This window comes from Lissotriton helveticus, chromosome 5_1 (genome assembly GCF_964261635.1).
Source record: "Lissotriton helveticus chromosome 5_1, aLisHel1.1, whole genome shotgun sequence".
Taxonomy (NCBI): Eukaryota; Metazoa; Chordata; class Amphibia; order Caudata; family Salamandridae; genus Lissotriton; species Lissotriton helveticus.
Window position 1 is genome coordinate 1,830,565,822 of NC_136065.1, and position 494,414 is coordinate 1,831,060,235.

At 46.7% G+C, this 494,414-nt stretch overlaps 1 protein-coding gene across 2 annotated transcripts; it reads left to right on the top strand.

The window, feature by feature from the left end:
• Nucleotides 1-37,087: 37,087 nt before the first annotated feature.
• On the top strand, nt 37,088-474,046 carry MPP2 (MAGUK p55 scaffold protein 2). Of its 2 annotated transcripts, XM_078645234.1 has the most exons (13): nt 37,088-37,194; nt 92,019-92,127; nt 208,504-208,604; nt 217,232-217,384; nt 218,489-218,638; nt 219,294-219,521; nt 385,714-385,845; nt 387,241-387,346; nt 413,735-413,803; nt 416,453-416,614; nt 424,202-424,404; nt 430,046-430,174; nt 467,045-474,046. In XM_078645234.1, the coding sequence occupies exons 2-13, from the start codon at nt 92,097-92,099 to the stop codon at nt 467,219-467,221; spliced, it is 1,641 nt and encodes a 546-aa protein (XP_078501360.1). In that variant the 5' UTR covers nt 37,088-37,194; nt 92,019-92,096; the 3' UTR covers nt 467,222-474,046. The 2 variants fall into 2 exon arrangements, with proteins under 2 accessions (XP_078501360.1, XP_078501359.1); XM_078645233.1 differs by lacking the exons at nt 37,088-37,194; nt 92,019-92,127 and adding an exon at nt 180,185-180,439.
• The last annotated feature ends 20,368 nt before the right edge of the window (nt 474,047-494,414 follow it).

Here is a 494,414-nt window from a genome sequence, read left to right on the forward strand (position 1 = left end):
CAGGGGCACCACAGCATCCCTATGCGCTACCACAGCATCACTATGCGCTACCACAGCATCACTATGCGCTACCACAGCATCACTCGTCGCCACCACAGCATCACTCGTCGCCACCACATAATCAATCAGTGCAACCATTCAACAACAACTGGTTCAAATATGTTCTCTCAATGGTTCAAGCTTTATTACAAATGTCACAAAAAGATGTTAATATTTCACTTCTCCTCTTTGATTTTCGTCACAATAAAATACACTGAAGATAATCTTCACAAAAGTTATTTACAAAACTTTAAGCTATTGCCATTATAAATTACAATAACTTTTATTTAAGTGTTAATTATTACAAATTAAAAGCCATTGTTTGTAATATCAATACATCGAAGTCACATAAATACAACACATATTGCATTACAAATGCTATAGGTGTCACATTTGCGAAAGTTAAAACTATTGGCATTGTGAATGACAAAGCCAATAATTTGGCTATTTACAAAACCAACACACAAATAAAACAAATGTCATTTACAATACCAAGAGCTCAAACTTTCCTAATGCGAGACCTATTGCATTGCAAATGCGTGTTTCATTTGTTTTCACCATGGTTTTACAGAGTGAACATAGGAACAGATTGAAGTGTTCTTTGTAAGCACTGGATGTTTTCATGTAATTTTGAATGAGCAGTATTTATTTGTGTAAGTAAAGTATATCGTAGATGTTTGGCTTACAGGCCCCTGAGGAAGAGCCATCCAGGCTCGAAATGCATTGGGCACCGGAAGAGAAACATTGAAAGGAATATTGTTGACCTTTGTCATTATGAGCAATAATGTGAATGTTATGATTTGAGCTGAAAAGTGTAAATTATTTTTTTGACAAGAAGTAATTGTTCATATGTTCTTTTGAGAATTACAAGAAAATGTATGATAAAACTTGATTGTTTATGAAAATTCTTTTGAGTTAGAAAACGCTGCATCAAGCACGACAAACTTTTTCTAACATTGATTATTAACAATTGTTGTTAGCAACAGTGCACAGAGGCCGAGTACCATGTGTACTCGTGACATGAAGACTATCACAAGAGCCAGGGTTGACAATTTAAGACCCAGTTCCGAGCACCGGAAATCACTGGCTCAAATTAAGCACTTGCGCTTGGGTTTCACATCTGGCCTCCAACTAGCTCCAGCCCACTGGGGAAATGCACGGTAGAATAAGGAAGCTGCCCGGCCTTGCTAAGAAAGCATTTTTTTGGTATGGCTTATTTATCTATGTAGTTATTTAGAGTTGAAACTAAAGAACATGGCAGGTAATTGTCGATGTTATTACAGACCAACAAGAGTACCCAGATCAATTTTAATGGGGTTACATGGCATGTTCAGCATGTACAAGGACAAGCTAGGAATCATCGATGAAGTTACACAGAACATTTTACAAAACACAAGTGAGAGGAATTCCATATCATCTTCAGTCTGGCAGGAGAGAGTGAAAATGGGGAGAGCAGTTAGCTTGTTAGGAATTTCTTGGTGAGAAGGGACTTGACTTTTTTCTTGAAGGTGGCTGGAGAAGGGATTAAGGGGCAGATTTATGATAACTGGCGCATCCCCAGGGATGCGCCAGTTATTTTGCGCCGCAGCTCCGCCACCCATGGTGCGCCGCATTAACAATGCGGTGCACCATGGGGCAAAAACGGCACAGATGCGTGACGCATCTGTGCCGTAAAGGTGGCGCATTGCTGGAGTTGCGTCACAAGCGCGACGCAGCTCCAGCAAGGCTCGGGGGTGCCCTATCTGTCCAATGCTGCGTCAAGCCTTACGCCTGCTTCAAGCAGGCGCAGGGTTTTGACGCAGCATTGGCCTGAAAGTGATTTCACTCAGCCACTTTTGCGAGGCGCACCTGCCCCAGAACGCCCACCCTGCGCCGGAACGCCCACATGTGGCGCAGGGCTTTACAACGTGACGCATCTGCCTAGATGCGTCACGTTGTAAATGGGTCGTAGGGATGCACCACGTTTACGCCTCAGTTGCGTGACGCAAACGTGGCGCATGACCAACATAAATCTGCCCCCAAGTGTATCTCTGGTTGGAGTGAGTTCCATATTTTAGGAGCACTGCCCGAGAAAGAGCAAGAGGAGGTATTTTGTTTCTTCATTCTTTGAGGTTGCAGGAGAAGAAAATCAGTGCTGGTCAGGATGAGGTTGCCTCCAGTTAGGGTGCTTTTTTTGGCCTGGAATTTTGGTGTGGTGAAGTTTAAGGAATTATGAGTAATGCAGGCAACCTTTGGGAATCACCTAACCTCTATGGGGAGCCCCTTGAGAGTGAGAAGAACAGGAGTTTTGTGGTTGAATCACCTTGCTCCGGATACTAGCCTGGCTGCTGTTTTTAGGGTGGTCTTCATTGATGCTAGGTTTGATTTCTGAGTCCAGATTAGGGTGGTATAGCCGTAATTAAGCTTAGTTAATACTAGGGCCTGGATTTCCTTTTTGAAATTTCATGGAGGAATGAAAGGCTTGACCCTTTTCTGCAGTCTGAGTTGCTGCAGATGACTTTTTGATGTTTAGTTGTTGTGCGCTCGAAGGTTCAGTCAGATTCTTGTCCAGAGTGAACCCCTTTAACCTATTTAATATGCTGAAAAACCCTGATAACATCCATATATGTATCCATATGGGGAAATTATTCTCAGGAGATGGGGGTAGTGACCCTTTCTTCTCAAGCTCTGCGCACAGTTGTGGACATACAAGATAAATATGGCATCTCTCGGAGCCAATTTCTATTGTAGACTGACATGTTTAGAATTCTGTGGAATACAGGCAACATTGATCCACCAATAGTTGAAGGGCTGCAGACCATCCTGATGTTAACCACTGGGCATAAGATATTTCATTTATACAGTTAACTAGTAGACACCCTGGGAGGCCACTGACTGGGACACATGCACATTGGGAGATAGCCGAGGGCAGGGAAAATGGGGACGAGGATTGTGATACCAAGGGCTCTAGAAATAATCAATTCAAATTGATGCAATGTAACCACCTCCAACACACACACACCCCCACACACACAGATTACACAGAATTTTTGGAACCCATTCCAGGAACTGCCCTAGAGGCCATACCAAGGGTGCTCCCTTTTGACACATGGTATCAGCACACCCAGAACCGACTAGGTACTGGAGAGGGGAAACAGCACAGATGAACACGCATTAGAAGGACAACTTTCCGTCTCTCCTGAAGTGTCCAGTAGGGCTTTTGCCTCGATCAGGATCCAGCAAATTCAAAATGAATTTGACACTGGCGAAACTTAGGCGAAGCGAGCAATGAGTAGCGGTAGTCATGATGTAAGAGGGAATGGTTAAATACCTTTGTTATTATTGCACATCTGAAAACGTATGCCAAAAACCATGCAGAGTATAATATGCTATTTATTACTTGCGCATCTCATTAGTTGTGGTCCCTTACCATACTCAACAATGGTAATATAGGACATATTACACACTGAATACTTGCATGATTACAGTTTATTAGAACTGCTTGAGTCTCAATAAACGTATTACAGGGTCATTCTTTGCTCCAAACGTCAAGTTAGAAAAACTTTTAGAGATGAAGACACAGTCTCTGTGCTTCTTACCTTGGTTCTCATTCAATTCTGACTCTTGAATGTTTTATAATTGTTTCCCTTTCTGCTAGAGGGATAAACTACCTTGAGCAATGTTTAGCAGGGACAAGCTCTAAAAGTTAACATAGCTCAGGAGGGCAAGCACCTGTCAGTTCTGACCTCAGGTTGGATTAGTTCTTACCAGTGGTCGAAGTGGAGGGGTTGGAGGGGCACGGTGTGCCCATACTTTTTTTAATTTTATGAAAAACAGTTCCCCTACTTTGTGTGGAAAAAACAACTATTCCCAGATGGTTAATTCCAACGGCTGAAGTGTTTCAGTTGAATTGGACGAGAGGGAGTTTCTCTTATGCTGTAACACCGAGTGAGATGCAGACAGGTAATCAAGCATCATCAGGGTGCCTGCTTCCATGAAAGAAATGTAAATGTGCACATGTCATTGGGCCTGAAGGAAGTGACCAATTAGGGCCACCCGGGTCACTCGAGACCACCTCTCAGCCTTCCATACAAATAAAGAGTCGGTCAGACAGTAAAGAATATAAACCAAAGTTATTTATTAGTCATACACTCGAGCGAATTCCAATCTGACCAGCCTCCTTAGAAGGCTGTAGAGGGACTGACCGCCGATAACATGGTAACACAAGATATGCATTTCCAACACCCCTAAAGGCCCGCACAGACTGGAATTTTCCAGCCTGGGTGCTGATGAACAAAGGAGGTACAGAAAGACGAGCTACCATCCTGAGACTGGGTACATGCTATCTTAGTTTCAAGGTTACTCTGCTCATGCCAGTCTCTCTGAAAGTGGAAGCAGGGCTACCCACTGGGAAAGGCATGCAAAGACAAAACGATCTATTCATTAGTGCAGTGAAGCTCAACCTTGAATAATAAAGAGAAACAATCAAGGCTGCTTTCTGCTGAGGCAAACAGTATGGGACAGAAGGTTACTTTTGATCATAGAACAAAATGGAGGCTGAGTACAAAATAGGGCTGCAAAAGCTAACTTAACTCGCACAATGCTAGAAGGAGTCGGCTGGACGCATTCTCAGTCCAACAGTCCCTCCTTTTAGCATTTGCTAACAATTTTGTCTAGTGCTAGGAAGCCAATAACTACGTGCATATGAAGAAAATCTTTTTTATATGTTAATACACACACTATCAATATTCAAAAATACCTTTGTCAATAGACATTAAATCGTGGACAGACGTATTATCATGTATTAGGGCTTTTGGTGTGGGTGTCAACTTTCCAACACAGTAAGCACAACAAGGAGGAAGGCAAGTACGCATAGACAACATGTGAAGATGACACCTACTATTATTATCAGGAAGATAAGAATGTTCCACCCCCGAATGATAGTAAACCCCAGAACCAACCAGAGAGAGTCCAGGTAGCATTCTCTTAGTGGATGTCAGATGCGAGCCTGTGCAACCTCTGTATAGCAATGTATACATTAGGGGCGTGGTCCGGTATAAAACACAGCAACTGCTACCAATAATGTGACGGGCTCCTCCCCGATCAGCAAGGATGAGATCTAACACTATCCTGTTCTGAAGAGAAACAAGCCTCGTAGCCTGGAGCTCAGCTGGAATATTTGCCAAAATCCTTGCCGTGGTAATAATGACCCCTTCCACAACTCTGGTGAGCCGACGAATGTTAAGTCTATTGGACATAGGGCCCCAAAAGGGTAAAATACCCTTCATAGCATCTGTGAACTGCTGCAGGGTAGTGTCTGTCTGGTCTATGTCTTCTGTGTTAATAACCCTTTTTATTCTAAACAAATGGGCACTCCTACATTGCAGTTGATGGTCCCTATTATACTTGGATGGTGCTATATACACGGGGGGAAGGAGGAAAGAGAGATAGCATGTGGTAAATAAAATATTACCCTGGCAGAATTTCTAGGCATTAACCAAATATCATGCATCAAATGAGAGACAGGATCCGTGGTGTCCAAGTTAAAATGGGCTTTATTCCAATAACTCGAGTCAAAGGGAGAATATGTTCCATCACCACTGAGGTTCAGGAAGAGTAATCCAACATTCAATAACAATGAACAGCATATATACAAATTTCTCCTTGTACATAGGGAGGAGCGCTCCAGTCAGAGCAAGAAAGAAAGAGATAAGAGCATGTGGGCGTACACTTGATGAGTCATAGGTAGATGATAGGTAGATGTCATAGGTGGGTGGGTACTTAGGGGAGGAGTTTGCATGACCAGCTGGAACTCTGCCCTAATTGTGCAACTTTGAGCATGGCGTGCAACTGACGTGTAACTGGGAAGAGAGCTGACTTTCGGCCTAGCAGAGACATCTCTTGTGTCAGGGCGAAAAGCACATCTTGTACAATCTGATATGATAGGGGATGTATTGTCTGAAGCAAAAGGTTGTTCACCACTAAGAATCAGAAAAGCATATATTTCTCCGTTCATTGCATGGGGGCTGAGACAGAGAGCTAGGCCTTATCTGTCGCGAACGGGTTCTGTTTACATTTCCTCACCGGGCAGGGATGCCACTCTGTACAGCAAAACAGATAACTGTTATTCAGAAAGTGGTTCAACCACAATAAAATAAAGGGCTCAGTACGATATTTATTTAAAATGCACAATGCAGAATGCAAAATACATGGGCCTTTATTTTAGCTTAACGTTTGGGAGACTTTGATGACTTGACTTGCAGGACATGTTTGCAGAGGCCTAGTGATTCAGGCCACTACGAGAAATATGCATGGGTGACATGCACATGAATGTAGTGGACATTTTTTTTTGGTCAGGCAAAATATCATTTTCCTCATTTTCTCCTTGTCAACTACATAACCCTTCAGGATACATCTATATTCATGAGACCGTATAGCTGATCATACAGAATCATTTCGCCAGGCCACACTGCAGACAGTGATAGTATCATGGCAAACTGCTCCTGGATCAAGTCGCATGGGCAGATGCAGTCACATTCACTACTGCTTCAAGGGTTCTTGTTAATTTGCGTAGCAGTTTACTCTTTTGGACGGGGCCAACAAAGAAAAAGAAACCTTTGTTGAAATCTGTATATTGCTCCCACGCTGTTTCTGTCTGCTATATAACAAGTTCCACCCTAGTCTAAGGGCAGATGTACATAAGCTGTCTGACCGCAAATGAAATAGGTATGGCGTGACGTTTTGAAAGAAGAAAGTCCTTCTGAGACTGAAGTTCCCTGTAAATAGCTCCTTGAAAATATGGTTTATGAAGAGCACGTCATTATTATAACTTGCTGAGTTTCTTGTAAATATGGCTTGTGAATAGCGCCATGTGGTCATGGTTTGTGCAGAGTATGTTGTCATTACGTTAGGCAGGAGAGAGCTGGATCTCTTTCAAGTGCTTGGAGAAAACGTTTTGAAGATGTTTTGTTTTAACATGCTGCTTAACAAGGTGTTGAGGGATTTTGGCGTTGTTTGGCGTTTTCGGGGGGGCGTGTTTTTGAGCGGAAATTCGTACCCGTTCCAGTGGAGGGATTCGGCTGCTTTTTGGTGAGGATGTAGGGCATCGCTCGGACTACTCTGATGCCAATTTTGAAAAGGATCTGAGCAGTGGAAGTGGAGGAAAAAGCATGTCTTGTGCCGAGGTGCGATTTGCCATGTTATCCAATGGGCATGTTTTCCTAAAAATCTTTTTTCTTTTTTTTTTTAGAATCTATTTCGGCAGAACTCCCTTTGTTTTCTGATAAGGGGGTAGTTGGCCACATACCAAGCACTCAGTTGCATTGCTGGTCACGTATGCATACTGGATGAATGTATATGTGAGGAAATGAAAAAGAAAACATGTAGCAATAAACTAACACCGATTATAACAATGCACAGAATCAAATAATAATCAAGGTAACAATCCATCTGCTGCGTAATGTCTTGCAGTATCTGCAGTGTCTTGCAATCTCTCATCTTGCTATTCTCATATGTGATCTTATACATGTCAGAAACTGGTCTAACCGATTCACCACCGGGTGGGCTTAAACAATTAAACTACGTCTGACTTACTAGATCTAAGCTTGGACCTATACTCTTGCTGAGGGGTCTTTTCAAGCAAAGGCGGCACAAAGTCTGTTGTGTCATTAAAGTCAATGTTCTTTTCGAATGTTCCACATTGTCCAAAATAGCGCTTAACGTGATGGGCATGGATCCAGCCCTTGCGTCCCTCCACTTTCAGTGCGGTCCTCGTGGTAAGAAGCACCATCTTCGGGGTCTTCCAGCGCGGCTCGAGGGGGCTGGAACGATCAAAATTCCGGATGCACACAAAGTCCCCTGGGACTATGGCGTGTTCCTTGACCTGTGTGTTGTCAGGGAAGGCGGCAGCAACCTGTGAACGACAAGAGAGTAGTGCAGACATCAAGGAAGCCAGGTAATCTGTCAGCATGTTACTGTCAACATCAGTTATCTTTCTGGGCATAGGCGTACCCCACATATTTGGCGGTCTACCGAAAACCACTTCATACGGAGATAGGCCTGTTCTGGAATGTGCTACCATACGCATGTAAAAGAGGGCAACCGGCAGGGCTACCATCCAATCCACGCCTTTCTCTGCACAGACCTTTGCTAATTTTGTCTTGAGGGTTTGATTATGTCTCTCTACAAGGCCTGCTGCTTCTGGGTGTCTGACACAATGGAACTTCCATGTGTAACCTAACAGAAGGGACACTTGTTTCATTAATTCAGAGGAGAATGGCTGGCCGTTATCTGAATAGATCACCCGAGGTAATCCATACCTGGGGAAATACTCGCGCACTAACTGTCTGGCTGTTGTTACAGCAGTATAATCTGGAACTGGATAAGCTTCTGTCCATCTAGATAGTGCACACACTACCACCAAGACATACTTGTAACCTCTACATCTGTCCATTTGGATATAATCCATCTGGAGAACCTCAAAAGGGTGGTCAGGAGGATGGAATCCGCCTTGTTCCACCGGGATGCCTTTACCTGGATTGAACTGACAACAGATCATACATGTTCGTACTTTCTGCTTCGCTGCGGCACGCATGTGCTTGTTAAACCAGATGTTCTGTAAGCTGTCTAACATTGCTTTTTCTCCTAAGTGTGCTGGACTATGGGCTGTGTTAATGATTATTTGTACCATGGAATCTGGGAGAAACCATGTGCCTTTTCCCTTAGTCATCCAACCTTGGTCAGTCTGGACCCCTCCTTGTTCAGTCCATTTCTTTATCTCATCTGCAGTGGCATGTGTCTGTATGTCGAGCACGTCTTGAGTGGGATCCCTGACTGTCATACATGTTGTCAGTAATGGTACCTCTGTCCTTGTCGTGTCTGTTGGTGTCTGGGCTGTAAGTCTAGCTGTTCGATCTGCCAGGTCATTACCCTGGGAAATGGTGTCTGTAACTTTGGTGTGAGCTTTGCACTTCAGGATAGAAATGGCTGTAGGTAAATGTATGGCTTCTAACAGGGCTTGAATAAGCTGGCCATGCTGAATCTTGGTCCCATGGGAGGTCAGGAAACCTCTCTCCCTCCATAAGACCCCGAAATCATGAACAACGCCAAAGGCATATTGCGAATCAGTATAAATGTTTACTTTCAAGTGCTTAGCTCTTATGCAGGCTTGTGTCAGAGCGATGAGCTCTGCTGCTTGTGCTGACAATGTGTCTATTTTCTGTGTCTCTATGACTTCTTTATCAGTGGTCACAGCATAGGCCGCTACTAACTCTCCTGCACTCGTTCTCATGCATGATCCATCTACATAGAGCGTTAAGTCTGGGTCTGAAAGTGCAATATCTGTCAGGTCTTGTCTTGGCTTTGTCACTATATTCATTAGTTCCACACAGTCATGTGATGGTGCATTTACTGTACTTGAGGGCAAAAGTGTTGCAGGATTCAGAATATTACAACGTCTGATCTCTATGTGTGGTTGAAATAATGTCAGTTCATATCCTGTCAGTCTTGCTACAGCCAAGTGTTGTGTTTGTGTTCTGTTTAAGAGTACCTCCACTGCATGTGGGACCTGTACTGTCAGAGGGTGACCCAGCACTATGGAGTCACTTTGTCTTATGGCTAGGGCTGTTGCTGCAACTGATTTCAGGCATGCAGGCAGAGCCTGGGCCACTGGGTCTAGCGTGCTAGAAAAATAAGCACAAGGCTTGTGTTTTCCTGCTTGTTCTTGTGTGAGAACAGATAACGCTGTTCCTTCTCTTTCAGTTACAAAAAGCATGAAAGGTTTGCTGTAACATGGAGTCGCTAACACTGGCGCTTGACATAAAGCTCTTTTTAATTCCTCAAATGCCAAGGTGTGTTCTTGTGTCCAAGGGAGGACAGTCCCCCCTGCCTCCTGTGTAGTTAACTGTATGAGTGGTTTGGCTAGAAAGGCATACTGGGGAATCCATTGCCTACAGTATGAAGTGAGGCCAATAAAGGCACGTACTTCCTTTTGTGTCTTGGGCTGTGAAAGGTTAGCAATGAGCTGTATACGTGCTTGTGTTAGCTGTCTCCCCTCTTTGGAAAGCAAGTGTCCTAGGTACACTACTTGCTTTTCACAGAACTGCAACTTCGAAGGGGACACCTTGTGCCCCTTGTCAGCCAGAAAATGTAAGACTGTCAGTGATGCATTTTCACATTCTTTTTCTGAACGTGCTGTAATCAGGATATCGTCCACATACTGTAGTAACGCAGTGTTGGAAGGCATGTGAATGCTGTCTAGCTGTCTTTTTAGTGCCTGACTGTAAATACTAGGGCTTTCTGTAAAACCTTGAGGAGCTCGTGTAAAGACAAAGCTACGACCTCTTAATGAAAATCCAAACAGGTACTGGCTGTCTGGGTGAATGGGAACACTAAAGAAAGCGTTCTTCAAGTCGATAACAGTAAAGTAAGTAGCCTCTGAATCAATAGCAGTCAATAATGAAGAAATGTCTGGCACCACTGGATATTGTGGTACTACACATTTGTTCAATTCTCGCAGGTCAATAATCAATCGGTACACTGGCAATACACTAGGATCAGATCTTTTAAGGATAGGAATGACAGGCGAGTTACATACATTTGAGACTGTCTCTACCACTACCCCCCGTGCAATAAATTCGTCAACTATTTTCAGTAATGCTGTTTCGGCGTCAGGTGGTAACTTGTATTGTCTAATACGTGGAAGTACTACTCCTGCTTTGAGTGTGACATGGTGAGGCGTAATGTCCATGTAACCTACGTCAGTCAGTCCTTGTGCCCACAGGATCTGTGGCACGTTCTTGAGTCTGTGGTCAAAATCAGTCAGTACATAATGTCCCTTAAAATCACGTAAGAACAGGCGTACTCCCTCTGGAGAACAGCAGATAACTGCTCCTCGATCTTTTAATGTCTTCATACCAAGTAAGTTTTCTGGACATGACTTAGTAAGTAGCAAGTCAGTGGTACGTGACAGTGGACCAACCCCTAGGGAGACTGGTTTTGATACTTCATTAACAATAGGCTTTCATGAAAATCCCAGGGAAACATTCTGTGAGCCTGAGAGAGGTGCCCCTGGAACCTCGTCATGACTGATGGTAGTTCTGCTCGCCCCTGTGTCAATCAGAAACTTTCGATCCTGACCTAGAACACGACTATGTACATACGGACCCTCTTGATCTACAGGAACCTCAATAAGGGGCAAGCCTACTTCCCTCTCGAGGCTGTTTCATGAGAACTGTTGATATTCTGGATAGTCAGACTGTGTGTGCTGATACATTTGTGGTGTGGCATGAACAGGCGGTGGTGGAGGATAATTCGCTACTGTCTGTTGCGTGTTCTGTTGCGTGTTATTCTGTCTAGGAGTGTACTGTCGCTCTTTTGTCTTGCCTGTAGCTATATTGTGTTTCAGAACAGTGCAGTCCTTTACAAAGTGACCTGGTTGTTTGCAATAATTACAGTTCCCTTTGACAGGTGTCGTGTTATGTTTGTTTGAAGTCGCCGGTACCGTCTGGGCAACCAGCACCTTCATTTTTGTCTCTTTCATGCGTCTCTTTTCATGATCCTGCTCTTCTCTAATCCTATTCTGATGATACTGTAGCATTTGTAACATTTGTGAAGGGCTGTTTGCTTGCCAAGTACTCTCAACCTTCAGTACTCTATTCTTGATCTGGGGTAAGGAATTCTCTACTAATTTGCTCACAAAAAGATGTGGAAATGACTCGCTACCAGGCTTAAGGCCACTATTAATAGTAAAACATTTCTCAAATCTAGAATAGAAATCACTAGTGTCCTCGTCTTGCTTTTGTTTACATGCTGAAATAGCATCCCAATCTTCCTTTTTAGTAATCAATAATCTTGGCAAAACTTGTATCAGAAATTCAGGTAGTTCTCTAGCTCTTTCTCCAAGACCAACTCCTGGGGCCCTGCCCTTCTCTTCTGTTTCCAATGCATCCCAACTTAACTTTTTCTCACCCACTTCCCAGTCTTTTTCCTTAAGCTTTTCATAAATCCCTGCAGGTAACAGTACTTTTAATAGCTTCAGAATGTCAGCGTATGTATAATCTCCTATGCGGAGGATGTCTTTTAATTCACGGTGAAATCCCCCTGGGTCTTTATCATGACAAGGCAACATCTTTTTCATTTCAAGAATCTCTAATTTCGTTAAGGGGGTGTAAACATACACACGTTGTAACTCATTGGCCGCATTTTTAACGGGATGAACCTCTCGTAGGGGGTTCTGTCTGTCTATGTGTACGTTATGTCTGTCATGGTGTAAGACTGGAGGCATGTATGTAGTCAGAGAATCTATGTACTTATGTCGTTGATCCAGGATTACATTAATTAATTCAGTACCTAAACCTGTCCATCTATCTAGTAAAATGTCGTCAAGTATTTTATGCAAGTGACCAGGATCAGAATGCTGACTTTTATACAACGTTATCAAGTGTTGAACCATGTAAATACCAGCCAAACGCTGTTCGTTCGGTGGAAGGCTTAAGAAAGTCTGAGCCACTATATCACTGCTATATATATTGGCATTGGACACCCACTGGGTGGCTGACCGGGCCAACTCTATTTCGTGTTGTGTGGGAGGTCTCTCACTCCCTATCCATTGTTTCAGTGCTTTTTCAGTAGCCTGGAATAATGCTTCAAGGGAATACCTTTCTTTTATAGCTGGCCCCTGTTTACGGTAATCAAGGCACTTGGGTCTGTCAAACTGTCGCGCTTTTCCTACATAATTAATCTTGTCTTTTGGTTCATCTACTTCTTCTGTTGATAACTCACCATTTTCCTCAGACTCTTTTCTGTGCCTTTCTATTATTTCCTTTCGTATTTTCTTGTACATGGCATCTATCTGTCCCTGTTTCTCATGTCTACCGGCATCTATGTGATCACTCCATTCTATCAATCCTGCTTTCACATCTCCGTCCCCTTCGTCCTGTTCCCTGATCAGGCAGTTAATAATAAAACGTAAGACATGGTTCTTAACCCCTACCTTTCTCTGTGCCATGGCTTGTGCTATACTATCTGGTCCCTCCCCCGTTCTAATAAAACGATACATGCTATCTAGGTGATCTTTCATGTCTGGTAATGTCTCTAGATATGCAACAGCTTGTCTTAGTCTACGTGAAATCACGACCATTGAACCCTTTCCTGGTTCTGTATCATATACACAAAATGGAATGGCTGCATCTACAGTAGGCACCCCTCCCACTGCCCCTGGACCTACGTCATCTTTTGCTAGCTGCTGCTGAAGTTGCTGGAGCTGATCTGCTGCTGGGGGTGGAGGAAAACCTGCATTAACGTAGTCTGGAAGGGACTCGTCTAGATACGAGGAAATGAATGCTTCAGATGCTGTCGGCTTTATTCTATGTACTCTATATGGTACAGGTGGTGGCGTTCGAGACCTACTGGATCTTTCTGAGGTGGTCACTTTAGCTAGTTCTTCTGACAGAACGGGATAAATACCATTAACAATGGCGTTTCTTTCCCTATCAGTCTGTTCTCTTTTGACACGTTCCCCCTCCTCCCGCAGTTCCTTTTCTCTGGCTTTTTCCCCAGCTTGTCTAGTTCTATCTGCTTTATTCAATTCTTTCTCTGTTCTCCTATGTGACTCTTTGCGCCACAATTCGATGGCATCTTTCTGAGAGGGTCTTGACTTCTTTTTCCATAGCGCTTCCTCCACCCTCATAATACATTCAGGATCCCATGTACCCGAGATTGGCCATCTATACTTTTCCTCCAGGTCCTTGGTGTAGTCTACCCATAAATCTAAAAACAAAACGGCGTCTAGCCCATGCTTATTATACATATAATGACCAGGTGTGTCTCTAGGCGGGATGTTAACTGGTTCTTCTAGTATACCTTTTCTGGTCCCTATCTGACGTAACTTTGAAAACAGTGGCATGTTTGAAACCAATATTCACAAAAATAGACTGAAACAATCAACAATCATTCACACACAAACAAATATTAAACACTAAAACAGTTACAACCTAAACTGATACAGAGAGCTAAACATGTACTTGAAAAACTTTATGCACTGAAATACAGTACAACCATACTGGTCTCAAAAATGAGACACGTCTTGACCGCGCCCACGTTTACCATGGGCACGTCTTTACCGGTCTCACGTGAATGAGACACGTCTTTACCGCACCCACGTTTACCATGGGCACGTCTTTAATCTTGATGCATTCCCCATAGTGGTACTCACCGGGAAGCAGAATCTTGAAACTTGAAGGCCTCGGACTTCTACGCATGCGCCTTGGAACAGGTGGACCTCTGGAGACCTCGGACCTTGCTCTCTCATGGGCTGGGCTCTGGGTTGAGACGATCCGCTTTCCTCACCGCCTCACATGGATGCCTGGTCGCAGTCCGTCCTCCTCCTGGGCCTGAGGGAGTAGCGGGTAATCCCAATGGCGTGTACACTTTAAAGTCCGTCACGGCTGTGGAAGGGGGCAAAGACTAGACCTACAAACTCCGGCGAGTGGGGAAAGGGACATGTCCCTGTTCGGGCGCCAATTTATGTGGTAAATAAAATATTACCCTGGCAGAATTTCTAGGCATTAACCAAATATCATGCATCAAATGAGAGACAGGATCCGTGGTGTCCAAGTTAAAATGGGCTTTATTCCAATAACTCGAGTCAAAGGGAGAATATGTTCCATCACCACTGAGGTTCAGGAAGAGTAATCCAACATTCAATAACAATGAACAGCATATATACAAATTTCTCCTTGTACATAGGGAGGAGCGCTCCAGTCAGAGCAAGAAAGAAAGAGATAAGAGCATGTGGGCGTACACTTGATGAGTCATAGGTAGATGATAGGTAGATGTCATAGGTGGGTGGGTACTTAGGGGAGGAGTTTGCATGACCAGCTGGAACTCTGCCCTAATTGTGCAACTTTGAGCATGGCGTGCAACTGACGTGTAACTGGGAAGAGAGCTGACTTTCGGCCTAGCAGAGACATCTCTTGTGTCAGGGCGAAAAGCACATCTTGTACAATCTGATATGATAGGGGATGTATTGTCTGAAGCAAAAGGTTGTTCACCACTAAGAATCAGAAAAGCATATATTTCTCCGTTCATTGCATGGGGGCTGAGACAGAGAGCTAGGCCTTATCTGTCGCGAACGGGTTCTGTTTACATTTCCTCACCGGGCAGGGATGCCACTCTGTACAGCAAAACAGATAACTGTTATTCATAACACTGTCTTGGCAGAAGTTCAGAAAGTGGTTCAACCACAATAAAATAAAGGGCTCAGTACGATATTTATTTAAAATGCACAATGCAGAATGCAAAATACATGGGCCTTTATTTTAGCTTAACGTTTGGGAGACTTTGATGACTTGACTTGCAGGACATGTTTGCAGAGGCCTAGTGATTCAGGCCACTACGAGAAATATGCATGGGTGACATGCACATGAATGTAACATAGGGTGTATGTAGTGGACATTTTTTTTTTGTCAGGCAAAATATAATTTTCCTCAAGCAGACACCTGAACATCCCCTAGGAAGCCACACATAAGCTTGAGATCCACAAACAAAGGAAATATTATGCGGTGGGAGCAGAGGCAGGCTATTGATCGTGCTCAATGAGTAAGTATATTTGCAATTTCTCTCACCCACTTTTACCGTCTCAAACCCACAAACACAAAGCCCAGCTGTTGTGTTGACTACCAGCACTGGTATTGCCTCATCATGAGTAATATTGTGCATCTGGAATAAACAAAAGTATTCTGTGACATTAAATCCCTGAAAACCCAACATTTCATTTTGAAGCCATGTTACATTTTTCTCTCTTTCATACACATTCATGCAGGTTGTTGGGGATAATGTATCAGGGGTCCCTTGTTCTACCGGGGTAAATCCTTGGTGGACACGTATATATTCTAACACTGTGAAATAATCAGTAGACGTCATGTTTATAGTACAAGAATGATAATGGATGTATACCATAGAGAACAACTCAAACCAGCCCTCACAGCTGCCCAAATAAGACATAGGCAGCGACAAGAGGCTCTCACTCTTATGTGTAACAGAAGGGAGCAGGCCAGAGATCCAACAGTTTGTGACATTCGATGTGTCATGTGCTTGGTGGAGTGTTTGCAAAAATACATTCTGTACGTATGGTTTTTGGTGGGCACCTTTATGGGGGGGCCAAGGTAACAAACATATGTTCAGGGGAAATAGGCGTTGTACCAACCAAAGAGTACACAGAATACTTCTCTTCAAGAAACCATACTATTCCAAGGACTGTTATCAGGGATATCAGGGCAATTATCACAAACACTATTTTACTTTTTGTAGATCAACTAGACTCACTTTGTCCAACACGTGGGGCTGCAAATGGCTGTTCCTCCTCCATAACGGGGTGACCAAATGGATACATTGTGACAAGAGGAAAGGACATGCAAAGGAGCCAATGACAAGAAAACAGAGGAAGGGGCAAATGTTACCAGTGTCTGTCAGAGCCTCACTGGCAGGCTCCGATTGTTCATCAGTTGGCGCTGTTGAGCACCAGTGGTGGAGCTATCGGACCAGCTCTTTAAGAATCCCACGTCGCTCAGGATGAGGCACCCCCCCTTCCTGGGGGAGCACACCCGATTAATCCTGTCCAATATCCAAACAATGCACTAATCTCGTCTCTTCGTAGGCTACAGCAGCCTGACTTATCGAGTCCATCCCTGCTAATCTGACTTCCCCTTTGGTGCACTGTTCCTCCGTCGGGTCGCAAATTGTACCTAGCTACACAAAGGACAGAGGGGTCTGCAAACAGGGGCTCAGACACAGAGGGGTTAATGGACTGGGGCTCGGGCAAAGATGGGGAAGACAACCTGGGGCTCCTGACTGGCCCTGATCTCAGGAGGCACTGCCTCATTCAATACTGCATCATTTTCTTTTACCATTTGTGCCCACGTCTGCCGAGCATCCAAGAAAGGAACAAAATGAGGCACCTTCTCCTTTTCAGAGTCACCTACTGCATCAAGCACTCACTGATCGTAGGGTAAAGGAAGGGTCACCTTGCGGCAATGGTTAGAGTGAATCCAATTCTTCCAGCCGGCCACCTTCAAGGCTGTGCGAGTGGCGAGGAGTACCTGTGTAGGCCCCTTCCAATGTGGCTCCAAACTGCCTTTCCTCTGAAAATGCTTAGTCAGCATATAATCCCCAGGCTGGATATTATGGCCTGGCCACTCGGGAGCTGGTGGCAGGACTTTGTGGGTCTCTTGGTGAATACAACCCAAGTTTTTAGTCAACTCATATAGGTAATCCACAAGCAAAGGGTATTCCATTTCTCAGAACCGTTGAGGTCGCGGGACACCACAGACATTGGCCGGGCGTCCGAACACAACCTCATACGACGACAATCCTGTCCTAGAGTGAGCCTAAGCTCTTGTAGACAAAAGATCTAATGGTAAAGCATCTGGCCACTACAGGTCTGTGCTCTCTTTGATCTTTGCCAATTTCAGTTTGAGAGTACCGTTGTACTTCTCAACCAGACCTGCTGACTGGGGCTGGTTTACAGCATGGAATTTCTGCTTAATGTGCAGGCTGTCACACACTAGCTGGATAACCTTTGAATTAAAGTGACTTCCGTTGTCACTCTAAATAAAACGGGGCTAACAAAAACGCAGGAAGAACTCCTTCAGGAGTGTCTTCTCCATCGCCATTACTGTGTTCTCTTTAGTAGATTAAGCCTCAACCTATTTACTGAATGCACAAACAACTACCAACACATATTTCAGAATATTGACTCGTTCCATTTCGATGAAATCCATCTGGAGAACCTTGAAAGGGAAGGAAGGCACCATGACTGTGAGGTCAGTATCAAGTACGAGCCCAGCCGATTGCCTTATAGAGATGGCCACAGCCGCGACTGCTCTTAGACAGCTCGGGAGGGCTCTGGCAATAGGATCAAGCAAAGCAGAAAAATAAGCACAAGGTTTGTGACAGAGAGCGCACAACCAGCCACCTCGTGTACATACAGCACAAACGGCTTCCCATAATCAGGCATGCCAAGCACAGGAGCAGAGCAATGCCAACCTTTAATTGCTCAAAAGACTGCTAACATTCAGGCGTCCAAGGCAGAGGCTCGTTTACATCTTTAGTTGTTAATGCAAGGAAACTCTTTATTAAATGAATAATTAAGGATCCAAAGGTGACAGTAGGAAGTGATCCCACTAAAAGCACGCACATCCCTCTAAGTTTTAGGGATAGGCATTTTAACTATGGTGCTAATGCGCTCAGGGGTCAATCTCCAACTCTCCTACGACAGTAGGTGATCTAAATAGGTGACCTCCTGTTGACAATATTGAAATTTAGAAAGGGACACTTCATGTCCATGGTGAGCCAAATGTAGCAACAACTTAACCGTACTGTCTTTGCATCCCTGTTCAGTGTCAGAGGCTATTAGTATGTCATCTACATATTGGAACAATACATTACCTGAGAAAAGCATGAGGGGGTCCAATTGGGCTTTCAAGGCTTGGCTATATATACTAGGGCTCTCAGTCTAGCCCTGAGGAGCATGACAGAATCTAAAGCTTTTGCCAGCTAGGGTAAAACCGAACAAATGTCGGCTATAAGGATGAATCGGGATACTGAAGAACGCATTTTTCAAATCAATGACAGAGAAGAATTTGGCAGAGGAAGGAATCATTATTAGAAGTGTAGTAATGTCAGGGACCACCGGGATCTGAGGGACCACTATTTTATTATCTGCACACAAATCAATCACAAAACGATAAACATCTGGGTGGTCATTGGGGAAGTCTGGAGATGCTTTTTTCAGAATAGGAGGAATAGGACTGTTGCACACATTCGCTGCTGTCTCCTCAACTACCCCAACTCAATCAGATCTTGTATAATACGCAGCAAAACTCTCTCCCCTGCTTGAGGAATTTTGTACTGGGAACACGGGGTAAAATGGCATTGTCCTTAACTTTAATGGAAATTGGGGGAATTTGTAATAGTCCTACATCCATGCCACCTGTTGCCCACAAAGTGGGCGGGACAGCCTGAAACTCAGAAGGAAGGGGCGCATCTTTAGACAGGCATTGCTTAGAGCTTATTGCATTCGTTCCCATCGTCATGTAAACACCTTCCGGAGAGCAAAAAATTGTTGCATGCAACTTCTTTAATAAATCTAGGCCCATTACATTTTCTCCACAATTGGATGTCAATAGGAATTGTGAATCCATAGTAAAAGGACCGATAGTCAAGGCGAGAGGTTTGGAAATGGAGCTTACAACCGGTACGCCTGAAAATCCTACCAAAACATTGTTTTGGCCAGACAGAGCTGCCCCAGGGACCAGCGAATGAGAAACAGAGTTATTCATTGTACCTGTATCCACCAAGAAATTCTTAACTGAGCCTTTCAAATCCACGGTGACATAAGGACCGCGCTGATCTGCAGGTATTTGGACTGGTCCCTCACCCTGCCCCTGGCTGTCCTAGCTGTGGATTCATCTCTCTAGATGGGGGCGCAATATCGCCCCTGCCAAAGGCACAACTGGAATGGCCTAATACAGGCAGTAAACCAACGGCTCAAAATAAATCCGTCTATTTCATTGTAATCCAGTTTATACACACTGTTTATCCAATTTTTCAAACATCTTCTCCCCACACACGGAGTGGATTTGCCAATTTACAAAATTTCACATGTTGGGGCTGGGCCATCCGAACCTCTTGCACAGATCACGAGTAGAGCAATTTCGTCAGTGACAGTGTCGTTTATTTAAAATACCCAATGCATTTCGGGCATCTGGTGCCCTTCATCAGGGGTCACTGGAATAACAAATGAAATAACTGCTATTACCATTAAAAGCTTACAACATCATCAAACGAATACATTGATATTCAATTACATTTCAAGACACCATGTCATTGAACAGCTTATCATATTTGTAGTGTAGCCATAGTTATGCTTAATACTAATGGGGTTAACTATCTGTCCCCGTGTTTAGCTGTTCCCCCATCCTGCTATGTGACTTACCTTTCTCATTCTAAAATTACATTCCCAACCGACCATGTTACTCTGTGGCTTACCCCGGCCTCATGATGAATCACCAACTCCCAGACACACACGCTGATTACTGCTATTATTTCCTCCTTCTCAACCATATTTCCATGCAACACTGTTAACGTGCTTTATTCACCCATGCACATCTCTCCTTACTCACCCATATCTATTATATCACACCTGCACTCACATCGCGACTGTCAACATTCGCACATATTACCCAATTCCCCTCCTGTCTCCTGCACAATCTCGCGCCCATACACACGTTGTCTCACTTGCAAATCATTCTGCCCAACGCCTTAGCACAATTACACCACATCTCTACAAACACATATCTGCACACCTATTTAATCTCACTCATCACACCTTTCAACTGTCTCATGCAGCGAAAACACCAATCTTCCTGTTTTGTAGCCAACGGGTTTCATACCTGCCACTGCCGATACGGGACATCCAACTTAGTTGCTTCACTAACCGATATATTTACCCTCCCTTTTCCCTCCCCCTATTTAAACACCTCTGCATCTCCCCCATTGGTTTACATAATTTGCATTTCCCGCCAGTCACGCCGTAAACAGTATATTCCTAGCTGTGGGACACCCTTGTCACCTCATCCAGATCATAGTCGTTGTGGTAATACTGTCTCCCTCGAGGGTCATCAAAATAATTCTGGTATGTGTGACCCTGCGATGTCCTATCCTCCTGAACCCTATCTCGGTCACTTTCTTCATGACCCCGTCCATGAGAGCCTCATCCCCTGTGGGCCGCAACTTTCTGCAAAAGAAACGGACACTTGCTACGCCAGTGCCCATCTTCCTTGCAGTACGCACACCGATTCGGCCCTACTGGCGCAGCACTCCTGCTAGTACGAGGAAGCTGCCGGGTCAGACCAGCATCATATCCTCTTCCACTTCCCCTAGACGTCGGCTGCAACAACACCTTTGTCTTCAACTCCTTATGCTTCCTCTCTACCTTCTCCTTCTCCTCATTCTCCCTGTGTTCATAATACTATGCCATATTCAATATAACAGAAGGGGAGGATGTCATCCAAGTGCTCTCCGCAGCCTGCAAGCGAGCTCCTATCTCAGGAAGCAGGTTTGTCACAAATCTATTACCAAACAATCAAACAGTCCCTTCCTTCGACAAGTCCTGTCCACTAAAATCCAAAAAGACACCCTCAAACCAGGTGAAGAAGTCTGACACACTTTAATCTTTCTACTGACGACATACCGTTAACTTGTCCCAATCGACCCTCCTCTGTGGGATGAGAGAGTGCATATACGTAATAATTCGGCCAGGCAAAGCTAGTATCTCGGCTTTAGGCTTTTCCCCAGGTTTCCTGTCTTTATCCCATTCTTTAATCTGATCCCAGGTACCACCCAATTCCAGGATATGGTCCTGCGTGTGCACCTGCCTCCAAATGTCGACGAGCACCAACAGACCAAAGAACATTTCAATATCCACAAGCGTCATTACAGTCGAAGAAGCTGCCACAGTCAATTCCTTATAATAGGCAGTTGGATTTTTCCTAGGGTCAGGTAACTGAGTCTTAAGGGACAAAACCTCCCTCCTTTTCCACGGAGTGTAGACCCATTGTTCTTGGAAACGGGCCTCTACTCTCTGTCTAAAAACAGTATTCTGCTGATCCCTTATCTCCGATAGCAGAGGGTGATATATGGGGTGAACTTCTCTTATCACAAACTGGGACACTGTCTTCAGCCTCTTCTCAAACAGCCTACCTCGAAAAGGTACCAATGTTGCAGCATTACCGAAAACCTCCTCAGGCGCCATATCAGCAGCATGCACATTGTCCCTGATATCATAGATAATCTGAGGCGCTACAGCGTTGAAGCACTATAACTACAGTTCCTCCCTGAGCACACTTAAAGTAAGTACATTTCAAAAAACCATTGTACGGTAATTTAATCATTAAACACAAACAATATCAAATTAGACACAGCCTATGTTACAATTCCGAAATGATAAATTCTCCTACAGTTTTAACAATTCTTCAAATTTTATAGAATATTGTCTTTGCATTCCACCACAATTGTTATACAATTTCTCTTATCTGCTAGTCCAGTGTATATATTGACCAGTGTTCCAAATTTTCAAAACAAATCCTTCCAAATTTCAAAATAAATCCTTCTTCAAATGGTCATTCCTTGGTGTTATCCATAAGAAGTATAATCACATCCAACAAGCGTTGATGCACTGTTCCTACAATCCAATTAGTGTAGCTGACATGTGCTTAAGGGCATGCTGCTGCACAAACGGCTCATAATCTCTCACCACACTCCGCACATCTTCCGTACTATGGATGGGGTGATGAGCACACTGAGCGGCCTAAGAGGCTACTGCCTTTTTCTCTTCCTCTCCCACATCCAATCGTATTATTATCCGTCCCAGTCGCTACCTAGTAGTTGCCCAGTCCCCGTCCCCCAATCCCCGTACAGGCATTCCGCTACCCAGTACCATCGGGGAATGAAGGACAAAGGAAGGAGTAATTACAAAAGGACCAGGCAGCAAAGTTGTCAATGGCTGGGTAGTGGGTGTGAGGGCTGGGGAGAGGAGTGACACTGACACAATAGGCGTAGCAGGGAGACTAACAGTTATCACAGGCGCAGAAGGCGAAGCCACAGAATCGGCAGGAAGCGCGGCGGCCAAAGCAGCTGAGTCAGTAACAGAAGAAACAGAAGCAACAGGGGCAGTAGAGATAGACAACTTGGGTTGTGTTACAGCAGGGTATATTCTCTGCGGGGCGTATGGAGGCAGAGGTTGGGTGTCTAACAACTCCTCCACAAATGCATAATTTTCTTCTCGAATCAGATAAGACTTTTCACATTGCAATCGATACCTCCTATCGGCACACTCTATCCCTTCTCAGTCTTCTCTTTATCATACGCAACAGCTCAGTCACTGTCTGCATCCTTCCCTTTCGGGCCTCCTTTTCTGCCTTCATTCGTCTCTGTTTAGCTTCCTTTTGCCAAGCTCTAAGGGAATCAAACATCGACTGCCTACTTCTCTTCGCAAACAATTTATCGTGCAGGAAATTATGCTATTGTTCATGAAAAGTGCCTGTCAGCGGCCACTGCAACTCGGCATTGTCCAACATAAAAAGGCCAAGGCCATGTTTCACATACATCTCAAATTTGGCATGCCTTCCGGAGGTCGCAGGCTGACTCTCTTCCAATCGGGCATCAGAACAACGACAACTCACACAGCAGAATTTACTCAAGAACAGCATTTTTCCAAACAAAACGTTCACTATGTTTGGCAAGCAGATATTTGCAAATATCTTACCAAAGTTGGTCCTCAGACCTCACCAAATCCAAATCAAAGTGGTACCATGTTCATAAAAAACTCAAACAAATTCAAGCGCTGGTTCAAAAACGATCCTCAGACCGTACAAAACACAAACCAAAAGTGGCGCCATAGCCACAAAAGAGAACCAAAGCAAACTCACCTAGTGCACACAGGTCAAACAAAGCTATTCTCCACTGCCGACTCTTTGGACCAAACGGTCAGAGTCAAGGGTTTCGCCTTTCAGGACCCCAGTCGGGATAACCACTTGGCGAGGCACCGCCCGGTCAGACACATGGGGCAGCTGCGAGTACTAAACTCTTTCGTGCAGGGATCCCCGGTCCACCCACTCGACCCGACGTGGTCCTGTCCTCTCCACCCGTCCGCGGGCGAGGAGGGGTAACCTTATAGAGCCCCTGTTCAGACACCAACTAAAGGAAGTGACCCGATTAGGCTTCCATACAAATGAAGAGTTGGTCAGACAGTAGAGAATACAATCTAAAGTTATTTATTAGTCATACACTCGAGCGGAGTCCAATCTGACCTGCCTCCTTAGAATGCTGTAGAGGGACTGACCCCGCCAACATGGTAACACAAGATATGCATTTCCAACACCCCTATAGGCCCGCCCAGACTGGAATTTTCCAGTCTGGGTGCTGATGAAAAAGGAGGTACAGAAAGACGAGCTACCATCCTGAGACCGGGTATATGCTATCTTAGTTTCAAGGTTACTCCTCCTGTGCCCTTCTCTCTGAGAGTGGAAGCAGGGCTACGAACTGGGAAAGGCATGCAAAGACAGAACGATCTATTCATTAGTGCAGTGAAGCTCAACTTTGAATAATAAAGATAAACAATCAAGGCTGCTTTCTGCTGAGGCAGACAGTATGGGACAGAAGCTTACTTTCGATCATAGTACAAAATGGCAACTAAATACAAAATGGTGCCGCAAATGCTAACTTAACCCGCACAATGCTAGAAGGAGTTGGCTGGACGCATGCTAAGTCCAACAGGCCGCAGACCGCAGAACGGACCATAATCGACTCTCAAGCAGTGTTCTCTCTAACGTGCGTGCCTGGCCGCCCGCGCACCTTTAAGATACGGAGCGCGCAGTGCTGCTTGTGGAGCGCGCACACGTTCTTGCCGCCGCCCGCTTTTAAAACGCAAGCGGCGAAAAACAGCAATTTGTTGGTTGCTTGAGGCCACTGTGAAAGTATTCCTGTTAATCACAGAGCCCGTCATGCACTGCAATTCACAGGATTATTTTCACAATGGCCCACAATCAGCACCCAACCGACCTCTATTGAGAAAAGAAATGCAGCAAGTCTGAAAGCACGACGTGTAAAGCACAGGTTTTGCTTTTGGACTTGCTGCATTTGTAATGCATCCCGGCTGGGTGCTGATTGTGGGCCATTGTGAAAATATTCCTGTTAATTGCAACGCATGAGGGGCGCTGTGATTAACAGGAATACTTTCACAATGGCCCACAATCAGCCCCAGGCAGTCCAAAAGCACGACGTGTAAAGCACACGTCCTGCAGATTCCGGGTGCGAATGTGCTAGGGCAGATATTTGAGCAGTATGCTCTGTGCTCGATTTAGCCCTGTGCGTGCAAAAATGGAATGATTGTGCGAATGCTTTAAAGCCCATTTTGCTCCTCTTGTACATTTCTAATATTTGAGCGGACAACTTCCAAGAAGTGCCGGCGTTACAGTGGAGCAAACACAGTTTCCATTCAGCTCCTGACTGTCACTAGTGCAAACATGGACACAATCGCAGTACCAGTGACCTCAGAAGGGTTTTTCCCAGGATGCATTTCTCATGGCTATGGTGTTATTCTGATCCTGCTCTAAATAATAGCGGGTATTCCTCGGAAACTGAGGCATTACGGCTCTTTATATTTAGGACCTACTGACTTCTGAATGTCAGTGTTGCTAGACAGCGAGATGCCCTGCTTCCAGTGCAGAGGTGGGGGCTGAGGGGACGAGGCCCCTCCCTCTCGCATCCTGGCCAGGGAAGCACAGCTTTAATTGTTAATCAGAACTTCCCAAGAGCCGGTTGCATTTTATTGTTAAGCACTGTTGCCATTTGACAACAATTGTCTCTAGTTTTTATTGTGTTGACAGTCGCAGGAGTTCACAGGACGGTGTGGGCTTGAGCTGCACATGACAAGGTTGTTTCTAGCTCGATAACACCGTCTAGATCAGATTCCTGAGGCAATCAGTGCCTCGAGGAAGAGCCTTCTTGACCTGGAAGCAATCTCTGCACAGGCTGTCTTAAGTATCTACTGTCAGTCTTTTATTCTGTATAGCCTTATCGACGTCCAACTTCCTGCCTGAAACACCCACCCCTTTCCTAATCTATTTATGGAATTAATAATTTTATATATAGCGCCCTGTTGCCGCGAGGCATCAATGCACTGCACGGGTCACACAGACACCTGATAACAGTACTGCTATACAGAGAAGCAATAGATACGTTTATAACACTGCATCTCTGGAGATTGGCCTTTGAATCAGAGTGTACGTGGATGTATTAAAGAAAAGCCATGTTTTTCTGTTTTCCTGAGCACGTGCAGAGTGGGGGCAGTTGTAGTTCCTCGCAGCGGCCCCACCGAATGTGTGGTTCATCGTTTGACTGTATTTTAATTTAGGGGTTAAACGTTAAAAGACGCCTCGTTGGGTAGTGTGGTTCTGTCCTAAGTTACTTCTCTTTTTTGTCCATCATAATTTTCAATTTTTAATTTCCTCTTCCCTTCTAATTTAAAATATTGCACACCTTAAGCAATACTATTCTCCTGAGAGGATTCAATGTTATTGTCGACTTTGACCTTTGAACTCTGCAGCAGTATTGTTGTTCAGCTGCCCTGACATGGCTGCCTCTAACAGGAAAGGCATTGTAGGGAAGTCCTTCACAGGAACAATGTATTATTAACAATTGTCATCAGTACTGTAATACAAGATGATGAATGCGTTTTGTACGTCATTTTCCTATTTGCCTGTTTGTTTTTTTCAGACACAGCACGCGCACGCAGGACGCACTGCACAAAGTTTGCAAGGCTGTAAAGTAATAGGGTGTGAAGGTAGTAAGTAGCTAAGCCCTGTGTACAGAATCCACATGATCATATGTGCACTGCAAAGCCCCCAATGAGGTGCATGAGGAAACATCACATTTGGCTAAAGTTTCACAAACACTGCCTAAAGGCAACACGCCTGATCCCTACTTGTTCAGCACACCTGCGTGTAATTTCGCTCTGCAGAAAAGCCATTTTCCTTTTCATATTCCACATTCTGATTCTCAAAATGAGCTTAAGGGGAGTTTCGAACTTGTAAAGTGTGCTCAAGGGGGTGGACTTTGCACCATTAATGGAGATTTTCTACTGCGGTCGCCCTTAAAAATGTTTCTAACACCCACAATCTGGGACCGTTGCGGACATTCTCAAACATTTCCATTGGCCATGTACACCAAAGTCCTTACATCAACTTACTCACTAAGATGCAATAAATTTATCATTGGCTCCAGAGTTACTTTCTCCTACTGTAAATCCTATCTACCCCTTTCACGAACAAGGAAAAACTGGGTTTGGTAATTCCTCAAAGTGAAAACATTGAAAAATTAGAAAGGATACCTTAGGTCGCCTATGTAAATGAGTATTCACACTGCCACAGAGTAAATACAATTAACTGCTCATATGTTTTTATGAAGAGTTAGTGGCTTGGTGTGTTAAGGGGGTGGGGGGTTGACAACTGACTGTAATAACAGGGTTTCAGCCCTCTTAACTTCTGCCTCTCTGAGCAAATGGACGAGAATGCCTGGTTGTAGGGTCGAGTTTAATACTGTGAGAATGCTTCTCAGACACCCCCACTTTTTGAGCTTCTGTTCTGCCTATAAAAGAAAACAAACTAGTTTAAGGTCCAAATCACATTTCTGCCTGCCTTACTGGTGGTGATTTTCCACTTAGTTGAATCACACCTTGTGGAATTTCCCACCTAGAGAGTTAATATTGGTCAGCTCAAATCCTCCTATTATTATTTGCAACTTGATGCAAAAAACAACCATTAAAAAAGCCAATAGTCTTGGCTTCTTGTAGGTGTAATGTTACTTGTATTATATATCTGGATGCAATGAAAGAAGCAGCAAAATATCAGTAGGGTGGCACACTATGCGATGCACATATTTATAGCTTAATTGCTTTTAAGCCATACCCTTAATTGCATTGGTTACGCCCCTTTGAAAGATCCTGAGTATTTTCATCCCACTCAAAGCCCTGATCTACACGCGCGGTCAGGTTCTTGGTGCACATAGCCTTGTCTGTAGCGCACAGAGACCTTACTCTGCCGCACACAGAGGAACATAATTAGAGGGAACATTGCTCTCAAGATGTGTAAAAAGGCCACTTTACTGAAAACAGGTGAACCGTACAAAACATAACCTAGGCCTTTGCCTCACAAAACTATAACTAGCTATACAGACTTCATCTACGTTTCCTCTTCCCCCACCCCTAATGTTTCCCCAAACTTTCTCCTTCCTTTGCAACCTATTTACCAAACCCCAACTCAATCAATAACTGTTGACCCTTTAAACCCTGCAACCTCTTCTCTACCTGTCTAAAAATCAATCTACTTAGTGTTTCCTATCCTAATCTCATTAACTGTTCCCAGAATAACTTGTCCCCAACCATGAAATGAACCAGTAAAACTGTCCAGAACTAGCTACCAGACGCCACTCAGAAATAGTCCCTACGACTTTTCTGACCCCCTCCCCCTAGGCCACTTCTTGGATATCTTCCAGAGCTACATCCAAATCTTATTTTATCTGAATCAGATAAAGCTCCATCCTGTAGCGAGACAAATGCACCCCTTCACCCCTGAAAATATACACCGCTGCATACTTTAGCTCTGGATGCTCCACCCTACCCAGGCCTGCTTCTCTGCAAAAAACCCTCTTGTCCCTGATTACCTTCCTCCTGGCCTTATCAATGGCAGGGGCTCTCTCTGCCCCCCTCCAAACCGGTGCGTTCCGGTCAGCTGAGGTTACGATCACCAAGGGGGTGCCACAGGGCTCATGTTTGAGCCTGACTCTTTTTAACATCTATGTGGCCCCCCTGGCAAAAATTATGAGAGCCTTTGGATTCAGTCCAGTGTCATATGCTGATGACACCTGGCTGCTCTTCCCATTTAAATCTCTGACCTCGGAGGTTAAACTATCTTTCTCCGAGGGGATGAAGGCGGTTTCCCAGTGGATGTCTTCTACCTTTCTTCAGTGTAATGTTAGTAAGACAGAAGTTATGCTGTTCGGTGAGGCTAAGATTTTATGGGCACCTGATTGGTGGCCACTGGACTTGGGGCCAGTTCCTGAACCAAAGCAAGTGGTCAAGAACCTTGGGGTCTGCCTTGAACAGGAGCTATCCTTAAAACAACATGGAAATAACACAATGGGGTCCTGTTTTTACATGATAGGGCTCCTTCGAAAGGTATTTCCGCTTCTCCCTGACTTCACTAGAAGGACCCTGGTGCAGGCTCTAGTGCTCAGCCGGCTTGATTATTGTAATGGACTACTAGCATCCGCAAATGAATAGGTATTGGACAGACTTCAAGTGGTGCAGAATACCGCGGCCAGACTGGTCCTTAATGCTCCACCCAGATCCCCTTCTAAACCTTTGCTGGAAAAACTCCACTGGTTGTCTGTCCGCCAGAGAGTTAAGTTTAAGATATGCTGTATAGTACATAAAGGACTATATGGATTAGGACCCTCCTACCTGGCAGAGAAATGTGTTCCGTATGTCCCCACGTGCTCTCTTAGGTCAAGTAATCAGATGCTCTTGAGGGTGCCCAAGATCAGAAGGGCTAGGCAGGGAGGTAAAGCACTGTCAGTGGTCGGCCCGACACAATGGAACAAACCACCTCTTCTGCTGAAACAATGTCAGGATCATTTTAATTTTAGGAAAAAATTGAAAACTCTCATGTTTCAGGCCTAACCGGTTCTCCTAGATTTATTCTAACCTGAATCACTGTATAGGAATAACTACCCCCTTTGCCACTGGTGTTTTTGGAGCACGGAGATACTCCTCCGGGAGTCGATTCAAGCGCGTTATAAACCCGCAAATAAATAAATAAATAATGCCTTCTGGGAATTAATTTGGTCTAGACTACAAAGCACCCCGACCACTACTGCCTAATCTCCCTCAAATCCCTTTTCATCTGCTTCTGTAGAGACAAATCCTTGCAAACTACAAAATCATTTCCCCCCAAGTGAATTATTAGCACATCTGGACAAACAACGCGATGTATCAAAGAATTTAAAAGTGGAAAAAGCTCGTGCCATCGCATGTCAATTGATTTTAATCAAACCCGGGTCCAATCCTAGGTTAACACCTTTCCCTTTTTCCTGTTCATGTCTCTCCGCCCATTTGACAAATGAATGCCTGATGATCCAAACTGATAGTGTCTCTGACTCTGCTACTGCACCTGAAAAGGCACATGCGTAAGAGAAGGAATCACATATCCGTATCCCCCGAACCCCTGACTCCCCACCTTAACATAACGTTTATAGCAGTCTGACGTCCAACATCCCAAACACTTTATCCTCTCCGAGCCCCAACCCACCCTTGCTGTGTCTGAAGTTACCCCTATCCGGAAAGAATGAGTTCCAAAAGCCTCTGGAACCTTCCCCAATAGTTTTAATGAGCGCCGCATGACCACAGCAGCTGCGCTGCCGTCACCTCCCACCCCCTAGGTTCTGTGAAACACTGCCCCTGCCTCCCTCCATGCCCCCTCTGCAATACGCACCCCTAACGAACCAGGCACATCGAGGGCTCCTCATTGGCCCATAGTACCACTGACTTCCCGACCTCCATTTGATCCATCTTCAAGTGCGTGAGGAAGATGTACATCACCCAATGCTGTCCTGAAACTCCTTTTCTTCCCAAAAACTCTGATATTCTGAAAGCTCCGAAATATAACCAAGACATTAGTGCAGAAAATAAAAACACTTCCTGTCAACTGATGCATATTCTGGGGAGCACCTTTATCATCCTGCCCAACATATCCTTTGTCACCGGCAATCTGACCCTCTGAAATATTGAACTGTGTGACCTCCACTTTTCTGGCCCACGACCCAGTCCTTTTCCTCTCTCTTCCCTTCGGAAATTCTTGACATGCCTGTCTGTATGCTTGTCTCGTAGAAACGGCTAACAACCCTACCACCAATGGCATCATCCTTTTTCTCCTGCAGACCACATCCCCTCTGGCACCGGTGTCTTATGAAATTTCGCCTCTGTGGCCAGCCCATGGAACCTCTCCCACTGCGAACGAGACAAAGCATCCGCAATGTCATTGTCTACACCCGGGCCATTCTTATCTCTAAATTGTGTGTTGTACTTTAGACAACTTAGCATGAATACTATCATTAGCTTCAGGACCTGCTCGTCCCTTGCGGACTGCCTGTTGACCACCTGCACCACTACCATGTTGTGTACCCTGAAAATGACCCTTTTATGTGCTAGTCTCTGCCGCCACACCATGACCGCTACAACTAAGGGAAACAAATCTAAAAAGGCAATGCACCTGCCCATGCCCTTCCAATGATGTGAACCACTTGCCCTGCCAGTATAGCCCGAACCTGCATGCTCCTACAGCATCCAAAAATATATGCACATCCCATTCCCACTCCTCTGGTGCAGACATGGGGATTTCATTGAATACCTCTAGGAACCTGCACCACATGTGTAAATCCTCCTTTGTCCCTACGGATAAGTGAATGTGGTGGTGCAGCAGCATGCTAATGACCTGCTCAGTCTCCTGCAAAATGTCTTTCCTGACCTAACCACCCTGCATGTGAAGTTGAAGTGTCCTAGTAGCACTTGCACCATCCTCACTGTCACTTTCTCCTTGGCCAAAATGTAATTGATCAACAATCTCATGTTTTTTGTCGACGGGTAACCTGGCTTCCATAGCCACTGAATCCAACTCGATCCCCAGAAATGAAAACACCGTGCTTGGACCTTGTGTCTTCTCTGGTGCCAGGGGCACACCCAATGCCCCCATGAGCTCTTGAAAACTTGCCAGCTGCTGCTGGCAGTCCGTCGAACCAGGCCGTCCCACCAGGAGAAAGTCATCACTGTAGTGTGTCACTGTATTTTTTACCGGTTTCCAAGAGAAAACCCATTGCAGCAATGAACTGAACTTCTCGAAAAGAGCACATGAAATTGAACACCCCAGGGGTAAATCCTTATCCACAAAGATGTTCCCTTCGACTTCAATGCCCAGCAGCTGGAAATCCTCCGGGTTTACCGGCAGCAGCCGGAAGGCGGCCTTGATGTCACATTTTCCAATCTCGGCCCCTCTGCCAACCCATTCCACCAGGGCCCTAGCTACGTCCACTGAGGAGTACGAAACTGATGTATGGTCTTCAAATATGAAATCATTAACTGACTCCCCCTCCGGCCATGACAAATGCAGAATTAACCGATACTGGCCTCGCTCCTTTTTGGCACCACATCCACGAAGAAATAATCAGATCCTTTAATGAGCTAATTGCAAATGGTCCCTCCATGCGCCCTTCTTGCACCTCTTTTTGCAATTTTCCCTAAACAACTGATTTATGAGCTGCCACTGACTTCAGATTCTCCGCCCATCTTGTCAACCTCAGGCCCTCATACCCCAATTTAAAACCTTCCCTGAAACCCATACTCAGTAGTCGAGCATCCTGTTCTCGTGGGCAATGTGCTAGCCAGGCCTCTAAACATTCCAGCTTAATGGGTGTATGAGCCTTTGCCCATGTAACCCTGGGCCCCTCTTCCTCCACTGCCTCCCATCCCCTGCTGTCCGCTGTTCTCATTCTGGGGTTGGAAACCCGGTCCCACTGTCTGGTCTGCCCTGCATATCCTGCCTCAAGGCACTGCACCAATGGGTGCCATCTTGCGCATTTCGATCATTCATGCTGAAATCTGCAATATTCCCACATTCAGGTTCCTTTGTAGTAATCCAACTCCTGTATCCTGTACGTATCGTCCTTTGCGTAATTTGATTTAAACGTTCCTTTCTTACCCTTCAGCATCAGTCCCTGTACACACCTTCTGCTGTGGGCTATTTGCCCTACCATGCCCTCTCGCTTATCTGGCGTCAAGGTCGGCGTCCTCACTGGGTCCAACCACCTAACCAGTCGTGCAGAGTGTTGAGTCGCCTGAGGCTTGACCGGGAAAACCACCTCCTGTTCTGCATCCTGCAACATACTAGGCACAAAATTACTTGTCCCCCCTTATTCATCTACTATTTGCCAAACCTCCAAGCTATCTTCATCGTAATCCAATGGTATGTCCTCCCACACCACACTTCTCCCTCTTGCACCCTTTGCACCCCGCGTGCCTCATACTCCGAAAGAATTCCTCCAATGTGCGCCCTGAAAAACGGCAGGGGCTCTCACTGCCCTTCAGCCGCCACTTTCTGTGTTTGCATTGACTCTGCCACCGCCGCCCTAGAGGGCAACTCTGCCAAACCGGCTGTCGCCCGGATGTGACCCTCTCAGAACTCAACTCATCCTTGAAACCATAGTCCCTTGCCGTGGTCCAGCTGGCCGCCCTAGACCCTGCCTTCTCTTCCTCTCTGTGTCGTGGAGCCACATGCAACTCACCCGAGCTTGGCACCAACCATTCCTGTTGAATCTATAATGAAAATGCAAGGTCCGGCAGGCCGTGGTTAGTATCCCTCCCTGTCCCTGCCTGCCCTTGGTCCGGGCACCACTGCCAATACCCCCCTAGACTTGCCCCTCCTGGAGGTGCCTGACTAAAACCCCCAACCTACCACTCCCCCCCCGACTGACAGTAACCTCCTCTACCCAGTCCCGCAAAATGCCCCTCCCTTGTTGCCGACCCGCCCCCCTCCTGTCTCTCTTACACCCATATATCCTGACCAACCCCATCCCTCCTCCAGGCCCCTCTTCCTCCTCCTCCCCCTCACTCCACTCCGGCAGCGATGCTAACCTTCTACCTGCCAGGCTCAAACCCTTTTCCTCACCCTGTACCCCCCTCCCTTAATCTCACTTACCCCCCCTGAGGTCCCCAGTGCCCACCACCCCCCCCCCCAGGAAACATCCTTTACATCTCAGAGATTACACCACGATGCATTTAGGAACGCTGGCATTACAACACAAATGTTACATCGACTTGCACTGGAGGGCGCTATAACCTAAGGAATAGTAAGATTTACTATTCCAACACCTTCCATACTGTACGTAGACCGGTGTTGGAATAGTAAATCTTACGTCTCCTAAGTCCAGCGCCCTCCAGCGCAAGTCCTTGTAAAGGCTTGCTTTGTAAAAACTGCGGTGTTACATACCACGATCATTTTGATTGCGTTGTAACATCACATATTCCACCCCCCACCCCTCCATGGACCATTTTCTTACATCCCCCACGGGGCCCTGCCTAACCACCCTCCTATGTCTACGGCTGCTACTGCTTCATCCCTTGACTCCTGCCACCCCCCACCCCTACTCTTTCTCCTCCACCTCTATGACCTCCTGGGGCTCCAGAGCCTCCCTTCCCTGGGGGCCCCACTGCTTCCCAGCCTTCCTTTTTTTCCCATGACCCCTCGCCCCCCCCCTGCCTCTTGCTGTCTGCCTTCCTGCTTTGCCCGGGGTTCTCCACCAAGCCCCGCTTCTGCCCTTCTCGCTCAGCAGAACCCTCCGGTGCCCTAGGCTCCCCCTCTACTTGCGCACCCAGGATGCTGCTCCCCCTTTTTTTGTGACACACACGGCACTCACAGCCGCTGTGCCCTCATGGTGCGTAGTTTCCCACACTGCTCCTCCCATCCCACCCAAGAGCGGGCCGCCTCGATGCGCCCCATCCCCTCTTTACATGGCTGCACTCGCTCTGCGGCCCCTGCCACGTACCTTCTCTGTTTTTCCCTTGCGACCCAGTCTACGGCAGTGAGCATGCCCACACCGCCACAGCCACCCCCCGACCGCACGACGCGGCGGCCAAGCTGCCACTTCGACATGGCCTCTCACTAGGCCCATGCGGCCGGCCTCCGCCAGGAGCCCCATCGCCTCCTGCACCCTCGCGTACACGGCTGCCATATCGACGAAACTCCGCACACGCTGACGAACCTGCCTGCAACTTGACTTCCCTGCCAATGCGAGACAACCCCCAAAAAAGCCTGTCCCTACTAGTCAGCCGCTGTGTCACCTTACAAAATGGTGACACGACGACCGAAATGGCCGGTTAAGTACCCTAGCCCCGGAGCCCAAAGGCAGCCCAAAGGATCCCAATTGGGCCCGGGCTGCACCAACCGGCTCAAAAACCCTGGGGGTGCAAGCCTCTCTGACGGTCGGCCGCCACCCCAAAGCCCCAATCTGCAAATGTAAAGGGTGCATGGAAACCGATATGAGCTTTAATTGATGGAATGACTTGCAACTTCCTGATGACACCTTTATTCTTTTTGAGAGTTGTCAGGGAACTACCAGTTAAGCTGTGAACTGTGTTCTTTTAAAAGACCATTGCAAAAAAACAATTGCACTACATACAGTCTGGGTATTACTAAAATCTATATTTTGGAAGCACTTTATCTTAATCCGGCCTTTTTGCAAATTTTGTAGCAGCCTTTCTTATACTGTGTATAACACAGGTTTAAAATAATCAGGGCACAAGTCTTAAATAAAGAAGTGGAGGGACGCTTAAAGACTGGAAGTGACGTCACAACAGGAAGTGACGTCACGAAAGGTAAAACACAGAAGTGTGGGGACGCTCAAAGACATGGAGTGACGTTACGACCGGAGGTGACGTCACGAAAGGTAAAAAAACATAGACTTCTATGAGGGATCTGTGAATTTAACAGTTGTTGCTGTTTTATGGTGTAATCTGCACGTCAACTTCCAATCCAGAGAAGACAAAGTCAGCTTTCATCGTTCCAGGGTCGATAAAGAGAGCACCGCTCACTGGGTAGCGATTTTAGAAACAACAAAAATGGAGAGCATAGGCTCGAAATAAAATACCTTACCTATCTACTTTGCACAGAAATAGTATCCTGAACAATCAATCAATCAATCAATCCATTTGTAGAGCACACTACTTACCCGGAGGGTCTCAAGGCGCTTGGGGGGGGTGCTGCTACTGCTCGAACAGCCAGGTCTTGAGCTTCTTCCTGAAGGAGAGGTGGTCTTGGGTCAGGCGCAGGTCGGTCGAGAGGGAGTTCCAGGTCTTGGCGGCCAGGTAGGAGAAGGACCTTCCTCCTGTTGTCGTTCTTCGGATGCGGGGGACGGCGGCGAGGGCGTGACTGGCTGATCGGAGATGGCGCTTGGGAGCGTAGAAGTTGATGCGGTTGTTGAGGTAGCTCGGGCCTTGATCGTGTATGGCTTTGTTTGTGTGGGTGAGGAGACGGAAGGTGATTCTTTTGTTGACGGGGAGCCAATGCAGGTTTCTCAGATGTCCGGAGATGTGGCTGTGTCGTGGGATGTCGAGGATGAGTCTGGCTGAGGTGTTCTGGATCCGCTGGAGTCTCTTCTGGAGCTTGGCGGTGGTTCCGGCGTAGAGGGCGTTGCCATAGTCCAGTCGGCTGCTGACGAGGGCCTGGGTGACCGTCTTCCTGGTTTCGGTGGGGATCCAACGGAAGATCTTCCGTAGCATGCGCAGGATGTTGAAGCACGACGAGGAGACGGCGTTGACTTGTCTGGTCATGGAGAGGGAGGAGTCCAGGATGAAGCCCAGGTTGCGTGCGTGGTCTGTCGGTTTGGGTGCGGGGCCCAGGGCGGGGGGCCACCAGGAGTCGTCCCAGGCAGAGGGCGAGGAGCCCAGGATGAGGACCTCCGTCTTGTCTGAGTTCAGTTTCAGGCGGCTGGTCGTCGAACAGAAAACGACCTGCATATAGTAATCTAAATTCCTAATGAGCGCCGCGGCCTTCTCATAAGAAAGAACGTGGGCAAAATCATCACAATTGCAGCCGAAAAGTTTCACGCTGATGTCGAAATTGTGTGACAAACGGATTTAGCTAATTTTGTTTACACTTTATTCCTCAGCAAGGGCATCTTTGCAGGGGGGACGGCGTCTACCCGGTAAAATAAGTGGGGGGACGCCGTCCACCCGGGTGGTACCCGAACTTGAGCCCTGAAAATAATGACTTACATTTTCACAGTGCTTTCTGTCACAGACCAGGACCTTGTAGCACTAAACATAAATAAGTTACTGTTCTCCACTGCACCAACCTGGATTCAATTCTGTGGCTCTTTGGTGCTGTGCAATAACGTATAAAGGTTTCACAATGTACGAACGCATTTCACACTTATTATTATCACTTTCATTTAAGCTAAGCGTTATTTTATAGGAGGTTACCTGAAGGTGAAAGGCCGAAAAAAAGTTACAGAATATTTAGATTTTTTAGCCATACCTTTGACCATGCCCCCATGGCCCGCCTCTCCCGCATTGCACAGAGCATCAAAGTTCCCATACTTTTTTAATGCACTACAACCACCGGTTTTTACGAAAGAGCGACCAGTTTTCACATCTTTTTCTGAAAACGCAGTGCTTAACATTTGTTTTTAAGACTTTTCCGGCCAGAGATATTTGACGGGGCTAGAAGGAGAGCATGTGCAAATAACAGTCCCGTGTTTCGCCCACGTCAAATTACGAGATTTTCGGCGTGATTCAGGATCATCATCTGCTATTAAATCCCGCGCGCTACAGTGGGGCCCACCGGCGCGTCAGGCATCGCCCCTTTAAGAATGCACAGCTGCCTGCGCAGAGATTGGAGAGGGAGCTGCAGAGGGGAGCATCGGAGCCAGCACTAAGTGGCTGAATTGGCGGGGGGCTCCAAGCATAGGCGCGAGGATCGCGGCTACCGGCGAGGGGGGCGTACCCTAGAGAAGGTAAGGTTGAGAGGCGAACCCCATCTCAGTAATCCTGCGACCTCAAGTCTGGAGGGGGCGAGACGGGGACTTAAACACCTGTCCTCCGCTTCCATCATATGTGGCCTGCAAACACGGGCTCTGCGCCTGAGCACTGTGGCGCGTGTGATACCTTTTCACTGGCTGCAGTCATTCATCATAAAATAACATTGCGTGCATGCAGTCCGTCATGAGTGATGTCGTGGTGTTTAGTATGCAGGCAGCGTTCGTGCACTGGCGCTACTCTTAACAGGGAGCACGCTGTACAACCATGTCTAACATATTGGTTATGACAGCTAAATGCAGACGTAGTGATGATTAGAATAGCGGAGGCGGGGGGGTTAAGTGAAACATGGGTCAAAGACTCGGACAAGTTATGGAGTGATGGAGGGGAGTGGACTCAATGGTGGCTGATCAGACAGAGAGAGGGGGCGTGGCCACGTCTTCAGTGAGAGAAGACATTATTGAATAGGATTTATTTGACTTCTTTCTTGAAGACGGATGAGGATGGGTTACAACTGATCTCAGTGGGGGAAAGTTCCAGGTATTAGGGACCAATCAGTAGAAGGAACGGTAGCAGGTTTTCTTCTTCTTAAATTTTTGTGGTTTGAGCAGTAAGGAGTTCGTATGTCTTGAGAATCTGTTCCTACCTGACAGGGTCAGTTTCTGGGATAGGTAGGGAGGGGTGTTGTGGTGCAAAGCTTTCTGGGTCATGCAGGCAGTTTTGAGATGCATCCTGGCCTCAAGTGGCAGCCAATTCAGAGCACGTAGGTCAGGCGTGATATGAATTTTTTTTTGATCCATTGATGAGCCTGGCTACTGAATTAAGAATGGCCCTAAGAGGAGCAAGTGAGGTTTTCAGGAGGCCCACAAGGGTAGCACTACCATAGTCCAGTTTCAGAAGCACAAGTGCCTGTTTCCCAGTTATGAGGTCAGCCGCAGGGAGGAAAGGTTTTAGTTTTCTAAGGATATGCAATTGAAGGTTGGCTTCTCTGGTGATGGCTCTGGTGTGTTTATGCCTGGAAAGGTCTTTGTTTAGGATGGTACCCAGAGATTTGGCAGAGTCGACTATGTGTGGGATGCAATTTAAGGCTAATATGGTAGGAGATGCAGGAGTGTTTGAGGATGTCGGTTAGGAACTCCATGTGGAGGTTGACGAGTGTCGTGAGAGGATAGGGCCCTAGGGGACGCCCAGTGATAGTGAGGCCTGTTTGGGTAGGGTGTGATTAATTACAAAGTGCTGCAATCTGTTGTGTAGAAAGGAGAACCAATTTAGCACCGTGCTGGAGAGGCTCATCCTCTGTTCTTGAATGTTGAGCAAGGTGGCGTGGTTGATGGTGTCAAAGGCTGCTAAAGGTTCCAATGGGATCAAGAGGCAAGATTAATTTCAGTCAAGCGAGCGTATGGCATCATCGACAATATGGACCATGGTCGTTTCAGTGCTGTGGCCTGATGGGAAGCCAGATTGGCACTGGTGGAGGAGTTGGAATTGTTCAATATGATTGAGAAACTGTAAGTGCACACATTTTTCTAGGAGTTTGGTCAGAGTAGAGATGTTGGAGATGGGGCAGTAGTTGTTGGGTTCTGACTGGTCGGAATCTGTTTTTTTTAGGCTAGGGGTGACCTGACCAATTTTGAGGCAGTCCCCTAGGAAGCCTTGAGAGAAAGAGGCATTGAGTATCTTAGTGCACAGAGGGAATAGGAGGTGTATAGGCTCATTTAGGAGTTTAGAGGGGAGGGGATCAAGGAAGTGGTTAGAATATTTCAAGGAGGTCAAAAGATTCAGAGTGCCAATCTCATCAAGGGTTAAGAAGCTATACCAGGAGGCATCATTTTTGGGTGAGAAGAGGCAGAAGTACGGGTGAGCTTCATAGTCCATTGTGGGGGGAGTTGGAGAGGTTGGGGCTATAGAAGTCTGAGTGCGGTCTGGATGTCGTTGGTGATTAACAATGTTTTCTCTGTGAAAAAGGAGGCAAAGGTTTCACAATTAGGGGGTGTTTTGTTATTTGAGGAAGCAGGAACGCTTTTGCAGGTGGATTGATTTCTGATGATTTCCGTTGATTTAGAATGAACTTTGCTTTGGAGTTCTTAATGTGCCTATTTTAGACGTGGTATCTTTCTTGCGGGAATACGAGGTTGACCAAGGAGTGGGTATGTCTCTGTGCTCTTTCTTCAAGCCTAAGGAGACGCCGTTCTTCGTAAGGATCACTGTTGAACCAGGGGTTGGATCGTTTGGACCGTATTCTTTTTAGTTGTTTAGGGTATGTTGGAGCCATTACATCAAACTCTGCATTGCAGACTGGGGGCTGTATAGGAACAACAATTAAGACGAGAATGGGATTTTTTTTCTAATGGATCACCGGAGCCATAGACACACATTGGGTTGGAGAATGCCAAGGCTTCTCTCAAGTCTGGTCCCAGCGACCCCTGTGAACTTTTGGAACCTCAAAGCAGCAAGACAAAACAATGCAATGTCATTCAGTGCAATGCAAAGTACTTTAGTTGCTTGACCTGACAGACAAGTATTGCAAAATAAATATGTGAAGAGCATTAAAAATTGCAGTCTTTACAGCAGTAGTTGTTTGCAGTCCAGGCTGTTTCTAAATCTATGCAGTCTGCATTTCGTGTCTTCCAGCCACATTTGCTGCTCACAATGTAGCCTTAGTGCGGAGCACAGTTCTTTTTCTGTCCCTTTTGCAGTCAAACATGTATTTTTCTTACCAGAATGTGGGGCAGATAAGTGTCTTAAGCATTTTGTCAAGCAGTACATTAGACCAGAAAGTATCCGCCGGTCTCTTCTTTTCGGAGGTCACCACTGTTGGCAGGTTTCCTACTTTGTGTGTGTGCTTTCATCTGTCACCCAGACCCCACTTCCAGCTTGTGGTCACTTGCTCTTTACTTGGTGAGTGTCTGTACTTTAGTTTTGGATACCTGAGAGGAGTACCAGCGTTTCTTTGCTGTGATCGAGAACATCCCAGCTTGTTGTGTTACCCAAGAATAACAGAGTGTGTTGTGTTGTGTTGCGTCGTGCTTCCTTTCAGCCTGTTCGCCCCTCCTTGTTATTTTTCATCCTTGAATCTTGTAGGGGTAGGCTGGGCATCTCCATGGCGATTTTATGGTTGTGAGATAATATTATGGTATTATCTTGCTTCTTAGGAGGGTTTAGCTATGTATTCCTTCCGCACCTGTGAGTGCTTGTCAATCTGTGTCACTTTTCATGATGTTGCCCTTGAATTTAAAGGAGGGAACTCTCCCCAGTTCTGCTCTGCATCCATTGTTTGGGCAGTGGACACACGGAACTTGCTTGCAGATGAGGGGGTTTACAATTTCTCTACGGCATTTGTTCTATTCTTCTTACTATTCTTTTTTTTGGTATTAAAATCTAATCATGGTGGCAGGTACGGAACGGGGTGGTGGGGCGGGGGAACGGGAGCAAGGCGAAAAAAAAGAATAGAAAATGTCACTTACCTCTGCACCTCTCTCTGCCTCTCCTCCACTTCTATTCCCGGAGGTAGGGAGCACACAGGCTCCCCTAAGCCAATCATGACGCTGCTGTCACCAGCATGACAGCAGTGCCGTGCATGAATGGTCTGAGCGGCCTGGTTCGGCGCACAGATAGGGAGTGGGAGCCTGTACATGTTCTCCACCCAAGGTGTGCAATACAGCCAGGTGGGCAACATGCTAAGTGCTCATGACTGTTTGGCCTGCCCAAGCCACCCGGCCAAACTGTCAATCGCACTCAAGTGCACCAACCACTCCTCCCCTTGCTGGCTGTGATGACAGCCAAGCCCGCCCCAAAACACTTTCAGCACGGAAAATAAAATGATAATGACATTGTGTGTTTGTAATTTTATTTTCCCTCTTTTGCACTGCTGAAAAGCAGTGGGACGATGCTCCTCTGCCTTAGCGGATGAGTGGACGCTGAAATCTACACTTCATTCCTAAAGAGTAAAGTTAAGGGGTCAGGCTTTTAAACGTTGATTTTCACGCATCTCACTGGTGAATTGAAGAATGGTTACTAGTCAGCTTTGGATGGCCTAGAATACACGGAGTGATTTTTCGTGAAGTGCTGTTATTTACAATGGCTGAAACTTTTGCAAGCATTCTATCCATCACTTTTTGTTGCTTTAATTTTATGCACTTTGTGCGACTGGTATGCCGGGATGGGAGTCCATTGCTCTCTGTGCCACATGATGCAAGCTGCACCTCGCGGATAAGGCCCAAAAAAGCTGAGAGCACCCTGGGGTATCTTGTGATACCGTTCCGAGAGGACGTACCCTGTCAGTTCAAGCCATACTGTTCCTATTGGAGCAGACCCAAGACTGATATATTTATGGTTGATCTCCACCTGGAGTGGTGCAGTGGCAACAAAATTACCATGGACTTGAATGAAACCCGAGCAATTGCAAATAAGAATAATAATACTTGGATTTGTATAGCGCGGCTAATCACCTGTGAGGGTCTCTAGGCACTGTCCAGAGGCATGGGGAGATTAAGTGATTTTGCCCAGAATCCCAGGACGTTGAGCCCATTCCGAGACTCGAACCAGGCTCCCCAGCTCCGAAGTTGGCAGCCCTGGAGTTACCCCACACAGTAGCTGACAGTTTTGCAAGCTTTCCATCCATTAACATTTGTTGTATTAAAGTGAAAGTCGGGTTTGCTGAGATAGGCTTCGTGTGCTTGCAGTGCGATAGGATTCGAGGGTTCGAGCTGCACACCTCTGATGAGGCCCTATAAGCCTGAAACGGCTCTGTGGTTGGTTGTGTTCTCACTCTTAGGGCACGTGGCCTTGCAGTTTGTGCTGAGCTATTCCTTTTGGAATTAGCATGAGAAGAACATACGGTCTGCCTCTCCAACAGGGTGAGCAGTGTTGCTGACTTTATCCTTTTTTTTACCTTAAACAGAAAGGTTTCAAGGGATTTGGAGAAGACAGGCATTTTATGTTTTTGCTTTCCCATAGAACACTTTCTACTTCGAGATCCTGAGGACATGTTAATCCCCTTGTGGGAATTCTCTAAGGTCGATATCAAGGGTTTTGGGACATTGTTCCAAAAACGTGCTTCAACACCCTGCGTATGCTTCGCAAGATCTTCCGCTGGATCCCGACCGAGACCAGGAAGACTGTCACCAGCCGACTGGACTACGGAAACGCCCTCTACACCGGAACAACAGCGAAGCTACAGAAAAGACTCCAGCGCATCCAGAACGCCTCCGCCCGACTCATCCTGGATGTCCCCCGACACAGCCACATCTCCAGCCACCTGAGGAACCTGCACTGACTCCCCGTCGACAAGAGGATCACGTTCCGGCTCCTCACCCACGCACACAAGTCTCTCCACGACCTGGGCCACAAGTACCTCAACGACCGCCTGACCTTCTACATGCCCACCCGCCAGCTACGGTCCACCAGCCTCGCCCTCGCAGCCGTACCACGCATCCGAAGAGCCACCGCCGGAGGAAGATCCTTCTCTTACCTGGCTGGCAAGACATGGAACTCCCTCCCCATCCACCTTCGGCTGACCCAGGACCATCTCGCCTTCAGGAAACAACTCAAGACCTGGCTGTTCGAGCAGTAGCATACCCCTTCCCCCAAGCGCCTTGAGACCCTCCCGGGTGAGTAGTGCGCTATACAAATGGTATCGATTGATTGATTGTCCGCCCTTCTCTGATGGCATAGGCTTAAAATCCCTCTCCATGGAAAGAGCGCACGGCTATGAGATCATCTCAGGCAAGTGCCACATGAAAAGGCACTTGATCTTAGGCTTGTGTAACCTACTCGCGTCCTTGAGATCCTGTCCACTGTGAGACAGCCTGGTAGCTCAGATCTAGCTCAAGTCTGCATTTTTTGTACCCCGCGGCGTGCCCCGGGGCAGGAACCCCTAGCGGTCTCCAGACTACTTGGAACTGATCCCTCTTCACTAGCCTTGATCGAAAAGGGGTTTGCCTGTCTTGTTCTTCTCAAGTGTAAATTCCAAAAGTCCCAGTGAGGGTACCTCTGCCAGGTATGCTGCCGCATGGTCTGTGGTGGCGCTCGCACTGAAGGCCGTTCTTGTGACGATTAGCCTGAGAGAGACATAGTCTGCAAGAATCACAGTGGTCCCATTCTTTTATAACCTTGATCTGTGGCACGCGAGTGGGTTCCCACCAACAAAAAAAAAGGTGACGAGGTGAGGCGGTAGTAAAATCCACCCAGGAGAATGATAACATGAGATCAGTCGTGTCCAGTACCAGGCGCGCAACGCCCATTGGGCTACAAGGGCTTGTGTGTGTCTGCACGGGCTGAGACAGCTTCTCCACACACACACACAGACAGTTTTTGAGCTGCTGTAGGTTCACTGGTCTGGCATCCCTCTTATCGCACCCGAGTACTTCACCGATCTTTAAAAGACCATTTACTTTCTAACGAGGCTTTGTTCTTTTTTCACCCCTTAGAGCCCCTGCATCTCCACTCTGCCTATTGCTGGAAAAATTATCCCCAACTCCCGAAATTTTTAGAAGCCCCCCACCCTAACCCCCCCCCCCCCCATCCCCCCATAAAAAATGCTCTAGTTACGCCTCTGTCCAGTACGCTTGGCAAAGTGGAGAGCTGGGACCCAGGAAGCTAGCAGTTCTTTAGAGGACATATATAGGTGTGGGAGGGGCCAGCACTACCAAAGTGAAAGTACATTGGTATAGAGCACCACATAGTGGTTGTGTGGCATTCCTACAGAAGGGCCAAGAATGGCAATTAAAAAACAATGTATGGGGAGAGCTCCAGTTGGCAAAAAGAGGATGCTGTAGAGGCCACATTGATGTCACGCTCGGAGGAGCTCCGGTTTGAATCGCTGGCATCAGGTTATTCATTTATTTTGGACTTTTGTACAGTTCCCCGTGTCCCCTTTCAGTTACCTCAGAGCCCTACAGAGGTTCAGAAGTACCAACCGTTCCAGTGTGTACCCGAGAGATGGCAGAGCAGGGCACAGGCAGGGTGGCGAGGACAGAGAGGCAGGCAGCCTCCGCCATGCACCAGTGCCCATTAGTGATTCTCGCACCGTTCCCCACGTCAGCCACAGCTCTGGCTTCCGCTGCAAGAGGAGCCGGCCATGTTCATTAGGTGGCCCATGCAAGCCTCCATTGGACAGAGTAGAGGCCTCCCCTCCCATCCCAGGCAGTGACGTGCACTACTTCTGTGGCAGTGTAAGGCTTTGTGATGGCGTGTAAGGACATCTTCGATCAACCCACAAGCTTCTTTCTGCCAAGTACTCCGTTCCTTGAAATATCGACACCACGGTAGCTTCGCTCCATGTAACCAGTCCTCGCCTCCCATGCCCATGACCTGTGTTAGGGACCTTCAGAGAGATCCTACTGTGGTCTGGGCCATGCTGCTTATGCATGATCTGCCATGCATTCCGCCTCACGAGAGAGATGATGCATAGGTCCCCGAAGAGGGTCCTCCAGGCACTCACGGCCCAGGCAGTGTACGTAAGCAGATTAATGCTTGATTCCAGCAAATGGGTCTTTAATACCTAAACCATGGCTCGGACAGATGGGGCTGAAACAGCGCCATGAATTCAAAAGTGTGCGCTGGCGTGTGCAGGGCGCAGGCTCTGTCACTGTACAACATCCACAGATACTGACGTGTTTGCACTGCCAAGCACTGCCTCTGAGACTGCTGACATGTACAAATGTCTTCTGATACTGACATGTTTGCACTGCCTCAGAGACCGCTGGCATGTACAAATGTCCTCGGATACTGATACGTATCCACTGCCATGCACTGCCTCAGATACTGCTGAAATGTAAAAATGTCCTCGGATACTCACATGTATGAACTGCCACTCACTGCCTCTGAGACTGCTGACATGTACAAATGTCCTCGGATACTGACATGTATGCACTGCCTCAGAGACCACTGACATATACAAATGTCCTCTGATACTGATATGTATCCACTGCCATGCACTGCCTCAGATACTGCTGAAATGTAAAAATGTCCTCGAATACTGACATGTATGTACTGCCTCAGAGACCTCTGACATGTACAAATGTACTCGGATACTGACATGTATGCACTGCCTCAGAGACCACTGACATGTACAAATGTCTTCTGATACGGACATGTATGCACTGCCATGCACTGCCTCAGATACTGCTGAAATGTAAAAATGTCCTCGGATACTGACATGTATGTACTGCCTGAGAGACCACTGACATGTACAAATGACCTCGGATACTGATATGTATCCACTGCCATGCACTGCCTCAGATACAGCTGTAATGTAAAAATGTCCTCGGATACTCACATGTATGAACTGCCACTCACTGCCTCTGAGACTGCTGACATGTACAAATGTCCTCGGATACTGACATGTATGCACTGCCTCAGAGACCACTGACATATACAAATGTCCTCTGATACTGATATGTATCCACTGCCATGCACTGCCTCAGATACTGCTGAAATGTAAAAATGTCCTCGGATACTGACATGTATGTACTGCCTCAGAGACCTCTGACATGTACAAATGTCCTCGGATACTGACATGTATGCACTGCCTCAGAGACGACTGACATGTACAAATGTCTTCTGATACGGACATGTATGCACTGCCATGCACTGCCTCAGATACTGCTGAAATGTAAAAATGTCCTCGGATACTGACATGTATGTACTGCCTGAGAGACCACTGACATGTACAAATGTCCTCGGATACTGATATGTATCCACTGCCATGCACAGCCTCAGATACTGCTGAAATGTAAAAATGTCCTCGGATACTCACATGTATGAACTGCCACTCACTGCCTCAGAGACTGCTGACATGTACAAATGTCCTCGGATACTGACATGTATGCCCTGCCACGCACTGCCTCAGATACTGCTGAAATGTAAAAACGTCCACGGATACTGACATGTATGCACTGCCATGCACGACCTGCAGGCATTGATTGACTCAGCTACTGACATGTATGTACTGCTTGTGCTATTCACAGACAAAGCCTGTCTCAGATTTTGACTTGTACGCACAGAGTGTGCTACTCACCAGCAGTGCATGCCTCAGGGACTGACGTATGCACTACATATGTTAATCACAGTCACTGCCTGCCTCAGATACTGCCATGTATATCTATATGGGGCTTGTGCTGTTCAGTGGTAGTGCATGGCTCATATACAGACATGCATGCAATGCTTGCGCTACTCACATATACTGCCTGTCTCAGATACTGACACCTATGCACTGCATGTACTACTCGCCTACAGTGCCTGCCTCAGGTATTGGCATGTACACACTGCATTTGATACTTACCAGCAGTGCATGCCTCAGGAACTGACATGTATTCCCTGCATATGCTACTCACAGGCAGTGCCTGCCTCAGTTACTGACATGTCTATACTGGGTATGATGCTCTCTGATAGTGCATGCTTCAGATACTGACATAAGGGTAAAACAATATCCCCAAAAATATGAATGAAAAGGCAATTTATATTGCATGCACAATGCATTACATAGGTCGGAGAAAGGAGACACTTATTTACAAAGATTTGAAGTCAAAAAATTAATTTTTAGTATCTCAGTATTCAAATCATGAAAGGACAAATTCATATAACAAAAGTTATGTACAGCACACAATTCAGAAATTCAATTGACAACCAATAAGACTTGGTGCTCAATATATACAAGTGATGTGTGGCAACGCAAGTGAAAGAGTGCGCAGCGATAAACGGCGCAGGGTGAGCAGGGTGAAATATATACAGTGACTAGCTCAACATGTGACAAGGAATCAGTGACTTTATGTTGCACAATTCGCAATTTAAATGGAGTCACAACGGAATGCGCCTATAGTTTGCGCTGTGGAGTCGACGGCGTTTCGGTCCTTATCCAATGTGGACCATCTTCAGGACTAGGTTGTCTCGTTTGGGGTGCTGTGGGGCAAAAAGGAAAGGGTTATGGTCCCGGGAGGGAAGGGTGACTCATAGTTGGAGGTGGAAACTGGGAGAGATAGGGGGGCGGAAGGGTAGTCGGTGTAAGGGAGGGAAGAATACTTTAAAACAACACAGGAAGAAAGGAGAGGGAAGCCAGCGTCAGGTAGGAATAGTACGTGTGAGCGCAGTTAGTATGCGCGGTAAACGTACATGGGAGCAAGGTCAAATGAACTCCCTTAAACTAACAGGTAATAGTGCAAAGACTTGCGAGTAACTATCCAACCCATTAATCACAGATAGTTAGAGAGGGGGTATCATGCTGGTTTGTATAAAGAGGGGTCGGGTAACCCTTATATGTGGGCCCAGACTAGGGGGATAATTGACAAGGGGCAACGGCCAGGGGACGTGAAGGAAAGGGGCGCGGAAGACCGGGACTCGGTCTTACCTGTGGGCGGGTGAATTATCAGCCCTGATCCGAAGGATACGGCGGGAGTCGTCTGATCATCTAGGAACTGTGAGGGAAAGGAGAGGCCATTACATAAGCCGAACCCCACTGGGATCAAGATGAGCAAAACGGTGCCACATGTCAATTACCTGAGTCTTCTAGATAGATGGGCGAAGCGTCACTGAGCGATCGCGGCAATTTTTAATATTCTGAGGGCCAGGGACCTACAACAGAAAGAATCCGTGAGATCCAGTATTGTGCATTGGATCGCAAAACTACGTAGGGCAGGGCTAGATCCCGCTTACCTGGTACAATACAGGAGCTGGTCACGTAATAACTACGGGTCGGCGTTCCAGCCAGGGGTCAGGAAGCCTGCGGTTAGCGTGTGAATCACTTACGAAGTGAAACGCTGAATGCAAGGGGAAAACTACTGGGGGGCGTGACTGCGTGATGGAGGGGGGCGGGATCATGGGCGGGTGGTCGTGATCGGGCAGGGCAATGCCTCGATAACGCGGAAAAATAAAAAACGGACCAACAGTTAATACTGGTACCCACTGGGTAAATCATAAATAGCCGGAAGTATTTTATCAACAAACTCGCATATATACAGTACATTAGAACCAATTATTTGACCCGGGGAGTATTATTCACATATATATCTCTTAAACATGCATGTATCAGGTCTCACAGTATATGCATTATGTATAGGTTTATATATAGATTTGACCATGATAATTAAGGGGAAGACTATCAGTTATAAGTACTTGAATGGAACAGTGGGATATTCAGCGTTAACCATGGGAGGTAGAATCTGGCACTAGTGGTGCAGTCTGGAAAACTAGAATTACAATTATGGGGCATCATTGAGAACCCAGAGGAAAAAGAACTCTGTAGTGGGGAGCCACTAGATGGTAACAGTGTTGTTCCACTCATCAAGCGTGTTCAACCCGGATGAAACCGAGTTGCATATGGTCATCCACTTACATTCAGCTTTGTTCAAAAGGGTCTTGATGTCTCCTCCCCGGACAGGGAGGGAAGGTTTGTCGATTACTTGCCACATGATATCCGTGTCTAAGTGACCTAAGTCCAAAAAATGCGATACCAAGGGGGCAGTAAGTACTTTACAATTGATCCTGCTTTTATGCTGGATGATCCTTTGTTTTATCATTTGAATTGTCTGCACTATATAAATGAGATCACAAGGGCAAGTGAAGGCGTAAATAACATTCTGCGTCCTGCAATTAGTGTGACTTTTCAGTTTGTATGTGCGATCCTTGTAAATAAAGACCTTGGTGTTTTTTGTCAGTTCGCAGACACTGCAGTTTTGACATAAAGTGTCCAACCACTGGATCCAGTCCCCAAGCAGCTGTAATAGTATGTTTTTCCTTGGTTGATTGTGGCCATGTAATAGCATGTACCAGGTGGCTGGCGATGTTTCGGCCACAATGGTAAGAGAAAAGGGGTAATTCCGTGAATGGTTCATGTGCTCGGAGTATTGGCCAATTTTTCTTGATGATTTTATTGACTTCATTGCTGTGCGGGTTGAACTTAGACACAAAAGGGATCCTATTCATGGTCTTTTTGGGTTGTGGTGAAAGGAGCGTATCTCTGTGGCAGTACCATGCCCTTTTTCTAGCTTGAGGAACCAGGCGTCGTGGGTAGCCTCTGTGGATAAGCTTCCTAGTAAGGACCTCCGCCTCCTTAAAATAGTCCTTCCGCCATTTGCAATTACGCCGAATGCGTAAAAATTGTCCTTATGGTAATCCATCTCGTAGGCCTCTAGGGTGGTAACTTGAGTACTCCAACAGGGTGTTCTTCTCCGTGGGCTTTCAAAACAGGGTGGTGCCCAGTTTACCTGCACAGCAATGAAGTCAATAAAATCATCAAGAAAAATTGGCCAATATTCCGAGCACATGAACCATTCACGGAATTACCCCATTTCTCTTACCAACGTGGCCGAAACATCGCCAGCCACCTGGTACATGCCATTACATGGCCACAATCAACCAAGGAAAAACATACTATTACAGCTGCTTGGGGATTGGATCCAGTGGTTGGACACTTTAATTGTCATAACTGCAGTGTCTGCGAACTGACAAAAAACACCAAGGTCTTTATTTACAAGGATCGCACATACAAACTGAAAAGTCACACTAATTGCAGGACGCAGAATGTTATTTACACCATCACTTGCCCTTGTGATCTCATTTATATAGGGCAGACAACCCAAATGATAAAACAAAGGATCATCCAGCATAAAAGCAGGATCAATTGTAAAGTACTTACTGCCCCCTTGGTATCGTATTGTTTGGACTTAGGTCACTTAGACACGGATATCATGTGGCAAGTAATCGACAAACCTTCCCTCCCTGTCCGGGGAGGAGACATCAAGACCCTTTTGAACAAAGCTGAATGTAAGTGGATGACCATATGCAACTCGGTTTCATCCGGGTTGAACACGCTTGATGAGTGGAACAACACTGTTACCATTTAGTGGCTCCCCCCTACAGAGTTCTTTTTCCTCTGGGTTCTTAATGATGCCCCATAATTGTAATTCTAGTTTTCCAGACTGCACCACTAGTGCCAGATTCTACCTCCCATGGTTAACGCTGAATATCCCACTGTTCCATTCAAGTACTTATAACTGATGGTCTTCCCCTTAATTATCATGGTCAAATCTATATATAAACCTATACATAATGCATATACTGTGAGACCTGATACATGCATGTTTAAGAGATATATATGTGAATAATACTCCCCGGGTCAAATAATTGGTTCTAATGTACTGTATATATGCGAGTTTGTTGATAAAATACTTCCGGCTATTTATGATTTACCCAGTGGGTACCAGTATTAACTGTTGGTCCGTTATTGATTTTTCCGCGTTATCGAGGTATTGCCCTGCCGGATCAGCCCACCCGCCCATGATCCCGCCCCCCTCCATCACACAGTCTCGCCCCCCAGTAGTTTTCCCCTTGCATTCAGCGTTTCACTTCGTAAGTGATTCACACGCTAACCGCAGGCTTCCTGACCCCTAGCTGGAACGCCGACCCGTATTTATTACGTGACCAGCTCCTGTATTGTTCCAGGTAAGCGGGATCTAGCCCTGCCCTACGTAGTTTTGCGATCCAATGCACAATACTGGATCTCACGGATTCTTTCTGTTGTAGGTCCCTGGCCCTCAGAATATTAAAAATTGCCGCGATCGCTCAGTGACGCTTCGCCCATCTATCTAGAAGACTCAGGTAATTGACATGTGGCACCGTTTTGCTCATCTTGATCCCAGTGGGGTTCGGCTTATGTAATGGCCTCTCCTTTCCCTCACAGTTCCTAGATGATCAGACGACTCCCGCCGTATCCTTCGGATCAGGGCTGATAATTCACCCGCCCACAGGTAAGACCGAGTCCCGGTCTTCCGCGCCCCTTTCCTTCACGTCCCCTGGCCGTTGCCCCTTGTCAATTATCCCCCTAGTCTGGGCCCACATATAAGGGTTACCCGACCCCTCTTTATACAAACCAGCATGATACCCCCTCTCTAACTATCTGTGATTAATGGGTTGGATAGTTACTCGCAAGTCTTTGCACTATTACCTGTTAGTTTAAGGGAGTTCATTTGACCTTGCTCCCATGTACATTTACCGTGCATACTAACTGCGCTCACACGTACTATTCCTACCTGACGCTGGCTTCCCTCTCCTTTCTTCCTGTGTTGTTTTAAAGTATTTTTCCCTCCCTTACACCGACTACCCTTCCGCCCCCCTATCTCTCCCAGTTTCCACCGCCAACTATGAGTCACCCTTCCCTCCCGGGACCCTAACCCTTTCCTTTTTGCCCCACAGCACCCCAAACGAGACAACCTAGTCCTGAAGATGGTCCACATTGGATAAGGACCGAAACGCCGTCGACTCCACAGCGCAAACTATAGGCGCATTCCGTTGTGACTCCATTTAAATTGCGAATTGTGCAACATAAAGTCACTGATTCCTTGTCACATGTTGAGCTAGTCACTGTATATATTTCACCCTGCTCACACTGCGCCGTTTATCGCTGCTCACTCTTTCACTTGCGTTGCCACACATCACTTGTATATATTGAGCACCAAGTCTTATTGGTTGTCAATTGAATTTCTGAATTTTGTGCTGTACATAACTTTTGTTATATGAATTTGTCCTTTCATGATTTGAATACTGAGATACTAAAAATTAATTTTTTTACTTCAAATCTTTGTAAATAAGTGTCTCCTTTCTCCGACCTATGTAATGCATTGTGCATGCAATATAAATTGCCTTTTCATTCATACCTTTTGGGATATTGTTTTACCCTTATACCTTTGAACCCTAATCCCGATTGGTTTATGGGTCACACTCCTGTTTTTCTTTACAAAATCAGATACTGACAAGCATGCAGGGCATGTGTTACTCACATATTCTGCCTGCCTCAGTTACTGACACGTATGCACTGCTTGTTGTAACTTGTGTTACTCACATGTACTGCCTGCCTCAGTTACTGATATGTATGTATTGCATTGTCTCCTCACAGACATTGCCTGTCTCAGATATTGATACTTACACACTGAATGCGCTACAAACAGGCAGAGCACGCATCAGAGACTGACATGTGTGCACTACGTGTGCTTCTCTCATGCAGCGCCTGTCTCAGATACTGACATGTACACACTGTTTGTGCTACTCACATATACTGCCTGCCTCACATGTAGGCACTGGTTTATCTACTTACAGGCAGTGCAAGCCTCAGATATTGACATGTACACACTGCCGGTGCTACCCACTGCCAATGCTATCTACAGGTACTGGCAGTCTTGGATACTGGCATGTGTGCACTGGCCGTGCTTCTGGTATGCCCTGCCTGCTTGTAGTACTAACACATACATATTTACTGCTTACACTACTATCCTCTATGCACTGCCTTGTATAACCTGAGATATACACAATGGTTGTGCTACTGACATATATGCATTGCATGTGCTGCTGACGTATGCAGTGCTTGTGCTACAGCGCACAAACGAATCGCTTGTTCCAGACACATATACACTGATTGTCTTGCTGATCCACAAGCATCGCATTGCACACTCACATGTATGTTCAGCATGGGCTGCTCACACATACACACTATCAGTTATTAGATACACAATGCTACTGTGACTGTAGACGTCTATGTGCCAACTCTGAGTGCAAATGCATATGCACCGACTCTGGAAATGGAGCTGCATGTGCTGAACGTGATAATGAACACGTGTAGGGTCTACAGCAGCAGGTAGACCTGCACTGCTTGTGATATCAGATATGCATGCACTGCCTTTAATAACATATGTGCATAAATGCCATAACTGAAGGCTGGAATACACAGCCTGTTATTCAAGATAATAGGTACACATGTACGGCCTGTTAAAGTGGATACACGTGCACTGCTTGTGATAGCAGGTATGCGTCAACTGCCCTTAAGAGTAAGTGTCCATGCGCATTCTGTGTTTGTATGAGCTGCATGTAACTAACTGTATATGTCTGTCAGCTGCCTCAAATGCATGCATCCACTGTCTGTGATAAAACCATGACCTGCTTCTGACAGAAGTAATGACACCCCAGGATATCTGGCCTCATGCCAACAGCCAGGGCGCCCTTGCACAGTCCTGGTCTTTTTGAAAATGTAAATCTAGGAACAGCAAACACATCCAGGCACAGTGTATTTTCCCCGCTCTAAGAAAAATTGCCTTTTTGCCAACTGGAGCTCTCCCCATACGTTGTTTTTTTAATTGCCATTCTTGGAACCTCTAATCGTGATGCAATGACATATAGAGGATCACTTCTGAAACCGAGACCAGTGTGGCCTGTGCAGGATCACGTTTGAACCTGTGGCCATTGTGACTTATGCAGGATCAATTCTCAACCTGGGGTCATTGTGGCCTATGCAGGATCACTTCTGAAACTGAGGCCAGTGTGGCCTATGCAGGATCACTTCTCAACCTGAGGTCAGTGTGGCCTATGCAGGATCACTTCTCAACCTGAGGTCAGCGTGCCCTATGCCAGATCACTTCTCAACCTGAGGCCAGTGTGGCCTGTGCAGGATCACTTTTGAACCTGAGGCCTGTGTGGCCTATGAAGGATCACTTCGGAACCTGAGGCAAGTGTGGCCTATGAAGGATCACTTCGGAACCTGAGGCCAGTGTGGCCTATGCAGTATCACTTCTCAACCTGGGACCAATGTGGCCTATGCATGGTCACTTCTGAATCTGAGGCCTATCTGACCTATGCAGGATCACTTCTCAACCTGAGGCCAGTGTGGCCTATGCAGGATCACTTCTCAACCTGAGGCTAATGTGGCCTGCAGGACCACTCCTGAACACGAGGCTAATGTGGCCTATGCAGGATCACTTCTGAACCTGAGGCCAGTGTGGCCTTTGCAGGATCACTTCTGAACCTGCATACATTGTGGCCTATGCAGGATCACTCCTGAACCTGAGGTCAGTGTGGCCTATGCAGGATTACTTCTCACCCTGAGGCCAGTGTGACCTATGCAGGATCAATTCTGAACCTGCATACATTGTGGCCTATGCAGGATCACTTCTCAACCTTAGGCAGTGTGGCCTAATCAGGATCAATTCTGAACCTCAGGCGAGTGTGGCCTATGCAGGATCACTTCTGAACCTGAGGCCAGTGTGGCCTATGAAGGATCACTTTGGAACCTGAGGCCAGTGTGGCTTATGAAGGATCACTTCAGAACCTGAGGCCAGTGTGGCCTATGCAGTATCACTTCTCAACCTGAGGCCAATGTGGCCTATGCAGGGTCACTTCTGAATCTGAGGCCTATCTGACCTATGCAGGATATCTTCTGAATCTGAGGCCAGTGTGGCCTATAAAGGATCACTTCTCAACCTGGGACCAATGTGGCCTATGCATGGTCACTTCTGAATCTGAGGCCTATCTGACCTATGCAAGATCACTTCTGAAACAGAGGACAGTGTGGCCTATGCAGGATCACTTCTGAACCTGAGGCCAGTGTGTCCTATGCAGGATTACTTCTCAACCTGAGGCCAGTGTGACCTATGCAGGATCACTTCTCAACCTTAGGCAGTGTGGCCTATGCAGGATCACTTCTGAACCTCAGGCCAGTGTGGCCTATGCAGGATCACTCTGAACCCGAGCCTATGCAGGATCACTTCTGAACCTGACGCCGATGTGACCTATGCAAAATCACTTCTCAACCTGAGGCCAGTGTGGCCTATGCAAAATCACTTCTCAACATGAGGTCAGTGTGGCCTATGCAGGATCACTTCTCAACCTGAGGTCAGCGTGCCCTATGCCGGATCACTTCTCAACCTGAGGCCAGTTCGGCCTGTGCAGGATCACTTTTGAACCTGAGGCCAGTGTGGCCTATGAAGGATGACTTCGGAACCTGAGGCCAGTGTGGCCTATGAAGGATGACTTCGGAACCTGAGTCCAGTGTGGCCTATGCAGTATCACTTCTCAACCTAGGACCAATGTGGCCTATGCAGGGTCACTTCTGAATCTGAGGCCTATCTGACCTATGCAGGATCACTTCTCAACCTGAGGCCAGTGTGGTCTATGCAGGATCACTTCTGAACCTGAGGCCAATGTGGCCTGCAGGACCACTTCTGAACACGAGGCTAATGTGGCCTATGCAGGATCACTTCTGAACCTGAGGCCAGTGTGGCCTATGCAGGATCGCTTCTGAAACTGAGGCCAGTGTGGCCTATGCAGGATCACTTCTGAACCTGAGGCCAGTGTGGCCTATGCAGGATGACTTCTCACCCTGAGGCTAGTGTGACCTATGCAGGATCAATTCTGAACCTACGGACATTGTGGCCTATGCAGGATCACTTCTCAACCTTAGGCAGTGTGGCCTATACAGGATCAATTCTGAACCTCAGGCCAGTGTGGCCTATGCAGGATTACTTCTAAACCTGAGGCCAGTGTGGCCTATGAAGGATCACTTCGGAACCTGAGGCCAGTGTGGCTTATGAAGGATCACTTCGGAACCTGAGGCCAGTGTGGCCTATGCAGTATCACTTCTCAACCTGGGACCAATGTTGCCTATGCAGGGTCACTTCTGAATCTGAGGCCTATCTGACCTATGCAGGATATCTTCTGAACCTGAGGCCAATGTGGCCTGTAAAGGATCATTTCGGAACCTGAGGCCAGTGTGGCCTATGCAGTATCACTTCTCAACCTGGGACCAATGTGGCCTATGCAGGGTCGCTTCTGAATCTGAGGCCTATCTGACCTATGTTATGTGTTATGTTATAAATTTGATTAAGCGCGAACAGCTGCCCCAGCAACGAGGTGTCCCGGCGCTAAGAACCATAAAATACCTGCAGAGGGGAAAAGTGGGAGGGAGAGACAGAAGGCCTAAGATAGTGAAAACAGATGAGTTTTAATTGCTTTCCGGAAGGTGAACAGGTTGTTCAGGGAGCGAATGTTAGGTGGCAGGGAGTTCCACAGCTCCGCCCCCAGAACACTGAAGGAACGACCCCCAACACGGCAGAGTTTCGTTCGAGGAACAGTCGCAAGATGTTGACCACAGGAATGCAAGTTGCGTTGAGGGATGTAAGGTACTAGGAGTGGGCTTAGAAGATCGGAACATTGTGATTTGAGAATTTTAAAAGCAATAGTGAGGGTCTTGAATTGAATTCTGGATTCAATAGGGAGCCAGTGTAATCTTTGAATAATGGCTCTAACGGAGCACCTACGGGGGAGGCCTACCACGGCCCTTGCTGCTGAGTTCTGTACCCGTTGCAGCCGTGCTATCTCTGCTTTATTGGCACCTAAAAATAGGACACTGGCGTAATCCAGCCGGGAAAGAATGATGGATTGGACTATTACCTGGCGCGATTTGGAGTCAAAGAAACCAAGTATTGGGCTGAGGCTCCTCAGCAAGCCCAGGATATCTTGCAGGATATCTTCTGAACCTGAGGCCAATGTGGCCTGCAGGACCACTTCTGAACACAAGGCTAATGTGGCCTATGCAGGATCACTTCTGAACCTGAGTCAAATGTGGCCTATGTAAGATCACTTCTGAACCTGAGGCTAGTGTGGCCTATGCAGGATCACTTCTGAAACTGAGTCCAATGTGGCCTATGTAAGATCACTTCTGAACCTGAGGCTAGTGTGGCCTGTGCAGGATCACATCTCAGCTTGAGGCAAGTGAGGTCTATGCAGGATCACGTCTCAACCTGAGACCAGTGTGGCCTATGCAGGATCACTTCTGAAACGGACACCAGTGTGGCCTATGCAGGATCCCTTCTGAACCTAAGGCCAGTGTGACCTATGCTGGATTACTTCTGAACCTAAGCCTAGTGTGACCTATGCAGTATCACTTCTGAACCTGAGGCCTATCTGACCTATGCAGGATAACTTCTGAATCTGAGGCCAGTGTGGCATGTGCAGTATCACTTCTCAACCTGAAGCCTGTGTGACCTATGCAGGATCACTTCTCAACCTGAGGCCAGTGTGGCCTAGGCAGGATCACTTCTCAACCTGAGGCCAGTGTGGCCTATGCAGGATCACTTCTGAACCTGAGGCCAATGTGGCCTGCAGGCCAACTTCTGAACACGAGGCTAATGCGATCTATGCAGGATCACTTCTGAACCTGAGGCCAGTGTGGCCTATGCAAGATCACTTCTGAACCTGAGGCCAGTGAGGCCTATGCAGGAACACTTCTGAACCTGAGGCCAGTGTGACCTACGCAGGATCACTTCTGAACCTGAGGCCAGTGTGGCTTATGCAGGATCACTTCTCAACCTGAGGCCAGTGTGGTCTATGCAGGATCACTTCTGAACCTGAGGCCAGTGTGGCCTATGCAGGATACCTTCTGAAACTGAAGCCAGTGTGGCCTATGCAGGATCCCTTCTGAACCTGAAGCCGGTGTGACCTATGCAGGATTACTTCTGAACCAAAGGCCAGTGGGACGTGTGCAGGATCACTTCTCAACCTGAGGCAGTCTGGCCTATGCAGGATCACTTCTCAACCTGAAGCCAGTGTGGCCTATGCAGGATCACTTCTCAACCTGAGGTCAGTGTGGCCTATGCAGGATCACTTCTCAACCTGAGGTCAGCGTGCCCTATGCAGGCTCACTTCTCAACCGAGGCCAGTGTGGCCTATACAGGATCACTTCTCAACCTGAGGCCAGTGTGACCTATGAAGAATCACTTCTCAACCTTAGGACAATGTGGCCTATGCAGGATTACTTCTCAACCTGAGGACAATGTGGCCTCTGCAGGATCACTTATGAACCTGAGGCCAATTGACCTATGCAGGATCACTTCTGAATCTGAGGCCAGTGTGGCCTATGCAGGAACACTTCTCAACCTCAATCAATCAATCAATCAGGTCATTTATAGAGCGCACTACTCACCCGTAGGGTCTCAAGGCGCTGGGAGGGGGGGGTGCCGTTACTGCTCGAACAGCCAGGTCTTGAGCTTCTTCCTGAAGGAGAGGTGGTCTTGGGTCAGGCGCAGGTCGGTCGGGAGTGAGTTCCAGGTCTTGGCGGCCAGGTAGGAGAAGGACCTTCCTCCTGTTGTCGCTCTTCGGGTGCGGGGGACGGCGGCGAGGGCGTGGTTGGTTGATCTGAGGAGGCGCTTGGGAGTGTAGAAGTTGATCCGGTTGTTGAGGTAGCTCGGGCCTTGGTCGTGTAGGGCTTTGTGTGCGTGGGTGAGGAGACGGAAGGTGATTCTCGTGTTGACCGGGAGCCAGTGCAGATTTCTCAGGTGTCCGGAGATGTGGCTGCGTCGGGGGATGTCGAGGATGAGTCTGGCCGAGGCGTTCTGGATCCGCTGGAGTCTCTTCTGGAGCTTGGCGGTGGTTCCGGCGTAGAGGGCGTTGCCGTAGTCCAGTCGGCTGGTGACGAGGGCCTGGGTGACCGTCTGCCGCGTCTCGGTGGGGATCCACCGGAAGATCTTACGTAGCATGCGCAGGATGTTGAAGCAAGACGAGGAGACGGCGTTTACTTGTCTGGTCATGGAGAGGGAGGAGTCCAGGATGAAGCCCAGGTTGCGTGCGTGGTCCGTCGGTTTGGGTGCGGTGCCCAGGGCGGGGGGCCACCAGGAGTCGTCCCAGGCGGATGGCGAGGAGCCCAGGATGAGGACCTCCGTCTTGTCCGAGTTCAGTTTGAGGCGGCTGGTCGTCATCCATTCGGCTACATCTCTCATCCCTTCGTGCAGGTTGGCTCTGGCGGTGGCGGGGTCGTTGGTCAGGGAGAGGATCAGCTGGGTGTCGTCGGCGTAGGAGACAATGTGGTCTGCAGGACCACTTCTGAACACAAGGCTAATGTGGCCTATGCAGGATCACTTCTCAACCTGAGGTCAGTCTGGCCTATGCAGGATCACTTCTGAACCCGAGGTCAGTGTGAGATACTTTGATGCAAAACAAAAGACATGGTAAATTCGCTCCTGGTGGCTTTCCTGTGAAGGATTAGAGGCAGTAACATGCAGGATCACTTCTGAACCGGAGGCCAGTGTGCCCTATGCAGTATCACTTCTGACCCTGAGGTCAGTGTGCCCTATGCACGATAACTTCTAAACTTGAAGCTAGGGCTGTCTGTTCAGGGCACCTCTGAACTTGATGCCAATGACTTATACTGGAGCACTTCTGAATATGACTTCAATGGAGTCCACTTCTCTATACTGACCAGAGAGTTAACCCGACTAGAGTCATTGTCCTCCGCTGCTACAATAACTGGTGTCACCAACATTCTCATTATCAGTCTCCCAAGTCTTCAGGACCACACATTCAGAACATGCGTCTGTACACTGGATCACATTGGGCCCACCCTTTAAACGCTCCACTTTTGTCCAAGTTGATGCCAGATTCAAAGTCAAGCTCTTGTACACTGTTCATAAAGCATAGTGGGCCAAAGGCCCAGCCCACCAGTGGACACTGACTCCTGACCATGTCCCCGTGCGAATACTCGGTTCAACATACGCCCGTTTGAACAGCCAACGCTCCCATGTAAAGAATGAAACAAGGAGGTAAATCCTTAGCAGTGTGGGGACCTAAACTCTGGAAGGCTCTTTGTTGGAACTTGAGATGAACCCAACCACAAGGCGCTCAGGAACCTCTTGGATCTAAAGCTATTCAGACTTAGCTTCATCTAAATTCAACATAGAAGAGGGTCACAATCAAGCAATATAAAATACAATATAAAATACAGTCTTTTATTCTTTCTAATTGGATTCCTACCTCACCGGCTTCAGCCTGCATTTTCCTTCCACCAGTGCCACGAGGCACTGGTGTATCACATTACTATTACTATTTGGTGGTATGTGTACGTCAGTTTGAATGAGATGCAAGTTGCTAAAACTCTTTAATGAAGAATCAAAAAATATAACACTGTAATTATGAAAAACACAGATCATACTCTTGAACATAATAGAACATTGGTTCTGACCTTTTTGATTTCTGTGGACCCCTACATAATGGTTACTGGAAACCGGGGACCCACCACTGATTCATTATTGGAGTCCAGGGGCCCCAACTGAGTTTGTACGGGAAGTTGGGACCCCAGCTGAAATATTTTTGAGGATTTAACCAGAAAACAATATACAAAAAATATAGAAATAATAATTTATCAAATACACGAATGAAGAAATATTTATTTAATTAATACACAAATATAAGAACAATAAAAAATTATTTGAATGGGGGGGTTCCTCTCAACAGGCAATTGATGCAGTCATCATCTGTATTTTTGTTTGATGCAGTTACATTCCTTCACATTTAGAAACTGTTTTAAAATGTTCAGCTTTACATTTGGCTTCTTTCTTCAACTAAATTACGTCATTCCTGTAAACTGATGATTTTCCACCATTGAAAACGTGACCCTCTGCACCCGATAAAAACGACTTTTAATGTAAACGTAAAGGCGACTGAGAGCTAAACGTGCCCATTGGTCCTGTCACTGCCATCTGTGAGTTCCGGTGACGCGGTAATGCCACTCTAGCACACAAAATACACACAGGAGTTTATCTAGTCACCATTCTAGTGTCACTGTCAGTGCCCTTGAACATGTAATGCGTGGCGTTGTAGTTCAGCTCAGTGGGTTACATAGTCACTGCCCGCACATCACAGCTCGATGCACTGCTCTTGAGCCTTCTTGGGGGGCTGGGGGTTTGCATTTTCCCAGCCGCGACAATGGCTCCCAGTCGGGGCACTTGTTTCCTCTGAATTGTTCTCCGAGCATTTCTGCTTTAAGCGGCTCTGCTGCTGTGTGCGTATGAGGCAGGGCCCAGGGTGCTGATGAGTTCAGTCACATGGCGCGGAGGAGTCGGTGTTCTCTCGTGCGGGATGTTTTGTATGTTCCCATGGCCTGTATGTGCGCTCTGTATTTATGATTGTCTCTCTACGTATTTACAGCTTAGTAACAAATCGCACCTAGGCGCTTTTTGTTCACGTGTATGAATGTGCTTGTGTGTATTTCGTTTTGAAGTGGTTTCTGTCTTCCTGCGCGCGCGTTTGAGGTTGTGCGCGTGTGGGCACGCACTAGTGTATGTGCACGTGCTCGTTGATGTTGAATCCAGTTATAAATAGCATGCATGCTTGCCCCCCGCTGCACTCCTCCCCGCCCCAGATCCTTTGCTGTGGGGGAGGTAGAGGGTCGCAGCAGATGCGCATGCGCCCCCTCACAGATCCGTAGTAGTAGCAGCGTCAGAGCATTAGCTGAAGCCCATGATCGTAGGAATGGGGCTGTGCTGTGGGAGGGAGGGGGAGCAGGCGATGCGGTGGGGGCGCTGTGAATGGACGTGTGTGGTTGCTTGCTGCTAGGGCTTTGCAGATGTGCCCGGCAGTGTGTCATGTACAGAGGAGGCTGTGTCCGTGACCTCCATCCTGCCCATCACCCCCTCCTTCCCAGTCTCTGCCTGACCTTGTTCAGCAACCTCGTCATCGCAGTGACATTCTGAGCTGACGGTACCCCATGAGTCCCCTGACTAATACCGACCACGGGTCTGAGGCAGAGTGTCTCACAGTTTATTTATTTATGTGTTTTTATATAGCGTGTGCTTTACCCGAAGGTGTCAGGGCGCTTTATAACAAAAACCAGTTACGTTACATAAGTACTTCTGAGTACATGGATTACATATAGGATATTAACAGATACATGAGACTAAACACAAACGGAAAACGTTGCAATCGTGTTTACGAAAGATTTGCAATTTAAACTAAGAGTGTAAATATAATCATCCAGTATATAATATCATTATGTTTTGTCTATATTCTTTTTGCTCGTTTCCTGCCAAAACTGGATGATTATATTTACAGTAGTTGTCTTTAGGTAGACTTCAAAAAGAAGGACTAGAAGTAGAGAATGGGAGACACGTTTTCTTACACTGATTCGCCTTTAAAGAATCTCAAGAAAGCCTGTTTGGAAACACTCACCCTAATGAGCCCTCATCCAGGCTGTAACTATGAAGTGAACTTGGGCAGGGGTGTGACGCAGTCAAACAGTTTTATAATTAATTTCACTGGTGGCTTAAGAATGCTTGTAGTTGCTTTGTGGCACAGCACACACACATATGCTTTAAGTGTCTTTCTTGCCTATGCCCATTTAAAACTTCTAGGTGCATTTATCGTGAGCGCTGGGTACATGTAGTCTGTGATGTGCTCAACTTCTGCACTGTCAAAAATTGTTGCTGTTGTTTTTTCATTTTTTCTTGGATAACATCATTTTGGCCTTTCTTTGGCACTTAGGGGCGGATGACCAGATTTTGAAATCCAAAAACGGAGACATTTCGTAAAAATAGAAGGCCTACAATGTTACATCAACCGAGAAGCACACAATGACAATGTGCAGAAACATAGAAACACAGACCAGACACTAAAGAAATAAATACAATGTAAAATGTAAGCCCAGTATCATACTTGTTTATTAAATCACTTTCTGATAACAGCTACTAACTAGTCCTGCTTTGGAACACAGAAACATACAGGGGTGGATTCTCTTTGTGGGCAGAAGAGCGTTGCCCCACTATTTGCAAGTGCAACGGTAAAAACAGAATAATAAAATGGTCGCCGCCAGTCATAGTGAGTGAAGGGTTGGGGCGGGGCAGATTCTTGCAGATTGCAGGATGACGTTGTAGGTGCTCAGCACGCATGTCAGATTGGCCTGCTGGCTAAAGCTGGCCAAACTGACGTGCGCACTTCAAAGCCAAATCCCAGCGCTGTAAAACAGCAGAAGAATTGCAGGCACAGCCCCCACCTCAAAATGAGAGCGCCGGGTTAGCGTGCTCCAACCAATCTGGAGCTGCAGAGTGCAGCTCCAGGATTGTTTGGATGCGCGTTGCAAAAGGAGGAAAGACCTTTCCTTTCCTTGCTCCACGTCACCTACAGGATCGGCGCGAGGAGAGGAGTATCGGTTTGGGATACCACTGCTCCTGAGGCGGAAAGCCGGGAGTGCGCTAAATTGTAATTGTTTTTAAAAATTGTGTTGCTTTTAAACCTACCTGATCTTTGCCTCGCTACCATACTCAGGGGCCACACCACGCTTCATTCTTTGACCGTGCAGCGGATTTAGCGCTGACACGGGACCTTCAGAAAAGCCAAACACCCCGCCGCCATCACTGGCGAGGTCGCTGGCCACGCCCCTTTGCGAGACCACGCCCCCCGCCCACACTATTTAACGGGGCTGATTCGCGAGCACCGTTGGATACCACTGCTCCTGAGGCAGAAAGCCGGGAGTGCGCTAAATTGTAATTGTTTTTAAAAATTGTGTTGCTTTTAAACCTACCTGATCTTTGCCTCGCTACCATACTCAGGGGCCACACCACGCTTCATTCTTTGACTGTGCAGCGGATTTAGCGCTGACACGGGACCTTCAGAAAAGCCAAACACTCCGCTGCCATCACTGGCGAGGTCGCTAGCCAAGCCCTTTTGCGAGACCACGCCCCCCACCCACACTATTTAACGGCGCTGATTCGCGAGCACCGTTGGATACCACTGCTCCTGAGGCGGAAGCCGGGAGTGCGCTAAATTGTAATTGTTTTTAAAAATTGTGTTGCTTTTAAACCTTCCTGATCTTTGCCTCGCTACCATACTCAGGGGCCACACCACGCTTCATTCTTTGACCGTGCAGCGGATTTAACGCTGACACGGGACCTTCAGAAAAGCCAAACACCCCGCCGCCATCACTGGCGAGGTCGCTGGCCACGCCCCTTTGCGAGACCACGCCCCCCGCCCACACTATTTAACGGCGCTGATTCGCGAGCACCGTTGGATACCACTGCTCCTGAGGCGGAAAGCCGGGAGTGCGCTAAATTGTAAATTGTTTTTAAAAATTGTGTTGCTTTTAAACCTACCTGATCTTTGCCTCGCTACCATACTCAGGGGCCACACCACGCTTCATTCTTTGACCGTGCAGCGGATTTAGCGCTGACACGGAACCTTCAGAAAAGCCAAACACCCCGCCGCCATCACTGGTGAGGTCGCTGGCCTCGCCCCTTTGCGAGACCACGCCCCCCGACCACACTATTTAACGGGGCTGATTCGCGAGCACCATTGGATACCACTGCTCCTGAGGCGGAAAGCCGGGAGTGCGCTAAATTGTAATTGTTTTAAAAAATTGTGTTGCTTTTAAACCTACCTGATCTTTGCCTCGCTACCATACTCAGGGGCCACACCACGCTTCATTCTTTGACCGTGCAGCGGATTTAGCGCTGACACGGGACCTTCAGAAAAGCCAAACACTCCGCTGCCATCACTGGCGAGGTCGCTGGCCACGCCCCTTTGCGAGACCACGCCCCCCGCCCACACTATTTAACGGCGCTGATTCGCGAGCACCGTTGGATACCACTGCCCCTGAGGCGGAAAGCCGGGAGTGCGCTAAATTGTAATTGTTTTTAAAAATTGTGTTGCTTTTAAACCTACCTGATCTTTGCCTCGCTACCATACTCAGGGGCCACACCACGCTTCATTCTTTGACCGTGCAGCGGATTTAGCGCTGACACGGGACCTTCAGAAAAGCCAAACACCCCGCCGCCATCACTGGCGAGGTCGCTGGCCACGCCCCTTTGCGAGACCACGCCCCCCCTAGCCATCCCCCTACACATATAAAAATGTGTAACGTCAGGACGCGCAGGGGACGAGCGCAGCGGGCACGCCAGCTCCGGGCCCAGGGCCAGCCATGCTGTCAGTTCACATCCCGTTCATAGACTGTCCTGGACCAGATCGCAACTAATCGACCTAGGTAAGACACCTTGCACCTCCCCTACACCATGTAACCTTTCTATGTCCAGCCCCTCTAGATTTAAATGTCACAACTGTCCTTTTGCCTTCTCCCTCCACCCAGACTGCTCTCATAATACTACAAACTGCCTGCCTTCTTCCCTGAAAATTTACTCCATGGGATTGCTGAATTGCAGATCTCTACCATGCCACGCCAGTGACATTTGGCTGCTATTATCTACCATGTCTTGGGACTTGCTGTTTCTTACGGAGACATGGATCAAAGATTCCTCCAACCCAGACATATCCCTTGCATTACCTACCAACTACTACCTCACAGGAATAAACCGTGAGGGCTCTAAAACGGGTGGAGGAATTGCGATAATATCAAAGACTCACTTGACAATCACTTCCAGGAAAATTACTAATATAAAGCCCATTGAGGCATTATATTTCTCTATCTCGGACTCCACTACAGCCATTTTTTCAGGAATCCTGGCCTACAACCCCCCTAATACCCCCCAATCAGCCGTCTCAGAACTTCTGGCAGTAACCGCAGACCTGTCCCTCAAACATCCTCATTTTGCGGTACTGGGAGATTTCAACCCCCATGTTGATACAAGTTGCTGCAACCGCGCCACTTCCTTCCTAAACTCCATGCAAAATATAAATTTGACTCAAGGAGTTAGGGGTCCTACTCATGTAGCAGGTCATACCCATGACCTTATCTTTTCCAACTGGCCGAAGTTAAAAATCCTCCCCGCCAAACCCCTGACATGGTCGGATCATTATTTGATCCCATTTGAGGTACTTACAACTCAAACAGTCAAAAAAGAATCAGCCATTAGAACTCAAGGCAGAAAATGGCACAAAATTTCCTGTAATACCCTAGAGCAATCATATAACAACACTCTAAACCCCCCCCCTTCGATCTCAATGTAGCAGTCCTTACATTTAACAATGATCTTATGACTGCCATCGAGAAGGTTGCCCCGCTAGAGACCCTTACTTCCCGTAGACAAAAACCATCTGCCCCCTGGTTCACCTTGGAATTAAGGGAACACAGAAGCCTTGCAAAAAGTTAGAGCGACTTTGGCGACGGACCTATGACCCCTCTGCCAAGCTAATATATAGACAGGCCCTCAAGGAGCTTAACAAACTTAAACGCAACTCTATGAGTGCCTACTTTGCGAAAACTATTACCAATGCAAAAAACTCCACTAAAACCCTTTTTAACATAGTAAAAGAATTCACTAACCCCACTGCTTTATCTACATCAGTCTCCCCCTCCCTAGCATTTAGTGAAGATCTATCTGACTTCTTTGCGAACAAAATTGCAAACATCACGGCTACCAATCTTCAAAACTGTACTGATATTACTGAAGTCCCTAGCACGCCCTGCAAGACCACATTCACTAGTTTTGAACCACTTACAATGGAGTATGCATTGAACTTATTTCTGAAATGTAAATCAGGTTCACCACTTGACCCTGCCCCGGCCCTGGTCATGAATGCAATCGCCCCGTTAGCTATCAACCCCCTACTTGATATTTGGAACTACTCCTTATCTTCAGGCACTGTCCCGTCCGTGTGGAAACAAGCAATGCTAATCCCCATTCAAAAAAAATCAGGCATCGACCCCTCCTGCCTCACCAATTACCGACCTATCTCACTTCTACCCAAGCCAGCTAAAGTGCTTGAGTAGGCGGTACAAGAGCAGCAGTCTTACTATCTTGAGTCAAACTCGCTGCTCCACGACTCTCAGTCCAGATTTAGACCAAACTTTAGCACTGAGTCAGCTCTACTTGAGGTATCTGAGTCAATCAGAGAGTGCACGGATAGGGGAGAGGAGGCCATGTTGGTTCTCCTCGACCTATCCGCTGCATTCGATACCATCTCCCATGACGTATTACTCAATCGCCTACAAGAAGTAGGAGTTGGCGGAACTCCCCTCGCTTGGATCAAATCTTTCCTCACGGACAGATTTCAACAGGTGATGCTGGGACCCTTTATCTCCACCAAGAAACCTTTGATTTGGGGAGTTCCACAAGGATCGGCCCTCAGTCCACTTTTATTCAATGTATATCTAAAACCACTGGCAAAAGTGGTAGAATCCTGGGGCGTCAGAGTAAATTTTTACGCTGACGACACTCAGTTAGTATTTTCCTTTAAAGACCATTCCGAAAAGTCATTTAACAACTTCAGGCTCTGCATGGTGCACATCGTCGCTTGGATGTCGTCCAACAATTTAAAACTCAACACAGATAAGACTGAAGTTCTTTTCTTTAACCAGAAACTTCCCATCTCTCCCAGTCTTTGGTGGCCGACTGAGTTAAACCCTCCTCCGGTACCAGTCCAAGCTGCTCATAACCTGGGCTTCCAATTTGACACTGCTCTATCCTGTAAGACTCAAATCAATAAAGTCACCACATCCTGTTTTACAAAACTCCGTATGATTAAAAAAATCCTCCCGTTTCTCCCACTAGACTCACGCAAGACAGTAGTCCATGCCCTTATCACCGCTCATTTGGACTACGCAAATAGTCTTTATGTCGGAGCCCCATCATATCTGGTTAAACAACTTCAAACTGATCAGAACTCAGCGGCCAGGCTGATTTATAACATCCCTTACCGTCACTCGATCTCACCCCATTTGATCAAGCTTCATTGGCTCCCAGTAAGACTACGCATCCAATTTAAGTCTTTAATCCTAGCTTTCAGAGCTCTCAATGATCAGGGCCCAATTTATCTAAGACGAAGAATGAAGTTCTCATTGGCGTCAAGAAACCTCAGATCCAACCATCTTCGCCTTATGAATTGCCCCCGTTTTCGCCTGGCACGAACGGGAGGAAGGGCTTTCACAGTAGCCACTTCTAGACTATGGAACCTCCTGCCCATAGAACTGAGATTCCTGACCTCCGAACCTTTATTTAGAAAAAAACTCAAGACCTGGCTCTTCTCCCAAATCTGATTCTTCCTTCCCACTTGCACCCTCTGAACCATCTGGGATATGGTATCTAGCGCCGGGACATCTCCGTTGGAGGTAGCTGCGCGCTCTACAAGCTACTAAATAAATAAATAAATATCGGTTTGGAGTGCCCAGCGGCCAGGAGCATTTATTGTGAGTGTCTCACCATTAATTAATGTTGCCAGCCACCACTGGAAATGTGCCCCCACTGTTTCAGTCGACCGTGTCGGAAAACTGTGACATGAGCCAAATGTGCCAAAATCTGCTTGGACAGCTGGTGGAAAAACTGGGACTGTCCTGCCAAATCAGTTACACCTGGAAACCCTATCCATCGCCCCTCTACTCCTCTACTCTACCAAGAGATTAAGATTATGAGGACTCCTCTGTGGTGACCTGACCACCAAGCATCCATAACAAATGAAGAACTAGAGCGAGAAACAAAAGGAGACCCGACAATGAAAGCCATCGGAGTGGTGATACGGCAGCAGAGGTGGAGACACATCAACAGCAACACCATCACAGAAGAAGGAGTCAATAAAGAGGAACTACTGGCTTTCAAAAAGATAAGCGAAGAGCTGTCTGAAACGGAAAAGGGAATCTTGATGAGGGGCTCAAGAATTGTAATACCACGTCGGCTAAGAAAGAGAACAGTTGAGCTAGCACACGAGTCGCATCGAGGCATTGTAGCGACAAAGAAGATGTTGAGAGAAAAAGAGTGGTTCCCGGGATTGGACAACATGGTAGAGGAAGAGATATCGCACTGTCACACCTGTCAAGTAACAGGACCTCCTGCCAAACCGACACCCCTGAAAATGTCGGAACTGCCACCTGCAGTATGGACAGAGCTTGCAACAGACTTCTATGGGCCACTGGAGAATGGAAAATACCTGCTAGTGGTCATCGACGAATTTTCAAGGTTTCCAATAGTGAGAGAAGTATCGTCGACGTCGGCAAGTGCTACGCTACCAGTGCTAGACGACATATTTGCCGCCTGGGGCTCCCCACAGACTCTGAAAACAGACAACGGTCCTCCATTCTCGGGAGAGGAATTCCGTAGATTCCTGGAATATCTGGGGATAAAGCATCGGAAAATAACTCCTCTGTGGCCACAGGCCAACGGAATGGCAGAACGATTCATGGGGACTATCAAAAAAGCCATAATGCGGGCAAAATTGACGCAGATATCTATTGGACAAGCGCTTTGTCAAGTGCTCAGAGACTACAGGAATACCCCTCACAGCTCCACCGGCAAGTGCCCAGCAGAGCTGGTGCTGGGGAGATCGAGCAAAACAAGGTTACCTCAAATAGACGCAATGGAAAGTACAACAAGAAGTGACATTGCGGACAGAGATCACCAAGCGAAAAAGAGAATGAAAGAATATGCCGACAAAAGGAGAAATGCAACTGAACACCAGCTGACTGAAGGGGATCTGGTGGTAGTGCGACAGAAACAACAAAGAAAGTCGGATAGTCCATTCTCAAGAGACCCGCTGGTCGTGACTGACGTAAAAGGGTCAATGGTGACTGCAGCTTCTGACAACAGGAAAATAACAAGAAACAGTTCCCACTTCAAGGAATTCAAAGTGGAAGAGGAAGAACGTGCACCAACAACAGAAGACAGAGAGCAAGGGACAACAAGAGAGACGACAACAACAAAAGAGGAAAACGGAGGACAAGAACAGAGCAGAGAACAAAGACCAAAAAGGGAGTGCAAGAAGACAAGAAGACTACTAGAAGAAATGTAGAGACTCTCTCTCTCTCTCTCTCTCTCTCTCTCTCTCTCTCTCTCTCTCTCTCTCTCTCTCTTTCTTTCTCCATCACCATTCATCATCATGAGGTACTGTGCCAAGGACTTGCACATGTGACAAAGACATTCTGTTTGCAACAAAGGGGGAGATGTGGTGACCTGACCACCAACACAGGGCACTAGGACCCTGTGGGTCACAGGGCAGCGTCCAGGTCACTGGACACGACTTCCTGTGGGCAGACAGGAAGAGGACACTCGAGAGCAGGACGACGACGAGGACAGACGCGAGATGCACCCTGAGCATGTATAGTAATAAAGATCCCTAAACCGGTACCTGGTCTCATGCGTGTTCATTGCCGAGACAAGGCAACAGTACATGACATCCTCCTTGGTGGCTGTTTGTGTGCTTAGGACATCTGTCTGGAGCAGACATTTTTATTTGGGCTGGGTTGCGTCCTAGCCCTGCTGAAGAACATCATCTGCATCAGTACTGCAGGGTAGTAAACCAAAATATATTGACTGTGCACTGGCAATAAACAAAAACTGCAAAACATCACAATTTTTGGTTGATGATTCAAATGTCATACATGCTACTTAGCTATTGTACTTGCGGCTTAGAATAAACACTCTGGAAAGCTGTAAATTAACAATAAAAACTGGAGAAACATACCCCAGGCATGCTATTTCATAAACATTAGAAAGTACATTTGAATTCATCTATAAAATTAATGCAAAAACTTTTTGGACGCCATCGCCTTCCCAACCACACGCAATAGACTTAAAGCCATGGGTCACATGTTATTCAAGGATTACACAGAATCGGACAAAGTATTCTCAGAATCCCTGAACCCCAGTGCTCTGAAAATAGAAGATTCATGTGCAGGCAAACTGCCCAACTGTCAGGTTCACAGCAGAACTGGGTGCATCCCCTGTGTAACTCTGAGGACAGAGGTGTGCAACTGAAAATCAGAAATAGGAAATTAATTTCTCGATTGTCTAAATTCCAGAAAACAATTTCTAGCTTTTACTATGACAAGTAACAACCAAGAATTTCCTTTCTTGGATCTCTTAGTCAGGGAACACATTTTCCAACCTTCCTAAGAGTGGTGCAAAAAAAAAACAGAGACACTAAGGCTAAGGAACAGATGAAATGTATTTGCAGGTACCAAAGCTTATTGGCTGGCCAAGGCAGACGCACATCCCGATGGTACGCCTTAGAAATTGGCTTCTCCTGCCCTGAATCACTCTTATGTGGCCTTTATATACTTTCCAAAACCCATAACATGGGCAGGTATATAGAAAACAGAATTGCCACATAGGCGCATACAAAAAGAACAGAGTGCCAAATATACATAAAGGCAGTGTAGGCATAAAAGAGAACAAAAACCAGTTGTACATTTGTAGGCTTAAAGAAGCTATTACTTTGCTTTTGGATTATCCTGACGAGCTAAACAATGTGTAAGATGAGAGCTAAACTTTACGCGACTCTAAGGTTTGTATGCACAGCTGGTGCTGATGGAGGTATCTGAGAGGTCAGCAGGGGAGCATTGGTGCGAGGCTGAAATAGTTTGTAAAGGAGGGGAAAACCACTATCTGAAGGAGTGGGGGAGCATTCTGGAGAACCCGAGTTGCAGCTCCAAGCAGTTTGTTCAGGTACATTAACAGATAGCTCAGTAGGTTTGAGATAGTTTGGGGGAGAATTGGAACTATTATATCTATGTAGTACATACATATGGATATATATTTTTTCTCTACCAATCCCCACTTTAGGATGTTTGTATCTTACAGCAGTGTAAATATATATATTTGGTACGAAACATAGTAGTAACAATATAACAATAAAGTACAAATCTTCGGATGGCATTAGACAGTGCTTAAATAACATGCATATATTGGCACATAGACCCACCTAAGAGGTATTCATTATTCAAGCATGGACAACATTATATTCAATGTTTTTATTTGCTATATTTTAACAACCATTAATTCAAACATTTATTTCTGTCCTCTCCGTTGTCTTGTTGTATTCTATGATATCTACGGGCCAGTTCCTGCTCTGTAGGACGTAGAACTTTAACTGCAGAAATGAATAGGACAACACAAAAGTACCACTATTGCTATAAAAATACCTAAAAGTACTAGAACTAAGCTCTTCAGCCATCCTGTTGATAGCTAAAACCACAGCCAGGGCCAATCTCCAGAATGTGTAATTTTCTCTGCTCCACGGAATATTTGAACCACATGTTTAATTTGTGCTACTTCCCATGCCATGTTTCCACTGTTATTCAAGAAATAACAGGAAGAGGAATTTAGTAAAACACATAGGGGCAGATTTACAAGTCCCCTGCGCCACCAGTGTAAGAACGTGGGGTTCTGTTGCAGTAACCCTTGCTCCCACTTTTTTACAGACAACTGATGCATTTTGACTTGATCTGCCCTGGGTCCCTGCCAATCAGGTTCCCAGGGCCTGTGTTCTTTCCCCAAAACTAACCCAATTGGCATCTCTAGCCACAGGTCAGCCCCTGGTAAATGGTACATAGAGCACTGTGACCAGGGAAGACCTTCAAGGGCTGCAGCACTTATTGTGTCACCCTTAGAGGCCATGTACCTTTACACACACACACACACACACACACACACACTGCCTTTGCAGGCTGCGGGTTTTGGTGCAGAAGAAAGTGAAGAGTCGACATGGCACACATCTCTGTGTGCCATACTTACAACCCCCTGCCCAGGCATAGGTCAGTCACCCCTCTAGCTGGGTGCACTATACCAGTGGTGAGGGTACAGGTGCATGAGCCCTGTTCCGCTACAGTGTCTAAGTCCATTCTTAGACATTCTAAGTGCAGTGCTGCCATTATGAGTATATGGTACTGGGAGTTTGTCATTACAAACTCTACAGCACCATAATGGCTACACTGAAAACTGAGAAGTTTGGTATCAAACTTCTCAGCACATTAAACCAACACTGATGCCAGTGTGGGATTTAATGAAAAATGCACACAAAGGAGCATCTTATAAATGCCCCTGAAAACTAACCTACCACTGGTGTGCAGGCTGAGTGGCTGCTTTCAGCTGCCACCGCCAGACATTTTTCTGGACCCCTGGGTCAAGAGGCTGCTGCTCTCTGGGGCCTGAAACAATGCACATCCTGGGAAGAGGTGCCAAGCCTCCTTCCCCAGATAGGAAGGGTTCACAAAGGGGAAGCTTCAAAGGCTTGATGCCTTTGTGAGCTTCCCCAGGCCACTTGCTGCTCTCAGCAACTGGTCCCCCCTGGTTCTGATCCCCACTTTGGACGGAAGAACTGGCAGGAAAAACAAGCGAGGAAGAGAGGTGTGCCCACCTCTGCCAACTCCACCCCTCAGGTGGGGGAGGTGAGGTGAAGCACAAGTCTCAGTCCACGCCATCTTGAAGATGGGGGGACTCAGCCAACCAGGGACAAGCTCCTCTCAACCTCTACCACTGGAGGGTGGCATAATAGGGGGTGTACCCACCCCAGGGAAGGGGCCCATTGGTCCCTGCCTTTTACCTACCTGTAAAACCTCTAAATCTAGTATTTAGGGGCACCGTTGAACCTTGCTTCCTCAGACAAGAACCTGCAACAAGAAAAGAAGAAGAAGGAACAAACAACCGTGCAGCAGCTAACAAGAGGAAAACGCCCACTGACTTGGCCCCAGCCCTACCGGCCTGTCTCCCCCTCAAACCAGCTCCTGCGAAATCCCAGTCTGCCCTGCAACCAGCAACCTCGAAAACCCCCGGAGGACCTGCCTGCCTTCAACCTCAAAGAGGTTGTCTCCCATGAACACAGAATTTGTTCATCTGCAACCTCTGGCCTTGGCCGGAAACCGCGAATCCGCACCACCCTGCACCCGCCATCCACAGCCCGAGCTCGAGTCGGCAGACACCACGAGGAGGTTGCCTCAGCGATCCTGTCCCGAGATCCGGTGACCCCTGACCTGCCTCAAGCCTACAGCCGACGCCTGCAATCTAAATCCCGAAGGCCCCACTAACCGTGACCAGGAGCCGGTAAGAAGACCCGACCCTAAAAGGCACCCCGGCACCCAACGCCCCACAGCCTTGTGTGTCCAAACCAATAGTGCCTAACCAACCCCTAACTTCCCAGCTTACTTATTGAAGTGGTGGTTGCATAAGACCTTCGTGCCCAAGCCTGCAATGTCTTTACAAACTGGAGGTTCTCCATTGAAAACAACAGGGCGTCCGACATCGAAACAGCACCCCGCACCCGCCCGCCTTATTGCTGCTGAGGGTGCACCTTTGGTGCTACTTTGTTTCCCCATTTGCCCTGAACTAAAGTCAAGGAGCTGTGCTCCCACACCCAAGTGGCCTGCTTGCAAGCAGCCACCAACCCGAGTCTCCCTATCCCCCTTTGGATAACATTGGGCCTCAGCACTCTGCACCTGGCCACCCTAGTGCCGCTGAGGGTGTAACAAGAGTAATGTAATGTAGTAATGTAGTGGTATTTGTATAGCGCAGAATCACCCATGAGGCATCTCGGCGCTTGTACGAATACCGCTGAGGAACCCTTCCTGGCCTTTCCCTGTGAAGTGCCCACTCCTGGGCATCCCCAAGGTGAAGCCAGGCATCCTAGCGTTGTTGGGGCCGTTGTGGAGATTAAGCAAGCTATTGCCCGAAGTTGCAGAATGGGACCCACGATTAGAATAGGCACCGAGGCGAGAATTATCAGGTCCGAGGAAGTTGAGCCCAAGACCCGCCGAGGCGGGGAATTGAACCCTGGTCCCGGGCTAGACCTCTGCATCAGGGTCTGCCGCTCTAACCATTGAGGTACAAAAGGGGGTGGTGATGGACGGAGCATCTGAACCAATCAAACACTCACACCCAGTCAACAGATCTGGGTTTAATCCATCACCATTCTTTAGCCCACTCTGCCACCCCAGTTCAGACATGGCCATATGTACAGAGTTGGTGCTGCAACTTTGCCTGTTACACGTCCAGAGCTATGAAAGGCGCACACGCCTAAAGACTGCATTTACCATGATGCTCGAGGGTTACACCCGCTGGTGAGGTCAGAAGTGTGCGACCCATAGACTTTTCACTTTATATGGTTCCCTTGAACCTTGGAGCTGACGAGCTCGGACATCGCATCTTCGCGCCACGAGGGGTACCAAACCTGTTAATACTTTGGCGACCTATCCAGTAATCCCTGAAAATACCTTCACTCTGCTGATGAGGAACAACAATTCCGAAACACCGGTGTACGGAGTTGGTGCTGCAACTTTGCCTGTTACACGTCCAGAGCTACGAAAGGCGCACACGCATAAAGACTGCATTTACCATGATGCTTGAGGGTTACACCCGCTGATGAGGTCAGAAGTGTGCGACCCATAGACTTTTCACTTTATATGGTTCCCTTGAACCTTGGAGCTGACGAGCTCGGACACCGCATCTTCGCGCCACGAGGGGTACCAAACCTGTTAATACTTTGGCGACCTATCCAGTAATCCCTGAAAATACCTACACTCTGCTGATGAGGAACAACAATTCCGAAACACCGGTGTACAGAGTTGGTGCTGCAACTTTGCCTGTTACACGTCCAGAGCTACGAAAGGCGCACACGCCTAAAGACTGCATTTACCATGATGCTCGAGGGTTACACCCGCTGGTGAGGTCAGAAGTGTGCGACCCATAGACTTTTCACTTTATATGGTTCCCTTCAACCTTGGAGCTGACGAGCTCGGACACCGCATCTTCGCGCCACGAGGGGTACCAAACCTGTTAATACTTTGGCGACCTATCCAGTAATCCCTGAAAATACCTACACTCTGCTGATGAGGAACAACAATTCCGAAACACCGGTGTACAGAGTTGGTGCTGCAACTTTGCCTGTTACACGTCCAGAGCTATGAAAGGCGCACACGCCTAAAGACTGCATTTACCATGATGCTCGAGGGTTACACCCGCTGGTGAGGTCAGAAGTGTGCGACCCATAGACTTTTCACTTTATATGGTTCCCTTGAACCTTGGAGCTTACGAGCTCGGACACCGCATCTCCGCGCCACGAGGGGTACCAAACCTGTTAATACTTTGGCGGCCTATCCAGTAATCCCTGAAAATACCTACACTCTGCTGATGAGGAACAACAATACCGAAACACCGGTGTACAGAGTTGGTGCTGCAACTTTGCCTGTTACACGTCCAGAACTACGAAAGGCGCACACGCCTAAAGACTGCATTTACCATGATGCTCGAGGGTTACACCCGCTGATGAGGTCCGAAGTGTGCGACCCATAGACTTTTCACTTTATATGGTTCCCTTGAACCTTGGAGCTGACGAGCTCGGACACCGCATCTTCGCGCCACGAGGGGTACCAAACCTGTTAATACTTTGGTGACCTATCCAGTAATCCCTGAAAATACCTACACTCTGCTGATGAGGAACAACAATTCCGAAACACCGGTGTACAGAGTTGGTGCTGCAACTTTGCCTGTTACACGTCCAGAGCTACGAAAGGCGCACACGCCTAAAGACTTCATTTACCATGATGCTCGAGGGTTACACCCGCTGGTGAGGTCAGAAGTGTGCGACCCATAGACTTTTCACTTGATAGGAAAGGCATCTACCTCCCCATCTAGCCTTCTGGATTTTTGGGACCCGGACTAGTCCTTTATTGGCCGATCTAAGATTCCGCTGTGGGGAGTGCCATTGAAAAAGATTCTGAAGGTCCGACGGCCCTCGACCATATAATGCTTTATGCACCACGCAACTCGATGCGCTGCTTGACCGTAAGCCAATGAATCTCTCTAATACTGCTAGAAATATGGTGGTATTTGGGATTATTGAGCAGCAATGGTGCTCCTGCATTTTAAAGGGATTGGAAGTTTTACCTGTTGGCGTTTGTTTATGCCCAGGTAAAGTGCATTGCAGTAGTCAATTCATGAGAGAATGAGTGTGACTACAAAAGATTTCCTGAGAGCGAAGGGAATAAAAGGCAACATTTTGCACAAGGTCTTTAGTAGAAAAAAGCAAGAAGATATTATAAGATTAATTTGGCCTGTGAAGTTTAGTTGGCCATCAAACAAGAATATGAGGTTCCTTGCTTTTACCGAGGGGTTCGGGCAGATACCTGCTTCTGCTAGCCACCAAGATTGGTTACAGAGTGGTGGCCCATTTCCAAATTCCATGATCCTCCGTTTTGTCTGTATTCAGTTTAGGTAGCTCTGATGCATCCACTCCATTGTGTGCTCCCAGCCACGGTTTCCACACTCGAAGGGATCTAGATAACAATCTGAGTGTCGTCGGCATTTAATACCAACGAGAAACCGTAACCCTTAGTTAGCTTTGCCAGAGGAGTGACATTGATGTTAAACAGGGTTGACGACAATGCTGAACCGTGGGGAACGCCACAAGGGAGGGAAAACCTCTCTGATCTAAAATTGTCCCAACACACCCTTCGTTCCCTTGCAGTGAGGAACGAGGTGAGTAAGGTTAGGGCCAAATCTTTAATTCCTTTTGCCTTCAGCCGCTGCGTTAATACCAGATGATTAACAGTATCAAGCGCTGCTGTTAGGTCAAGCAGAATAAGGACATCTCTTCCACCCTCATCTAGCTGTCTGCGTATTTCCTCAGTTGCCATTATTAGGGCTGATTCAGTGGAGTGTTGTAGTCTGAAGCCTTGTTGGGTGGGATTTAGGAGGTCATTGTCGTCTAGGTAACCAGTTAGGTTTTGGTTGATTGATTTTTCTAGAATTTTGCTTGCAAGCGGGATATGGGCTGGTAATTATTCACCTCGGAAGGGTCAAGAGAAGCCTTCTTTAGAATGGGTCTAATGTAGGCTTTCTTCCAGGAAGCAGGGAAAGTCTCTGACCTAATAACATTATTCAAAAGTGGAGTTAGTTGAGTAGGCCGCCCCATCAGTACCTCATGAGAGGGCAAAATAATTTTTCTAGAGGTCGGCGCCTATATGACATACAGCACTAAAGGCAGAACTTCAGGCCATTTTCAGCCTGTGCATCAATTGACTTTTCTAAACCATTTTTTATTGTGGCGTTCATCCTCTCCAACGGGCCTGAACTTTGGAGGTGGTAAGGGGCATGCAGTTGTCACTGTTCCTAAACAGTCACACATCTTTTGCACTACTGTAGCCGCAAACTCACCCCCTCTGTCGCTATTTATGCCCTGGGGGACACCAAACCGGGTATGATATGTTTCATCAAGCATCGCACAACAGTTGCTGCATCATTCTTCCTTTTGGGAAATGCCTCCACCCATTTTGAAATTTGACCCCCAAACACAAGAAAATGTTTGAATCCATTTACTAGGGGCATATAAGCAAATTTGATCTGTACGTTGGAAAAGGGAAACTGTGGTACTGGCAAGTGATAATGTGTAGCAGGGGACCGACCTTTAGAATGTTGGACACTGACCAGACATTGGGAGCAGAATTGTGCAGTGAAAGCTGTTATTCCTGGTGCAAACCACTCCTGCCTAATTAGCGCATCCATCCCCACTTGTGCCATGTGGATGGGTCCATGCGCAAGCCTTGTAAAGGGATGGAACATACTGCGTGGGACCACATGCCTCCCATCTCGTGTGGACCCACAATCCCTCATCATTCTGCTCACATCCAGCATCAATCCAAACTCCCTCATCATCTTGTGTTGCAGACCATTGTGCTTCCTTCACCGCAGCCAGAAACAATTGTCTCTGAATGAGCTGACTTTTGGGTATGCTTTTGGCCATTGAAGACACCATCTGTAGTGGCTGTAACATGCTGTCTCTTGCTGCTGTATCAGCCATGGCGTTACCTCTGGCTTTCTTAGTATTAGCTTCTGTATGGGTTTCACATTTTATTGCAGGTATCCTGTGGGGTAGCAGTATTGCTTTCAACAAGTTCTTTAATAAAGGACTCTTATGAATGGGGCGTCCTGCTGCTGTTATAAAACCACGAAACTGCCACATTTGCTCAAAATCATGGGACAATTCTAAAGGTATAACGTGAGTCAATGTAAATGTTAACAGTTTTCCCCTCCCCTGGCATGCATGCTCTTGGTCCAGCATACAGCTGGACTTGCTGGGCAGACTTGCCATGTGACAGAGCTGCACTTTCAACTATGGTGTCTACAGTTGTTATTGCATAGCCTGCTCTGTAATCTATTTCTGTTAGTCCGCTGGAGGAACCATCAGTGTATCACTCATAGTATGCCGCTTCTAATGGTATCCGTTGCAAGTCTGGTCTTGGTGTGTTGCAAGTTTCTACAACCTCAAGACTGTCATAGTTAGGGGCAGAATCACCTAGGGTAGGTAGTAATGTTGCCAAATTAATAGTTGTGTATCTTTTAATGGTGATATTAGTGTTAGACAACAAGGTGACCTCATAACCTGTGCACCTGGCAGATGAAAAATGTGTGTTGCTGTAGATGACCACGACTACAACTGCACTGAATGTGGCACATAAACCATAGAAAGGTAGTTCAACACAACGGGTGATGTGACCTTGGAGAAGTACCGGACAACAGATACTTTCTCCAGCCTTCCTCGTACATAAACACATCTAGAGTACATATTTCCCCTGAAGAGGAAATAAAGGAAATGTGCTAAATTTTCAGTTAGATTCTCCTACAGTACTGTTATTTAAAATGTACTTTAATATGTTTTTTCTAATTTAATGACTATAATACTTATTTTGTAAAAATAAAAAGTATATACATTTGTTCTGTTACTGTACTAACTGGATATGCTGTGTTTCTTGATTTTGCTTTGAAAATCATATAACATTTTCGAACTAAATAAATGTCAGTTATTACCTGTAAGTTGCCCCTGTTCATTAAGTAATTCATTTTTTAATATATTTGCAGAAGCCTTTTACCCCCAAAAATATTCTTCACACAGCAAGAGGCTATAAAACGTACAACAAACTGCGGTTTGCAGGTTGGGTGAGGACACAGACAAATAGGAGTCATTATAAGAGATGATGAATAAATATGTACCCCGTTTACTTACTGTGGCAATAGTAACCTTGCCTGCCATGTCCCAAAAGTATTTTTAATTCTAGCTTTATCAAAGTTATTTTAATTTTACCAAAATTATATGTATAATGTACTTACAGGGGCTTTTGCTCTGCGCTCTCCATCTATTGGTTTCTTATTGTGTCATTCACATTTTTCTTCCACCCACTAAAGTATACAGCATGAGGCAATAAGTCAGCCCACTTCAGCCAATGGCTAATTTCACTGTGAGTGATGGCATTCTGCCAGTCAACAAGGTGAATATCCTCACACAAGGTAGTTCACTTCAGTGCCAAGAACTACATGTGTGCTTTTTGAGACCAAAAACATAAATTTGCCTTAAGTCAATGCTTTTTTTAGATTAATGAGGGTCTAGCAACTTCCCTAACAATACAGTTTTTGCAAGAAGTGAAGAAGATTACATGGTAGATTAGGAACATTATTAAATAAAACATTTCAATTGATGTAATTGAACAAACGGAATAAAAAGTTATAACGATACACAGTACACATGTGGAGAACAAAGAAAAACGAGCGGCTTATGACAAACACATACACAAACTGGCTACACAAACTGGCCACTGTCGCCTATTCAGCAAAGCAGGAGGCATAGAGAATAAAGAAAATAATTCTCCTATTGTGTCGTGGGCACCTCTGCCCTACCACCTCTCACAAACAAATTGTAGCATTACAAATAAAGGATTGCACAGACATATATTATTTACTCAAAATGTGTCCGGGCTGCTGTTACTGACCACCATTAAAAAATCAATGTAAGAAAGAAAATTAAATGAGCTGTAAAAATTCCCTAACAAAAAACAGCCCAAGGGAACATCAATTATCCCTCCAAAATACTTTAAAAAGTTAAAGGAAAAAAAGTAAAATACATATCAATGTCGCACATACACAAACTCACAAAAAAAGAGTGAGCAAGCACACGAGGAAGAAGGTAGCTGAGAATAAAGAAACCTGTTAGGCTACATAGGCCTGGATTCCACAAGTCAGACGACCCTAGCCGCCAACAGGTATATGCAGACAAAAATGTACCTACATTTTGCATTTAATACAAAGCCATCCATAAATCCCTAAAGTGATAAAAAAAATACACACACAGCAGCAGTGAAAATGTGGAAAATGCTTTAAAAAACACACCCACGGCCTACTGCTCCCATGACCTACTGCAGGGCAGATTAGGCTCCAAACCGTAAAACAACAACACAGTAAAATGATTAATAAATCTGTACAAATTCACAAAAAATGAAAGGAACTGTAGAAACTTTATTTATAACCACAAGCCTGAACCATCCCAAAAAAACGTGCAAACATTATCCCTTAAAAAACAGCCCCTGATTTATTAAGGTTTTGTGTTGACCTTCCACCACGCAAGGGTATGCGGGGCAACGCAAAACCTACAATGAGATTTACCAAGCCACAGAAGGCCACCATGCATGGCCCTGCATAGTTTGGTAAATCTCGAGTAGTGCAAGTTGCTACCTTGTGTTACTCTGTGTGGTGAGGGCGTTACATGGGTAGAGCGTGGGTGTTCTGACGCATCTACCCTTGTATCTTGAAGCATTTCTATATTTACCAACACTGGTAGACCTGTGAATGCATCAGAATTGTACGCATCCATACCAGAGGCACAATAGGGAGAAATATCTCTATTTAAAACAACAGCCAATTGCATTCGGAATTGTAGTTTCATACTCATACTTAAACAGCCCGCTTGGGTAAAAAATCAGCCGGAAATGTACATTGACCACCACGTTAAAGTATTGCAGCTTGCGATGGGAAGATGCAGCTCGGTTTCGTGTCAATCTCTTTTTTTCCCTGCATCTCGCATTGATTTTTCATAGAACTGGATTTTCATTACTTGACATGGCGTAATGGTGTAATCTCAGTAATTACGCATACAATTCATTTCTCAAAATCACCAAAATTATGCCAGTTACTCCTGCGTAATGAAAATTGCAGCCAGGCCTAGTTTTCTTTGACCTGAGTGGCAATTTATGCTACCGAAATTTAGGAGCGATATAGGTTCATAACGGGAATGTGTTCTCTGTCAAGAACTGAGCTGCCCAAAACAGAGCAGATTGGGTCACACCCCAACAGCTGCCTTGCTTGTTACCTGAAATTTATGTGAACTGTGCAGACATTTTTATACGTTATGAGATGCAACATGCGTAAGTGGTTTTATTTTCAGTGAAACCATTTCTCGTGAAAGTGACTTGTGTTTGTCTGTTGGATGTTGTTCAGCCTGCATTATTCCCTCCCACTGAGTTTGTGATGTCGTTTTATAACAAAGGTGCATGCCTCTGTGTGTGTGTGTGTGTGTATATCTAGAAGGTGCAGGACTCCCACTCAGAATAGAATGTGACTGTTTCTAGATGCACAAGTCCAGGTGAGCGTGTAGTGTGTTTATACCTAGAAGATGCCTGGCTTCATGTGTATGAGTAATATGTGTTCGAGGCATGTGGGCTGCTGAATTCATATCATAGCATAGATCACCACCTAGTGTTGGGTCCGGATGTTTGCACCTTGTTGTCTTGGAAGAGTTAGGTGACTCCTCCCCTGGACTACAGTGCACATGGGCATCTTCTCCATCTTCAGATTGTTTTTCTCTGTCATTGGGTTCGGATGCACTTCGACAATCCTCCAACTTCGGGACCAAAGTTTACCAAATTTCTAAGGCCAAAAACCTTATACTTGCGATGGTATTGTTTCCGCTCGGTATCCCTCGACTCGACAACCCTTTCCATCTATCTCTGGTAGTCGACGCGGGCCGTTGGGCCTTTTCGACGCCACGTGGGCCTCCTGCCAATGGAAAGGACCCCGTTTAAAAGATGCCCACAATGTCAATCCAAGTTTCCACATAGCGATAAGCATACAGTATGCAACAGGTGCCTATCTCCGGAGCACAACGAAGAAAACTGTCCAGCTTGTGCTCAGTTCCGGTCGAAGAAAACTATCCGGAACCGAAGGGCTGCTCGACAAGAGATGCAGTGACGGGCACCAGAACCGGATAACATTTTCGACGACGAACATGAACTCCCGGAGGCAGCGGACTCCGACCTAGAACTAGTCACAGTAGAAGACCAGTCGGACTCCGATGAAGAGATCCCACCGGGGCAAACCGTGAGTACCAAAGCCCCCACCCTGCCTCCACCTCCAAACAAGGCTCCGGTCAAAGCATCGCCTAAAAGCTTTAGCCGCGACCGAAACACCGCTTCAGAAGCTCGCCTTCCGGTTCGGCTCCGAAGACCATACCAAAGCCTTCCGGTACCCTGGTACCGAGCAAAACACTTCCCAAGAAGGCTGTTGGCTCAAAAACGGCCGCAGAGCCGACAACGGGCTCCGACACCAAAAAAGTCGTCGATCCGAAAAATCCCGTCCAGCCAAAGAAGGTCGTCGATGTGAAAAAGACCGTAGACCCAAAGAAGGTCGTCGATCCAAAGATCACTGTTGACCCAAAGAAGGGCGTCGATCCAAAGAAGACCGTCGACCCGAAAAAGGGAATCGACCCAGAAAGTCGTCGACCCGAAGACTGCAGCCGAGCCGAAGAAGGCCGCCGAACCGAAAAAGGCAGTCGAACCGAAAAAAGTCGTCGAGCCGAAAAAACACATCAAGCCGAAAAAGGCTGTCGACCCGAAAAAGACCATCGAACCAAAGAAGGTCGTCGAGTGAAACAAGGCCGTAGAGCCGAAAAGAGCCGTCGAGCCGACAAAGGACGTCGAGCCGAAAAAAGCTCCACAGAAAAATAAGAACAAGCAAGCAACCGATCCAAAAACATCGGCGCCAAAGCCACGGACAGTAGAAGAAGAACTTTTCCATCCTGATCCAGTAAGCCCAGACCAAAATAGACTGTATATAGAACCTGATACAGGACATATATCAGTTTACAATAAGAACAAGAGAAGATTGGACACTGAAGCACCTTCTCCTGTTCCTCCTAAGCAAAAGGACTTTGGGACATCCCCTTCTAGACCTTTTACACCTCCTCCTTTCACTCCTAACATGCCTTATGTTCCATATTCTCCTACACCTCCACACTATCATGACGTAGAAGACATGGGTGAAGGTCCTTAACAGGACTTTATAGACCCTGATGATCAAGGAAACCAGGATGACACATGGGACGATCAGAATGACCCTGATGACCCATATGATACAAACCCATACCCGATACCTCGCCATACCCCACAAAGCCGCCTCCTACTGACGACACTGTCGCTTTTAAACCAGCTAGTAGACAAAGCAGCTCAGTATCATGGCGTAAACATGCACACTGACCCTATAGAGGAGGATTTCCTATTTAACACCATCCCAACATCAGAGAAGAGTGTACGTATACTCCCTATGCTGAAGGGCGTATTGAAGCACGCACCAGACATCTTTAAAGACCCAGGCAGGGCGCGTGTCCTCAATCCAAGAATTGAAAAGAAATACAAACCAGCCCCTACAGACCCCACTTATATCAAGTCTCACCTACCACTAGACTCCCTAGTTGTATCTAATGCTAGGAAAAGGGCAAATTCGCAAACAACAGGTGATGCCCCCCCTCCTGACAAGGAGTCAAAAATTTTAGAAGCCTCAGGGAAAAGAGTGGCCTCTCAGGCAGCAAGTACCGGGAGAATTGCCAATACACAAGCTCTCCTAGCACGCTATGACAGAGCACACTATGATGAACTGGAGGGATTACTACAACACCTACCAGAACCTTATAAGGCAAAAGCAAATGACCTCATACAGGAAGGTAAATTCATCACTAATGCATCCATAAAATGCGCCCTTGATGCAGCTGATACAGCCGCTAGGTCTGTGAACACTAGTGTCTTGCTACGCAGGCATGCCTGGCTCCGCATCTCGGGTTTTAAGAATGAAGTCCAATCTACAATACTCAATCAACCCATTAACCAAGATTTCTTGTTTGGCCCTGCAGTTGATACCATCTTAGAAAAGATGAAAAAAGATACTGACACGGCTAAGTCCATGGGTGCACTTCAATAGCAACAATCTAAGAGCTCCTTTCGTTGCTCCTCTTTTCGAGGCTCAGGCAGAGGCAACACATCACACACCTCTTCATCCTTTAAAAGTAGTGCACAAGGCACCTTTAATAAAGGTTCCAATAGAGGAGGTTATAGAGGGAACAAGAACAAGGGCAGAGGATGTGGTGGTAATAACACCAGAGCCTCCACCGCCACCAAACCGTGACTCGTTCACACTCCCTCCAGACCACTTAACACCAGTCGGAGGCAGAATAACACAATTCCTACCAGTCTGGAACGCCATCACTACAGACAGGTGGGTGAGACAAATTATCCAGTATGGTTACTACCTGGAACTCACTTCTACTCCACCCAACATACCGCCCAAACACCGTCCAATGTCCAAAGAACACATCACGCTGTTACAACAAGAGGTATTATCCATGCTGGAAAAGGGTGCCATAGAGCCAATCCCTTTTCAACATCAAGGTACAGGTGTATACTCTCTATACTTCCTCATTCCCAAAAAAGATCGGTCCCTCAGACCAATATTAGACCTCAGACCTCTGAACCAATACATACTCTAATTTCCACTACTCCCACTACTCCAGCAAGGGGACTTCCTTGCTACATTAGACCTCAAAGATGCATACTTTCACATCCCTACACATCCCGCTCACAGGAGATACCTCAGGTTCACAATAGAAGGTCACCACTATCAATTCAAAGTTCTCCCCTTCGGGGTAACTACGGCACCAAGAGTTTTTACAAAATGCCTAGCAGTGTTAGCAGCACACCTCAGAAGGCAACACATCCATGTGTTCCCCTACCTCAATAATTGGCTCATAAAAGCCAACTCTTACGCACAGTGTGCCAGCCATACCTCCCAGACAATCCAGCTACTCCACGAGCTAGGATTTCCCATAAATTACCCAAAATCACATCTGCAACCCTCCCACATACAACAATATCTGGGAGCAACAATAAATACCGCAGTGGCGAAGGTATATCCAAATCCAGTCAGGATAGCCAATATACAGTCTCTCACTCAAATATTTTCTGCCACAACACTCACTGCCAGCCCGAGTGTTTATGCAGCTCATAGGCATGATGGCCTCCTGCATATTCATTGTCCCTCATGCTCGGCTTCAAATGGGTCCCTTACAAGAATGCCTAGCACGGCAGTGGAACCAAGCTCAAGGACAACTAAAAGACCTAGTGTTGGTATACAGTCGCACTTACAGCTCTCTGCAGTGGTGGAACCCACAAAACCTTTCCAAGGGGCGACTGTTCCAAGAGCCAGTTCCACAGGTAGTATTGACAACGGACACATCACTGACAGGTTGGGGAGCCTATCTCCTTCAATACACAGTCAAAGGTCTCTGGACAGGCAAGCAAAAGACACTACATATAAACCACTTAGAGTTACTAGCAGTATTTCTAGCAATGAAAGCCTTTCAGAAATACTTATGCAAGAAGGCTGTGTTAATCCGGACGGACAACATGACAGCCATGTACTACATCCAAAAACAAGACACACTCTCTGCAGCTATCTCACCTAGCACAGAGCATATGGAAGTGGGCAATTCCACAAAACATTTACCTCCTGGCAGAACACCTCCCAGGAATAGACAATCAGATAGCAGATCTACTAAGCCGACACAGTCAACAAATACACGAATGGGAGATTCATCCTCAAGTTCTCCAACCATTCTTCCAAAAGTGGGGACATCCAGATATAGATCTGTTTGCCACAAACGAAAACTCAAAATGCCCTTCCTTTGCCGCCATGTTCCCACACCCGTTGTCACAAGGCAATGCGATATGGATGAACTGGCCAGGCAGATTTGCGTACGCTTTTCACCAACCCCACTGATTCCATTGGTGGCACGCAAACTAAGGCAACAGTGATCCTGGTTGCTCCCACATGGGCAAGACAGCCATGGTACACAACACTCCTAGAACTCTCAGTAGTTCCTCACCAAAGACTGCGCCTTACGCCACAATTGCTAACACAGAACCTTGGAGAAATCAGGCACTCAGATCCCAATCAGATGAACCTAGCGATCTGGCTCCTGAGGTCCTAGAGTTCATATATCTTAACTTGGCTCCAGACTGCATGAACATTATCAAGGAAGCAAGGCATCCCACTACCAGAGCATGCTACGCAGCTAAATGGAAAAGATTTGTAATTTATTGAATAACCAAATCAATCCTTTAGATGCCTCCATCCAAAATCTAATCTGTTACCTGCTACCTCTTCAAAGATGTAACCTAGCATTCTCATCCATAAGGCTACACCTTGCTGCTATAGCAGCATATCTTCAAAACAGACAACATGTGTCCCTATTCAGAATACCACCTATCAAAGCTTTTATGGAAGGACTTAAAAGAATTATCCCTCCAAAGCATCCAACTTCTCCAGTCTGGAACTTAAACGTAGTGCTTACCAGACTCATCGGACCCCCCTTCGAACCACTTCATTCATGTGAACTACAGTTCTTAACATGGAAGGTGGCATTTCTAATTGCCATTACCTCCCTCAGGTGAGTGAGCTACAGGCGCTAACCATTTAGGAACCTTTCATGCAAATACACCACAATAAGGTAGTACTTTGTACAAACCCCAAATTTATGGCAAAAGTTATTTCCACTTTCCACATCAATCAGTCCATAGAATTGCCAGTTTTCTTCCAAAAACCGCAGTCCGTGGCTGAAAAGAGCTATACAAACACTTGACATAAAAAGAGCTATACTATATTACGTTGACAGAACAAAATCATTCAGAAAGACAAAACAACTATTTGTTGCTTTTTCACCACAACGTAAGGGTAATCCCATTTCCAAGACAGGAATAGCCAGATGGATAGTTAAATGCATTCAAATATGCTATCAAAAGGCAAAGCGCACTTTAACAGTAGCCCCAAAAGCCCACTCCACGCGCAAAATGGGGGCATCCATGGCTTTTTTAGGAAATATTCCCTTAGAAGACATATGTAGGGCAGCTACATGGTCTACCATACACACTTTCACTAAACACTACTGTGTTGACGTGCAAGCTAAGCAACAAGCTGCTGTAGGCCAGGCTGTTCTTAAAACTCTTTTTCAAACCACTGCAGCTGATACAGGCAACCACCGCTAGAGGAGAAACTGCTATACAGTTTATGCTAAGATATGAATTCAGCAGCCCACATGCCTCGAACGGAAAATGCTACTTACCAGTATGCATCTGTTCTTGGCATGTAGGGCTGCTGACATTCATATCGCCCACTCTCCTCCCCGGTGCCTGTCACAGCTGCAGGGTTATCTTTTTAACATACATTGACATGGTCATCTCTTACTTTTCTATACTCCATCTTTGCCACAATGGCGGAAAACAATTTGAAGATGGAGATGGCCATGCGCACTGTAGTCCAGGGGAGGAGTCACCTATCTCGTGATACTTCGAAGACTCTTCCAAGACAACAAGGTGCAAACATCCGGACCCAACACTAGGCGGCGATCTATGCTAAGATATGAATGTCAGTAGCCCTGCATGCCAAGAACAGATGCATACTGGTAAGTAGCATTTTCCTTATATCTCGAAGGTACAGTGCTTTAAATGGGCTGGTACTGAGTACCGGCACTTCTACATTTTCTGCGCTTGAGCACCGGAACTTCTTCTTGTTCAAAGAGAATACCGGTACTCATGGGCAGCAAGCCAATTCAGTGCAATTTGGCATTTTAAAAAACCAAAGCGTGACACACAGCCGACGAGTCAGTTCGTTTTTGTGACGCACTCGAGTGTTAATCTCCCCTTAACATCTGCTAATTGAGCAGTGCCCCTGCCCCTGTTGTGCTCTCTAACCTGGGCTGCTGCAGCCTCCTGGACACGGGATTCATTCAGCAGACCTGCTATTGTGCTCTGTTGGCCGTACAAACACCTTCGAAAAGTGGAGGAAGCTCTGTTTTTATTTTTACATTTCTTCTTGTGCCCCCCTGCAGTCGAGCTCCCATCAACCCATTGCAAGGCGTAAAAGACTTGGTGGGGGACAGATGAAGGGCCCAATTTGCATCTCGCCCCTCTCCCTACTGATAAACACACTACAGCCTTACATTTTCAGAGCTTAACTTATAAAAAGGAGAAATAATATACATACCATTCCTTTAAAATGTAATAGAACAAGAAAGTTGGTGATATTGTGTTATGTATGTCTGATTTCTATAGCAGTTTCCCTATGCTTGTGAGGCCCAAGGCGATATTACACTGGAAACAATTTAAGAAGGTGTTTATATTCAATTAAAAGTAAAATATTTATAACATTAGAAAATAAATGTTAGTGAACTTTTTTCTTAGTGCCTTTGAAACAATTTCTAACATATAGCGCCAATGAACCAAAATCTTAAATGAAGAAGTGCATTCGGTCATGAGGTTTTATCAATAATTTAATTAATGGCCAGCCCTCAATGTTCATCCGCTTGTTCCAGGTAATTACTGCTTTTAGCAGTTTATTGGGGTGCATGTGAACTAAATACCCTATCTGCATGCACGAGTGCTTCTATGTAACTGCATGTGTTCTTGTATGAGTGAGCACACCAATTAAAAAACCCTTTGCACTATATGTAGCCCCACCCCCATGGCTCCACCCCCATAGCTCTTCCCGCCTCTAACCCCGCCCCCTAGCCCACATCTCAATTAGGTGAGTACCTGCACTTATTTTTTTCCATTTAAAGCACTGCGAAGGTACATGGTTACCTGTGAGTGTGTAATGTCTTTTTATGTTAAGGTGTTTAGCTCCATAGGTATGTAATGTGCCTGTATTCAATTCACGACTCCATGTGAGTGTGTAATGTGTTTACCTCTAGAAGGTGCATGGCTCTTTGTGAATGTGTAATGTGTTTTTATCTAGAAGGTGTATGGCTCCCAGTGGATGCTTAATGTGTTCATCTGTAGAAGCTGCTTTGCTCATTGCGAATGTGTAAAGTGTTTACCTCTAGAAGGTAAACAGCTCTTTGTGAATGTGTAATGTGTTTACCTCTAGAAGGTGCACAGCTCTTTGTGAATGTGTAATATGTTTACCTCTAGACGGTGCATGGCTCCCTGGGAATGTGTAAAGTGTTTACCTCTATAAGGTAAACATCTCTTTGTGAATGTGTAATTTGTTTACCTCTAGAAGGTGCACAGCTCTTTGTGAATGTGTAATGTGTTTACCTCTAGAAGGTGCACAGCTCTTTGTGAATGTGTAAAGTGTTTACCTCTAGAAGAAGCACAGCTCTTTGTGAATGTGTAATGTGTTTACCTCTAGTAGGTGCACGGCTCCTTGAGGATGTGTAATGAGTATCTGTAGAATCTGCTTTGCTCATTGCGAATGTGTAAAGTAAAGTGTTTACCTCTAGAAGGTGTACAGCTCTTTGTGAATGTGCAATGTGTTTACCTCTAGAAGGTGCACAGCTCTTTAAGAATGTGTAAAGTGTTTACCTCTAGAAGATGCACAGCTCTTTGTGTAATATGTTTACCTCTAGACGGTGCATGGCTCCCAGTGAATGTGTAATGTGTTTACCTCTAGATGGAAACTGGGGAAACCGGCTCCTCCTGAACTACTTACTATATATTACGCAAAGTGTCACAGTGTGGCAACGTATGGTGCAGGGGTTTGGGGCTATGGACCAATAAACCCACTTCAAACTGTTGAGAATGGGTTTGTTAAATATTTGTTGGCCCTACCACAAAGTGCCCCAACCTATGCCTCGCTAGCCGAATTGGGTATGGACTATATTACGGACACCATTCGTTGCCAACCTATGCTTTTGTGGCACCGTATATGGACCAAAGAGGAGTGCCACCTAACGCGTTCATTAATTTTGGATTGCACAGCCCTTGATAACTGGGAAAAAATACCCTGGCTTGTATATATAAGGAATTTCTGTCGGACATGGACCGTAGCAGTTTTTTCCAGGATCCTCCCAGTATGGGTGACATCTCCAGGAAAGAACTAAAAAAGCTGTGTTTGTGCCATTTAAGAGCTCTTCGATGCTCGATGGAACTGGTGAAACCCGCAAATTCTCAAATCGTTGTTGTTCAGAACTATCTGGGTATTCAACCTTATCTGACCTTCCATTTGAACAATTATGAAAAGTACCTTCTGACAAGGTTTCGTTTTAATTCTTTTTTCCGGCTCGTAACCTTTCCAAACTCCCAAGACTGGTCTCCTACAACTATTCCCTGTCCCTGTGATGATCTTTCCCCCCAATCAACATTACATATTCTTTTTTTTTTGTGCAAATTTTATTCTTTTCCTAGGAAGGTTTGGATCCTGCCCTTACTGGGATTAATAGGCCTAAGATCCTGTCGCCCAGCATATTTATCCCTGCAATCTCTTGAGTCAAGTTTTATAGCGAAGTACATAGCCAACTTTTTAAAAGCCTGCATTAAATATCGATGCAACTATGAGTAACTCATATTTTAGCTAACGCTTTTCAAGTAAATGTTTTCTTTTTCATATAACATGATAGATTTGCTCCCAAAATGTTTTTTACAAATGTATAATTTTAATGCTATTGTACTTTTTATGGTTGCAATAATAAGTGGCAATCGAATAAAAGTTTATGAAATGAAATGAATGTAATGTGTTTGCCTCTAGAAGGTGCTGTGCTCCTTGGGAATGTGTAATGTGTTTACCTCCAGAAGGTGCATTGTTACTTGTGAATGCGTAATGTGTTTACCTCTAGAAGGCGCATGGCTCCTTGAGAATGAGTAATGTTTTTACCTCTAGAAGGTGCATGGCTCCTTGTGAATGTGATGTGTGTTTGTATCTAGAAGGTGCATGGCTCCTTGTGAATGTGATGTGTGTTTGTATCTAGAAGGTGCATGGCTCCCTGTGAATGTGTATTTTTTTAAGTGCATGGCTACTTTTGAGTATGTGAAATGATTATATCTAGAAGGTGCAGGACTCCCTCTGGGTCTGTAATGTCTTTTTAGAACGTGTGCAGCTTTTGTGCGTGTATAGTGTGTTTATCTCTAAACGGGCTAGGGTTCCCGGTAAGTGTGTAAAACTAGAGTGGGGTGTGTGTGTGTGTGTGTGTGTGTGTGTGTGTGTGTGTGTGAGCGTGTGTAGTGTCCAGGCGTAGAGGCTGTCTCAGCAGACTACTCCAGCCAACGCAGGGATTTGTTGCGATTAAAAATGCATAATATGCTATGTTAGAAGCGCATTAATGAACGTGAGTTGAGGCGTGAAAGCGCATAGATTACTGTGTCTAAGGAGGAGGTGAAATGGTATAATTTCCTGTAACATTCGCAAGTGGATATATACGTGTTGTTCCCCTGCCTCTCTCCCCAGTTTACCCCGTTCCCCATTCCATTCTGCCTTTTCTGTCCTCACCACTCGCCTCTCTTCGTGCCAGTCACAGCTGGGCCAGCTCTCCCCTTTGCCCCTCCCCACCCCATCTCTTCACAGCGTGACCTGTTTGTTCCCCTGTCTTCTCCTCCTCCTCCTGCCTGCTCCTCTGTGTTTCACTGTGCCACCCTCCCCCGTTCGCCCTCACCCCTCTCTCCCTGGCACCGCCTGCCCCCAGCTCACCCTGCCTCTTGCTCTCTCCCTCTCTGCAGCTCCCAGGTGCCCAGAGTTCTCCATCCAGCGGGTATCTCGAGACCTTGTGTACCCCCGTGCCCCCGCCGACCCCCACCATGCCGGTGGCTGCCACCCACTGCGATACAGGTAAGCTGCCCTCTTCCTTGCATGCGCCGATAAAGTGGGTGTCCAATCCGACTCCCAGGGTTTGTAATTAATGATGCGATGGCGCTGTGAAGGGTTCAGGTCCCAGACTCTGACTTGTAATAAGAAAGTTGCAGGCAAGGTAAAGGTTATGAAGTTGAACTTACCTACAGGGTGGAACGCTGAATACAACCTTAATGCCGTCCGGCGAACCGTCTTTTCAGCACTATTAGTGTCAGTAATTGTGTCACGTGTTTTAAAGTGCTTAGAAGCCAGAGGGATTATGAAGGGGAGGGTAAGGAGCATAACACTAAATGTAGCACCCCCCTACACCCCTGCAGAATGTGCCGAGGGGCTCCCCAGTCTCCCTTAACCCACAGATATTGATTCATACACCTTGGGGCAAATAGACCCCTGCCCTACCCTCAAGGACCTGCTTTACACCCCCGGTGAGAACTATTTTAAGAGTGATAATGCTTTGAACCCGTGCTTGATGACAGAACGCAACCATCTGCTCCTCCCAAAACTCATAGAAAGGATGTTATTCCTGCTAGCCCCGTGCTTTAAATGGGCAGGTACTGTCCAGTACAGAGTACAGGCGCTTCTTTAATTTGAAAGGCTGAGTAGCTGCACTTCTCATCACTGCTGCAATACATTTATTGGGACGGTACATGTACTTTTCAGGGGGGAACTCTACACTGGTGAGCATCTGCACGTATATATTTTCTTTTAAAGCACTGTGCTACCCTTTGACTTGGCAAGGAACTGATGGTAGGGAGTAGTGGATAGTTCTCAGGCTCCATAGGCACTGGACTCCTACTGCTACTCAACTTAGACTATTCACAAACTGCATTTTGTAGTATGTTTAGGACTAAAAAAGTACAATATGCTATTCACAAACCTACGAGTGTAAATTCCCCCCTCCAGCTTTCCTATCTTTTCTTTGAGGAGATCCTTACATGTGCGAGTTTACTATTTAATAGTAAGCGTGGGAGGGACCAGTGGTGTGGTTGAAAAATGGGGCATACATACTAAAAAATAGATGTGGTTTACTAAGAAGTCAGGAGGTTTTAAGAGAGGATTCAGGAGGGGTTTAGGAAGGGACTGAGCCCCCTTATAAAAGAGTAAGCCCATTGCTATTCCTGAACTGCATTTCTAAGTTTACTTCAACCAAAAATGGACCCAAAACAGTAGTAAATTACTTCAACTCAGAGTAATTCACCATAGTTGTCCAACCACTAGTACTGCAATACGCTCCCTTAGAAAAAAGTGGTAAAAGAAAGTGCCTAATATTAAAAAAATGAGTGCCGTGGCAAAAGCGGTGCCTTGAATAATGCGGCTGGCCCTATTAAACGTCAGTGCACTGAATACCAAGGCTGTGTAGTCCTCAATCCACCTCATGCCTCTTTAATCCAGTACCAGACGCTCCCTGCCCGTTTATATCACTCTTGCAGGCTCCTGCTTTCTACTTTATTGACTTTTGTCCATCTTTCTCTTACTCCTCCTTTCCCGTTTATGTGTTTTTCTCTCTTCTGCTCTTGGTAAATGTCTAATGAGGGAAAATAAGTGTCGGTCCCCATAAATGAGTACTGATGGGCCCCACAAATATAGCACTTTTCAACGCGGATTTTACACCGCGATACATTCACAACGCGGTCGTTACAACAACCGTGTTGTTACAACGCAGTTTCATTACAATGAAAGTCGTTACAACGACTTGCGCTAGATGGCACGCTGGACTTAGGAATCGTATGATTTACTATTCCAACTCCAGTGTGTGCAACAGTAGGGAAGGTGTTGGAATAGTAAATCACATTATTCCTTAGTCTATAGCGCCATCTAGCGCAATAAAACCTTTTGAGAAAGACATATGTTACAATGATAAAAAACAACCAGAATGCAAGCCAAAAGGTCATATCACAGTGTTGCAAGGGGTTATAGGTAGGTAGGAATAAGTACGGGCAACAAAGTAAACAACAAACGCAGAACATCCAAATAATAGTCACAACATAAGGATTCAATCATCATGAAGATGAATGCCTATTGATGTGCCTGGAATCCCTTTTCCTTAGTTGGAGTACCCTGTTTCCACCACTGATATTGGCAGCCACTTGTTCAATGGCATAGTAGCTTAGTTTGGAGCAATCCAAAAAATTATGCGTCTCAAAGTGCCTTGCTATTAGATAATGTTGGTCCTTATTCGTAATGGCCCTCATATTTTCTAGTACTCTCTTATTGGCCATAAGTGTAGTACTACTTACCTATCTAAGATTACAGGGGCACTCCAGGATGTACACTACGAACGTAGAGCTACATGTTAGAAACTGTTTAATAGAAATGCTAGCACCAGTGGTGAGATTAGGGTATTCTTTTTTCATGCGGCTACTGCGACAAGCTTTGCAGTGGCCACATGGGAAAAAGCCCTCTTTGGAATGACCATTGTAAGCAAGTACGACCCTGGTGGGAGTGCCCTTCTCCCTCATATACTTGTCAACTTTCCTGTTTTCAAAGGTCATGGTTCTGTTGATCCCTTTAACTTTGTCCATGGCCCTGCGGCGAACACAACTGGGGTAACCCCTATCGGTGAATGTGGCTATCATGATCCTTTGTTTAGCCAAAGGCTACATCAGAACTGCAGTTCCATTTAGCACTCAAGAGTTCCCGGTACAGGATTCTCCATTTTAGGTTATCCAGGTGACTGCTCATAGCATGTAGTAGGGTATTGCCTTCAATGGCCTTCCTAAACAGACTCATGTGAATCTCCTTGTTGACAATTTCAACCTTAGTATCAAGGAACTCTCTTGCCTTACTACTCATTTTGCTGCTGAGTTTGAGATTATAGTTATTAGAATTGAGTCTCAGAATGAAGTCGCTGGCTTAATTCTCGGTGCCCTTACAGATCACAAGCGGGTCATCAATATACCTGAGCCATAGGACCACCCTTTTGAAATCCTCCTCAAAGTTAGTGTCTGTCCTGATCTCTTTCTCCCCTGCCCCCAGAAACAGATTTACAAAACAGGGAGCGAAGCAAGTTCCCATTGTGCACCCTAAGATCTATTTTTAGATACTACAATTGAACTTGAAGAAATTGCAAGCAAGTTCCCATTATGGTCCCTCAGATCTGTTTTTAGATACTACCATTGAACTTGAAGAAATTGTTTTTAAGGCAATATCTGATTATTTCAATGAGCATGTTGGTATGTTCCATGTGCCATATTGGTCTTCTAGACAGATATTTGGCACAGGTAGCTATCCCTAACTCATGTTCGATGATGGTATACAGGGAGTTAACATCCATGGTGACCAAAAGGTATTCATTCTGCCACTGGACCCCATGGATTTTATTTAGAAAGTTTTGTGTCCCTAAGATAGGATGGCAAGGTGATGACCTGGTCCCTCAAAAAGTGATCGACATATCTAGAGATGTTCTCCAGAGAGTTGCCTCTGGAGGTCATGATGGGTCTGCCTGTGGGGTTGGAATGGTCTTTGTGTATCTTGGAGAGAAGAGACAGTTCTGGGAGTTTAGGATAGTAATTTTTGAGGAAACAATATTCTTTCATTCCAGAAGATCTTTGTCCCTCCAGTCCAACAATCTGCTCCAAATACACGTTATACTGTCATTGTATTCAGTTTTGCTGGTACTGACATAAGTCAAGGGATCATTGAGTTGGCACATAGCCTCGTCGATGTACATAACCCTTCTGAGAATTACAATGTTGCCTCCCTTTTTCGGCTGGGCGTATGACAATACTGCCTTCACTTGCCAGATCTTTGATGGCATTTTTTTGAGCAAAGGTGAGATTATGTGAATACCTTGTAGATTTATTAAACCATGTATTTTGCCTGAATCTAAGGAGTTGGTTGGCTAAATTAAGTGCCGGTCCCCAAAAATGAATGCTGGTGGGCCCCACCAGGAACCTCTGGCTCAAATTAAGCACTGGATCGGGGCTTAGAATAAAACCTTGTGAGAAATAATGTTAATTTGGAGCACATTATTTTAAATTGGTACAAATATAACTAAATATAATTTAATATTAAGAAAAATAATACAAAATTATACATATTTATTATTTTATCTAAAAAAATGTTTACCGTTTTTATTTTAATGATTATTGCTAGACTAAAATTTTATAAAATTCTATCAAATTAGTTTTAGGTAATTCTACATATCACTGTTAATAATTATGAATGCATCATAAAAAAGTTTTTTTTTACATCTTAGGTGGGAATTTGTTTTTTTAATTTAAACTTCGGCAGAATAATTTTTATTTTTTATTTATTTTAATTAAATAATGAATTTAAAATTAGGTTAGTATAGCTGTAGCATTTTTTTCTTTTGGCCTATATTAAAAATAAATATGTAAACTTAATTTACAAAAAAGATTTAGCAAAAACATTTTTACTAACTTTTTCAAAGGTTATTAAACTATTTTAACTTTTCCCTATACATTATCTTATAAGTTCCCGTATAGCTCTCAGTATGGCAGAATATAGGTTTCGGAACCCCTTTTAGGGCCATGGGGCACGAAGGGGCTAACCATGGTGGTTGAGGCCTTTTATTCCTGATGTCCTGGGGCCGACCTACTTTGGAACCTGAGCAAATGGGCCAAGTACCCCTTCTTCACTGGACGCTCAGTGAAGGCGTGTGGAAGGGGAAACGAAGTACAGATACAGGTTACTGCAAACTTCTCAACTCAATGCATGCAGTAAGAACAATAAACCAATGTCCAGTCCAATGCTTACTTATAGGAAAAAGCCTTTTTAGGTCTTGCTCTCGAGACCTATTGCAACCGAGTTGCCCGTCAAGGGAGACAGAGTGGTGCACGAGCCTACCAGGGTCTGTGGACGCGCTTCTGAAGACACGCACACACACACACACGCAGACACACACACACGCGCAGACATACACACACACACGCGCGCACACACACACACACACACACACACACACACACGTGCCAAGCCCCCAAGCCCCACTTACCGCATCGGTGGCCTCAGCCGCCACTCCTTCTGCTGCCACCGGTCCTCTGGGCCATCCACTCCGTGGACGCGGGCTTCTCCGAAAGACATAAGTCCCGCCCCACGACAACCGTGAGCGTGCACATCCCGAAACCGGAAGTTCGGGAGTGTTCCCAAAACCGGAAGTTCGGGAGCGTGCACGCTCACGGCTTGTTTATTTCAGGGATGGGTGGAGGCTTCAAAACGAAAGCGGGTAAAGGAAGCATTTTAGTTGTAATAATTTTATTCATGAAGTACATATTCCGAAAATTATTTTTATGGCTTTTGCTTCCACTCGGATCGTGTTGGAATGCACGTTCATGTGCGAGTTCCATGCACTGGCTGCGCGGTTTGGCCCTATGGAAGCTCTGCGAAGGCTGTAGTTGGCGGGCGCCCGTGCTTGCGTGTTGGTTTATTGGTGGCAATCCGCATCTTTTCTGTGTGGGTCTGTCAGGGAGACGGCGCATTTCCACGAGACACAGGGAAGACACAGGGCTTCCCACCATGCACCACACACTCTTTATTGCCCATGTATGATTTACAAACGCGGAGCTCCGGTGGAATGGAGGTTTATAAGGCGAACCGTTCTCCTTCCCTTGCTGACTGCGCCGCTCGGAGTATCATCTCTGCTTGAGCCAAACTGAACAAAAAGCTGCAGAAGCATTGGACGAGCCTACAAAACACCACCACACACTTGCAAAACCCTTCAAATGCGTTTTTTATATAACCCTTCTACTATCCTGTTTCTGTAACGTTACATTGAAATGCCTACCCCCCCCCTTATGTTGCACCCTTTGCGTGGTTCCGGGCGGAGTAGGAAGACGCCACCAGCAATCCAGAGGGATGCAGCAGCTGTCTAGTTTCGAAACTCTAAGAATAAACACCGGCAGCTTCACTGTGATGCAGGCGTTTGTTTACACGTGTGACTGAGGAGAGGAGCTGTGCCAACCCTCACTGCTCAACTCTCACAGTTTTAATTCGTGCTAATAAAACCCTCCCATGTGTCAGCCAAAGATCCTTTCGGCCAAGCAGAGAATGGTATAACCAAAGGTCTCTCATAAAGCTGTTTTATCATCATCTGTGCTTTTTGGTGACACAGTGGCTAATTTTTAATTTAATAATGTAAGAAATTAGATTTGCTCACCCTGTCGGCTGTCAACAAATCCCTATTGAAGCCACTTGTGTGCTACTGACGTACAGTTTTAACTCTTTTGTGTCTCAATATATCACTTGTCATATCTACCCTGTTGTAAATTCTGTCTAACATTGAACATGTTTCGAGAAATACCTGCCTTCTAAAATGGACACAAACCAAGTTTGCACCGGTTTTTGCTTCTGAACTGAGCACAGATTATGACTGCTCATGCTTTGCATAGGTTGTAGCCACCAGCGCTTAGTAAAATGTAAAAAAGGGCTTCTATTGTACAAAAATGGGTACATTCACCTTTTGCACAAAGTACTCCCAACTTTTGCTCCTCAAAAAGGTGTCAATTATCTTTAAAAACAGACCCTTATCGGGCACAAATGTTACTTGTGCTCAGGCTTTTTCCTCAATGTTTCGACTTCGTTCTAAGTGAGCCTCTTATGATCAACACACTTTGCTTTAATCTTTTTAAGTAAAATAAATGACTGTCTTATTATAAAATATAACTATTTTTAACTAGATTTAATTTAATGAAAAAGGCGAAGTAAATGTCATTATTATGATTGCGCTAGAATGGTTTACTTTCTAATTTTTTACAGCAAGGATCTTGTCAATAAGTTAATCTTTGCTTTTTGTTTGACACCTGCGTAACATCATTTACAAAATGCCTTATGGTGCATTGCGTTTACACAAATGCTGCAACACTGTTTTTTTTAATTTTCTTTCAGGGCAACATTGTTTCCATGTATAGCTCCATAGAATCCAGTGGGTGCTTCAAGTCCATCTGATTAGTTCTCAGTTGTTTCTGGAACAACCTTGGGCTTGCAGAAATGTCTAACTGAATTCAGCCTTCTCATTCAAGATCGTATTATGTGTTTAGTAAAGGTGCTTAAAGCTGGATCTCCTCCTAGTCTTGTCCTGCATGTATTTCATGACTGGTAGTATCCTCTTGTGGCACCTGTGATTTGCAACTTGGCTGATTCTTATTTTGCTTTGGGTCTGATCCTCCTTGACGAAAAAAAAAAACCTTGCTGGAGAAGCCTTCCTTTCCTATGGCCACTTTAAGCAACATAGACCTTTATATTTGCTACTTTCTAACACCAAGATAGTGGAGGGAGAAGTCAATGCCAAATCTCTTTATTTCACCACAAAGAATATATTGCTAGATTAGTTTCAAGCAGGATTCAGCCTTTTTAGGGCGGGCATTCAAGACCTCTTGTATATACTTTAGTATGTACTTTGTGGGCTCTGGAGATCAACCCTAGGACTAGTCTGCTTCCGCTTAGGGACTTTTATTCTGTTCAACTACCTCTATTTAACTTTCTTGATAGAAAACGAACATCAGAGGTCAGTAAAATACCAGAATCACTTTAGCATTCTCTAGATTCCAGTCCATAGAAATTGTCTTCCACAAGCACCCGTAGACAATAATATTTTTTTCAGTCTTGTATTTTCAGTGATATGACCACCGAAGGACCTGATTTTATATTAAGAACAGAGCTTTGGACTATACCATTTCCGGCTGAAAGTCAATATTTGTCTCCATGTGTTCCCATGCCTGGTGTGTCACGCAGTTGGGTGCTTACTTTCCCTCCACGTTAAAGAACAGTAGATGTTTCAGCGCTCAGGCTAATGTGCTGCATAGCTAAATACATATAAGGTCCCAAAGGCGAGACCGATTGCATTGCAAATGCTTGTTTCTAATACTACTTGTGAAATGGCGTTACGATACCCATATGCAAGTGTACACTCCCCTTGAGGTCTGGACTCTAGTAGTGGTCAGGCAAATCCCTGTCTGGCCCTCTACCTTACAATGTGTTTGGGGGTTTTCAATTCACTGATGGCTACATCCAGGGAAGGTTTACTAGTAGGCAACACACAAGAGGTCGTCTTTGACTCCTTAGTTCTTAGTCAAAAGCGTCTATGGTGCTGCAGCACTGTTAGCAGTGATTCCCTCGGGCCCCACAGCCTGAGTTCCCGTCTTATCTGCTCTAGCGGTATGGAAGTATTCAACAGTGCAGCAACTGCCCTCTCCATGGGTGTTCCTGAGTCCAGATATTATTCCGCAAAGACGTGCTGCTTCCAGTTCATGTGGCAGCAGCCGGCAGGCACAGGCTCTCTCATCTGAGCAGTGCTGTCGATTCGTCCAGCGATTAGAGCTGCTCTTGCTTGGCCAACACAGGATAAGTCAGTCTTCCCCTAACAAGGGGGGTAGTTGGGGCGGGGATGTGGGGGGGATTCTTGTGCTCCCAACTAGAGCTCCGGAGAGGGTGTGATATCTTCAGCAGTGTCTGGCGATCCTCGGGGAAGCAATCAGGTACAGTTGGCAGGTTCGACGCACTGGTTACAGCAGTAATCCTCTTGTCCGGGCCACGACCTGAACACATGGCCACAGTGGTAGCCGCAGCCCCTCCTAGCATACGGGCCTGCTGCGTTGCTCACAGATGGGCTCAGACTCTTCTGGTGCGATTGCCTTCACTGTAGGGGCCCCTCTGGCATACGAGTTCGCTGATCTTCAGCAGACGCAAGTCTCATGCTCCTGGCCCAAATAAGTTCAACTGTGGCCTCTTATTGCATACAGGGTCACAGTGGCATGGCAGTGCAGGCCTGGTGCTTCCAGCACAGTTCTCTTCACACGGCTGAGATCACGGCGGTCCCTTTTTGGCATATAGGGGCACCCCTCCATTCCTGCACAGGGCAACAACCCTATTGGTGCACAGCCATTGTCCTCACACCTTGCTCAGGGAGTCCTCTTTGTAGGACATACCATTGGACCTCGCTCATTCCAACCCTGTCCTCTTCTTCACAGGGCACACTGGTATTGGCAGATAGGCAGTAGCTGGTGCTCCAGGCTCCAGGGCAAGTGGTCTTGATTTTTCCTGGGTAATGTCCCCTCACCAGCAGAGAGACTATCAGACCTTGGCCCCCAGTCCTGGTATAGGCAGAATTCTTGCAGAGCTTCTTTCCCCTCCTCACACATCCCATCTGGGTGCTTGTCAGATGACAACGTTAGGGGTCTCAACCTCCCCTTTTTCTTTCTCAGACACCAAAATGTGATCTAGGATCTGAGTCGTTGAAGATTTATGTTGGGATTCTGCCTCTTTTGAAGTGTCAACTTCCCATTTTCGTATTTCCCCTTGAAAGGATGTCTGTCACAGCAGACATGACTCCGAAACAAATTGACCAACAGCATAATTCATGGGAGTGACCAGAGATAACACCTGGATGTCAAGCTACCAGTTCTACTCTTTATGATTTCCTTTTCAGCTCCATCTCCTTTCTTGAGATGGGTCCAGCCCCCCTCCTTGTGACCTATAACTAAATCAAAGAGCAACTATTTGAAGTGTAAAAGGAGCGTCCCTTCCTCCTTTCCTCCAGTGTGTCCCGTCCAGCTCACAGGAATGCAGAAATGCACAAATCTGTCTTGGGAGATTCCTCTACTTCTCATGCCGTCACCAGGCAGGCCTGGAGTTCCCAGGATGGAAACCAGGGTCCTCCATATAATTTACCAATGCAGCACACTTACTCAGTGTATATTCAAAGCAACTTTACTCTTCAGCATGGTTACCTCCATGCATTGTATCATTACAGGTACACACACGGATCTTGCATGTGCGCACACGCAAGATCCGTGTTTGCCTACGACAAAAAATAATCATTAGGGATCCCAACAACGGTACAGTTGGGCACTCACGGCAGGGGTACACGACTTTAACCATGCAGGCGACTTTTTTGTCCCAACAATAGGGGGTCTACAACCGTGAGTAATGCTGTTTTATTTTTTGTACATGCATGGCACTAGCATGCCACCTTACTGTCTCTTCAGAGCCCGAGATATGGTAAGCCAGAATAAGGTAGCATTGAGAGAGTAACAGCGAGCAAAGTGAGATAATGTTCTTCAAGGGGTACCAGCTTGTAGATAATCCTGTCTCCATCCTGGGCACTAGATTGGTGACAACTGTGGCCACTTGTGAGGACTGAGATAATGTTATGCCTGAGTAAGATTCTCAGAGGTTTAACCTACCCTGGACCACATCTATCTCTGTGGGGCACATTGCCACCTCTTCTGTTAAACAGAGTACATTAGCTTAGCCCGTGAAGTACATGAAAGATACATCAGCTTACAGTGTGACTAGGAGTTAGATTCAAAATGATGCTTCTTGCTTGGCAATGCACTTCCGAAAGCCTCAGCTGTAGTGGAGGAGTGTGGCTCAATGGTTAGAGCGGCAGACCCTGATGCAGAGTTCTGGCCAGGGACTAGGGTTCGATTCCCGCCTCGGCGGGTTCTCGGGCTCAATTTCCTCAGACCTGTTAATTCTCGCCTCGGTGCCTATTCTAATCACGGGCCCCACGCTGCAACTCTGGGCAATAGCTTGCTTAGCCTCCACACCGGCCCCAACAGCGCTAAGGATGCCTGGCTTCACCCTGGGGGTACCCAGGAGTGGACACTTCACAGGGAAAGCCAGGAGGGGTTCCACAGCGGTATGAGTTACAGCGCCAGGAAACCGCATAGGCGACACCGCAAGGTGACCGTCTGGTGACAGTGCGCTCTATAAGTACCATGACATTAACATTTACACAGCAAGGAACTAACTAATTAATCCTTTGCTGCGCAACGGCTCTGTGCACCGTGAAATGCACATGATTTGCCTCATCAATATTAATTGGGTGCAAATCAGCTGTGCAGCTCCACTCAGACGGAGGTCTGTGTGGGACAGCCTCCAAATTTACAATGGACCAGAATTACTTACATTGGTATCTGTGTTCCTAATAGGGTCAACATTACAATGCCACAAAAAGTGCTGTCCCATTATGACAAAAACCACATTGTGGGAGAGTCCTGGTGGTAATGCTGCCATTTCTCTTATGAAATGGTGCACCTCACTCCACCATCTGTGGATCCATGGAATGTATCTCTCAAGTGGATATACATTGCCAGACTTTTATGGACACCATACCCACCTCTTGTGAAAGTTTGCCAATCTTCAGGGGGTTAGGTCTACCAAAAGGGACGTTGCATCAGCCACTCAACGTAAGCTGGCTGATCCATCTCTGGTCAAGGCAGTGATGACTCTAAACCTTGGCAAACTCAATGGCAGATCTGGTGGTGGTACTGCTAGCGTGACGTCCACTGTGAACACCAGATAGGTGAAGTTGTCGGCAAAGCCACTGCTTTTTGGCAGAATCTGTATTAGCACCCTCCTCTAAATTAGGCTATGAGTCTCAATGTGGCCAATAATGTTCTCCCTTTAAGGTTTTCTCTAATCCATACTATCCTGCACGCCATCTATTTCCTGTCTACATTTTCTGCTCCTATGTGTAAGAGTCATGAAGCTGAACTCACATATCTGCTCAATGGTGTCGGTATAAAGTAAGTATTCTGCCCTATCACTTTCATGTATGGTCTCTTGTGTATGTGTGTGTATATATATATATATATACATACATACATACATACATACATATATATATATATATATATATATGTATGTATGTATGTATGTATGTATATATATATATATATATACATACATACATACATACATATATTATATATATACAAAAAAGAAGCAGAGAACACTGGGTAGTTCTCAAGTTTAGGTGGAAAGCAGCTTCTGTTAGAGCACTCTCAACACCAGTGACACTCTAGATCTGCTCACCTCAAAAGTCTATTTTTCTATCAAAGTGTTTAAGCATAGGATTAGCACAGTGCCATCCACGGTGAGATAGAAAAGGACAAAGTATTTTGCCATTTCTACAGCAAAGTCTTTAAGCATAGGACTAGCACAGTTCTATCCTTGCCGAGCTGTAAAATGACAAAAGCCATTTATCACTCCAGGCACAGTATTAAAGCTTTGAATTGGTAAAATACCAACTCAAGCCCACCTGAAATGAGTAAAAGCAACCCCTGACACTGTGTTTCGCTAAGAGATACAAATCAAGCCAAGATTGGCCGACCGTAGGTCTCGCAAAGGGGGTGTAGAGCCTGAACCTATTGTGACAGCCCTCTGAACCGCCCCCTTAACGTGCCTTGTGCACCAAGCAGAGTGCCTTGAACTCAATTCTCTGCTGGACGGGGAGCCAGTGTAGTGTCCATCTACCCTGAGTAGTGGGATGGCCCTTCGGAAGCTTTAAAATCACTTGAACGGCAGCATTCTGCAGTGATTGAAGTTTGCTAGTCTGATGCTTATCAATGCCCAAAAACATCACATTGCACTAGTCCAGTCTGATTAGAGAAGAAGAGAGTGGGTCCGGGAGCCAATCTTTAAGCAGGTCCTGCACTCATGGCTCCAAGGAGAACGTGTCAGACAAGGAGAGTGCAGTTCCTAAGGGGTGGAAGGAAGGGGAAAGACAAAACTTTTGTCATGTTGCCCTCACACACCCCGAGAGGTGTCATGCTTCATCACTGGGCCTTGCTCCTCATCAGGCCGGCGCTGCAATGCTCGACGGGCTCACTGTTTCCGGGGCTCTTTGCTGGAGATCTTTTTAGGAAAAGCCGTTAGGTGCGTGTGGGTAAGGGGGCAATGTGGGATGTAGTGCACGTGTGAAGTGGTCTACAATAGGTCAGGGTCAGTCCTAGGCTCAATATAGTTTTAATGGTAAGGTAGATCCTGCCTAATTAAATGGAATTTGGACGCCCTTTCGGATTGCAATGATCTACCAGGCTGTCACTAGTGTGGGGTCGACATGTTTTGTGCCTAAATGTTCCTAAGGAATCGGTTGGCACTTCTTCAGGACCTATGTGTGAAATTAAAGTGCACGACTTTTAGACAGGCTCCAAGACTTTTCTGGGGGTAGCCTATAGTGGGGCCTAGTAGTCCTGTACCGGGCTATGGGGTGATGAGGAGCATAAAGTTGCTCTGCTTGAGTGGCTGGTGGCAACTCGCCGGTATGCCTACCTTTGCTCCGGGTCCCCGGAGCCTGGTAGGATCATTGCAATCCAACAGGGCGTCTAAATTCCTTTTAATTAGGCAGGATCTACCTTACCATTAAAACTATATTGAGCCTAGGACTGACCCTGACCTATTTTAGACCACTTCACACGTGCACCACATCCCACATTACCCCATTACCCACAAGCACCCAACGGCTTCTCCTAAAAGGATCTCCAGCAAAGAGCCCTGGAAACGGTGAGCCCGTCAAGCATTGCAGCGCCGGCCCGACGAGGAGCAAGGCCCAATGATGAAGCATGACACCTCTCGGGTGTGTGAGGGCAACATGACAAAAGTTTGTCTTTCCCCTTTCCTCTTCCTTCCACCCCTTGTCTGACACAATAGTCCAGTCTGGACATAAAAAGGGCAGCATAACTGTTTTCTGAAGTGCCAGGGGAATGAAAGGGAAGATTTTACACTCGGTCTTGAGTAAGAAAAAGCTAGCTGATGTTAGGCTATTCACCTGAGCTGACATATTCAGTTTGTCATCAAAAATGACCCCAAGGTTCCTCACTTTCTTTAGATAGAAAGATATTCTATGGCCTTGGGCTGAACTGGGACCCCCTGAATTGGGTGCTCAGCACCCCCTGCCCCCACTCCCTCTGTGCCGCAGGATCTGCAGGGGACTAAGTTACGCCCCTGAATACCTGGTCTGTCTTAGGAGGCCAACACACAACCATTTTCTTCCGTGCAGTCTCAGGCCATGTGTTGCTGGGCTGGTCTACGTCCCACAGTCCTCGTGTGCAGAGCTTTAAGTGGGATGAAAAAACTGAGGGGTCTCTCAAAGGGGCGTGGCCAATGTAATTAAGGGCGTGGCTTAAAACACGTACACAAAAAATCTGTGCTTAGCAAAGTGTACCGCCTGACTTGTATTTTGCTGTTTCTGTCATTGCATCCAGATATATGACACAACAAGTAACATCATACCTACAACACGTCACGACTATTTGGCTTTGTCAATAGTTGTTAGTTGCATAAGATATATAAGCAGTAACTATGGCTTGAATATAATAATGAAAAAGCTCCGACTTAAACCCCTGGTGACACCACGAAATGTTGGTGGTCCTGAGTTTCAAAAAGAGAAGGGAAATCCAGAGAAAAAATGTCTCTCTTTCAAGGATTTCCCTTGCCCTACAAGGCTCACCTGGCATGACGTCATGCCGTAACTTCTCCACTAGTGAGAAGTGTGCACTGTGAGCATGCGCACATCCATGTGCCTGCGGTCACTGCAGTCCACGAAAAAACACACCGCCTGTGCCAGGACACAAAACAGAGCCTGATAGAGACCCGTTTCGAGGCCCCTTTTAAAAACATGCCGGTGCTCAGACCCGGTGAGACCCGGCCCACTTAAAGCCTTGCTCGTTTGTACACCATGATTGGTTTATTCTGCCTTATGGCTTCCTTGTACAGTCAACATTTCCTAGCAGCTGGCATGCACGCACATGCACACACTCGCACGCCCGGACTTCGCTGTCGCGCAGCGGGCCTGTCCCTGTTCGCCCTTTGGGTTCTGCAGCCAGTGTCCCCAAGGTCCCCCGATTTGTTACCTCCCTGCAGTCCTTTGCTCTTTTATAAGCTTCTTTGTGTGTAATTAAATCCATTCTCCTGATCCGGAGATTACGTGTACACCGAGCGCTGATCCCAGGGCTGCGCCGTAAGCCAGTTAATGGCACACCGAGGCGGTGCAGCCAGAGGTGGCCGAGCACTGGTCTCGAGCTAGAGGCCTGGGTGAAGGGGGAGGTTAGGGAATAACAGGGTAACTGGTCAAAGGTCACCTCGAGGACGCTAAGGCAGGTGTGCCAGTAGACACTTAGTCCTTCCGCTGTGTGTCGTGCCAAGGGTCACTGGTGTCAGCAGATACAGCCATATGACACACAGGTTTTTGTTTAAGCACCTCCATTCCATTCATAAGAAGGGCACACGGTATAGTGACTACATCATAGAAATTAGATTCTTTACGTTTTAAAGCTTTTACTGTTATCATGTTGTCTGGAAATGACGTCACTTGACATTTAAATCTGACATCATCAGAGGGTGACCTCTGACTCAATGAAATCACATGTGATGACATAATTAAGACTGTACTTTTGATCAGGGCACAAGTAAGCAAGTGGCATCACGGCGCGTGACATCATGCCGCGTGACATCACAGCGCGTGACATCATAGGAAGTGGCATCACAAGACGTGACATCAGATCTTAAGCCCTCCCATACTTATTTAGCAGGTATATCATGAGTACATTGGAGCACATTTCGAGTATACTTGTAAACTCTCCTGAATTAGGCAGAAGATTCACATTTTTGTACGCTACACATAAAACAATGTTGCCTGTTGTCAGCGTAAAGCTTCCTCTAGCCATAGTGCTTTAAAAGAAAACATAGGGATATTAAAATTATTACAACTTCTCCTCAGGGGTAGTTAGCACTATATAAATACTATTTATTTTGTGCACATACTGGGAAAGACCAACACATCTGCCATTCTTACAGTGCATGCATATCTCCTAAACAGGGCCTGAACAAAGTGAAAAGCTGCCTCTTTTGAGTATGTGTGAAGTGCTAACAAGGTGTGAGCCTTTGTTTCTCTTCTGCTGCATTTGCTTCTGGGTGTGAGGCTCCTGACTGCTGCCAGACAGGAGACTTAAACAAAAGGAGGCCTTATGACCCCTCAGACTCGGCCTTTGTTAAGAGCCAGCAGGAGTTAGAAATTAGAGAACCCCGTCCCTGCCTGCATGTTGTTGCTGATCAAAAGCAGATAACATGCAGGCACTGCTGAAAGTCTCCTGGTGTTTGGAAATTACACTGGGACGAATTCAGCATCTTTATCTGTGGGGCACAACTTCTTGGCAGGGTGGACGGTGTCCCCCTCTGTGAAATACGTGGGTGGACGCCGTCCACCAACGTGTACCCCCCGACTCGTGCCCTGCTTTTGACCATGTGACAGAAATCTACTTCTTAGTCAGTGATCACTGTCTGAATGTTAGCCAGAATCCTTCAGCTCTCGAGAACTCCGCTCTCGGTAATGCGCATGCTCCCTCAGCGCGTGGCAGCACTCATACACACTAAGTGTTATTGACAGGAAAACTCCCTAGCTCTAGTGTCTGCCCATATTCATTGATCTCTGCATAAAGCTTTGTTTACTCAGCTCACATCAATTCAGATCTTGTTCATGACAAGACTCATAAAGTCCAGATGAACTCGGCTCAGCACTGGCAGGATCACTCAATTCTTAGGATTATTAAGAGATATATAGTTATTGATAAAGCCCAGTCTCCCTCAGTGCCTGGGGGCCGTCACCTTTATTCATCTCTCAATGAAGTTCAGGGTCGCTCAAATCTTGGGGACATTCAGCTACATTCAGCTCTCAATAAAGCTCAGGCTCCCTCAATGCACGGTATACTCGGCTACATTCAGTTCTCAATAAAGCTCAGGCTCCCACAATGCACGGGATACTCTGCTACATTCAGTTCTCAATAAAGCTCAGGCTCCCACAATGCTTGGGGATACTCGGCTACATTCAGCTCTCGATAAAGTTCAGGCTCCCTCAGTGCATGGGGGCACTCGGCTCTCAAAGCCCAGACTCCCTCAATGTTTGGGGGCACTCGGTTACATTCAGCCCTCGATAAAGGTCAGGCTTCCTCAATGCATGGGGGCACTCGGTTACATTCAGCCCTCGATAAAGGTCAGGCTTCCTCAATGCATGGGGGCACTCGGTTACATTCAGCCCTCGATAAAGGTCAGGCTTCCTCAATGCATGGGGGCACTCGGTTACATTCAGCCCTCGATAAAGGTCAGGCTTCCTCAATGCTTGGGGGCACTCGGTTACATTCAGCCCTCGATAAAGCTCAGGCTCCCTCAATGCTTGGGGGCACTCAGCTACATTCAGCTCTTGATGAAGCTCAGGCTGCCTCCATGCTTTGGGGACACTCCGCTACATTCAGCTCTCAATAAAGCTCAGGCACCCTCAATTCTTGGGGAACACTAAGCTACATTGAGTTCTCGATAAAGTTTAGGGTCACTCAGTTCTTACTGCAGTAGGCTTCTTACTCAAGTCAACTCACATCGCAGTCAGCTAGACACTATGCGTAGTGGTTCTCTTATAGTGACGGTGGAATGAATCCTGCCCTCCTAAAGCAGAGGGGAGATACTGCTCTGGGCAGCTCCAAGTCTGTTGTTTCTGGACTCAAAAGTTCCTGGTGCAGAAATACTAGACTGGTCTCATCAGGTGTATAGGTGCAGGGGCGCCTGGGCATATTAACAGATTGACCTCCACCGACCCCCTCAGGTGCTATGGAGCGAGACGACAATGCTCCCTCCAAGAGGGGCCACAGCCTTTTCATCCCGAAGACGCCCTCCCCGATGCACACCCTACACGCCCGACCCACAGGGCCCCATACATTTACGTTTACCACCTAGTCAGGGTAAGACGACAAATATGTGTGTTACTGTTAAGCGCCCTTGAATCGTGAAAAACTGTACAAAAGAGCATGGGAAATCGGGGCCTGGCAGGTTATTCCCCATTCAAGGAGTTTTACTGTAATCTCTGTTAACTCACTGGGAAATACTGACCGGGAGCATTAATTCTGGTCCTTGTAAGTCCCTGCAGAGTTGATGAAGCACTTGAAATGGTAGCCTACAAGGGTATTGTGGCTATGCTCCAACCCCCTCAACCCCCTCAACCCCCCACCGGTCCCCACCCCCGAAAAAAAAGAATTCACCCAAGGCGAACTAAGTTTTACAGAATTAATGCTGTAAATGCTTACTTCTAATAAAGTATGTATATTATCTTTTCCTCCTATGTAAGGTTGAGAAAGGCATCATTGCTAAGAATAAGGCTGCAATAAACAATTGTCAGTACCAAATCCTTGGGTTAAACATGTTTTGTTTAGGAACATTTTAACTAGCTTCTGAACATTTGCGTCACAGAGTCTGCTGAGTCAAGCACACGCATTATTTACAACATTGATTGACTCCTCGTTTGTGCAAAGTGGAAATAAGTAGCACTTGCCACTAAATCGCTGTTTTTGTAAATGTCTGAGAACTCACTTTGAGTTTACATCTTTTAGCAATAGATTTGCATTTTATTCACCAGTCAGTGTCCAGATTATTGTCATTTTTAATGAATAATATTCCTTCCTTATAACTGTGCTAGGTTTTCAGCAGTCTGGGCATAACAGGTGGTCCATGTTGGATCCACTGTCCTGTTCTAAACACACTCATCCAACAACATACCCGAGAAGTCCTCAGATCTACTGCAGATAAACATGGAGATGCCTCTGTTACCTCAATGCTGCTCAAATGAAGGAATCCTTGCAGTTCACTTGAAATACTGTTTATCAAAGGGTCTCCCACGAAATTCCCATCGAGGAAGAGAGAGTGGTTCACGGAAACACATCTGAGACTCTTTTCACAACACCAACTTTTAAACCACTAGGTGTAGGTGCGGTCCTCTGCACAAAGGCTTCTGTGAGGGCTACAAGAAACCTCCTTGGCTCCTAGCCTTTGCCCCTATCTGCTTCTACTCTCTTGTTTCCCCAGGCTTCTACTCCAAATCCCTCAGATTTTCTTCACAGCAACAACATTCTAGTGATGCCCCAGACTTCTCTGCAAAGCAGCACTCACATATCATCTATCAAGCAGTCAAATAACACAGAAAATATTAGTAATACTCTGAGACATGGAATTCCTAATTATAAAATCAGTGCTGCAAAACAGACTGATACACTTACTAGTCTTCTAGCATTAGCTCTAAACTCTATATTCTGGCTCACTCAGGAGATTGTCAGAGCCTAGAACAACGTAGCTTTGTGTAATCCACACACACAGAAAGGGCCACATGTATCAAGCAAATTCGCATTCGCAAACGCCGAAATTCTGCGAATTTCGGCATTTGCAAATGCAAATTTGCAAAATGGTATGTATGAAGGAAAATTGGTGCAAAATAAGGAATCGCAAAATTTGCGATTCCTTATTTTGCAATTGCATTTAAGGAATCTCAAATTTTGCGATTCCTTAAATGCAATGTATGTAGCAAAAAAAAAATGCAAATTGTCCTTAAGGAATCGCAAATTACCACCAACTTCAAGTTGGGGGTAATTTGCGAATTCCTTGAAAAATGCAAATTTTTGCATTTTTCAAAGTGCCATGTGATGCACATACATGCCCTTAGGGAATGTATGTGCGCCACATGTGCATCCATGCTTGTTTCAGGGGTGCAACAGGGTGTCCTTTGGACACCCCTGCACCCTTGAAATTATTCTCAATTTGCGATTCTCAAATTGCGAATCGCAAATTGAGAATAACTTCCCATTCATTCCTATGGGCCTCCTGGCCCCTAGAAATGAATGGGAAAGTATTCCTTAATTGCGATTCGCAAGTTCCTAATCGCAATTAAGGAATTTTAAGAATTCGCCAAAAAAATGCGATTTTCTACATACATATCAATTTGCGAATCTCAAATAGCGATTTCTTAAAAATCGCTATTTGAGATTCGCAAATGGGTACCTTCATACATATGGCCCTCAGTTCTTTGCAATATTATTCAGCCCTGGCTAATGACCACACTCACTTGGATATTAGTAATGCCTAGCCTCGTTTGCCTCTTTGTATTATACAGAGTTCTACAGATCCTGGAACTGCTCAGAGGGGAGCACCTTATACACAGGGATGACCAACCAGCACACAAGAAGACTGCAGACCGTCCAAAATGCAGCAGCCAGACTAGTCCTCAACCTCCCAAAGCTGAGCCCACATCACATCACACCTTAGGAAACTTCACTGACCCCAGATACACAAGCGCGCACACTTCAAACTCCTCATCTACACCTACAAAGCTCTACACAACACAGGTTCTGACGACCGGAACAGCAGCATTCATTTCCATCAACCTTCCAGACACCTCCGCTCTGCCACTAGCACATACACAAAAGCAGAGCAGGCGGCTGCGCCTTCTATACCCGGCTGCTAAAGACTGGAACTACTCCCATGAGACATCAGAGCCTCCTCGTCTCTTCTTGACTTTCACAAGAAGCCGAAGACCTGGCTTTTCAAGTAAGCCCTCCAGGGCTGGCATCACACTTGCTATAGAGTGCCTGGATACCCTCACTTGTGAATAGCATGCTATAAAAACACCGATAACAAAACATACCAGAGTCACTTGTGCTTGCGAAGGCTCAGTATTATTCAGCTGTTGATTATAACTAAACTCACCCAGCTGTTAGTAACAAGTAGAGACATTTAGCTCATGTAAAATTTTAACAAATTTACCTCTTGAAAATCTGCACGCATTAATTGCGTTAGTACTGAGATTTGCTTTGCTTTTTTGAAATGTCACCACTCACTCAGCTCTTAGTGAAGCCCACATGTTCTCAGTGTTTCATGGCAGACATACTAATTAAACTCATGACAATGCAAATATGTTTATAATGATCAGACTGACTGAGCTCTTGATAGAGCTCAGTCTATCTCAGCTCTTGTTCGTATACGGACTCATGCAATTCAGATAAAACACTAATTTGCTCAGCTCTTGATGATCTTCAGACTTCCATATCTTTTCATAAATATATACAATAAATTATAATGATTTTTATTGATTTATTAGAAAATAAAATCCCCAAGTATAATGTTTATATTTACTTACTATGTAATACAAATTCTAAAAAGTTATGCATAGAAATTAAATTAATGTATTTAGAAAAAAACATAGTTACATTCCTTTTTTAATTCAAAAATATTATTACATTATTTCATCAGAGTCATATTTATTTTTTACGTATATATACTTTTTTAAACGTTATATAAAATGTATATATATTTTTAAAAATTCAAAATAAATTAATGTAACATTATTTTTAATGGGGTTATAATGTAATTCTCTGTCTCCATTATGTTCTATGAGAGGGTGTTGTAATACTAGAGATTTTCCATCTGTGGTGCTCTGAGCTGTAGTACATTTACTACTATTTTGAGTCTTTTTTGGCTGTAGTAACTTCAGAGGTGCAGTATGTGAATAGTAATTGGCTTACTCTTTTGTGGATGGATATCTACCTTTTCCCCATAAACCCTCCTAATTTTCCCCAAACCCTTCCCATTTAGTAGTAAGTAGTCCCCTTTTTCCAGCCACTCCCCTGGTCCTTCTCACATTTACCTTTAAGTAGTAAACTTACAGGTCTGAGTATTTCCACCAAGAACAATAGGAGAGGTTAAAATGGGGATTTGCACTTGTAGATTTTTCATTTGCATTTTTTACTAAGTAAGTAGTTGTACGGTAGTACTACTTAATGTATTACAAAGTGTGATTTATAAATTGGGCCATAAAGACAGGAAGAATTCATCTATCCATGTCATTTTGGCATCTATGGGGTCTTGAAAGAACTAGAGAAGCATCTCACACTGCACTGTTTTCTACCCCAGCATGGGTTGCAACAGGTGATCATGGGATACCTTTTGGGTTCATGATTTGGATGCCTGAGTCAACTGGGCTTCCAAGTAGGTAATTAAATGATGGTTTTTGTTTCCATTGGCTCGGCTACCCCAAAGTCTTATTCCTCTGAATGACTGGTAGAGGAGGTCACTTAAAGGGACAGCGGAAACCAGTGGCGGCTCCTCTGCTAAAGCGGAGGAGTGTCGCCCCACTGCTTAAAAGCAATACAATGCAAAAAATAAGTCCATTGAAGCAGACGCCATGCTGTTGTTCGGAAGGAGAAACATACTTCAAATGTTGACACTTGTCGAGTTGACACTTTTTGATAAACTTTTAATTCGTCGGATGCAGATGGATTAGTGACACTGGTACATATTGAAGCCCTGAAGTAGTCCTTGTCGGACGAAACACGTTGGCTACTATTCGCTTTGGGTTTTTAGAAGAGAAAAAAGACGAAGAAAGATTTATTGAAAGAAGAAACTCTCTTCATATGCATTTGTTGTAACTCGGTGCCAATTGTCATGAATATTTTTGTCTTGTCTGACATAGAAACTTATGCATGAAATAGTTGCATTTCAACACATATCATCACAAATTTGTGGGTGCTGAACTACCACTCTGTTAGCAACAAATAAAATGATGATAACTTCTGTTGTTATCATTTCATTTTTTGTATTCCAGTTGCGCCAGGTTAGGGCGGGGTTGGGGACCCATGATGTTGGGGAGGAGTGACTGGTGCTGCACTTAAAGTGCACATGACTGTTTGGCCGTCCGTCTCAGACCTTCCAAACAGTCATGCACACTTTGCATGTTCTCTATCCAGGCTGCATTACAGCCCAAGTGGAGACCATGCCCAGACTCCCTTTCCCTCTCTGACTAATCACAACACTGCTATTAGCAGCATTGTGATTGGTGAGGGAAGTCTGGAAGCCTGGGTACTTGTTGTTCCTGAGAGAAGAGGCGGCAGCTGGCGACGGTGAACTGCAGGTACGTTTTCATTTTTGTATGACTTGGAGTAATGAAGATTGCTGGTAATTGTTGGACATGGCCCTTCTTAGGGGGTTTATCCCTATAACGTTTTGCTTTTTTTCCTCTTAGTTTTTGCTGATTCTCTTATCACGGACTTACAGCTATTGGCACTTGCCCACCGTAATGCAGTGTGAAAGCACGCGTGCCCTTCCTACACATGCTAGGAAGTGGTGCTTGCTTGCTTGGTTTAGGTGTTGTACCTGGGAGTGCGCTGTAAAAAGGTACACCACTTACCCAGGGCAGGTACCGCACTGGCTAATAGTAAAACTCAGCACTGATTGTGCCACCCACAAAAATAGCCTGTCAAACATGTTTCCGAGCTGTCAGTGCAGGCCAGTGGGTACGCAGTTGTGCTTATTCTCAAGTTGGCATTTCTCACTCATTAGCCAACCCTAAGTGTGCCTACCACTACCACAAGAGCCCCCTCCCGAGGGTAAGCCCTGAGGGGCAGAACAAGTGGTAGACGGAAGGCAGGGCAGGTACTCATGGGTGTTCCATGCCCAGGTAGTGAAGAACCCCAATGTGGGTTTACACTACCAAGGAGGTCGGCTCTTCCCATGGGACACCACCGGGGTTTTGTTGAGTCTCTGGTTGTGACCTTAGGGCTCCGGGCACTTTCCCACTGTAAATGCAGTGTCAAAGTGCGAGTACCCTTCCTACACATGTTAGGAAGTGGTGCTTAAATGATGTTTTTAAAACATATCACAATCCTACCATTGCAGGCCTGTGTGTGCGTACTTGCAGCTATGATGTTTTTAAAATGTGTCAAGCCTGCCATTGCAGGCCAGTGGGTGCGCAATTGCACTTATGCTCAGGTTGGCCATTCTAACCATTAGAGCACCCCTGCGGTAAATCTTAAGGGGTGAAGCAAGTGGTAGGTGAAAGGCAGGGCAGGTACACGTGTTTCCCTGCCAAGGTAGTGAAGAATACCCCTGTGTGTTTTCACTACCCATGAGGTTTGCTCTTCCCATACATTAACATGTGGGAATGGTTGACATTACTTCAAGCTGCAATAGTGGCTTACAGTGGAGCAGCCTCATCATGTTTCCTATCACTGGATTCACAATGACAAACCCTCTCCTGTGATAAAGGTGGATTAGTCATTAATAGCTTAGAAATGCCACTTCTAGAAAGTGTACATTTCTCTTCTTTAAACCTCTGTGTGCCTTTTACCTTGCCTCCAGTCCACACTGGAGACTGGGGGAGCACACCTGTGCATTCCCCAGCGACAGCCATAAACAGTGGGCATGCAACCCGACTGACAGACCTCAGCCATTTGAGAGCATGGCTGGATAGATTGGAGAGCGAAGTTTTGACACTTAGCCTCTGGGAAGCCAGAACATGGCCCCACTAAAGGACCTAATTTAGATCTTGGCAGAGGGGAACACTCCGTCACAAATGTGACGGAGATCCCGTCCACTGTCTTATGATACAATTATATCCTGTGGTGATTGTAGTACAACGGACGGGATATCCGTCAAGTTTGTGACTGAATATTCCATCCGCCAAGATCTTAATAAAGCCCCAACATTTGCATTCAACGGCCTCATGGCAGAGAGGACTGAAACCTAGGGGAGACAGCTGTGGTTCAAAGGTAACCCCTATGAACCACTACCCAACTTCAAAGGCACACTACAGTATAACTGCTGGTGCCATACATTAGAGGGCAGAGATACACTTGTGGAGATGTGGGGCCGGATATCCTGGAACTGCATGGTGCACATTGCCAGAGGATTCTGTTGTGCACAAGTAGGATTACTGCCACTGGAAGGGACCTTACACCCCTCCTGAATAGTGGCTGGCCTGGGCTGACTACCTGCTGCTGTGTGGCATCCTGAAGGGTGCTGCAACAAACAAAAACTACCTAAGTAGTGTTCCCTCCAGACCTAAATTTTTTTAAATAACGGCTTCTCAAAGCTCAAACATAGGGCATAACAAACATCATTCTCCACACAGAATAGTTAGTATTGCATCGTTTATTCCGTTATGTAAAAAAAATTATATATTTTTTTGTGTTTCACATCTTAGAAAACAAAATTGGGTGTATATATATGTGTTTTTTTCCCAATACAACTCAGAGACTATCATCAGTTATCCAATGACGCTGTACATAAATACACATTATTTCAACACTTATAAGGACACATAGTAAAATGACAATTAAATTCAACATCCCCCACACACATTCACACCTCTCACAACTCTACAATCAAATCTCTTGCACTCAATGCATTCACGCTCTACACACCAGAGCAACACTACATCCACAGATGGAGAAACCGGGTGATAAAATCAATCCTCGATGGCTGTGCTGGTAGCTGGGGTGTCACACTCTCTTTCCGGTCGATGTACGTTTCAATGGTGTAAAACTTTCAAAACCATCTTCTTCAGGACCTATTATTTTTTGCTTTGTAAAGGGTGGAAGGAGGGGAAAGAAAATTCTGTCACTAACATCCGTATCAAAGTCTATGAAGATGCTTATGGGCTCAAAATAGCAGTACTGGGCCTCGCTTCTTAAGAGACGATCTTTCAAAGATCTTATTTTGTGATATCCTGCACTGTGTTTAGAAGTCCTAGCAGAAAGCAGCTCCACTGTGTGGTGCTTGAATTGTTCAACTGGATGAAAAGGGCCGTCCTCTCTCCGATGACCTTAGTATTTATGAGTCCTTGCCTGGCTTGGTTAACCCTATCACTGGCCACGCGGCGTCCTTATTATTCTTGGTACGAGCCGTATCTTGTGATGGAAGTTAAATTTCCGGTACACATAGCGTCTAGTATGCAATCCACGGCGCAGTATGGCGCTCATTCGTCAGCCTTGCATTCTTCTGTTGACCATCCTGAAGGGTGCTGTCCAGGGGCTTTTTGGCATGCCCCTTATTCTCTTGGGGCGGTCTCACGGACATCAAAGACCTCCCGCGAGAGACCCACACTGTCTACTTGTGACCTATGGAGAGCGGTGCCCTCTTAAATGCCCAAGTCGTCTGCTGGATTCCAACGGGTAGCACAGCGTGAGCGTGGAACCAAGTATTGTGCCTGGAGGCGGGATTGCCTTGTGTGGAGCCCCAAAAGTACTGCACGCATCTGAGGAGTGTGGCATCGTGGGGGCCTCAAGACACACAAGCGTCTTGTTGGTGGTGAGCGAATTCACAGTTCAGAGTGACCCGCTACATCAATCGTGCCGCATCTCTCTTGTGCAACATGCCGACTGCATGCCCATTGTGTGTGGTGTCCAATTCACAGGTTGCGACCCTCAGAGGGAGGGCATACCAGTATTTAGGGGCTCATTCTACCTTTTGCGGCTCTGCTAAACTGGCGCCTGTGTGTGTGACTGGAATTGTCTGGTGCGACCCGTACCAGTGAACACCAGGTGTTTTGCCTCCTTCCAAGGGGGTTACGGAATTTGAAACTCTTCATTGTGTGTTATCAGAATGTTCTGGTGAAATTCTTATCAATGCGCCCCAGGCATTGTATCTTCTTTCCAGGGAGGTACGGATTTGGCAACTCTTCGTTGTTTGTGACCAGAAATGTCTGGTGCGACTTGGATCAATGCGCACCAGACATTGTGTCTCATTTCCAGGGAGTTGGGGAGGAACAAATTCTTATTCCGTGTTCCCAGATTCGTTAGGTGCGACGTGTGTCTAACGGGGTGCCTCCTTCTTCCGAGAGGCCCCACTGCTTCATTCCCTTTTCATCGATTGTTCTGTTTGTGCTGTCAGTGCAGCGGATCAACTGCCCTCTCCTCACCACGTTCCAATGACTTTGTGTGGCCAGTTGGTATTGCCCGGATCGAGCCTGGGTGGTAAGAGTAATTGACTAGGCCTGAGGAACGCTACCGAGAGCTATCAAAAGCGGGTCAAGACACAGCATGACCCCCCTGTGCCTCACAGCATTGGGCTGGTGCCGGAAGGCACATTGTGGAATCCTTTGATTGAACGATCGCCCTCAGCCTGCTTTTTTAAAAAAAATTTTATTTCCAAAACCTTTATTAATATTTCACGTTAATTACACTGCTTATCGCCTACAACCAAGCAATGGCCGGCAGCTCCGTATGTGTCTTATCTGTCAATTAGTGATTACTCCCAGATTTAGCACAGGTTAACACAGCAAGCCGCCTACAACCACTTCGGGCTGGCCGCGTTTCAAGTACAGTAACATTTCGTAGTTGTAGCCTTTGGAACGGTAGGAATTATAGGAACTGACCAATACAATTAATCAGAATCGAATAACAAAGGGTATATACCAAATAAGAGTACCAGTTCTTTATAAGCTGGATGAATCTTGCGTGTTGTAGGTAGTACACATGTATTTAGATAAGAACAATCCTAACAACATGGAACTCAAACAAAAAACAGCATAGGTTGCTATAATAAGGTTTAACATCATCGGATTCATCATATTACAGCCCAACTAGGGGCCACCAACTAGTGTGCATATACCGTCTGAATAGTATCCTTTTTCACAGCAGAGTATGCATCTAATTGACGGTAGCGCGCGCCTGCGGAGGGGAGTGGACAGCTCGATTGCGGCAAGTTCACAGGTGCCACGAATCATCCCACATGAAATAACAGTGAAACCCTGGGTGTATGGGGGTGTGGGGGGGAGAGAGGGGGAGCAGAGGAAAGGAGAGGAAATGGTGGAGGGGGGCTACGTCTTCGTTACCGCAGTCCTTCAGCCTGCTTAATTCACATCCCGTGGGTGAACTTCCTGAGTTGTGACCAAACCCCCATTTGTTGACTGTCTCCTAATTATCCCTGCTACCTACCCCCACGTTCTTCCCTGGGACCTTGTCTAAGTGTGACTCTGGCCGCAATCTGCCTAGTATCTGGTGGAGGTTTTTTTTATCAAAGCAAAACCGAGGGGGATGATGGACGGAGTGTTGAACATTGGAAGCACTCACCCGCAGTCAACTGATCGGGGTTTAATCCATCATCCTTCTTGAGCTCACTCCGCCACCCCAGTTCAGACATGGCCATATGCAATTCAGTCTGACCCTGTGCCTCATGGGAACAGTACAGCCCGAACTGCCAAGCCATGTCTTCGCTGGACCAGAAACAAGCATCCTGGGACCGGTTTCTGGCTAATCAGCTGTCATCAGCCAGGCTAGCTTGAATCCAGTGGCAAAGTGTGCAAGGGACCCACGTCTGGGCATACCCTGCCAACGTAGGGCAAACAAAGCAAAACCAAAGGGGATGATGGACGGAGTGTTGAACATTGCAAGCACTCACCCCCAGTCAACTGATCTGGGTTTAATCCATCATCATTCTTTAGCTCACTCTGGGGTGAGGTTCAAAGGTGCTAAGTAGGTACTTCTCTGCACGAGTCCTCCCCCTTTCAAGGACCGCCCCCTCCACACACAGTGAGATTGTTCTGCAAATTGGTAGGTATTATACTGCACCATCTCCTCCATCTTGAGTGAGCATTGCAAGTGCCCTAAATGCAGGGTGTGAATTTTGCGTCTGGTAATTACCAGGGATTTTGAGCTAAACCATTAGAATCCCCTGAGAATTTGAGGAAATTAGTAAATCCCAGTGGCGGCTGCTCCAATTTTGGTGTGGTGAAGCGGTGGGGGGCGGGAGAAGGGGGTGAGTGGATCCTCAACAAGATGGCCCGCTCCCGCCCTAGCCTCGGCTGGGAGTAATGAAAAATAAAATGGTAATAAAATGCTTTTATTATCATTTTATTTTTCAGCGGGGCGACGCTCCTCCGCCATAACGGAGGACCTGCCCCTGTTAAATCAAGGTTTTATTTCCCCAGTAATTCCTCATTTTGCCCCGGACTTTCATCCCGAGATTTATTTAATTTCCTTAAAGGCTAAATCTCTGGGTTAAAATAAACAGATCCATGGTGTCCAAACAGATCTAATAATTCTGATGGGTCTGCAACAGTCCGGACCGATAATTTGGGCTTTGAGTCCCAAGTAGCCGCTTAATCCCACTTACCTGCACTTGAAAGCACAAATTAATGAATGCATTCTCCGTCCCTATTCAACCCCTGCTCCCTTACCCTTACCTGCACCTAGAAGTCCTGTCCTCATTGCCACAGCTGTGTACAAATTGTAATTCTCTGTAAAAAAAAAAAAGTGATCAGTGTATGTAATGTGCTGTGGAATCCGACATTACACCACCCAACCCTCGTACATCTAGGGTCATAATGCATGGGGGGAAGGCCTTTCAGGGAGACCTCAACCATCCAGGGGGCCCCCATTCCTCTCAAGACCAATGAGTGAGTATCTGTGAGAAATGGGAAAATCAGGGACCCCTCATTACATTCTACATGGGGAGCCCTGTCAGGTTAAGTTATGCCACTGCATACTTACTCAGGGCAACAGAGGAATGTGAGCAGAGAAAGAAAGCAAAGTAAAGTAGGTAGGAGAGGGGGAGGAGATCAGAAGGGAGCGAGCAGAGGAGGCTGAGAAAGAATAGCAGTGTAAGGAAACCAATGAAAGACAAGCATTGGAAATGCAATAGGTCTCGGATTTATTTGAGTTTGAGCTAATGGCATTGTAAATGGCAATGTCTTTTCCCCATGTGTTATGGAGTGTATTCTTGTGGTGTGTAGTGGAATTATGTGGGTTGGATTTGAATTGTAGCAATGGTGTCATGCTGCGCTTTACATGGAGGAGTGTGGCTCAATGGTTAGAGCGGCAGACCCTGATGCAGAGTTCTGGCCCGGGGCCAGGGTTCAATTCCCGCCTCGGCGGGTCTTGGGCTCAATTTCCTCTGACCTGACAATTCTCGCCTCGGTGCCTATTCTAATCACGGGCCCCACGCTGCAACTCTGGGCAATAGCTTGCTTAACCTCCACACCGGCCCCAACAGCGCTAGGATACCTGGATTCACACTGGGGGTGCCCAGGAGTGGACACTTCACAGGGAAAGCCAGGAAGGGTTCCACAGCGGTATGAGTAATAGCGCCAGGGACCCGCTTGGTGGCAGTGCGCTCTACAAATACCTTGACATTTACATTTACCCTGCACACTGGGCCCTGGACACCCACACACTGCTCACCCTGCATACTCACACACTGCTCACCCTACACACTCACACACTGCTGGCCCTGGACACCCACACACTGCTCACCCTGCATACACACACTCACACAGCCAACACACTGCTCACCCTACAAACACACACTGCTCACCCAGCACACTAACATACTGCTCACCCTACACACCCACACACTGCTCACCTTGCATACACACACCTCTCACCCAGCACACTCACACACTGCTCACCCTACACACTCACACACTTCTGGCCCTGGACACCCACACACGGCTCACCCTGCAAACACACACTGCTCACCTAGCACGCTAACATACTGCTCACCCTGCACACTCACACAATGTTCACCCTGCACACTCGCTCACCCTGCACACTCACACTCTGCTCACACTACACACGCACACACTGCTCACCCTGCACACTCACACACTGCTCACACTGCTCACCCTACACACTCACACACCCAGCACTCTGACATCCACCTTGACCACGGGTTCTTGCACACCACCGCCAAAGGATCTCAAACTATGATGACACCTCCGCCTCCACTCCCGTTTCTGAGTCAGTTATCAAACGTACCTAAATGAGCACACAGAGGGAGCGGTGCGCGCTGCCAACAGACACTCAGGAGCACCAGATTCAATCTGAAATGAACACACAACTGTGGGGCGTATTAAACTCAGACTCACCTCGACCAGAATCCCCGGTCCACATACTGACAAAAGTATGCCCCAAGCAAACGAGTGTGGGGGGGATGCCTTTCAAATGTGTACATCGCTCTTTCCCTGGCATGTTGGTCATTTAGAGGGGTGTCCGTCTGCTTAACATGAGACCGACCACACACGACTAGTATTCCCATTCTTTAGGATCAGAGCTGTACCGAGCATAAAAATGTCTCTTTCTCGGCTCTTTAAATGAGTGCCTGATAGAAGTATGTATCTTTCCCAGCCCCGGCGCCCTTTCAGATGTGTCGGCCTATGGCGACATTTCTAGATTATTTCTGGAGGTTGGAAAGGGAACAGTTCGCGTTGGAAGCCGAGTTTCGAACACCGGTCACTGTGCTATTTCTGGACACTGGGACAGTCTGGAAGTTTCCCTGCCCTCATCACTCAGCCAACATGGCGTTTACATTAGGAGGCTTCTGCGAGAGCACAACGCTCGGCTTGTCTTTTGTGAAGATGAATCAAAGGGGGTGTGATCTGTTCTCCATGCCTGCTACTCCTGGTTCCAGCTGACTCGAAAGCCAAAGTGGCTGTTGGCATGGGCCCTTCCTGGCGGAGTGCCCTGCGCCATACATCACTCAAAGGGAGGGACGGCTTCATTAAAGACGGGTTGTGCAACGCTGTAATTGTGGCTCTGCGCGCAGCAGCAGCGCTGTCGGGCTGCCCAGGGCCAGAGAGTAGGTGTTGCTGCTGCAGTGTGAGAAGTGCTCCTTTTGCACAGAGTTCCCCTGCTGTCCTTGTCGGTGCCCCCAGAGTTCCGCTGTTGTCCCTGCCTTTGCCCCTAGAGTCCCCCTGTTATCCCTGTCTGTGTCCACAGCGTTCCCCTGTTGTCTCTCTATGCCCCCAGATTTCCCCTGTTGTCACTGTCTGTTTCCCCATAGTTTCCCTGTTGTCCCTGCCTTTGCCCCTAGAGTCCCCCTGTTGTCCCTGTATGTGCCCCCAGAGTTCCCCTGTAGTCCCTGCCTTTGCCTCCAGAGGTACCCTGTTGTCCTTGCCTGTGCCCCCCAGAGTTACCCTGTTGTTCCTGTCTGTGCCCCCATAGTTCCCCTGTTGTCCCTGCCTGTGCCCCCAGAGTTTCCCTGTTCTCCCTGTCTCTGCCTCTAGAGTTCTCCTGTTGTCTGTGTCTTTGCCCCCTCGGTCCCTCTTTGTAGTGCAGAGCAGGCCGTGATCTGCCAAAACACTTTTCATTTGAGTGTAAAGTAGGCCGAGCCCCGCTCAGCAGGAGCTCTGTGCCACCCCCCGGAGGCGTCTGACCAGACAGAAAGAACGCCCTTACCCCCCGCCCCCACACACACACACACGCACCCCTCCTCTCAGGGAGGAACAGCGCCAGGCCAGCGACAGCCTTGGCAGTGTGCACCGGCCTGGAAGGAGGGAGGAAGATATTTACGTCTTCGCTGGTAATGGGTGGGTGGACTGATGGTTTGATCGCTACTTTACAGAGATGGGTGATGGGTCCGGAGTCGTCTCGGGACACGAATGTGTGAAGAGACGGGGTAACGCCGGAGACCGCGTGCCGTCTGGAGTTAAGCGGCAACCACGGCAAAGGGGCACGCAGATGGCATTTATGTAAACGGGGGGGGAAAGAACCCAAACGTGCTGCACTGAAAGCTATCGCTTTCGCGATCGCTATTACAAAAAAAAGCCCGCGAGTGGGGCGCGCGCCACTGCGAGCATATGTCTTCAATTATCACAGCCGTGACGGCCGCGATAATTGAAGATATATGGCCTTCTGGTGTGCGTAACAGACACCAATAGGCCATGGGCGGAACTATGCGACCGCACATGGCCTATTGCGTGTTCTGTTTTAAAAACACACACACGCTAAGGCCAATGAAAATGGACCTACGAAATAACACGCATGAGCTACGTGGAATTTCTAGGTATATTTTCTAAACCCCGGGAAAAGGACTCTCTCTGCGCGACACTGCATGCGCAGGGTACGCTAGGCCCGAGCCCTAAAAACAGCATTAGCAAAGAAGGGAGGGCAAATGAGGGGGGGGGGAGGGAGCAGAGAAAGGCAGCAGAGCATTACAAAGAGGGGCGAGCAGAGCGGGCATCAGAGTAAGAAGATTAGCAAGCACAGTAGTGGAAAACAAAGAAGGAAGGAGAGAGCACAGGGAGGGAAGAGCAGAGGTGTAAGGGCAGAACAAACCATGGAGAGAATGACTCTGATGCGGTTTGAAGTACGTCCTTTATTGTTGCAGTACAGCCTCCTCCATCGCACTTAAAGGCAAACATTGTGTTATATGCTAAAAAACATAACACACTGTCCGTGTGCGGGTCCCAACACCACATATCTTCCTTCCTTAAAACAGCAATTCATATTGTGCGGAACCATTCTACTCCGAAGATTAAGAACGGAATAAAAACAATGAGAAGAATAGCCTATGCTTGAAAACTAAGGGGAAACAATAACTAAGAAACAAATGAGAAACAGAAAGTAAAGTTACTCAGCATACGCAGTGACACGACCTTTAAGGCATTCTGGACGTATAATGGAATGTTCGCAATTCCTGCTACTCCTGCTACTCCTGCTAACTTCATGTGTATCACACCTCTTTGTATCTACACTTCTCTCCACATTCTCGGCATCCCTGGCGTCCTTATTTTCACCATCACTGGCGTCCACACCTTCCCCATTGTTGGCGTCCACACCTTCCCCATCGTTGGCGTCCACATCAGGACTCAAGTCCTAAAAAATGAAGTGGAAGGACTCACCAAGTTAGGTAGAATGGGCGTGACAGCACAGTGAGTGACATCACCGTGTGTGACCGCATGTGGCATCACAGGAAGTGGCTTCATAACCCATGACCTCACAGGAAGTGACATCAGATCTTAAGACCTCACATATGTTTAGCAGGTCTATCATAAGTACATTTGAGTATATTGCAATATTTAGCAAATTATATTTTGCATTGGGATTGTGCCAAAATATTGATGCAACCCGTCTTCCTCCCCTCCGCCCCCTCCCCCCCAACACATTTCTGGTCCTTAACTCATACATTTTGTTTAAACCCTTCCACAAAGAAATTGACAACAAGGAGAAAGAAACATGGTAGTAAATCTGTTCTGCTTAATTGGTTGCAATGTCTGTATTTTAAAATATTATATTGGTTTAAACCACCTGCTGCAGAGATCTTTGTGTACCATGGTAAGATAACTCTGGAGGATAACGTATTTGCTACAGTGATCCTTGTTTTACCTAGTCCTAGTTTTTAATGAAAGTAGCATAGAGTGTTACTGTGTCTCCTGCAAAGCACATTATGTAACATGCAGATGGCAGATTGGTATTTTATGTAAAAAGGTAAGTGGGTTACAGCTTTTAAAACAGATCCTTTTGTTACTTGCAGGTCATAAATTGTACTCCTTGTAATATAGCACAGTGAAGTATGAAGGACATGTGGCTCCTACAGCTTTTAACCCTCACTGTCTTAAGTTACACATCCTTTATATTGATTAACACACATGATTTATTGTCAATGTAAAATCTGTACGTGTGATGTAAAGTGCTCTGACACCGTGCATTGGGATGTGTAGTGCTAAAGCACCATAAAAGAAATAAAACAAAATAGTGTTATTTAAATTATGTGTCTAAATACGGGGGCTACCAACACATCTGACATTCGTATAGGGCAGGCATCTCTTATGTACAGGAACTGAACAAAGGCAAAAGCACTTCTCTCAAGTACCTGTGAAGTGATAAGCAGTGTGCCTTTGTTTCCCCACCATTGCTTTAGGTGTGAGGCTCCCTATGGTTCCCAGCCAGGATACTGCAACTCTAAGGGCCCCTTAACTCCAGCTTTTGTTAAGGGTGAAGCTGGAATCTGATAAACCCCTTCCCGGCCTGCACGTTGCTGCTCAGAACAAAGGCAGACATAGGGCAGGTGCTGCTGAAAGTATCCCTGTGTTTGCCGAGTTCAGCATATTTCTATGAATTCCGGGAAAGTAAGAAAGGACTGTGGCCCTCCACTGAAAGTGGCCAGCCTTTAAGCAGGGTAGACAGCGTCTAACCTCTGAAAATAGTGGGTAGGCGACATCTACCCTCAACTCGAGCCCTGGCCCACGCCTTCAGCATCATTGGCGTCCCCAGCTTCACTATCTTCACTAGCTTCACTGTCTACTAATAAATGCTCGATCCCTCTCTAAAAACAAGCATCACATCTACGACCTTCTCACCGATGCAAAACCAGACATACTATTCATAACCGAATCATGGTTGGGAGAGGATATGGCTCCAGTCCTGCATGAAGCCATTCCTCTAGGCTATCAAATAATCACCCAAAATCGTATAGCCAAAAAAGGAGGTGGTCTAGCTGTTGTATTCAGGCAAACAATACATATCACTAAAATTGACAACATCTCCATAAAGAATTGTGAGGCTCTTCTAACAAGATGCAATCCTACACCGTCTTCCACCTGTAACTTCCTGCTCCTTTACAGACCTCCACCTAGCAAGGCAACATTCCCAGATGCACTTCTAGACACAGTTTCAAATCTGATAACAATACACTCCAACCTGTGCATTCTGGATGACCTTAACATTTGGTTTGATAAAACCAATATGACCCATCCGAAAACAATAATCACTGGCCTAGACGCATTGAACCTGCATCAGATTGTCCCCAATCCGACACACACATCGCTGGACATATCCTAGATGTCATTTTTGCGAATACTGAACTAGTTACCTTTCAAACTATAACTCCAGTCACATGGTCAGACCACCACTTGCTTGCTTTCCAACATAAAACAACACTAAGCAACTCACCTAAAACTACCTTACATCCATCCACCTATCGGCCGCGGAACAAACTCAATTTGGAACACTTGGAAACACAACTAACATCCAGTATAAATCTGGAAACCATAAATTCTGTTCAGAATCCTGATACCACTCAAAACCACACAACAGAACAAAAGGAAAAAAGCGCCTTGGAGAAACATAGAAATAAAAAACATAAAACAACAAATTAGAAAGCTGCAATGTACCTGGCTCAAAACAAACGCCAAACAAGACAAACTTCACCTACAAAAAATTAGCAGATTATATAAGTCGGCTATCAAAAAAGCTAAAAAAAGGTACTATTCAGACAGAATTCAAAACGCTAAATGTGCAAATAAAGAATTCTATAAAATACTCAATGAATTTCGTAAACCAAATTGCCTAGAAGGAACTCATCCTGTTACTCAAGATTTCACAGACAAACTGGCAAATCATTACAAGGACAAAGCAGACACGTTGGACTCGTACTTACAACAGAAACAAAGCACCAGCACTAACCCTTGTACAAAACAACTATCCAAGAATGCTCTAATCAAGCCTCTCCGTTCCTTCCAACACATCTCACACGATAAATTTATGGACCTGGTCAAAGCGAGCAGGCCTGCCGGCAGCCCTTCTGACCCCTGTCCGCCACAAACTTTCAAGACAATTCTTTTATCAACCTCTGCTGCCATTCCAGTAAGAAGAATCATCAACGATTCCTTAACTACTGGAATATTTCCAGAAGAACTCAAAAAGTCATACATACGCTGAACCCTGAAAACTACAGACCCATTACAAATGGACCTTTCCTGGGCAAACTGATAGAAAGAGCAGCGTTCGCCTAGATGTCCCAATTCATTGAAGAGAATGACATACTTTCAGATTTCCAAATGGGAAGAGGCACTGAATCTTCCCTCCTTGCCATCTGGGATGACCTAAAGAATACAGTTGACCGCAACGGGGTTGCTGCGCTACTCCTCTTGGACCTCTCAGCAGCCTTTGACACAGTTGACCATGACACTCTGAAACAAAGACTTTATGAAGCCGGCATAGAGGGAACTGCTCTAGACTGGATCGCGTCCTACCTTCGAAACAGAACTAATGTCATCCACACCCCACCTTTCTCGTCCAAACCGTACTCCACAAAAGCAGGGGTCCCTCAAGGTTCTATCATCTGGCCCATGCTTTTCAACATCTACATGAAGTCTTTACCAGTACTGATCAATAAATTTCACCTCACGTGCTACAACTATGCAGATGACACGCAAATACTCCTTCAACTGGAATGCCCCAAAGACATTGGAAAATCACCAATTTTCAGCTGTCTCAGAGCCGTGGATCAGTGGATGACTTGGCGCCATCTCAAATTGAATGCTTCAAAAACTGAAATACTCACGTGTGGCGATTGGAAAAATTACAACCCGCTTGCCGCATGGCCTGATGAACTGGGATCACTGCCTAAAGTATCGAAGGAAGTAAGAAACCTCGGAATGACCATGGACTCCAAGCTGTCGATGAATGTCCAAGTAAATAAACTAGCAAGATCAAGCTTTGCTACTATAAAAACGCTGCGACTAATTTTCCCTCATTTGGGATTTCCACACAAGGTCCAAGCTACCATCTCCCTTGTTCTATCCAAACTCGATTACGCCAATAGCCTCTACCACGGATCACCTTTAACAACCATGAAAAGACTACAACGGATTCAGAACTCGGCTGCCAGACTACTCTTGCATATCAAACCACGAGACCACATCTCCCCTGCCTTGAAAGCCCTGCATTGGTTACCGGTTGCCAGAAGATCCACGTTCAAGCTGCTTTGTATTACCCACAAAGCAATACATGGAATAGGACCACTCTTCATCAGGAATAAAATCACCAAACACATTCAACAAAGGAACCTATGCTCAGTCAGTCAGTCAAAATGTCTTTATTCGACTCATTTACAAGTCATACAAAGAATTTGAAACATTTCATACATGAGTTTAAAAATATTTCATACCTATTAACATACGGCACTAAAAACCATCTACGTTACAATAAATCTAGGCATACAAAATTTTAAAGGAAAATAACGATAAAACTAATGGGAATGCTTTTTCAACCTTGCTGCTGCTACCAAGAAATTAGCTGTACAAAAAGTGGTATGTTATGTTGGTCAAAGATTGTAAAAAGAGCAGAGACGGCCTCACTTGTGTGATACCACTCTCCTTCAGAAGTGGTACCAAATATTTTTTCCTTGGCTCTGCATAAAACCGACAAAACATAACAAAATGCATAGTATCTTGGACTGAAAAATAATCACAGCTGCATGGTAAAGCTAATTCCGGTTTTTCCCATTTTTTAAAAGTGCCTAAATAAAAATGTAACAAATTAAACCTAAATTTAATTAAAAGAAACCTATGGAATGGGATTGTGACAAAACCAAGGTAAGGTGCCAAGGAAAATGAGTTAACGAGTAAATAATGGCCCCTCACTGACGGTTTCGTTAATTCCCTCTCTTCACGAAACGCTCTTGCCCTCGCCATAAAGTTCTTTTTTACAAGATCAACGTCTTGGGCCTTAATGTCCTGAGGAGAGGTGAAGAGCTCAGGTCGTCCCAGTTCTGTAAATGCCTTCAGCAGGTAAGCCAACCAAGGGATCTTTTTAAAATGGTCAAGGGACAAAACGTCGGACATGATCCTATGGTTAAGTGGCAGGTCTTCGTTAAGCCACGTCTTTAACCAAAAGATCAAGGGGGCCATATTCAGCCCGTCAGTAAGGAAATCTAGGCCCACCTCCATATGTATGGAGTAAATTGGTGTGGACTGCGGCACAGAGAGGAGTGACCTTATAAATCTGTTCTCAGCTCTCTGGATGGGTTCCAGATTTACATAGCCCCAGAGTGGTGAACCATATGACGCAAGAGAAACAGATTTACTCCTATATATTTTTAACAATGCTTTCATAGGTCTAGCACCTAACCTACCCGCAAAGCCCATAAGGGCGGACGACGATCTCGAGACCGCCAGCTTCTTCGCCCTCACCTGAGGACCCCAAGTTCCTCTTTGATCGAATAGGACCCCAAGGTAGGGAAAAGTGGAGACCCTAGATACCATGTCCCCTCTGCACCTAAAGGATTTTGTTCTCCTTTTGCTGCTTTCTTGGCCCACTACCATAGTATGTGACTTGCTGGCATTTATTTTCAAGTCAAGCTGTTCCATAAATGTGCCAAAGGCATTTAGGAGGCGTTGAAGGCCAGTGCCCGTGCGCGCAATTAGCACGGCATCATCCGCGTACAGGAGCGCTGGGATTTTAACTGCTCCTGCACGCGGGATGTCGACTTCCTTCTCCTCCAGATATCTACCCAAGTCGTTAATATAGATGGTGAAGAGCAGTGGGGCCAATATACAGCCCTGCTTTACCCCCTTCAGGGATTTGAAGAGAGACGTGCACCTACCCTCATTTGTGACTCGTACGGCCGCAAAGAGCTCCTGGTGTAGGGAGGCCATAAATCTCACCAGAGCCTCATCGATCCCCATCTCCAACAAAATCGACCATAACTTGGACCTATTGACCAAATCGAAGGCCGAGGAGAGGTCCATAAATGCTAAGTACAGGGACCCCCCCTTGGCCACCGTGTATTTTGATATGAGCAAGTGTAGGTTAGAACATTGTTCAATGGTGCCCTTCCTTTCTCTGAACCCGTACTGTATCTCAGACAACCCTCCACAGCTCTCGACATTATCCCTCAACCTGGACAGGAGCACTCTGCCTAAGATTTTCACCGATGAGTCCAGAAGGGATATGGGCCTGTAACACCCGGGGTCATCCCGTTGACCCTTTTTAAAAATAGGTACGATGGTAGAGATGTCCCAGGAAGATGGCGCAGGGTTGCTATTTACAGCAGTAAATACATTGGCCAATACCTTTGCCCACAGCTTTGGAGAGTGTATAAAAAAATCAGCTGGCACCCCATCGGGGCCCGGGGCCTTATGCTTAGTTGTGGCCACAATAGCTTTCTCTACTTCAGGACTATTAAACTGTATTGGGGTAGCATCTAAAATGGCTAGCAACGTACCTTTAGTTGTCCCATCGTTGTCACCATACACATTTTTAAAATGAGTCAACCACTTGTCATCTGGGATAACGCAGTCCGTGGCCTCGTTATTTTGGTCGGAAAAGAAAGGTTGTTTGATTATTTCCCAGAATTTATGGCTGTCCTTTAGGACTGCCACGGAAAGGAGATTTTCCCAGGCTTCCCGTTTAATGGTTTCTTGTCTGGTTTTTATGGCTAACTTATATTTTTTCTCAGGCTAGCAATCTCACCCTTTACCCTAGGTGTTTTTTTCAGGGCTACCATCAAGGATCTATGTGCCTTTGAACATGCGGTATCAAACCAGCGCTTCTTATTTGGTACCCCCTTCTTAGATTTAATCAGGAGGTCCTGCGAAACCTGGCCACAGATTGACTCAAAAGCCCCTATAATTTCATTCCCCGGGGCACTGAGGTTCTGACAAACCTCCACCTGTTCCATGATTTTAGGGAATACTTCTGCATAAAAGTTATCTGGGGCCACCTTAGCCCACTTGACTCTCCTACCCTGATCAGAGGTACGCAAAGCGTGATGTGCCCTCGCTTTCCCCGGGATTGGCCCCATGTGGTCTCCCCATGCCACTTCTAGTAAAACAGGGTTATGGTCACTGAAGTGAGATAGCACGGTGCGATAATCAATCGCTCGGTTTAAGATGCCTTGTGTAATAAAAATGTAGTCTATTATGGTTCCAGGATTAGTGCCGGTAAAAGTAACTGTTCTTAGACCGCCCTCTGGTTCATACAAATTAAAGTCTACCAATAGGTTTTCCAGCTCCTCACCATCTGTGGTGTGTTCAAAATGTGGTAGCTCGGGGCCTTCGCCCTAGTCCTGGTTATTTAGACTACAAACTAACGTACAGGGATGGATGTTAAAATCACCTAGTAATATATACTCTATGTCGGACTGTGAATTCTGGCTGCCTGACCTCAATATAGCATCTAAGGTGGCAATATTGCTGCCACTATCTTCCCTGTTATGTTATGTTATGTTATGTTATGTTATGTTATGTTAAAATGCGTTTATATAGCGCTCGGCTACTCCAAGAGAGTGTCCCGGCGCTTTCCACAGGCAACGAAGTGTAGAAACAACATAACAAGAAAGACAGGTTCCAAAGAAAGAAAAGCCCACCTAAGCAGAAAGATTAAAAAGCCAAGTCTTCAGATTTTTCCTAAATTGAAGCAAATTGGGGGTACTGCGAAGTGCCAGTGGGAGCGAATTCCACAGCTGGGGAGCCTTGAGGCTAAAAGAGCGCCCCCCAATGCGGGCCTTCCTCACACGCGGAAGCAGTAAAAAGGGATTCAGAACGCAGCGAGCGAGCAGGACGATAGAAAGCCAATCTCTTCTGCAGATATCCCGCGCCTGAACCAAACAGAGCTTTGTGCATCAGCGTCAGGGATTTGAACATAATCCGCTTCCGGATCGGCAACCAATGAAGCGTCCGCAGCAGCCCAGAGGCCCGTGCTCGCCTATGCAAACCAAAAATCGCACGGGCTGCAGAGTTCTGTGCCACCTGCAGACGCTGAACCAGGTAATCCGGAAGGCCTAAGAAAAGGGCATTGGCATAATCTAGCCTGGATCCGATGAGCGCCTGCACCGTAATCCGCCTGTGCTCCGCAGATAGTAGAGGGAGAAACTTGCGGAGCATTTTAAGAACACCGAAACAGGTGCCGGACAGGCCGAGAACGTGCGCTCTCAATGAGAGCTTATTATCCAGCTTAACACCAAGGTTCTTGGCAACCAAGGAGGATTGCGTCGGGGGACACATGGCAGCCGGCCACCATTGCCGCCACTCGGGATCGATGGCACAGCCGAAAAATAGAACCTCCGACTTACTGGAATTGGCCTTCAGACTATTCCGCCGGAACCATCCAAAGACCATGTCTAGACAGTCCCGAATTCTCTCCCCATCAAATGGCTGATCTTTGCCACAGGTGAAGAGGAGTTGCGTGTCGTCGGCGTAGGACACGGTCTGGGCTCCGTAAGCCTCCACCGCAGCCGCCAGAGGGGACATAAAGATGTTGAACAACGTCGGGCTCAACACAGAACCCTGTGGAACCCCGACTCCCAATGGCGGCATCTCGGCGGAGCTCTGGGACACCCAGACCGTCTGGCGACGGCCATCCAGAAAAGATGTAAACCATCTGAACACCGTCCCCCTTAGGCCGATGTCATGAAGCCTGGCGAGAAGCGCCTCATGGGGGACGGTGTCAAAGGCCGCCGACAGGTCCAACATGACTAACATGGCCTTGCCACCCACATCCAAGGTCTCCCTGATGATCTCTGAGACCTCCACCAATGCCGTTTCCGTACTAAAGTTCGGACGGAAGCCGGATTGGGATGGATGGAGCAAATTGTTGGATTCGAGAAAACTCGACAAGACGCCATGAACATGTTTCTCAGTGATCTTAGCCAAAGCCGGGAGAAGTGAAATTGGCCTATAATTGGCCAAAACCTCGGCATCAAGACCAGGCTTTTTCAGGAGGGGGATCACCATCGCCCTTTTCCAGGTGCGTGGGACACTCCCCTCCCTCAGGGAGGCATTAAGGATCGGGTTCACCAGAGGGTTCACCACTGCCGCCATCCCAGCCAAAAATTTGGCGGGGCAAGGGTCAAGAGGCGAACCAGATTTAAGACTGGCCAACAACATCCGAGATGCATCACTGGAGACAGGTGGAAAGTCCGCCAGTACTGCCGTTGACATGGAGGATGTTCCGAGTCCTGCCCCGGGGCCACAACAGCCCTCCTCTGAGCTCTCCAAGAAAGAGGCCTGAATTGCCTTGATCTTGTCGGTGAAAAAAGTGGCAAGGTCACACGCCCACGCATCAGAAGATACTGGCGGGGATGAGTGGGAGCTAGGGGACGTGAACTCCTTCACAATCGTGAAGATCTCCTTACAGGAGTTCGCCGACGCCTCAATCCTCCTAGCAAGATATTCCCGCTTGGCGCCAAGAATGTCACGATGATAGGCCTTCACAGCCGACCTATAGGCGAGTTTAGCCTCCCCATCATATTGAACGCGCCAGGCACGCTCAGCAACCTTACATTGGCTGCGAGTCACACGCAGCGCCTCCGTAAACCACGGCGCGGATTGCCGTATCGCCGTGGACCGAGGGGTTACCCTTGGGGCAAGATCGTCCAGCCTCTCCGTCAGCCACCGCTGCAGAGCCTCAGTGTCTCTTTCCGGATCCCCCGAGAGATGACACGGATGTTCCGTGAGCGCCTGCTCCAACATAGCAGGCGTCACTCTGTGTAACGCTCTCGCGGCTGGTCTGGGCACCGTGGGGGCGCGGGTGTCAGTCCGCCCATTCTCCAACACGGAGAACCCAATCAGCCTGTGATCCGACCAGAGCACCGGCCGCGTTTCAACGTCAACAATTGGGACTGAAGAGAACACTTGATCGAGGGTGTGCCCTTTCTCATGTGTAGGCCCTGACACAAACGGTGCCAAGCCAAGCGGAGATGTAATATCCAGCAATTTGACCCCATCCGGATCGTCCGTGACATCAAGATGAAAATTGAAATCGCCTGCCAGCAAACAGTGTTGTGCAGACAGAGCCAGCTCCGAAATGGCTGTCTGTAGGTCCTCCCAAAAAGAACCCACCGGGCCAGGTGGCCTGTAGACCAACAGTCCCTTAAGCGCTTGACCCGGAGACAGTCTGAGCGTAAAACCAAGGGATTCAGAGCCCTCGATGGTACTCACGGGAAGAACTGAGCAAGAGATGTTCTTCCTCACCACCACAGCGACTCCGCCCCCCCTTCCCTTAGCTCTATCTTGGCGGAAAATGTTATAGGTTGAAGGGATAGCAGTGAAGATATCCGGATTGGACGCCTCTCCCAACCAAGTTTCGGTCAGAAGCAGACATAGGGGGTTTTCCCTGACAAGAAGATCATAAATATGCAAGGCATGACTTCCTACCGACCTTGTGTTAAGCAGTAGACACAGATGTTTCGCATGTGCCTTAGTTGCCCTAAGGGCGCTGACCGGTGCCCCAGCGGGCGACCAGCCGCATGCCGGGCAACGTTGTTTGCCCTTGTGTCGACCGGGGAATACTGAGCGACACAAGCTAGATGTAGTCCGCATGGCGCAAAGTGTCGCCGAAGTATAGTGAATCATCCTCGCACACGCCTGACCGGAGTCCTCCGCCGCCCCGCCGCCTCCGGGACGCTGATGGGAGCAGACGGGCAGGACTCCGGCACGACTCAGGCTAAGCGAGGGCGTCCACCTGCGCGTCCCGCTGACTTTAAATAGGCTCTCCAGTGAACCCTTGGCGCGCGAGTCCCCTCAAAGATGGCGGCCGCCGCCAAACAACAAGCCCCAAACAAAGATGGCGCCCAAAATGAAATCCCAGGACCCGAACCCACCAAAGTGGTGGTGCTTTGAAGGCACAGAGGTGCACTTTTTTAAATGCAGTAAGGGGAGCGGGGGGGCAGGCTGCAGGTGACCAAGTTAAAAACAGGGGTAAGTCTCAACACAAAAAATAACCCAAATAGAAAAACGAAGGAGGATTAAAATTACACAGCGCTACTCCAGCGCGCTCGCAGCAGTGTGGTGGGTGATAAAGATCACCATCACAGAGAGGACCGCCTTAAATAGGCTCTCCAGTGAACCCTTGGCGCGCGAGTCAGCTCAAAGATGGCGGCGGCCGCCAAACAACAAGCCCCAAACAAAGATGGCGCCCGAAATGAAATCCCAGGACCCGAACCCACCAAAGTGGTGGTGCTTTGAAGGCACAGAGGTGCACTTTTTTAAATGCAGTAAGGGGAGCGGGGGGTTCTGTGAGTTATAAAAGTTAATATATAGGGACCTCATAGTGGGGTTAATAACTCTCTCTATTATGAGGATGTTTTGTGAGTCAGTGCTAATCTGTTGTAAAGTGCCCTTCAGTGCCAAAGAAAACAACATCAACAGGCCTCCCTTAGGTCTGCCAATGCGGCTAGGAGTCGCCGCCGTGGCAAAACTGGTGAACCCATCAAGCCAGCAACCTGCAGTTGTATCCCACGTTTCCTGGAGGGCAATGATATTATGGCCCATAACAAAACTTAACCACTCCTTATCGTCCCGTTTGGCGTTAAGTCCAGCTACGTTCCAACTTAATATTTTGCAGGTATCCGTGGTATTCTTCTCTGCAAAATCAGTCCATTGGACCCCGTTTTCTGCTCGCATGTGAGGGATTTCAATAGCCGGAAAGATACTCGCTAGCTCTGCTACAATTGGCTGATCATGGGCAGTATCATTTTCATTTACAATCTCAATAAAGGAGGCACCGACGTCCTCAGCCAGAGGTTGGTCGGAGGCAGTTTCCCTTTCCATAACGACCTGCATTTTGCGGGCTGCCAATCTTGTTGACTCATGCCTATTTATACCATTTAAAATTCCACTACCCCTATCATTAAAATTAGTTATTAGATATGAAAATCTTGGTCCATTTTGTGACGTATTTGGGCCCCTCGTGCGTCAATCGCAATCATTTAATTTGGCCAGAACCCCATACCTATTCGCTGTTCCGAACCCCCACTCCTGTGGTGTGGCCCCCGATCCCCATCCAAATGCTGCTGCGTTCCACCTAGGTAATGGGGTATTGGGGCGCATTGGGAGCTGCTCATCTCCCAGCCAGGCTCCAAACCCATTTCCACAGCTCCCCTGTTCCGTCCCCGGAACACCCAACCCCCACCTATTCAGAGTATTCCGTATTGGTCTAGGGTTTTTAAAAAATGTCGTGTTCTGGTGATGATTACATGGCCCTATGCCAAATCTATCTGCTAAACCAAAGCCATTTTCATTATATGTCGATCTTAAACCCCCCCCTTCTTCTGTTACCACTTGTAGCCCACCCTAATCTTGAAATATTTGGGTGGTACGCGTGTTGCTGCTCGGTATAGAAAAATTTTAGAGTAAGAAGGATTATGGATCCACTTCTGCGTTGGGGCGGGAATATATTTTGTAAGACATTTGGGAGCACTGTCGCGTTTGCAAAATTTAACACTACACAGTCCCCCTTAAACTTTTTTTGCCTGTTCCCAATCCAAGACATCCTCCTTGCCAATACGATTTCCTCGGCCAGCTGCTCTTTCCCATACTGTGCCATCTGCATATTACTTGACAGCCAGTGTAATGCCTTGCTTGTCAGCGATGAGGTGGATTCTATTTGGCCAGGGGATAAGGTAGGGACATTTGCTAGGACCAGTACCACCGGTGAGGCTTCTACTATAAATTGTGGTGAGTCGTCCTCTAAGGATGGCAATGTTGGTATAGTTGGTATAAAGGGTGGCAATGTAGGGGCCTCCCTCGCCACTTCTTGGCTAGGTACATCTACTGGTGCTTGTCCTGACTGGATAGAATCTAGAGGGCCTTCGTCTGCTACGATGACTCCCCCACTAATGTTATTATTTTCCTTCAATATGTCTATTGGTTTGGAAACGATAGTTACTACATTCTCAATTTCTTCTGCTAGTTTACCTTGCAGACCGCCCAACTTTTTCACCTCTGCAGTAAGCCTATCAATTTTCCCAATCATTGGCTTAATAATGGTCTTTATTTTTAGATCTATCATATCTGATATCCTATTAAAAAGATCATCGTCTATGACTTGTCTAACATTCGCTTCCTCATACTCTGATCTTTTTCCCTTGGGCTTTGGTGGTGTAGTGACCCTTTTCCTCCCTGCCCGTGACCCCCCTCTTTTCGGTTGGATTCTTCTGCAGGTTCTCACCGCCCTAGTCATGGGCGCAGAGGATGATAAATCATCTGCTAAGAGGCCCATATGGAGCTCTAGGTCAGAATCTACGTTTGTCTCTAGGTCGACCAGTAATTCTACACTTTGATCAATGTTTGCAGTATCAGGGGGATTAGTATCAGGAATATTTATGCTGTGATCTTGCTCAGATACATCACTCATTTGTACGCTAGGAGGAGGGCTCCCCTGATGGAGCACAGGGGATTGGCTCAATCCTAGCGATTGCCTTCTTTCAGTATTTATTTTATGTACCACTTGGACTAGATAATTATCTAGAGTATTACGTGTGTATCTGGTACCACCGGGGCATTTTTCTTAGGCATAGTAACAGGTAATGCAATAATACTAAAATATGACACAAACAAATATCGACCAGTCCAGGTACGCACAGAGTACAAGCCCGGGGACGCCGCTTTTTTAAGGAGGATGATATGATCTTTCTACAGTCAGCTAACATAGATTGATATATAGTCCGGGTGGATCCTACGCTCTAAAGGAGCATCTCGCCTCAAAATCCCACCATACAAGAAAAAAACAATGGGTGGCACATCCCCCCAACATAAGATCCACCGACAACCACCTTATCTTCAGAAAACTACTCAAGATCTGGCTCTTCCCCACATAAGTACCATACGGAAATAGAAATTTACAGCATATCCCTCTGTATATAAGCATTTGTTTTCACTATAGATATGTATCTATCTTTGTGTATTACTTTATAAAACATGTAAAACAATTATGTTAAGAGAAGAAAATAATAATAATAATAATAATAATAATATTCATCAATAAATAAAAATCATTTTTGGTCTACATGTACATACTTCCATTGTACATCTATGTTCCTTCCATGTACTTGGATCTGTGTGTCTGTTACTTTTCTCCTGAAAAAAAGCATATCCAATGCACTACCCTATCTCTCATCCTGTGCCTCTATCAATATATTTAATCTAAATATACTTACTTTTTTATGTATCTATATACTTTTAATGTATTTATGGATCTATATACTTATCTCTTTCTTCTAATTTAGCATTTCCAATGCACTAGCCTATTTCTCAGCCTATAGTTCACTCAATATATCTTCTAGCCCAACCTTCTGACTCCTCTCAAACTTCTTTCTACTACTCCTTCTAATGCACTACCCTATCTCGCATCCTATAGATCTCTCAATATATCCTCTACATCCACTCTCTCATTTATCCCAAACCCCATACCACTACTATGATAGCCAAAATAACCTTTTCTAGACTCTCTCCTGCTCTACCCGTCCTTGCATCATCTGACACCTCTTTTTACTACACCTATCCCCTAAAACAAACATTTCTAAACTCTCCCCTCTGACTCCTTCCCTCCAAAACTCCTTTTTACTCATCCAAAAGCCTCTTCCTACTACTAATGACTATAAAAAATAAAAATAAAAATTAAAAAAAAATAAAATAAAATAAATCTTTCACTCATTTATCCCTCCACTATCCTTGTTCAATAAAAATTAACAGACTAACATGTTTCACTTCTCAAATTCCATATTCCATATTCAACTATACTAATATACTGCCCAAATAACTGAATAACATATCTACTACTCAAATTACTTCATATTTATACTATACTAATTTTCAACACTAATCCTTTATGGGTTCCGGAGTGGCGTGCTACTCGCCAGAAAAGCGCTTCCACGCCCATCAGGGGTAACAAGTGCTATATGAATGCAAATCTTTCTTCCCCTTTTATCCATCCGCTATCCTTCTCACTCCAAGTAACAGACTAATATCCACCACTGAAATTACCTCATATTTCACCATATTAATTCACCACTAATCCTCTATAGGCTCCCTGAATAGCATGCGTCAACAAGCGAGCGATAGATAAATACAAACCTTTGTCCTACTCTATCCTTCTGCTATCATTCCAAATCCAAATAACTGATTAACCTATCCACCACTTAAAATGTACTTGCATGTTTCACTATACTAATTCAACACTAATCCTCTGTGGGTCCCGGAGTAGCGTGCTACCCGCCGAAAAAGCGCTTCGACGCCTCGTCAGGAGTAGTAAGCGCTATATAAATGCAATTACAATACAATACAATCTTTGGCGTCCACACTTTCACTATCTTTGGCGTCCACTCTTTCACCATCTTCGCCCTCCCACTCACAGTGCTGGGAATCTCTGGTTTCAATACTCTGTCTCCCTACATACTTGTCTCTGCATTTCAACATCAACCCTAAGTGCCAAACCTTGCCCTCACAATGGCTGACCATAGTGATGGTGATGCGGTGATGGAGAGGAGAAGGAAAAGAACAGAGCCGAGGGATCAGAGCAGAGAAGGGCGAACACATCAGAGAAGGGAGAACAGAGCACAGGATGGAGAGCAGCGCCAGGAGGACAGGCGAGCTGGAGAAGAAGAGCAGTGGAAGGGAGAGCAGCAGAGGGGGGAGATGATCAGAGTATTGGACAGAGAGCAGGTAGAGAGAGGCGGAGGGGTGAGAGCATCTATTGGTTCACATTTCCTGGGCAGGATGTGGCACAGGGAGCTTAAGTAGAGCACCATCCCTTTCCTGATTGGAGCCCCACGCCCCTCCCTCGCCTCCCCTGCATCCCTGCTATCTCTTGAAATCTGTAGTACATCCTGGCATCATGTCCTTTTGTGTAATCCTTCTGGGTTACCATGGAAACCAGCCTGTAATTCGCGGAGAGCCTATCTGCAGCACCCAGCCTTAAAGAGGTGACAGCAGAGGGGCCAGAGAGAAGCTGGAACAGCTGGAGGGGAATGGGGGGCGCTCTGTGCTTTACTCACTCGGTGAGAGCACTCCGAGGCCGTGTGCATGCAGGGAGCAGGCCCCGACTCACGGGAGCTCAGCACCCTCCGGCAGCTGTCGCGGAATGGGGCGGGTGCACGTGGGGAGCCGATGAGTGTCGCCTGGAAGACAAGTCTGTGGCCTATGGGTCCCACTGAGCAGATTCAGGTCTACAGTAAACGCACACCAATGCAAGAAAGCCCATAGCGCCAAGAGGCCACGACAGTGGCAGTGATATGATATATAGATACAAAGCGAAATACCACCGGTCTTTATTGCACTGCGCATGATCAGATCGCCCATGCAGTGTGCGCTTCGTTTGTGCCTCCAAAGCCGAGGCCTGTATAATCTCTGTCTCTCCTTAGATGCTCTGCATAGCACTGTTTATCTTGGTTTCGTGATGTTTGTTCGGCGCTCCACAGAGAAGTCTACATTGGGCTTTGGTCTCTGTGCCGCTGTTTGTCTTCTGTTTTGTGCTTTGGGATGTCTCCCTGTATATGCTGTTTTGGGCTTTGGTCGGTGTGTCTCTCTGTGCATGCTGTTTGTGCTTTGATCGGAGTGTTTCTCTGTGCATGCTGTTTGTGCTTTATTCTGTGTGCCTCTCTTTGGGTGCTCTTTTTTGTGCTTTGGTCTCTGTGCCACTGTGTGTATGCAGTTTGTGCTTTAGTCAGTGTGTCTCTCTGTGCATGCTGTTTGTGCTTTGATCGGAGTGTTTCTCTGTGCATGCTGTTTGTGCTTTATTCTGTGTGCCTCTCTTTGGGTGCTCTTTTTTGTGCTTTGGTCTCTGTGCCACTGTGTGTATGCATAGTGCCAATATCGGCGCGCACACCATCCCCCCAAACTACAAGAACCCCATCAAAATAATTGGACAAGACAACTTGTTGTTGGGAAAAAGTAGTCGCAGGTTTATTAGCATATCATTGCTAAGACATGGTGGGTTAACTTACAGATGATCCAAGGCAAGCCGCCCCTTGCAGCTTGCCACCTGATAGGCCAAGTAGCCCGTGGCCTTGGCCATACGGTGCTTAGCGGTTGATGGTGAGAGGGTAGCCCCTCACCTGTCCGGTGAACCATTGGTCCACCCTCTAGCTCACGCCCCCTCCTACGAGGGGCGGAGCGTTCAAGCAACCCCCGGTTGTCCAGGTAACCAACCGCCCGTAGGATAACGGGGCGCCGTCGCACCCCAAGGGTCCACCGCACGGATCTCCCAGGGATAATAGGCCTCAGCACCCTTTGTGCTTCTGCATAGGGTACTCCTAAGTATCTTTCGCCTCTGGATCATCATGTAACTCCTCCTGCAACACAAATAACAATTCATTAAATCATAGCAACCCCCCCCCGCCACCCGAGATGTAGGGCAAGCGGCAGGGAGGGCAACATCGAGGGCAGCGCGAACAAAAGAGACTGCTCGGAGGCGTGGAGGAGACATAAATACCTTGTCCCCCCACGCCCCCCAATAAAGCGCGATGACGTCGCGTCCATGGCAGCGGCCTCCGGCGGCCGCTGGACCCCTGAGGGCTGGTGCGCCGGCCCTCCTGTGGCACTACGGTGCCCGCCCTCTTATGAGGGTCACCTGCGGCTCCGTGTCGGGCGGCCTGCATAGTGCCAATATCGGCGCGCACACCATCCCCCCAAACTACAAGAACCCCATCAAAATAATTGGACAAGACAACTTGTTGTTGGGAAAAAGTAGTCGCAGGTTTATTAGCATATCATTGCTAAGACATGGTGGGTTAACTTACAGATGATCCAAGGCAAGCCGCCCCTCGCAGCTTGCCACCTGATAGGCCAAGTAGCCCGCGGCCTTGGCCATACGGTGCTTAGCGGTTGATGGTGAGAGGGTAGCCCCTCACCTGTCCGGTGAACCATTGGTCCACCCTCTAGCTCACGCCCCCCCCTACGAGGGGCGGAGCGTTCAAGCAACCCCCTGTTGTCCAGGTAACCAACCGCCCGCAGGATAACGGGGCGCCGTCCCACCCCCAGGGTCCACCGCACGGATCTCCCAGGGATAATAGGCCTCAGCACCCTTTGTGCTTCTGCATAGGGTACTCCTAAGTATCTTTCGCCTCTGGATCATCATGTAACTCCTCCACAGCCCTGTATGTGGCGACCGTCACAGGCAGGGCCCCCCACCATATCTACCTCCTATATGTAGCCTGAAGAGCTTAGTGCCTCCTGAATGTCCAGAAGAAATAAGTCCATGCCTCGATTTGACAGGTGGACGCCTTCTTCGGCAATGCAACCAGGGGCTTTGGCATGGAGTTCCCCATGGCGAATAAAACCGAAGCCCATCAGCTCCGCGAATTTACGCCTAGCGCAGTTTACTTTTCTCCGCGCCCCTTCCACTGCTTGCCCAGAGCGAGCACCTAACCAACACCGGCGTGGTGTGATTTCTGACCACCAAATATCACAAGGACCCAATAGATTGCTGATTTTGATGATGTTTACTTTCATGTCCCTTACGAGAAATCTTTTCCCCAGGCAAGGTAGGTCGTTCCCTCCCACGTTCAGGATGAGCACGTCTGGGGGCTGAGCGTTCCCTTGTAATTCACGTGTTAGCAAACCAAGCACCCCGCCCCAGCGTAAGCCAGTGACTCCATGCCAAGGCAACCGAGTTCTGTTAAACCCATGCTTCCTCTTTCTCCTTTCTGCCCACTGGGCCAACCTGGAAACCCCCTCGTGTCCCAGCACCCAGACCGTTGTTCCTGGTGCATAAAGAGAAGTTTTGTATGTAACTATTTATTAAACACACACCAAATCCAATCTCAGCCCAAGATATTCACTCATGGCGCAGCAACCCTCCTGCGAGCCAGCTGCCTTACTGGTCCATCAGGGCAAAATGCCACTGGAGCTCGGGATAAGAAATCGGACCCCAGAGCTCATCTGTCACTAACGTGTGGGCAATTCCCCTAGTGTTCTTCGAAAGTGCCTGCTAGCCCCAGAGCTTAGCCAAATTACCAATACTTCTCCAAAGCTGCACGGCGACCCAGCCTGGTGTCACAACAAGGTGGAGGGAAAGAGTCCTGACAACTTCCATGAAGGGCCCACAAGTGCAGGCCCCCTGCTTGCTGACCCAGTGACGGGACACAGTAGACCCGGTGCCTGCTACCACCCAGCAACACCAAGGGAGTTTCGCTTGTGGCCCACATGCAGAAGGCCCGATCTCTGCCCAAAATATTTACCCATGGCGCAGCAAACCTCGTGCGAGCCAGCTGCCTCACTGTCCCAGACAGGTCATCATGCCACTGGAGCTCGGGATAAGAATCAGACCACAGAGCTCATCCGACACCAACACGTGGCCAATTCCCCTTGTCTTCTTCCTCTAACGTGCCTGCTAGCCCCAGAGCCCCGACATATTACCTATACTTATCCGAAGCTCCCCGGCGACACAGCCTGGTGGAGGGAAAGAGGGTGTGTTGCCTGTGGATAGGTTATGAAAACCTCCATGAAGGGCCAACTAGTGCAGTCTACCCTGCTAGCTGACCCTATGACCGGACCCAGAATCCCGTTCCCTGTTAACCACCCGCGTGACTCTAGATGCATACACCAGAACGGTGTTGGGCTATCAGGTTTTGTGTCACCTGCTTCACTGAGGTCCCTTTGGGGGCTCCGCCGGGACCCATATATGTCCCTGCCAATACTGCATCCTGCACTAGGCCCCTAATGCCCCTCTCCGTCCCATGAGGACATTTGACAGCCCGATGCCCCCTCGCAGCTTATGTTAATGGCATAGGGCCCGCACCCCCAGTCAGAGTATGTTACCTGCATTACTTGAAGGTGACCAGAAAAGAGAGTGGCTGGTCCGGTCCTGCTAAGGCCTGTAACTGGCCGTTCACACCTAGTAGTGACTGTCGTGCCCTGGGAAGAGTGACATGAGCACGGGTGTCCCAGAGTGCCAGCCCGGTAGGAGGGGGAACTACTAGAATGCAACCTGACCCTGACTTCGGCCGTGGGAATGCCATTCAGTCAAAAGACTGACAAAACAGATCCCGAGGATCAATTCCTTGTCCATGCCTGCCCCCTTCACATAATACCTTAGTTGAGCAGCCCACCGCTGGACGCAAGCCTCTCCATCAAGCGTAAGAGCCCAGTGCGATATTCGCGCAGGCCACATCCCTTATAACACTGTGTAGGGACTCCCTTCGTGGTAGACGCATGCCAAGGCGTCCCCCTGTGCCTGGCCTAAGTTGTACCCTATGACTTAACCAGCATCCTACCCAACAGTATATGCATCCTGTGGAAATCAGGGAACTAAAAACTTCCTCCTCCTACTACCTGGTAAGTGAACACTGCCCACGGAAGCCCGACTATTTTACCAGAATAACAACTAAATTGATGCTGTTTGATTTAAAAGCTTACCCAAGCACCTAGCCATGGGCCCTCCCTGCGAGTCAACCCCTGATGAGGGACTTAGACTGAGGAAATTCCTGTCCCTTGCGGACCCTTCACCAACAGACAGCTAAAGCAATCGCCTACCTGGGCTACCCAGCTTGCTCGGGCACAAAGTGCTGAGAAGTGCTTGGTGATAGGCCGCTAAGACAACGCCTCCCTATCCTTACGTGGAAATGGAGCGATAACATACAAACCCGGCCGTCTCATAGTAGAGTCAAACTAAGCCACAGTAACAGCTTTCTTGCAGCAAAACAAGAAAAGTCGCCCCCCTACATAGCTACCTAGGTGTCAACTGCTATGTGTGACCTTTCCATCAATACCGTGTACTAAGAGTGACATCAAAGGACCAGAATAACACTTTCGTGCCAACAATGGAACATGCAGCTGGTCCGACCCAAATCAGTAAATACACCAAATTACTCACAAAAGACTCTAAAATGTCAAGGATAAGGCTGCATATGTCAGAAATTCCCGTGCAAGACGTATGCCTGTGTGAAACAATGCCGTATATACGCTACTTTGGGAGTCAAAGTGCCAGTCAATGCTGCTTGGTTGAACAAGAATAGCGGCCACAATAGAACTTCCTTGCATGGTCCCGCACGCACTAGCCACCCTTAATCAGGCTACCCGGGATCAACCGCTATGTGTGACCTGTCCAAGGTACAGAGCACAAAAGTGACATTTGTTCTTCCCCTGCAGTTTGCATGACGACTGTTATACCTGTCCCCTCTGGGCCCTACAAGTAAAACCTCGCCAAAACCATTGCAGGCCTACCTGCTAAGACACAACCCAACTGGGTGACGCGTGCCAATAAATGTCAAACTAATCTGTGGATGGGAAATTAAACAATCCGATATTACCGATGTAACCGTAACAAATTACGATAAGCACTCCTACTATCCCTATCCAGAGGAGGCCTGCACGTTACCTGCTAGAAACATGTGTATGAGACAATTTGTCCCAAAAATACATGCACCTACCTTTCCTACCTGTTATAAAGGCAAGCCCCATAAACTAACGGTGAAATATTTACCCTGCCACATTTCGAGGCTTCCTGGTGCATCCTGTTGAAAGCAATAAAGTATTTTGCTTTCCAGGGAGCTGGAACAAAATAGCATGTTACAAAGAACCGAAATGTGTCTAGTGGCTCCGCACCCTAGAGGGACTCCAAACTAGGATAAAGGACTACTCTGGATGACAAAACTCACTAGGTCAATCGGGCCACATTCCTGCTGTTCCACGAACCATCAAGTTCAACACTCCACAACTCGCCACTTTATCGCTGTGTTACACGAGAAAGGGCAACCTGTCAACGTATCCAAATGCCACTAATAATTAGAACCTTACCCTTAAGCGTCACCATCCTAGCACCGGGACGAGCAACAATCTCAGGCAACTCAGCAGCTTCCCTCAAACTTTGCCTGCTGGTTAAAGGCTCAAAACACTGGAAGCTAATAGCTAGGTACCCTGAGTGACCCCTGCTAGCCCTCCTTGCGAGGGGTGGTCCTCATGGACTCCTTCTCTTGCACCATATTGTAGCTGTGCCCTTAGAAGCCCTTTGCCGCGCTGCAGTCCCCTAATGAGTCTGGCCCTGCGCCCGCAGCTCACTTCGGCTTTGGACCAGAACAAAATCACCAAGATCCTCCTCAGAGATCGCATACAGTATGTGACGAACACGCCTTATTCCAGTTACCGCAAGCAAGACTATAGCCTCCAAATACAATCGGGAGTCACAGCCAATAATCAGGACAAGGTCGGGCACAATACAAATCTACTGATGCCCAACTGCTAATTACAGCCCTGACACATGTACGCGTGCAATTCAGTTTGTTCCGTGCCCCAGCAGCTAGGAACGGCTTCGTCAGCAGGCCACATAATTCTAATGCAACTAGAAACCAGCGAAGTCTTCACACAATGCAATAGATCGGAACCACTTAGTTTACGACACATGCCCTCCTAGGCACCACAACGGGCCAAGCTGAGGTTTGTACAGAGTATCCCAACTTCCAGGGAAAGCACCCACCAGCCAATCCACTGCGCCGATCTCCCACACATGCACCTGACCCGCCCGCCATATCCTGGTACTCTACCTGTTCTGCACTATCTAGTGCCTGGAAAACTAGTAACTTAATGACTGCATGAGAGAGAACATGCAAATGACACGCGAGTGGCCATCCGGCAAGTGGGCACAAGTTCTTAAGAAAATTGCTCCCAGCACATCCAAATGATGTGCCTGCACCTAGGGGGTTGCACTAGTGCCGCTGCACCTAGGGGGCGCTACACAGATCACGCCCGACCCCGCGGTCTCCTGCTGCGGTTAGCCCCACTAGGATCACTAAGCTCCAGCATGGGAAGCGGATGACACGTTCGTAAGCCATGGGAAAGTGCCTTTCGGTGATACCGAAACCCCCTCGAGGAAAGGGGCTTACTCCTCCCAGTGCAAAACAACACTGTACAATATAAGTAAAAGGTAGAAAAGGGAGTGCACACCGCTACGTGTTAGGCCATCCTAGCGTTCTCCTCATGCCCCTATAAAAGCCACTTGCGATACCTACGAAGCATTACTACCACTGACATGGCGCCATACTGTAACCACTTGAAATATCCCAGTGATGCAACAAGCGGAAAGAAAGATTCGAGCGGCACGGAGGACTCGGAGAGTGAGCGTGAGAAGGGGCTATGGAGGGAAAAGGCGGACGTTAGTAGGAGTACTTGTAATAGACAATTTCTATAGGCCACAACTGACCAGCTCTCCTTTCCCCTATTGCCTCCCCGGCAACCCCCAGCAGCTTGTTCTACCGGTGTACTTGTCACTGGACCACACGCATCCACCTGTCCCCTTTCGTTTGATCGTCCGCTGATGATTTTTTACTTGCAGTCTGAAAAATAAACAACAGTGTTACAACGTCCCTTCCCTGTCAACTCTAGGTCTCCTTGGTTTGTTGCGCGCATTCCAGCTTTTAAGTGCCTTGACGCCGTGTTTCTGCTCCTTCCACTCCCGGCTTCCCCAGCCGTGTGCATTTCATCCTGCAAGATATGGATGTTAGTGCCACATACATGAATTCAATATCACCCCTTGTAAGTTTCTTCGCATACCTCAAAAGCCATAAACCCTCCATAGCTTTCCCATGGCTACGCGCCCCGGGGGAAACCCGTTCCCAGTGCCTGATGGTACGGGCGCCGAAGTAGCCGTGGGGGGGGGGCGAGGGCGGAGCAACACCGATGCCTGGCATGTCGGGCTGACCCGCTAGACCTCCTTGCTGACCGCTGCACTCCTCGCTGCGCGCCAAGTGCCAGCGGGATAGGGCTCAAACGTGAAATGACTCGGCCTCCTCTAACTGCCGGCTGAACACGCATGTAACACCCCTTGCACGCTCAACCTAGCTCGGCACGTGCCAGTGCAGGCTCAGCTGCTTCCCCGTGCCGTGCCCGTAACCGCCACCCTCGCACAGGAACGCGATCCCAATAAATATTTGTAATTATATTATGGTTTATCATAGTAAATGCAGTGTCGCTGCTTTTGTGCAAATGTAGAAATCTTGATCCTTCACTTCGAATACACAGGTGATGCATGCTCATGATTGTACACGGTGTGGTATTGCATTAAATAATATTTAGTTTTCTTTGCCTGCGCCATTTCACGTTGCTGCATCGTTCTATTAGGTGGTATGTACAGCGTAACATTGCGTTGCCGTGCTCAGTGCCGTCAAAAGATTGAGGCTAATATCGTTAAAGTGAGCCAATTACAATTGCAGCCCCGAAACTCCTGAACCGTGAGGAGACCGGCAGGGGGAAATCCAGGGCAGGCTACAGAGCGGCTCGTGCGCCCCGGGAGGGGGTAGCCTGGAACCCTGGAAGTGCCTCGCCTGGTCAGAGGTGAACAATCTGGGGCCTCTAGTTCGGCCGAGCAAACAACCGCAGCGGCTTCGCGGAAGCTCTACCACCGAGAACGGACAGATAGCTGATGCAGATGGGGGTAACCGAGCCCCGGTGGTAGGAAAACCTCGGCACTTTGAGGATCCGCGCGTCAATCCAGGTGTTGCGCGGTGCTACTAACGCTGCAGGGGATAAGTAGCCGCTCCGATAGATATTCATTTATGCATTTTTATATAGCGCGGACTTTACCCGAAGGTGTCAGAGCGCTTCACAATAGGAACAGAACTGATACATGACCTACACTATCAGATATACAATATGCAGACTTCGACCCACACTGCTAGCTACACAGCCGCCGCCCCCCGCCCTTCCAATAACGGCCAGAAGTGGCGAGGACCAAAATGGCCGCTCTCACCGCCCCTCCCCCTTGGGCGGGCCGGACACGACCCTAATCGAATGGCCGCAGGGCGTGGCAACTGACCCTCGTGGTCAAAATGGCGGCCGGACCCGCTTGCGTGCCGGACCCGCTGGCGTGGCAGCTGACCCTCGCGGTCAAAAATGGCGGCCGGACCCGCTGGCCACTCTCCGATCATGGAGTACTGGGGGCAGCCCATGCAGCCCCACCTGCCGAAGCTGTGCCGAACGATGTCCCCAGTCCATAACTGGCCGCCGCCCCATGGCACACATGGCCATCCGTCGGAGGGTATAGGCGGTTGGTCTAAGGCTGTACCCCTCGGACCTGAGTGCAGGCCGCAGGGCATCACTTGCGCCTAAATGCGCACTCCCTCCCGAGGTCCCCCGAATGGGAGGCCCCTCAGCGCTGCAACCCTTACGCCTGGCGCATAAGCTGTTCAAAATACTGGTTGACCTCAGAATGTCCGCGTGCAACTGCTAAGGCTCAATCTCCCGCCACAGACCTACTGTGCGTCTCAGCCCCGCTACCATCATTATAATACAATCAGCAACGCGAGACATAGCGGCCTGACAGTCAAAATCCTACGTTTTCGTGCCTAACAACTCCACTTGTACCACGAACTAAATCGACTACAGTATGTTGGTGTTGCAAGATACGGCCGTGTTCCGTTGATGTACCTGCCACACCCACAACCCAAGTACACCGATGAATATTGCCCCGTTGTCCATTATGCAAGCCGGTCACTAACATTCCCTTAAGCGACCCGCCCCACAATACTACCAGTAATCACATACATCCAGCTAGAAATACATCACATCCAGAACTAAAATTGTATTACGCGGCTCCTAATACATCAGAAACTTGCCCGAAACGATGCAGTACTGCCCTTATTCATAAAGAGAAAACCCACGTAAACTTGCTACCCCCCCCCTCCCCCAAAACCCCTCCCAAGCAGGCTCCCGCCCTACATACGAGAAAACCCCCGTCGAGCAAAGCCCCGCAATGGGAAAAGGAACACAAGATTCCCCGTGCATACGCGCGTTACCCCCCGCCCCCACCTCCCCGCCCCGCCATCAGGAAAATCCCTCACAGCGCCACAAAAGCAGCGCATCCCCCGCAGGCCTAACCAACGCTCCAGAAATACCCCCACAGAGAAGACGCCTCGCAACCCCTACCTCCCCTGGGACAAAGCCGGCAACCCTCTACCCCCCACCCCCCGCACGCCGATCGGGGAATCCCTCCCAGTGCGACAGCTGCCGTAGCAGGTCCGGGGGGGGGGGGAGGTGACCGCTGCGTAACCCCAGTGACCGCCCCACCACATGCCTAAGGCAAAACATACCCGTAACACCTGAAAGCTGACCAAAGCGCACAGCCGCGGTCCCAATGGCAGGCCGAGGCCCAAGGAAACCCCAGGAGGGGCGCGCTTGAGAATAGGGGGGGGGGGATGGGGGGAAGCGGCAAGGACACTCACCTCAAGACCTGGGCAGCAACCAACATCGAGGGCAGCGCGAACAAAAGAGACTGCTCGGAGGCGTGGAGGAGACATAAATACCTTGTCCCCCCACGCCCCCAATAAAGCGCGATGACGTCGCGTCCATGGCAGCGGCCTCCGGCGGCCGCTGGACCCCTGAGGGCTGGTGCGCCGGCCCTCCTGTGGCACTACGGTGCCCGCCCTCTTATGAGGGTCACCTGCGGCTCCGTGTCGGGCGGCCTGCAGTTTGTGCTTTAGTCAGTGTGACTCTCTGTGCATGCTGTTTGTGCTTTGGTCGGTGTGTTTCTCTGTGCATGCTGTTTGTGATTTATTCTGTGTGCCTGTCGTTGGATGCTCTATTTTTGTGCTTTGATATATGTCCCTGTGTTTGCATGCTGTTTCGTCCTTTGGTCTGTGTGCCTTTCTGTGCATGCTAGTTCGTGCTTTGGTCTGTGTGCCTCTCTGTGCTTGCTGTTATGTCCTTTGGTCAGCGTGTCTCTCTGTGCATGGGTTGTGCACAGAGAGGCACACATATTAAAGAACGATGCACAGAGAGGCACACAGACCAAAAAACGAAACAGCATTAAGAGAGAGGCACACATACCAAAGAACTAAACAGCATTAAGAGAGAGGCACACAGACCAAAGCACAAAACAGTATCCAAACAGAGGCACGGACACCAAAGCACAAAACCACTTCACCAAAGAACGAACCAACATGCACAGAGAGGCACACAGACCAAAGAACGATGCACAGGGAGGCACACAGACCAAAAAACTAAACAGCATGAAGAGAGAGGCACACAGACCAACAAACGATGCACAGAGAGGCACACAGACCAATAAACTAAACAGCATGCACAGAGAGGCACACAGAACAAAGAACGAAACAGCATGAAGAGAGAGGCACACAGACCAAAGAACGAAACAGCATGAAGAGAGAGGTACAAAGATCAAAGAACTAAACAGCATGAAGAGAGAGGCACACAGAGCACAGCACAAAACAGTATCCAAACAGAGGCACGGACACCAAAGAACAAAACCACTTCACCAAAGAACGAACCAACATGCACAGAGAGCACACAGACCAAAGAACGAAACAGCATGCACAGAGAGGCACACAGACCTAAGAACGATGCACAGAGAGGCACACAGACCAAAAAACTAAACAGCATGAAGAGAGAGGCACACAGACTAAAGAACTAAACAGCATGCACAGAGAGGCACACAGACCAAAGAACGAAACAGCATGAAGAGAGAGGCACACAGACCAAAGGACTAAACAGCACGAAGAGAGAGGCACACAGACCAAAGAACGAAACAGCATGAAGAGAGAGGCACACAGAGCATAGCACAAAACAGTATCCAAACAAGAGGCACAGACACCAAAGCACAAAACCACTTTCACAAAGAGACACACAGACCAAAGCACAAAACAGCATGCACAGAGCGGCACACAGAGCAAAGAACGATGCACAGAGAGGCACACAGACCAAAGAACGAAACAGAAGGGCTTGAGTCGGGGTACCACGCGGGTGGACGGCGTCGCCCCACTTATTTTACCGGGTGGACACCGTCCCCCCTGCCAAACAGCTGGACTTCACTCTCACACAGCATGAACAGAGGCACACAGGCCACAGTATAAACCAGCATGCACAGAGAGGCACAGAGAGGCACACAAACTAAATAACGAAACAGCATGAAGAGAGAGGCACACAGAGCACAGCACAAAACCGTATCCAAACAGAGGCACAGACACCAAAGCACAAAACCACTGTCAGAAAGAGACACACAGACCAAAGAACGAAACAGCATGAAGACAGAGGCACACAGAGCACAACACAAAACAGTATCCAAACAGAGGCACGGACACCAAAGCACAAACCCACTTTCACAAAGAGTCACACTGACCAAAGCACAAAACAGCGTGAAAAGAGAGGAACACAGACTAAAGTTGTGGTCTGTGTGTCTCTCTGTGCATGCTGTTTCGTGCTTTGGTCTGTGTCTCTCTCTGTGCATGCTGTTTCGTGCTTTGGTGTGTGTGTCTCTCTGTGCATGCTGTTTTGTGTTTTGGTCTGTGGGTCTCTCTGTGCATGCTGTTTCGTTCTTTGGTCTGTGTGTCTCTCTGTGCCTGCTGTTTCGTGCTTTGGTCTGTGGGTCTCTCTGTGCATGCTGTTTCGGGCTTTGGTCTGTGGGACTCTCTGTGCATGCTGTTTCGTTCTTTGGTCTGTGTGTCTCTGTGCCTGCTGTTTCGTGCTTTGGTCTGTGTGTCTCTCTGTGCATGCTGTTTCGTTCTTTGGTCTGTGTGTCTCTGTGCCTGCTGTTTCGTGCTTTGGTCTGTGGGTCTCTCTGTGCATGCTGTTTCGTGCTTTGGTCTGTGGGTCTCTCTGTGCATGCTGTTTCGTGCTTTGGTCTGTGTGTCTCTGTGTATGCTGTTTCGTGCTTTGGTCTGTGGGTCTCTCTGTGCATGCCATTTCGTTCTTTGGTCTGTGTGTCTCTCTGTGCATGCTGTTTCGTAATTTGGTCTGTGGGTCTCTCTGTGCAAGCTGTTTCGTTCTTTGGTCTGTGTGTCTCTCTGTGCATGCTGTTTCGTGCTTTAATCTGTGTGCCTCACTGTGCATGCTGTTTTGTGCTTTGGTCTGTGTGTCTCTCTGTGCATGCTGTTTTGTGCTTTGGTCTGTGTGTCTCTCTGTGAATGCTGTTTCGTTCTTTGGTATGTGTGTCTCTGTGCATGCTGTTTCGTGCTTTGGTCTGTGTGTCTCTCTGTGCATGCTGTTTCGTGCTTTGGTCTGTGGGTCTCTCTGTGCATGCTGTTTCGTGCTTTGGTATGTGGGTCTCTCTGTGCAAGCTGTTTCTTTCTTTGGTCTGTGTCTCTCTCTGTGCATGCTGTTTCGTGCTTTGGTCTATGTGCCTCTCTGTGCATGCTGTTTCGTTCTTTGGTCTGTGTGTCTCTCTGTGCATGCTGTTTCGTGCTTTGGTCTGTGTGTCTCTCTGTGCATGCTGTTTCGTTCTTTGGTCTGTGTCTCTCTCTGTGCATGCTGTTTCATTCTTTGGTCTGTGTGTCTCTGTGTGCATGCTGTTTCTTTCTTTGGTCCGTGTGTCTCTATGTGCATGCTGTTTCGTTCTTTGGTCTGTGTGCCTCTCTATGCATGCTGTTTCGTGCTTTGGTCTGTGTGCCTCTCTGTGTATGCTGATATTTGCTGTGGTCAGTGTTTTTTTCTGTGCATGCTGTTCAATTCTTTGGTTGGTCTGTGTGCCTCTCTGTGCATGCTGGTGTATACTTAGGCCTGCGTGCCTCTCTGTTCAGGTTGGTTTGTGCTTTGGTCTGTCTCTCTGTGTGCATGCTGGTTTGTGCTTTGGTCTGTATGCCTCTCTTTATAATGCTGATTCGTGCTTTGGTCTGTGTGCCTCTCTGTGCATGCCAGTTTGTACTTTGATCTGTGTGCCTCTCTGTTCATGCTGTTATTTGCCTTGGTCTGTGTGCCTCCAGTTGGATGCTCTATGTTGTTAATTTCTGTGCTTGCCTTGTACGGGCGTTGCATTGCACGTAGGTCTGTGTGCCTTAGTATGGGATCAGCTTTGCACAGTGGGTTCTGTCTCTCATTGGGTACTCTGTATTGTACATCGGTCTGTATGTCTCTTGTTATATGCTCAGCGCCAGACAGTGTCTCTGTGTGCATCCTAGAATGCTGCATTGCACATTGAGCCTGTGGTATGCACAGCAGTCAACATTGCTTTCTTAGGGCCTCCTTAGGCCAGGCACTTGGCCCATTGTGTGGTGTTTCTCTGTACATTCTATTGACTGTGCCTTTTGTCTGTGGGTCTCATTAAAGGCTTTGTATCCTGCGATGGAGGCTGGTCTCTGTCCCAGCATTGCACATTAATATACCCCTATCTTTAACCCTCTGTGTTGCCAGTTGGCTTCTGTCTTTTGTTAGATGCTCTGTGTTGCTTGTTGCTCTCTGTTGATAACTGATGCTTGTTGAAAGTTGGCGTTATCATGCCACATCGAGCGTTTTGTTAGATGATATTTATTCACACATTGACTCTTTATTGTCCCCTTCCCGGCTGTAAGTCTCACGCTCGCCTCGTGGTGTCTCGTTACATGTCCTACATCTGACCTTGTCCTCTTTAGTGCTGCCTTTCTTGCTCTGAATTAGGCATTGTCCTTTTAATGTCTAGTTTGATGCCCACCACAGAAGACTGGCTCAATGTAATACCGTGTTACGCTATATCATGGTAGAAGATCTCTCTTGTCCGTAAGGAATCTGAGGTTTAGCTGTGGCACTACAAAGGATGCAGTTGTCTGTGATCCCGCGTTCTTATCTCTGCTTCTGCCAGAACCAGTGCTTAATTTGTAAGAAAAAGAAAATAAGTTCCAGGGCTCAAGGTATTTCACGGCACGCCACTGCAGCTTGTGCAACCTGCCAGGGCTTCCAAATGTCAGTTCCTCTGTTACCTTGTAACCAAAATATTCCAATAAATATTCCATGTCACTGAAGCAGTTAGAACGGACTGGACGAGGTATTTTTATGTTACTTTACATTTATGTAGACATTTTAAATTATCTATGGATGTGCTCTCCTCAAGTACAGACTGACAGCCCCACCATGTGGTGGATTGCCAGGAATAAATGCTGCTGTTGAGAAAAATGTGCAGATACCGAGCACTGGAAAACACTGGCACACATTAAGCACTAGCCGGAACACTTTGAATGAGATGGTGATCTCTTGTGTTAACTGTGTAAAACCATCTGTTGTACTTTTTTTCCTGGTGTCGTGTTATTTGAGGTGCAGCACTCCACAACCTGCCTATGTTCTTTTAGGTATTGCTTGCAATGTTAACCTCATTTCTTATTACTGTTACTTTACAAATGTGGATTATTATTATTATTATTATTATTATTGTTCGACATTTTGAAACATTCAGTGCTTTAGGCTACTCATTAGGGTAGGCCCTGGTTCACAGTTAGTTCTACATTCTACTTGTGAGCCTGTCTCTGTGTTACATTCATTAATCTATGTGAATTACATTCCGCACGCTAGGCTACCTGTTAATCTCGATGACCCTGATTACGATGTCGGGCAAACCGTGGCAGAATGGGAACCGACCGACCCATGGTCGGCGGTTCCGACCGCATCATTTGGATGCAACCACACACAGTGTGGTCGAAAACATCAATTTTTCTATGGGAGCTTGTGCGGCGGGTGGAAAACGCCCTTAGCATAAGCTCCCATAGAAAAATTGATGTTTCCATACATCCCTGCTCCGTGTGACAGGCACCTCATGGTGCCTGCCACACGGTGCAGGTATGTTGAGGGGGGCAGTATGCAGAGACCGAGGAGGGATGGGCTCCCTGCTAGCATGGTCCCCAAAGACACTTTCCGACAGCAGATCCATGTCGAAAAGACTGACAGCAGATCCATGTCGGAAAGGCAGACATGGAACTTCTGTCGGAAAGTGCCAATATAATCCCGCCAGCGGAAACACTGTCTTTAAGGGATTATGAGGCCACATCAGATTCTCTGTCCGTTTTAAATTCTGACCGCCATCATTATAATATGGTGGTCGGACTTTAAACCTCCAATGTCGGTTGGAAAGCCTCCGACCCACAATGCAATTAGGTACTTAGTGTTACATTCAATACTTTAGGCTATACATTAGTATCTATGTGTCATATTCAATACTCTGGGCTCCTTGTTAACCTCTGTGTGTTAGATTCAATACTTTAGGCTACATGTTAGACTCTACTTGCTAAATGTAATACATACTACTGGATACACGTTACTTTCTCTGTGTTACATTCAGTGCTGTAGATTCTTTGTCAGTATGTTTGTATCAAAGGCAGTACTCCGTGCTACTAGTTAGTCTGTGTGTTTGTCCCACTCACTACTATCAGCTAGTTGTTAGTCTGCTGTGTAGCATTCAGTACTGTAAGCTACTCGTTAGTCTCCAAGTGTCACATTTAGTACACTAGACCAGACCTAGACTAGACTTAACCTATGGTCCGGGAACTCCCGGGGATCCGCGAAGCCTACTCAGGGGGTCCGCAACCTCTTAGAAAATAAAATCATAGTAACAGATTAATACAATTTATATAAATAAAGAAGTGAAATGTAAAATAAAAAATCTTAAAACATTCAGGAAATTAGAAGGAATTTGAAAATGGAGGCTAAAAATTAAGTTGGATTGTTTTGTGAGACCAGGGTAAAATCATCAACCAGATTATAGTCTATCTAGTGGACATTGGGAATTAACTTTGCTAAACTTTGACCAGCACTGTGTGGAAATCCGGAGCTTGTTTTCCGCGAACAGTAAAACAAATTGCACAGCGCCATATTTATTAAGGGTTGCTTGCCGATGATGCTGTCCGCCATACAGTAGCTTTGGCAGTGTGTTGTGTCCTTATGCATGGAAGGAAATGGAGCCCTGGAGGCTGTTAGAATTTGAAAGTTCAACAATAATGAGGGTTCAGTAAGCCATCCTCCAGTGTGGGCCCCGGTTACACTGCACCTGCTGCATCTATGGAGAAATGCACCTACTGCTGGGCTCACACCAAAAGATCAATAGAAAAAGGGATGCACACCATATTTATCCAAAACTTTCACTATGTTTGTCCATATCAATCTCGGAATGCGTGCGTGAACTGAGTTCAATGCCTTGCCCAGGGTAGCACAAACGTTAGTATCATGCTGTGGGGAGCAGCATTTCTGCCCCACTCCCAGTCGCACAGCTTGTTTGGTGAAAATTTTCCATTGTTCCGTACTTGTAATTCAGTTTAATCCATATTCATCCGTGAACTCCAAAAAATATTCAGCTTTTAACTTTTTATCCCATTCGCTCCACACGTGGGGGTGTTATGCTAATTTTCAAGATTTCTTGTGCTCGAGGTGTGCCCATCCGGACCTCTATCCAAGAACACGACCAACGCATGCTTCATCCACAAGCAGTGTCACTGCCACAAGTTGTTTTAAAACCTCCATTTCGACAGCTTTTTTCACACCAATAGAGCCATTTTAGCACAACGCTTAGCGATGTGCTAAAGAGCAAAGTTGGTGCAGCACGGCCTTCCATGCGATCTGTACTTGAGGTACATTTCAAGCCATGTACACCGTCAGAGATTAAACTGCATAAAAGCGTAATTTTGTAGGAATTGGAACTCTTGCACGTGACAGCACTGTGCAGTTCAGTTTCTAGGAGGGATTTGCGTCCCTGTACTCACATGATGCCCCAGCTGGTCTGGTACCCTGCAGTTGCCAGTGTGAGACTGCACACGTCTGGTAGGCATTGGTCAGGACTCCTTCCGGCCACACTGTGGTCCTTTGTCTTGTCCCTCTGTCTCTATGGTTCTGATTGACAGAGAAATCATTAATGTTAGTATGAACAGGCTGAGGACTCTTCGCAGTAAGGTGTACGACCCTCAAACCCGCTTCAAAGAGGCACCAGGCACGGTATTACTAGTACCGGCTCTAAATCGGATTGGCCGGCACTGCGCCCTCAGCGGAAAGAAAATGTGGTGTTTGTTGTGGGAGTGGGGAGCTCATTGCAGTGTGACGGCAGGAGGGGTGAGGAAGGTGGGAGGAGGCAGGGAGTTGATGGGGTGTTAACAATTATGCTGAGGTTCAGTATTGCATCCATCAATTGTTTCTTTTTGCATATTTCGCCATAAGTGGGAAGGGTATGCCCAGATGTGGGTCCCGTGTTCACTACACCATTGGCTTCAAGCTAGCCTGGCTGATGAAGGGTGATGCCCTGAGACCAGTCCCAGGATGCTTGTTCCCAGTCCAGGGAGGACCTGGCTTGGCAGTTCGGACTGGACTGTTCCCACAATGAGCAGGGTCAAGACTGATTTACATATGGCTGGGTCCAAACTGGGGTGGTGTGGTGAGCAAAAGAATGATGGATTAAACCCAGATCCTTGTGACTGGGGGTGAATGTTTGCATTGTCCAGCATTCAAGTCCATCAATTGTTTCTTTTGAGGTACATTAAGGGCTGATTACAATGTCTTTAACAGGATGGATGAGTTGCTGTTTGCATGACATTAAGTCACGCAGCTCCCTGCTGCGCCTCTTGGAATATTGGCTCCCCTGGCATGTGCCCAACTCGCCGATGCCCAAGGCCGTCCCTCCCTTCATGTGAAATCCATTTTTCCAGGTGACTACTTTTCTTCAAAAAGCCCCCTTCAGTGAAATAAGGGCGTTGCTTCACACTTTCACACAAGTCTGTCTGTCTTTGAAATTTAAATTGTACATATTGCTTGGGGCTCCCCGGCTTCCAGTAGTGATTCAACAGGGGTCCTTAGGAGTCAAAAGGTTGGGGACCACTGCTCTAGGCTACTTGTAAGTCTGTGTGTGTCACACTCAGTACTTTGGGCGAGTCGTTAGCTTCCCTACTTGTTTGTTTGTGTAATATTCAGTACTCTGGCTGCTTGTTTGTTTCTTTGTGTTGCATTCACTACAGTCTTTGGTTTAAGTGTGAGGGCAGGCCCTTAGGTTAAAGCAATAGCAGGTAGGTCCTGTTAGGGCTCCATTCTTCTCCAGTTGTCTATATCTAGTAGCTCCCACCCCACACCAGACATCTGTACTCTATTACATCATTCACTCCCAGCAGTACAGACACCAGCTCAGACATACAGCTAATGAGGACGGATGTGATACTACATCTCTCTGTTTAACATCCAGTACTGTAGGCTACTCACAAATCGGTCTGTGTCACATTCAGTACTCGGGGCTTGCCTTTAGTCTGTGTCACATTTAGTGATCTGATCTACTTGTTGGTCTCTCTTTTAGTACAGTGTCACATGCAGTACCGTAAGTTACTCATCACTGTGTTTCAGACTCTACTTTGCCTGTGTTGCATTCGGTGCTCTAAGCTACCTTTAGTCTCTCTGTGTCACATTTAGTATTCTGGGTTACTCATATCTATCTGTACATCATTCAGTACTGTAGACACTCTCTATATCACAATCAGTACTATGGCCTATTGTTTATTCTTCTATGATAGATTCAATAATCAAAACAATTAGTCTCTCTGTGTCATAATCAGTACCCTGGGATACTTGTTAGTCTCTGGGAGTTACATTCCTTACTGTAAAATACTTACTATTCTCCCAGTGTTAAATTCAGCACTCTGGGCTACGTATTACCTAATCTGTATTACATTCAATACTCTGGGCTGCTTGTTATTCCCTGTCCCATTCAGTACTCTAGCCTACACATTATTCCCACTGTGCCCCATTCAGCACCCTAGGCTACTTTACTCTGTAATCTGACTGTTAATGTTCAGTACCCTAAGCTACGCTTTTGCCTCCTTGTAACATTCAGTACAAAAGGCCACTTGTTAGTTTCTTTCTATCACATTAGTGCTTTAGGCTGCTCGTTAAACTCGGTAGAATAACCCGTTACAAGAAACTATTGTTATATAAGAAAGCCTAGTGGTTTTTGTTGGGGCACCAGCCCCCACCACCCCCATATATCCATCTCACCCTCCTCTTTTTTGTTGTTGAGATACTTGTTAAACATCCTGCATAACAGCCATATTCTAGGCTACTCGTTAGTCTCTCTGTTCAACATTCACTAATGCAGGCTACTCGTCAGTCTCTCTGTTTAACATTCACTAATGTAGGCTACTCATCAGTCTCTCTGTTTAACATTCACAAAAGCAGGTTACTTGTTTCTTGGTGTCCAGTTCAGTTCTCTAGGCTACTCGTCAGTCTCTCTGTTTAACATTCACTAATGCAGGCTACTCATCAGTCTCTCTGTTTAACATTCACACATGCAGGCTACTTGTTAGTTTCTTGGTGTCCATGCTGCTCGTTAGCCGCTCTGTTTAACATTCACTAATGCAGGCTATTCGTCTGTCTCTTTGATTAACATTCACAAATGCAGGCTACTTGTTAGTTTCTTGGTGTCCAGTTCAGTACTCTAGGCTACTCGTTAGCCTCTCTTTTTAACATTCACTAATGCAGGCTACTCGTCAGTCTGTTTAACATTCACAAATGCAGGGTACTTGTTAGTTTCTTGGTGTCCAGTTCAGTACTCTAGGCTACTCGTTAGTCTCTCTGTTTAACATTCACTAATATAGGGTACTCAGTAGTCTCTCTGTTTAACATTCACTAATGCAGGTTACTCGTTTGTCTCTCTGTTAAATATTCATGAATGCAGGCTACTTGTAAGTTTCTTGGTGTCCAGTTCAGTTCTCTAGGCTACTCGTCAATCTCTCTGTTTAACATTCACAAATGCAGGCTACTTGTTAGTTTCTTGGTGTCCAGCTCAGTACTCTAGGCTACTCGTTAGCCTCTCTTTTTAACATTCACTAATGCAGGCTACTCATCAGTCTGTTTAACATTCACAAATGCAGGGTACTTGTTAGTTTCTTGGTGTCCAGTTCAGTACTCTAGGCTACTCATCAGTCTCTCTGTTTAACATTCACAAATGCAGGCTACTTGTTAGTTTCTTCGTGTCCTGGCTGCTCGTTAGCCGCTCTGTTTAACATTCACTAATGTAGGCTATTCGTCTGTCTCTCTGATTAACATTCAGAAATGCAGGCTACTTGTTAGTTTCTTGTTGTCCAGCTCACTACTCTAGGCTACTCGTTAGCCTCTCTCTTTAACATTCACTAATGCAGGCTACTCGTCAGTCTGTTTAACATTCACAAATGCAGGGTACTTGTTAGTTTCTTGGTGTCCAGTTCAGTACTCTAGGCTACTCGTTACTCTCTTTGTTTAACATTCACTAATATAGGCTACTCAGTAGTCTCTCTGTTTAACATTCACTAATGCAGGTTACTCGTTTGTCTCTCTGTTAAATATTCATGAATGCAGGCTACTTGTTAGTTTCTTGGTGTCCAGTTCAGTTCTCTAGGCTACTCGTCAGTCTCTCTGTTTAACATTCACAAATGCAGGCTACTTGTTAGTTTATTGGTGTCCAGGCTACTCGTTAGCCGCTCTGTTTAACATTCACTAAGGCAGGCTATTCGTCTGTCTCTTTGATTAACATTCACAAATGCAGGCTACTTGTTAGTTTCTTGGTGTCCAGCTCAGTACTCTAGGCTACCCGTTAGTCTCTCTGTTTAACATTCACTAATATAGGCTACTCGTTAGTCTCTCTGTTTAACATTCACTAATATAGGCTACTCGTAAGTCTCTCTGTTTTACATCCACTAATGCAGATGACTCAGTGTCTCTGTTTAACATTCACTAATGCAGGCTACTCGTTAGTCTCTCTGTTTAACATTCACTAATGCAGGCTACTCGTTAATCTTTCTGTTTAATATTCACTAATGCAGGCTACTCGTTAGTCTCTCTGCTTAACATTCACGAATGCAGGTTACCAGTTAGTCTCTCTGTTTAACATTCACTAATGCAGGCTATTTGATAGTTTTTTTGTGTCCCACTCAAACTTCTAGTCTATTCGCTAGTCACTCTCTGTCACATTTAGTACTATAAGTTATTTTTTAGTCTCTGTCCTCCAAGCTGCTCGTTGATTTCTCTGTATAATGACCATACTGTAACTATATGTTTGCACCTCTGTTTCACATTAAGTACCGCAAGCTACTTGTTAGTTCCTCTTGGTTGCATTCATTAACCCGGGCTACTCATTGGTTTTTCTGTTTCACATTCAGTACCCTGGACTACTAATTCATTCTTTTTTAGGCGCTCCTTTCGTTATAAGATTCATCACTGCAGAATACTAGTTTGTCTGCTTGCACTGCATTTACTAGTATTTCTTGAAGCATCCGCGTAGCATTATGTGACTTTGCACTGCACTAGCGAGACTTTAACATGCATAGTAAATGAACAATGTATTATGTGTCACTTTCTGCCAACCAAGTGCCCACGCAAAACTTTAGTTAATATTCCCTCTCACAGTCAATACTCAAATCTTCTCATTACTCCAGGTTAGTGTCTCTGTCTCACCTTCAGTGCTTTAGGCTGCTTGTTAGTCTTTGTGTTACGTGAACTAATCTGTGCTACTAGCCAGTCTCTCTGTGTTACATTCAGCACTCTGGTCTACTTGTTAGTCCGTCCCTGGGCCACTCATTTACCTGTGTCACATTCTGTAGTCTCAAGATTTAAATGAGTCCTTATCTGTATCATTCAGTCTCTGTGTCACATTCAGTTCTACCTGTTACTCTTTAGTCTGTGTCTTATTCAGAACTTTATGCCCCTTGTTAGTCTCTCTTTGCCTCTCATATTCAGCCTCCACTCTAGGCTACACACAGTCTGTCTGTGTCACGTTCAGTTCTCTAGGCTACTTGTTAGCCTCTCTGTGTCACATTTGGTACTCAAGGCTTCTGGTTAGACTCTATGTGATGCATTCAGACCTTTGGCCTACTTGTCAATTTTTGTTTGTGTCGCATTCAGTATTATTGGCTAATTGTTCGTTTCTCGGCATCATATTCAGTGCTCGACGCTATTCTTTAGTCTCTGTGTTGCATTCAGTTCCTCAGGTTACCATTAGTCTTTGTCACATTCAGTACTTTATTTTACTTGTAAGTATCTCTCTCTCGCTCTCGTTCTTCTTCAGTCCTGTAGAATACATATAGGGCCTAATTAAGAGTATGGCGGTCCTCCAGACTCATGGGGGTGTGGCAATGGCGGTCCAGCCATTGCCGCTCAGGTGGTCGACCGCTCCAATATGAGTAGCGCATGCGGACCACCATTGCATCGTTGCAGCTGCCATGCAACCGCTGTTCCCTGGCGGTGGCGCAGCATTCTTGAGGCCGCAAAATGCTTGGCAGGACCGCAGATACTCATTAGACTCTGTCACAGTCAGTAGTTTGGTAAACATCTTAGTCCTGGTCTTTTCTGGTCTATGGGGCAATGGGCCATGTATTGGTATAGCTGTAATAGCAGACAGAATCTTCCTAGTACTATTGTTACTACTTCCTAAAAAGCACACCTTTGACATGGAAGGTTTCCTTGTGCTGAAGTAGACAAATAAACATCCAAATTCTAGCAGCATGAATACAACAAAGGGCTAGCTGGATCACAGGCAGAAGAGTTTGGAATAGAAAGGTTGACATTCGAACATAAGCAATGACTGGTTTGTAAATCTGTTTCATATTGTCCTGCTTGCAACAAGGACCTATATCTGTCTTTCTAATTTCTGCACTAAAACGTCACCTTCCCCAAACACTGCCACCACCACCATTCCTTGTGAAACATGCACAGGCTGAGATATTTAACACTGTACAGGCTACTCAATTAGCACCTCAAAGAACTAAATATAAAGCTTTAAGCTGTGGTCTAAAATGGAAGAAAGAAAGAGATAATCAGGTAGTAGCCAAATCATGGTACATGAAACCAGGAAACTTTGCATCAATCCAGGCTTCCACTTGACCACGTTGTGCAATCCCCGGTAATTACTTTTTTACAGTGCCTCTTTTTCCTTCATCATCACATGAGAGCACCTTGAAATACATCAATGCAGAGTGTGCTCTGCACAAAAACAAAAAACTATGATGTTAATCAATCTTTAGGAACACCTGATGCCATGTATAGGGGCAAAAGACAGCAGACTTTTCTCTTGCATCAGCCTAGTCGTCTGGGTCGTGGCAGAGGGGTATGAATGTTTCTAAGTTCATGATTAGAATCACTTCGAACAGCTGTCACTCAATTAAGTGGTATAATTTCACATACCGCACTCATAAATATAGGCCTCATAAATCGTAAATTTACATAAAATTGTATGTTTACCTTTGTGAATCAGGCAGCTACAATGTTACAGTGTAAATTAAACACTTTGGCCCTTATAAGTTAAGAGCTAAATTCGGATCCTCTGCAAACAGTACAAACAACAACAAAGAAATCTTTGCTATGGTGAAGGACTTCACCTCACCTGCTGCAAGCTCCACAGCCATCACCCCTTCTCAAGACTCCTGCACCCAGCTCTCCCACAATTTCAGCAACAAGATCAGCAGCATCTACAACAACTTAAATCCCCAGCCGGACACATGCACTCTCTCAGCCTTTTTGCCAATTGAGACGAGGCCCTGAACCCCACCAACGGACTATTTAGGAGTGGTTGTGTTGGGCATATGGTCCATAGGGCAGTGACTGATTTATTGCTAGTAATAAGTGACAAGCAGATATGTCTTGTTGCCCCTACGTCTGTAGGACAGTGCTACTGGTATCATGTGGCTTTCTGTTGCTGTCAGTAGGGTTGTGGTGGTGTTTGTGGAGCTGGCGTAAAACAAAACAATGGTCTCTTGTCCATAGGACAGTGGTGTGTGCGACACATTGTGGTGCAAAAATAATGTTCTTCTGCTATACGTAGGGCATTCATTGTTGTGTGACTGCAATGAACAATCAGAATGCTGTATCTTTCAGTCCATAGACCTGGAGGCAATGTTCCATATGCTGCTGCATTCCGTTTTGGAGGACAGTCTCTTCCTGCCGGCAGGCCAGTGATCCATGTGTTGCTGGTCAGCAGATGAGTGAATATTTGTGCCCACGAGGCAGATGTGTGCTTTACTGAAGAGACGGAGCAGTCGCTCTCTAGAATTGGTCAGTAGTGTTGCGGCTCATGTGCTGTTGGTATAAAGTGCAATCAGATTGGTTGTTGCTGCGCACTGGTTCTGTCTGACTGACCTCCATCCATTCCTTGTTAGCCAATAGTAGTACTTTATCGCTCTATTGAGTGCTTTGAAGTAGCTGAAATGTGTTATTTAGCAATCCACAAAGCCCCTAAATAAATGACTCAATAAGGCGATGGTGTGATGTGGCAAATGATGGTCCTGAGCTGTCCTGTGGGCGATGGGTCGTGTTTTGCTGTTATGATTAACTGGGTAGTAGTGTATGTGTAGCTGATATAAACTGACAGAAGAGTTGATGTATTGTGTTGTACCTGCTGCTCAGCCAGTATGAGTGTGGTGTGGAATGTTGGATGTCTGTGAGTGTCAGTTGGGTATGGGCTGAGCAGCAGGGAAGTTGCTCCTGGTGGGGTTTCTCCTTGTAACTACTTAATAAAGAACCCTAACTAATCTACGCTAGAAGTCCAGACCATCATTTGATTACAACATTTGTCGATGATCCTGAAGAAGAATCCACGTGTGCCACCTACTGGAAACTGAAAATTACCTTTATAGAAAACTTGACAAACACAGAAAATAGAAGCCCAAGGAAATCACAAGGTATAGGACTTTTCACCGAAATTAAAAGCATGTATTTCACGCTATCTGGCACCCCTGAACCCCACCAGTGACCCTGACATTAGTCGCCCTATAACCCAAGCGTGCCAGATCCAGCAGTGTTTATCAAGGGCAAAGTACGAGGCCCAGTGTTAATTGTTGAGATATGTTAATCTGGGGCAAAAATCGGGTCCCCCTGTTAATAGTTGAAATATGCTAATCAGGGGCACAGATCATACCCCGGTGCAAAGTGGTTAAGTATTGTGAAGATTCATTCCTTAAATCGGGGGAAAGGATCAGGTCTCAGTGTGAAGTGACTATGAAGAATGTTGATCGGGAGCAAAGATCGTGCCCCGGTGTTAACTTATGGTGTTTAATAGAGTCGATTTACACCTTTAAATGGCAGAGATGAGTTACACCTTTGAATAGCAGAGATGATTTACACGTGTGAATATGGAGATCGGGGGCAAGGAACAGTGTAAGCTCTTAATCACAAGAGTATTGCTACTTCAAAACTGTAGAGTGAGGGCTAGGATCCGGTCACGGTGTTAGGTGACTGTGAAATGTGGTGATCGGCGGCAAGGATTCTAAAGTGCTAAGTTTCCTGCTCTGGTATTTAAGGCATAAGGCAGTGGCTGTTTTTTGGAATACTTAGTTGATCGTTTGTAAAATTACATTCTTTAAAAAAAAAAAAATGACAGTTTGGCACTCCCCCCAACGGATTCATCTCGTGAACACCGACCTTTGAATCACGCAAGCCCAGTATTCTTTTCACGCATTGTGCTGCAGCTTTCATGCTGTACTGCAGGGACGTGCCGGCAGCCACCTGGCTTAGCGTCATGAACGTGCCGCCATCTTGTGGTTGGCTGAATCACACGAAGCTTGAACTATTTTTTAGTTTCCTGCCTTACACTTAGTTTTTAGGTCGAGGACCTAAAGGCTGCGCTTACGCAGTCTGGGGTCGAGGATTTAATGTCTCTTAGTGTGCTGTTTAACCCGCCTCCCTGCCCAGTCTCTCCTCCATTGGCTGGCTTCCTAAACGGAGGCCAGCCATTGGAGGAGAGATGCGTCACTCCAATTTAGCCCCGTCTTTTTCGGATTCGGGGGCGTAAGTTTTGCTGTTCTTTAGCTCGTGACGTCGTCCGTCACTCTGAGCAGCAAAACACGCCCCCGAATCCGAAAAATTTCGGAAGCTTGAGGCCGCCATTTTGCTGCTGGTAAGGTTGAGGTAGGCTGATCTCGCTTTCCTCGTTCCCGCTGTCCATGTCTTTGTTCCCCTCCCGCTGATGAGATCGTCTCGCTGTCCTCCCCGCCGTGTCTTTTTCCCGCCCCCCCTTCCGGCACTCAATAGAGCTCTTGAACACGACGCCACACCTGGACAGCAGCGACGCTCAAAGCTCCACCGCCTTTGCTTTACACACAGTAAATTTACAATGTTTACTTATGATCTCAGCGCAGGCTTCACCCCGCTGCAGCATTCGAGGGTCGGGGGGGACGGGGGGCCATGTTTGTTTTTATTAATAATGTATCAGCTTAGGGGCCCCCTCTCAGCACCCCCCACCCCCACCCCGGCCCTTGAGCTTACACCACGCTATTGTGCCAGCCACACTGCCCGGCCAGACCTCTGCCACCCAGGCCCCCTCCGGAGCCATGCCCGGCCCCATCACCCGGCACTCCTTCTTGTCACCCCCAGGCCCCACCCCAGGCCCTGCCCCGTCACCCGGCACTCCTTCTTGTCACCCCCCAGGCCCCCCCGGGCCCTGCCCCGTCACCCTGCACTCATTCTTGTCACCCCCAGGCCCCCCCGGGCCCTGCCCCATCCCCCGGCGCTCCTTCTTGTCACCCCCAGGCCCCCCCGGGCGCTGCCCCATCCCCCGGCGCTCCACAGTTTTAGGGTCAGAGTCCTTTGCTGCAAAGGCTCTTACGCTGCACCCTGTTTGAACATGGATGTAGGAAGTTCGGAAGAGTACTGAAGACCAAATTATTCTGCTCTGTGTAGGAATCATCAATCGTAAACTAATTGACGTATTTTTTTCCCCCGCCACCTGCTCATTCTCCAATTCTCCTCTGTGTTTGACCCTTAGTACTCTGAAATACGACCTTGGCAGCCGGAGTGCCATACTAAAGAACATATTATAAAATAAACCAAATAAATATTAGACGAGGGTTTATGTTCTGGTTTTCGAAATTTGTGTAGTCAATCCAGGTGAAGAAGAGTTGCACTTGAAGACTGAGTTGTTGAAATTCTTTCACATGTTGGAGGCTCCTCATACGAACTTTGGACATGTTCTTTTGGTCAGCACCAGCCCATAGGCAGCCTAGGAATGGTATGGGCCAGCAGGACCAGATAAGAGGTGTGTTCGATCACGCCCAAACCCCTCAATGTTTCTTAAGATGGGTTCTGTGAGTAAAGGAAGTGATTGCTTTGGGAATAGTTATATTATGTGTTTTCTGTGTCACTTACAATCTGTGTTTTTATAGTGAATTTCCTGATTTTACTTCAAGCGGAATTGTTGATGTTTGTGGTAATTTAGATTAAATGTGTAAGTATGTTTTCAGGAATTTGAAGCCATAAATTACTACTTAAGTGGTAAAAAGAAGATAATCCTAGTCACAATAATAAAGTTAATGAGTTGTAAGCACTTTAGTATTAATTCAGACAGGGAAGTTCCTGGTACCTTAGTCCAGTGCTGTGTTCAGATAAGGCCCATAAATAAACTGAGTAACGTAGTCTGCCTATGCAATAATCTTCTGAGGAGCGCATTTTCGGTTGCTAGTGACACATTAAAGCAGTGTCCCCGTGCCATTTGGACACAGAAGAAGGAAGCAGCTGCAGGATCAATCTGTGGGCAGAGTGCCAGTCTTGTGAACTGCATAGTTCTGAGTCAATAAAGGGCTGCGTCAGCCTCTCATCTTTCTGAGGTCGATTCAACAAGTATCATAGTGTAAAAGTCTCCCATTCAAGGACCTAGCTATAATTCAGTTTGTGATGCTCACACGGTAGATATGTCTTATAGTTATTAATATTTGAAAAGCCAAAAACATGGCATGTTTTTAAATAAGGCTGCAGTGATTCTTTCTGATGGGCAAATATGTAGAGGACGAAACTGCATAACCATATAGATATTGGTGTTTATATAGATCTTTCATTGATTGATTGATTGTGTGGGTATGGGTGGCTCTATGTGAATGACTATGTGTGGGTGGCTCTGTATGTGTGTGTGGGTGGCTTTGTGTGTGTGGCTCTGTGTGGGTGCAAATGCAATAGGTCTTGCATTTGCGAGCGATTAAGCTATCGTTTTCTTGCTTTCTGCCCCCTGATTGCACTCGTTTTTCTTGCCTTCGCTCCCCTGATTGCACTCGTTTTTCTTGCCTTCTGCCCCCTGATTGCACTCGTTTTTCTTGCCTTCTGCCCCCTGATTGCACTAGTTTTTCTTGTTTTGTAGGTGGCTCTATGTGTGGGTGGCTCTGTCTGTGTGAGGGTGGCTCTGTGTAGGTGGCTCTGTGTGTGTGCGTGGCTCTATGTGAATGACTCTGTGGGTGGCTCTGTATGTGTGTGTGTGTGGCTCTGTGTGGGTGTAAATGCAATAGGTCATGCATATGCGAGCGATTAAGCTATTGGCATTGTAAATGACAATGCCATTTATTTAACGATTAAGCTATTGGCAGTGTAAATGACAATGCCATTTATTTATGATTTAAAAAAAAAAAAAAAAAGTCATGAGCAATGCCAATAGCTCTACCTTTAATAATGCCGAGACCATTGCATTGTAAATGCTTGTTTTTTTGCCAATCATTTATTTTTTACTCTTCAACGTGACCAGAGATGTTCTTTACCTGGAACGTCGCTTAACCTTCCTGCCAATGTCTGCAAACCAAATTACTGGTATGGGCAATAGTGTTTATTAAAAGCTGAAGATTACCTGATAAATGGCTGTGTGAATATCGACAGCGTGCCCTATAAACCAGAATTGCGAGAGAGAGCCTGACTAAAAACAAGAGAGAGAAAAGGGGCAGAGAGCCCAGAACCGGGACATCGATTCTAGAAACTAGAGTCCAGAATGAGCCCGGAACCGGGACAGCGATCCTAGAAGCTGGTCAGAGAGTGCAGAGTGAACCCAGAACTTGGACAGAAAAGCTGAAACGGGACAAAGGTCCCAGTACTGGAAGCGGGTCTGAGAGCCCATGTTGGGGACAAATGTCCCTGAACATGAACCAGGACAGAGAGCCCAGTACCATAACCAGAATTGGGAGGGGACAAAGGTCCCAGATCTTGAACCACAACATATAGCCAAAAATGGGGATAAAGGTCCCAGAAGCAGAACCGGTTCATGGCGCCAGGAATGGGGGGACAAGGTCCCGCAGCTGGAACCAGGTTGGAGGGTTGTTGTGTATGAGATGGCGATGAAGTGTTAGGCCACTCATTGCTTTGATGTCGTGTATGAGATGGCTTTGTAGTGTTAAGTCACTCATTACAAGATATTTGTCGTTGGAATGACAGTACGTGAATAAGTCACCCATTGTCTCTTTGTGTTTGTGTTTGAGTTCCCCTTTTAAGGGTAAGACTTTAGCATTGTTTTGATGGTGTGTTAGTTAGTGAATTACTGAGTAGTGTTAAGTTACTCATTACAAGATATTTGTCGATGGAATGACGGTGCGTGAATAAGTCACCCATTGTCTCATTGTATTTATGTTTGAGTTCCCCTATTATGGGTAAGTGAGTTTAGCATTGTTTTGATGGTGTGTTAGTTAGCAAATGTCTGATCCGCTATTACAATTGTGTTGTTGAGTGCGTGTAGCAGTGTTATGAGGGTGTGTTGGTTTGCGGATGTGTGGTGCGCCTCCATGTTTTGTTGTTCCCTGACGCATCGCTTTTAGGTTTGTTCCCCGTGTGTTGCTCTTCGTGCAGTCTAGCCAACTGGCATGATCCGTGGTTTTTGGGTCGTGATGTGGGATGGTGGTTTAAATGAGAAAGAGATGTGATGTCTCTTGTTTATTTCTCTGTGAGATGTGGTGACGTTTTTTCGGTGCAAAGTTTGGTGAAATGTTTCTTTTATTATTCAGTGTGGTTATGAGTGTGGTCTTTTGTGTACCTATTTATGCATAGTTTCTTATGTATTAATGTATTGCATCCAATTTCTTGGCGATATGCCTATGTCTTATTTGCCATGTCATCATTCTTTTAATTGTTTTCTTTAGTTTGTTTCACAATGCATTTGTTCCCCGTAAAGAAGGGAGATGTGTTGTACCTGCTTCTCAGCCAGTATGAGGGTGGTGTGGAATGTTGGTGTAGATGGAATGTTGGATGTCTGTGATTGTCAGTTGGGTATGGGCTGAGCAGCAGGGAGCTTGCTTTTAGTGGAGTTTCTCCTTGTAACTACTTAGTAAAGAACACTATCTAATCTACTTTAGAAGTGCAGACCATCATTTGATTACAACATATTGCTGCTGTGAAGTTACAAAAGTGGCCTCTCGCGCCCCACATAGCAGGGATTGATGTGTTGTTAGTGTAATGTGGTCACTCTCTCCCCTCAGAGTTGAGGTTGCTTTTACTGCTGGTGTAAAATGCCAGAGGTGGTCTCTGGTGCTCCTTAGAGCGTGGGTTGGTAGGTTGCTGGTGTGAAGAGACTGAGGTGGTCTCTGGCGCTGCTTAGAGCGTGGGTTGGTAGGTTGCTGGTGTGGAGTGACTGAGGTGGTCTCTGGTGCTCCTTAGACCGTGGGTTGGTAGGTTGCTGGTGTGGAGTGACTGATGTGGTCTCTGGCGCTGCTTAGAGCGTGGGTTGGTAGGTTGCTGGTGTGAAGTGACTGAGGTGGTCTCTGGCGCTGCTTAGAACGTGGGTTGGTAGGTTGCTGGTGTGGAGTGACTGAGGTGGTCTCTGGCGCTGCTTAGAGCGTGGGTTGGTAGGTTGCTGGTGTGAAGTGACTGAGGTGGTCTCTGGCGCTGCTTAGAGCGTGGGTTGGTAGGTTGCTGGTGTGAAGGTACTGAGGTGGTCTCTGGCGCTGCTTAGAGCGTGGGTTGGTAGGTTGCTGGTGTGGAGTGACTGAGGTGGTCTCTGGCGTTGCTTAGAGCGTGGGTTGGTGGGTTGCTGGTGTGAAGTGACTGAGGTGTTCTCTGGCGCTGCTTAGAGTGTGGGTTGGTAGGTTGCTGGTTTGAAGTGACTGAGGTAGTGTCTGGCGCTCCTTAGAGCGTGGGTTGGTAGGTTGCTGGTGTGGAGTGACTGAGGTGGTCTCTGGCGCTGCTTAGAGCGTGGGTTGGTAGGTTGCTGGAGAGGAGTGACTGAGGTGGTCTCTGGCGCTCCCTAGAGCGTGGGTTGGTATATTGCTGGTGTGGAGTGACTGAGGTGGTGTCTGGCGCTCCTTGGAGCGTGGGTTGGTAAGTTGCTGGTGTGGAGTGACTGAGGTGGTCTCTGGCGCTGCTTAGAGCGTGGGTTGGTAGGTTGCGGTTGTGAAGTGACTGAGGTGGTCTCTGGCGCTGCTTAGAGCGTGGGTTGGTAGGTTGCTGTTGTGAAGTGACTGAGGTGATCTCTGGTGCTCCATAGAGCGTTGGTTGGTAGGTTGCTGGTGTGAAGTGACTAAGGTGGTCTCTGGCGCTGCTTAGAGTGTGGGTTGGTAGGTTGCTGGTGTGAAGTGACTGAGGTTGTCTCTGGCGCTCCTTAGAGCGTGGGTTGGTAGGTTGCTGGTGTGGAGTGACTGAGGTGATCTCTGGTGCTGCTTAGAGCGTGGGTTGGTAGGTTGCTGGTGTGAAGTGACTGAGGTGGTCTCGGGCGCTCCTTAGAGCGTGGGTTGGTTGGTTGCTGGAGTGGAGTGACTGAGGTGGTCTCTGGCGCTCCTTAGAGCGTGGGTTGGTAGGTTGCTGGTGTGAAGTGACTGAGGTGGTCTCTGGCGCTCCATAGAGCGTGGGTTGGTAGGTTGCTGGTGTGAAGTGACTGAGGTGGTCTCTTGCGCTGCTTAGAGCGTGGGTTGGTAGGTTGCTGGTGTGAAGTTACTGAGGTGGTCTCTGCCGCTGCTTAGAGCGTGGGTTGGTACGTTGCTGGTGTGAAGTGACTTAGGTGGTCTCGGTCGCTCCTTAGAGCGTGGGTTGGTAGGTTGCTGGTGTGAAGTGACTGAGATGGTCTCTGGCGCTGCTTAGAGCATGGGTTGGTAGGCTGCTGGTGTGAAGTGACTGAGGTGGTCTCTGGCGCTCCTTAGAGCATGGGTTGGTAGGTTGCTGGTGTGAAGTGACTGAGGTGGTCTCTGGCGCTCCTTAGAGCGTGGGTTGGTAGGTTGCTGGTGTGAAGTGACTGAGGTGGTCTCTGGCGCTCCTTAGAGCGTGGGTTGGTAGGTTGCTGGTGTGAAGTGCCTGAGGTGGTCTCTGGCATTGCTTAGAGCGTGGGTTGGTAGGTTGCTGGTGTGAAGTGACTGAGGTGGTCTCTGGCGCTCCATAGAGCGTGGGTTGGTTGGTTGCTGGTGTGAAATGACTGAGGTGGTCTCTGGCAGTGCTTAGAGCGTGGGTTGGTAGGTTGCTGGTGTGAGCGTGGGTTGATAGGTTGCTGGTGTGGAGTGACTGAGGTGGTCTCTGGTGCTCCTTGGACCGTGGGTTGGTAGGTTGCTGGTGTGGAGTGACTGATGTGGTCTCTGGCGCTGCTTAGAGCGTGGGTTGGTAGGTTGCTGGTGTGAAGTGACTGAGGTGGTCTCTGGCGCTGCTTAGAGCGTGGGTTGGTAGGTTGCTGGTGTGGAGTGACTGAGGTGGTCTTTGGCGCTGCTTAGAGCGTGGGTTGGTAGGTTGCTGGTGTGGAGTGACTGAGGTGGTCTCTGGCGCTGCTTAAAGCGTGAGTTGGTAGGTTGCTGGTGTGGAGTGACTGAGGTGGTCTCTGGCGCTGCTTAGAGCGTGGTTTGGTAGGTTGTTGGTGTGGAATGACTGAGGTGTTCTCTGGCGCTGCTTAGAGCGTGGGTTGGTAGGTTGCTGGTGTGAAGTGACTGAGGTGGCCTCTGGCGCTGCTTAGAGTGTGGGTTGGTAGGTTACTGGTGTGAAGGTACTGAGGTAGTGTCTGGCGCTCCTTAGAGCGTGGGTTGGTAGGTTGCTGGTGTGGAGTGACTGAGGTGGTCTCTGGCGCTGCTTAGAGCGTGGGTTGGTAGGTTGCTGGAGAGGAGTGACTGAGGTGGTCTCTGGCACTCCTTAGAGCGTGGGTTGGTATATTGCTGGTGTGGAGTGACTGAGGTGGTCTCTGGCGCTCCTTGGAGCGTGGGTTGGTAAGTTGCTGGTGTGGAGTGACTGAGGTGGTCTCTGGCGCTGCTTAGAGCGTGGGTTGGTAGGTTGCGGTTGTGAAGTGACTGAGGTGGTCTCTGGCGCTGCTTAGAGCGTGGGTTGGTAGGTTGCTGGTGTGGAGTGACTGAGGTGGTCTCTGGCGCTCCTTAGAGCGTGGGTTGGTAGGTTGCTGGTGTGGAGTGACTGAGGTGGTGTCTGGCGCTCCTTAGAGCGTGGGTTGGTAGGTTGCTGTTGTGAAGTGACTGAGGTGGTCTCTGGCGCTGCTTAGAGCGTGGGTTGGTAGGTTGCTGGTGTGGAGTGACTGAGGTGGTCTCTGGCGCTCTTTAGAGCGTGGGTTGTGGGTTGTAGGTTGCTGGTGTGAAGTGACTGAGGTGGTCTCTGGCGCACCTTAGAGCGTTGGTTGGTAGGTTGCTGGTGTGAAGTGACTGAGGTGGTCTCTGGCGCTCCTTAGAGCGTGGGTTGGTAGGTTGCTGGTGTGAAGTGACTGAGGTGGTCTCTGGCTCTCCACAGGGCAGCAGAGATTGGTGTGTTGCTGCTGTGACATGTTTATTACTCACTTTTATTTTATTTTCGTTATTGTGTCTGTGTTCGTGATATGAAGTGAAAAGGGCCGTTTTTTGCACTTCACAGGGCTTTGTTCATGTGTTGCTGGTGTGACATGACAGAGGTGTACTCCGCTCTCCACAGAGCAGAGCCGGGTGTGTTGCTGCTGTGAAGTGACAGATGGTGTTTACTTGCTTAGAGCGTGGGTTGGTAGGTTGCTGGTGTGAAGTGACTGAGGTGGCCTCTGGCGCTGCTTAGAGTGTGGGTTGGTAGGTTGCTGGTGTGAAGGTACTGAGGTAGTGTCTGGCGCTCCTTAGAGCGTGGGTTGGTAGGTTGCTGGTGTGGAGTGACTGAGGTGGTCTCTGGCGCTGCTTAGAGCGTGGGTTGGTAGGTTGCTGGTGTGAAGTGACTGAGGTGGTCTCTGGCGCTGCTTAGAGCGTGGGTTGGTAGGTTGCTGGTGTGAAGGTACTGAGGTGGTCTCTGGCGCTGCTTAGAGCGTGGGTTGGTAGGTTGCTGGTGTGGAGTGACTGAGGTGGTCTCTGGCGTTGCTTAGAGCGTGGGTTGGTGGGTTGCTGGTGTGAAGTGACTGAGGTGGTCTCTGGCGCTTCTTAGAGCGTGGGTTGGTAGGTTGCTGGTGTGGAGTGACTGAGGTCGTCTCTGACGCTCCTTAGAGCGTGGGTTGGTAGGTTGCTGGTTTGAAGTGACTGAGGTGGTCTTTGGCGCTGCTTAGAGCGTGGGTTGGTAGGTTGCTGGTGTGAAGTGACTGAGGTGGTCTCTGGCGCTGTTCAGAGCGTGGGTTGGTAGGTTGCTGGTGTGAAGTGACTGAGGTGGTCTCTGGCGCTCCTTAGCGTGGGTTGGTAGGTTGCTGATGTGAAGTGACTGAGGTGGTCTCTGGCGCTGCTTAGAGCGTGGGTTGGGAGGTTGCTGGTGTGAAGTGACTGAGGTGGTCTCTGGCGCTCCCTAGCGTGGGTTGGTAGGTTGCTGGTGTGAAGTGACGGAGGTGGTCTCTGGCGCTGCTTAGAGCGTGGGTTGGTAGGTTGCTGTTGTGAAGTGACTGAGGTGATCTCTGGTGCTCCATAGAGCGTCGGTTGGTAGGTTGCTGGTGTGAAGTGACTAAGGTGGTCTCTGGCGCTGCTTAGAGTGTGGGTTGGTAGGTTGCTGGTGTGAAGTGACTGAGGTTGTCTCTGGCGCTCCTTAGAGCGTGGGTTGGTAGGTTGCTGGTGTGGAGTGACTGAGGTGATCTCTGGTGCTGCTTAGAGCGTGGGTTGGTAGGTTGCTGGTGTGAAGTGACTGAGGTGGTCTCGGGCGCTCCTTAGAGCGTGGGTTGGTTGGTTGCTGGAGTGGAGTGACTGAGGTGGTCTCTGGCGCTCCTTAGAGCGTGGGTTGGTAGATTGCTGGTGTGAAGTGACTGAGGTGGTCTCTGGCGCTCCATAGAGCGTGGGTTGGTAGGTTGCTGGTGTGAAGTGACTGAGGTGGTCTCTGGCGCTGCTTAGAGCGTGGGTTGGTAGGTTGCTGGTGTGAAGTTACTGAGGTGGTCTCTGCCGCTGCTTAGAGCGTGGGTTGGTACGTTGCTGGTGTGAAGTGACTTAGGTGGTCTCGGTCGCTCCTTAGAGCGTGGGTTGGTAGGTTGCTGGTGTGAAGTGACTGAGGTGGTCTCTGGCGCTGCTTAGAGCATGGGTTGGTAGGCTGCTGGTGTGAAGTGACTGAGGTGGTCTCTGGCGCTCCTTAGAGCATGGGTTGGTAGGTTGCTGGTGTGAAGTGACTGAGGTGGTCTCTGGCGCTCCTTAGAGCGTGGGTTGGTAGGTTGCTGGTGTGAAGTGACTGAGGTGGTCTCTGGCGCTCCTTAGAGCGTGGGTTGGTAGGTTGCTGGTGTGAAGTGCCTGAGGTGGTCTCTGGCATTGCTTAGAGCGTGGGTTGGTAGGTTGCTGGTGTGAAGTGACTGAGGTGGTCTCTGGCGCTGCTTAGAGCGTGGGTTGGTAGGTTGCTGGAGTGGAGTGACTTAGGTGGTCTCTGGTGCTCCTTAGAGCGTGGGTTGGTTGGTTGCTGGTGTGAAATGACTGAGGTGGTCTCTGGCAGTGCTTAGAGCGTGGGTTGGTAGGTTGCTGGTGTGAGCGTGGGTTGATAGGTTGCTGGTGTGGAGTGACTGAGGTGGTCTCTGGTGCTCCTTAGACCGTGGGTTGGTAGGTTGCTGGTGTGGAGTGACTGATGTGGTCTCTGGCGCTGCTTAGAGCGTGGGTTGGTAGGTTGCTGGTGTGAAGTGACTGAGGTGGTCTCTGGCGCTGCTTAGAGCGTGGGTTGGTAGGTTGCTGGTGTGGAGTGACTGAGGTGGTCTTTGGCGCTGCTTAGAGCGTGGGTTGGTAGGTTGCTGGTGTGGAGTGACTGAGGTGGTCTCTGGCGCTGCTTAAAGCGTGAGTTGGTAGGTTGCTGGTGTGGAGTGACTGAGGTGGTCTCTGGCGCTGCTTAGAGCGTGGTTTGGTAGGTTGTTGGTGTGGAATGACTGAGGTGTTCTCTGGCGCTGCTTAGAGCGTGGGTTGGTAGGTTGCTGGTGTGAAGTGACTGAGGTGGCCACTGGCGCTGCTTAGAGTGTGGGTTGGTAGGTTGCTGGTGTGAAGGTACTGAGGTAGTGTCTGGCGCTCCTTAGAGCGTGGGTTGGTAGGTTGCTGGTGTGGAGTGACTGAGGTGGTCTCTGGCGCTCCGTAGAGCGTGGGTTGGTATATTGCTGGTGTGGAGTGACTGAGGTGGTCTCTGGCGCTCCTTGGAGCGTGGGTTGGTAAGTTGCTGGTGTGGAGTGACTGAGGTGGTCTCTGGCGCTGCTTAGAGCGTGGGTTTGTAGGTTGCTGGTGTGGAGTGACTGAGGTGGTCTCTGGCGCTCCTTAGAGCGTGGGTTGGTAGGTTGCTGGTGTGGAGTGACTGAGGTGGTGTCTGGCGCTCCTTAGAGCGTGGGTTGGTAGGTTGCTGTTGTGAAGTGACTGAGGTGGTCTCTGGCGCTGCTTAGAGCGTGGGTTGGTAGGTTGCTGGTGTGGAGTGACTGAGGTGGTCTCTGGCGCTCTTTAGAGCGTGGGTTGTGGGTTGTAGGTTGCTGGTGTGAAGTGACTGAGGTGGTCTCTGGCGCACCTTAGAGCGTTGGTTGGTAGGTTGCTGGTGTGAAGTGACTGAGGTGGTCTCTGGCGCTCCTTAGAGCGTGGGTTGGTAGGTTGCTGGTGTGAAGTGACTGAGGTGGTCTCTGGCTCTCCACAGGGCAGCAGAGATTGGTGTGTTGCTGCTGTGACATGTTTATTACTCACTTTTGTTTTATTTTCGTTATTGTGTCTGTGTTCGTGATATGAAGTGAAAAGGGCCGTTTTTTGCACTTCACAGGGCTTTGTTCATGTGTTGCTGGTGTGACATGACAGAGGTGTACTCCGCTCTCCACAGAGCAGAGCCGGGTGTGTTGCTGCTGTGAAGTGACAGATGGTGTTTACTTGCTTTCCTTTTGGTAACTGTGTCTGTGTTGGTGAAGTGAAGGGATCAGGGCCCTGTTTTGCTTTTCACAGGGCAGTGTTCCGTGTGTTGCTGGTGTGTGATGGCAGACGCTGAGCGGAGGTGGTGGTGTTGCTATGAACTGGCAGCGGTGGCATCTCGCGCTTGACGGGGTGCTTTCTCGCTCTTTGTAGCAGGATTCGTGTCTTGCTGGTGTGAAGTGGCCGAGGTTTCCTCTCTTTACGGAGTGCGTTTAACCTTTTGCAGGTGATGCTCCTGTGCGGCCCTGGGGCGGTGCTGCACGCGTCGCTGCTGTGAAGGCAGGGACGGAGCTGCGGTGAGGTCTCGCTGCTGTGAAGTGCAGGTGATGCTCGCTTGTTACTGTGAAGTGCAGGTGATGTTGGCTTGCTGCTGTGACGTGACAGGTGATACTCGCTTGCTGCTGTGAAGTGCAGGTGATGCTCCTGCGCTGCCCTGGGGCGGTGCTGCACACGTCGCTGCTGTGAAGGCAGGGATGGAGCTGCGGTGAGGTCTCGCTGCTGTGAAGTGCAGGAGGTGTTGGCTTGCTGCTATGAAGTGCAGGTGATGCTCTCTTGCTGCTGTGAAGTGACAGGTGATGCTCGCTTGCTGCTATGAAGTGACAGGTGATGCTCGCTTGCTGCTGTGAAGTGCAGGTGATGTTGGCTTGCTGCTGTGAAGTGCAGGAGATGTTGGCTTGCTGCTATGAAGTGCAGGTGATGCTCTCTTGCTGCTGTGAAGTGACAGGTGATGCTCGCTTGCTGCTATGAAGTGACAGGTGATGCTCGCTTGCTGCTGTGAAGTGCAGGTGATGTTCGCTTGCTGCTGTGAAGTGCAGGAGATGTTGGCTTGCTGCTATGAAGTGCAGGTGATGCTCGCTTGCTGCTGTGAAGTGCAGGTGATGCGTTCTTGCTGCTGTGAAGTGCAGGTGATGTTGGCTTGCTCCTGTGATGTGATAGGTGATGCTTGCTTGCTGCTATGAAGTGCAGGTGATGTTGGCTTGCTGCTGTGAAGTAACAGGTGATGCTCGCTTGCTGCTGTGAAGTGCAGGTGATGCTCGCTTGCTGCTGTGAAGTGCAGGTGATGCTTGCTTGCTGCTATGAAGTGACAGGTGATGCTCGCTTGCTGCTATGAAGTGCAGGTGATGTTGGCTTGCTGCTATGAAGTGCAGGTGATGCTCTCTTGCTGCTGTGAAGTGACAGGTGATGCTCGTTTGCTGCTGTGAAGTGCAGGTGATGCTCGCTTGCTGCTGTGAAGTGCAGGCGATGCTCGTTTGCTGCTGAAGCTGATATGAAGTTCACAAGGGGCACGTTCCGCTGTCAGTCGCTCCAGGTCGCGGAGCTGCTCTCCTCTCTGCCTTTCCCCACCCTCCCCGGCTCGCTTGGCGCTCCTGCCCGCATCACCCGTGATTTCAGATGAGCTGTAGATGATCCGCGTGCCTCGGCCCCTCTGCCAATCCCGGGGAGGCTGGCAGCCGGCAGCGGGATCCTATTGGCTGGCAGTTCAGGCAGGATGAGGGGGGCCGTGGTCCCCGCCGCCACACCGGGGCTGGCTCTGCTTGTAGGCTTGGCCGTGGCATTAACCTCCCGGCTCCCACTCGCCCCTTCTGCGAGACCCTCTGCCCAGTAAGGGAGGAGGACGGAGGTAGAGGGGGGAGCCGAGCAGAGAAGCAGCCCCGGAGCTTTCACAGGGGATGGGGCGACCAAAACACAGAAAATGCAGAGGGGCTTAGGAGGGGCCAGGGAGACAGATCCACTCAACAGCTGAGCATTCAAAGGGTGCCAGAGAGTGCTGGAGTGCAGACAGCCTCCAGGGTGGAGAGCGGTGGGGAGGCCAAGTGTAGGAGAGACTGAGTCCTACAAGGCAGAGTGAGCAGCAGGACTGAATGCAGAGGAATGATCCTGGCTAGAGTGACCCCTGGCTGGAGCAGTGGGCCTCAGAAGACCCCTCTGGACAGGAAGACGCAGAAGGTTCACTGACTCCCCGGCAGAGAGGAGGCCGCTTACCTGGATCATCAGAGGAGGCCACTGGTCATCCTGCCCCAGCACGTCCCGGCCATGAGCAGTCCAGCCAGCGGCGTCTCCCTGGAGGGGATTTCTTTGAACTCCTCAGAAGAGCTGGAGCTGCGGAGGGAAGGTATTGTGGGGGGCTGTCTGCATGACCAGACATGAGGGCTGGGGAGTGAGCATTGTGCCAACAGTGGTGTTAAGCTCCGTTTGTGTGTTCCTTTTCATCTCTCCATCTCATTACTTGTTCTTTTTATCTGTATATCTCACCGTTTCTCCACACCCGGTAACCATCACATCTAGCTTTGTCTACAATCTTGTCTAAATTCTGCGCACACTTCCTTCTGCGTTTCCCTGCATGCTTCTTCCGCAATGATGTCTACTCCCACTGCCTCTGTGCTTTCTCTGCTGTCTTTACTTCTGTTTACCTCTTCCTCTCCATTCCCCTTTCCCTCCCTGTCTCCTCTCCTCTGTCTCCTCTTTGTCTCCTCTCCTTTCCTCATATCATTTGCCTCCTCTCTCTGTTCCTTCCCTATCATTATCTCCCTCTTTTGCCCAGTTCCCACCCACCCATTCTTGCATGAGATCTGCTGTGGATGTTGAACCCATGGACCCAGTTGGCCTTTGATTGTTCGAGATTACACTGGCTGTGGCAGATGGAACCGTGGGCAGCAACCCAACAGCTGTCAACCACTACTGCCCCATCATAAACGGAAGCCCGTGACAGCCATGATGAGCCTCGAGTGAGAAGGTGACCACCCTGGCCTGACTGGCTTCATGTGCGCCAGCCACCTGTGATTGGCCAATTTATTTGTAGAGGTGGCTGTGTGGAGTACCGAATCCGTGATGCCTTGGCTTTTCACACACCCTCATTTGAGTCAACCATTTGAACTACCTAGGAACATAGGCGCTGGAAGTAGGGGTGCAGGGTGTATGGGGGACGTGGTGAGTGCTAATGCAGCACCAAAAATAACCATGCTGGACCTCAGAAGGTGAATGAGCAATAAACATGCTCCAGATTGTCTTATCTTGTTGCATGTTGTGTGTTCAGAGGCAGAGGTGGAATGTTATGCTATGTCTTCTGACAAGTTGCTGCTTATTGGGAAACTGGAATTTACTTTTATTTCTCTAACTGCAAAGTGAGAGGATTTTGTAAAAGTGACCTGGGTAACAATACTATTGGAGTACAGGAAGTGAAAGGAAAGGCTGTAGGATGTCATATAACACTTAAGTGCCTGTAAATGAACTATACATATTAGAAAATATATCCGCAATTAGGAAAGCGGAGAGGAGTTGGCCTAACGGCTAGGGCGGGCGACCTCGAATCTGGGGAACTGGGTTCGAATCTTGACAATGACGCTAAACATGCTGTGATTCTGGGCAAATCACTTAACCTCCCTGTGCCTAACAAAAAAAAAGTGAATTTGTCCTCATGTAATGCAACTGGTGCTCAAGTAAAACGCTCTGATACCCGATTCGGGTCAAGTTTGCGCTATATAAAACTCTGTTAAGAAAAAAAAAGCACAAAGGGACCACATTTTTGTAATTCTGAAGTGGGATGGAAGCAAAGATTTGAATAGGATTAAAACAAATCTAGATTTGGCGGCCAGTACAACGTACAGATTGCTGTCAGTGTGCTACCACGCCTGTGCCCCAAAATGCACCACCAGCTACAGACTACGCCTTTACTAGTCCCCTGCGGTATGGCTATGGCTGGTTTGCCACACTTCTTTTTTTGAGACGCTTGGATTTTTCATGGTTCCTAAGACTTTAGTGATGCAACATCATTGGCAGCACCCCCACTCTGAAAAGTGTTCCAGCACCACTGCCTAGTAACTGTAGCTCTGAGCGTGGCTCCATTTGGTGTTAGCCTGGCATAAAACATAGATCTATGTATGCTTGCTGGGCATAGCCTTTTCAGCTCAGGTAGCAATTTTAGAGCATTAGCCGTGGCGTATATATGTTATCAGTCAGCAGGGAAGGGTGTACCTAGCAACAGATAATACGATTACCAATTTTCAAGAGGGATGCATGTGCACTGTAAGCTACGTATCATTGTGCAGCGAGACAAGAGGGCGTGCATAAGGTCTATTCTGTAATAATATGGGTGTTAAGTAATTGTATTGTCTCCAGGATACACGCTAAGTAATCATGCCCTGCGTAAATCAGCTTCTCTCAATCGGAAGGATGAGGGCACGCGCACAGAGGAAAGTCTCGTGCCGCATCCAGTCAGTGAGGTGAGGCAATGTACACGAGAGAATCTATCACAACAGACTCTGCAGAGACACAACTCTGAACTAGAGATGAGCTCAATTCCTGTGCAGAAAGCAAACGTCGCCCCTGTTTTCCTGCTGCATGGATCCAGTAAACCCAAAAAGTACAAGTGCTTTCTGTACACGAGGGCAATGTATTTACTTTAATGTCAACTGGATAAATGTACATTTTTATGGTCCCAAGCCGTGCACGTCAAACAGTTTCCCTAGCAGGGGAGGCTGTTTGCAGGACCTGCCTGCAGGGTCCTCCCAGCAGGCAGGCAGGCACCAAACTCAAGCATCTTTGCTGGGAACCATTCTTTAAAGAGCACTGTCAGGGGGCGGCCATTGTAATGAACGCAACGTGCTTGTTGCTTCCTTTCACCAGTGCTCAAAATGAGGATTTTTTGTTTTGCATGGCATTCCTCCTGCATTCTTCCCGTTTTCCGGTTGCTGAAAGGGCAAAATTGCCTGCAGTTTTGCATCTGCGTGCCACTGATGCAGAAAAGGAGATTTCACCTAGGCCTTCTCCTAATACAGTGCTTAATTTGAGCCGGTAGTTGCCGGTGCTCAGCACCAGCACTTAATTGTCAACCCCAGCACTTAAGACAGCTACCACAAGGTGGCATTGTGTGTGCAGTATAGAGATGAGCACAACAAGAGTTGTTTATTGGTCAAATAGACATTAAAGCGACTAATACCTGCCTCCCAAGCCATTGTGGGGCCTCAAACAGTATGAATTGTCACACTTGTAGTGGTGCGATGGCTAGTAATTGTGTATGTACTATCATTGAGAGTGGCAATGGGTGGTGCATGCTGGCGTGGCCTCCTGATGAGGGCCCTGTACTTATTTCCTTACAAATTAAGCACTGTCCTAATGTACATCCGGCATAGCCTAGAACTAGCTATATTTCTACCTAAAAGCCTTCAATACTGCCAGCCACCATACACACACACATATCTGCCAGCCAGTGGACAAAGCCACTGTCCTAGAACCTTCCTAATCAACTTCATCCATCAAACATCAAGAACTTTCCCCTATAACTGATTGAAGTGGACACATTCACTCATTCAAGGAACTTACCCCAGCACTACACTGATAACACAACTCCTCTAAGTGAATCAAATTCAATTACACGGAAGAAACCTTGGTAACCCAGGACTACTGAATGTGATGATTGGCCTTGTAAGTGGCAGATTGTGTGCTATACAAATAATATACAATTACATCACTGTGGCAGTCAAGACAACTACTAGAGAATATGTGATATTATTGTAAGAGGGAATGTTAACTCTAGAGCAGGGGTTCTCAACCTCTTGACTTCTGTAGAACCCAAATAAAATATTTCGGGAATACGGGGACTCCTAAGTAGTCATTATTGGAAATCGGGGAACCCAGGCCTAAGCAGTTTCTATGATTTGAACCTCAAATAATGCACACAAATACAGAAGCAAGTATTCACCAAATAGATTCTTAAATAAAGCAATATTTTTTTTAACTCACAATCAAATATAGAAAAGGTTTTCAAGTTTTCAATTTTCCTTCTTTATTTGTATATATTTTCTTTTATTGTTTTAGTAGTATGTTATTTTGTAAAACAGTTGCGGACCCCCTGAGTAGGCCTCGCGGACCCTCAGGGGTCCTCGGACCACAAGTTAAGAATCACTAAAGATGAGTACGTGTGACTCAGGCATGTGACATTTATACGTGATAGGAAGGCATATGGAAGCTACACACAGAAGGTTTGCGATTGAGCTGTAGAGAATACGCAATATCTTTGTTTAGTTTAATATATGCACTAGAAGATGGTGCATTACTATGTAAGGCAAGGACATGACCACTGCAGAATTTATTGAATTTATTTGAGAGGAAATGAGCTCTAGAGAATATCACATTTATATTCGAGTGGCATCAGGCAGCTGCACTATTCATTACACAACCAACAACATTAGCCCAGGGTGCAGATGTGCACTGCGATCTGTTACACTGAAGAGAGAGGAAATGTTCCTCATGTAGAGTGGTCTGCTAAATCTGTTGTGACATGGCCAATGTAGTAATTACGTGCCTGCATCCGGGAAATGGCTGTGCACATAAATAGCAAACAACCTGCAGAAGTACTATTTCCACCGTTTTGTTTCCCTTACTTATTTGGGTGATGTTATCACCAGCACCCCATTTCTTTCTGTAAAGTAGTATAACCACGTTTAATGCAGCATTACCTCATCACTCTAAATCTGTTAATGTCAGCGTATGTAATTATTAATGTACTGCAAAGTTGTCATGTTTTTCCGCAACTTAGACCCATGTGTAGACAGAACGTCAATGCACAGGAGCCTGTGTCACATCCATGTGCAAAATAATGTGCAATGTGAAAAATGTTGAATGCACAGGTTAGTGAAGTATAGGCACCCACAGTGAAAGTACAATTAAAAAAATAGGCTGTTCATTACTTTATATACAGAGACGTTAAAGAAGTGACTAGTACTTAACTTTTTAGGTAAGTCACACATTCCCTATGCTATTGGAAGGCACTTGCCTTGCCTTTGAGAAAATCTAATTGGCTCTATAATGTGGTGCAGAGTTTGTGCTGGTGGCTGAAGGTGGTGGGCCCGATCACTTTCTCAGGTCAAGCCTAAAAGACAACGCATGGACTGTCTGTTGTGACACATATTGTGAGCTTACCAAGAACATACAGGGACTTGGAGCCCGCCCACTGCTTACCACTGGTTGCTTTCCAGTCACTTTCATTTGCCTACTTCTTATTCGTGTCCCAGCTTGCCAATCTTGTGTTTGTCCCTCCCATAGTGCATAGCCTCTTTATCATCTCTTTTGACTGGATGGCTTCTATTTTTCCAGTGCTTTATTTTCAAGCATAACTTTTTTCTTTGGGTTACACACTCCATGGGAGTGCATATGTTTTCCTGCTGTCTCCCATGTGCACTTCTGTGTTGCTGAATTACACCCATGTGCTTCTCCCTGCCTCCTGCATGTTGTGCTCACTCGTGTATACTCCTCCTGTTGCCCTCTCTCTCATGTGTTTCTCCTCCGAACACCCTCACCTGCTTTTTCTTCCCACCCTGCCCTCCTCGTTTCCTCCTCCCACCCGCTACCTCCTCTCGGCGACTGCTTCTCCTCTCCACCCCGCCCACCATGTTAGTTCCCCACACCCCCTTCTCTCTTGCCTGTTGCTTCTCCACTCCACCACCCCCTCCGTGTTGCAGATATCCCCATCTTGCATCATTTTGTAGGCCTGCTCATGCGTGGTGCGGATTGCTGCACAATGCCATGAGTGCTGCCATAGCACCTTTTAAAAACTTTTTTTTTAACCATGCTGCACAGCATCTGGGAAGTGCTGCACAGCAAGGCTAAGATCAGTTGGCAAAGCTAATAGGTCCCAAAGGCAAGACATAACAACTTTTCCAGAGTTTGTTTGGGACTGCCACTTATTAGAGTTTGACTCAGAGCAAAAGAGAGAAAGGGAGAAGAGCGAGAAATAAGAAAAAAAGATAGTAAAATACTGAAAAAGAGAGAAAGCAGGAATGAAAAAAAAGCAGCAGCAAAAGTGAAAACACATTCCCAGGGAGTCTTGGGTGCTGGAAGAAAGAGGCATGGGCTGGAATCTAGATTCTGCAACCTTGGCATTTGGCCACCCTGCCACGAAGCGCCGGTGAAATAGCTTCCTTTGAACAAAGCACTGTTTCCTCTTTTAAAGGTTTGAGAGTAAATTCCGGTCATAACTAAAGAAAGTCAAGCTGTGGCCATTTCCTAAACTAACAGCCTAGAAGAGACAGGAGTTTAAGCCCTTCTTAAATCCAACCAGCATGGCGTGTTGTCACCAATCTCAAAGTGCTGCATGCTGTGCGCCCCCCACCCCATCTCACAGAGCAGAGCAGCACCTCACAGGACAGAGTGCAGTGCATACCATGGTACCCCCAATCTCACAGTGCAGAGCAGCCCAGCACACATCACCCTTTCACCACCTCACAGGACAGAGTGCAGTGCATGCTATGCTACCCCCAATCTCACAGTGCAGAGCAGCCCAGCACACATCACCCTTTCACCACCCCACAGGACAGAGTGCAGTGCATGCTATGCTAACCCCACTCTCACAGTGCAGAGCAGCCCAGCACACATCACCCTTTCACCACCTCACAGGACAGAGTGCAGTGCATGCTATGCTAACCCCACTCTCACAGTGCAGAGCAGCCCAGCACACATCACCCTTTCACCACCCCACAGGACAGAGTGCAGTGCATGCTATGCTACCCCCACTCTCACAGTGCAGAGCAGCCCAGCACACATCACCCTTTCACCACCCCACAGGACAGAGTGCAGTGCATGCTATGCTACCCCCACTCTCACAGTGCAGAGCAGCCCAGCACACATCACCCTTTCACCACCTCACAGGACAGAGTGCAGTGCATGCTATGCTACCCCCACTCTCACAGTGCAGAGCAGCCCAGCACACATCACCCTTTCACCACCTCACAGGACAGAGTGCAGTGCATGCTATGCTACCCCCACTCTCACAGTGCAGAGCTGCCCAGAACACACCACCCTTTCACCACCACACAGGACAGAGTACAGCGCATGCTATGCTGTCAACCATCTAGCAATGCAGCTCAGCGCACGTCACCCTTTCACCACCTCAGAAGGCAGAGCATGCCTTGCTGTCACCCACCTTACAGTGCAGAGCCCGCACATGCCCCCGTCATTCATCTCAGAGTGCTGCACGTGCCACGCTGTCACCGATTGTGCAGGGCAGACACCACCTCAGCAGTGACTCATCTCTCAGTCTGCGCGCCGCGTGCCAGACTGATGTCTAATGCAACAGGCTGCGTCTGGGAGGCGAATCTGAACCCCAGTGCGACCCTCCTCCTACCCCTGGTGGGGGGTAGAGAGGACCTATAGCGTATAGGGTGACCAACTGGCATTGGTGCAAATTCAGGACGGTGAGTGTAAAAATTCAGGACAAAGGGTCAAAATTCATGACACAAATTCAGGACAGGAGGTCAAAATTCAGGACAAAACTTCAGGACAATAGGTACGTTTTACAGACACATCAGAGGTCGCGCAATAGTATATAAGTAAGCCCAGCCATTTCCAAACATATTCAACCATTTGCAAACCTATCCATCATGTATCCTTCCATCTATCATTTCACTCATCCATCCCTTCATCCATCCCCTCATCCATCCTTTCACTCATCCTCCATTATCCATCCATCCATCCACCCTTTCACCCTATCCATCTGTACACTTATCCATCCACTCTTCATCCCATCCATCCATTCACTCATCCATTCAGCCATTTACCCTTTCAGCAATCCAGCCATCCTTTCACTTACTAATCCTTCCACCCATCCACTCTTTTAGTCATCCATCCATCCTCCCTTTCTCTCTCCATCGACCCTTTCACTTAGCCATCCTTCCTTCCATCCATCCACCCACCCATCCATCCATCTACTCATCCACTCATGAATCCATCCATTGATCCTATCACTCATCCTTCTATCATTTCACTCCTTCACACATCTATTCATCCTTTTGTCCATCTACCCTCCCTTTCACTCACTCATCTATCCTTACATCCACCCTTTCACTCATACGGCCATTCATTCACCCTTGCACTTATCAATCCATCAATCCATCCATCATTTCACTCATCCACCTACCCACCCATCATCCACCCAACCATCCACCTACCCACCATCCACCCACCCACTCATCCATCCTTTCACCCACCCACCATCCAATCCACTGATCCATCCTTTCACCGACCCACTATCCACCCACCCACTCATCATCCATCCATCCTTTCACCCACCCACTCATCATCCATCCATCCTTTCACCCACCCACTCATCATCCATTCATCCATCCTTTCACCCACCCACTCTCCATCCATCCATCCTTTCACCCACCCATCATCCATCCATCCGTCCTTCCCCTCATCATCCATCCATCCTTCCCCTCATCATCCATCCATTCTTTTCCCTCATCATCCATCCATCCATCCTTCTACCCACCCACTCATCATCCATTCATCCTTCTCCTCATCATCCATCCATCCTTCCCCCATCATCCATCCATCCTTTCATCCACCCCCTCATCATCCATCTATTCCCTCATCATCCATCCATCCATCCTTTCACCCACCCCCTCATCATCCATCCATCCACCCTTCCCCTCATCATCCATCCTTTCACCCACCCCCTCATCATCCATCCATCCATCCACCCTTCCCCTCATCATCCATCCTTTCACCCACCCCCTCATCATCCATCCATCCATCCATCCTTCCCCTCATCATCCATCCATCCTTCCCCTCATCATCCATCCTTCCCTTCATCATCCATCCATCCATCCTTTCACCCACCCACCCATCCATCCTTCCCCTCTATCCATCCCCTCATCCATCCATCCCCTCATCCATCCTTTCATCCACCCATCCATCCATCCTTCCCCTCTATCCATCCCCTCATCCATCCATCCCCTCATCCATCCATCCTTCCCCTCATCCATCCATCCTTCCCCTCATCCATCCATCCTTCCCCTCACCCATCCATCCATCCCATCCATGTATCCTTCCCCTCATCCATCCATCCATCTCCTCATCCATCCATCCTTCCCCTCCATCCATCCTTCCCCTCATCCATCCTTCCCCTTCATCCATCCATCCATCCATCCACCCATCATCCTTCCCCTCCATCCATCCATCCACCCTTCTCCTCATCCATCATTCTTCCCCTCATCCATCATCCAGCCACCCTTCCACCCATACATCCAGCTATTTACATTTTCTCTCCATCCTTCCCCTCACTCATCAATCCACCCATCCTCTCTCATTATCCATTCATTCAATCTTTCATTCATCCATTCACCCTTTCACTAATTCATCCAGCCATTCACCCATCCCTTCACTTACTTACTCGCCCACCTTTTCATATTTATTTTGAGCTGAGCCCTTTTGAGAAGAGGCCCATCAAGAACTTCACCCTCGCTGCAGGGGCCGTTCCAGGACTGGGACAGAAGCCACCCAGGGCGGAGACAGGATCCACCACAGGGGGGCACAAGAGCCATCGCAGGCGGGGGTGGACTGGAGCCACAACAAGGGGGGACAGGAGCCATCACAGGCGGGGGTGGACTGGAGCCACAACATGGGGGGACAAGTGCCATCACAGGCGGGGTGGACTGGAGCCACCACATGGGGGGGACAGGAGCCATCACTGAGGGGAGGGCAGGAGCCATCACAGGAGAGGGAACAGGATCCACCAGGGTGGGCACAGGGGTGGGCATGCAGTATTCTAGTATCATCTTGGGCTCCTCGCCCCCTCCTGCACAAGACAACGAGAAGACAGGCTCTCTGTCCAAAATGCCACCCCCCACTGTGATGTACAGTACTTACAGGAGATACTCTAAGAGAACTGGTTTAACTGATTGTCCTCCATACTTTGTTAATCAGTGTGGGTGCGATTGTGCCATTTCTTTATTGTATTACATTATAGACTGCATGTTTGAGGAACCGAGGTTTGCTTACAATTTAGTGACAGTAATTAAGTTCGGTGAAGAGAAGCACATGCTGCCTCGGTGTATTCAGGGGTGTAATCTGGCCGAGTCTAGGATGTTTGGGGCCCTGGGTAGAAATGGAATGTGTGAGCCCCCCTCTAAATAGCAGAGACATGATGCATTCAGGGCTGTTTGCATGTGAATAGATGTCGCTGCTCCTGAACCTGCAGCCCCTCCCTCTCAGTCACCTTCGAAGCACCTCTTAACAGGTCATCAAGGGCTGGAGGTGTGAGTGTTGCCCCCCCCCCCCCGCTGTGCCTCTCCAATGCTGCTGGATGTCTGAGCTTTGCTACTGCATCGGAGTCAAGAAGGGAGGTGGGGGCAAGCTGTGCCGGCTTTAGGGTGGAGCAACCGGTGCCCTGTTAAAATGACGGACACATGGCGTCCGTTAAAGAATCCTTCACGGACAACGGACAGACGGCCGAAATTACGGACTGTCCGTGAAATTTCCGGACGGTTGGTCACCCTAATAGCGTATCGTACAGACCCCTGCTATTAGGGTAGGACAGGGACACACAATATAACCCGGACACCACAATAAAAGCAGCCTCCATTACAGCTAGAAAGGCGGCCTAGATTTGCAAATCAGGACAGTTTTAAAAGTATAAAGACACGCTGTAGGGGTATTTTGCAAGGAATGGGAGACAGCATGCATTTGTACTTGCTGCAGGCAATGCTTGTGGAAATTTCAGGGAAATCAACAGTAAAGCCGGCCCTCCAGGCCATAAAACAGGTCCACAAACTGCTAAAGAAATGCCCAATCCACTGACCTGTCAGACCAGCCATTTGCCTGATTGCTCTATGGGCCGCCCCCCCTGCCTCCTCCTCATTCAAGTACACAAAGGGGGAGGGTTTCTATGAATACCGATTTTTTTATTATTACCCTGTTTTGTTGAGAACCAACATTTGGCTTTGCAGCCACTTCAGATGGCTTTTCCTCTTATTTATATAGCAGTTGTGTGACGCTTCTTGACGTCTCCCGAGGTGTAGTAGTAAACTTGTGCTATGAACACATTGCTTTCCCACTCCCTGCCTTAAGTAAAAGATCGACAAACCCTCACCCGCAATGTGTGCCTCGATTCATGAATGGATCCGCCCCTGTATGCCATTGGCTGCACAGCCGTGGTTTTCTACAAAGCAGTGTCTTACTAGTCAAGGCAAGGTCATCCTCTGGTGTCCAGCAGGGACCCTACTCTGACTTCACGCCCTGCACTTGCTGAATCAGACGCCTGTGGTAAAAGCCAGTCACCTGTTGCCGGCTCTGTTGGGAATGTCAGACATTGACTAGGCCAGTATGAAGTAAAAAGTGCCCAGGCATGGGGAAAAGGGATCTCTAATATGTCATTTGTATGTCAAAGTTAAATATGTCTTATCAAAGTCAGTAGGGTTGAAATATGGTGTCACCTAAATATTGGGGGCCACTTGCTTGCAATAAACATTTTAATTTTAAAAAAGCATAATTTTAATAGAACAGTACAATTTCTTCTTAGGAGGTACGTGTACTTATTAGAGCAAATGTAGAGACCCTTGTATACATTTGCACATTATAGGAAAAATGATTCTATTGCCATAAAGAAAAGGTACTTTAGGCTTTGATTTATAATGAATGAATGAATGAACTGAGTTTTATCATGCGCAAACTTTGCCCAATGGGCGTCAAGGCGCCTAATTCAAATAATACAGCTCGCAGATCAAACCAGCAATCTCTCATTGGTAGGCTTTGATAAAGTACAATGTCTTAAGGGCCTTTTTAAACAGATCAATTGAGGGTAGAGATTTGACCTCAGTTGGAAGAGAATTCCAAAGCTTAGGAGCAGCAGCAGAAAAGGCTCTCGCTCCCCATCTGGCTAGCCTTGTACAGGGCACTACCAGTTGAAATAGCCCAGCAGATCGAAGAGATCTGGTTGGGATATAGCGGGTAAGCAGAGACCCAAGTGCATCGTCCGTGCCAGCCGCAAGAGCTCTGTATGTAAGACATAGAATCTTAAAAAAGACTCTATGCTGAACAGGGAGCCAATGAAGATCTCTCCTAGCAGTCGTGGCTGAAGATGCCAAGGGAAGGGCCAGAACAAAACGCGCTGCAGCATTCTGCACAATTTGCAGTCGATGGATAAGGCCCTTGTTGGACTCCACATACAGGGAGTTGCAATAATCGAGCCTGGAGCCAACAAGAGCGACTGCAATCTGCTTACGAGCCTGGAGAGAAAGATAGTTACGGATCCTATTTAGGATCCTGATAACACCCCAGCAAGTGGCCACGGTCCTATTTACTTGGAGCGTCATGGAGAGTGAGGTGTCAAAGACCACGCCGAGATTTCTGGCTGATTGGGAGGGAGTGGGGCAGATGCCAAGAGATGAAGGCCACCAATCGCTCGACCAAACATCTTGGTCTTTCCCAAAGACCAATACCTCTGTCTTGTCGCCATTTAGCTTTAGGGAATTGATGATCATCCAATCTGCCCCATGCTGCATGCATGACCTAAAGCTAATGGCAGATGTATGGACAGAGGAATGAGCCAGTGACACCATGATCTGGGTGTCATCGGTGTAGGACACCACCTCCATCCCCTGCGATCTTACTAGTCTAACAAGGGGGGCCACATAGATGTTAAATAGGGTCGGACTAAGGGCCGACCCCTGTGGCACCCCACATTGCAATGACTTGGCAGGGGAGAGGAAATTTCCAAGCTTTACTCTCTGTTCTCTACCAAGGAGAAAGGAGTTAAGAGGATTCAAGGCCGGCCCAGTAACCCCTGCCTCCCTAAGCCGAGATGTTAAAATGGCGGGAGACAGGGTATCGAACGCGGCTGTGAGATCTAATAGGACAAGTACTGTAGTTTGGCCACTATCCACTTTGCGTCGGATGTTATCTACTACAACAGTGAGTGCGGATTCGGTACTGTGATGCTTTCTGAATCCGTGCTGTGTGTTATCAAGAAACTCACTGGTCTCAAGAAAAGTGGAGAGGTGAGAGTTGAGGTGTGCCTCCAATATCTTTGCAGGGGCCAGGAGCAGAGAGATTGGCCTGAAGTTTTTAAGAAGGCCAGGATCCAAAGACGGTTTCTTGAGGAGAGGCTTCACAATAGCCTTCTTCCACACTGGTGGAAAGGAACCCTGGACGATAGCCTTATTCATAACTTCCAACATGGACGGAAGAATGCTGTTTCTGCACTCCTTCAGTATTTTTAGCGGTAAAGGATCCATTGGGGAGGAGGATTTAGTCCTATCAAGTAGGAGGTTCAGTCCTTCCAAAGACAATAAAGGAAATTGCATAAATAGTTTGGAAGGGCCTTCACCCAAAGTGTCCAGACTGGCTATGGCAGAGGGAATATCCTTATCCAAGGAGTGGCATTGGGCTTCTAAAGCGATGTAAATGTCAGAGATTTTACTATGAAAGAAGTCGGAGATGTTATTACAAAGATCCTGAGAACTAACTACAGGATCAGGGAGTTGGAGAGAGCATAGTGAATCAGCAATTTTAAAAAGTTCCCTGGATGAGGTTAGGGAACCTGTCAGATTGGAAAAGTACTCCTGCTTCTCCACTACAACTCTCTGTTTATAGTCCCGTAAAGCGGACTTATGAACCTCTCGGTCTTTCGGATCCCAGGATTTCCTCCAGCTTCTCTCGCTGCTCCTACACCCCTGCCTTAAGAGTCTCAGATGTTCAGAGAACCAGGGTGCAGTGGGTTTCTGCCGGGCTACATATCGAAGGGAGGCGGGGGCAAGCTTTTCCACAGCATTAGTAATAGAGTCCGTAAGTTCTTGGGCTGCCTCATCCGCATCCTTCAAGGAGAAAGACTCCGAGATCTGAATATGAGAAGCAATAGTGTCATCGGTAATATTTCTAAAGTTTCTCCTAGGAGTAAATGAAGTAGCGACATGATTGGCTAAGGGTGGGGCAGGAAGAACAAGTTCAAGCAGTACTGCAAAATGATCTGTCCAGACCAACGGCAGAGGCGGGCCAGTAGATAACCTAGAATCACTAGAAAATACCCCATCAAGAATATGGCCAGCCTTGTGTGTTGGGCTACTCACCAACTGAACAAGGCCACAGGCTCCAAGTGACTCAATTAATGTCAGGGTATCCTTCGAGCTGATTTCATCAAGATGGAAATTGAAATCACCCAAGATGGAAAGATAGGATTTTCCAAAATAAGGTTCTAGGATTCTGAGTAGATCTGAAGAAAAACTAGAATAACTAGAAGACATAGTTTAAACACAAAAATATGACGATAAAATAGGTAAAGAATGGAAATAAAATAGCATTGGCAAAGTAAAATATTGGTTCACATCCCTAGTCCCGAAGTTCACTTCTTTTGAAGTGGATGTGTACATATGTTAAATCCATCATTCACAGTACAAGAAAGCCAGTGGCTGAAGTGGGGCTGACCCATTTTACCCTGCTGTATGCTGCGGTGGGCAGAAGCTAAAATGTGAATAATAGTTTAAGAGACCATTGGAACCACAGGGATTACCGAAAGCCCCTCTATGTTTGTTTGCATACATACCTTTTTATTCATGATTTGTTCTAATTAAATAAGGCTGGCCAGATCGTAAAAACAGTGGGTGGAAATGTTTGCACCGTTTAATATCTTTAATTGATGTATCGACATGTTTCGGTGCTCTGTCTTATCTTCATGGTTCAGGTACATTATGAGGGATAACATCAGGTAAAGGTGTTTCTTTTTGAGGACCCTACACTGTGCATCCTGTTACAAAAAATGACTTGACAGCATTCACGGATCTCACTTCATAGTTCCGTAGGTTAGTCACTGTAGTCAACCTGGTCTTTTTTTGTGGAATTTGAAACTTTCTGTGGAATTTGAGAGTGCATCTCAACCCTCATGGTAGTTGGATTTTCTGTGACCCATGAGAGTGTCTCACCGTCTCCCGGCAGTCCTACTACTGCCACACAGACCGTCCGACTTTGAGTTGGAGGACCACCTGCTGGAGCAGATTATGCCAGGAGACCCTGAGAGACAACTGCATCACTGAAGTGCACCAGCAGGTTCCACCTGACATCTTTGAGAGTCTAACACTATCAAAAAAGCCAGAGTTTCCTCCGTCCTCTGAAAACCGAGAAGCCCCAGGCAGTCACCTTCAGTGCATAGTACCCAGACTGACCCTTTTTAATGCACCTTAAAACATGCAACTCATGATTTATGCAGCAAAGCTCTTAAGTTTCGAGAGATTTCTTCATGCTGTTTGTGAAGCTTGAGTTAGCATTACACTTCCAAAAGAGCTTCTTGAATTATTCTGATGCACAGCTCCCCACTGGGCTTTTTAACTGCACGTCCAAAGAATCAGAACTCCTTGACTCTGCCAAAATAGGTCAGGCGGTGCCGCGGAGTGCGACGAATCGTTGCCTGTTACACACACACGAACAGCCATGCGCACACCCACAGCCCAATATACCTAGATATACGAGGACCGGTCATTGAATGTAATGGAGTGTGTATTTACGTATGTAACTGCACGAGCCCCGAGACTGTGGTACGTTATATAGCGTAACAAAGCAAATATAACTGTGCTTTTAGTTTGTTGATGCGCTTGCTCAAAAGGAACTACAGCCACTACTGGGACAGGTCCCCATAGTGCAGTGTTCTGCACAGAGATGCTCTGTCTGGCTTTAAAAAAAACATACACACACACACTGGTACATCTGTTGAAGAGTACATGTGACAGACACCTCTACATACTGTGATTGCGTACTATGGAGTGGGTCTGTGCTATAGTGTACAAAGGGCACATACAGTGTAGCAGGTGCAGCTCTGCTGCAGGGTGATACAAGTTGAAAACCAAACTGTGATTGAGTGCAATATAAACTGAGGCTGCTAACCTGCAAGTAGAGATCTGCCTAATTGTAACACAAACCGAGGTTTCTTCAGCGAAACTGTGAGAAACAATTGTCAAGATAGGGGTGGAAGTGTGGCTAGAGTCATACCTTTAAGGCCTTACATTAGTGCAGGACCATCATTGGTTGCTAAAGGTTGACTTTGAACAATGCCGCAAAGGTAGTTCGACCAGCCAAGGGCTCACGGTCAAACTCCGAGTAGGATGATCAATGAAGACGTCAGAATGCCCACACTTTTCAGGCGTGATGATGCAACTTTGTCCAGGTCTCTAGAATGGAGCTCAGTAGCAGCTGCTACGGGGCAGAAGTGGTGGGGTAGAGGATGGGGGTTAAAAATCAGGAAAATGAAAAAGAGAAAAATCCACTTCCCTCCTGGCTGCTGCCTCTCCATCTTCTTTGGTTGACGCAGGAAACAGGAACCACACAGGGTTCCCATAGCCAATCATGACGCTTCTGTCACCAGCATGACAGCGGCTTTGAGATTGGACTAAGCAGCCTGGTTCAGCACTCGGACAGGCAGCGGGAGGCTGTGGATGTTCTCTACCCGGCTTTGCAATAGGACCGGGTGGAGAAATGCTAAGTGTGCATGACGGTTTGGCAAGCCCAAGATGGCCGGCCAAGCTGTCATGCCCATTTAGAAAGTCCCCACCACCTCTCCCTGCTCTGTGGGCAGCCCAGCCCTGCCCCACCCCACCCGCACCTCAACAGAATCAGTCCGGAAAAAAAGAAAATGGAAATAACGTGGTGTTATTATAATTGTATTTTTCTGGTGGGGCGACACTCCTCTTCCTTAGTGGAGGAGCCGCCGCTGATGGGGCTCATAACTTAACAGTAGTATATCTGGCAGAGTTTTACCATTGCTAGCTAGACTGGGTGGACTGTTATTCCACAGCACTGAGTGCACTGTGGGAGTGTGCTGGGTCAGCTCCAACTGACCATGGCACTCTCAGACCTCCATGAAGCAAAGGTCTCCCAATAACCCGATGGGCAGTGAGGAGGCGGTTCGTCTTAGCACTGATTTACGCAGAGTTCTGGCCATCAAGCAAACAGGTCCTCTCTTTTTGCCGAGTTTTAACACTCCAAGATAGCACCAGTTTGAGCGATGCTGTTGCAACTTTATAGGGAGATTTGGCTATCTCTCAGTTACACATTCAAGCACTTTCGTGACTAACAGTCTGTTACTACACTATGGCAGACCCCAGAAGATTGAGCGAGGTCATTTGGTAATCTCGCCATGGTCCTGGTGTTCCTCTCGTGGCGGATGCTGCCGTCCTCACAGAGCTAGAGAGCCGGCAGGGTCTGAGGGTACTCTTCCAAGGGAGGGTTCATCCTTGGCCAACCATGGGCCTAACAGGCTACGCTGACGAGGGTGCAGGAGATGGCCCATTCACTACAGTTGTCCATTCTCGGGTGATGTGCTGTTGTAATTATCCTTATGTAAGGGTACAGGCCGTTACACAGAATAGATACTTGCCAGCTGAGTTGCTATCCATTCAGTAACCAGGCAATGTTTTGCCTGCCTTTTGGATACAAGGCAACTGAATACATACACAGAGAACAGTGCAAAATGCACTTTTTGTAAACACATTAACATTCACGTTTACAGAATAATTGTGAAAACATTTCAAATATAGTCATTTGTCTCATATCCATCTCCATTTAGCAGAACAAATAGAGCATATTGGGCACTACTCAATGCAGTCTGTGTAATGTATGAGTTTGCATTGGGTTTAGATTTTCTCGGACAGCAAGGGTGCAGCATTGCATTGCCACAGTGCTTTGCAGTCATTTTGTCGTCACTGCATAAGGTTTGAGATCAATGTGGGCGAATACTTTTGCTTTTACAATGTCAAGGAAAATTACCCAGTGAGTATTTGACTTTTGAGTAATCCACAATAATATAATATAGAAATGAGTTTGGTACTCAGGATCACTGTAACTTATGGATGTCTGATTTAGTGCATAAAGTGAGATCATGGGTTCTGCAATGACAGTGAAAAATAACTGGAGACACAGCATTTTCAGCTACTATGTGCCACACATGCAGTGGGGTCTGTTGCAAAGTAACATGCATGTGTATGTATGTGCATGTATTTAACTGGCACTCAACGGGCTGAGAGCAACAGAGCAAGGTGCATTGAGGCCCCTGGAAGCGGGACCTGGAAGGGGAGTCTATTCAGAATAAAAATGGGAGAAAGATCTCCTATTGGATGGGGTGATGTTGCCCTGCAATATTTGATTGAACATTCCTTGTGGAGATGTGTCTGTAGGTCTTTTATGAACTGCAGGAGTGATGGGGAAAGGCTGAACTCTGGTGGTGCAATGCAGTTCCATACAGTGGGCGTGTAGATGGAGAAGGCTTTTTTCCATCTTTGCTTTTTTGCAGTTCTTCCTTTCCAGCTTGGTGATACCATGGATTCTTGTAATACTTTGACCCCCTTGAGATGTTTCTCCTAACTGAGCTTAAGGTGGAAACCTGTGATGCTCTTTCAGGGTCTGCAATTAGTGGTTACATTTCTTGAGCCCCCTTTTTTTTGTTTACTTTATTTTTTTTAATGACCCGTTTTATTGAGTTTTGCATAAGATAGAAAACGTACAACATGTGAACAACACATTTTAAGCGCTTTACCCTCGGCCCTCCCACAACGCCCCACCCTGTTTATATTTACAGATATGTGCATCTTGTCTAGATTGCAGCCCCAGGCCAGTGTAAGCCTGGATTTCAGCATCCAAGCCTGTGAAGTTAGACAGTCTGTTCACAATGCTGATGCCTAGGTGTTCTGCCCATGCACCCCATATTTTTGTGTGTTCCATAGGGCACCCTCTGGCCTCGTAGACTAGCTGCTCTCTGATCATGCTCTAGTCATTGCTTCTTTTCCTCTCCGTGAGTGAAGGTGGTGCCTCCACCACCCAGTGTCGCGTGATTTCTCGTTTTGCCACCGTGACGCCCACCCAGAGCAGCGCTGGTCTGTAACGAGTCATGTCAAGATTAGGGTGGGTTTGGGGTCTCGTTGTGTCTCTTGACACAGTGTATGATCTAAGCAGGATAAAACTCGCTTCCAGTATGGGCGCAGTTTTGTGCATCTCCATGTAGTATGTAGAAAGTCGCCCACTTATGTCTTACATCAGAGGCACTGGGGGTAGGCGATCCCTCCCATTTGTTTTAGTTGATGCCGTGTGATGTAGGTCCTATGTGTGTATTTAACTGAATAAGATGAAAGCTTGTTGCTATTGCTGCATGTGGCAAACACACCCCACCTTCCGTCCAGTCTTCGTCATCCAGAGTGCCCATGCCTCGTTCCCGAGCCGTCCACTGCGCTGCTAAATTGTCAGGTGTATTGTGTATCATCGAGCAATACGTTTGGGAAATCTTATGGTCCCCTAGTTCTCCGAGGAGCAGCTTGGCCTCAAAGGGGTTGAATTCGAGGCCAACCTTTAATTCTGTGATATATGGCGTGAGGGCGTGTCTCAAATGCAATAATGGAGGAATTGGCTGCAATGTAGTGCATATTCATCTCGTAAAGTCTGATATGATTTGTGTGTTATGCTGTCCATCAGGTCCCCCAAAGTGGAGATTCCAATGATGTCCCATTTATGAAAACCTTCTAGAGACTCCACTTGAGGTAGCGCAGTTCCCTTCCACAGTGGCGTCTTCCTGGTGAGTCTTTTGTCAGAGCCTATGGTTTTGATAGCGAATCTCCAAGTTTGGAGAACTACCACTGTTGCAGGCAGGAGCATCAGTGGAACTTTCCTTCCATAAAGTGAGTGCTGTATTGATGTGCCTTGGAAAGTGCATTTCTCAAAAGCATAAGCTGGATCTCCCCGAGTGTCATACCACCACTTATTAACAACTACCAGCTGAGAGGCTCTGTACTATGTTTCTGTATCTGCAGTCGCTATGCCCTCATCGTACATGGACTTAAAACATTTTGCGAGTGCTATGCAGGGTGCGCCCTGATTCCATAAGAACAATGGATTTAACCCAGATCTCTTGACTGGGGGTGAATGTTTTGATTTGTTCTGCATTCAGTCCAACATTTGTGGGCCTTTTGCTTTCTCGCCCTAAGTGCACCGGGTATTCCCAGACCTGGGTCCCAGGCTCACTATGCCACTGGATTCAAGCTAGCCAGGCTGATGAGGGGTGAAACCCCGAAACCGGTCCTAGGATGCTTGTTTCTGGTCAAGGGAGGACCTGGCTTGGCAGTTCGGGCTGAACTGTTCCCATGAGGAGCAGGCTCAAGACTGATTTGCATATGGCCAGGTCTAAACTGGGGTGGCATGGTGAGCAAAAGAATGATGGATTTAACCCAGATCTCTTGACTAAGGGGGAATGTTTTGATTTCTAATGCATTCCGTCTATCATTTGTATGTCAGTCAGTCAGTCAGTCAAAAAAACTTTATTCGGTTAATTAAAACCATAAAAGCAGTACATAATACATAAAATAAAATTAAACAGATCACTTAACAAGTGTAAAAAATTGATTGCTACTCCTTCTAAGAACAAAATGTTAAAAACATTCTTGCCAAAGATTATACAAAGAGTCAGATTTGATGATTAAGTGGTGCGGCAGCTCTTAGTTTATTCAGTCTGGCGGCTGCTACTAAAAAACAGGCTACACCATATGCCACCGGCACCGAATTCAACATCTGGAGGTATAATAATGCTGGGCGTACCTGGACAAAATTCAAAGGTTTCAAGATAGGAACAAGAATTTTTTTCCGCGGCGCCAGGTAGTGCTCACAGAACATGACCAGGTGCAGGGTGTCCTGTGTTGAAAAACAGTCACATGTACAAGGGGGAAGATTGTCAGGGGTACCCCATACTGTATACGAGCCCAGGATAAGATGGATCGAGTTAAATCTAAACCTTGTGAGCAAGAAGCGATGGTAAGGCTTTGTAACATATTTTAAATAAGGTTCCATAGCTGTAGTTGTGGAAAGTTGAAAAAGTAATCTCACCGTGGGTTTACTAAGTTGAGCCGTTTCTCTTTCACATTCCAACAAGGTCCGAAAATGCTGCTTCACCCACTTTACAGCCTCTTTTTTAAGATTATGTGGTAGAGAGTACATTTCCGGACGCCCTAGCCTCGCACATGCCGCTCTAACATGTGCCAGCCATGGTATAGTGTGAGCTTTGTCCAGAGATATACAATCTTTAAGGATGCAGTGATTCAGGCTGATTTCCTCATTAGTCCAGGTTTTAATCCAGCAAAGCACTGGGGACATTTTTAGAAGATCAGAGACATATCCCATGCCTAATTCATTATGTATTGAGTGTGTGGGAGAAGATTTCGGAAGTGTCAGGAGGGCCCGTATAAAATTGTTTTCAGCGATTTGTATGCCTGGAGTTGGGACATAACCCCAAATGTCTGCCCCATAGGATGCGATTGCCACACATTTAGCTCTATAAATCCTGGTCATTGCTTCCATAGGTTTCGAGCCCAATCTTTTGGAGAAGCTCAAAAGTGCTGTGGTAGATCTAATAACACCATTTTCCTTAAGTTTCATTTGTGGCTTCCATGTTCCTTTCTCGTCAAAGGTGACGCCCAGGTAACAAAAGGAAGGCACCCTCGAAATTGGTGAATTGTTAGTGCTGAAGGATCTGATCTTCATATTTTTCTTTCGAGTGCCTACGACCATAACATGGGATTTGGCAGTATTAACTTTTAGGTCGAGGGCTTTCATGAAGAGGCCGAAATGGTCCAAAAGTCTTTGCAAACCTATGCCAGTCCGCGCTATAAGAACAGCGTCATCCGCGTATAGGAGGACCGGGATAGGTAGTCCCCCCATACGCGGGATGTCCGGGGTGGCTGGGTTCAAAGATTTTCCCAAGGCATTGATGGACAGAGTAAAGAGGAGAGGGGCCAGGATGCACCCTTGTCTGACCCCTCTCCCTGATCTAAACTTTGCTGTACACCTTCCATCCCTCGTTGCCCTAACGGACGCAGACAAATTTAAGTGAAGGTCGTGCAAAAAGCTAACCAAGGTAGTATCCAAACCCAAATTACGTAAGATAAACCATAATTTTGAACGATTGACCAAATCAAAAGCGGAAGATAAATCCATAAACCCCAAATAGAGAAGCCCCCCCTTCACCACAGTATATTTACTAATGATTAGGTGAAGGTTCAAGCATTGGTCGATTGTCCCTCTATGTGCCCTGAAGCCGTACTGCAAATCTGAAAGGATCCCGCTCTCCTCCAGCCAATCCCCCAGTCTGTGCAAGATGACTCTGCCTAAGATCTTAACGGCAGAGTCCAACAGGGAGATAGGTCTGTAACAGGCTGGGTCCGCCCTATTCCCTTTCTTAAATATAGGCACAATTATGGAGGTGGACCAAGAGAGTGGGAAGCCAGCTGTGGGAATCGCATTAAAGACGTTTGTTAAAATCTTTGACCAAAATTGTGGGTACTGTATGTAGAGATCTGCGGGCACCCCATCGGGCCCTGGGGCCTTGTGTTTGCTGGTATCTCTGATCGCCCTTTCGACTTCCATGGTGTTGAAGACCATGACCAAGTTGGAGTGGTCATGGGTATTAGCAGGTGAGGCAAGGACTGTAGAATCATAGATTTTGCCAAAATGGTCTAGCCATCTATTGTCCACTATGACACAGACTAAATCCGATGTCTCGCTATCAGAAAAAAAGGGCTGATTTACAATGGCCCAAAACTTTTTACTGTCTCTCAGGACATCCACAGATAAAAGGCTATTCCAGGCTTCTTCCTTGATTTGGGTTTTACGCATATGGATTACAGTTTTATATTCCTTCCTTAGCTTGGCCACTATTAACCTGTCTCTGGGTTTTTGTTTAATGGCTTTCATCAGGGCACTATGTATCCTTGAGCATTCCTTATTGAACCATTTATGAGTCTTTGTTTTCCCTTGGCCAACTGACCTTCTTTCCAAGTTCTTACTGATCCTTGTACAGATCTCCTCATATGCAGCCAAGACCTTGGGGCCCTCGGCAGTTGGGTCCAAACAAACTGCCATATTGGCCTCGGACTCTTGGGCTAGTGAATGAAAGAATTCATCTGGGACGATCATCTCCCATTTTAGACGCCTACCCTGGTCTTTAGACTTCAGATCCTTTGAGGCTGTCACGCTTAGTGGACTGCCAGTACGAAAGCAGTTTAGGTCCAAGGTCAGGAGGACAGGATGATGATCACTTGAGATAAGATCTACCACACTATATTCACGTGCCTTTGCCAGGGCCCCATTTGAAACAAAAATATAATCTATAACAGTGTTGGCATCTCTCCCAACAAAGGTTGGGGCTCTAGGCTCACTAATGGCTTGGGGAAATTCGTAGAGGTTTAGGTTAGCCAAAAGTGACTCCAGGTACTCGCCTTCGATTGTATGCTCAAAATGAGGAATGGCTTCAGATGGTATGCCCCCATATCTATCGTTAAAACACCCTCCCTCACAAGGATGAATGTTAAAATCCCCCAGAATAACCAGTTCTGGGAGAGTAGTGCAATCAAGCCTATAGTCTGACAAAAAATTTAACAAGGAAATCAGATGTTCATTTACAGTGGCGGACTCCTTTGAATTATAAAAATTAATCAACAAGAAAGTCTTTGAGTTAGGGAGGGTCCACTCCACCGCAAGCGTGTTTGTTAATGTGATATCTAATTTTTTAAAAACCCCTGCTAGATCCAGAGAACACAATGTGAGCAAACCACCCTTTGCTCTCCCTCTTACACCTGGTACTGCCGGAATGGAGAAGCTGCAGAAACCATCCAGAGAGAAACCAGGTGTGCTATCCCACGTTTCTTGTAAACCTAGGATGTGATGTTGTTTAATAAATCTTTGCCATGTTGGATCTAAAGCCTTTGCATTCAATCCCGCCACATTCCAGGTAAGGACTTTACAGAGTGCCAAGTCTGTATCAGGGGCAATCAATGCACCCACGCCCCGAATCTCACTCATCGTCGGGCTAATTCCGGGTGTGGGGGATGAATTAACTATGACCAGGTCCGCTATGGCAACATCCTTGCGAGGACAGGTTGGACTAGCACATACGCTCCGTTCCCCTGGCGAGCCCTGAGTATGTCAGTCCACCCAATCTGTAGTTGACAGACAATCAAAACGATTTGCTATAGGGAAATGCAAAAGATTAGATGGATCATTTAGCGGCTGCTGGTAGTAAAAAGGCTGGGTGAGATGGGAACCATGAAAGGGGCCACCTTGACGTGGTCTACCTCCTCTAGTCCCCACCAAATTCCATCCTCCATCCCAGCCCACCTCCCTAACAGGGGGTTGTATGTCCCAGGGGGAGTTAAACCTCTGTCTAGGAATGCGATCGTGTGACCCTTTAAGCCAGCTCCAACGATTGTCCGATTGATTATGGGGAAGATAAAAATACGAAAGAGGTCTGGCGGTCACCGTACTCGCCTGATATCTTGGGGCCCTGCTGTTACAGATAAAATCTACCACCTCCGAGTTCTCGAAAGTAACCACCACGCAATCCCCTTGCAAGTTTTTTCTGTTGTCTCCTACCCAGGGGGCCCTCTCTATCATTAAAATGTTAGAGGGTATGTTTGGTGGAAGGGGATAATTATTCGCTAGCCAGTGGCGGACTTTGTTTTTGAGAGCCTGATATGATTCTCCTTCTGGCGAACGAATTTCAGTAACTCCAGTCAGGATAACCACATAGGGCGCAGCATCCGGGGGGAGATGAATATTTCTGCGCACCATATCCTTAGCCTTATCCTGTGTATCAAGTTTGTGGGCCTGAGGTAGAACATCACTGGGTGTAGACTGGGAGGTTATATTGTTTTTAGAAGAGCTCAGTGTGGTAACTGTTTTCTTAATTTGCTCTACAACAGGGGGTTTAGATTTTGAGCCTGCCTGGTTTAAGGTGTTGCTGGGTGTCTTCGGCCTCGAATCATTTGTCTCCGGCATTTTATTGACTACCGCTGGGGTCTTTGCGGGTTTTGGTAAATTAATAGCCTGGGTGGGTTTATTATTTAGAGTGAAGCTAGGGGCACTTATGTCCTTATGTATATTTTTTAGGACCGTTTCCAAGCAGCGTAATCTTACCTCTATAGGTTCCAATAAAGCTTTAAGCATATTAAGGATTACTGTATTGTTTGTGCTTGGACCTGTCTCCTCCTGTGGTGATGTTATTATTGAATTACCTATAGGTCCACTAAGTTGCAGAATTTCTTCCAAACTTTGGTCAATTATGGTATCGTCTGGGAGGCTCAGCAGTACACCTGGGTTGTTAGGAAGTGAGCCCTCTATGGGGATAGGTATTTCAGTGTTAAGAAGGCTAGGTGAAGTAATGGCCTTCTTCCCTATCGCAACAGTTGAAATATTAGTTTTGCGATTTTGTTTAGGGATTGCCCCTTCTATCCGGGCCCTTTCTTTTATATTGGCTGTAGAGATACTAATGTTTGTCTCACTACATTGCGTTCCACTCTCAATCAAAATGTTGAGGTTAGGTGAAGCCTCCAGGTCCTGAATAATATTTGAAACATCCAGGTCCCCGCCAGCTCCGGGATGATGTACTAAGACCTGTGCTTCTGGTCGGGAATCAGTTTTTGGGGTCTGAGCCTGGGCAATAAGGCCAAGGGAAGAACGCCTGGCCATGGCCAGGTCTTGAGAGACTCTCCTGTCCATAAGTATTATCCCCTCGTCCATAAGTGCATGTGTACGGGTGATGAAGTCGTCCAGAGGCCCTGTAAGCTTTTTAGCTCCTGCAGCAGCCATACTTCTCGTTTCACGGCAGGACATAACCCGTGTATTCAAGATGAATAAGAGACGAATTGAAGACTATAAGTGCACGACCTAGATTTCTGGCCCAGTCCGGTCTCCTCGGGCCTCTGAGGGCCACAGAGGGCCCGCCCTTTGCCCGGGCTTAGCCCCGGGCGCTCCCGCGCAGCGATGTGCGCCGCTTCTTATAGGCGTCAGTAAAAGGGCGGGGCGGTCAGGGAGAGCGGGCCAGGTGACTTGGCCTCGGGGTAGCCGGGACTCCTGGGAGAGCGAGTCCCGGTCCCAGCGCTCGCAGCCCTGTCTCTCACACACTCACCCAGCAGGGGCCAACAATTGGATGGGCAGCCTCGGCGAAGCGGGACCCGCAGGGAGCGGGTTCCGCAAGCTGCTGGTAAGTCCTTCCCTTCGACGGTGGCAAATCCTTCCTTTCACGAGAGGGCAGAAGTCAGTGTGGCGTCCCGGTTTGCTAAACAGGCGGAATCCTTTTCAGCTGTTCTGCTGGGCGGGGCGGTCAGGGAGAGCGGGCCAGGTGACTTGGCCTCGGGGTAGCCGGGACTCCTGGGAGAGCGAGTCCCGGTCCCAGCGCTCGCAGCCCTGTCTCTCACACACTCACCCAGCAGGGGCCAACAATTGGATGGGCAGCCTCGGCGAAGCGGGACCCGCAGGGAGCGGGTTCCGCAAGCTGCTGGTAAGTCCTTCCCTTCGACGGTGGCAAATCCTTCCTTTCACGAGAGGGCAGAAGTCAGTGTGGCGTCCCCATTTGTATGTCTTTTTCTGATTCCATAAGATGCCCCTAAACATACAGTGAACTTTCAGAAAGAAGGATTTAGGCAGCATGTAGGGATAGTTCTACAGCTGATACAAGAAAGTGGGAGAGTGACACCATTTTGAAAGTGGCTGATCTCTACATGAGAGATAATGAAAGCATGGACCAGGTTGTAATATCTGCTGCTAGTCTGTCTAGTAATGGTTAATATTTTTTGTCCAGGCAAGCATAGTGTCAGGTGTGCTATATACACCTAGATCTTTAAAACCTTGAAAAACTATTGGTGTGCCTGACACCTGTCGTACGTCTTGTGTATATGGAGAGACTGAGAAGATAGTCGATTTGCTCAGGTTGATGACTAGACCAGATGTTTCTCCAATTATCCAAAGGATCTGGAGTACCCAAGGTTCCGAGTTTTCCGGGTTTGCTAAAAAGATCCAAGTCACCATCTGCATAAAGAACAATTCAACCTGAGAGTCTGGGTCCCCACACAAACCCCTTCACCTGTGCGTCAATACAAAGCCATTCTGCTAATGGATCTATTGCATTAGTAAACAATAGGGAGATAATGGTCTTGCAACATGAACATATTTGGATGTCGCAGTACCCACCATAACATGTGCTGTCAGATCTGCGTATAAGAGTTTAACATAAGTAATGAATTTGGGCCCAAAGTTGATGTGTTGCAAAAGAAGGAATAAGAATGCCCAGCTGGCCGAGTCAAATGGTTACTCAATGTCCTCTAGCAATATTGCTGTAAGTCGGTGTAACCTGTCTGCTAGGGCACTGTGTAGTTGCCTAATCGTATGCTGAATGGCTCTTTTAGGCATAAGTCCTGCTTAGTCTGGATGAATCAATGCAGGGACCACTTTTAATAATCTATCTTCCAATGCCTTAGTTATGATCTTAACTTCTGTATTCAGAAGGGAGATGGGGCGGTAGGAGGAGCCTATATTTGGAGGCTTTCCTGGTTTGGGGAATACCACTATCATAGTCCTATGTAATTATAGGGGAATTTTGCCGTGTTTGGTCGCTGTGTTGATGACACTTAACAAGGGTTCATTGCATTTATGTGTGAATGGCTTACAAAATTCACTAGGGAATCCGTTAGGACCAGGTGTATTACCGGACTGAAGTCAGCTCAAGGCTGCACCCAGTTCTCTGCCCATCAGAGTGATTGTCTTTCCTAGTCAGAGAGTGCCCGAAGGTGTAAATCGGTTAAGAAGCTATGAATTAGTGTTATGGATAAAGTGTCTCTGCATGCATTTATACCCTTATAGTATTGTGCGAAGTGGTGGGCAATGGCAGTGTCTCAAATTATTCTCTGCCCAGTTATGGTATTAAGATATAGGATGAAGCAATGATGCATGATATTAGAACAGAGATAGTGTAACAGCTTGCTGGCCTTGTCTCTCTATTGGTAGATACTTGATTGTGATCCTAGCCAGACCATTTTGGCCTGGACCTAATATCCATGCTTGGAGGAAGGATAGGTGGTTTCAGAGACGATCTGCGTATATGTTTGTTGAGGCTTTGATATACATTCGAGTATCCTAATCATGCTAGTGATTATGGAAACCATGATAGGTTAGGACCAATGCTTCACATACATGGAGAAGATGACTTTGTAGAGGCTAGAGCCCTGAAGAATCTGCATGCCTGTGGTTAACCAAAGCAGAAACATGTGTTAAAGTTTCTGTATAGATTGGACAGAAGCAAGTGTACACACACCAACCACGTGAGAATGCAGCAGCCATGCTGAGCTGTAGTAAAGATGGTACATTGTAATTTGTGATGTACTGACAAACTTCAATTTCATATGTAATCTTTCTTTAGGTTTCGTCTATTTTTAACTCTTTCTTTTCTGACCCATGTTTAGTATTTTCCATCTTCTCATTTTTCTTTCTGCTCTCTCTGTTTTCTCACTTCTTCTATAGATGGCTTTTCAATTTCCTGTTCTCCTCATCTACACATTTCTGCTGCTATGCTTTCTCCCTCTGACCTTTCCTCTTCTTTCTCTTCCTCTCTCTCTGCAGCAATGCAGCAGGTCCTGGATAACCTTGGTGACCTTCCGAACTCGACAGGAGCTGCAGACCTGGACCTCATCTTCCTGAGAGGGATCATGGAGAGTCCTATTGTAAGATCGCTGGCTAAGGTACCATCTCAGGGGGTGGCTGGCAACCATTAAGCACACACATGCCGGGAGGTACATTCATCACTTCATCTATACGCCAACCCTAGGGCACATTAACCTCTACCTCTGGGCCCGTTAGCCCTCGTGTCTGTGGAAGGGACAGCAATTTCTTCCACTGAAGTCTTTGCCACATTGCCTGGGCAGATGGATTTTCTAGTTCCCTTTATAGACTCCTCTGAGAGCGAGGATGTCAAGCGTAGGTCCTTTTAGGGCTGGACCTGTGGAAGTTTTCATGATAACCACTAGCAAAGTAAATTCCAATTAATTTTACTCGATGGATATTTATCCTACAGGGATATCCTGAAAAACAGAGGTAGCATCATATATGCTGTAAGAATATCAAGCTCTATGGTAAAGGTGTCACCTATAGATAGTTGGGATAACTAGTTCCAGAAGTAAAGTACAGCCCCAGCAAGATTACACTGGAAGGAGTGATCAGCTAAGGAAACATCATTAAGCTGGAACTTCTTTTTTAAGAGCCAAGAGGAATATGGACTATATGAGAAAGAAAAGAAATGCATTGGGATAGGCACCAGTTGCTTTGAAAGTTGTTTGCAAACAGGATTAGTGACAAAGTGCACACCATATTCTACTAGTTTAAAGCAATACCTATTAAGACTATTTTCGATGATCTTGAAATTATCTTTCAATATATACATATATATTCTTTAACATTTACTAATCCACAATTTCCTTCAGTCAACAGTTAACTGTCACCAGTTAACCGATGGGTTGATTTTTGTATTATACAGATACTTATTTGTCGACCATGCTATATCAAATTGCACCAAAACAATTGTTAGTCGACAACATCCAGAGGAATTCAAGCTTGTAAAACCAGGAAATGCGGCAAGTAATCACGATCATTGATGCAGAGTAGGCGGGAGGGGAGAACACACCAGATGTGATAGTAGATGAACAATTTACCTTGGAAAATATTAAAGGTTTTAGGCATGTAAATGAGGGGTATACGAAATTTGTGAAATTTTCTTTTGAGTAAATATGTGAAATTTCTGGAAAATTATGTATAATTACACAAAATTAACAAATCTCGTTTAGCATTCTCTTAGTGCAAATTGCATCCGCGCATCAATTTTAGACTCCTTGACACATCTTGGGCTAAACAAATAGCACAAAAAACACATTTGTTGTGAACAACAGTTGCTTGTGTTTTGGGTGTTTTCATTACGCCTGCTCACACACGCTATAATATTGGCATGAACAGTGGTGTAATTATGTGGCATGGTGTAATGGCATAATTTGGGGAATTTAGAGGAAAAGAGTAATGTGAAACACCCAAAATTACACAAATTACGCAGGCATAATTTAAACTACATTCAGGCTTAATGTTAATAAAGGAAAATCATATTTCTATCAAGTACCATGCGAGAAACGTATGATTCCATGTACATGAAGAATTATCTAGAATGTTTAAGGCCTTATGTTATGAAGGAAACATTGAACTCATTGAGTTTGCGCTTTAGTTTTTCCCTTAATTGTGCCAAAAATAGCACTGAGGAACTATGTCTATGCATCGGAGAGTTTTAGGAAGTGCTATTGAAATATTGACCTCTAACAATATCACATCTACAATATGTGCCTACCACTCTATCCGAATATAAGTAGATGTTGAGTTAAAGATAGTAAATCAAATTTTCCCTAAATATACTTATCTTAACAGTATAGTGATAGTTAATATTGTGGCTGTACTTTTTGCAGGTGGATATTTTGACAGCAGTATTGTGACAAACAGCCTAATTAAGCAGACATGGTGGGTAATCGCCCCTTTGAGCCAGAGGTTTCCTGTGCTCAGCACTGGCACTTAATCATCAACACCAGCACTTTTTCGTGAGCACTAGTTAAGGACACATTAATTTATGGGGAGATTAAGTGATTTGCACAGAATCACAGGATGTTGAGCCGACGCTGAGACTCGAACATGGTTCCTGAGCGCCAAGGTCTGCAGCTCTTGCCATTACGCCACATTGTCACCCCACTTTCATAGTTAGCAGTTGGTTCTGTTTTAGGCGGTGCTAACAGGAGAAATGGGCTGGTGTAAGCTGCCTCCTGATGAGAGCCTCGGCACATATGTTTTTTTTTACAAAGTAACCACTGACCCATTGTACTGCAACATTTATATAGCGCTTACTACCCCTGTGTGAGGTGCTGTCGCACGCTACACTATGTAGGGTGTTTGGTTGAAGTTTGTTGCTTTTGTTATGAACCTGTGCGATAAGTGTTTCCATATTGTGTGTGACAACCAATGAAGTGCACCTATAGTGTTATGGGACTCAGCACTTGGCAGTATGATGGATGAGGAAGTGTGGGATATAGGTGTGCAGTTTATAGTTTTCAGTAGCTGCTTTCAGTAGCAGCTTTGAAGGTCCCTTTTTGGTATTTCTGATGTTTATAGTCCACTTAACTGAGTTGCCCATTCTGAGATATTTTGTTTAAAGGTTATGGTCCTGAGCAGGCATAGGTTAAAGGGAGAAGTGGAGGAGAGATTTGCTAGGGTGGACTGCTAGTCGGGACCTGCAATGTTGGACAAAATTAGAGTCCTCTGTTGGCCAGCAGTATGTGGTAGATCTCTTCAGCGATCCTGTTCCTGTTCAGTTGGTAATGGGTAGTTTTTTGCTGTGGACTGGATGTTGAGATGGATTTGACCCTTAGCAGTTTTGTCTTATGTGAATGTAAGAGTGTCCAGCAGTAAAAGGTCATTATTAAGCAAAGTGTATGAAATAAAATTGACAGTTCGACTTTTGAGTGTTATGGTATTAGTTTTAATGTGGGTTATATATTGTATTTTGATTTCATTAGATAGCATTATTGTCCCATACGAGGCACTGCTGTGCTTTTACGCTGGGAAGCACGCTACTCCAGGATTATTTTTTTGTGGTTATTGGGATTAGTCTTGTGCCCCACAGGGACCATTCCACGATTTAACTGCAGTTTTTTTATATGGTAGATTATTAGTAGGATTAGGTGTGATCTTTACTGGGAGAGGTGGGAATATTGGAATTTCATGCATTGGTTGGCGATAATAATAGATGAGCTATGGGTAAAGATTCATTATTGTTAGGTTGCAGGGTATGACTTTTAAAGGACAGGTTGTGATCTTTGAGGTGTGGGCAATTGCAGAGATAGAATAGTAAGGATTTAAGCAAACATCTGTGTGATTTTGAGTAGGCTGTACTCAGAGGGCAGAGGCATGCAGAGGATGGAAAGGAAGGAGAGAGTCATATGAAAGAAAAATGATTGTCGAGAGTTGGAGGTTTTAAGTCAGTCAGTTTTCATGCAGGATTTTTTCAGACAGCATGCAAACCTGTGGAAAGAAATAATATTATTTGCATGTGTTGCAATGTCATTGCAGGCCATGAGAACACCACTTTGCATTCACACACAGTGGAGAAGTGTGGCTCAATGGCTAGAGCGGCAGACCCTGATGCAGAGTTCTAGCCTGGGACCAGGGTTCAATTCCCCGCCTCGGTGGGTCTTGAGCTCAAAAATTCCACGGACCTGATAATTCTTGCCTCGGTGCCTATTCCAATCATGGAGTGCAACTCTGGGCAATAGCTTGCTTAATCTCCTCAACGGCCCCCACAACGCTAAGGATGCCTGGCCTCCACCTTGGGGGTGCCCAGGAGTGGACACCTCACAGGGAAAGCCAGGATGGGTTCCACAGCGGCATTCGTACAAGCGCCTTGAGACCCTTGCGGGTGAGTAGTGCGCTATACAAGTAGCAATTTACATTTACACCACAATTACCCATGTGTAAATGGCTTTAAAATAAATATGGTTTCATTTTCCCATAAAATCCAAGGGAAGGAAAACACAAAATAGATATTTTGGATGTTTGTGCTAGAAATGCACCTTACCTTTCCTTCTGATGTTCAGTTTGGGACGAAGGAGAACCGAGTTTCCTTTAGTGGATCTCTGTAAAGTAATGTTTCTCGGGGGAAGGGAGCACTGGAGCTGGGTCTAATCTGCAGGACCCACAACACAGGCACAATGAAATGTGAACCCTGCATCCGATTGTCATCCAGCCTTCCTGTAGCAGTAATCAAACACACAAAATGAAAGGCCCGGCCTAGAAAGGTCCTCCCCTGAGCAATAGAAACTATGGTCCCACTCTTCACACTTCCCATTTGCCAACTTGACAGGACATCAGCTCCCACCCTATACAAAGTCATAAACATAAAGGAACACGGCGTCTGATCTCAGCTTCCCTGCTTGAATGAATTGTGTGATCATATCTTTAATTTTAAGTATGTTAACTAGTCGACTACCAACATGATTTGCTGACTGAAATCCCAAACAGGACTCTCAACCCATACAAATCTACAAATTGCCGCACACTGCTTCTCATTTAAGGAAAATACTCTTCAGACAAGTGCCATGAATGCTAAAGCCAGTGTTGTAAACATGTTCAAACAGAGGTTCTCCTCGGCCCGCACATTAACATTGTTTCAGCACACCACGCAGCATATGTTGAATCAACCACATTTTACCACGAGCTGAAGATTTCTTGACACATTTTTGGAGGCCAGTGTGTTTTCCAGCATGTTTTGCAACAGGCGCCCCATATACCTATCAAAATCGAAAAGGACACTCTTTATAGACATCTCACTACGATCATTTCAGTTTTGTTGAATATTCTTTGGGCTACTCTCTGTGGCAAATGCCTCAAGTGCTTAATCGTCCAACTTTTCAAAAGTGTTGTTGACATTTTCTCATTCCTAGATAAAAACCCCTGACAAAACCATGGAAAAGGTTCTGAGTATACTTCAACGTGGTGATGTAACCGTAAAGAAGTACAATTGCCAAATTTGTTGGAGTATCGAATAGTTCTATCTTTGGTGCCCAGTTTCAGATCATAACTTCTTTCAAGTTTGGATGAAGTTCTCAGGCTCATAGCTTCCTTAGATCAAGAACAAACTGCAAACAATCCTTGGATTGTATGGATTTAATTCAAACATATGCAGGCATTTATGTATGTCTTATCAAAAGCATGCCAAGTAAGCTACAACTGGATTAAGGAATCAATCATTCAAGGAGGCGCTCTACAAATGTTTGCAAAACATGTAGATTGTCACATCATAGTCGAAGCCAGTAAAAGTTGTTTAGGAGCAGCGATTAAACTGATAAGTAGAGGCTAACAGAGACCATCTTATAGGTAGTTTGCTTGCCTATGAATGAAATGATTGATTGATTTATTATTATCCCAAATGGAAAGCTTTGAATCTTGTGTGTTAAGGCAAACAGACAATATATAATTTACAAAAACAAAGAATTGCCGATATTGTATATGGGCTGTTGATCATTTGGATCAGTTAGGCAATTTTACTTAAGCTTTGATCACAGTTTAAATGTCACCTCCAGAAATGGCCAAACAGCTAGGACTGGTAGAATGTGCACTATTTCGAGATAGGCTACATTCCTGGAAGCAAAAACATTAGAGCAGGCTTACCTAGGCCACCTACTGAGCCACAAAAAAAGAAACTTGACAGAGGGAGAGTTTGATTGCCTCTTTTCACGTACTTGGGGGTAACATAGATAATATAAGCAGTGTTTGACACAATGAATGGATGAGTGCTATCCAAGAAGATCAAATGAAGGAAAGAAGTACTAAAAGCTGTGATTAGTGGTTGGTGGAAGATTTAAAACCCTTTTAAAAGATATCCTACAAACTCTCTGTGGAGTTGCATTGCCCTTAGGGGAGAAAGGTTTGTTTTTTCATTATTGTCAGAGATCATATCACTGACATATTTCACCCGGCCTATTTAAGCATCATTGTTATGAAGCAGAAAATTTATCATCTAGACTATTTTCCCAGCATTGTTAAAAAAGTGCAATGGACATTAAGTACCTGAAACGAGTGGAACCATTGCAGGAAATATTGTACAATCAGAACATCACCTCTTATGACTGTGGAAGTACCTGAGAGATCATGGTTTAAATTAGCAATTAATTTCTAAGAGCCTGTTCAAGTATTACCCAGACAGTTATTTCATTTTAATGTCCTAATTGACTATTTCAGAGAAAGGGGCAAGAATACATTTGTAACCGAACTTGACAATCAATGGAACATAGATTTATTGACTGAGGTGTTTGCAAGAGAAGGCTTCCTGTTGGAAACTCACTCCAGCAACAGTTTCCAATTGACCTGTGATAGAATGTGGGATATAACATAAAAGAACCACTCTGCCATTCAGGGGTACAACAGATTTGTAGAAGAAATTACAAAGTTAGTCAACAAATAAACACTCATTGTTCAGAACTTTTGTGATCTTATAACATTACGCTACATATAACAATTCCACTGCGTACTTTCCTTTTATCTTGCTAAGATAGTTTAAAGCTGGTTCTGACACATGTCCTGCTTGGATATGTGATTCGATTGATAGCAAAAGCGATAGTGACCCTATGCAATGGAATGTTTCAAATAATACCAAAGCTAGTCAGTCTACAGCAAAAAGAATTAAGAGTTCACGAACCTGCATCTCTACACACATTTGCTGTGGGGTATATGGCAGTGGTCAACCATCCATGTCATGTAATGAAAGGGATGTTAACATTCCAGCTGTTGTGGCTGATGGTAAATGGTGGAATTAGTGTGCATTTAATACTCATTAGTAATAGTTTCCAAAGGGTCCAAAAGGATAATCTTCTCATTGTTCGAGGTGTTGTTCCCTTGTGGCATTCTGAATGAAATCTATGGTGTTCTGAACAATGTTTTATTTCCATTTTGAAAAGATTGTTTCTTCAATAACGTGTGGGGAATATTTCATGTGACTTTGAGGGACAATTTCAACGTATTTGAAAGGACAGATTCTTCTTCGTTTGAAGAAATGGCATAGGGGGGTAACTAACATCCTGCGTGCTAAATACATCCGGGTGCGATGCCTTAATTAGGCAAGGGTGACCCTCACTGATTTTCCCTGCCCAGGTGCCCAGGTACAATGCTCCCCCATGCAGAGAGAAAACTCCCTGTGATGGGGGCTACCGTTTCTTTGTTTTACTGAAACAAACTTCCATTTTAGGCAGATCCAGACTGGCCAGTCTGCCCCCTGACATTTCCTCGGTAGACTGCAGGCTTGAGGTTGCGTTCCAAGTTGGATGCTGTGCCGTGACTCAGACTTTAAAGTCCTATGATCCTGTTCTAGTCACATCCTTCTGCAGTGTGAGGCTCATATACACATATTTGCCAGGGCTGATTTTTGTTTCCAGTCCGGCCCTAACATTACAAGTTTATTTCAGTAAAAAAAGGCGGCTGAAAACTTCGGCAAGTGGAGTGGTGGGCAAATGGGTGGTGGGTGGATGGTTTTATAAAATAAGAACAGTTAAATAAATAAAATTAAAATGTACCTACCGTGGTTTCTGCTGCGTCCTCCTCGCTCCAGGCTTCTCCCCTTGTGACTGCAAGGCCCCAACTAACTCTCATAACGAATCCTGGCACGGCCCTCGTGCTGTTAGCAAGAGCAGCGCCAGGATTGGTGAGAGCGACTTCAATCAGCACACACAAGAGCACTGTAGGGTTTTGCTCTCTCTAACCCAGTTGTCTGGGTTAGAGAGGTTTAAAGTGCGCATGTGTGGCTGGCCATCGCAGGACGGACGGCCAAAGAGACATGCGCACTTTAAACAAGTGCAAAGGCAGGCCACTTTCCTCCCATTTAGCAGGCCCCGTCCTGACACTCCGTTTGGGACGGGTGAAGAAAAATAAAATGTTAATGAATTAGCTTCATTAACATTTTATTTTTCATCTCTGGGGGAATTTAATTGGGGCGACTCTCCTCCGCTATAAGAGAGGAGCGGCCCCTGAATAAAAGGAATACAGAGATGGTGAAACACACATACACAGAACTCAGCTCTTCTATTAATACATTCTCCACACTGGCAGATGCACTGAGGAAACAGATCCTCTACAGGCAGCGAGCAATCCTCCACCAGCGGGGCAGCGGCCAGAGTCTCTGTAGTGGTGGCACCCTGGTGGGTTGCACACTACATTGTGAACACCAACACAATAGCATTTACTCACTGACTCACTCAAACTGGATGCATGACGTTACAACGCATACATTTACATCTCGGTATATTACATCACGGTTTTTACAAAGCAAGTCGTTACAACGACGCGTTGGAGGACGCTGGACATAGGAGTAGTATAATTTACTATTCCCACTCCTGTCTAAGTACAGTAGGGAAGATGTTGAATAGTAAATTATACTATTCCTTGTCCTAGAGCACCATCAAGCGCAAGTCGTTGTTACGACTTGCGTTGTAAAATCCGCAATGTAATCCCCGAGTTGTAAGTGATGTTTCCCCTCAAACTAATGTACACTCACTCACTCTGCTACTTAATCAACCCACTTATTCCTACTGACTCTCACTCATACTAACTCACATACTCAAACTTGATCATCCTCATCCAAGCTCATTCAGTAACTCACTCATGCTCGTTACAGCTCGATACCCATCATTAATTGGTTTTTCGAAAGGGAATGTGACTTAAAGGCGGGTTGCGGAGGGCATGTGCCTCTTTTTTCAGACCTGTTGATCTCCTACCCTTCCAGGCCCATGAACGACTGGAGGAGACAAAACTGGAGGCGGTGAGCGACAACAACCTGGAGCTGGTGCAGGAAGTGCTTCAGGACATTTCCCCCATCTTGGACCAGAGCCGCACTGCTGCCGAGCTGGCGGGAATCCTGCAGGAGCCTCACTTCCAGGTACCGGGGCAAGGAAAGAGAGGAGGGACAATAGCGACGGTAGCAACGGAAGTTTATAAAACCAAAAAAGAATTAACATGAGATGAGTGAGGGAAAATGGGAGAGGAAAGAAAGGCCCTGCTCGCAGAGGAAGGAGGGAAGAGGCTGGAACGTATTTATGGCTGATCAACATATTTGAGATATGGAATTAGTACTACAGGAATTCGAAATTCTCATTATTTGCACATAACTACGTGAAATTTTGGGGAAATTACTTGAATTTACATGAAATACAGATCTGGCATTTAGTGCTTTATTTTAGTGTGAAATGTGTCCTTGTGTACGCATTTCGTGCTAAAACACAGCACCAAAAAAATCAACTGAAGCGACCAACAGCTGCTTGGTTTGTGGTAGATCATGTTGTTCTCGCGCTATAATTGTGGCTTAATTATGGAACGTGCTTTAATGGCATAATTTTGAGAATTTTGTATAGCAAGGATAACGAGAACTTCTAACATTCTGCGAATTACGTCATTGTAATTGGAATTTCGCCAAGGCTTAATTAGTACGGCCTCTGCATATGAGAGAAGTGCAAAGAAGGAGTATGAAGGTTGATGCTTTTCCATTGGGAGGGCAAAATAGGGACTGGGGAAGTTACACTGTATCTACTCTACTTTCTCAGATAGGGGCAGCAAAGTGTGTAGCGAAACATGGTTGCTAAAAGGATACTGCAAGCAAGGAGAGAGTGGTAAAACGATTATATGAGAAAAGGCAATGAGTTTGAAAAAGATAAGCAGGCAGGAAATGTTTGGGGATGAAATAAACCAGATATGTAGTTTAAAGCCCCTTCTGCAGCATTCACAATTGGTTTAATCTTTATTCCATCATGCTCTCTCTCTGCATACCTCATGTTTCCTTTGCCCTGTGTTCCTATTCAACCTCTATTTTTCACTCTCTTCTCTGCTCTCCAAATTGCTCCTACCATTCCTGTAATTTTTTTCTGCCTCCTCTTCTCGTGGCATCGCCCTTTTCCTTCTCGTCTCTACGCCAAACCTGGTTATTTTCTGTGTCTTTAGACTTCCTGTTGGTCCAGAGTCATTAATTTCTCTGCTTTTCTTTTGTCAGTCTCTGCTTGAAACACATGATTCTGTGGCCTCCAAGAGTTATGAGACTCCGCCCCCAAGCCCTTTGCTGGATTTCACATTCAACAACCAGCCAGTGCCCCCAGATGCTGTCCGCATGGTGGGCATCCGCAAAACGGCTGGTGAGCATTTGGTAAGTGGAGATGGTGGCATGAATTTTACAAAACCCTTGGGAATTGCTAATTCCATCAGAGACATCAGAGTGGGCAAAGGAGGGGAAAATAAGAAAAAATGCCAGGAACATGAATTTTGCCGGAGACATGGAAAAACAATTGCTTCAAATAGAGATTGTAAGAAGATGTTCACGTGCCAGGAAAAATGTTGTTGTGAGATGCTGGCTAGCAGATTATCGATATGTGAATCTAATAGGAAGGTACATTTTATGATTTGGAGGCTGTGAGAAGAAGACATTTTCTCAAGCTGATTGTAAGAATACCCATGCTCACTGAAAGCCATGGTGGCACACTGACAGTGCCATTGAGAATTAGACAATGTGAAGTTGTGTAGGTGATGGAGGGATATGGTTCTAGGTAAGTCAAAGTAGGAAAGGCTACCGCAAAGTAAAAAGCCAGTCAATAGTTGAGATCAGAGTGGCATCTAATGGGTATTCCAATGTTCTTAGAGCTTGTGTGGGAAGGAAGAGTCATTTTCTTACGTTCAAGAGGAGCCTATGAGATGGCGAGTTGTAAGAGAGCAGGAGACATTGGCCAGAGTTTCTGGTCACTTGTTTTGTATTGTTGACACAATGAACAGGACCCTGACCCTGTCTTGCTCTGATTTTTTCACAGGGTGTGACATTTAGGGTTGAGAATGGGGAGTTGGTCATTGCTCGCATCCTTCACGGAGGGATGATTGACCAGCAGGGCCTGCTACATGTTGGAGACGTCATCAAGGAGGTGAATGGCAAAGAGGTGGGCAATGACCCCAAGGTCTTGCAGGAGATGCTGAAGAACGCCAGTGGCAGCGTGGTCCTGAAGATCTTACCAAGCTACCAGGAGCCTCACCCGCTTCGGCAGGTATGTGATTGTTTGTAAGGTACAAAGGTTTCAGCCTGCAGGCTGTGCATCATAAGAACACATAGTGTCCTGGATTTATTTTGAATTGTGTCTTTATGAAGGGGAACTAACTCAATGACACCAGAGTAAAGTAGAAGGAACACATATTTAGTTGGTCCTGAGAGGTGCCCAAAAGGACTTTTAGTTTGTGCACTGGCAAAAAGAATGGATTGTCCTCAAGCAGGAGTGTTGCCTGGCTACAAGAGGTGTGATGAGATTTTACTGCTGTAGCTGCAGCACTTTCTTTTATGCTGCATTTTTGTTAAGTGGGAAAGCTTTAATTGGGTCACTGTATTGAAAAATACGTCAGTGGCCCTGTTTCCACTGAGCCACAAGGGTCCTGCTGTCAGCATGCACGAGGAATGATCTATAGGCTGCAGTGACAACTATAGGCTGCAGTGACACCGCGTGTAGGAAGACAGCAACATTCCTGCAATAAGCTTTCAGATTTGATTTCAACCAAAAGTAGAGTTCTACTGACTATTAAAATGTGCGTTTGAGTATTCAGTTGATTGGGTATGCGCTCCAATGTTAAGGTACAGGCGATACTTCAGGGGTGCTGTGTAGACAACAAATTCAGTTAATCTTTTTCTGTCACCTTTCTTCCAATTCTTCCAAGAGTTGATCTCTGGAGATGTTTTGTCATCAGGGACATTTTAATGTATTTAAAAATTGCTAGTAGCGGGTGAGTGTACCCTTCACTTTTTCAGGTTTCCTTCTTTCATGTCATGTGTTGAATAGTTAATTATTGCAATAACTCAAATATGTCACACATGGCATATGCCTGGAGTCACAGGAGGGGAGAGCAGATACAAATTGTTAAGGGGGACATGGAAGAGACGTGAATCACCATAGACATGCCACATAGACATGCCACTAGGGCCCTCATTACGAGTGGCCCAGTCCAGAACGCGATAATTATGCTGTGCCCCAGGGACCAAACTTTTTTTTTTTTTGCGATTTATTGAGCGCGAACAGCTACCTCACAAGGAGGTGTCCCGGCGCTGTGAAAGCAGCGGAGCCCCGAAGCGCAAGCCACATACAGGAAGTTAGTGTATTTTGTGGAAGAGCCAGGTCTTAAGCCTTTGTTTGAAGACGGCTTCAGAGGGAGCCTGTTGTAGCTCTGGGGGAAGAGAGTTCCATAACATGGCTACGTTAGCCGTGAAGGTTCTTCCCCCTAGGCGTGCTCTTTTTACCCGAGGGACCACAAGCTGCACCCGCCCGTTGGAACGGAGAGTTCTAGATTGATGGTATCGGGGTAGCCTAGATCTCAGGTAATTAGGGCAAGTACCATATAGGGCTCTATATGCCAGAGTCAAGGTTTTGAACTTTATCCTGCTGGCCACTGGGAGCCAGTGCAGGGCTTGCAGGTGCGGAGAGACTGAGTGTTTGAAGGGAATTTGCCTTAGCAGTCTCGCAGCCGCATTCTGGACCATCTGAAGCCGTTGGATCAGATAGGCAGGAAGGCCCAGGTATAAGCCATTGGCGTAGTCCAGCCTAGAAGTTACAGTTGCATGAACAACCGTCTTGCGACACTCCTCCGGCAGTAGCCGCAATATCTTGTTCAGGTTCCTCAGTTTAGAGAAACAGCAGCCTGCAGTTTGCTGAATATGCGAGGCAAAGGATAGGCTGCTATCCCATCTGATCCCCAAGTTTTTGGCACTATGGCTAGGCGAGGGGGGGGAACCCATTTCCACCGGCCACCACAGCTCTGCAGGAGGAGGCGAGCCTTTGCCGAAGAAGATCACCTCTGTCTTCCCGGCATTCAATTTTAATTTATTTGTGTTCATCCATCTAGCGACATCGTGGAGGCAACCCTTGAAACTCGCAAAGGCACTTTCAGATACCTCCGAGTATGGGAACACCAACTGGGTATCGTCGGCGTAGGAGATCGCTTTGATCCCCCAGTTGGCGATAAGCGTAAAAAGGGGGGCCAGGTAAACATTAAATAGAAGCGGGCTCAAAGCCGAGCCCTGGGGGACGCCGTATTTTATCTTGGTGGATTTAGAAACAAACTCCCCTAGAGCCACCTTCTGTGTTCTCTGCGATAAGTACGAGCGAACCCAGCCCAGTGCCTGATCTTTTAGCCCTATCTCCGCCAGCCGTTGTAGCAATTTAAGATGGTCCACCGTATCAAAAGCGGCCGATAGATCCAGGAGAACCAGCATAGCTGACTCCCCTGAATCCAACGACCACCTTACGGAGTCAGCTACCTCAATAAGAGCCGTCTCCGTGCTGAAGCCCGGTCTAAAGCCTGATTGGGTCTCATGTAATATATCATGCATCTCAATATAATTGTTGAGTTGCCTTTGTATAATTTTCTCAAGCATTTTCCCAGGGGCTGCCAGCAATGATATGGGGCGCAGGTTATTGAGGTCCATTGGGTCACCATTAGCTTTTTTCTTTAGTGGGAGTAGTGTAGCATGCTTCCAGGCATCAGGGAAGACTCCTTCAACAATGGACCTGTTCCAAATTGCCTGTAAGGTAGGTGCAACAAACTCACTAAAGGATTTCCAGAGCCTGGATGGGCAAGGGTCCATAGGAGACCCAGATTTACATTTTAAAAGTTCTTTAATGACAGTGATATCATCTACTTGATCAAACTGCTCAAGTATCGCGGTTGGCTTTCTTATTATGTCAGGGGCATCAAGTTTTGTCGTCTCTACCTCCGGGGCAAAAGAGTCATAGACTTTTTGGATCTTGCCTTCGAAGTATTCCGATATCTTATTGCAGAGTGACAATGAAGGAGTAACCTCCCTCTCCAAACAGCCAGGCTTGAAGAAAGATTGAACCACCTTAAAAACTCCCTTACTAGAGCACTCCGCATTTTGTATGGAGGTCGCAAGAAAGGATTTTTTTGCCCTCTGTACCGCCTTCTGAAATGTTTTTAGCGCTGTTCTATACCGATTTCTTTCCGTATCACCGTAACTGACCCTCCAGGCTCTCTCAAGTTTTTTGCACTCCTTCTTGCCCTCTTTAAGGTCACTCGAGAACCAGGGGGCTGAAGGGGACTCTCTTTGGGAGACAGCTCGTTTTGCCGGTGCAACCGAGTCTACCATGTTCTTAATCCAGGTATTAAGAGCCTGGGCATTCAGGTTGCTGTCATGCGTCAGCACCGGTCTATTTTGGCACAATACTGGCCCCATTGCTTCCGGGACTAGCTTTTTCCAGGGCCTTTTAAGATAGACATGTTTCCTCAGAACTTGTCTAGGGGACTTTATTTCCACCGTGAATGGGATCAAAAAATGATCTGACCAAATTAGTGGCATAGCTGTATCTACCTTAACATTCAGATCATTCTCAAAAATAAGGTCGAGCGTGTGGCCCACACTATGCGTAGGGCCTGCATTGCACAATGTCAAGTTTGCTGACCTAAGAGTCGACACAAAAGTGTTCGCAACGGTACAGTTCTCGTTGTCCACGTGTAAATTAAAATCCCCAACTAAAAGAAAATTAGAGTGGCGAAGGGAACTTTGTAGAATCTCTTCTGTGAGTGTGCTCAGACTAGAGGTAGAGCCTCCAGGGGGACGGTAAATTAATAGTCCTGCCAAGGACACCTTAGGTCCTAGCTGAATACTAAAGTGCAAGCCTTCCACCCCGGACATCAAGATAGGTGACGATGAAGTGAGTGTGAAGGTCTCCTTAATTATTACCGCAACCCCCCCCTATCTTGCTCTCCCCTCGGTTTGCCACACACATTTTATACCCCTGAGGTATGGCTAACGCTATAGATGTAATATTGTCATCGTTCAGCCATGTTTCTGTCAGAAACAGGGCGTCCCAGTCACAATCCTCTAAGTGCGACCATATGTCTCCTGCATGTTTTGATAGTGATCTGCAATTTAAAAGAGCTGCTTTAATGCTCCAAGGCCGTGCTACAAGCGGTTTCACCAGCCTCTCTGCCCTCACCTTCCCTCCCTCCCTCAGCATAAACCCACAACGATCACATACCGTGGCCATAGAATTAGCCCCCGGCGCCATCCTGTGATCTCTGCAGACCTTATCCGTATTTAATGCCAGGAGATCTTTCGATGACCAGACCGCCCTACCTTCATGCCCCATCGTCAACCGGCCAGCAGGACCGGCCGAGGCCGCAGTCCGGTCGCGGACGGGCGCAGACGGGCTTTCCTTAGGCGCGCCATCGGCGCGCCCGCTGCGCTCGTCCGCTGCGCGGCCGGATACACATGGCCTAAAGTAGGTGTATCCCAGGATGTGACGCGGTGGTTGGTAGGAGTCTCGTCCCTCCGCTCTAACGGCCCGTAGCAGCCGTGTCTGAGCGGGGATGAAGCGAGGCAGCAGTCGTGTTCAAAGTGCCCGTGACCCCCCCTTTGTGCAAAATAAGCAGCAGGTCTGTACACAGTTTAAAATTCAAGCTTAAAAATACACAGAGCAAATTACACGCAATTCATTAAAAATAACCAGCGCCTAAGGTCGCGCTGCTATCACTGAATGCGGGCTGCTCCCCTGACGCCTTTTGTAGGCGGCGGCTGGGAGGAGTCACGTCTCTCCGCTCTAACGGCCCGTAGCAGCCGTGTCGGAGCGGGGACGAAGCGAGGCAGCAGTCGTGTTCAAAGTGCCCGTGACCCCCCCTTTGTGCAAAATAAGCAGCAGGTCTGTACACAGTTTAAAATTCAAGCTTAAAAATACACAGAGCAAATTACACGCAATTCATTAAAGATAACCAGCGCCTAAGGTTGCGCTGCTATCACTGAATGCGGGCTGCTCCCCTGACGCCTTTTGTAGGCGGCGGCTGGGAGGAGTCACGTCCCTCCGCTCTAACGGCCCGTAGCAGCCGTGTCGGAGCGGGGACGAAGCGAGGCAGCAGTCGTGTTCAAAGTGCCCGTGACCCCCCCTTTGTGCAAAATAAGCAGACTTTAACAAGTTTGATAATTACTGCCTATTATGAGTTCAGCATTGAAGAGTTGGACTTGCATGTGAATTGTCGTGTTTACAGCTTATAAATCTGCATGTCCTGGCATTTCCCCCCAATAAATTTCATCAGCTTTGACCTGCCAAAATGCACCTAAAGATACCGCAGCTGAAGATAGCTGACAACTGTTAATAGCTATTGTGTGTGATTTCATAGAAAAAGTAATTCATACAGTACCAGCTCCGAGAAACAGTTCGTCTGAAATGCGTAATCCAGTACTTCAAGATCAGTGGCATTTCACATTTGTTAGATAGCAATTTATACAATGAATATTGTTTAGAAATTACCAGAGATACGCCTTGTTTAAAATAGAAATGCCATTAATCTTGGAGATTGGGTTTCTGCACTGGTTTTTAGCCAAGGTTTGAATAGATTCCTTTCCCTTGTTCCTCTGTCCCTTCCCACATCCTGTCACAGGGTGACACTAAACATGTTTTTTTGTTTCAATTGTTGTTCCTGGGAGTAACCCCCCCCCCCCGAAGTCCCGCTCTCTCTTTTCTTTCCACTACTTTTTTTCTCTGCCACCTTCCTTCTCTCTCCTCCCTCCGCATAACTCTCCTTCTCTTGCCTTCCTCTTCTTTGCTTCTTTTCGTGAGAATCACTCCACCCCCCCTCTCCTACATATAAAATGCTTATACTTTTTCATTCTTCATAGTTCTTCTTTTCCACACTTTTTGTGCGCGGTGCAACTACTCAACCCCCATTCCTTTTCTGAGCCTTTGCCCGACGCTGCTTCTCACTACGTCTGTCTCTTCGTCTCTTTCGTTCTACTTTAATCTTAAAAAGATGTGCCTTAAACAATTAATACTGATTTTTAACGATGTTGCTTTTCTTTTTTTTAACTTATTTTTTGACAGGGGTTCCCAACAGTTTATTTTTTTATGAATTTACACACTGCAGTTAATAGCATGAGAATATGTCTCAATGAGGGGTTGGTGGTCCTGAGGTGCAGGTACGCATTCAAATTGCTTCAGCTGTAGAAAATGATACCAGACAGAATTCTTTGTATCTTTGCGTCAGCAGTCAACGTTTAGGGAGCCACTATTTTTGTGTTCATTAAAGAATGATACTTTACTCAGAAAACTTGTCAAAATTGGCATGCTGAGGCTTGGGGCTAATTTTGTGAGCTTGGATAGAAACTCAATAAGTGACAAAATGGCAGCGCGTGATGTTGAATGAAGACCGATGTGGTACTTGAATCAGTCCTATAGCCAGTCCTCTACAATCCATTAATAAATCACCACCCAGGGTACCTGATACAGAAGGGTTTCCTATTTGCACAAGAATTTATAATGGTCATGTGTTTCATATGCCGGCTGAAGTAGAGAGAGAGAGAATAGTTTATTGTTTGATCAATAAAAAATCATTACAATGGTGAACATGCATCACTAATAAATGCCACTCATATGCCAGCTGAAGTAGAAAAATCACTTTAAAAAGTTTGAATATTTGCCAACTGGCGACATTAAAAGTTCAATTCAGCTAGGGACGTAACCGTGCTGTGCTATCTCGACTATACACCACGTCTGACCGGTAGCAGTAATAATCAAACTTTTCTGAAGGGAAGCAAAACAATTAATTAGATATTGGCCATGCACTCCATCGTGGGATAATGAAATACTACCTTCGTTTCAGTGATAGAAGTACCTCAAACACTGTGACCCTTACTGATCCAACGTTAATATTTAATAACCCACAATTCAGTCTTAAGACTGATCTGGTGGTGGGATCTCTGTCTGCCAGGCTGGTCAATGTAGGCCCTAAATACACCATACCTGTCACATGATGTCACCATCAATCTCACGATGTCAGTGGGAACTCTTCACACGATCACTTGGTGAAGAGGCAGTATCACACGGTGAGCACAGGGTGCGCTAGAAAACCCTTCATAGAGTAAGATTCGTGTGTGTGTTGGAAACGTTACGCCCTCGATACTCCTGCAAGGTTTTGCATCCTCCTCAGGACACTGGAGGCGGGCTCGGCAGCCTTTGTGGGGGTTTTTGTATTTTGAACCAGACAATAGATGCTTTTTAGGCAATCCCGGTACCAAACCCACGCCCTGCCCGTTGCCTTTCCCTTTAAATTCCCACCTCCAGGGCTGTTGAGGCAGTGAGAGCTGAGCGTCCTACTCCCTTTCAAACCCCACTCTCTCTCACACTGTGAAAAGTGTTTCAATTTAGCTGGTCTGATACACTCAGGTGGGAGGTAAAGCCACAGCATTTTGGCGTCGATTACGTACAGCTTTGGAAACATATAATTTCTGGTGCAGTTTAAGTACATACATCCGCACGTTATAGCCCAGTTTAATTGCAGAACTGGTAACTTAAGTTATTTTTTGCATCCAATAATCGTTATTTTCTGGATTTGATACATAACACCGAATACTGAGGCCCTTGTAATTGAGGACTTTGATATTGCTGGCATGACTTATGATTGGAAATATTTGTAAGAAATTATACCAGTGCCAATGTAGGATGGTTTAATTGATGTCACCTAAGAGGAACGCTTGAAAAGTAGCACCGAAGTGAGGGCACATAATTGATGCTATCCAATCGTCTTCCTGGCAGCACGTGGTTGTCTCCTAGCAAATAAGGGACATTGCACTCACCTCTCTGCACTCCCCTCTCTGCGACTGTCCATCGCTCTTTCCATGACTGTCTTTCTTGGTGCAAACTCTGCCAAGTCTGGTGGCAGATTTTTCCACAGTAGATTTGGCTACGGCACTGCCTCATTCTTTGGGGGAGTTGGCGCTGCACTTTTGCCAATCCTGTCACCGAGTCGACTGCCAAGTTGGGTGGCTAATCCACCAGAGATACAGACGGAAAGGTGCCATTTTTGGGTGGATCATGTGTTACTGCCATCTTCTGGATAAGTAATGTATACATGCACTGGAGATGGCGATACAAAAAATAAGAAAAGCTTACAGTATGGTGTAGACCAGCGGCAGCTCCTCGAGGGAGTGCTGAGGGGTGGTGAGGCGGGGCGGGGGAGTGAGAGGGTGGGAGTAGTAAACTCTGGAATTGGGCCGAACGGAGTTGAGTTAAGAATTAAATAAATAAAATGAATTACATTGCACGCAGCATCGCCGATTTGGCGTTGCAGCACGCGCAATGTAATTCATTTTATTTATTTATTTACTGAAATCCATTCGGCCCAATTCTGGAGTTTACTACACACCCCCCACCACCCCGCCCCACACCACTCCCTCGAGGAGCCGCCACTGGTTTAGACTAGAGACTGCAGTGAAATATTTTGTGTTCGTATAGTTCTAGTGAAGTCGAATTTTAACCTGCAGTGGATAAGAATTAAATTCCGTTGTATTTGTATAGCGCATGGCTACAGAAGCGGATCTCCCAGCGCTTGATGCAAAACAACCTCTCCACGAAACTGAGATGAACCATTTCCTCAAGCCACGTTTAAAAAAGATAGATTTTTAGCATTTTCCTGAAACAGGCTTCCGCCGGCTGACTTCTAAGGAAAGCCGGATGAGCATTCCAGAGCCTGGTGATGAGGAAAACAAGAGTGGCCTCCATTTGCTCGATTGATGTTGGGCACAACCAGAAGTCCCTGGTTGCTAGAGCGAAAGGGCCCTTACTGGAGCGTAGGGGGTAAGCCGGGATTGAATGATAGGTGTTCCTTTTCTATGGATTGCCCGATGTGCGATACAGAGAGTCTTGAAGTGAATTCTTGTTTGAAATGGAAGCCAGTGCAGGGCTACGAGGGCTGGTCTGGCTGATTGATGCTCCCGTCGTTTTTGAAGAATTCTTGCAGCGGCATTTTGTACCACTTGGAGCTTTCTGATCACAGAGAGTTGTCGTAATCAAGGCGAGAGTTTATAAGACTGCACCACTATCTTTCTAGTAGGAAAAGGTAGTATCTGCAAGAATTTCCTTTGAGATCTTAAAATGCCAAAGCATGAGCCTACCAATTTTATGACTTGTGTCTTAATCGTAAGCTTGTCATCTATCCAGACTCATAGTCTTTTGACTGCTTAGGCTCGCTTAGGGCTATCGCCCACATAGCCTGGTCATGAGAGTTCCTGCCATCTAGAGCTAATATTGCCTACCACCAGAACTTCTGTTGTCTTGCCATCAAGTTTTTAAAGCCTACTGCTGGACATCCAGTCTGTGACCTCCCTGAGGTAGGAGTTTACTTGGGTGATAGTTTGAGTGGGGTTGGGTGTAAGGGCAAGGATAACCCGAGTGTCATCACCATATGACACTATGGCAAGCCCATGTGAGTGGACAGTTTCAGCAAGGGGGAGTACATACAAGTTAAAGAATGTGGGGCTAAGTGAGGAGCCCTGTTGGACCCCCACACGACAGAGGATGGATAGAGGAAGCAAAGGAGTCTTCACATACTTGGAAGCGCCTGTCCGCTAGACTTCCAGCTATTTAATGGCTATCCCTGTGAAGCCCACATCCAGCATCCTGTGGATGAGGATGGCGTGTGACACAGTGTTGAAGGGTGCACTCAAATCTGATTTTAGCATGGAGGATGTTTTTCGATAGAACTTTGTTAATAAATTCTGTACTCTCTCTTTGTATTTTCATGACTTTTCTGTAGTTGAGATGTCTGAGTGAACAATAGGTAGCCGCATGTCGTGTTTCAGAATGTGCTGTGTATTTCTGTGACCTCCATTGTTCTGAGAAAAATGTTTACTGTCATTGACTTGGCACAAGAGGAACTAGCTCAGACAAAGGCAGTAGGTGTGGATTTTTTGTGTACATCTTTTTTGTGAGCAGTAATATAAATGGATTTTGTGCCCGCTTTCTCTGAGTGTTATACTGTTAGGAAAAGCTCTAATTGTTAGCTGGTGGAAGCCACCTCTTTCTTTTTTGAAGTGGTGGGCGGCCCCGGTAGTTGGTGACTCGTTAGTTGATTAGAGGTGGGGATAGACACTTGTGGATTCACTATTCTTTGGCTTGGAAGAGAAAGATCACTTACCATACAGCTCTATAATCTTGATGCTCTTTGCGACAGAAAAGGCTGGTAGTGCCCGCTCGCTGTTCCATTATTTCTTCAAGGAGTGTATGAGAACACATACCTTGCATTTTGTAGTGGGAATTCAAACCTGTGGGAGCACTTGCCACATTCACAGCTGGTTTACTATTGACGTATAAAGAGGAAATGCTGAGTGTTTTAGTGACCTTATTCTTTGTGGGTGGGGCATACTTAAAGCTGCACCCCCATGCACCCATGCAAGGAAATCCGGCAATGTTTTGCTGGAAAAAGGGGAAGGCAGGTCCTTTCATTGTTTGAAATGGGGACACACCATATCATCTTTCAACCACGAGGAGACACTGGGGCGCACTAAAGCACGTTAGAAATGCATACATAAAAACATAACAAGCACTGGCATAGCCAATAGGTCTCCACTTACAAGTCTACAGCCATGCACCACGTTATACTGGTACTGTGCCGCCAGGGATTGAAGAGCTAGGGAGACGCATAATGTGAGCATACAAAATCCTACAAGGTGTTTTTCTGCTGTGTGTCTGTAGTTGAGCTGCAATTAATGTCTGTCTCACGGAAGACCTGTGGTAATCCAGAGCACCATTTGCTTTGCTAATGTATTTTTTTTCATTGAGGGGCTGACCCTCTCACTCGTTATTGTTCAGTCAGGGGAGAGCAGTGATTTTTAACGAAATACGGTTGCCTGACTTCCCTTACGCAACGTTCTAAAAGAAAGACATTTTGATATTTTATGTACTGGGTCCAACTCAATTATTATGGGAAATTTGTCATTTACAAAATACAGTGTACTAATGTAAGTCAAGGTAAAGGGACAGTGAAGCAGACCCAGTGACTGAACTGAAAAAAATGCAATCAGGGAAACTGCACCCAAATCATGACTTCCCCGCCTGACAAAACTATGTGATCGTTGTCAAATAACTTTACTTCACTGTGCCTCGTTTTACTCTGGAGTCGGATCCGAGACAACCTTGAGATTATTCTGCATTAGTAGTGATTGAATAGATAACTGCTCCGCATACAAAATATTTGCTGTACATACAGTGAACGTTAAACACTGGCATTTCTTGATTCACTTATGCCAATGTTGTCAGTAATTGCAGGTGGGGGAAAGTTTATGTTTTGAACTATTACTTTTGACTAATGCCAAGTGGCGGCTCCTCCGCTAAGGCGGAGGAGCATCACCCCACTGCTTTTAAGCAGTGTCACTAAAGAAAAATAAAATGATAATAACTTAAAGTTATTATCATTTCATTTTTTCCTTTTTGCAGCAGCTTTGTGGGTGGGACGGGCGGGGCTGCTCTGCTGACAGAGCAGGGGAGGGGAGGCGTGGTTTGCACTCCCTAAAGTGCTCATAAATGTTTGGCCGGCCCCATTCATGCGCACTTTGCATGTTCTCCATGCATGCAGCATTACAGTCTGCGGGCAGAACATGTCCAGTCTCCCATTCTCTGGCTGAGCGACAATCCCCATGGCACTCAGACCAATCACAACGCTGCGTTGTGATTGGCTATCGGGAGGCTGGGAGCCTGGTGCTTCCTGCTTGCTGCCCTGGAAGCGGGAAAGAGGACCAAGAGGAGGCAGCGCGGGCGGCAGACAGGTAAGTGTGTGTATTTTTTTTACGTATCATTCCCTTCCCCCACTGCGACCCGCCCCATGCCCTCACCTTCAAATACCAGCTGCCACTACTTATGCCATGGCAGTGATATAATCTAATGAGGTTCTTTCAGTAGCCTAGAAAATGTGACCTGGATCCTAGTGGCGGACAGAAATGGGCCCCTGACATCTATCTGAATGTTAAAGTACAGCAATAATCAGGGTTCAATGGGCTCCTCTTGCCTCTAGGCCCCAGTCCACTGCACCTGCAACACCAAAGGAAGCTACGACCCTGGGCACCAGCTCCTATATTCTTTGGGAGGGGAGGGTTGATGAAATGAGTGCCCATGTTCGCCACAGGCATGTCTTTGGCCTTGGATAAACGTTTAACTGCAACACAGAACAAGAACAAGGTTTGGTGTGACAATGCAAGAAGAAATATTGTTTCCGCGTGATAGCACGATAAGGGCAAACATATTGGCTTGGGCAGTTCTTGTTGGTTGTATGGTTTTGGTGATGGAATAAACAAAAGCAAAATAGAGACCATATTGTGGACACACCTACAAGAACCAAATTAAGTATTACAAAATTAAGTTGAATGAAAACGTGAAACTAAGGATGTTTGCAAGCTTTAAATCTTTACTAGAGGGAAACACACAATATCATTCAGTTTTTCATACATGCAGGTACATTTTGCCGTGTAAATAATCTAGACGTGCAAACCATTCGAGAATATCGCTAAAACTGCTGACTTTAATTTGCACCTTTCAAAACAACCAGCGAGGTAGGTAGGACGATCAGCAGGAATTACAAGCGACTTGAAACAAGAGTTGCTGAGCACTGTTTGGGCACTACTGCTGCAGGTTTACATACAAGCGCTTACAAAAGTGAATGATCGGTACAAGGGCCAAACAGGACACTCACTCGCTCACCTGGGGGTGAGTATCAGGGGGCCGAGGCACACAGTGAAACGGGAGCGTGGTGATGGAAGGAATCCACAGTCAGAAACACCGGCTTGAGCAGGGCTGGCTTTAGGGCGGTGCGACTGGTGCGGCCGCACCGGGCGCTAACCTAGAGCGGGGGCACTGACCTCAGGGGGGCGCTTTTTTTTTAGCAATGCCATAAAATGTAAAAGCACCTGCTGCAGAGTTCCTTGCGTTTCCAGCTTTCATGCAGCAATACCAATGTCATGATGACTTTTGTGAATAATGTTCCTTCTAGAAAGAGATCGAGGTTTTGTCTATTGGCAGTTTTGACTCCCCATTAAGTACCTCAGAGGCTTAATATGCCTGTGCAGAGATCAGATCTGTATTTTATGTGGATAGCTGAGTAGATTAGTAGAGCCAGCCTTTACCAGCACTTTAAAAAATGTAAATGTATTTGAGAGTGGGTAAATAGTGAGATGAGGGGCACTTTTGCAGGCTGGTAGTGAGGGAATCCAAAGAGGAGGTCAAATAGGGTGAGGGGTGCCAAAAAGTCTTGTTGCACCGATGGCCACCAGCAGTGGCGTCACTGGGGTTGGTGTCACCCGGTGCGGGTAACTCATGGTGTCACCCCCTCATGACTTACCGCATGGACCACCTCTGTCGGAAATGTACGGTGCTAGGTACTGTCTTACTCCCTCTAGCTCCCTCTCTCTGTCTTACTCCCTCAAGCTCCCTCTCTCTCTGCCTTACTCCCTCTAGCTCCCTCTCTCTGTCTTACTCCCTCTAGCTCCCTCTCTCTGTCTTGCTCCCTCTCTCTCCCTCTCTTACTCCTTCTAGCGCCCTCTCTCTCTGTCTTACTCCCTCTTGCTCCCTCTCTCTCTGTCTTACTCCCTCTAGCTCCCTCTCTCTGTCTTACTCTCTCTAGCTCCCACTCTCTCTCTTACTCCCTCTAGCTCCCGCTCTCTCTCTTACTCCCTCTAGCTCCCTCTCTCTCTGTCTTGCTCCGTCTAGCTCCCTCTCTCTGTCTTACTCCCTCTAGCTTCCTCTCTCTCTGTCTTACTCCCTCTAGCCCCCTCTCTCTTACTCCCTCTAGCTCCCTCTCTCTCTCTCTTACTCCCTCTAGCCCCCTCTCTCTCTGTCTTGCTCCCTCTAGCTCTTTCTGTCTTACTCCCTCTAGCTCCCTCTCTCTGTCTTGCTCCCTCTAGCTCCCTCTCTCTCTTACTCCCTCTAGCTCCCTCTCTGTCAAGACCCCCCCCCCTTTTTACACTCTCTGCCGCTTTCATGTGGTTTCTCTTTTAAAGCTTTTCAAGATGCAAAAATAAATCTGTGTACAAGGCACCAGCGAGTTTGTAGACGTGAGAATTTTACGATATGAAACAGCTAAAGTAAAAGCTCATTTCCAAGCGGTTAATACCCCCCCCCCCTCTTTAGCACCGTGTCTTTTCCCATATAAATGGCGGGGGCCCCTCATTACTACACTTTTCAAACTTTAACTAATGAGAACATTTTAATTCGAATAGGTGAGAAAATATCTCGGTTCGCTGTTGTTTTTAAAGCGGATCGAGTCTCTCCGAGGCCTTCGGGTGCGGTGCAGGGGGTGCCATGTACAGAGGCCTGCTGGGGGGGGGGGGGCGCAACCAGATGGTGTCACCCCCATGTGAGGGTGTCACCCGGTGCGGTCCGCACCCTCCGCACCCCCCTAGTGACGCCACTGGCCACCAGCACTAAAGCCAGCCCCGGGCGTGAGTCCTGGTGTGCATTATAGTCTAGCAGGGAGTGTGATAATTAAAGGCTGGTGCTCCTGCACGGGTCACGTACCCGGAACCTGCACGGTACACGTACCCGGAACCTGCACTGGTCACGTACCCGGAAGCACCTGTGGGCAAGAATGACGAGGCTGCTGAATGGAGTCTGACCGTGTAACCTACGCAAGTTAATGTGAGCCATCGGGCGACACATGTCCAGAGTGCACCACATGTTCAGACATGAACAACCATCTGGATCAGAAGGCTGACACTTAAGAGAAGCTGTGATTTTTAGTGGCAGAAGATATCCCGCAACTTCACATTTGTGAACTTTGGAACTCAGTGAACTTTAGGGTGAAGCTGTCTTGACTGAATAACCCCACCAGGTGATTCTTACTTGCCAAGGTTTATTCAGCCACTTGCGAGGGGTGGCTTTAGGCTGGTATTGGTGTAGTGAATCTGTTTGTAAAGAGTGGGTGCTAAATGTGTTTTGGGGACTATTTTTTACCTTTCCAAAGTCGGACATACCACTCCACCATTTAATGTTATGCCTCAATGTGACTGTTGATATTAGAGGGTAGACAAACTCTAGGTGTGTACCTTATGTCACCCACGCTTTTGTGGTCTTTCTGATTAGGAGTTTGAAAGTGGGTGGAGAGAAATTCTAAGCTTTTTACTCAATAGTGTTGGGTCCAAGTGTGAGCTCAATCACAGCCTTGTAGTGGACATTTATTGCAGAATAGGGTCTACTTATGATTGATTTGTTATCTGTGGATCTCATTAAGAGCCAGCAATGCAAATATCAGATTTTAAATGTGATTTTCACTACTGTAATGGAGAAACAGACAGTGGGAAACAGAAGTTGTTTTCCACTGTTGCTATGTCATCAAGTAATTCCAAGCCACGTTGACTAGGCTCTCAGAGTGCCTGTCAGTGAGGCACTGGCTTTCTGCTCCAGAGGAAAGCAGAGAGCACAGTTTTGGGCAAAGAGTAGAATAAAGGTGTAGAGGGTGGTAGCGTGAGCGGCAAGACCCAAGGTATTATTTGTATCTGGCAGAAGGAGGAATGGTTTGAATATTTGGGTGGAAGGACATCAGTTGTGTAAAAAACACAAGTGGGGTGGGAAGGATGGAAAATACTGAGGGTATTAATGCCTGGGGTATAACAATATTGCTGGTGGTGATGTGGGAGGGTAGCAGGATGCCAGGTTTTCTATGTTTTTTGGGGAGAGCTGGTGGTGATGTGGGGAGAGGTGGCCGAAGGGTGTTGGGGCTGTGTGGTAGGACATCTGGTATAACACAGGGCAAGAGGCTGAGGAAGGGGAGTCCATGTTGTATATCACCTTTCTGTGTCTTCCCTTTTAGTATATAGCTGTTGAAACAAATGAAAGATGATTCTGGTGGTCCATACATGGTATACAATTATAAATGGGGATTGGAAATGTGGTTACTGTTTGAGGGGGTGAGACCCTACTCAAGCAGGAACCATGGTCATCCCCAAACGCCTTGCATTCACCCTCCTGAAAGTGAACCTGTTTTGGTTGGCTTCTAGGACTCTGCAGATTTAACCACTGCTAACCAGTGGTAAAGTGTTTGTGCTCTCTCTTTTAAGCATGGTGAAATTGGCTTACACCCAATTACCTAGGAGTACTAGTAAAGTGGTACTACATGTATGCAGGGTATGTAAATTAAATGCTACTACTGACCCCGCAGCACTGCCTGTGCCCCCACTTAAGTAGCCTTTTAAACATGTGTCAGGCCTGCCATTCCAGACTGTGTGTGCAGTTTAAAACTTCCATTTTGACTTACCAAAATAAATCTTTTGCCTGTAGAAAGGAGTGTATAGCCTGCACTCAGCGTACTCAAAACTATAACATTTAGTCAATGTATTTCAATTGTGTGCTGCCTTTTAAGGGGACCTGCTCTTGTCCCTGTGTGAATATCTTGAAAGAGGTGTACGATACTGTACACCCAACACAATGGGCACAACTCTAGACCATTGAGGTTCATCGAAACATATACAAGTTTCATCAAACTCAATAAAGTAATTCTAGCATTTATTTATGCTTAATACAAAATCGATAATTGCTTGGAAATACAACATGAAAACTGAAAATGAGGAATCCAGCGTGTTCAAACTCAACATGTGCATGTGTTATCCAAATGAATCACAAATTATCCAAGCATGAAAAGTATTCCAAGAGAGGTGGTGCTAAAAATATATGCAACTATGTGAAACCATACGTAATACCGATAAACCCAGCTCGCAAGACACTGGATACTTTCCAATATGTGTGTTGTTCTCTAAAAATATAGCACATACCCAAATGCTACGGATAAGACTGAATTTCCAGTGTATATTGGTTGATGCGTACTGAGCGCTGTAATAAAGAAAGAATCAATCCTTAAATGTGCTGGCTAAGAATGCCGATGCTTGTGACCCACTCTGTACCACTGTTAACTTACTTAAAATTTGGCGTGTTGAAAACAACCGCATACATGCCAATAGACCCGATTCAGGCGGGAGACTACCGATTTTTCAAGCAAAAAATGGCTTTATGTTAGCTGTCTCCCATCTGAAATTGCATTTTCTACAATAGAAGTCAATGGGGAATTTTCATTCTTCCGATTTTTTACTTTAAATCTCCAACGTCACTGTCCTAAAATGTTGGCATGTATGCAACCGACACAGTTTCTATCCTCGAATAGCGTCCGATGACGTGAAGTACCCTACGCAGAGCCTGTAACAATACACATATAGGGCTCGATATTCTGCCCTCATAAACTTGAAAGTTTAGAATGAGAAAATTCTACAAGCACACAAGCATTACCGTTCAATATAAACGTTTCCGCCAACCACAAGTCACTACCCAGCATGCTGTGTCGTGAACAGCAAACGGTTGCATCTTATGACGTATGCCCATTAGTGAAACTGAAAAACAGAATGAGTACCCTTGTGAAGAAAAATACCCGAAGTGAATAATTACACTGTGTCAATAAAACCGAAATGGAACAAGCCAAGTTCCTGAAGTATCTGCTCATTCTTAAAGTGTGTGTACCTTAACAAAGGGGGAACCCTCTATCTAAAACATGTGTAGTTTGTAAGCTTTGAACGGGAGTTGGGAGAGTCTATAGGAAATCCCACAAGGTAAATCGATATGCGAACCACAATCACAGTAGAAGTTGATGATAAACTATTAACAATGCTAATTCAAACAACACATGTAATACAATCTGAACTGTTGGAGAGTATGCTCAAATTACTCCGGTGTGTGACTCAATCCATTCTAATGTCATCAACATTTCTTTGAAAAGGCTATGTTCTACAACATTACACAACTTATGATATATTGTAAATAACAAAAAACACAGTTGATGGACAGAATGTAGAACAATGTCATACATTCACCCCAGTACAAGGATCTGGGCCTAAATCCATCGTTTTTTTGCACTCCACACCACCCTGGGTTAGACACTGGCTGTATGCAAATCAGCTCTGACCCTGTGCCTCATGGGAACAGTCCAGTCCGAACTACCAAGCCATGTATTTCCCAGACCGGAATCAAGCATCCAAGGACCGGTTTCTGGCTATCAGCCTTCATCAGCCTGGATAGCTTGACTCCAGTGGTGTGGAGAGCCTGGGACTCACGTCTGAGCATCCCCAGCCCACTCGGGGTGAAAATTGCAAAAAACACAGTTGATGGACAGAATGTAGAACAAAATCGGTTTTATCCACACTATGTGTGGGAGGGTATACTCAGACGTGAGTCCCTTGCTCATTGCACCATCAGGATTCAAGCAAGCCGGGCCGAAGAAGGCTGTGATGCCAGAAACCGGTCCCCGGAAGCTTGTTTCCTTCCCAGTATAAGAATTGGCTTGGTAGTTTGGTTTGCCCTGTTCCCATCATGCACTGGGACAGGAACAGACTAATTTGCATATAGCCAGGTTCTGAGCTGGGATGGTGCAGTGAGCTAAAAAACGGTGATGGATTAAAACCATGATCTATTGACTTGGTAAGAGTATTCTGCATCATTCAGAAACTCTGTCCATCACCACCCCCCTTTTCCAAAATCGGTTTTATCCACACTATGTGTGGGAGGGTATACTCAGACGTGAGTCCCTTGCTCATTGCACCATCAGGATTCCAGCAAGCCGGGCCGAAGAAGGCTGTAATGCCAGAAACCGGTCCCCGGAAGCTTGTTTCCTTCCCAGTATAAGAATTGGCTTGGTAGTTTGGTTTGCCCTGTTCCCATCATGCACTGGGACAGAAACAGACTAATTTGCATATAGCCAGGTTCTGAGCTGGGATGGTGCAGTGAGCTAAAAAACGATGATGGATTAAAACCATGATCTATTGACTTGGTAAGAGTATTCTGCATCATTCAGAAACTCTGTCCATCACCACCCCCCTTTTCCAAAATCGGTTTTATCCACACTATGTGTGGGAGGGTATACTCAGACGTGAGTCCCTTGCTCATTGCACCATCAGGATTCAAGCAAGCCGGGCCGAAGAAGGCTGTGATGCCAGAAACCGGTCCCCGGAAGCTTGTTTCCTTCCCAGTATAAGAATTGGCTTGGTAGTTTGGTTTGCCCTGTTCCCATCATGCACTGGGACAGGAACAGACTAATTTGCATATAGCCAGGTTCTGAGCTGGGATGGTGCAGTGAGCTAAAAAACGGTGATGGATTAAAACCATGATCTATTGACTTGGTAAGAGTATTCTGCATCATTCAGAAACTCTGTCCATCACCACCCCCCTTTTCCAAAATCTTATGATATATTGTAAATAACAAAAAACACAGTTGATGGACAGAATGTAGAACAATGTCATACATTCACCCCAGTACAAGGATCTGGGCCTAAATCCATCATTTTTTTGCACTCCACACCACCCTGGGTTAGACACTGGCTATATGCAAATCAGCTCTGACCCTGTGCCTCATGGGAACAGTCCAGTCCGAACTACCAAGCCATGTCTTTCCCAGACCGGAATCAAGCACCCAAGGACCGGTTTCTGGCTATCAGCCTTCATCAGCCTGGATAGCTTGACTCCAGTGGTGTGGAGAGCCTGGGACTCACGTCTGAGCATCCCCAGCCCACTCGGGGTGAAAATTGCAAAAAACGATGGATTTAGACCATGGGGTACTGGGGTGAATGTATGACATTGTTCTGCATTCTGTCCATCACCTGTTGTTTTTGCTTTTGTCACCCCGAGTGGGACAGGTATGCTCAGACGTGAGTCCCGTGCTCTCCATTTATTTTTATTTTATTTTATTTTTTACATTTGTATGGCGCACAGCTACCCAAAAAGGGTTTCCCGGCGCCTCCATGCCACTGGAATCAAGCTATCCAGGCTGATGAGGGCTGAACGCCCGAAACCGGTCCTTGGATGCTTGTTTCCAGTCCAGGGAGGACCTGGCTTGGCAGTTCGGGCTGGACTGTTCCCATGGGGCACAGGGTCAGGACTGATTTGCATATAGCTGGGTTCAAACTGGAAAGGCATGGTGAGCAAAAAAACGATGGATTTAGGCCCAGATCTCTGTACTGGGGTGAATGTATGACATTGTTCTGCATTCTGTCCATCACCTGTTGTTTTTGCTTTTGTCACCCCGAGTGGGACGGGTATGCTCAGACGTGAGTCCCGTGCTCTCCATGCCACTGGAATCAAGCTATCCAGGCTGATGAGGGCTGAAAGCCCGAAACCGGTCCTTGGATGCTTGTTTCCAGTCCAGGGAGGACCTGGCTTGGCAGTTCGGGCTGGACTGTTCCCATGGGGCACAGGGTCAGGACTGATTTGCATATAGCTGGGTTCAAACTGGAAAGGCATGGTGAGCAAAAAAACGATGGATTTAGACCCAGATCTCTGTCCTGGGGTGAATGTATGACATTGTTCTGCATTCTGTCCATCACCTGTTGTTTTTGCTTTTGTCACCCCGAGTGGGACGGGTATACTCAGACGTGAGTCCCGTGCTCTCCATGCCACTGGAATCAAGCTATCCAGGCTGATGAGGGCTTAAAGCCCGAAACCGGTCCTTGGATGCTTGTTTCCAGTCCAGGGAGGACCTGGCTTGGCAGTTCGGGCTGGACTGTTCCCATGGGGCACAGGGTCAGGACTGATTTGCATATAGCTGGGTTCAAACTGGAAAGGCATGGTGAGCAAAAAAACTATGGATTTAGGCCCAGATCTCTGTACTGGGGTGAATGTATGACATTGTTCTGCATTCTGTCCATCACCTGTTGTTTTTGATATTGTAAATAACACATTGCAAAAAACGCATTACAAAAAACATGCCATTATCGATTTTGTGATTTAACCCTATATGTATTAAAGTATGTAATTTATCAATCCAAGCAGTTTCCCTCTGAAATAACTTTTTAATGAACATCTGTGTGTGCTGTAGGAATAAGTCTTTCAAGAAATGTGAGGCACAATTATAGTATGGTATGTTTGGTGTCTATCCAATGTGCAGCTAGACATGAATTTCTCTTCCTCGTTCTTATCATGCTTTTGTGTTCCATTATTCTAACTCAGATTTCGCGCAATGATCTTCCCACATATGTTAACTCACATGGGCATTTGATGGCGTAGATCATTTCAGAATTACAATTGGAAGAGTGCTTCAGTGTCAATTTCTTGCCAGTTTGTGGATGGGCAAATGTATTGCCTACTATAACATTACTGCATTGGCCACAATTGAATAATTTTTTCATGCCTGTATAGTTGTTATTCTTTGAAGGTTTGTTCTTGAGAAGTTCCTTTAGATTTTTAGACCGCAAATTTGCAAACAGTGGTTTTACTGTGAAAAGGTCTTGAAAATCAGGTTCCTACTCCAGTACCTCCCATCTTTGCAGTATGATCCGTTTGAGTGTTGGAGATTTCGTGTAATACTTTAACACACATACCTCTCTTTGTAGAGGAGGTGTGATGGATTGTTAAATTAACTTGGTTCTAGCCATGTTCAGCACTTTATCTTTTGCTTCATCCAGTACCTTCCAGGGAGAGCCTCTTCTGGTATATTGGGAATATGAGTTTTGAATGGCTTCTATGCATTTAGTTGGTTCAGACGTAATTCTTTTGATCCTGATGAACTGAAATAATGGTAAGTGTCTTTTCAAGGACGGAGGATGGAAACTTGTGTAATGAAGGGCTTATTCTTATCTGTTGGCTTTTTAAAAACACTGATTTGTAACCCTTTGTTTGTGATGTCCATTTGAATGTCCAGAAAATTAATGCTGGTCTGACTCTTCTGATGTGTGAATTGAATTCGGGGGTTGTGTTCATTCAATTCCTGAAGGCTGTACATCAGTAGTTGTTTTGAACCTTTCCATATGAACAAAATATCTTCAATGTACCGCATGTATGTAATTAGGTTTTCAACCCATGTCTCATTTTGAAAAATGTTTGTATGCTAAAATGTAGCCATGAATATATTCGCATAGGATGGCACTCCAGAAAAGACCATAAAAGTTCAATTTTTTGTAGGAAAAATAAGTTATTCCAATTGAAATAACTATGAAACAAACTGAAGTGTAACAACTCCAGAAGAAAAATATTGTGGACTTGATCGTTGTCACTGTTCAATAACATCCATTCAAATGCTTCCAACCCTTCTTCATGTGGATTCGACGTGTATAAAGAAACTACATCTATAGTGCATAACTAAGCTTCTTTTGTGATTTTCTGCTGTAAACCCGTGAGTTTGTTCAGGCAGTCAGTGGTAACCTGAATGTATGATATCCATAATTTCACAAGTGGTTGAAGAAAATAATCGAAATATCTTCCAATTGGTTCACCCATTTAAGTAGCCTTTTAAACATGTCTCAGGCCTGCCATTCCAGACTGTGTGTGCAGTTTAAAACTTCCATTTTGACCTGCCAAAATAAACCTTTTGCCAGGACTAAACCTTTCTTTTTAATGCATATAAGTTAAGAAGTTGGATATGTACTTTAACTTTTACATGTCCTGGTAGTGAAAACACCTCAAATTAGTTTTTCACTACTGTAAGGGTTATCTCTCTCATAGTATAACTTTGGGTTAACGTATTACATTTACTAAGCGATACATTTCAATTAAGAGCAGATAGGAATGTTGAGTTGGTGTCTAAAGAATTGTAATATCAAGCCCTTTTTAAAGTCCGATTTTAGTTCTGAAAATGCTACTTTTAAAAAGTTGGTATTTTCTTGTCCTAGCCATTTGGTTTCTGCTGCCTGTATCCTACGTCACGTCACTATGTGTAGCTAGCAGTTGGTCTTTATTTATTGCTCTCAGACAGTGAGACAAAGGGATGATAGGTGTTGGCAAGATTGACCATCTGTGACTTGATGAGTGGAAGGAGCTTTCCCCTACTACACTAGCACATCACAAAGACTCCGCCTCAGCACACTCACAAAGAGTTTGATACTAGTATATTGTGACCCCAGACAAGCTGGGGCAGGGCAGGGAGGCAGGAAATTCTAAACACCTCTGGGGGATAGAAATCTCTAGAACCTTCTCCTTCTTAAAAGTGGACAACAGGTATAAATAATGGACCCTCGGATCCAACTCTTCAGTACACCTCTGGACCCGTGGAAGACTGCTGTGCTGCTCTGCAACGAGGACTGCTACTCTGTTGCCTTGTTGCCTGATGCACTGCTTCCTGAGTGAATTACCTGCAACTTGAACCCAGGACCATCAGAGTGACTCTAAGGGCTAGCTTGCTGGCCTCCTGATTCGAGCCTCAGGGACAGAAAAGGCTCCAACCACCTTAAACCCAGCACCTGTACCCTGTCTGCTGTTAGTCCTGTCCCCCAAATGGTGCCACCAAAGTTCTGGACCTTTGGACGTTGACCTGTAGCTGCTCTGCCAGCCCAGCTTTGGCCCTGTGAGGCAGAAACAATTCCGCGTGACGCATCTTCTCGCAGCTCCAATAGAAGCGCCAGAGCGCAGCGCATCATCAACACTAGACCTTGCATGGCAGCTCACAGTCTCTTCCGAACTGCCACTGCGCGATTCATCCTCGAACCTGGTCTTCAAATATCAAGCCACTCGTCAATGTCATCCTTGACAACGATGCAGGACTTCATATTGCAACCCTACAGCGCTTCAGAATCGTCAGTGTGCAATGTTTCTTTGACGCAGGACTTTGTATCACAAGCCCCCTCATCGACAGCATCCACGACGATGGCGCAGGACTCCACATCGCAGTCTTGCAGCTCCTCGAAACTGCCGCTGCACAATGCATCCTTGACACAGGATCTTGCAACACTTTTCAACCATGATTTAAGGTACCCTTGTTCAGCATGTCTAACTTGATATGATGATGATAGGAAGAATTTATGAAGCACACTGTCACTCATGACTGACTATCCTGGCGTTAGCTTAGCAACAAACATAGTAAACAATCACCTAACACATAGGCCTGTAGTATGAAGAACCGAGGAGAGAAAAGAAAACTTTGAAATCAGTTGGTCAAATGTCTACAGGAAGGGAGAAAAACACTAAGTTTTGAGAAGTTTCCCGAACTCTGTTTCACAGTTGGTAAACCTGAGTGGGACAGGGAGCTGATTCCAGATTTTGGACCCCAGAGAGATTTACCTCCCTTTGTTATGTGTCTGAAAACAGGGGTAGCTAGCAAATTACGGTGGGGAGATCCCAAGGTTGTTGAAGGTTTGTAATGTTTAAATTGTGACAGAGATATAAAGGGTCTGAGCAGTGGAATGCTTTAAGTCAGAATCTTAAAAGAATCCGTTAATGTACTGGGAACCAATACAGTTTTCCAAGTCCCTGACAAATGGGACTTTCAGAACCAATATGACTGCAGCATTTTGGACCACTTGAAGTTCATATAATAGATGTTTAGAAATTTCAAGATACAAGCTATTGCAGTAGTCTTATCGTCAAGTGATTGTGCCAGTACTACAGTGTTCCTTGCTGTCAAAGGAAGGTATTGAAAGAATTTCTTTAATGATTTGGTCGAGAAAAACAAGTAGCAGAAACAGAAACTACTTGGGAGTGAAAAGAGAGTGAGCAATCGAATTTGATGCCGAGATTGCGAGCCACTTTGAATGGAGAGGGAGGAGACAGGATATTTTCAGGCCATTATTAACAGGATTATTAGCTTAAGTCGTATTTTTAAAGGACAATGGTAGGGCAGGGGTCTAAAGGGGAAACTGATTTGCATTGCAGACGAGCTTGGTCTGACTTCTGAAGGGAAATGTGCTGAAAGAGGCCAGAACAGACATAGATGGCAAAGTGTCCTGTCCTATACCTGGAGGAGTATGTATCCTATCAGGGATGTGATTAAAACTCACCTGGAGGTTGAGAATTTTTTTCATCAAAGTAATATGAAAGATTATCGCATAGAGTTTAAGTGGGAAGGAGATCTCTTTCAGAGGCTTTGGGATGAAGGAATCACTTAATCTAAAAATGTTCTTAGGGTCATTGGTCGCAGATTCATTCTGAGAGGTGAAAAACTGTTTCTTGGCCTCTTTAATAAGAGTATGATACTCTTTCAAAGCAGTTCTGTAAATGAGTTTGTCATCTGTATTTAGATCTACATTGTCTTTTAAACTGTCTACAGACAAGCTTCTCTTTGGCCAGATATACTGTAAACCAAGGCGCCGAATTGCCGAAGCTGTTCCATCCCGGCTTGGTTAGGCTCCTTCCGTCCTGGTTAAGGGGGTCATCTAGATGACATTTGGAGTCACCAAAAAATGTGAAGTTGGAAAAGTGAAGCATATGAGGAGTCAGCTGGAATAGAGGCCAGGTGGATGGTAAACGAGTACTCCTGCTAGAGAGCTAGATTGGTTGAGTTGGAAGCAGAAACCAAGGCTCTTTGCATCTGAACTGTCAACCTCAAAAGTTTTGTACTGAAACTGCTCACGAAAAATGATAGCCAGTTCCGCCCCCTCGACACCGATCTGTCACAACAAATGATGGAGTAGCCAGATGGAAGGGTGGTTGCAACACCAGGGTTAGAGCAGCTGTTGAGCCATGCCTCTGTGATAAATAGGAGGTCAAAGTGGCGATCAGAGAGGAGGTCAAAGATTTGATGACTGTGTTTAGGGAATGAGAGCACATTAATTAGTCCTCCATGAAAAGTACTTAGAACGTGAAGAAATACGTCTAGAAGTATGGTTAGCCATCAGGGCCCTGAAGAGCAAACCCTCTGGATATAGATGTCCTATTGATTCGAAAAAAGCAGACTTACAATTTAGGCATCCACCTTTAAGTGAATTAAAGCTAACATCATGTAGAGCTGGTTTATTGATGGTCTTCTCCCTTAGCAAAGATTGCCTGAGTTTGAAGCTCACACTGGCAGGGGGAATGGTGCTAGATGCTAGCCTAATGCGGACAGACACTGACTGACTAATCTTTGGTGCGAAAGCGGCTTGTCTGCACCACCACTACCTTTAAAAGTACATTCATTCTTTCCTGTCCCTCCTACAGGAACAAGTAGACTGCTGAATTACTAGATGGAGTCTACAAAAGGCAAAATAAGATGTCCGCCATAAGTTCTCCCAACAAAATACAATTCTCCCCACCAAAGTTTGAAATACGGCCCGCAGAGCAGGATTATTTAAAATACAGAAACGCATTAAAACAGCCTAATTCAGACAAACGTTAAAGTGTAACATACAATATTGGTCCCTGTATTTGGCCCACGCTCCACCAAGGTTGGCCTAAACTTGTGACTTTGTTCCAGTCCAGCGAAAGCAGATGACCACAGTTGGGGATTTGTGCTTCTAGGCAATATTTTCACTTAAATATTTGAGATTGCATATAGTCTGGTTCTATTGATTGCATTGTTGTTGTTTTGGTGTCAAATAATTAATTACATTTTACTCTATTTTCCTAATTTTTTGTGAGATTTTTCTTAGGCTGTGTTTTCACTTGATTACTGTTTAAAGTGCTGCATAAATACTTAACACATTACCTCTAAGTTAAGCCTGACTGCTTTGTTGCAAGCTACCAAAGGGGTAAGCACAGGTTAATTTGGGGTTTCCGCGTGTTTCGCCCTGACAGAGATTGTGGTTTCTACTTGAATAGGGTTTCACCCCCGCTCAACCAGTAACACAGTTTCTAACATTGGTGTTCAGCTGTGAGATTAGGACTTGTGTTTGTGCAGTCCCATACATCGATGTAGTGATACACTAAAATCCCTCATAAATAATTTGAGACCATTTCCAGTCTTTTTTAAATTGCCCCTTTGGCTTTTTTCTCTCAGTTGGTGATTTTTTTCAAAATGTAATTTCTGCCTCACCTTCATAAACTTGGGACTCTGTTCTTGTTGCACCTGCTAGAATGGAAATAGATTCCAACTACCTATCATACTGCAGTATGAAGGAGCTTAAGGAGTTTTGTAAGGAGATGAGGCTGGCCATTAAGCCGGACCTTCGTGGTGCCCTATATGAGTTTGAGGTAGCACGCTGGTATTGGACTCCCCCGAAGGACAAAAATGGTGATAGCCCTGAAAAGGAAAAGGATGATGATGAGGAAGATGTGGCTGGCTTAGCAATAGCTGAAGAAGAGAGGGGAGGGCCCACAGAGGTTGGCCCCCTTGCTAGATTCCCTGCTGAGAGCAGTCTATCCTCTGAGAAGAGAGAAGAGCTGAGGCAGAGAAAGCTAAAGCGGAGGAGAGACAGGCAGAGGCACTGAGCGTTGGAGCAGAACACAATGTTGTTGGCTGATGAACTGAATCTAAAGGAGCTGGTTGTGAAGGCCAAACAGCTGTCAAAGTCCAGCAGAAATGGTGGCAGCTATACCGCAGTGTCCAAAGGAGATCAAGTAGTCCACATACTTAAAGACCTGGTGCCCAGCTCTGAGGTGAGGAATGATATTGATAGGTGGTTTAAAGCCTATGAGGTGGCCCTTAGAATGCACAGGGTCCCTGAGGAGTTTTGGGAAGCCAGTATGTGAAGGCACATGCCAGCCGAAGGGAGGGACACCCTGTTGGCTTTAGAGGTGACTGACCAGATGTCCTACACCCCCATGAAAGCAGCCATTATCATTAAGTTCAGGCTTACCCCAGAGGGATAATGATTAAAGTTTAGGGACAGTTGCAAACAAACAGGCAAATCTTGGGTAGATATTTTGGACATCTCCAGTAAGACACTGAAGGGCTGGGTGGAGGGCAGCCAGGGAGTAATTATGAAGTATGACAATTTTGAGAGAACACATGCAGAGTAAACTGTTTTACAGAGTTGCACCAACATCTGGTTGACTGTAAGCTTACTTACGCCAGGGAGCTTACAAAGGAGGTAGACCTCTGGGTGAGTATCACAATGTTTGGGAAGGTACCTGGAAGTGATCCTGAGGAGGGTGAATCAGGTTCCCCTCAACAAAGTGAGCAGGAGGTACACAGTCACCCAGAGAGGTCCCAGTATCGGGTGGGTGGAAAGGGTTCCTATACCCCTTCTAAGAATAGGGGGGAGAGTCTGGTGGGCGAAGGCCTACGGCGCCCCCTTTCAAACCCTGGTGCTTTGATTGCTCCCAGATGGGGCACAAACAAAGGGACCTTGCCTGTATCAAGAGTCCATAAACTGGAGAGAGCACCATGGTGTCCACAGAGCTGGGATGGGTGACTAGGGTGCCCTGAAAGCTCAGTTTTCTGTGTGTAACGCGCTAAAGCAGGAGGTACAGATGCACATATGGAGGAGCAGGGTGAGGATTAACTCCCCCTGTCAACTGTCCAGCCTCAGGGTACAGACCATGGGCTGAAAAGCCAGTCTCAGGATACCACCCCTGAACTGGTGAGAGGTAGAGTGGAAGTAGGGTGCCTAATGCCCGGTGCTGTTGCCCTCCACTCTGAGAAACCTCAATGGTCAAAAAACCATCAGGAGCCCACAGGGAACTCCTTGCCAGCCCCAATGCTAAAAGAAAAGTCTACTCAATGTCCACTCTTGGAGCTTTAACCTGGCAGGTCCGTGGCCTGACTCTTGACACTGATAGCTGCCAGTGGCGTTTGTTGGTTAGTGTCCTTATGAGCAGAATTTTCCTTGGGTTAGGGAGAGAAGTCTGATACAAGGTGTGGAATTGGCTACATCACTTTGTAGGCCATGGTGGTAATGTATGCCTGTTGGGATGCATCTCTGAGCAAGTTATGGTTAGGTGCAACACTGATGGGGTCCACAGGTGAGGAGAAGGGTTCCCCATATGTCAGTCCAATGGCTCAGTAGAGTGCAGACAGAGGGATCCAACTGAGTTCAGAAGGCAATTGAGCTGACAAATGCCACAGCTTAACAGGGTATTCATCCATGTTCTATCACCTAAGCATGGCAGCCCATCGAGGTATTGATAAGTCTACCCTGGCTTTTGGCTGGAGGGGTTCATGTAAGACGTGGCCCTTATTGCAGGATGATCCCCAAACTTTTTTGTCTTCCCTCTCCTGTTTTGTGAACCGGTTTTTGTTGCCGTTTAGGACTCTGCACACTTTACCACTGCTCAACAGTGCTAAAGTTCTAGTGCTCTCTCCTTTAAACTTAGTGAAACTGGCTTAAACCCAATTAGCACATTTAATTTACTGGTAAGTCCCTAGTAAAGCGGTACTACATGTACCTAGGGCCTGTAAATTAAATGCTGCCTGCAGAAAGGATTGTGCCACCTACTTAAGAAGCCTTTTAAACATGTCTTAAGCCTGCCATTCCAGCCTGTGTGTGCAGTTTAAAACCGTCATTTTTACCTGGCAAAATAAAACTATTGCCAGGCCTTGAAAGAGATGATTCAGAAAAGGGGGTGGTGATGAACAGAGTGCCTGAATTAAGCAGACCACTCTTACCCAGTCCAAAGATCAGGGCTTGATCCATCACCGTTTTTTAGCTCACTGCACCATCCCAGCTCAGAACTTGGCTATACGCAAATTAGTCTGTTCCTGTCCCAGTGCATGATGGGAACAGGGCAAACCAAACTACCAAGCCAATTCTTGTACTGGGAAGGAAACAAGCTTCCGGGGACCGGTTTCTGCCATTTCAGGCGTCGTCGGCCCAGCTTGCTTGAATCCTGATGGTGCAATGAGCAAGGGACTCACATCTGAGTATACCCTTCCACGCTTATGGTGGACAAAATGATTCAGAAAAGGGGGTGGTGATGAACAGAGTGCCTGAATTAAGCAGACCACTCTTACCCAGTCCAAAGATCAGGGCTTGATTCCTCACCGTTTTTAAGCTCACTGCACCATCCCAGCTCAGAACTTGGCTATATGCAAATTAGTCTGTTCCTGTCCCAGTGCATGATGGGAACAGGGCAAACCAAACTACCAAGCCAATTCTTGTACTGGGAAGGAGACAAGCTTCCGGGGACCGGTTTCTGCCATTTCAGGCATCGTCGGCCCGGCTTGCTTGAATCCTGATGGTGCAATGAGCAAGGGACTCACATCTGAGTATACCCTTCCACGCTTATGGTGGACAAAATGATTCAGAAAAGGGGGTGGTGATGAACAGAGTGCCTGAATTAAGCAGACCACTCTTACCCAGTCCAAAGATCAGGGCTTGATCCATCACCGTTTTTTAGCTCACTGCACCATCCCAGCTCAGAACTTGGCTATATGCAAATTAGTCTGTTCCTGTCCCAGTGCATGATGGGAACAGGGCAAACCAAACTACCAAGCCAATTCTTGTACTGGGAAGGAAACAAGCTTCCGGGGACCGGTTTCTGCCATTTCAGGTGTCGTCGGCCCGGCTTGCTTGAATCCTGATGGTGCAATGAGCAAGGGACTCACATCTGAGTATACCCTTCCACGCTTATGGTGGACAAAATGATTCAGAAAAGGGGGTGGTGATGAACAGAGTGCCTGAATTAAGCAGACCACTCTTACCCAGTCCAAAGATCAGGGCTTGATCCATCACCGTTTTTTAGCTCACTGCACCATCCTAGCTCAGATCTTGGCTATATGCAAATTAGTCTGTTCCTGTCCCAGTGCATGATGGGAACAGGGCAAACCAAACTACCAAGCCAATTTTTGTACTGGGAAGGAAACAAGCTTCCGGGGACCGGTTTCTGCCATTTCAGGCGTCGTCGGCCCGGCTTGCTTGAATCCTGATGGTGCAATGAGCAAGGGACTCACATCTGAGTATACCCTTCCACGCTAATGGTGGACAAAATGATTCAGAAAAGGGGGTGGTGATGAACAGAGTGCCTGAATTAAGCAGACCACTCTTACCCAGTCCAAAGATCAGGGCTTGATCCATCACCGTTTTTTAGCTCACTGCACCATCCCAGCTCAGAACTTGGCTATATGCAAATTAGTCTGTTCCTGTCCCAGTGCATGATGGGAACAGGGCAAACCAAACTACCAAGCCAATTCTTGTACTGGGAAGGAAACAAGCTTCCGGGGACCGGTTTCTGCCATTTCAGGCGTCATCGGCCCGGCTTGCTTGAATCCTGATGGTGCAATGAGCAAGGGACTCACATCTGAGTATACCCTTCCACGCTTATGGTGGACAAAATGATTCAGAAAAGGGGGTGGTGATGAACAGAGTGCCTGAATTAAGCAGACCACTCTTACCCAGTCCAAAGATCAGGGCTTGATCCATCACCGTTTTTTAGCTCACTGCACCATCCCAGCTCAGAACTTGGCTATATGCAAATTAGTCTGTTCCTGTCCCAGTGCATGATGGGAACAGGGCAAACCAAACTACCAAGCCAATTCTTGTACTGGGAAGGAAACAAGCTTCCGGGGACCGGTTTCTGCCATTTCAGGCGTCGTCGGCCCGGCTTGCTTGAATCCTGATGGTGCAATGAGCAAGGGACTCACGTCTGAGTATACCCTTCCACGCTTATGGTGGACAAAATGATTCAGAAAAGGGGGTGGTGATGAACAGAGTGCCTGAATTAAGCAGACCACTCTTACCCAGTCCAAAGATCAGGGCTTGATCCATCACCGTTTTTTAGCTCACTGCACCATCCCAGCTCAGATCTTGGCTATATGCAAATTAGTCTGTTCCTGTCCCAGTGCATGATGGGAACAGGGCAAACCAAACTACCAAGCCAATTTTTGTACTGGGAAGGAAACAAGCTTCCGGGGACCGGTTTCTGCCATTTCAGGCGTCGTCGGCCCGGCTTGCTTGAATCCTGATGGTGCAATGAGCAAGGGACTCACATCTGAGTATACCCTTCCACGCTAATGGTGGACAAAATGATTCAGAAAAGGGGGTGGTGATGAACAGAGTGCCTGAATTAAGCAGACCACTCTTACCCAGTCCAAAGATCAGGGCTTGATCCATCACCGTTTTTTAGCTCACTGCACCATCCCAGCTCAGAACTTGGCTATATGCAAATTAGTCTGTTCCTGTCCCAGTGCATGATGGGAACAGGGCAAACCAAACTACCAAGCCAATTCTTGTACTGGGAAGGAAACAAGCTTCCGGGGACCGGTTTCTGCCATTTCAGGCGTCATCGGCCCGGCTTGCTTGAATCCTGATGGTGCAATGAGCAAGGGACTCACATCTGAGTATACCCTTCCACGCTTATGGTGGACAAAATGATTCAGAAAAGGGGGTGGTGATGAACAGAGTGCCTGAATTAAGCAGACCACTCTTACCCAGTCCAAAGATCAGGGCTTGATCCATCACCGTTTTTTAGCTCACTGCACCATCCCAGCTCAGAACTTGGCTATATGCAAATTAGTCTGTTCCTGTCCCAGTGCATGATGGGAACAGGGCAAACCAAACTACCAAGCCAATTCTTGTACTGGGAAGGAAACAAGCTTCCGGGGACCGGTTTCTGCCATTTCAGGCGTCGTCGGCCCGGCTTGCTTGAATCCTGATGGTGCAATGAGCAAGGGACTCACATCTGAGTATACCCTTCCACGCTTATGGTGGACAAAATGATTCAGAAAAGGGGGTGGTGATGAACAGAGTGCCTGAATTAAGCAGACCACTCTTACCCAGTCCAAAGATCAGGGCTTGATCCATCACCGTTTTTTAGCTCACTGCACCATCCCAGCTCAGAACTTGACTTGTAGCTTGTCTCCTTTCTGGTGAAGAATTGGCTTGGTAGTTTGGTCTGCCCTGTTCCCATGATGCACTGGGCCAGGGACAGACTAATTTGCATATAGCCAGGTTCTGAGCTGGGATGGGGCAGTGAGCTAAATAACGGTGATGGATCAAGCCCTGATCTTTGGACTGGGTAAGAGTGGTCTGCTTAATTCAGACACTCTGTTCATCACCACCCCCTTTTCTGAATCGTTTTTGGCCACTATAGGTGTGGCAGGGTATACTCAGACATGAGTCCCTTGCTCACTGCTCCATCAGGATTCAAGCAAGCCGGGCCGACGAGGCTGAAATGCCAGAAACCGGTCCCCGGTAGCTTGTCTCCTTTCTGGTGAAGAATTGGCTTGGTAGTTTGGTCTGCCCTGTTCCCATGATGCACTGGGCTAGGGACAGACTAATTTGCATATAGCCAGGTTCTGAGCTGGGATGGGGCAGTGAGCTAAATAACGGTGATGGATCAAGCCCTGATCTTTGGACTGGGTAAGAGTGGTCTGCTTAATTCAGACACTCTGTTCATCACCACCCCCTTTTCTGAATCGTTTGGCCACTATAGGTGTGGCAGGGTATACTCAGACATGAGTCCCTTGCTCACTGCTCCATCAGGATTCAAGCAAGCCGGGCCGACGAGGCTGAAATGCCAGAAACCGGTCCCCGGTAGCTTGTCTCCTTTCTGGTGAAGAATTGGCTTTGTAGTTTGGTCTGCCCTGTTCCCATGATGCACTGGGCCAGGGACAGACTAATTTGCATATAGCCAGGTTCTGAGCTGGGATGGGGCAGTGAGCTAAATACCGGTGATGGATCAAGCCCTGATCTTTGGACTGGGTAAGAGTGGTCTGCTTAATTCAGACACTCTGTTCATCACCACCCCCTTTTCTGAATCGTTTTTGGCCACTATAGATGTGGCAGGGTATACTCAGACATGAGTCCCTTGCTCACTGCTCCATCAGGATTCAAGCAAGCCGGGCCGACGAGGCTGAAATGCCAGAAACCGGTCCCCGGTAGCTTGTCTCCTTTCTGGTGAAGAATTGGCTTGGTAGTTTGGTCTGCCCTGTTCCCATGATGCACTGGGCCAGGGACAGACTAATTTGCATATAGCCAGGTTCTGAGCTGGGATGGGGCAGTGAGCTAAATAACGGTGATGGATCAAGCCCTGATCTTTGGACTGGGTAAGAGTGGTCTGCTTAATTCAGACACTCTGTTCATCACCACCCCCTTTTCTGAATCGTTTTTGGCCACTATAGGTGTGGCAGGGTATACTCAGACATGAGTCCCTTGCTCACTGCTCCATCAGGATTCAAGCAAGCCGGGCCGACGAGGCTGAAATGCCAGAAACCGGTCCCCGGTAGCTTGTCTCCTTTCTGGTGAAGAATTGGCTTGGTAGTTTGGTCTGCCCTGTTCCCATGATGCACTGGGCCAGGGACAGACTAATTTGCATATAGCCAGGTTCTGAGCTGGGATGGGGCAGTGAGCTAAATAACGGTGATGGATCAAGCCCTGATCTTTGGACTGGGTAAGAGTGGTCTGCTTAATTCAGACACTCTGTTCATCACCACCCCCTTTTCTGAATCGTTTTTGGCCACTATAGGTGTGGCAGGGTATACTCAGACATGAGTCCCTTGCTCACTGCTCCATCAGGATTCAAGCAAGCCGGGCCGACGAGGCTGAAATGCCAGAAACCGGTCCCCGGTAGCTTGTCTCCTTTCTGGTGAAGAATTGGCTTGGTAGTTTGGTCTGCCCTGTTCCCATGATGCACTGGGCCAGGGACAGACTAATTTGCATATAGCCAGGTTCTGAGCTGGGATGGGGCAGTGAGCTAAATAACGGTGATGGATCAAGCCCTGATCTTTGGACTGGGTAAGAGTGGTCTGCTTAATTCAGACACTCTGTTCATCACCACCCCCTTTTCTGAATCGTTTTTGGTCACTATAGGTGTGGCAGGGTATACTCAGACATGAGTCCCTTGCTCACTGCTCCATCAGGATTCAAGCAAGCCGGGCCGACGAGGCTGAAATGCCAGAAACCGGTCCCCGGTAGCTTGTCTCCTTTCTGGTGAAGAATTGGCTTGGTAGTTTGGTCTGCCCTGTTCCCATGATGCACTGGGCCAGGGACAGACTAATTTGCATATAGCCAGGTTCTGAGCTGGGATGGGGCAGTGAGCTAAATAACGGTGATGGATCAAGCCCTGATCTTTGGACTGGGTAAGAGTGGTCTGCTTAATTCAGACACTCTGTTCATCACCACCCCCTTTTCTGAATCGTTTTTGGCCACTATAGGTGTGGCAGGGTATACTCAGACATGAGTCCCTTGCTCACTGCTCCATCAGGATTCAAGCAAGCCGGGCCGACGAGGCTGAAATGCCAGAAACCGGTCCCCGGTAGCTTGTCTCCTTTCTGGTGAAGAATTGGCTTGGTAGTTTGGTCTGCCCTGTTCCCATGATGCACTGGGCCAGGGACAGACTAATTTGCATATAGCCAGGTTCTGAGCTGGGATGGGGCAGTGAGCTAAATAACGGTGATGGATCAAGCCCTGATCTTTGGACTGGGTAAGAGTGGTCTGCTTAATTCAGACACTCTGTTCATCACCACCCCCTTTTCTGAAAGGCCTTGAAAGAGGGTGTGGTGTAATGGGCTGAGCTGCAGACTTCGAAGATGGGAATCCAGGTTTGAGTTTTGGCGTTGGCTCAACATTCTGTGATTTTGGGCAAATAACTTAATCTCCCTGTGCCTATGGACAGTGCCTAGAGAACCTCACGGGTGATTAACCCTGCTATACAATTCCAAGTATCTAGGACTAGACCTTCCTTTTTAACACATATAAGTCACTCCTAGGTGGGCTTAAACAGTCCATAGGGCAGGGTGCCATGTATTTAAAAAGTTAGACATGTGCTTTTAACTTTTACATGTCCTGGTAATGAAAACCATTTGGTTTTCAGTCCTGCAAGGCCTACCTTCCTCATAACATAGCATTGGGTTAAGTTATTGCGTTTAATAAGTGATAACTTTCAATTGGGAGTAGGTAGGAATGGTGAGTTTGTTGTGTAAATATTTGTAATTTTAAGTCACAATTCTAGAAATGCCACTTTTAGAAAGTTGCCATTTTCTTGTCCTATTTGGTGTTTGCTGCCTGTATACTTAGTCACATGACTAGGTGTAGCTGGCAGTTGGTCTTTGTGTATTGCTCCCAGACGCTGAGACAAAGGGATGGTAGGTGTTGGCAGGAGGGACCATCTCTGACTTGGGGAGGTGGAGGGGCTGTCGCCTACAGCCCTTGTGTTGGACTCGGCCTCGTGGCGTGGTCCTACCCCTCCCGCATGGCGGGCCTGGGACGACATCGGCCCTCCGTCGACCCGCTGTCGACCCCCCTGAGCACGAACCCTCGACGGGAGCAGCCCCCCTGGCAACCCACGGCTCCCCCCTGTACCCGCCAACACAGCCGGTCTGGCGTCCAGGCCAGACCACCATTTCCGGCCCGACTCCATCTTGGGCCCAGCACGTCCCGAGCACGTGGCCGCAGCCATCCCGGGCCCCGGCCCCAGCGAAGCCCCGACATCGAGGCACCAAGATCCTCCCAGGTGGTAGAGTGGCCACTTGGCGGAGCCCGGAAGAGGGGAGTTTCGAGGGGCCTCCAGCCATCCCCGGATGCCTGGTATCGATCACCCTTCAGCCTCCCTGGGCGCTGGCTCCACCCCCCTGCTGGGTGTCTGGACACCTTCCTCCCGGCCCCTCTGAACCCCAGGCGCGAGGGTCCGGACATCAAAGGACTCCAGTCCTATATCTGGGCCAGCCCTGGATTAGGACTCCAGTTGTATCTGGGAGTCGAAGCCCTGCTGACCTGGTCGCGGCTGAACCTGATCCGAACTCTTGTACCTGGAACCTTCGAGGCCCTGCTGACGCTGTCGCGGCCTGACCAAGCGGAACCACCTTCGAGGCCCTGCTGACGCTGTCGCGGCCTGACCGAACTGAACCATCTTCGAGGCCCTGCTGACGCTGACGCGGCCTGACCGAACTGAACCATCTTCGAGGCCCTGCTGACGCTGTCGCGGCCTGACCGAACTGAACCATCTTCGAGGCCCTGCTGACGCTGTCGCGGCCTGACCGAACTGAACCATCTTCGAGGCCCTGCTGACGCTGTCGTGGCCTGACCGAACTGAACCATCTTCGATGCCCTGCTGACGCTGTCGCGGCCTGACCGACCTGAACCATCTTCGAGGCCCTGCTGACGCTGTCGCGGCCTGACCGAGCTGAACCCTCTTCGGGGCCCTGCTGACGCTGTCGCGACCTGACCCCTTGAACCATCCCCGCACCAGTTGGTGCCAAGACTGTCCCGCTACCCCCTATCCCCGAACCCAAGACTTTACGGATCCCTCGATCCTCGCCCGCTAACCTGCAAAGGACTTGCCTTAATTGCTTATATAAAGAGTCTTGTGAATATTCCTCCTGCGTGGTGTCCATCTGTAAGTAGTGTGATTGCTCAGCGGTTACGATTATAGGAGAGGAGCCTCGCCAAGAAGGCCTCCCTACAGCGCTCGGCCTATTCCATACAGAAAGGTGGGTCCCGGGGCGGACAGTCAGACACCTTCTGTCTCCCCTGGGATCGCCTTTCCAACACCTTGCAGATTACAAAGGCCATGCCTGAGCACCCTCACAAAGACTCTGACACTAGTCTCTTGAACCCCATACAAACTGGGGCCAGGAGGCAGGAAATTCCAAACAATTCTGAAAGTGGAAACCTCCAGAACCCTATCATACCGCAAAGTGGGTATTAATAATGGATTGGTACTCTGTTGCCCTGCTACTTGCTGCCCTGCTGCAAGAGTGGTAGACTGGGCCTGCATCTTTAACCCAGGTTCACCAGAGTGACTCCAAGGGCTGGTTTGCTGGCCTCCTGATCAGAGTATCAAGGACAGAAAAGGCTCCAATTATCTTGAATCCAGTGCACCTGAACTCCTACCACTGAAGTGGTGCCACCCCAGTCCTGGTCCCTTGGAATTTGGCGTAAAGGTACTCTGCCAGCCCAGCTGTGGTCCTGTGAAGCAGAACCAACACAACGCAATGCTTCTCAGCACAGGCCCATTGGAACTGCCGCACCTCGCATCACAGCTCACAGTCTCTTTGGAACCGCACTGTGCAACGCATCCTTTACGCCAGCCTTTACATTGCAAGCCCCTCAGCGACGGCATCCTCTACGACAATGCAGGACTTCTCATCACAGTCCCGCAACTCCTCTGAACTGCCGCTGTGCAATGCATTCTTAACACAGGATCTCACAATGCTCTACGACCAGGATTTAAAGTACTCTTTTTCAGGTGGCCTTACTTGGTCTCTGTATACAGTCCATGCTCCATCACGGTCAGCCTGAACTTGTGATTTTGTCCCAGTCCAGCACAACCAGATAACCACAGTTGGCGCTTTGTGTTTCTAGGCACTAGTTTAAATTATATATTTGAAATTGCATATCTCTGTATCGTCTGATTGTGTTTGTATTGTTTTAGTGTTAAATGATTTATTAACATTCACTCTTATTTTTCTAATTTGGTGTGGAATTTTTCCAGTGTGTTGTGTTGTATTTTCACTTTATTACTGTTTGAAGTGTTGCATAAATACTTTATGCATTGCCTCTTTGTAAAGCCTAAGTGCTTTGTGCCAAGCAACCAGAGGGTTAAGCACAGGTTAATTTAGGATATGCATGTGTTTCACACAGGCAGAGAATGTAGTTTCTACTTGAGGAAAGTTTCACCCCCCCTCAACCAGTAGCCTAATTTCAAACCATGGGTAACAGTGAATAATGGGTAACTTTTTCAGTAAGGGGCTCTGAGTGACATCATTAACAACTCGACCTTCGCTGTTGTTGTGTATTCGATATTATTCAGAGCTCCTGGGTTAAAAACCTCCCCATTAGTCACTGTTATCCATTTAAAATTATATATATGTTCACTACAAATGAAAACAAAAATATGATCTCTCCTTGCCACTGAAATGGACTTCCTCTAAACTGCCATTTTAATTAAAGCACATTAGGTTGGTAGAAGTAACTAATGTGTCTTACAGACCTAGACAGTGGTGGCTGCTTCGGAATGGGGGCGGTGGGGTGGGAATGGATAAAAAGAAAATAATACTAAACTTTCCTTTGCCGCCTCTGCTACGTCCTTACTCAGCTAGCAGCGCTGGAAGCACTCCAGCAACTTGACCCTCCCAGCCAATCCTGACGCTGCATGAGCAGAGCAAGATTAGCAGCCGTCGTGATTGGTCTGAGCTGCCTGGTTGACTGCTGAGGCAGTGCCTGGGAGCCTCGTCTAAGTGACCATGCTAAGTGCCCATGAAAGCTTGGCCGGCCCAAGAGGGCCGACCAAACATTCATGCACACTTAGGGAGTGGAAACCAATCCTCACTTTGTTCCGCCCCGCCCGGGCTCCAGTCCCGCATGAAAAATAAAATGATAATATGTCTTGTTCTTATCCTTTTATTTCAATTTTTTTGCACTGCTGAAATAGCAGTGGGACAACGCTCCCCGGCTTTAGCGGACGCGCCGCCACTGAACCTAGATCACCCCGGTGTCTGAGAGGAACTGGGCTCTGAAATAAACATGGCCCCAATGGCTCCATGCCACAAGAGTGGCCCTCACCCACCCAGTCTTGCTGTTTCAGCCAGCAGCACTGAGAAGCAGGTGGGAACAATTCAGCCCATACTTATTACATGAAAAATGAATTTGCAAGTTACCGCGTAATTGTGTTTGTTGAGAAACCAGCAATGGCTGCAAGTCACCGTCGGTGCCAGCATTCCTGCAGACATCCTGTCCCTGCCTGCTGTGTTGAGCGAGCCTTCTTGACACCAGAGGGCATCTGTGATGTTCCATGCAGCGGCGTCTCTCATTAGGTAGCTTGTTGCGTTTTTAATTCCCGCCTCTCCTCTCGGAGGTGAGAATTTACACTGAGCTCATCTCGCTGATGAAACACCTGCTCCTGTAGAAAGAAGACAAGTGTCAGGTTTTCCCAGCGCTGTTTATTTGAGGTTGTCTTTAAACCGCTGACACTAACATTTGCAAAAACAGCATTCCCCTTGGCTGTTCGGTGAAGTTCGCCAGCTACCCCTTCCGAGCAAATCTTTTTTTCCAGTTATGACAGCCAAGAATAATTGATGAGGGAAAACACAACGACATGGACGGGAGCACCGCGCCTTTCTCCCGTTCATTGCTTGTTACAGATATGTATTTATCTCCCACTAAGAATGCTGTGGCGATAGGGTTTTGCTGCACATGAATTTAGGGACCACCAATGCTGAGAATTAACAGGATGTGGGGAAGTTAAATTCGGCGACTGGTGAAAGCATCCTCAAAGTGGCCAATAGGTGTGACAAGGCCTTAGGGATCGCAAGTACGGTGAAAGACGAGATCAGGGGTCGAAATTAAAGAGAGGGCAAGATGGATCAGAAGTAACATTGTATAAATGCACAGAGTGTAATATACTATTTATTACCATTGTTGCATGGCAGAAATTTGTGTTAATGCGGCTCTTCTCCCTCAATTGTGGAATATTCTTCTCTGCGGTCTGCATATGTGTATTACACAAAGCTGTAATTTTCATCAGTAGCGGCTGCCAGCAAGTACACTGATGGGGCGGGGTGGGGGCCATAGAAAAATAAATTACAAAAATAACTTACCTTGCTGCTAGACCGTCGCCTTGCCTTGTGTCGTACTCTTCTGTTCCCGCTTGAAACAGGAAGCCCAAACGGGCTCCCCCAGCCAATCACAACGCTGCAATGAAGTGTTGTGATTCATCTGAGCGCTGTGGTTTGGCACTCAGACAGGAATTGGGAGCCTGGGCATGTTCCCCAACAAGCTGTGTATTACAGCCTGGTGGGAAACATGCGAAGTGCGCATGACTGTTTGACCGGCCCATGACGGAGTGCCACCACTCCTTTCCTTGCTGGCCATGACACAGCCAAGCCCCGCCCTGCCCTGTAAACCGGAAAAAGAAAATGATAATAACATAGTGTTATTATCATTTTATTTTTCCTTCATCCACTGCTCAAAATGCAGTGAGACTACGCTCCAACGCCATAGAGGAGGAGCCGCGGTTGAATTTCACGCATGTTAGTTACAAACAATGGTATTTAACCATTGCTGAAGGTGTTCAATCGAGAACCAGCACAGCCTGTACTATGGTAATAAAATCAAATGTTAAATTTCCACTGTAGTAATAAATGAACAAACACACGTGTATCTTCTGCTCTGGTTCTTGTTGAACACCTTTGTTCATAACTAATACTCAAGATAACAGCATGGTATAAACCATGTATACAGACAGCAGGGAATACTAATCTACATATTAACTTTGGAGGGAGTTGAGGACATCATGACACACTCAAGGCTTCACTTATCTGGAGTCATACGCCCTTCCCCCACTCAACAGTGGCAATAATAGCATATTACACTCTGCTCATCAGCATACATACAATGTTAATCCTGATCCCCCCCCCGACCTCGAAACCACCCACATTCTCTCAATAGCTCTTTTTTTGTTTTGGTGCCAATGCCAAAATTGTTGTTTTGAAAACAATGAGTGGCGCAAGGTATGTGTTGTGTGCACTGGTAACCATAACTGGCAAATTTCCATAGTTCTGGATATTTGAGCCAGAAACATACCATAGTTTTTAATTAAGTTGTTTTCAGTGTATTTGATTGTTTATGTTTATAATGTACTTAATTTCCAATGTCCACCATGCACAGTGTGCAGCAGGGCTTGGTTTCAGAGCCTTGCCTTTGACAGCCCCAGACCTCCACCTCCCAAATGTGGCCAACCCCATTCAAGCCATAAGCCCAAGGCGCAAGCACCAACACACATTTTCACCAAATGTGCTTTTATTTTCCAAATATGGACTCTAATGTGTTAACAAATCACCATATTCTAAACAACTTAAATCATATTCCTTGAAAACGACACCATATCTTGGAAAAGTCTTGGTATATGCTTAGATTGAGCCAGGATATGTGAAAAAAATGCAATCTTACGCCAATCAGTTACTTCAGTGATGTCATTCATGATGCCAATGGCCGTTTGGATGGCACCACTGAGGTCGCACCTGGTTGCTCCTTTTTCATGCGTTTACTTAAATGCCGCTTTTTTCTATGTATAATCTCTGATAGGTTAACAAGATGTTTGTAGTGGCACTTCATACTGCATTTAATGTCTTTAAGCAAATCTGATATTTGTGAGTAAGACTGTAGCATCCTTGCAGAGAAGGAGTGATAACATGACCTTTAAATCAGGGTTTCATGTGTTTAAGAATATCTATTTCCTGAGAGTGAAAGTATCTAATGTCTGCAACCGGCTATTACTTTTGAGTTGAACTTCCAGGTGCCGTTCACTTCTATGCAATCAGGGTGAGGACATGAAATAAAAATTAAATTGATAAAGCGTGACAAATACCCTAAGGTGTCTGGGCGCTAACTCAGAAAGACTATCACTCTGATAAGATCCACTGCCTTCCAGAACTTCAATAAACTAGTTTCCTGTTTCAGTTCCACAGGAAGGGTATTAAAGAGTTTGTTTGTGCCAACCAGGAAGCTTCTGCCTCCCCAGCTGACCTTTTTATAGCTGAGGATGACTAAGGAATTCCGGACCGATTCCTTGGAGTGCTTTGAAGGCAATGCAGAGAGCCTTAAAAATAATGCACTTGCTGGTCGGTAACCAAAGCAGATATTTAAGTTGCCGATTCTTGTTTGGGGATGCTGAGTAGAAGACAAGCCGCAGCATTCTGCACAATTTGTAGTTTGGTTAAGCATTTCACTCTAAAGTTGACTGCCACCACTGCCTCCAAACCTTCCTAGTCCGGTGTTTCAGGCCTATCACACGCCAGTGGGTGGCAGGATTCGCCATCACCCCTTCGAGACCAGCCCTCCAGCTGTGCCATCTCAGTTCCACCGCATGTCGGGGGATCACTTGGCACTTCTCCAGCAGGAAGGTGCGGCCCTCTTGGCCAAGGGGGCCAACGAGCGCGTACCGACGCCAGAAGTAGGTCGTGGTTTTTACTCCCACTATTTCCTGGTTCCAAAGAAGGGCAAGGGCTTGCGTCCTATCTTAGACCTTCGGGACGTCAATCGCTTCCTCCGGAAGGAGAAGTTCAAGATGCTCACACTTGCTCAGGTCTTTTCTGCCCTAGACCTGCAAGACTGGATTGTAGCGTTAGACTTGCAGGACACTTACTTTTATATCCCCGCCCTGCCGGCCCACCGGCGTTACCTGCGGTTCATGGTAGGCCACATGCACTTTCAGTTCACCGTGCTCCCTTTAGGCCTTACCAGTGCTCCTCGGGTGTTCACAAAAGTGATGGCGGTGGTCGCAGCTCATCTGCGCAGATCAGGGATTTCAGTCTTCCCCTATCTCGATGATTGTTTGTTGAAGGCGGGCTCGCCCAAGGCATTCGTCTCCCACCTCCAGACTACGGCGGACCTCCTGCATTTGCTGGGGTTCTCCATCAACGTGCCGAAGTCACACCTGTTCCCCTCTCAGAAGCTCCTCTTCATCGGAACGGTTCTGGACACGGCGCAGTTTCGGGTTTATTCTCCCAAGCACCGATTCCGGGACATTCGGGCTATGATTCCGATCTTTCAGCCCTTGTCCTGGGTTTCGGTCAGGATGACCTTGAGGCTGCTGGGCCTCATGGCCTCCTGCAGCCTGCTGATCAATCATGCCAATTGTCATATGCGGGCTCTGCAGTGGGACTAGAAGTTCCAGTGGGCGCAGCATCAAGGGAACCTGTCCGGCTACGTCCAGATCTCAGAGGGTACTGCCCAACAATTGCATTGGGTCAGCGGCAGATCCCTCTCCCTTCCCCAACTGGAGCACACAGTGGTGACGGATGTGTCCCTCCTGGGATGGGGCGGCCACATGGGATAGGCGGAGATCAGAGGCCTCTGGTCTCCAGCGGAGCCCAGGCTCCATATCAACCTTCTGGAGCTCCGGGCGATCCTACGTGCACTGAAGGCATTCTTTTCCTGTGTCACGGGTTAGAGTAGTGCAGGTGTTCCCAGACAACACCACAGCCATGTGGTATTGCAACAAGCAAGGCGGGGTGGGGTCGTGGACCCTTTGTCAGGAGGCTCTGCGCCTCTGGATGTGGCTGGAACACCAGGGTTTTTTCCTGGTGGTTCAACACTTGGCAAACGATCTCAGCCGCAGGTGCATGATGGGTCACGAATAGCGTCTTCCCTAGGAAGTGGCGCAAGGTCCCTTTCAACAGTGGGGAGAGCCTTTGTTAGATCTATTCGCCACCGAAGAGAACGCACAATGTAAGCAGTTCTGCGCGTTGGAATTTCCAAGGCGGCACTCGCTCGGTGACACTTTTTGTCGCAAGTGGAGTTGCGGTCTATTGTACGCCTTTCCGCCTATACCACTTCTACCCAGAGTGCTGAAGAAGATCAAGCACGACTGGGTCCAAGTCATTCTTGTGGCTCCGGGCTGGACTCGAAGAATTTGGTATCCCGAGCTACTCGGTATGAGCGTGGAACCCCCGATCTGACTGCCTCTTCGGGAGGATCTACTGTTGCAGCAGCAGGGGAGGGTCCTCCACCCGAACCTGTCCAGCCTCCACCTCCTTGCGTGGAGATTGAGCGGCGATAGTTGATTACATTTGACTTGCCTCCTGAAGACTGTGATGTGATTCTGGCAGCCAGGCGTCCATCCACTAAATCGATATACGCCTGCAGGTGGAACAAATTTGTGGCATGGTGCACAGCAAGGGCTGTGGATCCCCTTTATGCCCCTCTCTCAGAAGTCCTTTTGTTGCTTCTTTCTTTAGCACGGCAGGGCTCTGCTCTGGGCACTATTAAGGGCTACCTTACTGCAATTTCAGCCTTTCCCAGGCTCCCTGATCAGCCCTCTCTTTTCAAGTCCCCACTTGTAAATAGATTTCTCAAAGGCATTACTCACCTTTTACCTCCTATTCCGTTTGTGATGCCGCAGTGGGACTTAAATCTGGTTCTTACTTATTTGATGTGCGCTCCTTTTGAGCCGCTTCCCAACTGTTCTATTTGTTTACTAACTTAAAAAATGTCTTTCCTGGTTGCCATCACCTCTGCCAGGCGCATGAGTGAGCACAAGGCTTTTTCCTGTAAACCTCTGTTCGAGGCATGTGGGCTGCTGAATTCATATCTTGTGCATAGATCGCTGCCTAGTGTTGGGTCCGGATGATTGCACTTTGTTGTCCTGAAAGAGTCTTCGAAGTATCACAAGATAGGTGACTCCTCCCCTGGACTACAGTGCGCATGGGCATCTTCTCCATCCTCAGATTGTTTTTTTCCGCCATTGGGTTCGGATGTTATTCCTTTACTCCAACTTCGGAAACCGAAACTAAACTACTTTAAAGGCCAAAAGGCCTTCGACTTCGACGGTATTGTTCTCGTTCGGTACTTCTTGACTCGACCAACCTTTCCATCTTGATCCGGTTGTCGACGCGGGCCTTTGGGCCTTTCGACACCACGTGGGCCTGCTGTCGATGGAAAGGAGCCCGTTCAAAAGGTGCCCACAATGCCACTCCAAATTCCCGCATACTGACAAGCATACAGTATGCAACAAGTGCTTATCATCAGAGCACAACGAAGAAAATTGCCCAGCGGGTGCTCAATTCCGTTCGAAGAAGACCATCCGGATTCGACGGGCCGCTAGGCAAGAGATGCAGCGAGCGGCACCGGAACCAGACAACATCTTCGATGATGAACACGACCTCCCAGAAGCGGCGGACTAGGATCTAGAAATTGTCACCGTTGAGGACCAGTCGGACTCCGATGACCAGATCCCGCCGGGGCAAACAGTGAGTACACAACCCCCAACACCGCTTATCCCGAACCCGAAGGCTCCGGTCGAAGCATAGCCTAAAGGCCTTAGCCGAGATCGAAAAACCCCTTCAGAAGCCCCGCCTTCCGGCTCGGCTCCGAAGACCAAAACAAAGCCTTCCGAGAGCCCAGGACCAAGTAACATTCCCCTCAAGAAGGTTGTCGAACCCAAGAGGGTTGTCGAACCGAAGGTCGTCGAACCAAAAAAGGCCGTTGAGCCAAAGATCGTCGAACCGAAGAAGGCCGTCGAGCCAAAGGTTGTCGAATAAAAGAAGGTCGACCAGCCAAAGGGCGTCGAGCCAAAGAAGGTGGTCGAACCAAAGAAGGTCGCCCAACCCAAAAAGGTTATCGAGTTAAAAGCTATCGAGCCAAAGAAAAGCCTCGAACCTAAACGGGTCGTCGATCCGAAAACAGTACCCGATCCTAAAAAGAGTGCAAATAAGCCAAAGCCAGTCGAACGGAAAAAGGTCTTCGACTCGACCAAGAACACTGACCCTAAAAAGGCGTTGAGCACAAAAAGAGGATCGATCCGAAACAGGTCGTTGACCCAAACAAAGTCGCCGAACCGAAAAAGACTGCCAAACCAATAAAGGACGTCGAACCAAAAAAGGTTACCGACCCCAAAACAACAGTCGAGCCGAAAAAGACTCCAGAACCAAAGGCCCTCGAGCCAAAAGGTCACAAGCAAGTCAGTAAGCCAAAAACATCAGCGCCAAAGCCACGGACAGTGGAGGAGGAACTCTTCCATCCTGATCCAGAATCGGAGGAACAATCCAAACTGTATATAAACCCTGAAACCGGCAAAGTTACCATTTATTGCCGAAATTAGAGACCATTGGACATGGACACTACTTGCCCTGTACCACCAAAGAAAAAGGACTTCGGGACATCTCTCTCTAGGCCTTTTACTCCTCCTCCTTTCTATCATAATATGCCTTTTGTGCCCTACTCTCCTACACACTCAGACTACAATGATGAGGATAACATGGGGGAAGATCCTCAGGATGATTTTAATGACCCAGAGGATCCACAGGCTCAGGATGACACATGGGATGATCAGAATGATCCATATGACACACAACCCAACCCTGACATCTCCCCATACCCTACAAAGCCGCCGCCTACCGACGACACCATTGTTTTTAACTAACTGCTAGATAGGGCAGCAAAATACCACAAGGTCGACATGCACACTGACCCAATGGAAGAAGATTTTCTATTTGACACTTTTCCAACCTCCGAGACAAATGTCAGGACACTTCCTATGCTAAAAGGGGTGCTAAAACACGCGCCAGACATATTCAAAGATCCAGCCAGGACACGGGTGCTCAATCCCAGGATTGAGAAGAAATATAAGGCGGCCCCTACAGACCCTACGTACATTAAATTACTGTTGCCTTTAGACTCACTGGTAGTAGCAAACGCTCGCAAAAGAGCCAACTCGCAAACAGGAGACGCTCCACCTCCTGACAAGGAGTCAAAAATATTGGAAGCCTCAGGCAAAAGAGTGGCCTCACAGGCTGCTAATTCATGGAGGATCGCAAACACACAGGCTCTACTAGCTTGCTATGATAGAGCGCACTACGACCAGCTTGAAGGTTTACTGCAACACCTGCCAGAACCTTTCAAAGCTCAGGCTAGCGACCTCATACAGGAAGGCAAATTTATAACTAATGCTTCCATTAAATGTGCACTTGACGCAGCCGACACAGCAGCCATGTCCGTTAACACTAGCGTGTTACTACACAGACACGCGTGGCTACGCATCTCTGGTTGTAAGAACGAGGTGCAATCCACCATCCTCAACCAACCAGTTAATCAAGACTTCCTGGTTGGCCCTGCAGTAGATACCATTTTAGACAAAATGAAGAAAGATACTGAAACTGCAAAATCTATGGGCGCACTGCAGTTTCAACAACATAGAAGTTCCTTTCTTCGGTTCTCCTACAGAGGCACCGCACGAGGCAACACTTCACAGACTTCCTCTACATACAAAAGCAACACCCAAAGTTCCTTTAATAAAGGCTCCAACAGGGGAGGTTACAGGGGCAATAATAACAAAGGCAGAGGACGTGGTGGCAATAACACCAGAGCCTCCACTGCCGCCAAACAGTGACTTCATCACACTCCCTCCAGACCATCTAACACCAGTCGGAGGCAGAGTCAAACATTTTCTACCAGTCTGGAATGTAATTACCGCAGACAGGTGGCTGAGACAAATTATCCAGTATGGTTATTGCCTGGAACTCACTTCTACTCCACCCAACATACCTCCCAAAAACCATCCTATGTCCAAAGAACACATCACTCTGCTACAACAAGAGGTCAAATCCATGCTAGAAAAGGGAGCTATAGAACCAGTCCCTTTTCAACACCAAGGGACAGGAGTATACTCACTATACTTCCCTATTCCCAAAAAGGACGGGTCCCTCAGACCAATATTGGACCTCAGACCTCTAAACCAATACATACTCTTGGAGCACTTCCATATGATCACTCTACAACAAGTACTCCCGTGACTCCAGCAAGGCGACTTCCTAGCAACATTAGACCTCAAGGACGCACACTTTCACATACCTATACATCCAGCTCACAGGAAATACCTCAGGTTCACAATCGAAGGTCAACATTATCAGTTCAAGGTTCTCCCCTTCGGGGTACCCACAGCCCCAAGAGTGTTCACAAAATGTTTAGCGGTAGTAGCTGCACACCTCAGAAGGCAACACATCCACGTGTTTCCATACCTGGACGATTGGCTCATAAAAGCAAACTCGTACGCGCAGTGTGCAAGACATACGTCTCACACACTCCAGCTGCTACACAGCCTGGGTTTTTCCATGAACTACCCAAAATCACATCTACAGCCCTCCCACATACAGCAATATCTGGGGGCTACAATAAATACCTCAGTAGAAAAAGCATATCCAAATCAAGCCAGGATAACCAACATGCAGACTCTCATCCAAAAATTTCAGCCACAACACTCTTTGCCAGTTCGAGTATTCATGCAGCTCATAGGCATGATGGCCTCCTAAATATTCACTGTCCCTCATGCCCAACTTCAAATGCGTCCATTACAGGAATGCCTAGCACGGCAGTGGAACCAAGCTCAGGGGCAACTAAAGGACCTAGTGTTGGTAGACCGTCGCGCTTATAACTCTCTGCAGTGGTGGAACCCACAAAACCTTTCCAAGGGGCGACGGTTCCAAGAGCCGGTTCCACAAGTAGTACTGACAGCGGACGCATCACTGACAGGTTGGGGAGCCCATTTACTTCAATACACAGTCCAAGGGCTCTGGACAATCAAACAAAGGAAACTGCATATCAACCAACTAGAGTTGCTAGCAATATTTCTGGCAATAAAAGCATTCCAGAAATACCTGTGCAACAAGGCTGTGTTGATCCGGACGGACAACATGACAGCCATGTACTAAATTCAGAAACAAGTAGGGACACACTCTCCACAACTGTCCCACTTAGCACAGAACATATGGACGTGGGCAATTCCAAGAAACATTTTTCTCCTAGCAGACACCTGCCAGGAAAAGACAATCAATTAGCGGATCTGTTAAGCAGACACAGTCAGCAGCTACACGAATGGGAGATTCACCCTCAAGTTCTCCAACCATTCTTCCAAAAATGGGGGCATCCAGAGATAGATCTGTTTGCCACAAACGAAAACTTAAAATGCCAGTACTTTGCCGCCAGGTTCCCACATCCGTTGTCACAGGGCAATGCGATATGGATGAACTGGTCAGGCAGATTTGCGTACGCTTTTCCACCAGCTCCACTGATTCCGCTGGTGGCACGCAAACTACGTCAGCAGTCACTCACAATGATCCTGGTTGCTCCCACATGGGCAAGACAGCCATGGTACACAACGTTCCTGGAACTTTCAGTAGTTCCCCACCAAAAACTGCGCCTCTTACCCCATATTTTAACTCAGAACCATGTAGTAATACCTTAACTTACCTCCTGATTGCATGAACATTATCAAGGAGGCAAGACGGCCAACTACTAGAGCATGCTATGCAGCAAAATGGAAAAGATTTGTAATTTACTGCAACAATAACCAAATCAATCGATTAGATGCTTCCATCCAAAACATTATCTGTTACCTCTTGCACCTTCAAAGATGCAATCTAGCATTCTCTTCTATAAGGCTACATCTTGCTGCTATAGCAGCATATCTCCAGAACAGGCAACACCTTTCCCTGTTTAAGGTACCACCAATCAAGGCTTTTATGGAAGGTCTTAAAAGAGTAATCCCTCCAAAGCACCCACCTTCACCAGTCTGGAACTTAAATGTCCGATGTAATTTTAACTGTTTCATTATCTCTATTTTTAACTTACATAAATGTGAATTTGAAACCGTATTTATGTATGATGCTACATGGTTGTACTTGTACAAACCGAATAAAGCATTTTGAAATTGAAAATTGAACTTAAATGTGGTACTTACCAGACTTATGGCACCTCCTTTCGAACCACTCCACTCATGTGAATTGCAATTTCTAACATGTAAGGTGGCATTCTTGATTGCCATTACCTCCCTCAGGAGAGTGAGTGAGCTTCAGGCACTAACTATTCAAGAACCCTTCATGCAAATACATGCTAATAAGGTAGTACTTAGGACCAACCCTAAGTTTATGCCAAAAGTCATATCCACTTTCCATATCAATCAATCAATAGAATTGCCAGTTTTCTTCCAAAACCCACAGTCAGTAGCTGAAAGAGCCCTACACACACTAGATGTAAGGAGAGCTCTTCTATATTATGTGGGCAGGACTAAATCATTTAGGAAAATAAAGCAACTGTTTGTTGCTTTTTCACCACAACATAAAGGTAATCCCATTTCAAAATCAGGAATAGCCAGATGGATAGTTAAATGCATCCAAATATGCTATCAAAAAGCTAAACGCACTCTAACAGTTCCCCCAAAAGCACACTCTACGCGTAAAATAGGGGCATCCATGGCTTTCCTAGGAAATATTCCCCATGAAGACATATGTAGGGCAGCTACATAGTCTACCATACACACTTTCACTAAACACTATTGTGTAGACGTGCAATCAAAGCAGCAAGCTGCGGTAGGCCAGGCTGTCCTTAAAACTCATTTTCAGACTGCTGCAGCTGGTACAGGTGACCACCGCTAGAGGAGGTACTGCTATACAGTCTATGCACAAAAAATTTAATTCAGCAGCCCACACTCGAACGGAATATGCTACTTACCAATATGCATCTGTTCTTGGCTTGTAGGGCTGCTGACATTCATATCGCCCACCCTCCTCCCCGGTGCATGTTGCAGCTGCAGGATCCTCTTTTGCATGGCCATCTCTTACTTACTATACTCCATCTTTGCCAAAATGGCGAAAAACAATCTGAGGATGGAGAAGATGCCCATGCGCACTGTAGTCCAGGGGAGGAGTCACCTATCTCGTGATACTTCGAAGACTCTTCCAGGACAACAAAGTGCAATCTTCCGGACCCAACACTAGGCGGCGATCTATGCACAAGATATGAATGTCAGTAGCCCTACATGCCAAGAAAAGATGCATACTGGTAAGTAGCATATTCCTTTTCTGTCTGTTCATCCGGACAAAGTTGTGCTTCCGATAGATACTTCTGCCAATGGATTCCTCACCTTGTGAATATCCTCCTGCGTCAGCAGCATTCGGAAATTCTTTTTGTAGCTTCATGCCGACGTGGACGACATCACAGAGGCACGGCATCGCGCGCGACTCCACTGACGTCACCAACACCATAATAGGCCCACGCCGGCGTGATGACATCCGTTCCCTTTTTTCCGCGTCGTTGACGCTAACGGTTTTCTAGGGATCGACAGTAGCTTTCGTAGTAACTTTGTTACTCTGTAGTTATTTTCTCTGTTTCATTGTCTTCTGTCGAGATGTCTTCGAAGAAGACTGGATTTAAGGTTTGCGGGGAATGTGGCAAGACTATGTCCATTACTGACCCGCATGAGTGCTGCGTCTGGTGTCTGAGCTCCGACCATGACGTCGAGGATTGCCCATCTTGCAAGAAGATGGCTCCGAAGGCCCTTCGGGAGAGGGAGACGAAGCTCCTCGTTGCAAAACTTAAAAGTAAAAAAGATAAGAAGACTTCGAAGTCACGGTCTCGGCGTTCGAGGTCGAGGTCTCGATTGAGGTCGCGTTCGTAGTCGTCTTCTGCTCATGCTTCAAAGTCCTCGAGGAAGAAGCACAAGAAGAGGAGCCATGAGTCACGTCATCACTCAGGGAAGGACTCGAGTTCGAGGCCGAAGTCGCAAGTGAGGCTACTTCGTAAAGAAGCGGAGGCTTCGGCGTCGGAAGCCCAGGACTCCGATGGTGAGGCTTCGCGTGCGAATTCGCCTGAGTCACCGAAGCAGCAAGTGAACCCTTCTCCGGATCCGTCCAATCCTTCTGGTCAGGAGGATGAAGGCGAGGTGGAGGAGGTTGATGAAGGCGAGGTTCCGGTGCCTGCGGGTTCGTCGACCCTGGTGCCACAGCCTGAGGAGGAGATGGACGTCGAGACGACTCCGCTCCTTCAAGAGCAGCCTGGGGGGCCCTTATCCAGCCTTTCCGGCTCCAGGTCAGGATCCATCCCAGTTCCTGAATGCTATGTTTGGGGTTTACTCCAGGGCAACGTACCCCTCTGGTGCACCTGTTGGTCCCACGGGTCCTTTGGCGTATAACTTGGGTGTTCCCTAGGCTTATGCTCCTGCGCCCTTTATGCCTTTCATGCCGGCTCTTTCACCGCAGTGGCATTTTCCGGCACAGACGAGGCCTTCGACTCCGAAGCATTCGACGCCGAACCCACGACTCCGATGCAGGATCCCGTTCGACCTCGGGTAAAACAGCCTCGCCCGTCTTCGGGTTCGACGCCGGCTCCGACCCCGGCGGAGTCGGTTCTGGATCCGTCGACTTCGTTCATGAAGGAGAGGTGAGGCGTGAAGCCCAGAGACTTCTGGAGGAGGAAAGGTATCGGTATGCTGACGTGGAGGAAGGAGAGTTACAGGATTTTGATGATCCTTTTGATGACCTGAGAGAGGCCAGTGGACTTGAACTGTCTCCTGAGTGGGATTTCGCTTCTGTGTCAGACGTGCCTTCCAAAGATGTGATGCCTTATCACGTTGTTATTAAAAAGGCTGCGGGCTTGTTGAACATTACTCTGCCCACTGCTGAGTAAAAGTCTAATATTCTTACTGAGGTCCTTCACTCGCCTTCTTATGTTATTGAACCAATGCTGCTATTTAATGATGCTTTGGCTGAACCCATTTATGAAGTCTGGAAGAAACCTTTGACAGCTCCTGCTGTTTCAAGGGCTGTGGCGAGGAGGTATAGGGTGGCACCTGGTGACCCAGATTTTTTGTCAACACACCCCCTTCCTAAGAGTCTGGTTGTGCAGGCTGCCTGCTCAAAGAAGTCTGCGGGTGCTTTTCCGCAGGTTCCTGGGGAAAAAGAGTCCAGGAAGCAAGATCAGACGGCCAAGAAGGTCTTCTCCTCAGCCAGCATGGCAGTAAAATCTACTAATGCAACTTGTCTGATGGGACGATACATCCATGCCTTGATGGATTCCGTGAAGCAGTTAGTGCCAAAAATTCCTGAGGTGGATAGAAAGGACTTTCAGGAAGTAATTTCGGACACTCAGGCTGCTGCGAGACAAGTGATTCAGAGTGGGCTGGACACGGCTGATTCGGTGGCAAGAGTCATGGGCTCTTCGGTGGCCACTAGGAGAGCTGCATGGTTAAAGTCATCGGAATTCTCTGCAGATGTTCAGTCTGCTTTGATGGACTTGCCTTTTGATGGGTCAGGATTGTTTGGCAAGAAGGCTGACGCTGCTTTAGAACGTTTCAAAGACAGCAGGGCCACAGCAAAATCTTTAGGTCTTCAGACCAGGGGTACTACTGGAAGGCGCTTCAGAGGATTTGGCAGGTCTTCCTTTCGTTCCTACAAAACATCACAGCAGCAGCCGCAACAACAGCAAAATACGCTGTGCAAGTCGTACAGAGGCAGACAGCGAGCTCGTCCTAGAGGTCGTCAAGCCTCCTCCTCCTCCTCTTCCCCTTCCCAGCCCTCTACCACCGCAGCAAAGCAGCCCTAGATCCGTCATTCCGGATCATGTGGGCCCATTGGGGGGCCGGCTTACCCATTTTCTACGAGATTGGGAATTGATTACATCAGATCTTTGGGTTCTTAATCTCGTGGAGAATGAGTATGCTCTTCCCTTTTGGGAATTTCCCCCAAATTACCTTGCCAGGGTTTTTGTTTGGAGGACCATCTGCTGCTCCTGCAGGAAGAAGTCCTGGCTCTGTTCAGAAAGGGTGCAATAGAGGTGGTTCCAGAGCAGGAGAGGGGTCAGGGATGCTACTCCCGGTATTTTCTGATCCCCAAGAAGGATGGCAGGCTCCGTCCAATCCTGGATCTCAGGATCTTGAACCTTTACCTGAAGCAGGAGAAGTTCAAGATGCTCACCCTTGCACAGGTTCTTCAAGCGCTGCTGGCAGAAGACTGGATGGTGTCGATCGACTTGCAGGATGCGTATTTTCATATCCCAATCCTGAAGTCGCACAGAAAGTATCTCCGTTTCACGGTTGGATCGCAACACTACCAGTTTGCGGTACTTCCGTTTGGTCTTACTACTGCGCCTCGAGTCTTCACCAAGGTGATGGCTGTGGTGGCAGCACATCTCAGAAGGTCGGGAATACCTGTATTCCCGTATCTGGACAATTGGCTGATCAAAGCAGAATCTCCAGAGATAGTGCTCTATCATCTGCAAGAGACAACTCAGTTGTTGCACAGGTTGGGTTTTTCGATAAATGTACCTAAATCTCACCTGGTGCCCTCCCAGCGCAACCTGTTCATAGGTGCGGTACTGGACACTACTGTGTGTCGTGCATTCCCTCCTCCTCAAAGGATTCGCGACATACAGGAAATAATTCCTTTATTTTTCAAAGGAGCGGTTGTTCCAGTCCTTAAGGTCCTTCGCCTGCTCGGTCTGATGGCTTCTTGCATTCTGTTGGCCGACCATGCACGCTGGCACATGAGCGCACTCCAGTGGTGTCTCCGCAGGCAGTGGTATCAGCACGGCGGGGATCTCAGGGAGTCAGTGAGGATCTCGAGAGAAACTGCAGCGTATCTGTCTTGGTGGAGCGTGGAAGGCAATCTGTCTCAAGGAAAGCCTTTTCAACTTCCTCCATCGGTGGCCACAGTGATAACGGATGCTTCCACTCTAGGGTGGGGTGCTCATCTGGGGGACCTGGAGATCAAGGGTCTTTGGTCTCCAGAGGAAAGGTTGCTTCACATCAACCTTCTGGAATTGCGGGCGATACGTCTGGCGCTCAAGGCCTTCCTCCCTTCCCTTCGCGGTCAGTCGGTTCAGGTCCTGATGGACAACACGACCGCGATGTGGTATGTCAACAAGCAGGGAGGAGTGGGGTCACAGTTTCTCTGCAGAGAGGCTCTGCATCTCTGGTCCTGGGTTCAGGACCATCAGATTTGTCTGATGGCAAATCATCTGGCCGGAGTTCTGAACGTTCGTGCAGACAGTCTCAGTCGGCAGTTCTCCGCCGACCTCGACTGGAGGCTTCATCCAGAGGTAGTTTGTCACGTCTTTCGGACGTGGGGGACTCCTCAGGTGGACCTGTTTGCCACTCGCGAGAATGCTCACTGCCCGTCATTCTGCAGCCTCCAGTTTCCGATGCAGGGAGCCTTGGGGGACGCGTTTCAGTTGAGTTGGGACTCGCAACTCCTTTACGCGTTTCCTCCCATACCTTTGATTCCTCGGGTTCTGAGGAAGATACGCCAAGACCGGGCCCAAGTCATTTTGATCGCCCCGGATTGGCCAAGAAGGGTGTGGTACACGGATCTTCTCCACCTCTCCTCGTGCCCGCCGCTCCGTCTCCCTCACAGGGCAGATCTCCTCTCCCAGATGGAGGGGCAGGTTCTACACCCCCACCTCTAGATCTTACACCTTCATGCCTGGAGATTGAGCGGGGCAACCTGATTTCCTTTTCTCTCCTACACGATGTGGTGGATGTCATCTTATCGGCCAGGCGTGACTCCACCAAGTCCATTTATTCATATAGATGGTCTAAATTTGTTGCTTGGTGCGGGGAGAAGTCTGTTGACCCTTTAAGGGCGAGGTTGTCCAATATACTTCAATTTGCACTTTCCTTGGCCCAGCAGGGTTTTGCGGTGGCAACTGTCAAAGGTTATTTGTTGGCCTTATCGGCTTTTCTTTGTTTGCCGGACCAGCCCTCTTTGTTTAAATCTCCTATTGTATTACGTTTCATTAAGGGCCTTACCAATAAATTTCCTCCTACACCTTTTATTGTGCCTCAATGGGACTTGAACCTTGTTCTTACGTTCTTGATGGGTACTCCTTTTGAACCTTTACACACATGTCCCTTGAGACTTTTGTCTTTCAAGACTATTTTTCTGGTGGCAATTACCTCGGCAAGGAGGGTAAGTGAGCTTCAAGCTCTTAGTTCAAAGCCCCCATTTTTATCCATTCATGCTGAAAGAATGGTTCTCAGGACCAGGGCTGCTTTTCTGCCTAAGGTGGTAACTACTTTCCATCTGGGGCAGTCCGTTACCCTCCTTACCTTTTATCCTCCCCCTCACCCTTCCAAGGAGGAGGAGAGACTACACTGCTTGGACCCTAAGAGGGCGGTGAGCTTTTACCTGGACAGGACACGGGAGTTCAGGTTGGATGACCAGCTGTTTGTTGGTTTTGCTGGCTGCAAGAAGGGGAAGGCGGTGCACAAGCGCACGCTCTCGAGGTGGATTATCCTCTGCATTAAGATCTGCTACGCCCTGGCGGGTAAGGACCCTCCAAAGGCTATAAGAGCTCACTCTACTAGAGCAAAGTCATCAACATCTGCTTTGTGGTGTTCCTGTTGAGAACATTTGTAGAGCAGCGACTTGGGCCTCCCTGCACACTTTCGCGAAGCATTACTGCTTGGATACCGAAGTGAGGAGGGAGGGCCTCTTTGCCCGCTCTGTCCTCCAGGATTTTCTGGTATAGGAGAGTGGACACCCTCCTCCGGGAGTGGGGACTGCTGTGGGACTCTATTCACAAGGTGAGGAATGCACTGGCAGTTTTATCTATCAAAAGAACAAGTTACTTACCTTCGGTAACGCTTTTTCTGGTAGATACAATATCTGCCTGTGGATTCCTCACTGACCCACCCGCCTCCCCATTGTCCACTCTTCTATACTTGAGTTGTATGTATTTTTATTGTCAAAGGAAATGTTTATTATGTTTTATTTCCTGCATTGGTTTCACACTATGTGTGTTATCTTGACATTTGTGTACTGTGTATACTGTGTATATTTCTGCTGTCATTGGTCCGTCCGTGTGCCTCGAAGGCACGGAAAAAAGGGCGGAACTGATGTCATCACGCCGGCGTGAGCCTAATATGGTGTCGGTGACGTCAGCGGAGTCGCGCGCGATGCCGTGCCTCTGTGACGTCGTCCACGTCGGCGCGAAGCTACAAAAAGAATTTCCGAATGCTGCTGATGCAGGGGGACATTCACAAGGTAAGGAATCCACAGGCAGATATTGTATCTACCAGAAAAAGCGTTACCGAAGGTAAGTAACTTGTTCTTCGCACTCGTCCTTCCTTTTTGCCAAAGGTTGTTACTGCCTTCTACATTGGGCAAAATATAACCCTCCCACTTTCTTTTGGCCTCCGCACCCTTCCAGAAAGGAAAATAGGCTCCACCATCTGGATCCAAAACGTTTGCTTTCATTTTACCTGAATAACACACAACAGTTCTGAGTGGATGACCAGCTCTTTGTTGGCTACATAGGCGCCAAAAAAGGCCTGGCTGTACACAAGAGGATAATCTCCCACTGGGTCGTCTTGTGTATAAAAGCCTGATATTCTCTGGCTAAAAAGGAAACTCCGGTGGGGCAGCGCGCCCATTCTACCAAGGCAACAATCAGGTATACCGGAAAAAAATCACACAGATATACTACAGTTGTTAAACCAATATGTATCCCTCTTAGGAGGGCCTTACAAGGATTATCATGGTCCAAATCTTCTAGCCCTATTTGTTTATTTAAATGGGTCACCAACACCAAAACTCTTGCCTCCTACAGCGATCTGTGGATCACATGTAGCAAAATACCTACCTATAGGTACAAACAATACACCTTTAAATGTGGTCGCCTTTAACACGGGTTTTTTCACAATCAGAAAATCAAGCCTATTGGTTTTGTCACAATCTAAAATAATAAACAGGTCAAACCGATGAAATAGGACAGTGTTTCCCAAACTGGGGTCCGCGGACCCCCAGGGGTCCGTGACACATTCCCAGGGGGTCCGTAGGCAACAGTTTTAAAAGCACCGAAAAGTTTCTTGTATAATTAGCAGCTTTCCAGGTACAATAAAAGTGTCAAGATAATGGCAGTGATTAATGTACCGGCTGGAGTGTGAGGAGAGTTTTGTTCAGTGGCAGAGGGTTAATGTGCCTACTTCAAAAAACGTGTAACAAGCATTTTAAAAAGCAGTATTTTGTGTGCATAGGTTCGTGGTTACTGCTGTTGTCACAGAGATTATTTCGTTACTGTGCACTTCCTAAGTGACAATCGTAATCTAGCAGAGGGACCTATAAACTGTTTAAAGAGCCACTTGCAAACTGCATGGTACCAGTTAGTAACTTATATGTTTTCCCAGTTATTCATTATCCTGATGCTGCTAAAAAGATTTATTTGGATGGAAATACATTTTTAATGTTAAAGTCAGTGCTAGCCACTGTGTTATGTTCTGAATCCTGAGTTTGTACTTTTTCAGACCAAGCACTCTTTAAACATTGTATATACACACTGATTTACATGTATGATTCAATGTCTCTATGTGTGTGAAGTAAAGTGCTCTGACATCCTACAATGGTATGAGAGATGCTATAAAACAAATGAAATAAATGTGACAGAGGGGCCATTACTTCAATATAAAATACTAAGGGCAAGATGTACAATCTATTTTTATATGCGCAAACGGGTTCGCGAACCCGTTTGTGCATGAAAAAACCTATTGGGCCATGTACATAGCCTATTTCACGAGTCGCAATTTGTTTGCGACTCGCTAAATAGGTTTTGCAATTTGCTATTTGGAAGGGGCATTCCCTTCCAAATAGTGAGTCTCAAAACCATGTACAAATGTTTTGCGGTCGCAAAACAGTCGCAATTACCACCTACTTCAAGTAGATGGTAATGCATTCACAAATGGGAAGGGGTCCCCAGGGGACCCCTTCCCCTTTGCAAATGCATGCAAAATTATTTTTTAGGGCAGGCAGTGGTCCCAGGGAGCTCTGCCTGCCCTTAGAAAATGAAACGAAAAGTTTCATTTTCTTTTTTTTTTTTTTTTTAAATGCATGGTAACGGGCTGCATTTTTTTAACTGCTTTATTTAAAAGCAGTCTCAGACATGGTGGCCTGCAGAGCCCAACAGGCCACCATCCCTGGGAGGGCTGGCATTCTCAATGGGCTCGCAAATTGCAAGAGGCTCATTGATGAACCTCGCAATTTGTGACCCCATTGGGAATCCCAAACAGTGTTAAACACACTGCTGTACATTTCATTTAGCGACTCGCAATTTGCCACTCGCAATTTGTCGCCAATTGCGAGGCGCTAAATGAAATGGTCGAACATCTGGCCCCAAAATCCTTAGTACTTTGAGTATTTGTTTTGTGTGCACACGTGTGTATTTTTTTCGGATTACTGTTTTAATATTTGTAATTTAACTCATACAAATTGCTTGGGGGTCCCTGGCTTCCAGTGGTGACTCAATGGGGGTCCTCAGGAGTCAAAAGTTTGGGAACCACTGAAATAGGACATATGTTTCCCCAATGAATTAATGAAGCATATAGCCTATAGTACTGGCTTGACACCATAACCAATTTAGGCCTCCAGATTTAAGCATACATTGGCAGCCATCATGCCTAGGCACAAAATTACAATTTGCAAAACAGAGTGTACTGCCTGTATCAAGAGAGCCTAGCGAGAAGTATGACAGAGAAAACCTGCTGCTCCCAAGGTATGTCAGTGGGGCTGACAAATAACAGATCCACAGCATATTATGATAATCTGAAAGAATAAATGTAAGAAAATACCTGTCTATATCCTGCAGCACAATGTGATAACAATCCACAGTTAAAGGCCCTGTGGCTTTAATTGATGGATTAAATTAGGCCTATTTTGTTTGTCTTAACTTTTCAGACCAATGGCATTGACATAACTTTTCCCAGTGAATCAATGAGGCTTCAAGCCTTTAAAATTGACTCACCACCATAATCAACTCAGGCCTGCTGTATTGAGTGTAGGATTTCCCACAATGCACCTGCCAGGCATACTATTACAAAAATTACAAATGTATACAAAACAAAATACTATCTATTCGAAAAGGTCCTATTAAGGATTATCTCAGAGCAAATCGTCTGTCCGATGGTTTGTCAGAGTTGATAAACAGTACCAAAACCTTTACCTACAACAGTAGCCATTGAGATTCCATATCACAAAATACCTTTCTGCAGGTTTTAATACAGAGTATTGACTTAAGCATATGCGTTCTTCAATAAATACAGGTGTACTGCTTTTAACTTTTCATAGTCTTGATCATTGGATTGCCATCAGCATTAACTCCATACTACTACATTGAGAATAAGCTTTCACTCAAGGCAAAAAGTGTAGACATGCACTCTTTTTTCAGTGTAAGCACATAACTTTTCCCCATTCAAATGCTGCACTCAAAGGAAACCAACATTTGGGTGGTGCCAAAGCCCCTTTCTCAGTAGTGCATCTAAAAGGACACTGTTGATCACATAAGGGCACGACTGGTGCACTGTCAAGCTAGACCTAAAAAAGCATAAACACCATCATGAATATCACAATAGTCTGTAGTCAAGACCACCTTGCAAGTTGGTTTACACCTTGCAAATTTACACCACCAGATGTTGGTGTTTTTATAAAAACAAGCCTCACTGTTGCTTAAGCAAATGTATGGAGAAAAAAAATGATAAACAGGCCTTCCTTTAATGTCACCGATGTGCTGCTGCTCAGCTTCTGATTCTATAAATCTGGCCTTTAAATCCCGGACTTAACATCTGATCTGTTTTATCGAGCATAAACATCTTTATGTTTCTTGGAAAAAAGATATGTAAATGTAAATTGATACGATATCGTCGGATATTAAGAATGCCCTCCGCTCACGTGAAGTGCGCCACATCAAGGCATATTTAGTCTTCACCTGAATTAAAATTGAAGTCAGTCTGCTGTGCAGGTTGTGTTTATGCCGGTGTCTTCTGAACCCTCGGATCAGCTGAGCTTTTGCAGACCCATTGCCACACTTTCAGTTATCTCACCCAGCATACGCACCCCGCTTAGCTCCCAACTGATTCTTAAATAGACACTAAATGTTATATTTATGCCACGCGCTGCAGGGTTTTATATAGTGCAAAAACCTGCCAGACAAAAAAGTAGCAAGTATACCAGGGCCATTATAATGCAAAATTATGCAGCATAGGGAACAGAGAAACGTCCCAGCGAATGACTTAACAGCATCATTGAGCATTTCCCCTTGTAGGCTGTTGCGTCTTTACACTTTTACATGGCAACCCTATTAGCTGACAGGAAACCCTCACGAACTAACAGAAGTACACTGCAAGCACTCTTTCTGTGGAAGCATACATCTTTTGCAGACTCCAAAACTGTACTTCTGCCCACCAATATCTGGGTGGAACCACAGTCCCTTTCTCTGTAGTAGTCCTGTAAGCTCTTTTTCAGGTTGATCACATAACATAAAATGCAAGCTTTGTCTTTGTTGCTGTAGTATGTTGTCTCTGCTTAGCAGTGCCATAACCCATTATTGTAACATAAAATTTGGTCTAAAATAAATAGTCAATCTATTCGCCGGATGAGGTACAGCAGTCTGCACAAGCAACTGGAAACAGTATGACGAACAGTCAAAAGGAACAATCGGATATGTTTTTAAGATATTTAAAAGTCGTTCTTGTCTACTCGTTGTTACTGTTAACTGCAAAGGCAGCCTATCATTTTAGCTGTGTTCATTTGTAAACTTGCAATTAGGTATCCCTTTTGGAGAGCGGGCTCATTCGGCTGTTTCCAGTTCACTCGGGTAACTAGATAAGGACTGGCTGTTTGTGGCTGCTAGCAATTGTACATGCAACAAAACACCTGTTACAGTGCTTCGAAACCACAAAAACGGAGGTAGAAAGTGAACACTTAAAATACGTTATTTATAACAGTGTAGCTGTGCAGCTTCTCATTTCAAATTTTCAACATTAGGGGTAGGTAGAGACTGGATATAAGTAATTTTACCAACTTTAATTGCATTTAAAAATGCTTCCAAACAGATTTGGCAGGCCATTACATACTGCACTTTTCTGGAAATAGAGACAATATTACTTGATAAACCCCTGAGACGGACGTTTTTATATATAATATACTGCAAGGTTCATTAACACTTGTGTTTTTTGCCTGGTGTATATTGCAATGAAGTTTGTGTTGCTGCTGTCATTTTTGCGGCAGGTTGTTAAGTCTCTAGACAGGTCTGAGGGCTCAGTGTACTAATAGATCTGCTACAAGAATCTGAGTTTACCTCATGGTGACAGGTTCGAATCCCAGCAGGTGCCTGTAGCCTTTTCTCCTTCTAAGGCTAATATAATGTGTATTGTTGAGTTTAGTAACAATAAAACATGTTGTTTTAGTGCCAATATGCTGCATGGCATGAGTGTGTACTTTAAAAAGGGGGAAACGCTTGTGTTGTTGCTGCCTGTGCTCTTGTGTTGTCTGGATAAGGAAAGCATTTAAAAAACGTTTTTTAGATTTATATATAGCGCGAACTCGACCCGAAGATATCAGGTATCAGAGCGCTTTTAATTGCTTTGAGGGTGCAGTTTCTTGAACTTTATATGTCTCTTCATTGGTCACCTTCAAAGGGTTGTATGTCAATACAATGCGGTGTTTACACCGCACTACCATTACAACGCTGGTTTTACAACACAAGTCGTTACCACGACTTGCGCTGTAGGGTGCTGGACTTAGGAATAGTAAGATTTACTATTCCAACACCAGCCTAAGTGCAGTAGGGAAGGTGTTGGAATAGTAAATCTACTATTCCTTAGCCTAGAGCGCCCTCCAGCGCAAGTCGTGGTAACGACTTGCGTTGTAAAACCAGCGTTGTAATGGTAGGGCGGTGTAAACACCGCGTCGTAATGGATGTTCCCCCCTTCAAAGATCACTTACTCATAACCCAGATAGAAATGTCTGTGTATGTGTCTAGAATTGATGTAGTGGCAGTAAGGGTTTCATTCACACTTTTGCCTACTTCAGTTAGCACTATTTTCTGATTCGAATAATAACACAGGGGGCTTCTGTTGTGGCAGGACTTGAAGTATTACAATATCAAGGTATTCCTCGTAATTCTCTGTATGACCTTTGGCTTTTTAACTAGTTTTCTTAGCAAACGTTGCCTGCTATAAAACTGAACATTTAGCATGTTAAACAAAGTATTGGTTGGGAGAGCCCAGACCATACTGAAGGTGCGACACATGACATGGTGTCTCTGGAAGCTATGTAGGTGTACATGGCTATTAGTATGTGAGGTGTGCATGTCTGTGTGTGTACCTGTTGGGATGGGAATGTCCCCCTGCATGATATACAAGCATGTGTAGAGACCCAGACCTGTCTATGGAAATGCGAGGCCCAGAACCTCTCCTGTGACCTGGAGGGTGGACCAAGTGTGTCCTCAATGTAGGCAGAAGACTGCGGTCCCTGTATTGCGCGTAGCACATTAACAGGTGGTAGCCACGCACCATATTTTGAGATTTGTAGTGGACTAGCTTAATATCTTATTCTGTCAGTAAAGAGGTAGCACATATGAAACCCAGAAGGTTGGGCGAGTGAGATGGGGGGAGGGAGAAGGAAAGGTGGGGGAGAGGGAGAGATAGAGAAGGAGAGAGGGAGAGAGAGAGTCTATTTTACACTGGCACAAGATGGATGGTGAGGACAGTTTCTAAAACAATGGAAATGTATTGCTTGCATTACTGCGGCTGAAGGCTGGAGACTCAGATACCGAGGTGAAGAGAATGCAGACAAGGCTAGCTTCAGAAATTGCATGAAGACTTTGTTAGCAAGGGGCTGCGGATTAATTCTTCCTGAGCGCTGCTATAGACGGCAAGGTGGGTGGATTGTAGTTTCTGTTCTTCAAGGTGAGAACGTTTCTAGACCAGACCTTCCCTTTTGTCTGTCCCTGATTACTTCTTTAGAAAAGTTGATGTCAGAAAGCTGCTGAATACTCCTACTTCATTGTGCCCATTTGACGGGTGATCTTGCATAGAGACAGCCCCTACCTACTGTGAGAAGCATCACTTTATGTAAAGGTTGTGTCTGCCGAGAAGCCTAAGAAGGGCACTTGATAGGGGAACCAACCCACACCATTTCTGAAGTTTCAGACAGTAGTTCCACACCCGTGTCTGGGAAATGTGTATAAAAGTGGGATTCAAACCATCCCACTTTGTTCCAGGCCCAGGTGCTCAACAGAGTACATGGCTGTTTTATGCCTGACCGCCACTCTCCAAGAGGCGCGGGAACATCACTCGAAGTCAGCACTTTCTGCTGGAGGAGCTGAGGTTCTGCTTAGTGACTAGAAACCTGCCTGCCTGAAATGAGAGGGAAGGAGTGTATCTTCTTGCAGAAGAACAACTTTCCAAGAGTAGAATCCTGGTGTTCCTCATGTGTGGAATCACAAGATAAAAGGAGCAACTGCAAGGGAGTGAAGCCAGGAGCAACCTGTGTGAGGAGGGGTCCACCTTTTCTCCCTGAGCAGAACTTGCTGTGAACTTCACCAACACATTTGAAAATGCTATGCATCCTGTGTGAATTGTAGTCTGCAATAGCATAGCAAGGATGCCATGGGACCTGGCTCAGGCAAAGGAAAATGGGCTGTTATTGAGGGAGTAAAATATAGAGGTTGTCAGGTTTCAATAGGCCTGCCAGAGCTCTGGTACCACGTGCCGCTGCGCATGCTTCCCCAGTGGTAGCTTTACCCATGTCAGCTGCCCTACAGTTCAAGAGACGCTGCTGCAGAAGCAGGACCGCTGCACACGTCCTTTCCTGACCACTGACCTGCCCTTCCTGTACATACTGCTTCTCTCTCTTCATCGTCTATTATTTTCGTCTTTGTCTTTCTGCACCTTTCTGTATATCTCTTTATATTTGCATCCCAATCCTTTTCTTTTGCCCTCTCACGCTACCTATATCCCTCTGTGTGACACACCTGTCTCGCCTCCTCACTCCCTCTTCACTTGACGTCCCCATATCTTCTCTTACTTCTTCCCTCTCTCGCTTTTCACCTCTATTCTGCTCTCCCTGTTTCCATCTCTCTTTCCGTACCAATGTTTTCGTTTCCTCTTGTGTCTGTACTCTCTCGTCTCTTTCTTCTCACCTTTCTTTGCCTCTTTCCACTAATCTACTGCTTCCTCTCCTTCCCTCACCCCCTTTCCACTTTCTTTTTCTCTCTACATCAACGACCCACTTTCTATTCAGCTTCTCTCGCTCTCTCCTTGTAGTTCACCTCATCATTACCCTTTATGCAACCCCCTGTTTAACTCTGCACCAATCTCCTAGTCCCTCCTTCCCTTAGTCCCCCTTTTCATCTCCTTCTCCGTGTCTTTCTAGCTCACTTCATCTCCTCACTGATTTCAGAGTTACAGAGCTTGCAAGAAAAATGACATTAAAGCGCCTTCATCCTATCTCAGCATCAGACCATTGTCAGCATCTGAGGTCATTTTTTTATTGGGATGATGCAAATGCTCTAATTGTGAATGTACTTTGTAGTTGTGATTAGCAGACATTGCTGAAATATACTTTTGACTAAAAAGAGACTCTGAATAGACCAAGAGCTTCTTCGTTGATAACACAGCCAGGGAGCTTTTTAAAGTTTTAAAAGAGCTGTAAAATCCGCCAGCCCTAGTCATCAAAGCAGGCCGCACAATGCAGCTATATGGGATGAAATAGGAAAGAATTTCCTTCAGATTTCTGTGGAATCTAATATGCCCGCTGCGGGGAATGATAAAAGCTACCCCTTAGCTGAACTCTTATCTTCAAACAGATGGCTGAAGCAGACTCTGCAATCCTATTGAAAATTACCTCTACCTTTTAACCAGCAGAGCCTTGCCCTCGCAAAATAATTGAACATTGTGCTGGCATCCGTGCCCCAGGGGTCACCAACACAATGAGTGTCTCCTTCAAGAAAGAAGCGCTACTGATAAAACTTGAAGAAACCCAGGCGTCAGCGCTCATCGAAAAGTTCGCCCTGCATGTAATCTGCTTTGCACATTTGTAACCCATGTCAAGCAGTGCTTTCTTTCTCCTGATTTTAGCAGCTTTAGTTCAGCTGCATGAACATACTGAAAATATTGCCTTCTTGGGTAATGGTAACCTTGTTTCCAGGGAGAGAAACAACGACAATTATTAGGTCACACAGCTTTTAGCTGTTTTTTGTTGAAGACTAATTGAGAACAAAACCAATACTTACTGTGGGCTTTTGGGCCCGCCCATTGCTCACCACGGGTTGGCATTCATGTCAATCTCATTTGCTTTTTAATTAATAACTTTCCTCCCCACAAACTTGTTTCTCCCTTCCCTGGGCAGAACTACTTTAGATTGGTTGGATACCTTGTATCCTTTTGCCGCTTTCACTCAGGGAACTACTTATTTATTTTTCTTTCTGCGCTCCAAGGGAGTGCGTTTGTTTTCTTGCTGTCTGCCTTGAGGATTGCTTACACCCATGTACTCCAGGTTTCTCCCACTCATTCCTATCAGGCATTTTATTCCTGCATTTTAATTTTTATTCTCCCCGGTCTCAATCTCCTCTGCCACTGTCCCACTCCTCCCACCTACTCCTATGTTGCTCTCATGCCCCTCCCGCCACTTTTCACTCCCCTAGAACTATCCCCACCTGTGAGGAATCTTCTCCTAACTCATTCTTCCCTTGCTGCCCCAGCGTTCCTGTTGTGGTCCTATTAAAAAAGTTTTTAAAACATTTTTTTGGGAGGTGGAGGGGCCAGCAGGTGCACTTTGCTTCCGGGCTGTTCCTTTTCTAATCTAATTGGAACGGGTGGAAAATCCAAGGTTGCGCCATGTCACATGACCGCACATGCATGACAATGCATGCGCCCAAATGCCATTGTGATTTTTTTTCTTCTTTATCTTTTGCTGGTGCTGCACATCATCCCCAAAAAGCATAGTTTTCAGTGTTTGCTGCGCTGAACTGCACCTCCAAATAGCACAGGCAAAGTCACTAGGTCTGCATTGGCAGCTAAAAGGCGAGACCTATTGGTTTTGCCAATGATTTGTTATAGATAGTTAAGAAGAATCTTTTATTGCAAAAAGGGCTGGATAGCCCCATAGATTCTACTTGACTTGTCTGCTACTTTTAACACACTCATCACATCCATCTAGTATTGTGCAGTGTCTCTTTATATTATGATGTGTGCTTGTAAAGAGTGCATTGATTGCATCCAAGCATGACTGCGGTATCCTGAACTGGGCTTATAACCTATGCCAGAACAGACCTAGTGTTTTCTCTAATGGAATATATGGATGTTTAAAGTGTGTGTTCCAGGATCACTTTCATTTGAACCCGCTCCCCGTTGTATATTCTTTTCTATTCTTCGGTATTTATAAAGCACAAATCTACCCAACGGGCCTCCCCGCACTGTTAAAAGACATAAGCTTTCAATACTGCTTGCATGCCTTAAATGGAATTAGAATAGGAAAGTATTCAACTGCTTTCTGAAACTGAGTTCAGATTAATCTAGTCTAATGTGCGCTAGGAGAGCATTCCAGAGCTTGGGTGCCAGATATGCAAAGGAACTCCCTACACATCTTGATCTCTTGACCCTTTCCACTTGTAGTAGTTTCAGACCCTCAGAGCTTAACCCCTTCGACGCTCATGACGAGCTGGGCTCGTCATGCAGTAGCCTCCTGCTACGCTGATGACGAGCCCAGCTCGTCATGTAAAGTGGTATCTGTAGAATCCCAGCACAGGAGAAAAATCCCCATAGCGTTCAAGGTGTTAATGATCTTTTTAGCATATAAGGAGTTTCCAGACGTTGAATAGGCTTAGGACCTTACTTGTTGATGGCGCAATGAACCAGATTTAGGGGCGAATTGCGATGTCGGGTGGATTTGAGGATTGGGAACCGCCCGACCTCGGCGACGGTTCTGACCGCAGTATTTGGATGCGACTGCCCATAGGTCAGTCTGAAACGTCAATTTTTCAATGGAAGCTTGTGAGGCGGGCAGAAAAGACTTGCAGCGCAAACTTCCATTGAAAAATGGATGTTTTCAAACATCCCTGCACCATCACGGTACCTCCCACACAGTTCAGGGATGTTTAGGAGCCACCCAGGCCACATTGCGGAGGGCCAGGAGGGAAGGGGACCCTGCTAGGGGGCCCCTAATGTCACTTTCCGACAGCCTTTCCATGTTGGGAATGCTGACATGGGATGGTTGTCCGAAACCAACCTCATGATCCCATTGGCGGAGCCGCCTTTTGTAAGGGATTATGAGGTGTTTCCAATGCACCGACGGGATTCGTGAGCCGTCAGAAAGCTCAGAATGGTCCCTACTCCTGCTGCCTCTGACGGCACGCATTTTAATATCTGTCTCACTGCAGCAGCAGATGGCGGTCAGACCGCAACTGATGCAATGTCGGTTGCGGTCCAACCTTCATCGTAATCGGCCCCAGAGTGTTTTGAACTGGATTATCTTCTGTATCAGTAACCAACGCAGGCTGCTAACGCTGGTGCTGCTGACGGGTGCTTGGGAATTTTGTAGAGAATCCGTGATGTGGCGTTCTGGGCTACCTGAAGACGTTTTGTCGCGTATTTATGGCTACCTAGGTAGATGGAGTTACCATAGTCCAGACGTCAATTTATCAGTCCCTGCACAACCACTCTTCGAAGAGGGGCAGGGAGCCAATTTAGCAGATTTTTCCAAGGTTCTGAGAAGTCCAAAACAGCAGGCAGCAAGTTTCTGGGCCTGAATCTCCAGGGATAGTCTGTCGTCGATCTAGAACCCAAGGCTCTTGACTGTAGGGGAGGGTGAGGTAAGTGGACCGAGGCAATCCGGCCAGTTATGTTCCATCCACTGGGAGGGGTAGTTTCCTATGACTAAAACCACAGTTTTTTCCCTGTTCAATTTCAAACAGCCGGCAGACATCCAGTTCATTACTTGTTTGAGACATGTGTTTAATTGATTGGAGGTTTTGTTTGTGTCCGAGGTAAGTGAGATGACTATCTGTGTGTCATCTGCGTAGGAGACCATTGCAAGACCATGTGCTTGCACTATCTCCGACAGCGGGCATACGTATAGGTTGAAGAGAGTGGGGCTTAGGGAAGACCCCTGTGGCACTCCACCCATCAAGGAGTATGTTGCTGAGAGTGGCAAATCCTCCTTAACCTAATTTTTCAAATTCTTCCATTTTATTGCATCAAAATTCTGTATTTGGTATGAACAATTTTCGTCATAGAAGCAGGATGGCATGTGCCTCCAGAAGGGAAGACAGGTGCCTATTAACATACTTCTCAAGGGTCTTGCTTCCCTGGAAGTAGTGAGATGGGCTGATAGTATCTACTTGGCTAGCAAAGGCGCCCATGCTGAAGCCACTTCTTTGATGACGGATACAACATATTTGTTCACGAGTATTAAGGTACAATTTCTTGGACTCTAAAGCACTGGGAAATATTTTTTTCTACTCAAAGCATACAAAGACAACTAACTTTGTACGTGGAAAAGGGGGTCCAGGGCTTATAGGAGTTCATCTCTGCTTAATCTGTGTGTCCTGCCCTTAATTGCCCTGTTTTGTCTCAATAATCAGAAGGATATTTCAAAGCCCTTATTTAATCTAAAAAATCAGAGCAGCATTACTGTAGCCCAATGTTTACATTCAAATTGTTCTCTTTACGAGCTGTCTGGCCAAGCAGTATTGGAATTTATTTATTTTTTATTTATTTGAAAGGTTTTATAAAGCGCAAACTTGACCTGTCAGGGTATCAGAACGCTGTACACAAAGCATGCAAGATGAACATGAAAAAGTAGTATATTAAACATGTAGGTAGTCAGGTAAGAAGAAACGCGAGAAAACAACAACTCAGGGAAAAGAAGGTATAAAGCAGTACAAAATGTATCGTTGAACGTTTAAAACAATGCTGTAGATAAGGTACAGGTTGCAGGTAGCTATTCAGGAGCAACCCTTTGACTTCTATTTTGAAAGGCAATCAATGGGTAAGATCTGATTTCGGGAGGAAGTGCGTTTCAAATTCTTGGAGCAAAACCTGAGAATGCTTGGTTATAAGTTCTTGGCTTATTGCATTTTTGTGGTTTCAGCAATAGATTATTGGAGCTTATTAGAGCTCGATTCAAGCCAGATAGTTCAAGTTTTTTGCCAGGTAAACTGGAGTGTTATAGTGAAGCGCGTTGTGCTTCAAGCAGGCTATCTTCAAATGAATCCTTGATTGGAAAGGGAGCCACTCGAGTTGTATTAAGTCTGGTGTGATGTGTTCACGTTTTCTTGAACCCATGATGAGTTTGGCAGCAGAGTTCAGAGTAGCCCTTAAAGGGGCCAGTCTAGCTTTGGGAAGTTTAGTCAGGGTCACAATTCCATAATCTAAGCGTCAGATAACTAGGGATTGGACTGCAAGCTTCATGTCGTTAGAAGGCAGGAAGGGTTTGATTGTCCTCAACGTGTTGAGTTGGTGATTAGCTTCTCTAGTTGTTGCGCTGATTGGGTCTTGCATGTTCAGGTGTTTGCCCAGAGTTATGCCTAATGATTAGTGGAATCAACAACATGTGGCGTGTAATTGAGGGTCGTTAGTTGTTTGAGCCAGTTATTATTGGGAGTAGAATGGTTGTGAGGGGAAATCGGATCGGGAGGAATTCTGTCTTCACAATATTTAGCATAAGATGATTGTGAGTTAACCAATGTTGAGTTTTCACAAGTGCTGCATAAAGAGTTTTGATGTCATCCGGTGAAGACATTTTCAAGTACAATTGAGTATCGCCTGCGTACATCTGGTAGTGTATGGTCGAGATGTCCAGAATTTCGATGAGAGGTTTCCTTGAACAAGTTGAAGAGCATAGGTGATAGTGCTGATCCGTGAGGCACTCCAATTGAGACCAGGGTGTGTTAGAAAGGGAATAGTTGATTTTGACTCTCTGAGTTCTATTATGTAGAAACCAATTTAATACTGGGCCTGATAACCCCATCCTTTTTTCAAGAAGATCAATCAAGTGGTCATGCTTCACGGTGTCAAACGCTAAGGAAAGATCAAGAAGTATAAATAAGCAACTTTAATTCTGGTCCAGTAGTCTCAAGATGTCAACAACGTCTGTCAGGGCAGTATCAGTTAGTTTGACTAAAGTCATGTTATTGGAAATAGGTCTGAAGTTGTTAGGATCAGTTAGGTCTGTGTTTGGCTTTTTTGGATGGGGGTGACTTGACCAATCTTGCAACAGAGTGGGAGCATGGAGGATATAAGTTATTTAAAGAGATTGGTGAGCAGAAGATCATTGAAATAATTTGAAGGTTTCAATGAAGTTATAGTTTTGAGTAGCACAACATCGTCTGGTAGTATAAAGGTATTCCACGATGCCTGATTTTTTGGAGAGTGATACATAGAGCCAGAAATAGGGGATCTCATATGGGGTAGCGGAGAGGCAGTGGACTGGGACAGAAAACTCATATTTGGTGTGTTGAATTGTAGTTCTAGTTAGAGCTTTCTTGTCTTTCAATGAAGTGGGCAAAAAACTCCTCACTGCTGGGGGTTAAGTCAAAGAGTGTAGATTGTAGGTTAGTTGAGTGGTTAGCTTGCTGTTTGTTGATTTCCAACAGTTTGTTCGGCCGGTTTTTGGCGTGGTCGAGCTGTGATCTAAAGTGGGCAATTTTGTCACTTCAGCACTTATCGTCCTCAGCTGCTTGAGATTTGTTATGGAGGGAGAGTTTCTCCATTACCTCCCCACCAGCCTTAGTTTTTATCTTTCCTCATAAAGGGAGCAGTTTAACCAGGGTTTGGATGGTTGTCTGGGTATTCTTTTGAGTTGTATTGGAGCAATTGAGTTGAATATACTATTCATGTAGTGGATGCAGTGCTAGGTAAGGTCATCCAGATTTGTCAGGTTAGGGGGCGGAGGTAGTAGGTTATTACTAATGCTGGTTAGATTATTTAAGTTGATGTTCCTCACGTTTTGTGTCCTTGTATAATCACAACCCTTTCAAAGATGAGTAATTAAATTAGGTAATGATCCAACCAGTCACAGGGTGATATGGCACCCAGTTGAATAACAATAGCAATGATTAAGTGGATGATGAATTCCTTGATGTGGGCAGGTTCATTGCAGGACTGGGTGAAGTTTAGGTCGGAGAGGAAACCTTGAAGGTGCACAATAAGGGGTCATTTGTATTGTTCCAATGTAAGTTGAAATCCCCAAGGAATCTTTGAGTTGGAGGATATGGTCTCCATTATTTGTTCTATGAAGAGAAGATTATCACCAGGGGGGTGATAGATTGAGTGGAGTATATTCATTTTAATTTTATTTATTTATGTATTTATATAGCACACTAATACCTGAAGGCGTCTAGGCGCTGACATCCTTGTTTCCATCTGGCCATGAGTCATCAAGAGAAGAAGAAAATAAAAATTACATATTTAAGGACTGAAAAAGCCAGGTCTTTAGGCTTTTCTTGAAAGATATCAGGTCAGGTGAGCTTTTAGGTGGAAGTTGCAATTAATTCTAAAGTCTGGTGGTGATACAGACTAAATTGTTGTTGTTCCAGCTTTTGATGCCCAGGTACTCACAGGCGGACTTTGGATCAGTTTTTGTTTGTCTTAGGGTGAGAAATTATCAAAAGATGCATGCTTTGCCGCCACCGGCTTTCAGAGGTCTTTCTAATGTGATGATATCATACTCAGGGGGAACTAGAATGTCCAGAATTGGGCAAGAGGTGTCATTTAGTCAAGTTTCTGTTAAGATCAGATGGTCCAGTTCTTGCGAGAGAATGAGGTCGGCAATATCAGCAGCATGCGTTACCGTTGATCTGCAATTAAGAAGCTTCGAGTTGATGTGGTATTTAGTTACCGGAGCTTCTAGGTGAGATGTGGTGACAGGTAGTAAATTGTCCAGGTTTATAGTTCTGAGATTGACACTTGATTCTCTAAACGGGTTTGAGCGAATAGTATGGATATTGAATGGTGCGAGTGAAGAATTGCTATGAGAGGCGTTGTAAGATAGTAGAAGGGAGTGAATGTCAGCATCCGACAGATGGTCAATGATCCTGTGGGGCCTGGAGTGATGATTAAGATGAGGCCTTGATTTTCAGTGTAGATTTACCGTGCTTGAAACAGACACATTATTTCTCGGGTAGTGTTTAGCCGTTATCGGATGGCAAATTTGATTTGTCTTGGAGGACATGAAAAGATTCCAACGCTTCTCCATCTTTATAGAGAGGTGTAATAGGTTCCCAAGACCCTCTTTTAATAGTTGAAGCTCATTCTTAAGGTCTGTCAACTTATCCACAATAGGATGCAGGTATAAGGTGTGGGTGGCAGGTCTGGGGTTAGATAGTGATTGATACCTCTCCGAAGAGGGAGCCATGGTAGGCGGTGAGGATTCCTCATCAGATGGAAGGTTGGTAGATGGGGAGGTGCTGGTAACTCGGGGGCTAGTAGTGCATGTCCTGGGGGAAGCGAGTTGACGATGGTAGGGATGATGTGTCAGATTACTTTCATCACAGGACCTCTTGTGCTGTTGGGACTTTGAAACCTGTGTTTTGAGGAGCACAATGGGTGAGTGGGGTGCTCCTTTGGGCCAGGGTGAAGTACAAGGGTCGCGAGATGACCTCATGTTCTCACAAGATTGTTACTGAACTTTGTAGAGGTGTGAGTATTAAGTATCCGTGACATGTGAGGAGGGGGTGAAGGCAAGTCTCCAACGTATGAAGGCAGTCTTTCATTGTGTTCCAGGGCCTTGTTCCGTCCACAATGGATTCATCATTAGAGCAAGCGGGCAGGTCATGTTGGGTCCTAGTAAGCGTTTTAGGGGTGGAGGAGGCGGTAGAGGTGGTAGATGAGGTGAGGGGTTTCATCGTGGAGGAGAGGCTCTGATTTGTCAGGGAGGACGGTACAGTGTGAGTTACTGTGTTTTTAATCTTCATAAAGATTTTGTCAAATTGTTCAAGATTTATGTCCGAGGCTTGTATGAGGATATTTCCATTGTTGTATATGAAATCTGCGAGCTCAGCGTTGAAGTCAGATGAGGGTATTATGGTTATTCTGAGACTGTGTGGTCTTTTCATTATTGGTTTGGAGCGGAACATGGCAGTTGGGACTCTTTTCCATTGGGTTTTTCTTTTAGTGAAGAAGATCAAGTCGTTAACCACAACGCCTTTTAAGGTGCAAAAGTAGGCATCAGAGATGAGAGTTTCGGGTGAAGTTTGAGTAAATTATGTTTGAAGTTCTTAGCAGCGTTTTTGGATAGGTTAGGGGGTAAACAATCTTAAATGAATAATGAGCCACCTGTGACAGCGGGTAGTCATTGTGGTTAGTGTTCTATGGAGCCATGGATGCGTGGAGCACTGTAGTGATATGCATAGATTTCTGGGTATAGAAGTGGAAGTGGAATGCCTACGTGACTTCATTTTTTGATGAAGACCGTCCTTTCTGTGTGGCAGCCTATATGGTAGTATAACACTGAGCTCCACGATATATGTGTCACCCGTACACAGCCTCATGGACTGTCGCTCCAGGGTTCTTACCAGCTGGCCTCGCAAGACTTTCACCCTCATGACATGGTAATGCGGTAACATGTTCCAGAAGCTGTATCCAGGAAATACGAGAACTACTCATCAGGATTCACTAAAACACACTCTTGTGCATATTGGTCTGGAAAACTTTAGATGTGCCTCATAGTAAAGAGTTAGGAATTATAAAACTAAATTAATTAGTGGTGTCAATCTAGTGTGACACTGGTTGTGTTCAAAAAGCTAATAAAATCTGTTCTGATCCATGTATTTCTGTCTCATCAATAGCACAAAAATTGGTTTATTGATTGAATCTGGAGCTAGGATCATCATAATTTCAGTATATATATATATAGCAATATATAGCAAAACTGAGTGGCTGGAATATTGCTGGGCAGAAATTCAGTTTGAATATAGAATATTGAATATTGAAAAATAAAAGGAAAGATTTATGTGGGGATGAAGGAGATAAAGTTACTAGAATTGTGGCTGCAAGCAGACTTTAGTATGATAATTAGACCTTGTGAAAAGTATCCTGTATCAAAGTGTCCGATACTATTGGTTGAGGTCAATACTCAATGTGACTTGCTTAGAAAATGTTGCAAACTGTTTCATGAGAAATTGGGCAAGGTGGAGGATTTCACTCATATCATCAAGTTAAAGGAATATGCTGTACCTATCCAACATTAGGTGAGGATTGTTCCCTACAGAGTTAGACAGGAGCTTACCAGGATCCTGCACGGCATGCAAGAAGAAGGTATGATTGATGCGGTGACTATCACATTGTGGCTTTCACCAATTGTTTTGGCTTTGGAGATAATGTGTGATTTATGCCTTTGCATTAATTTAATGTGCCTCATCAATGTTATTTGGGTTGAGTGCTTTCCTGTCCCATGGATTGAACGCTTGATCACAACCTTTAGGCAGGACAGATGGTTTACAAAACTGGATCTACTTGCAGCCTACTATGAGGTAGAACTTGTCAAAGAATGCCGAAATCTGATGCATTCATAACCACTGATAATGTATTACAGTTTTCTTGTATGCCATTTGGTCTGGCCTCAGCACCGTCAGTCTTTGAATAAGATGGAACTAACAAAGAATGGCGCCATCTGATTGCCTTCATAGCTCCTGATGGTACATCCCAGTTTTGTTTATGCCTTTTGGTCTGGCCTCGGTGACATTGGTCTTTCAAAGATTGATGTCATCATGATCTATGTTGTTGCATTCCAAGACAACATCTTGATTTTGAGTCTGAGCCTAAACATGATGTAGTAGCGGAAAAGGGACTGTATGCTTTCTTGGAGAAAGGTAATTCCATAGAATGCATGTTTTTAATTTTCTGTTTAAAAACTTGATTTATATTAATACACATTGTGGCATTAACTCATTTTAACCTCTTCGCTGCGGCGGCTATTCCGCCGCAGCGCTAAGGGGGGGCGGGGGGGCCGCGCGGCGCGCCCATGCTGGTGACGGAACCGCTCCGTCATCAGCCGCGGTTGAGCTGTGCTCATGACGGAGCGGTTCCGTCATGGCCCCGCCCGCTTAATAGAAAGCGCCGAGCAGGCGCGAAATCAGCGCCGCGCAGGCGCGTTGGGCGGGCCATGACGGAACCGCTCCGTCATCAGCACAGCGCCACCACGGCTGATGACGGAGTTGTTCCGTCATCAGCACGGAAAGGGTTAAATATTAGCACATTATTCCCATCAAAAACACACACAATTGTTCAAAACATTGTCAGGCATATCTGTTTCTAAATCTTTCTAATTAGTTCTAAAATCATGTAATATAAAAAATATGTAATGAGTACTGTGCAATAAGGTCCCTACGCTGCCATCTTGGGGCCCAAGTGAGACCCACAAACCACCTGGTTTTTGGCCCAGTGGTCTGCAGATGCTCACAGAACCACTCGACGGCAACAAAGGCACACATCATACAGATAGCCGTTATATATTCTCTGCATATATAACCTTATATTATTTGTAGTTTATCCTGGCTTTTTAGGTAACAAGTTGGAGTTAAGAAAACAATTTCAGGGATTTAGATACGCGAGTAGAGACGAAATTACCACATTTTCAATTGCCCACCTCAAAAAATGGTTCACCACCAATTTGAACCACAAATGGCACAGAAATCTGAGAGGGAACAAAGGTAATACATGTTACAATAAGGGCAAAAATACCACACAAAGCGAATGAAACTGGAGATTAGCATTTAGTAAATATATCCTTTATTTCATGCTCCATGAACAACTGGGAAGTTTTCTTCTCGTGGAAGACTCACAGTATCTACAAATATAAAATCTCCTCTGTGTGCAAAACTTCTTTTTTCATATAGGCTCATGGTCTCTAAAAAGACAAATGAATTTAAGAACCACCTTGAGACCAAGGAGTCTGTCTTCTTAGATGCCCTGAAGAAGCCCAGATACGGGCACAATGCGTTGGCTGTATTCTCAGTTGTCTGGCAATTTTGCCCTTATTGTATCATGTATTACCCGGGTTGCCTCTCAGATTCCTGTGCCAAGCTGTAATCATGCCTGATTATGAGTGTCACTGAACAACACACCCTACTCGATGGGTCTCTGTTACAGTACTAAACCATGAGATCGTAATCAGGTCTGTGTCAGGGATGAAGTTTATTGTCCAGTTGAACAGAGGGAGAACCCAAAGGCTTCGGGGCGTCCTTCACTAAATGTCCAGCTACCCCCAAGCTAACGAGGGTAAGTGTCCTCGAAACCCAGACTGGCCAACATCCATGATAGTGTGGGGATCCTGGCGACTGTGTTCTGTCATCCTCTGAAGCTCTGAGTACATAGAGTCTAAAGTGTGGAGTTTCAGTTCAGCATATGTTTCGCCTTTATCGTTGCATAAGGCTGAATCTGTTAGACAGTCCAGTTTCCAGGGATTTTGTGTTCCACACCAATGCATGGTGATCCTCCTCTTAGCAAACAAAAATGCCCCCCAGCAGCTAATCAGATGACCCTGGTAGGAATTCTCCTGAAATACCCCAAAAGTACAATTAAGGGTTGTGGGTCTATAGAAAACCCAAACATGGCAGTGGTTGTTTCCATAACCTCCTGCCAAAACAACTGTACAGTAGGGCACAACCGAGCTAAATGGTAGAATCCTGCATATTCTGCATTACATTTAGGGCAGTAGTGTGATCTCGAAGCATCTATCCTAGCCTGTCACTCTGGTGTGAAACAAGCTCGATGGAGGAATTTGAGGTGGAACCATTTATGTTGATGATTCATGGATATCATTTGCATCTGCTTGCAACAATACTTCCATTGCTCATCTGTTAAGGTCATTGTAAATCTGTCTCCCATGCTAACCTGCTACTTGTGTGTTAGGGTACTTGCAGTTCAATGCAAAGAGACTATAGTCAGGAGACCCACATTGTTGCATCAGGGGAGAGAATAAGTTGGGTCACTGGTGTAAATTGTTTGGTTTCTGCCGGAAACCTTGGCAATAGCTCTCAGACTGGGTGTCTCAATTTCAGATATGTACACTGATCCAGTGAAGTAAGGCCTGTCTCCAGTCGTAGGTCAATGAGCTGTAAGAATGTCCCTTGTGTATAAAGGTTGCCCAGTTCTTTAAGTCCCATCTGTACTTGCGTCACATTAGTAAGGAGTTCTGATGTTAAAAGGAACATAGGCTTTTGTGTCAGAGGGATTGCTAGGGAGTACAGCAAACGGAAATCAATTTTACTTCCCAGCTGTTTCCAGTCCCAGTACATGGTTGCAGTGGTCTTCATCTCTGTCAAGTCTTTGGGAAGCCCGTAGGGTAAAAGTGCTTGGGGCAGATACCTTTTTTGGTCTCGTTCGGGTTTCAAGTATGGAAGTCTGGCATCTGGATGGTACCAGTGTCTAGTGAAAGGGCCCTGCGCCATCAGGTAGTATAACTTGATGTCGGAAACTCAAAAACTCCCTTCTCACAGGTTAATGTAAGCGTATTCCAACTGACGAGGGGCTGACATTCCCGCCCATATAAGTTTGATTAATAAACCTCTCAGTGTGGTGATAAAAACTGTGGATGAGAGGGATTGGAATGTTGTTGAAGAGGTAAAGCAACTTAGGAAGCACTATGATCTTAATAATCACGACCCTTCCCGTGAGGGACAGCAGTGGTTTTATCCAGCCCTTTATTTGCATGGACGATTTATTCACCAGAGATCGATAATTTAGTCAAATAATTCTGTCCTTATCTCTATGGAGCATGGTGGCCAGATAACTGATCTCATATCACATTCATCTAACTGGGGTAAATGGGTCCAATATCAAACTGTTAATACCGAATAAGGATTGGGAGTACATGAGTTTTGGAAAAAGGTATAATTCCATTGAGGGCAATACAGTCACATCAAAAAAACAATGTTCCTCTAGGAATCATCCAAACATTCTTTAGTGCATCAGGATGATACAATTGGCCTCATCTTAGTCCGCAATAAAGCCAATCAACCCAACTTCATGAACATATATATATATATATATATATATATATATATATATATATATATCACTTTGTCTCTCCTCACCACAACTCTACATGGACGGAGTCACGGCACTGCAACAGGTTAGTTTTTAATATATTTTATTCACACACCATGTGAAAAATAAAGTGCAACTTCATGAACATATATATATATATATATATATATATATATATATATATATATATATATATATATATATATATATAACGCTCAAAACTCTTCTCAAATTCATAAGAAAGAGGCAGCACTCACAATCCAAGAGGTGTCCAGTGTTTTAATTTTCAGGGAACAAAAAAGCACAGACGCGTTTCGGCGCTTCGTCATATATATATATATATATATATATAAAATGAAGCTGTGCTGTTGCACAAAGGTGAGTTTAGTAGTATGTACCGAATGGTATGTAGGCACTATTTACAATTTCTACAAAGTAGGGTAATACCCAAGAGGTCAAAAAGCTTCTTACAAAACACAACAATATAAACTTTCAGATTTAAATAGTCCAACAATGAATGATATGGGTGCAACCCTTATAAGCTGACATTTCAACTACCTTCATCAGGACAAGAGAAAGTTGCTAGCAACCTACAAGAAATGACATGAATGCTGTCAGAACTCAAGGAGTTAAACGAGTCTGAATGCATGTAACACCAAAATCATGCATGATCATGCAGCAGCCCTCAGACCTCCATGGCGTGTTTGTTGAGAGAACGGATGTTGAGGAGCATGCATGAGAGTGTGGAGTGTTGTGCGATGGGTGGTGGAGGAGTGTGAGAAAGTGTGGTTTTGGGTGCTGTTGGTATGGTAACTGTGAGGGTGGGGTGTGGGTGTGTGCATGAGAGTTTGCAGGAAGCGCAGGAGAACACTCCCTCGGGTTGGGTGGTGCGGTGTGGCAGCAGAACAGCGAAGAGCAGTCAGGGTGGAGGGTGCAGAAGGTAGCTGTGGGGTAGCGGTGGGTGTAGGACCAGAGTTCCTGGTGCTAGCGCAGACAGGTCACGGATAGGCACAGACAAGCTTGCTTTTGGCACTGTGACCTCCATGAGTAAATGTAGGGAATAGGAGGCATGCATGGGATGGTAGGCAAGGCTGTGCGGGCGCAGGAAGCAAGATTGTAAGGAAAAAGGTAAGGCACATTGGGCAGAAGAAAAGGTGAGGAAAAACGAAGGGCAGTAACAATGTGTAAAGTGGAGGGTAGAAAAACAAAAAGAGAAAAATCACAAAACAAAGTGCTAACTGAGGACACTCATGGAAGAGCAAGGCACAAACCAAAGATGGGGTTCAGCTCAGGTTCACTTAGTGACAATCTGGACAAGAATTGTGAATATTACTTGAGGTGGGTACCTAGCACCCTTCAACTAAAAACTGAGTTTCTTACAAGGAAGGCTGACATTCTGTTAGGGGGAAATTTACATTTGGATTTAAAGTCTTGGTACTAGAGACAGTAGTCACATGGATTATAGGGGGAGATCAATTGAAGAGACATCAGTGCTGTGCTGGGAGTAAGTTAGTGATGAGGATAAGACCCAATGTTTTCCAGTGCCAGTGGATGGAGTTAGAATTGCCAATAAAAAGGGAATGATTAGAGGACAGTTGATCAAAGATACTTTTTATTCTCGTGAATCTCCATGTTCAGCATTAGGCCGGCCAGTACTTGAAAATGGAACACGTGGCAGAGAGTTCAGGATCACATTGAGATTACCAAAGAAAAATATAATGTCTGCTCAGGACTTGCATATTAGAGCAATATACATAGTAGAAGGAAACGTTGCATCATTTTGGACGAGGGTTGGAGGTAAATGATTTGTTAAAGAGGGAGTTGACTTCTCCATTGACCACCTGTTATTCCGTTTGATCATTCCATACTGTTACCGCTCAAAATCGATTCAAAACAATTTCCATGTGAATTGCTTATCACCCCTGTGAAATTTCAGAATTTTGCACTGCATAAAATTTGCGAAATAACGAATTTTACTGGTGTGAACTTTTGCACACTTTTTCCCAATGCAGACTGGCTCAAGAAGCCCCTTTGCTAGTGACTGATCTGAATGCAAAGGATGCCCTTGCCGTCAATATTCACCCTAGCTACTGCAAGGCGAATTTTGTAAAATGTAACATTGTTTTGACAACATTTTGAAACATTTCATGAAACCACAAGGGACAATTATTCATGGGCCTTTCCAAAATATCTCGTTCTGGGCTATAAGAGAGCCTATCCTGAGACCTCTCCCATTGAAGTAGGCAACTTCTTCCCCAGTGCTTCATTTGAGCCCGAGGTTTCGGGTGCTCAATACCGGCACTTAATCATCAACACCTGCGATTTTCATGAGCACCTTTTAAGGGCACATTCACATTCATTTATAGTAGGCATGGGGAGATTAAGTGATTTGCCCAGAATCATAGGATGTTGAGCCAAAGCCGAAGCTCAAACCTTGTGCCCGATGTCGGCAGCTCTGGCCATTATGCCACACCCTCTTCCCTCTTTCATGGTTGGTAGATGGTTCTGTTTTAGGCAGCACTAACAGGAGAAATGGGCAGGTGCAAGTTGCTTCCTGACGACAGCCCCAGCACTTCTTTTTTTTACAAATTAACCACTGTCCTTCACTACAGCCTATCATAATTACCTCTTGCCTGTGCTTATTCTCCTCAGTGTCTCATTAAAATTTGGCAAGGCCGGCTATGCTAGCTACACTAACGTACCTACATAGCGCCTGCTCATAATTTAGCAGTTTATCCTCCCAAATGGTCCTTATTATGAGTGGTCCATTTTTCCTGATTCCTGGCACAACATCTGTTTGTGCAGAGATCATGTTCACAAATTAAGTGGTTCTTATCACGTCCCCTGCAATTTTCTCCATATGAATTTTGGCAGGTTAAAATCTGACAAAATTTATCATAGGAAAATGCTTCATAAACACAGATAAAAGTGCATGTTGGTGCAGAAAGCACATCAATCCACGTTAGTCCCCATTTGGACGGGCCGAGCTACTGATAGCAGTTATTTATCGGACCTGATAAACACTGATTACCAAGGTATCATATTTGTATCCGGCCGATGACTAATGCATTCCCCGCCTGGCCACTCATAATGAGGGCATTTGTCTCTAAACATTTTCCTTTCTCATAACTCTACCAGTGGCATCACCCAATCCTAAATCCATGGCCCTATTGTCTCATTGCTTTGCCATACACTGAACACAACAATTCACCTGGAATTCATTTATATGAACTTTGTAAATAGGCAATGAAATATATTCTAAGCGTACAATTAATGGAGCCAAACCACTGATACATGCTAGCCTTATGGGCGCTTTTAATTAAACCAGAAATGTATAGTAACTACACATGTAGTAATTTGTGGACCACAAAGAAATTATACAAATATCACATACAAAGAGACTCACGGTCCCTCATCATATTCTGCAAGAGGGAGGGAGGCTTCATTTTTCGTTACACCACTTATGGAAGTTGTTACCACATGTACTTTCTTAATTTGGGTATAAAAGCAAGAGATAGTATACTGGTCAATGCTGTGTTCATTATAGAGCATCACGTCCTTTGATGCTCTATATAACTGATTGGATGTGGGACGTTTCAACAATACAGAGGATGATAATGACATTCAGTCTTGCACACCAAGCTGGATACGCCAAATTCTATCTCCTGCATATTGGTAGATTGTTTTACTGTGAGGCAGCCACCTGCTAGGTTGTTAACATTGTAACACCCACGTGGAAGAATATGCTACAATTGTACAGACCCACACTCCCCACTCCCCCATGAAAAGGTGAGAGGCCATCCCCTATCAGGCACCCAGTGCCACGTTTCGGCTCCATTCACACAGTCACATGGAGAAGAGACGAAATCACATAGTGACAGGAATACAGCTGGAAACCACTGCGCAGAAGGGCTTTCCAGCTTGCCTTTGTAGGCTTTAAGCAGCTGATGGCCATTAAAGGGCGTGAAAGCACCCCAAGGCATTGGTGACTGCCTCCAGCGATGCTTTGGTTTTTAGGTCTCGCTGAGTCAGCGCATGCGAGAACTAAAATGTTGACGAAAAGCAACAAAGAAGTTGAAAAGCGAAATTTCGTTACCTCAATTTCTTGGGTACTGGATATGAGAACTAGTGTAAGAAGTTTCAGCACCATTGTAATAGAACTCTTTAGTACTCAGTGCTAAGAGAGAGAGAGAGAGAGAGAGAGAGAGAAAATATTACTCTACTGGGTTCAGGGTGCACTCGTGCGTGAAATGAACGCACGGGAGTGGAAGCGAGGTGTCCTCGTGACATGAAGTCACGTGGAAGCCTTATTAGTGTATGAATTTAAATATAAACGGATAGAGCAATTGTGCGGAGAAGCGTGAAGCGCTCAACCCCGCTGGGCTTTACTGCCCGCCCGCGCCCTTTTGTTCCAGTCAGAATACGACTCTAAACGCTTCTGACGCTGTCAGAGGTGACGCAGTTGCAATTTTGAGAAAATGGCCTAAATGTGAATAAAAGGAACGGTGGATAAAGACCTGCATTTTGGGATTGGGAGACGGGAGAGTCATGTTTACACTGCCCATGTCTTAAACATCTTACACTTGCTCCCAGCTCGCTTAGCTTCTGGCATTCGGTGTTTCAAGGCAGGTGACCCTGTGTCTGCATGCTGTAGCACTGTGTGATTGATATTGGTTTCACTGGTGCGTGGGTGAATGTCTGCTGCCAGCTGGCCAAAGCCCTCGCATTCTGATTCACCCTGAATTCGACTTTTACTACTGCAAACACTTCTTTTTAGCTGCCAATCAGATTTCTTTTTATTAGAATCCAGTTCTTTCGGCTGCTTATACACGTGAATTGCCCTTGGTCACCTGTACAATTTTGGCCTCCAGTGATTCAAGTGACATCTTCTTATAGCCGGACACCAGAATCCTTTACAGGTTTTCCTGACTCCCGGAATCATTTGCTGATTCTCTTGGCTTCCATAATCCATTAGAGGATTTCTCGCTACTGGAATCCGTTTTGAGTCTCCTGGCTACCAGAATCCATTGCATGTTTTTATGGCTCACTGAATACTTTGAGGTTCTCTTGGCTAGCAGAATTTATTCCAGGTTTTCTTTACTCCCACAATCCACTGCTTAATGCGCTTACTCTCAAAAAATAATTCCTTGTACCTCCCGTTTCCAGACTCTATTGTTGGGTTTCCTATTTCTGAAAAGCCATCATTCAAAACGAACTACATATAATCCCCTTGTTGCTTCTGCTGTCACATGGAGATTTTCATTCTGTGAGAAAGCAGTTTAACTCCCAGCATCCTTCGGTTGCTTCCTCAAAATGTAACCCTTCACCCAGTGAAGGCACTGATAGTCCCATCCTAAGGCTATCCTCTCTTTCAGACACAGAACACCGGTTTCCACCCCCAAAGTCCCACATGGTGTCCATAGTCCCGCCAGTCCCCACTCCAAGTATCCGCTCTTTATGTTCCCAGATACCCCAACCTTGGAATCCCACAGCGACCTTTCGGTTAGATTCACAATCTACAAATAACACATATCTACAGAAATGCATTCCCTAAAAATGCTGCACACAATACATATTTCTGTCAGGAAATGACATTAACCCCGCAGGCTAAGCCACGCTTCCCGCTTCCACGCAAGCCGAACACCACTTACCTTAGCCAAGCATGTCCCTTATCCACACATATGTGTGGTTAAGGCACTCAGCGGTCTAGTTGCAGAGACTGGATGGGCGGGAAGAGGAACAGGAAGGATCGGACTCGGGAGGAGATCGCGGCTTGGTAAGTAGGGTTTGGGGGACTGGAATAGTTTTCAGGGGAGGCGGGGTAGTTTTCAGCAGGAGGTAGTTTTAGGGCTCAGGTCGGGGGCAGTTTGCAGGGCTGGGGTCAGGGTTGTTTTGGGGGCTGGGAACCGTTTTAGGGCCTAGTACGGGGGGTGGCTGGGTCAGTGTAGTTTTTTTGGGTTGGGAACAGGTTTTGAGGTGGGGGAGATAAAGTTATTTTAGCAATGGGGCGGGGTGCATTGCAGGACTGGGGGTGGATGACTAGGGATCAGGACGGGTTGTTGGGGTGGAGTTTAAGGCTGGTGGATTGCAGTGCTGGGGGCTGGTTTTTAGGCCTGAGGAGAGGTGGGCTGGGTGTGAACTTAACTATGCATATAACTTTACCAAGCAATCCTTTACGATGAAATGCGTTGTAAAGGCATGCGTGGTAAAGGATTGCATGGGTAAGACGCATTTGTTGTTGCGACCGCGTTGTTGAAGCACGCATGGTTAAGCCATGCGACGTGCTTCGTCATACATGATTTCTGTCTTCTTGAACTGTCAAAGTACCTCTCTGGTATGGCTACTAGCAAGGTGGTCTTTTTTGGGCATGCTAAAGGGGGCAAAAAAATTCTGATTTCTATCAAGTACTTTGGGTATACCCGGCGAAAGAAGCAGACGCTAATATAAGTGAACGCTGACTCTTGTTATGGGTCCAAGTGTGAAGCTTTATTCTCCAATTAAGTAATCGAGGTATAGGGGGGCGTGCCATGCTAGCAATGTAGTAGGACATGCTTCGGGACGAATCCAAGGCTGCTGGCCCTGGGATGCAATAATCCTGGAGTTGTTGATTGGTGCCGGTCCCTCTGCCTATGAATGTTGACTGCCTAGAAGGAGCTCGTGGAGGCTGATCCCTGTGGAGGGAGGCAAGATTGTTGCAAATGACCTAACTATGCTTGTAGGTGCCCAAGGATGGGGCATGATGGTGGGAGCCACAACCTGCTGACAGAGATTGGAGCCTATGGATCTCACTCTGTGATGCCTTGGCGACTTGCTGGGAACTAAAGTGGCCCCTACCAGAGGGTATAGAGATGATGGCGCGGGCCCCAAGCTCTGTATGAATGGTAGTTGACAGGCCCTCACATCGGGCTGGCAGGGTGGTTGAAGTGCGAACTGCATAAACAGCAATAGAATAGCACAACTATACTAGAAGTGAAAGAAGTGTGATGGTGAAAACTAAAGCTAGCAGTGCAGAGGTAGGAACAATAGACCCCTGAGGCACATGGAATACACGCTAGATGAGCACACTGGCAAATTTGATAAAATACTGCAAGCAGTAATTGTCTCGATGAGATCCTTGGTGATAAAAATGGATTATGTTCCAGTTGATTTAAATTTGCTGAGATCGGACAACAGGAAGTTGTCTCTGACAGTAATGGAGAATAAATCGGCCCTACTTGGCTTGAGACCCTGAATGATGGACTTGCAAAAAGAGGTGAAAGAATTGAAGGTGTATGTCAGGCGACTGGGACATAGATGAAGTCGCCGAGGGCCACTCTCGGTGCAGTAATATTCTGGTAGTTGGGTTACAGGAAAATGTGGCGGGCCCGAGTGTGAAGTTGTTTCTGGAGTCGTGGCTGACGGCCATGATCATGGCAGGAAAAGTTACATTTTTCTCAGTAAAATGGCCCTGGTGGCAAAGATGCTTAATTTTAGAACCTGGGACCATATATTACAGGGGGACCCTATATGAATGAGAACAACTAGGTATTTATCTACCCTACAAAAAAGTCCCCCTTTATTGATATTAAAAGACATTTTGGGCACTAGGGTTTGCGATAGGCATTATTATGCACAGCAAAGTTTAGAGTGACCAGAAATAAAACTGCTGAGAGATTTAGAGCTGGTCAGAGTCTAAGGGATTCCCTCCTCCCTGATGATTATGATAAGGGTGAACATAAAAACAATATTGAAACACATCAGGAGGAGTTACCAGCGAGGAGTGGCTGAAGGTCCCACCGAAATGCAGGCAGATGTGAAAGAGCATGCATGGTTGAGGTTCTGCAGGGACTAAGAGATATTTATTGAGACTCGATTGAGTGTTCAGAGCGGGAGGCACTGCTGGTTCTGGTGATTATACTAATGAGATCAGATTAAATTCTTTATAGAACATTGAAGTACAGTCACGCCGGCAGGCGCTGAATCATGTCAATTGGAGGTGGTCCCCGTGATGGAGGACATGGGCTGGGTGCCTGGAGACAACTTTTTTTGTATTAGGGGTTGGTGGATGTAAAGTTTGTACGCGCTCTACCCCCTCCCCACAGAAACCCTAGATTTATATGCCCAAAGGGAATAAACAGAAATGTATTGTTAGTTTGTTATGTTGTGGCTTGAGCAAATTTCATACAATAGCCTAGTAGTGATTGTTGGATACAAGTTTTGTTGCTGTGCAAGTTTTGTGTGTGGTTTGGTGTCGTAACCCATACGTAGATCCAATCTGATGATGGATAAGGTATTGATGAGGCGACTTGATTGTGCTATACATGTATGTTGCATGTTCATGCTTCACCTAGAGCAGAATGATAGATTTGACATGCAGGACAATGCCAGGGGTATAGGAAGTATGGCCAAACAATACTAAATATATGCTTATTTAAAGTGCAAATGTACGCATTTAGCTAGAAACTCACTTGACGAAAGTTCCTAGACAAAATCACCCCAGGATTTTTTCCATGTCCAACAAGCCCCAGGTATATGGGTAGGAATTTTAATTGCGTCTGTGATACAGAGTAAGCTACGTCATTTCCACCATTACCAAGATCACAGTGCCTCATGAAGACTGTTAAGTTTAAAGCCTGGGTAGCTCACACACAACTGTGAGACATAGGGAGAGGTGTGTACCCATACTATTCCCCAATGCATCAATTAGATACAATATAACAGTTTTTTTTCCCTTTGGTATCAAAAAATCCTCTGTGAAGTATCTGGGACATAAGTTGTCAGATTGCAGCCCACTAAAAATGTCACTGAGGTGGGGCAAGGTGAATCCGGCTGTTCTTACATGGAGCATTTGCACCCAAAAGTTCTGCAGGATACCCATTTTCCTTCCACTATAGGTGACAACAGACTACTTTAATGAAAATCAGAGTATTGTGACTGTGGCTGACATTGATGGGATGCATTTAAGACTGTCATAAGAGGCATATGCATAAAACGACTTTTGGCATCAAACACATACTGAGACGTGAAGTCTTGGAAGTTGAGGTGCAGCTGTGAACACTGATAGAGGACACAACAGGTGTTCAATTGGTGGCTAACAACTGGTGGCAAATAGGACTACGCTTAGCTGCTTGCTAGATTAAGCTACTTTAATTATAAAGAACACATGATTGGACAGCTGCTAAAAAGAAGAATCCCTAGGACACCGATCTATAACATACGCTCAGGTCAGGGTCACACAGTTAATACACAGACAGGGCTCAGTGAAGTGTTTGTAGGTACAATGATACTTTATACATAGAAATTTGGACTGGCAATACAAGCAAATGTATGAATGTATTTAGATAAAATAACAGTGCTCGTATCATGCAAAAGCAGAGGAAAGTATTTTGTGGGCCATCACCACTGGCTGGGATCAATAAATCATTTGGGGAGAGGGAAGGCTCCTGGACTAGATGGGCTCCCAGTTGAATTTTATGCAAAATATAAAGAGTTACTACCCACACACCTACTGGAGGTATTGGAAACATCTACACTGAATGGGAAATTATCCCCATCAATGCAGCAGGCAACAACAGTAGTTCTCCACAAACAGGGCAGAGACCCTTTATACTTTGGGGCTTCTTGCCCCGTATCTTGATTGCATTTGTATTACCAAATCCTTGAGAAGACCCTGGCCAGTAGCTTATTGGCAGTGGCACCAACAATGGTACATCCTGACCAAAATGTTGTTATACTACAAAGGAATAACACATTATTTATTATCAGCTGCTTGGTTCACATCATTAATGGCTATCCTTGAAGAGGGTCCAGTGCTATCAGTGGCATTTCTGGATATCAGTAAAGCTTTTGATTCTCTTAAATGGCTGTATCTGCAGGACGTACTTCGTGACATGGGTATTCAAATCACATATTTGCAATGGGAGATGCTATTACTTCTTCTCCAGGTACCAGGGTCAAGTCTTGCCAGTTTTTTTCTGAACTATGGGAAAGTACAAGGGTCATCAGACTGGGCAACCCATGTTGTTTGCCCTGGCCATGGAGCCCCTTTCTTCTTGCTACATGAAAAGGGACTGGATTGAGTAGGTGATAGGTGGCATATGAACTTGATTTATGCACATTATGCACTATTATATTTGGTGAATGGAAGTACAATGATGGGTGAAGTAATGAGTACACTGGAGGACTTTGGTAAACATTCTGCTCTGAAGATTAATTTGACAAAGTCCTGCCTCTTCCCACTCAGTGTATTGACCACCCAGGAGCAGGTGCAGTCGCTCCCTATCTGGTTGCAATTTAGTTTAGACATGTTTAGATATTTTTGGGTGAAAAATTGCTGTTCTGAAGAGCACCTTTAGCAGGCATCCTTGGCAAGGTATTGACTTCTACGAATCAGTTGATCCCTTTTTGGACCAGGATCCAATTTTCACCGCTGGGCAAAGCGGATGCTGGTGCTGCCCAGATTGGTGTATTTCTTCTCTGTATTGCTGGTGATACTGAAAATAACATATTTTAATGATCTCAATAGCAAGCTGATAGGCTTAATTTGGGGTACTGGGAGACCCAGAGTTGTTTTTCATAAATACCTATAATCCCATTATATAAGGGGGCCGAGGGATACCACAATATGAGGTGTATTATAATTTCGGTGTAGCTCTAGTGGTTGGCAAGGTGGCTGGACACTGCTAATAACCACAAAAAGATCAAATACAAAGAGCACTGAAAGGGGACCAGAGACAATACCGGTTATTTGATACAAATATACCCAGTGCTGAGGGCTTGAAATGTTTGACTGTTAATTAAATACTGCTGGAGGAGATGTTTTCAGTAATGAAAGATAGGCACACCGTAATCTCTGGTACTGCCATTATGGTCTCTCCCCAGATTCCAGGAAGTGGCATGTACGCATGATTAACATCCATGGATCAGTGTAGACTTCCGCATAGTCATTGAACTGTTTGAACGTGGTGAGGTGCACGCCTTTGAAAATATACCCGAAACGTATCAACTTACGGGGACAGTTTTTAACATTTAGTGCATTAAGGAGTACCAGTGCTCTTACATGGGCAATCGACGATACTGACCCACCAAAATCTTAGCTGCTCCACCAAGTCCTTACCTGTGCTCATGGTAGAAAAGGTATGACTCTGTTACAAAAAGTAGTATTGCAGTTAAGGGTGTCGTACAGTTCAGACTTGAGGAACAAGTGGAGACTGACTGGGTCAGAAATCACTGCAGAACTATAGCTGAGGTATCTGGAATATTCTAACGCAGTTCACAGCAATACGAGTGTCAAGTATACTCGATTTTATTTTATTCACTAAACATACCTTTCTCCTGCATGAATAGGTAAAATGTAAAATGTACGGAAGAGCTAATACTCAATGTCTGAGGTGGAGAACACCTGAAGCAAATTTTATCTTATGGTGTGGAAGTGTTGAATTATTCAGAAGTATTTAGGTTCAGTTAACCAAATCCTTTAAGATATTATGGAGAAACAAAGTGCGTTAACCCCTCTGTCTTGCCTGCTGGAGCAGTTCCAGAGATCCAAGGGAAAAGAACATACCTCAAAATTTCTCGACCTGCCTTTGATTATAGCAAAATTACATTCTGGTTATGGCCTGAAAAGCTATGCCGGTGCCTTGTGGGCAAATGCTGAAACAGCCACGAGGGTCCGAATATTTAAACAAACAGGTAGAGGAACAGTACACAATTACATGATTTGTTCCTGGTTGCCCTAGAAAGAATGTCTGACTGATATCCACCAGGAGGGGTTGTTTCTAAATGGAAATTAACAAATAAATGTTCACTTTATAATGTAATGACCTGCATGGGTGGGTTGGTGGCAATTATGTGCTCTGGAGCAATAAATTCAGTCCGTCTGGTATGCTTTCGCAAGTCCAGTAGTGTTCTGAGGAAGACTGGGTGAGGGTCTAAACTTTGTAGGGTTTGTAAGCCTGTGGGTGGGGGACACCCTAATACATTCCTAGTTACTGCAAACAGGAACAATATGCAATGTGCCAGGGCAAATCGAAGATGGCAAAGGTTTCCGGCCACACTAAATTGGCGTCTGAGGGTGAATGGGGAGTGTACTGTAGTAATCCTTCTGTCTTCCCACACCTAACTGTAAAATCAAGTTTGAAGTAGGCATTTTACCCACTGCAAACCGAGAGACAGAAGTCTGGAAGGCAAAAGTCAGAGTCTTTCAATAACCAGACAAGGTATGAACAAGATTTGTCCTCGCCTCTTATTGTCACCCTTTCACGTATGCCCCAAGTGCTGAGTGTCGCTTAACAGACCTGTCAGGCAGTATTTGACACTGTGGTATTGATAGAATGCCCACAGTCACCAGCCTGCATATTCTATTGAGGTTACTGAACCCAGAGGAGTCAGTAATCTCTGCCCATTCAGGGCAGCCTATTGTGTGCTTATCGGAGGAATTTCACATCTCTTCTCATGCTGAACACAGACTTGCGAATGGCAAAGGCTAATGCTTATTAGCCTAATGAGAGCTCACACAGGTAAAGAGTAACTTTGTAAAAGTTACCTTTCTTTAATATTTATTAAAATTCCAACTTCACAATTGAATAGAATCTTTTATATTTATTAAAAATTGTGGCTCCCATTCCCAAGATACAATATTAGTATTTTAATCTTCATAGAATAGTTGGCTCTGCCGCAGTAAAATTAACTTTTAGAGCCTTGTCATTATAGGGACATGCTAACATTAATTGTCTGCATGTCCCACTTTTACATAGTATGCATAGTATGCACCCTGCCTTGTGGGCTACAAGACGAAGATAGGAGTGACTTACTAAAATTTACAAAGGAGGTTTTTACCTGTTAAAAAGAGTTATTTTAACAGTTTGCAATGTCATACATTCACCCCAGTACAGAGATCTGGGCCTAAATTCATCGTTTTTTTGCTCACCATGCCTGTACTGAGGTGAATGACATTATTCTGCATTCTGTCCATCAACTGTTGTTTTTGCATTTGTCACCCCGAGTGGGACGGGTATGCTCAGACGTGAGTCTCGTGCTCTCCACACCAATGGAGTTAAACTATCCTGGCTGAAGACGGCTGATAGTCAGAAACCGGTCCTGGGTTGCTTGATTCCGGTCCAGGGAAGATATGGCTTGGCAGTTCGGGCTGGACTGTTCCCATGAGGCACAGGGTCATGGCTGATTTTCATATGGCCATGTCTGAACTGGGGTGATGTGGAGTGCAAAAAAACGATGGATTTAGGCCCAGATCTCTGTACTGAGGTGAATGTATGACATTGTTCTGCATTCTGTCCGTCAACTGTTGTTTGTGCATACATTTAATGGAGCACCCACAAATACTCCCGAGCAGGGCTCTTTATTTGTCTACTGTGTTGTTAGTATTATGTTCTTCAGAACTGGCATTCTATCCATTGAAAAGTTTTCAGTCTTCACATTTAAGTATAGTACATCTCACTGATGATTTTAGCAGTCACTGATTCTTGAGCACTAGGGCGACATGAGAATTGTGGACAGTGCACCACTCGAAAAGCAACAGCTGTGGCGAGGAACACAAAATCAGTTGCGACGCAGACTTGTCGTGCACTGTAAAAGGTACAGGAGCCCTCCATACTCCAATGGTTTTAATTGGGCCAGCCCCTTGCTTTTTAGGAGGACTGCTGTACTTTGAAACAGGCATCACTGGCAGCTCTGCTCAAAGCCAGCTGCGCTTCCCATCAGACTTCTACGCTGTTTGGTGGGGGAACGAGAACATACAGGTTAGGTTATTTGCAAGTACCGGCCCTGTCCGGACTCACATCCGTGCACACCCAGTCAAGCTGTATGTTTCAGACACCCAGAAGCCCAAAAGCCACAGCACAAAATCAGCTGCAGCATCAAGTAGACATATAAGACGGATACGCTCCCTAGCGTTCTACGATCCACATATGGCAGATAGCGGGAGCCATCTTCAAGGGGTACCGCATCTTCATTTACTACAAGAAATTGAGAATGCTAAGCCGCCCACGACACGGTTTCAATTGCCTGCCTATTGGCACGGAAATGTGGCATAGTAGTTCAGAATTCTAACATTCCACTACCACGTCAAACCCCGGTTTATGACAGGGAAAAGCCGGCCTGACAGAAAAGGCATGGCAACCGCCAAATGCCCGGTCCGTTCCACCCCACACAGGCGCTGTGGTTACTTTGAAAACTGTCCCAACCCTTCGTAAAGAACGGACTCCAGCAGATGGCTAATACAAACAAGAGATTCAAGACGGATTTCGCAGCAACCTCATCCGCCATATACCTATCCGGGCCGGGCTATCTTAAGAAAGGAAGTGGCAAGCACCAGTGCCCAAACTTCTTCCGGAGCAACAGACATAGAGGAAGTACAGATATCAAAAGTGCAATACAGGTGGCCATATTGAAAAAGTGTAGTCAGAAGCGACTGAAGAATCAGTGTCTACAAAACGTTATAAGTAAGCATAACGGATTTTTAGTAATTTTGTGCCTAAGTCTAAAGAGCATAACAGAAATATTTAATTAATGAGAACACTATTTTTGGACATAGAATTACAATAAAAGGAGATGAAGCATTCTAAAGCATCGCGCGTACGTTTTGCTACTCTATTAAAAATACGTAATTCTTTTCTTGGTATTTCGGAGCGTAACACAGTGCAAAACAACATTGTCAACTCTAAAAAAAGCACATAGTCCAAAATGGCAGCTGCTTCAGCTACTATACTTACTCTGGGGACGGAGCTCCTCCGATTTCTCCGAAATCCCACACGAACTCGCTAATTGTTAACTTCGTATGTGGCTGACAGGCAGGTATAACGAAGTCTCAACGTATTGATTGATTTGGGTACTTTTTCGGATTCCAACAATCACCGTATTCTGATCGCACTTTTTCATTCTCTTTGGAGGTTTCATATTCCTGCTGCTCTGAGAAACGAACACGCATATGCAACGCTAATAGGGCTACCATGACACAGCCTTTTCCTCTCTAAGCCCCGTCCTTTTCAGACTGGGCGCCCGGACTTCCTGCTGGGGTAAAAGGTTCCTTATCTTCTTTATGGGGCCATCTGGACCCATAAAGAAGATAAGAAACCTTTAATTCAGCAGTAAGTCAAGGAACCCAATCTGAAAAGGACGGGGCTTAGAGAGAAAGAAGAACGTCACTAGGACCTCTTCTCCAATGGCTGGCCAACGTTTAGGAGGCCAGCCAATGGAGAAGAGGGGCGGGGCTTAACCTCTCTAGTGATGTTCTCTCTATCTCATTAAATCTCGCCAGCGAGACTTCGCATGTCTGCGCAGCCAACGCAGGCTGAGACCTAAAAATGTAAGTAAGGCTCTAAGAACCAAGTCTTTTATTCTCCACATGATAATCCTTTAACTTGGCATTTTCTTTGTATTTAGTTAGTAACATTTATTTGCTAGGACAATCTTCTCTCCTATAAATTATTTTATTCTTTTGGAAACAAAGCTCCAGGTATTCTTTGGTTCAGCAGGACATCCTTAGGCTTCCTTTTTAGTTCCTTTCCTGTAGCTTGAGATTTCTCTCTCTTTTCAGCTCTCTGGCAGACGTGCTGCTGGACCACATTCCCTTTCCTCACCTTGAGTTTGTTTGCAGTCCTTCTGATAACCGATTCGTGGATGTCTGATCCAAAATATACCTGCCTAGGAAGTGCAAAGCTCATCCGCAGATTCCACCTTGCGTTCAATAGGGTGTGCTAGCTCACCTGTAGGTTGTCCCTCCCTCCTTTCTTCCTCTCAAGCCTCTTGGGTCCTCATGTGATATCTCTGTGATACCTCTGGGCTTTTCAGGCTCAGCAGTGGTTTGACCTTGGATTGTTATTTGACCCTATAAGAGACCCCTACAGTCCCTCATCATGTTATTATATTTCTAAAGTGGTATCTTAGTCAGTCATCATAACTTTATTTGGCATAATACTATAAAAGCATTTATCATATAATAAGACTTAAAACATGTTAACCCCTTCGCTGCGGCTGCGATTTCCCCCGTGTGCTGTAAACAAACTAACAGGGCGGGGCCGTGACGAACCCCAGCCGTCATCAGCACACGCCCACCGCGGGGCGTGACGGCTGGGGTTCATCACCAGCATGGGTGGGGTTAAAGACTTAAGAATAAAAAGAGACACTGTTCAGCATAAAAACGATTACATTTTCAATGAATAAAGAGATTATAAAACCTCATATTTTCCCAATAATTAATACCTTTATAATAAAATCCAAAACTGCATGGCAGATTTTAGGATGGCAATCTTGTATTGTCTCTGATTTCCCAGTCGAAGCACAGGAACCAAGAATTGCATGTGTAAATGTCTATACATTGTACAAAACAGCAAACTGACGCAGACTCACATGGGCAAACTGGCACAGTGGGGTTCCAAGAATCTCGCCTACGGAAAGCCACTAAAAAGTGCACTGTGCTTAAATGAAATCTTGTCAGATAGAACCTAAATTGGGTATTGTTAATAGTGGCTAAATACAAAGTTGGACCTCCACCTGGGATCAAGAGCTGAAAGGAACAGACTGATTGCAACGGAAGGTCTTTTGACTTTCGTTGCCTGCCACAATAACAACAAGACGTACCTCGGACACGCACGATCCCCAGCCGGCCTCCTATGACCCAGCAACAGTCAGCAATATTATGTCTTGGACATGAGGACTAATGGCACTCGTCGTCAGCAGCGTGAAGCATTCTACTAGACAGCATATGATAAAAAAAACAAGCTGAAGAACTGAGGCGACATCGCGGGGCGCACTCCGTAAGCCAGGCAGCCATCGTTTGGACGTGGTTGGGGCCTGCCAAAGGAACAGGAAGGAACCGCCAGGGAGGACGTCCGGAACCCTGCAGGTTCCATACTGAAGTCCCGGCCCCATCAGAGGGACGAAGAGGAGCGAGGGCAGACTGCATGGCACCAGAGGCAACACAGAGCTCCAGAGTGGTGAGGAGACCCCCGCGGCGTGCCAAGAGATGGGCAAGGAACCTGCACACCGAGCCGGTGAGTGAGAGCTTGCAGGCTGTTAGAAGAAAAACATCCTGAGATGAGCGCGCGTGCGCATAGAAAACAAAAGTGAAACTATAGGAGGCTTGCGAGGAAGGGGGACAGGAGATGTGCACGGCGCGTTCACATTTCCAGTCCGTCCTGCGCGTGCCCATCTCCTGGCTCCCTTTGGAGGCAAGTCAGTGACAATAGATCTCGCAGGCGACAGCGCTTTCGCGCTGCAGTCGCCAGGCGAGACTTAAAAAGCGCGTTGCCTGCTGGAAAGTGTAGTTGATACTCCGTCAGACGTCTCAGAATACAGAGTGGTGTTGGATCCAAAGACAGGACCGGTCGAAGGTGACTGAGATCCTGGCTGCTACGTTAACCCACTGAGCTACCTTACTGAGATTGAACAATGACATGCAGGGAACAAACACATTTCTGTAGCAGCCCTATTAACCTTCTGACCTATCCGACTAGCCAAAGAACTATGGCTTGATGGAGGCAAACAGATCTGTAAAGCAGGCACACCACCCACTGAGCTATATACAGGATTTTATTTTTATGTTTTCCTACACAGTACATTCCAAGCTGTCTTTCACAATTTCTCTTCCGGATATCTCTTCCACCACACAATCATGGCACGCCCTTCATCTGCAGCTAAGCAGCCCCATCACCCTCTTCATCATCCGTAGACAGCTCACCCCCTGAGACTGCTCACCTCCTGCGGCCTCAGCTGTCGACCCCTTTAGTCATGCCTCGGCCTGGTGTGCAGCCGGGGCCGGGGCCCTCCACGCCTCTGATCAGCGCAGGAACCCTTGCATTAGAAGCTGGTAGCTGTAATACTGAGTGCTTAGAGACGTCTCATTCCAACAGAAAGTTCTCAAAAACAAGAAAGATGAAAAGCTTTCCTGCCCTAACGTTCTTCCCAAGCAGGGTGGGGGCATTTTTTTTTGGTTCTTCTAAGCCCAACCTCACTCCACCATGTCAGAAATCTTTGCAAACCCCCCCCCCCGCTTATAGTAATGTTAACAATGTACTCATATAGTGCTTAAACCTACAGTCCTTTCATTTCTAAGTGCTACAGATAGCAGGTATTACTGTTAACCAATTTAAGGGCCCTCGTTCTACCAATCTCTGAAGCCTGAGATGGGATTCGACATGCCTATCACCTGATGTCAGCAATGAGCACCAGATGTCAGCAGTGAGCATTTAATTTACCAATCCATTAAGAGACGCCATTTTCTCATTGTAGCCGGTTTGTACATTCCAGTTGTCTTTTCTGTAACTAATGGACATTCTCCGGCCTTAGCACTCTCATTGTGTGGCTAGAAGTCCTTCCTTCAAGGAGCTCTGCGTCTTCCACTGGACAATCCCCGGCACTAGATCGAACTTGTCCGCCCCCACTTCCGGCCCCTCCAAGGGCCCGAAAGTCCTGGGAGAGCCTTCTTCCCTCGGAACAACCCCCCAGCAGAGGGAGACATCTCTGCACATACCTCGAGACCTGAAGAGCAGGAGGGACCCGACTGTGCCCAAACACCTACCCCTGTACAGAGGCATAGCTAGCAATGGTGCAGCAGGTGCAGTGGCACCAGGGCCCATTGCACCTTGATAATTGTTATACTGTACCTCCCCAACAGCAGTCAAAGGGGACATTTTCCTTGACTGCACCAGCGCCCATGGCCTTCCTTGCTATTCTACTGAGGACACAAGCGCACCTCCAAAGTTGACCGCATTTCCCATCTGTGGGTCAGCAGGCCTATGAGCACAGCCGCCCTCTCTCCTGCGCGCGCTTCCGCCCCACTTCAAGCGCAAGCACAGCGACCAGTTGCAGCCGCAACTGGAGCACGCGCCCAGTGGACGGCACTTGATGCTTCCCACATAGATCACACTATAAAACAAAATGCACCCTCCCTCTCAGACTCACCCACCTCACCTCACCTCTTACCTGTCCACTCAAAAGAGCGCCTGGTGGACTCACTAGAAGTAAGAAGTGCTATGCTAACGTAAGAGGTTCTTCTTCTTTAACTGTTGAAGCGCTGAACCAATGACACGTTCCCTCACACAGCTGAATGTTTTATAATTTAGTGCAAAAATGATTCTCACTTCATTTCTCAACGTTTGACGATTCTAAATAGTGAGGTTTTTTTTATACAATCAATAAAGGTCACTTCCTGTTGGTCCTCTCTTTGGAATCCTGAATTTCTGATGCGGAAGTAAGGCACGCTGTGAGAGGAGCAGAAGGGCAGGCGGGCCTGCTTCCCTGGACTCCCCATCTGTCACTGGCTCCAGAGAGATATCCTCCTCCCCCACCTCCTACACACACAGCCTCCTCCCAGCTGCGCCAGCTACGGCTGAAACTGTGTCTCACCAATTCTTGGAAGGGCACAAAACTGGCAGTTCACTTCAGATTCCAATCACTGAGCTCAGCAGATAGGGGATGTAGCCTGGGTGCGCTGTGAAGTCTCCCACGCACAGAAACATCTGTTGGACACTCGTGACGGCTTCTCTACTCACTTGATTTAGTGCGGGCTGGAGATGTGCACGCATACGGAGTGCACATCTCCTGTCCATACGCGTGCACATCTCCTGTCTGCGCGTTCCACCTCCTGTCTCCCTTCGCGAATGAAAGCTACAGCAATAGAGTCTCGCTAGCGAAGCAGCTGCGCTGCATTCGCTACGCGAGACCTAAGAATGAACCATTTTGAGATAATGTTTGGATACTCCCTCTAACATCTCTGATTTTTTTAAATAATGGAGGGGGCTTTCTTCGTAAAAAACAATTTTCACATAATTAAACCAAGAATGTTGTCACTCTTACCTTGGACCAGGCTGTATTTAATCATCGATCTTGAGAAATCTGCTTCAGGGGTTCGCCAAATACTGAAACATTACAGTATTCTGGACCGGACTGGCTGTTGCGGGCACTGGCGTTTCCCCAGTGGGCCTGCGGGGTGGGGGCTGGTTTTCTGGCCGTGGGAGGCGTTTTTGTCACTGGGGGCCAGTTGTGCAGCGGTGCTGCAATATCGGCCCCCTGTAACAAAAGCAAGAGCGATACTTTTTACTAGCACCCCCTCCCATTGCTGGTCCTGATAGATTTGGGGCAAATCACACAATGTCCTTAATATAGCCCAGTCCAGTTTCTAGAGGACATATGCTGACAGCAGTGCTTTGTGGGACTGAAAGTAAATTCCTCAAAAAGTCTTTCTCAAGCCTCTAAAGAGCTACAGAATCGGTATACCCCACACAAACCGTACATCCCCACTACCATGCACTTACTATGGTAACTGCTAATCATTTACTTTATTGTTTTTTGTTGAAGATATGAGGAGAAATTAAATACAGTCTCAGATGTTCTTTCAAGCTGCAGGAACCTCATTTTGAGCAAATGACCTCAGGATAGCCCTGCATCGAAAGGAATGCCCAAGTAATTAAAACAATCAATTTTAACCAAAGACTGGTCTCCAATTCTGTGCTGCACGGTTTTTGCATACTCTGGGCCATTGATCATAAGAAAAGATTTAGTCAAATCAACTTTAAGATCCAACTCAAACAAAAACAGAAGTATAACAAGCATTTGTAATAAAATAGGTCTTGCATGTTTTAGAGTTAAAGCTATTGGCGTTTTAATGGAAATGTTTTTAGGTCACACGCTTGGGATTTTGCTTCTTTATAAGCAGTGATGAGCGGGACGGCATAGCGGTCTCCTGTCTGTGGAAGCAGGTAGGGGAGGCTGTGGCGCTCAGGAACAGCAGACGCTTGGGATCTTGCTGCCTTAAAAACAGCGATGGGCGGAACGGCTCAGTGGGCGCCTAAGCTGAAAAAGCACCGCCATGAGTTGGAAGAAGCAGCGACCTCGGAGAGGTGGCGGGTCGGGCATGCACTATTGTGGGAGGGGTGATGTTGTGCGGGGAACAGCACTGGGAGATTAACCCTATCAGTGTTGCCGTCTGCCACTGAACGTTCGGAGCACTACCTGGCTGGTGCTGCGAACGTTCAACGGCCGACACGGCCCCGCCCACTCTCTAGAACGCCCGCACTGCGCCGAAATAACGGCCGCAGTAAACGGGTTAAGAGCGGCACAGCAGGCGCCAAAGCTAAAAACAACAGCAATAAGTCTCAAAAAGCAGCGACCTCAGAGGGGTGGTGTGGGTGGTTATAGACTGTTGTAGGAGAGGTGAGATGGTGTGGAGAGCGGCACAGGGAGATTAAGAGCTGCACAGCAGGTACCAACGCTGAATAAGCACTGACACGAACAAGCAGCAACCTTGCAGGGATGGTGGGCAGGCATGCACTGTTGTGGGAGGGGTGAGTGGTGTGAGTAACGGCATTGGGAGATTAAGAAATTAAGTGATGCGCCTAGCTAAAAAAAAGAGGCCACTGAAGTTTCATGGCAGGAACATGAGCCGATATATGAGGAAACAAGGACCCCCTGGTAAAGTAATGAACTTCTAGTACAGGGTAGAGCACTATGTGGGTATCTTCCTAGACAGTCAAAAATTTGCTATGCATCAATGATTGATTGGTCATTCAAATATTTGTGAGTATATAGTGTCAAGCAGGCAGAAGTTATCTAAAAAATCGATTTTATTAAAAGATGAGGAAATAAAAACACAATAAATTGAAAACAAATAATGTTAAACAAACAGTGTACAATACATCAAAATCACAGTTTAAAATGAGGGGAAATCTTTGTATAATCCAATCGTTGGATATGTAGCAAGACTGAAATTAATTTGACGCGCGTTTCGGCGCTATGGCAGCGCCTTCTTCAGGAAATCAGGCCACAGATTCCTGTATCTATGAAGACTGTAGATGTAAAGGATGAAGAACTGATACTTCTTATCTTTTATGATGATCTTTACACTTATCGTGTGTCGGGGCTTGGATGTGACGTATTAATAGTCGTCACTATTCTTGATGAACTGTCCCTATAGATGAGGGTCTTCACTTCTATTGTTTGACGATGGAGAAGAACTTATCTATCACTTTAAAAAGTTTGGTACCAGACGGTCCTTCTGTAGACACGGTTTGATCCAGTGGCCAAATGGTATAAGGAATAGCTAGTGATGATACTCCTCGAGTGGGATGTAAAGGGTCCTAATCTCCGTGTGCAGCTTTAGTTCTCGAAAGGAACATGAGCCGAGCCAGGGCAACCAAAAAAAGAGCGCTCTTAAAGTTTGGGAAATAACGTGAAGCATATAAGCACATGTAACTGGGGCAGTCCTCATGGGAGGATATGAAAGCCCAAAAAAAAGGACTAGTAAGCCTATCCACCAATGAAAAACGGGCATTTACAAATTACTGTGAGAGAAGTCAATTGAAAATGTGGGTGGTGCTTAAAGCCCATATTCTAGGGACATGATGCCTCGCAGAGCAGCGCATGCGCTGTCCAGGCTCGAACTAAAGACCAAGGAGAAGTTTTAGGTCTCATACTCAAAGGTGTCCTGGCGCTTTTGAGCCATCCCTGAGTAACTTTATCAGCCATCTGCTTTCTTATAGCACATTCCATGTCTCAAAGCTCTCAGCAGTAGCTCTGAAAGGTAGTGTCCAGTGATTTACCATATTCTTCAGTACTCAAGTAATGATGGCTCTTGCAGCCTTATATGAAAGTATGCAATATATGTTAAAAAAAGGCTTATTTGTCTTATTTCATTCTAGTTAATATCACTATCCACGTGTAATAAGAAAATGATGATGCCGCTGAGCTCTAATAACTTATTACAATTGAGTTGTGATGTCACGGTGTCTGAGCTAGCAGACTGTGAAGGGCAGAATTACTTAAACCACATTAGCAGTGTAAACTATGAATTTGCTTTTCAGCTCTTCTGAACTAAATTTCCTGAATAAAAGCGGTATCCAACCTTGAGCCTCCTTCATCTATCGCCAGCCTCTTGCTATCCCTCTTGAAGTTTCTTTTTCATCCCTGCTTTCTCCCTTTTCACAGTTTTTTTGTCTGTCTCTTCCTCATTCTTTTCTCCTTTGTTTAATATTTCTTGCTCTGGGTCACAGTGTTATGAGTTAAAATAAGTGCCAGTCCCTAAGACTGTGTTACGGTAGGCCATGTACTTGCTGGAAAGGTGGGTTTATAAATCTTTCACAAGGCTAGTAGAGTAGGTTTGAGTGTCATAACTTGCAGCCGTTGTTTCCGTATTCTTGGTGGGAGAAAACAGAACGCCTGATTCCCTGTTTAGGTATTTCCCGTAGAGGGCGTTGCTTTTCCTATGGAGCATCTTCTTACTTTTGAGCTGGGAAGTTTCTTGCTCAGATTTGTAATAGACCCGGATGAAGGGCTCTCAGAAGCTTGCCCAAGATATTTCGCATAGTTGGGCCTCCAGGGGAAGTCGGTGCAGCTCTCTCAGAATGAGGCCGGTGTGACTGACTTGTCCCGAATACTCGTACTTGTAGCAGGTGAACTAACATGTGGGGATTGTGGGGTCATCGGCTGATATCGGAAATCGTCGGTGAGACCTACATTGCAGCGGCCATTATTTCACGGCGCGAATCTGTTTTTTTCTTGAGATCCAATTGTTTTGCCAGTGGTTTTGAAATGCTGAATTAAGTTCACGCACTGCACTGTGGGACGTACGCTCATTGTGGACATCTGGAGAGGTCCACGCACGGATGCGTTTTTAGCTTTAAAGATAAAGGATGCGTTCTTCGTACATATTACGTGGTGCGATGTGGAAAATGTGGGAATTTGGAACGTGTATAGTCGAGTCAAGGCCTACGAATCTTGTCAAAGCCCCGGCCTTCCCCGTCCCCCGCAATGCGTGGCTTAAGCCTCTCGGGGAAGAGCGACGGAGAGGCTTAGCCCTTGCAAATATGCGCGCACTTGGATGAACCGCCTTCCTTAAGCCCCCGCCGACCATCCACGCAATTCAAATGAAACCCCGCCTTCTCGCGCGTCTCCTCTCGCAGTTCTTTCCCGCTCCGTCTCCCCCCTGCTCGTGCTCCCCCCTGCCTCCCTCAGCGGAGGTTCACCGGGCGAAGGAGTGGTTTCCATAATTGTGCGGCTGTCTGTCGGGTCCATTGCATTACAATTGACATTCTCTTTCATACGCTCCCACACAAACACACAATTATAGAACCAAAAGCATACTAACACGAGAATAAACTCCAGTAAATTCGTAAATAATGTGTCAGTGGCCCTTATCCGTCTAAAGCAGGGTCTGTTATCATTATTCTATTCTTCCCTAACACTTGTGTGTTAGCATAAAAATAAAATAGCACCCTCTGCAGTGGCAAGAAAAGCGCTGCAGTTTCACAGCCTGTTACATTCACATACATGTCCACTTTTATAATGTTTCTAGCTTCCACTCATGTCAGCAGTTCACCACATCGATTACTTGGCTTTCATCAACAAACCGATGCATTCTGGGAGTTGTGGTTTTCATTTGCTTTAGTTAACCAATGGACTTTAGAGATGCGAAAGCCCAGAACTAGGACCTTACAGACCTGACCAATAACCATGGTGCAAGTATGTAAACTGAGTACCCCCAGCAATCCATCAATGAGTCACAAATTGAGCCAAAAAAGGCACTAACATGAGTAGGTGGTATTTACATTGTTTGTGCATGCTACTACCTCAAAAGCAGTGGCTTACCAGATATCTCAAATTTGCAAGGAGCGTGCACTGTTAGCATAACTGTGCCAAGATTTTTTCTTTGCATTCTGGGACTTGTAGTCATGGTTTTATAATGGGATAAATAGTGCTACAATTCCCAGAATATAAAAGAAAAACCCTGGATCATATAACCGATTCAAGTGTTGACCTTGGAAATGTAAGAACTCTGAACAGTTTGCATGGGGAGTTAGCATCAGGTAAATCCTAATGGTACAAACCCTTACTAACAAAAGAGTGAGCAAGAGTCAGAAGTCCCCGCCACCACTAGGACCACATTCTGCAAATGCATGACGAGCGTCGCCGACTGGATGAAGACCAGCTGCCTGAAGCGCAACACAGGCAGGACGGCAGTGCTGATTTTTGGGAACAACACTTCCCCATGGAACGACATCTGAGCTCGGACCCATACCGACTGACACTGCCAACAACATCGGCATCATCCTGGACAGCAAACTCGCCATGAAACGCCAGATCAACAGTCTCTTCCACATGCTTCCACACCCTCCGCATGCTCCAAAACATCTATAGATGGCTGCCCGTCAATATCAGGAAAGCCGTCACTCAAGTCCTGGTCAACATTCGGCTGGTCTACGGGAGCATGCTCTACTCGGGACTCACCACCCAACTCCTAAAGAGACTCTAGACAATACAGAACTCAGCCGCCAGACTCATTCTCCACCTCCCCAGACGAACCCACACCTCAGGATCCTCTCCTGGCTCCCCATCCAGAAAAGATGCCAATTAAAGATGTTGACACTCACCTACAAGGCCCTGCATGACCAAGGACCAGCATACTTCAACCACCGCCTGAAAATCTACCAACCCACAGACACCTCCGCTCTGCCTCCCTTGCCCGTGCTCACACTACCCGCATCCGCTGAAGCAACAGTGAAGGACACTTCTTCTCATAACTTGCCAACAAGTCGTGGAACAACCCCCGCACCTCCAAACAGCATCCTCTCTCCTTGAATTCAGAAAAGAACTAAAGACCTGGCGCTTCGACTGATCCCAGCAAGAACCCAGTTCCTGGCTACCCTCACAGGTGATTAGTCACACTCTACAACCTGAGTTGATTGAAATTTAAGCTCATGACAGGCTTTCTTCACTCACTGGAATTGAAATACTGCACATTTTATGGACCTTTGGTAAGGCATTCTGTGTTAGCAGTATATGATGCTTAAATCCAATCAATATTTCAGTTTTCCCAAAAACATTTGGGAAGGGCTTGCACACCCAATTGCTCACCTTTACAGATGATGAGAACCTGCTCATTTATGCTTGAACCTTATAAAATGTCTAGGTTACTTTGGATACCCCACCTCAATAACTGTTGTTTTATGTACACTAACAGCTTTACAACTTTGATTCTGTTTTTAAATCTACCTTTTAAAGTTAGAGAGCCCAACATGTCAATCGTCCCTCCACTGTAACCTTTTGGATTGGTGTCTGAGGACAATAACATCTCTCCGGTCCTTTCCATGAATTATTCCTCCACAACGTCTCATCAGTTATCATATATGGGGGACCAGTTCCTACTCCCCCTATTGTCATCAAGCATCTGTATTTGTTAGTTTCCCATTTTCTTGCAGAAACCAACAACACATTTTTCCTTCACATCCTACATCATGCACCACCTCACAGCTACTCATTTTCACTTTTTTAGCACTGCACCCTGCAATCCACTCTCCACTTCTTCTTAATCCATAGTGTCTCCTGAACTGTATTAGTATGGGTGTGTGTAACAATGTGGTCTCCAACTCATCAATGAGCGTACCAAATTTACATGACAATGCCAACTTCTTCGGAATTGCAACATATTCATCAATACTCCAATTCTGTTTTTACTTCTTTCTGGAGAACTTTTATAAGTGTATGGCTACACACATCTTTTGGATCAAATATGCAATTAAATATTCTATAACTTAGCAAAAACATCTTCCTATCCCGCAACTCTTTCACTTTTGTGGCTTGACCTTCAGACAACAGAAGACATAGTAAAACTTTTTTTTTCAACCGGCATATTATCCTCCTCAAATACAGAAATATAGCTCAAAGTACATTCCAACCAACCCTACCATGGCATTGTTATCTCTCCATGAAAGAGTAAAACAGTGGACGAGGCTTTAATACAAAACTCTCTGAGTTCATGATGTCTGTGGTTTACAAGAAGGACGCTTCCGTATTCAAATTTAAAGAACCAGCAACAAGGAGAAATGAGGTAGAAAGTAATATGTTTACGATACTGCTCTGCACAGTTTGCGGTATTCAATTACATATGCACACCTCATGAATAGTAGATCACTGGTTTAAGATATATCAAATTTAAAAACAGCTTTATAACACTAATGCTTTTCTTCCAAGAAGAAAGATCACCTTTACACTCTTGTGAACTTGTTAAATGAGGTTCACTTTGCTGTTTTTAGCTTGAAATAAACAAATTCCAAGTCAATGCGGTAATGTTCTGGCGCAAACATATACTGATACTTCCTACTTCCTCATTGCTTCTAAAATGGTGCTCCCATGATGTGCTGTGTATTGGTGTGCCATCTTACTCGCCTAAGCCCCCTCAGAGACGCGTTCACTTATCCCAAACAGCTCTGCCAACCTCCGCTTCACAGTCACATTCAGTAAACAAAGTATAGGCTTTGGCCAAGCACTTCAAAGTGCAGAGATACCTTAAAATTGCACACAAGCACAGCAGAACGCTCTCTTATTGCTTCTTTCTCATTCCAGTAAAATGGTTATAACCCACATATACAAGTTCTCGCGCGGGCTCTGTATATGGGAACAGCTGTTGAGCTGGTCACAGTAGCCACCACATGTCATCTAGAATGTAAGTATTGTTATTTTTTGGACCAACAACCTACTGCTCCTTCATACATGTCACTCAGCTTGATTCCACCCCATTGAATTAAAATACCACCAGTGACATCTTAACTTGTCACTGGTAGTTAACCAGTGACAAGGTTAACTAAAAAGGTTAATTTTCATTAAGGTGACATGAGGATTTATGCAAACAGTACATAAATATACACAATATATAGATGTGGATCATAAAATACATCTCAAGCAATGTCGAGAGTTTTGTTCAGACTTACAGTTTCAGAACCTGTCCCAGGCACACCAGTGCCCCCCCTTTCGTCCAGCATGGAGACTTTTCAGTGTGTGGGTCAGTTGATGGGAGTCATTGTTTGGCCATGCACTGCAAAGCCTCCTACGCAAGCAGGTGTGTTTCGTCTCCTGTGCCGCACCAAGTTTGATCAGAAAGCAAAGTCCACCCACATAGTAAGGCAACCAAGCTGGTGGCCGCACATTGTATGGGGTGGGAGGCTAAGTGACTTCTACTGTGAGTCCATACAGCTCTGTTCTTTCCCTAAATTCGGGCAGTGGGTCGAAAGGGGGTAGGTAGTGGGTAGTGGCAGAACTGGGCAGCTAGCTAGTGAAGAAACAATAGAAATGTATTCGTCTCTCCCGCTATCATCTTTTCAACACATGTTGCCAAGAGTCCCATGAGATGTCCTTGGCCGGGTCACTGCCACAACTTCCTAGCACAGGTCCCTGCTTCATCCATAAGGAAACTGATGCGTTTATCCAACTGACAGAAGCTACATGGGAGATCCCATAGGCAAGAAAATAGCTCCCTCCCACTGCTGCACCTCCCAGGATAGATTCAACAGTAAACCCAACTATCATTCGCATAGTTTTTACGCCTAACTAACTGTCATCAAAATACTTATTATACGTGCAGCAACATAGAATTCAACAGAAACTCCAAGCTCCCTATTTGCGGGGGCCAAACTGTGACAAGTACCTGAAAAATATCAATAAATGGTTCACCCCCCTACAATGCATCTTTCACTCTCTTGACAAACACCCACCTGATGCCAGCAAGTCCCTAATTCACACCATTTACGTCTTCATTCTTAGTTATTTTCCCGGCCCACGCGTTCCAATCCGCATGGAGCTCAGTCATGGCAGGAGTTCAGTGACAAAAAACTCCCCCGTGCACCCCTCTGCCCCCGCCTGGGTTTCGTGATGTTATGAGACACATTGTTTAAAAAGCTCAGTGTCGCTAAGCTCTTGGTCCCTTGATGCGGAACATAAAGCTGAGAGTGGGCCAAAGCTAATTCTGTCTAAAGCGGGGTGCTTGCACCCAGAATCTGTTCCCTCCCACCCTCCTTCTTCGAAAGTGTGGTACTTCAAGGAAGAACAGATTATCTGAGCAGGGGGGTTGTGTGAGCATGTAAAGCTTCAACATGGCATATAGAAAAGATCGACAACCCCATAAAAATGTGCAATGCAAAGGGCTTTAAATGACACACAATTATAGTACTTACATTTGTGCCTCCGGTTGCAGTTGGTGGCACTTTTGTGTCCAGGGCTTATTTTTCATCAACAGACTTTGACCCAAACAAGAGAGAGAAAACGAAAGAGAGAAAGAAATAAAACAATAAAAAAAAGAGAGAAACCAGAGATTAACATGCATTGACAAAGCCCATAGAGTGGCTTGTCTTTTGACTCCTTGCTAAATCATTAAAAAGCTTTTGCAAAGTTACTAGGTCTGGCGTTGGCTACAAGCCTTTTGGCGTTGTCAATGCTTGTTTTGTATTTTATTTGTTAGTGTTCTGGAATTCAAGAAATGCAACAAAATATTGAGAAATGTGTTTACACGTTTTTAATGATATCTTTGGGTTGTAATAAGATATTGATATAACTATCTTTCTCATCCCCCGCTTTCTCTCAATTGCTCTGGGTCAAAGTCAAATGATGACAAGTTAGTCTCTGTGCTTAAAATGAGTGCTGGTGCCCAGCACCTGCAACCTACAGCACAAGTTAAGCACTGCACACCTCTTCTTCTTAGTAATCTTCATAAAAGAAAGGAAAAGGAAAGTCTATGGAAATATTATTGAAAGAGCTATTTTGTTTCAAGGATCCTTGCTGAAGCTGGCAAAGTAGCAGAATAGTTATGCAATTAATTCATAAAGGGCGCTCGCTATCACTAATAATGATTCAAGAAAAATAATCAATAAGGAGTGTCATGAATTCCGGATTCCCATTGGCAATGATGCTATGAAGAAAGAACTACCTTCTATCGCAAACCGCACAAGAGTACACAAATATCTAGGCTAGCTTGTCTCTATCCTGCCCCAACCTTCTCGCTATTCAGGTAGGTTACAGGTGGGATTTGCGAACCTTTAGGGTCTAAGTGGGAAGAACGTTTCTAGGATTCAGGTACAGTGAGCTCTTGGTTGTCTTGCACTCAAGTAACAGTTTTATGACCTTTCATGACATGGGCTGTCTTGTCATAAAATGTACCTATTATGTTAATTTGTATTAGTCTAACTTGGTGCCGTCCACCTAGGACTGTGGGGTCTGTGTGGAAGGTTGCTCTGTTGTTTAAGGGCTTGTGTATGAAGGGAAACGTCCTTTTCAACGTGGCCAGACCCACGCGTGCTACTTCCTGCAAGTGCAACCACGCGTGCCTTAACCACGCATATGCCTTAACCACACATATGCCTTACACATATGCCTTAGCCACACATATGCCGTAACCACACATATGCCTTAACCACACATATGCGTGGTTAAGGCAGTGCGCGGTCTCGATGCGCGGATGGGCGGGCACAGGAAGAGGGAGGATTGGGAGAGGACACGGACTGGTAAGTGGGGCTGGCCCAGGTTTTGGAGGGTGGTGTCATTTTTAGAGCTCAGTGGGGTGGGGGTTGTTTATAGGGTAGGGGGCTGGGTTTTAGGGCTGGAAGGTTGGGCTAGTTTTAGGTTTTAGGGGATAGGGTAGTTTCTTGGGCTATGGGGGGGTCAGGTTGTTTATAGGGCAGGGGCCAGGATTTTAGGGCTTGGCTGTGATGTTTACCACACACCCCTTTACCAATCATGCCTTTACCATGAAATTGCGTGGTAAAAGAACGCGTGGTAAAGGAATGCGTAGTTCAGACACATTCGTTGTCCGGGCTGCGTTGTAGAGGCACGTGTGATTTAGCCATGCGCGCCTCTGTCATACAACCGTGTATGAAGTGCGTGAGTGCACTGTCAGCAAACACAAAGGTGATGTGACTTACTTCAGGCGTTGGTGATGGAATCCCACAATGCTCTCTGTGTACCAGAGACTGGGAAAGTGTGTTTTTGCAAAGATTCGTTTTTTTCGTCTTCTTTCTCGTTGATTTTTTCTTTGTCTTTTGCCTCATCAGTATGTAATACTCTGCGATTATGAGATCCATCTGAAACTAAGATATGAACAAACCCAATTTATTTTTAGACCACTTACATTACATGTATATAGGACAGGTAGTCGAATTTGCTGCAGTGCCTTTTGGTTCACATTGGTGTACTTAGCACTGATTAATGTTTTCATATATTTCTGCACGTGTTCCATTTGCTTCCATTGCCTGAAAATCTCTCATGTCCCCCTGGTGTTCTAAATGTATATGAATCAGGCTGGTGTGTTAATAAAGGCACTAATGAGCCATCTGCTCTGTGATCTCCCTGCAGGTCAACCAGACATGGGCTTCATCCATGGGAATACCTCTTTAAAGGCTGCTAGGCAGTTAGTTGATTGACATGTGGTTGATTATGCGGCATCCATAAAAGTCTTTGAGGATCACTGACCTGTGTGTAAAACTTTACATTTTACCTTAAGTAATCTTTATTTTATATGGGTGCCACAAATCTAGAAATCTCCCATGGATGGAAGATTATGTAAGCATCCCACTCCATTTGGAAGGCGGACCGGTGATGCGGATCAATGGAGCACCCATCTCTGATTGTCGTATGAATGACCCAAAGTAGCCATCCACAATGGGCACTGCTTGTGTGATTGACACAGAGAACCACCAATGGGAGTAATTACTAGTGTTATAAAGATGTAGGATCAGAAAGAGGTGCTTAGCATAACCGAGATGAGTAAACCAATAACAAGGGACAATAAGGTTGCTTGTGAAGGAGAAATCAGCGAGTGATGAGAGAAAAAGGTAGCATGGCATTAAGAGGTGTAAAGATGTGGTGATGACGTGTTTATTACTGGTGTATTGAGAAGCGAGCCTTCAGGAATAATCAGGAAATGAAAGATGGAGATGGGGTGAGGAAACTTGTTCAGTCATCCGGGGGCGAGTAGCAGATTTCCTCATGGCTATTGTTGGTGGGAAAATGAAGCAAGAGTCTATCTTGTAATTTGACCTAGAGGTAAGTAGGAAGTTGCGTGTTACTGAGGGTCTCTACCTAATAAACAAGTTTGCAAGGTGCCCAGCGAAAGTAAATAGATTGTGTTTGCTCACATGTAGGGAAACAAGAATCCAGGGAGCCAGCTCTGTGGGTACGATTGATGGATCCGGCTGAGGTGCTATAGAGGACTTCATGGTTTCAGTTGATCATGAAGTACCCCGGGCAGGTCATGAGAGGAGCTGGAGGAAGTGTGGAACTGCAGCAGGATTGCATTGCCTTGGAAACCATATCCTCATCTAAGGCTATTGGCCTTTGTACTTTGCCAGGCCTAAGAATAGATTGTATTACATGCCCGTTCGTTTTCCCTCCTTTTCAATAAACAATTCGCCATGATTCCTCCCAAATAAGGCCTTTTTATTCATATTTCATGAGATCCCTGGCTTTACAAAGACACAGTTCCCTCCCAGTGGTATGCAGTGTTAGAGACTCATGCAGCAGCAGACCATCTAAACCCATCTCAAGCTAAGGCAGCCTGGGCTTAGTAGATATATAGGTTTTAACACTTACTTGAGCTGGTGCACTGTTGGTATTTTCTTACCTTCCTATCTGGTAATGATGGAAAGCCATGCTGTTGTTTAAATAGCTGATGCCAGTCGCTGCTCAGGAAATTATTCTACCTGAGACCCATATTTCGCTGAAAAAGTACAAAGCAGTAGATTGGTAAATTGTGTCTCCAAGCTCCACAGAACTTGCAGGTGGAAACAGGTAGACGTGCATAATCGGCACCACAATGTGGCGGTAGGTGACAGAAAAATTAGGCAGAAAGGTTGTGAAAGTCATCAGTGATGGACCTGCGTTATGGGTCATGTCAAAAGAACTCAAGAAAGAGTGTGTGTGATATCGCCAGGCGCACCGCCAGGGAGATGGCCTGCGTGAAGGGTCTCGTCATACAACTCCTAGGAGATAGGGTAATATCGCCAGGCGCACCACCAGGGAGATAGCCTGCGTGAAGGGGCTCGTCATGGAACTCCTAGGAGATAGGGTAATATCGCTAGGCATACCACTAGGGAGATGGCCTGCGTGAAGGGGCTCGTCATACAACTCCTAGGTGATAGGGTGATATCGCCAGGCGCACCACCAGGGAGGTGGACTGCGTGAAGAGGCTCGTCCTGGAACTCCTAGGAGATAGGGTAATATCGCTAGGCATACCGCCAGGGAGATGGCTTGCGTGAAGGGTCTCGTCATACAACTCCTAGGAGATAGGGTGATTTCGCCAGGCGCACCACCAGGGAGATAGCCTGCGTGAAGGGGCTCATCATGGAACTCCTAGGAGATAGGGTAATATCGCTAGGCATACCACTAGGGAGATGGCCTGCGTGAAGGGGCTCGTCATACAACCCCTAGGAGATAGGGTGATATCGCCAGGCGCACCACCAGGGAGGTGGACTGCGTGAAGAAGCTCGTCCTGGAACTCCTAGGAGATAGGGTAATATCGCTAGGCATACCACTAGGGAGATGGCCTGCGTGAAGGGGCTCGTCATACAACTCCTAGGAGATAGGGTGATATCGCCAGGCGCACCACCAGGGAGGTGGACTGCGTGAAGGGGCTCGTCATACAACTCCTAGGAGATAGGGTGATATCGCCAGGCGCACCACCAGGGAGGTGGACTGCGTGAAGGGGCTCGTCATACAACTCCTAGGAGATAGGGTGATATCAGCAGGCGCACCACCTGGGAGGTGGACTGCGTGAAGGGGCTCGTCATATAACTCCTGGGTGATAGGGTGATATCGCCAGGCGCACCACTAGGTGGTGGACTGCGTGAAAAGGCTCGTCATACAACTCCTAGGAGATAGGGTGATATCGCCAGGCGCACCACCAGGGAGGTGGACTGCATGAAGGGGCTCGTCATACAACTCCTGGGTGATAGGGTGGTATCATCAGGCGCGCCACCAGGGAGGTGGACTGTGTGAAAGCGCCTTTGAGAGCTTGGTGATGTCGTCTGACGCGTCATCCGTGAGCTGGGATGTCTTATGGGGCCTGCTAGAAAGCTCAAAGAAGGATCATGGGTGATGTAATCAGACACGCTTTCAGATGAAGTATGCAAGAATCTTATAAGGCAGGATCCTGCCTGAGAGTGTCTGAGTGAATCCAATCAAAGATATCTTTCGGATGGAGCTGGGAGAGTTAACGGTGAATGAAGGAGTTCTGCTGGGGCAAACACATGGGCCGGGTGACACACAGTTTCTGTGCCTACGAACGGCATAGCACTGCTGCTAGGGATTAGCAACGCCTCTCTGCTGGTGGCTTAAGAGCTGTGATCCAAGCTTTGCCTTTCACTGACACTCATCCCTAGCCGGGAGTGAAAGGCAGCCAGTCCCAGTGAAAGGATGTGTTTATCCTTCTCCAATTCACTTTAGTTCCTTTCTTCCATCTTTCTAGCTCCTTAATCTTTCACACATGTCTTCTTCCTCTTGTTACTTTTTTCCTTTTCATTGTCTGGCTTGACAGTGCAGTTGTCGCTAGACAATTATGTGATATGCACCAGGAGAAGAGCTTTGGCTCCGCCCCATGTTTGGAGCCAGGAGTAAATGTTTTGATTGGGCAGAATGTGTGTGCTTCCATAAAAAAAGAGCTTGGCTTCCACACAGCTGTGATCATTTTGTTTATTTATCCTGCTTCCTGTGTTTGAACTTTAATAGGCACCGAACATGACATCGTAATGCTATTAAAGTGTCTTAGATAACTAGTTAATTTATGGTGTTTTTCTCTGGCAGCAGTACAGATGGGAGGAAGGCAGTCATGAACTTACATGGATTTTTAGGTCTGGCTTGACAGTGTAACTGTCACTTGACCTTATAACCCACACAGTATTATTCTACAGTTCTTTCCTTCCACACAAATACATATCTATTCCCATGCTACTACTTCTAATGCTTCACATTACCAAACAACATGCATTTAAAGCCAGACGTTGCCAATGCTTATTACTTCCCTCATTCCCCCCGTCCCTATCTCTTCCTTAAAAGCATCTTTCTCTTCACCCTTGTCTTTCTCGGTCCCCCTTTCCCCTTCACTCACCGTCTTCTGGCCACTCCTCCCCATAAGCAAGACAAGAATGAACTATTTAATCTACGCTTGTAGGAAGCAAATGCATAGGACGGCTTGAACCATTCGCCGGTGACGTGGGACACCTTCAACATCTGTGATGATGCCTCACTGACACCCTCCCCTCCAGGGATGAGTGACCTGCGTAGAGTAAGGGAGGGACAGAACCATCACTGACCGGTCATTACATTCAGATCTGGTCCGATCCACAAATAATAGTATGACATTTACTAAAAGCACTAACCCCTCAAAGGACGGTAGAGACGGGGCAGAGTCAGTTACGCATCCTGTCTCAGCCCCACCGGTCGTCCAGAGAGCCCAGCATCTTGGGGCAGGTAAAAATTTGGGTGGGTCAGACTGTGTCTCTCTAATGAGGGGGTGGAGCCTTCCAAGTAATGATTAAGTGGTCAAATGTGATCATATAGGCAGGGTTGAGTTGGGATTAAAAATCGGCCAGAGCACGCTAAAAGAAAGTGGCCCACATTTGCATATTGCCTTTGCAAAACACTGCTTCAGTGAAGTTTTATAAAAAACAAGCATTTGCAATGCAATAGGTCTCGCATTTGTCAGAGTTGGAGCTATTGGCTTTGTAACTTCAATGTGTTTTATGTATTTTTTTTTTGTTTGGAGTGTAGTGGGTGTATGAACAGAGACACAGCTGCAGCACTGTTTGAAGGATTTAGAATGGGGTATTTACTGACTGGACCAGAGAAGCAGCTAACACCACTGCCTAGAGGACCAAGAATGAGGAATTGCCATTCGGAACCGTGACACAGCTGCAGCACTGCCAAGAGGACTTAGAATGTAGCAATTTACGATGGGACCAGAGTAGCAGCTGCAGCACTATCTGGAAGACTTAGATGGAGGAATTACCAGCTTGTCCATAGTAGCAGAGTGCAGCACTGTGTAGAAGACCTAGAATGAGGAATTACTAACAGGACCAGAGAAGCGGCTAAAGCACTGACTATAGGACTTACAATGAAGACACAACTGAGACCAGAATCGACACTGTAGCACTGCCTAAAATACTTAGAATGAGGTAAAATCCCTGGAATTAGAGAAGCAGCTGCAGCAATGTCTAGAGGACTAAAAATTAGGAACAACTACTGTGACCAGAGAAGCAGCACATTCTAGAGGGCCAACAATGAGGAATTACCATCGGGAATAGTAACACAGCTGCACTACTGCCTACAGGACTGAGAATGTGGAATTACCACTGGTAACAGAGACACAGGTACGACACTGCATAGAGGATTTAGAATGAGGAATTACTGATGGGACCAGAGAAGCAGATAGGAGCACTGCCTAGAGGACTAACAATGAGGAATTACCACTGGGACGAGAGAAGCAGCTGCAGAACTAACTAGATAGAGGACTGAGAGGATTGCAAATGAGGAATTACAACTGGGAACAGAGACACAGCTGCAACACTGCCTAGAGGGCTAAGAATGAGAAATTACTACTCGGTCTAGAGAAGCAGCTAGCAGCACTGCATAGAGGACTATGAATGAGGAATTACCATTGGGAACAGAAAAGCGGCTAATAGCACTGGCTTGAGGACCATGAATGAGGAATTACAACTGAGACCGACACACAGCTGCAGCACTGCCTAAAGAATTTAGAATGTAGGAATTCACAAAGGGACCAGAGTAGAAGCTGCAGCACTGCCTTGAGGACTTAGAATAAAGAGTTACATCTGGACCTAGAATCACTGCAGCAGTACTACCTAGAGGTCTTAGAATGAGGAAAAAACACTGAAACAAGAGTAGCAGCTGCAGCAACGTTCTAGAGGACTAAAACTGGGGAATTACCACTGGAACCAGAGAAGCAGCACTGGATATAGGACCAAGAATGAGGAATTACTACTGGGACTAGAGAAGCAGCTCCAACACTGGGTAGAAGACTGATAATCATGAATTACCACTGGGACCATATTAGCATCAAGCAGCACTGCCTAGAGGACTGAGCATCACGTGTCACATTAATACTTTCGGTGCGCATGAAGCCCCCCGGCCGTCATGCGTCACGGTGGGTGTGTGCGGAGAAATGCCGGGGCCATCCAAATTCCGCTTACTGTTTAAAACACCCGAACAGGGCTAAAATGTGCGCAGTGCCTAAGGCGTTAAAGATCTGTTGTGGCACATGAAAGATCTGGTGCGGTATCGTTGTGCTAGAAATTGTTTCCTTATTTCAATAGATGCCGCAGTGTTACCCATGTCTCTGTGCTCCCCGGCCCTCCACTGTCTGTGTGCCTCTACATTGTATAGCATGGCTACAAATTATTGTGTAAACCAACAGGTGTCATAGGCTTGTTATCCACAGCTCCATGACCAGGAAATTGAGAATTGATCCTTTAATTCAACAAACAGCAGTAAACAATATTTGTATGGAAGTGAGCTTAAAAGAATATTTATAATTGTGTCTGTTTCAGGAGGAAGTTAGTGACATTATCATTTGGAAGGATATTATGCTAATATGGAAGGAATCTGATAACTGACTGTGAAATAAATATATACTCTGGCATTAAACATTTACATTAAACAGCTGTTTGGAAAAGGATAATATTGTCAAAAAGATCGAGTAAAACAATATATATTTGACTGCAACCGACCGTTTCCACAGATTTTACCTCTGGTTGATTGGATGCATCTTTAGCTGATGTGGAACAGATTCCCCGAGATAGGTTTTGTTTACATTTTTTATTTTTTAGAGGCAATATTGTCAAAGCAGTCTGTTTTAGCTGCAGCTTGTTACCTAAAATATTTATTTTTTAATGCTTGTTTTTTACTTCATTTTTTACAATATTTGAGGGTGGGGTCAGAGGTGCAGGCTCTGTTACCTTCCCAGAAAAAAACTCTGCTTTTATTTTATATTTAAAGACCCTGCACTGCCCAGTCCCTTCCTTCTGTTTTATTTCTCCCTTGTCATCCACACGCTCTGTGCATATTCAGTCATCAAAACAAGCTATCAAGTTTACATGGGACTGGCAAGTCACAAGTAGAGGCCAAGTTTTAATTATATTTTAAAACAAAAGGCGGGAGGATAAAGTCATGGGTGCTGGGCACTTCAAAGATAAACAAAGAGGACTGATTGTGGTGTGAGACTCTCCAAAAGGGGGTTGGGGTAGATCGAGGTTTAGAAAAGACTCCGAAGCAAATAGGTTTGGAGCGAGAAAAGTCATAAATTTTAGATAAGACAGCAAGACAGAAAGTAGTAAGTGGATATTTTCAGAAATTCTAAAAACTCACACAGCAAAATTATTTCAAGTTAAAATCTCCAATCCATCAAAAGTATTTATCACTGCTCCAGGAAAACTGTTCCTAGTTATTAGAAAAATGCTTTATTAATGAAGATGGCTTACCTGAGCAAGAGTACTAGTAAAGGTAACATTACTACATGTTGTACCTGTTGTTGACAAAACAATAAAGAGTTATACAAATAAAAAAACTTACAGTGCTGCCAGCGTTGTGACTTGGTATACTGAGCAGTTAAATGAACCTGCTGATTCAGTTGCTATTTTCATAATATTTTACATAGGGGGAACTGAATATGTGAACAGAGAGCTTCCTACTGGGCCAATCATTTACATCCTGTTCGTTTGCCAATGCTGCGTGCACTGAGTTCTTAGAAATCAAAGAAGAGGACATGGATGTTAATAAAGTACCAACACATTTGGCATCCTTTATCTGTCACACTATAGTGGCCCAAATGAGGAGTTGGATGCCATATCTGTATTTGACATGTGACTTGAAAGGACAGTACCCGCACCTCTCAGCACCGCAAAAATACATTTAATGGGTGAGTACTGGCATAGTCTAAGCAAGTACTGACGGTAGCATTTAACACTGGGATCTCAGCTATTGCTGCTGCCGAATGATTTGCTGTAGAAAGCACGTTATGCCTCGGTGGCAAAAAGGAACAAACCTACATTAGTTACAATCGACTGCAAATTATGTAGGTTGCAGACATTCACTGATTGCCCTGTGGAGTTGGGTGTGAACAATGTATATAATATGTGTAGGGAGAAGCAGAGAAAGCGGCCAAATAAAACCTCTGTTAACAAGGCAGTTCTGCAATGTAGACAACAATCACCGCCGCAGCCCGGAGGAAAACACCGGAAGCAGATGTCCGGCCCGCCGCCTGGTTGTGGGCGGGGCCGGGAAGAGGTGTGCCCGCTCCCACTGCCTTACGGAAAGCTTTGTCTGTTGTCCTCCGGTCTCCCGAGTCGTGAGGGAGACCGGAAATGCCGTGCCAGCCATGGCGGGGGGGCCCGTGCAGAAGAGGGAGCCCCCGCTGGAGAAGGAGAGACCGGCCCGCCGCCTAGCGCCAGCCGACCCGGTGAGTCCCGGATAGAGAGGAGGGGCGTGAGGCCTCATGCATGCGGCGGCCGGGGGCGCTTCTATGTCTGCGGCGGCGGCGGGGGAGGCGGGGGCGGGGTGGTGGTTGTAGTCTCTGTATGCGTGCGTGTGTGCGTGTAGGTGCGCTCCTGCGTGTCTGTGTGTGTGTGTGTGTGTGTGGCCCTTCCTGCCTGCGTGTGCATGTGTGTGTCTGTGGCAGGGGCTGAGCACGGCGCCGGCTGTGCGTGCGCGTTCACGAGGTCAAATCTCGGCCTGAAGCGCGTGGCACTTTGCTGTCCTCATTCCCTGAAAAGTAACAACATAAGTTGTCTCGCTAGACTCAAAAGCTTCGCTTTTGCTTACGTCTAGCGAGACCTAAAAAGGGGGGGGGTGTAAAAAAATGCACGGATTAGGTTACACTGGTGAAACACATCTGAATACAAGTGAGGCCACTTTTGCTCCGGCCCCCAGCGCCCTGCCCCTGCTCAATATGCATATGTTAATGGGCCTGCCCCAGCGAGAGAAAGGGAGTGACACCTCTGCCCTTTGATAAAAGGGAGGTAATGGAGGCCCATCTGCCTCCAGAAAGGCCACTCAGGCACCCACTGTGCGATGGCAGCATCCGAACAATGCAGAAACCGCCAAATCGCCCCCAGACTGCTCAAAAAAGCAGCCCACAGCTGGAACTGGACACCGGCCCCTCGGGCATTGCCCGAGGGCCTGCGTTACCAATCCGAGACTGCATATAGGGGGAACAGAAAGAAAAACAAGCATTGACAAAACCAAATAGTTTGGCTTTTGCATAATAATCCGATTTTTGTATGCTTCGTTAAAACCCTCAGACTAGTTACTCTAAAGGCACGATCACTTCACACTGCTTTTACAGCACAAACAGCCTGCACCCTTTCCCCTCCCCCATACCTGGGTACAGCCGGACAGCAGCAGTGCAGCTTTACTTCACACACAGCACAGGTAGGGTGACCAACCTTCCGTAAATTTCACGGACCGCCCGTTATTTGGGCATCTTGTCCATTGTCCGTGAGGAATTCTTTCACGTTCGCTATTGTCCATAATTTCGGCCATTAGAGCGAGCTGTCGCCCTGCGAGCAGCCTGAGAGTTCTTTAACTCTCACTGCAGGGGCCAGCTTGTGCACCTGCTGTGATCTAAAGGGTCTGCAGCAGCCCCATCCCGAGTCGGTGCAACTAAATCTCTCCCCTCACAGCAGGGCCAGAATAGGACCAATCACTTTAAAGATTTTTTTTGTTTAAAGTCTCACTCTTGCTTAACTATATGTTCGTTAGGTAGTATGGTGCCACATTTCAGATAATGTTGTAGATAGTGAATTGTAATGCAAAGTGGGACAGCAGAAATGGGGAAAATTGTAAATAATTTTTAAAAGGACCTTTGCATAAATATGCAGGTTTTTCTACCAATGATTTTGGGACATGAGCAGCAAATCGCTCATTTTGAAAACACGTTCGGCCTATATCATTGGTAAATACAAAGGAATGGCAGACAATTTGATATCAGGCAGGAGGGATGGGCGTTCTCCTCCAATACATTTTTAGTAAACATGGTGATAAATGGTGCATTTGGAAGTACACCGACTGCTAATTAATTACCTAAACTTGATAGGATTTAACAAGATCATTTTACAGAGGGTTAGGGAGGGCCAGGGGTTCACTTCCTGCTAGAAATAAGGTAAAAGAGTGATGAATAGTACATTTTATTGGATTCATTTTTGTCCTGAATTTTTACACTCACTGTCCTGAATTTGCATACAGGCCAGTTAGTCACCCTAACTAAGCACATGTGCAGAACAGGCAGCATCAGTGCAAGTTCTTCATTTGTGCCAGCTTCACTCATTTTTCATACATACTGTACAGATGGAGCAGTGGCCGCAGTAGCGCTGGATTCTTCCAAGTTTCCCTCACATACAGCATAAGGTCAGAAGAGACGAGCACATCCAAATATTGAACACAAGCAGCAGTGTTTCAACCACAGTATCCGTACATCCCATGCAGCAGCAGTGCAAACGCCTCTCACAAATCTAATCGACACAGCATGGATGACAGCTAGACAAGCTCCTCTCACAGAACACTGGTACAGTACATGCAGCTGTAGTACAAGCTTCACTCACTCAAACAGAACAAGCACATCATGGGCGACAGCAGCACAAGCTCCCCTCACATACAGAACACTGGTACAGTACATGCAGCAGTGCACACTTCACTCACACAAACAGAAGCAGCACATCATGGACTGCAGCAGGGCAAGCTCCCCTCATGAACAGAACACTGGTCCAGTACATTCAGCAGTGCAGGCGTCACTCACATAAACAGAACCAGTACATGGATGGCACAGAACACTGGCACAGTACATCGAGCAGTGCAGGCTTCACTCACACAAACAGAACCAGCACATCATGGAGTGCAGGGGGGACAGGCTCCCCTCACATACAGACCAGTGATACAGTGCATTCAGCAGCAGCGCAAGCTTCACTCACACAAACAGAACCAGCACATCATGGACTGCAGGGGGGACAGGCTCCCCTCACATACAGAACACCGATAGAATACATACAACAGTGCAGGCTTCACTCACACAAACAGAACCAGCACATCACGGACTGCAGGGGGAGAGGCTCCCCTCACATACAGACCAGTGATACAGAACATTCAGCAGCAGTGCAGGCTTCACTCACACAAACAGAACCAGCACATCATGGACTGCAGGGGGGACAGGCTCCCCTCACATACAGACCAGTGGTAGAATACATACAACTGTGCAGGCTTCACTCACACAAACAGAACCAGCACATCACGGACTGCAGGGGGAGAGGCTCCCCTCACATACAGACCAGTGATACAGAACATTCAGCAGCAGTGCACGCTTCACTCACACAAACAGAACCAGCACATCATGGACAAACTCCCCTCACAGATATACGAAATACAGTAATAATGTAGCACACTTTCTTCTTCCGCCATATGTCAAGTGTTCCCCTGCATGTCCAGGTGATGGCTGGCTATAATTGTGTGCTGGGAGTGAGGAGGTTGTTCAAGGCCTAAATCAGAGGTCTAAACTCTGTGATGGAGAAGGACGAGACACATAACACTGTTATACACTGACAGTAGCAAGGCAAGCCTCCCTCAAGCACACAGCTCTGTTACAACTGTGATTTTAAAGTCACGTGGTCCTTCTGGCTTACAGCCAGTGGCAGTGCAATGTAAGCTTCCTGCACATACAGCACAGGAGCAGCACTGACTACACTAGTGCATGCATCACTCAGATAGACAAGCACTGACAGCAGCAGGGCAAGCCTCGGCCCTTCATACAGCACATATTGCCATAATGCAAGCTTCCCTCCCACACAGTACAGGAAATGACTCTTAGTGAAAGCTTCACTCAAGCAGACATTGCAAGGAAGCACTGACAGCAGCAGGGCACGCCTTGCCTCTTCAGGACATATTGCCATAATGCAAGCTCCCCGCAGCACACAGCACAGGCCATGACTCTTAGTGAAAGCTTCACTCAAGCAGACATTGCAAGGAAGCACTGTCTGCAGCAGGGCAAGCTTAACTCATGCATAATACAGCACCGATAGAAGACAGACTACAGTAATGTACGCTCCCCACAGCACATAGCTCAGGCAATGACTGTTATTAAAAGCTTCAAGTTGCAAGGAAGCGCTGACTGCAGCAGGACAAGCTCAGTTCATGCATACAGCACAGATACAGGACAGGCTGCAGTAATGCAAGCTCGCGGCACCACACAGCTCAGGCACTGACCGTTAGTGCAAACTTCACTCAGGCAGGCACTGCAAGGAAGCACTGACTGCAGCAGGACAAGCTCAGTTCATGCATACAGCACAGATACAGGACAGGCTGCAGTAATGCAAGCTCGCTGCACCACACAGCTCAGGCACTGACCGTTAGTGCAAACTTCACTCAGGCAGGCACTGCAAGGAAGCACTGACTGCAGTAGGACAAGCTCAGTTCATGCATACAGCACAGATACAGGACAGGCTGCAGTAATGCAAGCTCGTGGCAGCACACAGCTCAGGCACTGACTGTTAGTGCAAGCTTCACTCAGGCAGGCACTGCAAGGAAGCACTGACTGCAGCAGGACAAGCTCAGTTCATGCATACAGCACAGATGAAGTACAGGCTGCAGTAATGCAAGCTCGCGGCAGCACACAGATCAGGCACTGACTGTTAGTGCAAGCTTCACTCAGGCAGGCACTGCAAGGAAGCACTGACTGCAGTAGGACAAGCTCAGTTCATGCATACAGCACAGATACAGGACAGGCTGCAGTAATGCAAGCTCGCGGCAGCACACAGCTCAGGCACTGACTGTTAGTGCAAGCTTATTTATTTATTTATTTATATTCTTACATAGCGCCTGAATAAACCCCCAAAGGGGTATCTCTCGCGCTTTGCCAGTCAGAATATAGCTCCAGATGATCTTATTCAAGGGATAGTAAAGAAATTAGTTACTGGTAAATAAGTATGTTTTTAAGATCTTCCGGAAAGTCAGGTGGCTAGTGAGTGATCTCAGCTCAAGAGGTAGAGAGTTCCAGAGCACTGGTCCCACATGAGCCAGCGCTCGGCCTCCTTGTCTGGACTTCTTTATTCTAGGTATCTGCAGTAGCTGTTGACTGCTAGAACGCAGAGAGCGCCCAGGTACGTGTGGCTGAAAAATTTCTGCCAAATATCTTGGGCCTTCGACTATCACACTTTTGTGGATGGTGCATAGGGTCTTAAACTGCACTCGTTTCCTCACCAGTAACCAGTGGAGTCTAGTCAGCAGGGGGCGGGAAGGAGTCCTAGAGGGAACGTTCAGGACTGTCCTTGCCGCCGTATTTTGGACTACTTGTAACTTATTAAGTTGTCCTTCGTTGGCTCCTAAAAGAAGACCGTTACAGTAATCCACTCTGCTGATGACTAGCGCCTGCACAAGTGTTTTCCTGTGGCAATCTGGTAAATAGGGAAACACTCTTCTTAGCATCCCAATTGCCCGAAAGCAGGTACCAGCCACCTGGTTTACATGATCTTTAAACGTGAGTGTCTGATCTAGTAACACTCCCAAGTTTTTTACCGTACTCTTAGGGCTGGGAACAGAGCCTAATTCTGAGGGCCACCATTCAGGTGACCAGTGTGTTGCCGCTTGTCCAAACAGCATGACCTCTGTTTTCTCTACGTTGCATTGAAGACAGTTTGATGACATCCACTCTGATATTGCTCTCATTCCATCTGCAAATGATCTTTTTATAGCAGGGGTCAGACTTTTAAAAGGAAAGAGGAGTTGGGTGTCGTCAGCGTACGACACCGGGGTAAACCCAAATGATCTTGCTAAGTTGGCCAAGGGGGCCACATACACATTGAAAAGTGTCGGGCTTAAGCATGAGCCCTGTGGCACCCCCTTGTTGAGCTCCCTATAGATGGATTTGTGGGGGCCCAGCCAAACTTCTTGGGAGCGACCGGATAGAAAACTTTCCATCCATGTCAGAGCCACTCCTTCCAAACCTACGTCCTTTAAACGATCGAGAAGCACCGTGTGAGACACCGTATCAAAAGCGGCGGAGAGATCCAACAGCACCAGAATCATAGAGCTGCCCTCATCCAGTGCCATTTTGATGTTATTGGTCACTGTTTGGAGGGCTGATTCGGTGCTGTGGTTAGGCCTGAACCCAGATTGCGAGTAGTCCAGGCCCTCCGTCGCTTCTAGATGTCCTGATAGATAAGTGTTCACGTGTTCACGTGCTCTCTGCTATTTTGCCGATATAAGGCAAAAGTGAAATGGGACGCAGGTTTGAGAGGTCTGTCCATGGGTAAGCCGCTTTTTTTCTGATTGGGTTTACCACCGCTCTTTTCCAGTCTGCTGGGACCTGTCCTTTCATGAGAGAGATGTTAATAACACTCTTTATGGAGGGTCCTAAGAGAGAAATCAGAGGGGCAACCATCTTGGCAGGGAGGAGGTCATGTGGAGATCCAGATTTAATATGGGCGATAAGGGAAAGAAGCTCTGCATTGTCAATTGGAGGAATAGCTAGCAGCGGATGTTTATTGTACTTTGGCGGGATCGGGGGTAGGGGCTTATTGGTATCACCCATGTTATTATTAGCTGCCACTATTCTTCCATAAATAGTATTTATTTTTTCCTCGAAGAATAGCGAGATTTCATCGCATAGAATCTGCGAAAAATCGTCAGAGCTCTCACATGCTGCGGGTTTTATGAAATTCTGCAGAATTTTAAAAAGCTCTTTGGGACAGTTACCCGCTTCTGTTAATTGTTGCATTAAATGGTGTTTCCTAGCTTGCTTTATGTTTTTATAGTATATTATTTGGGCATCTAGAAAAACTCCTCGAGTCTCCTCAGTTTTACTTCTCCTCCATTTTTTCTCTACTCGTCTACATTTCCGCTTCTCTTCTCTTAACTCAGGTTAGTACCAGCTCTCCTGCTTGGAGGAAGGATGCTGTTTGTGTGATTTTAAAGGGGCTATGATGTCGATGGCTCGCTTAATTGAATGATTAAGTTTAGCCAGCGCTGTATCTGCTGTGTCATCTGCCAATATGGCAGGTTGTATCCACTGCAAGGAAGCACTGACTGCAGCAGGACAAGCTCAGTTCATGCATACAGCACAGATGAAGGACAGGCTGCAGTAATGCAAGCTCGCTGCACCACACAGCTCAGGCACTGACCGTTAGTGCAAGCTTCACTCTGGCAGGCATTGCAAGGAAGCACTGACTGCAGCAGGACAAGCTCAGTTCATGCATACAGCACAGATACAGGACAGGCTGCAGTAATGAAAGCTCGCTGCACCACACAGCTCAGGCACTGACCGTTAGTGCAAGCTTCACTCTGGCAGGCATTGCAAGGAAGCACTGACTGCAGCAGGACAAGCTCAGTTCATGCATACAGCACAGATACAGGACAGGCTGCAGTAATGCAAGCTCGCTGCACCACACAGCTCAGGCACTGACCGTTAGTGCAAGCTTCACTCTGGCAGGCATTGCAAGGAAGCACTGACTGCAGCAGGACAAGCTCAGTTCATGCATACAGCACGGATACAGGACAGATTGCATTAATGAAAGCTCCCCGCGGCACAAAGCTCAGACACTGACTGTTAGTGCAAGCTTCACTCAGGCAGGCACTGCAAGGAAGCACTGACTGCAGTAGGACAAGCTCAGTTCATGCATACAGCACAGATTCAGGACAGGCTGCAGTAATGCAAGCTCGCTGCACCACACAGCTCAGGCACTGACCGTTAGTGCAAGCTTCACTCTGGCAGGCATTGCAAGGAAGCACTGACTGCAGCAGGACAAGCTCAGTTCATGCATACAGCACAGATACAGGACAGGCTGCAGTAATGCAAGCTCGTGGCAGCACACAGCTCAGGCACTGACTGTTAGTGCAAGCTTCACTCAGGCAGGCACTGCAAGGAAGCACTGACTGCAGCAGCACAATCTCAGTTCATGCATACAGCACAGATACAGGACAGGCTGCAGTAATGCAAGCTCGTGGCAGCACACAGCTCAGGCACTGACCGTTAGTGCAAGCTTCATTCAGGCAGGCCCTGCAAGGAAGCACTGACTGTAGCAGGGCAAGCTCAACTCATGCATACAGCACAGATACAGGACAGGCTGCAGTAATGCAAGCTCGCGGCAGCACACAGCTCAGACACTGACCGTTAGTGCAAGCTTCACACAGGCAGGCATTGCAAGGAAGCACTGACTGTAGCAGGGCAAGCTCAACTCATGCATACAGCACAGATACAGGACAGACTGCATTAATGAAAGCTCCCCGCAGCACACAGCTCAGGCACTGACCGTTAGTGCAAGCTTCACACAGGCAGACATTGCAAGGAAGCACTGGCTGCAGCATGGCAAGTGCAGTTCATGCATACAGCACAGATACAGGACAGACTGCATTAATGAAAGCTCCCCGCGGCACAAAGCTCAGACACTGACCGTTAGTGCAAGCTTCACACAGGCAGGCATTGCAAGGAAGCACTGGCTGCAGCAGGACACGCTCAACTCATGCATACAGCACAGATACAGGACAGACTGCATTAATGAAAGCTCCCCGCAGCACACAGCTCAGGCACTGACCGTTAGTGCAAGCTTCACAAAGGCAGGCATTGCAAGGAAGCACTGGCTGCAGCATGGCAAGTGCAGTTCATGCATACAGCACAGATACAGGACAGACTGCATTAATGAAAGCTCCCCGCGGCACAAAGCTCAGACACTGACCGTTAGTGCAAGCTTCACACAGGCAGGCATTGCAAGGAAGCACTGGCTGCAGCAGGACACGCTCAACTCATGCATACAGCACAGATACAGGACAGACTGCATTAATGAAAGCTCCCCGCAGCACACAGCTCAGGCACTGACCGTTAGTGCAAGCTTCACACAGGCAGGCATTGCAAGGAAGCACTGACTGTAGCAGGGCAAGCTCAACTCATGCATACAGCACAGATACAGGACAGGCTGCAGTAATGCAAGCTCCCCGCAGCACACAGCTCAGGCACTGACCGTTAGTGCAAGCTTCACACAGGCAGGCATTGCAAGGAAGCACTGGCTGCAGCATGGCAAGTGCAGTTCATGCATACAGCACAGAGACAGGACAGACTGCATTAATGAAAGCTCCCCGCGGCACAAAGCTCAGACACTGACTGTTAGTTAAGCTTCTCTTAAACAAACAGGGTCAACAGGTGTGTATTATACCTGTCCTGGACAGTGGCGCTGCCACAAAACAAAAGGTGGTGGGGCGGGTGGAGGAGGTGCGAGCTGGAGCATGGGAGGGTGAACGCAGGGGGTGTGGTTTAATAATAAAAAAAAGGAAGACTTACCTAAAGCTGACGGCCGCCTCACGTCTCAATCTTCCTGTGCTTCCTGGTCCTACCAGACATTGGGACAGTACCACAGATTCCCTGTGCAATGCCCGCGCTGCTCTCATGCTATTAGAGCAACGTGGAGATTGGCCTGAGTGGGCTGGTTTGACTCCCTGCTCAGGCACAGGGAATCTGTGCTGTTTCTGCAACCTGGCCGTTCAACAAGCTGGGTTGGAGAAGTCTAAGTGCGCATGTGTGTTTGGCTGGCCTAAGACAGGAGGCCAAACACACATGCACACTTAGAAGTGCACCAACCAATAGCTGAAAAATAAAACGATGATAAAATATTATTGTATTTTTTAGCTGCTGGCTCTGAGCCAGTGGGGGATCCGCCCCTGGTGGAGCACCTTGGAGGTATTATATCAGAGGACCCCAAATGGTTACATGAGGGAGCACAATGGATTTTGGATGCATAGTACCAGATATTAGTAGCAGAGAAAATAAAGGTTGAATCACCACTGTCAAGTGTATACACCCCTGTAGAGGCCTCATCTGGAATATTTTTCCAGTCTGGAGATTTTCACCTTGTTTTGGGGGCCTTGTGTGCAGTATTTTATCCAGTTCTGGGTGCCTCATCTGAAGTATAGTATCCGTTTCTGGACTCCTTCCATTATTTTGGTTTATTTCTGGAGGAAAGCAAACACAAGGAGATGATAGACGGAACGCTAAAACCTTTCAGACACTCACCACCAGTCACAGATCTGAGTTGAATCCATCATCCCTCTCTAGCTCACTTCGCCACCCCAGTTCAGATCCAGCTATGCAAATGCAAATCAGTCTTGACCCTGTGCCTCATAGGAACAGTCCAGTCCGAACTGCCAAGCCAAGTCTTCCCTGGACCGGAAACAAGCATCATAGAACCGGTTTCTGGGTAACACCCTTCATCAGCAAAGCCAGCTTGAATCCCGTAGCAAAGTGAGCAAGGGACCCATGTCTGGGCATACCCTGCAAACTTAGAACGAACAAAGCAAACACAAGGAGATGATGAATGGAGCTCCGAAACTTTTCAGACACTCACCCTCAGTCACAGATCGGGGTTGAATCCATCATCGTTCTTTAGCTCACTTCGCCACCCCCGTTTAGACCCAGCTATATGCAAATCAGTCTTGATCCTGTGCCTCATGGGAACAGTACAGCCCAAACTGCCAAGTCTTCCTTGGACCGGAAACAAGCATCCTAGGACCGGTTTCAAATTTCTGGAAGAGACATCCGGAGTTATCTATACATTTATATGAAGTATTTAGTTTTCTTCTCAAAACTTCCTCTGGAATAATTTTCTACTTTTAGATGCTACCGCAGGATCATGGTATTTATTTCTGGATACCACATCCGGTGCATTGTGTGCGGTTCTGGAGGCTTCATCTAGGCTGCTAGAGCATTTTGTCTTGCTATGGAGTTCACTTAAGCCATAATATGCCATGTTCCGAAGGCCTTGTTGAGTTCAGGAAACCTCATTTGGAGGACTGTTTATTAGGCTACTGTTGCTGGCTATAGTCTCAAGTTCCAGTTGTAGTGCTGTGGGTGTTTATTCTTGGGCTAATTTGTGTGTTGGGCGCCTGAATGTGTGGATCTGTTAGATGGTAAATGAGTTAGTGATTGAGTTAAAGGGTGTGGGTATGAGCAGGTAAGTGCAATGATGAGTGACTGAGTGCACGGATAAGTCATCCAGCGAATGGGTGGGGAGAGGCATGGATGGATGAGTTAATGGCTTGGAGTGGATGAGTGAGGATGTGAACTAGTAAATGTGATCAATGAGTGTTTGTGTATGCGAGTGTGCATGTGTATAACAGAGGATGTATGGGTGAATGGAGGATAAAAAAAGGGTGAGTGTAGATTAGTGAGTGGCAGTTTAAGGAGAATGGTGAACGATAAAAGGATGGTAAATGGAGGAGGTTGAATTGTAAATGGTGGAAGATGGATCAAGGATAAATGGAGCATAAAGGCCAAATGGAGGGTGTCAGAGTAAATGGGGGTTAGAGTAAAGTAGAAGTTGAAGAAAGGAAGAGGGTTTAGGGTGAAAGAAGGACTGATGGGGCATTGAAAGGTGAGTGGAAAAGGGTAAATGGATGGTGTGCAAATGTGTGAAGTGCACGTGAAATGGTAAATTAAGGGGTCACTAGGAGGTGCATGGTGAACCGAGTGGCAACAGTTGGGAAAAAAGGTGGACGGGTGTGGTTCTGAAAATCTGGACCCTGTTGTCATCCCGATAACGAGGTCCAATACCCGTGTCACAAAATATCAACGTACCATGACGAATTTGGTGTCAGCGAACCGATAATGATTAGGGCATCATTCCCATACATTTGCGTCATAATCGAGGGTCGCCAGCACCCCCAAATCGTAGTTTCCGTCCCGACCCCTTAGACTCCATTTTGTGAACGACATTCATCTTACGTCTTGCCCTCATGATAAGTCAATTAAAGGTCGAGCTTGATCTAAAAGGACACGTCCTCCTTCCCTGACTCCCCCCTGACCTGTCCCAACTGACTCCATTGCCTTTAGCCAAACCTGTCTGGGCAGCCCCTCGCCCAGTGGCCAAATGCGATAGCATCGATACATAACATTCCTCAAACCATTCACTACATACAAACCATGCTTTCTACAAACACACACCTGTCCTGTTCCCTGTTTATGGCCAGTTTTATGACTAGGAGGTGCCTTCCTTTATTGGGGTTTCATCGATATCTGATGGGAGTTCCGGGCTTGGCTGAGTAATCTATCACGCACGGACATCTAAAATACGGGCTTGCCTACATGACTTCGCTCTTTTGTATTATTGTAGAAATATGTGTATAGCCATATCATAAACTCAAGAATTCTCGCTCGCAGCTATTATTTCTGTATATAAGGAGAAGGCTGGTTCTGTAAAAACGAACAGTCTCCTGAGAACACATGGCCCGTGTTTGTCGTGCTTCTAGGACACCTGTTACTTGGTAGCTATCAATAAAACTCGATCTCTCACTCGACTAGAAGACTCCGTGTTTCTGTGGTCCGGAACAGGGAGAACTCAGAGGTCTTCGGGTGTTATCCCCTGGCACCAAACGGGTTCCTAAAAACCCGTTACCTCAGTTGGCGCCTGTTAGAACCGGGAGTCTCTGGTTGGCAAAGGTAAGTACCTTGGCCCAAGTAGGGACCCCTAGCTCCGGTCAGGGCAACGGAATAACCCTCTGAGATAACCCCTGCTCACCCTCTAGGTAGCATGGCGCGAGCAGTCTAGGCTAAACTCGGAGACAATGTGGATAACATTTGCACTTAACACAACAATAATCCCCAATCCACCACAAACTGAGACCACACAGGTAAGTATATTTTTATAAAAATATATAACTTTATCTAGTTTCAGCAAGGTAAATCAAGCAGTTGCACGATAATCACTTCATTATAAAAGGGAGGCACTTAATCTTAATTGGTCTTTCTTAATTTCAGGAAGTTCTCAAAACAAATGTCTCTAGTCTCTTCAAGTCAGCACAAAGATATGCCAACGATTTTGTGATCAAAAACGCTCTCAAAAATGATGAGCAAACAATGCCAGCGTAAAACAACTATCCCCCAAGGGTCCCCTGGCTTCAGGGACCACAAGCGCTTCTTGCGCGGCTCACCCGGTATCCTGGGCGAGGGGGGACTTCTTTCCCCGTGCTTGCGGTGACGCGGGTCCCCCAGGGGCACCTCGCGGGTGCAGGCTCAGTGTTGCTCCCGCCCGGCCGGTCTCAGGACGCTCTCCGCCCGCTCTGGATCCTTCAAAGAGCAGCGGGGAGCAGAGACGGCAGGCCAGGGGCTGGAGCACTTGCAGAGATCCCTCGGCGAGGTCAGGTCACTTCTTCCCGGGCCCGGCGGTGATCTCGCTGATTCCTCGGCTTCCTCGCGAAGGCAGCCAATCCCCTCGCGGCTCCTCAGGCGAGCCTCCACAGCACCCGGGAGTCAGCCAATGGCAGTGCGGCTCCCGGGACAGTAAACAATGACGCTCCGCGACTCCGGCCAATCACGGCCCACTACTGCTGATGACGCTGCGCCGCACGGGCCAATCCCGTCGCGGCGTTAGTGAGGGGGCTCGGCTCCCTCCACCAATGGGAGCGCGGCGGCTTCGTTCTTCGCCGCGGCAGCGCCTGGACCTCTAGGCAAGTTACGGGGGGGGGTTCCTGGCTCCGGGCCGCGGTGGTGATTTGGCGGCAAAGGGTTTTCAAGGGCGCTGGTCCCGATGAGACCCCCCTCTCGACCTCTCCACCACGTTGGAGCGGATTTCACGAGGGGAGGCGCCACACGCCTCCAACCCTCCTAGGAAATGTGCCGATGAGCACACCGATCCCTTCCTCACGCTCCGCAGTCGAGTACACCACGCCCCCGGTCCACAACAGCACGATCTTGCAGCTGTTTTCTGGCAAAGCTTTAGGAACCTTTAGCCCTGGGTTCCCAGCAGGAGGCCAGCTCTTCTCAGGCCCTTGGAGATTCAGTAAAGACACAGCACACAGCAAAGTCTTGGTAGGTTCAAGCAGGCAGGGTCACAGCACGCAGCAAAGTCCCTTTCCCCTCTTCAGCTTTCAGTGGCCACAGCAGAACAGGTCAGCCCTTAGAGCACACAGCAAGGCAATCTTCCTTTAGTTCTCTCGCCGTCTTCCTTCCAGCAGAGGGTCCGTCTTGGTTGTAGAATTTCAGAATCTAATCTTCTGTAGTAAGGGGTCCTTTCCTTATACCCCTGAACGCCTTTGAAGTCCTTGGTGCAAGGGGATCCTTGGCTCTGGAATGTTTCTGGTGTTCTTCTTCCTGACAGCTTCAGGGCCAGAGGTGACAGTGGGTCGGCAGGGGAGTTAGCCAGCGCGGTGGTCAGGCAGGCACAGCCCAGCACTATCAGGCTCTTCTCTCTCCCCTTCCCCGTGCAACAGATGTCGCCTTTCACCCCTGGGCTGACTCCAACCCCCTCCGGGGCCCTGCAGCTCCTATCACGCAGGCATTCCACACACAGGCCCAGGCACCCAGAAAGGTTTATACAAAAGAACAGCCACTTTCTAAAAATGCTATTCTCAACCCCAGGATCCAAAAACAACCTTCACAAAAAGATGTGTCATTTAATTCTGAGTTCAGGGATATCTCTCATGGATGTTCCATCTTGTTCCTATAGGGAGATAGGCTGGGATCCAATGGGACCAGCCTCCCCAGGCTACCCTAGGGAGCCCTACAGCCCTACAGCAGTGAGCACACAAAGTGGCTGCTGCTCTCTACCAGAGCATGTTACCTGCACTAGTACACGCTCTACCCTATCCATTCACTGCACCCTACCCAGGGGGGTACCTGGAGCCTTCCATAGGGGTGGCTGATGTGCACAGACAGGGGAGGGTTAAGCCCAGCCAGTGGGGACACTGGCCGGGCTGACATGGCAGTCACTGACTGCATACAGGCTCTGCGCTGGCAGGCCTGAGTCACCATTTTAAAGCTACTCATGTGGGTGGCGCAATCCGCGCTGCAGGCCCACTAGTAGCATTTGTCATCACCGGCCCTGGCACACACAGTGCACTTTACTAGGGACTTCGTGGTGCTACAAATATGCCAATCAGGTATATTCATTCAATATCACAATTTACAGAGGGAGCACTTACCCTCTGACACTGATCAGCAGTGGCAGAGGGTCCAAAGCATCTAAACCAGCAAAAACGAAATCCAGCACAGCATCAAAACACATGAGTCAGAGGCAAAAAGATGGGGGAAGAACCACGCCAAAAGGTGTCAGGTCTAACACGTGTCCCCTCCAGCTGAAAGTGGGGAGAACTACCCAACCTCTTGGGAGTCCTCATCACTAAGGCGGAAGAATCTGGACAGACCGTCAGCGTTGGCGTGTTCTGTACCAGGGCGGTGCTCCACCGTAAAGTCCATCCCCTGTAGGGAAATGGACCACCTCAACAATTTTGGATTCTCACCCCTCATCTGCATTAACCATCTGAGGGGCCTGTGGTCGGTCTGAACACGGAAGTGAGTCCCAAACAGGTTAGGCCTCAGTTTCTTCAGAGCCCAGACCACAGCGAAAGCTTCTCTTTCAATGGCACTCCATTTCTGTTCCCTGGGGATTAGCCTCCGGCTAATGAAAGCCACAGGTTGGTCTCCTCCCTCATCATTGATCTGTGAGAGCACTGCTCCCACGCCTTGCTCTGAAGCGTCAGTTTGCACGATGAACTCACTTGAAAAGTCAGGTGCCTTAAGCACCGGTGCTGTGCACATGGCAGTTTTGAGGGTGTCAAAAGCAGTTTGACAGGCCTCAGTCCAATTCACTTTCCTGGGCTGATTCCTAGATGTCAGCTCTGTCAAAGGGGCCACAATGGTGCCATAGCCTTTGACAAACCGTCTGTAATACCCGGTGAGACCTAGAAAGGCTCTCACCTCAGTCTGGGTCTTGGGGGGTTCCCAAGCCAGAATGGTATCAATCTTCGCCTGTAGGGGCGCCACCTTGCCGCCCCCCACCTGGTGTCCCAAGTACACCACAGATCCCTGCCCTATCTGGCATTTACTGGCCTTGATAGTGAGGCCTGCCTTCTGCAGAGCCTTCAACACTTCAGTGAGGTGTTGCAGGTGTTCCTCCCAAGTGGAGCTGAACACCGCAATGTCATCCAAGTAGGCTGCGCTGAATTGCTCCAGCCCTGCCAGTACCTGGTTGACCAATCTCTGAAATGTGGCGGGGGCATTTTTCAACCCAAAGGGCATGACACGAAACTGGAAGTGTCCTTCTGGCGTTGAAAATGCTGACCTCTCCTTTGCCCCGTCAGTTAAGGCAATCTGCCAGTACCCTGAAGTCAAATCAAAAGTACTCAGGTACTGGGCAGCTCCCAACCGATCCACCAGCTCATCAGCTCTGGGGATGGGGTGCGCGTCAGTCTTCGTGACCGCATTGAGCCCACGGTAGTCCACGCAGAACCGAAGTTCTGGGGGGCCACCGGGGGTAGCAGCTTTCTTAGGCACTAAGACCACTGGGCTAGCCCAGGGGCTGCTGGAGGGCTCAATAACCCCAAGCGCCAACATCTTGGAAACTTCTTCCTTGATGCTAGCTCTGACCTTGTCAGCCACCCTGTAAAACTTCTGTTTCACAGGCATGCTGTCTCCAGTGTCCACGTCGTGGACGCACCACTTGGTGACACCTGGGGTCAGGGAGAACAGTGGGGCGAACTGACCCAAGACTTGGCGACAGTCCTCCTGCTGTTCTGGGGTCAGGGTGGGGGAGAGGACCACACCATCCACCGACCCATCTTGCTCCTTGACTGCCAGGAGGTCAGGGAGAGGATCACTATCCTCCTCCCCTCCAACATCTGTAGCCATGAGCATAGTCACTTCAGTCCTCTCAAAGTGGGGTTTGAGGCGGTTCACATGTAGCACTCTCAGGGGCTGCCTGGGAGTCTTCAGGTTAACCAAATAGGTAACCTCGCTCTTGCGCTCTACCACCTCATATGGGCCAGACCACTTGTCACGGAGCGCACAAGGCTCCACTGGCGCCATCACCCACACCTTCTGTCCAGGTTGGAACTCAACCAGAGAAGTATTCTGGTCATACCACCTCTTCATTTCCTCCTGGCTAGCCTCCAGGTTCTCTTGAGCGAGCTTCCTGAAGCGCTTAGTCTGGTTGCGAATGGCCAGCACATAGCTGAACACATCCTGAGGGGTTTTCCCACGGGATTTCTCCCACCCCTCCTTCACCAGAGCCAGAGGCCCTCTGACAGGGTGGCCATACAGCAACTCAAAGGGACTGAACCCTAATGATTTCTGAGGCACCTCCCTGTAGGCAAACAACAGGCATGGCAACAAGACATCCCATTTCCGCCTCATGGGCTCCTCCAGGCCCATGATCATGCCCTTCAACGTGCGGTTGAATCTCTCAACCAAACCATTTCCTTGAGGGTGGTAAGGAGTGGTGAATTTGTATGTCACCCCACACTCACTCCACAGGGACTTCATATATTTAGAAATGAAGTTTGTCCCGCGGTCCGAAACGACCTCCTTCGGAAATCCCACCCGGGAAAAGATCCCCATCAGGGCACGGCCCACCACTGGGGCGGTGACTGTCCTGAGCGGAAGGGCTTCCGGGTACCGAGTGGCATGGTCCACCAAGACCAGGATAAACCTGTTGCCTAGGGCTGTCTTGGGATCCAGGGGCCCCACGATGTCAATGCCCACCCGCTCAAAAGGGGTGCTCACCACGGGAAAGGGTTGGAGGGGTGCCACGCGCTTCCCTCCACTCTTGCCACTGGCCTGACAAGTCTGACAAGACTTACAAAAGGCAGAGACGTGCGTCTTCATCTGGGGCCAGTAGAAATGGGTGACAAGCCTGTGATAGGTCTTGTCTTGCCCCAGATGTCCTGCGAGAGGCACGTCATGAGCCAGACCCAGTAGGAAGTTCCTGAAGCGCTCCGGTACCACCAGCACACGGGCTGCGCCGGGCTCAGCGAACTTAGGCTCACTATAAAGTAAGTCATCCTCCCAATAGATCAAATGCTCCTTGGACCCCAGGCCTGCGGCCTGGTCAGCAGCCTGCTGCCGCACACCAATGAGAGAAGGGCACTCCTTCTGAGCCTGGCAGAATTCCTCCCTGGAGGGACCACCTTCCTGCTGCCACTGGGACAGCTCAGGCAATTCCCCTAGTTCGGCCACCTGCTCCCCCGTAGGTTCCAGGGCATCCCCCTCTGGGTCTGCCTCCTCCTGGACCGTGGGAACAGTGGGGGCCGGTTTCCCGCGCCCTCTACCCCTTCCTCTCTTGGCAGGTCCCTGGGCCATTGTTCCAGGCTCCAGCTCTGTTAGACCGCCCTCTCTTGCTGTCATTGCACGGGTGGACACACAGATCCACGCAGGCAAACCCAACATCTCCAAGTGAGTCCGGCGCTCCACCTCTTTCCATGAGGAGCTCTCCAGGTCATTACCTAATAGACAATCTACAGGCAAGGCATCACTTACTACAATCTCCAAAATACCGGAGACTCCTCCCCATTCAAATGGAACTTTCGCCAGCCTGCAGTAGCGCACTGAACTGTCAGCTGCCACCACAGGCCGGAGTACCTGGGGAACAATTTGCTCTTCAGACACCCACTGACACCTAACAGATGTCACGCTGGCCCCTGTGTCTCTCAGAGCCTCCACCACCTGTCCATTGATGGTCACCTTCTGCCCGTATTTCTTAGTGTTTTGGGGCAGCAAGGTTTCCTGGGCCATCTCTCGGTCTCCTAAAGAGACAAGGGTCATCACTGCTAACCCTTCCTCCCCACTAGAGATCAAATCCCCTCCCAAAGCTACACTGGCCAATGCCGGTGCTGGAGCACCAGAGGGTGCTGGAGGTTTCTTTGGACATTTGGGGGCAATGTGCCCCACCTGCCCACATGTAAAGCAGGTAGGCGGGGGCCTGTTGTCCTGCTTGCCCTTACGGGGCCAGGACTTCTTAGACTTGGGGGGTTGAGACACCTTCTCCTGGGAACCAGTTTGGGGCCCTTTAGAAGACTCCTTTTGATTACCCGTGTCCCCCCCACTCTTCTGCGGAGGACCCTGTCCACCCTTGGCTGGGGTACTTACCACCCCCTTGTGGACCCTGGTGCTAGTCCACCGGTCCGCCTCTTTAGCAAGCTCACTGGGATCAGTTAACTTACTATCCAAAAGATGCTGGCGCAGCTCTGGGACACACAAACTACTTAAGTGCTCCCTACTAATCAAGTGACACAACCCCACATAATCAGTAACTTTGCTGCCCTTCATCCAACCTTCCAGTGCACGCGTGTACATACTCACACACTCCACCCAAGTACTTGAATCAAGCTTCTTGAAGTTCCTAAACTTCTGGCGGTACTGTTCAGCAGTGAGCCCATACCTGAGGCACAAAGCCTCCTTCATGGCGGAGTAGGACAAAGCATCCTCTGCTTCTAAGGGTGCCAAAACATCCCTCCCAGAGGCCTCAAAATGCTTCCACAATCCTGCTCCCCAATTCTTCTCAGGCACCTCATTCATCTTTAAGGCAAGTTCATACGCTCTGAACCACGCATAAATATCATCACCCCTCTGATAATTCTGTACCAGATCCTTTGGTATGTATACCTTACCCGCCTGTACTGGTTGTGCGCTGCCACCATTAGAACTGGGCACCCTCTCTTTATATTTGATGGCCAATTCCTTCATGCCCCTCTCATGAGCCAAGTCGAGCTTCTTCTCCTCCAAAGCGAGAGCATCCCTTCTCTCCTGCGCCGCTCTCTCCTGCGCCTCTCTCTCAATTTCCAGGCGCAGTTTCTTCTCATCGGCGTCCGCTCTGAGTTTCAAAAGCTCAATCTCATGGGCCCTAGTTCTCTGATTCTCCTCCACTTCCTCTGGAGAAATATTCCTACTGGAGTGGGTGCTGCCGGCCCTAGACGCTGGCTTCGCCACTGGCAATTCACTGGGCCAAAACCCAATCTCCTGTGCGCCACCCTCTTCCATAGGAGCTTCTGGGACACCATGTTTGGCCTCCCACCAGGCCCTCAGAGCTGTCTGTAGCTCTTCCTTATTTGCGCCGCCCCTCACTGGGCATTCAAGCTGTTTGCAGACCTTTCTCAGTTGCTCCTTGTTATAGGTTAACAACTTCTGGATTTCAAATTCCACCTCCACGTCTCCATTCACGCTTGGCGCTTTCCGAGACATGATGCTTCCTACCCCTTTTTCAACTAAAAAGGTTTCACCAAAAAGAAAAAATCCTGCGCAACCTGTTCCGCTAAACTAGACTAGTGATGTACAAGAAATTACTGCCGGTCAAGTGCAATTATTAGTTCAAAATCCGCACCGCGAGCCACCAATGTTAGAACCGGGAGTCTCTGGTTGGCAAAGGTAAGTACCTTGGCCCAAGTAGGGACCCCTAGCTCCGGTCAGGGCAACGGAATAACCCTCTGAGATAACCCCTGCTCACCCTCTAGGTAGCATGGCGCGAGCAGTCTAGGCTAAACTCGGAGACAATGTGGATAACATTTGCACTTAACACAACAATAATCCCCAATCCACCACAAACTGAGACCACACAGGTAAGTATATTTTTATAAAAATATATAACTTTATCTAGTTTCAGCAAGGTAAATCAAGCAGTTGCACGATAATCACTTCATTATAAAAGGGAGGCACTTAATCTTAATTGGTCTTTCTTAATTTCAGGAAGTTCTCAAAACAAATGTCTCTAGTCTCTTCAAGTCAGCACAAAGATATGCCAACGATTTTGTGATCAAAAACGCTCTAAAAAATGATGAGCAAACAATGCCAGCGTAAAACAACTATCCCCCAAGGGTCCCCTGGCTTCAGGGACCACAAGCGCTTCTTGCGCGGCTCACCCGGTATCCTGGGCGAGGGGGGACTTCTTTCCCCGTGCTTGCGGTGACGCGGGTCCCCCAGGGGCACCTCGCGGGTGCAGGCTCAGTGTTGCTCCCGCCCGGCCGGTCTCAGGACGCTCTCCGCCCGCTCTGGATCCTTCAAAGAGCAGCGGGGAGCAGAGACGGCAGGCCAGGGGCTGGAGCACTTGCGGAGATCCCTCGGCGAGGTCAGGTCACTTCTTCCCGGGCCCGGCGGTGATCTCGCTGATTCCTCGGCTTCCTCGCGAAGGCAGCCAATCCCCTCGCGGCTCCTCAGGCGAGCCTCCACAGCACCCGGGAGTCAGCCAATGGCAGTGCGGCTCCCGGGACAGTAAACAATGACGCTCCGCGACTCCGGCCAATCACGGCCCACTACTGCTGATGACGCTGCGCCGCACGGGCCAATCCCGTCGCGGCGTTAGTGAGGGGGCTCGGCTCCCTCCACCAATGGGAGCGCGGCGGCTTCGTTCTTCGCCGCGGCAGCGCCTGGACCTCTAGGCAAGTTACGGGGGGGGGTTCCTGGCTCCGGGCCGCGGTGGTGATTTGGCGGCAAAGGGTTTTCAAGGGCGCTGGTCCCGATGAGACCCCCCTCTCGACCTCTCCACCACGTTGGAGCGGATTTCACGAGGGGAGGCGCCACACGCCTCCAACCCTCCTAGGAAATGTGCCGATGAGCACACCGATCCCTTCCTCACGCTCCGCAGTCGAGTACACCACGCCCCCGGTCCACAACAGCACGATCTTGCAGCTGTTTTCTGGCAAAGCTTTAGGAACCTTTAGCCCTGGGTTCCCAGCAGGAGGCCAGCTCTTCTCAGGCCCTTGGAGATTCAGTAAAGACACAGCACACAGCAAAGTCTTGGTAGGTTCAAGCAGGCAGGGTCACAGCACGCAGCAAAGTCCCTTTCCCCTCTTCAGCTTTCAGTGGCCACAGCAGAACAGGTCAGCCCTTAGAGCACACAGCAAGGCAATCTTCCTTTAGTTCTCTCGCCGTCTTCCTTCCAGCAGAGGGTCCGTCTTGGTTGTAGAATTTCAGAATCTAATCTTCTGTAGTAAGGGGTCCTTTCCTTATACCCCTGAACGCCTTTGAAGTCCTTGGTGCAAGGGGATCCTTGGCTCTGGAATGTTTCTGGTGTTCTTCTTCCTGACAGCTTCAGGGCCAGAGGTGACAGTGGGTCGGCAGGGGAGTTAGCCAGCGCGGTGGTCAGGCAGGCACAGCCCAGCACTATCAGGCTCTTCTCTCTCCCCTTCCCCGTGCAACAGATGTCGCCTTTCACCCCTGGGCTGACTCCAACCCCCTCCGGGGCCCTGCAGCTCCCATCACGCAGGCATTCCACACACAGGCCCAGGCACCCAGAAAGGTTTATACAAAAGAACAGCCACTTTCTAAAAATGCTATTCTCAACCCCAGGATCCAAAAACAACCTTCACAAAAAGATGTGTCATTTAATTCTGAGTTCAGGGATATCTCTCATGGATGTTCCATCTTGTTCCTATAGGGAGATAGGCTGGGATCCAATGGGACCAGCCTCCCCAGGCTACCCTAGGGAGCCCTACAGCCCTACAGCAGTGAGCACACAAAGTGGCTGCTGCTCTCTACCAGAGCATGTTACCTGCACTAGTACACGCTCTACCCTATCCATTCACTGCACCCTACCCAGGGGGGTACCTGGAGCCTTCCATAGGGGTGGCTGATGTGCACAGACAGGGGAGGGTTAAGCCCAGCCAGTGGGGACACTGGCCGGGCTGACATGGCAGTCACTGACTGCATACAGGCTCTGCGCTGGCAGGCCTGAGTCACCATTTTAAAGCTACTCATGTGGGTGGCGCAATCCGCGCTGCAGGCCCACTAGTAGCATTTGTCATCACCGGCCCTGGCACACACAGTGCACTTTACTAGGGACTTCGTGGTGCTACAAATATGCCAATCAGGTATATTCATTCAATATCACAATTTACAGAGGGAGCACTTACCCTCTGACACTGATCAGCAGTGGCAGAGGGTCCAAAGCATCTAAACCAGCAAAAACGAAATCCAGCACAGCATCAAAACACATGAGTCAGAGGCAAAAAGATGGGGGAAGAACCACGCCAAAAGGTGTCAGGTCTAACAGCGCCCAACGTGGGGCGGTATCAAGCGGCGACGGTCCAAGCCAGATGTTCGTGAGGAGCTTCGTGTGAAAATTCCGGAGGACGGCCAGCCACTTCAGCGACCCCTGTATGTCGACGTGGTTCCGAAGGTCTTTGCTGCGAGGTTCCCCGCGTCCCGACGGCTACGAAGGACTGCTGCCCTGACTATCGCCTTGTTTTGGACCCAGTGATCCTTGGTAGAGCGAAACGATAGACGAGTCTTCTAGCGACGTCACCGATCTTCAAATACTTCAGTTAAGTATAAGTGGAGCGTCTCCCAGTCCTTAGTTTGTCCTTAGTTTTTTGGTATCCTCGAGATACGCCTTGATTTGGTACTTGCAAGCCCCAAAGCCGAAGGACTTGTGTTTTCACGAGAAATATCGTAATTGATAATCCTTTGAAGTTTGAAGCTAGACTAGTGAGCAAAGATGCCTGGTTTTAGCAGACTTGGAAACTTGTTTTGTCTTGGTTATAGTAAGGACTCCTGATTAGAGGATTCCTGTCCGGTTCCTCCGATTGGAACTCCAACATATGAGCTCTACGTAAAGCACGGCGTAGGCCCTATCACATATAATGAAGTGTGGATAAAATACACCCGCAAGGATGGTGTTTTAAAATGGCCCCAATATGGTAGTTTCGACTCAGAAATATTAGATAACCTAGAGGTCAAATTATTTAAGAGAAAAGCCCGGCCGGCGATGTTTGACTCTTTTCGCTTATGGCGCAAAGAAGCCAAACAGAAAGAAATAAAGTTAGCAAAAAGGAATAAAAGAGGTATGTCAATGGTGCAAGCTGCCGTTGCATACAGGGATAACGAGGAAGAGCAAGAAAGCGAACAAATACTTAGGAGCAAGAAACTAGCAGTAACAGTAATCTTTATTGTTTGATTATTTAAAATCTTACAACATTTCCCATACAAAAACACATTCAATAAATACAATAGAGTAAAAGCAATAAAAAATTTCTTTTAAAAGAATTTATAAAAAATATTTTTCTAATTCATTCTCCCAGTTTTATAGATGCTATCTTTAGGAACTTTACAAAGGCAGCGTTCATGACTATATCATTCGAATGTAGACAGACTTTCAATGCCTGTCTACATGTCCTTGTTCCACGCATATTAAAGTGAAATTTGAGTATAGTGCATCTTTCGTTGCGGAGACCAGGACAGACACATAAGAGGTGGACAATATTCTCTTCTCCACCATTACAAAGTCTACACAATGTACTGCTGTTAGTTTTTTTCCATGGCGGGGCATGACTAAGGCCTGGTAGAATCCCAAATCTTGCTCTCACCAGACATTGTTTGCTTTTTTCAGACCAAGGTATTTCCAGATATTCCTGTACTTTCTTTTTTTCATATCCATTTATTACGGACCACAAGTGTTTTCTTTTTGCCAGCAAATCTTTGTCCTTTATAAGTGATAGATGGTTTGTTGTTCGATTTACTATTTTTTTAAAGGATCCATTACTTATCGTATTGTTCCAGATGGGCGTTAGTGCAAACTCTTCTAGTGCATCATTGAGGTATTTCCATGCAGGTGTTCTTGTGTTCCTATTTATTTCTTGCCAAAGTAACTGAGATATTGGGTTGTCGTGGTCATTTTTAATCCTATACCACGTTTTAATAAATTGGCCTTTTCTTGCATAGGCTTGGTTGTTTAACCCGAACTCAAGTCTAATTTGAGCAGGTGAAGCATTATTTGGGAGATAGAATAGAGTTTTATATGTTTTGGATAGGACCTTGTTTATCATTTCTGCATCCGTCCCTATTAATGCCTCACTGCCATATGTTATTGTTGGGAGCAATTTAGCCCCTATAATTTTCAAGAGCGGACGATAGGTCAGATTTCCAAGCGATCTCTGTGCTATTTTAAATGCTGCAATTAATGAGTTAGCTTTCCTTTGTATGTCCAGTTTTTGAAGTTTATAGTTTCCCTTTTGGTCGAATAGTACACCCAAGTACTTATAAACTTCTATTTGTTCTAGTTCGGTATTTTCCATGTACCATTTATTATTTTGTCTCAATTTAGTGTTCCTAGTGACAACCATGGTTTTCGTTTTGGTTTCATTTATTACCATTCCATTTTCCTGGGCATACAGAACCGTTCTATTAATTAGGCGCCGAAGTCCGATTTTAGTATGACTTAGAAGGATGGCGTCATCTGCATACATTAGGTTGGATATCAATTTATCCCCTAACTTCGGCGGATGCGCATTAAGTTCATCAAGGTTCCCTGATAGATCTCCTAAGAATAGATTAAAAAGGAGGGGGGCCAACACACATCCCTGCTTTAGCCCTTCTGTTGCTGGAATTTCCTTTGTTAATGATCGACCATCCCCCATCCTTACTCTTACCCAGGTTTTACTGTGCAATAGTTGAATCATTTTTAATAGTTCAATTGGAATGTTTTTTTCGGTAAGTTTTTTCCACAATAGATTCCTTTGCACGCAGTCAAAAGCAGATTTGAAATCTACAAAGCACAGATACAAGGGCTGCTTTACCCTGAGTGATTTTTCAATTATTAATGATAATGCCATAATGTTTGTCATTGTTCCAAGCCCCTTAATAAAACCCGTTTGATTTAATGGTAAAATCTTGTTTTCTGTTACCCATTCATTTAATTTAATTAACAGAACTCCTGCAAACAGTTTGGCATCTGTATCTTGTAGTGTGATGAGTCTGTAGTTCTCCGCAAGTGCCCAATTGCCTTTCTTAAATATGGGGGAAATTAGAGATCCTCGCCAGGACTCAGGGATGTTGCCTGTCTCTATAATTTCTGTGAATACTTTTTCCAAATAGCTCGACCAAAAGTCTGGGTTTTCTTTATATAGGGCAAATGGTATCCCGTTGGGGCCTGGTGCCCCATCTTTCTGCTTCCTTATTAGTTTTACTAATTGATCTTTTGAGATTATAAGTTGTTCTTGGATCTCATTACTTATTGTAGAGCTCACTTGTATGTTTGCAATGATTTTTGTCACTCCCTTAGTGTTTAGATGCTTTTCAAGGAAAGTAACCCATTCTTGCTCACTTAAAGTTGATGACACTACCAATTTGTTCGGCCGTACTAATTTGTTTATAATTTTCCAAAATTCTCTTGCGTTTGCTTGTTTGCTTGCATGAAATAATTTTGACCACATTTCTTGATTGGCTTGGTGTTTCTCATTCCATATTAGTTTCTTCAAGGATTGATTTAATGTTTTTAGATTATTCAAGCTTTCATCATTAGTCGCTGTCGATTTTATTTGTCTTCTTATTCTGTTACGGTCTCTTTTTAATTTTGATATTGTGTACGGTAGATTCATATATGAGTCCTTTCCTTCTTCTTTCCATTTTACATTCCTTTTGTCAGGGTTGACCTCGGTTTGGGGTTTCACTATTTTCTTAGTAAATTCCACCCACTGTTCAACTGCAGTTTCTGTTATTTTTTCGGTAAAGCAGCTCTTTATAATATTCTCAACTTTCTCATTCATAATATCCTTATTCAGATTAGTCCAAATTAATTTTTTATAATTTATTGTTCCAGTATACCCCAGCACTGTATGGTACGGTTGGTTAATATTGTGTCTAATGTTGGTAGTTATTATCTGCTGGCAGTGGTCACTATCTCCAACCTTGACTATTCTATAAGATTTTATGTTTTGAAATATGTTGAGTGAGACCATTGTGTAGTCAATCCTAGTTCTTGTATTATGTGCAATATACGTATATGCAGGAGGAGTATCCTCTTTAAACCGGCCATTAAGTACTCGCAGCCCTAATGCTTCTATGTCTTTGATGAATGTTATACCTATTTGGTTTCGTGCCTTATTGGTCGTTACTCCTTGATATTCCTGCTGCGGAATTGACCATTGTAGGTCTTGTGATTGTGAGACGTCATCCCTTATGAATGGTATTAGTAAATTAAGGTTAAAATCCCCAGTCATCACATAATCCGCTAATGGATTTTCTAGGATTTGTTCCAATAATATGGAGTTGAGGGTCGCACATATGGTTGCTCTACTTGTTTTTGTTGGATGGATATAAACATTGATCATAATTAATGACCTATCCTTTTGGTCTGTACCTTTATATTTCAGTCTGACTACAAGTATGTTTTTACTATGTGTTGCAAGTTGCTCATGATCAGCTTGTATGCTACTGGAAATAAAGGTTGCTAACCCCCCACTCGGGCGTCCATACCTATGAGTTTTACTTGCAATTTCATAGTATCCAGCATAACCCTCCAATATAAATGGGTGTGCTTCCCAGGTTTCCTGAAGGAATAGGATTTGACAGTGTAAAGGAATAGACCTTATTTTTGCATTGGAGAGCTTTGTCCCTACACCATTTATGTTCCATGAACACATTCTCAATTCAGTTATTTTTCTCTGGGGGGTTGAGATACTATTCCTTCATTGTGCTTTATTACTATGCAGAGCCTGTGCAATCCATTTTTCATTTATTCGTGAGGTTGTTTCTGGTATTGAAGGTGGTGGGGTCACTCTGGATGTGCTGTTGGATCTCCCCCGGGCATTCCTTAAAACTGTTCCTTCTTGTTTGGTACTTTTTTCTGTTTGAACAAAATGTATCTCATTAATAAGTGGAGTAGGATAGGCTTTTGGTTCCAGTTTTGTGATAAATATTCCCCAGGCCTTAAATGTTGTAAACTCTTTTAATATTTGTTCTGCTATTGACATAGATTTTAATGTGACCAGTGTTAGTTCTTGGGTACTTTTCTTGTCAGCAATGAATTCAATAGAATTAATATCTTCGTTCTTGATGTTGTCTAAAGCTGGAATTGTTTTAAATAGTCTAAGGAGGTTCCCTCTATTCAGTATGTCATATCTACCTCTGGATTCATATTCAGGTTTAAATATGAGCTGTCTTTTCTTTTCTGATAATTGGTTTTCTTTCTGCGAGGCTGTCATTGTTTGATTTGGTCTGTATCTAATTATTTTTTCTCCTTCCCGTTTTTCAATTACCAGATGATCCCAGTATGGTAATTTGATTTTAGGCTCTACTGTTCTTTCTGTACTCAAACTTCTTTCATCATTCTTATTTAATTTAAAGCCTGTTTCTGTGTTCGCATTCTGGTGCTGGTATTGTTGCTCACTTGGTTTCATAGTTATTTTTAGTGGCATAATGTCAATTGATCCATTCTTATAGACATATTTTACATTGTCCACCTGGGTTTCGTCTTCTTCCTTTATTTTTTCTGTAATTATTAGAGTATTGGTTATGGCCGTTTGGTTCTTTTTCATCATTTCTTGTCCTTTTGTGGCATCTTTGTTAGTCGCTTGTTCCAGTAGTGGTTTTTGTACAAATATTGGAAAAACTTTTTTGGGCTCTTTTTTAGTTATAGGAGAAGTTTTTTCTTCAGATGTTTTTTCTCGTTGCAATCCATCATTTTTTATTGTAACATCAGTTTTTGTTGACTCCTCATACTTGTGATAGTTAGGGTTATGATTTTTCCTTGCTTTGCGAAGTTTTTTCCTTTGTCTTTTTGACGTAATATAACCATTTGGGTCCTGTTCTTTACAATCATAATTTAGCTTTGTTACTATACTAGTTTTTTCCTCTTGGATATCATCCCTTTGTAGGGTTTCTATTAGCAAGTCTCTTTCATCCTGTGCGTTTTCTTTTTTCTGGGACATCCTCAATTTTATTGCTTCTTCTTTATCAACATTTGATGTGGTATTCATTTCTTTCTTTTTTGCTATTTCCGTATCTTCCCATTTATATTTCCTTATGTTCACTTCCTGGTCATTTTCTTTTTTCATAGCCTTTTTTGTGTCTTCTATTATGGTATGCAAAACATCAGGTATTTCTATAAGTTTATCCATAATTGGAGTACAAATACATTCAATGTCCATTTTTTGTTTATCATTTTGGACTCTGACTATTAAATTGTTTAGCTGTGCAAGTTTGCTATCTATCCCTGTGACTGCATTTGCCATCATTGTGAGTAGGTCTATCTGAATATCCATCTTGTTCGATTGGTATTTTAACGCTTCTAGAGTTAGTGTCGATGTTTGATAGAATATATCCCAATTTATTCCAACATCCAGCATTTTTGTATCTCTTACATTACCTTCAATTGACCTTCCGTTTGTTTGTTCCATTGATGTGGTACAATCTGGTTTAGGGAAGTTGTTTGTTTTTGAAAACACATCCTCAATTATTTTATTATTTTGCCACATTTTTAACAATTCCTTTTCTTCTTTGTTTTCATACCTGGTATTATGATTTACTGTACTAGTTGGTTTGGTCTTGGTTTCCTCAACTGTTGAATAAGGTTTTTTCAAAATTTCCACATTTACTTCTATAGGAATTACTGCTTGTTTTGATTCCATCGTGCCATTTTTAATAGGTGCGTCTTGTATATCCTGTATGTCCAATATTTCTAGGTCCTCCAAATCTATTGGTTTTCCATTTTTTATATCAGGATGGATGGATACATTTAAGATATCTTGGTCTGAGATTTGGAATTCCTTCTCCTTCCTTTCAAAGTTGCAGCCTCCGTTTTGGGGAGTACTTTGGATAATTTGCCCACTGTATTTTTCTGTACTTGTCGGCCTTATTGGAGTTTGAAGTTTTTCGTTTTCCCTATCCTTATACATCGTAATAAGAGCACCAGCTGGATCCTTCATGAATTCAAACTTATCCGGGATTTTTCCTGATTTTGCTGATTTTGCAAACATTCTGGCTATTGGGGAGATTAAAGTTTGATTTGCTCCTGCAATGTTTGCTTTCACCTTTGGCTGTTGTATTTTCTTTATACGTCTGGTAGTTGTTCCCGTTGTTCTCACTTTACCAGAGCGCATATTTCCTTATATTCTTGCTTGTCACCGTCCTCCGATTTTGGCGAGGGCGGTGTGCACAGTTCAGTTATATTCCAAGTTGATGTTAACAGTTTATTACAGAGACTGGGTTAGTATGTATTCCCTCCTCAGATTTACTACACGTCACTACCTCCCATTCACCCTTGGATGCTTACCCTACCAGGCCCGTCTGCCCAATTGAGGAGTGGACAGCTGCCGTCAGGGAGGGGGCAAGAGCAAGGACAGGAAGGAAAAAGCTGTGCACTATAGTAGTATGGCAAATAGAGCAAAGGACCACGGTAGATGGTGATAATGGTGATAATGGGGACCCCTTATCCAGACCGGGTTCTCCCAGTTATCCACGAACCTCTCTCCCCCCTGCGGCTCCCACAGTATATAATGCACGGTACACAGTACACAGATTCCCAGTAAGCAGCTCACAGATTCATAATTCACAGTCACCCCAATTGTACTCACTGAGTTGCGACTGTTGATTTGGCGAGCAACAGGCAAGGCAAGGTTAGGTTAGGTAGGTTCACTGGCTTTGACGCCACAGTATCAGTTATTTTTCCACTTACCATATATTTTTAGCCGGTTGTCGTTTGTCGTTTGTCCAACAAATTCCAGCAAGTTTCAAGCAAATGTAGGAAAATAAGATGAGATAAGCAAAAGCAAGCAAAAGCAGGCAAGGAACGAAAGTTTGCTTGCTGGGGGTCCTTTAGATATGCAAGTTGTGTTTTTCCAGAGAAGCAGTTCTCTTTTTGCTTTTTGCTCTCTAGCACACCTTAGCACCCCTTAGCAATGGTTTATGCTTTATGCTTTATGGTTTATGCTTTGTTAATGCTGTGCTTCTTTAATGCTCCTTAATGCTCTCCTCTAGGAGCACTGCAGCGATCAATCAATCCAATCCAGTCCGATCCGTGGTTTTATCGAGTTTTTTTTTTTTTCTTTCTCCTTTTTAGTTCTTTAGAATTAATTTCGGTTAATGTTTGTAGTGAGTGGACCTGCTATCCGCACTCAGGTCCCAGGTCCCAGGTCCCAGGTCGCAGCTCCGTGAAGCTCCAAACCCGACTGTTTGCAGTTGGTTTCAGGCAGCCTGTCAAACCGCCGTATCCCCCACTCGCAAGCACACAGAGCACACGGAGCCGAGCCGCTGGCTACAGAGCTGCAGCGGAGCGCCGCAGAATAGAGCGCCAAATGCCTTGGGTGTTGCGGCGGCGGCAAACCGTGTGAGTACAGTGGCAGGGGGCAGCGGTACGGGGTTTTCGGGGGTTGTGGTGATTCCCCTGACCCCCCAGGACAAACCCAGCCGATGCTGGACGCCTTCAACTGTCCAGCCGCCGTCCAGTCGTTCTCCGATCGATCGATCACAATGGCGTCCACCGTCCTTGCCAAACACACTAGCTCCCTCTAGCGATCAGAGTCGGATCGCAAACTTTGTAAAGTTTTGTCCACTATGTTTCTTGCATGCCTCAATGTGTCAGAGTTGTACCCTCTCTGCACCTAGCAGTAGATAAATGCTACCCTATGTTACCAAATAAGGGACAAGGTCAAGAGGGAAGATCCGAGAAAGATCCATTAATGTCCCACTTATTAAGCTCACCTCCACCTTATGCGTTAGACGCTACTACAACGCCAAAGCGTTTTTCTATACCACGCCCTGGCGCACGAAACACAGCTTTTGCACACACGCCAGCTACTGTTCAGCTGGTTCCTACTTCTCCGGCGCAGCCTTCTCAAGGGCCGCCATCTTTGCTACCTACTCCATCTACTTCCACGACTTTGCCTACAGCTCCAGCTATTGTCTATGATACCACATCTGCTACTACTTCAACTTCCTCTACTATTGCCTCTACTTCTTCTTTGCCTCAGCCTGTTTTTTCCAATGCACTTGCTCCTCCGCAAGCTTCTCCTTCTATTAGACAAAGAGTGACAGGTACCGTCACTGGTCTGCTTTCACCTTTCTTCGGGTCGCCTAAGACGGCGCCTAAAACAGAAGATAGACAGTTACGTAGTCAACTGCCTGATTACGAGGAAAGAAAAGTGCTAAATGAACTAGCCCGTAAATGGATTACGGATACTGTTAGATATGATGTTCAGTCTGTTATGGAAGTTTTCCGTCAATGGAATGCACCCACTCAGAGATACGTATTCAAAGAAATGTGTGTATATCTGGGCGAAGATTTGGAGACAAATGATCCCACATACACAATGAACGAACTATGGCGTACACGCTTTAAGTTCCACGAAGGCATGATTACAGGCAGAGATGTTGAGAAAGCGATAGAGTTATTACTCTCTTATAGGAGTAAAGGAAACGTCTCTAGATCATTGTACGAAGACGACGTATCAGATAGGAAAAGAGCGAGACAGTACCCCATGAGAGAGGTGTCTCCGGTTTGGAGGGAAGGCGATGCCAATGTAGTACCGCCAATTCTGCCTCATTTCCAGCGTGTATGGGTACATGTCCCCTGGAAACGATCCGAAGTCTTGGCGCTCAAGCAGACATTGCCTGATCCTCGTAAAAACCCGACTGGGTATTATAAGGAGTTATCGCAAACTGCAAGCTCATGTATAATGAATTTAGCGGACATAGACATGCTGTTTGGGAACGTTGTCCCACATCCTCTATGGAGCAAAATATGCCATACGAACCATGCCCAAGAACTAGGTGACTCATGGGCGAACATTGCCGCTATAGATGCTAGACAAATTGGTGGTTCTAAACCTGAGCCGTTAATAGCTGAACTTCCCGGTAGAATTATTGCGTACATGAAAACAATAATGCCTGAAGTTCGCGTGAACTGGGACAAGCTATCTGCATGCAAGCAGAAGAAAGATGAGAATGTGTCTGACTTTTTCACAAGATTCGAGGAGACTTTCACCGATCATAGTGGTCAGGATATGGCTACCGAGGGTGGCCAAAGATTGTTTGTAGACAAGTTCGTACATAATTTAATCCCTGAACTGTGTAATAAATTGAAAGATTCAGAGAGTGCTTGGGCTGTCTCTACGTCAGCTCAAATTTTAGCTACAGCCCAGTACTATGAAAATAGGCGCAAAGACGAGCTAGATAAAGTAGACAGAAAGACAAAAGATTTAAAAACTAAAGTTCTTCTCCAGCAAGCTTATCCGCCTCGTACGGCTACTCAGCCCAGTTATCAACCGCAACATCAGTATTCGAGAAACGCGCAAGGAAACAAGTTTTCCCACCAGCGTATTGCTTATGGCCCGAATCAATGTGCATATTGCAAGGAAGAGGGTCACTTTAAAAGTAATTGTCCGGCTCTTGCGCGATGTTTGAGCGGTGCTTCGGGTGTAAGGGGAAGAAGTGTTCAACATGCCCCTAGAGGTAGGGGCCGTGGAAATTTCACGCAGAATACAACTTCTTTTACGCCTCAGAATTCGATGAACAGCTTCGACCAACAGAATAATGCGTCGACCAGGTCAGCTCAGTACTATGCTGACGACTATTACACAGAACATGAATATGAGGGTAACGATTGCTAGGACAGCCATGGACAAAGAGAGGGAGTTGTTTCAGTTCCAGTAGATCAGAATGGACCTTATGTCGAGGTAATAGCCTCAGGAGTGTCAGAGCCATTTCTGCTGGATACTGGTGCTACAAAAAGTTCTATCATGCACTTGAAACTTCCTGGCGCACCTTTGTCTGGCGAAATGAATGTTTCAGTAGGTTTCTCTGGCGCCCCTGTTAGAAACCCGATCTCCAGTCCTGTATCTCTTTCTATTGGCCCATGCGAATTAGAGGCACCCCTCATTCTTACAACAGGTTGCGGTGAAAATTTGTTAGGATTGGATTTGCTAAAAAGGTTATATGCGACTTTGTACTGTTCACCACTAGGAGTACAACTTACTTTCGGTAAGAAGGTCATTTCTCCAATGTATGTGTCGAAAGAAAATATTGCAACTGAATTGTCGAATCTTCCTGATGTACTGTGGGCTAATGGTTCTAACGATGTAGGTCGTTTGGAGATAGCACCATATGTCATAACATTGAAAGCCAACATTAGGTTACCACGTATTCCCCAATACAAAATATCTAGTGAATGTGAAAAGGCGTTATTGACGATTGTTTATGACCTGATTGATAAAGACGTCATCGAAGAAACAACAGGAAATGTTTGTAACAGTCCAGTTTTGCCCGTCTTAAAACGTACTGATCCTTCACAACCCCCTGTGTATAGGTTCGTGATCGACCTCAGAGAAGTGAACAAGATAGTTATCCCACAGTTTCCAGTTGTCCCCGACATTACTGCTTTGTTGACGATGGTTCCAGCTTCAGCAAATTGGTTCTCGGTGATTGACCTGAAGAACGCTTTCTTCAGTATCCCGATTGCTGAGGAGAGTAGAGATATTTTCGGATTTAATTTAGGAGGACGAAGTTTCCGCTTCAAGTGCGCTCCTCAAGGCTACTGTGAAAGCCCATCAATATTAAGTCAGGCCCTGAAAACACAACTAGACACGATTGTTGTACCGAATGGTTCAACTCTGATTCAGTTTGTAGACGATCTACTGATCGCTGCAGACACTGAAGAGATTTGCAAGAAAGCTACGTTATCATTATTGCATCACTTATGTGACATGAGGCACAAAGTCTCTCTCTCCAAACTACAATTTTGCCGACAAGAGGTAACCTACTTAGGTCACATCTTGTCGAAGGAGGGAAGGAGACTGACACCAGAAAGAATACAGGCAATCGCAGAACTAAGTGCCCCAAGGACACAGAGAGAGGTTCGAGCCTTCTTGGGCATTACATCATACTGTAGACAATGGATACCGAATTTCTCACTACTTGCTAAACCCTTGCTGGCACTACTCTGTAAAGACACGCCAAATCCTATGCCTTGGTCTGAAGATTGCCAAACGAGTTTCCACAAGTTGCGTGATGCATTATGTTCGGCTCCTGTGTTGGGAAACCCCAACTACAGTAAGCCTTTTACATTATATGTCCACGAGAAGGAAGGTTGTGCATTATCAGTTTTAACACAACATTTTGGGGACAGACAGCGCCCATGCGCGTATTTTTCGGCAACTCTAGACCCTGTGGCTAAAGCCCTACCAAGTTGTCTGAGGGCTACCGCCGCAGCAGCTGTCTGCATCCGACAGTCCGCTGGATTAGTCATGAATAATACTCTGATCGTTATGGTTCCACATGCAGTAGACATTTTACTAAACAGGACGAAGACACAACACCTTACTAGCGCTCGACTATCCAGTTACGAACTTACGCTGCTAGCAAGTCACATCCACATAAAGAGGTGCGATACACTGAATCCCGCAACGTTATTACCCATTCCGACAGGAACAGACGAGATTGACAAACATGACTGCTGCTTTAGGACAGAAGAAGAGACAAAAGGGAGAGTAGACTTACAGGACACTCCCCTTCCTGAATGCAATGATACTTTATGGGTTGATGGTTCATGTTTCAAGCTGCCGAATGGTGATACGACTGCAGCATATGCCGTAACGACATTACACACCATTATAGAGACTGCGCGCATTTCCCATAATTCTGCACAAGCTGCAGAGCTAATTGCGCTTACCAGAGCATGTGTGTTAGCGAAAGGAAAGCGAGTGAATGTGTACACTGACAGCCAATACGCCTTTGGTGTGGCTCACAGTTTTGGGAGATTGTGGCGTGAACTTGGGTTTCTTACATCACATGGTGCAAAGATACAACATGGTCAGCTAGTTAATGAGCTCCTCCAGTCACTGACCTTGCCACTACAAGTTGCCATTATAAAATGCAGTGCACACAAAAAGATTCAGGATGATGTTGGCCGCGGGAATGCATTTGCAGACGAGGTTGCGAAAGAGACTGCAAGGAACACAATGAGTCGGATGTATGTTGTAGGTCCCGCTAGATGGATTACTGATGTGGGAATGTGTGAGGACACCATTGAAAGCGTGAAATCTATACAAGCCGAGGCAACTGAGAAAGAGGTGAATGAATGGAGAGAAAGTAAGGGTAGATTAGATACGAATGGTTGTTGGGACGAATTGTCAGAACACCAGCGATGGTTATTGCCTAACGCCTATGTACTTGCAGTAGTAACAATGGCTCACGGATTTGCACACATCAGTTCGAGAGGAATCTGTAAAGTATTGGCCCCAGTATGGCAAAATAGCAACATCCCGAAATATGCAGAGAATGTGGTCAGAAACTGTATGGTGTGTTTGAAGTACCATCCCGGTAGGGGAACCCCAACTCCAGCTGGTCATTTTGCGCCTCCAACGTATCCGTTCGAGGTTTTGCAGCTCGATTTCATCCACATGGAGAGATGCAACAATCTGAAGTATGTGCTCGTTGTTGTTTGCGCTTTCTCCAGGTGGGTGGAAGCGTACTCCCTTAAAGACAATACTGCCTTGTCAACCGCCAAAGCCCTTGTCAAAGAGTTCTTCCCGAGATTTGGCATGCCTAGAATCGTCTGGAGTGATAATGGAAGTGAATTCGTAGGACGCGTGATGAAGAGAGTGTGTGAATGTTTAGGCATACAGCAAAAATTCCACTCTGCGAATCACCCCCAATCAGCTGGATTGGTAGAGTGCTACAACGGCACTTTAAAGCTCAAATTAGCCAAGATCCAAGCCAGTACAGGTCTTAAATGGCCTGACGCCTTGCCCCTAGCACTCTTGTCAACTAGGATGACTGCCCATTCCAGATTAGGACTTAGCCCTCACGAGATAGTGTTTGGCCGCCCAGCCAACGTCTGGGGCATGCCAAGACCAAAGAAACTTAGCGAAATAGAGCACCCCGTACTGCTTGACTATTTGTGCGAATTGACAACTAAATTGCGTGTTTTACACCAACAGGTTCACAGTTCCTCTCCACCAGCCTCTGACGATCCAGGTCACTCCATCACACCCGGCTCGTGGGTCTTGGTGCGGAACTTCCAGCGCACCAACAACGGTCAGCCGAGGTGGACCGGACCTTACCTGGTACTTCTTTCCACGAGGTCAGCGGTTCGGGTGGACGGCAAAAAGAACTGGGTGCACGGGACCCATTGTAAACGGGTCCCTCTGCCCCTTCCATACGACCGGTGGGTCAACGAAGGAATTGCCGACTCCGAGACAGAATCCATACCTCGTTTCATCCCTTTCAGCGATGCACGTTTAAAAGAAACTGGTACCGAAAAGGAGAGTGATCATATTTTACAAGGATTTGTGCTACAGTCTACGCAGTTGGACACTACCGAACCTGAGGCATTGTTTGAAGACCACACTGTGCCAGGAAAACGACGGTACGATTTGAGGACTAAACGAAGAGACTAAATAAAAACGAACTAAAGTGATTTCCCTCCCCCAAGAACTATTTTTTTGATTTTTCAGCTCTCTCACTCTCAGGAAACGTGCTCATTGTTTGATTTTCGAACCGCCATCCGGTTCTGCTGCTAGGGTCGCGGTTGAAGGCTGGGGAGTGCAACTGGGGACGTTTAGGTCAACGGTTCTGGTTGGTCCAAGGGAGTTACCCCGGACTGAACAGAGCGCACCCCCTGGCAGAACCAACCTACCACCGCGGGCAGCAACTAGAGGATGGAGTTTCCTAGGGTAAAGAGACCTACCAGACTCCCAAACTTTGAAAGACAATTATGCACTGTACTGGCCAAAAGAAAGTTTTTGATAACATGTATTTTAATGTTGTGTAGCATAACGATGTTTTTGACTGTTTATACTCTATTCGTATTCCAAGTTACCTTTTCAAATGACACCCGGCCACAGCCTCCTCCTCCTACTATCTCTCCACACTACTTTCACCCTCTACCTGAACACGAATCTGCCAGAAGACTCGAATTTGTAAATAACTCATTTATTCAACTCCTACACCAACACCAGTCCATCATGAACACATCGAACTGTTGGGTATGTGGACTCATGCCACACACGACGGATAAGGGTATCCCATACTTCATCCTGCCTTTCAGTTATTATGGTTCTCTGTGGGCTTTCCAGACCATGTTCCTATTCGCCCTAGAACCATACCCGACACGTCCTACTGAAAGTGATTCCAGTACCAAGGCACTAATAAGAGGGATAAGAAATATGAGTAGAGAGTTCGACACCTATTTTACGATTCCCAAAGATGAACTCACTCCGTACACTCGTTGGAACGTAACTAAATATGGGGTTTACCTGAGTAAGAGCCAGACAGCAAAGAAATCCCGCCCAGTTTGGATAGTACCCAACCGAGGTCACTTATGTTTACAAGGTATCGGCAGGGATCCCAAAGCACAATTAGGAAAGAGTATATGCACGGAAACGTATGTGTTCGCTTCCCGAACTTCCCCTATACTATTAGCAGCCAAAGGCACGTATTTCGTCTGCCATGACCAAGCTTACACGTGGTTGCCCCCTGACTTCTCAGGTACATGCTTTATCGCATTTCTGCTGCCTCCCACCTACACGGCCAGAGCAGATTACCATCGGACAAGGACAGCTAGAGGTGTCGTGAGCAAAGACGACACCGCGGGTCAGGAATTCGCTGACTTCGCAAAGGGTTTTCTGCCATTTTGGGGGCCTATGGTAAACAGCAGGAATATTCGCCAGTTATCGAGGATAGTTGAATCCGCCGTGACTACAACGGCCGGAGCCCTTGGAAATTTGACGACCGAACTTCAGTCGGATCGTCTTATGACCCTTCAGAACCGAGTTGCCCTAGATATCATACTCGCCGATCGTGGTGGTGTGTGTAGAGTGATCCAATCCAGTTGTTGCATTTTCATCCCTGATAACGCACCGACAGTGTACCAGGCCATCTCTAAACTACACGAAATATCTGATTCCCTCCACGTGGAAAAAGGAGATTGGTCCTTACTAGGGTGGTTCTGGGAACTGATCGCTACATGGGGATGGAAAACACTGATCTTCATTGGGATGATCTTAGCACTTCTGTTTATGTTCTGCCTGTGTATACAGTGCGCTCCTGCACTATGTGGCCTCTGTGCTACGTCATGTGTACGGAAGCCTGTGTCGAGAGACGAACTGAGCAACAGAATGATGTTACAGCAGCATCTCCACGAATTCCTTCATACGGATTTGGACTCAGATTAATACGATTTATTGCCTTACATAAGGGCAAAAGGAGGGTCTGTGGTTCTGAAAATCTGGACCCTGTTGTCATCCCGATAACGAGGTCCAATACCCGTGTCACAAAATATCAACGTACCATGACGAATTTGGTGTCAGCGAACCGATAATGATTAGGGCATCATTCCCATACATTTGCGTCATAATCGAGGGTCGCCAGCACCCCCAAATCGTAGTTTCCGTCCCGACCCCTTAGACTCCATTTTGTGAACGACATTCATCTTACGTCTTGCCCTCATGATAAGTCAATTAAAGGTCGAGCTTGATCTAAAAGGACACGTCCTCCTTCCCTGACTCCCCCCTGACCTGTCCCAACTGACTCCATTGCCTTTAGCCAAACCTGTCTGGGCAGCCCCTTGCCCAGTGGCCAAATGCGATAGCATCGATACATAACATTCCTCAAACCATTCACTACATACAAACCATGCTTTCTACAAACACACACCTGTCCTGTTCCCTGTTTATGGCCAGTTTTATGACTAGGAGGTGCCTTCCTTTATTGGGGTTTCATCGATATCTGATGGGAGTTCCGGGCTTGGATGAGTAATCTATCACGCACTGGACATCTAAAATACGGGCTTGCCTACATGACTTCGCTCTTTTGTATTATTGTAGAAATATGTGTATAGCCATATCATAAACTCAAGAATTCTCGCTCGCAGCTATTATTTCTGTATATAAGGAGAAGGCTGGTTCTGTAAAAACGAACAGTCTCCTGAGAACACATGGCCCGTGTTTGTCGTGCTTCTAGGACACCTGTTACTTGGTAGCTATCAATAAAACTCGATCTCTGACTCGACTAGAAGACTCCGTGTTTCTGTGGTCCGGAACAGGGAGAACTCAGAGGTCTTCGGGTGTTATCCCCTGGCACCAAACGGGTTCCTAAAACCCCGTTACCTCACGGGTTAAATGCCGAAAGCTATGATTAGGAATGGTAGACGGAAGAGGGTGGTCAGTGAATGGTGGCGTGCAAATTAACGGTGAAAGGTGAGTAGTGAATGGAGAAGAGTAAATGGAGGTTAAACGGACGAATATAAAGTTATTGAAGGGTAAAAAGTATTTGAAGGATGTGTACTGTTCATAGAGGGTGCATGGAAAGTCATTAGGGGGGAAATGAATGCACCATCACTTCAAAGTATATTTCTTATACTATAAACCAGTTACAAAAGTATATTGGTGGAAATAACTGCTTGCTTCAGACCTGAACATGGAGTAGCAAGAGCCCTTCTAATCCTCTGGCATGACGCCGTCTAGCTCCCTGATGACGTCTCAGGCTACTTATTGCCATGCTGGACCTGTCTGCAGTTTTCAATACTGTACCACCCTCTCTTGCTGAAGAGACTAAGGAGACAGTGCGGATCATAGCACACTTGCATAGTTTGACCTTATGCACAAACTCCTACTCAGAGAACAGCACCGAGCCCCTTCTGCTCCCAGGAGATGCATACTGCACATAGGTGTTAGCATCATCCCTTCACCGCTTTCCTCAGCATCTTCAGGGAGTCGCAGCTGCTCGTTCAGTTGTACCCGCTGACATGTAAGTGTATCAAAAGAGGGCCATTATTACACCCATTTCCCCACCCTCCAGAAACCCTTCTGTGAAGTGGGTGCTTGAATGTGCTACAGCCTTCTCCAGAGAAGCTGATAATTCCACCCACCCCAAAGCTCTTGAGCTAGACACTTCTGAGGCGAGGAACCATCACAGTTTCTATTATTGATGGAATGTATGTATGCCCTTAGGCCGTGGGCCGAGCTGTGTTCAGGAGATGCTGTAATCAGCTTATCAACTAGGCCTTTTCTGCCTTCAGTACAGTGAGCGGAGGCAGCAGGGCAGCAGTGAAGTCCTGGCTGGACTATGCCCACGGTTTTATGCTGGAGTTTGTGAAATCTACACTGGTTACCAATCAGGGACAGAATAACAGTCACAGTAGCCTTGATGTGTTAACAATGTAGTGTCTTAATTGTCTGGAGAGGACATGAAAAGCTTCCTCTGTTATGGAACTCCCTGCCTTACAGGAGAAAGCATGCATTCTTCGATTTCAGTGAAAAAGTCTCTTATAGCATAACTGTCCTACGTGACCGTAGCCAATATGCGGTAGGTTGGTGTGTACAATATAAATGCCTCAATCGATTCATTCAAGAGAACATCTGAAATGTGTATGGTTTTTAGGTCTGGCATAGAGACAGCTTTAGATGTTTCGTCATTCATATTCCCCCTCAAAAAACATACAGCCTGATTCATGAAGCGAAATTGCGCTCGCAATAGCTGCGAAAAAGCTATTGCGAGCGCAATTCACAAAATCGGCATTCACCACAGAATAGCGAATTCGCTAAAAGATTCGCAGAATCCCGGCAGGAGAGCCTTAGCGAATCGGAATAAAATAGCGAATTCGCTATACAATCGCTATCGGTAATCATGAAAATTCGCAAATAGCGAAAAAAAACAAAATCGCTGTTTGCGAGGCGCAAATTAAGGACAACCCAAAGCAGGTGGTAACCATCAAAGCCATGGGATTTTTTTTTCGAAAAACCGTTGCCCAATCAGTAACAGGTGCAGGCCTGACCAAACACACATAAGGAGATGCAGCAGCAGCATTAGGAGTCTCAGAATGCCAGGACTGTACATGGTGGTCAGGCGGCGAAGGCTACAGCGAGCAGCACGGAGGAGACGCAGAATCCAGGAGAGGATATTCCGCCAGCGGGTCACCCTGCTGGGCCAAACCAGAGAGCAAATATATGCAAAGTACCGCCTGAATGGGGCAATGATTATCAAGCTAATACAGGACCTTGACCCCCTGATGTAGCACCCAACAAGGCGGACCAATGCCGTGCATACACATGTCCAGGTATTGTGTAGCCTTCACCTCCTGGAGCTTCCAGGGGATAGTTGCGGCTGCTGGGGGGATATCCCAGCCCACCATGTCCCGCTGCCTACGGAGTTTCCTTGACGCAATGCTGACCCAGCTACACCTTGGATAACAGGGAGATAGGTCCTTGGGACGTACGGTCAGCTGGACCATATATAGTATTTATGAAAAAACAGGTGCTGGCCATACAAAAAAGTCTATATACTCTCCTTCTTTGGAGTGACAAATAAAGATGTATTTCAAAATTTGTCTGGTATTATTTATTTTATACCCTTTTACTTTTTATTTTTTAGATTCAAAAATTCATTATACGAAAAAGACATACCCAAATACATTTATCATACAATTATTCAAAAACATGTACAGAAAACATTACATATAACAAGCAGAACATCTATCTGAATTTCATATATACATTAGCACAAATGCTTGTGCATCAACATCATTATTCATTATTGCACTAACTTTCCTTAAAAAGAAAAGGTCTTTATACTCAAATAAGGAAAAATCAGATGGAGAAAACAATACATGTACAAAACAATGCAAGTTTGACTGAGAGAATAAATCAAAACATCAGTCCCACAAGAAGCTAATTATTTTTAGCAGGCCAATTGGAGACAAGTATCTAACAACTGCTAAAAATAATTAGCTTCTTGTGGGACTGATGTTTTGATTTATTCTCTCAGTCAAACTTGCATTGTTTTGTACATGTATTGTTTTCTCCATCTGATTTTTCCTTATTTGAGTATAAAGACCTTTTCTTTTTAAGGAAAGTTAGTGCAATAATGAATAATGATGTTGATGCACAAGCATTTGTGCTAATGTATATATGAAATTCAGATAGATGTTCTGCTTGTTATATGTAATGTTTTCTGTACATGTTTTTGAATAATTGTATGATAAATGTATTTGGGTATGTCTTTTTCGTATAATGAATTTTTGAATCTAAAAAATAAAAAGTAAAAGGGTATAAAATAAATAATACCAGACAAATATTGAAATACATCTTTATTTGTCACTCCAAAGAAGGAGAGTATATAGACTTTTTTGTATGGCCAGCACCTGTTTTTTCATAAAGACCCAGCTACATCAGCACATCAAATTTCCCACCAGCCAACAGGATTTGGATGTGACCAAGCAGCAATTCTACAATGTTGTGCAGTTCCCACATGTGATAGGATGCATTGACTGTATTCACATCCACATCTGCCCACCAGCTGCAACGGAGTACATGTACCGCAATCGCAAGTCCTACCACTCCCTCAACATCCAGATGGTCTGCAATGCTAAGACATACATCACGGACATTGTGGCACAGTACCCGGGGAGTACACATGACTCCTTCATATTCCGGCACAGCGGCCTCCACACACGACTGGCCAGGGGAGACTTTGGTGAAGGACACTTACTTGGTAAGTACACTTGCCCCACAATGTCACACTGTGATGTAGTATCTGCGCTGCACAGGCACTCACCCTCTGCTCCTCTCATGCAGGTGACAGTGGCTACGCCCTCCGTGAATACCTCCTCACCCCATACCTCAACCCTGCGACACCACAGCAACGGCGTTACAATGTAGCACACATACGCACAAGGAATTGCATTGAGCAGACATTTGGGCTACTGAAAAGCAGATTCCGCATACTGCACAAGACTGGTGGGGCCATGTACTACAGTCCTGATGTGTGCTGCCGCATTGTGGCTGTGTGTGCAATACTACACAACATTGCTACCAAGCGCTGGATACCTGTAGAGATCTCTGGCAGTGAGTCGGAAGGGGACGACCGGCCACCTGCACATGTGCGTCATGCACGCGGGGAGAACCCAGCTGAAGGACACAGACGCCGCAACCACATCACAATGAACAGTTTCTAGTGCACCCACTCCCCTCACCCAACAAATCACAATTGCATGCCAATGGAAATAATGACAGGAGGCCGATGTATGATGCAGGAATAAATATTATTGTTAAATGCACAATAATAATGTTATGTCTCCATTCATCAAATGCTAGCAGTATTGCGCCATACTGCTCCTAACAAAACACTGGACATGCTTGTATCAGCAGCATGTCCCAGCCAATGTACATGAAACTCAATTGCGCCTCCGGCGCGCAGCACCCAAACGCCTCTCTGGCTCTTCCTTTGGGACGGCACGTGTCCCTGCAGTGGGCCTGGTGCTGCGGCGTACCACGCCAACCAGTGAGGCAGACAGGCTGCTGACACTGGAGGTGCCCTCACTGGTGTCGTCCCCCCCCCACATTGCCTGGCCCAGTAGGATGGAGTGCCAGCACGGCAGTGGTGACCTGCTCCAACACTCGTCCAACATCCTCAACGCATTGGATCAACTGCTGCTGCTGCGCCAGGGACTGTCGTGAGAGCTGGGAGGTGGCATTCCCGATTATATAGTTAGAGCGGGTGTAGGCTGACAGCCGCGTAAGAAGCTGCCGGTGGCAGCGGCGGGCGGAGTTGCGCTGCGATATGAGCGCAGCAGTGTTGGCCTCCATAGCTGTCGACATGCGCTCAATCCTCTCGCCCACATTGACCACATTGCGGCCAATGTTGTTTAGCTGCAGTTGAATAGCCCCTTGCCGTCGTGCCTGCAGTTGGTGTATGCGTAGCATCCGGCGCTCAATGCTCAGGCCTGGCACGCGCACAGCCATCCCCCTCCTGCCGCTGCGTGCTGTGTTCTGCTGGCGAGCCCTGCCATGCCTGCTCTGCTGGCTGTCCACAGTGGGTGTGCGCACTGTCACCACAGTAGCTGCACCAGATGTAGATGGTCCAGCTGGTGGTGGAGTTGTGGTTGTCAAAGGTGCAGCGCCGGATGGTGCTGGCGCAGTTGGTCTTGCCCTGGCTGCGGGGATAGGTGCTGCGCCTGATGGTGCTGGCGCAGTTGGTGTTGCCCTGGCTGCGGGGATAGGTGCTGCGCCTGATGGTGCTGGCGCAGTTGGTCTTGCCCTGGCTGCGGGGATAGGTGCTGCGCCTGATGGTGCTGGCGCAGTTGGTGTTGCCCTGGCTGCGGGGAGAGGTGCTGCGCCTGATGGTGCAGGAAGTGTCGGTGTTGGCACCTCCTCGGCATCCTCTCGTGCCTCGTCAATAAGCAGCCTGTCGCTGTCGCTGCTGTTGTCAGCGCCACCTGTGAGGGGAATTGGACGTACATTAATTGCATGTATCTGTCACACGTGCAGTTGCTACATGCATGCTGGATGACATTCCCTGCCTGGCTTTGGCATTGCGTACTTTGGGACATGTGAGGCTGCATTGGGGTTCTTGTACATTGTGGGCAGACTACATGTCCCACAATGCTTTTGGGCATGACCTAATGTGCATGGTTTGCATGTCTTGGGATGATTATGGGAGGCTATAGGGCCATGGCCATTGTTAGGGGACAGGGTCGCAGTCGCATGCCACTTACCTTGGCTGTCTTGGCTGGGTCGGGATGAATCCAGATTGACGACCCCTATGCTCGCCTCTGGCTCCAGAGTGTCCTCCACGCGGTCCTCCATGGGGGTGTTGGGAGGGACTGTAGGATCTCCGCCCCCAGTAGCCTGGGTCTCGCCCAGCCTCTCTGCCACCCTCTCCTTGGCACGACCTCGGAGGTCGTACCACCTCTCTTTCAGCTCATCCAGTGACCTGTGTGTCACGCCCACAGCGTTCACTTTAGCAGCTATCCCAAGCCAGATTCGACGTCTCTCCACCTCCGGCACCCTCCTGGAGTCCTTCCCAAATAGTTTGGAGTGGTTATCAACCACTCCCTCAATCAGGTGCTCCAACTCCTGCTCAGAGAACTTGAGCTTCCTCTTGCGCCTGGTGTCACTGGGCCCTGGTGCTGGTTCCTCTGGCATTGCTGCAGTCACAAATGGGTTGGATTTGCAAGTTTGGAGGTGTCCTGGAAGGAGCTCTGTTCAGCTGCAGCCTCGAGATCAGCCTCACAGTTCTGAATGGGGGTGGTAACTGCCTGCTTCCTGGTTGTGATGTCATCACTGTGCTCGAAATGCGACTTCCCGTTTTTGCGATCTTGTTACTTGCGAGATCGCATTTAGCGATCTCGCTATTAGCGATCTCGCTATTTGCGCTATCGCTAAATCGACACGGATTTTGAGGGTAATTGCGATTTTCCTGCGATTTTAGTAAATCGCTAACGCTTTTCGCGGCCATGTGCGAATCGCTTTATTTTCTCGCTAACTATGATGAATGCCGATCTGCGATTTTCAAATTGCGATTCGCTGTAAATCGCAATTTGAGAATCGCAGATTTTCTTTTTCATGAATCAGGCTGATAATGACTAACACACACACACACAGCTTTGTCAGCTTTCTTCATCCATTGGCCTTTTCCAGTTTGATTCACTTTGTGCTTCCACCCTGCACTGCATAGGGCAACAGGCCAACACACTGAATCCGTTGGCTCTCTTGCACTGGGAGAAACAGCAATTTTTCCTGATAACATGCACAGCCACCTGAAAAGGAGTGCACGTAAGCGCATGGGCTGGTGTTCCTGGCCAGCTGAGATACTCCTTAATTGTACACTTGTATATTTTTGCATATTACATATTTACCAAGAACGAGACTCATTGGCTTTGCCAGTGCTTGTTTAATATTGAAAATAGGCTAGATTGACAGTTTGCAGTACTAATGAATGCTCTGCTAGGTCTTTTAGGGGAACATAGTCTACACGGTGGTGCCTCGACTGGTGTAGTCAGGGCTTTAAGTGGGCCGGGTCTCACCGGGTCTGAGCACTGGCACTTTTTTAAAGGAGGCCTCGAAACGGGTCTCTATTGGGCTCTGTTTTGTGCCCTGGCACAGGGGGTCCGTTTTTTTCCGGACTGCAGTGACAGCAGACACATTGATGTGCACACGCTTACACTGCTCACTTCTCACTGGTGGAGAAGTTACGGCATGACATCATGCCAGGTGTGTTTTGTAGGGGAAGGGAAATCCTTTAAAGAGACTCATTTTCTCTCTGGATTTCCTTTCTCTTTTTGAAACTAGGAGCAGTAACATTGTTTTTTTTTCAATATTATATACTAGCCATAGTTGCTGATTATTTATCTTATGGCAAAGCCAATAGTCCTGACTTGTTGTAGGTATAATGTTACTTGTTCTGTCATATATCTGGATACAATGACAGAAACAGCAAATTACAAGTCGGGCGGCACACTATGCTAAGCACAGATTTTTTGCATATGGGTTTTTAAGCCACACCCTTAATCCCACTGGCCACGCCCCTTTGAGAGAACCCCCAGTTTTTTCATCCCACTTAAAGCCCTGGGTGTAGTCAATACTACAGAACATGGCGGAAGACGCCAGCGTGTATGTGGTACTCTAGAGCGCAAACCTAGCCAAAGAGTAACAGAGTGCTTACAGGGTTAAAGACAGGCTCAAAGTAAACGAGTGATAGGAGCGGTAGCTGGATTGTAGACTGCTAATGCATTGTGATGTAACATTCTTTAAAGAGGTGTGTCTTCAAATCTTACCTAATTTGAAGCAGCGTTGGGGCCGTCCTGATGACCCGGATCTATAGAGTGGCATTCCTGTGTTAGCAGAAGGGGGCTATGTATTGGTTGGAAATTCTGCTGTGATGGTGGGCTCGAGAAGATAGCAATAGAACAACCCCAAGAAATGTCTCTGCACGTCTGTGAATTCTTGCATCCCATTCTAGTGACAGCAGTGAACATGCTGTAAATATTTTGTAATCTAGAAATAGAAATAGGGGTACTGGGGTGCTGCAGCACCCCAAAATAATCATGCTGGAGTTCTGAAGGTGAATGAGCGATAAAGATGCCCTTAAACTTTGTTTTTATAGTGTCACATTTGATGTGCGCACAAAGGCAGCGGTCAAATGTCAGGCTGTGTCTTCTGGTGAATTGCTATTTATTCTTTTACCATGGAGAGTGGTGTTTACTTTTCTTTCTCGAAGTGCAAAGTGAGTAGATTTTGTTAAGTAGACAATGTGCCAGTCTTGCTGGTATTAAAAGAAAGACTGAAGGATGTTGCTTTTTTCCTAGCACATAAATACCTATAGATGAACTGTACAGATATTTCAAATATGTCAGCACTTAGGAGAGCACAAATTAAGTGCTATGTTGGTAATTCTGAAGTGTGATGGTAACATATGTTTTAATGGAATGAAAACAAATCAAGACACTTTACTTGATGATGCCCAAATGACAAATATTTGCTGAAACCCGATTCCCATACATTATCGTTTGTGCGCTATATAGGTTTACATGTAAAGCTATGTCTGTGCAAAGTTAGTGGCCATGTCAATGGAAATGTGCTATCTGTAAACAACTATGGGCTGCCATACCATGCACGCTTTAGTAGTATATGTGTGACAGTGCGCTCCAAAACACACCACCAGCTAAATACTGCACCCTTCCCCTCTCTTGCTGAATGGGCGTGGCTCACTTGCTACACTTGGTATTTGTGTGACCCTGAACTTTCAACGTCCCTATGAGTTCACACCCCGCTCTCAAAATTGTTCCAGCATCACTGTCCATGGCTCTTCACGTTTTTCCTTTCTGCTTGCCCAAACGTCGGGGGTGAAGGCTAAGGGCATCTCTGAAGAACCACGGAGGATTTCTCCGCTGTGGACATTGCAATCACTTTCCAGAGTGCCGAAGCCCATTCCCACTGATCAGTGTTGCAGACAAGATGCAAACCAAGCTTTGCTGTTTGTGACGCAATAAAATGGCGGCCAACCGACACACTGCAGAACTAAAGATTTAAGCATATTTAACTGCAGAAATGCACTTCAAAAGTTAAAGCCCAGAGCTTCCCTATCTGCACTAGGCTACAGATTTGCTGGGAAATAAAGATGTACTTTTCTCACATTTTCCTATAAAACAGATATGATTCATTAACCGCGCATCTTTTAAGGTTGCCCAGGCCCCTTAGGCACACAGTGTCCACTTTGACATGGCTATTCTGTACATTTCCAAAATAAAGGTGGGAACGGAGGGAAGTGGGGGAAAAAAGGAAATATCCCACAGCCATATATGTCATGTGGGCCAAAGCTTTCATCACAGTGGAAGAGCTCACAGTCGCTCCTCTGCTCTTGCATTTGGGTTCAAACTTTACATTCACAAAAGCATTTTGTTTTAACACATTTATATATATGGAGCATAAGGCGGAAGACTGCCAGCGCTAAATTTGTATTATGCATTTATTTACATAAATCCCCACCAGTGTGCCGTGATTACGCCAATGTGCATGGGGGTATGATGGACAGCAGTAAAATCACAGTATTGCAAGTAGGAAACACATGTTCCTGCCTTAGGCCCTACTCTTGTACTACAATTGGAGTAAATCTGCCCTAGTTGTAAAGTGTTTCAAAGCCATAACCGACGAGTGCTCGATGAAATATCAATTTCTGATTGGAAGTAGTTGGTTATAAAATGGAGGAGCATTCCTACTTACAAAAGGTCTTTATCCTAACCGCTGTAGGGTGGAGGGGACATCTGCCAGGATATCACGCATATTGACTGGCAACATCTCTTAACCAGGGCTACATATTAACCACTTTATCTCTGGCTTTCCTCAGGTCTTTGTGAAAAGCCACTTTGACTATGACCCAGGCACCGATAACCTCATCCCTTGTAAGGAGGCGGGGTTAAAGTTCACCGCTGGAGACCTGCTGCAGATTGTGAACCAGGACGACCCCAATTGGTGGCAGGTAAGATCAGCCTGTTGAAACCAGACCTACCCTTTCTGCGGGCATCTTTACTAAACGCTTCCAGTGCATGGGGTCAAACTTCGCTCCTTTCCAATGCTTGTCACTTGCCCCTACTTCCTCGGTACTGTCTCAGTCCTAATTCGACATGCTGTGTCCATTGCCATCTCCAGCCTCATTACTATCCCTAACCCTGTTCTTATCAATATTCCATCCTCATCCCCATCACTTCCCCATCTTCAATAATTCTTCCATCTTTATGAACACGCCTATCAACACTATTAAGCGTATCCGTATTACCTCTCTCCTCTTCATCAACACTTCCTTAGGTGCCATCCTGATCGGTAATAAGAATAATGCAAATAAGAATTGGAGTAATAACAATAATACAAATAATTAGTATTATGACGCATTTAAAAATCAATTGTTCTATTTTATAGTGCTGCGATTAACAGCTGATGGCACTACCCAATTTAACTTTACTGAAAGTATCCACCTTGGCTGTATCACATTAAGGTTACAACTGATCTATAACACTTGTAAATGCCCACACACCTACTACAGCATTCCTGGTTTTTACAGTTTCCTGCCTTGTTTCATTTTTTTTTAACATACTCTTTTTTTGTTAGTCTCTAGTGTTCTTTATTACCTGAGTCACCATTACAATCCCATTACTTGGTAAATCATCCACCTTGTGAATGTTGCTTTTATTTTCTACTTTGTCCTTCTTACTGATTCCATTCTTGTTACTATTGACATTGCTATTGTCCCACATACTCTTTGCTTTCCCTAGTCTCATTCGAATCTCTATATTGTCTATATTTGTCTAGATTTCTCATCTTAGTTAGCGTCCCCACGCATAAGGTAAGGGCCATATTTCTGTTCCTGTTTCAAAGGTGATTCGTATCCTACTTATGATTCCAATCTGTGTTACTATGCCGTCTCTGTGACGGTCGGTGGTCACAGACCGCCCACCATCTCTTGAGGAAGAAATGGGTCACAGACCCTAGCCGCTACCACAATTTCTTTTTTGTTCAAATGGAAAGTCCCACGCAAACTTCATGTTACCCCAGGGCTCTTCCCTAGAAGTCCACCTCTGTGCACAGATCATCTGGAAATAAACAACCAGTCTTTGTACTTGACCCAGTAGTCCCTCTCCATGCAAAAGGCTCTGCTTATGAAGGGTGCCCGTGTTACTATTCCAGACACAGTCAGCATGTAGCCTCATGTCAACATAAAAGTAGTAACTGTGCATGTATGTTGTATCCAGCAGGAGTTTTTTTCTTGACTGTCATAGATCCAACCTGCTTTCGAGCGGTAAAGAGGGAGTGTGGGTTGGTCTGTGTTATGAGTTGAGTGAAGTTGGTCCCATTTCTCAGTGGTTGTTTATTGCTCTAGGCCTGCCATGTGGAAGGAGGAAGTGCTGGCCTGATTCCTAGTCAACTCCTGGAGGAGAAGAGGAAAGCGTTTGTAAAGCGTGACATGGACCTGACTCCCACTTCTGGTAAGCCTCACCATTCTACTTCGTACCACACCACAAACACCTCGTTTAGTCAGTCTCAGATGTTGTAGACGCGCCCCAGGATTGGAACTCATGCATTCCGCACTGCCCGTATGTGCAGTTGGTGCTTTGTCAATCCAATTCCCTTTTATTCTGACACTTTTTCAGTTGTGTAAATCCATATTTTTGGTAAGTACCATTATAACGAAACTGTATTCACTGTTCTTTCTATATCTCTTAACGCTTTTACTTCTGTTGAGTATCAGACGCAAACCCTTTTATCTTGGTCCTGGGAGAACACTCACCACTAAGGCTCACACCTCTATTTAAGCTGGTATTTATGAGCAGATTTTATATAACACCAGACCCTGTGGATGATGTAATTCTATTTCAGTGAATTTCTATGGTTTTAAGTAGGATGTCCATCGCTGTGTGCAGCATGGGGTTGAGCGTAGGGCCTGGCCAGTGGCACCCCACCTTGCACCCAACTGCACACTACACCTGGCTGTCCTTACCACTCATTCCTTTACTACGTTTATCCTTACAACAACACACCTTAGGGAAAGTTCTGGACTTTGTAGTTGTAAAATGTATTATTCCAACTACAGACCGCTCAACTGTAGGGAAAGCGTTGGACTTTAAAGTCCAATGCTGGCGCTCCCTAAGGCATGTTGTTGTAACAATATGCATGGAAAACACGTATTAGTTTTAACACTTGCGATGTAACGGCAAGCGTGGTGTGCCAGGCACTGTAAATGTTGTTTCCCATTCCCTTGGCTTCTACTCGTGAAATAAATGCATGGACTCAATGAAAGTCCATCCTACAGTGTTTTTACATGCACAGCCATGCACAGCTTGGGGTTGGGCGCTGGCCTGTGGCCACAACCTGTGTCCAACAGCACGTTGGTACCCTACCCCCGAAGTGCGCATGAGTGGGGTTTGGTGCAGGGCCCAGCCTGCGCCAATGCCTCCAGCCAACTCCTGCACACACTGCTAGCTATGTGATATAATAATATAAAGGGTGTAATTTTAAATAAAGCAGACCTACTGCCTTTGTCAAAGGATCAGAACACTAAAATATGAAAAGTATCAGCTCATCATCAAATATAAAGCAGACAGTTTTTGTCAAATAGTCACCATAATTATAATCAAATGTATATTTCATAAATTCACACATTGCAATGTTTAATAAATCTGGTTGACCATTTTTTTCAGTAAAGGTTTGTTAACGAAAAACATCGACATGTCTATGAGACTTTCTTATAACATTTCTCAGGCCACAAAGCGCAGCCATAGGACCGACAACAAGGCACTCCTGCTGAAGAGCATAGATCTGCTGCTCAGAGTGACTCAAAATATGGTAAACTTTCTTGGGGTCAGGGATTCAATTACCCAGGAGACTTGCTTGTTTTTTTAATTTTGTTGGGGGGCTGCTTAACGCCACGCAGCCCCCCCCCCAAACATTATAAAAGAATAATTGGTGGTACCCCTGCCCTTTTAGGAGCCCCACAGAGCTCCAAAACAAAAAGTAGAAATCCCTTGCCTGGAACAGTGAATAATAAATTAGCAACTCATGCTGCTCGCTTATTATTCATTTTAAAGTTTTAACTATTTTTTGGGTGCCCACCCGTGGCACCCACACATTACTTGGAAGCCGTGAGGGGAGCCGGTCAGGCACTCCTGCCGGCTCCCCAACCGGTGCCGGCGGGAGTCAGTTTTTTTTTTTTTCCACTGGGTGCCCACTTGGGGCAACCACAACACCGCTTTTGTTAGGGGCACAGGGTGAGCCCAAATGGCGCCGCAGCTGGCTCACCAGTCAACACCTATGTTGGGTGCCGGCCGGAGCTGACTTCATTACTTTGCTCCCTCTCAGGCGGGGAGCAACTTTCTTTACTGCTTCTGGTGGGCGGGAGCAAAGTTGTGCTCCCTACTTGGAAGAGTGTGGGCAGGGAACTGCAGTGTCCCAAGGTATGGGGGTCTCTGGGACTCTGTGATCGAACTCCGTGGAATAGTGTCCCTGAAGATTTTTCTTTGGGAAAAGGGGCCCCACCATTTCTACCTTTTCTGCCAGATTCGGTGTAATTCCTCTCAGTCGTTTTAGCTGTAGCTGTGTCTAATTTTTTATGGATAAATTAATGTAATAAACAAGTTTTTAGACTCTCCCCCCCCTTTTTTTTTTTCATTGGCCTTACTTGACGGATCACCCTGAAACTTTAGAGGAAGGAGCTGTATCATTTCTTATTCCAGCTCCAGTCTACGCATCAGTAGGGAAAACATTGGACGTTAAAGTCCAACACCGCTTTCCCTAAGGCATGTCGCTGTAGGATGTATGACGTTACAACGCACACTTTTACAACGCATACCTTTACAACGCATTTTTTACACCGCAACATCCATTACAACGCACACCATTACAACGCATACTATTACAACGAATTCTTAAAAAATACCTTTACTACGCATTCCACTACAACGCATACTACATTTACAACGCATACCATTACAACGCATTACATTACATTGCATATAAGGTAAGTGTTGGATAGTGTAGGGGTTAAAATTACTATTCTAACTCCAGGGGGTGCAACAGTAGGGAAAGTTTTGGATAGTGTAGGGGTTAAAATTACTATTCTAACTCCAGGGGGTGCAACAGTAGGGTAAGTGTTGGATGGTAAGTTTTGCGTTGTAATAGTATGCGTTGTAATGACTGCGTTGTAATGGTATGCGTTGTAGTGGTGTGCGTTGTAGTGTCATGCGTTGTAATGACTGCGTTGTAAATGTATGCGTTGTAATGGATGTTGCGTTGTAAAAGTTTTGTTGTAATGGTAGTGCGTTGTAAAAATTGCGTTGTAAACGTTGTATACCGTCGCGGTAACATTATACGTGGTAAAGGCATGCTTGATAAAGACGCATTCCATGTAACACTTGCGAAGTAACGGCAAGCATGGTTTGCGTCGCGTTGTAAATGCAGTGTCCCATTCCCTTGGCTTGTACTCGTGGGAAAAACTGCATGGACTCAATGAAAGCCCATCCTGTTACTTCTCCAGCAGTGTTTTTAGATGCACAGAATAGTGCTTTCTGCTGCAAACATTGGAGCATCATATTATAAAGTTACTTTTCTCATGTGTGTCTGAAAAGAATAGAATGTTGCTTAGGATTTTTAAAGGGAGGCTGTACTTCAGGTTAGTAACCATTATTAGCTGGATGGTAAGAATGAGGCATAACCAGTGGTACACTTGTTACTATCTGCCACTTCCACAACTCCTCTCTGGAAATGGACACATTTGTGAACATGCAACCAAGTGTGCGTAATTACTGTCACACTACCTGGTATTTTCCGGAAACCGTTGTAATGCTGCAGTGTGCATTACAATGCTTGAAGTAGTTACTAGATATTATTCAGAGCTTAATTTATAAATTAAAAAGCGCCAGGGTGCAACTTTGTTCTCGTGAAGGCTGGTACCAGCACCGCTTGTTGCCACCACTGGCACTGCCCATGACACAATGAGAGCCAGAGGTATGGTGTGGAGAGGGGCAACAGGAGAGGATGAATTGTGCAAAAGGAGCGGATGAACTGTGCTGTCCTGTTTGACTGAGAGAATCATATGTTCCCCTGTTTACCATGTTGAATCTTGATATAGCCTAATAAATGTGCTTTGTATTCTAACACTGCTCTGCACTCTTGCTCTAAATGTTATAAACATGTCAATCTGAAGTGAGGTGGTGTGTGAATAATGGGCCCACAATCCACAATGTTTTCCTCACCACAAAGCTGATTGAACTGTGAAGAACATTATCCCTAATTTAACCAACATAGACATATCCTAAACAGAGCGGATTATATATGCGCATAATCAGCATACAGAGAGGAAGGATGCATGAAATGTAGCATTAAATGTCAGAAACAGGGCAGTTCATCACATTAGGATGTTGATATTTTAATTTTACATATTTATTTATTAGAATTTGTGTAGCGTATCATACATCATAAAGTACCTTGGCGCTATCAGATTCACCTATAAACATAGGCCTCCGGTGGGCTTGTCATCATTATTATGAGAAAAGTCATATCTTCTACAATTTCCTGAATTTATCGAGGTCAGACTCCCTCCTGACCACAAGTACGAGGCTGTTAAAAAGTCTTGCAGTGCCAACGAAGTATTGGCAGAACAAAGACTTTTTGGCTCGTACCGAGAGAATCTGTTGGATAGAGGATTGAATTTCTTCCCAAAAATAACTTTGTTTACAGTCACATACATTTGACATTCACTCTTTGTCTCACTAACAATCGTTGAAGTTTCACTAGCCCTTGTGAGATCAAATCAGAAACTTAGGGCCTAGTTGTGGGTTTGGTGGTCCATTGAAACATCAAACTCACGGTGGAGGTGCGGTGGCGGTCAGGGACCCCCGCACCTGCGGTCAGACCGTCGTATTACAAGTACGGCTGTCAGACCGCCGTAGGACTGCTGCAACCACCTGGGATCCGCAAATCCCTGGTGGTGGTGACTGGGGAGCCAATATGCGTGGCAGTGCCGCAGCGGCACCACCAAGCATATTATGAGTTTCCCCACCGCCAGTCTATTCAAGGGAGTGACCACGCCATGAAAATGCAGGCGGTCGGGCAACAAAGGGGGCCCTTCGTGCACGCACCCCTGTTCCTGCACAACATGAACTGCTCAGTCCATGCTGTACAGGAACGTGCATTGGAGGTCCCACTGCAGTGTAGTTCTTATGCTCATATAGGAGCCTTTAAACCGCACCACCACACCACCACCCCACCAAACCACAAAATAACTCGTAATCTGGTGGGCAGCGGTGAGCTTTGGCGGTGTAGGAGCGAGGCGGTGACGCGGTGGGCTGCTCCCACACAGCCAAACTCATAATCAGGCCCTTAATGTTCAGGATTAGTCTCCCATCAGCGTTCTGTAGCTCCCTAAGTGATCCAGCAGCTAAGTCCAAGTAGAGAGCATTACAGTAATCCAGTCTAGATGACACAAATGCATTAATATTTTGCATTTTATGTTGAAATGAAAAAAGGCAAACTGTTTTAGCAATCGAAGGTGGAAGGAACAAGATTGCCCAATCGGATTTATCTGATGTCGCAGAGATAGATTAGACGTCAGTTTGATCGTAAATCTGAATGAACCATAATATCATGACATTTAAATCAACTGTATTTTTAAAAAGTGGCACCTCACCATCAGGACAGGAGGAATCCTTTTAGCAAAATGCTAGGTGAAGACCAAGTTACCATGTGTCAGTTTTAGGTAAGGTAAAAGGTCCCCGCATCACCAGTTCCAGGAGGCTGTGTGAACCGAAGGCAGAGGCCATAGAAATGGACCAAAGTCCTCCCTTCACATTTTCCAAGTATGGCAAAGACACGTGTAAATAAAACAAGCATTGACAAAGCCAAAATGTTCTGGCCTTGGCAAGTTGGTGCGATAGTTAAGTTTCTCTTTTTCATTGCAATCATGCACCTTAAAAAATAAAAGAAAAACAAATAAAGCACACCAAGCAATGGAAGTTGAACAAAATACCGAGCATATCAATCAATTCATCTTTATTCGGTTTCAAACAGGATACAAACGATAAAAGACATCCATAAAAAAAGAAAGCAATACATCATTTACTTTACAGTTGACTCCTGAGCCCCAGACCAAAACGAGCCATATAAAAACAAGTATTCACATCAGGTAATAACTAAAAGTACAACAACTTAGGACTCAATTGCTTAAAATGCGTATCAGCCAACGGGGGGTTAATAAAAGACTGCAGCAAAATGTTATAAAAAGGACAAAATATAACAAAGTGAAGGTTTCCCGAACCGAGAATTGATCACATTTATACGTACAAGATTAAAATCAATCGGTCTTCCCTTGGGAATAGCCAACAGAAAATGGATCATATTCAGCATAAAACTAGTCAATAAAGAGTGATGGTGGTTATGTATGTCAAGCAATAAACATGGCTATATAGACAAAGAGGATTTCAGCAAAGCACGGCGTCTTACAGGCAGCTTGTTTAATTCACACAAATCTCTCATAAAATTTTCAAGCCCTAAAAGCTTTTTGGATTCAAACAACATCACCGTTGACGATAACCTTGGGGCAATCAAAGATCTCAGAGCGCTGCATCTTCTTGAAACATAGATTGACAAAATTCAACCAAGGGATTCTGTAGGCAAAATCAAGTGCACACAGTCCCTTAAGATGTGGCGGTTAAGCCCCGTTTAAAGTCTCCTCAAACCATAAGAAAACAAGCATTTGCAATGCAATCGGTCTCGCTTTTGGGACCTTGTATGTATTTAGCTATGCAGCACATTAGCCTGGGTGCTGAAACAGCTACTGTTCTTCTACATGGAGGGAAAGTAAGTACCAAGCTGCGGAACACGCCAGGTATGGGAACACATGGAGAGAAATATTGCCCATCAGTGGGAAATGTTATACTCTAAAGCTCTGTTTTAATAGACAATCTGGGCCTTCTTAGGCCAGACCACTGTGCAAAACTCTTCCAAGCAAGTACTACCCTGTGGGGTAGCAGCTCCTGGTGTGCTGTGCTGCGCTGCAAGGCCTACGGGGGTATGAAGTGCTTCAACCAAGCACTACCCTGTGGCGTAGCAGCTCCCGGAGTGCTGTGCTGCAAGGCCTCATCAGGGGTGTGAAGTGCTTCCAACCAAGCAATACCCTGTGGTGTAGCAGCTCCCAATGTGCTGTGCTGCAGGGCCTTGTCAGGGGAATGAAGTAATTTCGGCCTAGCACTACCCTGTGTGTAGCATGCGCCGATGTGCTAATGTGCTGCAGGGTCTTGTGGGGCATAAAATGCCTCCAACCAAGCACTATCCTGTGGTGTAGCATGATCCAGTGTGCTAAGTGATGTGGAGCCTTGTCGGGGAATGAGTTGCTCCTAGCAAGCACTTGCCTGTGATGCAGCAGCTCCCGGCGTGCTAATAATGTGCTGCAGGGCCTCGTCGGGGTTATGAAGTGCATCCAACCAAGCACTTCCCTGTGGTGTAGCAGCCCCCATTGTGCCATGCTGCAGGGCCTTGTCGGGGGAGTTAAGTGCCATTAAATCCTTTCAATCTTCACACAGTATGATTGATGAGGGGAGTAGGTGAAAAACAATCACCTCTTCTTAACAACTTAAACAGTACTATGCACTCAGGGTTTTGCATGCTAATCTCTACCAGTCCTCATCTCGCTTGCGCCCAGTATTCTTACCACAGTCCACCAGAATAGTCTGTCCTCTAGTCTCATCCTCTTCTTAATGTAGCTATGAGTCAACGGTACAAACACCCTAACTCATTTATGCAGCCACGGTCTGACTCACCTCCACGCTCTGTTCGTCCACGGTCTCCAGCTTGCTACAGAGCGCTCGCACACTTTGTCTGCCACCGCCGCCACCCTGACCAGTCTCGTCTCTCTTCAGGGCACGCAAATCGCTCAGGTAACATAGGGTTCTGAAGAAACAGGTGAAAAGCTGGTCTGGCAGGCCCCCCCCCCTCAGACATGCAGGGGCCCGGCTCTGCCTCGGTCAGGGTGTCAGTAATGCTCTTCCTCAACGGCTCACCAACGTTCTCTTAGATTATGCCACCATATTACCGTACCGCTACTTGTACTAGAAACTTGCGCATGTAACCAAGAGTGCAGTGGTGCTCCTTGGAGGAACATCAACAGATCAATGTCGGTTCCATTTCTGGTGGACACTGGGCTCCCCCCTCACCTAAAATGGCCGAACCTGCTCTACCCATAGCACCGTCTCTCGCTCTCTCTCTCTCTCTCTCTCTCTCTCTCTCTCTCTCTCTCTCTCTCTCTCTCTCTCTCTCTCTGTTCTCACCCCTTCTCCTTTCCTTTCTCTCCAGGGATAAGATTTATGGGGTTGTATGTTTTTTCAACGAACTCCGTTGTAACGCATGCCTTTACCACGCATGCGTTACTACGGAATACTATTTACACGCCTATCTTTCTCCACGTATTTTTGAGTGGTGACGTCATACGTAGGAGAAAAAAAACGGCCGTTTCCTTCTTCTGCGATGCCGATTGCCTACCATCTCGTCTAAAGGTGAGTGGTTTTTTTTGGGGGGGGGAAGCCCCCCCAAACCCCCCTTTTTTATATGTACCCTTTACCACACATGCCTTTACTACGTACCTCGTAGTAAAAGTGTGCGTGGTAAAGGCAGTCGTGGTAACCACGCATGCGTTGTAATGCATGCGTGGTTATGGTTTTCGTTGAAACGGCCTCGTTGTAGTGGCCGTTTCCCGATTTATGGCCTCACTATGGCAGAGCCACCACCGAAATCTCTCATATGGCGGCTATATCAAAGCGAGTGAGTTACCTGTTTAGCACAGCAGAAAATACTTACAACAAAAGGCTATTGCACGTTATCCTTTAAGAAGCAATGGCTCACTACTGTGCAACTGTCAGGAATAAATTCGTTTCACTGTGATAAGCATCACTTCACAAAACAACTCTACTCATTTTTAGACTTTGCTTTCAGTGTTTTGACTTATCGATATTAAATAACAATGCACTGAAAAACAAGCATTTGAAATGCAATAGGACTCACATTTACACAAGACCTATTGCATTGGAAACTGGAGTGCGGGCGGTCGAGAAGGCACGATCAACGGGAGTGGGGGGGCTGAGAAGGCACGGACAGCGGGGGGAACACGGGATGAAAATAATGCTCACAGTCTAAATAAAAGATACTGTGCAACACTCGAAGTAAAGGGGCCAGTAGCCATTGAATGGATACAAATGATGACATGGACGTCATGAGATGGGACAGACAAGCCTAAAACCAATTGGAAGGCACCATTTAGGAACTAAGCCCATTAAAAAGATGGGTGGAGAGTGGCAGAGCTTCCACAGAGCTTCCACTCCATACTGAATACAGCATGCCTCGCAAATCGAGCAGCGCATGCGCATTGCCGCTATAGGTTTGACCTAAAAAGGCTGCAGTTGCAAGACGCCTGGCAAATACCCCGGCCCCAATTCATCATGTATGGTAAACAAAGAGAAACTTTGAGGGAGAGATAGGAATCTTCTTAAAACTTGTTCTCAGCTACAAGTAACATGAAGTAGCTGATATACTTCGGATCTAGCTACAATAAGCAGCGATGGGGACACATTTAGCCTTGTAAATCTTCAACATAGCCTCATTAGGTTTGCGACCCAACTGAGTAGAAAAATCAAGAACGGACGCTATGCTCCAAGAGATACCAAGTCATAGCGGGCTCAAACTTCACACCTTAGTAAAGAAATGTGGCTACTCAGCCAATGTGATTTTTGTTTTGCAGTGATTGCAGACTTTCATGAATTAATAAAATAATTATGTTTTTTTTTAAATACTCATTTTATTGAAAATTTGCTCAGTATGCATTAATGATTTCAAAATTTGAAATGCACATCGCGAGTCAGTGTGTGAAGAGAATCCAACCACAATCCGTTTCAGATAAGAATGAAATAATGTAGTATTACACTTGTACAAGGCTGCAGGCACAAGGTAACATGGAGAATAATACAATTGGTAGTCACCCTCCTACCCCCTCCCAATAACCCCTGAATTGGGATTTCTTTTTTAACGAAAGGTGCTAGTTTTTGTAGGCTCAGGACCAACCACAATCACATGGAATTTGTTAAAATTAGCACTCAAATCTAGACTGACCATAAAGCACACAAAAGAGCTGAGTAAGCACTGTAAATCCACCAGTCTCCTAGATAAGAGGACAGCATCAGTGTAAAATAATGCACATATGGGTTGTGAACCAATCCGAGGTATCCCCCGCTCCATCAACTAGGATCTTTTCCATATGATTAATATATAGAGTGAACAAAAAAGCCGCCAAGATGCAGCCTTGACGCACACTCCATTTTACACTAAAGTGTTTGGTGCATTCCCTGTTTTTCCCATGCCTGACAGAAGCTGACAAATTTAAGTGCAAATCACACAACAAATAGACTATATTAGCCTCAACACCTATGTGCAGCATAATACCCCAATGTTTGTCCCTGTTGACCCTATCAAATGCTGAACTCAAGTCCATAAAGGCCATATGTATGGATCCTTGCTTAATAGCTGTGTATTTATTGACAATGAGGTTAAGACATTCGTCAACCTCTCCTAAATGAGGCCTGAAATCATACTGAACGTTTGATAGGATATTACATTCTTTGGCCCACATCATCATCCTGTCCAGTACCCTCCACCCGATGGTCTTCACTGCAAACATATCATAGAAATGGGGTGGTAACATCCAGGATCGCATTTATCCCCCTTCCTAAATATTGGCACTATCATTGATGTAGACCAAGTCTTTAGCAATTTTAAATCACTCACCACTTGTTCTGTGTTCACCGCGCAGCCGACTTAACGCTGCTGCGGCAAGAAACCTAATTAATCCACCTCTGGCCGCCATTCCGGCGAGCGCCGAGGCCACGCCCCTTCACAGAGGCCCCGCCCCGCCGCCGCGTATAAAAGGGCGCTGAATACAAACGCTTACCCAGGGGTCCTCACTCAGTCCCACCCTTTTTAATGTTTATGTAGCTACCCTAGCCCCGGTGATTCGATCATTTGGTTTTAATCTCACAGCATACGCGGACCACACACAGATAGTGGTGTCACTGCTACCGGGCGACACAGATAGCACAGCAGACAGGTTTAGAGGGTGCATGCGTGAGGTGGGCAGCTGGATGGCTCAAAACTGTCTCAAACTTAACTCCACAAAGACAGAAGTGCTGCTCTTTGGTTCCAGGGACAATTTTTGGTCCCCTAGATGGTGGCCGGATGAAATGGGACCCCTCCCCTCCCCAGTGGCAAAAGTTAAAAATCTTGGTATACTGGTGGACGACTCTTTGTTCTTTAAGCCTCAGATCAATGCACTGTCCTCCTCTATGCACTACATCCTCAAAACAATCCGGAAAGTTCTTCCTTATCTGGAGAGGGAGCATAGTAAAACTGTTGTCACTGGTCTAGTCCTCTCACGTTTGGACTATTGTAACAGCCTGATGTTGAACGCCCAGCAGGGCTTACTTAACAAACTCCAGCTACTGCAGAACGCAGCCGCCCGCCTGATCACCGACACCCCTAAATTTGCCTCGGTAGCTCAGGACTTGGTGAAACTCCACTGGCTGCCAGTCCGCAAAAGAATAGTTTTTAAAGCACTCTGCATGGTCTTCAAGGCCCTGCATGACATGGGCCCTAGGTGCATGAAACTGCTCTTCCACTGGCATAAACCAGCAAGAATCCTGAGATCTGGGGAGCTGGCGCTGGTAACAGTCCCCAGAGTTAAGAAAGCACGCTGGGGAGGCAGGAGTTTTTCCCTCGGCGCGGCAGAGGCGTGGAACAGACTGCCACTCAATCTCAGACAATCTTCGGACCTGATGGCTTTCAGAAGAGCGCTTAAGACCTGGTTCTTTACTCATTAAGCTCTCAGACACCCACATACACTGGTTTAATCACGCTAGCGCCAGGACACCTCCGGGTAACAGAGCGCTCTACAAATGTGAAAAATAAATAAAAATAAATAAATCATCTGAAACTCCTGAGGCGGAAGCCGGGAGCGCGATTTGCTTTTTAAAACTGTTCCACACCACTTGCCTTTAGCAATTTTAAATCACTCACCACTTGTTCTGCGTTCACCGCGCAGCCGACTTAACGCTGCTGCGGCAAGAAACCTAATTAATCCACCTCTGGACGTCATTCCGGCGAGCGCCGAGGCCACGCCCCTTCACAGAGGCCACGCCCCCCGCCACCGCGCATAAAAGGGCGCTGAATACAAACGCTTACCCAGATCATCTGAAACTCCTGAGTCGGAAGCCGGGACCACGATTTGCTTTTTAAAACTGTTCCACACCACTTGCCTTTAGCAATTTTAAATCACTCACCACTTGTTCTGTGTTCACCGCGCAGCCGACTTAACGCTGCTGTGGCAAGAAACCTAATTAATCCACCTCTGGACGCCATTCCGGCGAGCGCCGAGGCCACGCCCCTTCACAGAGGCCACGCCCCCGCCACCGCGCATAAAAGGGCGCTGAATACAAGCGCTTACCCAGATCATCTGAAACTCCTGAGGCGGAAGACAGGAGCGCGATTTGCCTTTTTAAAACTGTTCCACACCACTTGCCTTTAGCAATTTTAAATCACTCACCACTTGTTCTGTGTTCACCGCGCAGCCGACTTAACGCTGCTGCGGCAAGAAACCTAATGAATCCACCTCTGGACGCCATTCCGGCGAGCGCCGAGGCCACGCCCCTTCACAGAGGCAACGCCCCCTGCCGCCGCGCATAAATGGGCGCTGAATACAAACGCTTACCCAGATCATCTGAAACTCCTGAGGTGGAAGCCGGGAGCGCGATTTGCTTTTTTAAAACTGTTCCACACCACTTGCCTTTAGCAATTTTAAATCACTCACCACTTGTTCTGTGTTCACCGCGTAGCCGACTTAACGCTGCTGCAGCAAGAAACCTAATTAATCCACCTCTGGACGCCATTCCGGCGAGCGCCGAGGCCACGCCCCCGCCGGCGCGCATAAAAAAAAGCTGAATACAAACGCTTACCCAGATCATCTGAAACTCCTGAGGCGGAAGCCGGGAGCGCGATTTGCTTTTTTTAAACTGTTCCACACCACTTGCCTTTAGCAATTTTAAATCACTCACCACTTGTTCTGTGTTCACCGTGCAGCCAACTTAACGCTGCTGCGGCAAGAAACCTAATTAATCCACCTCTGGATGCCATTCCGGCGAGCGCCGAGGCCACGCCCCTTCACAGAGGCCACGCCCCCCGCCGCCACGCATAAAAGGGCGCTGAACACCCCCCGCTGTTGCCTCGCCCACTACAAAACATGTGCATTTTTCGAACGCGCAGCGGGCGCGCCTAAGGCAAGCCCGTCTGCGCCCGTCTGCAACCGACCGGGCCTAGGGCCACCTCACCATGCCCGATCTAGACAATACTCGTCGGCGCAACTATATGGACTCCAAGGCCCGTGGCAGATCGACGACTCCGTGACCTACTACATCGATAGTTTGGGACTGACTCCCCTTAGCCCTTCTCCCACTCCCCCCCTCCCACCTTCTCTTTCTCCCCCCTGCCTCCCGCCCCGATTCCCCCGCGGCACCCAAATCTACTTCTCTCTCCATTTACTATCTCAACACGCGCTCTGCTGTCAAGCACTATCATGAACTCTCTGTTCTACTTGACCTCCACAAACCTGATCTCTTATTCCTTACAGAGACTTGGTTCCGTGATAGCTCCCTCCCTTCTTTATTAGCAGCTCTTCCTGCTACTTACTACGCACTTCGCACTGACCGTTCCTCTGGTAAAGCGGGCGGAGGTGTTGCCTTGATCGCCCGCAAAAAACTCCCCTTTCAGCCTCTTACTTTCCCCCCCATCGGCACCTCAGATTTCCTAGTTGTCCGCTCCCTCTCCCTCAAAGTCCTCTTACCTGCCTCCTTATGTACCGTCCCCCCGAACCCTCTCAAGCCTTTCTTCCTGGGTTTCAAGAGCTTGTGGCCACCCTAGCGGTTAACAACTCCTCTAAAAATGGTGCTAGGCGACTTCAACTTTTGGCCCTCTGACCCAGCAGAATGCTCCATCTCTAAAGAATTTTCAGATACCCTTCGCTCCCTCAACTTCAACTCCCATGTTCACACCCCCACTCACATTCAGGGCCACATCCTCGACCAGATCTGGTCCCTCAACTGTCCTATAGAGTCCCTTTCCACCTCCCCCTGTTCTTGGTCCGACCACTCCTTGATTTCTTTTACTCTACATCTTGGCCAAGCCACCAAGCCCTTGCTTCCCAAAAACATCTGGGTACGCTCTTGGGGACGGGTGGATGTGGCCCAACTAGCCACCACTCTCTCTTCCTCCAGCCCAGATTTACTTGGTCTACCTATCTCCGCACAAGCTGATTCCATCAATTCCTGGCTTCTGTCGGGCTGCGACTCGACCGCTCCTCGCAGGCGCGTTTCCTCCAGACGGACCAATGATTCCAACCGCTGGTTCAACAAGGAACTGAAGGCCCTAAAGCTTACAGTCCGCCACGCCGAACGAGCCTGGAGACGACATTACTGCCCCAATCTCAAAACTCAGTACACCTCCCTCCTGTCGCAGTACAAAAAAACTATCTTGACCACCAAAACGGACTATTTCTCATCGAAAATTTTAGCCGCCGAGAACCAGCCCAGAGAAGTTTTCTCTATTGTCCACAACCTCGCTTATTCTGATAGAACCACCCTCAAACCTCCCCCGTCACAGTCTCTTTGCGACTCTCTGAACACCTATTTCTTGGGCAAGATTGCAAAAATCAAAGCCAATATTCTTCCCCCTTCTCCCTCTTTTCTCAACCCCCCTTGTCCTCCTGCTGAGGCTTGTCTTGATTTGTTTCCCCTCCTAACGCAAGAATCCTTTCTTTCCCTTCTCCCCCTGGTCAAATCAGGATCCCCTTTAGACCTGTGCCCTGCTTATATCCTCAGGCACATCTTCTCGACCTGTGTGCTACCCCGCTCACCTTTCTCAACAGCTCCCTGTCTCAGGGTGTTGTTCCTCCAACTCTAAAAACAGCTATAATTCTTCCCATCCTTAAAAAACCCGGCGCTGACCCCTCTGCTCCTGTCAACTATCGTCCCATCTCTCTGCTTCCCTTTTTAGGGAAAGTACTGGAACGACATGTGACCAGAGTGCTCACCGCCTACGTGGAAGAAAACCGAGTATTAGCCCCCCGTCAGGCCGGATTTCGCCCCGCCCACTCCACCGAGTCGGTGGTGTTATCCGTCCTTGACAATCTTAGAAAAGGCATGGACACCAACCTTCCTCAGGCCTTGGTCCTACTCGACCTCTCCGCCGCCTTCGACACGGTGGACCATTCCATCTTACTCTCCCGTGTCGGGGCGGCTGGGGTCGGTGGCTCGGCCCTAGTCTGGCTGTCCTCCTTCCTAAGGGACCGCACCCAAGCGGTGCGCCTGGGCGACTTCTCGACTGAACCACGTAAGGTTCCTTGCGGGGTCCCACAGGGCTCCTCCCTTTACCTACTACTCTTAATTTGTACATAGCCCCCCTCATCTTCTCTCTTCAGCAAATGGAGGTCTCCGTATACAACTATGCGGATGACCTCCAGCTTATATTTTCCCTATCTCAATCCCCTGACTCCATGTCTAACTTTCAGTCCACTATGATTTTCATCCGGGACTGGATGAATTACAACCACCTGAAATTAAACCCAGACAAAACCGAACTGGTTTTGACAGGTGGTTGTACCAGTCCCTGGTCCCCCCTTTTTTGGCCCCCCTCCCTTGGTCCTCCTCTGTCCCCCTCTGCCTCCGTTAAAACACTTGGCATCAAGCTTAACGATCAACTCACTCTGCACTCCCAGGTGAGCTCAGTGGTGTCCTCTTCTTTCCTTTCACTCCGCACTATCCGTAAGGTTTCCCGCTTCTTCTCCTTCTCGGCCCTAAAACTTATTGTACTAGCTATGGTCATCTCTCGATACGACTACGGCAACCCCTATACTGTGGCATGCCCGCATACAATGTACGACGGCTATAGCTGGTTCAGAACCAGGCCGCTCGTCTAGTCTATAACTTGCCCAAATCCCATCACGTCACCCCGCTTCTAAAATCCTTGCACTGGCTCCCTATCCATCAATCAATCAATCAGGAGTTTGTTAAAACGCGACTACTCACCCGTAAGGGTCTCAAGGCGCTAGGGGTGGGGGGGGGGGGTTGGGGGGTGCAGGTTCCATTCCATCAAGGAGGGGGTCTGTCGAAGAGCCAGGTTTTGAGGTTTCTTGCGAAGATGGGGAGCGATGTAGTCTGTCTGAGGTGGAGCGGAAGGGCGTTCCATGCTTTGGCCGCGAGGAAGGAGAAGGAGCGGCCTCACGATCTGGTCTTTCTGGTGCGGGGGACCACAGCGTAGGAAAGCTGGGCTGATCGTAGGGTCCTTTGGGGTGCGTGGAATTTGAGTCGACTGTTCAGGTATGCTGGTCCGGTGCCGTGGAGGGCCTTGTGTGCGTGGGTGAGCATCTTAAAGGTGATTCTCGCCTCGACGGGGAGCCAGTGGAGTGTGCGCAGGTGCTGGGAGATGTGGCAGTGTTTTGGCAGGTTGAGGACCAGTCTTGCGGCGGCGTTCTGGATGTTCTGTTGTTTATCCGCGAACGCTCCCATTTCAAAATGGGCTGCAGCACTTTTCAGGCTCAGTTAGGGTCCTCCCCTGCCTTTATCTCATCCGAGATTATAGCCTATGCCCCTGCAAGGGAACTGCCCTCATCTTCTCAACACCTGCTGACCGTTCCCCGTTTTCGGCGTAAATAATGGGGAGGCTCAAAATTCTCCACACTCGCCCCTACCTTCTGGAACTCTCTTCCTGCCTATCTCAGATCCTCCACTCAATACTCTCTCTTCCGAAAGGCACTAAAAACCTTTCTTTTTCTACAGGCTTTTCCACAATAAATCCTTTCTATGCCCCCCGGATCTCCCCGCTCTCTGAGGCTCAGTGAACTACAGCGCCATGAAACCGCCAGGTGTACGCGCGCTTTAGAAATTATTTAAACTCAAACTCAAACTCAAGTCTTAGGTAGTGATTGCCTAACTGCGGCGTTAATGTACCTGGTAATCAATGGAGCCCAGGCGGTACAGAGATTTGAATGAGATCAGGGGCGCCCCATCAGGACCTGGAGTGTTATTCTTCGGCAGCTCAATAATGGCGTCTTTCACCTCTTCTTACCGAAAGGTTATTTCTGTTTTACCTGCATAGAGAAGATCATCACAGGGCTCAGAAACAAGATTGGGGCATCATAAATAGGTGTGCAGTATGTTTGAAGATAAAGAAGGCCCTGCTTGTTGTTTAAATAAAGCGCTGTGGATAATCTCCCAAAGCAAAGCTGTCCCTGATGCTGTTTGCATAAATAAGTTGATCCCATTCCTCACGTTGCATACTTTTTTGTATGCAGCACGGTAAGTGGCAACCCTTGATTGGTCTCTCGGTTTCTCTATTTTTGGCCTCCGTTAGATTTCGGTGAGCCCTGGTACTATTGAACCATTGAAAGGGCTTAGCTTGTGAGGACTTCACTGTGTTGTCACAAATAGATGTAAAAAACCAGACAATTGATTTGTCACAAGAAGTAACAACTAGACAAATTTAAAAACCGCAATCAGTAAAGAGTACAAGATGAAAAACTTTGTTCTATTTTAAAATTAAACCTTGTGCATGGATTCTCACTTCATTGCTAACAAGGCAAATGGGAGACTCCATTTAAATCCCCACGCAAAGGACACAGAAAAAGGGTTATGGTTGTTCCGAGTGTCCCACAATACTTCATAATTTTAAATGCACTTGGGGTGGCGGGGAGGGAGACAAAAATAAAATCGATCATTCTGGAGCTACTTCTGTCTTTGAAAATGGGAACATTTGTAGTGGACACGACTTCAAGGCATGAATTGCTAATAAGTGAAATATGAAAATCATTAATGGTCGAATTCATCAGTTCGCCCTGCGGCGTGTGGTTAAAGTGAGGTGCATTAAATAGAGTGGTCTCGAGGGGGCGTTATTTTGAAAAGAAACATCGGGTACGAAGATGCAAGTTAAAATCACTCACTAAATTAACAAGGTGTTAGCACTATTATAGGTTAAAATATCTCTAAACGGTCTCATACATGCAGGGAAGCCTGCCACCAATCAAAATCGGTAGGGCGGTGGGAGCATGGGGAGGGGGAGAGGTTGGAAATAACAATAATTCTAAACAAGCATTTGCAATGCAATAGGTCTCGCATTAATTAGGTTTGAGCTGTTGGCATTTCTAAATATTGCAACACCAATTGCAACAAAAGTCTATAAATTGTAGGCCAAAAAATGTGTATTTATTTTTGTAGCAATGGTGGCATGCTGCGCTTTAGATGAATATGTTTAAAAGTAAAGTGTGCCATACTGCAATTGCTACAATAGTTAATTGTGGATGCGTTAACAATTGATGTGTGCACTGATGACTGGTGGTGTGTGTGCCTGTAGAAATTGTGCACTGATGGCTGGTGGTGTGTGTGCCTGGTGGAAGTGTGGTATGCCGGCTGGTGGTGTGTGTGCCTGGTGGAAGCGTGCACTGACGGCTGGTGGTGTATGTGCCTGGGGAAAGCGTGCACTGACGGATGGTGGTGTGTGTGTGTGCCTGGTGAAAGCGTGCACTGATGTCTGGTGGTGTGTGCCTGGTGGAAGCGTGCACTGACGGCTGGTGGTGTTTGTTTCTGGTGAAAGCGTGCACTGGCGGCTGGTGGTGTTTGTGCCTGGTGAAAGCGTGCACTGACGGTGTGGTTGTGTGTGTTTGGTGTGTGTGTGTGGTTCTGTGTGTGGTTGTATGTGTGGTTGTGGTTGTGTGTGTGGTTGTGGTTGTATGTGTGGTTGTGTGTGTGGCTGTGTGTGTGGTTGTGTGAGGTTGTGTGTGTGGTTGTGTGAGTGGTTGTGTGTGTGGTTGTGTGTGTGGTTGTGTGTGGTTGTGCGTGTGGTTGTGTGTGTGGTTGTGGGTGGGGGTGGTTGTGTGTGTGTGTGTTTGTGTGTGTGGTTGTGTGTGTTTGTGTGTGCTTGTGTGTGTGCTTGTGTGTGTGGTTGTAGTTGTGTGTGTGATTGTGTGTGATTTTGTGTATGGTTGTGCATGTGTGCTTGTGTGTGTGGTTGTGGTTGTGTGTGAGTGGTTGTGTGTGGTTGTGTATCTGTGTGTGGTTGTGTGTGTGTGGTTGTGGTTGTGATTGTGGTTGTGTGTGGTTGTATGTGTGGTTGTGTATGTGGTTGTGATTGTGTGTGTGTGCTTGTGTGTGTGTGGTTGTGTGTGTGTGTGGTTGTGTGTGGTTGTGTGTGTGGTTGTGGTTGTGTGTGGATGTGTGTGTGGTTTTGTGTGTGTTTATGTGTGGGTGTGGTTGTTGGTGTGGTTGTGGTTGTGGTTGTGTGTGTGGTTGTGTGTGTGTGGTCGTGTGTGTGGTTGTATGTGGTTGTGTGTGATTGTGGTTGTGGTGTGTGTGGTTGTGGTTTTGTGTGTGGTTGTGTGTGTTGTGTGGTTGTGGGTGTGGTTGTGGGTAGGTGTGGTTGTGTGTGTGGGTGGTTGTGGTTGTGTTGTGTTTGTGGTTGTATGGGTGCTTGTGGTTGTGTGTGTGGTTGTGGTTTTGTGTGTGTGGTTTGTGTGTGTGTGTGTGTGGCTGTGTGTGTGTGGTTGTGTGTTTGTGTGTGGTTGTGTGTGTAGTTGTGTGTGTGGTTGTGTGTGTGGGGTTATGTGTGTGGTTGTGTGCGGTTGTGTGTGTGTGTGAGACTGTGGCTGTGTGTGTGGTTGTGTGGTTGAGTGTGTGTGTGCGGTTGTATGTGTGTGTTGTTGTGTGTGTTTGTGTGGTTGTGTGTGTGTGCTTGTGTATGTGGTTGTATGTGGTTGTGTGTGTTGTGGTTGTTGTGTGTGTGGCTGTGGCTGTGTGTGTGGTTGTGTGTGTGTGGTTGTATGTGTGGTTGTGTGTGTGTGGTTGTGTGTGTGTGTGTTTGTGTGTGTGTGGTTGTGTGTGTGGTTGTGGTTGTATGTGTGGTTGTGTGTGTAACAGTAATACTAAAAGCATCTCAAAATAAAGAAACAATGATAAAGTTTGTGGAAAGAGAAAGCACATTGTAAATCTAACGGGCGAAGCAAAGCATTAACACAACAACATGTTCTTTGATGTTTGATGTTCTTTGAACAAGAACATCAAAGGGGCGCTGCTAAAGTGATCGTGGGTGAAAGTGACACATGTTCTTTGATGTTCTTTGAACTAGAACATCAAAGGGGCGCTGTTAAAGTGTTTGCGGGCGAAAGTGACACATGTTCTTTGATGTTTGATGTTCTTTGAACGAGATCATGAAAGAGGCACTGCTAAAGTGATCGCGGGCGAAAGTGACTCATGTTCTTTGATGTTCTTTGAACATCGCGGGCGAAAGTGATCTCGGGCGCTTAATGAGTATGACGAGGTTTGCCATTTGGCGCCTCGGCTCCTAAGCGCGTGCCCGTGCACATGCACTGTAGCCCTAGGCTGGCCAGGGTAGAATTTTTTGAGCCCTCACTAAATGTCTCGCCAGAGTAGCACATGCTCTGGGTCAGGCGAGACCTAAAAAATCACTTACCTGCCTCACCCCTCTACTTCTGTTGCCAGCAGCCGGGAAGTGAATGGATCTAAAGGTGCAGGCTCCCCACCCAATCCAGATGCTGCTCTCTAACAAGAGAGCAGTGCTAGCATTGGTCTAAGCGGCCTTATTTGCCACTCAGACGGTACCTTGGAGCTGGTGGGGTTTCACCAACCTGGCTGTACAATTTAGTCAGGTTAGAGAAATATAAGTGCGCATGCTTGTTTGGCCGTTCATGTCGGACGTAAGTAACTCTGACAGAGATATATAAAACGATAATAACAATGTGTTATTATTGTTTTATTTATCATCTGTTGGCAGTGGGGGACGCTCATCCGCCATTACGGAGGAGCTGCCCCTGCATACATGACCAGGGTGACATTGCTGGCTAAAAGCATTGTAAGAGTTGACAATTAGTAAACTAGGAGAATTCGAATGTTACTTGAACTGCAGCCAAGTTCAGTGAGCCATTGTTGATTATCACTACTTTGCAATCCAGGTTTGAGACAGTCAAAGATAAGGAGACCACCTTTTGCCCTCCTAGTTTTAGAGGGAAGGGACAGGGACGAAAATAAAATAGCCATCTCAAAAAATTGGGGCCCACATCCCAGGTTTCTTTAAGGCAGATAATATTAAATTTCTTTAGTAGAATACAAAAGCTTGAATTACCTAATTTCCCTGCCAGCCCAGCTGCATTCCAACTTAATTTATTGAAGGTGTTAGCAGTCTTTACATACAGCATAAAACCGTCCTGCCTGGGACACAAAATCGAACTATGATTTTTAGGCAGTCTGTCATTACTAGCCAGGGCACTTGGCGGAGTGAATCTGTTAAAAGTAGGTACATCACAGCCTATCCCATTGGGTATGTTATTGGCAGCAGGGATCACGTCACATCGTGTTTTTCAGAACTACTAAATAGTTGGAGTTTGTAGAAGTAACCATGTGGAAAAGCTAGGTTGTCGGGGCAAGCTGCCAGATCAATTAGCAAGTGACTAACCATAGTAGGGTTGTTAAAGTTCACCACAATACAATCATTGTCTATTTTCTTTCAGAATGGATTGCAACCCAGGGTACCCCCTTTTCCCCCCTCCCGACCATGTTAATGTGATTGCACTCCCCAAACTGCTATTGATCCACTGAATTACCCTATTTTTTAGCTGTGAGCAATGTTCAAAAGAATTTTCGTTCAAGGGGGAACCTTGACCAATACAACAAGGTAAGGTGTGTCAGCAGAGGGTAAATTAAAACTGTGAGATGTGGGTGAAGATTTTACAGAGCTAACTGGCCCCTTGCTTATGGTTTCTTGTACGATAAACACTCCATATTCAGAAAAACCCGACCCCACTCTTCTCCTAAGGCACCTTTCAAACATTTCTATACCAAGCTGCTACAAAAGACAATGTGTGACAGATTACCCAAAGAAACACTCAACTAAATGTAGTACTTTTGCTCCTATCACTCCACAGAACATTGAAAACAATTATACTCCATTAACTCCTCACTCCACAAAAATACTGTACTTAATCCTCTTAAATGAGGTCAGAGAACGCTCTATGACAAAGAAGGCAGATTCTATCCACATTGATAATTTCAGACCAATCACTCAGTGTCAGTGTTTGGCTAAATCGCTTGCAAAATGCGTGGCTGTCCAATTCATCGAACCCTTTCAGCAAAATTAAATTCCTATGTCCTTTCCAGTCTTTTTTTTAGATGTGAACACAGTACTGAAACAGGCTACTCCAAATTTAGTTGACTCGCTCCAACTACTTAACAAAGGAAGCTCATGTTTTCTAGTACTACTCAACCCATCCTCAGTGATAGATAAAATTGACCTCGACATTCTCCTCCCTCGTTTATTTGATGTATGGCTCTCAAAGACATTATCCTAAACTGATTTTATAATAATAATAAACAAATTTATAAAGCGCATGGCTACACTAACTAGTGTTCCCTGCGCTGCGGCATAAAGACCTTGTTAGGAGCAGTGTAGTGATCCAGATTAGAAGGGCAGGCCTAAGGACGGAAAGAGCCAAGTCTTGAGTTTTTCCGAAAGAGTGTCTCTGAAGACTCCATCCGGAGACCTGGGGGACGTTTATTCTAGTGTTTTGCCGCCAGGAAACGGAAGGATCGGCTACCCATTCTTTCTCTTCTGATGGCCGGGATACTAACCTGTCCCGTCCCACTTGATCTCAACCGGCGGGTCGGGATGTAGGGAGTGAGTAAATCATGAAGATAGGTAGGCTCTTTCCTCTGTAGGATGTGGTGCCTGACACAAAGGGATTTGAAGAGAATTCTTTCCATCACCGGAAGCCAGTGAAGGGAAGCTAGGGCCTGGTTAGAGGGAGCTCTCATGGGTAGCATTAGAACGAGATGAGCCGCTGCGTTCTGAATGCATTGGAGTCTTTGCACACATTTGCTACTTGCCCCCAGGTTGTGGGTGTTACCATAGTCTAAGTGTGAGGTTACCAGAGCGAGGACCTTGGTTTTCCTAGCTGTCACAGAAAGTACATCAAGGGTCTTGCGGAGTCCTTGCATTACCCCAAAACATTTCCCTACCACCCGCCTGGTGTGGCTCTCGAAGGATAGTTTAGTATCCAGCCACATCCCTAGGTCCTTAACTGGTTCGCTGGGGGGTGGGGTCGGTCCCAGTGTCTGAGGCCACCATGATGAGGACCAAATCGAGGGGGCTCTGCTTTAATTAAACACACAAATTAAGATCTTCCTCCTTTTATTAATTTGTAGATGAAACACAGATATATTCAAACAATGGCCATCTAACCCAAACCACTTGCATATCTGAAATACAGAATTTAAAAAATCTCAACTTCCAGAATATAAATCCTATTTCTTTCCTCCAACAATAATTATGATTTCCCTAAGGGCTGGGCTGACCATCTGAATAAAATCGACCTTACACCCAAAACTATCCCTTCAACAAAAAACCTAGGTGGCATCCCAGATTAAGTACCCAACCTTGACACCCACATAACATCATAGAAAGTAACTCAGACTACCCTAAGAGAATGAAAGGCAACATATTATGTTTCCTGCCCAGATCTGAACTTCAGAATTTAGATCAATCCGTGAAACTAGCATTGCATGTGGAAAGGCTCTATTCAGTGGCCTCGCTCAGTCGTGACTTGCTCTATTGAACGCAGTTCTCCACTCTGATGACTATCTCACATCACTAGCAAGGAAATTTGACCACATCAGAGTCCTGACTACGTTGAAATGGCTATCACTGGAGCCATGAAGCATAAGACCACCAGCATCACTTTAGGGACATTGAATGTGTATATCCCAAATCACTTGGAGAATAAATTGACATTATATGAAGGAACCAAAGACTAAAGGGAAAGGCCCAGCTAAGCCTCAACCTTGACAAATGTAGATAAAGCACAACCTTGAAGCTTGCATTACAGTCTCAGGCAATGGCCCAAACATTTGGGCCTCGTCCAGCAAAGGCACGCACAGTCCCCAAATTCAGTTTGTTCAAGATCACCAGCCCTTTGCCTATTTCGTTAATCGTTATTACTGAACTGAATGTATTTAACATATTTTGTATACTAGTTTGATGTATCTGTGCAAGTGATTACCCAATGAGTCTCTCATTACATGCTTGTCTCTGCGTCTGTTGTTATGCAAACTCATTACTGGATCTGATAGCATGTCACTAGTATGTAAAGCGCCCTGACACCCTTGCCGATGGTTTTACTTTGCTATACAAAATCTAACTGGAATGTATATAAATATTTATCTTTCAGAGGATCTGATGTAAAGGTGGTCAGTAATGGGACATGTGCCAAAATATGCTGAGTGTCCCGTCTGCCCACTTCTGCGTTACCAACCCCATTTTGAGGGTGGTGAAGCATGTGTTCCTGATGGCAGACACATCACTAGTTCTCCCATCACGAAGACCATGGGTGGTCATGACCCCAGCGCCCCCAGAATTGGTGTTCACCATTCAAAATTTTTATTTTTATGTTTGGGGAGTTTTATATAGCGCAAACTAGACCCAAAGGTTTCAGAGCGTTTTACATGAGCACCAATTGCATTACAGATGGACACATTTATCTCAGGATGTTGTGTAGCCCTGCTGCAACTCGAACCTGATTCCCCAGCTCGGCGGTCGACCGCTCTAGCCGTTAGGCCCCATTCTCTCCCCACTGATGGAGCTGCATTGGAGATAAAAGGCCTGATGTAGAGTTTGGCGGAGTGGCTTACTCTGTCTCAAATGTGACAGATAGCCCGTCCGCCCTATTTCAAGCCTATTGTATCCTATGGCACTTATAATACGGCAGACTGGATTACCGTCACATGTGTGGCAGAGAAACCCGTCCGCCAATCAGGCCCAAAGTCTTTCCACATTAGGGGTGATAGATAAATGAAGCCCACTGTCCTACGCTAGCATGTCAAAGTGTTCCCTCTTCCACAGCAAACCGCTGGGCAGTCCAGCTGCCCGAGTGTTCATCATTCTTTTAACATTTTCATATATTGTCAAATCAGTGGATCAATAGTTTTAGTTTATGACTAACTAGCAGCCCGTCCCGACGTTGTCCGAGAGCAATTAGGCTTCAGGCCTCCCGCCACCCCGACGTTGTCCTTGGTTCCCCCGGAGCCTTCCTCCATATATTGCAGTATTATACCTCTATGTTTACTTTGTATGCTTTTGTAACCTGCACACGTCACTTTTTCCTCCTGTAATGCACCGTTTGCTACGCTCACGATTGTCACTTTTGTAATGCACCGTTTGCTAGCTCTTGTATTTTTTTGGCGCACGATTGTCATTTTTGCTTTTGCTTCATTTAATGTAACGTTTGCTTTTGTTTTTTGCTCACTTGTAATGTTCTCATCCGCCGCTTCCCGCTCCTTAATAAATAAATAAATAACCTACCTCATCCGCTTGCTTCATTTAATGTAACGTTTGCTTTTGTTTTTTTCTCACTTGTAATGTTCTCATGTTCTCATCCGCCACTCCCCGCTCCTTAATAAATCTATACTACTATTAGCTGACTCTGCCACACCCGCGCTGACTCTACCCCAATTAAATAAATAACCTACCTCATCCGCCGCTCACCGCTCCTCCCCGCCGCTCCTCGCCGCTCCTCACCGCCTGTCCGCCGCTCCTCACCGCTCCTCCCCGCCTGTCCGCCGCTCCTCACAGCTCCTTCCAGCCTGTCCACCGCTCCCCCCCGCGCTGATGTACGCTGCGCCTCTTCCGCTCCTGCACGCCGCTCCTCCCCGCGCTCCTGATGTCACCACGCAGGTCGCGGCCGGCGCTACGTGCAAGGGACTACTGTTTTTTTTATCGTCAATTTTTTAAATAACGTATTTATTTTTATTTATATAGCCTATGTCCATCTGCACACCCTGACGATTACAATGATGTATCGGGTGTGTGGATTGGTGCTGTGGTTCCCGAGTTTACCTGCCTCAAAGGTCCAACGTTCTTGCTTTATAATAGTAGTATAGATATGTCGCATTGCGTACTAGATAGATGGCAAGTGCTCAAAGAGCACCGGGTGGTAACAAAATATTAACACTAACTATGCAGAAGTTTCCTTACCACTTTAGGCAACTGTTAACTTTGTAAACAAGCATCGGCCAAGCTCTAAAAGGCCAATCTATCAGCTTTGCTAATGCTTTTTTGCAATTGCACCTGTGTGCATGCATCAAGACGGGCGCACACGCATGGCTGGTAATCTTGGAATTACTTTTCTGTTGCAGAAAGCCAATTCGAACAAGGCCTGTGAGATACATTCTCTGTCGTGATGCATTCACAAATGTGTATACAAATATAATATGTGATTTATATGCGTTGTGACGCAGGCAGTAATTTTTAAATTTACTGTTCTGAAAAGACAGGTGACTATGTTAGATAAGTAAATTAGCATAAGAAAAATGTTAGGATAGTAAATTGGCATTAAAAAATTCAACACATGTGAGTGCGAAGCACAAATAATGGAGCCTGTTGCCTAGCAGCACACTGCAGCTGCCAGGAAGTCATAAAAAATAAAATGTAATAAAGACACGAATAATATTAACACGGGGACCGCTTGTTCTTTTTCTCTCTAATATAACATTTTCAAAAATCTGCTGACATGAGAGGGGAGTCTACTTATTTATAAATGGAAATGAATGAACGTTAATCTTTTTGTGGGACGTTAAAGTATATTTTCATATCCATGTCTTTCTTGGTGGGGAGCTGGGACTAGTTTTGGAGTTGATGTTTAAATCTGCTTCAATACAGTAACAAAGCCTTTGCTCTGCCTATTGCAGGGGCTCTGTGCGGAAGCATCAGTGGAAAAAAGAAGAAGAGAATGATGTATCTGACGACCAAAAATGCTGGTAAGTTCTCCTGGAGTTAGAGGCATTCTTTCCAATAAGTTTTCCTCAATGGGTAAGGAAATATTCTTACATTGGTTATGGCCTGTATAGCCCTCTGACCCTAGCCCTTTGTCTCTATGTGTGATATATCCCCGCCATTAGAATGGACCACAATCATTCGCTAGAGCAATGGAAAACAGGTGAAGCCTGAGAAAATGTGGCAGGGTGGAATATCCAGGCACAACTACAGTATATACTGCTGGGAATTTGCTTGTCCATGAATTAAAGTAAGTTGAGTGGAAGTTTATATTTGAACTGTATATCCAATGTCAAGAACAGAAATGTCAATTGGTAGTCCACTCTGTAACATAAAAAAGTGTGGCTACTCTATTGGAAGAGGAAAGGCCACCAGACCAGTAGAAGCTGCTCATGTCGTCCCTTGCTAATCGATTTTGTCTCTCCCTCAGAGGTGGGATATCCCCTGCCCTCAATTCTCAGGATTGGCTTACGAGCACTCTGCTTTCAGCACCACAAGAGTGCCCATATCCAAAAATGTTTGAAAGTGTTACTGATAAAAATTCTCCTCCAGCCATGCCCACTGTTTACGGACCAACCAGTTGGAGGGCTCTGATGCCTCCGTGGCCTCATAGAAGATCTAGAGCCTACAGTCACACTCCTAAGGCTTGGCCATAGAGGCCTAAGAAATCTGCAAATCGAAGATCCTTTACTTCCTAAGAAAGCATGCCAGCTGCCTCTGATAAGGCTGGGAACGTTATGACTTATCTGGATTGTAATGACCCTGTCACAGTGTGTCATGCAAGTCTAGTCTGTGCCAGAGAAGTTTAGTTGTTGGTGGATGTGATTTGAAGAACTGCTAAATCTTGACCCTATCAAAGTTTGACACTCTACCTTTTTCAGACCCCTATGGATGGGCTATGACAAGCAAGTAAACTCCAAAGGACCTTTGAATTTGACTTCAGAAACACTTTTGAGCAGACACCTTAGCTCACAGAACATACTTAACCATGATTACGCTGGATTTGAGAACCTTATCGCTGGGTGCATGGACCACAGTGGTGTGAACACGTTGTGTAGTCTGTTGTCTCATTGGTGTGTCTGGTGACATCTTCTCCGACTCCACCACCACCATCCCGACATGTGCTTGAGCACCAAACGCCTTAGCAGAAGGAGGATATTGGGTGAATGTACAGGCGGCATGTGCATTTTTTTATCTCCTGGATCTGGCCTTTGTTCATCCTCAAAAGTGGCCAGCTTCTGATTCCAGTATGGCCTTGATTCAACTGCAGTCCCTTTCACTGCACTTTCCGCCCCTGTACCTAACAACCTGAAGAAACTCCAGGCCCTGGAACCAGGAGTTCTTAAGTCTCTGGTGCAGATACCGACACAGTGATCAGTCTCAGCAATACAAGTGACATGCGTGCCGATGCTGAAATGGAGAGTATAGGAGCTAAGATTCTTGGCATTAAATAGAAGAGAAGCTTGCATTGAAGAGAAAGCAATCCAAGAGTAGGTAAGTTCAGCAACATGTTTATTATGGATTCACAACAGAAGATTCACAGTGCCTCAACACAGTAAAGGCACTTCCCTCGCTCAACCTTCAGCAACTGCGCCCATTCTAATCCCTCATTCTTCATTCTACTCACTATCCCACCCCACGTTAGATCTTCCAATTAGCCAACTTTTCGTCCTCCGTCATGTGTACCGAGGCTGGCAGAGCTTGGACACATGGGTTTGCTGATACATGGAAGCAAGCAGGACACTTTTGCATGGGGAGTTGTTCTGAAACTTGTGGATAATGTTTAGGATTAGGAGAGTGGGGCAAAGGCATATGCAACGCGACGTACTGCCTTACTTGTCCTTTTTGGAGGTAGAGATATTCACCCTGATCCCTCCCATTAATGAGATATCAGTGGCACTGCTCCACGTGGGAAAAATACAGCTACAAGTTATAGGGTTCCCATTAAATGAAGAGATTTTGGTCCATCATTAATAATTGGTTTGCGAGGGAAAGGGGAACGGGAGGTGTCAGTAGTCAGTTTGCCCTATTTTTCTACTCTGGTTATATGAACGTATGTGTGCACCCAGACATACTCCCTTTTACCTGTTTTTGCCCTAACCCACTGTACAAAGAATTCTGATTCGCATTGATCAGAGGGTCCCCTTCACCTAGGGACCACTGTGTCTTTCTCACCAATCTCTACCTGTGTAGTTTATCGGTGCTAGATGGAGAGAATAAAAATGAATTTTACAGGCAGGCCGCACTTGATGTTAAGCATGTTGGCCTACCTACGTGTGGGTCAAAACTGTGCACGCCTTGTGCTAAAGCTTCTTGTGTGGCTAGTGGTGAATGCCATGTATGCAAGAGAAGTTGGTGTTTGAGTAGGAGTACTGAAGTCACTACAGTGAGTAACTCATACTTTTTCTCCTCTGGGAAGGGAGATTCGTATATCTTTAAAGTGTGACAGCCTTTCTGTGAGTGGGCGATGTGTTGTTCTGGGAGTAATGATGGCTTCTAGCAACAAAGGAGTTGTATTGGGTGCAAGTTCATGTCTTTTCTTGGGGATAGCGGTCTTTCTTTTGTGGGGTATGAGATCTACTCCCCTACATCATCCTCTAAATATTACAATGTTTTTTCTTCTCTCCTTATAGAATTCGATAGGCACGAGCTTCTGATTTATGAGGAGGTGGCCCGCATGCCACCCTTCCGCAGGAAGACTCTCATTCTGATTGGAGCACAAGGAGTTGGTCGCCGGAGCCTGAAAAACAAACTGATCCTGTCCGATCCCAGCCGCTACGGAACAACCATTCCATGTCAGTATCCAACAGAGAGGCCATTTTGTTTCTGGTCCCTTTCACCACATTCTTAAACTCTGTTTTTTTCTACATTTCCGTCTCCTCAATCTCATTTCAATTTTCTAAGTTTGTCTTATGTGACTTCACTTTATTCTCAAGTGATTCCCTCTTTTTCTCTATGCCGCTCCCTCATTTTCCCCTTTTGTTCCCCTAATTGGCAATTTTAAACTGCTTTGTTTCTCCAGTTTACCCCTTTTTCCATTTAATCTAAACCTTTAAATCCTTTATTTCCCTGTCAACCCCTTATTTCTCTGTGGCCCATTTTCCCTAGTGAATTCCTGCTTTCCCCTGTGGCTCCTTTACTTTTCACCTTTGGCTCACTCCCCCTCCCCAGCTGGTCTGCCAGACTTTTCCAGGGCTGCTTTTAGAATCCAATCTAGGCCTGGTCACCGCTTTGGTTAAAGTGATTTCCCCTCCACACTGCTGTTTGTAGGCCCAGGCTACAAAACACTAAGGGACTTGTTAGAAATGGGTTTTCTGGTTGGCTGAGGCTTGCGCCAAAGCCAGGCAGAAACCACCACTCCAGTCAGGGCAAGGGAGTGAAACGCCAAAGATAACACCTGCTCACCCCCTTGGTAGCTTGGCACGAGCAGTCAGGCTTATCCCAGAGGCAATGTGTAAAGCATTTGCGCAACACACACACAGCAACAACATACCAGGCACACCACAAAAGGGACTCCACACAAGGTTATATCAAAAATAGCCTTTGTATTAAGAAAAACACATTAGAATAGTAATCACAGAATATACACTGTGCCACCTGGCACTGGGCAATATTTACAGGGAATTATATACCAATGACAGGGCCACTTGGACCACTGTCAGAACCATCACTTAGTAAAGATAGTAAATGTAGAACATATAATAAACATAGAACACAACCAGTAATTACTGGCAAGCACTGTACTCCACATCATCCTTTAACACAAACCATATTATGTACAGTATCACATTTAGGCGTGAAATACATTCTGCGCCAACCTCACCAGCATAACTACCATTAGGGGTATAATTCATAGTAGGAAATAACTCAAACATAAACACAGTTTGCACAACCTCATAACCATAAAACCACATTAGAGGCATAAATCAGGGTGTGTAAATCATAATACATGCATCACATTTCCTAGCACCACATAAATCACATTAGGGCCTGGCGCCCTATAAACCTAACAATCCCCCTGGCCAACTGGCCTTCTCACAGAGGCTAAAATGCCTTATCTTTATATAGACTGAACACAAGGCTAAAAGCACTCAAGGGGCCACAATGCACATAATTACAGATTCACTTCAACAGCAATAAAGGCACTCAAAAAGCATGTGGAACAAACTTAGTTCGAGGACGGGGTCCACGTGACCCGGTGATGCACAATGTACCTGAGATTTAAAGGGGCATGGCACGCAGCCTCACAAGGAAGCCGAGTGGTAACAGGCGGACTCGCAGCGGCCACAGCTCCCAGCTGTAGCGGTCCGTGGCGTGCACTCACGATAATCCTAGGACTGGGCTTAAAGGCAGGCAGCCTGCGGCACACGCTGGTGGTAACAAGATCCTCGAAGTGGGGACTAGTGTGGGCATTCAGCGGCACAGCTCCTCAGCTGCAGCGGCCCACAATAGCGATGATTCTCGTAGGACGGCAAATGCGGGCACACAGCGGCACAGCTCCTCAGCTGCAGCGGCCCACAATAGCGATGATTCTCGTAGGACAGCAAATGCGGGCAGTCAGCGGCAACAGCTCCTCAGCTGCAGTGGCCCACAATAGCGATGATTCTCGTAGGACGGCAAATGCGGGCACTCAGCGTCACAGCTCCTCAGCTGCAGCAGCCCACAATAGCGATGATTCTCGTAGGACGGCAAATGCGGGCACACAGCGGGCCAGCTCCTCAGCTGCAGCGGCCCACAATAACGATGATTCTCGTAGGACGGCAAATGCGGCACTCGGCGGCACAGCTCCTCAGCTGCAGCGGTCCGCAATAGCGATAACGATGACTTTGGTGACACAGGCAAATGCAGGCTCTCGGCGGCAACAGTTTCTCAGCTGCAGTGGCCCACAATAGCGAAGTCGATGACTTTGGTAACACAGGCAAATGCGGGATCACAGCAGCAAGAACTCCTCAGCTGCGGCGGCTTACAATAGCGATGTGATGACTTTCATCCCACGTTCCCCATAGTTTAACCAGGGGCTCTGGAATTCTCAACAGAGGCCTCACCTGCAAGTAGAATCCCTCTCAAATAGTAATCCGGACAGCTGATGGATAAAGTTGGCTAATGTCCCTGAGACTTCGGCAGGAGGCAAGCTCAAATCAGGCAAGCAGCAAGAAGGATGCATGTTTGATTCAGCAAGAAGGATGAAAGTTTCAGAGTCATTTCCCTCTAGTTACACGGACAGAGGTTTGTCTTGACATCCAGAAGTAACACACGCAAAGTGAAAGGTCATAAAAAGTCTTTGGAGAGGAAGTGGCAATGCAGGGCCCAGGGAGGCAAGCCTTCATGGCAGCCTCCTCTGGGCCCCAGCAGCAACACGCACCGGCTGGATTCTGGCCCAAGAACTGAACAAAAACATGGGGTTACAGCCCCTTTACTTATACCATGACTGTCCTGAGTTCTTCAGAAGCGGTCGCTCCCCACGCTGCTCCCTGCTCCTATCTCTGGTATCCTCGCGCTTCATTGCCAGACCGCTGAACTTTTTGTGCCTGCTTAAACTACTATCGTAGCGCTATACTGCCAGACTGCCCAACTATTTGTGCCTGACTGTAGAGTTTTCGTGGCGCTGTACTAGTAGATTGTTATTTAATTTATTTTGCATTGTGTGTTGCTCACTTGCCAGCTTGCGTTGTTGGTGCCTGATTGTGCCAGTACTGCTTGCCCATTTGTTCGCGTTTGTTGAGGCTGTGCCCCAAACTCGTCCTGCTTCGCTTTTTGGCGTGCTGCCATTTTGTTGTTTGTTATTGTGCTTCCCAGCCCGGCTCTCCACCCCGCTCCCGCCTCCCAGCTGCTCCTCCCTCGCTCCGCCCCCCTCCACCATCCTCTTATGACAGATGCATCTGCGCGCAGCGTTCACGCGCAGCGGATGCGCCCTATACGCGCCGAAGGTGCGCCAAAGGTAAGCCCGTCTACGCCCGTCCGCGCCTGGACCGCGCCCAGCGCCTGGCCCCCGCATAACCCTCTCCTCCCGCATAACGTACGACGCCGCAACTCTCTCAGCACTTAACCCCGGCCGACTCCCAAATTGTTACCAAGCCGCCCCAGGACACACTCATGGACCCTTCACCTGCCACTCCTGCAAGTTCGACTACATCAGGTCCCACACCAAATCCAAAGACTCCAAACAGTGCTCCGACACTAACCACCTGAAGTGCATCCTGCTCAACACCCGCTCGGTCCACAGACACGCCATTGAACTTTGGAACCTACTAGTCACCACATCGCCGGACGTCGCCTTTCTCACAGAAACCTGGACGAACGCCTCTTCAGCGCCCGACATCGCCATAGCCATCCCGGACGGTTACAAGATCGTCCGAAAGGACCGCATCAACCAAACGGGAGGAGGCATCACCATCGTTCACAAGAACACCATCCGCATCACGACCAGCTCCGATGACAACCTCACAACCGCCGAACACCTTCACTTCCAGATTCACACAGACCCTAAGACCACACTCAGAGGCACCCTCATCTATAGACCACCCGGACCCCACACACAATTCAGCGAAGACATCACTGACTTCATTAGCCCTCACGCCCTCCCCTCCGAGGACTACATCTTACTGGGAGACCTCAACTTCCACCTGGAAAAGAACAACGACAGCAACACCACCACCCTTTTGGACAACCTCGCCAATCTCGGACTCAAACAACTTGTCGACACCCCTACCCACCTTGCCGGGCACACGCTCGACCCAATCTTCACCTCCAGCAAGCACATCTCCTTTAATCACACCTCAACCCTCCATTGGATGGACCACAGCTGCGTTCTGTTCAACTACAAAAAGACCACGACCCACAACCACCCTCAACCTATTCCCCGGAGAAACTGGAGTAAAATTACCACTGAACAGCTCTTCACATCGCTTCACCAAAACCCTCCTTCAAAACCATCAAACCCAAACCGAGCAGCCACCAACCTCACACAATGGATTACCCACAGCGCTAACGAATTAGCACCCCTGAAAAACCATCAAATCAAACAAGGCAGCAGAAAAGCCCCCTGGTTTAATGATGCCCTTAAGAAATCAAAGAAGACCTGTCGCACCCTCGAGAAAGCCTGGCGAAAAAACCCAACCACTGACAACATGACCACCTTCAAGAACGCCATCCGCAAACACCACCAACTGATCTGATCCACCAAGAAATCAGCATTCAAGGATCGCCTCGACAACAACGCCCACTACAGCAAAGAACTATTCAACATCGTCAAATAGTTTACCAACCCCACAGCTGGCAACAACGACATGACTCCATCCCAAGACCTCTGCGACTCCCTAGCCTCGTTCTTCCACAACAAAATCGCCGACATACATAACAGCTTTGGAGACCAGCCCACCCCACCTACCTCCGAAATAAAACCCACCTCCAACAACCTCTACGCCTGGAACCCAATCACCACTGAAGGCACCATCCGCCTGATGAACACCATCCACTCAGGATCACTAACCGACCCGTGTCCCCACCACATTTTCAACAAAGCAGACTCCATTATCGCACCCCATCTCCGAGACATCATCAACTGCTCCTTCAACTCCGCCACATTCCAGGAAAGATGGAAACACGGCGAACTCAGCGCCCTCTTGAAGAAACCTACAGCGGACCCCACTGAACTTAAGAACTACCGCCCCATTTCACTCCTCCCTTTCCCTGCCAAAGTCATCGAGAAAGCCGTTAACAGTCAACTAGCCGCCTTCCTCGAATCCAACAAATCCCTCGACCCTTCACAGTCCGGCTTCCGAGCCAAACACAGCACCGAGATCGCCCTCATCGCAGCAACAGACGATATTCGAACTCTACTGGACAACGGAGAAACAGCTGCCCTCATCCTAATTGACCTCTCCGCAGCCTTCGACACAGTCTGTCATAACGCCCTCATACAACGCCTCAGCAACGTCGGAATACAAGGAAAAGCACTAGACTGGATAATCTCGTTCCTCGCCGGAAGAACCCAGAGAGTCCGCTTCCCCCCTTTTAGATCAGAGGCCACCGATGTCATCTGCGGCGTACCCCAAGGATCCTCACTCAGTCCCACCCTCTTCAACGTATACATGAGTCCCCTCGCATCCATTGCGCGCCAACACAACCTCAACATTATCTCCTACGCAGACGACACTCAGCTGATCCTATCCCTCACCAAAGACCCAAACACCGCCAAAACCAATCTACACGAAGGGATGAAAGAAGTAGCCGAGTGGATGAAGAACAGCCGTCTAAAACTTAACTCAGACAAAACGGAAGTCCTCATCTTAGGATCATCCCCTCTCCGCCTGGGACGACTCATGGTGGCCACCGGCCCTGGGAATCGCACCAATACCAACAGACCACGCACGTAACCTGGGCTTCATCCTAGACTCCTCCCTCTCAATGACCAGACAAGTCAACGCCGTCTCTTCATCATGCTTCAACATACTACGTATGCTCAAAAAAATCTTCCGTTGGATCCCCACCGAAACAAGAAAGACGGTCACCCATGCACTGGTCACAAGCCGACTAGACTACGGAAACACCCTTTACGCCGGAACCACAGCCAAACTCCAGAAAAAACTCCAACGCATCCAAAACACCTCAGCCAGACTCATCCTAGACATACCCCGCCAATCTCACATTTCCGGTCACCTGAGAGACCTCCACTGGCTCCCCGTCAACAAGAGAATAACTTTCCGCCTCCTCACCCACGCACACAAAGCCCTCTACGACCTAGGACCCGAATACCTCAACACGCACCTGTCCTTCTACACCCCCACCCGCCAACTTCGATCGTCCAATCTAGCCCTCGCCGCAATTCCACGCATCCAAAGATCCACCATGGGAGGAAGATCCTTCTTCTACTTGGCGGCCAAGACCTGGAATTCCCTCCCCACCCACCTCCGCATCACTCAGAACCACCTCTCCTTCAGGAAACAACTAAAAACTTGGATATTTGATAAGTAAAGCTCCCCCCCTCCCTCAAGCGCCTTGAGACCCTCTGGGTGAGCAGTGCGCTATACAAATTCTAACTTAACTTAACTTAACTTTAACTTAATACCACCAAAAGTCTTTGTTCTCAAAAGTCACAAGTCACTGAAGACAGCCAGAACCAGTTTGGTGTGGTCCTGGAGCACTGTGTTTACAAGGCTGCATTCTGCCTTTGAGGAAGAGGGGGTCTGCCATCAGACGCACTGTGGGAGGTGGAGCCATCATTCACCTTGCCAGGCACACCCCTACTCAGATCAAAGGGTCACCCCTCCCCATACTGCAACTGCAGATATCTCTATTCAACCCACGTTTGGCTCAGCTTGCCCTGTCCCTCCAAAACCAGACATGCAATTCACATCAGGCAGGCAGACACATAGCACACAGAAATGCCAACATCTAAAAGTGCCATTTCTCACATAGTCATAATAAATCAACGCACACCATTGCACAGCATTTATTCTCATATTTTCATACATGCCAGACTTGACCATACTGCTTCTCTCATAACAGGAATTACCACTGACACACACTGAGCAGGGAATACCTCATGCATACCTACGGGAGGGCAGGCCCCTCTCACTAAATGTACCACAGAGTGCACGCACTTTACACTGGACCACAGTGCTAAAGTGCCCAGAGGCCTAAAACCACTACCATTACACAGAGAAAAAGGCTGGGAGGAATCCAAAAAGTTTAGGGGTGAACCTGCAAAAAGGGCCAAGTCCAACTGGGATTATTACGATGTCGGTCGGGAAGCCTCCGACCGCTAGGCGGAAGCTTTCCGATCAACACAGTTGATTTGCGATCCGACTGCTAAATTACAATGTCGGAGCATAAACCGGCCAGTCATTCCAACGCGGTTCCGACTGGCTCTATGAGTCTTCCGGCCGGTCGGACCTGCACCGTAATCCCCTATGGATGGCGTTTCTGCCATGGGGATGTCAGGGGCTTTTTCTGACAGCCTTTCTTTGCCGGTCTTTCCGACACGGAAAGGCTGTCGGACATCGACTTTGGGGGCTCCTACCAGGGCCCCCTTGCCTCTGCAGTTTACAGTTGGTTGCTGAGGGGGTACCCAGGGTGTCCTCCTGTAAATCCCAGCACTGTGTGAGAAATGGAAATATGTGACCAAACAGTGTTCGGTCATATCGTAATCAGGCAGTCAGAACCGCCAACCGGAGGGCGGTCAGTCCCGAGACCGCCACAGTGCTGACATCGTAATTAGCCCCTAAATACCCAAGGCTTTTTACAAAATTCATAAACCCTGAGCTTTATTTTGCTTAATATGGGGGACAAGTTGGTAACAGCAGCCTTTATCCAGTCTGTAAAAGGCCTCCTCTATACAGTGAAATGTTAACTGTCCATTTCCTCTATCTTTATCCCCACAGACACATCCCGAAAGCCCAAAGACGATGAGAAGGATGGGCAGGTGTATTCCTTTGTGTCACGCCATGAGATGGAGACTGACATCAAGGCAGGAAAGTACTTGGAGCATGGGGAGTATGAGGGCAACCTCTATGGGACAAAGATCGACTCCATCCATGAAGTGGTGGAATCCGGCAAGATGTGCATTCTGGACGTCAACCCACAGGTGGGAGCACTGCTGGGGACAATAGGGGTGGGAGCACTGATGGGGATAATAGGGGTGGAATCACTGCTTGGGACAATAGGGGTGGGAGCACTGCAGAGGATAATAGGGGTGAGTGGACTGCTTGGGACAATAGGGGTGGGAGCACTCCTGGGGATAATAGAGGTGGGAGCACTGCTTGGGACAATTGGGGTGGGAGCACTGCTTGGGACAATAGGGGTAAGGAGCACTGCTTGGCATTATAGGGGTGGGAGCACTGCTTGGGATAATAAGGGTGGGAGCACTGCTTGTGACACTAGGGCTGGGAGTACTGTTTGGCATAATAGGGGTGGGAGCACTGCTGAGGATAATAGGGGTGAGTGGACTGCTTGGGATACAAAAGGTGGGCGCACTGCTTGTCATAATAGGGGTGGGAGCACTGCTTGGGACAATAGAGGTGGGAGCCCTGCTTGGGATAATAAGGGTGGGGGGTACTGCTTGTGACACTAGGGGTGAGAGCACTGCTTGGGATAATAGGGGCGGGGGCAATGCTTGTGACAATAGAGGTGGGAGCACTGCTTGGGATAACAAGGGTGAGAGCACTGCTGGTGACACTAGTGGTGAGAGCACTGCTTGGGATAATAAGGGTGGGGGCACTTCTTGTGACACTAGGGGTGAGAGCCCTGCTTGGGATAATAAGGGTGGGGGCACTGCTTGTGACGCTAGGGGTGGGAGCCCTGCTTGGGATAATAAGGGTGAGAGCACTGCTGGTGACAATAGGGGTGGGAGCACTGCTTGGCATAATAGGGGCGGGGAGTACTGCTTGGCATAATAGGGGTGGGGGCACTGCTTGTGACACTAGTGGTGAGAGCGCTGCTTGGGATAATAAGGGTGGGGGCACTTCTTGTAACGCTAGGGGTGGGAGCACTTCTTAGGATAATAAGGGCGGGGCACTGCTTGTGACGCTAGGGGTGGGAGCACTTCTTGAGGAAGAGGTGTGGCGCCGCGGCCAGGGCGACTGACGCTGGAATCTGGGGACCACGGTTCGATCCCCGGCTCCGGCGGCAGGTTAGCCCAGCACCATGTGACTCTGGGCAATAGCTCGCTTAATCTTCCCGACGGCCCCCAGCGCCTAGAGACCCTTACGGGTGATTGTGCACTTTACAAATGTGGACTTTACTTTTTTTACTTTACTTCTTGGGATAATAGGGGCAGCGCGGGCAGGAGTCAGGACAGATATAACTAGGTAGAGAGTAGCGAAAAAGTCTACTTTTAAATAAAATATATGGGCCTCCAGAAGTCAAAGGCTTTCTTTTTTCATTGCTTAGAATGATGTAGGATTCCGCAGGACTTTCTTAGTCAAGAAGACAGTATCTCGCGACTCAGCTGCAGGATGCACTGACACACGTAGCCGAAAAGCACAGGCTTTTCTGAACGGGCAACCAAGGTCATTCATGAAATAATGAAGTAGACCCAAAGAAGGAGAGTGTAATCGCATTTGAAAAGGCTGACATTATGCTGCGGACCAGTGCTCCTTATCAAATCAACTTTATTGACATCAACATATGTTCCTCTAAATGTTACATGGGCATTGCCAAAGGCGAGGCTCCCATGACCTGAACATGGCTTTTGAACCCACATTGCTAGGACTGAAGTTGAGGAGTAAGTTCGTCAGATGCCTGCCATGTTTTGCCCATTCTGAGGCAGAGTTGTTGTTTCCATTAAGACCGTTGTGGTGATAATGAACCATCTGGTGACGTCTCACTGAGGCTGTGCAGGCTTTCCTGAGGAAAAAATCATATTAACGTGATATTAGTTATCTATGAAACTCCTAAAAGTGATGAAAAATGGGCGAATAAGGAGCAACACTACACAACTTTAAAGCAGTTATTTGTTTTTTTTGTAACCTCAAAGATGACCTACGAAATAGCATTGTCATTGATCACCCTGGTGGCATCTTACATCACACTTCCATCAATGACCACATTCCATATGGGCCCGATTCACAAAAGTAAACTTAGACGTTTGGTCTAAACTTAGACCAAACGCCTTAACTTTACGACTTTGGGAATTAACAAAGGGCTTTAACGAGTACTATCTTTATGTGTGGTTCTCCAACCCAGAACGGACATATAGCTAATACTCGAGTCGTAAATGCCCTTTGTGAACTGCAAAAGTCGTAAACTTAGACGTTTAGTCTAAGTTCAGACCAAACGTCGAAGTTTACCTTTGTGAACCGGGCTCTATGACTTTCTTGACTAAGTCAACTCACCTAAAATGTATTTTTACCTGGAGACGAAAAATACATTAAATTATATATAACAGATTTTTTGCAATTTAAAAAACGGTAGCTGTTTTACGCAGTACTTTCTTATCCTCCATCCTGCACTGCATTCTGGGAATGAATAAATGACTGTATATCAAAAAAGTATGCATGTCTGCAAAATTACAGATTGAATGCCCCCTCCTATTTTGACAACATTGCTTCCCGTGGACAGTAGGAACGTGAGGCTTTTTAACCACACTGCTACTAGTAGTGTGGCAGGCCTTGAATGTTATCTCTTTTTGGGACACTGCAAAGTCTTCCCTATGCATCTCTGCTAATCTCTTTGGTATTTTGTAGCAAATTCCATAGCTTTGTACTGTCATTAGTATTTACTCAATAAACTCTCATTGTTTTGATTGCATGAGTTGGATCATTAGTAGTGTGAGCGTGGTTACTATGCTGTTGTCATGATTGTTTATATGTGTCTTGTAGTGGTACTGTTGATGATGTTTGTAAGCCAGACATGGTGTGAGCACTGCCCTGCTTGCAGTGTGTTGGAGGTATTTGTCAGTGTAATACCTCATTAGGATCCACAGTATCCTTTTTATCCAGAATACATGAGTGGGTGTTAGTGTGGTATCTTAAGATAAGCACACTAGTCTGGTTGTATTAGAATGTTTGATATATATTCCACTTCCAAAAGTATTATGAATGCTGTCAAGACTCTTTCTGTTAGAAAGCTATGAAGATCTCTGTAAGATGGTTGGAGCTCTTTAACTTACTTGAAATAAAACCTTTAACCTTACTTTTACTGTATTCCTAAATTGGCCAGCAAAAATCTAGTATTCATTCTTTGCTTTGCCACTGGGACTCCAATGCCAGTGATGTTGGTGTGGGCGCTGTTTTGAAGCAAGATCAAGGAGGCAAGGAGGTCACTACAGCGTTTGCCTCAAGAGCTCTGACGGGGCAGGGCGAAGCACCGATATTCTGCTATAATCATTTGCAATGCAAAAGGTCTTGCATTTGCGAGGGTTTAAGCTATTGACATTGTAAATGACAATGCCTTTTATTTATCTGTTTTGCTGATTAACACATAAATAAAAGGCATTGTCATTTACAATGTCAATAGCTTAAACTCTTGTAAATGCGAGACCTATTCTAAGAAGCGGGTGCCATTGTCCAGACTGCTCGGAAAGTGAAAGCATGCATGGTGCGGTGAATGTTGCAGGAAAGCATGTTGTGCCTGCAGTTGGAGTAACTCATTAAAGAAAATAGTGCTTTCAGACTAAAAAAAGACATACCGTGTAGCAATCGAAATAAAAGGGCCAGTCCTCATGGGAGGTTACAAATGAAGACAAGGGGGTACTAAGGAGGGACTAACAAGCCTATTAACGAATCAGAAGCCAGCATTTACGAAGGACGGTGACACAAGCCAATGATAATTATGGGCAGAGAGTGGGCGGGCTTCGATTCCATACACCAATACAGCATACCGCAGAGCAGTTTATGCGCAGTCCAGGGTCGACCTAATTAAAAGGATGATCTTGTGGTATTTTGGGTGAAACCAGAGTTCAAGCAGTTTTTTTGGGGTGTGTGGTTTAAAGTTTTTTTTTACCACAAACCATTTCAAGAAATCGATGGATGTGTTGGATGCTGTACTTGTAGATTTGCTAGAGGGTGGTTGCCTTGCAACATTACCACTTGACTGTTAATTATTTACCAGGTGTTTTGTATGGGATGCAGCTTGCCTCTGAGTCAAATGGTGAAGACAAGCAGATAGAGTGGTGGTTATATGATTTATTTAGTCGATGTTTGTTTTGTAATAGGGGAATGGATTTTTCTGAGTGAATGGATGGAAGAGTTGTCACATTACTTAATGTGAAGAAAGTGCATGATTTGGTTTGTAAGAAGAGGAGGATATGGAAAGATGTGGAAATTGAACTTCCAGAGTTTTGTGAGCGTGAAGAAAGAGTTGTCAGTAGAAGGTGGTCTTTTGCTGTGGGGATATAAATTAGCCCCTCTTCCACGTTTGAGAATGCACACTGAGGAGCTTGCACATAAAGGCCATCAAGGATCAGCATGACAAAATAAAGCTTGAGGAGTTCTCATTGGTGACCAGGCATTTGGTTCCATTTTCGTTTGGAAGCAATCCGCCTTACTTTCTGGTTGTCCAGATGGTTTCGGGTTGTCCTCAATATAGATTCCAGATTGTAGGAGACAGCTTTTGTTACTGACATCTCAACTCCACCTTATGTAAGATTCTTGACTAGTGTGTTTGCACATGAGAGCAATCCTAAGCTTCTCCTTACTGACAACAGGGTTCAATTGTCCCCCCGTGAAACGAAGGAATTGTTAACAAAAATATATATTGTGCATTGTATCACACTCAGAGTAACGTGATGGTTGAGCGATTTAGTAGGACACTGAAAGAAAGTGGGCAGTTGGCCAAATGAATGAACCGAGACCGGAGGAGTGACATTTTAAAAAGGGTAGTAATGTTCAGATTCACTCAGCATTCTAGCACTAGGTGACATTTTTTGAACTGTTCCATAGGAAGAAGCCATATTGCATAGCTTGCATCGTCTGCCCATCTCCCACCCCCTTTCCCTCCCCCGCCCCTCGGGGTTAGAAGATGCACTGGAGAGTAGCGGAGGACCGAGATTGTCAATGAAAGATTGCAAAATTAAAGGTCAGCACAAACGAAAAAGACAATTCAATTTGACAAACTGAATTTTGTATCTAAAGGGTAATTCAAATTGGAGATATGGTGGTGATTAAAGACCCTCATGGTCGGGTAGGGTGTCCCAAGTATTATGCCCAACTCAGGTAAAGTTACTCAAGGGGGGTGGTTAAACTAGAAGATGGGTGCTTATGGAGTCGAGTTCCTTTATTTTCTTTTTCTAGCATTTACTGATTTCGTTTGTTATATTTCTTTTCTTAGCTGTGTTTTGCTTGGTTCTCTTCTTTATCTCTCTTTCTCTTTTTCCATTTTCATGCTTTTGGGTTCTTTGAGGAGGGGAGGTGGTGTGATATCTCAAGTTAACGGTTAGCATTCTAGTCTAATGTATTAGAACGATGGACATTCATTCTTCTTTGGAATGCATTATTACAAATGCTCAAGAATCCTACTGTTCTAAAGCTGTGAAGATCCCCGTAAGGTGGTTGGAGTTTTTTTTCTTGGTATAGACCTGTATAACTTCACCTTACGTGCTGCACATTGCGTCAAAGGATTACAAAAGTTAGCATACTGTGTTATGTGTTGTTGGAGTAGCATGTTGTTTTATGCAGAATGGAGTGCTGTTGTGGCGCTGGTGAGGTCCACTTGAATAGTCCCTCTGAGCAGTGTTATAAATGGTGTGTGTTGTATTACCTAATACATACTCTTCTTGTCCTCCGCAGGCTGTGAAGGTTCTAAGAACAGCAGAGTTCGTCCCTTATGTGGTGTTCATTGAAGCTCCAGATTTCGACACACTCAGAGCTATAAACAAAGCGGCAATTGAGTCTGGGATATCCACAAAGCAGCTCTCGGTGAGTGACTTTCAGACCAAAAGAGTCTCATCCATTACTCACATCTGGCCCTGCATTTAGACTCTGTCAAGCCATGTAGAGGAGCGTGCAGTGTAATTTGTGTCCTATATGTGTACAAAGATGTAACAAGAACAAGGTATTTGAAGTATGATCCCTTCACCACCTATAGCTAGGTACAGCTGCATAATGCTTTTTGTTCTATATTTCCAATGTGTCTGAAGAAACAGTCTCAAATAAGGTGAGTCTGTGTTCACTTTCTGTGAGTTGATGCCCATCAGTATTCTCTGTAGTTTAGCCCCTACTACAAAAACATCCCAAATGTATTGAAAACAAGACTTGTTTCTCTGTTGATGGGAGCGTAATAAACCATTATGGCATGATATTAATATACCTTGCGTTCTATGTTAACCCTGTCTGTAGTTACCCGAGTGGTAGTATGGTGTGTTTTTGCTACTGTTACTTAGAACTCCTTTCTGGAGTATCCAGGGGCTTAAATTTAAGGCCACGCCAATCTCCCGCAGGTAGTGGGAAACTAAATAAACCAGTCATTCTAGTTGCATCAGGTGAATATACACAAAACAAAACAGTTACAGCCTTTACAGAAAGGTGCTCACTCAAAGTCTGTTGTGTTGAGCTGGCAGGATTTTCCCAGTCTTTATGGAGAAAACAATGTGCCTGGTTCCATAAAATATTTTTCCCCTTGACAGATAAGCCCCATCAAATAAGATTGTCTTTCACAAAGATTCCAGCACGAAGATGCACGTGTGTATACCCAAGCACAAGTTGAAAATGTGCATATTGCTAGTAGCTTCTGAGTGAACAAGAAGGGCGCAAAATGGCAGTTTCCAAAACGTGGACGAGGGTAGACAAAACAAATTAGGAAAACGTACACTAAGGAAGCTAAAATGTGTTTTACAACATGTTATGTTAATTTAATTTATAATGCACGCAAATCACCCTGGAACAGGTGTCTGGGCGCCATACAGCACACAACCCAATAATCAGACTACTTAGGCCAGAAAAAGCAGTGTTTTAAGATATTTTCTGAATATGAAGTGTTCAGCACATTGACAAATGTGGAGTGGAAGCTTTTTCCAAAGCAAGGGGGATAAGTAAGAGAAGGATCAACCTCCTGAACGACATTTAATGATCCGTGGTACTGTCAGTAAGGGTTTATCATCAGATCTTAAAGGTCTGCCTGGATGATAGCGGATGAGTTTAGAGGAAAGATAACTTGGACAGTTTCCTTGCAGGGACTTATGGGTCAGACAAAAAACTTGAAAATTATTCTTTTACGAATCAGCAAACGGTGAAGCGCATGGAAAAGCGGGGCTGAGGTGATCCTGCCTGGAAGATTGTTGATGAGACGTGCTGCCATGTTTTGCATGACTTGCTGTTTATATAAGACTGTCTCATTTATGGAAGTCAAGTAAGGCATTGCAATAGTCCAGGATGCTCGTGACCAGTGCTTTTACTAAAGTTTACTTTGCTAAATGTAGAAGGGGTAGGAAACTCTCCATAGAAGACACAACATATAAAAGTAGGTGCCAGTGGTAGTAGCAACTTGTTCTTTCATAGTGAGAGCTTGGTCGGGAGACACCTACATGTTTTACAATCACTTTGGGTGTAGGGACCAAGTTCAGATGGCCATCAATTAGCTGCCCAAAAGTGTTGAGCCTTGCCAAAAAACATAATTTTAGTTTTGTTGGCATTTAGCTGGAGACAGTTCTCTGTCATCAAAGTGAAAAAATATTTACTCTAGTCCTCTAGATTGAGACTGTCCTTGTTTAAAGAAATATACTGAGCCTGCTGAGTGCATAAAAGACTCATAGGGGTATCTCACATACTGCATTTTATAGTATATTTACTAATACTATAATAGTGCTACTCCTGCATTGCAAAATGCTATTCACTAACCTCAATGCATACATGCATAGGCCTTCTCTCCACTTCACCTTTTCTGTCCGGAGATCTATAACTTGACTACAGGCTTTCCTCGCATGTACAACTGCTTTTTTGAAGTAAAGGATGGGAGGAACGAAGTGAAGGGGTATGGCGGGAAAATTAGGAATACCTTTTATTAAATGGGAGGTGTATAAGGAGGAGTAAGAAGGGGTTCTGCAAGGAACCAACACACACCCACAACAGAGTAAGCACATTGCTGTTCACATATTGCACTTCTATCGTTACTACAGCCAAAAAGGACCCAAATAGTAGTAAATGTACTCCAGTTCAGACCTGATGTATGCTCTACATGACACATAGCCAATAACTGGAACTGCAACACCCTCTCGTAGAAAATAATGGAGACAGGGACTTAGGAAATATTGCTAAAATAAAATAAAATCAATTCATATATTTTGACTACTTAGAAATATGCAGAATGTTATTAAATGCTGAAAAAACATGTATATAATATTTTATTCTAGAATATTTTAATAATTTGTTTAAATATAAAAATAAATGTAACTTTAATTTAAAAAAAATAATTAAATTAATTTTATGCACAAATTGTAGCAACTTTTCTGCATAATAAACATTTTACTCTACTTGTTTTTTAGGTCTTTAAAAAATAATAATTACGTTTATTAACTATGTATTTAATAAACAATTAAGTTAATAGAGTTCCAGCATTTTATGTATTTTATTCTATATTTAAAATAAATATATAAAAGTAACTTATGAAACTGATTTACATTAATATTTAACATAAAATGTTGTTTTTTTCATTTTTAAGTCTGATACATTTTTATACTTTTCCCTATACTTTACCAGAGGAAGATCTGCACCTTGCCTACGTTCGAAAAGTTACAACTAATACCTATACACTCGTAAATTTGGCTCCACTCACTCATTTCAGGGGGTGGAGACATATAAGCCTACACGTTGTGAATTACAATCATTAATGGTGAATAGCTTAAAGAAGGAGATTTACTACAAAGTTGAAAAAAATGTACAAATGTAAATTTACTCACATCTATATTTACCTGTGTGAATAGCCCCTGAATTCTGATCCCCAAGGTGAAACATATTCCTCTGGACATTTTGCATGTTTCTGTGCACCCACCATAAATATGGTAATTTTACCCTTTGTTGATTTGCCTATGGACATTTTTGTCAGGAGCAATTTTCTAAGTACAAATCACTTGGACACTGTAATGTGTTACTTCTTGTTTCACCTCTTTACTCCATTTGAGACTTCAGTGAATTCACAGTTCTGCTGCCTGGTTTGCCCTTGCTGTCCCACCCCCAGTCTCTACTTTGGCCTGTCTGAAAACGTTACATTGGCTACCCATCTCAAAGAGAATCTTTTTAGGACTCTGCCTATTCAAGACATAAAATTACTCATAACAATTCCTCTGCAAGTGAGATTTAACAATGCCCGTCAGCTAGGTGTTCCTAAGTACCTGCATCATCAGCTGTGAGGGAGAGCTTTTTCAGTTTTAGCCACTCAGCATTGTAAGCTGCTCTCCCCATCTAAGATCTTTTGATCAGCTAATGACATTCAGGAAATCCTTGAAGATTTTGTTCTTCGTAAGCTTGTGGCTACAGTTCTGTACTTCATTTTCCATAGTGCTCAGTTTTCTTACAGCCTGAACACTTTTAAGGGATCTACACACTCTATAAAATGTATATCAAATCAAAGAGTGGTTGTCTCAAACCATCCATCCATAACTGACCAGCCAAGCCTATTTCATACTTTGTAAACGATTGTAAGCCAAAATTTTGAATACAAAAATATTGGCCTGTAACAATATGGACTACAAAATATTGATTCGCACAAAATCCTCAATTTAAACATACATAGGGCTTAGTAGATTTACTATTTTAACTCCCCATCCATGTACCTTTATGACATTTTGTAAGTCTAGTTCTTGCGGTTGATATTGTTGCTACAGGTTGATATTCTAAAGCTAATATTGTAGTACTACACCCTTGCAAACCGGTTGTGTACATTTGGAAAGGCCTAGTGTCTCTCTCTTGCTGGCTGGATGTTCCCAATGTGCAGATTTGTGGTCATGTACCTGTGGATGCAGCTGGTCCGTAATTTGTATTGTGGTTAAAATTGTATGGATGGGGTATATGCTGCTGGAGATCACATGCTGCGCACTCCTCCCAATTTGTGTTGGTTGTGGATGTTGAAATTTGTTTTTGTTCAAAATATATTTTTTGGTTTCAGAGCAGATTGTAATCCCTTCCAAAAACCTACAATGCACCAGGACAAAGATTGTGTTTTTTCCGCCATCGGGTTCAGATGTACTTCTTGAGCTACAGCACTGTCGAGCTACTATTGGCATTCATTTGACTCTAGTAGTCCGAATCCGCAGCTTAGACTTCAAACGATCCATTTCCACTGGTGATGCTTTGAATTCAACAGGATCAGGGAGTTCCTCAAGGCTCCAGATTATATGAAAATGACATGTTACAAACTTTTGTGGGATATGATGCAGTGTCCGGCCACACCCTTTTCACTGTCCAAACTAATTTTCATGACCTCCTCTACCATTTATTACACATTCGAAATGTTCCTTTTTGTAAAAATTGCATTTACGGACCATTGATTACACTTCCATCTGGCACTAGCTGGAGAGTACAGCCCGAGGCGGAGATTAAGGCCCCAGTGCGGAGAGTATGGCCCAAGCCTGAGATTCCAGCCCGACTGCAGACATAAAGATACGACTCGTAAATGACCTCTGTGAATACCAAAAGTCGTAAAGTTAGACTTTTATCTAAGATTTCCTTTGTGAATCGGTCCTACCAGTTCAAAGCGCTACCCTTCAGAGTCACAAAAGCCTCAAGAATCTTTTGAAAGTGCTGGCTGTATTCTCACAAAGCTACATTGCAGTGCTATTCATTTATTTCAGTATCTGGATGATTCGCTGATAGAAGCCATCAGCAATACTCAGGCAGCCATGTCGCTCCAGCACAGGCTACGGTTTACAGTCACTTGCAAAGCTTATGCTAATTAAGAATGGTGATGACATTTAAAAGGCTGCTACTTCTTTTTCAGACATCACATCCAGTAACAGTGAGAGTTATCATGAAACTATTGGGGATGATGCCCTCCTGTATTGCAATAGGGCCACAGGCTTATTTTCCCATGTGCCCATTCCAGGACTGTCTTTCCAGGCAATAGTCACAAGTGATGGGTAAATGGGAGGATCTAGTGTTCCTAGAGCTCAGAGTTCTGTACAGCCTCACCCTGGTGGAGCAGCAAGTACTTCTTGTCATAGCCTCAGGTGATGATTACCACAGATGCCTCACTTAGAGGATGGCAATCACATCTGAATGACAAGACTTTTCTGGACGCAAAAGTAGAAAAAGTGTCACATCAAATTTCTAGAGCTGACAGCGGTCAAATTGGCGCTCAGAGTGTTTTATACACTAACTACAAAAATACATCCCTACCGAGTACAGAGAGCATGACTGCCTTGTATTACATTCAGTAACAGGAGGTACTCACTGGCCCCACCTGTCAGCCTTAGCCCGATTAATTTGGCTGTGGGTTACTAGTCATCAGATCCAGCTCCTAGCAGAGCATCTGCCGGGGCAACACATTTGCGGCCCTTCTAACAAGTACATGAGTGGGAGATGAATCCCCAAGTACGTCATTGATACTTTCAGAAATGGGGTTGCCCAGGGCCAATCTGTTCACCACCACAGAAAATGCAAAATGTCCAGCTTTGCCTTCAGGTACCCACACCCACAGTCCTTGGGCAATACATTATTGATTAACTGGTCAGTGATATTTGCTTACAGTTTTCCTTCACTACTTTTCCTTCGCTACCTCTGATCCTTTACGTAGTGAGGAAGTTCAGGCAGATGTACATGTCACTCATTCTCATGAGACAATATGGACAAGGCAGCCCAGATACTCAGTGCGTCTGGAAATGTTTGATTACTTGCTGGAGAAGGTGCCCATCAAGAAAGATCTTCTGATTGGTACTTCTGATCTGAAATTCTTCATCTTCACAATATTCCAAGGTGGCAGACTAAATCTAAATCTAGAAGCTTCTTGTTCTTGGGTTCCAAGGATCCACAGGGTCCTCCAGTTGAGTTATGAATCTGTCCTTCGGCACTATCTGCGCGTCTCAAAACCATCTCAGGCTCCCCACTTCAGTGCCAACTTTCGGCTCCACAACCTGCACTTGTCCCTTCAAAGCCGGTCTTCGTCTTCACCCAGAGCAAGGTCACGTACCAATTTTGCTACGACACGCCAGGTTCTTGTACAGTCAGATTCAGGCAAAACACTGCCTTACCATAGTGCTGCCCTAATTTGCTCCACCGACATTTCAGATTTTCCCTTTCATTAAGATGACGACAATTTTTACACCCACTTACAGGAGGCCAACTGGCTTGATACTGGGCTGATTGCCCCCATGCCCCCCACTCCACTGGGGCCACCAAGTGAAGAAAGTGCTTCCTTTACTGTAGTGATTAGTCATACTGCTGAGGTTCTGCATGGACAACCTCCACCTGTGAAGCTCAAAACTAAAGTTCTTACTGAAATTCGACAGCCTGGGCAGGCTTTCTCTGATCCCGAACAGCAATTCAACACAGCCCTAACTGATATATTGATAAGCACCTGCTCTAAACCTTGCTCATGGCTGGTAGTGAACAGGCAGGTAGCCAAACACGCTGGACCAGCACCAGGTGACCCTGATGTTTTGACTCAACATCCTTCACGAGAGCGTCTGGTGGTCTAGGCTCCATCAGCAAGGTAAATCCCAATACATTCCCTTGGCACCCCCAGACAGGGAGTCGAAGCGAATTGAGGCATTCCAGAAATAAATGTTTTCTTTTACCAGCCTAGGTTAATGTTGGTCAGTAACACGTTGGCTACTAGTTCGATACACACAGCCTCTGGGATGATTCCGGTAGACTTTAAGGCCGTCCCAGCTCAAACTATTCAAGATGTTCAGGATGCATCCAAATACATGATTCGGGCTGGCCTGCGCTACTGATTCTTTGGGGAGAGCAGTCAGCATTAGAGTGCTGCTCCATTTGCACATATGAATGAGCTCCACAGGCCTTTCTGGTGACGTATAGGTGTCCCTTGTGAATATGCCTTTTTATGGATCCCGCTTTTTGGCTAAAAAGCGAATACCACCCTAGGGCGCTTCAAGGAAAGCCAGGTCAAGGCACGCCCTTCGAGATTTTTGAAATCTACCAGACAGTTCCCTCATCAGATTTGACCCTACGTAGGCTTCTCTAGTGGTGTGTCATACAGGCAGCGCCAGGCTCATCTCCACCTCTGCAGTCCTCTCAGCCCTTTCGTGGCCAGGGATAGAGATCAGACAGACAATAATCACCAGGGGACGCAACCTTCCAAGTCCCCCACTCCTGTGGCATAAGCCTCCCAGCCTCTTTGGTTTAAACTCAGTGCGCACGCCCCCCCCCCCCCTGTGGGAAGGTGAATCAAACATTTTCTCCAAGATTGGCAAGCTGTCACATACTACAGATGGGTCCTCCAGATAGTTTAGCGGGCCTTTACACTTCCATTACTTTCTAACCAGCTGCATCTTCCACCTGCATCAAAGCAGCTTTGAGAGGAGTATCTGGCCATCTTGTTGCAAGAGATGCACACTCCTGTGTCCAAATGAGATATAAAGAGGGTACTGGTTGTTCCTCCCGCTATTTGCTTGTGCCAAAGAAAGTCAGAGGCATTCATCCTATTTTAGAACAATAACCTTTGAACACCTGTGGAAGGACAAATAAAAATGCTCTCACCGGCCCAAGTTCTGTGTTCCCTGGCTCTGGGCATCTGGAGGGTAGCCTTGAACATGCAGGATGTGTATTTTCATATGCCCGTCCTGCAGTTACACTGGGTTTACCTGTGGTTCAAGGCAAGACAGAGTATTTTCCATTTGCCATGCACCCCTTCGGGCTCACCAGTGCCCCACGGGTGTCCACACATTATTGGCGGTGGTCGCGGCACACCTTCAAAGGTTGGCAATGCCAGTCTTCTCCTACCTCGATGATTGACTTCTGTATGCCAACTTCCTGACATTGTTGGGGTTCACAAACAAAGTGTCAAAGTCGCACCTATCTCCTTCATAAGAGTTGCCTTGGATATGGTATAGATCTGGACCTTCCCTTTATTATAGTGGTCAAGGACATTTGGGCTAAGGTCCTGATGTTTCAGCCTTGATCATGGTGTGAGTTGTTCTGAGCCTATTTGACTTATTGGTCTCCTGCATCCTATCCTGCTCATCTAATATGCCATATGCTTTTCTACTGTGGCATATGCAGCCTCTGCAATAGAATCTGAAGTCTCAGTGGTCCCAGCACCAAGGGACCATGTTGGATTCCATATAGGTATCGGAGAAGATTGCAAATGATTTACAGCGTTGTCTGCTCGATCACAATTGGACCAGCAGCATATCCCCTGTTCCACCCCCACCCAGAGCTGATGGGGTGAAGGATGCATCGATACTGAGTTGGGGAAGTTATCAAGGAGAAGTGGAGATTAGAAGACCCGGGTCTCTGATGGAAACCCTTTTTCGCATCAGTCTGTTGGCATGTGGGCAATTCACTTAGGGCCGTATGTATCAAGGCTTTTTCGATTAGCAAAGGCCGGAATTCGGCGAATTCCGGCCTTTGCGAATCGCAAAAGGCCGTTTTGCATTAATTGATATGTATTAAAAAATCGCATCATGAGGAATCGCATACATTTGCGATTCCTTATTTTGCTATAGCATTTAAGGAATCGCATGTTTGCGATTCCTTAATTGCTATGTATGAAGCATTTTACTATAGCGAATTAAGCTTAAGAAATCGCAATTTACCACCAACTTTCAATTGGTGGTAATTTGCGATTTCTTTTAAAAATGCACAAATTGACATTTTTGAATGTGGCATGTGACGCACATACATGCCCATAGGGCATGTATGTGCGCCATATGCACACACATGCTGATTTCAGGGGTGCAGCAGGGTGTCCTTGAGACACCCCTGCACCCTTGAAATCAATCTCATTTTGCGATTAGCAAATTGCCAATCGCAATATGAAATGCATTTCACAATCATTCCTATGGGCCTCCTGGCCCATAGGAATGAATGGGAAATTATTCCTTATTTGCGAATTCGCAACTTGCGAATTCGCAAATAAAGAAGATTAAGGAATCACAAAAAAAATTACTTTTTTTTTACATACATACCGTTTTGCGATTCCTAAATAGCGATTCCTTAAAAATCGCTATTTAGAATTCGCAAAACGGAACTATGATACATATGGCCCTTAGTGTGGAAGACCTTCCGACCTTTCATGAAAGATAAGCTGTTACAGGTTGTCAAAGCCAACACCACCACCATGTGATATTGCAACAAGCAGGGCAGAGTGGGGTCTTGAGTCCTGCTCCAAGAGGCTATATGTGCTGGCTTTGGCGAGGGCGTCGGGGCACCTCCCTGATCATGAACCACCTGGCGGGATCTTTGACCACAAGGTCAGCCAGCGCACCTGGCAGATTACAAATGATGGTTACACTCTTAGGTTGCACAGAGCTTGTTCCAACAATGAGGAGAGCTCAGGCTAGATGTTTTCCCCGTCGAGAACGCACTTTGTCCCAGTATCTCTGGGAAACGCATTTCCGCTAGAGGTGAACACAGGACTCGTGTATGCCTTTTTGCCTCTATATATCCTACTGCGAGTTCTGAAGAAGATCAGAAACGACCGTGCCCAAGTCATCGTAGTGGCTTCAGTGTGGGCCAGGTGAGTGTAGTACGGGGAGCTTCTGAGCAGGAGCATTTTTTCTCCAAACAGGTTACTGCTTTGGGAGGGTCTTCTGTCACAGCAGCAGGGCAGGGATCTGCACCCAGGCCTGTGTCTGTGCAATCTTCATCTCCATGTCTGGGGTTTGAGCGGCTGCATTTAACTGGAGAGGATTTGATCTAACTCCTGAGGTTGTGGATGGTTTCCTGGCTGAGTGGCGTCCCTTCACTAAGTCCATTTACACTAGGTGCTGGGGTAAGTTTGTGGCCTGATTTGGAGACCGCAGCACAGACCTGTTACAACTTAAACTGTTGTATGTTTTACTGTTCGTTTTGGCCCAACAAGGACTTGCAGTGGGCACCATTAAGGTTTATTTGTCTGTCCTTTCAGCTTTTTTTGCATTTTCTGGACCAACCACCTTTGTTTAAGTCACTTTTTCTGGTGAGATTTATAATAGGTTTGACGTGCATTATCTCTCCCAAATGTTTTGTGATGCCACAGTGGGACTTTAATTTGGTCCTGACTTGTCTCTATTTCACTCCCTTCAAGCAGATACACAGCAGACTCTTTCTGTGCAATCACCTTACAACACGTATTTTCTGGACCAACTGTTGCTGACATATTGACTCCTTTTCACATTGGGCAATTCATCACTCTCTGTGTTCTTTGCCCTGCCTTCTTCATCGAAAGCGGATGAGAGACCCCATCAGCTGACCCTAAAAGAACTTTTAACTTTCACGTTGGGGGGGGCGTGGCTTGGTGCTCTGCAAGATGGCCGCACGCTGCCGGCTGCCTTCTGAAATCCTGCATTAATCCTGTCCCAGACCCGGCCATCCAGCGTAAAGAGGCGGCGGACTGAAAGCTGGTGGACGAGGGCTTTCTGCTGAGGTCTCTCCTGACAGTGTGCTCTCCCGGAGAGTGAGTGATCTCCGTTGCCTACTGCGGCCCGCATAGTGATGGGGGCCGCGTGAAACGGTGGCTGATTGCGGCGGAGACTGCGGTGTAGGGAGGACTGCCCCTGGTGGGCGGCGGCGGCACTTCGTGCCCGTAGACGCTTCGGAGGCGACCCTGCTATATCTACAGTGGGGGCCGACGAGTGAGCGCGGCGGCCCTCTTTGACTGGCGCTCGCTTCTCAGGAGGGCCTCCGGCGACGTCTGTGGCGGTGAGGTCTACGCGAGCGGCCGGCTCCAGTGACACTGGTAGGCCGCAACCGCTCGGCGCGACGTTGCTATGGGCTGCTTGAGATAAAGGTAAAGCGTCCCAATTCCAGGGCTTTGCTGGCGGTTTTCTGAAAAAACAGTGTGCGCTAGCGGACAGTGCGAGGCCCCAACCTCTGTAGGACGGAAGCGAGGGGTGAGACAGCCCTTAACTACAGCATTAGTGAGTAGATGTGTGGGAGCCAACTGCGCTGCTGGACCCAACTTGCTCGCTTGCTTTAAGTCATAGTGCCCGAGGCCTAATTACTGGAAGGCTGCGCCGCGTCTGCTGTTTGTGTTGAAGCAGCGAAGCGCTGGAGGTGGAGTGGTGCCTTGTGGCTCATAGCGGTACAAAAGGGGGTGGTGATGGACGGAGCATCTGAACCAATCAAACACTCACACCCAGTCAAAAGATCTGGGTTTGATCCATCACCGTTCTTTAGCCCACTCTACCAACCCAGTTCAGACATGGCTATATGCAAATCAGTCTGACCCTGTGCCTCATGGGAACAGTCCAGCCCGAACTGCCAAGCCATGCCTTCCCTGGACCGGAAACAAGCTTCCAAGGACCGGTTTCTGGCATTACAGCAGTCTTAAGCCCGGCTTGCTTGAATCCAGTGGCAAAGTGAGCAAGGGACTCACGTCTGAGCATATCCTGCCACACTTATGGTGGCCAAAGCGGTACAAAAGGGGGTGGTGATGGACGGAGCATCTGAACCAATCAAACACTCACACCCAGTCAAAAGATCTGGGTTTGATCCATCACTGTTCTTTAGCCCACTCTGCCACCCCAGTTCAGACATGGCTATATGCAAATCAGTCTGACCCTGTGCCTCATGGGAACAGTCCAGCCCGAACTGCCAAGCCATGCCTTCCCTGGACCGGAAACAAGCTTCCAAGGACTGGTTTCTGGCAATACAGCCGTCTTCAGCCCGGCTTGCTTGAATCCAGTGGCAAAGTGAGCAAGGGACTCACGTGCGGTACAAATGGGGGTGGTGCTGGACGGAGCATCTGAACCAATCAAACACTCACACCCAGTCAAAAGATCTGGGTTTGATCCATCACCGTTCTTTAGCCCACTCTGCCACCCCAGTTCAGACATGGCTATATGCAAATCAGTCTGACCCTGTGCCTCATGGGAACAGTCCAGCCCGAACTTCCAAGCCATGCCTTCCCTGGACCGGAAACAAGCTTCCAAGGACCGGTTTCTGGCATTACAGCAGTCTTAAGCCCGGCTTGCTTGAATCCAGTGGCAAAGTGAGCAAGGGACTCACGTCTGAGCATATCCTGCCACACTTATGGTGGCCAAAGCGGTACAAAAGGGGGTGGTGATGGACGGAGCATCTGAACCAATCAAACACTCACACCCAGTCAAAAGATCTGGGTTTGATCCATCACTGTTCTTTAGCCCACTCTGCCACCCCAGTTCAGACATGGCTATATGCAAATCAGTCTGACCCTGTGCCTCATGGGAACAGTCCAGCCCGAACTGCCAAGCCATGCCTTCCCTGGACCGGAAACAAGCTTCCAAGGACTGGTTTCTGGCAATACAGCCGTCTTCAGCCCGGCTTGCTTGAATCCAGTGGCAAAGTGAGCAAGGGACTCACGTGCGGTACAAATGGGGGTGGTGCTGGACGGAGCATCTGAACCAATCAAACACTCACACCCAGTCAAAAGATCTGGGTTTGATCCATCACCGTTCTTTAGCCCACTCTGCCACCCCAGTTCAGACATGGCTATATGCAAATCAGTCTGACCCTGTGCCTCATGGGAACAGTCCAGCCCGAACTGCCAAGCCATGCCTTCCCTGGACCGGAAACAAGCTTCCAAGGACCGGTTTCTGGCATTACAGCCGTCTTCAGCCCGGCTTGCATGAATCCAGTGGCAAAGTGAGCAAGGGACTCACGTCTGAGCATATCCTGACACACTTATGGCGGCCAAAGCGGTACAAAAGGGGGTGGTGATGGACGGAGCATCTGAACCAATCAAACACTCACACCCAGTCAAAAGATCTGGGTTTGATCCATCACCGTTCTTTAGCCCACTCTGCCACGCCAGTTCAGACATGGCTATATGCAAATCAGTCTGACCCTGTGCCTCATGGGAACAGTCCAGCCCGAACTGCCAAGCCATGCCTTTCCTGGACCGGAAACAAGCTTCCAAGGACCGGTTTCTGGCATTACAGCCGTCTTCAGCCCGGCTTGCTTGAATCCAGTGGCAAAGTGAGCAAGGGACTCACGTCTGAGCATATCCTTCCACACTTATGGCGGCCAAAGCGGTACAAATGGGGGTGGTGATAGACGGAGCATCTGAACCAATCAAACACTCACACCCAGTCAAAAGATCTGGGTTTGATCCATCACCGTTCTTTAGCCCACTCTGCCACCCCAGTTCAGACATGGCTATATGCAAATCAGTCTGACCCTGTGCCTCATGGGAACAGTCCAGCCCGAACTGCCAAGCCATGCCTTCCCTGGACCGGAAACAAGCTTCCAAGGACCGGTTTCTGGCATTACAGCCGTCTTCAGCCCGGCTTGCTTGAATCCAGTGGCAAAGTGAGCAAGGGACTCACGTCTGAGCATATCCTGCCACACTTATGGCAGCCAAAGCGGTTCAAAAGGGGGTGGTGATGGACAGAGCATCTGAACCAATCAAACACTCACACCCAGTCAAAAGATCTGGGTTTGATCCATCACCGTTCTTTAGCCCACTCTGCCACCCCAGTTCAGACATGGCTATATACAAATCAGTCTGACCCTGTGCCTCATGGGAACAGTCCAGGCCGAACTGCCAAGCCATGCCTTCCCTGGACCGTAAACAAGCTTCCAAGGACCGGTTTCTGGCATTACAGCCGCCTTCAGCCCGGCTTGCTTGAATCCAGTGGCAAAGTGAGCAAGGGACTCACGTCTGAGCATATCCTGCCACACTTATGGCGGCCAAAGCGGTACAAATGGGGGTGGTGATGGACGGAGCATCTGAACCAATCAAACACTCACACCCAGTCAAAAGATCTGGGTTTGATCCATCACCGTTTTTTAGCCCACTCTGCCACCCCAGTTCAGACATGGCTATATGCAAATCCTTCTGACCCTGTGCCTCATGGGAACAGTCCAGCCCGAACTGCCAAGCCATGCCTTCCCTGGACCGGAAACAAGCTTCCAAGGACCGGTTTCTGGCATTACAGCCGTCTTCAGCCCGGCTTGCTTGAATCCAGTGGCAAAGTGAGCAAGGGACTCACGTCTGAGCATATCCTGCCACACTTATGGCGGCCAAAGCGGTACAAAAGGGGGTGGTGATGGACGGAGCATCTGAACCAATCAAACACTCACACCCAGTCAAAAGATCTGGGTTTGATCCATCACCGTTCTTTAGCCCACTCTGCCACCCCAGTTCAGACATGGCTATATGCAAATCAGTCTGACCCTGTGCCTCATGGGAACAGTCCAGCCCGAACTGCCAAGCCATGCCTTCCCTGGACCGGAAACAAGCTTCCAAGGACCGGTTTCTGGCATTACAGCCGTCTTCAGCCCGGCTTGCTTGAATCCAGTGGCAAAGTGAGCAAGGGACTCACGTCTGAGCATATCCTGCCACACTTATGGCGGCCAAAGTTGTACAAAAGGGGGTGGTGATGGACGGAGCATCTGAACCAATCAAACACTCACACCCAGTCAAAAGATCTGGGTTTGATCCATCACCGTTCTTTAGTCCACTCTGCCACCCCAGTTCAGACATGGCTATATGCAAATCAGTTTGACCTTGTGCCTCATGGGAACAGTCCAGCCCGAACTGCCAAGCCATGCCTTCCCTGGACCGGAAACAAGCTTCCAAGGACCGGTTTCTGGCATTACAGTCGTCTTCAGCCCGGCTTGCTTGAATCCAGTGGCAAAGTGAGCAAGGGACTCACGTCTGAGCATATCCTGCCACACTTATGGCGGCCAAAGCGGTACAAAAGGGGGTCGTGATGGACGGAGCATCTGAACCAATCAAACACTCACACCCAGTCAAAAGATCTGGGTTTGATCCATCACTGTTCTTTAGCCCACTCTGCCACCCCAGTTCAGACATGGCTATATGCAAATCAGTCTGACCCTGTGCCTCATGGGAACAGTCCAGCCCGAACTGCCAAGCCATGCCTTCCCTGGACCGGAAACAAGCTTCCAAGGACTGGTTTCTGGCAATACAGCCGTCTTCAGCCCGGCTTGCTTGAATCCAGTGGCAAAGTGAGCAAGGGACTCACGTCTGAGCATATCCTGCCACACTTATGGCGGCCAAAGCGGTACAAAAGCGGGTGGTGATGGACGGAGCATCTGAACCAATCAAACACTCACACCCAGTCAAAAGATCTGGGTTTGATCCATCACCGTTCTTTAGCCCACTATGCCACCCCAGTTTAGACATGGCTAAACTGGTAGGCCGCAACTGCTCGGCGCACGTTGCTATGGGCTGCTTGAGATAAAGGTAAAGCGTCCCAATTCTAGGGCTTTGCTGGCGGTTTTCTGAAAAAACAGTGCTGCCAGGACACCTGCCCATCAGCACTGTAGGGAGAAGAGTGTGCGCTAGCGAACAGCGCGAGGCCCCAACCTCTGTAGGACGGAAGCGAGGGGTGAGACAGCCCTTGACTACAGCATTAGTGAGTAGATGTGTGGGAGCCAACTGCGCTGCTGGACCCAACTTGCTCGCTTGCTTTAAGTCATAGTGCCCGAGGCCTAATTACTGGAAGGCTGCGCCGCGTCTGCTGTTTGTGTTGAAGCAGCGAAGCGCTGGAGGTGGAGTGGTGCCTTGTGGCTCATAGCGACGGTGCGGCGGTCTTGGAGCTTCCATAGTGGTTCTATATTGAGGACGGAACGCCTACAGGAAGCACATCACAAAGTGAATAGCGGCACGTGGGCATACAGGACTGTTGCTAGTGGAGGCCTGCCATCTCTCGCAGCTTTGCGCCACTACTTCTGGTGTGGAAGTCATGGGCAAGCCGGAAAAAAATTAATCGCTACTAACGTTTGAACTGCGCAAGGGGGGCAAGTCCTCGCAGAATGCGGCCTCGGATTCGGAACTGGAGTCGTCAGCCCCGGCGCCCACGGCACTGGAGAAGCTGTTGGCCGCCATTCAAGCTAGCGTCCAGGCTATTGATGGGAAAATAGAGGCACTAAATGGTAGAATGGACCACTTCTCCTCCAAGCTGGACAAGCAGGCTGCGAGGCTGGGGGAAGCGGAGCAGCGCTTTTCTGATGCGGAGGATGGCCTGCAGCAGGTGACCACGAAACAGACGGACATAACGAAGCTGCTAGCGGTAATACAGGCCAGGAACGAGGATATCGAAGCGCGCTCGAAGCGCAACAATGTGCGCATTTAGGGCTTGCCGGAGTCCACCAATGTGGGACGCCTTGAGGACTATGTTGAGACTCTTCTGTGGGGAAATATGCGGTGCGGAGGCCCTGTCACCCATGTTTGCGGTGGAGCGAGCGCACAGGTTCTTGGTGGGTCGTGGGACATGTTACAATCCGGGCGGCGCCCCTCCCTACTAGATCGGGGAGAGGATTTGCCGCTACGATCACCCATGGGTATTCCACAGCTGATGTTCTGTTTTTCTCTGTTTTTGATGGGGTGGGAGTTTCATGCGGGCTATGTGTTTGGCATGTTGGGGAAGCTAAAGTGGGTGGGGGAAGGGAGGGATTGTTCCTTTGTTATCAGAGGAAGTACTTGCGATGTGAATGGAATGGATGGTATGGTCAGGTCAGAGATACACCTGCTTGCATAGTACAGCGTGCTGTGTCAGTGGATTTGAACACGATTGTAGATGACAAGTGATAAGCTTAACTGTATAACCTGGAATGTGCGAGGGTTTAACACGCCCAAGAAGACCAGGCAAGTGTTAGCTCAGCTTGACAGGCATAATGTGAAAATTGCCCTCCTACAAGAAACTCACTTGAGTAAAAATACTGAAGCTACAATAACGTGCTGATGGGCGGCCTACAGGCTAGCTTTGTCATACTCCACCTATTGCCTTAGAGCCCCTGGCTTGTAGAATTCGGCAAGGTCATAGGGAGGCTGCACTAAATTTTAATAATCGTCCGGTTGGAATCTCATTATATGCGGACGATATGGTCCTATTCATTCGAGAACCGCAGAGATATTTATCTCAGGTGCTACTGGAATATATTAGATTCGGGCTATTCTCGTGTCTTCAAATAAACTGGAACAAATCTGTTATCATCCCCCTAATGAGCATTACTACTCCGCCTCAAGTAGAATACCCACTGATATGGTCTGTAGAACCTGTTAAATACCTGGGGGTGTGGTTACACCACAAACCAGAGGTGGCGATCAGGGAAAACTATGGCCGCGCATACACTACTTTAGTGCAGCAGATTGATCGCCGGGCTTGCTTACCATTGTCCCTAACCGCATCGCTCTAATCAAGATGATTGTCCGTCCAAAGTTTCTGTACTTATTTAGTAGTCCCTATTTCACTGACCAAACATTTTTTTAAAACACTGCAAACACAGTTGCTACACTTAGTCTGGGGGAATAAACAACCGAGACTCAGTTGGTGTATGCTGACATTGCCCTTTGAGAGAGGGGGATTTGGAGCCCCGGATTTTTATACTTACTATTTATGCTGACAGGCGCAATACGCCTATTTTTGGTTCAAGCCACACGATTTCATTCCGCGTGTGGCTGTGGAGGAGGGGGACGCTCACCCGGTACCATTGAGTGGCATTATCACCCATACTGCTAGACAGACGCCCAGAATAGAGATTAACACATTGGATGCCACTATTGCAGCATGGCAGGAAATTGGGAGGCGCACACAGAAATTACCTTTATATGCACTTGCGATGCCAGTAGCGGGGCACGCCGCTCTTTCAGTAGCGCAGGAGCATGGCCCCATCGCGTCTTTAAGAGAAGTGGGCATCACGTCACTGAAGGATTTGTATCCAGACGGGAAATACATCACAGGGGAAAATTTGGAGTCTATACAACATCCCACACCACTGTTTCAATACACCTGTTATAGGTTACGTAGGGCCATACAAGATCATTACACCTCTTTCCCTGACGAACCAATACCACTGTAAGCATTACAATTAGTGATAGTGTCTCCCCACTGGAAAAAAACTGGTTACCAAACTCTACAGGGCACTACAGGATGAAACTCCCATTGTGGGTGACCGCAGCTTGAAGCGCTGGAACTCTGTGGTCACCCCTCCCCCCCCCCCCCCCCCCCCCCCATTACAGACATAGCCTGGGGTCACATTTGTGCACTGACGGGACAATTGACATCCAACAACAATTTGAGGATTATTCACCTGAAGTTCATACATCAGGTGTATCATACTCCTAAAAAATTGAACGGTTACGCTGCTTTGATTACAGGGAATACTCGGTGCGGGCTCACGCAGAGAGAGACAGGGTGGGATCCCTGTTGGCATGGCTGGCTAATCCAGCACCCCGGGGTACTCCGATTTTGTCACTGACTATGGTGGATGGGGATCTAGTACACTCGCAGGAGGAGATTAATGCGCAGTTTTTGGTTTACTACACATCCCTCTACCGAAGCACGATGCATGAGCTGCCAGACGGCGTCAATGACTTTCTCTCGGCAGCGCAGCTCCCACGGTTGGATCCTGCACAAGGGGACAAACTGGGAGAGGCCATATCGTTAGGAGAGATCCGTACAGCAATCAAGCATATGGCTAGGCGGAAGACACCGGGGGCTGATGGCCTCCCGGTGGAGTTTTACGCGGCATATGTGGACCTCCTCGCACCGCACTTGCATTCAGTGTACAGCGAGGCGTGGGAAGTAGGTAGGCTGCCATTGACCACCAGGGAGGCGATTATAGTGCCGTTGTTGAAGCGAGGTGGGGATCCCTGCTCCCGATCGGCATATCGGCCGCTTTCAATGCTCACAGTGGATTACAAAATCCTGAGTAGGATTCTTGCGACGCGTCTGTTGGAACACATGTGCACTCTGGTGCACCCGGATCAAGCGGGTTTCATTCCCACCAGGAACTCGGCGACGTGTATACGTCGGTTGATTAGGGTTATGGGTGATGAACACGATAGGGTGCCGGGTGCGGTGGTTTTATCGGTCGACATTGAGAAGGCCTTTGACAGTGTGGAATGACCATATCTGTTTCAAGTGCTGCGGATATTTGGTCTTGGGGATCAGTTTGTTAGGTGAACTCAACTGTTATACAATTCTGCTACGGCTAGGGTTCGTACAGGTCCTACGATCTCGACGGCTTATCGGGTTGGGAGGGGCACCTGGCAGGGCTGCTCCTTATCGCCGTTATTGTTTGCACTGGCAATTGAACCACTGGCGGCGCATGCCAGACTGGGACGATCTTACGAAGGCCTATCGCTACGAGGGGAGATCCATTACGTCTCCCTGTACGCGGATGATTTATTACTGTATTTAGCGGATGCGGATGACTCTTTGCGGGGTGCCAGGGTCCTGCTTCGGGAGTTCGGCGATCTCTCGGGGTTAAGGGTGAATTGGGGTAAGACCTGTTTGTTCCCTTTGGCCCCGGGGGGTCAGGTGCCTCTAACGGTGGAGGATTTGCGTTGGGAACCTCAATGCTTACCTTACCTGGGTGCCCACATTTACCACACTCAGCCCGACCTCTTGGAAGGCAATGTGGGCGGGACGATGAGGGGGATTCGGAGCAGCATGGAGTTCTGGCGAACTCTTCCGCTGTCGGTGGCTGAGAGGGCAGCGCTGCTGAAAATGGTGGCGCTTCCACGTTTGCTCTATTTTTTTCGTACGCTGCATGTGTGGATTCCGGCGTCCTTCTTTCAGAAGCTCAGGGTCTTGACCACAGAGTTTATCTGGGGCTCGGGTAGAAGGCGGGTCGCACTGAATACCCTGATGCGACCAAGAGCAGAAGGGGGACTAGCGGTCCCCGATTTTGAATGGTACTATCTGGCGGCGCAACTACAGTGGCTCACGCAGGCAGTGGCTCGGGAGTTCAGGGGCCCGGAAGGGCCACAGGGTAGAGTGATCCCCCGGCACGTACTGTCGTTTATAGTTCTTCAACAGAAGATTAGTCTTGACCAGCTTACTCTTGAGGAGCGTACTCTCCGTTCATGTTGGAACAGGAGCCAGAAACAAGCAGGGTTTCCCTGTCCCTATGCTCCGGAGCGTCCTCTGGGCATGTGCACAGCCCTACCACATGGAGGGGACTGGTCCGCGCTAGCTGTCTGGGAGGAGCTTGGGGTCCACATGTTGGGGGATTTATACAGGGACGGGGCTCTGTTATCATTTCAAGACTTGCAGAGCACTTTCTAGTTACCGCGGGGAGACTACTTGTTGCACGCCTCCTTAACAGCAGGAATTCAACGGCAGTGGAAGATGGGGTTATTGGAGCCCCCGACATCGTTAGGCTGCCAATATGTAACCATGGCAGCCGGTACGTTTAAGGCTATCACGTGCCTCTACAGGCGACTGTCGACCGAGCGGCTTCCACCCCTTGATGCTCTAAAAGGCAAATGGGAGGCAGATATTGGTAGACCTATACCGGAGACGACATGGCCGCACTTACTGCGGCGTACTTGGAAGGGCACACGCAATGTCAGGTTTCAACTAGTTCAATTCTTTACATTACATAGGGCCTACCTGACGCCGGTTAAAATCCTACAGTATTTCGGGGGTTCCCATTCACCGTGCCCAAGGTGTAATACCGATGGAGCTGATTTCAGTCATATGTTCTGGTCTTGTGCGGGGCTGGGGTCCTACTGGGAAGAGGTAGTGGCATGCTTAAATCGGGTGACAGGACGCGCGATTGAGGCGGAGATGGGGACTTGTTAATTACTTTGGTTCCCACATACCCCTAGCACTAAGATTACGAGTAAGTTCTATGATTTGGGGCTAATAATGGCTAAAAGGGAGCTTACTATGCACTGGAAGTCGAAAGCGGGGCCTAATTTTCTGAGATGGAAAACCAGTTTTTTACATTGGGCGGGTAGTGAAGGGACACTTCGCTTACAACTAGCTAAGCGCACTGCGAATGAAAAAGCTTTGGAGGCGGCAAGGGCATGGGGAGCGTTGGTGGCAGACCTGCAGACCCCTGCCAGGGATGATGAGGAAGAGGAAGAGGATGGGGGGTTAGATCAGAGGGAGAGAGTGAGTGTGGCGAATTCATAAGGAATGTAGAATGACATGGGGCACACAAATGCAATACGAAAGGAGGCCGCTTGGCATATTCCAGGCTTAGAGGTACTAACGGGCTAGTGCTGAGGCGTAGGGAACATATACTTACTCAAAGGAACTTCCTGCTTGTTTTTATTTTATTTTCTCCTGTTTGATGGGTGGCATGACAGGATGATTCAGCAGTTGTTGATGGGGCTTGATAAGCAAGGGCAAACTGACACGGGGTTGGGGGTAGAGGGGATGGGGGGCTAGGGCAGTTGGGGAACAAATTAGTTGAGAGATGTTGAATGCCTTGTACAATGCCTACAAGGCCATCTGCGTAATGGCTGCACATGAGGTAACTAGATGAAAGTTATGCATGATGTGAAAATAATAAAAATTCTTTAAAAAAAAAAAGTAACCCTGGGTGAAACTTCAGTTACGCCCGCGTAATCTCACGTAATTTTTGGTAATTTTGCATTATGCTTGTTACACAGAATTCTCAAAATTACACTATTACACCACATCATGTAATTACGCGCTGTTTGCTACAAACAGTTACATTGAGAATATGAGACACAATACTAACAGCCAGAAAATGAGCTCCTGCTTTTTTGTGGTGCTCGTGTTTTTTTAACTATTAAATATGCATCCTTATGTCCACAAGGATACATTTTGTGCTAAAATGTAGCACCAAATTCTTGTTTATAATTTCATGTAAATATGCATAATTTTGCATGCTATCCCAAATTTCACAAAATTCCACAAATGCAAATTATGCAAATTTTTCACCCCCTTATACAAAACGTACGGAAATTAATTTAACTATTTCACATCTGAGGTCCTCTAGTTTGGGGGCCTGAAGCTACCAGAGCAGTGCTGCTACTCCTGTGGGAAGCATTCAAGCCTACCAGAAGCTCCTGTTATATAGCAAAGTGGAAATACTTTGTGCATTTCTGTATAAACAAACAGGCTGAATGTCTGAAAGCATTGGTGCCGGATATAATTTGTTATTTGCTAGACCTCAAACGGCAGAGTTGGTATACAGATCCATAAAAACTGCATTTAGCAGCAGTAATAGCTGCTGATATTCAGAACAGAAAACACACATCTTTATTCAAAATCCCAGTCATAAACAGTCATAAAGTCTTTCATTAAGAGTCTTAAGAAAGTAATTCCTCTAAGAACACCAAAGTGGCCCTATGTAGGACCTCAGTGTAGATCTCACTAAACTCAAGGGTCCCCCTTTAGAGCCAATAAACACTTGTTAGGTGCAATATCTTTCCTGGAACATAGCGTTCCTATTAGCAAACTGTTCCTTAGAAAAGGTAAGTGGATTGCAGACCCTAACAGTAAAGGAGCAGGGGTGTAACACACACCCCTGCAGCCTTTGTGTGGTGAAAAGGGAGGGCAGTCAACAGTCGCCCTGGTTTCCTCCAGACTAGACTATTGTAATGCGCTCTATGGTGGCATTAAGAAGAAATCGCTTCAGCGTCTCCAGGTAGTCCAAAATGCTGCAGGCAGGATGGTCCTGAACCTACCTAGGCGGGCATTGGCAATCCTGGCCAGGAAAGATCTCCATTGACTACCTATTCAAGCCAGGATCGCTTTCAAACTCCTCTGCCTGGCCCATAGGGCAGTCTTTGGATCAGGTTCTGAAGGGATAAGTTCCCTTGTTAGTCTCTATACCCCGAGCAGAATCCTTCGCTCAGCCTCTAGAAATCTGCTCGCCGTTCCCAGATTCAAAAAGGCTAAGTGGGGAGGAAGAGGCTTTTCCACCTTGGCCCCCACATTATGGAACTCGCTCCCCCCTGAACTTGCCAGCAAACCCTCACTTGTGATCTTCCGTAAACTCCTGAAGACCTGGCTCTTCTCCCAGGCGTATTAATTTCTGTGGTATATGCCTTTTGTTACTTTTGTCTGTGTGTTGCCTGCGCCTTGATGCCCTCTGGGTTAAGTTTGCGCATTACAAGACATTTATTCATTCATTCAGGGTTCTTCCCTTCAAGAAGCCCTCAAACCTTCAGGAGGCCCCATTTAGCCCCAGAGCAATGCATATCAGTGACATATAGGCTATTCTGGGTACCCTTATCCCGTTCTGCATGGGTGCTCCATCCTTTAGCATTACGCCACTGTAAAGGAACATTTCACTTAGCTACACATAGAGTTGTCCTGCGAACAAATCCTTATATTATGCCAAAAGTGGTTTCCTCTTTCAATGTCAATGAACTTGTGAGTTGCCAATTTTCTTTCTGGATCCTAAAACAGCGGCAGGAAGGGCACTGGAAATGTTAAATGGTACAAGAGATCTGGTGTATTACACCAAGAGAGTCAAAGCCATTTACAAACCCCATTTGGAAACTCCTATTTCAGAGTTAAGTCTTGTGAGGCGGATGGCCAAATGATTCCAAGTTAATTATGCTAGGCATACAAACCTTTCTTTCTGTGCCTTGAGCACTTTCGACTAGGAAACAGGGAGCCATAATGTCTTTCCTAGGTAACATTCCACTAGCAGATAAATGTATGACTGCTGCATGGTGAGCACCAAACACTTTCACCAAGCTCACCAAGAGGCTGAGGTCGGGTAAACTGTACTTAGAACTTTATGTTGGAGGCATGTGTGGCTGTAGATACACATGCTATGCATAAGTCCACTATCTAGGGTTGGGTTCAGATGAATGCAAGTTATTTTTCTTCGAAGAATGTTTTTGAGTCACGATGTGTGACTCCTCCTCTCAGTGATACTGCGCATGGGTTCGAGATCATCTCGGTTTCCCTTCGGTTCACCCATTGTTCGAATAGCTCAACGGTATTGTCGCGATCACATAGTTGTTCTCCACCTCAAGCACAGAAACAATTCACCCCGTTGAATCACTCAACTTGCCCTAGTGGCCTTTGGGTCACGCCCTGCCGAGCATTTTTTCCTTCTTCCAGCTCAAACCGAAAATGCACTGCTGATGGAACGCACTCCGTTCCGCTTTTGGCCGAACTATCATTCCAAATGCCCCCATATCGACCAACACTCGGTCTGTAACCTATGCTTCTGACCCACTCATTGAGAAGATACCTGTGAGGCCTGCACGTCCAAATGTGCATGGCATCTAGAAATGCAGCGCAGAGAGTACACACCGAATATATTCAGGGGAGGAAGAAGAGCCCTCGGCAGCAGTGGTGGAGTCTGTCTCCATACAAGACTCCAGCTTCGAGTCCAACATCGACTAATACCCAATTTACATGGAGTCTTCAGAAGATCTTAGAACTGTGAGTGCAAATGCCCCTGATCCAAAGCCCAAGAAATCAGCTGCATCCGAAAAACCTGCTCACGGTCTGCCACTGCACGAAAGCCATGGTACGCACCAAACTGTCCATTCAAATTCACCGCCTCCGCACTGAAATATCGGCCTACAGTAGGGGCCTCTACATCCAAATCTGCCTCAGAACCAACACACGGAAACATCTCCTCAGTACGATACCATGAGTGAACAGTTCTTTGGCACCGACCGCTCCAGCCCTGAAAGCGAAAGAGGCATCGCCACTGAAATGCTATACTATACATTCAGTCAGCAAAAAAATCACCATGACAATTCTTGAGACAATCGAGAATGGCTCAATCCGAGGCAAAATTCATTACATATTCAGCCCGGTACAAAGACAATCTTTCTGCAACTGGCAACGCCTCCAATACTCAAAAGATAACTGCCTTTCGAGGACTCTATTAATCCTCCTCTATAGCCAACAAACAAAGAAGAAAAAGGGTACATATACCTCTTCTTACCTCTTCACCACCACCACCACTTCCCCATACCAATACTCCTGCACCTGCTACACCACAGAAGTCATAAAAGGGCAATATTACACCTCACACGCACTCACCTATCAGGGATGATACTGAGGACATAGGTGAGGATGCCCATCCTACAGATACTTGGGATGCATATGATTTAGATCCATAGGAGGATACCAACCCAGACCTCTACCCAGCATGCCCATCCCCACCAGATGACGCTTCAGCTTTACAAGATTTAATAGCGGGAGCTGCAGCATACCACTTTTTTTTTTTTTTAAAACAATTTTTATTTGGCATTTCAAGTCAAAACATCACAGTTCAATGAGTTATTTATGCAGTAACAACCGACATTTCAGGATAACAGTACAGTTCTGATCAGACGCCTTTTATGATAACAATCCCCCAAACCGTTCCCTCCCTGGGTCCCTCCCCCCTAGTCAGTGCGCCGGTGTCTTCTCTCTCAGTCATCTAAGAATCAACAGCGAGTTACCTCCTCGAACCAGCAGAGAGGAAAAGGTGAGTAGTGCATACCAATGGAGGACTCGAGCTCTCGGGACCTCCGTCGTTATTTGTTACAGTGGTGCGCTGCACTGGGAATGGGGTACCCCTCAACAGAACTACCCTATGGAGTCGCTATTTCGCCATCCTCACTTTGGTCACTCTCAGGCGATTGGAGCGCGGTCACTAGGGCCTCCCACGCTCTAGCCGCCTCTAATGCCTTGTCACTGTCTAGTCGCCTGGCCTGTTGCAGCCGCAATGCGCTCTCCGCTTTCGCCCACCGCTCCAGAGTGGTCCTCCATCGCGAGTAACTGGGGCCCGGCTAGATTTCCAATGCATGGTGATCTCCCGTTTGGCCAGTATCAGGCCCAAGTCATAAAATTTGCTGGTAATGTGATTGCGGGGGGTGTGAGGGAACCACAACAGTAAGCAAACGCCCATATCCGCGTCAATTTGCCGATCTGTGACAGCATTCAGGCAGGCCATCACCGTCTCCCAGTAATCAGTCAGCCTCCCACAGGACCAGAACATGTGCGCAAAATCCGCGTCCTCAGCTCCACACCTAGGGCAGAGTGAAGACGCACCTTCAAAATATTGCGAGATTTTAGCCGGCGTCAGGTAAGCTCGGTGGAGGGAGAAAAACTGGACCAGCTGGAACCTGGCATTCCTAGTGCCTTTCCATGTCCGCCTCAAAAGCTGCGGCCACGTTGAGTCAGGGATTGGACGTCCAATGTCCCCTTCCCATTTGGCCCTCAGTCCATCCAGGGGCTGTAATGTTTCAGTCGACAGCCTCCTATAAAGGCAGGTGATGGCCTTGTAAGTGCCAGCCGCCATGACCACATATTGACAGCACTCAGATGTTGGTGGCTCAGAAAGCCCCTTCTTCCAGTGGCTCCGAATACCTGCCACCAGCGAGGCGTGCAATAGATAGTCGCCCCTCGGGAGGCCGTAAGCGTCGTGCAGCTCTTGAAACGAGAGCAGCGATCCCTCCTTGTAGAGGTCACCGAGCATTTGCAGGCCAAGTTCCTCCCAGGTCGCCAGCGCAGACCAATCTCCCCCATGCGGAAAGGCAGTGCACATCCCTAGTGGGATCTCAGGGGCATATGGGCGAGTGACGCCGGATCGCCTATGGCATCGTAACCAGCAGTTCTGAATCGTCCGCTCCTCCCCCGTGAGCTGGGAAAGGTCCAATTTCTGGCCTAGAATTATAAAGGATATGACGTATCTCGGAAGGATTCCGCCTGCTGCCCCCTCTGGACCTCGGAATTCTAAAGCCACTGCTTGGGTAAGCCACTGCAGCTGCGCTGCCAAGTAATACCATTCAAAATCCGGGGCTGCAAGTCCCCCGTCTGATCTGGGCCGCATCAACGTGGCCAGCGCCATGCGCCTCCTACCCGTCCCCCAAATGAACCCGGTAATTAAGGAGCGAAGTCTGGTAAAAACCGATGTCGGGATCCAGACCGGCAGCGTGCGAAACAGATATAATAGACGGGGTAGTGCCACCATCTTCAGTAACGCCACTCGCCCCGCAACCGACAACGGCAGCGTCCGCCAGAATCCCATGCAGCCTCGTAGACTCCGGATTGCTCTTTCAATGTTACCCTCCAGGAGGTCCAACTACGAACGATATATGTGCGTGCCTAGATAAGGGAGGCAGTGGTATTCCCATCGCATCTCACCCTCCGGCTGTGAATCGTCCGTCCTCGATACTAACGGGAAGAGGCAGGACTTCCCCCAGTTGGACTCAGTCCCGAGAATCGGCCAAAACCCGAGAGCAAGCGCCTAGCCCCTCGCAGGGCAACGTCTGTGTCAGCCAAAAACAGTAGGCAATCGTCGGCATAGAGAGATATGTAGTGGGTGTCGCCCCTTAGCTGGAGGCCCTCATACGCCCGGCCCATACGGGCGTGAGCAGCTAGAGGCTCTATGGCTAGCGCAAATAGTAGGGGGGACAGGGAACATCCCTGCAGAGTCCCCCGCCCTACTCTGTACGGGACAGAGATGGTAGCCCCGGTCTTGACTCGGGCTGTGGCCGCAGCATAAAGCAAGGCGGTCCACTTTACAAATCGTTCGCCCAATCCGAAGGCCTCCAGCACTCGGAGCAGGTATGGCCACTCAACACTGTCGAACGCTTTCTCAATGTCGGTCGACAGGACAGCGGCACCCGGTAAACCAGCAGCATTGCCCCCCATAACCCGAAGCAGCCGACGCACACAGGTGGCGGTGGTGCGCTGGGGAATAAAGCCTGCTTGGTCTGAGTGCACCAAAGCGCGCATGTGGGCCAAAAGCCACGTCGCAAGAACCTTGCTCAGGATCTTGTAATCCGTCGTGAGCATGGACAGTGGGCGGTAGGCCGAGCGCAAGTGAGCATCGCCGCCCCGCTTCAGTAAGGGTATTACCAAGGCCTCACGAGTAGATGCAGGCAGGACCCCGGTATCCCAGGCCTCCCGGTAAACCGTCTGCAATCGCGGTATCAATACATCCGCATAGGTTGCATAAAATTCGATCGGTAGCCCATCTGTGCCAGGGGTCTTGCGGCGAGCCATGTGTTTAATGGCCACTCGAATCTCTCCCTCAGAGATGTCCCCGCCCAAGCGATCCACGTGTTCGGGGTCAAGCCGGGGAAGCCGCGCCGCCAGGAGGAACTCATCTAGCTCCACTGGCACACATGGCATCTCGCTTCTATACAGGCGCGCGTAGTAAGTCAAAAATTGGCCATTGATCTCCGACTGAGTATAAACCTCGTTCCCTTCCAGAGTGGTCAGAGCCACAATCGGGGTGCCGCGGGACCCTGGAGCGGCCAACCAGGCCAGTAGCGAGCCCACCTTGTCGCGTTCGGCATGAGCCCGAACTAGGAACTCCTTATAATCGAAGCAGCGCAGCTTCTCCGTCGCCACTTCCTCCCGCGCGGGCGAAACCGCCTCGCGAGATTCAGGCGTCACGTGGTGACATCGCTCCTCCTCACGTAGGCGATCCTCGCTCCACGTAACTTCCTGCAGGAGGGTCTTGCGGACTCCCGCGGTAGCCGAAATACAGACTCCCCGAACCACTGCCTTAAATGCGTCCCACTCCAGTGCTCTACTGGAAGCTGTGTCCGCGTTAGCACCAAAGTAGCCTTCCACCCCAATGACTACCTCTGCCTTAAAAGCCGCATCCTCCAATGCCAACGGGTTCAACCGCCACGTCGGTATAGCCTGGCGTTGCCGCGTCCATTGGACCACTACCAGGCAAGGGTTATGGTCAGATATTGTTTTAGCCAAGTATTCACTGTGGCGGACCAGGCATTGCACATCCGGCGAGCACAGAATGCTGTCAAGACGAACATGAAGCGCGTGCGGGGGGGAATAACAGGAAAAATCCCTCTCCGTAGGGTGTTGGGTTCGCCAAGCATCAACCAGGCCCCAGCCACTCTGCCACTCTCCCCTACTCTTCGCTAGCCTGTGAGCTGCCGCCTGCGCCAGTGGTGGGTGAGACCTATCTAATTCCACATCTAGTACAGAATTAAAGTCACCCCCCATTAAGACCGTGTTGGCTAGAACCGTCGCCAGTTTCCCAGACAGACGTGCAAAAAAGGCAGGTTGGTCCACATTTGGTGCGTATACGCTGCAGAGTGTCACGTCCCTCCCATCCAGTCGGCCCTGTACAGCTGCAAACCTCCCCTCGGGATCGAGCACTGTCAGCAAGGGTTGGAAGGGGACCCCGGCCCGCACCCAGATCAAAACCCCCCTCGCAAAGGGCGAGTAGACCGTGTAGAACAGCTGTCCCCGCCACCTGCGCTGTAAAGCCCGCCCCTCTGTTCGGTCAATATGTGTTTCCTGCAGGAAGGCTATTTGAATCCCCCTACGAACAAGATAGGCATGCATCTTGTGACGTTTCAGCATAGAGTTCAGTCCCCGCACATTCCAGGTCACACACTTCAGTTCAGGTAGGGTCCCCATTCGTATCAGCAAATACAGTTCTGATGAAAGATAAAAGTCCAGGCACACTGACAACACCCCAAAACCAGTTCTCGAAAACCACCCAACAATCCCGCGTCCCACCCATCCCCACAATAGGCCCCGAACAGCAGAAACCCATCCAAAAGTCAAAAGCCCAAGTAAAACAGTCTCTGGTAACTACCAGAGTCCCACAATAGGTGTGAGATAGAGGGGGCGGCCTGTCGCAACGTCCAACAGACCGCGAGCTACCCGTGCCACCTGGCCGGCCCTCCCCAATGTGCCCCAATTGCCCCACATCCCCACCCCTGCAAAGGCAGAAACCGCTAATGGCAGGAGGCAGTCCCTCCGCAACAACACATCTCTCCACTCACCCGAGCCATATGCCTCCGCCCCAAATCCAAACACAAACAGGGGCCCGGCTGCAAATACAATACCATCACGGCAGGGCATGAGGGTCATTCGTCCAATAAGCCATCAGCAGTCCCAGGCGTGACATGAGGCGGCCCAGAACCACCAGCGCCCGACTCCTCCGATGCTGCTTCCTCAGAGCCCTCCCGGGAGCCCGACTCCATCGCTGATGTCGATGTCACCGCTTTGGAAATGGTAGAGACCGCCCGAAGGGCCTCCTTGCGTTCCAGCTCGGTCTGCGAGACAGAAGGTGTCCCCGCTTTCGGTGGTCGTCTCCTGGGTCTCCTGGTCCGCCTGGACCTCTGCGCCATCCGCCGCGGCTCCCCAGACGCAGGATGATCATCCGCTCCAGCCTTGTATAGTTCCAGCCAGTCCCAAACTTCGTCCGGGGAATTGTAGAAGGAGGATTTACCATCCATCATGATCCGCAGGCGGGCTGGAAATAAGAGAGAGTAACGTACCCCCTCCTCCCGTAGAGCCCTCTTGACTGCCAGAAAGGTAGAGCGCTGCCTCTGTACCTCAAAAGAGTAATCCGGGTAGATGGAGACCTGGACGTTGTCCACCCGGTAGGGCCCTAGTGCCCTCGCCCTCTGTAGAATAATGTCACGGTCCCTGTAGTGCAGCAAGCGCGCCACCACTGGTCGAGGAGGCCGACCCTCAGCTGGGGGTCGAGCCGGGACCTGGTGAGCGCGCTCCAAAGTGTAGAATGGAGTAAGACCCTCCGGGGCCACCACGTCACGCAGCCAGGACTCCAGGTAGCCCAACATGTCTGCCCCTTCAATTTTCTCGGGCAGGCCAACCACGCGTATATTGTTGCGGCGGTTGCGCCCCTCCGCATCCTCCGCCCTCTGTTCCAGCAGGTGCACCCTTTGTTGCAGCTCCCCCAGCGAGGCCTCAGTCGTCTTGGCCGTGGGCTCCAGTGCGTCCAGTCGAGTCTCAGCTTGCTTGACCCGGTCTGCCAGTTTGCCGTGGTCCGCCCGCAGGAGCCCCAGGCTCGTGGACACCTGTCCGATGTCCTGTCGCAACGCCTCCCTGGTGTCAGCGATGGCCTGCAAAATCTGCTCCAGCTGACCCTGTGGCAGGCCCGGTTCCGAGCTTTTGTCCACTGTAGAACCCTGGCTGCACGCCGTTCCCTCCTCAGCATCTGTCGAGGCCTTCAGGCGTCTCCCCATGGTGGTAGCCGGCCGCAGGCGTAGGGCGTCCCTTCCAACTGTTCCGTCGAGGGTGTAAGTCGCGTCGGTGGGCCTCCGGCCCTAGGGTCACCTCTCGTGGCTCGCTTGCTACTGCGCCGGGGGACTCCAGGCCCAACACCCCACAGCAGGGAACCAGCTAGCTGGCAATACTTGTATGCTCCCGAGGTAGTGGGTCCCAGTCTCAGCCAGGGGGGGTCAGCGCCATTGCGCGTCGGACAAACACCACTCCCGGGGGGGCCGGACCCCACCCCACAGCCAGAGGGCTCGTCTAGGTATCAGCCCCCACTCCTGTAGTGTCTAGCGGAGTCCCCCAGGCCCCAATCACCTCAGGGGCCCCCGGCGCCGCCTCCTCAGGGCTCTCACCGCCAGAGGTCCGCGTTGGTCTCACAGGGGAAGCGGCCGGGTCAGCAAGGCACCCTCCGCCAGTCGTCGTCTCCCGGAGATGATCTGGGTTCCCCCGGGCTCGAGTCCAGGAAGCCCCCGCAGGCACCTGCGCCGACCTGCTCTCTCTCTATATGGGCTCCGCCAGCCGTTCACACCACAGTGCTCCCGCGGGGTAGCCCGCCCTCCGCCGCCGGGGCTCCGGTCACGAGGTTGCCGACCCGACTCTCGTTGCGGCCGGCGGCCGGCCAGCTCCTACCGCAGGTCGGCCACACACTCAATTGAGGCCGGGGATGCAGCCGAATACCCAGGCCGCACAAAATGGCCGGCGCCGTCCAGGAGAGCTCAGGCCCAACGCGTCTCTCTGGGCCGCCGCCGGGACAACTCCGCTGCCCCAAGGTGAGCCTGAAAGTCCGTGGGCAGGGATGTGGTCAGGCCCCAGCCAGCGGCCCAGCAAGGGGATGTAATGCAGGATAAACGGGAAGGCCGTGACGGAGCTCAGAGCTCACGCGTCCATTCCCAACGGCGGCCAAGCCACGCCCCCTGAGCTGCAGCATACCACATAAGGACCCTTTGGTGGAAGACCTCCCTTTTGAGACCCTCCCCACTGCACAAAGAAGCTCACAATACTTGCCCATGCTTAAGGGAGTTCTATGCCAAGATTAAAAAATCCTGTAGGAGCAAGGATTATAGCACAAAGGGTAGACAAAAATACAAGGCAGCGCCATCTAACCCCATTTACATCAGGGGCCAGTTAACCCCTGACTCATTAGTGGTGTCCAATGCAAGTAAGAGGGCAAACTCCCAGACAACAGGAGATGCACCTGACCAGACAAAGAATCAAACTTAATTGATGCATCTGGTAAATGGGTGGCTTCACAATCTTCACAATCTGCTAATCAATGGCGGATAGCCAACAGCCAGGCCTTATTAGCACAGTACCGACAGAGCACACTGGGACAAAATGGAGGGGCTCCTCCAACATCTCCCAGAAGAGTATAAAAAGTGGGGGTATATACTAGTTAATGAGGGCAAACTTATTGCAAATAGTTTGATCAAATGTGCCCTAGAGTCTGCTGAGACAGCAGCAAGAGGCATTGACACAAGCATCCTCTTGTGCAGACGTGCTTGGCACCATGTTTACAGCTTCAAAACTGAGGTTAAGCAAGCTGTCCTTAATTTATTGTTCGATAAAAAAAACCTTTTTCGACCACAAGTAAATGCAGCCATAGAAAAGATTAGAAAGGGCACCGATGTCTGAAAGTCTGTGGGTGCTCTGCTGTTCATGGAACTTTTTGTTGCCCTAATTTTAAACAAGGCACCAAACCTACATCAACAGACACCTCTGGGTCACAATATAAAAGCCAAGTGCAAACATTAACCTATAGAGGCTTCTATAGAGGAAATAATTACAAAAGGCACGGACTGCAAACACTGCTTCTAAACAATCACTCCCTCACCATTCCTATCAATCATATAACAGCTGTTGTGGGCTGTCTACAACAATTCTTCCCAGAATGGCAAACCATTACAACAACTCAATGTGTTGTGGACATTATCCAACATGATTACTGTCTGGGCACATCACAACTCCTCCAAACATACCCCCCCGCAAACACAAACTTCCCATACAACACCAACATCAAACAGGAAATAACAGTTCTCTTACACAAAGGAGCCATAGAGCCAGTACAACCTCAACATCAAGGAACAGGAATATATTCACTATACTTTCTTATTCTCAAAAAAGATGGCTCACATAGACCCATTTTAGACCTCAGGCCCCTAAATCACTACATTCTTTCGGAACACTTCCACATGGTTGCCATGCAGGAAGTAATACCCCTACTACTATTTGTTTTCCAAGGACAAGACTGTCTAATGAAAGGGCTTCCCTTCAGAGGCACCACCGCTCCACAGGTATTCACAAAATGCCTGGCAGTAATGGCAGCACATTTGCGCACAGAAAACATTAACGTATTCCCTTACTTGGACGGTTGGCTCATAAAAGCCAACAACTCCCACATTGCAATCAACATACCCAAAAGACAATCAGCCTACTACATCTTCTAGGGTTTGCCATCAACGTGCAAAAATCACATCTCCAGCCATTACAAATACAAAAGTACTTAGGGGCCATTCTAAACGTGCAAGTAGGGGTAGCACAACCAAATGCAGCCGGATTCAAAACATTCAAACACTAATCCAACAGTTTCAAACAGGGAATCAACTCACTGTCAAAACAGTCATGCGCCTTTTAGGCAGGATGGCATCTTGCATCGCAATAGTCCCATATGCACGGCTACATATGAGACCGCTGCAAAAATGCCTTTCACAACAATGGAATCAGTCACAGGGTCAAATACACGATCTAGTGTTGGTAGAATGCCTCACACATAACTCTCTGCAGTGGTGGAACTCACAAAACCTTTCCAAAGGGCGACAGTTCCTAGACCCAGTTCCCCTAGCCATTCTTACAGCGGATGCATCTCTCACAGGACGGGGAGCTCATCTGCAAACAATAACAATTCTGGGTATATTGGATCCCAAACACATGGGTCTCCACATCAGTTAGCTAGAGCTTCAAGTTGTTCACCTAGCATTCAAAGTGTTTCTAACTCACCTAATGAACAACGTTGTACTGATCCGAACAGAGAACATGACAACCATGTACTAGTTGCAAAAACAGGGGGGGACTCATTCAATGGAATTATCGCACCTAGGACAAACAATCTGGCACTTAGCAGTGCATCACAACATTCATCTCCTAGCAGAACATATACCAGGCACAAGCAATCAAATTGCATACCTCCTCAGCAAGACACAGCAACAAGTCCACGAATTGGAACTCCACCCCCAAATACTCCAACCATACTTTCACAAGTGGGGGGTCCATTAAATAGACCTACTTGCAATCCCAGAAAACACAAAATGCCCAAACCTTGCGTCCAGGTTCCCATACCCACTACCCAAAGGTAATGCCCTATGGATGAACTGGTCAGGGATATTTGCCTACGATTTCCCCCCTCTCCCACTACTTCCATTTGTGGTCAGAAAGCTCAGGCAAACATCACTCACCCTAGTTCTCGCTGCTCCAACCTATGCCTAGTAATCATGGTTCACCTCATTACTAGAACTCTCACAAATTCCCCATTAGAAACTTCTGCTCAACCTGGACCTTCTCGCTGAAAACCATGGCAAAATAAGACATCCCAATCCCAAGGAAATGAACCTTGCCATATGGCTCCTGTGGCCATAGAATTCATATCTAAAACTTCCACAACAATGTAAAGTTATTCTTAAAGAAGCTTGCGGACTTATAGCTAGAAAATGCTACTCAGTTAAATGGAAGAGATTTGTGCTTTACTCCAAGCAGCAAAAAGTTGACCCTTTACAGGCGCAGGTATAAAACAATTCTTTATTATTTGCTGCATCTTTAAATATCATGTTTAGCCTACACTTCAATACATCTACACCTTGCTGTCAATGCAGCCTCTCTGCAAAATAGAGAACATTTATCTTTATTAAAAATACCAGTCATTTAAGCATTCATTGAGGGACTTAAAAGAGTAAACTCCCATCAGCTCCAGCATGGAATTTAAACATTGTACTAACAAGGCTCATGGGCTTCCATTTGAGCCACTACATATATGTCAACTTCAATACTTATCTTGAAAGTAGACTTCTTAATAGCTTTTACTTCACTTAGATGTGTCAGTGAGCTTCAGGCGCTAACCTGGGAAGAACCATTCTTCCAATTCCATAGAGACAAAGTTGTGCTCACAACAAACCCAACATTTCTTCCCAAATTGTTCTCTCCTTTCGATATTAATCAATCAATAGAATTACCTGTCTTCTTTCTGCACCCTGATTCAGTTGTAGAAATTGCCCTACATACTCTAGACGTTAAAAGAGCTTTAATGTATTATATCGACAGTACCAAAACATTTTGGAAAACTAAGCAATTATTTATTGCTTTCTCACCTTCTCACACTAGAAATGCAATTTCAAAGAATGACATTTCTAGGTGGATAGTTAAATGCATTCAAATTTGTTATACTAAAGTTAAAGACGTTTACCTGTTCCCCCTAGGATCACTCAACTCGTAAAATATGAGCCTCTATGGCTTTGTAGGGAACATTCTGATTGCTGACATTTGCAAAGCAGCAACATGGTTCACTCCACACATTTACACAAAACATTATTTTGTCGCTATCTTAGCATGTCAACAGGATAATGTTGGACAAGCAGTATTCTTTATCAAACAACTGCAACCTTCACTGGCTAGCCACAGTTTGGGCCAAGGGACTGCTTTACTGTCTATGCACAGCATGTGTATCTACACCCACACATGCCCCGAATAGATTATGTCAATTACCCTGTAAACATATGTTCTTGGCATGTAGTGCCGTAAATTCTCATACCCCCACACTCCTCCCCAAATACCTGTAAGGGTCACAGTTTACTGCTTTACATCACTTTAATTCACATTACTAGCATGGATATTACATTACTAATACTTACTCTAACTTCATTCTCACCCGCCTTCGGCAAAACAATCTAACAATGGAGTTGATACCCATGCGCAGTATTACCAAGAAGAGGAGTCACACATCCTTGTGACGCACAAACTTTTTTCATAGAAAAACAACTTGTAAACATCCGAGCACAACACTGGCTGGTGGACTTATGCACAGCATGTGAATCTACTGCATTACATGCCAAGAAGAGATGCTTACAGGGAAAGTATTATAATCCTTCAGACATCTGCCTCATATTCTCGCCAGCCACCACTATATGCAGAGTTCACTGTTTTATAGTCAATGCAGCACATGTTATTTACAACAACATATACTGCAAACAGAAAACATTACTTACCGTATAACTTTTGGTTTGTAGCTTCTAGTGCTGTAGAGATGCACATGCGCCCTCACCTCCCTGGATGCGAGCTCAGGCTTCAGATGTTTTCACTCATTATACCTTAATTTGCACTTCACCTTTATACATTTACTGTCTTGCTTCACTGTATTCCACTTACTACACTCGCCCGTTCGAGGGAAAAACACAATCTGAAGTGGAGTATTTTTCCTTGTGTATTGCGGGTTTAGGGAGGGGAGCACAAGTTGCCTCAAAACCGAAGATTATCCTTTGCAGTAAAACAATTTGCAATTTCCACATTCAACACTAGATGGCAGGAGTGTGACAGCGTGTGAATCTTCAGTACCACAACCTGAGATTTTCATATTCTGTTATTCTTTCGTTCTTATTTTCACCAGTATATTAATATTATTTTAATTTTTTTAATTGATTTTCTCCCCGTTGCTGCTTTCCAGTTATTTCTGGTTCTGTTTTTCCTGTTATTTCTTTCTATCTCTTTCTGCCTTTTTGTTCCTCATTCTTTTAACCTTTGCTCTTCTTACTCGTCTTTTTTCTGTCTTCTTGCTTGCTTTTTTAAAAATTCATTTCTCGCCTTCATTTCTTTTACTTCATTTATTCCTTCAAACTTGATATTTTTCGCTATCATCCTTTCCCTACCCACTTTTCATTCTTATATTTCATCCTGTCTGAACTTTCTTTCACTTTTCTTGTCTCCCTCTTTACATGTCATTTCTTTTTTCTCTGCTTTGAAGGATGTCGACCTGAGACGGACAGTGGATGAGAGTGGCCGCATTCATCGAGCCTATGGTCATTACTTTGACCTCAGCATTTTGAATGACGACATGGAGCAGACATCTCTGCAGCTTCAAGAAGCAATGGAGAAGTTGCGCACGGAGCCTCAGTGGGTCCCCGTCAGTTGGGTGTACTAGGAGGAAGAACAAAGGGAGAGGGTGTTCTGAGTGCATCAGTTTTGTACCTTGTTCCTCTTCTCTCCCCAAAAGACTCCATCTTGGATACCTATTGATGCAGATGAGGTGTCTGAAAACCAGCAAGAGAGAGAGGAGAGAGGAAGCCCCTGGTGCTGCTGTATCTTATCTCAGTGTTTTTAGGGAAGAGACAATGCCATTTAATTTTAAAATGTTGGATTTTCCATCTCTGAACTTCTCAGTGGGGATAGATAAATGCATCTTGACAGGTGGTAAGAAATGTCAGTGTCTCACACAGATTCAGCACATGATGCCTCCATCCTTCCACATAACCAATCTCTTACATTCCAGGACAGTGGGGTGAACACCTGACCTTCATTTTGTATTTTAACTTCCATTCATCTTAATTGATGGGATCCCTTTCTGTCTAAAATGAAATGCACTTCTCTCTCTCCCTTTCTCTCTCTCTGTCACTCTCTCTTATTGTTACTCTTATTCTAACAACAAATGTGTTCCCTAGAAACCCCATCCAAGGACCAGTAGATCGGGTATTTGCTCTTTTGTACATATTGTCTGTTTGTAACTCCTACCCAAAAGGAGGCTGAATTGTATTTTAACTTTGTAATATAGAAAACCTAAATTATTATGCCAAGGACTCCGCCTCACCCCTGTAGAAAAGAATATTATGTACATTTCAGTATGACTTGAACAAAGTATTATGAGTGGGGAGTAAGGGTAACTCATCCAACTGACCAGATAGCCCAACCCCTCTTCATGAAATTGTGCCCGACACGCGACTTCTTACTCCATATATGGCCTCAATGTCAGTATTGTATCTTCATGTGGTGCACTTATGTCTATCTAGTTATAGAACCCTTTCCAACACACTCTGTCCATCCTAGATAATGACATGAGCCCCAATGCATCAGCATCTCCTTAACACCTTTGCTGCGGCGGCAATTCCGCCGCAGCGCTAGGGGGAAGGGAGGGCCGCGTGGCGCTCCCATGATCGTGACGGAACCGCTCCGTCACGAGCCTTCGGGCGCGCTGTGCTTGTGACGGAGCGGTTCTGTCAAGGCCCCGCCCGCTCAATAGAACGCGCCGCGCAGGGGCGGCGGCCGGGCCGTGACGGAACCGCTCCGTCACCAGCACAGCGCGACCGAGGCTGGTGACGAACCGGTTCCGTCACCAGCATGGAAGGTGTTAAAGCACATTTTGACCAAATAAACCGAACTCCAACCAAGACCTTCAACACCCACCTAAAACCTCTAATCCTCATCCAAGGCCTACATTCTCCATCAAAGATCTCTAGTATTGATTCTTGACTCCCTTTCTCCAGATATGCACCACTACCCTGAACTGCCAATCTCTATCAAATACCTCAGGCAAATTTTAAGACCATCTCCATCCAAGATACCAGCTAACTTCCAAGACACAAATCTTTATTCGGTTGTATGATACAACTACAAATGCCTAGACCACGCATGCCTAAACAACGCGGTCTGAACCACAACTGCATCTTTACCACGTGTGCCTTTACAACGGATTTCGTTATAAAGTCATGATTGTTAAAGGGATATGCATGGTAAATTACACTTCCCACCCCCTCGCCCTGCGCCCTAACACCCTATAACCCAGCCCTGCATCCACTCGCCCCAGCCCTTAAAACTACCCGACTCCTCACCCTGAGCCCTAACACTCGCCCCTGTCCAAAAACTACCTCTCCCCTCGCCCTGAGGCTTAAAACCCTGCCCCCTGCCAAAAAACGACTCTGTCCTCAGCGTCCCGGCCCTTAGCCCTAAAACTGACCCCCACCCCTGAAATCTGCCTCTTCCCCTCAACCCCCCACCCTGATCCCTAAAACCCAGCCTCAGCCCTTAAACCGACCCAGCTCTGAGCCCTAAAACCCTGCCCCCTGCCAAATAGATACCCTACCCCCACCCTGAGCCCTAAAACTGATCCCACCCGTAAAAACGACCCCCCTAAACCCAGCCCAGCCCCACTTACCAGGACATGAGTTTCCTCTCCTGATCCTTCCTATCCCTCTCCCTGTCCATCCACACATCTAGACCGCTGACTGCCTTAACCACGCATAATCAAGGTTTAGGCAAGCGTTGTGCAGCTTGCGTGGAAACTACACACGTGACTCAGCCAACATTGTAAAGGCTTAATAAAGCCACCTACATCTGACTTTGGCATTCTTATTTGAAACTCCAGGAACCCTTCAACACTTCCACCTGTCACACAAGACCCCAAACCACGACTTACAACCTGTTTTCAAGACCACAATAATCACCCCAACATTTTTCCAAAACAATTTTTCTCTTCTGTTGTCCTAATTTACAGTCAAGACACAAAATGTGCTCAGTGTGGCAGGGTGCAGCACACATGCAAAGAGTAAATAACTAGTAGAAATAAGGATATTTCTCTTTGTTACGTAGGCCTCAGGCAGGCACAACATTTTGGCATACACCCATGACTACAACTCTTTGTACATATGGGTTTGTGTAAAATGCATGGGTGGATGCACGGTAACACTCCTGCACCACCCATGGAATGCCTTCCTGATGCAATTAACACAGGGCAGCACAATCCTCTGCTTCACTTTGACTTTTTACATTTTTTTACAAAGAAGCCTAAATCGACTTTTGCATTGCAAATTACAAAATGGCTGTTGTGTTGGGTCTGCATCAGAAAACGGACTCACACATGATGCCAAATATTTGTACATTTGGGTTGAGATTACTTGGACAACCTCAGTCTCCTGTCTGGAGTTTTGATGGAGGCCATTGTGCTCGTGGGCTCGCTACATTAGTTGTATTTCCAATTTTTACAGCCTTCTCTTTTGATGTTTTTTCCCTATGTAGACCTCAAGTGACACTTGAGTTATTTAGCTCTTGGCACATGTTGAGAATTTACCATTTTATTAACAAATTAATTCTTTATCAGATTCTACAACTCTCATCCAATGGCATCTATGCATTCAGGACCCTATTTTTGTTTTATTACTCGCTGGCTGCCATCCAAGTGATTAAGCATCTCACAAGACCACAGCATACTCTGAAGGCAGACCTTGACTTAAGGCACCACATCCTTCAACCAAGAGTCCACCCTCCACACAATACCCACATCTAAGCTAAGAGTTTCTTGTTTACAAGTGAGTAACCCTACCTCAGTTATCGGTCTCCTTACATTTTCTATAGTCCTCCAACCATTGCCACTTCGGGGGACCAACCGATTTGCATTTGTCCCAAACTAAAGGACTTGAGGTACAACTTATTACGACCATCCTTCAAACTATATGGCGTTCGGACTTGCAGGCAGGCTGTTAAACTGTGCTTCAACCCCAACAACACCAAACTGAACTGCCAGGTTGTAAAGTTCTTTGACTTAATGGGAAAAAGACTTAAGAGCGTGTGATGAACACTGTAAGGTTTAAGGATAACCATGAACTGATCTTAACCAATTTTTTAATCTGATAAGACAAAGTACAAATGAATTTTTTTATATGTATTTACTGATGTTATTTATAATTTTGTAAAGATTTTAATTAATCATGTACAAGTAAATGATTACTTACTTATTCCTCCAACCATATGCTCCCACCCTTACAGCTGTGCTATCTGGTCATGGGTTGGATTCCCTTAGACAACCGGTGTCTAATGTAGATCCAGGAAGGTCGGATGGAGAGCCACATAAGATAAACGTACATGCCATGGAAATAATTTACATAGGCAGTAGTTATCCTTACATTTTACAGGTATTCTGCCTTTCTGGACCTATGTTAGACACCTCATTAGACAATATATGTGCTGTAAATTGAGTCAACAGTTATATTGATAGAAACTGAAGACATGCCTTTCCTGTTCTTCCCAATTTTGTGTTTTGCCTGTAGATAGCATCATGTGTTATTGCTGGGGGGCAGGGGTGTTATTGTAGATTTTAAATCATCTTAGGGCTTAGTCCTTTGCTGATATCTGTGGACAAGCCAGTGTGAAATGTGCCATATTTTCTTAATTAGTAAATATTAGGTCTCCTGATTAGACACACTATTTATCTCTCAATATACGCCAATTCTATAGGTCCAACACCCTTTCCCAACCCTTTGACGTGTGTTGCTGAAACGCCAGCAACCACCCATCACACAGTCTACACCTGCAACAGAGCTAAAAGTCTGGTGGATGTGAGAGGAGGAGAATAGAAAAGCCCTGGAAAGAGTACTTTGAAAGTTAAAATATTAAAAGAGGAGGTGTAACGAAGTGGCAAAATTGAGACACCTGAACTAAAATGCATCCATATGTGTTGGAAAACTATTACAGGGATGAAGTGTTGGTAAACGTAAGGCAGGGTAATGTGAGTCACAGGTCCCACTGTTTGCAACACATTGTTTTAACACTGCGGTGCAGAAAGAAAGGAGGAGCATTAGGGATCTGTAGTATTACCCCTGATTTAGGCTTCAGTGCACAAGATGTGTGATAAACACATTTACTGCCAGATTTCTGCATTTAGTGTGGTGTAAATATCTTGCGCCTTTAAATAGTGGTAACAGGATTTTTGTGGTGTTATGCTTCATTACCCCAAGTTAAGTATAATAAATGGGCAGTGATTTAATTATTTCACATGTATTGCTATTCTCGGGTTCGACCACCTTTTGTATTCTATTGCAACCATGAGGCAGGTGCCAACATACCGAGTACGTTGCTTCTTTGAAGGCTACGTTTGCATGATAACAGAATTGTTTGCTAATCAGAGGACCTTACCAAATGAGTGAGCTTGGTTTTCATCAGGTCTATCACTCATTAGATCATTCCACTGAAAGGACAATACTTCTCTCATTTTGTAGACATTTACTGGATAGCATGAATTGTACAACCATTAAAGATGGAATAAAAATGGCCCTACTGAGTAGAAGGCAGTGTGCTTTGAAGGCTATTCTCATTAACTGGAGCGGCGCTCTTCACTGGAAGGGAAATTCAACTGTGTAAAAAGATATCCTTGATGGTCAGTATCATTCATGAAGTAGTTGCCTCACTGATTGGAAATTGTATTACTGGGACCGGAGCCTTGTACCTCACCAGGTCAAGTGACTCAGCCTCACTCACTGTAGAGGCGTTTAAACACTCAGTGATAGTCTTATTACAACTTTTGATCCCTCATTAGGAGTCTGGTTTACTTAATTGGGGAGACGGTTGCACTTATTAAAGAGCTGCTATCAGATCTGATTGAGTAAAATGTATTGACAACAATCTCTTTCATTCATTATTGGTGGACATTATTTTCATTGAAGCTTGGGGTTTTAGTCCAGAATCATAATGCCACTCTTAAGGTGGAGCCTTTCCAGAACCTTTAGTCTGACTGTGATGTGGTTTGATTTGTTTAGTCTCTTGATGAGCTGTGCTGCTGTGTGAAGAACGCCTTTCAGGGGTGCGAGTGTAGTCTCTGGGGTACCGTAGAGCAGGGTGTTGCCTCCATCAAGGTGGAAGGGGACTAGAACTTAAATTGTCATACTGAGGTCTTCTCCTCTGGAAAAAAGGTTTCACTTTTTTTTGGGAGAGAGTTGGATCTAGACTTTTTTGGTCTTCTTGGCAATGTGTGTTTTGAGTGATAGGTTTGAGTTGAGGGAGATTCTGAGAAACTTGGCTTGTCAGCTGGATTGTGATGTCTGTTAGGTTCAAGTTGGCGAGCTACTACTAAACAGAGAATTTTACCTTCATGGGGTTTAGCATCAGGTAGTTTGTTGACATCCAGGTTTAGATGCATTTAAGGCAGGCTTTGAGTCTATGTATGGTATTAATTGAGGATATTTTGATACAGTGTTGGGTGTTGTCCGCATACTGGTGGACCTTGACGTTACTGTCTACCAGGATGGTTCCCAAGTGTGCCATATAAAGGTTGGAAACGTGATTACAGGTTGCATCCCTGCGGGACTCCACAAGTAATGGTGAGAGTCTGGGGTCTGGTTCTACCTAATTGAATGAGTTACTGTCAGTGAAGCCCATGCAGATTTTCAGGGAGAGGTTCAGAGAGGTCAATGAGGACCATGAGGCAAGGGTAGTTTTTGTAGTTGAGGAAGATGATGCCATCAACTACTTAGACCATGGTTGTTCCTGTACTGCAGCGTGGTCTGAACCCCAGTTGATAGTTCTGAAGTAGGTTATTCTTGTTGTTCTGGTGTATCTGGGTGGCTACTGCCTTCTGAATGTTTTTTCCAACAAATAGGATGTGAGTTATTGGATGTAAGGTGGTCCTTGACACACACTATGCCTCTGTTTTTAAGCAGGAGTCCGAGAACCATTAACCGAAAGGCTGGACTTCAGAAGTCGGAGAGCTGATTGGTTACTAGAATATCTTTCTGGCAATTCCTTCTTCCTCAAAGCTCAAGGCTGGACTTCTGCAAGGTCAGCAAGGACTGAGATTTCAGCATCAGTTGGATGACTTCTAGACGAGTGTAGGGCTAGAGTTGTGAAAGGCATCATCATTTCACTTGGCTATGGGTTCACTTTTTAAGTCCTTCCTTCTAAATGGGAGTTCTTAACATGAAGATGGGCTTAGAGAATAACAGTATTCCTGAACCTTCTTTCTTTTTAGACTTTTGTACTTGATATTTTATATTTTTCACATTTCAGATCCTCTTCACAGGTCTACACAGCTTATGGTTGTGTCATCTCTGATGAGGTACAGTGTATCCCTGATTGTAGACTTCCTACCATGGTGCATGGTGAACGTGGACATTCAAGCTAGTGTCCCTAACCTACTGTGCCACAGTGAGACCCCTTGGTTATTTTTTGTCACTCGAATTCAATAAAAAAAGAAAGTAGATTTAAACCATCTACATGTGTCTGTCCTTATTGTTTACATCTTTATGAACCCACAAAATGTTGCTCTTAGTTCTCATCTCTCCCCAATTTTCCCATCACAAAACACAATATTTCTTTGGTAACCATCACAACATTCATCTTGTCAGTGCGATGCAGGGAAACCATGAGGATGATCCATCAATTTTATGTCAAAGGACATCAGCTTTAAACTGAGAGCTTTGGTGGGCAACACGGCAAGATGGAGGGGAGGATGTAATCCATAGCAGAAAGTTAGTATAGAATGAGTAAATGGTCAGAAGAACAGAGGCTATGAATATACAGATTCAAACATGATCTGACACCTGGCTGGTAGTTAAAGCACTTGTGGGCCTATTTACAAGAATGTCACGTAAAGTATGTAAAGTGCAACTGTACATCACAATTCTCAGTTAGCATTGTAAATCCCAGTGCACACATAGCAAACTCGAAAATCTGGTTGGGGGAGGGAGAAGTGTCTGCTGCAGATCCTTATTCGTCTACTGCTAGATCTGAATGGAGTCAGAGAGGTAGCCCTGATACTCGGTCAGAGGCCAAGAGATCAAGATGCTTCAGAACCATCCTCACCAAGCCCAAAACATCGGGATCTTATCTTAAATGTTGCTGCAGCATTGGAAAGGACTTGAACACCACTTTGAACAAAATGGAACCTATGAAGGGAATAGGGTTCAGGTGGGACTTTAGCTTTTAAACTCCAAAACAGTGAGGAGTTCAGCATTCTCTGGAGGTGGTCTACAACTGACTGTGGTGAACGTTCCATGAACAATGATTTGTTGAGGTACAGAAATATATGTATCCTTGACTTCGAAGGTAGGCAGTGACCTCCACCATGTAGTACTTCAACAAGCGGGGCAGAGTGGGGTCCTGGATCCTGCGTTAGGTGGCCCTACGTCTCTGGAGGTGACTGGACTGCGAAACATTTGTTTAGTTCACAACCACCTGGTGGAGTCCCTGAATGCCATAGCAGACAAGCTGAGCAGATGTCAACTTGCAGACCATCAGTGGCATCTCAATTCTTGGGTTGCACAGCACATCTTCGATCAGTTGGGTACACCCTGGTCACATCTGTTTGTCACTGTCTAGAAAACCCAGTGTCAGAACATTTGCAATTTTCTCCAAGTCACTCTAGGAGTTGCATTCATTCTGCGGTGGGACAAGGGGCTCCTGTTCACATTTCCACCATAACTTCTCCAGTATCGAGTTCTGAGGTAAATCAGGATGGGCTGAGCCCAGTGATCTTAATCACCCTAGACTGGACCTGTAGAGTAAGGGCAATCTGGCTGCCACTTCGGGGGACCAACTGTCTCAGTAACACGGGAGGGTCTTGCGTCCTAGTGTCGGCGACCCCACCTTCATTTGTGAAGATTGAGCGGCAGCAGTTAAATGTATTTGATCTACCAGCTGAAGTAATCAGTTTCAATCTTGCAGCTGATGTTCTTTGATAATTTCCATCTATGCTGACACTAGGAGAAATGTGTAGGTTTGTGTGGGGTTTGTCTTACTAACACTCTGCTGGCAAAATATTTGGTTCCATTATGGTTTCTGTTGTTGGCCTAGCAAGGCCTTGCAGTGGGCATAATTAAAGATTATCACCTAATCAACCTACTCTATCTAAATTGTCTGATGTAATGCGTTTTATCAAAGGTCTGACTCACATGTTTCCCCTGAAGCTGTTCATCGCGCTACAATGAGACTTGAGCCTAGTGTTGACATTTCTTATGTGCACACCATTTGAGACAGGGCAGAGCTGCTCACTGTAGCTAGTGACGCTTAAAACAGTTGTCCTGATTGTCTTCACCTCTGCATGCTACGTGAGTGAACTGCGGGCATTCTCGGTGCAAGCGCTTTAAACCATCTTCTTCCCTTACAGATTTGTGCTGAAGGCCCAGCAGCATTAGGCAAAATATTGACGCCCATTTAGGTTGGCCAATCTATCTCTCTGTCACGATCTTTGCTCCATCTTACCCTTCAAAGCAGGAGGATAGGTTCCTTCGGTACAACTGAAAAAGGGATGTGAGCTTCTACACTGACCACATAAAAGCACATCAGCTCTTTGTAGGATTCTTCTGAGCAAAGAAAGGGAAGGCATAAAGAAGAGGACTCTGTTACGGTGGATATTCCTCTGCATTAACTTCTGATAAGTGCTGGCCAAGAATCAACCTCCTGAAGGCTTGCATGAATATTCCACCAGGGCCAAGACAGCACTGATGAGGGCGGTGCTGGACATTTGCCAGGCCGCAAATTGGGTATAGCTGCTCATGTTCACATAACACCACTGCTTTGGCAGTCAGGCGTGGTGGCCATTTTGCACACTTGGTCCCACAAGACTTTCTGGTCTGATTCCACTCCCCTGACCCTTCACCTTCTAGGAGGTACTGCTGTGATATCCATTCTAAAGGTGACGTTGAATCTGCAATTAGAAGTATTTATCACAATAAACTACTTACAATGAGCTTTTTCCATTCAAGATTTAATTCTCCACACATGCGCAGTATTGCTTACGCCTCCAATATGGCGGCTTTCCTCAATGGAAGTGAACAGTCTAGTTGGGGCTCTCCCATGATTGCGGCACATTCACAACAGTCACTGTATTCATTTTGTTTTCCTGCGGCACGCTCACCATAGTCACTGTCCACTGAGTGCTCTGTCTCCCTGTTTTCCGCAGGTACACTTTTTGGTGATTCCACAATTCCTCATTTACCCCCCTTTTCTTTTCTCTCCCCTCCCATCCATGTCACCTATATCAGAGAACGGCTGTGTCATAATCAGTTTCCCTTGTATACCTTAACCCATGTTTTGTATCTTCCCCAGCCCTGAAGAGTCACAGGACAACTCCTTGTGACGAAACACATGTCGGCTGGTTGTTTTATCCAAAACAGTTGTTGCCTTGTGATATATAAAAAACTTTTTCAAATCATACACCTGTGTCGACCGCTGCTTTGTCAGAACTAAGAACATTTAAACTAACTTTGTAAATACCCTCACCACGTGTGGCCGGGACTGTGCTTATTTTCCAGTGTGGATCTTTCGACCCACACAAATCCGGGAGACCTCGGGTAAATCCCCCAACCTGGCAGTACCGTACTCACTTAGATCCTCATGAACATTACGCAGACTAGTCCGAGCACCACTTCTTCCTGTCCTCACTAAAAACCCCATCCCTAGCACTCAAGATTCCAAAACTGACAGTGTGGAGTGGTGCCTCTTATATACAGCTTGTTCTGTCACTTCCAGGGCAGTATAAAGTCACAGCAGAGCCACATAGTTGCATGTGTCATGCACTGCAGCATTGCTGAAGAATTCTCCAGATCTAGTCTGGTCCCTGGGGATATTCCAAAGGTGAGGAATCTGTAATTAGATAGAGTATACACCAAAAAGAGCGTTACCAAAGGTAAGTAATTTGTTCATTGGGTGCACATTTTAGGAGGCCTCTTTCCACCTCCCATTGCATCCAGAATTATAATTTCAAAGTTCTTCCATTTGTGAGTACATCAGCTGCAAGAGTGTTTACCAAATGTCTAGCAGTCATGGCAGCACAAGTGCACTGTTGATGTATTCAAGGTTACCCTTTTGTGGATGAATGGAAAATGTAAGGAAAGGCAGATCACAAATACCACAGCAAATACAACAAAGTTCAGGTGACTCAGATTCCCAATTTACTGTGAGTGACTCTAAATCTGGTGGATGCAAGAGCTTCGCTGACAACAGAGTTCAAGATCTCCTCAAACAGATTTTCCGTGCAGCACTGTGCGATGGGGGAATCCAGCGAGGCCCAGTGACCCTGGGTGCTCTCGGCGCTTTGGACTGTGGACGAGGTGTGGTCGTACTTGGCTCTTCGCTCCTGCATCAGAGATGAGCACCCCCATGACCTTGTGAGTTTACCACAACGTAAGCGGGCCTCCTGAAGCCACGAGGAGTTGGGTGTGGTCTCAGACTGCACTTTGGGCCTGGAAGTGAAGAGCCGGTCGGTCCGCGGAACATCGGAGAGCATTGAACCTCCGGACTGATTGGTGTAAGAGTGGGCACTGCCCAGTTGGGGAAGAGGGTAGACACAGTGGTGCTGCGGGGTGTGTGCGAACCGGGGTTTGGGGCTGCTCGGTCCTGGGCTAGCTCCGACCGCTAAACTTTGTGCACTCTGTATTCTCTCTCCCGCTAAGGACGAGTTGCGGCTGGGGTGCGGTAGGGCCCGCGCCACGGTGAATCCCATGGGTGCCCTCTCTCAGAGACGCCTGTGTGCTTGTTGGGACACCTCGGTGGAGGCCCAAGCTAAGTAGGACCTGTGCTGCCTAGTCTTGCCCATTTGTCGATCTTTGAGGCGCGGGAGCCTGGCTGGGAGCACCGATGTCTTGCTCGGTGTCTGCTCTGGTGGGCCTGGGCTAGACACCGGTCCCCGTACATAGACCTGTGTACCAGTGGGCTCTCATCCCATACACCATCGGAGAGGGGCCCACTTTTGTTGTACACACGCTGGTAGCCCGTGTTGAAACTATGGTGTTGAAGCCTGGTGGAGAGATGGCCGAGGTCTGAGTTGAGCGACATGGGCGCTCTGTGGGGGGCGAGGCGGTCCCCGCGCTGTGGTAGCTTCCAGTAACCGACCCAGGAGCAGCTGTTAACTCTTACTTGGGCACGATTTGGTGTGGAAGGCTTGTGCCACCAGCTGTAGTATTCTGCCTACGCGCTTGCTGACTTTCTCCCACGCTGTGATGAGCGAGAAATACGTAAGTGCACCTTGCACCTGGGGTTCACCTTAAACTAGGAGATTTGCGATCTGGTGCACAGAGACTGAGTCTTGAGTTTTATTACAGTGCATGTACGCTGTACCATCACATCGGTCCCACTGCTTTTGCGCTTTCTAATACTACTGAATAGATGCACAGCAGACCGTACCATGGGGAAGTCAGATCCTAAGCAGGCAAAGCTCCCTTTTAAAAAGAAACGCCTCACCAGAACGAACGATGCTAGTCATGAGATGGACGCTGCTCAAGGCTCCAAAGAACGTGAGGAACAGCAGGAGGAAGATATTCGCTCGATCCTGCTGGACGTTCACTCCAGTATTAAAACAGTGGACAATAAGATAGACGTTCTTGCTTCAAGCCTAGATACAGTCAAGAAATGTGTTGACGCTCATGAGGTTCGATTAGACACTTTAGAGAAAAGTTTATCGGATACCCAAGACTCTCATACTGAATTAAGAGCTCAAATCCTTAATATGGAAAAAGTACTGGCTGTTATAAGAGCGAAAAATGAAGACATGGAAGCACGCTCTAGGCGTAACAACGTGCGGATTATTGGACGGCCGTGATCGACTGCTATCCCGAAAATGGAACACTACATTTAAGACCTGTTATGTGATCTCTTCGCGCCAGCTCTCTTGCAGGTCATGATCGTTGAGAGGGCATATCGCTCGCTGGGCTCTCAACCCCCACTGGGTGCTGCGCCACGTCCGATACCTGCACGCCTCTTGAACTATAGAGCAGCTAGGGATAAGAGTCCTGTGACCCAACAATGCAACACTCTTTCCTTCTTTCCCGACTACACACCTGCGGTCCAGGCAGCGCAGAGAGAGTTCACGCCAGTGGAACGTATTCTGCAAAATGCTTCCATTCCATATACAAAGTTGTATCACGCTAAACTTAGAATAACCTTTGATGGACAGGCACAGTTTTTCACAGACGGTAAATCAGCCCTCAAGTATGCTAAACACATTGGTGCGAGGAAGTCGCCCTCACCTGCATTATAACAAGCCAATTTGGTGCAAAATCTCAGCGATAATGACTAATTGACAGGTTGCACGGATCCACACTTAGTTACACATGCCTGTTTATGCTTGTGTTAATCACTGTGTGCTATAGATACCTCTTTTGCTGGCTGACTAGAAAAGTGATTCTTGACTATGATAAGCAGTTCTTAAGTTTTCCCATGACATATTGCACAATATATATATATTAGCCTGGTCACCCTGCCATGTGATGGATTATCGCAGGCGTCCCTAGCCCCAATGGGAGTTCTCCCATGTGCTTTTGTTTTGTTCCTTGGGTAGTATGGAGGGAGGGTCTAAATACGTCACAGCCTGATTGGGAGGTTGCTGTGGGTGGGTACCAGGGGGGCACGGCATACTCAGCCGAAAGGTCATTAGCTTCACAGTATGTCCTTAAAGTACAATTTGTTATGGTTTTTTTTAAAGGTCACTTTCTCTTGTTACTCACACTTAGGATTGCGCAAAACACTATTGCTTGTGTTTTTAATGTATGACGTTCTATTGTGTGCCCCTGTTTATGCACATTCACTACATGTTTTGCTATTAAGAAATTACTGCGACTAAATTTCTTACCTGGAATGTCCGCGGGCTTAACGATTTAAAAAAAGCTAGGTTGGTACATACTTATTTGAGCAAACACCACGCAGACATATGCTTTCTACAGGAAACGCATTTGAAAAATGACTCTGATTCAAAATTAAAGAATAGGTACTGGGGGGAAATACACTCGGCCCCATACTCCAACTACACCAGAGATGTTTCGATCTTGAGCAGAAGGGGCCTTGGCTGGACTACCACACGGGTTCAGACTGATCCTGAAGGACGTTATATTATTCTGTAGGCCACCCTTATGACAACCCAGGTTGTTTTAGTGGCAGTATAGGGCCCCAATATTTACGACCCACAGTTCTTTCTTACGGTAAGGGCAAAAATTGCAGCACTGGGTGCTGAGACGATCATTTGGGGCGGGGATTTCAATGTTACTCTTAACAATGACAGGGACAGAGTGGGTACAGGCCGCAATCCACACTTTAGGGCAGCATTACAGCTACACAGCATCCTTCTTGAACGTAATCTCACTGATATTTGGCGTAGGAGACATCAAAATACAAGAGAGGGTACGTGTATCACCTCGCATCATAATGCTTGACCACATACACGCTGCACCTTGCACGTACGCTTTCGGACCACGACCCGATGTTTCTGTGCTGGAAGGGACCACAAGTACTGCCCTGCGCATTCACTTGGCTCCTGACGCTGCATGCGCTCCTAGATGATGTATTTAGATTAGAAATTTGAACTGATACACTCAATACTGCTCTACTAACGAGGGGTTAGTGGACTCCTCCTAGACACTGTGGGAGGCATTCAAGGTAGTGATCCGACGAGCTTGCATCTCCAAACAATCCGAGGTGCTACATTCTATAAAATCTACGATAGTTAAGCTTGAACGGGAAATTTAATCAGAGGAACGACAATTTTTTCAGTCCAGGGAGCCGAGACATTTAGCCACGGTGAGGAGGAAAATCTCTAAATTTGAGGAAGAAGCTGAGAGAGAGACCCGTTTTTAGGGAGGAACTCTGGAGCACGCAGCTATGGGGAGGGTCATAGACCTGGAAAACCCCTTGCCAATGCACTTCAACAGCGCTCCCCACCAGCATTTAAAGCTGAGTTATTAGTTGAAGACACTTCCCTGATCAGAGGCCAGGAGGCTACACACACATATCTTACTAAGTACTATGCCGCATTTTACTCTGCAACTCAGAGCGAACCGCACCCTGACCTAGATGAATACTTAGAATCCATTGACCTGCTTTGGCTCAGCGACACCCATAGAGCTTACTTGGATGAACCTTTTTCAATAGAAGATATTACACAAGTCATTGAAGGTTTACATGGGGAAAAGGCGCCAGGTCTAGATGGTCTGACATTCTCTGAAACATATGTGGAGGAACTGGCGCCTCGGCTGCTAGATGTTTATCATGAGTCATTGGAGATAGGGCTCCTTCCACAGACCACATGTGAGGCTGCAATCATCACTCTGTTAAAACCAGACAAAGCACCTAAGTTGTGTGATTCTTATAAACCCCTGTAGTTAATCAATGTGGACACAAAAATCCTGGCCGAGCTAATAGATTACAAACGCTGTTACCACTCATAGCTAGACCAGTCAGGGTTTATTCCGGTCAGGTCGGCAGCCCACAACTCGCTCACCTTCTTCGCTACGGTGCACCAAATAGACCCCCAACTGCCCGCGGTTGCGGTGTTTCTTGATGCGACTAAGGCATTTCATTCCTTGGAGTGGCCGTTTTTATCTACTGTCCTACCTAGACTGGGAGCCATAATTTCATCAAAATTGATTAGTCTGCTTTACACTAGACCTGCTGCCCGGTTTAGGGCAAATAACCTCATATTGCACCCATTCAATATAACCCGCTTAACAAGACAAGGGTGCCCGCTCTCACCACTGCTGTTTGCAGTGGTAATGAAGCCCTTAGTAGCCAGGATTCCTCAGCATCATATTAATCGGGGCTTAGGTTTCACAGATTAGAGTCTCATTATATCAATGTACGCAGACGATAAAACTGTATAAATCCGCAAGCCCGAAGATAATCTTCGATTTGGGGGGATGTCTGGCATACAGATCAACTGGTTTAAATCCTCTAGCCTACCCCTGACTGAAGCCCATGTGGAGACCGACTTGGAATTCCCGCTTAAATGGGCTGATGGTACTGTTAAATACCTCGGGTGTGGCTGAGCAGAAACCTGCAGGAAATATGGCAAATGAACTTCGGCAGATTGCTAGATTGGCTGGAAAGTAAGTCAACATTTTGGACGGCCCTACCCCTGTCACTGGCTGGTAGAATAGCCATCTCTAAAATGATAGTTCTCCCAAAATGTTTATACCATTTCATAAATATACCCATACCTTTAACTAAAGTCTTTTTTAAATCCCTAAGATCTGCTATAATTGCCTGGTATGGGCTGGCAGACAACCCCGCTTGAGCTAAGAGCTGTTAACGCGTCCGTTTTCCCTGGGTGGAATGGGACCACTTTGAACTATATGCGCTTTGTGGGCAGGCCCAATTTCTCCATTTTTGGATATATCCCGTTCCATTCCATTCCAACTGTATTTGGCCATCGAAGCGGACGTTGTTGATCCTATTCCTCTACATGCTGCCATTTATCAACCATTCCATAGATCTGTAACTGAAATAAACACTGTGGAGACTCTGCGCTGGGCTTGGGAAGGCTTACGGAAGCGTGTTGGGACCCCTTTCTGTTTGCAAGTGGTTTACCACCTACTTGAAGTAGGTTGTAAACTGTGAGTGTTTTGCGGCCGCAATTGCGGTAACAAAACAATATTACATTGCATTGAGACTCACTATTAGGAAGGGACGCCCCTTCCTAATAGCGAGTTACAAATGCTACTTTCCGAGTCAGTGACTCGCAAAATAGCATTTGTATATGCCAGGACCCTTTTTTGCAGTCGCAAACGGCCCGATCTCCTGTTTGTGACCGCAAAAACATTCTTACATCTGGCCTCAGATGTCTCTTCAGGATTTTCTTAACATTATAATGATTCTTCAATTTTTGGAGTAGTAATACATTACACAAAGTGGGCCTACGACTCTGGAGAATTGCCTACCAAATATCACACTCCTGAATCGTAGAACCACAAGAACCTGATTAAAAGCAGAGCAGATATGTTTCGGTGGGTAGGTATCGAAATGCCAAACTGTGGTTTAAAACCAGAGCTTTATGCTGACTTCTGAGTAAGTTAAAGCACCTAAAAGCAGATACGCTTTCATACAGGAAGCCTCTGGATTAAACATTTTGGTTTCAACACAAAATCTCGAAAGTGAACCTTTTTAGCAAGAGGCACTTCGAAATTCTGCATTTTTAGAATCTTTTCAGAGTTGTCTTTAGAAGATCTAAATACAACATTGCTGATTCTGCCTAGTGAGGAGCTGTATATCATCAGTGTGCAAAACTGTCAAATTATTTACAAAACTGTCCCAGGGGTTTTACATATAAATTAAACAAAATAACCGTCAGGTAAAAAAATGCTGGAACATGCCACAAGCTTTCCAATAATCAGCTGATGAGAAAGGAAGTAGGCATACTTTCTGGGTTTGGCCTGTCAGAAACACCCAGGGATGCAAAACCAACTACCGAAGCTGCTGACAAGGCTAACAGGACTTAACCTGTGGAACCTACTGTGCCTTGCATTGCTCTTAATTCATCGTTTATCAATCAATCAATCAATAGAATTTGTATAGCGCGCTACTCACCCGTTAGGGTCTCAAGGCGCTGAGGTGGGGGGGTCGCTACTGCTCGAACAGCCAGGTCTTGAGTTGTTTCCTGAAGGAGAGATGGTCCGGGGTCAGCCGTAGGTGGGTGGGGAGGGAGTTCCATGTCTTGGCTGCCAGGTAGGAGAAGGATCTTCCGCTGACGGTGAATTTGCGGATTCTTGGGACGGAGGCGAGGGCGAGGCTGGCGGAACGGAGCTGGCGGGTGCGTGTGTAGAATGTGAGTCTGACCTTCAGAGCTGTTTCATCTCCATCTCCCTTCCTGAAGCCAGTCTGTGTCAAGTATGATTCCTCCCTTTCTTGCATTACATTATAAATCTGCCTGGTCAAAAATATATATGTGATTTTGGCTAAGTATTTTGATCGTGTAACAAGGTCTGCATTACCTTTTTTCAAAAGGGGTTTAATAATTAATTTTTTCCATTTAGCATGCACCATTCTAAACTCAAAAGCAGAGTTGTTTACTTTAGTGATACCCAGAACAAATGCTGAGGTTAGCTGTTGAATATGAAGATGGCCCATGGGTCTGCAGGCGAACCCGGTTTAATCTGGACTAAATTCTGGGCGACTTCCAACTATCAAATATGTGGAAAAGAGATACTAACTGCCTGAACAGTTTGCTAAGTCACTGCTACCTTCTCAGTAAACAATTATCCCAGCTTCTCACATAAAACAGTCTGAGGGTTGAGTACTAACGGACTCGAAAGGTGTGTGGCAACAGAGAAAAGCTAACAAAGGGTCAGGATGCACCCTATACATAATTCTAGATACATAGTGTTTCCTGTGTGTGGATCAGTTAAGTGGTTGACGTAGATTTAATTACTACCTCGTGCATTGGGATTTCATCCACTAGCGACCATTTCCAAGAAACAGGCCCAGTAAGGTGTGTCAACTCCTTGGGGAACAAAACAGGAGCTTTCAGAGTATTACCAGTTAACAACGTGCTATTATGCACACAGTATTAATACTTAACACCTTGTGTTTGTGCAACATGCATTAACCAGGTACGGTGTGTTTTATTTATGGTGTATTTTTACTAACACACTAATGTGGCGTTATAGTATTATTGGTTTAACAGAGTTAGAGCAAAAAGTAATTCAGCAGTTGATTTATTCTGTGATTGAAGCGTACGACTATCCCTCGAGCATCCTTCTGAACCTAAGGCTTTCGCTGTCACTGAAGGTCATGGAAGTCATGGAACTTCTACGCATGTTTTTGAAGCAAAGCATGCTCTAGGAATATTTCCAGGGTATGCGCTGAAAGCATCCTTTGATACAAAGAGCATCTTATTTTTCTGGATACATTCCAAGTACTGATGAGATGCAGGTCTGAGGTACAATTACAGTTCAAACTCCGGAAAAGAGAAGTTAATCATAGGTTATGCTTTTTGTTTGAATTGGACCATGCACATAGTCCGAACTAAGGAAGTCTCAATTCGTCAAGAAGAAATTATAGATTTAAAGAAATGGCAGGTGATTACATTCCATTTCTGATTTGTTCACTTCTGAATGTGAGATCATTGTAATTGGAACCAAACCAATAAGAAAACTGTGGATGTCCGTCCCTTATTAAGCAGAGTGATTAGGGGCCTCATGTAGGTAAATAGTATTTACTGATTCGTAAATACCGAATTTTACCGATTCGGTATTTACGAATTGGTAAATGCTATGTAGCTAAACAATCGGTAAAAATTACCGAATTGTTAAGATTCGGTAATTACCTTATCGGTATTTACCAATTCGGTAATTGCCATTCATTCCTATGGGCCTGGAGGCCCATAGGAATGAATATCAATTACCGAATCAATAAATACCGATTCGGTAAAAGGGGGAAAACATTGAAGGGTGGCAGGGTGGCACTTTGACACCCTGTTGCACCCCTCAATTGTTTATGGGTGCACATGCTGCAGACATACATGCCCTAAGGGCATGTATGTCTGCCACATGGCACTGAAGCAATTTGCATTAAATTGCATTTATTTTATTTTTTTCGTTATTTACCACCAACTTGTAGTTGGTGGTAGATCACCAATCCTAACATGGGATAAGCACTCATTTAAGTTCTCCCTACATTAGGAATTCGGTAATTTACCGAATCGGTATTTAAGAAATCTGTAATTTACCGATTCGGTAAATTACCGAATACTTAATTTCAGCCCCCTACATAAGAAAAGCCTATTACCGGTCGGTAACGGGTCGTTAATTACGGTTTTGCTTTCAGAACCTAAAGATCTGAATGAAGGTGTATAAGCTAGGGCTGGGTGGCATACACCGCTCCGCCGTCAGAATTTCCAAAGTTTTGCAACTCCGCGCTCCAAGTGGACCTGGACGTTCCGCAAAACCCCACCATCCACAGCAAAGCGGACTTTACCGGTGCCCATTTAGGCTGGACAGAAGGCAAAATAATATACAAAGGTCTGCAGCCAGCATTTGTTTTTGGAGATTGCCTTGATGTTGAACCCCAAACTAGAGATTTCAGCTGTACATTTCAGGAAAAAAACTGCTTGTTTTCTGCTATGGGATGTGGAAGGTTTGGAACGAGAGGCCTCTGTGTGCCTGCACACCTTTATTTTTCAAGGTATATATAGGTCTGTATATATATGTCTCAAATTATTTCTATCTTGGATTAACAGATAACTAGAACAGAGTCTAGTTTGAATAGCGCTTTATTATTTCGAGATACAAACAACCAATGAAAGGTTTTGACTATAATTGATGACAAATCCAATGTCTATTTTTTCTTTTATTTTGGTAAATATTGCCTAGTGTATGTACAATGATTTTGTCATTTTGACACACCAGATCATGTTACAAATGATACTTTAAATTTCCCCATGGTGTGGACAATACTTATATACTGAACAATTTATTGCTGTGTTCACCTATCTCCAGAGTTGTGGCTCCTAAAATTCCTCACCTAATAAACTGTGAGCCTTTGACTATTGTCAGCTGTACATGCTCCAAATAGATGGAAATATGACAAGTTACACCTGTGAAGTTTACTTTTCTCATTGTTAGAGTACATATCCGATAGAGACTTCTAGCTGTAGATTCCTTACCTTAGAATTATTCTCAGGCTTCAGACTGGATCTGGAAATCTTTCATGAGCAGTACCCCACGCGCCAGTAGGTGGCGTCGTTCAGCTTCGTGTGCCGGAAGTGATGTGCAGCAACGCCAAAGGTGATGTGCGCAGTGCGCTGACATCAGGTTTTATTTCTGCGCCAGTCAGCGCAGATCCAGAGAGAGCTACCCCCAGTACATTTTTGACTGACTTTTTTTCAACTTTGGTTTAAGTCTGCCTGGAGGGCTGCCATAATACAAAGGCCTGCACCAATGCTGTGCCATGCACCCCAAGGTCTTGAGGGTGCCATCCCGCAAGCTCCATGCCTCTTAACATGTGATGCCAGGACAGTCTTGATCCCGGTCAAGAGGAAGGTGCCCGGAGCAGTATCAGAGCCCAAGATCCTCATCGTATTCAAAGTCGTCCTTGCGTTTGGGTACGTCCCACAAGAGAAAGAAGGAGAAGAGGTCTTAGACTTCGTGCTGTCTGTCCCGGTCTTCAGACGAGACAAGGGAGCATTGTCATTAGAGGCCTGGCTCTGCAGGTGAGCCTGCACCTGGGCTGGCACCATGCCTCCCTGAGTTTCAGGGAGCCAATGTGTCCCTGTCCAACTTCAAGAGTTTTGGATACTGCCATTCTTTCGCTCCCTACCGTGGTTACGGAGAATCAATCAATCAGGGAGTTTTAAGAGCATTACTTACCCTTGAGGATCTCAAGGTGCTGGGGAGTGGGGGCAGCTCGGGTCAGTCGAACAGCCAGGTCTTGAGGGTCTTCCTGAAGATGTGCAGGGTGGGGCGCATCTGATGTCAATCAGGAGTTCGTTCCAGGTCTTGGCTGCGATGTAGGAGAAGGTTCTTTCACCCGTTCTTGCTCTGCGGGTGGACAGTTTTTCAGGGAGGGCCAGGTCAGCAGATTGGAGATTCCTCTTGGGTACATGGAAGGAGATTCTTTCGTTGAGATATTGGGGTCTGATGTTGTGGAGGCATTTGTAGGTGTGGGTGAGTATCTTGAAAGTTACTCTGTTCTCGACGGGGAGCCAGTGGAGGTTACGCAGGTATTGGGAGATGCGTTTATGTCGAGGGATGCAGAGGATGCGTCTGGCTGTGGTGTTCTGTAAGGTCTGGAGTTGGCGGAGCAGAGACTTGTTGATCCTGCTGTAGAGGGCGTTTCCGTAGTCCAGTCTGCTAGATATGAGTGCGTGGGTGACAGTCTTCCTTGATTCAGGAGGGATCCATTTAAAGGTCTTTCAGAGGATGCGGAGGGTGTTTAAGCCAGGGTGAGGCATCAGCATTGACCTGTCAGGTCATGGGGAGGGAGGAGTTGAGTATGATGCGGAGGTTTCGGGTGTGGTCAGTGGGGGCATGGGGCTGCCGAGGCGGTGGGGCACCAGGTGTTCACCAATGCAGAGGGGGGAGGGTCTGAGGACAAGGACCTCTGTCTTCTCCAAGTTGAGCTTCAGGCAGCTGTTGCTCATCCAGGATGAGACGACCTTCATTCCTTCGTGGAAGTTGAGTCTGGTGGTAAGGGGGTCCATGGTGAGGGAGAGGATGAGCTGGGTGTCGTCTGCATAGGATACTATGCTGAATCCATGCTGTCTGACGATGGCGGCGAGGGGTTCGATGTAGATGTTGAAGATCGTGAGGCTTAGCGATGATCCTTGGGGTACTCCGCAGTTGATCTCTGTGGGTTTGGAGAGGAAGGGTGTAGGTCTGATTCTTTGGGTTCTGCTAATGAGGAAGGTGCGGAGCCAGTTAAGATCAGTTCCCTGTATGCCGGCGTCTGGAGTCTGGAGGTGAGTGTGTGGTGGGAGACGGTTTTGAATGCTGCAGAGAGTTCGTGAAGGATCAGTACTGCAGAGTGTCCTTGGTTGAGGAGGGTGTGGATGTCGTCTGTGGCGGCGAGTAGAGTGGTCTCGGTGGTTGCTGCAGAAACCGGATTGGGAGGGGTCGAGGATGGAGGTTTCTGCAATGAATTTCGTTAGTTGGGCATTGTCTGTCTTCTCTGTGACTTTGGCCGCGAAGGGGAGGCGGGAGATGGGTCGGTAGTTCTTGAGGCCTGTGGGCTTCTTGAGTAGTGGTCTGACTTCTGCGCATTTCCAGTTGTCGGGAAAGATGCCGGTATCGAAGGTGGCGTTGATGGTGTGTCGTAGTTCCGATGCGATGATGGCGGCAGCTCTGTAGAAGATGTGCCGGGGGCAGGGGACCGTGGGGGCTCCTGAGTGGATGCCTTTCATGGTCGATATGGTGTCTTTGGTTGTGACTGGGGTCTAAGAGGAAATGGTGGGATGGCTGGCGTTGCTGGAGGAGGGAGTGGTTTCGTAGTCAGGTGTCTGGTTGTTGAAGTTGTCAGGAAGGCCCTTGATTTTCAGATGGAAGAGGTTCTGAGAAGGGGTGATGTCTGTGGTTTTGCTGGGGGGTTCGGTGAATCCCTGGATGATGCTGAAGAGTCCCTTCAAGCTGCTGGAGTTGGCGAGGATCTTGTTCTGGATAAATGTCTTTTTAGTGGATCTGATGCGTTGGTGGTATTCTGTCATGGCGTTCTTGTAGGCGGCGCGGTCTTCTGAGGATTTGCTGTTTCTCCAATTCTTCTCGAGACGTCTACAGGTGCGTCTGGATTCTTTGAGGTCGGCGGTAGGGGTGCAAGCTTGTCTGCAAAGTTGCCGATCCATCTGTGGAGTTCTTTGGCTGCGAGGTTGGTGTCGGTCACGTTGGAGGGGGCAGCGCGTTTGAGGGTAGAGTTGAGCTGTTCCTAGGTTATCTTGCTCCAGTTCCTTCATGGGGGCGGGGTGCAGGTTTGGGTGCAGTGGATTTGTTGATGATGAAGTGTACGCAGTGGTGGTCATCCAGGGGGGTTGTGTGGTGTGGCTGAAGTGGGTGTTGTTACCTCCTGCAAAGATAGGGTCAAGGGTGTGATCTGCCTTGTGGATGGGGGTGGTGATGAATTGTTTCAGTCCAAAGTTGGCGAGATTGTCCAGGAGGGTGGTGGAGTTGGGGTCGCTGAGGTTGTCAAAGTGTAAGATGAGGTTTCCGATGAGGCGATGGTGTGGGGTGAAATGAGGTCGACGATGGTAGTGGTGAACGCAGTTCAAGGTCTGTAGGCAAGAGTACCTCGAAGGGTCATTCTGGGGCAGGTCTGCATCTGGAAATGGATGTGTTCTATGGCGGGTGGACTGTCGCTCGAGCTGGAGGTCGTGAGCTGGAGAGAGCTCTTGTGGGCGATGGCAAGTCCTCCTCCTGAGCGGTTGGGGCGGTCCTTCGTCTGGATCTTGTATCCGTCGGGAATGGCAGTGGCAATGTTGGGGACAGAGGTGGAGTTGGTCCAGGTTTCTGTAAAGGAGACGTCTGGCTAGAGGGTGTCAACGAGGTACCAGTTTTCTACAGTGTGCCTGTGCAGGGAGCGCACGTTGAGGAGAATGCACCTCAGGACTTCAGTGGTGTTGGGATCTGGCATGGGGGCGGCGGCGGCGGCGGCAGCGTGGTGGTGCAGAGGGTAGTGAAGGTTTGGCAGCAGTAATGGCAGGAGAACTGTTCGTGGGTGTTGTTAGGTGTGGACAACTGGCAGTTGTTTCTCCTTCCGGGGTTGAGTGCAGGGAGGGCAGCTGAGTCATAGCAGTGGTAGGTCGGAGATCCAGGGTCCCTGGTGCTGGTCACGGTTGATACACAGGCGGGCTTGCCTTTGGCACACCAGCTGCACGGCCACGCAATGGCCGCCATTAAATAGGGAAGGGGAGGGAAGTGCAGCTGGGAGGTGGGAATGGGCAGGGGGGAGGGGCTGCTGGGGCAGCAGCAGCGGGAAAGGGAAACAGGCAGCAAATAAAACAAAAACAGAGAATGACAAGGCAACAAATAACAAATCACAAATGAAAATACAGAGGCACAATAACAGTAAGACAGACAAACGGGCACAATAACAACAGACAGAAAAAGAGGCACAACACAATACAGGCAGCAGCGGAACCAGCAGAAGAGCAAGACTCTCCCGCTGGACCACCAGGAATGAGGTGCAGGCAGGAACCTGCGGGTGGAGGAGGGCCTCGAACAGCTACCTGCACAGGGCAGAACAGCGGAGCTGCAGGAGGAGAGAGCAGGTCACTGACCAAGAGGTCAGAGTGTCATTTGCTATGGTGGTGAGAAGGGTGGTGGAGGTCCTGAACCTTATTCTACCTTCAGTGGGAGTCAAGACTAATGTCTTGACAGAGGTGCTTCAGCCTGGAGTGAACCTCTAAGAACTGCTTCTCCTATTTAACGAAACCCTCATGGACGTTCTGCTTGGGACTTGGTCCAAACCCAGTACAGCGGCTCCTGTGAACAGAACAATTGACCACAGCTGTTGCCCCACCCCAGAGTGCCCCCAGTTCCTCACACAAAACTGTCACCCAGACAGCTTGGTTCATCCAAGCCTCTATTTCTTGTGTGGTATTCCTGGAGCCTTCCCTACAGCCCCAACTGATAGGGAATCCAAGAGGCTGGACACATTAGGCAAGAAAATGTTTTCTTCCACCAGCCTGGCACTGCGGTCTGTGAACACCGCATTCCATTTGGGCCATTACTCGCATGCACTATGGGATTCGGTTGTGAGGTGCTGCTCATGGTTCCAGAGGAAGCCCGAGACATACTTTCCCAAGCTGTTGCTGGTGGGAGGGACGCAGCTAAGTTTGTGATCAGATGTGAACTGGATACCACTGACTTTGCTAGACAGAGCAGTTTCGACGGTGGCCTTATGGTGCCACACCTGGCTGAGATCGTCTGGCTTTTCGGGGAATGTCAAATCATCTCTTATGGACGGGCCCTTAGATGGATTCTGTCTCTTTGTAGACAAGATGGAGTCAGCCCTGAAGCACCTCAAGGACAGCAGGGCTATTGCCAGGTGCTTGGGCCTTTCCATGGCCTCTTGTCAGCCTCAGTCTCCCTTTTGCTCCTTTTGTGGCAACGGAAGGGGCTTCCAACCTCATCTTTACTAGCCCAGTCACTACAGCACGCAAGTTTTCCAGCCTCCTACGTGGCCAAGGACACAGTGCCCACAAACCCCGTGGGTTGGGCCGCCAGAGGTCTTGCCAGTCTATTACTTTCCTGTCAGCCGCAGCCTCCAAAGCCCTTTAGTTTACCCTCTAACTGGCATGGTCACCCAGTGGGAGGCAGGATACACCATCACCAGCCCACTAGAGTTCTATAACATCAGACCAATGTTTTTTCAGATTGTCTGAAGGGGCTACTCCCTCCCCTTCGTGACCACCTCTCCACCTATACCACCCACTTGCGACAGGCTGACGAGGTGACCATCTCTCTTTGCTCCACCAGGAAAGGAGAGCTCTCTTGGCCTAGAAGCAGGTCGTGGGTGTTATTCCTGCTACTGTCAGGTGCCCAAGAAGGATGAAGGCCTTCATCCTATCCTAGACCTGTGCCCTCTCAATTTCTTCCCCAAGATGGAAATTTTCAAAATGCTTGTGCTCATGCTCGCGCAAGTTCTGTTTGCCCTGGATCTGGGAGACTGAATGGTAGCCTTGAACTTGTAGGACGCATACTTCCACATTCCCATCCTGCCTACCCACAGGCACTATAACAATGACAAAACTGGTACTGGGTTGCTTGTGTTCCAGTTCAGGGAGAACCTCACGGCAGTTCGGACTGGACTGTTCACACTGCTGCATGGTCAAACTGAGGTGTCTTTGCTGCGAGGTAGGAGAAAGACCTTCCTCCGGCGGTGGACTTGCAGATCGTGGGTGTGTGGAATGCGAGGCGGTGGTTGAGGTACCCGGGTCCCGCCTCATGTAGGGCTGTGTAGGCATGTGTGAGTAGCTTGAAGGTGATTCTTTTGTTGACTGGGATCCAGTGGAGGTCTCTCAGGTGGCCGGTGATGTGGCTGTGGCGGGGGATGTTGAGAATGAGTCTGGTGGAGTCATTTTGAATGTTCTGTAGTTTCTTGAGGAGTTTCTGGGGGATGCCATTACTCTAAATCAGAGGAGCGTTACTTGGGTTATGCATGGGTGTTCCCAAACAACCACCTATGCTTTCTGATGCAAAACAATAATAGACAGGGTTTCGTGCCAAAGAATAATGCCACTGTGAAGCAGGCGTTAAAAGGAGATATACTTTTATTTCTTCTTTCTTTTCTGACTTTGCATGTGTGCTGCACTGTACAGCACACATACAAAATAGGAAAAGCTTTACAGTTTGTCTAGGTATAGTAATTTGTACTGGAATATTATCTTACCAGTACAAAACGTATGCAAGCCTCATGTAGACAGCTTAGGTCAGTGAGTGGCGCTTGACAGCTGGATTGTGCGCCAGTGCTAGGGAGAGGGTGCCATTTATCTGTTGATATGGTGCTGCCCTACTTTCTTCCTGTCACGCAACGAAGCGCAACAGCTTTAGGAGCTGCGATGTGTTGTGTGACAGGGTTGTAAATCTGTCCGTAAGTGTTTTAAAAATCTTAAACTTACCCAATTATGCTAGTTCCTAAACAGAGCACGGCGGTCCTGTATTTTTGAGTTGACTAGTTTGCTTGTGGGCATGGTGAGTGTAACCACGTTTCCATGGAGGTATTATCTGACCAATCTCTTCTGGCAGTCTGTCATAACGTCTCGAGCCTAAAAGAACACTTCATACCTGGAAGGTCTATGGGAATTGATTAATTTAAAGAGCTTTGCATTTCTCTTCCATGTCACCTAGTAGCCACTTTAAATGACATCAACAGTCTTTCCTTTGCAGGCATACTAGCCAAAGCTACATACCGGCAACTTTTCAACACTAACTCCATACTACTTGAAATTCCAGCCTTCAGGAAAAATAGAGCTTGAAACAATCATTCTCATTCCAGTCTTCAAAAAACAACTCAAAGACTTGTTCTTCAATAAGTTCTTCCCATACGCAACCCCTAACTAGATGGATTGGATGCTCTGTAGCTGACTGAACTGATTGCTTATAAATATGTTGTATATTAACTGTACCTCCTCCTTGACTACAGCTGTTTCTAGACTCTGGTCCAGTTGTCCCATGTTGTAAAGCATGATTATTCTTCTGATACTTGGCCCCTCCACTTTCTGTTGTCTACACAGTGTCCTGCCTGCATCCAGTCGTGCTTTATTATTTGTGTTGACTCCTCTGATATGGACCTAGAGTGCAGGTCCCCACCTATGTGCCCTCATATCGCACTGTAACTTACAAGTCTTGAGACCCGACTTTCTACAAGTTGTCAGCATGCTTTCCTACAGT

Excerpts from the sequence above, each read along its gene's own strand:
- MPP2 (XM_078645233.1), top strand. The coding sequence starts at position 180,361 with ATGAGCAGTCCAGCCAGCGGCGTCTCCCTGGAGGGGATTTCTTTGAAC. Across the intron at positions 219,522-385,713 it reads AGCCTCACCCGCTTCGGCAG|GTCTTTGTGAAAAGCCACTT; the intron begins GTATGTGATTGT and ends GGCTTTCCTCAG. Across the intron at positions 413,804-416,452 it reads TCTGACGACCAAAAATGCTG|AATTCGATAGGCACGAGCTT; the intron begins GTAAGTTCTCCT and ends CTCTCCTTATAG.